This window comes from Fundulus heteroclitus, chromosome 5 (assembly GCF_011125445.2).
Source record: "Fundulus heteroclitus isolate FHET01 chromosome 5, MU-UCD_Fhet_4.1, whole genome shotgun sequence".
Taxonomy (NCBI): domain Eukaryota; kingdom Metazoa; phylum Chordata; class Actinopteri; order Cyprinodontiformes; family Fundulidae; genus Fundulus; species Fundulus heteroclitus.
Genome location: NC_046365.1, coordinates 2,483,637 through 3,036,106, shown reverse-complemented (window position 1 = coordinate 3,036,106; position 552,470 = coordinate 2,483,637). Strand labels below are relative to the sequence as shown.

Here is a 552,470-nt window from a genome sequence, read left to right as displayed (position 1 = left end):
TTTAGGGGCATCACCTCTGCTAGGCGTTAGTAGTGAGACTCCAGAGGACATTGGTTAACATGTTAACATCCTAACACTGTACCGCGGTATGATTTATTATTATTGCATAGTTTTTGCCTGTTGGACAAGCTGGTTTTCTTTTTCTCCCGTGCTTGAGTTTGGGTCAGAAAACGTGTTACCGCTGAGCAGAAAAGTTCAACAGTGCCTTAAAATGAGTCCTCGATGCTGTTTGCCCTTTTCTAGAAGATTCAGCTAGCTTTCAAAATAAAGACTATGTTTCACATCTGTTGTCTCTGCAATGTTTTAAACAGAAGTCTTATAATTTAATCCTGTATTTAATGAAGGGTTTTATTTTAGCTGCTGTCTTCCAGATAGCACATACAAAACACTTAACTTAAAATATTGGGGGAAACGGTATCTGAATCAGAACAAGTTGGGTAAAATAAAGACTTAAATACAGGGTTGCAACTCAAACCTGCAGCTTTATGGGAGCCAGTGATTCAGGTATTAGCTTGAAACTTAGAAAACAGAACTGGTTGCAGAGTGAAGGTACAAATCTTTAATGTATCAGACAAACTGTTCCTGCATAGCATTTGTTTACAGGAGTAAACCCACGGAACCAACAGATGAGAGGTCACCCATGTCCACAACAGTCCAGGTTGGGTTCAGGGTCGCAGTAAATCCAGGGTCCTCCTCAGAGGTCCGGCCTGCATCATGACAGCCGGGGGTACAGCTCGATGCTGTTGATCCTCAGCACAGTTTGCGGCTGCACAATAATCTTCTTGCGCTGGAAGCGGTGCCTTTTCCAGAACACCATGTGCACTTTGGGCCAAGATTCGGTCTTTTCGATCACGGTGGCTTTGACTCTCGTCAGCTCCTTCCCGAGGAGAGGCCTACCGACCAGGGTGAAGTCCTCCGCCCCGACCAGGAGCACCTTCTCCAAGTAGATCCGATCCCCGCACTCCGCCTCGACGTGGTTCTCGATCAAGATCAAGTCCTCGTTAGTGACCTTCCACTGGCGACCTGCGAAGTGCACCACGGCGAACAGTCGGCCGAAGTCCTGCCTCTGGATCCGCTCGTTCACGGTGCTCACGACGGCGGCGTGCCTGCTCCGCTCCTCCTCCGCGGACACCACGCTGCTGTGTTCCGACCACGGAGGCCTGGACAGCGAGGTCCGAGGCAGCAGGTCGCCGCTCACAGAGCTTTGTGCTCGGGCGGCACGCGGGAACAGCAGAGGGCACAGCGGTGACTTCACGCTGCCTGTCCTCCACAGGGCAGCAAACCCTCTGCTCACCGCCATCTTGACAGGAAGTTAATGTGCTCAGGGCGCATGCGTAAACTATCACGCGTGACATAAACAAACGCTGTCAGGGTCCCAAGATTACACTAATTTACAGAAACATCTCGGTAGATTGGAATTGAAAAATGTATATCTCTTATTCAGCTCATAAAGTGAAACTCATACGGTCCCTATGTTGGTTCTATATATTTATTACATATTTATTGAGAGACAGCAAGCGCAATTTGTGGCAGTGGCAGGTCATTCTGGCAGTTCCGGTGGCAGTTCCGGGTTGCCACGGCGTATTACTGGCATATGCCACTAGGCTGACAGTCTCCACTGGCACCTGCCACAACAGAGACAGAGTGCCAGCACAGGGTGCCAGTCTCTACTGGCACCTGTCACAAGGCTGACAGGCTGCCAGAGCGGCTTACGCCGTTACCGGGGCTGTCAGCGCCGGTTTTCGGCAAAAAGCTTAGTTAACGTGACTCTACCTGGATTTTTGTTTTGAAATTATGATCTTATTATTTAATAAACTGTGTCAACCCGTTCATAAAGTCATATTTATTTGACGGAACGATGTAATTCGTCTGAAAATTAGTGGCTATTGACAGGGTGCCAGCACAGGGTGCCAGTCTCTAGTGGCACCTGTCACAAAGCTGACAGGCTGCCAGAGCGGCTTACGCCGTTACCGGGGCTGTCAGCGCCGGTTTTCGGTAAAAAGCTTAGTTAACGTGGCTTTAGGTGGATTATGGTTTTGAAATTATGATCTTATTATTTAATAAACTGTGTCAACCCGTTCGTAAAGTCATATTTATTTGATGGAACGATGCAATTCGTCTGAAAATTAGTGGCCGGGGTGCCAGTACATGGTGAAAGTTTGGCTGAGAGAGAGAGAGAGAGGGGGTGGTGGTGGTGGTGGGGGGGGGGGGGGGGGGGGGAGGGGGGGGGGGGGTGGGAGTGCTTTATGAACGTAACAACAAGGTTATATGGCCTGCATGCTTGGCTCGAGACAGCCTCCAACCTGTCCTGGTCGGGATCCCGACCAGGACACCCTCTAACCCTCGAGGGTGGAGAAATCGGCTGCTGCTGCTGCCTCTAGTCTTGTGACGCATGCCTGCAAATCTTCATCATCCACCAAAGTTCTACTGTAACATTACCATGGCTGTTCGTCTCGTCATTTACTCTTGACCTTCTCTGTTGATTGTTCGGGTCTAAATATGACTAAATGCCTTCTTAACGTTTATGCTGCCACACGTTCTCATTAATTTCTTGGTTAGTTAGCAGGTGGTCTCTCAGGTAAATATCTAGATCCAGTAGGTTAGATTATTGCTTTTGCGCCATCTAGTGTCTGAACTCGGGAGTGGGTATTAGTTTACTTGAACCGCTTTCGAGAAGAAAACGTATTAATAGTCTGTACAATAAAAACTAAATTAACAAATGTGAAGGACACAAGACATGTATTTATATTAGGGCTGACAAACGATAAAAAATTTTTTAATTGCGATTAATCGCATAATGTTGATAGTTAATTCAAGATTAATCGCAAATTAACTATATATTTTATCCTTTTAAATCTGAACGTGTAATAGCCTGTTTGGGCATTTTAATATGCAATTTTGGAATAAATGACGCTAATAAAATACATGCTTGTACAAAAAATATTTTTATTTTGTTATTTTTCAAGCACTTTCATCCTAGTGCCAGATGTTAAACTCTGGGCTATGGCTAAATGACTAATAATGACGCCCTGCTGTTTACACAATGTGTAAATAACTTAGTAAATAAATACCTGTTTTCATGCCAATATATTTTTTGCCTCTTAAACAAAGATAGACATGGTATTACGCATATACATGAATAAAAATTGTACATTTCAGGTACAAGTTTTGTTAATTTTTTCAGTCTCTCATCTAATTCTGAGCAACGTTTTCATTTTTTTTCTTTAACAGCGACAACATTCTGCAGTCCGTCAAAGCAGAAATTATTCTTACAGGTTCTGAGATTAAGGTGATGACATTCATTATTATATAGAGAACAATCATATTTGTCAGGAAATTAAATAAAATTGTGAATTTAACTTAATCTAAGATGTTGCAGGACCTGGAAAAGAAGTTGCAGACTGGTGACATTCTGTCAAACAGAATGTACCTGTGGAAACACAAAGGCTTTGATCCAGACCTTAGAAGGTTATACAGTGAGCATGTCACCACTTTTGATGACATGATGGTATGTTGTCATTGCTTTATGTAATTCAATTCAAAACCATGTCAAAATACAAAACTAGATGAGCTATGGTTAGTGCTGTATTCTTAAAGAATGCTCCAGGGAATCGTGATGTATGTCCTGTTTGAGATTCTATAGTATTGTCTTCCTTTCTTTTTGAATTATTTGTTGTATTTTTTTAATGCTGTAGGTTGTCATCCTAGTTACAGAAAAACTTTAAGAAGCATCCAATCAATTGCTAAAATTTCAAAAGTCTTGTCAATTACAATTAACAACACTCAGGATAACTGCCTCCCTTGTGGTTACAGACAGAGGTTCTCATCACACGGCTTGAAAACATTCTGTATGTCCCTGGCAGTGGAGATGTTGACCAACACATGGTCACAGAGGTGATTCTGCCTGAGGTGAGCTTCAGTCCCTAAAACTGAGAAAGAAAAAGCAATTACTAATGGCATAGGTTTGTAAGTGTAAATGGGCTTGATGACAAAAACACTTTTATATGTCCATCTGTGCTGGTGAAGATTATCAGTCATCCAGGTCATCGACTCCCCTTTACAAAGGCTTTCAGTTTAATTTGCATGTTATCGAAGCCATAAAAAGGCATTTTTGTCCACTAGTATAAAAGCTTGGAACTTTTTTGGAAAGAATATGTCCATCTGTATTTTTAGTGTACCAAAAACTATCAAGGATGAGAGATGTTCAGAAAGCGTTAAAGAAGGATTTTATAATGTGAAATGGGTAACATTTGAGTTTTACATAGGGGTTTGATTCTTTATGTACTCATCTGAACATTAACTGAACACAAAATGACCAGCAGACAGACAACAAAAGCTGATTTGATTGAGATGGAGAAAACTGAACAGATCACATGATGGAGTAATAACACAACAAAGCAGAAAACATTACCAAAAATAACCAGGCACAAAAAAATGTAATGTTTCAGTGACAGCAACAACTTGAATAACAACTCAACTTGAACAATGTCTCCCTCTTGAGTCCTTCTGTAAAAATAGGTATCAATTTTACAATGGCTTCCAACACCTCCAGGTGATTTCTGGTCTGCATAACCAAAACAAACTTTAAAAACAAAACAAATCTAAATAGACAATTGACAAATATTACAGTGGACACTCATAAAAAAATATTTGTCCTGATGCAATGCCCTTAACTTAAATTATGTTTCATCTGTAAGTGGTCTTAGGGAATAATAACCAATACTAAAATTGTGTGATAAGAGTAACCATTATAAAAAACAAACAAACTAAATTTCAACATGGAAATGTGACTGATTTAGTGTTGTACAACTGCTGTACATGATTTGGATTATTTTTTAGATTGTCATCCAGTGGCTGCAAAATAACAACCTTTGCCGCTACCAACCAGAGATGATGTTCATAAATACCGTGAAGAAAAATGAGGGGTAAATAACAATTGTGTGTGCACAACTACATATACTGCAGTCATTAAAGGATACAGTACTGGCTCACCCCCCCCCCCCCTCCTCTCTTTTTGTTCATTTATTTCCAGACTTTCGGAAGCCTAGGAAGAAGAAGACACAGAAAAGGTTAACAGAAAAGGGTTAAACTACATAGCTATTTGAATGTAATCTGTTTTTGTCAAATGTAAAAGGAAATATGATCCCTTGATGTAGGCTAAATTAGCAATCTGTAACTAATCTCCTATAATTTTCTGCAGGGAAGCCCATTCATTGTCGATAGTCAGGCTGCAGCTGACTGGTGCAGAGAACAACAATTTAGTGGAAGAATAACACTTCCTGTTGTTCTGGATATGGACGAGCTAGAACAAGCAGAAGCTCTTGAAGCCCTCAAGACATGGGATGAAGAGTATAATGAATATTCTCCAGCGGAGCATTTTACTTTTGTTTTTGAAAAGAAGGAGGACTATGACAAGTTCTGTTTGTACATTGTCGATGTAAAAAAAACTAAAAGTTTTTGCAAGATTTGAAGAACTTCAGTAAATAAAGACTTTTACAAGTAACCATATATCTTCATTGCTGCAGCCTATCTGGATTTTAGATAGATTTAAGGAGAGACACATACTAATCAGCATAGAATTTGGTTACAACTACTACGACCTGACCTCATTTTCACCCTCCAGTATTCTGTGGAACGATGTCAACTCACATTGTTCTCTGACACCCTCATGGCCAGGGGCTTTCAGAATGCCTATGTATGTCATACTAACTATTCTGTGTAACACATCAGCAGTATGTGGAATGCTTCTTTCCTTACAGCATATCAAATACATAGAAAACACTATTTACGCCATTGCTTCCAAAGTAAATGCAGTCACATCATTAAAGGTTTTACACATGTTAATAAGCAATATCATGGTTTGAAAAGAGTATTTTACTGAAAAGTGGCCCTGGCCACCTAGTGGCTACCTGCCACTAGGTGGCCAGGGCCAGCCTTGTGTCAGGTTCCAGGAGAGGAGAGACTGGCACCCTGTATTGGCACCTGTCAATGGCCACTAATTTTCAGACGAATTACATCGTTCCATCAAATAAATATGACTTTACGAACGGGTTGAGACAGTTTATTAAATAATAAGATCATAATTTCAAAACAAAAATCCAGGTAGAGTCACGTTAACTAAGCTTTTTACCGAAAACCGGCGCTGACAGCCCCCGTAACGGCGTAAGCCGCTCTGGCAGCCTGTCAGCTTTGTGACAGGTGCCACTAGAGACTGACACCCTGTGCTGGCACCCTGTCAATAGCCACTAATTTTCAGACGAATTACATCGTTCCGTCAAATAAATATGACTTTATGAACGGGTTGACACAGTTTATTAAATAATAAGATCATAATTTCAAAACAAAAATCCAGGTAGAGTCACGTTAACTAAGCTTTTTACCGAAAACCGGCGCTGACAGCCCCCGTAACGGCGTAAGCCGCTCTGGCAGCCTGTCAGCATTGTGACAGGTGCCACTAGAGACTGGCACCCTGTCAATAGCCACTAATTTTCAGACGAATTACATCGTTCCATCAAATAAATATGACTTTACGAACGGGTTGACACAGTTTATTAAATAATAAGATCATAATTTCAAAACCATAATCCACCTAAAGCCACGTTAACTAAGCTTTTTACCGAAAACCGGCGCTGACAGCCCCGATAACGGCGTAAGCCGCTCTGGCAGCCTGTCAGCCTTGTGACAGGTGCCAGTAGAGACTGGCACCCTGTGCTGGCACCCTGTAATACGCCGTGGCAACCCGGAACTGCCACCGGAACTGCCAGAATGACCTGCCACTGCCACAAATTGCGCTCGGTCCTACTGTATTTATTTCGAGTTTATTTCTGTTTATTTTGATTTTCTTACAGCTAATGTACGGGTGCCGACAGGGACACACTGGTGAATGCGCTGCAAACGCATTGCAGATACAGATGCTAAAAGTACCAAAAACAAGTAAAACTTTTTTTTTATCAGCATACTCGCTCTAAAACAACAGAAGTGCGGCAGATCATTAGGGGAGTAAGGGGAGTCAGTAAAGAAAAGCACGGCAATATTACCTGCTGATGTTCTATAAGTTAACATTGTAAAAGATTACAGTGTCGTGTTTTAAGAAGACATGAACAAAACCGTACCATTTCCCTTCAATGCTTAAAATGTTTTTATAATGAGAGCCTGGTCCCCCCAGACTTAGTGGTTGGCTCCGCCTAGCGTCCATCACATTTATCTTTCTAAAATAAGTTTGCAGTTTTTTTAACTTGATGTGTTGCTACTTTAAGCATTTTTCTTTTGCAGCGATTTTACAGCATATTTGGCCTTTTGTGACACTTTCAGTCATTTGTTGTGCGTTTGCCCCTGTCGGCCACTGTACTAATGAACTCCCCCTAATCTTGTTTCTCAGAAAATGTACAGATTACAGACTCCCCTAACAATAAGGTTTAATACAGATAGGTTTGGCCTACACTATCATGGTCAAGACTTTACAGTTCCCCAGCAGTCATTGTCCCAATCCACAAGGAGCTAAAGGGTAATTTTTAAAGAAGCCGGCTGCTCACAAAGAGCTTTATGAAAGCCTGTAGTTGGAAAGTTTCAACAGCAGGAAAAAGTGAATAAGTGTGAGACATTATTGTACCTTTTGTAAGAACTAGCTCAGTGGTCCAAAGTCCCCTTTTATGAAAGACGGTGAACTCTGCATTTCATGTGGAAATCAAAGTCTCACAGTCTGGGGGAAAAGTGTAGACATACAGAACCCAAGCTCTATCCAGTGTGAAATTGTCATAGTCAGTGATGATTTGGTCCCCTGTGTTTGATCAAGTCCATAGTCTGCACAACTGTCTACCAGGACACTTTTGTTTTCTTTATCTACCAGGACATTTTAGAGCCTTTCACATTTCCTTCTGCCGATGAACTTTATGGAGATGCTGATTTAATTTTCCAGCAGGACTCAGCACTTGCCCATGCTGCCAAAGGTACCGATACCTGCTGGATCACTGTGGCCCACTGACAAGCAAACTGTCCTGACCTGAAACCTGTAGGTCACGAACGAAGCAACCTGGACTTCCATACTCCCTCAGCAGAACCACAGACTTATTGCCTCCATGCCAGCCGTTCATTTAAAAAGATGAAGAGTGCCAATATTGTACAATACAGTAGGCCCACATTTATGAATCTGAAAGTTTGATGGGTTTTGGAGTAAATTAATTAAACTGGACTTTGGGTTTTCATTAACTGTAAGAAGTAACCTTTAAAATGAACAGAAACTAATGGCTGAAATAGCACTTGTGTGTACAGTGGTGTGTAACAGGTTTATGCAAAATATGAGTTTCACTGAATTGAATTTCTGGAATAAATTAACTTTTTACTAACGACATTATAATTCTAATGAATGCTATTTTTAGTATTATTAATAAAAGCTGAATGTAGAGCAGGATTTGTTTATCCTGTCATATCACTGTCTCTTATTGAAGAGTGTGTAAATAAATCCATAATATTTTTTATGGGTGTGTAAACAAAAGCAAACACTATCCTCTTCTTCTCTATAGATAGCAGAAGATGGACAGACGTATCAGAGCGACAGCCGAGCTGAAATGAGCATCCTCCACATGGGGGGGGGGGGGGGGCTTGGAGCAGAGCTGCTGCTCCTCCATAACCTGTTGTGATTATTTCCCCCTCATGGTATCCTTTTGAAAATCTAGATTCTCTAAAGTTTTATCAGGATGTAAATCAACTGAATCTATATTGCAGTTTTCAAAATACTAGCCACTCTAACCTTCATGAATTAGTGTTAGCTACCGGCACCCACAAACATTCATAAGCCGATGCACAGCTCAGGGTTAAGTGGCCTTCTCTGGGAACATTGACATGTGGGAGGAGGAAGCTTGAATCATATCCACAAATTTTGAATTGCAAGGCACCTTACATCCCCAATGCGCCACAGTCATATTATTCATTCCACACCAGCATACCCATGAAATTCTACAGAGCTGTGGCTCAGTGTTGACATGCTGGACTGCAATATGACAGAAAAGGGCTGTGCAGGGGATAGTGAGGGGAGCTGAGAAGTTGTTGGGAGTTTTTCTCACCTTCTACCCAGTAATATATCCCTTTGGGCATGAGTTTGATGAAGGAATAGCATCATAGCACAGGTAAAATCTGAAAAAAAGTTGATTTTGCATGATGTAGGACCTGCCTGACAAAGGGAAGTACACCAAAAGATCTTCAAAACATGCCACTATACAAATAAATTCAGGAACAAATGGGAAAGGACGTAACTGAGATCTATAGGTCTGGAAAGAGTCACAAAGCCATTTCTAAAGCACAATGAGAGCAACTATCCACAAATGATGAAAACGTGGAACAGTTGTGAACATTCCCAGGAGTAGCCGGCCGACCAAAATAACTCCAACAGCGCATCAGCTACTCATCCAATAAGTCACAAAAGTCCCCACAGAAACATCCAAAGAACTGCAGGCCTCACTGGCCTCAATTAAGGTCAGAGTTTATGCTTTCACTTTAAGATAGAGACTGAGCAATAATGGCCTCCATGATAGAGGTCCAAGACGAAAACCACTGCTGAGCAAACGGAACATTAAGGCTTGTCACAATTTTTCCAGAACACATCTTGATGAGCCCCAAGACTTTTTGGGGAAATATTCTGTGGACTGACAATGCAAAAGGTTAGCTTTTTGGAGGTTTTGTATCTCATTACATTTGGTGTAAAAGTAACACAGCATGTCAGAAAAAGAACATCATACTAAAAATAAAATCTGGTGGTGGTTGTGTGAATTTTGTTATCTACCAAAAACCTTTGAAGAAGAATGTCTACTTCAAACAGAGACGTTGATGTTTTTGACTAAAACAGTGAAAAATATAAATAGTATATATATATATATATATATATATATATATATATATATATATATATATATATATATATATATATATATATATATATATAAGGTTTATGTTTTTATGTAGTACTGATCAGTATATTCTGGCCACTAATAAAATTAAGAAATAGTAATAAAAAGTTGGTTTTATTAAATAAAATCCCTAACCTTATATTTTTTACATAAATATTATATAGTTACTTAAAAAAATATTTAGACAGAAATATTTCTACACATATTAAATATTGCTTATCCAAATGTTTTTTTTTATTTTTATTTTTTAAAGGTGGCGTTATTTAGCGTCACTGAACCACTATCATATAATTTCCTAATAATTAGACTACAACTCCCACTGCGCACTTTGAATGATCTATACATCCACGGGATGAGTTTCGTTAATGGGCCCGGTTGTTGGGGTAGGAGTAGAATGTGTCCGCGGACGCTCCTAGCTGCGCTGAAAGGCCTCCATTTTGCGCAGCTCAGCCCATTTCCGGGTTTGTGAGAAGGGAGCGATAAACGGTGGCAGCGGGCGGTATGGCTCTGCCTGCAGGTCAGTAGTGCGGGGAAAGTCTGCCGTGGCTACCAGAAGCGCTCCTGTCAGGCGTCCGGCACTTTGCGCTTCAGCACCCGGAGGCGTCCTGTTCGGCCAGCGACTGTAGACGTCCGGACCGGGTTGACACTGACAGCTTTCACGTAAACAGCTCAGTGCTAACACCCCGCCGCGGCTGGCTAGCATTAGCCCGGCTAACCTGGCAAGTTCTAAGGTGGCGTTAAGCCACGGTACTGCGACTGGCCGTCACTCCTCCATGACCTGCTGCTGCTGTTGTTTTTGTCAAACTGCTTCAACGACGGACTGCCGCCACAGCACTTCCCATTCATGGTGCTTGGGCAAGCCGCAGCTGTGCTAGAGCCCGGTGAGTATCTGTCTGCCGGAGGTAACCTGGCTCCCAGAAGTTTGGGCTAGCTAACGCAGGTATGCTGCTGCTGTCTGGGAGCGGCTGTGCGACCTGTCTCGGCCTGACTCATGTTTATGTCACGGTTTACGCGTTTCTGCTTGCCCGAAACTCGCCTTTTTTTATATTCTGATAGACACAGTAACCAGGTTACAAACTGTAAAAAATAAAACGAATTGTTCACATATAAATAAATACGTCATTACGAACAAGATCAACAGACAAGCATCTCTGTCGTGTTGAAATCCTCAGTGCTCGTTGGTCATGCGTGTGTTTTACTTTAGTATCAGATAACCTGCGTGGCATGAATGGCACTAAAATCAGTGGCCCCGATCTGTGGCAATGAATAATGCTGAGATGTTCCGTCGTTACTCTGATTGTTACTAAAGTCTAGCTGGCATATATTTATCATCTGGAAACGGGTTGATCTGCCCTACATCAGACAGAAACAAGTCATCTCATTCATATCTGATTATTGCGTGTTTATCTGTTGCTGTTGAGTATTATTATTATTATTATTATTATTATTATTATTATTATTATTATTATTGATATTATTACTAGTGAAGGAAGCATCCTTGATCAATGACTGAACCAGGCGCTTTACTCGGATCCTTCATTCTCTGGTTCTATCTCCTAAATGTTGGAGCTGAGGAGTCAGATCCTCCGGGGTTTTTGCCTGCACTGTAACTCTGTAGGCCTGTTTATTTCCTGGAGCACAGAAGAATCCTACTTCCTCGTCCCAGGCTGGATTCCTGCTCTGAGGCAGTGTCAGACTGGTGATGTGAGCAGACGCTCTCGTTGGTACTGAAGGAACAGACCTTTACTTAAGACCTTTGGAATGTAATGCGGACACTATCGCGCTCCCAACAGCGAGTTTGTTGTTTTTGTATGTGGCATAAACGGTCCGCGGCGCTGAGTTTTCTGTCTTTGAGTAGATAAATGCAGCTAATCCTGACCCGTATTACGCTCCAAATTAGGGATGTTGGATCAGATCAAGGCATGTTTGAATAATCTGTTTCCCAGTTAGTGACTCTAGGTAATTCCTCATCTGACTTGTTGTTCTGCCCTGTGGTTTTTAACTCAGCGGTACCGTAATACAGCTGCAGCGGGTCAATATCGCCAGTTGATCTATTAAAAACTCAAACAACTGGATGGATACCACAAATAAATCCAAGGAATTTTTAAAAGCTTGCTGATATAAAGCAACTTCATAGACACGCTGACCGTTCTTTACTGACGTGGGAAAAATATTCCGGACTTTAAATTCAGTGACCCTAAAGTGTGCCGTGGAAACGGGTGTATCAGATTGAGACTTGGCATCAGCGGACAGCTGCAGCCAGGCTCCGAGCTCAGATGCGTCTGTCCCACATCAGCGTGATGTTTGAAAGGACCAGGGTGCAATGGGGGCTAAACCTGATCCACTGCTTTCTCACCTCTGGGCTGGCAGCGGAAGTAATCCTGGACCGACGCGGGCCGGGATTTGTGAAACGGGCGACGCGTCCTCATTGCGCCACACTTGCCTGCAACACTGCCGTCTCCCAGCAAACCTGGCCTGGTGTGCGTGAACACGCGTTGTTGCGAGACACGACTGGCTGGACAGCTACAGGTGACCTAACGAGGGGCTCTTGGCTGAAATGTCACACGGGACTGCCCCCATCCCCTGACCCTGCTGCTGTGCTTTTCCATTTATACCACATCGCCGACTCGCTATGTAACTTGACTGGTGAGATTCCTTTAGGTTCTCTCTGAGAAAGCCCATAGCTGCACTCGGCGAGGGCGAGGGAGGAGCCGAACGCCGCCTGCATGAGCCGGCAGCAGGCCTAGATGGCAAACTGGTTTGGGGAGATCCGGGACGTCAGACGCATGGCAGCAGCTTCACAGCCGCTGCGTTAGCTTCACGGGGCTGCAGAGACCGTCAGGAGTCGCTGATGCAAATGGCAACAACAGACGGCGAGCTTAAACAACGGATCAACAGAGCTGACTGCTGGTCGGTCTAGAAAGCATGAATGATGCCACATGGGCCACATAAGTGGCATTTCTGCTCAGCCAGAGGCGAAGAGCCACTAATATACACCAATTGTTAAATTACGGCTCAATTTAGGCAGAAACACACATTTCTACGCTGGTTTTACTAAAGTTTAGTCACTTAGTGATGTGTTTGACTTAAACGGATTGTTCCACCGTAGCAGTACAGGAGAGCTGTACTGGGTTTAAATACATTGAAGCAGCCAATGTCTCCCTTCTCTGCCTGGTGGTCCATAAATCCTACCGTTCATAAAACTCCTTATCAGGTTAACCCACATGCTGGCCAGTAATAAACGTCATGGTGTTGGGTTGGGAGGAGCTACAAATATTCATCAGAAGTGGTAACCTTTATTTTTAATGGCTTTATTTTTGCCTGGATGCTGAGACCAACACAAGCTTAGTTGCTTTATTTTAAAAACAAAGAAGTTGTTCTCTAATCTAAACCTCTGTGTTTGGCCCTAATCCTCCTGTCTGCTGATAATACAACAGGCTATGTCATTTTCAGCTGCATCTGCCACATTTGGTAGTCACTGAGAAATTTGAATAAAGCGGTTTACGTAACGCGTCGCTGTAAACACGCCTACAGTGTAACGTGGGATTCTAGGTGGTGACTGGGTCATCTGGAACAGCTGACTTGAGGGTACAGTCTGCCTAGAAACGTTTGGGTCCTGCTGTACTTGGAAAGTCAAGCTTGGAGCGTCGTGTTGGCTTTGTGCTAGTTAACATTCTGGTGAGGCTCCTGCAGAGAGACGCTTGATCATCCTCTGCTCGGTAATCCCTGGGAGCTGCACCAGGAAGTCATACACACATTTCCTCAATGGAACAGAGTAAAGGTGAAAGAGGCCCACTTTAGTATTTACTTCTTTGAATAGTAAATGAAGTTCTTCCAGTTATTTGTCTCTGCCACCCAGATGTTGAACAGGAACAAATAAACCAGTCACGTAGGTTACATTTTGATTCATCTGGAGCGTCGGCCGTGGTTTTGAGCCTGACGTTAAAAACGCTAACGTCTGTGTACGATGACGCTGTGAGGTGAAGATGATTTTTTTTTTTCCCAGAAGAACATTGTTCGGCCCAGGTGGTTCTGGGCAGAAAGTGTGGTGGTTTCTATTCTACGCTTGTTTCTGAAGGACCTTCTGCTCCAAGCAAAGTAGTAGCGACTTCTTCCAGAGAATCAAGCGCTTTCCGTCACATTTCCTGACATCAAGGCTGCTCCCCTCTGCTTTCAGTTCTAGTCTTGGTTCAGAGAGGGCTCACAAACATTTACCACTCTCTGCACACACACTGAGACTTATTGTCACATGCTAGTCTGCCTTAGATTTCTAATTAATATCCTTATTGTTAGTAATATAGAGCATCAACAAGTGGGTCTACACAGTTTCTGCTGATCCAGAGAACAAACTACTTGTTAGATTTAAGAACAGTACTCCTGAATAGACTCTCCCCCTACTACAGCTTGGTTTTAGGCATAAAGAATCAGTAAATTAGTACTAGCTAACGAGTGGAGCGAGACTCTTAGACGCTACTGGATTTTACACACATATGCTGAAATACTTGCATTATAGTATATATACCGTCCTCAAAGCTACGCTGCGTCTGGATGCCTAAAAGCATTGAGTCACTGCATTGTTAATTAGAACGTTTGCCTCATAAAGTGGTCAGTGGGTGTGGCCTATATCCTGACATGTCAACAGTGTAAGCAGTGGGTTACACGGCCCGCTGTACGTGAAAACATGCTGTTTTTGTTCTTCAGGGAGTCGCTCAGAAGACGGTAACGTCATTGACCTTTAACCCTGAGAGAGAGCTGCCAGTAGAGGGACAGGATGCCGATTCCTCCTCCTCCACCTCCGCCTGGACCCCCGCCCCCCCCAACCTTTAATCAGGTCAGTGGCTCTAACACGCAGCGCAGCCTTTTGCTGTTTGCTAACAGAATTTACGACCGCTACTGCTATAACAGCACACTTCTGGTCAATCATTAAACGCACGCTAATAAACATTTAAGCTTTGTTTTTCAGAAACATGTTTGTAATCACTTTTGTAATGGGAAGAGACAAGTGTGTGATAATTGTAGTATAGCAGCTATTTTAGAGTGAAAAACAAGAAGGCTGTGTGGTTGTGAACCCCCCCCCCCCGCATGAACATCATGCTTGTGAAAAGATCAAAGGTTGTTCTCCTAATAAAGTTTTTCTGTTTGTATAAGTCCCTGATACTCTCCAGGTGTACGTTTTGTACCCCGTCAGACCGTGTGCACACATTTTCTGCTGTGGTTAACACCGAGGACATGAAAAAGTCTAAGTTTGTGATGGTTACCATCTTCTCCAGGCCAATACTACTCCTCCTAAACTGAACTCGTCTGATGCCAAAGGCCGTGGAGCCCTGCTGTCAGACATCTGCAAAGGGGCCAGGCTAAAGAAGGTTACTGAAGTCAATGACCGAAGCGCTCCCATTATAGACAGTAAGTAGCAGCGCTTTGTTTACAGCCTCCGCTCCCCCAGAGCTCCAACCCTACACCTGTCAGAGCCGTCCCTTCTCCAACCCGCCTGAAGCAAACGAATGACTTGTTGCCAGGCGTCTGGAGAGCTGAACGATGTGATGCTGAGGGAATTTAGCCATTTGATTCAGATGTGTTGGAGAAGGTTCTAGTCCAGGACTGGACTCGAGCATCCCTGCTGTACGTGCTCGTATTGCCATGAATCCTAAGTGGTTCCTTAACAAGTTGACTCCTTCAACATGGTGGATTTGCTAATGATGTTAAAATGTCTCCACATGCTTGCTGACTGGCCAGAGTCAGCATCATCTAGGACAGAGGTGTCAAACTAATTTCTATATGGGGCCACTTTGGCATCATGAAGTCATTAAAAGGGCCGCTTGCATGTCTAGAGCCGATACTTTCATTTCATAATTTCATTCCGGTTCACACAGTAGTATAAAAAATGCACAGTAACATAAAAGTAGCACTCTTAGGCCCAGTTTATACAGTTTATCTGCAAAAAAAGTTGATATTGGGGTGAGTTACACTTACAGGAGGCACAGTTTTAGCCACTTTATACACTATAAAAGGATATAGGCTTTTTTTTTTTGGCTCTCGAGGGCCGGATAATTTACCTTGAAGGGCCAGATTTGGCCCACTGGCCTTGAGTTTGACACCTGTGATCTAGGACATCAGGCTTGTTGGCTGACCTTTAACACCTCAATCATTTACTACTTTAATCGTCAGTGTTAAATGATTGAGCTCAGTGATATAACAGGTACACCATGAAAAAAAGCTATGCACTGTTTTCATTCTGCCCACATTTTAAAATAAGTTTGTCATATTTTGACTCATTATTTGCTTGTCTTTAAACTTTTAGATTTTTTTTTTAAAACTCAAATATGAATGACTTGTGACCCAGTGGTTAGAGAGCAGGGCACATGCATCCTGGGTAGGCTGCAAGGTTCTAGGTTTGAATCCCACATACTGCCACTCTGGGTCCCTCAGCAAGAGCCTCACCCCGGGGTTCCTCTGAATGTGGAGGTGGTGCGGCTTCACCGCGCTTTCTGACAGAAAGTTCTTTCCCTTTTACATAAATATACACTAAGATAGAAACAACACCGTGTATCCTTCAGTTTTTGTGATTTTAACAACAAGAATCATTCACTGCGGTCTCTACGCCACTGCAGGTCGCCATGCTGAATAATAGTGAAATGTTGACAGCGGAAGTCTGATTTCAATGCACTATAATTTTTAATGACAAAGATAATTGTGAATTATTTAAAAATTGAATAACCAGACAGTAACTCCTCATAGCAACATCAAATTGATGATTTAAGTTTATCTGGAGTGGTGGTTTGTCTTCAGGAAGGGAATCATGTTGGACAATCTTTGTCCTCGGTAAGTAGAAATACTTGAGCTCTAATTATAGGTACATGGTAGTAAACTGGAGCACCGTCAGATAATTTGTTTTAGCTAATCAGTTAAAGTAAAACTGATGTTGAATGTCATTACGTTGACTCATTCAAGCGTTCGTATCTGTTCATCTGGATGATTATAGCCTACAGCTAATAAACCCAAAACTTTAAGGTGAATTTTTATCTAAAAAAAATTATAAAAAACAACTTGAGTCATTAGTGCAGAAAAAGATGTAGAACATACGGTCATTTATTACATAAACAACATAAATTGAACAGAGATTATATTTCTTGTTCAAAAATCACAGCAAACATCCATCTGACGGTGTTGACAATAACCAAAATGATGCCGTTTGAAACTATTCAAAAAGCTGATTTATTCCCCTTCCTCATCTTCTCAATGTCATACTACTTTGTGTCTTCCTGTCCTGCATATAAATTAATTTTAGTCATTCTCCTCTCCTATTGAATGTGGGTTGATTGGTACATCTACAGTACTTCACTGGAAATATTAAAAGGTCACACAGACAATTCCTATGTGTCAGATTTCATTTGCTTGGTCCAACCATGTTTTGTTTTTCAAATGGCGTTTGGAGGTCGGAGACCGTTGGAGTTTGCGTGTGTAGATGTGGAAAACAGTTTAAAAAATAGCTACAGGTTTTATTTTTGCTAAACTGCACTTATGCCTTTAGCAGCAGGCGGTGGACATGCTCAATGAAGCCCATCACGTCATTGCCTATAGTCTGCTCCTATTCAGTTTGGTAACAGCAGAGACTCTTATGGTACCCTCAGGGCCTTTTTGGGGCTCCTTATTCAACTCTTCCTCCATCCATTCTTCTATCTCCCATCTCCTCTTCCATTTTGTTTTCTGTCTCCTCAAACAATGTGGTCAAGGGTCTTTTCATCCTTTCCCTTCTTGCATCATTAGGCTGTTGCTCTGGGCAACTGGTAAAGAGACAGTACCAGGACTAAAAAGCACTAGCAAGCCAACATCTTGCTGCAAAAGCAAGAAAGTTGCCTATGGTAAATCCTGCTCTCACCTGGTCAGTGCATTCACCTTGTTGAGGGAACTGGTTGTATCGGAAGAGTGTAAATCTTTGCATCTCTTCTTCTTCGATGTAGAACAACTGAACATCCTTCAGTCTGTTAGAAACCTTTACAAAAAAAGTGTTTCCATCTGTCGCATCATTTCCTCTCAGAACCAGTTTTCACTGTTCCCCCAATCCCATCTGGGGCGCCCTTACCATGGGAGGTTGGGAAGAAGTTCAATGTTGCCGTTACTTTCTTTGTTGTCTCCTTGCCCTGTCCCCCATGTCGTCTATTTGTATTACTTTTTTGTCCTGAACTCTCTTCTTCCATCTTTCTTTCCTTCTCTTGCATTTCATGTTTGCTCACTGGGTGTATTGTTTATTTTCTCCCTCTTTTTGCCGATGCTCTCTATTTCTTCTCCTTTGCTCCTCGACTGACAAGCTTTGTCTAGCTATGCTTATCTACAATACAAATTAAAGTAATGAGAAAATGTCTAAAATGAAACTGTAAAATCTAATTAAGTGACATTTATTAACCCCTTAACTGACGACCCCAAAATTCAAAACACAGAAAAAAAAAAACTAATTAAATTAGATGCTGACCTTGAACCCTTTGGAGTAGAAGCAAAAGCTTGGTGTCTGTAAAGGTAACACAGTATGGTGTTCTGGTAACCAGTTTTTAGTTATTAAAGTTGGAACACACACAAATTATTATTATTTTTTTTGGCTCTTGTTTTCTTATTACTTTCTTCGACATGCAGCTGTAGGCTGATGCCAGGAGATTCTAGCTGAACAGTAAGGTGGCCAAAAGAGAGATGTCTTTTGTGTGACATGTTAAAATTTGAATGCAATATAATAATAAAAATGACTATTCTAGACCTGTTCTTCTTTAGGTATGTCTAGGCGCTCTCTAAAACTTTTCTAATAAGTCATCAGAAAAAACATTGTCACTCCTGTGACAAACTCCACCGCTTCTTCTGTTGCTACTTGGGTCTTCCCAGAAGTTTTACACACATTTCCTGGTGAAAATGTACGTCTAACACCAAAAGCTGACTTACACACAAGGACGCACCGAGAGCGTAGCAACCAGATGAGCTTTACACCAGCTTTAAATGTCCTGCTCCACATGACGGTAATTTCACTGGCTACAATCTCCACGTGTCGCAATGAGCGTCTAAACTGACTGGTCCGAGCAACATACCTCAACACAGAAGCAGAGAGGGTTTTGAGAAATGAGCTATGGTGAATAACATTAGCTCTGGACAAACGAGGTGTCAATCAAAGGAGGAGGGGCTAGATGACCATCTTGAAACAAGACTTTTTAAAACAGAAGTCCACGGTAGGAGCTACATGGCTTGGAAGTCAAAAATACGTGCTGATGGGTCAATGTTGACCCGTTGCCGGTTATGGGGCTACCTTATTCATGTCAAAGTCAAAAGGTGCTGTGCAGTTTTCTGATATCAGAGAAACTTTATAGCTATATAAAGGAGGGGCTGCTATTCAGTAACATTACGTTTCACTATACATTCCCAAAATCTAAATACTTTAATTACATACTATATTTTTCGGATTATAAATTGCACTTAAAATCCTTAAATTCTCTCAAAAATATTATGGTGCGCCTTATAATCCAGTGCTCCTTTTATAAATGATTACCGTTGTGCTTACTGACTGATTTTATGTGGTACAATGCACTCAAAAATCAGTTAAAATGTGTAAGTATGATTTTGTTTTGCAACAAAGCTGCTCTGCTCATTGGATATTTGGAGCATTACGGTACACTGGGTCACTACCTGATCGGACCCCTGAGCTGTCTATAAGACTGCCTGACTGTAATGTCTAAACTAGAAGTGCGTTCATGTAAAGACCCTAACATACTTGGGTGTACTTCACTCTGCGGAGGTCCACGACTGTATGCTAGTGAGGCAGTTTAGCCATTTGATTTAGGTGTATGGGGTAAGGGAGACATCTGAAAGTTGCAGGACACCGGGCCTTAATGGTTTGAGTTTGAGACCTCTGGTTTAGGAGTTACCTTCACTAAAGACGTGGCTCTTAAGGGATCGGTTCCATGAATTGCTTCATTGTCCTCTCAGGCTTTTGTTATCCCTGTAGCTCCTGCACTGTTTTTCTACCTTCCACCCTTCCCTTCAGTATGCTTGGATCCAGGAGTCTGTGAGCAGCCATCTTCTGCAGTCACTTTTTTTCTGGTTTCCTTTTTATGGAAGGTGTCAATAGCCTGTCACAAAACGGTTCAGTCATAAACCTACAAAGACAGGCCCTGCTCTGAACCGCCTCTTCATAATGTGCAAATTAAGCTGGTGATGTCCCACACACGTGAGATTTCTAAGATCAAGCCAGTGTGGCAGAACCAAAGACGGTGTGGAGTGCAACTAATTAAACTTGATAGATAACAATAAGTGGCTTTTCAGAAGGTCCTTTGCTCTACATTTAGTGCCCGGGCCAAACAAGCACCCTCCAGAGTGGACTCAGCCATAAAGCTCCCCGGGTATGCAAACGGAATACTAAACAAATGTGGCTGGCTAATTCCGATTTGAATGCATCCTTACATGCCTGATTTCACGGCAGTATTTAAAACGTTCCACTGGGAATCTCGTCATCCAGAATGCATGTGAGCACTCATTGACAGTGAATGCTTTTAGTTTCATTTTGAATATTGTAAATATCACTACTGGTATCTATGAATACAGCTCACCTTTCATCTGTTTTACCATGTCTTGTCTTTTCATCAGAGGGTAGCGGTGGTGGTGGAGGAGGTGGAGGAAGCAGCGGAGGGAGCGGCGGTGGAGGAGGCTTCGGAGGCGGAGGGCCAGTTGGCTTGGGGGGGCTTTTCCAGGGAGGTTTGCCAAAACTACGCCCAGTTGGAGGTAAAAGCTATTTTAGGCCAGATTTCTGACATGTGTTCTATACAGGCTGTACCTTTTTCCAAGCTGTCTTTTGTTCTGATAATGTGTTTTAACCTTCATGTTATTTTACATCTCTAAATCAAAAACACTTGAGGCAGAAGGTTTGGAGCAAAGTGTCACTGACTGAAGAGTTCTTTCTGTAAGACATGCTGTGTAATTTATTAATAGTCAGATGGTTTGGGTTCCTGAACGACTTCCTAAGTTCAGCATGGCTCTGGGGCCAATAGCTGCTGGCCATTTAAATGACCTCAGTGATAAGGGGGCAACATTGCCTCCCGCCAAGACTTGCTAAATTCATTTTCTGGCAGGTTTAAAGCTCTGACCAAAATCCTGAAAATAGTTGGTGTGGTGAAGAAGACGCAGAGCACAGCTAATTCACAAAGATGGAGAACTTACTCGTTAGATTTTCTTGCCGAATGATAGTTTTTTACATCTTCAGCGTCTCATTCTCTTCAATAGGCTGTTGTCGCAGCAACCCACCATCCTCTGTGCAGAAAAATCATCATTTCACCAGGATTACTACAACTCCTGTGTAGTAATCCTGGCCCCACACACCTGAATCAAATAGCACAATTAGCTCCTCAGTATGCAGTCAGGTTCTTCAGAGTCCTGCTAATTAACAGATTATTTGACTCAGGTGTGTCAGACCAGGGACACATCTAAAGGTTGCAGGACACCGGCTCTCCAGGACCAGAGTTGGACACCCCTGATCTAGAAGGATCCCCAGAAGAGGGCCGGCCTTCTTTGTCAGCTTGTTGAGCTTCTTTAGGAAAAACTAATTTGAAAAAGGGGGGGGGGGGAACGTATTTGAAGTTATTTGACATCTATTGCTAATGATTCAGCGGTAAATGGTTTAAGTTGATTAAGTTGACAGGAAGACACTTTATTTGGTTACGTTGATGACCTGTTTATCATCTCTGTCCTCCAGATGGTTTAGCTGTTGGTTCGGTTGGCAGATCAGCCCTTCGGCCTCCAAAGTCCCGGGCGGCAGCTCCACGTCCCCCCAGCGGTCGCTCCCCCTCACCAAGCTCAGCCAACAAGCACTCTTCATCAGACCACCAGCGATCCCACCGCCCGTCACTGCCAGACATCAGCCGCCCCCCCGGCAGCAGCAGTTCTTCCTCAGGCGGGATGAAGCACAGCACCTCAGCACCGCCCCCCCCTCCACCCTTTAACAAAGGCGGACGCGGGAACGCTCCTCCCACCCCAAACCAAAAAGGTTCCTCCTCCTCCTCATCATCTTCATCCTACAGCAGAGAAAAAGCCCTTCCTCCGACTCCCAGCAGAGGCCCCTCCTCAAACAGCAACGCAAAGTCCAATCAGCCTTCGAGCAAACCGCCAAGCAGCAGCTCGGCGATGCCGCCGCCTCCCCCGCCGTACAGACCGTACACGGGGAGCAGCAGCTCCAATGGGCCCTCACAGGTAGACGCACCAGAGCTTCCTCAGAGAAAAAACTCATTACGCAAAAAACACCCATCAGGAAGCGGCGGCCAGGGACGCAACCATGCCCCGCCACCGCCCCCTGCACCAGCTCCACCCTCTCAGTCGGTCAGCAGACCCCCCCCACCTGCCAGGGAACCACCTGGACGCAAAGCAGGTAACACCAGCATCTCATCAACAGAGACACAGGCAGCCATCTTCCTTTTCTGCTCCCAACACCTTGATCTGTCATCATCAAAGGATCTTAAGTCTTACCTTTGTCTTACGGCATATTGGGCTACACGTGATTTTCTTTTAACTACAAAATGAACATTGACTCCTCTGAACCTTTGCGTAAGCATGGTCCGTTCCCATTTTCCAGTGAGGACATTCCTTTACACACACAAAAAAAAAAACGAATGATCCAGGCTAACAGGTTTTGACTGATGTGTGCTCTAAAGTGCAACCACAGCATGATGGGAGAATATCCTGTCCTCATAATGGCCTCTTTCAGCTCACAGCCTTAGTTTATCGTCTGGGGTGATTAGGGGTGAGGTTTAATGTGGCCCCGCTGCTTAGACAGCTCCGATCCACCTCAGGTGGCAGTCACAGAACCTTAGCAAGCACCCATCACACGTGGAGGATGCTGTGCAGCTACCTTTACTGGGTTTGAAGAATGCATTTTGACAACTAAACGGATAGCAACGCAGCGCTTAAACAGGCGTTATGGGGAAGAGGGGATATGTCTGACATGTTTTTCTGGATAGCACTGATGTAAATGCTGCTTTGCTCTGTTGAATAGCACAGTACTGCAGTCCCACATGTAGTCTCAGGGTCCTGCCTCATTGACCTGAGGTGTAAACCAAACCGTGGCGTGACTCAGAAGGCAGCAGGGGAATGTATATGGATGCCAGCTAGAGATTAACAGGTTACTCAGTTCTAGATCAGATGTAGATGGGTTCTAAATAAATTTCTGTTCAACAGCAGCCGTGTTCCCCCAAAAAAAAAGCAAAGATGCTGTTTCTTTCCTTAAATCAGAGTTTAGTTCAGTTCCTCCAGGGCTGGCGTGCCTCCCTGTCCCCTATCACTCACACGTGTGTTAAATGTACGAACCAAGTTATGAAAGCAGTTGGGCTGAATTAAGTAAAGATTAGTTCTGTTCTGATTGGCCAGCTTGGTTTGCTTGTAAATAGTTGGAGCTGTAGAAAGGCTGGTGCAGTGTGTGGGTGGACACTACTGGTTTCTGATGTCTTCAGAGAAACGTCACTGCCCAGATTTACTTCTTCGCTGATACAAGCTGTCTCATTCCCATTCTTTCTGACACATGCAAAAACCTGATCAAGCTTTATTTCCAAATTAGTTGTTTTTTGAGACAAGCGTTATTTACAAGCTGCACAAGAACAATATATTTGACTTAAAATGAATGCTAGGATGCTGCTGGCAGGAAAATGCTGGGGATGAAGCAGGAATCCAGTGTGTGATAAACTTAGAGGAACACGTCTGAGATAAACCTCGTCATGTCTGGGTTAGTTAAACCTCTGCTGGCATGGCTTTTATGTTCCTCACATGATGCCTGGTGCTCATATAATCTACCAACTTCCTTTTTTCCCTTTAAGCATCCAGCATAGGATTTGCACTTTGCCTGATTTATTTAGTGTTTTCCCCGTAGTTTGCTTCCTCTCTTGTGATTTTTAGATTGATTTCACCCACAGTTTATTGCACTTATGCTAGAATAAGGTGTTGTTAACCTAAAGAGAACTTAGTCTCCAGCCTGTTAAACAACTGAACTTTTTCCAGCTTCAACAGTTGCTTTGTGTGCGTGTTGTCACTACAGGCCACCAGTTTGCCCCTCCCAGTTCTCGTAACGGTGGAAGAGACGCTCCTCCCCCGCCTCCCCCTTACCGTGGCCATAGTTCTGGGGTCTCAGAAGCCCTGGGCCGGTCCAAACCCGCTCTTCCCCCCTCATCCTCCTCGTCTTCCTCATCCTCCCGGACCCCAGCCGGACCACCTCCTCCGCCACCGCCCATCCGGAACGGCCACGCCGTCGGTTCCTCCTCCAAGTCCGTCATGGGTGAGTGGGGTCGCCACACGGGGGTCCTGCTTGTGTCTGTGTGTTATGTGCTGGCGTCTCACCAGAATGCCATCATGGTGCCATCTTTCTTTTCCCATATCCTTCCCATCTATGCCATAACTGCAGCGGCAAGTTAATGCCTGACTGCTTTATCAATCTATAACTTTATTTCTTGTGAGAAGTGTCTTAATTTGATCAAATAAGTGATTTCCTTAAAAATCAGATTGTTGTTTTTGTCAAAGGTGACCTGGCTCTCCTAACTCCTCTTCAGAAACTGACATTTCCAAACAGTACATGGTTGTAAGCTAAACGTTGGTGTAACAGGACGTTGAAGGGGATTATACTGAGAGGATTTTTTCTCCTCCTCCAAACTAATGTTTCATTTCCAGGTAGAGTTCCCATAAACTTTCGCTTTAAAGGGAGGCTCGCTGTGAGACTCCTGGACTTTAATACGTCACTGGGGCTGTAGCATTCTAGCCTTCCTCTGTACTCTGCAGTTGGCTGCCACGCTCGGTGAGGGCACTTAAAGCTCGGAATCAGAAAACTCCTCTGGCTCCTGATTCAGAGCTGGATCTACTATCTTCACATGAATAGCTGCTGCGTCTCCAAACGCAGTTGTTCTGCTGCTGACCTGCTTTGTCTGTGAGCTCCATGCGATGAAGCTGAGCGGGGAGAACATTCGTGGATAGGCAAATATCCTCCTGCAGCTATGCAAACAAGGCCTTTAGTTTCCTGCTGCTCTGGACCAGTCTGGAGCGCAGCAGCAGTTCTTAGAATACCGTCAGGTGTTCACACGCTTAGTGTGCATGCGTGGAGTTAATCTGATTCATGGTAGCTGCTGGCCCCAGCTTTCTCTGCTCCTTTTACTGGGAGCTCCACAAATCAGACGCTTGCCTTCTTTCAGTGTCAAAACACCAGCAGTAATGCTCCTTTCTATACGATCATGTCCTGCTGTTTGTCTTTTAAGCCTGTTCAGATGCTTTCTGGAGAAATCTTTTCATTTCTTTGGGTGCATCAACTATAAAAGAGCGTCGTCTCTGCAAAGTAGCAAATTTCTGTTAGGACCAACCCTCAAGGTCTGACAAATCCACCCGCCTTCACTTTTAGCCCGGCTATCCAAATATTTATTTAATCTATTTATAGAATCCTTTCTCGTGAATTAATTATTAATTCCCCCATCCGTCTTCATGAAACACTTCAAGGCAGGGTTAAGATGCCTTTCTGCCGTCTCCATGAGCTCTGGGAACGGAGCGACGAGGTGAAGAGGGTGGAAGTCAGCCCACCCTGTTAAGCTGCTGACTCGCAGATCTGGACTGGGGAGTGATGGAGTGACGTTTAGTTTGTGTGACCAGCCAACCGCAGGATTTAAACCGTAAACAGGACTCAGGAACCATCTCAAACAAGAGTGTAGTTGTGATGGGAATATTGGAAATCATGTGACTCGTGCTCCAGTTAATGATGGCACATTCGACCAACACCAAATCTACATCATCAGGGACTTGCTCATGACTATTCAAACTGCAAGTTAAACTAAATACTTTTTTTCTTGTACTTCCTCCCCTCCGTTGTTGTTTCCTACAGTCTGCATGTGTTCAGATTGCTTTGGATCGTTCCGCCTGCTAACCTAATTCTTGTTTCTCATATTCTCAGATGATTTTGAGTCGAAGTTCAACTTCCACCCCATCGAAGATCTTCCCCCTCCGGAGGACTACAGGCCCTTTAGCAAAGTTTATCCCAGCAAAGCGGGTATGTGCGCTCCTAGTTCCACTCTGCTGCTTGAGCTGTGCAGCTATTTTAGGTTTGAGGAAGTAACAATACTGGTTTTGCATCTAGACGCTGCTCACACGGAGCACAGTGTTGCTGCCAAACAAGTCACTTTGAAATAGTAGTTTCTGTATTTTCCACAACACAATATTTAATTATAGCAAGACAGAAGAAAAAAATAAAAAATACACCCGGCATTGATTTGTCTTTAATCTGCTAGGAATGTGTCTGATTCCCAAGATGACAAATTCAATTAGAATGCTAAAATACGGGGAATAAAATTCTGGGTACTTTTAGGGAATGAAGATTTGTTTAAATTATGAAACTAAAAATTGGTTACAGTATAAAAATATTTCAGCATGAAAGCTTAAAATGGTTTGGTCATGACTAACGGCCATCCCTCTGAAAAGCTTCTCTTCATAGAAAACATCTAGACATGAAATATTTATAAGCGAGTATCCCTAGTCAAACAGCAGACTGTTAACCATTTTTATATTTTTTCTATTAAATATTAAACCTTTGTGGGAATAAGTATAACTACTGTGTAGTTTAGTAAGGACCCTGACAGAAGCAGGTTCCCCAGTACCAGTGGGATTTGCCTGATTAGATTTTGAGTTTAAATTGTGTGGCGTACTAATGAGTAATCACTGCCTTACCTTTAGCTGCCAGCATTTGGAGAGTCAACAAGCAGATCACATGATGGCAACCCTATGGATACGCTGTTCCAGCACACCTATAAATAGTATCAGCTTTGAATGTTTCATTTAGAAAGACTGAAGTGTAATCGGTTTGTTTTCAGTCTAATAAAATACATCAGGTTTTTTAATGCTTAAACATTTCTAAATTACGGAAGAGAAATCTGTGAAACTCACTATTCAGTTATTACTACTGAAGCATTTAGAGAGCAGCAGTCATAAATAAAGGAAGCGCTGCAGACTGATACTAAAGGTTAAGGATGGACAGTGAGACACTGGGGGTAGCAGAGGGAGCAGCAGCTGTTGATCTCTGAGCCATAATGGAGATGATGCCCTCTTCTGGAGGAAAGGAAAGATTATGCTTTTCATAATCAGCTTTATGTCAACTAGTATTTTACACCTATGAGCAATTTGTTTTGGTGAGACGGTGTGACACATAGACAACCATGCAGCTGACATAAGTAAATACAGAAATATGGAATAAACAAAACAAATGCAAGTTGTATAAGAATAACAACTATTTGCAGAGGAAGAGCAACATGCAGATATTTACATGTACATCATTCCTGGTGTGTGTTGTGCATGTACATAAATATCTACTTAAATATCTACTACGCTGTTAATGTTTTAACAGCGTAGATTAACTCATTTTGGCAACATCTCTGGTTACCCACAAGATAAACAGTTCTTTGAGAGTTACTGTTGTTTTTTTACCGTTGTCTACTGCGAGTAAAATACTGACAATTCACAACTAACCCAAACAGCCCACTCTTCAACAGGACATTCAAAACAAAAAAACACATTTCCTGTTAGTCTAGGTAGGAAAATGAACATAAACCTATGACGTTGACATTCACAGAGGGTGTTTCTAATTGGAAAGCTAACCTGCTCTAGAATACTGGATATGGAGGCACATCTTCCCATGTTATTAAAAGCGGTGGAGATGTGGGGGATTTCTGTCTGATACCAAAGGAGCTCTCTGTTACAGGGCTTGAATGAATGAATGAAGGGTTTAAATGAATGACACGTGACCTGTAGTGACCTTGTCTCTGTCTTTGTGACCCAGCTGGGATGAGAGGAGCCCCTCCTGCGCCGCCAGTGGTCAGGTGAACCAGTCTCAACTCAGGACTTGAACTGTGTCAGCGGACATAATGAGCCATCAGGGAGCAGCGGAGATGCACGCAGATCTTAAACACACTACACACAACATAACGCTTAACCAGCCAGAAGCACAGTGGCCAACACAAAGGACAGGTTTGACACTGCTGCGGGATCACTGCCTGTCTTTGCATGAGAGAACAAACCCTCCTGACTGTGCTTCCCTCCACCTGTTCGCTGCTGATGGGATGCCAGGCTGATGTTTATCACTACATATCAGGACCAAACTCTGAATAATTCTAAATCCCTGCATTCCATTTTTTTTAAAAATATGACTATTATAATTTCTCAGTTGTTAACAGATGTTTTGTTTGGGTTGTTTTTTTTTTGTTGTCAGCGTTAATATGTGTTGGGAAAAGAAATCATCTCTATAAATGGAAACGATGTCAGAATGAGTTGCAGTTAAATGTTTCTGTAAACCTCTGTGCCACGGATGTGGTGCACGGAGGTTGTTTTGATTAGCTTTTGTAGTTTCTAGCAGTTCCAGAGGTGCCAAGTAAGGGGCTTTGCAGCCAGGTCTGTTTTTCTCTGCATGCCAAAAGTTTTCTCAGTCGTGTTATTTTGTTCCGAGTGGAGACGGTTTCTATGCATCCTCTGTACGCAGAGTGGATTTTTACCTGATTTCCTTCAATGGTTGACAGCGATAAACAGCCGGTCATGTTGAGAGTAGTCCTCCATGCTGCTTTTTACATTTGAAGAAGGAACGCTTTCCTAGTTTTATTTTCCACTTTTCCTTCTTTCTGAATGTTCATATCTCCATCTTCAGGCAACTTTTGCACTTCACCGTAACTGTTAAACCAACACTGTGCATGATGCTGATGATGCACTTTAGACACAAGGATTTCTCATCCAGCAACCTTGGTGGAACAGAATAAGCTTCCGATGTTCAGTAATGTTACGACGACGGACTGAAGCCAGTTAAAAGGATTTATTGGGATTTTCCACCAAAGCAGTTCCAAGGATGAAAGGCAGGTGCTAGAGCCAAATCCAGTTCAGAACCAGTTTGTTTTTCCTCAGCCAGCGAATCGCCATGGAGCTTAGCCATTACACAACCATATGTGTTGCCATCTAAGGTCTAAAGTATGTGAGGCACTTTATCTACACACATTTTTCTTGTGTACAATGTTTTAAGTACAGTGCTCTTTAAAAGGCCGGCCATCATGTCAGACCAGTGCTGCTGCTTTAAGGAGGGTTTCTGAACACCATCTGGTGACGTGTAGCGGCCCGATGGCGTTTAGAACCTGAGCTGCCAGCAGCATTGATAAGTTTGGTTGAAAACGATGGTTGTAAAACAGCTCCACACAGTGTGTTGACCAGCGTTCACCGACAGCCCTGAGGTGGTCCTGGGATCCGAGGCTGATTGGCCTTCTAAATGAGGAAAGGAAGCAATGGTTCTATTGTTCTGTTGTGGATTAAATGGGTCAAAAAGGAAACCAGTTTGAGTTTTAAACATTGTTCTCCATGATCCTGCCCTGTTTCTACCTCCAAGAGGCTGCGCTTTTGGCCGTAGAAACAGAACTGGGACCCAGTGAGGTCCGGTTGAGGACTGAAACCGCTTTGGTGGAAACCTGCTTAGCTGCAGATTTTTTTCAAAAGCTTTGGCAGAGTTTACAATAGAGTTGTCATTTCTATCAGAAACTTCCAGAAGTGAAATCTAAAAGCTGTTTGTTTTCTTCATCCTGCTGGTGGCCCTTTAAAGGGAAGCCTGTGGCATTCTGGGATTTTTCTATGCAAGGAGCAGTTTGATTGTAAATGGTAGCAGCTAACACAGGTTGAACACTAAGTGCCAGAAAACTGTTAAAATCAGCTAGTTCTATGTTTAACATTTTTGATCGGCTAGACTTGACTTTGAAACACTAATCGCTCTCAGACTAATAAAATCAGAACAACAGAAGATGGAAGTCGAGGTTAGTTGGTCATTTTCCGTGATGCAGCATTTACTGCTGCTCTCTGCCTTACTCCAGGCTGACTTCACTCTGTTCGGTACTAGTGCTTTTTCTATTAGTTTTGTCTTTTTCGGGTGATGGCCAGAAACAAAATAAAAAAAAGTCTATTTGAAAATGCAATAAATATTGTATATTTACACTACAGAATGGCAACGCTATTTTCTGATCTATTTTTGTGATGCAAGAAGTTTGTTATATAGGAAAGAGAAGTGATGGAGAGTTCTAACAATGTGTGAGTTGTTCTAGTCTGGCTACCTGTAGCGCCTTGCTGTACGCTCGCTCATTGGAGTAAATGAGTTGCTTTGGATGCATGTGAGATTTTTACCACATTTCCTAAAGATCCATCAGGTAAATAATTTGGAGATGAGTGACGGCGACAGCACACATTATTGGACCTGCACTTTCTTTACTGGATGTACACTCACCGTGACACACGAGTGATCTGTCATATTTTTTCACTTTGTCCACTCTGAAGAGCAGGAGCCCTGCGGTGGACTTTTGTTGTTAATCATGTCTTTATTTTTTATCATCTGAAAAAAGTTCAATAAAATACATTCCTGTTAGGGGATAAAGGGTATCTGATTCATCGTCTTGTGTTTTTTTTTTTTTTTTTTTTTTTTATGCTTGATTTTAATATTTAAGTTTCTGTAAGTTGCTGGTAAAGAAAAAACATCTACATTCCAACTTCTTATTTTGATTTTAAATGCCAAAGCAAGCAATGAAAATTCCCCATTTCAGAAGACATGTGACTAAATGGAAATCTTTGCAGTCATAAATTGATTCTTGGATGAGCGGATCTGCATATTGCAGATATGAAGGGGAAAATGTTAAATCTGTAAAAAATTTTAATCTGTAAACATGCTTTAAAAGGGATCAAAGAAAAGCTTTTTGGAATAAAAATGGAAATGGCTTAAATGTGGAAATGGAGAATGAAAATCAAAGAGATGATACAGAAATGGGTAATAAAAAAACCAAGACATCTGAAAGACTAAATAGGATGGAAAATGAGATAAATGGTGAGTAATGGCTACACGTTACATCAGGAAATCTCAGTGTGCTTAGTATGGTAAAAAGTGTGGCACTGGCTGAGAAAGAAAGGGGTAAGGACAATGAATTTGTCACGGCTAAAATACTCAACAGTATCATGATTTAATTTTCTAACACCATGTAGCTCTACTGTTCAGGGCTGTGTCCTGCTGCACTTTGAATGGGATAACTGTTGTGTTTAGGAAAGTGGGTTTATATAATCCATCAAAAACACTGCTAGCCAGGGTTGAGACCAGGGGTCAGCGGTGGTGACCTAGCTCCCCAGAAAGCAGGATACAGGTACATCTGAACATTCATGCTAAAAGCTGGTCTTTTAGCATGAATTACTGCATCAAAGCTGCAAGGCCTGCAGGTGGTGAGCCTCTGGCTTTACTGAGGTGTAATGGATTCCTTTAGCAGCTTCAGGTTCATCTGCCTTGTTGGGTCTGAGCGTGATTCTCAGCTTCCTCATCTACCTTAGATCTAAGTGTATGTTAGCTATTTTAATATAGAATAAGGTCAGATGTCTTTACCACACTTTGTAAAGCCATGTTTTCAGCTTAGTGTAGAAACCTGCCTACAGTAACCTAACCAGCCCTGACCAACATAGGGAGAATGAAGACCAGTGATCTTTGTCATTGTCCCTTTAACATCCGATCCCCAGAAAGTCGGAGGAAATGTTCGAGAGCAGTTTAAAACAGAGTATTATTAACGTTATATTATCTAGTCAATTTAATCAAACTGGACGCATTTCGTGATGCGCTTTATTTTTTATTAGCTCTAAGTGTTATTATCTGAGCAGATCTCTTCAGGAGAGTGGCTCTTGTGCTCTAAACACTGTAGCCAAAATCAGCCATCTGATCAAATTAACGACTCCATTGTTGGGGCGATTAGTTCCGGGGAATCTCCATGTGAATCTAAGCTCTCGTCTCGTCAGCAGGTCTATAAAGCTTGGAACTCCAGACATGTTGAACTGAGAAAGCTTCCTGGATGGGAAGCGACACTTCTTTAGCTTCACAATACAAATCCAGTTCTTTAGTTTTTTTTAACCTTTGTTTGGATTGAACTGGAGGACAGAATCATCACCAACACATCTGATCAAACTCCCGCCACAGAACTGTGCGCGAACCAAGCAAACGTGACGCAACATCCTGTAACGGTGAGCCAATGAGCATCGCAGAAGCGGAGTCGGTGACCAATCGGAGAGCGTCGGCGAGAGTCTCAGCTGTTCCGGAAGAAGATTTGGCGCTAGTTTGGAGTCGGTGACCGACAGAGAGAGTTCTCTTCACGATCCGGAGCCGAGAGGACGTGTTTTACCTCCTGCTGCAGACCTGAGCTCCTCATCAGCGCCTGACTGTAAGTAGCGCAGCCCGGAGGAGCTTATTGGCCCACAGGCGGAGGCCTCTGGCTGTCTTCCTGTTGGCGGGATATGGTCGTTAGTTTATTATCTAAATGAAAAATACAAAACAAATCGCGTTAGATTCGATTTCGTGACAAGACGTGGGTTTCTAGTCGGTCTGCGTGGGACATGAGTGTTTTTACCAGGAGGGAAAGCGTCGAGAGGAGAGGCGGAGGCAGTCCGCCGTTTGGCGCCATGAGCGGAGCTGCTTGTGGGGAGACCAGGCTGTTTTTACTGAGCACTGCTAATATTATCACCTTAGCTTTAGACGGAAAATACAAAGTTATCGTTCTGTCTCAAGTGGAGGTTAGACTTCTTTATTTTTAACTTTTGTCTCTTCTCTGTAATATTTCTGTAGAGGTTTTATGGGCTAACAATGCAAAGCAGACATGGACTGTACCATTCCATCTGCTGGTAGCTAGCTAGCTGACTAACTAGCTAGCTGACTAACTAGCTAGCTGACTAACTAACTAGCTGACTAACTAGCTAGCTAACATCACTAATGCTCAGAGCTCGGTGCTGATGGCTCTGTCTCCGGGAATATTTCCAGAACAAAGCAGTTGTGTCCATGTTAAGGTCCAGAGGAAGGCTCCTGGTGGGTTCCCTCAGTGTCTGACCTACAGCAGGCTGTGTGGTGTCCCTGATTAGACCATCAGAAGCAGAGAAGATGGCTGCAGGTCTCTGTGTTCACACAGGATTTCCCTCAAAATGCAGAACCACTCAGTGGAGTTCACGTCTGAACCGGTCTTCAGGTGAGCTGCATCAGAACCTGCATCTGTCCATCACAGCAGGGTGGGAGGAGCAGGATCTGCTGGGAGTCCACGTTCTGCTGGGTCGGCACAGAGTCAGCCGCCTGGTGTTGGTGTGGAGATTTGTGACCGAGACGCAAAACCTCCCAAAGATTTGTGATGGTGGAAAGACAGAGAACAGGACTGGAGGACTGGACCTGTTGGTTAATGAGCAGGAGTTATCGCACAGCTGACCATCCTCACTGTAACTAAGCCAGGACAGAACCTCATCACAGGAACAAGATGGAGCAGCTCTGCTGTAAGAACCCGGCTGTCTGCTGAAGTCTCAGCCTCGGGTTAGCAGCGTTTCTGGAGAAAAGAGGTTTCCTCTCGGCTTCTCATGCTTCTCTCCACCAACAAAGCAAGGCCTGTCAGAGCTGAGAGTCGATGCCTTCTTAGATTTAGAAAAGTCCTGATCTCGCCCGGCCCGCTGGCTGTCCGGTTCTGGTTCTTTCTGTCATTTATTTCCACGTCCTGCTGTTGTTGTTTTTTCTCATTCTGGGCTTTTTTGTCTTCAACAGAGAACCAAACATGCCTAGGACCCGCTCTCAGGGGCAGACTCAGCCCACCCTGCAGTTCCCGCGCCGCAAATCCTGCCGAGCATCCGTGCACCCAGACACCCCCCGGGTCATGAAGGTCTCAGCCACGCCAGAGCGCCTTTCTGCCAGCCGGGTTCGGCTCGGGCCGATCTCTCCGGTGCGGTCAGCACTAGTGTCACCCAGGCGGGCCGCTGCAGAGGGCCCTGTGTCACCCCTGAAGCAGAAAGCTGCTCTCCCGTCTCTCTCAGCCAAAGGCTCCACAGCTCCACCGACACCGCCTTCCTCCCCCGCCCTGCAAAGCCGAGTCCCTCTGAGCCCCCGGAAGCGCACAGGTGAGACTTGGCCTGGGACAGGCGGAGCGAACTGGACCGGTCTCAGATATGCAACGCTTCGTCTTCATGTTCGGGGGACCTGTTGGTTTGCAGGTTCTAATGTTTTAGCTGTTTTCTGACAGTTCAGACGTTCTGTCTTCTTTCTAAAGGTGATGAGAACGGCTGCAATGTGCCGTGTTCCCCCCCGAAGCAGAAAAGACCTGATATGGCCGCACCCCGAAAACTGGGCTTCGACGAGAACTCCCCGGCGTCGGCCAGCGACGAGCCCCAGCAGACCCCTCCCTGTCAGCGGCGGTCTCCCAGCAGACAGGAAACGCCTCCAGGGAGTCCCCAGCCCCCCCACCCAGAGAGGAGGCCGCCTGTCGCCTGCCTGTTTCCAGACAGTAGGAGCTGCTTCTGCTTAATTCCTCATTCTCTTTGAAAAGCTTCTCAGGAAACAGAACGATCACCCGTCTGCCCCCGTGATGCCCCTAATCTGTGGCCCCAATTTCTCCCCACAGAGTCCAGGTTTAAAAGCGTGAAGCAGGCGCTCCACACCGCCATCCCAGAGCGTCTCCTGTCCAGAGAAGCTGAGCAGGCGTCCATCCGCTCCTTCCTGCAGGACAAGGTGCTGCAGCGCGTCCCCAGCAGCCTCTACATCTCAGGGGCCCCGGGGACCGGCAAGACCGCCTGCCTTAACTGTGTGCTCCAGGACATGAAGGTGAGTCCTGGCTGTTCAACTTCACTGCCAGGGTTAGATTGTGTCTCGGACGCACCAATCAGATAACCTGACTCTAGCCAGATGGATTTAGTTCTACAGAACTCCACACATCCATCTGGGATCGCTCCATTGAGATGTATTTCAGAAGGAGGGGCTTATCAAAAAGCCTTGCATATAATTGGATAAACCACTTGTACATTATCTTTACTGACCAAACCTGGTCAGGAGAAGAGCGAAAACATCGTTTCCACTAAAAAAGCATTTTAAATAATTCATATTGGGTACAATGGACAACACTGATGAAATAGCAGCATCAGTGTTACCGCTTGCTTCCTCACTGCAAGACGCCATTGTTGTCTGAATCCAAACAGTTGCTTCTCTGATACGTCACATCTACCAAATCCTGCCCGGCAATCCTGATTGGCTCGTCCATTTTATGTGGCATTGAAATCCCTCCAATGGAGCGAGTCCAGATGGCTGTGTCTCTAGTTAACACTCCAGGGTTCCTCCTCCACAGTAACTCTCTGTCCTCCCAGGCTGAGCTGGCAGCAGTGAAGACGGTGCTGGTGAACTGCATGAGTCTGCGGAGCTCCAATGCCATTTTCCCTCTGTTGGCCCACAGGCTGAAAGCAGCCGGTGGGCAGAGCGGCCTCCAGAAGTTTCTGACGGCCCCGGGGCCCACAGTGTGAGTACTCTGCCAGCTCAGAACAGTCGTTGCTTACCTAACTGGACTGGCTGTTATTTTTTTTTCTTTCTGTCAAGAGAAACTGTTGAGGTGAAATAATCTGTTTCCCTCTCAGACTCCTGGTTCTGGATGAAATGGATCAGCTGGACAGCAAAGCTCAGGACGTGCTCTACACCATCTTTGAATGGCCGTATCTGGCCCAGTCCCGTCTCTGTCTCATCGGTAAGCCTCGGGTCCGCAGCGCGTCTCTCGGCTCCTACCTCTAAACTAAACCCTGTCTTCATATCGCCGTCTCCTGACGTTCTGTCCCGGCAGGCATCGCCAACGCTTTGGACCTGACCGATCGCATCCTGCCCAGACTGCAGGCCCAGCCTCACTGTCGCCCCCTGCTGCTGCACTTCCCTCCCTACAGCCGCCAGGAGCTGACCACCATCATACAGGACAGGCTCTCTAAGGTCGGTGCGCTCCGGTCGGTACCGCCGGCGTCGGCGTCGCTCGGCTTGTCTAACCAGAGTTCTGATCTGTGCTGAAGGCTGCTGCTGAGGGGATGCTGGACACGTCTGCGGTCCAGTTCTGCGCCAGGAAGGTGTCGGCCGTGTCCGGAGACGCCAGGAAAGCTTTGGACATCTGCAGGTAACCCGTCCAAACCTGCTGTTCTGTTAGAACCATGACCCGCTGTGTGGCCGGCACACCGGAGCAACTCACCAACTCCGTCTTCTCCCAGGAGAGCGGTGGAGGCTGCAGAAGCGGCCCAAAGGCAGAAGGCGTCCGGTTCCGGCAGTGAAGCCAAAGGTAGGGTCGGCCGTAGTCCTCAGGATGGACTCTGTGATGAGCAGAAACTGAAACCTGATGGCTCCTGTCTGTCAGCAGCGTCTACGGTGGGCCTCCCTCAGGTGGCGAAGGTTCTGTCAGAGGTGTACGGCGACCGCATGGCGTCTCACGGCGGCGCTTCGGATGGAGAGAGCTTTCCTCTGCAGCAGAAGCTGCTGGTGTGCTGCCTGCTGCTGCTCATCCGCAGCGGGAAGAGCAAGGAGATCAACCTGGGGAAGGTACGGCGCTCAGTAAGGACGGGGACCAATGGCGGAGTTAGAGGGTGGGACTTTGATCCGAGATTAAGCTAAACGAGACGCAGGCTAATTGAAATTCAGGTGATTCTGTTTCTTCTGATTGGCCAGCAGCAGCTTGAAATCATGGAGGCGTGGCTCAGCACGTGTCTGCTAATCGAGTGGATGCCCTTTAGCCCCGCCCACTCTGAACAGCCACTGATGCTCATATCAGGTTCTTAGTTGCATCTACTGCTGGTTAGCAGGAAGTAGGTTTACCATCCGCTGACCAGGTCTGCTTTCGCCATGCTTTGCCATTCTGTTTTTCACCTTTAACCCAATGGTTAGCTAAGGGCACCACCTAGTGGCTGAGCTACGGCACTGCGAGCCTGGGTGGGATCTGTTGGAGCTGATGGTGCTCAGAGCCCAGAGTTCAGCGCTGCCTCCAGCTTTACTTGTTCTCCTTTTCATTTGCCCTGTCTCACGATCATATGAGCGTCTGCAGTCCCATGGCACGACGTGGGAGTTTTAACGATCCGACTTCATGTTTCAGCTCCATGAGGTCTACAGCCGACTGTGCGCCCAGAGGCAGGTGTCTGGAGTGGGCCAGGGGGAGTGTTTGGCGCTCTGTGCGCTGCTGGAGAGTCGGGGAATCTTCGCTTTGAAGAAGGCCAAAGAGGCTCGTCTCACAAAGGTACAAAATCCTCCACAGAACCGCTTCTAACCACTCTGGTACCCAGAGCCTGGTAGAACCTTCTGAACATGATGAACTTATTGGGTCTGGAAGCAGCAGGTTCAGAAACGACTGCATGGAAGGCCTGTTTCACTTTGGGACCACTGACTGACTGACAGACGGCGTCACGTCAGTTAATATTTGATCATTGCTAATCTGACTGGCAGTCACCATCTGATCTTTAGACTAAACTCTAAACCCAAAACTTTCAGTATCGTTTATTATATCTTAGACACTTTTCAATTAAATCTAAAAGGTGAATATAAAATTTGGCAGGGAAACATAGGAACCCTGTTTCCTACAAGTATGGAAGACAACCCGGGTCAAAATTCATGAAGCTGCTTATTCATAAAGGACCGTCTTTGTCATAGTTCACCAAAACAATTCTGGACCCATCCGTATCTGCGGCGGCGGGTTTGGACTAAACCTGTCTGAGTCGGCTGCTTTCCAGATACTGATTGCAGTAAACGGGGATGAGCAGAATCTATCGGTTGCTAATCATAGAGGTTCCCCTCTGCAGGGTTCCTGCAGTAATGAGCTCCATCCTCTCTGTAGGTGTTCCTGAAGATCGAAGAGAAGGATGTGGAGAACGCCCTGAAGGACAGAACGCTTCTGGGCAGCATCCTGACTGCAGGACTTCCCTCCTGATGCCTCGTCGTCTTTTACAATTAGTCTAAATTATGACTTTTTCTTTTTAATGAATTTTAATGGCTTCATTTTTTTGGTTCACTGCTCAGTTGTTTTGAGTGGGATTCATTGGTACTGCAATGTTCAGTTTTTTTGTGCTGTAAATAAACCAATTTACAGACTTTAAATCCAGTGTTTGAGCATTTCTAAGTTTTCCTGCAGAGCTGGATCTATTTCTGTCTCCTGAACTAGCTCAGTCACTAAACCACACTGCCTCTGATTGGATTAAAGGGTTGATGACATCAGACTGAAGCACGCAGCTTCCTGACAGCAATCTGCTGGCAGCCAGAAGGGAAAGCATCTAAAAGTTTCCTGGTCACAGTTTGTTACTAAAATCTCTTTAATAGTGAACATTTCCACCTTTTTCCTCCATTTCATGACGGTGCACACTAATATCAGATGTAGTAAAATGACCAGGATGGCGAGTAAACAAGCAAATGAAAATTATGACGTAAATAAGGTGCGTTCACACATTTTAATATGTGAAAACACAACATGCAAGGCTAAAACTTGAAACCGTCAGACAGTTTTGTACTAGAATTTGAAAATCTTAAGAGCCAAGAAATATTTTTTCCAACACTACGCTAGTTACTTATTCAAGCACTTTCCTTTATGCCTCGCTTTAAACCTAAGCATTAAGTAAAGCTTTGTCATTACGATAAACCTGAAAGCTTTTACTAAAAGCCTACATTGTAGAGGACAGAAACTGAGGAAAAACTTTGGGATATTGTGTTCACTTTGTCTCCTTAGATTGTAAATGAACAAAGAGTGAAAGGTATAAGTAAATGGGGAAACAGATATAGAAACAAATGCATAACAAGATTTTATTTTTTTATTTTAACTCAGGTTCACAATTTCCAAGTATAAAGCACACAATTTTAATCAAATGATTTATTCACAGCAATACCTTAAAGTGGATGGAAATCTATACTGTGCATGTCATGAACACAAAGACAGGAGCATCAATTCAGACATCAGTGGAGGTAACATGATCAAATGACTGGATGCATAACAACCTTCACGATATCTTCTAATACACCAACTGAATCGCCTTTTCTGAAACATTCATTTTAACAATAACAGTTCAGGTACAGCCTTGTGATTGTCTAAACGTACAAACATTTAAGAAAAAGGAAACGTACGGACACAACGACCACAGTGACTCTAGCAGGACAGACAGCGTCACATCAGGAACTCAGAAGCACGCTTCAACAACTGGTCCACATCTGTTTAAAGGAACTAATCTGGTTTCTTGGCTGAAGCTGCTTCATGCTTAATACTGTTGACCCGCAGATAGAGGGTCAGTCGCTGTTTGATGCTAAAGTATTCATACCCCTTGAACTTTTTATTTTGTTGCAGCAACACTTTGATGTGATTGTTCAACACAAAGAGCATGATTGTGAAGTGGAAGAAGACAAAGGGTGAGGGTTTGTATCCTGCCCCTTTTACACTGATGCCTGTAAATACACGGTACAGGAACACTGTGCTGGCACCGTTGCTGTTCTCCCTCTACGCTGCAGACTCACCAGGCTGCCACCTCATTGCATAGTTTTCTCACATCGCTGTAAATCTGCCGTTCCTCTAACTTCAATATTGCATTTCTGATTTTTACATAATGTATGCTTTCACCTAAATATGCCACATTATCAATAAATGCACAATTTTCTTTCTCCCATCTCTAATAAGTTCTCTTTCTTTAGAATTTATTAGACTCATTACTTAATCCAGTAACTGGTGTATCCCGTCTATTTTTGTCATGTTCACGCCTGAATTTCACCCATTGTGGGATAATAAAGATATTTCTATTCTATTCCATGAAATCCAAAGCATGCAGCTGCCTTCCACAGTCAGCTACGCAGTAAGCAGAGCCCTGCCGCGTGTCATTTAATCTCAGTATAGATGTAGCTCTCATGAGACGGGTCAGGGAGAACATGCTAGAGAAGTTTAAAGCAGGGTCAGGCTAAAACAAGCTCTCACAAAGCACCGTGCGATGCATCATCTGAAATACCAATACTAGCTGTCCAATTAAACTGAAGGCTCTTCCATAATTACAATCTGGAGTGGCATGAAGAAACTACTGATAGAAGATTCCTGTATGCAGCTGTGGCATGTAGAGCCCGTATGGAAGAAGGTAGTCTGGCCAGACCAGACCAATGTTGAACTTTCCTGGCTAAATGCTAAATGGTAACACCCTAAAAACACCAACCCTCTGCTAAAAACACGGTGGTGGCGGTATCATGTTTGTTTTCATTTGCAGGTACAGAGTTGATGGGAAGATAGATAGAGCCCAAACATACAGCCAGAGCTCCAGCAGAATGATTTAGACTCCTGTGAGAGAACGGCCATTATGTACAGCCCTAATAAAATACACAGAGGTTGGCGGCTGTAACAAAGTGAAAAAGTTCAAGAGGGATGAACGCTGGTGTGAGTTTACACACTGCCTGTGCATGGTAGTGTCTGAGGATACCTGAGGCCTCAGGTTTGGTCTGGAGCACATTCCTCAACCAGAGACTCAGACTGAGTGTAGAGCTGCAGTATGAGGGATGTCAAATATGGGAAAGCATGCGTAAGATGTGCTCAAAGTCCGAGCTATAGGCTTAGTGGTAATGCAGCTAAATAAGATGTACATGTATGGGTTGTTCCTCTAAAAGAGGCTGTCCAGAGATCAACAGAGGTTTTCTACAGCTGCGTTCTGTTCTCTCAGGGTGTTGTGCCTAGGATCTGTAACCTTTGACATGTTGACAGATCTCCACGCTTCAATTAGTCCTCTCTGGGACTAAGAGGTAGCAAACCTCATATGCAACACTATCTTAGCTGGTAACTGTTGTTTCTACTCCTCAGGTGGGATGTATGCAGGAACGGCTGCTCATCACTAAAGCTGTTATTTCCCGGGTCAAAATAAAATCATTGACGATAGATTCATTCGAATAATTTCACATCAAGAATACGAAACATGATTCCAGGTTCAGAAAAGTGTGACAACTGTCACTTTGTTTTCAGTTTTGGTTAGACAGAGGCAACAAAAACTGACGCATCTTAGAAATCATGTAAGAAACAGTAAAGTTCAGCATGTAGTCGGTAACTCCACGGATTTATAAAAACATTCACGTGTATAGAAAGTCCAGCAGGTGTGAAGTCAACAAACATTCATAGTAAATTTAAAAGCAGTCAGATTTTTACTATTTGCTAATTAAAACAGTGCATAATGACCATTAGCCCTCAGAGCGGGTCATGAGGCGTGACGATGACACCCACGTGTGTTTACAATCTAGTTACGTCAGAAAACATCAGAAAAACAACAACATCACCCCGATCCTTCCCTCACCACAGCGCTGAACCCCGGCCCGCTTCGTCGCCTCCTGGTAGGCTCCTCTAACAAAATTATTCACCCCTAAAGATCAGGCGTGAAAGGTAGTAACCATCAGTCTTTATCACATGGAAAGAAGAAGAAATGAGCGTACAGGTGTGACGATTCCAGAGGATTTCACAGAGCTTCCAGTACGGAAGTTCTCTTTTAAAGACTGAATCCTGGTAAATTTAGGAAACCGTTACAGTCTATGTTGTTAAACAGTAAAACTTCAAGCACAGATACCTGCTGAGCTCTTAACTTTTTTGTATCGTCACAAAAACCTTACTGACGATTCAGCAAGCCGTCTATAAGTTGTGTACAGCCACAGAACAAAAGAGCATAACATTATGTCCCCCTTCGATGCCTCCTACTCTTATACAGCTGTTGAAATGAAGTGATCAACATTTAGACTCTAATAAGGCCAGCATACCATAAATATAGATCTTTTCTGTTAGAATGCAACACTAATTTGAGTTGATAAATTCTATCTATTCCGTATTAAGCCCCTGCATCAGTCCTCTCTAAAATACAAGTCTCTTATTTCCTGAATACAAGACTAAATATCAAAAATATTCTAATTTGGTCCTCTGTGGTTCCTCAGAGTTGGCAATGCTCAGCTGCCTTGGAGTGAGAGAAAAGTTCAAGTAAAAAAGTAAAGGAATCGAGTATGACTGTTCAGAAGTACAGCAGTGTGTGAAATGAAAGACCGCACATTCAGAAAGTAATGTCAGCACGTTCTTTACGTCTGTAGGAAAGCTTAGAAAGCGTCCAGAGAGCGCAGCCAGGCAGCCAGGCAGCCTCCAGCGCTCTGAATGGCTGCCGTTGAGGTAAAAGCACACAGAAAATGCATTTATCTGTAGATTACACAAGATCTGGTCCTGCCTAACCCCTAAAATGAGACTCTACCACTAAACTTTGCTGAGCTCTGGTCAATCTGTGGATTTCCTACTTTTCTACGCTAGGAAGTATTTCTGTCAGCTTTGGTCTGCAGGTAGATCCATAAACTTTTATCTCAGGTATTTTTATCTTCAGCAGCAGGATTCCCTGATGCAGCATGACTAAACTATCCTTGGTGTCTGTGAAGTGAAGACGTACGCAGGCAAACATGATCTTTTTTTTTTTAAATGCTCTGATGACAAAAGATCAGTTCTCCCTCTGAATCTCCTTTACCACCGTTTAGAAGCAGATACAGAAACTAGTAACCCTGGTACAAGTGTGTAAAAAAAAAAAAAAAAAAAAAAAAACTTTAAATACATTCATGTTTTTTTTTTTTTTCCTAGCGGCATAACGTCACTCAAGATTAAAAAAAACTCTTTAATCTGAGTACATTTATTCAGTGGAGAAAAAATATATATGATGTTGAAAATAACTGTTTTGGATGAAATCACCAGTTTCACAATTATTGGTACCGGTTCCTTTAAATAAATGCAACTGCTGCATGTTTTTCATTCGCAGACAGAAATGTGTCGGTGTCTGTGTTTTTCAGAGCAGCTGTTTGTCTCCAGACTCTTTATCCCTCAGAATTTATCTAAAGGAACCTGCAGAGCACTAAATGAAGCTCTAAAGAACAGGTGTTGCTAAGTGGGTCAGAGAGAAATTAATTAGCATGAAAGCAGGAGGAGCACTTTAGTTGTATTAATCCAAAATTAGTTTCTAAGTGATGTGAAATGCGCACAGATTAATGTTTTATTCCTCTAAATCCCTGCCGACCTGATGGGAAAGCTCTTCTCTGCGTTCCCCGTTTAATCTGCACACCAGCTTAGAAATCTGGGAACTGAAACAGAAGTACAGTTAAAATACAAATAAATCATACCCCTGGTAGATGTAGTTTGACTTTTTTCATTCAACCAAGACGTTTGTTTCTGAAAGGAAATGAGACAGACGCCTCTCAAAACAAAACATTTTGTAAACCTTAATATTAATTCCAGTCAGTAGAAACTTGTTGATAAACTTAAAAAAAAAAAAAAAACACTTTGCCAGGGGTATGAAAGATATTGGTTTTAACTGTGATTGGAATGACAGTTTGTGTTTCCCCCACTAACTTCTCCACTGAGCCCACTATAGGACAATGTGCTGCTCAGTGCTGTTCGGTCCAGTCAGCAGAAAACAGGCCGCCCCTCCTCGTGCGTGTCCGCTGATAACAAACGCGCGTTTTCAGGGACCTTTGTGGAGCCGGCCTCTACCTGAGCCGGGCGGAGAAGCAGCGCATGTATTCTGTCATCCAGCGGTCATCCTCGGTGGCCATGGTCAGCCGCGACCGCTGCGTCTTCTCCAGGTCAGCTGACCGAGCCCGCCGACGCTCCAGATTGGAGCTGCGCCTGGTGGGCTGGGTCTGAACACAGGCGACGGACGTTTGGATCTGAGGGGAAAAAGCCAGAGGACCCGCTGATGAAAAGTACACCCGTTGTGTTTTATTATTAATGTGCGCCAGGTGTCTGGTGACCAAGCTCCAGTTCTCAGGTGTCCACCGACTTTAAACATCCCAGCCCAGACCATCGCTGAGAAAGCCACGCTTAGTAGAGCCATTATCATCAAAACAAGAGGCTTCTTTAAAAATCCATACACAAAACTGCGCCCACATGCATCAAAGCACGCTCAGACTTCACAGACGCACACATTTCTAGATCTTCACCAGAACTTTGTGCAAAGGGGAAATGCTATCAGCCAACACAGGGCTGCACATATCTGGGAAGTGGAAGGAAATCATTCATGGTTTTTAGATAAAAATACTTTGTGCCATGCATGTAGATTCTGCCCCCAAAAACACCAAAGTTGTCAGATTTTACTTTTGCTTGTAAAGAATTTTAACGTTACAATACGTCCTGTTGGTTAATCATAACAGAAATGTGTGTTAGTACTGTGACTGCGTGGAAAAGGTTTAAGAAGCAAAAACTGCTGATCTGTGCACTCTGAGCAGCTATGCATGCACCTCCGTCCGTACTGTTACCTCTGGGTGTTTCTCGGTCCAGTCCATCCTGGCGGACAGTTGCCGGTTGCCCTTGCTGCTTATTGCTGGTTGGCTCTTGGCCCTCGGCGGCTTTTGGACCACAGCCGGTTTATCCTCCAGGGAACTGTCCCGCTGCGCTGGCACAGAGCGAGGGGTGCGACAGCGGTGGCGCCGTCGCTGTGCTGGCTTCACCGGCTTCTCTTCAGATGACTCTGAACTGTCAGGCCCGTTGTCCGTTGCCGTGTCATCTGAGGGCCCACTGGTGTCCGGAGGCATGGCCGCTGAAACTGCCTCAGGCCCTTTGATACCGTTTTCTACAACAACTGATTCAGATAAACAGACAGGGAGGATGGTTTTTAAAAGACTTTTAAATTAAGAAAAAACACATAAACAAGGCCTACTATCTGCCCAGGTCACAGGTCTCTAAGTTTCCCAACAGTGCCTACAATCAAACTCAATGAGATCACTTCCAGTCTAATCAAGGAGCCACAGCTGTGCTTTTTTTATCTCCAAATTTCCAAGCTGGTAAGAACAACCCATGTGTTTCATGTAAGACCCTTCTGTCCACACCCCAACAGGGAGATATTTGTCTAAAGTTATTGTCCAGTAGGCTAGGCACAGTTTGTCCCTCCACATAAAAACCTTTGACATTTTCTGCAGGTTCAACACAGCCTCCTCTACTCCAGGTAAAAAGGCTTTATTTTTGACTCCATGCTATAAGATGGATGCATTTTTCCAATGTAGATAAAGAGAACCTCTGATAATGTATAGTAGATAATAAACCACTTATTATGGCGGACCAACTGTGGAACAGCCAGCCCAACTTGATGAGCTGTGTCTTTTCTTATTAATGGACTCCATGGCAACGTCCCTGAAGCTGACTGGAAGTACCAGCGTTTATGACAGCTAACATGATTCAGTCCACACAACAAAGTGCTGAGACTGCTAGAAGACCTGCATCATAATGCTGGGATGAAATTCCCAGTAAAAACCCAATACAATAGTAGAAGCTGCTAACAGTTGGTAACCATGGAGACCGAATGCAGGCCAGAGAAGAGCCATTGCTGACCAAAGAGTCCCACTGATTTCTTATAGGTACATTCTTACTAAATGCCCACCGTTGGGCGCTTGACATTTCGTCTCTCTCTCTGCAAACAATTCACACTGACAACGCAGCCTTCAGTCAGTTAATCCATCATTGTTCAATAGAAATACAGCCTAATTGTACTGCAGACTGTGCTTCAATGGGTAGAGTAGTCGTCTTACAGTCGGAAGTTGATTCCAGCTTCCGCACGTCAAAGTACCCCTGGGCAAGGCACTTAATTCAAAGTTGCCAACCAGTGTATTAACGCACGAGCGTTAGCGAGTGCGTTTAGGTGAATGTGGCTCTAGAGTAAAGCGCTTTGAGAGGCCAGTATGACTGAAAAAGTGCTATAAAAGTTCAGTCCATTTACTTTAATATGAAGCGAATAGACAGAAAAGTAAAACATTTTTTTAACTCAAGCGAAATTTTTCTTTGCTCCATTTACAGTTTTGCTTCACGCCATTTGCCCAAATAGTGCCGTCCACATGGCTTGAAACGTGTCGTTTGCATCGTGAACCATTAATCTTCTCCTAAAAGCGCCTTTACGTAGGGATAATACGTAAATCACTCGCGCCAAAGGTCTTGTTTGCCTTCGGTGTGAACGCACATTTAGGGAAGTCCCTCCACTGCCTGGTTTAGGGCTAAAAACCCATTGGTGCCATGTGAGTAAGATGATCTAGAACCAGTAAGGAGCTAAAATCAGTTGAGATTGGAGAACCTTTTTAAAGCAACAGCATGTTGTTCGTGTCTTCCTGATAACCAAGTTATCTCTTATTAGTTCTTCCAAGTCTAAGTAACACAGAAAAAACTCTAAAGGCTCATATCTGACAATGTAGAACTGTCGAATAGAATTGTTTCTTGACTAACAAGTCGATAACATTTTAAACGTAATAAACAGGTCAGTGTGGATGGTGACCTCTAAAATCAAATCCTATCAACCTCACATTGCCCTGGAAAGGGTGACCCACTCCAAAACAATGCTCTGTGTAGATGTTGGAACTTAATGATTATTTTGTTTTTGTTTATTTTGGGGACCCGGAGAGCATTTTATTCATAGAGCACTTTACAAACCCAAAGTACTAAAGTTGAATTGATTGATCAGTATCATAGGTAATTGCAGTTTGCTAACCTGCTGTTGGTGCAGCGTTGACAACATGAGACTCTCCTGTTTCCACTTCAGTCTGTTTGACCTGGGAGGACGGCTTACACCCCGGACTGGTCTTGGCCTCAGTCGGCCTCTGTTTGACCTCTGAACATGCGGGTGGCGGCGGCAGAGACAGAGGAAGGACTCTGTTCCTGGTCAGTCTCGGTGTGGACCACCCACTGGACTCAGAAGCGCTCTCCCAGCCCTCCCAGCACCAGGGCTTGTGGGAATGCTCCATCACCCGACGGGTCAAGCGATATTTTAGAGAGTCCTCATAACATTTAGAAAACGTTTCCCATTTGGGATCCCTGAACTTCTTCATATACTCTGTCCTGACTTTCTTGGTCACCATGGTTCTTGGTATCCAGTCTTATTAGAAGCAATAATCCTGGAAATATAGATAGAGACAAAAACATTCACACTTTAAAGAACGTACACAGGAATCACCCACTGACAGTTACTGTTCCAGATCAGAAAAGAAACAAACATCTGTATGTTCTTCCACTTTAAGGCAAACCTGTGACAAAAGTGAATCCAAGGTCTGAGGCCATAGCTCCTAATCGGTCAAGATAAAACTCCCTTTCAGTTAGGGGCCAGTCACTGCCTCAAGTGAAGAAGTTCATGTACCTTGGTATTTTCTTTCCACCACTGAAGGCAGGATGCATCAGGGGGTAGACAGATGATCATGAGAAGCTCTCACATTTCTGGTCCATCAACATGCCATCCTTCACCAATGGTTAGTGAATCTTGACCAAATGAACCAGATCCCAGACACAAGCAGGAGGTCTGTGGCCACCATAGCGATAAGAAGAGCGGCTCTGAGGAGAGCTCGGAGTAGAGCCACTGCTCCTCCACATTGAAATTAGATGAGGAGATTCGGTTATCTAACCCGGAGACCTGGTGGAAACCCTAACTTTGGAGGTTTTTCAGTCCTGCCTGAAGGAGTTATGTACCTTGTGTTGTGGGAACCCCTTGGGATCCAGCAGGAGTTGATTGGTGCTGGGGAGGCGTTTTCCCATGAACCTGTTACCTCTGCAACTCACACTTGGACAAGCAGCAAATATTGGATGGATGTAGAAGGTTGGCACCCAAATACCCGACAAATTGTTCTCAAATACAATCACAACATACATTATTGTAATTTATAATTTCAATTGAACATAAAAATAAATTAGCATTTGCAACCTTATCATTTTGTTTAATCTGCTGTTTTTGCTCCTTCAGACAAGCGTCACGTCTCAGCTTTGGTGAGCACTGATCTAAAAAAGATACATATGGGGCACTCGGTGGAAAGTGGCGCATTTCAACATGGCTAACATTAGAAGACGAATTCAACTCAATTAATAAATAAGGCCTAAATAAAAGTTTTGACGTTTGTTTTTATTTTTTTTAAATAAGCTATCAAACTATCCTGACTATACTCTGTTAGGGTAGTCTTATCAAACACTGCAGGTGTTTGATAAAACTTGTTTTGGCAGCGATATCTCCAAGTTGTGTCAATAATAGGGGTGTAAATCACCAACTTCATCACAATACCATGATATATTGATTTGTTTGGATCGCGATAAGATATTTGACAATATCACAAAGTCTGTTACAATTTTCTATCGATGCAATTGATATGATGTGATTATCTGCCCATCTAACACTATTATTTACATTGATATTAACTCAAAAACAAAAAAAAAAAAAAATATGATATATGAAAATATGATTTGACCATTTTATTTTTAAGCTCTTACAGGCATCAGACATTCAAATCAAAAACAGCATATATCTAATTTTAATAAAAAAGACATCTAGTCTCATCCCTGAATAAAAACGGGTACATCTTAAAAATTACGATAAGGATCAATATTTTCACTTTGCATCGATGTAATTGGATCGTTAATCATTACATTGATATGTCAATGTTGATTGATGTATCTTTACACCCCTAGTAAATGAGGGCAATTATGTTACAGCACAAAATTGGGAAATATATAAATTTTCATATTCAAATTTTTAAAAAGATACTATCAGAAGCTTTGTAGAAACAACTGATGTTTTTGTGGTCAGTCACACCTCTGTAGTCATCTCAACCTAAACTGAAAGGGGGGAAATGAACACAAATCATGCGTACCGACTCATCTGTTTCTGGACGTCAAGATCAACTGGTGACGTCACGTGCCTACAGAGAGGAGCGCGCTAGCTGCGAGCCCCGCCCACCTCTCCACAACAGATTAGCCGCTAAACGGAGGAGGATTGAGATTGAGCCTTACTACACCTTACCTGTCCAGGCCACTCATTCAGCTCAGCCAGTAACACACGTCCTCCGTCTCCGCGCACTGTCCTGTCTTTAATACGCAGGTCGTTAAAATGACCTGCTGAAAATATGAACCATTACTGGCGACTCTGCATCTGATCCAGAGCCAAAACACGGACAGCGTGTCACCGTTTAAAAACAGCGGAGGTAGAAAAGGCGATGAAGCGCGTAAATTGTAGGTTTGCAGCGACTAACCAGGAGAAACTAACGTTAGCCATGTTGACAGCCTGTGTGGCCGCAGCTAGGCACGGTCCCGTTCCTTCATAAACAGCTGCAGACACGGCGGATGAATCTGGCATGTTAACTTACCACCGAGGTCCAGTCTGCGGTTCCGTTCGGCTCTCAGACAGCGAGCATCACCCCGCTGACTGACAGCTGCACACCAGGTGCTCAACTCAGTAAGTTAGCAGCAACGATGCGATCTTCCGCTCGGTTTTCACAATAAAAGCTTCTGGCCAATGAAGACGCGCCATGTTGGGCCAACAGAATAGAAATATCTCAAATTGATTTTAGACAATATTTTTAATCAAATTATTAGACAGATTGATCCACGACGGAATAAAAAGGTCAAAGTTACAGAACCGCAAGACATATTTAGAAAGAAAAATCAGGAACTTCCGCTATTTTTGTACTCTGCTTTTTATTACCTTCACTAATACGACGTAGAAATGTTCCAATAATAGATAAAATTATTTTGAAAACATAGCGCATGCGTGTTCTCGATGTGGGTTTTAAACACATCAGGTGGAAAAAGTAAATCAACTGGGCCGAGGGAAACTTCCCCCCTGTAATTTCAAAATAATAAAAAAAAAAAGATCCACGTAACACCCCGAAAAATCACATGTTCCTAACAGAGCTCTTAGCTCGCAGACTGGTTCCTTTCTGTGGAACAACTCCCAATGTGAGGAAGTATGGGGTGCCGTTTGTAAAGCTAGACAGTCAAAGATTAACAGTAATATTTGGGGTAATTTAGCCTGTCATAAAAGAAGAAAAATAGGGGTTTATTTTTCAAAGTCATGTTTTCATAAATTAATAAATCTCACAGCTCCAAGCTAAATATTTAGATTGTAAATAGTTTTAAATATTATTAAGCTTAGTATTTAGTAAACAGCACCCTATAGACACTGTCGACATTTAAGAGCAGGCTTAAAACTTTCCTTTTTGATAAAGCTTCTAGTTAGAGTGGCTTATGTTATCTCTGGGCTGCTATAAGTTTAAGCTACTGGACCACATAATGAACACGTCTCCTGTTGTTTTACCTACAACTCTGGATTTAAACATGGTTTCTTGACATAAATAGGTTATTGAGTCCAGGTTTGATCAATTTCAGCTTTTAGCTAAAATCAAAGTAGTTTTTATCTCTTAAAATGTTCAATGCATGATTCATGTTTTTATTTCTACTGTAATGTTCTCTTTGCTGGTGTTAACTACACGTCTCTGACATGTTTACAGTTAGTCCAAAATGCAGCTGCTTGACTGTTAACCAGAGCATGGAAACATGATCTGGTCATTAGCTCACTGTTAGTTTTACGACTCATTTTAACATTTTACTTTTGGTTTAAGTCCAAAGTGAAACATTAAGAGCAGCAGCTCTTGAGCATCAGAAATCCACAGGGACATGAACTAGGATTAGTCAAGGACAGGTTAGAAAAACAATAAAATGTTGGACAGAGCCAGGCTGGTGTTAATTCATCATTAAAGGGACCATGACAACAAATGTTATTTTTCTGAGGTTTTGGGGGTATAATTTGATCTGTTGTGCACTGATGGAGCCGCGTTAATGTCTAAACTGAATACTAAAGGACCTGTTTAGGGGCGGTCAGCTTTGTTAATTTGCTCAAAAATGATCAGATCAGAAATCGGGTTATATTTCTATGTAAATCATATTCTCCAATCAAAAAACACGATCAAGCAAACAGCCTTCCCCCCTCCCCTCAGCTGTGAGTCACACTAACATGTCTGACTCGAGAGGAGGAAGGTGGAGGAGCGAGCAGACAGCAGCCCCAGATCAGCCTCCTTGTATCGGCTCAAACAGGCGGCAGTCACCCCTGAAGCCGTGGATATCCCACATTCAACCTCAAACTAACTCCACAGCGGCACGTTTGACCGGTTTTCCAAACATGGTTGTAGCCAATCAGAGTGAAGTCAAGTAGGTAGAGCTGCATCTCATTACTGCATCCAAACCCTTTACTGAGGAGGGACATTTGGCCAGAAAATACAAGCTGTTATTTTTTTTATGAAATTCTTTGGAGAAGTTACATATGCAGCAATATCAACTACATAAAATGGTTTATACAGTGATGCCATGGCCCCTTTAAATCAAAAAGTCTAACTGTTGCCCTGATCTAAAACTTAAGATCAGGTTCGTGCTAAATAATACTCTGAATGCTTAATGTTTGGCACAGGCAGCAGTTCATCATGTGAACAGCTGTGTAATGCTTACATGAGTTTTTTTTTTTTTTTGGAGTACCAGACATGCAGACCATAACAGTGCTGTACGTGTGAGGTGCCTCATCCAGCCCAGATTTTCCATATTTCTCAGAGGTGGAAGGACTCAGTTTCTGAAGCAATAGAAGTAGACCATGTCAGGTTGGTGATAAGCTCAGGAGTCCAGGCCTGTTTATAGCCAACCCTCCATAATCAGTGACAAGGACAGCACGAGTAAACCAAGAGATTTCTGATAAATCTGTCAGACAAGTTTTTACAGTTCATTCAGAGCTTATTTCATAACTTCTGTTCTAGATACTAACTTAAAAAACACTTCTTTTGAATTGGCATACTAGTTTTGTCTGATTCTACATGAAATGTCACTAATCGTTTAAAGACTGTCAGAGTTCACGATTTCTGCGCCTTTCTGAGGAACCAAGGCTCAACTTAGAGAAAAATGCCCCTTCTTTTTGTTTTGTAAAACACATCATTCCAAATCCAGAATTACCAACATATTTATTTAGAAAAAGAGCACAACTCATACAAATCTTGAACATCATTAGAGTATAAAGACAAACAGAAGCACGACGAGCTTTACTGCGAGAAAAAGCAGTCATCACATCTGAGCCTGAAGGTAATGTTCATAGTTGGCTCGAAGGACAAATTCAAAGTAGGGCTTTGATTTCAAAGTGCTCAACTCGTCTTGTTCCAGCAGCTCTTTCACATCAGGCAGGTATGTCTGCAGGGGAACACCTGGAAGACAGGGCCAATGGGAGGTCTTTGACTCGCGTTTCTCCACAAGAACATGTTTAATACAGGAACAGTCTGGATTCATTGTGAATTCATTTACTGATGAGCTATTTCTACCTTTATTTATTTGCATCAAAACTACACATTCATCCAACGCTGTGATCTATAGTCTACAGTTACAGATAGATTAACTTTTCAAGTGACTTTTTGCTAAAGGTTTTAAGATTCCTGTATCTAATGCACATCACTTGGGAGTTTTAGATGATATCAGATCAACCTGAATTTATTTAAATATCTGGACAAATGTAGAGCTTTGATATGTTATTTACATCAAAAGTAGGGATTCTGCCATTTTCTAATAAACTAACTCAATGTGTCTCACCTTCTTGAATGAGTTTTAGGAGGATCTTGACAAAGATGCTGTCTTTAGCTGCTTCCAGAGGATCGTCGTTCCCGTCAGCAGAGGACCAGCTGAAACAAGGCAGTGTGAAAGTTTACATACTAAAACAATATTTTAACGTTAGCAGTCAGTTCCCAAAGAAAATTGGGCAAAGAATTCCAAGATTCCAAGTTTTAAAAACCTGACAGAACCTTACGATCACTAGGGGGCAGTAAAAGCAAGCTGTGGCCATCTTAAAAGCTTCTGACAGACATACATTCCTTCTTGTTGTTTAGAGCACTACTTAAAAATGAAAAGTGCATTTCAGTCTGAGTAGCTGGGATAACAACAGTATGAAGGGTCATTCATTTTGTGAACATAGGAGTGAAATCATAATTTCATGTTGTCTGGAACTTTCTTGCTTGTAATTGTGTCGTTTCTTTTAATGATGATGCGTCCTACTTTTACAGTGTCCTTGAGTGTTTTGAAAGGCTCTTGAAATAAAATGTATTATTATTATTATTATTATTATTATTATTATTATTATTATTATTATTATTATAATAGCAAGGCGGGAAAAGTCATCCATGTTGGTTAGAGTGCGTTTCTGAAAATTGGAGTAAAACCGGTTGTTCTAGTCATTGGTCAGAATAACTGCACACTTTGGTTAAAACGTTGACTGGTGAGGAGGGAACATATGAAGAGATATAACATTTTTAGGAATTGTGAAGCATGGCACTTTCAGGTCAAGATTCCTCATGTCAAAATCCCACTGAAATGATCCCCAACCCACCAAGAGAGAGAGATAAATCTTCAAGCAGTTTAGACAGAAAAATGCAGAACCTGACATTTCTTTCAACCACCAAACAGAACATGTTATAGTAATGTGATGTTTCTTTAATAGTAAAATACAAGCTATTCTTGTATAAGAAATAAACTAAGTGATTCAACTTTTGATTAGGAGTACAGCTTATTACTATTACAACAGCAATGATGGGAGATAGAGTTAAAAGTGGTGTCATGGGGGCCAGCGGCTCACACTTCAAGGCAGAGGTTATACACTGCATTCAAGTAAAATTAGTGTCTCTTCAAAATATGTTTTACTCCAAATTTAGTCATCTACAGAAATGACCCAAATCAGAGTTAACAATCTAAAGTACTGAGTAACTTCCCAATGTGTGACTTATTAATTTTCTGAAATGATGTAATCAGACAAAAGTATATATCTAAAAATAGATGTTAGAAGAAAAATTTGGATATGTTAAATTTTCTTTTGAGACAAACACAAGAATTCAAAAAGTGTGGCTGTGTTTCAGTGTGTTTGGGTAAACCAGGGTTGTTCTTCACTCTGAGCCATGTAATCTAAGTAGTCATGTCTTCTGATGCCCTACATTGTGTTGGCATTAAGGAAAATCAACCACAACCTGCTTATTCAAACCTCTCAGCCATTATTTGAATGAAATCAGAGGGTAAAGGTCAAAACTCTTACTCGTCCCTCCTGAGCGCTTTGCTGAAGATTTCACACTTCAGAGAATCGATGTCCACAGAATCGTCCTGAAACACAGCCCCAGAAAACTATTTATAAGAGCCGATTTAAACCAATTTAAACCAAGAGCCAGAGCTTCAAAGGAAACAGGAAGGCACCTCATCGATGTACTCCAGCAGGTCCAAAGCTTTTTTGAAGTCATACTCGTTGGCTTGCCTGTTGTCATCACAGATGTACAGCTGGAGGGGAGGACATAATCAGAATAAACCATTAACTAGAAAACTGTGTCAACTAGAAGAATCTAGAAAGTGCATCTATGTAAATAAACACTGACAACACAGAGTTTCCTACATCTTATTTACACTGACTGCCTTAACTGGAGTCAGTCTTTGGACAGTGACACAGTTGGATCCAGTCTGGTATACGAGATTCATTCAGTTCTGGGATTATTTCTTTCACTTACAGCGCTTAGCAAAACTAAGCCTTTTTGAACGTTTTCTCACATCAAAACAAAACCACAACATTCGGTGTATTTCAATAAGATTTTATGACACACCAGCAAAAAGTAGTGTGTGATGGAGAAATGTAAAGACAATAAAAGATTCAATTTGTGTCACAAATAAAAAAAAAAAAAGGTGCAGCACATACTGTATGTACAGAGTAAACATGGCAGAAACTGAACTGGTCAGATGGGACTAAAACTAAACTTATTGCTCTAAATTGAAGATGTTAAATGTGTTAGACCCCACAACAGCCTGAAAAGCAACTCCCCAAACATGATGATACGTGGTGGTGGCAGTATCATGGTGTGGGGGCTGCTTTATTTAGCAGGGCCAGGCAAAGTGGTCAGAGATGATGTGAAGATGGATGGAGTTAAATACAGAGTGACATGGAGAAAAACACAAGGAGCTGCAAAATGATTTGACACTGAGGTGGAGGTTCATCTTCCAGCTGGACAATGACCCATAACATGCCACACATGCCATGTAAAGGTTTAGATTAAAGCATATTCATGGGTTACAATGGCCTAGTCAAAGTCCTGATTTAAATCTACTCTAGAATACTCTTTGTGGAACTTTCCAAATTTGTCTGGGGTAGAGATATGCTTTTACATGGGGGTGAGTGACACCTTAAAACTGCTGTTCACAGATACTCACCATCCAATCTGGCAAAGCTTTAGCTATTTTGCAAAGAGCATCATTTCCTGACTCTAGAAGTGCAAAGCTGGTAGAGACATACTGCTTAAAGGTTCTCCAAAGTACTGACTCACAGGGCTGAATACAAACACATGCTACAATTTTCTGACCTTCACTAGTAAGAAAACTTTAAATCTCCCACTTTGTCATTTTCATTCCACTTTACACTGATGCACAACGATGTGTGCTGTAATTGCAAAAAATCCAAATGATTTACATTCACTGTTATTGGAGCTAATGTGAAATGTTCATGGGGTTTAAATGCACAACAGAGCTGTTAGGTAACTGTAGGATCCGCTGTATTTACAGCTTCCTAAGTCATGCTAAATGAGCCTGAGCATTAGAAATGTTCTGTTGCTGACGTTGCACATTTATAGCCTGCATTCATCTTGCTGCAGACTGGCGGTAATACCAGGAGTGGACTGGGTCTGGTAGGCACCTGATGCTGGATGACAGTGGTGTGATCAGTGTGGTTACCTCTATGAGGTTTTGAGCGCTGAGCAGAGGCATGGTGTCGGGGTTCTGCTGTTTCTCCTCCAGGAGGCGCCTGGGGAGAGTCTCCTGGTGCAGCAGGAAGCGCTCCTGCTCCACAATATCTGAATCAGGCCAAGAAATGATGCCATCCGTTAGAGGTCAAAAAGCTTCAAGTTCCATCGTTATAGTTTGTTTCTCTGGAATTTTAGGAACAATACAAATATTGTAAAATGTTCTTTCTTCTTGCAGATTGAATCCAAAAAGAAATGCGTCTACACTGTCAGAGCTGTAGTCCTGACATGTGTGGTCAGGAAATCCTTAAGTGACCGGAGCTGAAGCATCTGGAGGACAACACATGGCCCTTGTTCGCTAACACAGCCCTATTTACCATCCCAGGGAGCAGCCATCTTCCCTGTAGCTTACGAACACACAAAAAGAATGAACCCACAGAAAACAAGAGATCTCGGTTCTAAACAGATCGAGCCTAAACCTGTGACCTGTAGGATCCTGTCTTAGGAAAACAGAATTTTACCATCGACTTGTTTGCTGAGCTTGTCCTGAGGCAGGTCTGAGGCCAGCGCAGTCAGTTTACTGAGAGCCAGCAGCGTCTTCTTCTTTACAAAGTAGCGTGTTTCTTTGTTGGCTTGACTGTAGAGAGTCCTGTGGGCCTGCACATGTTGGTGGAGCAAAGTTAGATCACACAGAAAATTAACTACAAATGTGTACAAAAAGATTCTTTAAAACAGACATATGTATTAACGATGCACCAATAAGAAAAGCTTTTGGCCGATTTTGGTATCAGATAGTAATATTGCTTTCAGGCGGATAATTGATATCTATTGATATTAAATGCATTTCATGTCTGTCATGTCCCTTTTTATCTCCCTGCTGCTTTGACACAGTGAAACAACAAGCACAGGGCAGAGACTGCTCAGACAGGAATCCATCATGTGCGCACAGAACCGTGTGTTGCGTACGTTCTGGTAGTCGTTCATGTAGATGAAGTGAACCCAGCTGAGGTGTTGGTGAGACTGCAGGAAGCTGGCCAGCTGCTGGTGCTGCACGGCGGCCTGGGACAGCAGCTTCCCCCTCTTTCCTTTCTCCATGTACCAACGGAACAGGAAGTCATCAAAGTTCTAACAAACACAACGGATAAAGGAAGAGTTTGTTTAAATAAACAGGATGGCGAAGATTTGATTTTCTACACTCCCAGATAAATCAAGCTAATAATTATATCAAATTTATTTTGTAAATGTAGTAGACCACCACATAGGTCATGTAAGGTTACCTTTCCTCGATAAAAATGGCTATCTGTTGTCCTTTATAAAACAAATAAAATAATCTTGTTAATGTTATTTTTACAACACTGTCAGGGTTTCTGCTACATATAAATGATCACGGCACACCATCAAGGGCAAAATAAAAGCCGTTACACCTTCAGTTTGAAATGAACTTAAATATCATGAACCGTTTAAATGTGCTTTATTTTGAAAAGCAACAGCACCTGCTCCTTCTTCCTGTCTGGCTGTGAAGCTGGCCACTGGCTACCACACAGTGAGCTGCTCTTAGGAGGGATGGAGAACTACAGTCCTGTGTTGCCCCTTTATTGTCTTTGTTGCTATATTTAGTGACTTTTAAGACCCCTCAAGCGGCTTTCTTTAAAAAAGTTACTAGCAACAAGTCTAGTGACTTTTTCTGTTAATGGGAACTTTCCATGAAAGCACCAATGGAAAGCTGCTGTGAGGCCGTTCCTACTTCCCTCAGCGCTGTCTCACAGGCACACCACAGCTGCTGCTGCCTTGTACTGAAAGCCTTGCAGGCAGTCAGACCAAAGAGAGTAGAGAGGAGACCCAACCCACTCTGTTTTAAAATGAATCATGCAACATGCAAAGCAAGAAATAAATATGATGTTAATATAGTTTTTAAAAGTAGTCCATTTTGTCTCTGAAACTGCTGCACTAACACAATGCCCTGAATTTGATTCACACAGCTTCAATCTCTTATTTACCTCCTTTACTTTGTGGGCCTCTGACAACTGCCTTTTTAGTAAAGTTAGTTTTATGCAGTGTGGATTCAGGCCATGTATTAAAATTCATAAAATCATTTCATAAAGGTCATTTGTAGTTCCAAACACATTTAATCACTGTTTTAAATCATTTTTCTTTGAAAAAGCTTCTTAGTCCTACAACATGGATAACAAATCTATGGACAAATATGCAAATCAGATGATGAAATCATCCATAACTCTCCAATTCCATAACCAACGACAGAAAACAGCCTTCAGGCCACATCCCTTAGAAGCAACAACAATCAACACATCACCGGGTGACAGCTTTTAAATGAAGGAAGGACAAAAGTAACAAAGGAAAGAACAATATTTGTGATGAGAGGGAAGGCAGGACATCAGGAAGGAAGACCAGGGCATGCTTGGGAGAGGGAGTTAGGAAAGCTGCCCTCAAGTAAAGGAACTTTAAAAAGGCAGGAAGGAAAGGAAGGAAGCAAGGAAAGATGGAAGGGTCCTTCCTTCAATATTTAGACAACAGAATAGGGAGAAAGGTATAAATATATCCATTTTCCATGCTTTCTATAAATATTTGTAGTGTTATTTTCAGATCTGGAAAAAAATAGAATTCCATTTCTTAATTTTCAAAACTGCCTTTGAACCCTAGACACAGACCATTTCTCACACAGCATTTATTGTGCAAATGTGCCCCCAGAAAATGGGGAAGGCTCACTGCTGTTTTACCTCACTGAAAGAGAGAGAAAAATCCCACTGGTTCAACTACTAAACGGTCATGTTAACACAATATGTGACATTCTCACTATGTGTTCAAATACCAGAGCTCTACGGCAGGAGTGGCAAAGACGTGGTGCGGGGAGAGCAGCAACATTCAGCAGAACTTTTCATACTGATTGGGTGAAGCGACACCTAGTGCCCGCCTACCGACGGTCGGTTTCAGCCAATCAGGGTAGCAGATGAAAATGTAAGCAGCAGCTGTCATGTGGTAGGAGCTGGTTCTGTAATGGTCTACCTGGTCAGCGAACTTAGCCACGTAGTGCTGCAGGCGGCTCTGGTTGTCGGTTTGCTCACACATCTGGACCAGGATGTCGAAGTCGCAGTACTTCTCAGCCAGCGCAGCAACCCACTGATACTGCCCGAGCTCCACTGCAACACGCGGAGAACACACAGAGTCACCCCCCCACCATGAAACACTCATAGATGCTGGGCTCCTGGTATAGAAGTCAGGCTAGGAACAGTTAGTGACATTATAGCCGCTGTTCTAGAGCCAACAGGCAAGTATAATAAATGTGACTATAAAAATATATAATAGTTTTAGATCAGAGAAGCATTAGTGGCTCAATTTGCTTAAAGAAACATTCAAACGTTTAAAAACAAGTTATCAACAAGCTTTCATGGTAGAGATTACTAAGCTTACGCAGGGGGCTGAGCAGCTCTGAGCGCCGCTGGCTGTACTCCATCTCCAAGGTGTCGTAGCGCTCCTGTTGGGTCCCCAGGGCTCCTTGCTTTTGTAGAGAGGATAGCTGGGCCACAAAGCCACCCAGGTAGATGTCCAGCAGCGCCACCAGCTGCTCGCACAGGACACTGCGTAACTCCGAGTCAGCGTGTGGGTAGACTGAGTGCAGGATGATTTCATGCTGGTGGGAAATGATGGTGCGAACGCCTCCTACACCACCGGATGCTGCAGGAAAGAAGAGGTGGTGGTGGGGGGGGGGGGGGGGTAAATAATTCAGCCTTGTTTAATGTTAATTCAAAGATGCTGTGGTTGCTAGAGCAGCAGGTATATTACCTGTCCATGGAATATATTCAGGCTCTGCAGCTGCGTTTTCTGAAGCTCTGTACATGAAGGCTTTTGTTTCTCTGTACTGACCTGCAGCCTGAAGCACGTCCTACACACACACACACACACACACACACACACACACACACACACACACACACACACACACACGCACACACGTTTTCATACATCATTCCACCTTCAGTCAGCATTATCCAAGCCGGGGTTTTCATTCTTTCCCCTTCTTGGCACAGTGAATATAGACTTTACCTTGAGAATGGTGTTAACTGTGAGGACAGCCTCAGCCCACTCCATGGAGTCCACTGGATTCTCCTTCAGGATCCGCTCCTCCTCCTCGACCAGACCGTCAAACAACAGGGAGATCTGAGACACCTGTGAGAGCGCCAGCTGATGGATTAAACGGCTGGCAGACATGTCGATCACAGCAACAGCTCAGACACAGACCTCCCTGAAGAAGACATCGGCTGCTGTGAGGCTAGGGGGCACGGGGGTGTTGCTCCTCTGCAGAGTGATGTTGATGGCTCGGTTCACCAGCTCAGCGTGTTTGTTGTGGTGGTTCTTCAGCACCATGGCCGCTTGCAGCTTCTCAGCGTGCTCACATAACAGCAGGCGTGTTGCCATGGGATACGATCTCACGGTCACCTGGCTGAGCCGGTCCAGCAGACCCACCTGAGGAGGAGCGGGTGGTCAAACAAGACTTTAGACTTTAAAACCAGCATTTCATTTTTGCTTAATTTGAAATTTCCATCCCTACTTTTTATTATACTTACAGACATTATAGATTAGTAAAAAAAAAATCTAAGAATTAAGAATGAAACTTAATAAATCTGGCAGTAAAAACTTCTCCTGGTAATAGTTTTGTTTTAGAAAGCTTTACTTTTACTTTTTCCTCAAATTCCTAATAAGACACTTATGGCCATTTTCCACGGGCTCCACCCGCTTTGTGAGCAATTCTATTACAGTTTTTTCCCCTACAGGACTGGCCTTTTTTTGTCCCTCCTCAGGAGGTACTACGACCGGAGCGGAGTAGAGCTGAAATGTGATGTGAGCAGACTGTTCACTGATTGGCTGAGGGACGAGGAGGAGAAACCAGGTTTTCACAGAGGAAGTCCAGAGAAAAGTTGCACAGAGGGAAAGAAAAGGAGCTAGAGAGGATGAAAGAGGAAGCTGGACTCCTAATGGTGAGATCAGGGAGCAGACGGCCATCAGGGAAGGAAGGTAAACTGTCCTGAACACGTGTTAATACCTGGAGCAGGAAGTCCATGAAGCAACAATGAGCCTTCATCTTGTCTTCCAGCTGGTGGAGGATGATGAGGGATGTGAGAGGAAAACCAACAGTCTCTGAAATAACCAAAGAAAGAAAGCTGAATTAATACAAATCTGGGCCTGACACTGATGGGAGCTAAGTCTTAGTACAGATTATATTCTAAATCCTATCTCAGCCTTCTAAACAGGACCATGAAATCCCTACTACTGAGGCGAGTCATCAGGCTGTCATCATGTTCCTTACAAGAGACTCAGTAAAACATCTAGCATATATTTCATACATGGTGAGAGGTTGACTGTTTGCTGACTTATGCTGCGTTCAGAGCAAACGCCTTTTGAGCATCAGGGCTTCTGGTTTACACGCGGTCTATGGTGGACGTGTCTCTAGGAGCATCTAGAGGTCCTGCGGTGCGTTTCACCCGTTGGGAGCGGCGTATTTGGAGCTTTGCAGCTGGACGCAGAGCGTCACCCAATCAGAGACTCCGCCAAGTGACGTAGTGGCAGACTTTCCAACGGGACGGAAGGACCATGAAAACCAGGAAGTCGACAATGGAGGACAAGCTCATTACTGCTGTTTATGCCCCTCCTATTATCTATGGTCAGGCGAGCTATTACTACAGAGACAGTAAAGGACCTTTCCTGGAGGAGGATCAGCAACGATCTCAGGTGAGTTATCAAAACTTCTACCCCAGTAAAAAATTTCCTGCATTTAAAGAAAAGAACAGGTTAGCTCCTCCCAACTTTGCTGACACTTGGCACAAGTTGAGGCATTGGACGCCTTTTCCATGCTCAAACCGCGTTTGGTCTGAATGCACCATCATTTACTGAGCTACTGTGTTTTCCCTGAAAACTGCTGGAACCCTCTGTACTCTGAGGGGACACGTAGTGCTGAGTATCATCATCACCAAACTGATCATCCTAAATCATCAGCTCACTGTTTTCTTTCTGTTCAGGTATTATTTGGTAGTAAGCATGCCAGCTGATCTCCACTCCTCACCACCAGGGACAGACTCAGCCCAGCGAGGGTCTGAAGCTGGGTAATCATCCACCAGTTCCAGGTCGATCTGAACCACAATGCTGTCCAGCTCAGCTCCTTCCTCTCCATCACCGTCAGCAGGAAACAGGTCATCTGTTAACGTCTGAGCTCCAACCAGATCCTTACTGAAGAAGAGCAAAAGGCAAAGATTTCTTTTACAGCAGTCATAAGGCTGTTGGTTGATGACTGAACATCTAGAATCATTATGCAGTGCTTCCCCTAGTTTTGGCTGGGAGGGTGAACATTACCATAGTGCTGCTTTGTTTTCGGGCCGTTGCTAAGATTTTTCTTCCACTTAGCTTTCCATCAATACCACAGAATACAGCTTTATACGAGCAGCCTGCTGCTGTCTTTCTTAACCTCTCTTTTTATCCATCTTTCTGTCTCTCTTTTTGTTTCTGTCCCTATCGTGTACACTTATACAAGGTTATATTTTAAAGGCTATCTCCCATTCATTCTTCCTTCCTACTTGATTCAATGAAAATCTCTTTCAAATCTAGATCTGCCAGAGTTAATAATATTTTTGAGCGTAACTCTATTCAATTTTTATTACATTGGGGATCTGCTTCTGATCCATTCATGGGGTCTATAATGTGTTTTCCAGTTGACTCAGGAAGGTTGATTTTTTGTTTCCAAAGAAAAGACTCTTGGTGACTTTTGGGTCATTTTGTCGGCGGGGCGCCTCCCTTGTAGAACGGTAGGGGAAACACTGTTATGGAACTACGTTTACTTTATTTAACACAAACAGACCTCCATTTATTAATAAAGAGAGAGCTCATTTGAATTTTTTTTTTTTTTTTTTTTATTTATCCTTTATTTAACCAGGTTTTACCCATTGAGATTAAAAATCTCTTTTGCAAGGGAGACCTGGCCAAGATAGGCATCAAAATTACATCACATCATTACATACGTAGAAGAAGAAAACTTATATCTCCGCACATTTAACACACATTTGATCTGAAACAAAAAGGTCTATATTTGGCTCATAAAAAGGAAGAAATAGTTGATCATACCGACAAAACTGCAGGAAGGCTGTCTTCAGCAGTTTGGTTTTATCCTCCTGGGCAATCAGCTCTGATCTGGTTGGTGTTTCCATCGCAGAAATCTAAAAAAAGTGAAATCAAAGGAATGATTATATGGTTTAATGCTATTTTATCTAGTTCAGGTTTCCTTTTTCCTAACTGGTGTTCCATGTCTTAAACTGGGACAAGTAAAGTGTTTGTACAGGCTTTTTTTTTCAATTGAGGTTCTGTGACTATTATTATTGGACATTTCCACAGTGGTTCCACCATCAGAGTGGTGGAACCACCGAGCTAGTCAGACCTCCAGCTTGTGAGGTTTCTTCTACTCTGCTGAAGCATTTCATACTTTTGAAGTTACTTAGAAAAAACATAAATGGTTAAACAACTACCGAACCTGGAAATAAGAGGAACATGCTAGGCTTGATGCTTCAGCTGACCTCCTTAGGTGTAATCCTTCAGTGCTATCAATCATTTGTGCTGCAGATGGACCTTTGCTGTTTTACCTCTGGTGCTGCAGCCAGGGAAGAGCACAGCGAGTCCTCCATGGTCTCCGGCAGGATGGAGGCACTCTCTCTGCCCACCACTGCTATCAGACCACTGTTCTGGGAGAAGAACACCGGCAGGTTGGCGCAGCAGCCTCCTCCATGTATAATATCACCTGAACAGACGCAGTTCAACATGTAGGAAGTTATGAAACTGACATTTTACATCTGCATATACCAATGGCTACTTGCTATCCTATGCCTTAATGGTGCCATGGGAAGAGGGATGCGAGGAAGTCTCATCGTTACAAAGAACTGGTGCAGGACTGCAGGGATGAGGGTTGGCAGACATGGTTGTACCCAGTGGAGATTGGATGTAGAGGTTTCTGAGCTGATTCAGCTTGGAAAGTTTTGATAGCAGAGGGGTTGACAGGAAGTGAGAGAAAACGAGCAGCTCAAAGATTGGACGAGGCAGCAGAGAGAGACTCCTGGAGCTAGCAGCCAGGATGGAGTAGTGGCTGGCCATCACTGCTGACCCGTTACCAGGAGAGTGTTATGGTTAAGGCTCGAAACGCTTGATGATTGTTAGTAACCATCTGATGACACACCTCCTGGCTGATGGCTCTGGTCATGGTAGACGACTGAAGGAGAGGCATCTTTTGATTTAAATAATCGGCAATCCTCGAGGGACATTTAACCAGAATGTATAAAATAGGTAAAACTTGTTCCTACACAGCAATGGTAAATGGCTTGTACTTGTATCAAGTCTGACGACCCCAAAGACTTTTACACTACAGTAATTTACCCATTGTCACAAACATTCACACCCTGACGGAGCTGAGCTATGTTAGCGGGTGAGTGACTGAGATGGTCGGAGCAGGTTGCAGGATGAATTCCTTATCACTTGTGCCACTCCATATGATGAAACCAAATTTTATTTACCATTTATGCATTTCAATTAAAAAATAGTGGACATTAAATATAACATTTTTGTTACAACAATAATTAACCTAAAAAGTCACAATTTATGTCAAGTTTTTTTAAAAAGCCTGATGACAGAGGGGGGAAAGGGTCCTCCAGAAATGCTCAGCACTGTGTTCCGGGCTTCCAGCAGTGTTGTCATGTCCGCTTATTAACAGCAACTTTGGGCTTGTTCATTTACAGTGTTTACAAGGTAGCGATAATAGAGCTGGTTTCTTGGTTCTCTCACAATAACATGAGTGGTTTCCTGGCGACTTGCATAATTTTTTTCTAAAAAACAGCTGCCTGAGCATAGAGGGATAGAATATTATTCTTAAATGCTTCCACTACCATGTAAATTTTAAATATCATTTATCCTGAACTAAGACAGCTATCCCCTCAAACGCTGCACACGTTTGTCACGTGCCATCTGTGCATGCAGCCCCCTTTGTCTGGAGACGTGTGAGACAGACTGAGTGACAGGCGTTGGTTATTGGTTAGCATTAGCTTCCCTAAATTTACTATTTATCATCGGTTTAGGATGAACAAGTAATAGTGACACCAAGTGGTGTTAAACACTAGGCTGCTGCTGTTGAATTTTTACTTACACGGGATAGGGATTTGATGTTATATTCTGTTCTATTTCCAGATGTTTTGGAAACCTTGGGAACTTTCATATGATTGGACTCAGGAACCAGGAAGCAAACACAGCCTACACACTGCACTGAAGTCGTTCCGGACCGTACATCTAAGTTTGAAAGGAGAAAAACTTAACTAAGACATTGTTGATGGAGAGGACTGATTGTTTATAGGGAATGTTACTTCCATCCCAGGTAACAAATGACAATGATTTGGGTTGGTTTTACAGCAAATATCTTACTCATTGTTCCTTTAACAGTAGCGAAGCTAATATTTTTGTTTCTGGAATATGAGTTTGCGAAGCTAACTTTCTGGTTAGCTGTCTCTGCCACTGTCTTAAAAGCCATTCAGGATTTACAGCCATTCCCTAAAAAGCAAGGATGTCAGTCAACATGGTTTTCCCTGTTTTTATGAGTACCTATTACCATCTAATGTAGAACAGATTACTGGATCAATGTGTGCTTCTGTGCTTTTTTGTCTGTCTTGTTGTGTCTCTGCTCTGTCTTCTGTAACCCCAGTCGGTCGAGGCAGATGACCGTTCATACTGAGCCCGGTTCTGCCGGAGGCTTTCCTTCCCGTTAATGGGGAGTTTTTCTTCCCACTGTCGCTTCATGCTTGCTCAGTATGAGGGATTGCAGCAAAGCCATGTACAATGCAGACGACTCTCCCTGTGGCTCTACGCTTCCCCAGGAGTGAATGCTGCTTGTCGGGACTTTGATGCAATCAACTGGTTTCCTTATATAGGACATTTTTGACCAATCTGTATAATCTGACCCAATCTGTATAATATGATTGAACTTGATTTTGTAAAGTGCCTTGAGATGACATGTTTCATGATTTGGCGCTATATAAATAAAATTGAATTGAATTTAATTGAATTACACCTGGTCTGGCGTTCTGTTAACTGTGACATCATCCAGAGAAGACGGCTCACCCGCTACTACCATCTAATGTAGAACAGATTACTAGATCAATGTGTGCTTCTGTGCTTTTTTGTCTCTCTTGTTGTGTCTCTGCTCTGTCTTCTGTAACCCCAGTCGGTCGAGGCAGATGACCGTTCATACTGAGCCCGGTTCTGCCGGAGGTTTTCCTTCCCGTTAATGGGGAGTTTTTCTTTCCACTGTCGCTTCATGCTTGCTCAGTATGAGGGATTGCAGCAAAGCCATGTACAATGCAGACGACTCTCCCTGTGGCTCTACGCTTCTCCAGGAGTGAATGCTGCTTGTCGGGACTTTGATGCAATCAACTGGTTCCCTTATGTAGGAAATTTTTGACCAATCTGTATAATCTGATTGATTTTGACTTTGTAAAGTGCCTCGAGATGACATGTTTCATGAATGCGGTACCGCGCACGTGACGTCACCGTCTCAAGAGCAACGCCCCTTTTGCCGCTTAGGTAGGGCATACAGGAGAGAACGCATACAGGAGAGAACGCACGGATAACAGATATGACCGACTTTACAGCCGTTAAACTTTCCCAAGACGATGTCCCAGGCACACGGATTACTGGCCGAACTGTCGAAGAACACACCAACCTTCAGATCAAACGATGGCTTGAGGTTCGAGGGCTTAAAAAGACTGGAAAACTGGCCGAGTTGATGAACGGTAAGCTTTGTTTTTTTTTCCTGCGCGGCGATCATGGCAGCGTCGGCCGTTTTTTTTGTTGTTGTTGTTTGTAATCACCGTCCAGGAATGGGTATATGTTTAATGTTTGTCTCATTTGAAATGTTTTTGAGTAAGCTATCCTGGTAGCAGGCTATCATGTTAGCGCCTGCTACCATGATAGCCTATATGCGATCATGGTAGCAGGCGCTACTTTATTAACATGTCGGCCACCAAAATACTCTTACCTTGACTTGATGTCGCTGGAATTGGGTCAGGATGTTCTTCGGTTGTGCCCTTTCCTCCGACAAAATGCTTGCTACATATGTACTTGAATTTGGTAACTTTTTCCGGGTTGAACTGTTGTGTAGGCCGACCGCCCCGGTGTTCCAAGCGCACAGATTTCTCCTTGGCAGTCTTGAAGAAAACATCCTTCATATGCGGCCGATCAGCGTACCTCGAGTCGCTGTTGCACGTTCCATAGCAACAATGTTTAAAAACCATGGTCTTAGATTTGGAAAAAGCAGTCGTTTACCGAGTAAAACCAAGGGTAACGCACGTCTCTTTTACAGCAAAACAGCGGCGGACTATGCAAGCTTGCCCTACTGCGTACCACGTGATGTGACGTCATCGTGACGTTGTGTTTCTAAAAATAGCTCGCGCGCGGTACCGCATTGGCGCTATATAAATAAAATTTAATTGAACTGAATATTACCTTTCAGTTGGATTTTTTTTTTCTAAGTCTATGGGTTAAACGTGTGAGACGAAACAAAACACCAAAGACAAGAGTGTTACCTGGTGAGTTAAAGCTAATTTTCTCATCTGGTAGCGCCGCCCTGCTGGTGCCTGTTGAGCAGGCGGACACCATCGCCTTGTTGTACAGAAGGGCGGTAGTGCCAGGTGGATCGGGCAGCACAAAGTGTGTGGCCTGCAGGTCTTCCTCACTCTGAGGAAATCACACAGCATAGAAAAACAGAAGGGATTTAAATGTGAACATCCCATCAATTTAAAATGTGCTCTACACCTCTCTCAGGAGTACATTAGGAGTGTAAACAGCTGGCAACTCTGGGCTCAGCTGGAAGGCGTGCATGAGTACACAGAGAGAAAGCTCATAGTTTAGCTCTATACAGCATCCTGTCAGCTCTGCATGGTGTGTCCCATCTCCTTCGCAGAAACAGCTTCTTATTCTTAAATGTTGCGTTTTTAATCAGAGGTTAGCTTGTGAGGCTTCTTCTACTCTGCTGAAGCATTTCATACTTTTGAAGTTACTTAAAAAAACAAATGGTTAAAATGTTCTTGTTTTGACAAATGTATGTTATGAAATGTATAAATATATCAAGAACACATTCATACCAAACCAGCAAGTTGTGCTATTAGCGTAGCAGATGAGCGGACAATACCTGTGCTTGAGACGTGCTACACTCCTACCAGTAACCATCTGAAATAATAGACACCACTATGGAGAACACAATACTGCTGCAGAGTAGAAATGGCAGGAGTGCCCACAGGAAGTAAACTCCTATTCCACAAATGATGCTTACAGATATCTATAAACAATTTCAATAATAAAAGTGTATTTTTATTGAGGAAACTAGCTGAAATCTTATCCAGTGTTTAATCAGCGAGTATCACCCAATTTTTTTCTATTGCAAAGTGACTGAGGAAAGTGAAGACAAATTTATCCTTCTGACGGGCACATGTTCCTACCAGCATTTACACACAAAATCCTCAATCATTAGCTGAACTAAACTGGCCTGAGACCTGATGGGCACTGACCTGGAATGGACAGCTATACTTAGTCACTTCAACGTTGAACTGGTCACAGATGGTGCCTCCTGACTCCTGCAGGGTGACCAGGCAGAAATACGCCAGGCATGGAGTATCTGATGGATGCCAGGCAGCAGCCAAAATCACCAGGCCCAGTCTGAAAGAGCAAACTGGTCTTAGAAGAGCTGCAAAACAGTCAATGACGACAACCCCCCCCCAATCCATTAATATTAACAATTCAGCTTTTAATCGCTTAACATTTTATTTACCCTTCAAAAATATGCTGAAGGCTCCTTTATATTAGCTGAAAGCATTTAGTATGTAAATAAATGAGAATTAAACTTGAGAAGTCTTGTAAACCAGCATTCATTAGGAGGTATTCATGTGGTCATTGTTGTGAAGCTACAGATAGCATGAACAGATTGGTATGAGCCACTAACATCCATAATAATCCACCAACATCATAGACCCACCTCCAGCCATCGGTGTTGGGCGCTCTGCTGCTGTTTAGCATTACTGTGAGACATTAACACTAAAGAATAAAAACTTTAAAAAATCATTCTAAAATACAAATAATGTTGGCATTATTGTATATGCAAGAATGTTCTGAATATTTTTAAGGGTACAATAATCTACTGAGTTATATATGTGAATCCCAGACGAGGCTGAGCTGATAAGTAAGGCCCAGCCTCTCTCTGCCTGGAGATTATCTGCTCTGCTCCATAGTTTGCCTTACAGAGTTTAAATTTAGGGTTTCATGATGAAGTTTTTGCTTCAGCCAGAGTAAGAATAATGATAAGGAATTTGAAGCACAAACCCGCAGAGTTTTGACAACTCAATGAAAAATCATTTGTATAGGTTGGATATTAGATATCCTTGCTGTGCTGATTTGGTGGAATGATCTTTGAGTTAGATCCAGAGGATCCTTCAGCTTTCAGTTTGTGTAGAATGAGAGAAAGCCTGGCTAAATCTGTGGGTCTGATTTCAATTATTAAATACATCGAACCCGGCTGTGTGTAGAAAACTGAAGTATCCTTTTCTTTCTCCTTCAGGTGTGCTTTACGGTTTGTAAATAGTATAATGATATTTCAGTTTAACCCAGTCTGCTCATGGTGGTCCTGAGTATTACTGTGGTCACACTTCAGTTGTACTTGTCCCTGTACTTCCTCAGCGAAACCCAATGCTCCAAGAACTTTAATAAAATACCGGTTTGCAGACATAAAAAAATCTGAATGTAAATCATGGCAAAGCTTTTTCCAACAAATCTGTTAGAGAGAAAATAGAAAAAAAAGTTGAAATAGGTGCAGTAACCTGGTGGAACAAGGCTGTACGGATGTTTTTGTTGTTTAGTTGCATTTAACTCAACATAAATCACGTTAAAGTTGGATTGAAATGATTTCTCATCATCAGCCCTACTTTATTTATTCTCACTCAGACCCATCCACAGAAAGATGAAAGCACTCACTGGCTGAACTTCATATCCAGGTATGTGACATTTGCTCCCTCCTTCAGTTCCTCGTAGTTGCTCTCTGACCCCTGGTGAAAAGAATTCAGTCACATTTTCAGGGAGAGGAATTTTTGGTCCAATCAAGCAGCTACATATACTCTAAGAAGAGCATAAAGCAATGCTATTGAAGCTTTAGTTTCTATTCTGTTACAGCCCTGAGGTCTACACATTAGGGGTTAAATTAGTTCCTTACATTTTATCCTGGAATAGCAAACATAATGTTATGAGAGTTAGTGACTGAGTGGCACATTTGAAACAGTCATTTTCTTTATTGTAACTGCAGCTGAACACGTGAGGTGGAGGTGAATCACCAACCAGATCCCTTCTAGCTCAGGTCACACAGCGATGCTCTCACACCAACTAGTGTCGTCATGGTAATACAACGGGCCACATGTCTTAGCTGTCTGAAGTCAGTTTTAATGTTTCACATGTATGAACTCCTCTGAATTCATCATCAAATAAACAACTGTGGATGAAATGTATTTTAATCAAAATACTTTGGGACTGATAAAACTTGATCTGCAGTAGTTAGGTATGAGATGGGCTGTTTATGGGGACAAAATGAGAGTATCAGACAAAGAAGCAATGTGTGGGTATGAAAAACTAAGGTGATGATAACTGACCTGGAGCCACAGAGGACAACAGACTAACGGTTATACAACAATTGTTTGAGTCTATTTTCAGCCGCTTCAGTGCGATACATCTTCATACTGACCCAGATTGAATCCACGATGCTCTCAGTCAGAGCTTTCCTGGTGTCCCAGCTGTACAACTGGTGCTCGGTGCTGTCGTCCACCTCCCACTTACTCACAGTGGAACTGGTCAGAGAGTACAGGCAGCTGGTTCCTTCCACCCACAGCACACTGTGGAGCTGTGGAAATAGTTTCAAGTTGAGAGATTTCCCACAAGGAGGCCTTTCTGCTAACCAAAGCAGTGGACTCTCAGCCAGGTCAATGCATTTCTAACGTTTAACTAATGATGCTAGAGATTTTTTTGGTTTCATGGTTTTGCCTTGTGCTTGTTTGCATTAATTAACCCACTGAATCATAAAATTCAGCAGAACCCGAGCCACAATTCCAAAAGGCACGCTAACCCCTTACAAAAATCAACATTGGGACATGGTGGCGGCGGCATCATGCTCTAGACTTACTAATTTTTAAGATAAGAGTATTTTTCTCTCTATGTGGATTCAGATTGTGATTGTTTAGTGGATACTATTGAATTAGCTGTTTGGTTGGTTAATAAAGCCTCATTATGGCTGCAGCCTCTGTTAATCTCACTGCATGGCAGCAGGACTGGGGTACAGAGTATTTTATCCACAACTGAATTAAAAAAATGCTTAAAAAACAAGATTAATCCTGGTTTGTTCTTTTTATTCCTACTTTTATCATAAGCCTCAGAAAAACACATGTATTGAGAAGCTGGGAATCCAAGACCAATTAAAATGTTTGTGCTCCAGCAATGAACCCAAACCAGCCAGTTCATTTAAAGATTGCTTCCTTTCAGGCAATGTTATTTGTGTGCAGAACATATCTAGTTGACCTACATCTACCTGGAATTGGCATTTCAAAATGAAGCCAAACTCTAAGAAGTCGACTCACCACGTCGTCAGCTGGAGGGGAGAGGATGCCGAACAGGCTGGACACACGGCGTCCGATACCAGACAGCATCCCCTGACCCTGCTGCAGAGCTCGATACTGCAGCTTCCCTGAAGAGTCTGCCCTCGCTCTTAGCAGCTGGTTCTTCACAGACGATAAGACGAAGCTTCCACCCTGAGAGGACAACGTGAAGACAGCAGCAGAAGGTCAGAAGTGGCCTCAGCTTAGACATTAAAAAGATTTATGAAATGTTAAATACAATAAATTTCAGATTCAATCTGACTTTTATTTGTGGACAATATACTGACTCTGAGAGCAACAACAAAGTTGCAGAGGTCCCCCAGGTTGACGTCACACTCTGTGTAGGTGCCTTCGTGCGCCAGGCTTGGCCAGAAGCGAGCCCTCCCTTCTGCAGCCACGGCCAGGACAGAGATGGACTGAACAGCGGCCGCCTCCAGAGGGGTCGCAGAGGTCAGAGCCACCAGGCCCGCCGTGTAGGTGTACTCACTGCTGGGCAGCTGCAGCTCTTTGCAGACGGACAGCTGGAGGAAAACAGTTTTCCTTTCACTTGCATCTGAACCAGAGAACTTTTCTTCATCTACATCAGCAAGGATTATTTAAGCATTTGTCTTTCATTTGAACAGTAAACGTTTCCTTTATGCTACCTTGGCTACAGCAGTCTGGCAGATCTTCCAGATAATCAGTCTCTCTCCACAAACCATCCAGGCCCAGCCGCTCTCATTCACGTTTACTGAGATTGGGTCATCAGCTAGGAGGAGCGGCAGCAAAACATGACATTTAATAATAGTGACGCACCATCAGGCCTAATCAGCAGGTCAAGCATGAATAAACATGTTTATTAAAGCATCAAATGTAAAAAGTTGTATTCATGTCAGTCAGGATATGCATCGGTAACAGCTGGCGCTTTGCTTTGAGTTTAGCAACAACAGATGAAGGTCAGAGATGTAAACTTTGAAGCAGAAATTTGGACAAGCTTTTTTTCCCCCTGCTGGATTAAAAAAATACTACGTCTACCAAGTAGCTTTTATGGCTAATGTTTGTAAAGTTTGTTTTAATTTCACAAATAAATGATACAAACATTCCTTAAAAAGAAATTAATAATCACTCAAAATTAGATCTAAAACATGACAACTTCAAAGAAAGCATAAATCGCTATCTGCTATTAGGCCTTAATATCACATCGGTTTGATTAATGGCCCTCTGACTACATAGTGACAACAGAACATCCCACAACACGCAGAGCATCACCCCCTCTCACCATCAGCCATGGTCAGAGCCTCCATCACTTTGACTGGCAGCGCCGAGCCAAACGGCATCACATCATAGTGAACGGTCTCTGTGGCTGTGTGGTTCTGCACTCGGGACGACGTCGACCTGACGGGGAGAGATCGGCCGCATCAAGACGGGAATTTTAGCATCGTCAGCAGAATGCATCTTTTTATCGTGAGGCAAATAAGATAAACAAGGGTTGCAAGAGTAGGTGAAGAGACAAAAAGACACGCAGAAAATGAGTGTTAATATTATTAAATGAAAGAGTGCAGTGTGGTCCAATAACTAGGCAAGCTGTGGTGTGTCACTTGATGCGGTGATTAAAACAATGATACTCGGCAATAAATTATAACAGCTAAAATAACAGGAGGAAAAATAACTTCCTGAATAGCATAATACCAATAATAATAATAATACGTATAGGATGATTATAATTATAAAGTATGAGTAGCAAAAATACGTGAAAAAGTAAATTGACAAGATAAAAAACAAGTACGTGAGTAAAATTAGGAAAAGGTTAGCGGTGATTTTATTCAATTCCTCTTTTCTTCTTGGCCACTCGAGACTGTCGGCTCCTTTTAAGGTAAGATCTACATTTATTTTGGCATACAGGCTTATTACCATCCCTCTGCATCAATCTTCTGGTATCAGGCTAACTGTTCATTAGCAGTGGTGCTGCACAGCCGAATGTTACTGAGAACATTGTTTAGGTTAGTTTATTACCTGAAGTATCAGCAACACTTTGTTCGTGGACTCCAAATGGCCAGAGAGAAATTACTCTTTTAGAAAGTACTGCTGCTGAGCTAAGAATGGAGGCTGTTCTATGTGAGACACTGCAGAAGAAACCCAGAACCTCTGTTATGATAAGGGACGTCGCTCTACAGTCCACCATTGTTCCATTTTTCTTTAGATCACCTGGAAGGAACCTCCGTCCAGCTTTGACTTTAGATGTCTGTTCTTCTTCTTCTTTGTCTCTCTGCTGTGTGCTTTGCGCTGCTACTGTACCTGGCATCCTCCTGCAGGTTTCATCAGTGTGTGTTGAGTTGCCGTGGTAACTGCACCACTTTGGTGTCCCCTTTTGTCTGCAGTCTCCCGCAATATGGCCACAGCTGTAACAGGTCCCCGATGTACCGTCCACCTTCATTACCTTGTCTGACTTTGGTTTGTTGTCAGACTTTTCCGGCTCTTCATAACTTCTGAGCTTTCCTTTGCATTCCAGGAATGATAATTCTTCGCTGCTCAGTGCGGCGTGGATGGCAAAAAGCTTGTATGACTCAGGGAGTCCCTTTAAAATCATAGCTATCATCAGTCCATCACTGACCACCTCTTTAGCATTTCTTAGGGCAGTCGCCGCCTTCTCATCTGGTATGATGTAATCTGTTAGTTTCTTCGTGTTCTTTCTTAAGTGAGGATAACTCTGTACAGGACAATGATCCTGGGCAATTCTGCGACAACATTCGTAAAGGAAATGCTGCATAGCATAACAAAGTGCCCTTAAAACTAAACCTAGACTACTGTAAAGCAGTTCTAATAAAATTTCAAACATATCTATTTACATAAAAGTCTGTGTTTAGTTTGCGCCCACTCACCTCGGCGTCATAGGCGTCCTGCGCGGGGAAAACATGAGCCCAGCAGCCGCCCCGGAGACGCTCTTCCTCCCTGGGGTTCTGCCCTGCTGCCTGCGGCCGGAGACCGGAGTGTTCCGGGGGCTAAACATGTCTGCGCCTGGACTCCGACCTGCTCAACAGTCGATAAAGAGCTTCTGCTGTCTTCACACCAAGGAGCAGGCTGAGGAAATCCGCACAGAAAACTGCTAAAGACAGACGAAGTCACACCGCACCACAACTGTCTATCTACAAACAACGCGCGGTTGGGTCGCGACGATTTGACGTCACCATACAACAACGACGTGAACAGAACAGAGAGCCCTCTAGTGGCCGTGACAGGAACTCACATGCTGTGAAGGCTCGCTGCAAAGGGACCTAGGGTCCATCTCAACTATCAACAACAAAAAGTGAAACAAAAACATAAAAAGTGAAATCATTACACTTAGAGTAATAGAAAACATGATTTAATGTTTTCTTAACATAACATTCAAAACATATCTTTATGCAAGAGTATGGATCAATTAAATAGGACGGGAAATATACTGCTCAAAAAAATAAAGGGAACACTTGGTAACATTGCGTTGTCTAAGTGTTCCCTTTACTTTTTTGAGCAGTATATATAAATATCCACAAAACAGACAACCATGATTTTTATATCTATTTTTCCAAATTAAAATCACTAAAACTAAAATGTGTTTTTTTCCCCTGCCAACTCAACAATAAACTAAGGATGCAATTTTACAAATAGATAAATAAATAAGATGTTCAAAATTTTGTGGAAAAGGGATGTGTAAACAGTGAAAACCTTAAAAATGTCTGCACGTTCGCCTCATTAAGGCAACCAGTCACCAAATTGTTTTGGGCTTCATTCAAAAAATATGTCAATTCTCAGAGCAGGAAGAAGGAGGATTTGGGTCACTCATTCTATTAAATTGCTTCCTATATTTAGCCATATATTGTATTAATCATGATCAGATTCTTGTCAAAATATGCTTTTGATTAAAAATCACTAGATAGCTGTGGTCCTATTCACGTTGAAATTAAAGAGATCGCAATATACAAGGCTATTAATGAATGAATCCTTTGCGTTGTATCATTGTAGAACAATAAATGTATTTCTATTCTAACATTTTCCATTGCAAGAATATTTTAATTTGTCTAATAATAAAAGAAAACTTCATTTGCATCGACTATCTGTGCTGACGGGCCAGATTTATACCATGATTTATACCACGTAATGAATGTTTATATTGGTATGATTTATTTATTGAACATTTTCAAATAAATTACCATTGTGATTATATATTTATTTATTAAAATCCACATTTTAACATGTCATATTTTAACAATAAATGCACAAAATAATAAATTAATATCTAAACAATTTCATTTGTATGGCAACGATAAATTTGTATTTGTTTTATTTGGCATGTCATTCAAGGTGAGCAACTTTTTATTGATTTGGCTGTATTTGAATGACAATTATTCTGAATTCGACAGCTCCTGTAATGTGAGACAAATGTAGGAAACGTTTCCTGAGTGCGTAGGTTCAAGGAGCAAAATGGAAAAAACTTTTATGGCCAAAGCGCTGTTTCACCCTCCAGACCAGTAGGTGGCAGTAGTGCGCCATTGAGGCAGTTGGCTAACTGTCACAGAGCCTGGGACAAATAAAAGAAGACGTCCATGATGGCGCGCCGATGAAAGGTAGCAGTGTTCGGTCAGTTGGAGCCCGAAATAAACGCCCTAACGTAGATGATCTGACGGCAGAGGCGAGCAACGCAACATGCAGTGAGTGACTGTTTACAGCATGCAGCTGATCACAGATTTTCAGAGGAAAATCTATTCCCCCTAAAACCTGCTGCCGTTTGGCCGGCCGCGCAGAGCCAAACTAGCCGGTTAGCTCAATGCAGCGATGCAGCCCGAGCCATGGGACCTGCCAGCGTTACAGCGGATAGGCTGCAGGACTAAGACTAACGGAGGGGTTTAACGGAGTGTCCGCTTTGCTTTGTTACCTGGACGAGTGTTGGCAGCAGCGCAGCCACCTGGGCTAAGTGCGCAGACCTTTGCGCTCAGACGCTGTTAGGGTTGCTAACTTTGAGAAAGTCTCGTTAGTAAGTTGCTCTGAAGCAAAGGGAGGGCGGGGGTGTGCCTCTTCTCCTTATTTTCTGCAGGCCAGCCGGCTTTAGAAACACCGATTACTGGAGGAAAATGACTGACTGAATCATTCTGGAGAGGGCATTAATAAAACGAAGAGCTGCACATCCACGTGGTCCAAAACAGACTTCAGAAATGCGACGTGAACTTTGTCAGCTCTCTGTTTTAAAGTGAGAACAATTTGTAGGCAGTAAATGATTAATGTTTTATCCAGAAAACAAACATTTTATAAATAAATAGATCCCCAGCCAGTTTCCAACCACGCACACATTTAGACTAGGACTGTACGATTTAGCCAAAAATCCAAATTGTGATACATTTCAACCATAATTACGATTTAATTTAGACTTTTCTCTGCATTAACCACAAGGGACAGAAGTGGCCTGTAGCTAAAGACGTTCGTAAACAAGGACAATTTAAAACAAGAAATGTAACTGTATTTATAAATCAGATTATTATTCAAGAGAACAGCTTTTAATTGAGTTGGACATCAAACTTCGTTGAACATAAAGTGCAACTAACAAACTAGTCTGGGTACTAAACAGTTTGACCAATACTTAATACTATGGTGAGATTCCTGAAGGTTTCTGGAAATAAGTATGATTATATAAACTATAGAACGCATAATAAAATAGATTATCTCACTGCTGCAGCTCGCTTCCCTTCCATGTGGAGGCAAACCCACTTTAAACATATTACAGACACCTAAAGGAAGCGTCTTATCTGTTAATTGTTACATAGCCAAAAATTGCAGATCTCTGTAATTTGGAAATAGCGTTTTTAAAAATTGTGATTATATTGCAAATGCGATTCATTGTCCAGCCCTGATTTACACGTCTGCCTGTTTTCACTTTACTGGGATTTACACTGTTTTACTGGGAAACGTCCTATGTGAGGTCTGGTGCGTTTATTAGTGCACCACTGCTGGTGAAGCTGCTAGTATACGTGACAGAGTCTGGTTTGTTCTTGTCAGGTCATGAAACGGGTTCGCGCTGAGCAGATCCAGTATGCGGTGGCTCAGTATCTGAAGAGGAGGCAATATGTGGATACTGACAGCTCCCTGAAAGGAACCAAGCTCTTCCAGTCCACGGAGGAGCTGGCCGCCGGCCTGACCGGTAAGCACGATCTTTCCTTGGTCTTTGTTCACGACCCCATCATCACAACCAGTGTGACTGAAGGATTTTCCCACATCTGTCTCCTCCTCCTTCCTGTGAGCAGTGCAGACAGAGTCGGGCTGTGCCAACGTGGTCTCTGCTGCTCCCTGCCAGTCGGACCCACAGCAGTATGAGGTCCAGTTCTCCAGGCTGCACTCCTTTCTCTCAGGTATCACACCTACACACACTTTGCTTCCTCAGACCAAGTTAAAGGTGTCTTTTTCTTTGACGTCGGGTTTTTTTTCTTAGATCATCCTCTTTGTTTCCTTGAACAGAAACGGAAATCTCCTATGCCCGAGAGGTTAGCAGCCTCCTCTACCCCCTCTTTGTTTACCTTCAGCTTGACATGGTGCACTGTGGCCTGAAGGGGGCAGTGGACGGTTTTCACGCTCGTTTTCACGACGCCTTTCTTCACGACGGAGAGCAGCGGTCGGTCGTAGAGCAGCTCCGGCACGTCGTCACCGCGCAGGATGTCGCCGCCAGCCCCAAGCTGCGGTCCTTCCTGGAGCACAAGTACGTGGTCCACCTGACGGAGCCGGCTTACAGCTACCTGCTGCGGTACCTGCAGAGCGAGGACAACAGCGCCCTCTGCAGGGTCCTCAGCACACACCTCCAGGTGGAGGTCACGGCTTCTAAACCAACAGAGTACCAGCTGTACGGGACCACCGCTGGCTCCATGACGGCCCCAAGCTCCGTCTCCTCCTCCTGGGCGGGCGTGGGCGGAGCAGAGGGCGGGGAGGGGGTGGAGGTCCCGGCGGGCATCCCGCAGAACGAGGTGGCGCTTCTGGCGCTGCAGGACTGCATCAAGAAAGTTCGTGAAGGCCCACCCTCCCTCACAACCATCTGCTTTTACGCCTTCCACCACACGGAGCAGATGCTGAACACGGCGGAGGTGTCGCCGGACAGCCGGCTGCTGGCCGCCGGGTTCGACAGCTCCGCCGTGAAGCTGTGGAGCCTCCGCGCCAGAAAGCTGAAGGCCAAACCTCACCGGGCCGACGTGTCGTACATCCACCTGGCCTGTGATGTGCAGGAGGAGGAGGTGAGCGGATCTAGCGCTAGTTTTCTATTTTAACCAACGTAGAATGGAGACCTAAAAGAAGTCTTACATGTATTAGTACCTGTTGTGGGAGTTTTGGGTGGAATATTAAACAATAGTAACTGAGTTCCCATCTTTACTAAATGACGAGACGGTGGTATAACGTTCCAGCACCTTTATTGAGAAACAGAGCAGAGATTCACATATTTGGAAAGTAATCGCACCCCACGGTTCCGCTGCAGTCTCTGTCTGCCCTGTCTCTGTCTGCCTCGCTTTTCGGGCTTCCCCTAATACTGCACCGTGGCCTTCCCATGAGACAAAACAAAGACAGTCTATCGTAAACAATCAGTATCCCTCAGCAGCTGCAGCATTTGCCCTTGCAATCAGAAAACAGTGGATCTTATACACAGACATCAGGTCTCCAGGCCTCCTCTGTCCGAGTGGTGTGAGGCCATAGTGACTTCAGAATAATAATTCTTATAACATTCCTCTCTTTTTTTTTTTTTTTATGATGATGGCGTCGTCAGCATCAAGACAAAACAAGATGACCCATCACTTGAAAATGTGAACAAAGCACAGAGGAACCATTTCTGTAAACTCGTAAAGTGGGACCCAAAGGGTTCCCGTGTTGGAACCGGGTAGTGCTGGAACTTTTAGTACAGATCAACATGAATGCTTCATAGAGCTTTAACACACAAGATCAAAGGTTTAGCTTTCATCTACAATTTAGGATTCATCTAATTAGGTAAGGCCTGTTTTAGGTACCTATGCGCACATTATTTTAAAATTACATTAGACTATGGTAAGCTAAACCCTGTTCATTAACCAAGGTCGAATCCGTCTACTCTGACCCACCCTGAATACCCTCCTACTCCTTACTCCACTCACCCCTACGATGGACAATAATCCACCACTCCAAACTTACAACACCAGGAGCAAAGGCAGGAGAGGTTCAGTGCGGGCAGGGGAACCTCCAGAAAACGCTACCCCTAGGGGGCAGTAAAAACTGCAAGGCCCCCTCCCAGGGAGATCTGCTCTCGGCCAATCTGAGCCTGAAAACCCTGTATTGAATCTAAGTGTTATCATTACCAGCTAATATTAAAGGATCTTTAGAGCCAATCCGATCCTGGTTCTTCCTATATCAAATCAAAAGGTGCATAAACCATAGATCCTTGTGTGTCTGAAGCAAACAGTTTCCATTTTTTACCATAAAACCATATTGATCAACATGATGTAATATTAAAGTGTAGATCTCATAACACAAAAAATCAAACATGTGAGTCAGTGGAACAGAGCAGTTAAACAAACAGCAACACAATATGAGAAGAGTCCTAAACGTCAAGAACGCAAAGTTAAGGAAGCCTTCAGGCCATTCAGGCACAAGGCAGAAAATAATCTAATCGCGCTTAGGGTCTCTTCAGGCAACTCCTCCCGTTGAAGAATAAGGAATCAGAGTTCTCTGGCTTCTTCATCCCCAGTCCTCTTCTTGGTTCCTCCACGCAGGCTGGACGATTGAGCTGGATGGTAATAAGCGTTCAGTTCTGGATGGGCACTGAGCATTTTATTTTGCATTTCTCTCTAATAAAACACTTTGTGAAGATGGTCTGCAGACACGAGTCCTTGTTCCCACTAGAGAACAGAAACAAGGTGTAATTAGTGTTCTTATCAAAAAACCCCTTTCATGTGTCATTTATTAAACATCCTCCAAGCACTTTCACATTCAAGATATTTCTGTGCACAATTATTTAGCTCTCAGAATTCTGCAATTTAATTATTAATTAAAATAGTAATCTTTAAGTTCAAATGTATCTGCAGTAAATTCATAATAATTCTTAACAGAGTGTGTCTTAACTGTTGTTGTCTGACAGTTGAAGTTCTCTGCAACATAATTTCATCAACATATTCGTTTCATGACATTTCCCATTTATTTTGAAAACCCAACTGAGAAAAAGAAAGCCTTTCCATGTGAAAGCCTTTTCCCTCTCTCCCTCTTTTTTTTTTTAAGTGAGGTGCTGTTCTGCACAGAAAAGACAAAATATTTATGCCATGCTGTTACTGTTCAAGGATGCCAAGGTTCTACAACACAAAACAAAGCAGAGAGCAGGAGAGAACAGAAGTTTTTTTGAAAATGTTCTAACATTGTTGAACAACCAAAGCTACTTAAGCAAATCAGAATTAGTTCCCAAATTAATCCTAAAATACAGTAAACCTTACATTGTGTACATTGTGATTATTTATTTATTTATTTATCTTCTTAAACTGAGGATTAAGGACTTTTATTAAGAAGTTCTTGGGTGAACGCATCTCTGCGTTCCTATTTGTCTAGGCCTCTGCAATCTGATCTATGTATTCTGAGTGCCTGGTCAGGAAGGGTTAAGGTTCTCTGAAGCTTTCTGTTTTCAGCAACCCTGAAAACCCAGAACCCTTTACAGTCAGTGTTAGGTGTCAGGTAACCTGTGGGACCACCTTGTCGTCCCTCTGGTTCCACCAGCTGTGTCAAGTCCACAGCAGCTCGTCCTGGGTGCCATGCCCCAGGGGTCTCCACACCCCCCTGTGTGGAACGTCTCTCGTTGTAAGGATCTCACCTTACGTCCCATTCAAGATGTTCTTTACACAACAGGAGTTCCAATGTGGGATGTATTTGCTGCTTTGATGTTCCTCAGAGAAAACCTTCATTCATTGATATCACCTTCAAGCTGTTACCCTTTTATCATCACAGCCCCCCAACCATCCTGACCAGATCCAAAATGTCCCCATAATTTAATCTAATTAAATTAATCTTACTTATTTTCTGTATGTAAGACGATAACCATTAAATTATCCCGATCTAAAACCCCTCAGGTTAACAGGTTAACTGGTTAAAGACTTTTGAGTTATTTGTGTTCTAGTTGAAAGATATTAAATCTCCATAAATATTGTAACCATTGTACACTGATGCTTTAATCCTAAATTTACCCATGTTAGTTAGTAGGATGTGTCATTATTTAATTCTATTGCAAAATTACCCATTTTAGCCAGTAACCTTTTCTTTGTGTTTTATTGATGCCTGCCAGAGTAGCAGAAATCAGCCTACTCTAAGATGTTCATTAAATGAAATGCTATTTAAAAGTTCAGATTACTCTACCTATATAGTGAAAACTAATTCATTCATTTATTTATTTAACTGTTGATATAATACCCACTTAAGTTATTAAGTTGCTCCATGATTCCATCAAGGTGCTTCTTTAAAAGTTTTCACCTTTACACAATCTTAATGTGTTTTGTAATGTGTGTTTTGTTTTAATTGTGTACAACAAAATCTGAAGTGAAATGCATGAAGTCGTGTCTGCAGAACTCATCTGTGTTTGTTGTCGTAGGTTGTCCGATGCCTCAGTCATAGTCCTTCAATGTCCTTTTCCAGTCCAATGTCTAAATTCAGCAGCCCAACATTCTCCTTCTCATCAAGAGTCCATCCTCCAGTCCTCACGCCTGCAAACAGAATGAATTCTGCCAGCATTTTTTGCCAAAGAAAACGCTCCATAGGTTGAAAAGAAATTACAGCAAAGCAGTCACAAACATTTTAATTACAGTGTTCCCTCTAACATGACAAACATAAAAGAAACAAAAGGATAAAAAATAAATCAAACTTTGTCTCTGACAAAATAAAACTCAAAACTGGATCAGGCTGAAGTCAATGACATCACCTTAAGTCCTTGTCCCAAGGATCAGCCCCCAGGCCAGAACACACAGACCCAGCCTTGCCGTAACATTCAGATGTTTACATCATGGTCAGATTTGTTTATCATATCTATTGTCCTTCTCAGGTTATACTGTCCCTCTGAGGATCGCCTCAGCTCAGCATAACTAATAACATCAGATGATTTTGTAACTGATGACGCGTGTAACGTGGCCTTCTGATATTTTGACGCTTCTCAAAATTTCTCATTAGTTGCATTCAAATTCCAAGTAAAAAATAAATAAAATAAATGAATAGAAAAACCTTAGAAAAGCAACGATATTTAGTTCCATACAGTTTGTTCAAAGCAGTTTTCCCTCATCTATTTAAATCAAAAATCTTGTATATCTAAACTTCTTTCAACTGGACTGGTTTGTGATGAATCATTATTATTATAAGTAATGAGATCTCAGTAATTTTAAATTACTTTAGGGCTAAAAACAAGTTATAGGATCTCAGCCTAAATTTGTAAAACAGTAAACTTAACAAGCTTATGTAACGCTTATTTCCAATTTCTAACAAAGCTGAAATATTTCCGTTCAAGCCATGTTAATCTCTCCGTGTATCAATTTAATTTGGTCCTGATATTTAATGTTAAAAAACAAACTTTGTTATTTAAATCTCTCTTTTACTGTACCTCTATTGTTAACATAGTCCATGCTTAAAATGTCATTTGAATTACGGAGCTGCAGTTCTCCCAAAACAAATGAACATTCTGAAACCATGAACATTACCTTTACCCCGAATTAATTCACACAGACGAACATTTAGTTACATAGATACATACACACGTACGGTTACATACAAACGATGACATTCAGACAGACAAACACGTGCAGGCCTGCTTTTTCACCATCTTAAATAGTTCTATGTTTTTCATAATTTTTAAACGTCAACGCCGAAAGATGTTTTCAACGCGTTAAGTTCCCGCTTAGTTTAAAAGGTGGAGAGCGTGCGCTGGTTACGACCCCCCGATGCTTCGTCCACACGCGGTTTTACGCTTCAGTCCCGCAAGGATACAACTCTGTGTCTCGCAGACACTTGGACGCTTACCCATTTTTGAAAGTTATACGTCGCTATTAGCAGTTCAGAACAGTTTTATCCACAACGGAAGTGCCTAATCGGTCCCCACGTAAACGCTTCCCCGGTGCAACGCCTTTTTAGTTTCGTTTCCGTTTCCTTGTTTTTATCGCTTTTCTTTTTTTCTCTTAATTTTATTTTTATTATTTAGTAGCAGTACTGCAATAAAATAAAAATAATAGTAATAATAATAACCCCTATGTGAGAAATCTGCATGCTTAATCAAATCATTTCAAATCATTTATGCATGTCATGCGTCTGGGCCCCTACGTTTTTCAGCATGAAATCGAACGTCTCACCCTGGGGCAAGGCTGGACCCTGAAAAACTCTGCCTTTGACCCATTACACTGACTCTTCTGCTTCCAGACTTTTTTTTGTTTGTTTTTATTTATTTTATCCTTTTTTTGTGTTTTTTATTATTTTTTACTCGTCCTTAGCACGATCGACCAACTAAATGAAAGGCCTCACATCCGATGGTCGCCTTTTTGGTATAATGGTCGGGGTCCCCACTTATCAAAGCTGCAAACGTCTTCGCAACAGTCAAGGACTTAAGCATCCCTGCCGCTTTCATCCACAACAGAAGTGGACAGCCTCTTGCACAAACCCAAGACAAGAGGACTTTAATGGACCAGCTGCAAACTGCTCAGCCGGTCACCTGTTCTCCAGGTGAAAATCACTCTGCCCCTCCTTCCCCCTTGTGGGAAAGTCCGTATTTCAGCTGAAAACGTATTCTAATTAAATTTTGAATTTTAGTTTAATGTTTAAACCTTAGTCACCGTTCGGTATTGCGAACCCTGTTTTATTTGCCTTAAGGATTAAATATAATTCATTATTTCTACTGGCTTTTACTTTTACTACCTTTTAGGTTTACAGTTTTTAATTTTAAAATTTCTTGAGGTATACTTTAAAATGGGGTTTAAAATTTAAAAGCTTGCAAGCATTTTTTTGACCAATTGCGTTTGTTTTTAAAAGAGCTGGAAAATAATCCCCTTACCGTCTCATGAAAGAAAGGTTCGGATCTTCGCGCCGACGCCCAGAGACGCTCCGAGACCAGGAGCTCCTCCACATCCCTTGAAAATCCATTCGGGGTACCAGAGGCCGGATAACCTCTCCGGGCCGGCCAAAGCAGCTCCTGTCCCCGGACCCCCCTCGCTCGTCGGTCGGAGATCTTGTTCGTTTACGCCAAATTGTTGTGGGAGTTTTGGGTGGAATATTAAACAATAGTAACTGAGTTCCCATCTTTACTAAATGACGAGACGGTGGTATAACGTTCCAGCACCTTTATTGAGAAACAGAGCAGAGATTCACATATTTGGAAAGTAATCGCACCCCACGGTTCCGCTGCAGTCTCTGTCTGCCCTGTCTCTGTCTGCCTCGCTTTTCGGGCTTCCCCTAATACTGCACCGTGGCCTTCCCATGAGACAAAACAAAGACAGTCTATCGTAAACAATCAGTATCCCTCAGCAGCTGCAGCATTTGCCCTTGCAATCAGAAAACAGTGGATCTTATACACAGACATCAGGTCTCCAGGCCTCCTCTGTCCGAGTGGTGTGAGGCCATAGTGACTTCAGAATAATAATTCTTATAACAGTACCCAGCCCCCTTTATCCTGATACCCTTAAATAAAATTCAGCTCTACCTTTGGCCTAAAGAAGCAGCCTAGTTGGCGAATAGTTCACTCGTGTAAACCAGGGGGAAGGAAGCTTGTGACGTTTAATGGGAAGATGGATGGAGGCAGATCTGGGGCATTCCTGACAGAAAATGTTAGAGGCTGCTATTTGGGTCCTACGATTTCTGCCATGCAGGCAATGGGAACAGAAGCAGGGAATCTGATCAGCAGTGTCCTATCCCTGCTGTGCAGTGTGAGACCATCCTTTAGTATTAAATGGTGAAAAGAAATATGTGATAAAGCTTTGTATGTTTAGGTAGAGGGCTGGTTGTTGGAACATAATGACAACGGCCTTAAAACAAGCTCAGTCTGAAGGAAGAGAAGTTCTGTCCTGCAGAAAGACTGGAAATATGAGTCGCTGTCATGGAAACAAGGAAGAAAAGCAACCAGGAGCTGGTCCTGATGTTTGGTATCGATGTGTGAGCGGAGAGGCACAAAGTCACAGCACTGCTGGAAGAAAGATGCTACCGATCACTTGTGATGCCGTACCCTGACGAAAAGCTACTTTGTAGCTGTTCAGAATGTGTAGTTCAGAAATAGAACGGTTGGTAAAACTGGAATTTGTAAGAAATGAAGTAAAAATAGTGGAAAAATAAAACAGATTTCTAGTATTCAGACCGGTTTGACGCACGCTGGGAACGAACACAGCATCATTTTCATCCTGTCCCACATACTAGCATCTGTTAGCCTTTGTGCCTCAGAACCAAGCTCTCTGTGAGGGCTGAGCGGCTCGACCTCACGGCCAGTTCTGTCTAGGCCTTAAATCTAATCTTCAGCAGATTCTAGCTCATTACAGCAAGCCTCTTCCTGGTAGAGGGTTGCGTGGCGCTCACTGCTGTGTTGTGCTGTGCTCCAGGTGGAGGAAGAGGACGGCTGCGGCAGTGAGATCAAGATGCTGCGAGGTCACAGCGGGCCTGTGTACCGCACCGCCTTCCTGACGGACAGCTCCGGCCTGCTCTCCTGCTCCGAGGACACGACCATCCGCTACTGGGACCTCGGCAGCTTCACCAACACGGTGCTGTACCAGGGCCACACCTACCCGGTGTGGGACGTGGACGTCAGCCCCTGCAGCCTCTACTTCGCCAGCAGCTCCCACGACCGCACCGCCCGCCTCTGGACCTTCTCCCGCACCTACCCGCTGCGGCTCTACGTGGGACACCTGTCCGACGTCGACTGCGTCAAGTTCCACCCCAACTCCAACTACCTGGCCACGGGCTCCACGGACAAGACGGTCCGCCTGTGGAGCACCCAGCAGGGGCAGTCGGTCCGCCTCTTCACGGGCCACCGCGGCACCGTGCTGTCGCTGGCCTTCTCGCCTAACGGGAAGTACCTGGCTTCTGCAGGAGAGGACCAGCGGGTCAAGCTGTGGGACCTGGCAGCGGGGACGCTGTTCAAGGACCTGCGCGGCCACACAGACAGCGTCACCAGCCTGTCGTTCAGCCCCGACAGCAGCCTGGTGGCGTCGTCCTCCATAGACAACTCGGTGCGGGTGTGGGACATCCGCAGCAGCCACGGCGGGACGCCTCCCGACGGCTCGTCCAGCGAGCTGGTGGGCGTGTACGCGGGCAACACCAGCAACGTTCTCAACGTGCAGTTCATGGCCTGCAACCTGCTGCTGGTCACAGGAACCGCCCCGGAGAAGGCTGAGCCGTAGCAGCGCTGCTCCGCTTTGGGGCTTTGGACTCAGAAGACTGCCTAACGGATCAGATATTACCTTAACGACGTCTCACACCTTGTCAACTTTGTTTCCTCCTTGGTTCTTGTCCCACGTCCTCAGAGAGTCTTTTGTCTCTAACACAGGCTAAGTTTTTATGTATGATCGGCAGCCGTAGCAAAACCAAAGTATGGCTATTAAAATGTTTTCTTTCCTGCACCTGTCATGTTCTGGTTTTTCACGGTGCAGCAACACAATCAGAGCGACTCAGAAAATAAAATTCCCTCCCAGACTTCTCCTTAGAGCAGCGGTGAAACCTGATTGGTCGTGTAGGTTTCAGTGCTCATACTTCAGGTGAAGACCAGATATATCTTGAGTCTTTTTAGGGATTAAAGCGGGCCTTTTTCACACGGGAGTCTGCATCTGTTCCGTGCTTAGAAGGAAAAAGTGTCTTTCTGCTTAATGCTGCAGCTTTGAATGAACGTGCAGGTTTGTCAGTGTTGGTTCCATGCAGCTGCCCTGTGCACCCAGCCACGCATTCTCTACTCCCACTGCAGCCTCACGGGTCAGGGAGGGGCCGGTGGAAGGCAGGTAGACCCGGGACAGGCCACGACTGATAGACAGTTAAAATGACATACAGAATAGATACAGTAATCATTTTTACAATCTTTATCACTGCAGAAAAAGAAAAAATCATTGTTAGAGTACAAATGGAAAAAACAAATCTTGTGCAAACAATCTAAAGGAAGGTGTTTTGAAGTTTTTAACAGAAGTCCTGAAGGAATGCCGGAGCAAGTCACGTGTTAAAGGGATAGACACGTTTGATCCGTGATTACGTCTGTCATCAGACTCAATTAGTGGTTTCTAAATGATTAATCCACCAATTCTGAAAGGCTGGATTTCTTCCCCTTCTACAAGGCAAACGCTATACAAACTTATTTGTATAGCGCATTTCAGTACAAGGACAACGCAAAGTGCTTTACACGAAAATAAAATAGGAAAATAAAAACAATAAAAGCAGGTTGGAGTAAATGTAGAAATAATTGTAACAAAACCAAAGCAGAATGAGAAGCCTAGAGCAGTGGTTCTCATTCTGGTCCTGGCTCTGCTCCAGTACACCTGACGTCTGGTGTAGGGCTGGACTATAATTCAATATCAATATTACGATGAAGGTGATATGACCTTTCCAATACTTCAATATTACAGTCTATGATAACAGAATTTGTCACTGACTGACATTGTGGGTTTTATTTTTTAAATCAAATATTTCTAAAATGTTATCTAGGAGGAGCATGGCAGAATAATTGTCATAAGTTTGTCTGTTGTGGGCATTCTTTGCTGTCTTTCTGAGGCTTTTATTTTGTTTATATCGATATCGTGATTACTTCGTATCGACCAAACTTAACAAATATATTGTGATATACGTTTTGGCCGTACCGTCCTGTCCTAGTTTGGTGTGAGTGAGCAGGGACACCCTTAAAGCATGCTGGGCAGTAGGCGCCGAGGGCCAGGAAGGAGAATCGCTGTCCTAGAGAGTCTAAATAGCAAAGACTATCATGGAAAAGGGTAAGATGATCTTCAGAGTGATCGTGGAGGGCAGAGTTTACACACTAGGGGGCAGGAAATGACTCCGTTTTAATAAGTTACTGGTGTCTGTGACAGAAGCAGAGAAGATTTTTCATGGTTTCCCGGTCTCAAAATGAACACCTCTTCACTCATTTCTACTAGCTGGACTCAGGTGCTGCCTGGAGGGGAAGCTTCCTGTTCGTGGATGTGAAAGCTGGAAGGAGTGCTCAGCCGTGGTGCAGCTTTCTGTTATCAGAGGCTGCATTCTGGCTGGCACCTTGTGAACCACGGCGGAACAATGTGAATGAGTGAGTCAGGGAGGGAGAAAACAAGCACACACACACACACACACACTCAACTATCCAGCTTTTCAGGATTTTTCAAGTTGCTTAACAGGTCTTACAAATCCCTCTGGCCAATAGAAACTATAAGGTTTACTAAATTTATTCACAAACCCCCAACACAGCAAAAACACAATAGCAATACATGTGCCCCACCTAAAGAGATATGCATGTAATTCAGAGCCAGGTCTAGTCTAAAAATCAGAATATGGCTCAGAAAGAACTGACTAGCTTTGCCTCAAGCTGCTCCGTTCTTTGAGATGTATTTATTATTTGGGTTTCATTTGGTATTCATCACAGTACATTTTCACTATTTTCCTCACAAAGCAGTGCAGAATATCCTCACTAGTAATCATTTTAGTCATTTCAGCTGCCAGTCTTTTTGTTTTCTCAGAATTTGGATTCTCTAGATTAATGTACTCTCATATTCAATAAATTTGAATAAGACTGTAGATCAGGGGTCTCCAATCCTTTTGAAACTGAGAGCCACTTCCTTGTTATGGTGTCATACGAAGGATTGACGTTTGTACTAGAAGAGTCAGAGTTCACCTTAACTTCATGTAAAATTAACATTTTTAATGCTTTTTTTAAAAAGATATTCTCATTTTTAAATCTATATAAATGCCCGTGGGATTATAAAGGTAGCGCAACAGAATAAAATAACATTTTAGACGCAGCACAGGAGGGTTTGACTCATGAGTCCATGGGGGGCTACCTGGAGCCTGAGGGCACCGTGTTGGTGACCATGATATAAAGCTTTTAGGTCACTTCCATGTCTCATTGCTGTATTTCCAAGTAGGTACACCATCCATCCATCCATCCATTTTCTAACACGTCTATCCCTCATGGGGTCTTGAGGGGTGCTGGTTTCTATCTCCATCTGTCAATGGGTGAGAGGCGGGGTACACCCTGGACAGGTCACCAGTCTATCACAGGGCAACATAGAGAGACAGACAGGGGAAACAACCACACACTCACACCTAAGGAAAATCTAGAGAGGCCAATTAACCTAACAGTCATGTTTTTGGACTGTGGGAGGAAGCCGGAGTACCCGGAGAGAACTGTAGGTACACTGGTGTTTTTAAATATTAATTGACATTTCTTTAGTTTGAGATTATGTCGGTGTTGATGTTAATGTGTTTCATTAAGACAGGGATTACCTGTTCCACTGTAGTCTGACACCTGGTTCCTTTTCAGGAACAAATACTGGGTTGTTACTTTTCAAAGGAACCCCAGTCAGGTTAGGACTTCATATGAATTTAGTTACTGATAGTACAGCATGGCTAGGTAGTTCATGGAAAGAGTCATTTGTTCTGCTTCCATGACAATGAAAACACTATAGTGGTGTTGATTTGATGGATACTACAAAAAGTGTAACTTTGAGTGTACTGTATGAAAAGGGCTGTTTGGAGATTACAGTAACTCATTTTTAGGCCCTTAATGTTGCTGTTGTCTTGTTAACGAGGATGAATCTTCCTGGAGGCCAAACCCAGTGAGAATGACAGAAAGGGAGTGGTTCTCAGCCTGGAGGACTAACCAGTTTCTGGCTGACTCAGGTGTGTCCGCCGACTAGCCCTACCCAGCTGACACTCTTCCCTACGCCAGCCGCAGAGCCGGCCAGTTTAGCAGGTGCAGCTCCTCTCACACCTAGTCCTCCTCCGCTCGCCGAGGTTCTTTCCGAAGAAGAGAATGCCTCTGCAGTCCACTCTGTCCGGCAGAAAGTCGGACTCCATCCAGGCCGTCAGCACTCAGTGGGATGGAAAGTCCTTTGAGCAGCTCAGGCAGGAGTGTCTCCAGAAGGGGGTCCTGTTTGAGGACCCGGACTTCCCTGCAACCGACTCCTCGCTCTTCTTCAGCCAGAGCGTTCCCGTCCAGATTGAATGGAAGAGGCCAACGGTACGTACAGTTAAAACCTCAGAGGTACTTGGTGGTGGGAAGGTGACTCAGACGGACATAAAGATGTCAAACTAACGTCTTAGATTCTTCTAAATGATGGAATCTGCTCAAAAGAAACACATTTACTGCCGCTTGTAAGTCAAAGCTGTGGAAATGAGGTAATCAAGGTTTACTACGGCGAGTTAATGCATAGAATAAAGACAAAGTTTACACTGCAAAAACTGAACTAAAAATAAGTACAATTTTCTTAAAATGAGTGTATCTGTCCTTGATTTTAGCAGGTAAATAAGATGATCTGTCAACGGAATAAGATTTTTGCACTTAAAATAGGAACAACTCATCTCCATCGTCTTATTTCAAGTACAGGATGTCTAATTATCTTATTTTAGGTTTCAAAATACTCAATCCATTGGCAGATAATATCATTTACCTGCTCAATTCAAGGACAAAAACCCAAATTTTAAGAACATTTTACTTATTTTAAGGTTTGTTTTTGCAATGTAGCTTGAAGAACTTTTTCCATGTCATGTGTTTGTAGTCACAGTTGGCAAACCTGATCTGCCTGAAAGCTTTTGTAAATAGAGCAGCTTCTTCGCGTTTACCTTCTCTTTAGTGAAAGTGGCGAGGTGGTTAGCTGCTGATCATTTGCTATGCCCAGAGCCTGGACTGGCTTGTATCTTTATGTTGTCCCATAGAGTCTTCTTTATCTGACCCTTTCCCCACCTTGCTTAGCTTATCTGTCAAAGCTACGCAGCAGGTCTGCCCTGGCCAGAATAAGATGACAAAACTCACCTCTCTACTTTGCAGGACATTTTTCTTCAGGGCGTTTCTTCAGAGTAAATGCTTCAGCTGCCATCATGTGTGTGTGTGGTGCTTATTTTCTGTTGGTGACTGACTGGGATTTCAGACTGATTGATATGTGTGGAATGTGAACACACCTATCAGGAATGCACTGGTGTGGCCCTCTTTAAAAAAAATCAACCAACCTGTTTCCTTTCTTGTTTTTTTTTTCCCACTTCTACAGGAGATATGTAAAAACCCAAAGTTTATTGTTGGCGGTGCGGACCGGACTGACATTTGCCAGGGACAGCTAGGTGGGTGGTCCTGTTATCTGTCTCTCTGAATTGTTTAACAAGCATATATTTCCTTTGCTCACTGTTGAGGCGCTTGTTTGTTGCCACAGGGGACTGTTGGCTCCTAGCGGCCATCGCTTCTTTGACTCTGAAAAAAGAAGCTCTGGCTCGAGTCGTTCCTCCCGACCAAAGCTTTGACCAAGGATACGCCGGCATCTTTCACTTCCAGGTAAACGACTGTTTGACACCGGACAGGGGAGACAGATTTTATGTGTCATGAAGCAGGATGTGTAATGCTTTAATTTGATATTGTTCACAGCAAAAGTAAAAAAGCTTTTTTGGAAGAAACTCACCAAGCATACAGCTTGATTTTCATCTCAACTTGGAATCTATTCTCTGATAAGCAATGTACGCAGGGTCCACTGGTGAATGCTGCAGCCTTCAAAATAAAGTGAAGGATAAAATTAAACAGTTGAAATGACACCAGTAAATACTTTGACGTTGCAACACGTATTTTGAGCTGATTAACAAATAGATATGTTGCCAAATTATTGAGACACCCCTCTAAGTCAATGAATGTAGCTGAACTAATTCCATGATTGCAGGTGGAAAGAAAAATCCAGCACTGAGGCATCTGAAACCATTTTTTTGTATGATCAGTTCCCTCTCGGGAGCTCAGAGAAATTAAGAGGTCAATTCATCAAATATCCTTGCTGCTGAATATTCCACAGTCATCAGCAACACAATCAAGTGGACATTGTTGGGAAGCCACAGAGCAGTAGAGCATAGAAAACCACAGAGCAGGAGCAGCGCAGGTAGAGGTACACACTGCGTAGAAGCCACCATCTGTCTGAGGGTCAATAGCTACAGACCTCCAAACTTCATCAGGACTATCTCAAGAATGATGTGTAGAGCTCTGGAATCATGGCTGAGCAGCATCCAAGTCTTATATCACCAAGTGTAATGTCATGGTGCGGATGTAGTAGTTTAAAGCACCTAGCAACCCAATGGATGAGTCAGGTTTAGGTGATCGGCTGGAGAATGGTAATAGAAAGTTTGGTTGAGGAGGAAGGATCGTGGTGTTTGCTTGTTTTATGGTGACTGTGTTTGCTCCTTCGCTTTTGGGCAAACTATTATATGCAATGACTTGTAAACGATAAATGGCTTGTACTTAATCAAGTCAGACGACCCGAAAGCACTTTACACTACAGTCTGAGCATTATATTGCCAAAGGTATTTGCCTTTAACCTAAATGTTCCACAGTCAACTGTCAGCTGTATGTATCAGAAGAAAGTGTTTGGGAGTGACAGCAACTCAGTCGTGAAGTGGTAGGCCACGTAGACTGACGGAGCGAGGTCAGTAGATGCTGAATAACATAGAGCGAAGAGGTCACCAACTTTCTGCAGTCAATCACTACACACTCCAAACTTCATGTGGCCTTCAGATTAGCTCAAGAACAGCACAGAGAGCTTCATTGAATGGGTTTCCATGGTTCAGCAGCTGCTTCCAAGCCCTACATCACCAAGTGCAATGCAAAGCATCAGATGCAGTGGTGTAAAGCATGCCGCTTCTGGACTCCAGAGCAGTGAAGTTTGGTGGAGGGGGTTATGGTGTGGAGTTGTTTCAGGAGCTGGGCTTGGCCCCTTAGTTCCATTGAAAGGAACTCATTTTGGACAACTCCATGCTCCCAACTTTGTGGAAACAGTTTGGAGCCGGCCCCTTCCTCCTCCAACATGACTGTGTGCACCAGAGCACAAAGCAAGGTTCATAAAGACATGGATAGCAGAGTCTAGTGTGAATGATTGACTGGCCTGCACAGAGTCCTGAATTGAGCCTGATAGAATACCTTTGGGATGAATTAGAGCGGAGACTGAGAGCCAGGCCTTCTCGTCCAACATCAGTGTCTGACCTCACAGATGCCTTTCTGGAAGAATGGTCAAAAATTCCCATAAACACTTCCCTTGCCAGAAGAGTTGAAGCTGTTTTAGCTGCAAATGGTGGATCGACGTCATATTGAGCCCCTATGGATTAGGAATGGGATGTCACTCAAACTCATATGTGAGTTAAGGCATGTGAGCAAATACTTTTAGCGATATAGTGTAGGTTAGTAGTCACAGCTGCCCTGGGGCAGACTGACAGAGGTGAGGTAGGCCCTGTGACCACCGCCAGCAGGCAATGCAGGTGAAGTGTCTTGCCTAAGGACCCGACTGAGATGGTCAGAGTGGGGGATTGGACCGACAACCTGCCAGTTACGGGATGGACTCCCTAACTCCTGTTCCACTGTTGCCCCATTGTGAAAACAATTTAGAGAAGGATTCCTCAGTTCTAACAGGACCACACACAGCGAAGCAAGGTCTTTAAGGACATGAGCGAGTGAGTTGGTGTAGAGGAACTTGCCATCACCAAACACCTTTGGGATGACATTTTAAATATACACATATAGAAGAGGGAAATAAGAATATCCATCCATCCATCCATCCATCCATCCATCCATCCATCCATCCATCCATCCATCCATCCATCCATCCATCCATCCATCCATCCATCCATCCATCCATCCATCCATCCATCCATTTTCTGACCCGCTTAATCCCTCATGGGGTGGTGGGGAAATAAGAATAGAGTTTTTTAAATATCTATATATATTCTGGTTTTACAATAGAGGAAGACAAGTTGAATTGATCACTTTGTGATGTGTTCTACATTGTCTTGCTTAGTTCTGGAATCACAACAAATGGCTGGATGTGGTGGTGGACGACAGGCTGCCGACGGTGAGAAACCAGCTCATCATGCTGCACTCAGCCTCCAACGACGAGTTCTGGAGCGCCTTGCTGGAAAAAGCCTACGCCAAGTAATAACACTGATAGCATGTGTCACAGACTGGAAGAGCGCTGCAGCAATCCTGAATTCTATTACTTAGTCCATGTTTTTTGGGTTTCTGTTAGAGTTTATGGCAGCTACGAGTCCCTGAAAGGCGGCAGCACCATGGAGGCCATGGAGGACTTCACAGGTGGAGTTGGAGAAGTTTACGAAACCAAGAAAGCTCCTGATAATCTGTTTGAAATTATGAAAAAGGCCTTGGACAGAGGCTCCATGATGGGATGCTCTATCGATGTAAGAATTTAGTTCCTCTCCCTCCCAGAAATACGGGGCTCTTATGTATTCATTGGATTTCTTTTAAACATCACAATGAGCATTTCAGGTCAGCTTTTCACTTCAAACCTGTCTGGTCTCTCTGATGTTTTTTTATTTTTTATTATCCAGATCTCCAGCTCAGCAGAGTCTGAAGCCAAGACCAGCACAGGCCTTGTGAAGGGGCACGCGTACTCCATTACCGGCCTGGAAGAGGTACGACTCCTCAGCGGGGAGGGAGAAACAAGTCAGACTGAATAAGTGTCAGCACCTCAGGGTCTCAAAGTGTTGATAATCAGTCATTTATCTACACGTAAAACATTTATGAAGACACTTTAGGTAGCCGTAGGTAAAATGAGATTCTTTTTCTGTTAGTTGTCTTGGAAAATTATTAATAGCTTGATGAAAATCTGTTAAAGTTTCAGAATTCCCACAGGAAAAAAAACCCCCGTAGAAGTTAACCGGAATGACCTTCACATATGACTGTCGGGCAAAAAGCAATGAATGTCGTGGCTGAAACAGAGTTTTCAGTTGGATACAGGCATCTTTTATATTCCTCAATACTCCCTGCAGTAGTTTGATAAACTCACTTTCTCTCAGATCTCAAAGACCTCCTGGATGTAACGCTTCTAGTGTTGTAACAGGGGAGCTAAACAGAGAGCTCCCCGACACGTTAAGCCAGTCCAACCTGACACGTTCACAGAAAGTTTAAAACAGAGAAAGTTTCAATTCAGGTCAAACTCTGATTGTAAGATTGACTGATTACATTTCTGTGTTTTGTTTTAGCAGCTATGCTTCTGAGAGTTATATATTCCTTTAAAACATGCTACTAATAAAATGTTTCAAGCAGGGACATTAATTAGCACTTTAACCTTTTACCCCTTTATTGGAGCTGTTTTATTCAACCTTCATTATAACCTGTTGGGGATCTTTGAACTGAACTTTACAGGCTTTCAAACAGAAATCTACCATTAAGTGATTGAATTATATATCAGGCTGTTTAAAGAAAAATATTTTCATTTTAAAGCTAACAGGGTTGAAATCCTAGCTAAAGTCTTTGGTTGCTTTTCAGGTGAATTTCAGAGGCCAGAAAGTCCAGCTGATTCGAATCAGGAACCCATGGGGTCAGGTCGAGTGGAACGGCCGCTGGAGTGACAAGTAGGAGGAAAAGACTGACTTATTTGTCTGTCAAAATAAAAGAATTTAATACTTCTGTCATATACAGCCCAGTTTAGAAAAATGTGGAATTATCTGGATTTCTAACCCTTTACTTGGAAAGTTTTGTCCGTTCTCTCTGTGAGTCACATGAATCAACCATACTGAACAGGAACACTTTCTATAGTTTGGTTGAACACACAATAGCTAGGCAAGCATGTTTTTTTTCTTTAGAATCTGGTAACTTTGGCAGCATTGGTAGCTGCTTAACAAAATGTTTATGACGACAAGTAAGTGTTTTGGTAGAATCCCCTCTGCTATTCTGGAAAGTCTTGCTGGATCATTTATGTTCTGGCTCAACTAAAGCCCCTTAGCTGGGTTTAACTCTGAACTCTTGCTTAGCACCAGAAAGTAAACACTCCTCTTCCTTTTCATCTCAGCTTGAACTTAACTTTGTATTTTCAGTTCAGTGGATCATTTACCAATTTCCTCCTGCAATCAGCCATTCCTCTAAGTAAAAAAATCAGGACCTAAATAAAATGTGACCCGAATAACACACAAATAGTGCATATACTGTTTTTATACATGGTTACTCTTCATATCTGCATGTTAAGAATGTTCCGGATCATTTGGTATTGTGTCTGTTTCAGTTCCAGAGAGTGGGATTATGTTGACAAAGCAGAAAAAACACGAATCCTGCAGAATTCAACTGATGACGGCGAATTTTGGTGAGACCAATAAATTTATCTGAAGCAAATGAAAAAAATATACAGGTTTTTGCATTTTGAATATAATGGCTGATTGAACAAGTGAAAAGTGACATATGAGAATTGTTGTTCTAGACAGCCAAAAACTCTTCCTGAGCCACTGGTTTTGTTATCCTCCTCTATAACAAAGGCTGCTTTATTAATGTTCAACATCAACTAAAATAACAATTGCGTTGCTTTTTTATGCAAAATAAAAAAAACCAAAGCGTAATATCTTCTGAGGAGGTAAAGCTATATTTAGGTGACAAAGTGGACATATACCCTGAACTGCTGAAAATTTGCCACAAAGATACACAAAGTAGATTTACATCCACACATGCTGTATATAATGGAAGAAATATATATAAAAAAACGCACAGATAAAGGTCACATGGGGGCATGTTTTGTTGTTGGAACCTAGAGCAACACAAGATGACTTAAGATTGTTATACTTTTCTGCACCACTGGCGTGGCTATGGGTATGCCTAGGCACACCCAATGAAGTGGTTTTCCTTTGAATTTATCTTTATCTGTTAAAGTCATCATTAAAAATCAACATAAAATAAAATGAAGGAGAATAAAACAGAGTTTCTGCTTGTCCCAAACAGGAACACAGCAAGCTTCATGTTCTAGTTCTCAGTGAACCCCACAATGTTAATCCCTCACGCTCAGCGCAGAGCTGAAAGAAGATTTTTTTCTCCTCTCCCCTCACCGCCTCAACCTGGCATCATTGTACATAAATTATGACAATCAGATCCCGAATAGCCTATTGTTTTTTCATTAGCCACCTAGGCTGTGTAGAAAGGCGCGATGCAGTGAAGCGCTGAGTTTAAAGGGCTGCATGCTCCTAGAATTTGGGGATACGACATAAAATTGCTATTTCCTGTAGGCTTAAGTCTAATGCTAGTGGGTTAAAGGCAAAGCAGGAGTCCATGCCTCACTGGGTCCGCTTAGAGAACAAACATGAAACTTCTGCTTGGAGAACATCTTCAAACTCAGCCTTCGGCGTGCGTAATGACACACTTTGAGGCGCCGTGCACAAATACAGGGGAAATGATGTCTGGTCAGGGCGGAGGTTGGGATGACAAACCTGTCGCTGTGGAAGGTGACGACAAAGTTTATGAACTGTAACAATCTACAAGAACAGGAGCAGAGAAGAAGAAAACTCAGCTGCTGGATCAGATGCAGCGTAGCAAACCCAGCCAACCGTATTTCCCCGTATCAATCGCCTCAAAATTGCTTACTATTAGTGCCTTTTAGGCAACTTTGCCTTAATTAAAAAAAAAAATCACCATGTTGATGTCAGAAAGTTGTAGGTTTGTTTCTAGCTTCCTCCACTGCCACATGCAGTGTGCCGCTGAGCAAGACACTTCATCCCAAGACACCTGTTGATGTGTGAATTGGTGCATCAGTGTGAGCATGTTGGTGAATGTGGTTCTAGTGCTGTGAGTGATCGGTTTGGCTGGAAGAGTTCAGTCCATGACTTTAATGTTGAAGTCAGGGAGACATTGTTGTGGTTTTTTTTAACTCCAGGATGGAGTTTGAGGACTTCAAGAGGAACTATGATAAGGCGGAGATCTGCAACATGACCCCTGATGCCCTGGATGACAGCACAAAACGCCACTGGGAGGTCAACGTGTTTGAGGGCAACTGGATCCGTGGCTCCACTGCCGGAGGCTGCAGGAACTACATTGGTGAGAGACATTTTATCAAGAGCAATTCACATGTGTCAAACTCAAGGCCTGCGGAGGCAATGTATCCGGCCCTCAAGATTAAAAAAAGGCACATTATCATGTCATGAAGTAGAGGCATATATCCTTTTAAACTGTATAAAGTGGCTAAAACTGTGCCTCCTGTAGCGAATGTTGATTTTTTTAACTGTGTAGTACTAGTGTACTACTAGATGTCAGTTTTCCCACAACACATTAAAACATCCCAGAAATGTCCAAAAAGAGAAAAAGTGATGCAGAATGATGTGAGTTTAAAGTGTAACTCACCCCAATATCAACTTTTTTTGCAGATATACTGTATGAACTGGGCCTAGAGTGTTACTTTATGTTGTTGTGCATCTTTTTATATTTCTATTTGAACTGAAATGAAATTCTGAAATCAAAAATATCATCTATATACGTAAAACCGACCCTTGTAATGACTTCATGATGCCAAATTGAGCTTGACACCCCTTCTCTACTCGGTATAGTTAGAGATTTTGCTGTAGCATGAGCTCTTTTATTTTTGCTTGATGTGTTGATTTAGAGAATTTGAGGTGTGCCTATGATGAATCATTTACATCAAAGCTCAACACTTGTATCTGCAGACACGTTCTGGACCAACCCACAGTTCAGGCTGAAGCTGGAAGACGCTGATGATGACGATGACGTCTGCAGTGTGGTGATTGCTCTGATGCAGAAGAACCGACGGAAGCTCAGAAAAGAAGGCCTGGACCTTGAAACAATCGGCTTTGCAGTCTATGAGGTCAGATAGTACACATCTCTACATTTGTCAGCTTTTTTTTCTTTCAGTTATAGTGCAGAAGGGTTAGTGAAAAACAATAGTGATGCAAAAAGTCACCAACTGCATCAACGGCTGTGTTCATTGGCTGAGAGGCACCTGGGGTGCTTTGACAGGCGCCCACACGTCTATCATGTCCAAATCCCAAAAGTCGTTCCTGCTCCAGAATCACCAGGGTTTCCTCCTACTCAGCCTGCCACACTGGACCTCTGGGTTGATCACACAACTGTCTTGACTAGCCTACCTGGCCCCAGTAGCCCTTAAATGTCGTTTGGGGAGACAACACTGATATTATCTACTGCTTTTATCAAGTTTTCTCTCATCACTGAGCATTCTCACTTTTGCTCCAGGATTCTATTTGTTCTTTGTCATTCTGTTGACTTGTCGCACATTATCTATGGACTGTCTAGATTAGGCATCTCCAAAGAGCGGCCCTGGGGCCATTTGAAGCCCCAGTACTAATTTTGTACCTGTTACAAAAAGTGTTTTGAGATGCTTACCCAAATCCTGTTCTTATATTGCTAGACCAAAATAATAAAAAAAAAAATTCTAATCGAGTCCACACTGATTTGCAAACTGGAGGACCATCTTTTTATAAGGCAAATGAGCCAAACCCTTTTTAAACTTTTAGATCTACAATGATGTACACATCCTTTTCCAGCTGAAAACATGACAAACTTGTTTAATTAAAATTCAATATCATACATTGTAGATTTAATACAATTTTTTGGCTGTTAATTTTTTGGCCCTCGAGTACTTCTGACTTCACAGTTTCTGCCCATGTGCCGAAAAGTTTGGACACCCCTGGTCTAGATCATTCTGTTGTCCACCCGCCAGTCAAGTCCCCGGATTTTTGCCAGACTGAAAAATTGTTGGATCCGCCTTTCAATCAACTGAGATCCAGTGCCGGTCTAACTTCAGTGAGGACAGCAGTGGGCGTACCTCCCATACAACAGAATACAGCGGGCATAGGGAGTCCTTCAATATGTACCCAGACATAAGACCACCAGGATGTCCATACTTTATACTCCGTTATCTTTCCATCTGATATTGTAATTATTCTACTACAGCTGGGTGGGCTTTCAGCTCATGCTGTCGGGGTCTGATAGCATTCTAGCATCCTCACACTCAGATCTCATGTCCTCCTCTGTCTTTCTGGTAATTCAGGCTCCAGACGAGGAGGACCACGTGGGGAAAGATTTCTTCCGCTACCACCCCTCTAAGGCTCGCAGCAGGACGTATATCAACATGCGAGAGGTGTCAGAGCGCTTCACCCTGCCCCCCGGGAACTACCTGCTGGTCCCCACCACCTTCCAGCCCCACCACGAGGCCGACTTCCTCATTCGCATCTTCTCCGAGAAAAAGGCAGAAGCCATGTGAGTGTTTAGCCCTGGGTGCACTCATGAGTTCAAAGATCAAATTCAGAATACATTTTGTTTTACTATTTGCAACTGGTTTCGAAAAGTAAGAATTCTTTAAATTGAATTTGGACCAATTTTTCCTAATTATTATAATGATGGCACATTTATGGCTGTCAGTGGAAGGTTACAGCAGCTTTAAGAGGAAAAATGAACAAATATAAATGAATTGGTATGCTGCCTGTTTTATGAACATGGAGTTTTGTTCTACAGAGAGATGGGGACCAATGTGGATGCAGACCTGCCAGAGGTAATTCAATTCCTGATCGTAATTCACGTGTTTAGTCAATGAGTCCGCTCAGTTGATACTGAGGCTGTGTCATTTCCACCAGCCACCCATGCCCAGCCCTCCAGAGGAGGAGACAGATGAAGAGAAAGGCCTGAGGAGGCTCTTTGAGCAGTTGGCTGGTTCGGTAAGAAAAGCTTTTCAAGACTCCCAAAATCTATGAGGATCATCTTTACGATGTGACAGCCATATTCTGCTCAAGACTTTCAGAAGCAGCGTCTAAAATGCTTTTCTCAGATCAACAGCAGCTTTTATAATTTGCTTGTAACCTTTGTTCTATGTAACAACAGGACAGCGCTATCAGTGTGAGAGAGCTCCAGCAGATGCTGAATGGTGTTCTCAGCAGAAGTGAGTAGAAAAAAGGCAAAGTAAAGTATTTGGCTAATTTCCATTCTGTCTTCGGAGTGGGAGTGGAAGAAAAGCTGGGATAGAGGCAGAACAAAGCGAAAGCACGAACAGAAAAGGTGCCAGACAAATATACAGAACATCAGAACCCAAAACCCAAAGCAGCAAAAGTATATCTGCTAGTGCGAAAGTGGAGGTGGCTGAGAGCAAGTTACAACAAGGTGTTAAAAGAAGATTAAAATGAAAACAATTAAAATACAGGGAGCTAAAGCAGGTAAGCAAACCTGCAACAAGGAGCAGGTGTGATCAGGAAGGTAACTGGGTTGTGGGGTCCAGGAAGATCTAACGGGAAAACCAAAGTCCACAGTAAGCCCAAACAAAACACCAAACTAGAATTTGAATTCATGACCTTGATCTTCTTAAAATAAACCTCGACCTTTAACGTTGGTGATCTAACATACAGCATGTATATTGAATTGAGCATCAGATAGGAAACACACTGGCACACACCAAATGGATAAATTCATAACAACAGAACTTAGTTACCCACAATATGCTCAATTAAGAAAAGAAAAATGTAAATGGTATATTTAAAACACAAAGCCCCCATTTCTTCTGTATTTTAAAAAGTATGGACTAAAGAAAGGCAAATGAACAAAACCACTGCCTTAAAAGACAAATTTAGACATGATGTCTCAGGAATCTGTTGCAGTTTGTCACTGGTATTCTTTTTTTGCTGTACTGAATTGCATCAGTTATGGGAAGTTGTAGCTGAGAATGTGTGGAACACCACAGCCTATATAAGATCTGCTGAATGATGTTATTTATTTGTCCTCAGGAAAAGAGATCAAATTTGATGGGCTGAGTCTCAGCACCTGCCACAGTATCATCAACCTGATGGATGTATCCTTCCAAGTCCCTCCTGTTCACCAACTATGCATGCTCAGTCTACAGAGGTCCTGCTGTTTTTCTTCTCTATTAACACTTTAAAAACAGATCACATCAAAGAGGAAAATCTTTAAAATGTGTCCTCCAAGCTGTGGTGAATGTGTTTGTATTGCTCCTATTTATGATAATAGTAGATCTTTATCAATGATAACTGCTGCCCTGTAAACAATCTAGAGAAGCGATCACCTAGCATAACCATCAACTCAACAAGAATACTGTCCCCAGGGAGGCAGAAAGCTCTGTGGGGATAGCTACAACAACCAAAGAACAATTGACTGGATGGTTCCAGGCTCCTTAAGGGAATACTCCAACATTTTGGAAGTGAGGTTCTCCTAAAAGATTAAAAGCAGCTAACATCTTAGCTGCTTTAGGTACGGCTGATTCTGGGCATGGCGCTAAGAGCCAGTCTGAGACAGGCCAAGTCCACAGTGGACTTCTTACCATCGTAATACAGCATCAATCTCACGTCACAAGAGTTTAAGCTGGTGCTAAAATGTTTAAACTGGTGGGGAAACCTTTCCAACCAAGGTTACTGTCTGATAAAGAAGTGAAGCGGTGTTAAAAGTAAATGTATTATTGTGGGTAATGTGAACACTATTTCATGGAGTTTTACGCCGTCTTACTTCACTGTTAGGTAGTAACTCTGAGTTAGCAGGTACTTCATACAGGAAGCTCATTAGTGGCTCATCGCCTCTTACCTCCATTTCTCATTAGCTCCGGTTTGAATGCTGGTGAAGGGGGTGGACCTGTTTCGGTTCAATTTGCATGTTATCTAAGCCTTTACAAGGCCTTTGTTGGGCAGTACTATAAAGCTTGGAACTCCACAGTACTCCAGACATTTTGAATTGAGAAATCTTTCTGGATAGGAAGCGATACGTCTTCAAACTTCTCAAAAGAAGAAGTCCAGTTGTTTTGCTTTTTAACTTTTTTAGAAACTGCGGTTTAAATAACCACTCAGTGCAAAACTTGAGACAGTTTGAAGGTTCACAAAATAAGGTTGGCTCAGGCTGATGTGACCTTCTCGAGACATGAGCTGTTTTGGGATGATAACATGTCAGCTTTGGTCTTGGTGACTCACACACTGGCTTTAGCTGCATTCCTCGGACAGGGTTGCCAGATCTGACTCGGCCACCTAAATGAAACCAACCGTATTTGCAACCTCTCTCGAAACTCATGTTGAAAGTGTAAAACTATTTCACGCATAAACAGCACTAAGAAAAGAGAAACGTTATACCTGAGAAAAGTGTTCAGAAGCATGAATACCAGCATGAATTGTAAACCCGACTCACTCTAACATTCTCTGAATCATTTGACTCTTATTAACCAATGACTTTCACTGACTGATGTTGTCAAATTTGACAGGTTCTCTATGTTTCAAAATAAACAAACTAATGAGTGCAAGACAGCAACAGTTTATTGATATGCATACATTTTTACTTCTCTGCCCCACAATGACAACTACATTGATCAAATTTTCCTATGAAGACTTTCTAAAAACCTGCCAAACATTGAGAAAAGCAGCCCACACTTAGCAAGCCACCCAAAGCATTTATTCAGCCTGGCAGCACTCTCCCCTGATGCATCAGATTATGAGGCCTGGTTTTCAGAATATATGTAACATAATCAAGATGTTTTTAAAGATTTTTCTTAACAGAATTAAACAGGTGGACAACACAGGCAAGATGGAGTTCCAGGAGTTCAAGGTCTTTTGGGATAAGATGAAGAAATGGATCGTACGTACTTATTGATAGGTTGAAATGGTTTATCAGCAGTGGTGAAGGGTTGAGTATAACTTGTTGTTGTGAAGGCTATTAAGGACCAACTTGTTGTTGCAGATGCTCTTCCTGTCCTATGACACAGACCGGTCAGGGAAGATGTCTTCTTACGAGCTTCGCATAGCTCTTAAAGCTGCAGGTGAGTAAACTGATCAGTTGTGTTTATTTCAACTTTTACATTTTCATCTCAGTTTTATACATTACAAACATATATTTAGACTTTCCATGACTTTCCTAAGTGAACAATATTATTATTTTGTTGTTATAAAGATGAGAGTGTGTCTTGACCTCATAGTTGATGGAGTTTCAATGGGGGTGTTGCATTGTGGGAGGAAGTGCACTCATGTGTAGAGTGAGTACAGGACTGGACTGAGAACACGTCCTTGGAGGACACCAGTGCAGAGAGTCATGATTGCGGCAGGATTGGTGACCAGGTCTGACCTGTTGGGGATTTTGATGCAAGATCCATATGTGTGCCAGACATAGTGAAGAACAAATTTGAACTGGCCAGAAAAAAGACAACATTTTAATGATTTAGTGGCCACGCTGAAAATATGTCTGCTTTTTGTCTGCATTATATTTCCCTGGGATTAAACTTATTTTTTTATAGGCTCAATTCGAATACCTTTATAGAGCAAGGACTCTTCAGCTAAAGCGGAAGTGCATCACCAGCCGCTATGATAAGTGCTGATTGAATACTGCAGTCAGTAAGGAAGGAGGGAGGAAAAGTAGCGTGTAGACTCGGATTTGACTCGGATCATCCATGCATGTTTCCGTCATGTAATGATGTCGGAGTTAAAGGCTGTCCGAATTCAGCACAGCAATCCCAAGCTCCTTTCCTCCCCACAATAAAGTTCTTACAGGAGCTAGAAGCTATTCTTAAGGGTATTCAGATGGAGCCATAGAGTCCATGTCCAGTAAAACAGCCATACCGTATTCATACTTCCAGTCTTGTATGAGTTTTTCTTTTGCTTCATGTCTGTTGTATGAAGCAACATGGTGATTAAACCTGATTCTGATTCTTACTTTGTATCCTTCTTTCTGGCTTTTCTTTCTTGTACCTTTCCTTCCTTTCTTTTTTTACTTTCGTGTGTCCCTTTTTCCTTCCTCCCTTGTGTCCTTTCTTGTATTTTTGTATTGTCTAGTTTTTGCAGGATCCTTATTTTAAGGCTGATCATTAAAGAAATAACTGCAAAAATTATTGGTGAACTTCAGTTTTTCAAAAATATTTTTTTCTAAACATTTGTATATATTAAAATGAATACAAAGAACTGTGAACTCTGGAATCTGGAAAAGTCTTGAATTTTTTTCATGAAATAGAAAGAATCCATTATTGGTAATGATTTTAGTGTAAATCTCATCATATATTAACCATCTAGACCGCTGGGTTTAAATCTAACTTCTGCTTGGCTCCATGAAGGTATGCATCTGGACAACAAGCTCCTGCAGCTGGTTGGCTTGAGGTTTGCAGATGAAAACTATGACATTGACTTTGATGACTACCTCACCTGCATCGTCCGCCTGGAGAACATGTTCAGTACGTTAACATGATTACAACCCATCAACGTTCCTTTCTGACCTGAAATAAAAAAAAAAATACAATTAGACTGCAATAGTTTCTGCTGAATTTCGTTTGTCTCTGAGTGGACTAACGTTCTGTCTCTCATGTAGGAGTTTTCCAGGCCATGGATGACCGTAACAGGGGAAGAGTAAAAATGAACATCATGCAGGTAAAAAAAAAAAAAAAAACACCTTACTCCCTCTGTAATTACATGTTACTTGTTTCTTTACCCCCCAGGTAAACCAAAAGAGTATTCTTATAATAATCCTATTACTGCCAGCATCTTCATGCTTCCTTTGTTTCTTGATACTAGCATAAATTCCAATTTTATTTAGATCATGTTAATTTAGCAACCTTTTTTCCTTTGTATTTCACAGTTCCTTATGTTGTCGATGAATGTCTGAGAAAGAGGTGGAAGCAAACAGGCGCTGGAGGAGGAGCAGAAAGTAGTGAAATATTGCCGTGTTTTACGTTTTCATATTTTAAAGTCTTTATCTGTCCAGTTTACAAGCCACTGTTTAATGAATATTGTGAAACGCTTTCTGCACCAAAGTGTTCAGTCGTTTAAACTTTGGATTTTGCTGCCTTTTCTTCATTCAATACCTGAATGCAAACAAATTGTTAATAAAAATCTATATTATAAATACTTCTGTTTTTGTCTTGTTTATTAATATAAGGGTTAAAGGTGTCTTGGTTTTATGGGTAGCAGGCCTGCTCCTCGTCTTCCTCCTGGATCCCCCAGCCTAAACTACACAAGCATTGCTTTGTGACTTGTCAACCGCTTGTGTTGCCATTCTGGGTCTTTCTCTTTTGACTGAGTCATAGTTTCTTTGGTGTTTTGATTTTTGTATTAAAGAGATTTTTTTTCCACTAATGCGTGCCTACCGTTTTGATTCTCAGTCATCTGGGTTATACTGCCTCATAGATGGTGCATCATTAACTGTCATTAACTGTATAGTATTTTGATTAGATGCTTAATTATATGTGTATTGTATGTATCATAAAGTCTTATCAGTTTGACCAAATAAAGTATAATCTATCAGCAGTCAATTCTGAAAGGGTAAATTCTCCATCAGGGAGTTGAATTGCTTCTTCATACAAAGAAATGGGTGGAATATATTATGAAAATACATTTTATTCTCACTTTGATAGGAAATCAAATGATCACATTAGAACTAAGTGCAAGTAGAATAAATAATTAACATCGGTAATCACACTAATTGCAATTTAAAAATTACGTAAACGAATGTTTCAATTTACTTCATTTAGAATTTGTAACACTGGAGTTTAGGAAACCAGTTTATTCTAACTGGAAACAGACACAATTTAGAAGGATTTTACATCATAAGCATTTAAATTACTCTGCATAACCCAGACCTACGGTGGCCCGTACTGACAAGACTAAGCCTAATTTAAATTTTGGAGAACATAGCAAGAAAATAACCAGGCGTATCACCAATTATTTATGAACTTGCCAATAATTCATAGCAACAATGGCTTTGTAACGCAGTTCTGTTTTTTTAACATGATGAGGGACGGCGGAGCCAGCGAACCTGCCCTCTGCGCATGCGCACTCGACGAGGCATAGAAACATGACACACAGCGGACGCTTAACTGGACGCCGCCGCCGAGCCTTTGCATGAGTGCGGCCAGACAGACAGCATCGCTCCGTGGACCGGTTCATGTACGCGTGTCGCTCATCTCCAAGCAGGAAGACCGCCGGAGATGAATGAGGACTGTTTGGGCTTTCAGGCGCAAATCGCCTCGGTAATAGAGATACTCGCCAATTCGGCGGTGGTGGAAATCTGCAAGCTGGTGGACGCTGGCTACGCTTCCCTGCGCTCTCAGATGGACCTGGAGCTCGAAAAGAGCCAGAAGGAGAACGACGTCCTGCGGCAGAGGCTGAAAGAAATGGATGTGAAGATGAGGAACTGCGAGCGGAGGCTGAGGAGGAGCCGTCAGCGGGAGGAAATGTACGCTGTTCATCTGAAGCCCCCTGAAGGTAAATGGATGGAGATGGCCCCCGGGCTGCGGGCTGGCTCCCACGCTGATCACTGAATGTGACTTAGCGGGGAAAGAAACACGAGTGGCTGACAGGCAGCGCTGGCTCCTGCGATGTCGTGATTGAGGCCAAACCTGGCCCTGTTTTCCCTGGATGGTGACAGTGAGGCGGCTGGGTCAGTGCTAGGAGCCTGAAGCTGAACGTCCAGCAGAGGTGCAGCTTCTCGGTGTGTGAGATCAACTGGTGACAACAGCTGTTCTGTGGGCGTGGCTTCAGGTCCCGCTTTCAAGCAACCAGGAAATAAACATGATGCCTGAATGGCCCGAGTTAAAATGCTTTTAGCTACCCCGCTGTAAACTGTCAGTGGTGCACATATGTAAGAGCTTACTGTGCACCAGGTAGTTAGACTCTGAATGATGCTACACTGATAAAATGAGATATTCTTTATTGATCTCCAGGAAGGAGATCAATACACCCTAACACCACCCTAACAAGAAAAAAGGAGTAATAACAACTGGAACAATAATAGTGATATCAACAGTGGTAGTAGCAGTCACGTAGTATTTTAACTACCATCCTCTTCTCACACATTGACATCTAAACTGTTGAGTTGCAGTCCAGCCACAGAGCTGGCTTTACTAACTAGCTTACTTAGTTTGCTGTCCTCTCCAGTCTTGATCCCACCAGGAAAAGAGGGGGCACTGGCTACCAGACCGGTAGAAAATCTTAAGCAGTTCGTTAGACACACTGAAAGACCTCAACAACCTCTGAAGGAACAGTCGGCTTTTGATCGTTTCTGCCGCTGCACCATTCCACAATGATTTCAGTCAGACTTTTGTACTCCTCCTCGTTCTCCTTGATGATACATCCAACTATGGAGGAGTCGTCAGAAAACTTCTGAAGGTGGATAGAACCGGAGTTGAAGTGGATGTCAGCGGTGTAGAGGGGTAAGAAGAATACAGTCCCCTGGGGTGTCCCGGTATAGCTGATTGTCAGAGACGAAGCTGCTATACTGTGGTTGGCCTGTGAGATGGTCTGTGATTCAGGAAGTAGTGTCTGGGCTCAGTTGCATATAGAAGGGTGGCAGTAGGAAGCCCTTCCAGTTGCTGTAGGAAGAGCTGAATGGAGTTGAAAGTACTGGAAAAGTCTTGCAGTGCTTCCTTGCCTCTCCAAGTGAGTGAGAGTGTTGTATATCAGGTAAACGAGGGCATCCTCCACCCCATTGCATGGCAGATAAGCTGTAGTGTGTCCAGAAATGTTGTTAGCTGGATCCTCAGCTGCTGTATACTCAGCCGCTCAAATGTCTTCAGGAGATGGGACAGCAGAGCTACAGGTCTGTTGTGATTCAGACCTCTTTGACTCCTATTCTTTGGTACAGGGACAACGCAGGAGAACATGGGGATCGCTTCAGTCTCAAAGAGAGATTAAAGAGGTGCTCCAGGGGAGCTGCCAGTTCTTCTCAGGAGATGTTATTGGGTCCACTGGCTTTGCTCTTCCGAAGCTTGGAGAGCTCCTGTTGTACTTAGATGGTGGTGAGACTGACGGCAACTGGTGGTGGGTGTAACTGGAAGCAGTTAGGTGTAGCTAGCAGATGGGTAACAGGAGTGGATGGAGTGAAATCTGAATGATCCTGGTGGGAGTGTGGCCAGAGGAGAAGATAGGAGGGGCTCCTGTAGAGGTGTAGATGGATCCTAAGGATCCATTATCTGAGTTCACCAGACAGAGAGATGACCAGAACATGTTGAAAAAGCGATTCAGCTCAGAAGCAAATGCCTAACACATGGTAAAAACAGACATTGTCCAATCATGGACCTTAATACATTTCACACCTTGTTTTTTGTCCAAGTTTATCCTCAATACTCTTTCTATGCATATTCTTTGTCTCCCTCATCTTCATCACCTTTGGAGCTCTTTTTGGACAGTCTGGAGCTTCTCTCTGTCTTTGGCCATATATGTTCTCTTCTTCAGATTCAACTAATCCTTCATTTCTCTGTTAACCCAGTGTTGTGATCTGAATCGTTCTCGTAGGGCGTCCTCAGCATCCTTGGTTCAGAACTTCACAGTCTTTATTTCTCTTACATATAATAAAAAACATGACATTTAAGATCAGAATAGAACATAAAACCAATGACTCAAATGTAGGCTTAAAGGAACAATAAGTAATAATGACTCCTAGAGGTTAAAATTGAAGCAACACAAACACGATTCCTTTCACAGAGACCCGCCATTCACTCAACGGTCCGTTGTTGCTTTAAAACGCCTCTGAATTTTTACTTCCACAGGATAGGTATATGACATTGTATGCTGTTCTGTTTCTGGTCTGTTGCTCTTACTGGTTTCCATGTTAGCAGGCTGCTGCTCTTTTGCCAAGATAAAATACCAAATGCTATGCTCTGTGTTGGGAACCTTGGGAACTCTCATATGATTGGCTCAGGAACCAGAAAGTAAACATGGGCTACACTCTGGACTGAAGTAGTTCTGGGGTCCGTTCTTCGTACGTCGCTAACTCAGTTAGCTGGATTTGATTGTTGACGATTTGGCATGATCTTGGATCGTTTGGTTCTTCGAAAGACTTCCTGCACTTGTTGTCATAGCAACATGTGCGCCAGCTTAAACCTGCTCGGGAGCAGGCTTATTTCATGTAAACAAGATTAGATCACGGCTGTATAAGCGGAGGAGATGGGGAAGTCTGCCGTAGCCATGTCCATTTTTACGACAGCAACCTGTTGCGGAAGGTGCAAGAATAATTTTAGAGCTTTTCGAATTAATCGCGTATTGTGCAATAGACAGGATCCTTTAGAGCAGCGCGACAGTGAAATTGTAGAGAGATTTTTTCTTGGTGGCTGTTATAAACAGACAAACACATCATTTAACAGTGGCTTTTAAAGAGGAAAAAGTGGTGTTAGAGCCATAAATAGAAAATATTTAAGTTATTTGTATGATGGTTTGCTTTTTATTTTTATCATATTCGGTAAGATTTGTTCAGGCCGTTTTATTGTGAAGTTTAGTTTTACTTTGAAAGGCTTGCTTCCTGTCGAGCCGTATATTGTATTAGAAAAAACTATGGATGGACTATCTAGACACAGAGCAATACAGTTTTTCACCGTGTAAACTGTGGATGACTTGGAAAAGGAAGAACGTCATTTTTTTATAGATAAATAATTTTTTGTTAAAAATCCCAGTTTGCATGCGTTCTTTATTTCCAGTGTCTAAGGAATGACACCGATATTTGGATCTCTTGACATAACAAGTGCCTTTTTAAAATAAAGTATAATAATTAAAGGCTACCATTTTGTAGAATATTCTTGTACTTCACTTTTACTTGTTCCCATGTTCTAGTCACTAGAACATGGGAACAATTTATTAATTTTTTATATCAGAGCCTCCACGGGACCCACTAGAATCTAGTGGGTCCCGTGGAGGCTCTGATATAAAAGAACAAAGTAAATATGAGATTATTAAAATGCAAAAATACATACTGTAGAAAGTGATAGAAACATCTACCATGGACAGTATTTACGCATTAATTTGTCTGCTTCTTTCTGCCAGCCCTCTTTCCTGGTTTAAGCAGACTTTAAGGTGTTCCCTGTCGTTTTAATTAATGACTCAAATTTCGGCATAACCTTTCATTAAAAGCTCGTGTTCTGCTTGGGAGAAAAACTGTGGGCGTTCTTTGGCCATGCTGAACAGCCAATAGCAGCACTGCTGATCATTGTTTCTACTATCGATACATTTCCCCTTTTAAACAAACGCATGAACGCGCAGTTGTCTCAGATAACTCAATCCAGCCATACTAATCGTAAACAACAGGTGTGTTGGAAGAACCCAATTAGCCGGATCATGATTAGCCGGATGAAGTCATCTTGGATGTGTCATTTGATCTCGGATGTTTTAAGCAACGTACGAAGAACGGACCCCTGGTCAGTACCTCTAGGTTTGAAAGGAGAAAAACGTGATTAAGACATTGTTCATGGAGAGGGCTGATTTGTTTATAGGGAATCTTACTTCCATCCAAGGTGACAAATGAGAATGATTTAAGTTAATTTTACAGTAAATATCTTACTTATAACTCCTTTAATGAAAAGTATGTTTAATACTTGCTAAAATTATATTTTCAAAAAGGTACTTTTAATCTGACAAATGAGTCTCATTGGAACACATATTCTAATTTATTGAATGTTCCTGTAATGTTTAAAGTTTGTCAGTATCGGAGAGAAGGAGACATGGTTGAAATCCTGACTGGTCATAACCAAAGCTTAAGGATGCTGAGTCAGACATCCTGCTAGGATGTGGATGATGTCACAGGCTCGCCTTGTTGTTGTGGATGGAGGCACATCAATAGCTACAAGGATGCCATGTGAGAACTCGTATGGTAAGTAGTAAGGCCTCAGGCTTAGCAGCAGGAGCCCAATGTCAGAGGTGCAGACATTTTCCTTCACCATAACATGTCCAGGAAGACACCATTTGCAGTTGATCAAGAGAAGAAGACTGTCAGGATTTGTTCTGATGAACCCAAACACCACCACACACACAGAGCTTCGTTTTAAGGAGTTTTATTGAAGACTTTGAGTAATGGAGATGGTGACCAGAGACTGTACCGGAATGGAGCTGACGGGGGAAGGTTATGATGGTGGAGGCTGGAGATGCGGCGGAGCCAGAGCAGGCACTGAAACCGGCAGACTTAGGTAGGGATCTCAGGCAGGCAGACGTAGGGACCTCTGGCAGGCAGACGTAGGGACCTCTGGCAGGCAGACGTAGGGACCTCTGGCAGGCAGACGTAGGGACCTCTGGCAGGCAGACGTAGGGACCTCTGGCAGGCAGATGTGGGGAGCTCCGGCAGGCAGACGTGGGTAGCACTGGCAGGACGAGGTTTGAGGGAAGAGCAGACTAAGGGAGGCTTAAGTAGGAGTGTTGACAGGTGAACTGAGTCCGGGCTTGATTAGGAACGGTAGGTGGAACTGCTCAGAAGGTGGAGTGGAGAATGAAATAACTGGGCTGGATGAGAGGTGGAAAGTGCTGGAAAGTTCACGGGGAGACAGGCAGGCCAAAAACTGCACCATAACAAAGACCTCCCCCTCTGATCTTCTTGCTTGGTTTCCCTCTGTCTGCTCGGACAAGTGAAAACCAAGTTCAGTCCCACTCTCTGGTATTTTGTTATGAAGCCAAGTCTCAGTGAAGCAGATCAAACCAGACTGGTTGTTGGACAGAACTGCCAGTTCATCTACCTTGTTAGCCAGATACCTCACATTCCCCATTATGACTGAATAAATCTCTTGTGTCTCTTAGTCCTCTCCTTAACTTTAACTCCAGACACACACACACACACACACACACACACACACACACACACACACACACACACACACGCACACATACTTGATTGATGCCGCAATTTTGCTTTCTTTATAAACCTTTTTGTATTTCCCTTAAATGCCCTTCTCAAAGCGTTTCACATATATTGTTCTTATATGTTACAGTTTGTGTGAGATGATCAGACCTTTTCCCTCTCTGTGCCATCTCCAGGAGTTCTAGTGATTTCTTTTTTACACAATATGTTTTAAATATTAAAGGAACTATACCTTAATTAATTTTAGTGTGGTTAAGAAAAATTATTTTTACACAAATGTATTCTGGGTTAAAAGACGTAATCTGATAATAACAATTGACTAATTGATTGCACAATCGGTTCCAGGCTCTTTTAGTAGGAATACAAGAATGACCAATGGCACGACGAGGTGAGGAGCTGTTGCTAAGCAGCAGCTTCTCCAGCTCGTGCATGACAGGGTATGTAAACAGAACAACATGGTATGCATGTAAAAACGTTGACCATTCCCATAAGGAAATATCGTTTACCCAAGACATAGCCATTTTGTGTCAAAGAAAACAAAGAAAAGTCCCTTGGTGAAGCCTTGCTTCCTCTGGAGCTTGAGGGGCGTGTTTGGTCTTGTGCATATCAACTGGGAGTAGACCAGGTGAGAGAGAAGGATGTTTTCTTATTGGGGGAAAAACAGTTGCGGGCGGGGCTTACAATTCAAACTAAACAGTTCTTCTCAATAGTGTAAACGCGCTTATTGTTTAAATTTGTGCAGAATCAGGTATACTTCCTTTAACCTCCTAATTTCTAGTATATCTTGTGATTACACTTCTCTCCATTCTTTTATTCCAGTGCATTTAAGCTTCTCTGTGGCCTCTATGTTTTAAAAGATGATTGCCACCATGGGGTTATGATGGGAGCAAATCATCTGTTTCAGTGACACGTCTACACCCTGACGCCCAATAGTTTTGACCTGCATTCTGTTGCTGTTGTCTTCCGTTTCTGTGTCCGCTTCTTTCAGTTGTATCTGTCACTAAGTTCACAACAGTCCTGAAGCTTGGGGGACATTATCATTGGAAATCTTGGGCGGGTACACAGAGTGGACCTGTAGTTAGTCTAAAGAAGCCATTCTTCACAGAAACTCTTTGAAAGACTTTTAGAAAACCTAAAAACAATAGTCCAAGACTGGTAACCTGTCTTAAGACTAGGCAATTGCGTTAAAAGATGTTGGTGTTTGGTAAAGGAGGATGTATAAAATATAATACCAGATGACTTATGGAAAGGACTTGTGTCATGTGGTATTTTTCAGTTTCCAGCAACCATCAGCCTCTGGTGACGCCTCTTCCTGAAGCCTCTGAAGATGTCCCATTTCATCATATTTCACAGGTAAATATTACTCAGCACAATGGCTTTGGAATAGGGGTTTTCAAATGTAGTTGAAAAAGAAAAACAACATTCTATGCAAATGCACAGTCAAAGAAAGACTGACAACACATACGCTCATGCTCAAATCCACACCTCATTCACAGATAGTCACCACAAATAAAATAAATACAGTGCAAGCTCTTACAACACAATCAAATAAAGTCTGTATTTTAAAATACAAAACAATTCTTTACTGAGTAAAATAGGAGCATATATGCTGATAAATACAGTTCTACACAAAATGAGTCAGCTATTTGTTTGGTCTGATCACTGTATCCCAGCAAGAAGAAACTAAACTGCAGGTGGAGAAGCAGGAGAAAAAGGAGCGAGAGAGCTGCAGCCTGGATGTTAAGGTGGAGGTCAACATCAGCACCGACTATGGTGGCCTCTCTTCTGGTGAGTGGGTCTCCCTTCATAGTTAGGTAGCTGCGTGTGGGTCAGTCCAACCGTTTCACAGCTTATACCTTTATATCCTGGGCATAAACGTTTCAAGATTGCAATAATGTGTGTTTTTGTAAGCTTCAGCATGTACAAATTTAGTTTTATTTAACTATATATTTCAATAATAAACAAATTTCCATTAGGAGTCAAATGTTGACAGAGGGTGACCCAGTCGTGTCTTCTTACTGACGGGTCACTGTTTGTTGCTTTTTCCATCTGCTCTCTGAGAACTGAACACAGATCAAGTTGTGGGGAGTTTTGCGTGTAAAGGTCCAAAAGGAGAATTTTTTGATTGTGGAGAACTGAAGATTATCCTTGTGCTCGCTGGACAGACTTTCACATCTTGTATTCTACTTCAGTGTAATAAACCTCTGCAGTCCTCAATAATTAAGCTAAGCGTCCTGTTATCTGAGTGCATTTAGTTGGAAAATGGTGATAGCGTAACAAAACTTTGGGAGATTAGCAGTACTAACACCTGATGTCAAAGAATGACATGAATGAAAGTGGATAGGGATTTCTACTGGATTTCTTCACAGTGTCCTTCATGATTATGCATGTGGAAGCTGCAGACACCTGGTGTAAGCAGGACAGTTACTACTAATCTAAAATTATTTAAAAAAAACAACCTGTGTGATAACCATTTTCAGCACAAAAGTTTAACTGAACTAGATTGTAGGAACAATTTTCTTGAAAACAAAGCTCATTAAATAGTTTATAATTCCACAGTAAAATGTGACTGAGATGAGTTTGAGGTTTGAGGTGTCTTGTCTTTATAATGTTATGCTTCAGGTAGGAAATTAAAGTTTGATGGATTTTTTTCTTGAAAATGGTCCAATTTGCAACGGTATTAATATTACCATTTAAAAATGACCATTGAAACCAAATTAGATAGCTGCGCTATTCAAAAGAAAAAACTTTGGATTGGATTTTTGTCCCCAAAAGTCAACATAATTCTAAAAATCTGTTATGATCCTGAAAAGGTAGCAAAGATGTTCACCGAGATGGATCAGTAGCAGTCTGTCATGGTCCCTTTCAGGTCTGCTTTGTCTGCTTTAAGGTGTTCATCTTTGTGCATATGTCTGTGGTAGTGGTATAAAGTATAGTTTCAAAATCACTTATCTTCTTTCCAGGTGTACTGTAATCATGGCCCCCTGGTCACAACAAGACACACTTTCATTGAATTTACACACCCCGGTTTAAGCTGCCAGGTGTTTGTGATGTAATTAATCCGACAAACATAAATCATTTGAGAATTTTGCTTCTCCTTTAATGTGTCACATGTCCTGTCTTAATCAACTAAAAACAGACAGATCATTTAGAGGGAAACTATGTAAAATAAAATGGAAAAGCTACTGTGACATCATTGCATGACTGTGGAAACCCTTAGACACTTTATTCGCCTTTTTGATTCAGTTCTACAATTTAGTCTTCCTGCTTTCAAACCTGCCAAGAGAGTCTGAATACGGTTTAGCAGCCATAGTAGGATTATTTTACATTTGTATCCTTTAGCCAAAGCCGGAGTATGCATGCAGGTTACAAAGCAATGAAAAATTAAGCTTTTTCAACCAGTGAAGCTTTAAGCACAATTGTAGAACACAACAGTACTCAAGGCCTTTGAAATCAGATGATAAGGGCGACATCTGCTGGTCAAAGTTAGGCAACTATCTGGGTTCCAAAATGTTTAGCAGACCTATATGAATTTCAGCGAAATGAAAGCAGCCATTGACTACTGGGCAGATGTTACTTAACTGCAGCTCTACTGGGGTACAGGGTGACAGTGAAAAAAAACAAAAAGTCATAGAGTTCCCCAGTTAATTTTTTTTTTTTTAAGTGTCTTGAGGTGACCTTTGTTGTGAGTCGGCACCTTATAAATAAGCTGAATAGAATTAAATGGTGCTCAAATTTACTTGCACTCTTACAGCACCGTAAGGGAGTTGTCTAAGGAAGCTGTGAATGTGCTTTATTTTCTCCTTTGTTTGATTTTAGTTCTTTTTGTGGAAAGAATTCTGCAATTACTGCTCCCATAGTCTTTAAAATAAATAAAGTATCCTAAATACACCTCTAGAAAACAACGTTTTTGATGCTAGTTTGCTACAATTTGATATATGGAGCAGTCAATGTGCTGTTTAATGTCACATTATGATGAGGACATCATGATTCCCAGATAAACAAACTGCACAGTGATGGATATTAAAGAGGAGGCCGAACAAGCTCAGTTTAATTGATTCTTCATCTGAAACAAAAGTTAACTTTTATGCAGATTTAATTTGTAACCTAAAAGGGTTACATAGCCGATCAAAACTTGGTCGGCTATGTAACCCTGACAATAAGAATGACAGAATATGGGGGTTGACCTCTCTGAACCCCCGTGGATCTCCTTAGAGGATTCTTTTTTCTTGTATTTTATTGTTTTCAACACTTCTCTTTACGTTTCCTCGTCTGTCCTTTCTTAGCCCAGCATCCAAGTGAGGAAACTCCTCCTGCTGATCTCATCAGTGACGCCGGTGCCAGCACCGTAATGTCCTCCTCCCAGTCTTCTCCCTCGCCCTCTGCTGCCACCATAGACCTGACCTTCAGGCCTCCAGCAAAGCGAAAGTCCATAAAACCCTTGTGTAACAGTTTTCCCACCGGCGGTGTTGGGGTGCACAGCCCTGGGTCTGTCTGCAGGGAGTTTACCGAGTGCCTAGCAGGCAGTGATCTGAAGCCAAACGTGCAGACAGTCGACACTACAGATGACAACCTTCATCCTTCAAACCTGGCAGCTGCTGTTAAATCAGAAGACCCCAGCTCTGACCTTAACCTGGACCTGGATTTGACCTGGATGCAGGAACGGGTCAGCCATCTTGGTGCAGCGTACGCAGTCGCACAGCTGGGTTTGGGGAACACAAGCACGGGACATGCTTCATCTTTTCCTTCCCAGGGAGAGGGGGACGCTGTAGATGCCCCCCTGACCATCACAGCTGGCACTCATGAAGTGGCTGCCTTCACCTCCTCCTTTGACATGGCTGCTGTAGCTGCTGCTGTCATAGCTGCTCCCCGTCCTGCTCCGCCCTCCCACTGCACGGGTCCTGCCGGGAGGACACCTAGCCACCCACGGCCTCCCAGGAACGCCTCCGCTTTTCCTAAAGAGCTGCTGGTGTGCCCAGTCTGTCGGCTTGTCTTCCCAAGCGCTGCTGCCCTGGAGCAGCACCAGCAGGTGCACACAGGGGAGAGACCGTACACCTGCCCCCACTGTGGAAAAGGGTTCGCCCAGCCTAACAACCTGAGGGTCCACCTTCTGGTCCACACCGGTGAGAGGCGCTATCGCTGCACACTGTGCGGGAAGAGCTTCATCTCTTCGAGTCACCTAAAGAGGCACCGGACCGTCCACACGCAGGAGAAGCCCTACAGCTGCTCACGCTGCGGACAGTCCTTCAGCCAAATGTGTAGCGTCCGGAGGCACCGGCAGCAGTCGCAGTGTGGCATGTAGACGGAGCGCAGCTGCTGCTTGATCCACATGGTTACAGTCCCGTATGTGCGTGTGTTAGCTGATCTCCTGCTAGAACAAACGATATCATGATATTACTCTGATATATCATGACACGGGGTTTGTTGTTTTCGGGTCTGTCGTCAAAGTTGTCTCTAGCCGATTTATTCTTGTCTTCAGAACCTCTTCCTGTTCATACTTTGAAATTGACAACGTGGAGAGATGACTGACTTACTGGTGTTTAACAAGGTTCCTTCCTGGGTAAAGTAATCACAAACTATACAAATCATGCCATTCACAATAAAAACTTCTCCAAATGTTGTTGAAAGAAGTAACAGAGCTTCCTTTATCGATCTCGTGTAAGAATAGAGACGTTGGTTTATCCTAGGTGGAATGAAAGAAGATATTTCTATTCTGCAGTTCCTCACCATGGCATAACTAGAAGACCTGTTTTTTTCATACACTCATAATTACTGAGATTCATCTAAATGGTACATCAACTCTATCTGGTGTCAGTAATGACCCTTTTAGTCTAATTTAAAATTGGACTTGACCAGACTAGATAATGAGTTTTAATATTACATCAGACATGGAAGACTGCGGCCTCTAGCAATGAATCCATAAATGATTGTTATTGGGGTTTTCCAGATACTTATTGTTGTTGAACTGTCTGTGGTTTTATGTCAGGCCGACCAGAAGCTGTTATATTGGCCATGGTTAGATTTTTGTTGATCCATTAAATCAACATTTAGCTTTAAAAAAATCTTTCAAAACTATATTTACAGTGAGGCAGAGAGCGTACTGGTTGCTGCATCCTCCTGTCTATCTGTCTCAGGCTCCATGCTCCCTGCACCGTGTCCAGGCTGATGTCTGTGTAGGGAAGAGCTGAGCAAAGCTGAAGCTTTCAAAGCAAAGCGCTACGTCTTAAAAGCAGCACAACAGCTTTTTTTTCTGGAAGTTCTTTCTGCACTTTATGAAAATGAAAAATGAAAAATGCTACAAGCTAAATGATCAACAATTCAAGTCAACAGTTCAACAAGGAGGGAACCTGCTGGCATCAGCCTAGCTAGCCCTTCAGAAAACTGCCTCGGCATGAAAACATAATATGCAGGAGCAAGATGAGGGTTTTTAGAAGACTGAAGCTGCATGTATGGAGTCAGATACATCTACAGAAACAAATGATGAAAAAAAGATTCAGGGGATGTAATACTTCAAGACTGACCTGCTGAAACGGTGGTTCCTACAAAACATCTGTTGCTGTCAAGGTAAAAGAGGAGGGATGGCAGCAACCTGAATGTCATTGGTGAGTTAAGGGGAACTCATTCAAAACAAATGTGGTGATCTTTTACTGCTTTTTAAATGCACCGAGGTGTTAAGGGTCTACATGGTAATGATTTGATTACCTTTAATAGAATGGAACTTGGTATCTGTAGATGACTAGACTCAAATGACTGGTATTTAGGGAAGCAGGAACATTATTATCCTGCTACAAAAAGACACAAATCAAATAATGCTGCTTCCATGTAAATTGAGAGGAGTACATAATCAATTGTTGCACTTCCTGCAATTTTTGTTAAAACTAATTATTATTTTTACATCTATAGTCTCAGTCCTGCATGTCTTCTCTAGCTCCCAGTGGGTCGTGGCAGATGGCCTGGTTCTGGTTCTGCTGGAGGTTTCTTCCTGTTAAAGGGGAGTTTTTCTCTCCACTGTTGCTATTTGCATGATCAGAGGAGGAGTGAATGCTGCAACAAATTAACTCCATGCAATCTGCTGGTCTTCCTGATATAGAGAACCTTTCACCATGTCTGTATGATTGGATATACTGACTTTATAAAGTGTCTTGAGATGACATCTTGATAACTGGCATCTGTTTAGAGTGAATTCTCCTCCCTATTCCCTCTAACTTCTACTACCGTCTTGGTGATCTTAATGTTCTCAAGCAATCTCAAACAAAGCTACCTGGGAAATTATAATACTGTATCTCTTTCTGACTATTCAACCAACTGCTCAACTTTACAGTAAACACTACAGTATACTGAAATCTTTAATTAAATACATATTTGGATAGGTTATAAACTAACATGTGGCAGCTAACATTTCTCTCACCAGTTGGTCGAGATAAAACAAAAACAAAAAGCAGCGCTAGCGGAGAGTTACGCAGTTATGAAGAGTTGCTGGATGGAGGTTTGGTTACAGGAAATACATGTGGTAAAATTCAGCAAGCTTTGACTATATCTGAGTACATTATTACTGCAATCAGGCTGGTTTTACCCTAACTGTGTGTTAAAGTGGTGGCCCGGTGGTTAACTTACGGAACTAATTCAACCCTAATTTATTTCATTTCATCTTTTTAATTGTGGCACTTTAATCAGAAAGGCTTACATCTTCTCATGTTATATTTAAAACTACTGAGTGTGGTAGATTGACTTCCCATTTAGGATACACAGATTTATTTAAAAGGTAAGATTGTGAAAAGGTGTTAGAATAAGACCCTACATGTCAGTGTTGTTTCTGTGCGTCTTGGTTTGAGAACGTAAAACCAGAGCTGTTGGCACCAACAGTTTTTACTCACAATTTGTATGGTCAGTTTTTTTGTTTTTTTAACTATAAAAGTACGCAAAAACCAACCGCTCATAAACCCCACCCCACCCCACAAGAGGGATCAAAAGAAGATAATAGGACAGGCAGTAAATATAAACTAAATTATGTTTTTACAAGTAAGTAAATACATTATATATATACAGTGCTATAAAAAATACTTTTATTATTTTAACTTGATAACGTACATAATTTAAAATTCACTTTGAAACATAAAAGTTCAAAATTAGCCTTATTCTGGTCTATTCAGTATTAAGACATAAAATGATCCAAGAAAATATCTTTCAATGCAAGTTAATGGGTTTCCAATGATCATAAAAATGTTTTTAGGTTTCATGCATTAGTGGTGTTTTATACAAATGTGCACATTTCTGTTTTCAAGTTGGAGTGTGGCAACATTAACTTGGAGTCATTAAGAAATAATTTTCTTAATCAATCACCTAATCTGGATGGCATGAAATTGGCCTGTGGTAATAAAGTAAAAAAAATTGCTGTTATGTTTTGACCAAGACATGTCATTTAAATCCCATTTCAATCTGAAAAACTCACACAGAAAGAAAAGGCAATTAGAAGAATTTTATTGATACAATATTTTAAGAGTTTGGCGCTCAGACCTCGGCAGGAAAAATTCACACTGAATTATACTTCAATATGCATAAGCAGGCGTATGAGAATAGGGATATTTCCCCCCAGGTCTGAAACTGGTGGTGGAGTGGAGATACATAAAGTTTGTTCAGTCCATATGATGATCTGTTTGAGCTAGATGTCCAACTTGATAAACACAGGCTTGCATGAACTGTCCATGATGAGCAAGCATGAAGCGACTGTGGAGAGAAAAAACTCCCCCTTGGCTGACACCCTATCTACTTTTAAGACTAATCTTAAAACTTTTCTTTTTGACAAAGCTTATAGTTAGAGTGGCTCATGTTACCCTTACTATCTCTATAATTATGCTGCTATAGGCTTAGGCTGCTGGAGGATATCAGGGTCTATTTCTCTTACTCTGCTGAGTTCTCCTACTGTTCTCCAATTTGCATTGTTTGTTGTTATTTCAGATTTAACTTTTTGTCTTTTTTCTTTTCATAGTAGGTACACCTGGTCTGGCGTTCTGTTAACTGCGATACCATCCAGGGGGAGGCAGATCTTCTGTCATTACCATATAACATAGAAAGGATTACTGGATCAATGTGTGATTCTGTGCTTTTTGTCTCTCTTGTTGTGTCTCTGCTCTGTCTTCTCTAACCCCCAGTCGGTCGAGGCAGATGACTGTTCACACTGAGCCTGGTTCTACTGGAGTTTTTCTTTCCTGTTAAAGGGGAGTTTTCCTCTCCACTGCCACTTCATGCTTGCTTAGTATGAGGGATTGCTGCAAAGGCATGGACAATGCATGGAGTGAATACTACTTGTCAATATTTGATGCAATCTGCTGGGTATCCTTAGATAGGAAACTTTTTGACCAATCTGTATGATTTGATTGAATTTGACTTTGTAAAGTCCTTGAGATGACATGTGTTGTGGCGCTATATAAATCAAATTGAATTGAATAGTAAAATTATATTTATACTCTGCTACCATGCTGTATTTGGACAATTTGTATTAAATTTGCCAATTATTTGCTATAAAAGGATATAGTTGTAGGTATTATAGTTCCAATAAATAAATCTGGATAAACAAATATTTGTATTCAAGCAATGAAAAGATAAACAACGCCATAATTAAGGACATAAGTGTTAATAGAAGTAAACAAACTTTGCTAAATTTGATTTGTATGGCAAATGGTGTATTTATGCACGTATCAGCATGCCAGTAGAGGTGGGTGGGTAATAAAATCATATAAAGAATAAAGGAAAACAACACACAAGTGTAGGAAATGTAACCATTCAACAACATGTACTCAAATTTGGATTTCACATTCTCCTGGTGCATGTGTCGGTTCTCTCAAGGTACTCTGGCTTCCTCTGCAGTCTGAAAACATGTATGTTGGTCAACTGATTTGTCTGAACAGCTTGTGAGGGTAAGTATGTGCATACCCCAGCCTGCAGCTCTCCTGGGGTACATTTTCAAAATTCAAAATGGGCTCTTTGAAAGGAACAGATCCACTAGAACCGGTTCCCTTCCAGAAACCCTAAATCCCAGTTCTTCTAATCAGTTAGCTACTTCAGTTTACAGCGCCACCCACCTGTGACGGATTCAAATGGAAAGTAATTAAAAGGTAACTAAAGAACTTGGTAACATTGCTTGCTGAAGTAATGGAAATACCTCTACAAATGCTACATTTTAGGTGGAGTTATTGTAACCAGGAACATTTTTAAAGCAACTTACCCAACCCCTCATGTCCTGTATATATCAGGGGTTTTCAATTGCGGTCCTCGAGGTCCGGTGTCCTGCAGCTTTTAGATGTGACCCTGATCCAACACGCCTGAATCAAAGGGCTGAATTACCTCCTCATTTTGGAGTCAAGTTCTCCAGAGTCCTGCTGATGCTCTGATTATTTGCCTCAGGTGTGAAGAAGCAGGGACACATGAAGTTGCAGCACAACGGACCTCAAGGACTGGAATTGAAGATCCCTGGTATATATGTTAGAATGAATAAATGTGTGTATGAAATAATATATCCACAATTAAATGAATGAATGAATTAGCCCTTCTGATCTGCATGTTGGTCTTCAACCAAATCAGAAGATGGTAAGGCTCCCGTCGCCTCCCCCTCCCACCTTTCTGTCTCTAGAAGTCAGATGAAGAGGCAGCTGGAGAAAGTGAACCAGAACGAGGCTGCAGGTCCAGATGGTGTCTACCCCAGAGTTCTGAAAGCCTGTGCAGAGCGGCTCTCTGGGATTCTGCAGCACCTCTTCAACCTTAGTCTTCATTCATTCATCTATCATTCATTCCGCATTGGAATTTTCTCATTTGTCACTCAACAATTGTTTTTAACTCAATAAATCCTTTAGGGGACATACTACAAACTATCAACAAGGAAACCGTTAGAGCGAAGCACAGCTGAAGTCTCCATCGTTTTCTATGAATGAAAATAAAGCAAGGAAAATAGACGGCAAATGAGGACAACTGAGAATGAGAATGGAAGAGCGGGACACCGTGTCTCGGTTGAGCCAGATATAACACAAACAGGAAGCTGATGTCAACGGCAAAGGAAACCACAATCTGCACTTGCTGACAACCTTCCTGTCTCACTTTCTCCCCCTCCTCCTCCCCCGTAAAAAAAATTGATTTCAATATTCTTCAAAATCAACATTTTTTCTGTTGCTTTGAAGACAGCAAGACAGTTGAAATGGATAAATGTAGATGATTGCAGCAATTCAAAGCAAAAATAAAAAAAATGTGTCATAAAATGTCAGAAAGATGGCAATAATTAAACATCCCTATAAAATCTGTTAGTAATTATGTTTATAGGAACACAGATGATATGCTTTGAAATATTGACCTGTGTTGATTGGTTTCGTCTCTGAAGCAAAGGACCCTGTTTTCCATCTATCTACAAACATTGTACATTTATAACAAAGGATAACACTATGATCAAGGACACCATGTGTATATTAATTTAACCACGCTAAAGCTAATGTGACTTATGGAGAATTTGTACCTAATTATAACATAATTTTCATCCAACCTAAGACGGATATTTACAAGATTTTATTCACCTGTTCAGAATCACCACACCAGGAGGATCATTTAAAAAGACCTTGAAAGGACAGGCGTGTGTAATGTTGTTGCACAAATAACAGCCAGCGACAAAATCTAATTTTAGTAGACTTATAGCAGACTGAGAAGTTGCAGCTGATGAGGTGGACCAAAACTAAACCCAGCTTCAACCACCGGGATTCTGTTCAGCTGAGAAAACAACAAGTTTAACAAAAGTCTCCTGTAAAAGTTGAATATCCTCTTTTTAATGTCCTTACTGCGTATCCATCAGGCAATACATTTTTTATTTGAGATATTTGATATTGCTAAAGTCTGCGAAAGCAGGGATAACCTTCCATCTCTCAAAGATGTTTTGACTTTTCTATAAGCTCATGACACCCTGAACACTACAGGAAAAGTAATTATTGTTGAGAATAATTTCACCCCAAAAGTTCACTCCAAAAAAATCTGAACCAACCCTGGAATCCAAATCATGAATCTCAATAGGAACAGGCCCTGGGGTCAGAATCCCCACTTTCAAAGTAAGACGTTTTCACCAGCCCTCTTTTTAAAGTCCATCATGGCCACTGTGTGTAAAATGTAGATACCTGCAATGTTAGATTAGCTTTTTGCACTTCTTACTGTTTGTATGTAACTAAATGGTACTTTACTACTTCCAATAGTGCACATGTTCTTCAGGCATTTTAATGCATGGAATGCAGAAAAATTTAATGTTTCGGCTTGTATTGCTAATATTAGTTTAATGTGCAAAAATAGCAACAAAAAACTAGTTTTTAAACATGAGGCAGAACCCTAAATATTACTCAGATTAGGCAACTGAATCATCATCTTTGTTTTCAAATCTTGGGTTCAACATTTTGTTAGCTATGTTCATTATATAGTCATGCTTTCACATGGATTACACACAAAGGATGCATTGTATTTTTGGCTAAATTAAATCTTGTATCAGTTTGCATGGTTTCAAAAGTGGGGGTTCCAGTTGTTGACAATTTGTGAAAAAAGAAATTACACTGTTCCTCTCCTAACTGTGAACGTGAGTAGCAATGCCGTTGGTCCCGGTTTGTAAAGGTCTCATTTTCTGTCTCTGCCTATACTCATTCTACCCTTGTTTTTGCGACATGTGCGAGATACGTGGGAGTGGGCGTAGAGGCATGGGGAGACAAGAAATGTATTTTTCACATTCCTAGAAGAGGTGAAAGAGGTAAACTCCCTTAAAACCTTCCAGTCGACTATTTCCCCTGATCTGAAAACATGAAAAAGACAAAGGCAACAGCGGTGCAGATGGATGAGAATATCATGTACTTCAGCTGCACATGGAACAACAGAGATTAACTGGAAATTGGACCCTAAAGTTGTTTACAACAAAAGACGGCGCGGCCTATTTAGTGAGGAAATATATGTCATTAAAATGATGTTGGCAGATCATGCATGTTTTCTATTCCTATGGTGAAGTGAGCACTTTTTTTGGTGCCAGACGATAATACCGCTGCAGCAGATTACCTTGCAGAAGCATCCGATGATGCCACTGCTGCAACAGATTACTTTGCAGTAGCATCACATAACGATGATGCTGCATCAGTTTGCTTTGCAGGCGCATCAAGTTCAATGCTGTGGACTACTTAGACCAACGTAAATGGAAATACTAGTTGCATGGCAATCAGACAGTTGTGATGTTGAAGTGTCCTTGACCAAGCTTCTTAACCCTATAAAACCTGCATATTTGCTTATTGGTGTGTGTGTTACTGTTTGTGTGCAGAGGGGTCAATGAGAGCATTTTTTGCACACTCATCACAACCCCAGCTTTAATGCCCTTTAGACATACACTTCTGCAGTCATAGTAATATTTTAAATGAGCACAGACACACATGCAATCACAGTGGGGGCCGACGAAGGAGTGTACCCCAGACCGAGCTAACCCCCGACAACAAAGACATTATTAATGGGGGGGATAGTGAAGCTCAGGGTTCTAAAAGAGGTATTTTTGGCTTACCTACTAATAATAAGGCAAAAAAGACAGGGAACATTTTTTCCAAATGAGTTGTAAATCATGTCTGTGTAGTTAAAATCGACGTTAAAGGCCAAATTTAAATACCCAACTTCTACCCAACTTAAGAAAAAGATATTAGTAACTTAAAGTAGTTACTGCATGCTGCAGTAGATGTTTTCATTGTACCAAATGGAGTTACCTTTGTGCAGACGAATATACAGTAGTTCCCTGTTGATCACTGTTGTCTTCATCTTTTCATGAGGTCGATCGGCCACATATCCATCTTTTACAAGACTCCATTTTAAGTTTCAGGAAAGGAAAAAAAACATTTGAGATAATCCATGTCTGAATTGTACTTTCCCTGCTGACAACATTTAACCATTTTTATCATTTTTTTTAATGAAGCCCAATCCTGGAATGTTGTCAGAGGGAACGGGTGAGCAGCTTCTGGATGTCAGGGGCGGTTCACTTTAGGACAAATTGTGATCTCTGATTGGTCAGTTACTGACGAGCCTCCATGATGATTGACAGGTGGGGTCATGTCAGGTGGTCAGCACAAGCTCTCAGGCATGAGGACTCCAGGACCTGACATTGTCTCTTGAACCAGATGTAAATGCAACAACTTCATACTATCTGATTATCCGTCGGATCAGACACCAACTTGAATTTGACATGTCCTGTAAACCGTGATGATTATAGAAGATTTCCAATCTGTAGTAGGGTCATTAGCCTACAAGCTAGTTTTTAGCCTCTTGCTGTAGTCTCTCCTCGCTGCCTGGATCTCCTCAATTTGTTCCTGGCCTGTTTATACAGGACCTGGTTTTCTTTCCATACTGTGTTTTTGCATTTTTGAGGATCTCCTCTAGGAATGCTCATTCTTCATTTTTCCATGGATGTCTTTTATGTGTGTCTGTGTGTTGCGTGAATTCTGAGCAGGTGTCTCATAAAAATGTCATTATGATGACATAAAGCAATAAAGACGCTTGATTCTTTTACATTCCTGACCACATTTGCAACCTACAACAGAAAACAACTTGATATATCTCTTGAAAATAATCAAACACTCAATTAATGTGCGCTCAGCGATTTACAATAATAGAAAATTCCAGATTAGTAACACGACGAGACCAGAAGTTGCAACCAGAATACCAAAATGTCTCATGGAATCTAGGAATAAGGTTGATAGTTAAAGTGCTCCACATCCATTCATACATTTTCCTCAATCAAACCATAAAATCAATAATTATTTAAATACATAGATCATTTATTTTATATGTTTTGGTCAGTATTTGACAAGGCAAAGGTTGGGCTCATATGGTCAGAACAAACATGCTATCCATCAAACATTTTAGCAGGGACACTGATTTAAGCCACACTTCCTGTCTGTGACCCATTCCTTTCTATGCTCTGGTGCTCTGTAGGGTGGATTTTCTCCGGCATCTCAAAAGTCCATTTATAAGTTAACATTTGAGAACGATTAATTACAGTAATCATGATTTCTAATATCCTGATGTCATCCATTTACCAGATCTACGTTGACTGGATAAGTATATACGATGGTATGTTTTCAAGGAATTGGACCTGACAATTAAACCGACACAGAGTAGTGTCCTTAATGATGTTCCTCAATTGTGTAAGAAGATGTGGTCAGATCTACCGTTTGGTCTCAACACTTTTCTCAAGAAAGCAGTTTTTAATTTTATATTTTTCTTTTATCATGCAAGATGTTTTAGCCGCTATTGTAAAATGTGTGTTATATTGTTTTGTACTTTATTCCTGAATAAATATTACGATTTATTTTGTCTCATTTAAAGAACTTTACTTTAGATAGCAATGTCAAGTGAGCCACAAAAAAGGCATTTCATTTATTAGAATGTTCAACTGTTTTCATAAAGTCTATTTTTCCTAATCAGAAGGGTTTATTCTTCTTCGAGAGTATAATGTTTATAACATTTTCAAACAATAACTTGGTTATAGTTGATCTTAGTAGTCATAGTTCATTACTCCTCTGAATTAATTAGAATAGCAAACCTTTATTGCTCTACAATAGGGAGATTTGGGGGTGTCTGCACCTAACAAAAGGGCAATTAAAGTGTACAGGCTTATATAACGCAGAAAACATACCCAAACTAAAATCAATAACAGAAAAACTGCAAAAAATAAATCACACTGGTCAGCCTATAAAGTATAACAACACTGTAAGGAACGATCTCCTAAAACGTTCCTTTGTCCACCTAAGCTAAACCTTTAATTAGGCTGAAGGACCATTCCACTTTTTATTGGCTTTATGCATGAAGTGGGAAATATTGTTCAACTATGAATATATGGACTGTGTTATCAGCTGAAAGTATAAAGTATATAGATTGAATTAGAAATGCCTGAAAATATAGACCAATTTGGTTTGTTGTGTATTGAGCTCAGCACAAAATATCAAAAACTTAACGCTCCCCAAAAACTATTGGGCTGCAAATCTTAATGAAAACTTTATTTTATTTTATTCCAAGGCTGTTGTTGCACAAACAAAGCACTGAAAAAGTAGCCCACTGTGGTTTGCTTTGGATCCAGCTCAGCACCAGCAAAGAAAGAAAAACGTAGCACTTTATTTTGAAGCGGCAGTCTGGGTTGACGTCATCGGCTGAAATTAAAATTTATAATATCTCCGAAACCATAGTAGCACAAACGTTAATTTTAACGGCACAAAGATGCACAAACACAGCACTAAAGAAGTTGACCACTCTGGTTTGCTTTGGCTCCAGCTCAGCACCAGCAAAGGAATAACAATGTAGCGCTTTATTTTGCAGCGGCGACCTGTGGTGACGTGACCGGCCGGAATTAAAACTTATATTATCTGCGAAACCAAAGCAGCATAAACGCTCATTTTAACGGCACAAACCTGCACAAACGAAGCACTAAAGAAGTTGACCAGCTTGGTTGGATTCAAAGCAAAATGCGGGGATGGTGAACTCTAGATGAACTTAACAAATATTCTTTAATATCTTCAAAACCAAAACAGCACAAACGCTAATTTTAACGGCACAAACGTGCGCAAACCAAGCACTAACCATTCCATCTATTTAACTGAGTTTTTTCTGTGAGTGGGGTGTAGCCAGTGAGGGAAACTTCTGGGACGGTCTCAGGAACAACTGAAAGGGAAAGGACAAAACCATAATCTCGTTTGGATCCAGGAAGTAGCACAGAACTCCAACTGTGGTCCCAAGAGGAGCTCAGTGCTCTCACTGTCCTTAGAAGCTGCTTCCCTTGCTCGGCTTGGTGCAACAGAGGAAATCCAAAGAAGAGTCTGTATTATTCAGATACAGGGAGAGGTACTGAAAGGGGAGAGAACCAGAGCATATCCAGAATCCAATCCAAGGTTCAGTTATCCTTGGTCAGTATGATAGGCAGAGGTAAAGGAGGGCTTGGCAAGAAGAAGATGTCAGGCTTGATTTTGGAAACATGAAAAGTGGGATGAATTGTCATATTGCGAGGCAGCTGCAGGTGGACAGAGACAGGATTAATGACCTTGGAATCGGGAAAGCACTAATAAACCTGGGAGCCAGTTTCTTATAGTCCACTCGTAGGGGCAGATCTTTTGTAGACAGCCATACCTTTTGTCCAGCATAAACCTGAATGTCCAAGTCATTCTCTACTTAGCAGTCAAAGGGACCATTGCTTTCATGGAACAGCCACCAAGACCAATCAAGACTTAAAAGTCATAAAAGTCTTTTTTAGGTCACAGTACGCCAGAATCCTACTACTGCCACCAGGATCATGTCCATCAACAAGGTGCAAAAAGAATATGAGACAGTAGGACTTTCTGTTCAGTTCTACATGTGACAGCAGTCTCCTTTGTTCTCTTTTTGTTTCAACAAGGAGAGGGGTTAAAATACAATTCTTTCTTACAGAGAAAAACATCCAATAAAATCTTAAATTTAAGCTTGTTTGCTGTATCCATTAATGGCTAAACTCTTCCAAAACCTTATGGAAGAATGTGCGTGTATTGTCACTACAAGTTGGATTCTGATTCAATAAAATTTTATTTTATTGATATAGCGCCAATTCACAACACTTGTCATCGCAAGACTCTTTACAAAGTCAAATTCAATCAAATCATCCAGACAGATTAGTCAAAAAGTTTCCTACCTAAGGAAACCCAGCAGATTGCATTGAGTCTTGACAAGCAGCATTCAGTCCTTCTGGGTGAGCATGTAGCCTCAGCAGACAGTCGTCTGCATTGTCGATGACTTTGCAGCAATCCCTCATTCTGAGCATGTATGGAGCAACCTCCCTCCATCCATTTTCTGACCCGCTTAATCCCTCATGGGGTCGCGGGGGTTGCTGGTGTCTATCTCCAGCGTTCACTGGGCGAGAGGCGGGGCATGGAGCAACGGTGGAGAGGAAAACTCCCCTTTAAGGGGAAAGAAAAACCTCTAGCAGTCTCAGTGTGAATGGTCATCTGCCTCGACTGACTGGGGGTTAGAGAAGACACAGCAGAGACACAAAAAAGCACAGCAACATACATTGATCCAGGAATCCTTTGTACACCCACATTCTTCTGGCCAGGTAAGGTAAGTGCTGCATACAAACACTGAAAATAGCACACGGGCAAAACACACCATACCCTCAGGGAGATGTGTTACTGCAGCATCAAGCTCAGAAGTTATTTATTTTTTTGTTGTTGTTTTTTTTTTTTACAACAAGACCGTTTGTTATGCTGGATGAAGTCTTAGAACAGATCCAAACACAAGTCCATTTTGACCTAAAACTCTACAGTGTACATAAAGAAAGATTTTATTTTTCTTATTTATTAGATTTTAATCCAAATAGATATATCTGTCTTTCAGTTGAATTGAACAGGATGAGCGTAACATTATTTGTGGAAAACATTTCTAAGTGGTTCATTAAGATCTAATTCTTAATTTCTGACAAACCTGGCAGTTTAACAGGATTATGAATATTAATATTCGCTGTAAGGGGATATAAAAAAGCCTCTACAGCTGAATTACTTCAAGTTTGTGTCTTCTTAAAATAATTACATTTGGTAACATTGTGATTTGGAAGATTTACAACATAAACATTTTGCTTTCAAGAAAGTATGAAAACCTTTAGATGCAGAAAAAATAAACACCCAGCTGAGTGAATTCAATTCAGTTTGGTTCAGTTTAGTTTATTTATACAGCACCATATCACACCAAATGTCATCTCAAAGTACTTTACAAGACAAACAGATCCAATTTACAAACAGAATAAAACTATACTATGAAATAAATTGTAACATCAGTGCTGCCCTGGGGAAGCCCCTCAGCCACCTGACACACTCCTGACCCAACAACTCCACAGCCTTTACCTGGTGACCAGTGATTTTATTGCTCCGAGGACAAAGAAGTGATGTGAGACTCAGATGGACTGATGACTGTAAGATGTTTGTGTTTGATGCAAATCATAGTAATATATTTTCATGAGAAGCACAGGCAGGAAGTCTACACAAAGCTACAATCCAGAGCTTCACATTAGAATACTGATCCTCAACATGCAGAGAAAGACAGTCGTGGATATGAAGGTGGAGGACCCTGCAGGCTAGAAGTTATAGAAGTTTCTGTTACATGAAGGGCTGCTGTCACCCACTGTCAGGCGCTCCAGAGCTGTTCGGGTAAAAATAAAAGAGGAGCCAAATTAAAACAAATTACCAGTGAGCTAATATTTCTGCTATAAGTGCTGACAGGAAGTGCTGGTTTTCCACTAGTTTTGCTCAGTAAGGTTTGCAAACTGCTGCAGTTCCTAACTATCTACTAAACTGAATCTAAAGTGAATCTACTACACTGTTAATGTCATGAGTGGTGTGGAGCAGAACCCAGAATTCAGCCAAAACAATGTTTCCTTTTGCTGGATTTATTGAAGCGCAAAATGAACAAAAACCACATCCAAAGAAGTGGGTAAGGCAGACATCCAATACACTGACAGGAACATAACTGGGCAGAATAAACAGAAGCAGGTTAACCAAAAACAGGATCAAAGTGCTGGGCTCTTACCAAAACAAACGAGGAGGCACAAACGCGTTGGCATGAAGTGTGATGAACCGACGGGGAGCAGAGAACTAAGGCAGGTTTAAATAGGCTGATAGAACAGGTGAGTGGAGGGAAACTAATCAAGGACAGGTGGGAGTGATTAAGGGAGCAGACAGGACACTAGAAAATAACCCTAAGACAAAACCAAACAAACCAAGCACAGAACTAAAAGTAGAGCTAAAACAGGGACCAGATAACTAACACAATAAAGGGCTAAACTAGAATCCAAAAACGGAAATAAATCCAAGGGCGAAAAGAGCTACTTTAACCAAATAATAAACATAAACCAGAACAGAACGTGACAGTTAATGCTTTATTTATAAGAGCTCCTGCAATTATCCTCTGAGCCAACCAGAGAAATGACTGCTTCTTCATTACCGTATGTTTTAGCATCATTTGTTCATTTTATTTATCATCTTTTAAGCTGCAATGCACTTGGGTGCAACTGGAACAGCAAAGAAAATATCTTTATTTGGGAGATCTTGTCCCTGAATTTTTTATTCTGTATTGATTGAATGATAACATAGTTCGAACTGTAAAGATTACAGTCACTAAAAATATTGAAACAAATAGGTTTCGCCACAGAGCATAACAGCATGCTGGGACAGTTAGATCAGGTCAGAATTTGAAACAGACAAACTGGAAATTATTTTATACTAACTTGATTTCAGGGTCTTGTAAACTGAACACCTCAAGCAGGATTCAGGATTTTAGTTTTTAAATGTGCTGTTAAACTAAGTTCATTCAATCAAAAATAATACTGTGTGTTTTCTGTGTCCATAGTAATCAGAGAGAGAAATGACACAGTCCTGCTTAACACAACAACATGTAAAATATGACGTATTGTCTGAAAGTTTTCTGTTAGCACTTTGTGAAATAATATCTGCTCACCTGGGTATGAAAATCTCTTCTCTTCATCATCATCATTCTTAACTGCACTTTTCCCTCGATGGTAGGAGACTGTTCAGAAGTAAGATGGGAGAAAGAGAAACATATAGGATGAAAAAATGTGTTTGTAGCCATACATGCTTCCCTTGCAGGCAATCTGTGACACTGGCTTCTAAACAGCTTCTGGTGATTCTCAGCAGCGGCGTACACCAGCTCACCGGTGCCAGCTACATCGTCTACCAGACTGGCAGCAGGTTTCATTGTGTATCTGTGAAAGAAATTGACCATGGCCTGAAATCCAACAGCTGCTGCCGTGACATGGTGACCACTATTGTAGCCATGCAGACTGGAGCCATTTTCTGTAATTCATTTCTAAATCTTAGTGAATTAATATCAAATGTGGTGTTCCACTAGCCTCCATTCTCCCACCCCTTACATGCTCCCAGTGCAACCATTGCAACATCTCTTATGAAGATTTGTTGATGGCATACAATATATATATTTCTGGGTCACCAAATGTGTTCACAACTGAAAGATAAAAGAGGAAAAACCGAAGGAGTACAGATCCTTTTGCATGGTGTAACAACCGTCAAAATACTAATCTACTTATCAATAGCCATTCCAGAGTCAACCACCCACCATAGGAGAAGCTGTGAAAGCGTCCAGTGGACACCATTATCAGTAAAACAGTGGCAAATGTGCTTGAAATTATTGTCTTTTCAGAAAAAGTTAATTTCTATGATAAGTGTGGCCTGAACAACAGCTTTTGCAAACCTCAAGAACTTTATGGGTTCTCTGGATGTTTGGGACATCTGGGAAGTCTTTTGTTGGGGAAAGTAGAGAGAAGAAAAGTAGAGAGCTACCATGAGGCCTTTGACAGCAACAGAGAAGCAACCTTATACAATCCATTTGATAGGTTGCTTCTAGTCACAGCGTGGTCCAAGAACACTGCCACGGTTAAAAAGGACAAGCTGTCCTCTAACAGCAACTTCTTTCAACAATTCAGGAACAATTTGGTGATGATCCTCCTAGTATAATGGAGAACAGCGACGCCAGGCAAAAGTGATAATGGAGTGGTTCAGAGATGAGAACTAAGAAACTCCCCAGATCGTTGTCTCATTGAGGATCTGGAGTTAGTTCTCAGGAAGACAAAACACAGAAGCCAACAAACTGAGATCAACTCTAGGACAGGAATGGATTACCGTCAATAGAAGTTGCCGATTATTGTAGATTTTATAAAGAGGAATCAACACTGAAAACATTGAGTCTTCACACAAATATGATGTATTTGACAAAAAAAAGCTATTGATTGTTTTTAATTGATATTTGGTGTTCTGTAGAAGATATTTAAAAGCAAAATGGAAAACTGTTGAGTCCACAAATCACAACATTTATGTCACTGCCCAAGCTTTAGCCGTGGCTGGAGAAGTCTATTTCCTGCTCTAATCTACAGGTTTGTTGCTGCGGCCAATCTCTCCAACATCAATCAAGTCTAGTGGACAGAATCAATGTTTGAGATCTTTGGTCCAGATCAATATCTTCCTCAATAGAAGAAAACAGGATGTTCTCTGAATAATGCCCACCTTAAAGCATGGTGGAGCTTTGTTGGTGGATTGGATCTTAATACGCTGTGAGAGATACGTATGAATGGAAACATTTTCACATTCCAAATGAATCCAACCCAATTCAATCCAACTTCCTTTACAGAGCATTTAAAATCTAACAGCTAGGGTGCCGTGGTGGCATAGGAGTCATGCACGCTACCATCCCGGGTTTGAGTCTCAGCCTGTGCACCTTTGCCGCATGTCTTCCCCCTCTCTCTCCACCCCATTTCCTGTCAGCCTACTTACGAAAAAAGTCCACTAGCGCAACAAATACTCAAACAAATAGACCTAAACATAAAATAAATAAAGTCAAATAAATAAGTTACATAACCCAACAAAAAACAAAAAAAAAACAATGCTTTGTTAAATATTGAAAGCCAGTGTATTTTCAGAACAAACAATAGCCCCAAGTTTGGATGGGCCAGTTCCGAAACTGTCATGGACCTCAGACCTCTAGTTCAAATCCATTCCACTTGTTTAGGATGGATTTGACCCGATCTATAACTGATAGATGAAAACTGCACTCAACAACTTTTGCAAATCATTATTTTTTGGGAAATCAAAATCTAAGAGAAGTACACAGTGTGTGTGTGTGTGTGTGTGTGTCAATGTGTTGGTGAGAAAAATAAGGTATTCATAATCTAAATCATACAGTAACCGATATATATATAAAAAAAAAAAAGACGGCGACTCACCACTGTGACTTTGTGTGGGTCCAACCCAGTGATGCTGCCTCCTGTCTGATACTGAAAAACAGCAATAGTAATTTTACACGGTTAAAACATTAAGCCTTTTTAGCTTTTGTTGCTGGCTTGCCGACATGTTGGACAACTGGTCGATTATCTCAAATGTCAGCTTAACCAAACTACATTTGAAGAAGTTTATTTATGTAGAAGCAGTTCAGAGGAAATTAGGTCCATGTACCTACATGTTTGTTCTTTGCAAAATTGCAACAAGTGTGTGTGTGTGCGTGTGTGTGTGTGTGTGTGTGTGTGTGTGTGTGTGTGTGTGTGTGTGTGTGTGTGTGTGTGTGTGTGTGTGTGTGTGTGCACTCACATCTCTTCTGCAGGGCTGCAACTGTGGGCCTCGTAAAGCGCATCAATAATAAGATCAGGAGTACGATGCTGAGCAAAGCTGTCACCGCCTTGTAGGCACTCAGCTCCCCCTGCAAATCCGGGAGCTTCTCAACTGGAGACAAACAGATATTATTCTTGTAAAGTCCTAAAACTAACAGTAGATAAGCTCAGGCAAATGTATTTTATGATGCACTGACAGTATCTAGATTTTTTGGTGTTTAAATGGAGTCATTCGGACAGCCTAGGTCGGCTCAGTTTATTGTTTCCAGTGAATTGTTGATTTAGAATGAAATGGGACTCATGCATGGAAAACAAGCTGAGTTTCTAAAGTAGACCCAAAAAGTCCAGTTTTTATCTTTGAGTTTTACTTTGCACGACAAAGCTGTTGAGCTGGCACCAACCTTCACAGTGCACCTGAAGTTTCTGGCAGCGGGTCGTTTTGCTCGCTCCCTTCTCTGTAATGTTGTAACCATCCACCAGTTCCTCTTTGGCAAGCTTCCACATTGTCTTATTTTTACAGCCCCTCTTATGCTGACACACCTCTCCCAACATCGTCTGGACTCGGCCGTCCTCCATGGAACAGACTGGCAGGGGAGAGCTGTTGAAGGTAGGATATGGGAACAGGTGGATAGTACCTTCACAATTATTTTTCCATGTAACGTTGAGGATGCCCAGGATGAGGTTGAGGCTGCTGGAGCTGGAAGTGGGGGTAGCTTGAGTTACTTTTGAGCAGGAACAGGGAGTGGGACTGGTATTATTCTTCATGGGGCTGCCTGTAGTTGTGATACTGTCATTTGCTTGGACTGTGAAGAAGACACAGAACAAGACAAAGGTTTAAAACGTTGATCAGATAGAAACCGTACAGTAAGTTTTTCTGACAAACCCTCCTGCAATACTCTAAGGTTTGAATAACTGCCCCAAGTCGTTCCCTTCTAGTTAAGATGGATGTTGAGATCGTTCTATTACCACTGGTTTCCAGATAAAGGAACAACATGTGTGGAACTTAAAGGTAAGGTCAGTATATTAAGGGTCCGGTCCAGTTTATTGTCACTTTTGACATAACCCTTCGTCACATACAGAAGCAGATTGTCTTCCTCCATAATTGGCTTAAACACACTCACGTTTAAAGCCCTGCACACACTTTCACTTTCAAAAATCTTGACATAGATTGGAATATGGAATACCTAAGCAACATTATCCATAACGGGATTAATATTGTTAAAAGAACAGGCCGATTGTCCCTGGGGAGGGGGGGGGGGATATTAATAAAATCAATTTCACTGAAGGGTGCCATGTCCTCGGTGTACTGTACTCTAACTCTAATCATAAATCTTCTTTGAATACGCTCAGAGCTGTCTGGCAGAAGGATGAGATGTGTTTCCAGTGATGACAAATGGAATATTAGACGTCAGAATCTGTGAAACTATACATTTATGTACAGGGTATACCTTACGTCACTGAGATTAGGTAATACGTTCCCTAACTCGTCTCCAAACTGTCGCAGGTGAATAACCTCCATAGGAACAATCCAAAGGTTACAAAACAAAACAATTGGACTTCTATTCTGAAGCTGAAGATGTTTCATATCACATCCAGGAAGCTTTCTCAATTCAAAATGTCTGGAGTAGTGTGGAGTTTTAAAGCTTTATAGACCTGGTGGTTAGGCCTCATTAGAGCTTAGATTCACATGTAGGTTCACCTGGAACTGATCGCCCCAACAATGGAGAGTCGTTAGGCTCATGGGAGGAATGTTGTGGTCACATTGATCATGACCTGGATGACTGAGAATCTTCACCAACACGTAGGATCAATCATACATGTCTTCTGGGAATGTAAGAAATTCAAAATCCTTCGGATGGAGGTACAGGAGGTAAGTGAGGAGGTAGCTTTAAGGCCTCGAGAAGCCCGATAGATATGTCACCAATTAGATAGCTTTTTGGTACAAAACTGTACAAGATCCTGGACACTGCTGCAAAGGAAAGAATGAACATAATATCAGATTCAGCAAATAAATGTAGACTGCCCAACTGGAATCAGCAAAATCCCCCAACGATAACTATGTTCAAGCAAAGACTTAACGACACACTCCGACTTGAACAAAGTTCATATGCCTCAAAAAATAAAAGAGAAGTATTTTTCAACATCTGAGGGTCCTTCATGGATCTCTGACTCGGGAAAAGTACTGTCTGCACTGTAACAATAAATCCCTATAAATGCTCTGACCAAGCACGACCGTTCAGTGTTATATGTTGTTGATTACACTCTACCCTACTTTATGGTTAGCATCATTTACCTGCATTGTTTAGCTATGTATGTGTAAAAGATAAAAAACAAAAAATAAACAATTGAAAGAAAAATCTTGGCTTGAACATGTCAGACTATGAACCACCACTGCACTTTAGGAAATGGCAAACAGCATGACTTGTTGCTGCAACACTTCCACGTCAGTCAGATCCACCTGAAATATCAGGGCATTAATAAATGGACAACAAGCAGTGGATGTTGACGAGCCAATTATTGCAGTTACTGGGTGGAAAGAGGGAGAGGAGACAGTGGAAGAAGCGCTTGTGATCGAGCAAAAGAAGACAGGAACCAGACGTTGTCAGGAGCAAATATTGGACGCCGCTTGATATTTATAGTAGGTCATCTTTGATTGTAGGAGCTCTGAATCTGCAATCTGTTACACTGAACAACTACAGACCAACGATTCAAGCTCACAACCAGAGATTTTGTTAAATTACTAAAGATTTCTAAGACAAGCAACAATCCCCCCCCCACCCATTAAAATTGTTACTATCTACAAGGATCTTTTTCAGTGAATGTGCATTTTTCTTCTCAGCTAGAATGTCACAGCCACTTAACGTTCATGTCGTATGATTGCAGGAGAAAACCAGAGTACTGTAGAGAACCCACGTGTGAGCTGGAGAACATCCAAGCTCCCCACAGAAAGGCCCTGACCGAGCCTTGAACCTTCTTGCTGCATGGAAACATTGCTAACAGCTGTGCCACTGAGCAGCCCATTTCCTGTCTTCTTTACTTCATTCAGGTTCTGTTTAATTCCATTTTCATCATGACCAATCTTTAAAAGTAATCCCTCCCAACTCTTAAAAAGCGGAAAATCAAAAATTTCAGTTTGCGGATATAAGAGAATGTTTTTTTTTTTCCTTTTTGTCCGAATGTTTCATCTAAATGTCTAATTTTAGGACATCAGCAATGCCTTCTATGTGTAACTATAGAATCCGACCCTAGTAACACAGGGCTAATTGAAGGCAGGCCCCTGAACCCTCTGGGCCTCAAATAAACTTTAGTTACCCCTGGTTTATAACGCTTTACTGGACATACCTCCATCAGTGATGTACATTTTCACCCTTACATCTAAAACAGCTGGAACCTGTAGCACATTCATTTAATCACGTGGAGGCGTGCTATTAGGCCTAGATGTATTTTAGCGAGGCAGAAGCGTTAAAACAACTATGAATTTCATTTTCAGATAGCTGCCTGTTGTTGGAAGTTTTCCTTCTTTTTTATAGTGCAATGATGGCAGCTCCACTCATTTTACAGCAACGCACATATCCAGCATCAGAATCCATGGGATTTTAACCAGTTTGCACTTCACAAAATCTTCATTAGGATCCCTTTACCCTGATTATCTGATGATACCCTGATTATGTTGAACCTTTTTTGATCCAGAGGCTGCTGGTGTTTTTTTCTCCCTTTTTCATCTCTTTTCTACATTTGTATTGTACCTTTCTTAACATTGCAAGTGCTTTATGTCCTGTATGCCCTGTCTTGTCTTTTTTGGAATGAACTAAAACGAGGTGGATTCTAATGGCCTTACACAAAGGTGCGAAGCTTTTCAAAATGACCGTTGTAATTTGAGCGGATTTGGTGATGAGGTACACCTTTTTATGTCCTAGTGGTTTACAGTGGGTCTCAAAGTGTATTCTCTTTTTTAAAATGTCACTTTTTTATGAAATATAAAACTGATACCATAATTAATCCTTTTTAAGATATTTCTGATCTTTAGTGTGACCCATATCCTCTACAATTCAACTGAACAACAAAAGAACGGTGCAACAGCCTGGCTCTGTAAGTGAGCTCACCCTAAAATTACGTTTATTTTAAAGTTCTTTTTTAATTTAAGTTCAGTACTCAGTCTTCATTGAAAGGAGTCTATCAACATCTAGCATCTTAACTTGTAAATATTTGCTCCCTCTACCATGCAATGTTTTTTTTTGTTGTTGTCGATTTTCAATATGTATGTTTGGGAAAATGGGATCCCTTCAGCTTTCTAACAGACAACTCAGGATTTTGGGTCAAAACTGTCTGGCATTTCTAACTGCTCACAATTTCTTCCAACTTGCCAAAAACCCAGTTTAATGTGAAAAAAGTAACCCCCAAGCATGACTCGGCCACTACCACGTTTTAGTGACAGTTTTCGTTTTTGCTGGTGTTAAATATATCTTTTGAAATTGTGGCCTGAAGATTTTGACTTAGTTTCATCAGACATAACACATTCTTCCACAAGCTTTTAGAATATTTTAGTCAGGCCTGGATGTTTCCTTTGAAATAGAAGGCTTGTTACTTCGACCTGCCTTCTTACTTTAGATATGCAAAGAATACAGGAAAACACAACCAGAACTAACCAGAGTTTTTTATTCTTGCAACCTCCCTGTTTTCGTCTTGTCTTTGGGTAAATTTTGGAGAAATGTCCAGTTTTTGTAATGTCATTGTTGCCCATATTTTCTGTACTTACTCGTGAGATTCTGCAAGGCGCCATTGTGTAAAAATGATGTAGTAAAATTCATGTAGATTTCCTGCTCTTCTTCTGACTGACACCTTTGTAAAATGAGATGATTTTGATTCTTTATAGCATGCCTGCAAATTGTGGCTTTAACTAAAAGAAAAAATAAATCCATGTAAAAAGAACCCTTAAACAGTTACAGTTTATCTTAGCGTAACATGATTTTCCACAACTTATGTTAGAAGTGAACAAAAGAAGAAGTGTCTAGGACAAAAAGTTAAATTATTTATCAAGAGCTAATTCTTCATAATCAGATCACTTTTTAGATCCGTTGTCACTTTCACTAGCTGTTTTTTTTTTTGTCTCTCTGTGTGCACTCCTTCTCAGTCTGAAACCGTTCCAATTTTGCAGGCTGCAGTCAAAGCACTTTGAGGTGCATATGTGACGTTGGTACGAGGGCTCGGTTTTGACATGCGTAAAGTTCCCGTAGCTCATTTGGTGCTATACTGTTCTAATTCAAATCTGTATAACACGGCCACCAGAAAGAGGGGATTGATAATTACATGATTAGACTTCTTTAGTTTTTGTTCTAATAACGTCAATCTGTTCCCTTTTAACACTGTTACAGACTCACAGTTTCCTCTAGTGCTGCTGTTGTGAACTCAAAAAGAAATTGACAATAACCTATAATATTAATTAATCTATAACTTTAAACTTTGATGAAAAAAGCCAGTTTTTAAGATTTTATTGAAATTGAAATTTAAAAACACCCTAACCCTCACCAGTTTTCCCACAGAGCTTTTCTTAGCATAAGAGACGCGTAAGCTTGTATAAATGAAAGTATCTCTAAATATCTATACATGCTGGGCCATAGCCACAAAAAAAGCTCACCAAAGAGAAAATTTCTGTAAATTTCCTTTACCAGCTTCTTAAAAAACACTGCAGTCAAGCATAAAGCTGAGGCTTTTTGTCCCAATTGCCTTTCTGTTTTTAACACTTTATTCATACCAACAGTGATGAACTTACCTGTAGACGCAAGTGAATAAGCTGCGATGATCACAATAGTGCACAGATCCATTATAGAAGGGAAGAGTAGATGAAGAAGATAAATGGAGGATAGGAGAACAAACAGCTCAGTTCAGATTGACACGCCAACAACAGAAGAAATGAGGAGAAAGGAAATGATGCAGAGCTGCAAAAACTCCTCACCCCCACCACCACCTTCTCCATACAGTGAAGAACTTCATCCACAGATGGCGGCTGCAGCTTCTGCAAAAAGCAGATTTCCTCTCTTCAAAGCAAATTGGGTGAAAAAGGGGTGGGGATATTAAGAAACAACGATGAACGAGTAGGAAGCAGGAAGAGATAGGAGAGAGTAGAGAAGACAAGCATAACTTTTATCTAAGGTACTTTCTGTATGGTGGTGTGTGAGGTATACTTCAGAAGATGTAGTAAAGAACTGTCAAATCTAGATTTACAAGCAACAAAAATATCATATAATACTATAATAACTTTTTCGTCTTTATTTTCATCCACCTCTTTTTTGGAACGAACTGATGAACACCCTGACGAACAGTCTTGTTGTGTTTCAAGCGTTGCTTATGACACATGCAATTGTTCCAGATGTCTTAAAACTCACATAATCCTCAACCAATTGAGCATTTTCCCAGCAATGACTTTTTGAACAATTTCAATCAGGCTTTAGAGTGCATCATAGCACTGAAACAGCACTGGTGAAAGTCACTATATTCCCATGGCCTTACATAATGGACTAGAGTCTGTACTTATCCTAGTTCTGTGTTTGACACACTGTACCTGCTACAATAATCTTTACAGAGGCTTGAACGTGCTGTAGGGAACAGCAGCAGGCTGGTTTAGATGATATGTTCCTGACAGATATCCGCGTGTTGTTTTATTTTAATATTTTATGTCTGTGTACTTCCATTTGCATGCCCCTTTTGAGCTGTAAAGGTGTAATTTCCCCACGGACAGACAGTAAAGGATAATTATTTTCTATTCTATTCTACTGATATATTTCATTTTACACCAGAGTTACCTGTGGAGTACCACAGAGTTAAGTACTTGATCTGGTTCTTTTTACTATATTTACATACTCCCACTTGGTGAAATTATTAGACTGAATAGCATAACTTTCTATTGTTATGTTGATGAACCCAATAAGCTGATCAGTCTACAGGCAAGTTCTGAAAATATAAAGGCGAGATTACATTTCATTTTCTGTTTTTATATTCAGATAAGACAGACAATATTGTCGTTGGACCAAAGCATCAGAAAAACAAACCTCTTTGTCAGTCACTGATCAGGGATGCGATTTATAAAGATTGCGTACACACAAGCTGGTGTCTAAAACTGACGTATGTCTCTTTCCAAGAAAAGATAGTGATTTACATAAAACAGACTTGGCAGGAGAATGTGCGGTCCCTCACACAAACTCTCGTCCATGCGTATACTCCATTTGGTGACAGGGAAACCGGCGACACATATGGCGTATGGACATATGGACATTCCGTTTCACTCCTTTAATCATAGATTGACTTTATCCTAAGCATTCAAAATCGCAGTGTTATTTATGCTTGCGTTGGTGACCCATAACTATACATAAGGACCTTTCAAATTATTAAAAAAGGCCCATAAACCAACTTAAATCTTAAATCAAAGTCGGCACAACATTTAATCAATTTTCTACCACCACATTTCTTTCTTCACTGATGTTTACCACAGATTAACACAGAAATTGTTTCAAGGTGAGAAGCAAACACAGTGATTGCTATAAACATTTAAATGCACAATGCTGCATGATGGATGCATTGGCACTTCTGGAAGACATCAAGAATCTTTTATTGTCACCAGGTGTTACAGTATAGAAATTATTTTCTAGACAGACATCTGTTTAGGATTCACACAAACAATATCTACAGGTGGGCACAACAGAAAAATAAGGATTAAGTCAGGCAGTTGGATGCACTGGTCAAACACGTTTATTGAGAAGCCCAGGTGTGCAAAACAGTCTTTAGGGTCTGCTAGGACTGGTACAGAGTTCCAAAAGACAGTTCTATTTTAAATATGATTTACTGTGTTGCTTTAATTAGTCATTCAAAGCTTCTTTGATGATGCATTTATGCCTGCAGTAAGTTCTGTGCAAAATTCTTCAACCTTCATATACAGAATTGTGCAATGAAACACTCCTGATAAGTTAACATGCATTCACAGTAGTGATATTGTGATGTGTAACAGACTCAGGCTTCTCAGCAGGGGGTGATAGCCCTTACAGCTTTTGCGAAGAAGCTGTTTTTGAGTCCGTTAGTTTTGGATTTGATGTTCCTCAAATGTTCATCTGATGGGAGAGTAGTCTGGCCCTGCTCTGGACTCATGCAGCATAAACTGAGTCCAGTTCTTGCAGACTGCATCCTATAAATCCCTGTGCTGTCCTCACCACCAGTGGTAAGTCTTTCTGCTTCACAATGCAGCTCCCATACCACACAGTTATGCTAAGACATAAAACACCTTCTATTGTAGCAATGTGATTGTTTTAGCAGCTTACTGGAAAGTCCAGTCCGTTTCAGTTTTCTATATACGAAGAGCCGTTGTTGGACCTTCATCACCAGGTGGGAGGTGTTTACGGACCAGGAGATGTCAGAGGAGATGTGGATGCCCAGGAATCTAATGCTGTCCACATGCTCCACCACCTCCCCATGTATTCAGTCTTTATGAACCTCCTGTTGTCCACTATGACCTCCTTGGTCTTGCTGGTGCTCAGGATCAGATTGTTCCTGGAGCACCACTGTGTGAAATTGTCGACCTCCTCTCTGTAGTGGGTCTCATCATTGTTGGATGATGAGACCCACCACAACAATAAACCTTCCTCTGGCCTTTTGCAACCCTTTGCCGAACTCAACCAACCTTGGTTCCATATTGCCCTAGAATTTATCACTGGTCTAACAGAACAGAACTGTCAGAGCTAAGGCATTGGGAAGAGTGACCAGCAGGTTTGTCGGGGGTTAAGCCTTTGGTGGATTGGAGGTAGGCCAGGTTTTTGTGTTGTGTCCAGATGATGATGGGTTGTTGAGTTTCCTCCAACCAATTCCTCCATTCTTTCAAGGCGAGCTTGATGGCCTGGAGCTCCTGGTCACATACGTCAGAATTCTTCTCAGGAGGAGTGAAACCGCGGGAGTAGAAGGCACAGGGATTAAGTTGTTCAATGGTCTCGGAACGCTGAGTTAGGACAGCCCCAACACCGGTGTCCGAGGCATGAACTTCCAGGATGAACTTTCTTTTGTGGTCCAGATGAGTGACAACTGATGACGTGGTGAATCATTGCTTGATGTTCTGGAAGGCTTGGTCAGTGTCGGTGGTCCAGGAGAATGGGGTCTTAGTGGAGGTTAGGGCCGTTAACAGTTGGGCAATGAGAAATTCTTAATGAAGTCCTTAAACTTCTGTAGGAGTTTACAAATCTAGAGTTCCAGCACCCTTGAAAAAATAGCCCAAAATGGTGGTCGATGGAACATTGAACTCATATTTTTCGGCTTTCACAAATAGGCTATTCTCCACCCAACCTCTGCAAAACCAACTTGACATGCTGTCGAGGCTCATTAAGTCTTTTGGAATATGTGGGGATGTCATCGAGATAACACAAAACGAAGTTGTGGAGAAAATCCCAGAGAACATCATTGACCAGAACCTGAATTACTATAGGGGTGTCAGTGACTAAATATTTAAATATTTGTAATGGCTTACAGGGTCTTGAAAGTGATTTTCCATATGTCCCCCTCCCTGATGCAGACCAGATGATAATCATTGTGCAGATCGAGTTTGGAATACATTGTGGAACCATGAACGGACTCAAAGGCATAGGACAGGAATGGTAAAGAGTATTTATTCTTAATAGTGATTTGGTTGAGTTCACGTTGGTCGATGCAGGGTCTAAGGGTCTTATCCTTCTTGGTAACAAAAAAGAACCCTGAACCGACTGTGGAAAAGGATGGTCCGATTATTTAACTGAATTGCTTTAAGTGAATGTTAATGTAGTTGACTAGGGATTCGTGTTCCACACCAGAGATGTTATATAGGCAGCCTGAAGGGAGTGGAGCTGTCATGAGTTGCTCAGTTCTTGGTTTTTGTATGTATTTTAATTTAGTTACATTCAGTCTGGTTTTCTTGTTGCTCTCTCTCGCCTCCTGATGCCACTAGCTCTCTCTCCTCAGTCTCTCTCCCAGCTCCTTCTCCACACCTGTGTCCAATTTACCAATCTATCCCTGCCTTTGTTCCAGTTCCTCTCCTCACAGTATTTAATCTCCTCTCATTTCTCCACCCCCTGCTGGTTACTACTGCGTCATCTGTGTCTACGGCTTCTACTACTGCTGCATGTCACCTTGCCTCATCACTTCCTTGTGTTGCACCCCAGGTTTACGTTTTTATTTTTGCTCCTTGGTCTCTTTGTGTTTGGGTCCTACCACAACCCCCAACCCAAACATGACAGAATTATTATATTTTAATGGCCTGAGATTTAAATCTCTGCTGCTGCTGATGCAAAAAAAAAAAAAACACAAAAAAAAAAACATCTTAAACTGAATGCTGAACTGATTATTTTACATTCAAAGAGGTTTTGAATAATTCAACTAATAAATCACGATATCACACCAACTTTCTGTTAGCATTGCCTTTAGTCTGCATATCAGTTACCTGTCTTCATTACACTAACAAACTAGTCTCGCATTAATGCTGGCTTTTATACATAACTCATCTCAAGAAAAAGGCTTTTCTTTTGAGTAATTGCAATTGTTTGTAAAAACAAATCAAATTTTCTACCTAATTGAAAAACTGTCATAGAGCTACAGGGAAACCAGGATGGGTCCTCCACCCTCAAACATAAACAGTGGTTGGTCCTACAGGGATTAAGTTAGTTATGACACTTAGGGTGACCAGACGTCCCCAATTTCCAGGGACAGTCCCCGTTTTGGATGACCTGTCCCCGATTTCAGTGTATCATGATGGAGTAAAAAAAAGTCTAACGCAGCAAGAAGTAATTACCTGGTCCTGCCCTGTCGGTGTTGCAGATGAGCCAAAACAAACCAACCCTTCGACAGAGACTCTGTGGCAGTGATTGGAGGAATTCATGGATTTAGCATCATTTCTTTTCTGTGTTGTTACAGAAGAAAAAAAAACATACATTTGCTTTGGATCATCTCCAACATGTAGGGACACAGGTGGGAGAGTGGAAATGTTTGCTTTCTTACATTGCTTACAGATTACACCACAGCTCAGACACAGGATGAACCCAAATCTCTGATAAATGCTCTAAATGTCATATAGAGTTGGGAAATTACAAGCACTGTGTATGGGCATGTAACCATGTTGAGTACCAGGGTAAAATTGTCAGTGAACTCAACCTGATATTTAATGTCCAGCTGGAGACTGATCCTCAGATTTTACTTCTTGGCCTACCCAGTCGTCATATTAAAGGGTCTCATCAAAGACGGTTGTTCAGTATCCTGACATTTGCTGCCCAGAACAACTCATTGCTTTGATGGATTGATAAAGTCCCACCTACAATCGAGGGTTGGCATTAAGTGATTTTTGACATATTACCAATGGAATACTTAATACACAGATCCAAATGTGAGATGGGTGATTTTGTATGATCTGGGCCCTTTGCCTAAGTATGTAGGTAAAAGACTTACGACCTTTATAAAAGGGATGCCAGATAGCGAAGAAGAAAACTGGCTAGCTAATGTTTTTGGACCTTGAATGTCTTTTTGCTTCACAAATGTGTTTGTGCTACTTCACTGTCATGTGTAATAGGACTGAGTGCTTTATGTCTATATGTATATGTATAAACAGGTAGTTAGGGATACTATTTAATGTTCTATTGTCTGTGTTAATGTCAACACAGACAACTGGTTGTTGGTTTTATTTCTTATTGCACAAATTTTAGTTTATTTCTACTCCAAATGATAAACATGTTGCCCCAATTTTCATTTCCTTTAATGAAAGAAACATCTCAATTATAAGAAATGACTCGACAAGAGATTAGTTCAAATGAATGTTTAATTATTCACAACAAAAGAGATAAGATTTTAAACAATCTACATATTTTTTATCTTGTAATCAGAAGATATCAGTCCATCTGAATGTCATTACCCTCAGAATAATATAAATTCTCACCCAATCTAATATTTTTTTTCTTGTGCTTCTTCTAAAACACTATAATCACTATTACTGTCCAAGCCTAGTGGCCAGTACGTCCTTAGCATAATCATTCTTCATAAGGACATAAAAGCAAACCTTTCTCAGGAGTTTACACCCCGTCAGGTGAAGAAGTTACATTAATGCGTTCACTCGAAGCCCACATTAAACTAGGCTGTGTGTGTGGCGAGTAAAAGGTACGCCTCGACTAACACACAGGCGATCCCGATGGAAACACAACCATATCAGTGCTGTGACACCACCATGTGGACCACAGCTGCTTTCTGCTATTCACTGAAAGACACCAGGCAGTTCGGCGGATTTGCTTCATCCAGGAGGATGCCAGACCAACCATGTTTTATCAGTCTCAAAAAATATAAAATAAAAAAATAAAAAGCACATCAACATTTACTGATCGTTCCACGTGAGACTGTTCCTGCTGGACAGTCAGCAGGCGAGTGCACACCGCCCAGCACCGATGTTGGACTACAGCAGGTTCTTCTGCAGACAGATACTGGTTTCTGTGAAACATTAAGACTGAAGGAATGAGCTCCGATCACGACAGGCAGCTTCTTTTGGTGGTGAACACTTCCATTTCCTGTCCCACTGCTTTTATTGAAGAGTGACTACCCTACATAATCACTTCAATTGTTAGGACAAGGAACCTTTTGAATAACTTGGAATTTCTCAGCACTGTCTTTCTGTGCTTTTGATAGTGTTGGTAGACCTTTTACATGTCATTGACACCATGGTTCTTGTGGTTTGAACAGAAATGTCACACTGACGATTCTTCCATCCACCGTCTTGGACGGTTAAGCGTTCGTTGACGCCCAGTCAACACGTGAAGGGCAAAGTAAAGCCAACGTCAAAAAAACACCAGAAGACATACAATGCAGCAGAATGTAATTCTTCCTGAAAAACACTGTTTAAAGATTCTATGCTGGAGTCGCTCATTCACTCTAGTTTAAACCAAAACCAACTGTGGTTCTGTTGAATGGTTTAATTTTAGTGGGTAACCGATGGGCCCTCCAAAACACTCCCACCACCTTGTGATCTTGATCTTTCCCTGATTCTACACCGTTTTACGGGTGTGTCTAGTCAGCAGGGGGACAGCTATACAGCAGGGCTGCATTTCACTTTGATTTGGTCTTCAGTTTGACCACTTTCATCCATTTTCCCTCATCCCCAAAAATTCTGTTATATAGATAAAACCCTTTTTTGCCACAGTGGTGACATTAGACAGCATTTAGGCTCAGAAAACTCAGAGCATAAGTGCTGATATACAAGAACTGTAATTATAAATTTATCTGAACCTTTATTTGAAAGACAAGTACAAAGGAGATTATCTCTACTGTATTTAATGTCTACTGAAAAATAAAGATCTTCGGAAGCACATCCCAGTAAATTTTAAGTAAAGGCTGAAAAACAGATGCTGTTCAGTCTAATACCTGGGTCTGGAATGGCCATGAATCAAGAAATTGCATCAAACCATTTCAGAAAAGAATTGATGACTTGAATATTTTTGGTACAAAACACAAAACCAGTTTCCAATGCATGAATTATCTGTCCAGCATGTTTATATAGCAGCAACTAATCAGCTTTAATTTTCCAGTCAGTGTGTGTCAAAGCAGGGAAACATCTAAATGCTACAGAGAAGCTCCACAGACTGTGTGCACCTGATGGCCAGCATGCAGTCCAGGTCTGTCTCAAGCATCATGAGAAGGACGATAACTTTAGATTGTTGAGTTGTTTGTATCTTATACTGAGCAAGAGGTTTACTTTTTCAAAACTGCTCCCTTCAAAAATCCTTTGTACTTGTGTTGCTTTAATAACGGCTCACGAGGTTTGACTTTGCACTTGAAAAGAAAAATGGGGGTTTGAAATTTGTTACGATATTAGTCATTGTTCCTAAGGAAGTCTTGGGGAGGAAGTTTTTGCAGGGTACATGCTTATCTTTTTTTTTTCAAAATAAAGAAACCCAAATGAAGCCTGGTGGTGCAGAGGCATCCTAGTGAGAGGGAGTACCCACAGGGACACAAAATATTTGGATGCACAACACCTTCAGGCCCAGAGAGCCTGGGGCCCCAGAATCAACCACTGAAATGACCTTAAAACAGCCCAGGTGTGTTAAAAACCACAGTCCTAGCACTCATCTGATTCTGGAACGCCACCTTGCTGTGATAATTGATGCAGCGCTAATTTGCTTTGTTTTGGTCTCAATGACCAAGGGAAACGGGTTAAACAAAAATATATAATTCTCTTAGTCCAGTGATTCCTGAAGAAGGAGCCAAACCAATTAGAGAGCCAGGTTTTCACTAGGATGAGGCTGGACCGCCTCTTCCTAGTGAAAACTAGGAATTAGCTTTACAGAACCAAGAGTTCTGAATCATGTGAACACTGGTCAAACAGAGTACTTAGAACTACATGGCAGTGGTGGATACTCAAAAGATGAGCTGTTTCACTAAATCTATTTTTTTATTTAGCTTACAAGTGCACTGTGGTAGGATTCAGCATTGCGTGTTGGTGAATTTAGTTGAAAATATCCCTTTTAAACTGAATTGCCCTCAACTGAATAGGTTGTGTCAGGAGTAGGCATGAGCTGGTAGGAGGTTCCCAAGGCAGAATATCTTAGTATCTACATTTAACAATATATAACATGGTCTAATTGATATTATTGAAAGCAACATTTGATTTTGGTCAAAAAATAGAGAAAACATTTACTCTACATTTAGCAGTTTTCAAGTAAAACGTGTTTAACACACAGAATATGAGCTCTGGTGTGAATGAGGTGACCAGCCCATGCCTAACCACAAGGAACTCCAATTAGCTTAACTGTGAATTCTTCCCAATTAGAATTCTGGATCTAATAAATGGAGAAAATGACTCTTAGGTGTATCTCTCAATGTGGGCTGTGTGTTCAGTGGGGGTTGCTATAGGCCAAAGTACACCGCAACAAACAGCAATGTTGGCAAAGCCTGGTGGCAAGGGAACAACAGATCATCCTCTTATTTCCAACGGAAAAATTCAGCGGGGTCTTCAGGAAATTCAATTGTAATCACTTTTCAATATTAGAGTATTAAGACTTTTTTCCCCCTCTAAAACCAGTGAGATCTGATCGCTCCCGAGACAACTCAAAACAATGGAATGGACCATTTAAACATGCAAATGATAAATGCCTTGAACCTGCAGATTAAACAAAATGACGTTTCTTTGGTTTCTAAAAACAGAAAGTGGGACTGATTTGGGAGATTATTGTAAAATCCTCTCACACAAGCTATTGCTTGAAGGCATTCACCTGCCACTCAGAGAGCCAATCGAAGGGCAGAACAAGCCAAAGCTGCATTAAAACCCTACACCTGATATGAACTTAATAAAGAAACCATGCTTTGCTGTAGCCACAGACTTTTCAATTCCACCTGTATTCAGTTTCTTATGATGTTCCATCACAATAAATATGCATTTGAAGCAGACAGCTGGTTCACATTGTTTGTAGTGTTACAACAACTCATCTTTGCCATGAACGTGACGGGGGAGTTCACATAATGGAACCTTCTGACTGGGACAGAACATCACTTCAACAGGGAGATGAGCAAGGGCAAAGGCGACACAGTGGGGGAGTGAAGAGCCACGTACAAGTGCTTGAACACCTCAAAGCAATGCAACAACCTGAGACTAGTGTGGTGGTGGGGAGGTATGGGCCAAAGGGGCAGGGGGGGGGGGGGGGGGGAGGACTATAAAGACAGATGCTTTAGACTGATATAATGAAATAGTGCAACAAAGTTAAGTAAAGCAAGAGACCTCTGGAGTGTGAGATTGTGTGTGTGAAAGGAAGCAGGGTAGAGGGGGTAGAGAAAAAGAAAAAAATCTCAAGGAAGTCAGATTAGCAAGAGAGAAGAGAAGAGAGAGAGAGAAAGAAGTGTAGGAACTGAGGCCGAGCAGCAGCAGCGTTCTCAGGAGTATGGCTGGGGAACTCCGTATCCCGCTCTGTAGATGGGCTTCCCTGTTGGAGACTGAGAATTGGAATACGCCGGCCCGGCTGGGTAGCTGTAGCCCCCGTAGCTGTAGGAGGCTGGATAGGGGGCTTGGCCACCGGTGGGGTGGCTGGGGGTGTACTGGCCGAATGCTGAGCCAGGGTGTGGAGCAGGAAAGGGGTGCTGGGTTGGGTACGGGCAGGAGACGGAGGGAGGAGGCCCGAAAGCAGGTCTGGGCCCAGAGTAGCCTGCAGCTGGGGTGAAAGATGAGCCAGAACTTGGGTAAGGGCTGAACTGTGATGGTGGATTGTTTGGGATCGGCCCTACTGTTGCCACTGCAGAAGCGGGGTTAGGAGGGGAAGCAGGGTACGGGCTGTACGGAAGCCCAGGAGTTCCAACTGCAGAGGAGGAGGCTGACTGAGAGGAGTTTTGGTATCTGGAGGACTGAGGGTTGGCGTTTGGCTGCTGCGGATTTGTTGTTGTTGCTGTTGTTGTTGGTAGGTTCCATGATGAGGGCGTGACGACAGGGTTTGGGGTGACGCCTGCTGATGATGTCATGGTAGTGGGATTGCTCTTGTCCCTCAGTCGCAGGATTTCTTGGAGTTTCTCCATCTGCACACGTCTTTTGTGAGCAAGTGAGCGCAGGAGGAGGAAGCGCTCGAAGAAGGAGTCCAACGCCAGGGAGCCCTCCAGAAAATCATCAGCCAGAGCCTGCAGACACATTTAAACAGTAAGTAGGAGAGGGATACCAAAACTCTGTGTACCTACCATGCAGCCTTGGTATCCACTATAGAAACAGGCTCAGGTCAGACACGGCCATAAAACAAGCTTGGGTTTAAGTCCTTACAGCACTTCATCTGCCACCAACATGTGCAGCGCAGTGTGAAAACAGTTAACAGACGGTGGTTTGTAAATGATTTCATACCCTTGAAACACATTTTGGTCACATTACATACACAAACCTAAATGTGTTTTCCTAGAATTTTATGGGATAGGCCAACACAATGTAGAGCATCCCTGGAAGAGGGAGGAGATGTAGACCGCACATCTGAACAACATTCACAGAAATTCACCTTTTCCACGTTTTGTATTTGTATGTTGCTCCAAAATGAGTTTCTTTTGTACCCGTAAAAATTATTATTCATACCCCAAGATGACAAAATTGAAAATAATGTTTGAACTTTAAAGCAGATTTATCAAAAAATTACATACGTATTTGCTACCTTTGTTTAAAATCCTATAAGCCCAGAAGGGTTTTAGGAGCAATTTCAGCCTGAAATGAAACACCTGATATAAATCAAGTACAGTTCAGTAGCTCTAAAGAGTAAATGCAAACATTTTGCACCAGTGTGGAGGTAAAACATTATAATAATGTTAAAGAATATTAATGTCACTATATCTGATTTATAGGTCCAATGGTTTTTTTTCAACCAAATTTTTTTCTACTAAATTGTTAACTAAGTAAACATTTGAAAACACAATGAAAATCCTTTTAAAAATATAGGAGAAGCCTCAGTCTTTATAGAGCCACATCTTGACTATAACTGCAACAAATCTGGACCGATTCAGCTAAAGCATAGTTGTTCCACAAAGGTTTTAGTGAGCAGAGTGCCAGCAACCTGTGATTGTGGCACAATTTAACCAAATGTGCCTAATGTGTTTGTCACATCATCAAAATGCAATCTAACCAAATAAAGTGCTGATTATCATTGTGGGATTGCTAAGCATGTCTGAGCAGCAAAACGTTTTCTGAGAGGCTCAGTAATATTTGGCAGACCTTTAAATGTATCTTGTCTGTTTAAAGTGCTGAGAGAAAAATTGGCAGCTTGTTTTAGAAGGATTAAAGCCTCCTCCTCAGAGGGAGTTAGGGGGAAAAAAAACAGACATTTCTGACATATTGACTGTTAAAGATGGTTAAAAATATGCGCTTGGAGGAACTTCCCGTTGTAATGTGTTTCGGGAAGACGGATGTGAGTGGGCTCCCAGTTATCTTTTTGCATTTATTTTATTTTGCCTACCCTTTCCTTGTTATTTTGACAAAATCATCAGTACAAGCTTCTAAAATCAATAAACATTGTGGGTGATCTGTATTTTGTCGCCCACTATGTAAAAACAACTGGACCTTAAAATGCACCCCAATTTGTTATCTACTGAGAAGATAGAACAACTATTGTTAAAGTTGATACATCTACAAAGACGGTGAGAAAACCGTCCGTCTCTTATCACAGCAACTTAGAAACCATTCAGCTGCTCAACAAATTCCCCAAATATAAAACTGCAACGGGGACCTAACGATTGATTAACAAAATTGTTCTACTCAGATTTCTATAAGTCAGAAACATGGAACAGTTTTTAAAGAAATCTCCAGACCTCTCTAATAAAAAACACATAGAACCCAGACTGAACTACCATTAAAACACATTAAGTCTTTAACGTAATAATGGAATTGCAGCTACTAAAAATCCTGCTTAAAATGTTCAACGATGTTCTGTCCCATGGATCTCTTTCACACACACTGATGGACGCGTTAATCCATCCGTCAGCTCAGCAAAGACAGCACAACCCATCTCTCTTTTAAACAGAGACGTGACATTTTTAGCCAAAGTTCATGCTTTACATCTAGAAAACCACTATGCAGGAAGTGATCTCTGTAGACCAAACTGGTTTTATTCATAGATGTCATTCTTTTACAAACATTCGTAGACTCCTAAGTATTATTTGCTCTCCTGGATCTGGTGCAGTGCCTGATGTGGGTGTTGTACTGGATGCAGAGAAAGCTTCTGACAGGGTGGAATGGAGACATTTACTTGCATCTATGAAGAAATTTAGTTACGGCTCTAAATTTATTTCCTGGATAAAACTTTTGTACACCTCGCCTAGAGCTGCTGTAATTACTAATGGCAAGCAATCACAGTATTTTCAGCAGACAAAGGGAACCCGTCAGGGATGCCCCATTAGTCCGCTACTTTTTGCCTTGGCCATAGAGCCCTTGTAGAGCACCAACGTCAATAAGTGCAGTTCATCGCGGGGGAATGGAGTACAGAATATATATATATATATATATATATATATATATATATATATATATATATATATATATATATATATATATATATATCTCAAATGTACAGAAACAACTGCGACAGACTGGCGACCTGTCTAGGGTGAACCCCGCCTCTCGCCCAGTGAATGCTGGAGATAGGCACCAGCAACCCCTCGTGACCCCATGAGGGATTAAGCGGGTCAGAAAATGGATGGATGGATGTCCAGAAACAGCTTTAAGAATCTGAGCATCAATGGGGCTCCAATGGGCATATGACTTTGCAATGCATTGTGGGACGTGGACAGCATTTTCCAGAGCAACCTTTCTGTTTACATTGCTGATTTGGATGCTCTGTTATGAGAGACAGAGTCGCAAAGTGCTTGAAAAATGCACTGTACTACAGAGAAAGGTGACAGATTGTACTGAGACAAACTAGACCCTGTTCTGAAGGTCTGCTACCTCAAAGAAATCTCTATGATCGGTGGGATTGATCCATGAGCATGATAACTGAACAAAAGATTTATATGACCTGGCGCCACCCACTGCCACCCTCAGAAGCTGAGCTTGCTCTCCATCTCGTCAATGGAGTTAGTGTTCACACCGCCAAAGAATTCAGAAATGTAACGTCTTTAAGTGCTCACAGTGCTCCTCCTCAGCTCCGGTGTCTGACGGACAAATTTGTTTAATATTTTAAGCCTGGCATCCACTCTGTATTTATACTGGAAATATTTAGGGGCTTATTGATTTATTTATGAATTTTGACAAAGCCTCTCCTTTACTTTTACTATGCTTGCTACCAGGGTCCGAAATTAACACTCGCCAGTCGCCAAATGCGAGTAAATTTCCCGTTTGGCGAGTGAATTTCAGAGGGCTAGCTGCCACATGGCGAGTAAATGTTTGTACCAAATAAAATAAAAATAACATAAAAATAACGAAACCCATATGATCCGTTCACAGCTCTGTCCATCCAGAGCTCAGACCCGCCTTCTGCGGTGCTGGTTCAGCTTCTTTCACATTCAGAACCAGTCATGGCTGAACGCTGGATCAGAAAACAGATCTGCTAACCAGATACAGTCTAAAACGCCAATTAGTCTGTTTATAAGTTTCGTTCTTATTTATTCTGATTTTTTTTAACTACCTGCGCTGCGGCTCTGTGCTTCACCGCTCTTACTGCGCCTCCCCCGCCCCCTCTTGGAGCAAGGTGCTTTTATCAGCGGCCAGCCTTCAAAACGTGAATCGCTACGTTTAATGTCCTTCCACTCGTACCAAAATGTCCCAATTAAAGTCAGAGTCGGTAACTGTTTTTCATGCTCTTTTGTTTTTAACGACACAGAACCAGCGGTGCTTCGGTGGGCGTGGTGTGTTGCGCTTGAATGCGGTACCGCGCACGTGACGTCACCGTCTCAAGAGCAACGCCCCTTTTGCCGCTTAGGTAGGGCATACAGGAGAGAAAGCACGGATAACCCAGCTATTACAAGCGCAACAGAACCAGCGATCTGACCGACTTTACAGCCGTCAAACTTTCCCAAGACGATGTCCCAGGCGCACGGATTACTGGCCGCACTGTCGAAGAACACACCAACCTTCAGCTCAAACGATAGCTTGAGGTTCGAGGGCTTAAAAAGACTGGAAAACTGGCCGAGATGATGAACGGTAAGCTTTGTTTTTTTTTCCTGCGCGGCGGTCATGGCAGCGTCGGGCGTTTTTTTTTTTTGTTGTTTGCAATCACCGTCCAGGAATGGGTATATGTTTAATGTTTGTCTCATTTGAAATGTTTTTGAGTAAGCTATCCTGGTAGCAGGCTATCATGTTAGCGCCTGCTACCATGATAGCCTATATGCTGTCATGGTAGCAGGCGCTTCATTATTAACATGTCGGCCACCAAAATACTCTTACCTGTTCACTACTTGATGTCGCTGGAATTGGGTCAGGATGTTCTTCGGTTGTGCCCTTTCCTCCGACAAAATGCTTGCTACATATGTACTTGAATTTGGTAACTTTTTCCGGGTTGAACTGTTGTGTAGGCCGACCGCCCCGGTGAACCCAGCGCACACATTTCTCCTTGGCAGTCTTGAAGAAAACATCCTTCATATGCGGCCGATCAGCGTACCTCGAGTCGCTGTTGCACGTTCCATAGCAACAATGTTTAAAAACCATGGTCTTAGATTTGGAAAAAGCAGTCGTTTACCGAGTAAAACCTAGGCTAACGCATGTCTCTTTTAAAGCAAAGCAGCGGCGGGTTTCAGTTTGCCCCACTGCGTACCACGTGATGTGACGTCATTGTGACGTTGTGTTTCTAAAAATAGCTCGCGCGCGGTACCGCATTCAGGTGCGCAAAATTACGTTACATGTAACCTGTAACATCGGGGGCGCAGCGCACAAGGGTAAAATCCAGCAGCGAGATCAGCGTAAAGACGCAGCGTGAACCCTGAGTGCTTTAAGTGTTGCAGCTGAGGGGAAAATTTTGAACCATACACAGGGGCGGATCTGGACAGGGGCCAACAGGGGCCTATGCCCATGTAGAACTGTTCCTGGCCCCTGTTATGGCCCCTGTACTAAAAACATGATGTTAAATTTCTTAGGATGATAAATGCTGACAAAGATAACGTGACTGACTGGTCATTTGGATCAGTTGTATTTTTTTTGTTTATGTTTTTACCCAATAATAAAATAACAAAATAATTAAAAAAATATAAAAAAAATAACAATTAAAATTAAGCTGTTTCACGTTAAGATCCCGCTGTATTGAGAAAAGATCAGGGGTCTGCAACCTGCAGTTCCAGAGCCACAATTGGCTCTTTGGCTTACTTAATATTTTAAACAATGAAATGTTGACCTGTTAAGTCCCCCCCCCAATCTTTTGTTCTGTGCCCCTGTGAAAAATACTGGCCCCACCCTGACCCCCCTACTAAATTTGGCCTAGAACCCCCACTGACCGTACAGGCTTGATGAAACTCTGCCTCATTCACAAATAAGGCCAACATGGATAGAATAATGATAATCTGTAGTGTTTTTTAATCGCCTGGATGTGAATCTGATAATTCATATTGTGTCTTTTATAATCAACTACAATATTTTCTTTTTTTTAAGTCAGGAAACAAAGGTTTCTCTTCCAGGGTCCAGTCAGCCACGCCCCCAACCACACCCCCCATAATTAACATAATCTCACTCTTAATTTTTATAAAAGTTGAGGTCTGGTCAAGATTAATATTTTGGCCGGTAAAAAATATGCCTGGCCGGTGGATTTTTACATCTACCGGCCAACTTGGCCGGTGAATAACAAAGTTAATTTCGGACACTGCTTGCTACCCTCAGCTGGCTACGCTAGCAGCCTGCTAAAAGCTCTGTGTGAAACAGCATAACAAGCTTTGAGAAACACACATGCCATTACTTTAAAAATTACTTTGGTTATAAAAAAATATCACAGATAACCTCAAAGAGTGAGGAAAACTTACGATGTAAAGCCTAATTAATCTCCTATTAATGAAGGAAATAGGGGGTCACTTTACTTTTGCTTTGTTTGCTACCCTTAGCTGGCTAGGCTAGGCTAGCAGCTTGCGAAAAGCTCAGCGTGACAGTTAATGACACCGCACGGTGTGTTTTTAACTTTTTTTAAACAAATGAACAGAAAACAAAAAGAGTTGTGGATGAAGACTGTGTAAACAAAACGGAAGCATGTTTCCCAATGGCCAGGTTTCCCACAATGCAGTGTGGTTGTTACGTCGCCCTTTCTAGCCCAATATCACAAGAGACATGCAGAAACTTTACAGAGAAAACTTCTATTCATTGTTTGAATCGGTCAAACTAGATTTGAAGAGATGGAAGTCACTTCAACTGTCGATGGCAGGAAAAGTAAACTGCATCAAAATTAATGTGTTAGGGTTGGGCTAATTTGTTTGGAACGCTAAGTAGCCATGAATCAAGTTGGAATTACTACAAAGACCTAAATTAAAGCCCCACTAAGTAACATTCTTACTTTAATATACCCTCTTCTAAGTCCCTGTGATGGTAATCCAAGTGTTTATTAGAAGATTCATAGGTCTGTTATCTCCCCCTAGTGTCTCTGGCCGAATAAAACGCACTTGCAACTTTTTGTGCGCCGACCCGGGGACTGGCTGTCTGGCTCTCTGATCGGTCCAGTTTTTTATTATCATATTTATTTCCCGCTTTGTAATCCAGGGCGGGATCACCTAGCCTCGTGAGACCATCCTGATCTCGCGAGCTTTCAAGGTTTCACTCGCAGATCAGTCTGGCTACTCTCCGTTAAAGAAAATTTGGAGCCGTTCACCAAACGAACGTCCAATCAGCGTTGGCTTTGAGGCGGGTTGAGGTGTGACGCAACGGGAAGTGCGACAGTTCAGTCTAAAGAACATGGCGGCTTCAGCCGATGAAACTAGCGTTAGCGTGGCTATCGAGCAAGTTTTATCGGAATTACAGAGTATTTCTCTGCTGAGCTAACGAGCCTTTACCTGCAGCAGCAAGAGTAGCTTGGCTTGTGGTTGTGTTTTCGTCGTCGCTCGTAACAGAGCGACGACGAATCTGATTGGTTCATTTGGCCCGTCTATCACCAACATAGGCCAATCAGCTAACAAGTATTTTCGCCCCTTCCCAAAGTTACTTCAACGGAAGGTTTCCAGATGGATATGCGGAGCAAATCTATCTGGCGGAGTCAGGTAAGGGATCACCGACAGCTTTGCGCATGTATGATTCATTTGCAATGTGGAAGTAAAAAGGACCTGGTTTCCTCTCTGCTCTGACTGCAGGCAGGCTTCAGGATGAGGCAGCAGCTGTCTGCCTGTGAAACGGCGCTGAGGGAAATGGGAAGGGGCTCAATGCTGCACTCGCTGCTGCCTCAAGACGGTAACGGTAGAACAATTGGTGCTTTCATGGGAAGTTGCTAGATTTGTTGCTAGTCGCTTTTTTGAAAAGAAAAAAAAATTTGAAAAGAAGTGAACAAATATGCAGTCATTTGTCAAAATCATGACCAGGGTATGTCCACAGTATAATAAGGCAACCATGTTAAGAGTGTATTAGCAAAAAAAAAATCTGTTTGGGGTTGAGTTACCCTTTAATCATTTCTAGAGATCACTTTGCAAAGGATTCTTCATAAAATGAAGAACGTTATGGAAAACCCTAAACAACATCTTAATGAGACTATTGTACAACAGAGTGTCTTGAGTCCAGATCAGCTGTGAGACACACCTCTGCAGGAAATAGTTATCAAAGAGTTATCATCTACAATAACTCTTTGAAGAAACCCCATGAGTAACGCCAGCATTTCATTTCCCTTTCGGATTATTAAAGTATTTTCTAATTGAATTTGTTGAGGCGGTTGTGGCAGACTCTTTCCAAGCCTGGCACACCAGTTTTGGGGCATTTCCCCCCATTCTCTGCAGATCCTCTTAGGCTCAGTCAGGTTGGATGGGCAGCAGTAAGCTGTCAATATCAAACATGTTAAATTGGATTTTGGTTCAGACTCAGGCTGGGCCACTCAAGGACATTAGCAGACAGCTCCTGAAGCCACTCCCACCTTCTTCCACTGGTTGGCTGTAGCTTCTATATGGCTTGTAGCAAACATCATCTGCAGTGAAACATGGGAGTGGCAGCATTTTTCTGTGGGCGCCTTCTTCAACAAGGACAGTGAAATGGTTGCATTTGCAGCAGGGCAATGACCATAAACAGCCAGATCAACAATTTAAATGTTTAGATTGATGCATATTTATATGTTAGAAAGGCCCAGTCAAAGTCCAGACCTAAATTCATTTAGGAATTTGTGGCAGGATGTGAAAAGTCCTGCCACAACAAAACGTTGGCTCTCCATCCAATCTGCCTGAGCTTAAGAGTTTCATTTGGATGTTTTAAGGTATGTATCCGTTTCTTTCTCTTCACAACTATACACTACTTTATGTTGGTCTATCTCATAAAATCCCAATAAAATAAAATTTCTGTTTGTAACATGGTAATATGTGAAATGTTCAAGGCCCGGTAGGATCAGCAGACCAATATGGGCATCTGTGAAAGGTATTTCACGGTTCAAGTGGACGCGTGTTGAATGGTGGAGCACTGACCTCTGACTCCGACTCTGTTTTTTCACTTTCTGTCTGTAGTCTGGAGAAGAATGCCTCGGGAGAGACCTGGCCCACCATCCCATCTGTGTGCACAGATAAAAGAAATACTTCAAGGAACAGAAAACAAAAACAAACTAAGGGTGTTTCCACAACAGCAGAGAACAGGAAAAACCGGTTGTGTTCGTCTGGATGACCTGCTCAGATTAATGACAGACACCAAACAAATCACTTCATGATGTCTTTCACTGGCCACCAGGACAGACACGAGGAAGACCAGAGAGCTGACAGTAAGCTGGGAGGTCAAAGTAAAAAGACTTTCAGATTTATTGGGCTTTGGCCAAAAAGACTAAAAACAGCTGATACACATGTGTTTCCCCTCCTGTTTAAAGATCCTGTTCAATCTAAGCACCAACCAAGGATTACCTGAAGCTGGTGAACAGAACCCCTTCATGACAGCAACGTTCACTGGTTTAAAGACCCACTGTGACCCATCTGTCACCAAGTTTCTACCTTCGTAGTTCCCCCCACCCTACCTCTCTGGGAGCAGTGCTGTCTGTAGGTTTCTCTGACGGCCTCTAGCTGAGAGTATCTGGCCACCAACGCCTCCTTCAGGGACTCCAAGCGAGGCTTTATATCCAGGTTTTGCTCTGCCAGGCTGCGATTGGATGCCAGAGCCATCTCTCTCTCCAGCTGGATATTCTGAATCTGAAGAAGGAAAAAAAAAATTTAATAACAGATGACAATAATTAGAATAATGTGAGAAAAAAAAAAAGGAGTTTAATGTGTAGCCCCTACACTGGGTTAGACGTGTGGATGAAGCAAACAGGAGTATCCTTTTTCCACTGACTACAGTCCGTCTTAGGCAAAAGGAATACGGAGAGAGAAACCTCAGAGCAGCCAGTGACCACTTGCTGAGTCGCAGGGAGATGATAGGACACCCAGCAAGGTTCTGACACCAACAAGTAGCACTTCCTCCTTTGTTGTGGGCAAATTTCCCTTATATAGGACATTTTTGACCAATCTGTATAATCTAACCCAACCTGTATATGATTTAATTTGACTTTGTAAAGTGCCTTGAGATGACATGTTTTATGAATTGGCGCTATGTAAATTAAAATTTAATTGAATTGAAATTGTATAGTCTTCATCATCATCATATCTTACACATGATGTGTTTACTTACACTAAGGCTTGCTCACTCCTGTTGGTTTGAAATATATACATTACCTTTCAAACATTTCAACATTTTATTTTACAACAAACTTCAATGTGTTTTATTGGAATTTATTGTGATAGACTAAAACAAGTAGGGCGCCATTTTGAAGTGGAAGCAAAATTGCTCTGACAGCTTTAATTAAAATCTAGTCTACCTAAGTGCCTTCAGAAGTCCTCCAGAGCTCTGTTCAGTCCATCATCTGAACATGGGAAGATGCTGCAGACCCATCTCAGTCATGCACTTCACCCATCTGACCTATTAGGAAGGAGTGGCCAGAAGAAAGCCAAAGGATGTCGCCCTTTAAGTGTGTCACAAGCCACGCAACGGACACAGCAAACATGAGGAAGAAGGTGTCCTGAACATGTGAGACCGAAGTTGACTTTCTGGCCAACATACAAAATACCGTGATGAAAAACTAATACCATGGGCCACTCTGAACACATCATCCTCCACAGTGAAATTTGGGAGTGGGAGCATCATGGTGTAGTGATGCTTTTCTTCAGCACAGCCAGAAAACTGAGCTGTCACATCACAACCACATCCAGTTCCTGATTGGTTGTCACAATGCGACAACACACAAAGGTTCAGCTTTTTCAACTACAACAGCTGTCGCTTTGCATCCATTGCCGGTTTCGTGTTGCTCTGGTTTCGCTTTAATCGCCAAAATTGCACGCTTTGTGTGACTAGAACTACCTCTGTGGCTTTGCTAAGCATCACTTTGCCTCACATTGCTCATGTGCATAGGGATATCGTGTAAATCTGTCTATCAGCCTGCCACATTCCCATCCAATGTGAACGCATCTTTAGAATGACTCTGTCAAAGTCCAGACCCCAAAACAAATGAAGAAACTGCAACAAGTCTTAAAAACTGGTGTTTATACACACTCTGATCAAACCTTCAAAGGTATTCATTGTTTCCATCTGAACGACAAGGTTAAAAAAGTTTTTTTCTGACTTTGGTCTGTTGTTTTGGCAAAGGAAAAAGTTAGTTTTGGTTTCTTAATGACTCGACCTCTTTACTTTCCAAAAATTGTTTATGCTGAATTAAACAGTGAATCTATTTCAGGAATAGGGAGCTTGAGTCCATGGTGTTTAAGGAACTATTGAACAATTATTGTAGTTTAGGCAGTTTTTCATCGCATGTTGTGACAGATGACACTGTGACGATAAATTAGAAATCTTGGCTTTTCAACTTTGGTATAAGATTCTTGAAAATCTAAAATTTTCCTTTAACGTCACAATTATGCCCCACTTTGTGCTGGTTTAAAACCAAAATAAAATATATTAAAAATTGTTGCTGCAATGTGACAAAATGTCCTGTAAAACCCTAAAAGGAGTGTTGAGAAAGTCTGTCTGAATAGGCGAGTGGAACCTACACCGTGTTTCCATACACAGGGCCAGTTTATGACTCCAAACATCAAATCCTCAGCATGATGACACAAGTCAATGATTTACCCAAGTCTGAAAGGGCGGCTACAGTCAACATTTCCACTAAGAGTCAGGAAACAAATGTGCTGTTATTCCTGCAACAACAACAAAAAAAAAAAAAAAAACGAGTAGCTTTTTCCCCTCTCACCCAGCAGAGCTGCGCCTGCCTTCTGGAATACTTGCTGAACAAAAACAACCTCCACAGCCTTCATTCAGAATGAAACTTGGTCTTAAGACTAAATCTAGTTTATAACAAAGGATGCCAGTCTCTCAAACATCCATAAAAGGTACAGTACCTTAACTCTCTGTTTGGGGAAAACCATGACGTACAGTGGAACAGCGCTGTGTTCAATAGGAATACATTTTGCAAGTCTGACACAGCGAGTGCTCGGTTTGCAAAAATTTTGCACTGCTTAAAATGACTTCCAACATTTACAAGAAAATGTAAATTTTTTAAAATGAAAACTCTTGTGGAAATGTGACTCTAGCATATCAACATCTAGTTGAACCCTTATTTGGGTCGGAATCCAGATCGCAGGTAGCAACCGCTGACCTCGATGATGGAGCTACTAAATTCTTCACTCAGATTTCAGTAATCCAACACCAAACTGATACGGAAGGCAAGCTACGACATTGCTGGTTAACATGATTCGTCAATTAAAAAAAAAAGTATGAATTTGTCTAGGTGTGGAATGTGTGTATGCAGTTTTCTTCAGCAAGTGTGCGACAAAAGAGACCAGTAAGTAAAAGTATCAGTAAGAGGCACTGTACTGCAGCCAGGTCAGTCTACAATAGAAAAGTAAAGACAAAGGAGAGCAGGTAACAGAAAATCCCAGCAGCAGTATGATTGTCTCAGATTGCAGTGTAGGATCATTTTGGACTTTGTGCTTGTCAATAAGACAGGGGTAAAAAAACTGTGCTGAGTATAGATTGTTTAATAGCAAAATATGCAGACTGGTGTTGTTGTGGAGGATTTCAACATTTTATTGAAGTATTGGAGACCCGGTACAATATTCCTCCCGCCAACACTTAACACGGTAATTCTATAACTAAATAAAAGAAACAACAGGAAACAGTCAAAGTGTTGCCAGGCTCACTAAATACAGCCCAATATTTCACTCAGTTCCTTCTATGTGTGCTGAGTGTCCACAGAAAAGCTCTTAATGGTGAGATTGATACTCGATTCCAGCATAAAAGGAAAGTTACTCCTTAGCCAAATGTGACAGTACATAACTATTTCTGGAGCAAGAATTTAAGGAAAACTTATATTTTTGCCAAATGAATTAAAAGCTGATTGAAATCGGCTTTGTCATCCCACTTAATATACAAGCACCACAGCCTGCTTCAACATCAGACCGTTGCTGTGATGAGCCAAATGTCAAACTGCTACATTATGACAATTTGTACATTACTATTAGAAATGATATTTATAGGTCAAATAAAATAATAGTGGTGGATTATCTTTTGTTAATGTACGGTACTGGTGGAGTGAATATAAAAATAAGAAAAAAATATGAGAGCTCAAACCAAAAACAGTAAACCCAAAATGTTCCAAATAACTAAGATGTGAAGTCCGTGGACAGTTCATTGGAGACAAAGAAGAAACATCAGGATAAAATCAGGATGAAGCCATTCTAGTTTTATTTATATTTAGTGTTTTTAAAGTTAAATTAATTGCTTAATTATTATAGTTTACATTTAAATTGTCTCAGCGTATATTTTTCCCTAACAAAATCTTGTTTCCTGCTATTTGAGGTTAATCACCAATGTTTCTAGCTGTAAATGTCAACAAACCAACCCTCCAGTCTGAGAGTTTTACCTTTAATATCCCTGAATTGTCATAAACCTACACCCCACCACGGCGCTGTTTCAGAACATGCAAGCTAAGGAGAAAAATAAAGGCTCCTTTTCTGTTTTTTTACCTCGTCAGACTCCAGAGCCATGGACTCCACCCTCTCTGGGTTGTCGAGGAGCTCCTGTAACTCTGATTGGCCCAAATCCTGGAGCTTCTCCATGTGATTGGCTAAGATCGCTGTCCGTCACAAAACATACAGGAAGTAAGAAGAGATTAAACCACTGCTTGGAAACAGAAAGTGAACACTTGGAGGCCTCACAGCTGAAATTAATGTTAATTAATATAGTCAGTTATAACTTGGTTATTTTGACAGCTGTATTGACAAAACACATCACGTCACCTCAGTTACTTAATATGTGAAACTGGTAATAAAGACGGAACGTAAAAAAAGGAGAAGATTTGACCACTTATTTCGTAAATAAGAGTAAATGAAGACCACCTAAGTAGCGATGTTCTATTAATAGCTGGCCAACAGGCAGCTAAGAAAATGGAACTAAGAACAGTGTGTACAGAACACAGGCAAGTGGTCGAAGGCCACGGCAAACAAAAACATTTTCAAATCAGTCAGGAAAAAAAAGGGGTTTAAATAAACTGTTACTTACATGATAATAGCAGAAGAAAGTCAGTGTGACTCTGACTGGTGCTGACATCTAACACCAGATATTTGGTTCCCTGACAAGTGACGCGACACGTCCCCTGGATCCCCGAGCTGCCTTGACGGATCCCAGCTAAATGAAAGAGAGACGACGCCGGTTTGTTTTCGGCGCTCTTCGCTCGGCAAGCTAACTAGCTAGCTGTAGCCGATGCCCAGTCTCACCTGAAAGTTCCGCGTTCACTGGGCTGTTGTCAGGGGAGGCTGTGAAACGGAGAGCGGCGTCAACTTCGAGGGAAGCCCGGCGATATGCCCACCAAACACAAAGCCCCAAACCAAGCCAGCCAGTCAGCGATGGCTGCCCCAACGCTCTCTGGTCCGTTAATTGTTGTTAGTTTAAAACATCAACGTAGTGCGGATAATTTGCTCGACAGATGACAAAATTGGAAGAAAAATAGGAAAGTTCCACTCTGATCTGACAGGAACGGCTGCCATCTTTGGAATCTCCCACACGTTGCAGGGGTGTATTTTTGGAGGAAGTATTTTTATTCAGGCATGCATTTTTAACCGAGTAGTTATTTTTGTACGGATTTTGAGTTACTAATATTGCACTTGCAGTTGAGTGTAATGTTTAAAGCAACCCGCGGACCTCTAGAAAACCTAAAAGAAAAAGCTGTTTCCGGAAATGGTATGCGCCGTACTCAGCCGAGACACGAGAAACGGACGCTGGCAAAAGACACTCACGCATGCGCAACTGCTTCTCAAAAATGTTTTCCCTTTGAAACGTTGCCGTGTTGGTAATGGCATCTTTCTTTGTTTTATGGATACAGTAGCTGTGTATAAAATCCGCAAAAATTGTTTTAAAATATGTTTAAATTACAGAATTAAAAATCTCAATGTACACAGTTTATCTTATGTAGGCATAAATGCATAAACAAAAATTTCTCTATGCTCCAATTTTTAAAGTTCAAGTGTAAATTTAGTTACACTTTTTTATCCCTTAGAATGTATTATTTTAATTTTTTTCTGATTTTTCCAGGTCTGTCGGTTTAAATATCTCCATTACTGTGGGGGTAGTGGATATAATAATAATAGTGGTTATGGAGCTGGGCATTTGCGCCTAGGTGAGGCTGCGGTTGCAGGTTCGAAATTCAAACTGTCACTGGCTCCCTAACCGCAGATTGCTCCTTGTGCACTACTCAGTGTGGTAGCACACTGCTCTAATGGTGTGTGAACAAGACAAATTTTGCGTTAATCGCCTGCCATTGGTCATGTGACAACTCCTCTCTCTCTCTCTCTCTCTCTCTCTCTCTCTCTCTCTCTCTCTCTCTCGCAAACAATCCACACTGACGGCGAAGCCATTTTCTCCCCAGCTCGCATCGCTGCGTTTTTGAAATAGGACTAGTGTCTATCCGCTTGCCGGTTCCTCCTGCCTGTTCTACTCACTGTGGTGGAGACTGACTTTACAGAGCGAGTCACAGTACTGTATTTAATGTGAAAAGCCAAAGAACAGGGTCGGCGCCCCTGGGTCCACCAGATCCTCCAGAGATGTTCCCGTTTTGGCCAATACCACCACCTGTAGTTGCGTCTGGATGATGGTTTCTTCTATAACCTTGTCTCCGAGATGAATACTCGCGGTATTTGTGTAGTCACAAACACACAAGAATCCATTTTGTACAACTCTGGCTGCGTCTGAACCAAAATAACGGTTTGGGGCGATCCCGTTGCAATATTGTGGCTTAAGGTGGGACATACCAGCTGTGATGAAAGCAAGAGTGGTTCAGCCCACAGCTGAACCAACATAAACATGGCAGCACAGGAGTACACACGTGTATCTGCTGCTATCACATCTGTTTTGTGAGAATCCACAATTTCATCTTTGAAAGAAGAACAGCAAGAAGTGCCTTGACTAGCTTACCTACTTGTGGTTTCTCATGACGCCTCCTGCTTACCTTTTGAATTTGATACCATGATTGGCTAAAACCTACCTTTAGTAGGCGGGCACTAGGCGTCGCTTCATCCAATCAGCTCACAAAGTTCTGCTGAATGTTCCTCCTTTCCCCATGTGGATTTGTTAGGAGCAGTGACAGATTTATAATGCGCAGAACGTAAGTGCTGCACATTATCAATCTGGCTGGTCAGGTTAGTCTTTCCAGGACCCAGAATGAGGAGCAATCCCCCTCTGGGACACGAACTACGGGCGTCTTCGGTCAGTAAATCTATCATTGCTCCATACAAATACAGCCTAATTGTACTGCTTAAATATGTAACACAGGAAATACTTTTTTGTGCTTAAATAAATGAACGAGGAGCACCCTTAACGTGACACGAATTGACAGAGAAGTTCAGACTTTTAAACTCCAGCAAAATCTCGCCTTGCTCTGGACGCACACCACTGCACCTATTTGCAGTTCTGCTTCGCTCTAGTCATGCATCTACCGCACCGTTGGCAGTTTTGCTTTGCTCTATTTGCCTAATTCGTGCCATTCGCATCACTCTAAACATGTTGTTCGCATCGTGGACCATTAATTCACTTCTGGGCGTGCCTAGGGATAGCATTGTAAATCACTCGCTCCATCTGCCTTGTTCAAGTTCGGTGTGAACGTACCTTAAAGAATGGGTTAAGATACAAATTTCCCCTCCTGTAGGATTATAAAGGGATTTTTTTTTCTGATGTAGAGTTTAACATCTAATGAATCCAGTATTGGAGTTACTGCCTGATGTGCCAACAGCACAAGGGCTGTAATGATATAATTATCATAGCCAATGTTTGTTTGCCTCAAGTAATATTCCCTTCAGTATTTGGAATTTATATAACTGTTTAATTATAGAATAAATAAAACTATATAGTGATTATATTTGTAAAATTTTGTCTTAGATTGTCTAACTTGTTTTATTTATATGTAGGTTTGTTCAGGATGTCACAAAAATTCCATTAGAATGTTACAGTTAGGGAAAAGAAAAAAATATGTGTGATGGGGCCTGGCCACCGTCACTGATACATGAACTGGTAGAATAGTGATGAATGGGGATAAATCAGATTTGTCAGCTGTATTTCTCAATAAACTGTTATCTTTTGCAAAACTTTTGCTGACAAAACAACTTTTTTTTCTTTATTCCTTAATAATAATCAACATTATCTCTAAAAGAAAGTTAAATAGTGTTGTGGAAAATCTTATTGATGTATGTAACACTGATCATATCTTGTCTGGATGCACCTGCATAACCTTCCCGTGTAAAAGAAGCTGACATGCTTACAGATTTACTATTGTTTCCACATCCAAGAACACAGAGAGGAGTTGTGTTTGATAGGAACTGGATTGTACCAGTGGATACACTCCTCTGAAGATTACTCCCACTTTCTATGTTAACCCAGAATGTATAAAGTTTTAGTGTGACCTTTTCCTCTCCCTGTGTTTCCTGACTGCGTTGGGAGACAGAGACATTCAAACGCTTCTCGCCTTTGAAGTAAAACTTACAAAGACAAACATACATCTTTTCTGTCTCATGAGTCGTGTGCTCGTTTAATTGATAGTTATTAATATCCCAAACGGCAGTTCCCAAACTGCCAGTAGTTTTTTACTGGCAGTAAAAATTTACTTATTTAAATGGACTGGACTAAATCTGTGTAGCACATCTTATCCACTGGGGACTCAATCTTTGACGATCAAGTGCAACACTTCCGCTTTTTGCTCACAGTTTTTTGTTTTGTTCTTTGTTCATGCAATTTACCAGTCCTAATTTAGAATTTTTGATGATCGGGCCCTGTGAGTGGTAACTTGACCAGGGTGGGGGGTAGCATTATCGTGTTAATTCCCCTATTGCTGTTAAGGTTTTGTGCTATGGACGTTAATTGGAATGGTAAAGGTAGTTATTCCATGTTGATATTTGTTAATGCCTTACAGTAAAAATATTGGAAATGAAAGATAAAAAAATGTGACACCAATAACTGAATTTAAGCACAATAGTCCACCTCTCCATCCATTGTCTTACTCATGACTTATCCGAGCAGGTTAAAGGGCGGGCCTTTCTTCAACAGTTACTGGGCCAGAGATGAGGTACAAAATAAATGACATTTTCCCAGAGTTCCATCCCTACCACACACACAGTCCTTAATGTCCACTCAGCATGATCACTCAGTGTCACTCAAAGACCAGATTTCATCTATTTACCTCAAGGCTGAGAATGCTCTTACATTATGCTCAGCATAGTTATATTGATTTATAAATGATTGATTTCTAAAATGCTGTTTTAGACTGCTCCAGGAAAGAAAGGCATGTGTACTCGGTTACAGCTTCAACTTTTATGTGCTGTTGTTGAGTTGGCCTGATCACCTGCAGGAGGCCGGCAAAATCATGGGGAAGTTGGTATTTATTGACCAATGGAAGACTTGCAAAAACCAGCTGGGAGTGTAAAGAGACTTGCCAAAGTGCTAACCGGTAAGAACAGCAACTGGTGGATCTGACGATGACTGAGAGCAAACCAGGATTATAGTTAGAGGAGGCTGATTACTTACCTGACTCCGCCAGATAGATTTGCTCCGCATATCCATCTGGAAACCTTCCGTTGAAGTAACTTTGGGAAGGGGCGAAAATACTGGTTAGCTGATTGGCCTATGTTGGTGATAGACGGGCCAAATAAACCAATCAGATTCGTCGTCGCTCTGTTACGAGCGACGACGAAAAAACAACCACAAGCCAAGCTACTCTTGCTGCTGCAGGTAAAGGCTCGTTAGCCCAGCAGAGAAATACTCTGTAATTCCGCTAAAACTTGCTCGATAGCCACGCTAACACTAGTTTCATCGGCTGAAGCCGCCATGTTCTTTAGACTGAACTGACGCGCTTCCCGTTGCGTCACACCTCAACCCGCCTCAAAGCCAACGCTGATTGGACGTTCGTTTGGTGAACGGCTCCAAATTTTCTTTAACGGAGAGTAGCCAGACTGATCTGCGAGTGAAACCTTGAAAGCTCGCGAGATCAGGATGGTCTCACGAGGCTAGCTGATTACTGGCACAAGCAAATGGTAGATCTGATTGCAGTTATATTTTACAGCTGTGAGGGTGCTGGCAGCAGAGGCACTGAGGGAGTACAGCTAAAACAAATGACCATGACAATGACAAACAGAAAAATAACTATTTTATTTGTCCTTTTGTTTCTTTTGTGTGTACATAGTTCCATGGCTTTTCTTTTTTATATTATTTTGCTTAGTAGTTTAGTTACTGTAAATTTCTCTAGCCCAGTAGAGAGGATTTGTGAATTGAAATATATATTGTGAATTCAGATAAACAGCATTTTATAGTGATGTTCTCTGGATGTTCATTTTTATTTATGTTAGTAAATTCTTGAACTTGAATAGAAGTTGTCACTCATTTATTCAATATGTGTGCAGAGTTTGCTGTTAAAAGAACGCCAGTGCTCGATCATCCCTTTCAACTATTAGCCTAATATCAGCTGTTTGGGCTGATATTCACCGGACAATACCTAACAGACAGAGAGTCATTTATCAAACATTAAATCACTTAAAGCTGTGCATAATGACACAACATGATCAAAATAAATGCAGCCCTTAAAGAAACACACATAGAGGTAAACAAAAGAAAACAATGGAATAACTCCCAACACAAAAATCAGAACACATAGCTCAGACAAACAAAGTCGTAAACAGGTTTAGGGATATGAACATAATACATTCTTTTAATAGTTTTATTACAAAGTTACAAAGAACATAAAAGACAATCTTTATGTGTTCTATGTAAGGATCAGGTATATATCAGGACACATTTTGTATGAAGGAAATACAGCCATAAGGCACTGCAGTCATAAACTCTGCTGAAACAATACTCTGCAGTTATTATTCAGTTCACTTACTATACCTTAATATATGGTGTGTTAGGTTTGTGTGTTGGTCTGTTTAAGTGCTTTGAAGGCGCAGAAGGACAAGAGGAAGCTTGTAACTACAGCCGCAGCGTCATAGAGCAGCAGTTGAACATTTAGGCTCCAGGTGTAAGCCTGCAAAAAAAGGAAAACATGTTATAGACACATGGCACTCACTAAGCAGCAATAATTACCATTGCTGTATGGAAGTATTGTTTTATGTTAAATAATACATGCTTTCTGAATGCCATATTATGGAGCAAAATTATGAGTGAAAGGAAAAGAGAAGGTTTAATGATACTGACCGCTAGTTTTTCCTCAGGACACAAATCATGGAGCTGGTAGTTATAAGGCTGACATGAGCCTATATTATTGGGATTGGCGAGGGTGTAACTATAAATGCAGAAGCCCAGCAGTGACCCCAGTAGACCAAGCACATTGCTGAAAGCACAGCCACGAAGCTGTGGAGACAGCAGTGTGAATCAAGCACTCTGATGTGACTGACGGAATTCAAAGGAAGATGATATCATACAGTCTTTTCCTAATTACCAGCAGATTGCTCGATTGCCTCTCGTTAGCCATTGTAAAGGATCCCCCGGTTATCATCTGCAAAGCAGGAAAAACAATGCTTACCTGTAAGTTTAAAGCTCAAAATCATAAAATGCTTCAAAGAATGTATTATTTAATTTGCTCAGAATCTGAACACAGTGTGTATTTGCAGTTTGCTGCTCTCTAGTGGACATACGTGTTTATATAATACCAGGAAGGAAACGCTTCAGCAGTGAGCCTATAGAGAAGCCACAGTTGCTCCCCATCAGTAATCAGAATAACTAATAATATCATTTTAAAGTATTTGAAGTCCATCATTCTACAGTCGTGAACAAATATTCAGAGGTTGAAAATCTTTATGACAGCTGGTAATTTCCCCACGAGCTGACTTGTACTAAGAAACCCACCCCAAGGTCACAGTGCAGTCCTTGAAAGGTTGTAAAAACCCAAAAGATCGAAATGAGACACCTCTGGCCTCAGTTAGTAGTACATCATGAAACAGAACCACAATTCTAAGCAGACCATTAAATCTACATAAGCAGCACCAGCCAAGCTTTGCACAACATGTACATATTAAATGAGATGGTGCAAAGTACTCCTTAATTAACGACTGATGTTTAGTGACATTTTTAAATCTGCACTTACAAAATGTTTCACAGTCATTGAAATCAACACCAATATGAAAATGGTTACCAGGATGAATATGCTACACCTTGAGACAGAAGAATTTCAATGTACTTACGACCGTTCCTAACACAAAAGGCAGGATGAAGAACCGGGACATAATTTGATCCGTCTGGATAAGTGAGGCAGACAGCAGCAGCTGGAAAATCCCTAGTAGGATGGTCACCACCTGGACACACACACACACACACACACACACACACACACACACACACACACACACACACACACACACACACACACACACACACACACACACACACACACACACACACATTCTGTAACACTTACAGTGGATTTATAAAGCCCACCAGTCTCCTGTTAAAATGCCAGGCATCTGTGAGGTAAGAAATCAAACCATGATAAATGAAAAATAAGTACTGTGTTACAACCTGATTGCATTGAGCACACCCTTAAACTAGTTTGTGGTTACATTTATTTGCTCATTTTCTTTAAGGTAGGAGTCTATTTGCATCCTACATCTAGCTTATTGATATTTGTTTGCTGCAACTTGCAAATGTTCTCCAGCTATCAGACTGAGAGCAGACCTGAAGCATTCTTTCATTGTTTTGTTGATTCTGGCGCATGCTTTGACTGCAAAGAAATAAACTTCATCTTCAGGTATCTAGCAGACAACTAACAGGTTTGGGTCTGGTATTTGGCATTTTCAAAATTAAAGTTATTAAGCAGATGTTTTTTTTGTGTGCCTATCATACCTTTTAGAATGGTGGCCCAATGATCCAGCTGGGTTTCATCCGACCATCAGACCCAAACACATTCTCTCACAAGGTTTTGGGAGAATATAGCCTGGGCTGGATGTTTTGTTTCTCTTTCCTTAGTCCAACCACATTTCTCACACTTAGAACTCAAGTAGTACTTTGGACAGATTTCCAAATACAGTTTCTATCTTACTGTGCTAGGGTATATAATGTTGAATATTTTTGTATGCTTTTACCACTGAGCCACCAGCCGCCATATTGGTACTCCCTATTTATTTCCCCCAGTAACTAGGGAATATGTGCGCTACAGCATGGCATAATGAGCATTTTCTCATGTTCAGGGGAGGCTTAAAACTTTTAAAATATCAAATGCCATATACTTTTATGTTATGTTCTAAAACTATCAAGTACTGAGAAAGTCATGTGCTGAAATATTTTTCATTTTATTTATCTAAATATATATATATATATATATATATATATATATATATATATATATATATATATATATATATATATATATATATATATAACATTTATAAGACCTGTCCAGGGTGTACCCCACCTCTCGCCCATTGAACGCTGGAGATAGGCACCAGCACCCCCCGCGACCCCATGAGGGATAAAGCGGTTCGGAAAATGGATGGATGGATGGATGGATAACATTTATAAATATTTAAATAACAATATACAAAAACATATATTTACATACATGTATACACACACACACACATATTTAATATGAATAATATGTAAACTATTTCAGCACCTAATTTCCTAGTAGTTGATAGTGTTAGTACATCCACTCACTGTAGAATTACCTGTGAAACATTTTCACACAGCCAGAAAACTGCTTGTTGTTGCAACCAAATCCTGTGGAATTCTGTGAGAGTAGGGAGTAGCAAGATGGCAGCCAGTGGCTTCAGTTTTTCGGCAAAATCTGCACTCCAGTGTATGATATAGCTCAGTGGCTTTTACTGACTGACGCCTTTGTACAATGAGGTCGTTTTGTCTTTTCTAACGTCTTTGAGGTTAAGCCAAAAGATGCAAATAAACAAATGTGAAAGTGTCAAGAAGATCTTACTAGGACGGCTGAACTGTATACATGGTAGTCCTTGTTCACTATAACTGACAGCAAGTGTGTAACTGGGGAGACTGAATTCTGGATTTATTTTTAGTTGTTTTTTTTACAAATTTACTGACCTGTTTGTTTTACAAATGATTTTACAGAACATGTGACATTAAAGGGTAAAAAGGTTTTAAAAAGATTAATCTAGATTACATCTTCTCACAATTTTTTTTACCCCTTTTAAGGGAGTGGGCATACATTTTTTAAAACCACCGTGCCACAAATGAACACAAAGCTAAATTGATAGTGCTCTGGTCTCACCGCAGCAATTTCAATATCAAACCAGGTGGAGAGATGATGCCGCCAGCCTTCTTTTGCAGATTCTTTCCCTTCAGAAGCCATGTCACTGGTAAACAGGATAAAAACAGACAGGACAGCATTACTGGTGAGAAAAAACTTTAACTGTAATGGTGCTTGAGGCGCAAAAATGACGGCAAAAATAATACAGGAATTAAATAACACTGTTTTTTGCACCTGAGGCAGTCATTGTTTTTTTGCTGCAGACCTTTTTGGTTTACATCCTTGATTTAAGACTCCAATTCCACCAGATCCCGAAGGTGCTCTGTTGGACTGTGATTCATGTGATCACGAAGGTCATTGGGGTACACCAAAGTTATGCCATGTTCAAGAAACCAGTTTGATTTGATTTGAACTTTGTGACACGGTGCATTATCCTGCTGTAAGGCATCAGAAGATTTTTGCACTGTGGCCAGCAGAGGCTGGAAACAGTTCCGAAGGACAAGTGAGGGTCATAAACAGGCAAGGCAGAGACAGGCAGACAGATCCGTAGGGCTCGGCGAGGTTAATGGACAAGAAACAAGCCCAGGTTTTTGTCCAGAAAACAGAAGGCAGGGTAGATGTCAGACAGGGGCTTGGCAAAGAAGATCCGTGACACATGACCGAGCAGAAAATGTTCAGTCAGTTAAAGAAAAATCCTGAACATCTACTAAGCTTTCAATAATCTGGTGCTGTCTAGCTGTCTGAGGAAAAGTCAGGAGAGGCTCTAGTAAAAACAACAAGGCTTCAATATATTTTGCAAACTGCATATTCAAAGTTTTACACTTTACTATTTCAATTACTTGTATATTAATATGTTATTATCAGAGCATTTTCTTAAAGTCTAGTTTTAAAGAAAAAGAGACAAAAGAAAAACATTCAACCAGATAAGTCAGCCACAGGAACAGCTGCTGGAGATGGCAAAAAGAGAGGTCTTACAAAGAAGCAGTTTGCCTGTTTTATTCATACTTCTGCTTTCTTAGGATGTTGGTTTGGATTCAGAAGAGTTCAGAGCAGCAAACTGAGAAAGGAACTGAGAGTGTTTATTAAGCATGTTAGTTCAACAGAACCACAGGCCACAATCCTCTCAGGAAATGCTGTGTTGTAAGAAGCAGATGTGGAGGCATGACAAGGGGAAGTGTGTGTGTGAGCTGGGTGTGCGCGCATGTGGCCCAATGGATGAACAGGGAACATTGTGTTCAAAGTAGCCTATATAAACAACCTGAACCTTTGGGCTGAACTAATGTTACTTTCTACTGCAGATGGGTGTTTAGTTATTATTCAGATGCAACTGTCTTTGGTTGCCACCAGGCAGATAAGATATAAGATGATTTGATGCTGAAGTGCTAAAATTTTTTAGTATTTCCACTTTTTTATAATAGTTTTTAGAAAAATATGACTTTATTCTTGTAATTTTACTACTTTATTCTCGTAATATTATGACTTTACTCTCACAATTTCCAAAACAAAAAGGATCCCCCCTTCCACCCAAAAAAAGGGGGGTTACTAGTCTCTGGCGCTGCTATTTTGGGGGTCGCAGGCTGAAACGTTTGGGAACCCCTGATGCACCTCAAAACTGAGGCCCCATGTTTCTCTCTGTTGCTTGTTGGTTTTATTACTCGAATGTAGAGCTGAAATATGATAGTTACAAGCACAAAAGAAAACTTTGGAGGTTTATTCAATTCAATTTTATTAATATAGCACCAATTCATGAAACATGTCATCTCAAGGCACTTTCCAAAGTCAAATTCAATCAGATTATACGGATTAGGTCAGATTGTACAGATTGGTCAAGAAACATTCCTGTCTAAGCGAACCCAGTAGATTGCATCAAGTCTTGTTGATGTCTATATTTAAGGCATGAGAGTATGAGCTGTGTATTAATAAACTTCATGATGCTAGATCTCAGGATGTTTTGACAATGTTCAAAGTATTGCTTTAAAATTAGAGGGCTTTAGGTTATTTGCCTTATACTATAATTTTGGAATACAACTGACTTTTTAGTATTTTTCATTTAAAGAATAGCCACAAGAATTTTGATATACAGCAGCTTGTGAAGACCATTATACCCCTTGCTGCAACCCTACCTACCCGGTCCATGCTTCGGTCCTAACCCCCAATCCCGATGCCAGACCAGACGACCCACGGGCCCATCCACCCAGAGATGGGGCCAATATGGACCAAATTGGCCAACCAACCAGAGCCCAGCCCACAACATCCACCCCCAGCAGAGATCCCGGACCAGGTGGCCCGCTACTCCTCCAGGCCCCGGACTCCGGGTGGCAATCAGAGAACAGGAGTGTGAAAAAGACCCTGAGAATAACATCTTTTCGGTAATAGATGATAGTTGCTGTTCTATTTACTGTTACTTGTCTGCCTGTTTTTTACACAATTTAGTCACTCATGCACGTACTACTTTTCAGTCATCATAAGATGAGATGTTTCAGCAGCATTTATATGCACAAAATACCGTGTGGAACGGTGTTGATGTAAATTTTATTGTTTTAACTTTATCGTTAGCTGTGGCCTTATTAGCTAAATGGGAAATGAAGAATCAACACCTATTGTTGTTTAACATTACATGTTCAGTTGAAAAGTTTGGCGAGGCTTAAAAAAAGACAAATATTTTGCTATTAAGTATGACTTTTAGAAGCATTGTGAGACTCAGGTTGGCTCCATTTATACATTTAACAATGGCTTTGGTGCGGGCATCCTACTGTCAAACAAGCTGGACACTGGAACGCTATCAACTTGGAGGTGACGTCACTCCAACTTCCCAGTTTTAAGTTCCGAGATAAATGGAATGCAGCATAAAGTTTGAAGGTGAATAATTAATATAAATTCTCATGTACTCAAATATTCAGTAGTAGTTCATGTGTGTATGTGTGCAATCTTTCCTGGAAAAGGATAATTGTCTGAGCTTGGCTGGCCTGGCCTGCTGCAGACTGCACACCTTACTACAATCTCCTCATCAGGCTGGGATTTAAGGAGCTGTTGGACAACCAGGCTTCGCCTAATGATCAGTCTTCTCAAGTCAAGCCCAAGTGTTTCTACACAAGCTCAGTCATCACGTTCTCTGTGCCTCCCAGGTTAAAATCTATTTTACCACCCCCGAATCCTTCCAGCAAATCTCTCCATGACAGATCTTTTCCCGAAATCCATCCGTTCCACAGTTGTCCACTACAAGTCTGTATCCATGCATCACCTTCCTGCTCCTGTTTGGTCATCACCTGGTTCCCAAATCTCCATATGTTCCAGCTCCACCCTTACCTAAATCCCTATTGCAACACATACCCTTAATGTGACTTCTCCATCCACAACCCACTACCAGGATCACCTTTCCCTCTCAACTCTTTCTGTTAACTCTGGAACAGTAAACTAATCTGTTTACTTTTTCTGTTACAAGATTAATTCCCATTCTAATCCCTTGCTCCATCCAACTGCTCCACTCTTCTTCCAGATGTCACTGAACCATGAATATGGAAGCTACCCTTGCTGTACAATTTTATCATGACATCTTTATGCGTAAACGTCTTTTCTGAGTCCTGAGTTTGATTATGCATGTGTGTCAGGAAACCTTCTAGAAATATGTCTGAAGTAAGGCACGTGTTTAAATGTTTTCTTTTGCAAAGCGTAATTAAAAAAACATCATCGACAATCATAGATGTTTTCCCCAAATATGTTTCTTAATTACCTTTCATTCCCTGTTAATGAAGGGATGTTTATACCACAAAATAATGTAACATCATCATCTTCCATTTATTTTTGTGTATTACAATCATAGGTTTTCTGGAAGACTTTCAGAACCTTCTCCAGAGGTCAGAACCATAATCCTAAAAAAATATGTATTCATACTTACTTTGCTTGTGAAATCAATCGTCGTAACACTCAGAACAAAAGCTCCATGAATTCACTAAAAGTGTTTGGCAGTGCATCTGGATTCTAGACTTTGTGACAAGTATACCATAAAAAATACCACTCCATGCACACTGTGCCAGGCATGTGCACCAAGCCCCCTGCTGTACACCATCGTCAACCATATTAAAACCAAACATAAATCGATCAGCATCAATACTTTTACAGACAACACCACCAGCATCATTACATGCTTTTAGATAGGGAGGAGTCGCTCCACACCGTACAGATGAAAGCCCTGTCAACACACTACATGGAAGTCAGTGTGGACTACCGGAGAAAGGCTTGTAGTCTAACATGCTAGGAATTGAATAATTCCGTGAGATTAACAATGTCGTGTTCCCAAAACAATATTAAATCAAACTAGATAGTTCAAAGCAACCCTTGGCATTCAGAAATGCTATATATGTGTACGTACAAACGCTATGTATAGGTTGATAGGAGCCGATTGGTTGTTTCTGCCTCTGGCAGCTGAAGCGGTTATCCATGGACTCTTGAATACTCACAAACTTCTATTGGTGCCATTGAAAATATTTTGACAAGGCTGTATCACAACCTAGTACAGCAGCTGAGATGATCTGGACGTCCAGATTACCCATACCATTGTGTTGGTACAACATGTACCTCCAGGAGTCAACTGCCAGTCTCACAGGGGCTGTCTCGACAATGCTGTGGACGGAAGGTCAAGAAAATCATGTCTGAAGTCTGCCGTCTCAGACCCATACTGTTCATGCTCCTGAGAAGGACAACAGAGGCATCTGGACACAAACCAGATGATTTTGGAACGGTTACTGTCTGCAGGCCACCAGGATCCTGCATTGCTGAAGACTCAACACCTACATTCATTCAGTCATTTTACATTCACTTCTCCTCACATTCACACTAAAAGAAAACATTTTTATGTGGAATTTCATGCACTTTTTTTAAATAAATTGTCACCAAGAGGCAATATTTTTTTTTAACTGATCCATGAAAAACACCAAAGATGAAACAGTGCCATGGGCGGAAAACAGGATTTTAGTAACTGTATCTCTAAAACCTCTCCATTAAAGCAGATGATCTTTTAAGGGATGATACGTCTCAAGTTGTTTGGTTTACTGCTGGATCTTTAGTATTTCAGCAATGTTCATCTGCTGTGGATGTATTCTAGATCTGAAAATTCCTAATTTCGGCTCAACCTTTTCAGTTTCCTCATTCACTTGGAGTCACATCAATATTCTTTTTAAGCTAGAAAATGTGCAAAATAACATGGCTGTCCAAAATCTCAGGTTTCCGGCTCCTTGCGACAGCAAATAAGCTTAAATGGGAGGCAACCGGACTTTCACTCAGCTTTCCTGAAAACATTTCGACACCTATGCAGGAGTCTCTGTCAGTTCTGGTGGCTTAAACTTGAGCAACCTGCAGTTGGAGCGCTGCTGTTTTTAAGCACATGGAGGTCCATCCTCTTAGGTCCATTCTAAGTCAGATGCAAATCAATGACCCACCCGCCACTGTCCTGGGTCATTAGAGGCAATTGCTTGGTGTGAGGGGACTACTTGATTACCTGAATCCTGATCAGAGTGCAGTGTGTTTGTGTTGCCTGTATTTGACCCTGTTCTGTTTCCTGGATCTTCCTGTCTCGCCTTGTTCTTGCTGGATACCTCATTGGCGTTCTGATTCTGGACTAGACCTTGGACTGTTTTTTAGTTCACGATTCATGCCTTGCCTTTGGTATTGTTCTGCCTTAAGCCTGTTCTGCTCATCACCTTTTTTGAACATTACCTGCCTGCATCAAGTTTGTGTTATAAATTTTTGTCACTGGGTCCTGCTTGAATATCGGGCTCTCTGATTGTCTGGGAATTACACACTGGGTAGATGTGAGAAATATTTGCCCTGGTCCCAAAAGGTCTCGTCTCAAACCTTGTGGATTTGCAGCTGGAGAGTTTTGCAGGACATATTCTTCTGTAGTGTTCCTACATGAACATTTGGAATGGTTAGTTCCAGCTGCCTGTGCAAAACACAGGGAATACATATCTATTTCAGAACAGCTTAAAGTCTGACAGATGATCAGCGTGTTTTCTCCTAATCAGAGTCATGACACATGCTCTGCTCCAACAAACCTACAATACGTGAGACGTTTTATGCAGGGTGGAGTGCAGCCTACAACTGCAGCACTCCATGTAGTCGTTTTTTTTTAAATCTTTTATTCAACTTCTTGAGCCAGAAAGCCTCACTAACACATCTTCATCAAAATATCTAAGACAGGGTTATTTACCTTGAAGGAGAGGCTCCGGTCTGGTGAACAGAGAGGACCTGGTCCCTGGTTCCCATCTGAACAGTTCACGAGAAAAACCCCAACAAGAAAATAATTTGTGGAATGCACAAAACAGGCAGCGGAGGTGGAGCTCTACTGGACTTCTCCCACACACAGACAGCATTTCCTCCTGATAAAAATCCCCTCCCCACACATCGCGCTGGCTGGGAGCAGGGAAGTAAAGGAGGTGCACTGAGTTAGGAGTGTTGCGCAGACTAAAGACACACAGAGATTACGTTTATCCAACAAAAGGTAGGAATCACACATCCTGTGTTTTCTGTTCGTCGGCAAATAATAAGGATAGGTATGAAGTCCTGTGTGTGCAGAAAGGTGGCAAGTTAGGGCTTGGTTTAATAACTGACCATTGCAAGCATCAGTGGGCGCCCTGATCAGTGTCTGTGAGCACAGCAGACCATATTATAGACTGATCACTGAGCTGTGGTTGTTTGATTAGTGTTTATAGACTTACTTGGCTTTTTAACATCTCTGTCGTTTGATTTCATGCCTACAAAATAAGGACCGACCGTCCACATGACACATGGTTTTAAATCGTATTAAAACGTTGTGTGATCCTGAGCGAATAAAAAAACAACAACTGTTTTCCCTACAAAAATGTTTTACATACACTGTAAAAAAAAACTGTTGTTTTCTGATTGTCTGACATAAACTCAGTCCTAAACCTTTCACAGCTTAGGTCTGTTTGTATAATATTTTAATGAACTAAATGTCAGAAAGGTGAGAAGGAGGACATTTAGAAATGTTGAACAGGTCACCAGTACATCACACGTGAACATTCAAGTCAAGATAATAAAAAAAGGAATAAAGAAGACGTGTAACTTCTATAAACAACTGTTTGTTTATAGAAGTTACATCTGGTCTGACACTCTGTTTAGTTGTGACACCGGCCTAGAGGAGGGATAGATTAAACTACTGCTGCCAACAACTGTAATTTCTCCTCCTATAAATGATAACCGTGGCCCTGTCTTTCTGTGTTTACCAATGTCCTCCTCCTGTGACTGTGTATGTGCCTTTTTCACTCTTTGGATACGAACAAAGCCCTCTTACCTTGAAAACTGTCTCAGAACTCATCTGTTTAGTTGTGTTTCTTTCTTTCAAGCTGCTACTGTCATTAACCTTTAACTTTTTCTGAACATGGAAAGTACTCCAGGATCAGTGCTTCTGTGGGAGGTTTTCTCTGTTTGTGCTCTGTCTTTTCAAGCCCCCGATTTTCATGGGAGACAGACATTCACACTGAGCCCGGTTCTGGTTCTGCTGCAGGTTTCTTCCTGCTAAAGGGGAGTTTTCTTTTTCCACTTGTGTACATGCATGCTTGGTATGAGGGATTGCTGCAAAGTTAAAGACTAAGTGGAATTGGCAAGGTTTTCTTAGATATTTTTTTTTTTTATAAATTTGCGTAATAAACTGATAGATAGGATCAGATTTGAATGTTTGTGTTTGAAATGTCTTTGTGTTTCTATACAAGAAGTGGATGTTTTTTGTGAAGTGCTTTGAATGAATTAACTGAAATAAATTGAATTGAACTGAAATGTACTGAATTACTTTAATTTGGGTCTGTCGGGATATAAACAATATGGAAGCATAAATTGGGTTCACAGAGGTGCATCTGAATAAAGAATTTTGGAACAAGGCGTTTTTGGTCTTCTTGTGACCAAACTAGAAGTATTTGTTATAACGACAGTATTGTTATGGCAAAACCAAACTTAGTAAATCAACAAAAACACATCATACCAGCTCTTAAGCATGGCGCTGGAGTATTGAGGGTTTGGGCTTAGTGCTCTACCCCCAGGATGTTGGTACGTTGCAGTGATTCAGGCCACCATGAGATCTGGGGTTCTCAGTCATGTAAGTTTCTTTGTTGTCAAGAGGAGTGGGCCAAAATTCTTCCACAACAGTATGAAGAAAAGAAATACACCTCAAGCTAAACAAAGGTGTACCTAGGTTTCCACATGGCTTTTCCATGTTGGCTTTATCTTTGTGTAAGGTATCGTAACATAGAACCTAGTAAAGATCGTATCATTTATGTCATTAGACTTAAAACTTTCATCCTGGCTGTGGAACACTGGATCAGCTCTACACCCTCAGCAAGATCCTTGAGGGTGTGTTGGAATTTAGCCAACCAGTCTACATGTGCTTTGAGGATCTGGAGAAGCCATTCGACCATGTCCTCGGGGGGTCCTGTGGGGGGGGGGGGTACTCCGGGAGTATGGAGTACCGGGCCCTTTAATAAGGGGTATCAGGTCTCTGTACGACCGGTGTCAGAGACTGGTCCGCATTGCCGGCAGTAAGTCGGACTCGTTTCCGGTGAGAGTTGGACTCCGCCAAGGTTGCCCTTTGTCACCGATTCTGTTCATAACTTTTATGGACAGAATTTCTAGGCGCAGCCAAGGTGTTGAGGGGATCCGTTTTGGTGGCCTTAAGATTGCGTCTTTGCTATTCACGGATGACGTGGTCCTATTGGCTTCATCAGGGCGTGATCTACAGCTCTCACTGGAGCGGTTCGCAGCTGAGTGCGAAGCGGCCGGGATGAAAATCAGTGCCTCCAAATCCGAGACCATGGTCTTGAACCGGAAAACGGTAGAGTGCCTCCTCCGGGTTGGGGAGGATGTGCTGCCCCTAGTGGAGGAGTTCAGTTATCTTGGGGTCTTGTTCACGAATGAGGGGAAGATGGAGCGGGAGATCGACAGGCGGATTGGTGCGGCATCTGCTGTGAAACGGGCGCTGTACCAATCCGTTGTGGTGAAGAGAGAGCTGAGCCAAAAGGCGAAGCTCTCGATTTACCGGTTGATCTACGTTCCTACCCTAATCTATGGTCATGAGCTTTGGGTCGTGACTGAAAGAACGAGATCCCAGGTACACAAGCGGCTGAAATGAGTTTTCTCCGTAGTGTGTCTGGGCTCTCCCTTAGAGATAGGGTGAGGAGCTCAGTCATCCGGGGAGGACTCAGAGTAGAGCCACTGCTCCTCCACGTCGAGAGGAGCCAGTTGAGGTGGCTCGGGCATCTGGTTAGGATGCCTCCTCGACGCCTCCCTGGTGAGGTGTTCAAGGCACGTCCCGCCGGGAGGAGACCCAGGGGGGACCCAGGACACACCGGAGGGACTATGTCTCCCGGCTGGCCTGGGAACGCCTTGGGATTCCTCCTGAGGAGCTGGCCCAAGTGGCTGGGGAGAGGGACGTCTGGGTCTCCCTACTGAAGCTGCTACTCCGACCCTTGATGGATGGATACTTAAAACTTGCTGTCTATGAATGCTTATCACAACTCTTCTAAATACTTTAGGTGATGTGATGGGAAAAATAATAAATTAACTTAAACAAGGCCCTCTTAATCGGTGATAATCCTCCATGAGCACATTTATAGAATCCCCGCAGAGATGAGAAACAGAGTATGGCAAGCAGTTCGTTCAGTCTGATCCCTCTGCTTCTACCAAGTCAGAACTTTGGCTAACTGATATGTAGCCGCCCACAGTTGGAGAAGGGTTTCCCACAGTTGCAAACAACAAGACAAAGTCCATGAAGACCTAATGGTTGATTGGATGAGCATATATGGAACCTAAATAAGTGTACTCCCTTCAAACTGCAAAACTCTCTCAGGCTACTAATGGAAAAGTTGCAATGTTCTAATCAGTTAGTTTGACCTTGAAGGTGTAAATCTGCCTAAGGAAATACTTTCTGTGTAACAATATGGATTTAATGGGCACACATAGAGAAGCATTTGAAAAGAAGAGGTAGCAGAAAGGAATGCAGTGTGTAAGAACAGTTTTGTTGCCATCGACAGGAGATGGCCGTTTCTGTCTCCAGGGATTTAAACGTCCAGGTGCAGGAAGATGTGAACAAAGTCAAGCTGAAGGACAAACAACAGGAGCTGCGCGCTGCCATACTGAGGGGTGAGCCCAAATGTCTGGGGGTAAGTTCATCGCTTTATCTTTGTTTGTGTCTGTTCATGCTTGTCTATTTATACTTAAAACTACAGAAGAGATGATGACTAAACTTTTGGTCATAAGATGAAGCAAACTTTAAATATATATATATATATATATATATATACATACATTTAAGGTGTCTTTCTGTAAAAAGCATGGGAAGATAGGAAAGATCATGCAGGCTTAAGACTGTTTGCTGTTGATGGGGTTCTCAGTAGCAACAATGTGAATGCCTGGATGCAGGTTTTCCAAGACACAAGGATACAGAAACCAGGAACGCAGCAAAGATAAGACCAGAACTGAGTAGCTGGGCGGAGGACCTGACAGCTGGGTATGGTTAAGCAGACAGAATAAATAGGGCAGGAGACGGGAGGAACAGCAGGTGGAGTGAGATGGGTAAGGCCAAAGGAAAGGAAGGCAATGAGCTGGCAGGGGCAGAGGGAGAACTGAATCTAACAGGGAACATGAAGAATGGCCAGACATGGGGAAATAACCAAACTAAACCGAGGAAGGGCCAGCAGAAAATAAAGATCTAACAGAACTACTCCCACAGGAACTGAATCTAACAGATACAAGAATGAACTACTAACATAAATACTGAACAGGAAACTGACAAGATTTCACCGGTAATAATACTAAAAGGTGCAAACCTAAAATAACTGTGGGATCCTCAGGAACCTAACCCTAAATGATAAAGAACATAAACAGACTGTGACAGAACACTGAAATGAACAGACTGAAGGCAAGGTGTGAAAAGATAAACCAAAACTGTGGGATCCCCAGGGACCTAACATAGAATAATCAAAGTCCCAGTGATACTGATATACTGGCTTTCTTATTGTTCACAGCTGGTGAAATCATTGGCAAACTACAAGGTTTCTTTGAATGATTATGAGATGTATATTGGACTGGTGCTAGGCTCTAAGACCTGCTCAGATGTTGGGTCTATACTGTTGGGACAGAAGCTGGGAAGTAATAACCAAAGAATTGGCCAGAAATTGTTTTGGGCTAACGGAGAGATCAAAAAATAGTCCTATCATCCTCCACTTTACAACGCAAATTGGTAGGTTTAAGTTGGACATTAGCCACTATAAGCAATTTTAAATCGACCCAGGCCTGGACTGGACAATTTTTGATGCAGGTCATGTCAACAAAATAGCCAAGTTGGATGATGTTTGATTCAGTATTTTTTGGAGTTTAAAGGGTCTCACTTCAGTCCAAATAATTTTTACATTTAATACAGGAAAATGTTTGAAGAAATGTTACTAATAATAATTGAACTTTATTGATCTCACAATGGAGAAATTCACTTCTGCATCTTAACCCATCCCCTTGGGGAGCAATTGGGGGTTAAGGGTCTTGCTCAGGGACCCAGAATGGCAGCTTGTGGGAGTTGAACTCAGAACCTCTGGGACTAAAGCTCTGTGCTCTAACCACTAGGCCACCACTCCCCAACCAGTAAAATCTATTCAGACAGCCCTGGTCAAACACCAGTGTTCACTTACGTAAACAACAGAACTAAGCGACCAGTTTAGCACGACCTAATGAGACTGAAGGGACAACTGAGTCAGGGAGTGTATATTTCTTCAGGTCTCTGCTTCCCACAACACATATGGTGACATTTCATTTCTCAATAAAAATGAAGCAAACAACTTGTTGTGATTCATTTATTGATATCTGCTTTTCCTTAAAGTTGCTTCAGAACCCTCCACAGCAAAAGTCCAGTTCAAATCGATGTTAATCGATATCAGAATCAGCAGGTTACCCAGTATTCATGATAATGCCACTCTTAACTGTCATCTTATTATACAATCTATTTTTTGTTTCAAAAATAATACGTCAATACATTGTAATGAAGTGTGTGTGTGTGTGTGTGTGTGTGTGTGTGTGTGTGTGTGTGTGTGTGTGTGTGTGTGTGTGTGTGTGTGTGTGTGTGTGTGTGTGTGTGTGTGCGTGTGTGTGTGTTCATACCAGGTGGGCCAAATAATGCTGGGGCTGATGGTTATTTCCTACTCCCTGCCCTTACACGTGACTGAGGCCACTCATGTGGTTAACTTCGGTGTTCCCTGGTGGACTGGATTAACTGTGAGTTCATGTTTTTAGGTCTCATATACAGCAAATTAGAATATTAATGAAAGATAAAAATTTAAGAGTTAAATTTAAATTTTAACTAAAATAAACACATTTTAAAAAAGGGCGGACTTCATGAAAAGTGTTGTTAATACCTGCTTAAAGGTTATTGCTTTACTTTAATCCGACAATGAGCCTCATCAGAATCTATATTCTATTTTACTGGATATGACTATATGTGACATATTAGTCAAGGTTTTACCTAAATGTAGTCAAATATGCCCCGATGGTAATCCCTAAAATTAGTGTGTTAGCGTCAACACTGGATTAATGTCTCATTGTGCTCTGGAGGAAACTTTGTGTTGCAGCCGGACCTTAACATGTCTGCCTTTTGTCTTCTCTGGTCTGTGTTTCCAGTTCATTGCAGCAGGATCGATTGCCATCGTGTTGGACAAACACTGCACAATAAAGATTGTAAGTCTACTGTAAGGTTGAACATTAATGACTGTCGACAAAACACTGAATCTTAGGAGAGATAATCTTTTTTTATTAAATAAATCAATAAATAGAAAGGATTTTTTATCCAGTTCTTTATCATTCTTTTGATTCTTTATTATTCTTTAAAAATAGACAGTGATCTTAAACTAGATCGCCAGGTTGGAGCAGTGGCCAAGTCCAGTTTTTATTACTTTAGGCAGCTGGCAAAATAAAGCCGATTCTCTTAAAACAACATTTCGAAACAGTAATTCATGCCTTTATTACAACTTGACTCGATTACTGTAATGCTGTCTACAGTGGACTCAGCCAGTCTTCCCTCAAGTGTCTCCAGTTGGTTCAGAACGCTGCTGCTCGTCTTTTAAGTTAATTATGAAATCTCTTACCCATCACAATATCACATATCTTGACTTAATCTAAACCAATGGGTCCCCAAAATACTTTCTAGAAGGAGCTTTAATTCAAGACAACTGGATTAATCATTATTAGAGTTTATACTTTTCTAAATCCGCTGGTATGCAGAAAATGGACATGTGTTTTTCCAGATGAAGGCGTGTTTGATAGTGAGCGTGGCCAGCATGGTGCTGTCGGTGGTGGCTGTGGTCATCTACTCTGTGGATCTGAACAAGTATCAGCTGTCTCCCTGTGAAGACCAGAAAGACTACTCGTGCACCAGGCATTACTACGGCATGGTTGGTGTCATCTTCTAATTATCTCATCTTGTTTTGTGTTTGCACCTTTGGGATTCAGTTTTATTGTCCTTTTCTGAGGTATAATTATTTGTTCGGGTTTGTTTGCGAAACATCTTTTGCCAAAATAAATATGAATTTAGGAAAAATGCATGTGAAGAGACAAGATAGGTGGAAAGCAACAGAAACCAACATTGAAATGATGCCATGGATAACTGACATTAGAAATAAAATAGACTTATGACAGCAAATCATATACAAAAACATGTTAAATAAAAGGAACCAAGTGAGCAGAGCTTTATCATGAACTGCCACAGGGCCTGTCCATACCCTGCCGGAACAAAGACATGGGTTGCTTTACTTGCAGGAGCATGACGGAAACCTGTTCTGACCAGCAGTTTATTTGTCACAAGGAACTAAAGGGCAGACCTCCTGGAAGTTTATAGGTCCGAAATGCAGGAATGACAACACTTCCGCTTTTCTTCCTTAACTGGCAACCAGTTTAACGAACTTCTGACTCATCACTCACTAGTGATCAGACACCACAGCAGAAAAAGGTTCTGTGGAGAGGATGTGTTGAAACGAAGCTGTGAGGAAAGAAGGATGTTCTGTTTTTCTCTGTTCTTGTGGAATATGTATGGGCCACGTGCAGAAAAGAAGCTGTGAGTCATTGGTAGGAATAAGATTGCCACTGACTTTAAAATCTTTTCAAAGTGAAACATAATAAAGCAACTGGCAAACGTCAAAGACAAACAGAAAGAGAGGTCCTTATTGTTGTTAAGTGGTTCTTCTCAGGAGTCACAGGACAAGCTCTAAACCTTAGAGTCTGAAGTTCAACTGTTTTATCACTTCTCTCAAGCCCTTTTTGTCAACAACAACCCAAACACTCAGTTTGCCGTATATATGGAAAGGAAACTGAATAGTCCTCATCCACAGCAGCAGTAGCAATCTCGCAAGAAAGCCTGTTAAAATCTACAAAATACTTGAGACAGAGGAAGGGCCAGATTAACACCTCGCTGTACCCTGGGCAACAATGTTCAGGGGCTCCATCATTACAACCCCAAGATCACCATAACGTGGCAAAATACTGAAAAGATTACCATAATAAACATTAATTATACTCAATGCTTCAAATTCTGTCATCAAGTGTATTTTGATCCACAAATTAAGTGCTCATAGAACTACAAATGCACTACATATCCCCTTGTCAACGACACTCACACATGATGCTATGAACACAAAACACCAGTGGCGTCTCTGGCATGATAAGTTAAGTGGCACAAAAACTCAACACTTATTAGCAGCAACACATTTTTCTGTGATTGATTCAACATGATTTTGATAAATTTTAAATGAAACAGATACATTAGCATAAACCACCACACTAGAAATGCCATTTGATATAGGCTAAATCTAATTACATTTTTATACATAAAATTACAATAAATAAAGGCTCACTCATATTGTTCATTAATTGAACAGAAAAGATTCACGTCAATCCTTTAATGAGCCAGCAAGGACAACCAATACTGGATGGTCACACACTTTCTGGCAGAACATAAATGTAACATGTAGCATTTATGATACTGAATTTATGTTAGAATAAGGAAATAATTATTTACAGTAAGGCTAATTACCAGAAGACCTAAAGATTTGACTCAGAGAGGATCAGGGTTGTATTTAACACACTGGAGACAGTAAGTTTGTGCAGAAAGTGATTTATACTACGAAGACTATTTACAATATATACAGACAAACTTTGTCAAAACCAAAATCCTGCACACGCCGTAACATTCCAAGTTGTAACATTCAAAAAGTCCAAAGTACTAGTCTTAGTCGATTTAAACGTTGACTTGAGTCCTTTGAATGGGGTGGGGCAGGCAACAATGTCTCCTATCACACAGATAGAGATTTAGCAGTCTATCCAGGTTCCTTGGCCTAAAGGCCTAGTGGGTAGCTCACCATCAAATGAGGACCTGGCCAGTTCATTGCTTCCCATTTCTAAGCCATAAGAATACCCATTCAGTGTAGAGTACAGGCATCTAGAAACTGCAACAGCCAGCCCTGAACTTCCTTGTTCATGAGACCAAACAACTTCCTTGTTCATGACCAAACAATTTCCTTGTTCATGACCAAACAATGGGCACCGCCCCACTTTTTAAAACTAAAATCCCACAAAATCTCACGGGATTTCACACTTAGTACAAAATTGGTGAACAGGATGAAAAATTGAAAGGGAGACATAACCTTAACTATTAGAGATAACTGGATTACCCCAAAAACCTGGGTTACACCCTCCCCCCTTAGTTCATGCACGTCCTCGTTGCATATTAACTATCTGCTGCAGGAGCAAAATTTAAGGCCTCAGTGTAAGCATTAGACAGGCCTTGAAATAAGGTTTGAACAACAGAAATTAAGGGTTTACCTAAAACCGAATACTGCAATCGACTTGGAGGGTGACGCTGCCGAGTAGAATATCTATTGCTTCCCTTATCCCCCTCTACATTTGTAGCCACGGTGGTAGAGCTATCATTTGCTTGGCCCAATGATGACCCAGACTGATCAGGCTCAGGATCGTCACCATTCATTTCCAAATCATCTAATGGACCTTCAGACACATCAGCTTGTATATCCTCTTCCACAAGCAGTTCCACAGGTTCAGGTAAACAATTACTAGGGGTTTCCTCTACCCTTGGCACTATCAATCCTTTTGTTGTGCCAGCTGACATGGTTGAGGTCTCTTGATTTGACAATGGTAAGGTTTCTTCAACAACAGGGATTGTTGGGAGAGAGGTCTCTGATACTGGAGGTAATGTAGGACCAAGGTTATTCGGGCCTAATGAAACAGTAACCTTCACCCCATCACTGGATTCAATTAAAGGTTCTGGTCGAAGGGATCCTTCAAAATATTCTGAATCACTAAATTCTGAATCCTCCACTTCTCCAATGCTAGCAACAGGTTCAGAGTGGTTCTGAGTTTGATTCCGAGTCTTTGGCCTGTGGACAGGAGCAGGTACAGGGGAATCATGTACTTTACTGGCTGGGAGGAAACCACAGGGCAGCAGCAGGTCTCGATGGAGTGTGCGAATTGAGCCATCCCTCGTCTCAGGTTTTACAGTGTAGACAGGGAGATCACCTGCACGCTTGATGACAACATACACCTCCTGCTCCCACTTATCCTCCAGCTTATGCTTTCCGCGGAGACGAACATTACGGACAAGCACTCTATCTCCCACTTCCAGAGTACAGGGTGTTACTCGTTTATCAAAGCGCCTTTTGTTTTTCTCACCCGACTTGAGTGCATTTTGTGTGGCTAACTTGTAACTCTCCTGAAGCCGAGACCGAAGGTGCCTAACATACTCTGAATGGGAGGCCGATGGAGTTTCTCTAATCGGTAACCCAAAGGCTAGATCAATAGGGAGTCGTGGACACCGGCCAAATAGAAGTTCGTAAGGTGTGAACCCTGTGACCTCATTTCTTGTACAATTGTAGGCATGTACAAGGGGTTTCACGTACTCCCGCCACCTAGATTTTTGCTTAGATTCCAGTGTTCCTAGCATATTAAGAAGGGTTCGATTAAAACGCTCTACTGGATTTCCCCTTGGATGATATGGAGTCGTCCGTGTCTTTTTAATACTCATTAACTCGCAAAGTTCTTTGATTAATTTTGACTCAAAGTCAGGCCCCTGGTCAGAATGTATGCGCTCTGGAATGCCATAGTAAACCATAAAGTCATTCCAGAGACACTTGGCAACAGTTTGTGCCTTCTGGTTGGGAATGGGTATAGCCACAGCAAATTTCGTAAAGTGGTCAGTGAGGACAAGGATATCTTTGGTGTTAGCACTGTCTGGTTCGATTGACAAGAAGTCCATGCACAGGAGTTCAAGGGGACGACTGGTCTTAATGTTCACCAATGGAGCTGCCTTCTCAGATAATGCCTTACGCCTTACACACCTGTCACAGGTTTTAATGGTGTGTTCCACATCAACTGCCATCTTTGGCCAAAAGAACCTTTGGCGAACCAGATCTAGGGTACGTTCTATACCCATATGCCCCATGTCATGATGAAGAGCTTTGAGAACTGTAGGGCGCAGATCTGGAGGAAGAACAAGTTGGAAAATGAGCCGGTCTTCTTCTTGCCTTCTCCTATACAACACACTGTCTCTCAACTCCAGCCGATTCCATTCTCGCAGCAGCAGGGGCAATTCTGTTAATTCCTCTCGAACTGTGGAAGAAATCTTTTCACCTGTCTCAAGTTGATAAACTACCTCACGAATAGTGGGGTCAGCTTGCTGTTCTGCTTTTAAATCATATTGGGACAGAGCTGGAATTACTGGTAGACCATAGAAGTCCTCCTTGTGATAGGTCTCTGGAATAACCTTGATGCTGGCCGATAGGGATTCAACCAAGGTAATGGAATATGACGGGCCTGACTGGTAGTGTGCTCTCACAAGGCAGCTTTGACAAATGGCATCCACAACATCAGAGGAAACTTCCTCTACATTGCCAGGTTCACACAATTGCTTTGTGAGTTGATGAACCAGCTCCCACTCTTTGTGGGAGAAGTCCTTTTCTGGAGCTTCCACATGAGAGCGCCTCGACAGGGCACCAGCGTCTAAATTCTGTCTGCCAGACCGATACTGCATCTTAAAAGAATATGTGGAAAGTGCAGCCAACCATCGGTGACTGGTGGCATCAAGCTTTGCCGATGTTAGGACATACGTTAGTGGGTTGTTGTCTGTAATGACAGTGAAGCTGGCACCATACAGATAATCATGAAACTTCTCTGTCACACTCCACTTCAAAGCCAGAAACTCAAGCTTGTGAGCTGGGTATCTTGACTCACTCTGAGATAAGCCACGACTTGCATAAGCAATCACTCGAAGCTTGCCCTCCTGCTCTTGATATAACACAGCTCCCAACCCTGTGGTGCTTGCATCTGTGTGGAGAATATAAGGCAGTTTAGAATTTGCAAATCCAAGTACAGGTGCAGAGGTCAACTTCTCAATTACTGTTTCAAAAGCAATCTGGCAGTCAATGGTCCATCTTTCACCAAAAACCTGTTTGGAATCAAGGTACTTGTCCAAAGGACGAGTTCTCTTAGTAGACTTACGAACAGGTGCATAGCCACGGGTGAGGAGGTTGAGTGGCTTGACAAGGTTAGCAAAATCCTTAATAAACCGTCTATAGTAACCAGCAAATCCCAGAAAAGATCTTAACTCTTTGAGATTTTGGGGAACTGGCCAGGATTTTAATGTGGAGATCTTCTCTGGGTCTGTTTCTACACCCTTTTCAGACACAATATGACCCAAATACCTCACACTGGTCTGGAAGAATTTGCATTTTTCAGGTGATAACTTTAAGCCATACTCTTTCAGTCTGTTTAGTACTTGTAGCAGCCTTTCTTCATGTTCCTCAAGAGAGGCAGAGAAGATAATAAGGTCGTCAATAAAAACAAGTACTTTATTAAGATGCAAGTCTCCCAGACACTTCTCCATCAGTCTCTGAAAGGTGCTTGGTGCGTTGGTCACCCCCTGTGGCATCCGGTTCCACTCCCAAAAGCCAAGTGGAGTAACAAATGCAGTTTTTGACTTATCCTCCTCGCTCATCTCTATCTGGTAATAACCAGACTTCAAATCCAACACGGTAAACCACTTGGATCCAGTCAATGCCGAAAATGACTCTTCCAAGTTTGGAAGGGCATATGCATCCTTGATAGTTTGTAGGTTTAACTTCCGATAGTCGATGCACAACCTTACATCGCCATTCTGCTTACGGACCACTACAATTGGGGAAGAAAATGGTGATTCAGACTCTCTTATAATCCCTGCATCAAGGAGATCCCGCAGGTGTTGACGAACAGCTTCAAGGTCTTGCGGATGGATGGGTCTTGCTCGATGTTTAAATGGCGTATCATCATTGAGCTTAATGTGATGTTTCACCTTGTTTGTACAGCCAAAGTCCATATCGTGATGTGCAAACACTTCAGGCATGTTGTTCAGTTTTGTTGTTATACGCTCCTTCCATTCAGGTGGAATAGGAGAATCACCGAAATTAAACTCCAGAGTGGTTTTCTTGTTGGCTTTGGCAGCGGATCCAACAGCTTGCTGTGACAAAATGGTAGGTGTTTCACATATGTCAGCAATAACAGACAAGGGTGGAATCCAAACGTCTTGCCCAGACTCATTTTTAAGGACTACGGGAACTTTATGTGGTGAGTGGCGAGGAAGAGTGATCAGGCAGCTCTGGACACACAGTCCCCCAGGCAGAGGTAAAGATGGATGTTCGATGACTGCCCATTGAACTCCAGACTGGGTACAGATCTTGGCAGAACCTTCCAAGACTATGGTTTTACCAGCAGGAACAAGGAAGGGTGTGTGGCTCATTAGTCGTACGACTTCTGTACTTCCCACTGGACACTTACTGTGACGTAATTCCAGAAGTCTCAGCACTGCTCTATAACCATGAGCTGCAGGCTGGAAGGTGGTAAACTTACTGCCAATATATTGTTTGTACAGTATTTCTAATGTATTCATGCCAATAAGTACAGGTGATGTACTGTCTGGGCGGGCATCCGGAACAACTAAAGCAAGGGTTGAGACCTCAAAATCAGCTCCTAAGAAATCTTTAGGGAAAGTCAACATAATTTCAACATAGCCCAAGTAAGGCACAGATTGTCCTGCGGCTCCTTCCACTTCCAGCAGGTTGTTAAGTGGCTTCACAGGTTGGTCAGCAAGGTTCTTATTATAAAAAGAAACTGGAATGGTGGTCACCTGCGAACCTGTGTCCAGGAGACAGTTACAGTTGGATCCCGAAATGTTCACGATTGCACAACATTTTGAACCAATTAGCCCCTCTGGCAATCTGTCTGAGATTCTCTTTTCTGTGAACTGTTGTGCACACTGAGCGACTTTCTTTTGATTCCTGGGACAAGTTTGGTCCCTGGCCCCCGTTTGTCCCACAACAGGCACCGGACTTAGTTTAACTTGGTTTGCTGAAGAGTGGCTTGTTGCTTCTGTGCATGCTGTTTTTTCTTCTTAGCAACGAGGGTTGGATTCGGTTTGTTCTGGCACTGTGGTCTTATATGACCATCTTCCCCACACCTGAAGCAGTAGCCTGGTTTGGATGACTGGGTGTTTCTGCGGGACGATTGTGCAGAAAATTTCTCAGGCTTGGAAGGGTACATTTTGAAAGTTTGAGTCTTGTGGTGAGGAGCATTTGGCTGGGTGGCAGTCAGCAACGCTAGTTGTTGCTGAACATCAGCTAACTGTTGGGCCAGTTTCTCTGTGATGCTGGTCAGGGCAGCAATATTTCCCCTTCCCCCACCATCACTATGGGTGAACTGTGTATAGTTGGTAGCTTTCTGCTTTATGGACCCTAGATGCTGTTTCATACGCTGGGCCTTCGTAGCTTCCTGGTCTTCTTCTGTGCGTAAAAGAAGTAGCAGTTCAGCAAAGGTAGGTGGCTTTATTTTTTTCTGTTTCAATTGGAGCTCTGCTATTAAATTGTCATCCCAGCATCCACGGCAAAACTGTTGTAATAAGTGGCGGTTGACATCTGCTTCTACCACACCTCCTCTTCTCACAGCAGAATTTAGCGTGACTTGAAGTCGTTGAAGGTACGTTGATGGTTTCTCTCCAGCATTTTGAAAGGTGTCCATAAATTTTGCAAACAATTCGTCACCATCCTGCACTGTTGCATATGCAGAGTCAAGTGTCTCCAAATATACAGTAGGCAGTGTGTCAGGACTGAGGTGCTTGATTATATCAGCCGCTGGAGGCAAAAGACTGTCCAGTATTCTTCTTGAACGCTGAAGATCAGACACAGCTGGATCTTTTAATAATAACTCCACTCCTGACCTCCATGTTTCAAAATCTGCTTCATGGCTGGGTCTGGGCACACGTCCTGAAAACATTCTGAGTCGCTGATGATGTATAGAACTGTCCTCACTTTTAACAATGTGTTCCACAACATAATGCTGAACCTCAGGTGGATGCAGATCTATGCTGTTGGTTGATTGTCTTGGTGCGGATTGTGAAGTAGGACCCGATGGTTGTCCCGAATCATTGGCAGGACTGGGCACTGGCATTTGTGGAACTGACCCACTGGTGATTGGGGGTGGGCCAAATGATGGGCTTCTCACTACATGAACTGGTGGGATCGTAGGAACCTCAGCGTCTGTGGGTTGCTCTTTCACCTGGGCAGCAGGTTTGATTGCAGCAATAGAGAGACCAATCTGTGTCATCATTGCTTTCAGTACCTCACTGTAGTCCATCCCTGTTAACTTGGCTACTTCCTGCAATTCAGACAGATATGTCATAGTTTTGTTTTTTTGCAACATGCGCAGTGCAGACGGTAGGTAGATCCGAAATGCAAAAAGAAGTTTGATCTTTAGATAACAAGGTATGTGGTAAAACTGGACGCAAAGCTTCTAAAGCTGTGCCAGAACAAAACTCAACCACAAGTGTCTCATCGAATTCAGAATCAGGTTCAGAAATGATTTCAGATCTATTGATCTTACCATACTGGTTTAAAAACTCAAAAACCTCATCATTACTGGGACTGACTGATATGCCTTCCACCAAGACGGAATTTGGTATTTTAATACCATACTTCAAAAACACATCCATTGTAATCAGAATCAAATAATCTGACCAAAAGTGATTAAACACAACCAAAATGATCCTCCTGGCTAGCTCGCCATATATTGTAGCATTTATGATACTGAATTTATGTTAGAATAAGGAAATAATTATTTACAGTAAGGCTAATTACCAGAAGACCTAAAGATTTGACTCAGAGAGGATCAGGGTTGTATTTAACACACTGGAGACAGTAAGTTTGTGCAGAAAGTGATTTATACTACGAAGACTATTTACAATATATACAGACAAACTTTGTCAAAACCAAAATCCTGCACACGCCGTAACATTCCAAGTTGTAACATTCAAAAAGTCCAAAGTACTAGTCTTAGTCGATTTAAACGTTGACTTGAGTCCTTTGGATGGGGTGGGGCAGGCAACAATGTCTCCTATCACACAGATAGAGATTTAGCAGTCTATCCAGGTTCCTTGGCCTAAAGGCCTAGTGGGTAGCTCACCATCAAATGAGGACCTGGCCAGTTCATTGCTTCCCATTTCTAAGCCATAAGAATACCCATTCAGTGTAGAGTACAGGCATCTAGAAACTGCAACAGCCAGCCCTGAACTTCCTTGTTCATGAGACCAAACAACTTCCTTGTTCATGACCAAACAATTTCCTTGTTCATGACCAAACAATGGGCACCGCCCCACTTTTTAAAACTAAAATCCCACAAAATCTCACGGGATTTCACACTTAGTACAAAATTGGTGAACAGGATGAAAAATTGAAAGGGAGACATAACCTTAACTATTAGAGATAACTGGATTACCCCAAAAACCTGGGTTACAAACATGTCCAATTGTAGTATTTTGATTGGTTGAACCGAGCTTGTCTACTGAGAGCGTGTTGGGCATGCACTCCGTGATTTCAGATGTTCGTTAATTAAACAAAGGTTGGTGTGCTGGCCCCAATATCAAGGCGCCTCTAAAGGATTAAGCCTACTGAGCTTGTCAGTTTTCTGGCAGATTTAGATATATAGACACAGATGTTTATAACAGAATTGTATTGGTAAGAGAATCGGAATTTTTACAATATTACTCATGTCCCACTGACTATTGCAAACATAGAGCTCCACAGCGACATCTGGCGGGGCTAAGCCCCAACTGGTTCCAAATGCCAAGACGCCACAGCTAAACACTTCAGCATCAGTATAATCTGGTAAAACTGACCAATTACATTGAGAGTAAATGGCCTTCATTTTCACAAAAATAAATGGGCAACCACTTTCCAACCATGTAAGCTGACTTAACAAAACAGTCAACAACTTTAAGGGAAGTGACGAAATCACCTATTTTCGATACATACTTTACATTTTCAGCGTTTCTGATGTCCTTCTCCTTTCTTAATTTTCGTTTCATGCTCCCACTTAGCCTCTACATGTCTACTGAGCAGAGTTGTGATGCTTGACATCATACAACCCACTAAGTGAACTTTGATTGGCTTCACCTTTGACCCGCCTGATGTGGACTGACTGACCGTTGAGAGAGAGTCTCTCAACTCACGTTCCCATTCACAGGCAGCGTCTCTCAGCACCATATGCAGAGTTATATTGCTCTGGTCTCTCTGTGCAGTGTAAGGTCTCCAGCAGACAATTTAATATAAAGCAGGAGATAACCAGATATTTTGCTTGTGCCCTCATTGCCCTGGGCCCTTTAGAGGCCGTGGGCCCCTGGGCATTTGCCCAGTTGCCCATATGGTTCATCCGGACCAGGACTGGGGCAGAGGTTCATCTTCAGACAACATAGCAACCCTGAACAAACAGAGTGACATCCTGCTGATTCAGATGTGTAAGAATGGCCCAGTCAAAGTCCAGGCCTACCGTATAGCAATCGAGAATCTGTAACAAGACTTGTCTGACAGAATGTGAGCTATTTTGCAAAAACAAAGCACCAAGCAGGTAGCGACATAATAAAAGACCTGAAGCTGTAATTGTTTTTGGTTTAAAACCCCACAAAAATACAATGTGAAGAATGTAAAGAGTGTGAATTACAAGGCTCTGTTTTAGGCAAAATGTAAACCTTCTGCATAAAATAGTCAGTATGTATGTTTTGATCCTGCAAGGTAAAAGACAAAGACAGACTAACACTGTTCCATGGAGGATTGCCCAGTGTCTCCCCCTGCTGCTGAGCACAAGAACCGCCACAACACTTATTTACCCGCTGCTGGATGAGTCAATTGAAAAGAAAGACTGGTGCTGGTTATTCTTGCCTCTTTGCCATTTTGGGCTTATTTAGTTTTGGTCATTTTGGACCCCAAACACTTGGTTACTAAGCTCTGCAGTGTGCCACAGGACATTTTGTACCAACCATGCGACGACCTGCCAGAGGGAGTCAGAAACCTTAGCTTTAAACTGATTTTCTATCATCTTCCCACTATCTCTGTAGTCAGAAACAGGGGTTATGTTTCTACAATAAATAATATATTCCAGCAGGAGGCTTTTTAGAGCTAATTTTGGTTTAATTGTGGTCAGAATGTGTCAGATCTCATGAGTTACCAGCCCAAAGGATATCATGAACAAAATTAATGGTTTTCCTGTCTAGCACAGATCGATTTTATACTGTTAAATAAAGTTGTGAGGGATTTAAGCACTTTAATCCTATTTATCTTAATATTTTCTGCACGTCCCTGCCACCCCTTACTTTTTATTTTCACAGAGACAATTCACATTGTAAGGAGTAGGTACTATGGGAGGCATACAGCAATGTGACCTTCGAGATAATGCAAAGCAGTTTCCCACAGTTCAGTTATGCGTATGCAGACCAGATGGTTGAGTGCAGTTCATCACAGTCTCAAACATAACTTGAAACATTATCATAATATGTTTTTCTGCTTTCTGCAGGCCTTCTGTACACATAAGAGGGCGAAAATCAATACATATATAAAGTATGATAAAATGGTAACCACTGGTCTATATGTTCCAATAAATATATGATAAAATAATAAACACAGTAATACATGCGAGAGAGAGAGAGAGAGAGAGAGAAAGAGAGAGACAGAAAGAGAGAGAGACAGATCAGTCACCTGAAAAAAAATTTAAATATCTGAATAAACTCAAACCTTAAAACCTTTTCAATAGTATTGAGTAAATACGTGATAAATGCAATGAACATGGTAAATAAAATAAAACATGTAGAGAATACTAAAAATAATTCTAAAATGTGCAAAACACTATTAAACCTAATTCAGAAATACAGCCTGAAAATCAAGGTAAAAAAAAGAAAAAGCCTTCACGCAGAACAGAACATTAAAAAATGTGTAGTAAGTTATCATCTGGTGACAATCTGAACCAAACTAATGATGTTGTATTGCAGTGTTAAACTTGTTATCAGCGCTCAACGTTTGCTGGTAATTCTTAAAGAAGGCAGCAACTCTCACTGTTTCTGTGTAAATGTCATCCCTGCTGTTCTTACAAAAATAACAGTTACAGAAATGGTTTTGTCCTCTTTCTTTTCTCCAACAGAAGATAAGCACGGGAATAAAGTCATCTCTCCTTCTCTTCACACTGGCCCAGACAGCCATCTCTGTCGTGTTCAGTTGGATTCTCTTCAGGCAGAGACACAACTTTGAGCAATATGCTGTAAGAAGTCATGTTTTGGTTAAAAATGTGTTTTATTTGCTTACAATGGGTTTGAAACCAAACAGCCACTGTTTTCTATTACATCCAGTTGGTGCATGTTGCACCTTCCATCCATCCATCCATCCATCCATCCATCCATCCATCCATCCATCCATCCATCCATCCATCCATCCATCCATCCATCCATCCATCCATCCATCCATCCATCCATCCATCTTCTTCCTCTTATCCGGGGTCGGGTCGCGGGGGTAGCAGCTTCAGTAGGGAGGCCCAGACGTCCCTCTCCCCGGCCACTTGGCCCAGCTCCTCCGGGGGAATCCCAAGGCGCTCCCAGGCCAGCCGAGACACTAAAGCCCCATTTACACTACTGATCCATGCCGAGCTCGGTACGAGCTTGGATCAGTTAACCAAGCCGAGCTTGGTTCTGACGACCATTTACACATCACGCTATCTTGGTTCCTTGGTTTCCTCGCCTCCTAGTGAGATCTGCGGTACTGCTGCTCTCTAGGATTGAAGGAGGAAATCAAGCAAATAAAAATGATGGTGCCCATAACATTCAGGAAGTTATGTTTGGTTATATTTCATTGTTTGCGGGGAGTCAGGCGAAGACGGCAACTTTTGGTGAATTTACTTGACAGAGTCAGCTTTTGGGAAGTGGATAAGACAAACAAACGTCTAATCAGGATTTACAGACACTGAGTTCATCACACTGCTAAGCAGAATCATCACTGGAAATCGTGTGCCACGGTAGGGAAGCTAATATTTTTATGATTGTCTGAAATGTCAGCTGGCTGTAAGGAGATGACGTGGTCTGTTCATGCTCTCTTTGTTATTAGAGAACCGGGCTACTGAAAAACCAAGCCGCACCCACACATGGAACTGGTCTGCATTTAGCGCGGTCCGGTGGTGTCTGGCTTGTTTCAGTTCTGTTCAGTTTGCATTCCATTTACACTCGATAGTTATCTCAGTTACCGAGCTCGGACTGGTCTCGGCATGGTTAAAAAGGGGTAGTGTAAACGGGGTAATAGTCCCTCCAGCGTGTCCTGGGTCTTCCCCTGGGTCTCCTCCCGGTGGGACGTGCCCAGAACACCTCACCAGGGAGGCGTCCAGGAGGCATCCTGACCAGATGCTCGAGCCACCTCAACTGGCTCCTCTCGACGTGGAGGAGCAGCGGCTCTACTCTGAGTCCTCCCTGGATGACTGAGCTCCTCACCCTATCTCTAAGGGAGAGCCCAGACACACTACGGAGGAAACTAATTTCAGCCGCTTGTATCCGGGATCTCGTTCTTTCGGTCACGACCCAAAGCTCATAACCATAGATGAGGGTAGGAACGTAGATCGACCGGTAAATCGAGAGCTTCGCCTTTTGGCTCAGCTCTCTCTTCACCACAACAGACCAGTACAATCCGCCTGTCAATCCCCCGCTCCGTCTTCCCCTCATTCGTGAACAAGACCCCAAGAGACTTAAACTCCTCCACCCAGGTATGTTGTCGGGACCTGGGCCCTTCCGCGGGTTGAGTCTCCTCAAAGTCTTCCACACGTCGGCAGTGTCAAGGCGGAGGACCTCCTCTTCCTGATGGGGAACAGCTTTCACTGCTGGAGTGCTGTTTAGTGCCTCAAACCTCCCAAAGAAATTATTTAGTCTGTTAATAACTAAATAACTTGATGGGGGGGGGGGGGGGGGCGTGTTATATTCAGTGATCGCCCGTATGCCTTTCCACATGCTCCTGGTGTTGCTGGCGTCATGGAAAAACTCCTGGATTTTCTGACTGTGGTTCTGCTTCGCTAACCTGAGCGAGGGGGGCCTGTATGCAGGAATTAGCATAACAGAGAGATGGTCTGAGGGGCCCAGGTGGGGGCGGGGGGCTGCCTTGAATGTGCCTTTAATGTTTGTATAAACTGCGTCTAGAGTGTTCTTTCCCCGAGTTGCAAAATCCACATGTTGGTAGAAATGAGGGAGAACAGTTTTCAGATTTGCCTGGTTAAAATCCCCTGCAATGATGAAAACGCCCTCTGTATGTGTAGATTGCAGCTCGGAGATAGTCCGTAACAGAACACTCATGGCCTCTTTTTTTATTTGCACTCGCAGGTACATACACAGCTGTTATAATAACCACAGTGAACTCTCTAGGCAGATAAAAAGGTCTGCAGCTAATAATCAGGGTCTCTATGTCCGGAGAGCAAAAACTTTTGATTATTTTAACATTTTTACACCAGTTTTTATCGGTATAAACGCAGTTTAGTGTTCAGCCCCACGGGCCTTGCCGCAAAGTCCTTTGTCTCTATCGGCGCGGAAGGTGTTAAATCCGTCCAAGCTAACGACTTGGTCTGGGATTCTGGAGTTGAGCCAAGTCTCGGTCAGAATCAGAGCGCAGCATTCTCTTAACTCCCTTTTTGCAGAAAGTTCGAGTTGCAAATGGTCTATCTTGTTCTCCAGTGAGCGGACGTTGGATAGCCAGATGGACGGTAGCGGCGATCTGAATGGGTTAGCCTTTAGCCTGGCTGTCGCACCTCCACGACACCCGCGCTTTTCAAGCCGGCTACACCGCCTTCTCTTTGCTCTCCATCGGCGTGATCTGCACCTCGTCACCGCCGCTTCACAGGCCTCCGTGGCTGTGCTCCGCAAAATGTCGCAGTCACGTAGACAGTCGAGCGTCGCGGTAGTTAAAAGTCCAAAACCACCACATGACCGTACCTCCACCAGGCGCACGCGGTCAAGTACTGATCGGCTGGGTAGATGAGGGATTTCTACACATGTCTTCCAGCTTAATTCACTTACACCTAGCATTCCCAGAAATGTATTTTCATCAACTCTTTCAATGTTAACACCCTACTACAGTGAAAGATGAATATTTACCATCAGGTCATTCTGACGACCAGGCTTGCTGCATTTTTTTAACCTTCAAAACACCATGCTGTTCCAGACTCAGATTTCAGGATTTTATTTTACATCTTTATTTTAAATATTTACCTGCTAGATCAATAGTTGCTTCCATAAATAATAAAGCAACACATTTCTGGGATACGTTTCTGGAGTGTGTTCCAACACTTTTTCAGACGCAGATGCAGACGACTCTCCCTGTAGCTCTACGCTTCTCCAGGAGTGAATGCTGCTTGTCGGGACTTTGATGCAATAAACTGGTTCCCTTATACAGGAAATGTTTGACCAATCTGTATAATCTGACCCAATCTGTATAATATGATTCAATTTGACTTTGTAAAGTGCCTTGAGATGACATGTTTCATGAATTGGCGCTATACAAATAAAATTTAATTGAATTTTTCATTGACTCTGTGGCATCGCCACTAACTTAGATCAGCTCTTCTTACTGCTTGTATTTTTAACACAGGCCTGTTACAGCTATAATATCTCCAACATGGCAGCATGCTGTTTTAGTAGACTAGTATTCTGTCAATGTTAATGGCTCCTCCTTTCATGAAAGAGAAGTAACATCCAGATTACAGACAACCCAGGCACCCTTCCAACAAAGCACCAAGAGAAGACAACAAGCAACATCATTTGATGAACTGTAATGCTACAATACAATGGGACCGCGGGGCAAGTGCAAATCCTAACTCTGTCTCTTTTCCTATCCTCACAGGCTCTCAGCCATGCTGCATCATCTTTATTGAACTAAAATGACGAGCAGAATGGGAAGTCTTGAAGAATCCATCTTGCTGAGATGAAAGGCTTTCTCCAGCTTACACAAGCCTGCTCACTTGTATCCCTGTTAGCTGAAGTTGTAAACCCGTTTGTTTTTCCTTTGTCTTTCCAGACCTTGAGTATTTATACACTTCCGCTAAATGACTCCGACTCCAAACCAAGAAACAGCAGAGCTATTACACAGGAAGAGAAGAAAAAACAAAACCCTTAAACCTTAATATGATGAATAAAGTGTAATACATTAAAAGATGCATTAAATTAATCCATTTCAAAATGTATGATGAACAGATGTAAACTGTCTGGGTTTACAAGCTTCTATGTGCATCATGTTAGGAGCTCCAGGACTGGAGACGAACTGATCAGAAGAATCTGACATAGATGGAAAGACCCACTTCTGTACAATGACAAGCTTGTGTGCTCACAGCAGCAGCTTTTCACTGCTGCAGTGGTCTAAAAGAGTCCACATTGTATGATGTTTGCATTCATGCTACTTCTAGGACTTTAAAGCTTCTCTTCTGGTGATTGCATATGACTGGCATTTTGGCCTGTAGTTGTTCTGATAGTAAATACCATTTAAAGCTATTGTTTAAAACAACATGTCTGGATTTTCAACCATTTTATCCAATGTGTATTTTAGAAAACATTATTGTGACAATCCTTCTTTCCAAAAGGTATGATGAATCTCAAACCTTTTGGAAAGTTCCCTTAAACGGAGCTGAGTTTGTAAGAAAAATGCATTAATATACTCAGGTTGAGCCGCAGACTTGAATATGTATACCAGGGGTCACCAACCTTTTTGAAACTGTAAGCTACTTCATTTGTGTTGTGTCATACGAAGGGCTGCCAACACTGATCTTTGAAGTCAGAGTTCACCTTAACTTTATGTAAATGAAATACATTTTTCATTCTTGTTATAGATATTGCCATTTTAAGATCTAATTAAACAAGAAGAAGAATGTAACAAAATAAAGTTTTAGATCCAGCTAACTGGTGGATTGTGCTTTTTAGAACAGGCTCGTGAGCACCACACGTGGTCCTTGGTGACCCCTGGTGTATACGGTGCCCGTGAAAAACTTGCCAAATCCTCTCTGTCAATGACGTCTGTGTGGCAGTGTATTAGATTGGATCACTGAAGTTTGGTACAATTAGACATATTGGAAATTGAATAGATTGTTCATTTAGAAGGGACTTATCGTGGTTTTCACTCCACCCCATTTGTAGCATGCTAGGGGATGATGTACCGAGCGTTTTTGGCTTATTCACTTGTAGTTTCGACATCCTTCAGCTAGGACTACAAAATTATTCAGAGAAATAAAAAGAGAAATCCATGACCTGGTTTAGTTCTGCAGCAAATACTGTGAGGTAATGGTTCAAAACACATAGAGAACAGAGAAAAATTAACTATTTGAAAAATATGACCCAAAAGTAATATACATCGTTGAACAAAATGTTCCTCCTGATGTTCAGCTTCCAATGGACATGTCTCGGACACCTCATCAGGCACTGGACTGTCAGCAGCTGGGCAACCAAAAGCTCAAATCAAGACTCAGTGGCACAATAGGCTGTTTGGCTCTGGCAGAAAAGATTTGGCAATTTTCTTTGATCAGTTTAAATTACATACTCAACTCTGCTTTTCAACCCACCAGTGCATTTTCCTTACAAACAAGGCAACAGTTAAAAAGAATTAATCAGACTAAGTATATGTGTTGGCTCATGTAATTTATGTACATTCAAAAACAATATCAAATAAAAATATAATGTTTTGTGACATTCCCTGAGTTTGAACAAACCGGTTTCCAGACAGTTCCAAAGAACCCAGTCGCAAAAAATGTCTACGATCCTCTTTTGAAAAGAAATAAACAGATCAAGTTATCGGTGCTGGTTTAATGTGACAAAAGCCACAGATTTCAGAAAGCTGCACACAACATAGATTCTGTGTAGACTACTACACATACTGTGGTTATTATGGTTCAAGCCTCCAATTAGTGAAGAGTCATCAGTGCAGAAACGTGTTTCCCTCTGATTCCACCATGACAGCAAAAGGAGGACGGGTGCTTCTGCCTGTGGAATACTGGAACAATCCCGTAATTACTGAGAAAATGTAATTTCGTATTGTCTTATGTTTAGATCATGTTTGATGCCTAAAATCAAGAAATTCTAAGAAACAACCTGCTTCTAAGTAGTTCCTGATCATAGTGGCTTTAAATATCTCAAGCAGTTGGGCAATTAATCTTGGAGTGATCTTATAATGCAACTGATTGTAAGGAACCTGACAGAGGCCCTTATGATGACCACCAGAAAATGTACTTAGACACCAGTTCCTGGGTCAGGGTCCTGGATCAATGCTTATTCTCCACCCGTTATAGGCTTTGTAATTGAACAGCTATCATGGATCTGATAGGATCAGGTCAAGAAATGGCATCTAATTGGTGGGTTTGTCATGTATGACCTGGAGGCAACAAACACATAAGCAGTAATGTAATAGTGAGAGAGAAGAGGTGAGCACCAACAACAGATTATTATTATTATTATTATTATTATTATTATTATTATTATTATTATTATTATTATCTATTCCATTCATATATATATATATATATATATATATATATATATATATATATATATATATATATATATACATACATATATATATATATATAAATACATACATACATACATATATATATATATATATATATATATATATATATATATATATATATACACATATATATATATATATATATATATATATATATATATATATATATATATATATATATATACACACACATATATATATATATATATTTATATATATACACATATATATATATATATATATATATATATAATGTCATGAATAAATATACAATATGTATGCATGTATATAGTATAGTATAGTATAGTATAGTATAGTATAGTATAGTATAGTATAGTATAGTGATTAGCTTTTGCACTACCTTCTGTATACAGGCACTGTTTCCTGGTGAATGTGGGAGGGGTGTGTGGGGGTGGGGGAGAGAGATTTATCGTCCTGAAAATGGTTGTCCTAATCCGTTCTTAGAGGATAGAGGCTTAGTTGGTCCTCAGCGTAGAAAAACCGCAGGTTGTCTTAGAGGGAACCTTTGAAACAACCTGGACTGTGGAATGATTCTATTTATACTCTCTTTAGGTCACCAGCCGCTGTATGATTTGTAGGAAACAGAATTTCTACTGGCCTCAATGTATTAACGGAGTAGCTCAAGGGAAGTACTGTTGACTGAGACCTGTTAGTTGTTTTTTTTAATCAACATTTTGCTAGTGCTTTTTTAAAAATCTGAATCAACACTTGGTAAAATGAAGGACCGACTGGCCCAGCTGAAGGAGGTAGGTCAAACACTGATAGCCCTGCTTATTTTTATTACGATTCAAAATGTCCAATGAGACACCTGTTGAATGCACAAGCCCTGAGTAGCTTTTTACATCATCTTAAACCTAGGGGCATACTACGAACATTTCAGTTCAATTAGTGGTGTTTTATGCTTTTTGCATATTTTTCTGTTAGCTTAAAAACTCATGTATATGATGTAATAACATTTTTCCCATAATTGTTTTTAGACAGACCTTTTTTAGTTTATGTTTTGTGGTAAGAAAAAAAATTTCTTTGGATCCCTGTCCACATGATCAATTGAATTCAGTAAATTCAGTGAAATTCTGACATTGACTTATTGTTAGTGTGTCTGAATGAGATTAACTGGAGCTATGCAGTGGGAGTTCTGGGATCATGTATGCTTTCATCTCACCTGCAGTTGCTCTCAGGAGACAACAAAACAGAGAGATAACAGCACTGCCACAGCAGCAAAGTGCATCATTTTACAAGTCTGTCACAAAGCACTGACAACTCTCTGGCTCATGTAAAGGTCCAAAACATCACTACTCCAGAACAGGCATGGGTAGAGCAGTCCAAAATCAGACTAAAGTAACATTAAGGTCAATTATTACATTTTTTCTCAAGTACAAGTAAAAGGTAGTCATCCAAAAAATTACTTAAGTAGGTGTGAAAAAGTAGTGAAAAAGGCAACTCAAATGCGGAGTATCTGATTTGTTTGTTAATTCTGATATTTCAAAAAATCTAATCAAAGATCAGTAGAAATGCATTACATCCCAGCATTTTCAAAATCTGCTTTTTCACAGTATAAAGCGTCTGAGACCAACAGTTATAGTATATAATATATAAACTGCACTACCATTGACAATATATCTTGTTTGCTGCAACTTTATTTGACCCCCAAATGGCACAACAGGCTCAGTAGATAAAAAGTAATATTTGAACAAAGAAAAGGTCTCATTTTAACAAAATTCAGTTGTCTGCCTGCATTTTTGGTTGAAATGTTTTTTTTTTTTGTTTTTTTTTCATTCATTGAAGTAACTTGATGAGAGAATCTACTCAAAGGAGAGCAGCATTACGGCAAAAATATTGTTTCTCAAGAAGAAGTGAGAAGTACAGTAAAAGTACTTCTTGAAGGTTATTTTATTCAAAAAGTTACACAAGTAGATGCAGCTAGTTAAAACCCACCTCTGCTCCTGAATAATTACGTCGACAGATCCGCCTCTTTTATCCAGGAAACCCATATTTATTTCCTCAACTCCAATGATCTCAGACTGTTAAACCAGAAAATCACCTATTATGAAGCCCCTTTTATTGTCACAAATACAAACACAAAAACACATCTGCGCTTTTCCTAATTTATTTGAACAATAAACACCATTCCCAACATTTTAAGACAAGAACTATACACATGTTTGAATGTACTTTAATACTTCTCTGATTGACCCTGGATCAGAATTGTATATAGAAGCTCAAGCCGTTGACAGAAGGTTTGACAACCTTACACGGACTCCTCCAAACATAATTCTGGCCTTAGGCTCAAGCTTGGTCTTGTCTGACCATAACATTTTAGAAGAATGAATCTGGCCTGTCGAGGAGAGCAAATGCAAATTAATGTCGATTTTTCAGCAGATGCTTCTTTCGTGGTCGGCATTCTTTCAGTTGATCGTAACGTAAAACTGGCTATACTGTTGAGAGAAACGCTGGTGATCTAGCATCTTCTCGTTTACAACACCCTTAGCCTTGGTGGAACCTGCGTTTAACCTGAACAACCTTTTTTCATTTATTTTTATTTAGGGATAAAAGTTTGGGTCTGCAACCATGTGGAGTGTCATTTGTAAAGTTACAGAATAAAAAAATCAACAACATTTTGGGTTATTTAGCATGTCATAGGATGTCATAAGGAACAAAGCATGCACTCATTGGATAGCTCAGCAGAAATACTAACCCAGATATATACATATATCTCTTGAACCTTGTGTGGCTCAGATTAAGTTCACAACAAATTTAAACGTATGCAACTTAATTCTTGTTTAAAGGAATATCAATACATTGTGTCTTGTATGATCCATCCATTCTGGAAACCAAATGGCACAAATTCATAAATAAAATGTCTATAATGAATTTAAGGTTCTCACCCATGATGACAGTAATTAAACTTATTCTATGCAAGGATGGGCAAGATTTCATATACTTATGTGCTTATGTAGATGCGATTTAACTGCTGTCCCACTTTTTAAACGTGTTTTGAACAGAAAAGTGATCCTGGTGGAGATGACATTCAGGTTCCTGTGGAAAATGAGGCTTTCATGGACGACTTCTTTGCTCAAGTATGCTCTTTCTGTTCAGATCATTCCACAGTCATCAGCACAGCTGTGGTTGTTTCATGATGTTCTGGCTTTGGTTTGTGTGTCTGCATATTTGTTTCAGATTGAAGATATACGCACCAGCATCGACAAAATCGATGAGAGTGTGACAGAAATAAAAAAGCTCTACTCCACCATCTTGTCAGCCCCCACTTCTGATCAAAGTAACTGTTTCTAATACTCTCCACAGCATATTACTGTAGGTCCAGAATGGTTAAGCAAGTTATCTAAAACTAGAACTGGTATCTTTTATCGTTTGAACTCAGAAACACAGGATGATGTTGAAACCCTCACCAATGAGATAAAGAAGTCAGCCAACAATGCAAGAAACAAGCTGAAGAGTCAGTATTAGTTCTTCCTTTTTTTTGTCTCTCTTATTATAGCTCCTTAAAGCTAATTTTTTAACCTGTAGTTTAGTTGTTTTTTTTGTTTTAATTACAAGAGTTGGTGTTTGAAGTACGTTGAATTGTACATTTCCTCTAGTCGTATGTGTGCGTTTCAGGTATTGAACGGCAGCTTGAGTCAAACACAGATGAAAGGGCCTCAGCAGACCTCAGGATACGCAAGTCACAGGTCAGACAATGCCATTCATAATCTACACAACTGATCTAACTTTCACGTGCAAACGTATGTAACTTCCAGATGTTTTGCTGTTCCAGTTAACCATTCTTCCCACAGCCTATGAACTCTTGTGTCTACGGCAAACAGAGACACAAAATAAACGCTAAACACCTATGAATCATAATATTGTATAAACGAACTCTGGGGACACTACTGCCTTGGTGCTTATAGATGTGTTTGCAGCTTTTGGTACAGTCGGTCATCAGATCTTCCTCTGCTGCGTTGGACTGTATGCAAGCATTAAATACATCACTTTTAATTGGTACCCATCAAATCTATTGACCATGGGTCACATTTATAAAGCTAGCAATGTTATTCATGCTTGCGCTGGTGACACATGACTATACATAAGGCCCTCTCTAATGAACTGAAAAAATGTCCACAAGCCAACTTAAATTTTAAATCAAAGTCCGCAGAACATTTCATCTGGGTATTCTAACAAACAATTTTACAACCATTTTTCCCCCTACAAAATAAAACAACAAATAAAAACGGATTAGAGGGCAGAATATGAGGAGGAACCCGGTACGCAAATGTTCAGGTGCAGCTTTGATCTATGAAGGCAAGTTGTGTGCTGGTGTGCGTTTGCATGGTTTTATTAATCTGATTTTTGTTTTTTTGGTGTATGTATGCCTTGTAAAACTTATAAACATTCAATTATGGATGGAAATAAAAATCTTCAGTCACAAAGACACAAATATCTTCACCAGAACTGATCTTCTAGACAGAGATGGCATTGTTTCAGATTCTTTTACCTCATACCGCTGCAGTTTTCTCAGATATCCGAGAGACAGTTTTGTGAAGTTGGACAAAGAGCTAAACTCATTAACTCTGACTTCCTTCATTGGATAAATTTTAGTAAAGATAAATCATTATGATCAAAATGATTTGAGTGAGCGGGGTTTATACCATCGGACTATTGCAGTGCCTCACACAGGAGTCAACCCATCATTAGTTGGAGCAACTGGCCTGTTGTCCAGAAGGAGACACTTTGAGTAAATGGCTCTAGTATTTGCGTCTTTACTCTGACTTCCTGTGAGGATCCAAATTAAGATTTTAATAGATTTTTATAGCGATTGTAGCAACTATATGATAAAATAACAGCCATTAATATAATTACAACCAATGACATTTTTAAAATGGCTAATTATGTAATAACTTAGCACAATCTTCACAAAGTTATTTGGCCAATAAAGTGAAAACGTTTTGCCAATGGTTGTAAGGTTGTTATGGTAGGGATAAAAAAAATATATCCATTGAAAATGTAATAACTGTGTAACATCTATGCAACAGGGTTCATTTAGGGCACATTACCATTATTCTCTTCCTGAAGTTTAGCACATTCAACGCAGGGATATGTGCCAAATGCACTTCAAAGCAAATAAACAACATTCAAATGGAAAGTCATTCTTAAACTGACTCTCCTTCATTAGCGAGACAGAGTGCTATATATGTCCCCTTGGTGAAGGAACTATGCCATCCGCTATGTCTGTATTTGGACAAAAATATTTTAAAAAATCTTCCCCCGCCGCGGGCACGGGGTGCCCCTGGGGCCTCTGGCCCCCAGGGCCCATGGCCAGGACCACTTCAGCGGGGCTGGCTGCCAGCGGAGCCCACGGGCTCGTCCCAGCGGCTCTTGGGGGCCCCTCCTGGGCGCCCTGCTTTAGGGGCCCCTTTGGGAGTCCGGGGTTATGGGTCCCCTGACTCCTGCCTCTGTGCTCGGGGAAGGCGGGCCTTTGGTTCTCCACAACCACTATCGAGTTATTTCCTTCTGGATAATTCTCACCTAAACTAGTGCACTCTCACAAACTCCCACAGGTGCAGGGTTCCAGGTATTAAGTGTTCACTTATATACAGTAAGCTTATAATTTATTTATTTATTTATTTTCTTTCACTTTCTTTTTTCAGATATCACATTACACATGTCAGCTTAAATAATAATATATATGATTTAGCAATGGCATCTAGGTGTTATTCGATTGTATCTGTTGCTTTATGTCTGTTGGTTGTGCTGTTCTTTTTGCATCTCTCTTTCCAGGTGATGGAGCAGACAGAGGACGTTTTATCATTCTCTTCCTTTTATCTCTTCTTTCTTTCACCTCTACTCTTTTTTTTCTCTCTCTTCTTGTTCTTCCTTTACTCTCCCATTGTAGTGTCCATATAATTAGAAATTCTCCCTGCAGTAATTACAATAAAGCTATTTACAAGCATAAATCAAGCGGAGCATTATGGCGAAAGCTGTTCGCTCCACTTGTAAAAGCAAAATCTGTCGAGCTCTATCTGGCATTGAGACATCAATTCCTATTGCCACATTGCTAGACAGGACACTGGGGGAAAAAAAATCTTCTCTTACCAATAAATGCTTTCCCATATATGCAAATGCGTGATCTACAGTTATTACATTTACAAAGACTTTTTACTGCTATTCCATTAACCCAATAATTGGTCAGTAACATAATAACTTATTATAAAACTATATAAAATGTTGTTTTGTTGTTTTCTTAAAATTATTACATTATTGGCAGGTTTTAGCAACTGTTATGACCATATTGGATTCTACAATGGTTTAAAGAAATATCTTCTGGATTTGTTGCCCAATCGGGCTCTGGTCGGAGCCTTGGGGTTAAAATCTCAGCAGCTCTTGGAGGTCCCTGCCTCAAAATGAAAAACAAAAGGTGAAAGAGCTTTTTTGGTCACTGCTCCTGAATTATGAACCGCACCTAGCTTTTCTAGGTAGTTATTTTAATTTTATTTAACTTTTTCACCTTTGTTTTTGTTCATGTTCATTTAGTTATATCTGTGTGCTTCCATCCGAATGTACTGCTGTGTGGTTCTCTTTACTGCAGGAGCAACAGTTTGGAAAAGCAAGAGACTGTTTGTAGAAACTAATTTGAGCTTTCATCTTAATTATGGAAACAAAAATAGAATGGAGAGATTTAAGTCTCTGATGCACCTTGCAATGAAAGAGTTGAAAGAAGTCAGCAAACATTGTCAAAAGAATAAAAGATAGTTCTTCATTTATTTCCTACAGCATGCAATTCTGGCTAAAAAGTTTGTTGAAGTCATGACAAAGTACAACGAGGCTCAAATGGACTTCAGGGATAAGAGCAAAGGACGAATTGCCCGACAGCTTGAGATCAGTAAGTAGCAGTTGATTCATAATTAACAGGCAGCATTTTCATAAGAACGAGTATAGATCACTTTCCCTATGGCTACAAACACTATCTGCACTTTCAACAAGGATTGTTGCCATGTCATTAACCTATTCAGTCTTTGAGTATCTTTGAACATACAAAAATCTCTCCGTGCTTAGTGATGGATAGTTACTTTCACTGTCATATTTTTTTTCATTGTTGTTGAGCAACAATTTTCTTCTCTCTATATATGTGTTTTTGTAAGAACAAGATTTTTGTAAACCTTTAGAAGTCCAAAAGAGCGCGAATGAGGTAACTGGAGCGGTTAATTTACGTTGAGGCCTGTTCATGAGCAAAGCAAAGCGAAGCAATGCGAAGGACGTGTTTCTAGCAATGTGAACAGCGCGATTAGGACGATTAGAGAGCGGAGCGAAACCTACGATGACTTTTGCAGGAGTTAAAAAATCTGAACTTTTTTTGTCAAACTTTTCGGTAACTGTTACGGCCCAAAGAGCCGTCGTTGCCCTCAGTCCAGCTAAATGAAACTCAGTCAGGGCCCCTATGGTACGACCTATTAAAGAAGGACAGTCCATCCTTTTTCATCAATATCTACTTGTGGAACTTTGTGGTCATTTTTAAAGAGCCACCATTTTGTTGATATTTTGTAGGTTTTACAATAAAGAAAACGTCAAAACCTACAAAAAAATATGTTTTTTCCCTTATAATATTTCCCCCCCCCCCCCCCACACACACACACACACACACACACACACACACACACACACACACACACACACGATGCAACCAATTTAAATACCAAAGAAAAGTTCTGCCTGAATTTGATAACCTGACTCTGGCCAGATGGATGTAGTTCCACTGAGCTTCACATGTGTTGATGCTGTGTGGAACTCGGCGGAGCTACATCCATCTGGCGAATCAGGTTATGAATACGAACATTTCTAATTATTTTTTTTGTATGTTGTTACTTTATACTGATTACATAATTTTTAAATATTAAATCAGATGTTATGATTACTCATTACTTGAGTCGCCTTCTTACCAAATACATTTTACTCTTACTTAAGTAAGAATAACTTTTTACTTTTATTTAAGTAAAAATATGTTGAAGCGGAGCTTCTCTAAAATAATTTTTGACTACTTTACCCACCTCTGGTAAAGACAGCAAAGAAAGTTGAGCAAGGAAAAGTGGTCAGGATGTCTAGCACCCTAAGCCTATAACAGCATAACTGCAGAGGTAGCTCCAGATAAACATAGGCAATAAAGAGGTAAGGTATGCTCAGCTGTTTAAACACAACTGTTTTCCATTTTCTTTGTAGCGGGGAAAAAAACTACTGATGAGGAATTGGAGGAGATGCTGGAGGGAGGAAATTCTGCTGTCTTCAGTGCCGGGGTAAGATCTGTATGTTCTATAGGGCAGGTATACACAACAAGAGGTAAAATATAACCCCACCACTCAAAAAACACCAAAAAGGTTATGTTGAGCTATTCTCAACAAACAATACTACATAATATCTGCAAAACAAATCCATATTTTTCCAAAAGTGGAAGACTATGGACTGGTTTTGCAATTTGCTGCATACTGTTTATGTATGGTACATTAATATCATCACAACCCAAGATGAGTTCTTAAAAGCTTTATACTCCTATTTGTACAGATCAACAGTCCAGCATAACTGTGGTGACCAATAATAATTCAAATTGTACAGAATAGATGTGTAGCATCGATGATCAGTGGTTTTGTCTAAGCACAGCGTCAATTCTTCAGATTCACAGTGCCAATATGTACTGCAACGGCTTAATTCTGTTTCAATGGCACTCGTATTGTTGCATTCAGAAAAAAACGCTAAACCCAACCAACACAACCTCTCCATGCCGACAATGACCTGCATACAATATCAGAAGGGCAAATATTTATGATGTCACTTGCATGGGACTACTATTGCTGAGATTTATTTAGTTTGCTTCTGCCAAAAGTTAAACGATTAGCCTGGTTTTCTCCCTGTTTTCCAACCCGTCCAACACTTTATCTGGGCCTTTGTCTCCTTCCACAGATCACAGAGTCCAAGATCAACCAGCAGGCCCTGAATGAGATCGAGGCTCGTCATAAAGACATCATGAGGTTGGAAAGCAGCATTAAGGAGCTCCATGACATGTTTGTTGATATTGCCATGCTGGTGGAGAACCAGGTAAACATGAAAACCATGACACACACAAAATGTAGCTTAAATTATTATCAATAAGCCTTAACAACTTAATAACAGCCCGTAGTCAGATTTGAAAGCCCTTCTGAGGTGTAGTGGACTGAGTCTGCGTCTTTGATACAGGGCACCTGGGTTTGAATCCTGGATGCAACAGGAAGGGCATCCGGTGTAAAAACTCTGCCAAGTCTATGTGCAAGTTGTAATGACTTGCTGAGGTGACCTGTGAATTTTGGGGCAGGTCAAAAGACTCCCAGCCTTTACCGATTTGACAGCTGGCAGGGCTTATCTATCTGTCCTGCTAAACGTCTTGAGGGATCCCATGATAGTTGTTCAAGATTATGCAAAACAGTCAAAGCGCTTCACAGTATTTGACATTGTCTTGTTTTACTTGTCATTTTTATCATGTTTTTTTGGATTTCATGAAAAACTAATGTACAAATGATGACACAAATGGACCTAATGTGGCCTGTCTTATGTGTCTATGCAGAAAATAAATTAGCCACGGTTCTGATTGGCCCAAGCTGCTACTAAGATGCCTTTAACTACACACCTGCACATGTACTCACATAGCTGATGATATAGCAGAGCAAACATGTGGATAGAATCAAAGAAGGTTACTACATTGGGCGTGCTTTGGTGGCACAGTGGTTAGCACGCATGATGACCCATGTATGGAGGCTTTAGTCCTTGACGCAGCCGACCCAGGTTCGACTCTGACCTGTGGTCCTTTGCTGCATGTCTCTCCCCTCTCTTATACGTCCTTTCCTGTCAGCCCACTATATGAAAAATGAGCCACTAGTGCTGTGTAAAATTACTATATTTGTAATAGCATAATTGGTTTACCATGAATTGCATTTATATCTTGATGCCAATTTTCTTATGATTCTGTTGTGTACTTTGGGATTATTATTTTATCAAGTAGTAATACAACAAACATTTATTCTTCACTCAAAAAAAGAATATTTACAGCCAATGCAGAGGCTATAAATTCAAAGTGAATAACACTAAAGTTGATAAAAGTTTGAGTGCCTTCCTAAAATCATGGATTCTTCTTAAACATTTTCACATTTTGCCACACTGTAACCACAAACTTCAAAGTATTTTGTGGGAATTTTCTCAACTCCAAAAAATTGATTAATTGATAATGATTGTAAGTTGAAAGTAAAATAATACATGGTTTCATGTCTTCTTTTCAAATCAAAACACGTAGAGCACATTTGTATCCAGCCTTGCTTACTCAGTACTTTGTAGAACCATGTTTTGCAGGACTGAGAGTTTAGACTGTTCTACCCTGTACAATAGTCCGCTCTAATTGGATGAAGAATGTCTCTAAACAGCAGTTTTCAGGTCTTTCAACAGATTCTGAATTGGATTTTCTATTCTGGATTTCTCCAGTCCCCCCCCCCCCCCAACAAACCTTTTTCTGTTTACTACTCGTCAATAAAGGCCAGATTAATGGAGAACCTGATTAATGGTTGTGCATTTGACTATAAAGACCACCTGGGTTTTGGATGTCTGCAGCTCCACCAGAGTTACCATGGGTCTCTGGCTCTCTCTCAGAATATTCATCTTCATTGGCCATTCTGTCAGTTTATGTGGATTACCCCATGTTTTAAGGCCAAGACACTCCAAACCATCAGACCTGACATAAAATCACAAGACATGAAGTTGTACCATTAGATTAGATCTGGTTGAAGTGAAAGGGGTCGGGCAGCCTGCGTAGTTCCGACTGGTACACCCCTGGTCTATCTTGGTCGGAACTACGCAGCAAGTTGACGAGAACCTCATGAATCAGACAGGAAGAGAAATACGTTGGCAAAGTAAAACATGTCTGCTTTGGGAAAAATACCAAATAAAATTGCAAGGTATCTGATTAATGCAGAATGCCACACCTTTCAGATTTTTCTTTATGAAAAATGAAAAAGGTTATCAGTTTTCATTCAACTTCACAATTATACTGTACTTTGTGTACTTTGTGTTGGTCTATCAGATAATTTTCTCAATCAGATACAGTAATGTTCGTTGACAAAATGTAGAAAAGAGTGTGAAAACTTTATAAAGTAGAATTTGCGCTTTTTATATTCAAATGAGGTTTCAGAGAGATGGTTAATTTCAGTTCAGTTTATTTACACACCACCAATTCACAATAAATGTGGCCTCAAGGCACTTTACAAAAACAGTTCAGTCATACGTCGAGTTAGAGTCCAGTTTTTTTAATCAAATCCACTCAGTTCACTTATGATCAGGCCTTGCTGAGCATTCTTCTTCCAACCTTTACAGGGTGGAATGATTGACAGAATTGAAAGCAACATGGACCAGTCGGTGGGGTTCGTGGAGAGGGCAGTGGCTGACACCAAGAAGGCTGCCAAGTACCAACAGGAAGCCCGCAGGGTGAGTCATCACCCACAGAGGTCCATCTTTACTAATTACAAACTGTAAGCAGGAAACATTCAGTGTGATTGATGGCAGAGGGAGGCTTATGAACAGGCAACTGACTTGGAACGAGATCATTGCAGGGAGGAGGTCAATTGGATGAACACTTCATCTTTTGTGTTCCTACTTTCAGTCTGTGACCTGTTGCCCTTTCTGCTGTGAACTCCAACATGATTGAGTCATCTCTGGATGGCTGACAACATGAAAGCCATTACTGACTTGCAGTTCAGAAATTCAGGAGTTTCTCATCTCTGAAAAACTTACACTCATTTTATAATTTGTACCTTGTCTCCCAGCTTAACTTTAGATTTCCCTTCTTTTTTCTACAGTTCTCACTGTTTTTATCGTAAATATCTCCGTGCTAGACCATCGATGAGCCTGGACAAACTGTAAAGTCACAGACCTTCTCTCTGTCACAGCAGGAACATTACCATTCACTGTCTCTACATAGATCCATCCATTATCTACACTAGCTTGAGCTTCCAGGATCACAGGGGGAACTGGTGTCTCTTGAACAGACATTCAGCGAAAGGCAGGGCGCACCATGAACAGGAGGCCAGTCCATCAAAGGACAACACAGAAATACACATGACACACAACCATGCATACGCACATGCACTCCTGAGGGTAATTATAGATAACCCTTACATGCATGCATTGGGACTATGGGAGAAGCAGGAACGTCCACATGCACAGAGAGAACCATTTAGATGTGCTGGCATGATCTTAAACAGGCTTGCTCTAAACCCCTTGTCTTCTTAGTTGCTTTGGTGCATTTTTCATTTGCACAACAGTCAATACAATTTTCAAAACCATTAGTACAAATGGTAAAACCTAGTTGATAACCTGCAAAAGTGTGTCGCTGGCTCAAAATGGAGGCTCATTCCTCAAAAGCAAGTATTGATGTCGATGAATATGTCATTGTCATCAAAATGAAAAGTCTTCACACCATTGATTAGGCAACATAACATAAACAGCTGGAGATACGCACCAGCACCCCTCACAACCCCGATAGGGTTAAGCGTGTTGGAAAATGGATGGATGGATGGTCAAACTGCTTTGTCATGTTTTCATTATCACAGTTCACCCGATGCTGTCAGGGGCTTTAAGCCCCTAGTAGGGTCACCCAAGGCAGACAGGTCCTAGGTGAGGGACCAGACAAAGCGCAGCCCAAAATGCCCCTTATGATGAGTACAATTATTGGATCTCGTGTTCCCTCGCCCCAACGCGGGTCACCGGGGCCCCACTCTGGAGCCAGGCCTGGAGGTGGGGCACGATGGCGAGCGTCTGGTGGCCGGGCTTTTGCCCATGGAGCCCGGCCGGGCTCAGCCCGAAGAGGCGACATGGGTCCCCCTTCCGATGGGCTCACCACCTGTCAGAGGGGCCAAAGGGGTCGGGTGTGTAGCAGTAGAGGATGGGGACCTTGGCGTTCCGATCCTCGGCTGCAGAAGCTGGCTCTTGGGACGTGGAATGTCACCTCTCTGGTGGGGAAGGAGCCTGAGCTTGTGCGCGAGGTTGAGAGGTTCCGACTAGAGATAGTCGGAATCACCTCGACGCACCGCTCTGGCTCTGGAACCAGTCTCCTTGAGAGGGGCTGGACATTCTTCCACTCTGGAGTTGCCCATGGTGAGAGGCGCCGAGCTGGGGTGGGCATACTTGTTGTCCCCCATCTCGGTGCCTGTACGTTGGGGTTTTCCACGGTGAGTGAGAGGGTGGCCTCCCTCTGCATTCGTGTGGGGGGACGGGTTCTGACTGTTGTTTGCGCTTATGCGCCAAACAGCAGTTCAGATTACCCACCCTTTTTGGAGTCCTTGGAAGGGGTACTGGAGAGTGCCCCTCCTGGGGACTCCCTCGTTTTGCTGGGGGACTTCGACGCTCACGTGGGCAATGACAGTGAGACCTGGAGGGGCGTGGTTGGGAGGAATGGTCCACCTGATCTGAACTCGAGTGGTGTTTTGTTGTTGGACTTCTGTGCTCGTCATGGATTGTCCATCACAAACACCATGTTCAAGCATAAGGGTGTCCATATGTGCTCTTGGCACCAGGACACCCTAGGTCGCAGTTCAATGGTCGACTTTGTTGTCGTTTCATCTGATCTGCGGCCGTATGTCTTGGACACTCGGGTGAAGAGAGGGGCGGAGCTCTCCACCGACCACTACCTGGTAGTGAGTTGGCTCCGATGGCGGGGGAGGAAGCCGGTCCGACTGAGCGGGCCCACACGTACTGTGAGGGTTTGCTGGGAACGTCTGGCAGAGTCCCCTGTGAAATGGAACTTTAACTCTCATCTCCGGGAGGGCTTTGAACACGTCCCGAGGGAGGCGTGGGACAACGGACTATGTTCCGCGCCTCTATTGTTGAGGTGGCTAGTCTGAGCTGTGGCCGCAAGGTTGTTGATGCATGTCGCGGCGGCAACCCTCGAACACGCTGGTGGACACCAGCCGTGAGGGAAGCCGTCAAGCTGAAGAAGGAGTCCTACCAGGCTTTTTTGGCCTGTGGGACTCCGGAAGCAGCTGATGTGTACCGGCAGTCAAAGCGGCAGGCGGCTCGGACGATCACCGAGGCAAAACTCGGGCGTGGGAAGAGTTCGGAGAGGCCATGGAGAAAGACTTCGGCTTCGAAGCAATTCTGGTCCACTATCCGGTGTCTCAGGAGGGGGAAGCAGTGCAGTACCAACACTGTTTACAGTGGGGGTGGTGTGCTGCTGACCTCGACTCGGGACGTCGTGTTTCGGTGGATGGAATACTTCAAAGACCTTCTTAATCCCACCAACACGTCTTCCATTGCAGAAGCAGAGCCTGAGGACTCTGGGTCGGGTTTTCCATCTCTGGTGCTGAGGTTGCCGAGGTTGTTAAAAAGCTCCTCGGTGGCAAGGCCCCGGGGGTGGATGAGATTCGCCCTGAGTACTTAAGGCTCTGGATGTTGTGGGGCTGTGCTGGTTAACGCGGCTCCCCGGGGGCAGCTCCCCTGGATTGGCAGACTGGGGTGGTGGTTCCCCTATTTAAAAAGGGGGACCGGAGGGTGTGTTCCAACTTCAGAGGAATCACACTCTTAAGCCTCCCTGGTAAGGTCTATTCAGGGGTTCTGTAAAGGAGGGTCCGTCGGATAGTCGAATCTCGGATTCAGGAAGAGCAGTGTGGTTTTCATCCTGGCCGTGGAACACTGGACCAGCTCTATACCCTCAGCAGGATTCTGGAGGGGGCATGGGAGTTTGCCCAACCAGTCTACACGTGCTTTGTGGATCTGGAGAAGGCATTCGACCGTGTCCCCCGAGGGATCCTGTGGAGGGTACTCCGGGAGTATGGAGTACCGGACCCTTTAATAAGGGCTTAATCAGAGTCTGGTCTGCATTGCCGGCAGTAAATCAGACTCGTTTCCGGTGAGAGTTGGACTCCGCCAAGGTTGCCCTTTGTCACCGATTCTGTTCATAACTTTTATGGACAGAATTTCTAGGCGCAGCCAAAGTGTTGAGAGGATCCGTTTTGGTGGCCTTAGGTTTGCGTCTCTGCTATTCGCGGATGACGTGGTCCTATTGGCTTCATCAGGGTGTGATCTACAGCTCTCACTGGAGCGGTTTGCAGCCGAGTGCAAAGCGGCCGAGATGAAAATCAGTGCCTCCAAATCCGAGTCCATGGTATTAAACCGGAAAAGGGTAGAGTGCCTTCTCCGGGTTGGGGAGGATGTGCTGCCCCTAGTGGAGGAGTTCAAGTATCTTGGGGTCTTGTTCATGAATGAGGGGAAGATGGAGCGGAAGATCGACAGGTGGATTGGTGCAGCGTCTGCTGTGAAGCGGGCGCTGTACCGATCCGTTGTGGTGAAGAGAGAGCTGAGCCAAAAGCCGAAGCTCTCGATTTACCGGTCGATCTACGTTCCTACCCTCATCTATGGTCACGAGCTTTGGGCCGTGACCGAAAGAACGAGATCCCAGGTACACAAGCGGCTGAAATGAGTTTTCTCCATAGTGTGTCTGGGCTCTCCCTTAGAGATAGGGTGAGGAGCTCAGTCATCCGGGGAGGACTCAGAGTAGAGCCGCTGGTCCTCCACGTCGAGAGAGCCAGCTGAGGTGGCTCGGGCATCTGGTCAGGATGCCTCCTGGACGCCTCGCTGGTGAGGTGTTCCGGGCACGTCCCACCGGGAGGAGGCCCAGGGGAAGACCCAGGACACGCTGGAGGGACTATGTCTCCCGGCTGGCCTGGGAACGCCTTGGGATTCCTCCTGAGGAGCTGGCCCAAGTGGCCGGGTAGAGGGACGTCTGGGCCTCCCTACTGAAGCTGCTACCCCCGCGACCCGACCCCGGATAAGCGGAAGAAAACAGACAGAGTTCACCCTGTAAATGTTTTCCAAAGCAAAAATGTCAGATCTTAGTGACAACCACCTGAAAATGCTCAAGACAGCACTATATACTATTTGCCTCATCGGAGGCCTTGCCTGTAGGTCTATAAAGCTTGGAACTCCACACTACTCCAGACATTTTGAATTTTGAAAGCTTCCTGGATGTGAAGTGAATGTGAAAACATGCGCCGAAGCTACTGAGAAAAACTGTAAACAATCCTTCACAGTGGTATTAAACACTCATTACCAGTCATCACAAACACTTGAAGTCCATTGTTGCCACAAAGAGTGGCATAACCAAATCTTAGGTTTAGGGGAAAAACATTATGTCACACAGAGCCAGAATGTTTTTGGAGGTATTTCCCCTCAATGAAATCATTTAAAGAGATCGATTCATATTTAATCAGGTTATCTCTGTCTGACATCAAAATGTGTTTGATTATCTAAAACATTTAACTGTAACAAAAAGCAAAAACAGAAGAAACCTCCAAGGGGCCAAAAATGTTTTACGCAACAGTGTAAAAGACGAGACAGATAACTGACCTAAAAGGGAGAAAACCTGAGAAAAGGGGTCAAATGGTATATAATTTGAGGTGGAAATTTCAGGTATTAATTTGGTAAGTGAACAGAACCTGTCCAGCACATTCCACCCATACTATCTACAGGGTTTTACACTACAAGGTTCCTCCACCCACCCTTCGTCAATGTTTTAAACAGTTATGCACCAATAGATCAGTAGGGGAAGTGGGCTTAAGTGCCTTGCCCAAGAATCCACTGACATGGTCCCAACAACAGAGCTGTCAGTGCTAACAACAGAAGGGATTATCAAACTCCTTCAGGACGATACATTAGCAAAGTGGTAAAGGATGCCCGTCAACCGGGTCTGACATCTGCAGGTCCAAACAAATTAAGATTTTAAATTGTAACGATCCAGGTAGACCAAGGAAGTCAGGAAGTTATCATCAAACATCAAAGTGTGTGTGTGTGTGTGTGTATACATATACATATATATATATATATATATATATATATATACAATATATATATATTATATATTTCCTTCTTCTGTCTGCTCAGGTTGTATTCCAGAGAAAGTAGGCACATTTAACACTTGCTGTCTTTTTGTCTCTTTGACCCAACCCCTTCCCTTTTCCCCCAGAAACAAATGATGATCTTCTGCTGCTGTGCGATTCTGGCCATCATCTTTGGCTCGTTTGTCTACAGCTTCTTCAAGTAGACAACGTGTCTGAGGCCACTGTTTGGCCAAGTTTGACACACAGGATGAAACAGAAAACAGCTGTTGAAATGTTGCCATGGACTTTGCTCAGTATTGTTTGAATTTGAATCAAGATAGGAAGAAGCAAAAAACTGTTAAAAAAAAAGAAAAAGAAAAGAAAAGAAGGAAAAACAAAACGTGTACATTCAATCGTGATTGTTTTTGTAATTTTCAAGTATAATTCCAAACAAGGTCAAAATGTTAAGTCTCACGCTTTTGGTCTCAGTGCAGTGTGGGCATCCATAGTTATATCTAAATGGAGCTAAACTCGGAGAAAAAACTCATCTCTGCTGAAACCTAGTTACAAATCAAATATAAAAGTTTAGTTTGGTGGACAGGGAGTAGGAGGGGAGGGGGCTGAGTAAGTCTTCAGCACTATTGTATGAAAATTAGTCAGTTTCTACTGATTTTGACACAAATGTTTATGTTAAAATACTTTTTTTTAGTGTTGAATATAAAAATGCTGCAATAACCTTATGGTATAAGTCTGCTTTTCCTTAAATGAATACTTTGATGAAGCAGCCTTTAATTTCACTTCAGTTCAATGCACTAAAATCTTGAAAGCAAAGGGAAAAAATAGGTTAACATATAGAGGGGTGATATTTGCATAGAGTTAAAATCCTGCGAGACAACAGTGGGTGTTATGAAGCCAAACTGCAACCCCAGTTATATTACTGCATCATTACTGCCATGAACAACATGGAGTTTGTATCAGATGTAATGAGACAGCTGTTCTTCATTTGTCATTAGTCCAGTTTGTGCTGGGGTTTGGAAACATACTGTACAAAGACTCATGCTATTCGCTGCAGTTAATGAAATAATTCCCACGAGATGGGAAACAACTCTTTAAAGCAAGTTTTTTTTAGGTTGTTTAATGTAACCACTTTGTGGGTGAGTGAAAGTTTAATGTGTGACATGAAAATAGATTTTAATTTAGATAGTGATATAGATCTAATATTCCTTGTTTTTTTTTTAGACTACTGTGATATTGCCTTGAGGCTCTTTTTTTACTACTGTAGGTTCTTTTCTGTCTTTTTTTTTTATATAACAAAGCCATGTAAATGACATCATTTGTATATATATTTGACAGTGCTTAACACTGCTAAGTTCTGAATGTTTATGACAGCCCATGTCAGCAGTGATGATTGACCTGTTCATATTAAGATCTGACCATTTTGAGCTGCATGTGACATGTTACAGAGAAGCTTCTGCTAAGCTTTTCTGCCGTGTTAAATAAGCCTTAATGGACTGGCAACCTGTTCAGGGGTTTAAGCCTATTCTCCGCAACAACCTGGTTAAAAAAAACATCAGATTGTTTAATGTGAAATGCACACATTAGTGAAGCTGCTTGGGCATTATCCAGCATTCATCTAAGGTCTAATTAACATTGGTTGCTTAATACTTCTGTTGTTACTGAAGTATTGTTAGCTGTTGCAATGAACAGACTGTAGTTTTGTGTCCTTGTTAAGCTGTATGAGTGTGTGTCAGTGTAGGAGGATAAACTAACATTTATTAGTTTCACTTTTATAGATTTGTCCATTTTGTTGGCAAATAAAAAGATACGCCAGCCATCAGTTTTTGTTTGTCAGTCAATCTCAATAAAATAAACTGTTTTGCACAGGTTAAAACCATTCTTGAGGATTAGAACAAAAGGAATATATTTAGAACTTTTAAAGATTACACCAATCCTAAAACATAAACCCTAAATGGCAGACATAAGCATAAAAATACCTGTAACATTTTAAATGATGGTGAGTGTCTGGGGGAGTCTGAAAGGCCTTCGTGACAAAATCTAATTTAAACAACACATCGGGCTGATATTATTGCTATTTGCTAAACAACATCAACACAACCATTGGAAGCTTCTGTGTGCTTACTGGCATGTGGGTAGTCTTCTAAATGTACATGGTTTTAACTGTTATTTTAGTATTTCAGTCTTTAGACAAAGGCAGCGCAGCGTGCTCTCCGGCTTGCCGTAGATCAGATGTACCTATTTGACAGACAAGCCTCTCCTACCAATCACAGCAGCCATGCAACATTAGCCAGCCAATCAACAGTAGAGGACGGAAGGTGAAGTTGCATTTCCCGGAGAACCACCCACTTCCTTGTTGAGCAGAAGCATGTCTGTGGTCCTCTGGCAGCAGTAACAGCTCTCAGAGCCTCTGACACCTGCCGGATTACTGCTCCCGTTCTGAAGGGAGCTGCTGTCTGGTACCATGGGGGTAAGCACTATAACACGAACTGGGCTCTCAAGTATTCGCAGTCTAATAATATGACTGAATGCATTTTTTTTACTGGGTGGTGTGAACGATATGTCGCATCGTCACCTGGTTGGCTAGCCTTTCGATTGATAGGTTGTTCGTTCTCCCAATAGTGGTGTTGTAAGCTAACAGCCAATAGAAACAAGACGTGGTTGCAAATGTGGTGTTATTGGTAGTTTGTTGGCGGTGTTACAGTTTCATAGGGTGTAGGTGTCCAATCATAATTTGCGCTTGTTTGACGGTGAGTGTCACCGCTGTGATCCAATGGGCTTCTGAGTGGCTCTCATGTGATTGGTCCAGAGCGAGTTTAGGGGCGGGACCTGGGATTGTTGTGTGGTGGAACAGAAAATGGCGGCTGTTTAGAGACATTCATATCTGTGGGGTTTGCAGCGCGACGTTCAAAGAGGACGGGGTTTTGTTGCGGTTCAACCTGTTAGGATACGGATATGTGTTGCTGAATAAACTCAGGTAATGACGGAGTTTCTGTCGAGGACACTTTGAGCTCAGTAGACCAACACTGGCTGGGCTCGGCGCAGAACAAAGCTTCGGCTGGTCTTAAATCCAGAAAAATGTTCTAACTTCGAGATTATGCTGACTTCTAGTCTGTGATGTAGCCCCGTCGCTGGACGCGTCGGACCATCTGTTCGGCTTCCTGCATCTTAATGCGCCGCTTTAATTCCCTCGGAGTCCTAGCGGAGCCAGCCAGGCAGCGGTTCTTCTCTATAAGCCCCGTTAGCTTCCGAGAAGTTTCAAAAACCCAGTTCACACCAACTTCTGTCGGATCGCAGCCCCCGATCCACACCGTTCAGACTCACTCCTGCAGCGGAGGGTCCCAGCCATGTGGCCCCAGGATGCGAGTTAAAGGGCTTCTCTGCTGCTCTCACAGCGCCCCGCTTCACCCGTGGAGAACAGCCAGCCGTCCCCTCTGAGTATGGATGAGTCAAAGCCGCGATACAGCAAGAGGCTGGTAAGTGTACTGGCCCACCAGGCTGCCTGGGGCTCCATGAGCAGTGAAGAACACATGAGACCACTGATCACAGAAGCTTACATCCTGTCCTCCTGGCTATGGATGTGTCAGTCATTTTGTGCTGCTACTGATATATTGCATACTGTTCTTTTTAAAAGTTATTAAGCTTAAATGGTCTGCTGTACCAGTGCCACAAATAGTTCTGATATGAGTTGGGGATAATTGTTGTTAGAAATATCCGCTGTTCCTTCAATATTCCACCCAACACTGAGTCTGTACAACTCTAAGGGAGACCCACAGCCTGTTGCTACCGCCACTATGCTTGACTTGGTACCCAGTGGTGTCTCTGGGACAAGTTGGGTGGGACACAAAAACTAAACGCCTATTAGCAGCAACACATTTTTCTGTGATGCATAGACCCTGTCTTTGATCAATTATAAATGAGACAGATAAATTAGCATAAACCAACACACTAGAAATGCCATTTTATAGAAGCTAAATGTAATTAAATTTTTAAACATAATTACAAATAAAGGTTCACTAATAATGTTAATTTATTGACCAGAAAAGATTCACATCGATCCTTCAATGAGCCGGTAAGGAGAACCAACACTGGATTGTCACACACTTTCTGATAAACGTAATGTGTAAAATTCCAGTATTTTGATTGGACGATTCAAGCTTGGGGCCGTAGTATTTATGCCCCACAGCTGTCTACTGAGAGCATGTTTCAGATGTTCATCATTTAAACAAACGTTGGTGGGCCCAATATCAAGGCGCCTCTAGAGGATTTAGCCTGCTGAGCTTGTCAGTTTTCTTGCAGACTTAGATATATAGACACAAATGTTTAGAACAGAACTTTATTGGTGAGGGAATCTATCTTTTTTTATATTACTCTATAAAGAACTGCAAACCTAGAGCTCCACAGTGACATCTGGTGGATAAGCATTGTTTGTTTATCAGCAACAGTGATACCAAAGATGGTGTGTATAGTAGGGTTGTCAAATATAATCTGTCTCGATATAATCAATAACAAAATAAAAAATATTCCAAGATACAGATTTGAGTAATCTATATAAACTGACCCATTCACATGTGACCAAACTTCTTCCTCTTTCCCTGGCAGACAGACACAAACAGCAGCATGCAGAGCTAAGCTAGCTTGTAGCCTGACTGCAGTTGTAAACCTCCTGGTCAACGTTAGCCAGCGCTAGCTGTTATTAGCACCGCTCTGCTGCAGCAGGGCATACCAGGCTCTGCTTCTACACGCCCAGATTCAACCATAAATGGTTAAAGCAAAGCGCCTCATGAATGGCAGTGTGCATATAAATGAGTCAGCTGGTCGTTGTAATTTCGTGGTTACCAATGGAGAAAATAAGCAGAGAAAATTGACCCAGAAAGGAAGTTATTTAATGTGTAAATCAGAGGCAAAAGTACAGCAGTGGTCCACGTTAAAAGTGAATCTAATTACTGTCTTAAACGTAGCATGACATCGAGGCTGTGCATCCAGACGTCATTCTGAGGAGGAAGGGAGACCGGGAGGCATGAGGGTTTTACCCCACCCACACTCCCGGAGGAGTTCCGACGCATCAGACAAGTTCCTCTCCAGTTAAGCGCACACAGGCGTGAGCGGTATTAAAGTGCGCATCCTCTGTGCTCTGAGTGGGTTAGGAGCCATTGGCCTCTGTGGGTTACAGTGGAATGCAATGCTCTAGAGCAGTGGTCCTCGTTTCCAGTGCTCAGGGGACATTGCCCTGCAGGTTTTAGGTGTGTCTGGTCCTACACACCTGAATCAAATGGCTGAGAGACCTCTTCAGGCTGCAGTCATGTTCTCCAGAGTCCTGCTAATGTCCTGATTATTTGAGTCAGGTGGGTTGAAGCAGAGCAACAAATAAGGACTGGAACTGAGGACCACTGCTCTAGAGGGTCAAAATCTAATGAACACTTCAGCCAGGGTAGCCAGCTATGCTGCTGTAGAAGGAAATCTGTAGATACTGCTCCCCTTCTTACCTTTGGTCCCTGAACAGTGTCCTTTTTTTAATAAAGAAAAGAAATTGCAAAGCTCCTTCTAGATGGGTTCTTCTTTGGTGAAATTGTTTCTCTTCTCCAAGAGACTACTTCAGTCTGGGGAGTTTCAGGTAAACTCAGCCTTATTAGCAGAACCTGTGCATAGTGGATCAACAAGTTTAGCAGTTACAATCAAAACTGGTTGCTCACATGCAAAAGAGGACCATCAGCTACCAAACGATAGGCTGCTTATTGTTCCGACAGGACTGAGTCACTCTAGTAATAACAGGAGGGGGATGAGAGGAGGACAACTGGACCTGGAGGCCTCCACTCCTATTTAATGACTCCTTTTCTCCTCTTTCAAACCAACGCTCCTCTCTATCCAGGATGAGAACCTCAACCCTGAAAGAGTGACCGCTGGCCTGCAGATGAGTGTAGCCCACAGAATCTTGGTCTGATGATGTTGCTCTTCTGTACAGGGCCATCCTTTTGGCCTGTGGCTGCTTTGTATCCCTGATGTAGCACTGGTCACAGTCCTCCTGGCACGGATCTTTGGGGTGACCCCATCTTTTCCCTGATATGTTTTGGGGTTTGAAAGCCACTGCATCATCATGTCTAGAAAATAAATATCTCAGTTTCATGAAACATAGGAGATGACTACTGGTCTGGGTTTGGGTTCCTCCCTTTTTCCCGATGACTGCCTGGAGTCTCGTTTGACAAGACAAGAAAATACAGCCCTGTGTTGTCTATTGGTCGTCTATCCACTAACTAGGAAAAAAAGATTTATTTGTGCTTGTATCAACATTTGTACAGAATGCCAGAGTTGCCATGACGGTTGGGGCCTTGTGTTGGGTGATAAGTCCAGCAGAAAAAGCCCTAAGACAGTAATGTCTTCCACAAAGTCAGAGTGCAAGTGCTTTGTTTTTTATTCCAGTGAAATTCAACAAATAATGTTTCCACATGCACATATTCACATACAGTATTAAATGAAATAAATGTACATTTTGAGGGTCTGTCTGTATTTTATAAAGACTCACTTCTACATTTCTTGAATCTGTAAAAGTTAGGCTTTTTATTTTTATTCCTAGCCAGTTTAAAGCGACTACCCAGAATTACCAGATCTAACCTCACAAAGAAAAGATGAATCATTCCATTTGCTGCTCAAATGTAAAGGGGACCAAAGAGCAATAGATTTCAGTCTGCAGACTGGATGGAGAAGCAACAACTTTAACCTTCTTTAAACATTTAAACTTGCACATAGAACGTTGAGTCAGCAGTAAAACAATGACTTATTTGTAGTCAATGTTAGTATTTTTTTATTTCATTCATTTATATAATTATAATTTAGAATTCTTTTTTTTCTTACTAAATCATTATTAAATCACAGAGCCCAAAAATCCTTTAGAATACATGGTCAAATTGTGAGTTTCAGTGAGATATTAACCCCAGAAAGGTGACAAACTGGCCAATTTGGTTAACTGGTCACTGGGTCCAGCAGCACCATGTCATGGATCCCAATGTTCACTTTTATGCAGTTGTACAAAAAAAAATCCATCTTTTATTTTAATGATCTGGCATTAGTCATAAAACCTTGTAAAAGAAGGTTTGTGCTGTTGTAGTTTAACGTATTGTTTCGTCTTCTAAGAATTTTTTTGTTTTTGGTATGGAATAAATCAATTTTTATCATTTAATTTCAATTTTCTTTTCTTTCTTTAATGCTTGAAAAATTTAGATAAAAAAAAAATATATATAGAGATAGAGATATATATAGAGAGAGAATAGAGAGAGATAGAGGAGAGAGAGGAGAGAGAGAGATCAGATATAGATGAAGGAAGAGAGAGAGGGGGTTGGGAGATATGATAGAGGGGGGGAGATAGAGAGGGGGGGGGGTAAGAGAGAGAGGGTTTTATCTAGATCTCTTTTTTTAGCTATATATTTGTTTTTTTCTAGATATATGTTTTTTTGTTCGATCTCTCTTTACTCAAGACTATAGATATTATTAGAAATCTCTCTTCTACTATATATTATCGCCTCATTAGATACATAAATATATATATTATTATATATATATAAATTTATGTATTTTTTCTTTTTTTTATATTGCTAATGTACCCTTGAGTTTCCATGAAACTTTGTACCATCAGTCCCAAAAGGAGAAATTGTTTTGGTAATGGTATGCAATGTTGAATATATGTTTAAGAAAATATGTCAAAAAACTCAAAAGAGAAACCCCATAGCTAACTTTGTGACTGCATGTCACTTATAGCTTAATAAGCACAAATTCTGTCCTTTAAAAAAACATTTAAAAATGTAAAGTATATTAAAACAAAATTTGAAATGTTTCAACACAACTCTAGTTACATAAAAAATGCAGTTACTGCACAGAGAAACTGCATTTAATTACATTTTTTGAATTTATTGATGCAAAAATAAGCATTCTTACAGTACTGGGATTTTTAGGGGTTTCAGACTAGTTGAAATTTATCATTGTCAAGATAAATCCAAATTCTTATAAAAAAAAATTCACAATGACGAAACTATACGAGAAAGGCCCACTCTTTGTGACATATGCTCAAAACTAGCTCATTGTGTAATCCCATTAGCAGCATTCTAACAAACAAATACACCTTTTAATAAGCATGTATAAATTCCACAAATTATTACTCTGATTAAATGACATTTGCTAAAATGACCTGTTTATGGAATGAAATTTAAAGTTGAAGACTTGGGCTTGACACGGGGCTTTAGTCTCGATTTAGGACTTGCGAAGCAAGAATTGTGACTCACAGTGACTCTGCCCACCTCTGCCTGTTGACATTTTACTTTTAATTTGGATAACGTCTGTTGTGGTTAGGATATATTTTATTTATTTTGAATGAATTTTTGTTGTAATGGAACTATCGGTAACAAAGTCTATATATAAAAGCTTTAAACCTGTTAACATCCCTCTGCTACTTCTGACAGTACGTTACATATCTGGTTCTGCATGGTTCCCCAGAGTTTCTTGTCGGCGTTCCCCTGCTTGTTTTCAAATGGCGTGCATGCAGCGGAGCATAGAACTGAAATTCTTAAATACTATTTTGAAGTAGATTACTTTGATTATAGCGCAAATAGATGTTTGAAGTGCAGCAGTTGCCATATAGGCTGTCAGATTAGATTAGAGGGCTAGTTGAAAGGCTCAATCTGGGATTATCCCTCTTCACCTGTCATAATCGGAGAGTTCCCCTGTTTCCTCTTTCTCCTTTAAGAGAAATTCCCACGCCACCGGTCTGGGTGTTGTAGGATCATTATTGCAAGGTTCTCGTTTTATTCTGTATATCCTAGAAGGTCCATGACATTCTGGCAAGATGTGGTCATCATCATCATTGTTCTCTTTAAATGGAGTTGAGTACTTTTTGGGTCTCTTCGTTGGTGCACCCAACGAAAAATAATTTCACTGATGTTATAAATCTTTTGCGCTATTAACGTGTTGTCGTTGCTCCTGCCATACTATGAGTCTATGCTATTTTATTATTAGTTTAAGCAGATGTGTGATCCAGATAGATTTATCCTTGGAAAAATACCAAGACAATTTTGCATACACAATTATACAAACGTTATTTGTATTTCTTCTTTTTGTTTTTATTCAGAATTATAATTTTTTTTATGGTTTACCTCGCAAAGTTTCGCAAACAAGGCATGGGGCAGGCAATGGGGGCTAAAGCCACCCCCAGGAGGAATTTTCCTCTTCCAGGCATCTCCAGGCTGGTCGAAACACAAACTGCTCTGAGTTAAACCGAGTGGGGCCGGGGCAACTTCAGCTGTATTTTTTTGGGCACCTATTGGAAGTTTCAAGAAACAGTCTGTTCAGCATCTTGACAAAGCTTTTCCCACAAGGAGGCTTTAGAGACGGGCATTATAAAACCTCCGTGTGTCGTCTCTCACTTGGAGCTCAAAATTTTACCATACAAATTGGGAAATGCGTTGTATGGTATTGCTCTTCAGAAGTGTTTTTATGTTGTCATTGGTGATGAATGTTCAAGGTCTCTTGAAAGTTAGTCCATGAGTCTGAAGAGATTTTCCCATATAAATAAAGAATTAATAAGACTGATTTGCCAAGCTTGGCTAGACTGTTGAGCATCACCTGGCCTGTGCTGTTCCTTCTGTTTCTATACTGAACTCATGAAGCTTGGTAGAAAGGACAGAGCTGCTTCCTGGAACGGCTCCTTTAATTCTCTGTGGGACTTGTTTTAAGATTGCATATTTTTCTCACCTGTCTCATGCCGCTCTTTGTAATCTCCTCCTTTTGCGTCCTTCCTCCAATCACAACAGCGGGCGGGTACCCGGAGACGTTACCATGACGATGGCATCTCAGATGAGGAGATTGATGGAAGGAGAACGTTCGACTTGGAGGAGAAAGTCAGCAGTGAACGGTTCAGTTCTGATCGGATCGTCCGCATGGAGGGAAAAGGTAGGCATGAACAGTCGGTTCTTCAGAGCTGTTTGCCTTACAGTGAGAGCCAGAAGTCCTTATTAGTCATTTTTAAATGTGCACCGCAGTCCATTTTTGTCTTTTTCTTTTTCATATTTCAGACTTCACGTATGAGTTTGTCCAGAAGGGAGGCCTAAGGGACCCAATCCTTTTTGAAAAGCCTGATGGACTGGGAATGAAGTAGGAACAATCTTTCAATGCATCTCTTGCTCCTCTTTATAAACTTGGTGGCTAACATGACCAGGGGTCTCATTTATAAAATATTGCGCAGAATCTATACTAAAGGTGTACATACACAAAAATCTTTGATCCCTGAAACCGCAATCCCTCCTAATTCTCCCATCTGCTAGGTCTTCCTGCAAGACCAAAGCATCCACCTCCCAGCATTACCCACAGGTGTGTTTGACTGTTTATAGCAATTAAAGTGAGTGTCTCACACTGTTTGTCACAAAAATCTTTTAATCTGTGGAACACGTCACCCTGGTGATCATCGGGGAGAGGAATGTGATGGAAACGTACAGACTTTTATTTAAGATTCAAGTCAGCTTTTGGGCATTATTTATTTATTTATTTATTTATTTATTTATTTATTTATTTGAAAAGCCCTTATGTGTAGTTATGTGCCGCCACAGCAAGCATAACACTGGTTTTGAATGCTTATGATAAAGTCTGTGATGAAAGTCTGATGAAGTAGAACATCTGGGAGAAATCATCATGCAGTCTGACTGTAATTTACCACCTGGTCTTAAGGCTTTTAAAACCATAATGTACGTGCTGTACAATGACCGGAGGACTTTGTGCAATGTTCAATCGCTCTAATATGGACTTTATATGGGCAAACAGTGGCGGAAAAAACACTATTGCAAAACTCCACCAAGTTCACCCAAAGACGGAAAGAAGAAGTGTGGTTGTAGCATGTATCCCCGTACCCTGGGCGTCTCAAGACCGCCATCCAGGTGCTTAGAGTCACCGAGAAGCACCGCGGCTGGTCATGGTCCTAGAACCAGCCACTTCACCCCTCCCTGAAGAAATGCCTGTCTCTCCCTCACTTCAGAGTCCCCCCACACCCATTCCTTAACTCGCTCTTTCACAGCCATGTCAGTGCTTTAAGCACTTAAATCATCTTAATTTTAGTGTCCCAGCTTCAGACAGGCGTACCTGCTGAGGACAGACAGTGTCTCAAAGACATTCACTTGCTTATTGCCCCGTCTCCAAAATGAGCGTACGCATGGGTCAGAGTTGCTGTGAGGACCTCACATTTTCCTGTCAATTATTTTTTCTTCTATAGATCCCAACTTTTGCATGGAAAGTGACATACCTGTGTTTCAGGTCCCATTTTATGCGTATGCAAGCTTTATAAATGAGACCCCTGATCTGTAAACTAAACCACAGCCACCATAACATTTTGACTAACCTAGGTTTCTGCAGGATGCCAGAACCTGACTTCAGTGTCAACGATGTCAAGACGTTTGTTGGTAAGTTTGAATCATTGGCATCATCGTTATTAATGTTACAGCAACATCTAGCCACAGCTATTGGTCTTTAATTGTATATTCTGCACACAATTCTTTAAGATGTTTTTTCTACCGAAGAGGAAAATTTGGGAAATGAACTTTTTTCAAATGATTTAGGAAATCATTAATGGAGTGTGAATTTTTTTGTTTGTTTGTTTTTTATATATATATGTGTGTGTCCAACCTTCCTTCTGTCCTTATTACTCTTTTTTTCCTTCCTCCTTTTTCTTAAATCTCAACATGATCAGCAGTGTTTCCCCTTGGAATTTTGTGTTTTGGGATGTGGTGGTCACAACAGCTGTAGGCTGACTGACTTCTTTTTGAGCGGGTTCCAAAGAGTTTTCTTCCACTTAACTTTCCATTAATATCCCATAATTCAGCTTTAAATGACCAGCTAGCTTCTGTCTCTCCATTTTTCTCTTATTTATCCATCTTTCTGTCTTTTTTGTATGTTTGCTACTGTCTGTCTCTATCATGTATCTTTATACAAGGTTATATTTTCAAAGATACCTGCCTTCCTTCTTAATTTTTGAGTGAATGCAAATCTCCTTAAATCTGTCAGAGTTTAGAATAACTTTAGGTGTAACTTTTTTCAATGTCTTATTACATTTGGGATTTTCAATTCATGTGGTCTACCTAGCAACAAAGCCCTATTCAGCCATCTGAATAGGGCTGGGTGTTAAGAACCTAACATTTTGCCATGAAAATCATTTTGTGTGTTGCTCCAATTTTAACCACTAGGTGTCATTATTATTGCACCTTGGACTACAGGACCTCCACGGGTTGAACCACTGGCACACCTGGGAAATCTCCGGTAGTCCCATATGCCAGTCTGTTTTACACTGCAGTAAAATCATTTATTTACATTTGCGTTGTCTGCCTTTGGCACATACACTCTAAACTGTCGCTCATGAACCCAGTGGCCAGGTGAACTAATCGGTTTAGAGGATTTAATTAATCTATTGAATTTAGGGGGGAAAAAAATTATTGCAATGCATTGATGAATTTATATTTTTACACACCCCTACTCAGGAAGGTGGATTTTTGATAACCCTTGCCCATAGAACCTTTAGCGATGTGCTACAATCAGAGCAAATTGTATTTATCAAGGACATCTGGATGTGACTTTAGAGCCATTTTACTTTTCGAGAATGTAACCCTTGACCCCACACACCCCCACCCCGATGCAAGGGATACAATTTTTTCTGACTTTGTAGAAGCCTTTAACACAGTGATCCTCAGAAATTTGGTTTGTTTATCAAACACGGATAATTTTGCCAAAGCGGAGGGAAATGTCGCGACTCTTTTTCTCTCTCTCTTTTTCTCTCTCTCTCTCTCTCTCTCTCTGTCTCTGTCTCTGTCTCTCTTACTCACTCACTCACTCACCTGTGTGTAAATGACTCAGACACTGAGAGCTGAAAGTAGAGGAGCGACGATGTTGAGACAGAAATAGCTCAGGATGCAATCTGGCGCTATGTAAAAAAGCTAATAATGTAAATAAAATTAACCGCGAACACATATAGCACTAATAATTTACTACCTTATCTTTTTGTGGGGGGCTTGTGGTCTTGTTGGTGGGGTGGGCAACCCCATGGATAATGGTAGGGGAAACGGTGATGAGGATGTGAAATTTAGATAGATATCTGCCTAAAAACCGTTTAGGAAAGCACATATTTTTATAGGTCAGTCTTTAACATTGTTCTGAGGGCTGTTTAGCAGGCTTCTCGGACATCATGTGACCAATAACCTCCTTCACCTCCTCAGGTAGCAGACGTATGATAGACGTAATGGATGTGAGCACCCAGAAGGGGACAGAGATGTCCATGGCCCAGTGGACACGTTACTATGAGACTCCTGTGTCTCAGAGAGAGAAACTCTATAATGTTATCAGTCTGGAGTTCAGCCACACCAAGCTGGAGAATTTGGTTAAGAGGCCTGCTACGGTATGTGCACTCACATTAGCAATAATCAACCTCCCTGAAACCAGTAACCTTTTCAACTTTGAGTGAACTTCAAATTTTCTTTTCTTTCCGTTGGTATGTGTAGGTGGAGCTCATCGACTGGGTGGACAACATGTGGCCTCGTCATCTTAAAGAGAGGCAGAGGGATTCAACCAATTCCATCAATGACATGCAGTACCCAAAAGTCCAAAAGTGAGTTCATGTCCTCCTTTTCCAGGAGGCATACCTCGGTCCAGCACGTTGTCACATCCTAATCTCATGAACTCACCTGAAGACAAGCTTTGCTGCTGTTTATTCCACAGGTATTGCCTGATGAGTGTCCAGGGCTGCTACACAGACTTTCACATTGACTTTGGTGGGACCTCAGTCTGGTACCACATTCTCAATGGGAGGAAGGTAGGAACAAAATGTTTCCACGTGTGAAAGAATGGCTTCTGTTCATCGTGCGCTCACAGTTTTGCTTTCATCAGGTAGATCTAAAACAGTGAAGCATTAAAACAGACTTTTTCTACTTAGTAGCTTTGCAGCATCATGTTGTGAAACGGTTGTTGTTCTTTTAAATGATAATAGTAAATAGAAAGCAAACGTGTTTTAGGTGTTCTGGCTTATCCCGCCGACGGATCCAAGCCTGGAGCTGTATGAGAACTGGGTGCTGTCTGGAAAGCAGGGAGACATTTTCCTGGGAGATCGAGTTTCTGATTGTCAGAGGATCGAACTGAAACCGGGCTGTACTTTTATCATACCTTCAGGTACATTAAGAACTATGACTGAATAATCTGACACAGTTCAGTTGTGTGAAAATGCTGACATGTGGCTTGGATCCTCAGGCTGGATTCATGCTGTTTATACCCCTGTGGATTCCATGGTATTTGGAGGAAACTTCCTGCACAGCTTCAACGTTCCCATGCAACTAAACATCTGTAATATAGAAGACAGAACACGGGTAGGTTCTAACGCACTCTTTCAAGAAGTAAAGAACAGCAAGTGATGGGTCTAAGTTCTCCTTCCACCTTTGCTGCAGGTTCCTGTGAAGTTCCGTTGTCCCTTCTTTTATGAGTTGTGCTGGTATGTGTTGGAGCGTTATGTCTACAGTCTAACAAAGACCTCCTACCTCACGCCGGAGTTTCAAAAATTCTCCCTGGGCACAGGTATGTAGAGAAAAATGTAAAGAATACAATCTTCTGTAAATCTGGGTCATAAGGGAGGAGCAAACAAAGGGTTCTAGTCCTCTGCGGGTGTAAACCGTTCTAAATTTGATGTTCTTGATGTTTTGTTTTTTATACTGCATCAACAGTCTTGAACTTCAGACATGTTCCTGCTTGTTGACAGATATTTCTGTCATGGTTTTGATTTGATGTTGGGGTTTATAAGAAAAATATATTATCACCACATACCGAACAATTACAAGATAAATGGGGACATATTTCCCTATTCTCTAATATGTCACTGTTCTGGATGCTTGTTCCACTACCTACAGCCTATCTTTACAAGCATCTGCACAGAGCATCGTGTATCGATTTTCTCAAAAACTTGAGAGGGTCGGATCCATCGCTGAATAAGTCATGTGGCCCTTTCTAGATGTAACACATGGGTTAAAGTTCTCTGTCGCTGCGATGGATTTGTCAAATGGAAAATGAGAGCAAAAACTAGAACCGCTTGGTACCGTTTAGACTTTTTATTCAAGGTTTTAAACTGAAGCTGCACTCAACCAATGAAACCTGGCAGAGCCAGGACATTAGCCAATCAAACTAACTTTGCAGTCTGAGGTTTGTCGGTATTCCATCGTTTAACTTTTGGAAGAACGTCTCATATATTGAATGTGACGGGATTAATGTACAGGTGTGAGGTAGATGATATAACGTTGCAAGCTGCTGTCTTTTGTTCTAGTTACAGTTTATGGAGGGTTTTCTGGAGACAGGGAGGGAAGGGAGTTGAATTTGAGTCGAGAGGTGAGAGGACTGTGGACCACTTTGGAAAAAGTGTGAAGGAAGAAGGCAGGTTAACCAGATGTTATGGATGTGGAAAGTGAAGGAGAGGATGGAGAGGGCTGGTCAGAATAACGCCAAGGCTCTTAAACTGAATGGTGGGAGAGATTATTTTTGCTTTAACTCCTGGCGTAACAACAAAAACAAAAGAGACGTGACACATAACTTGTCAGACATAGTCTTGGGTCTCTGATGTAGGATTTGATCTAGAGGGGTGAATGTGGTCTTGTCTTTACAAATAGCTCCACGACTTCTCAATCTGCTGATCCAGTGTGGTCTTCTATCAGATTCCAAAACAGAGAGGGAAGGTGTTTAATTTTGTGACTGTGCAGTGTTTTCAGTCACTAAACCTGGAAGTTACAGGTGTAGTACCCCTGGTGGCTAAAGGTTACACTGTGCTGCTTTAATGTAGATGTACAGTTGCAGTCAAATACTGACATTTTATGTTGTTGTAAAGGATTAAAATGTTTCATTGAGTGAAATATGCGGCCCATTCTGATGCAGCTCGTGAACAGCAAGAGGGCGGTTCTGGTACGACTGAAGAGTCTTCAGATCCTCAGCCTGAAAAGTCTCCATCAAAGGTCCATTTGACTCCCTTGGAGCTGGAGGGACTTTGGAGTCTGATCAGTAAACTGGAGACGCTGCCATCAAACAAAAAGTGTGTCCCAGTGGGGATCCATAATGCTGCAGCACTCATGACGCATATGAAGGTACTTTCCATAAGTATGATTTTACTGGTTCTGTATTTTTTATATGTAATCTTTTTAATGTCTTGTATTTTCAATTAAACAACTCTTTGTCTTTGTTGTCCTGCAGGCTTTACTGAAGGAGCATGCTAATGACAACCCTAAACTGTGCTATACAGGAAAACCAATAGTCAGGTGGCCACCCAGGGTAAGCATTCCTCAGAATTTAACTCAAGCTTCCTCAGAAACAATAATGCTACAAAAACGTCCTTTTGGAACATGGGAATCTTTTCACTTTCAGAACAATTCACACTATTTAGGTTTCCTTTGTGCTCTTTTATTTCAGTATCTGCTTAAACTCCATGTTTGGTGTTAATCCAGAAAATGTTGCACTTTATGAAACCAATCAGATATTTATTACATTGAAGAATGCCTTGGGATGAAGTAAGTTATATCCCTGTTTATCTAGTCCATAGTGCACCTTTGTCAACTTCAGTAACATAAAAACCTCATGAATTTGGTTGTTTTGTGGCCTTTTGGTTCTCCTTCTTGTCAATTCAAGCAGAGGATCTAGAAACCCAAAATGTCCCTTCCAGCTCTGCACAGTAGGGTTTCTGTGCAGTAGTAAAAGGAATGAAGCCAAATTAAGGCCAGTAAAAGGTACCAAACAGAACCTGAATTGGTTGTAAATTTTTCATCACCCCTTCAATATATTCTGACCTTTCTATTGATGCTGACTTTTTGATTTAAGTTTAACTATAAAATCTGTATTAAAAAATTATAACTAAGGCAGGACCTGAGCCAACATTGTTAGACCCGCCTGATCCTGCCGTCCGATCTCCTGCGCGCACTGTTGGAGCCGCTTAATATGTTGGAGCCGCTTAATATGTTGAGACTAGTGAGTCATTTTGCACCTCGCATAAGAAAATGTACGTTTTTACAAGTTTGGCTCTATTTTCTTCTCCTGGAGCTCACTCTTTCACTCCACCTGTGTCCTCTTTCCTGTCCACTGTTTCCCCTACCATTCTGCAAGGAGGGCGACCCGTCCTGCTAACAAGACCCCTCCCCTCCAAGAAGATAACGACATGTAGTAAATTATTGAATATCTGTATGTGTTCATGGGTACTCTTATTAAAATTATTAGCCTATTAGTAGCGACACATCGCATCCTAGACTATTTCTGTCCTAGCGTCGCCGCTCTTCTACTTTCTGCCCTCTGTGTCTGATTCACACGTGTCAACAAGTTATCCCTGACAGACTCGTATACATTGCGTCGGGAGCACGTTTGCCTAATACGAATACGAGGATGATCGCGTCTGCTTAAACTTTATTCATAAACATTAACACTCATACAGCAAGTTCTCAACAAGTAAACGACGCTATGGTCATTTTCAGGTGTCATACAAAAATATAGTTTACTCTGACTGTCGCACATCACCAAATGCCTTTGTACTGGAAACAGAAATCCACCTTGTTGAGTCTGTAAACATGAAAACAGATGGCTGCTTTATTCTTGCAAAAAGAAAAAAACATTTTTGTGGACCACATGAATGAATCAGAAACTGCCCGGCAGCAGAAACGACTGATCAGGTCATGTGAGGTAAATGTTCGATACATCAGAGCTAATTTGAAAACTGTTTCCATCTCCTCTTCAGCGCGATTACAGTTTTTTTTTCAAGAGGTAAAAAATCACCTCAAGCAAGCGTATAAACGTTTTTGCGAAATTGTGTGAGTCAATTATAATTTTGTCTTTCCGTCAGCTTTTTCTGTTATGATATTTCAAGATACAAATTAAAAAGGTGTCTGTCTGTGCTAGAGCGAGTGTATTTCTCTGTCCATATTTTCTCTCCATTTTTCGTTGCATGTGACGAAAATCTAACGTTGCTTGATTTTTTTTATTTTATTTTTTCAGCTGATTAAGTTTGAGCATTTGGCTTGTTATCAATATTTGCAATGACATTCAAAATTTGAATGTCATTGCATTTTGTTCATATTCTTAAAAAAACTACTTTCCTAAGTCTTCTGGAAATGCATTTGGAATATTTGTGTGTGACAAAGTCACCGTTACACCTTCAACTAAGTGGGGGAAAAAGTTTTGTGAGTGAGAGATAGGTCATCATCATACACGGTGTCAGTGCGGTGAATCCACCCTTCCTCCAAAATAGGCTGTTTCTCGATTTTGTGTTGGTAATAAAAAATATTATAGATGTAGTAAAAGGTAGTAAATTCAACTCTGCAATTCCTTTATAAACCCTGCACAGTGACAATCAGGTGTAAAGAGGCTGTCTGTCCTGGTGGGCTTTTATGGCTGGCATATCATTGGTGCTACTTGCTTTGTAGATCAGATGCTGAGAAGGAACAGAGGATGGTGAAAAGTGTACAAAATATTCCAAATTAGTTGCAGGTGGAAATGAAAATAATTGAAGATTTCAGGGTTTAATCATTAGCATAATACATTTTAGAACCATTTTAAAATTAAAGTGCAATTTAAAACAAAACAAAAAAAAGAAGTGTCCTAGTTTGGATATAAATAAAACGTGTGCTGCAGAGAAGCACAAACTGCTTAGTGTTTTGTAATGACCACAGTGAAGACCACTAACCTAAAGTTTGTTGGTCTTTTAAGTTCTGCTGGAGTGTTTAGCTCTCCAGGTCTGGGTCCATTGGGGAGCTTGTGCCAGACGGTCCCTACAAACACTTAACAATACGAGCATTAAACATACACTTCCAGCGAGCTACTAACTGCATAACACTGCTTAACACAGCTTAAAGTAGTAGTTAGCTAGTTGAAAGACAGCCATCTGAATGCTGGGTGCATTCAGCAATTTGCTCCTGACATCATTTAATAAAGGGCTGCACTCAAATTTGTCTCTTACAATATACCACAACTAATAATAATATTAATGATAAAAATACAATAGATAAACTTTACAGTTAGGGAAACGTGTTAATAGAACTAATGTTGAAGATTACCTTTGTGCTGGAGCTTAACTTAACTTCTGATCAGAACATCTTTGAAGGCCCCCACCCCTTCAAAGATGTTTGGTCTGAATTTGAGTCTTCCTCTTTTTACCAGCCTGTTTCTGAGTTTGTCTTTGTTGACTCTCTTGTTTGTTGACTCTCTTGTTGACGCTCTTACTACAGCCTTCATGGTATCAGCCTCCTACTCCTCCTCCGCCACCACCACCACCACCACAGCCAGCTCCTCGCCCCAAACCCCCGTCATCGACCACCACGCAAAGACCTCAGAAACCCTCCATGTCTTCGCTGCGACGGCGCAGAGTCAGGTAACAAAGCTACCAGGCAGGCTTGTATGGGTATCTCTGGGTGAGGAGTCTTGGAAATTAGATGTAGGCAGGGCCCAATTGAACTTACTAAAAGGATAGTGTCCTAATATGGTTAGAAAAAAGAACCTGCAGAGGGGAACACATTACTCCAATAGCCACCGCGCACCAATCCTCTGATTCTGTAATGTAAGTATGTTCTGTGAAAAGCTCACACCTCTATGTTCAGCCTACAGGTGTATAACTACAACTCTTCCTCATTAAAAAGAGTCTGTATGAAAAATGTTACTAGGAATGTTTAATTTCTAGATGATGATCATCGTCATGATGAAGGTGTTTGTGACGATCCTTCTTGTCTTCATATTCCATTTCTCTGCAGATGTAAGCGCTGTGAGGCTTGTATGAGAGCAGAGTGTGGAGACTGTAACTTCTGCAGAGACATGAAGAAGTTTGGAGGACCAGGGAAGCTCAAGCAGACCTGTGTGCTGCGACAGTGCCTCTCAGTAAGGAGCAGCTGGCCTTTATGGCTTTCTAGAGGGGGACTCTCACTTTTGCAACAGAATCAGAAATATTTCACTAGAACGTGATTAAAACCATTAAAGACAACATTAAGCGTTTGAGTTTAGTAACAAGATTTTATGTCCAACTCCATCTCCAGAAAAGTTCCTTTTCTTTAGCACAGGACGATTTTCTAATTTACCACATTATTAGATGCTTTATCTAAGAGACACGAGTCCAAAGAAAATAATTCTTTTGGTTTTGCTCATATAAGACCTACATAAAAATTTGACCTATTTGGGGAATCTTCCGGGTTTTTTGTTTTTTTTCTGCTTTTCCTGCATGTTTTGCGACAAGGCTATAGTAGTTTGTACCCCATTCTAACTAGAAGCATTATAGACGAGTGTCATTGTCGTGAACTGATGGCTGTGTTTTCCAACCAATCCTGGGTCTAAGGATCATGTCTGTGTTGTAACCTTGTGTTGTGCAGCCGGGTCTCCCTCTGTCTGCGGTGTGTGAGGTCTGCAAGGAGCCCAATCAGGAGGAAACTGGAGACCCTTCGCTCACTCTGATGGAATGTTCCAGTTGTGCACAGATAGTCCATCCTGCCTGCCTTACAGTATGTTGGGAATAATCCTTATTATTTTCTTGAAGAAATCTGGTTTAGATCCAGTGCCGTTACATTAGCTCCATCACAATAGAATATTAAGATAGTAAATGGACTGAATGTTTTTTTTTTTAGTCAGACTGACCACTAGAGGCGCTGTACACCCAAACACACTCACTAAAGAGCACACATTCATACACCGATATGCAGATCAGTAGGCAGCTTGGGGTTTGGTGCCTTGCCTAAGGGCACATCAACGTTTGACAGGATGCTTGAATCACACCTACAACTTTTGCATTGCATGACGAGAACTGTTTCCACTGATCCGCAGTCGCCCCAGTCTGTCTGTTTTCTTAAACAACTAGACTGATAAGGCTGAGAAAGCATTGATCCACCATTAAGATGCAACGCACAGGTCTTAGGAATATGTGTCCAACATATATTCATTTAAGATAAAGGAAGTAAAAAATGTTGCTGTGATTCATGACCGTGAGCATTGGATTAAAAAAATAAGCTTTATTGTCCAGCTCAAACTGTGAGCGCACAATGAACATCTAAAACAAAAACTGAGCAAATGCTTTGGTGAAGATCAAGTGTTTAAGGAAAAAATAGAGTAGCAGGTTTTCCAGTTTTCGCATGGCAGCAGAATAACTATGTTTTTTCATATCTGTTTTTCTTGTCGTTAGGTTGGAAAGTTTTCTTCCATAATGTCTTAATATTTGTGAAAAATTAGGTAAAAAGCACAATGTTTGATATTTTCCTTTAGTGTAACACCTACAATAGAAATCTACTGTAGGAAATGTGTTGTCTTGTTGGAAGAACCCACACTTTATATTTGTCAAAAACTATAAGTTTTCTTTTTTTAAAAGGTGCTGGAATGCTTGCGGCTCTAAGCAGGTTTTATTTAGCCGGACTAAGGGTAACATTGGCTCTCTGGGCTGTGAAGGTTGCAGACCCCAGATCTAGATGCTGCGTTGTTAGAGTTACTGCTGACTTCTCTCCTTAAAGGTTTCTTTGTTGTCATGTTAGGTTCAGGGTGATGGCGTAGTGAACAAAGACCTGCCCAGCTGCTGGGAATGCCCAAAGTGTGTCCAAGGGATCACTGACCGAGAGGTACTGTTATCCTAATCTCTCTTTGACTTTGTATCAGTAATGGTAAATTTACCATTTACCAGCCGGTTTGGTTTGGTTGCTCTGCTGCTGGATTTTTGTTGGTATCCCAGAAAACAAAGTGTGCTGCAATGTCACCACATATGGCATTGAACCTTTAAATCAGTCCTGGTATTAAGCCCTCCATGTGTTAGTATACTGAGCCTGGTCACATGGCTGTTAGAATCATTAGACTCTTTGATTTGATGATTTACCCTTTTCCTCCTGCAGTCTAAAGGTGACAGAGGTGAAAGTCTTTCATTGGTGAGTGTTCAGAAGTCATTTATCTTTGACACTTTATCTGTGTGTGTCATTTATATATCCCTTGAACTTTTTCACGTTACTTTACCATCACACCTTTCAATGTACTTCTTTAGAATTTGTGAAGTGACAGAAAAGTTTTTCGTTGTAATGTGAGGAAATAATCTGAAAGCTGTATTCAGCCCCTCAGTCAATAGTCTGTAGAACCACATTTAACCCAGCTGCCAGTTTTGGAGGTATTGACTCCATCAACTTTATACAGCTAGACACTGTTTAAAATGTTTCTTATTCTTTTTCTAATTCAGAAAAATGACTCAAGCTGAATCAGAGTGACTAGAGAGCATCCTAAAATGTGCTTTTTTTAAAGTTTTACTCCAGATTGGATTTAGGTCTAGACTAGACATTTCCATCTCCAGTCCTCCAGGGCTGGTCCCCTGCCTAACATCTGGCCCTGCTCCAACACATCTGATGAAAATGAATGATTTACCTCTTTATTCTATCATCAAGGTCTGCTGAGGCCTACTAATTTAGCACTCCTTAGGTTCAGCTATGTTGTCTGTCCCTTAAGGACTGACTTTGGACCCACTGGTCTAGACTGTCTAGCTCTGGTCTAGTGTTTAGTTGCTAGATTGCCTTGTAATCAGCTTCCTTTATCTTCTCATCAATTTTCACCAGCTTCCCTTTCTCTGCTGAAGAAAAGAATGTGTGAATGTGATCACATTTTAGTTTCTTTGGGGTTTAATCCTCTGCCTCTTTCCCACCATCGTGTAGAAGAGGAAATCCTCGTCCCTGCTCGATGCTCGTATAGCTAAAATCTACAGACGGCAGCTCCACAGCCAAGATGGGGATGATTCAGCCAGTGATGAGGATAATGGTTAGTTTGCTTTCAATATTTACTGGAGGCACATTTTATTGCCTCTTATCGGCTGCTTAATTACTTAATAAATTCATGAAATTAATTTTTTTTTTTGTAATTAATGAGTTTTGCTGTTTTGATATCATCTTTCTAGCATCTCAGAGAAGAAGAATGGGGCTTTCTGCACAAGGACACTTGTCCAGAAAGTCCTTTGGTGCCAACAGGAGAGGCCTTCTGCGAGGGGGCTTGTCCCACAAAGGGAACAGAGGAGGGCTTGTGGCGGGGGGCTCCATCTCAGTCCTCAGACTGAAGAGGGGGATGAGTATGAAGGAGGCCGGGCGGCGAGGGCGGGTCAGACTCCGAGGAGGCTCCAGGATGCAGAGAAGAGGAGATGACTCCGAAGAGTCGGATGACGATGAAGATGACGACGAAGACGATGATGACGACGACGACAATGATGACGATTATGACGAAGACGAGGGTGACAGTGAAGAAGAAAAGGAATATCTGCGTCACAAACACAGGAGGCGCAGGAGGGACTATGATGACGATGACGACAGTGAGGGGCAGGATTACGACCCTGAAGAAGAGGAGGTGGACACGGCAGAAGACGAAGAGCTGAAAAAAGAGGACGAGGAGGACGACGGACGCTGGGATTCGGACCCAGAACCCCCAGTGCTGCTGGTGTCTGACCTGAACGACGACCTGCTGAGTGGCTCCTACCTGACAGTCACTCTGCAGCAGCCACACAAGGCCAAGACCCAGTCAGGTACGCAGGGCCAGAGGGACGCTGGCTGGACTGGAACATTTAGAGTCCTCCTCTAGTGCTGCTCAGGAACATGTTCAGATCACACACTGAGTTATTCAACTGATGCACTTTGATTGAGACGGTCTTTCTTTAATGTTACAAATGTAGTTTTAGGTTAGGCTTTTGAAAGGCTAAGTTACTGGGATAATGTCAGTCAAATAACAGTATCAAAGGTGGGCTAAATAATTCATCAGCTTTATTTATATAGTGCTTTAACACCAGCCACAGCTGACTCAAAGTGCTGAACATCAGAAATAAAATTACAGTAAGATAAAATGGAAAAATAATAAATTAAACACAATAAAACAATGCAAATATAGATAAAAACCATACCAGTAAAAAATAAGTGAACAAAAAAAGTTGGCTTGAAGGCCAGTAAGTAAAAGTAAGTTTTCAAACAGGTTTTAAAAATGGAGAGTGAAGGGGCCTGTTGAAGATGCATGGGTAGAGCGTCCCACAGAGAAGGTCCTGTCTGTCTCCTCTAAGCTTCCACTTTGAGCTGGGAACCACCAGGAGCAACCGGCCAGCACACCTCAGAGACTGATTGGGGTGTAGCGGTGGAGAAGCTCTACCAAGTACAGTGGGGCCAAGTTATTTAAGACCTGAAAAACAGACAAAAGGATTTAAAATCAACTGAGAGCTGATGAGGAGAAGCCAGCACCGGAGTAATATGCTCTTTTTTTATGTGTTCCTGTTAAGAGACATGCTGCAGCATTTTGTAGCAGCTGCAGACGAGCAAGTGAGGACTGGCTGGCTCCTTGACAGGATAGATTTTACTTTAGCTACTCTTTCTCAAATGATACAAATGTGGCCTTTATTTGACTTCCAAGCTTAAAATTGTCTGGCTTAAAACCACGATTTGTTACCATGGACATAACATACTTTGATCACTCAGAGGGCTCCGACATCTTCCACCAGGACCAAAAACAACTCGCTTAGTTTGGATCATGGAGAGTGAGACGCTGGTGGATCAGAGCTTTATCAGTTTGAGCCGCTGGCTCAAGGTGCTAACTCAGCAATGCCCAAAGCTGGTGCTGCCGAAGCAGTGGAGAACAGGATCAGTCCATTTATATATTGTCATATTTATTTCCTACTTTCTTATCCAGGCAGGATCACTGACAGCTTTGTGAATCTTGATTCATTTACAATGTGGAAATGGAGTGTGGTTGATCTCCTCTCAGCGCTGTCTCACAGGCAGCTTTCTGCCTGTCAGACAGCGCTGAGGGAAGTAGGAACGGCTCACAGCAGGACTTGCTGCTGCCTCAAAACAGTAACTGCAGAACAAGTGGTGCTGTCATGTAAACTGGGCAATAACACACAAACTTGCTCTTCTTTTTTGGAACCAAAAACAATATGGATTCACAATTCAATGCAAGACCACCGTTTAACCTAAGGAGGGCACCATAATAGTTGTGGTTCCATTACATTCTGCTAATTTCCATAACACATTTTCGCTTCGGGTTGTTGATCAAGTGACTCGTGTGATGCGAAAGAAACTGTTTCCATTGCAGTTTTGTGAAATATACCAATTTTGATATGGCTGAAAACCACCTCATACTAGCGCAAAAACCTTTTATCCAAAAATAGGAGTATGTTTGAAATTGCTGTGTTTCTATTGAACAAATGCATTTTCGTGATTACAATTAGCGCAATTTATTGGTCAATGGAAATGTGATTAGTGACGGTTTTAGACACAAAAACAGGATTTTAACAGATATGCAGTAATTTGTCAAACTTATGACCAGGATATGTAGACAGTACTATAAGACAACCAAACTAGAAGTGTATTAGCAAAAAAATGGTTGATTTGGGGGTGAGCTATCCTTTAAGCGAAATAGTAGCCTAAAGTACAAATCACTGGAAAGTTAAACCATCTGGCATTCCTCTTGGCATGAGAATTGATTAAAAACCTGAACGACGAAGGTCCTGGTATTAAACACCTTTATTTGGACCCGTGGTTTATTCTTTTGCTTGTACCTGTTTTAAACTACATGAATATTTCTGTTTTTTTGGTCACAAGAAAGCCTTAAACCTAAAAATGGGAAAGTGTTGTGTGACCTTTGAACTGGCTGTTTGCATTGCTCAGGCTCCATCGTCCCAAAGCTAGAAGCAGCCATGGGGCTGAGGTCGGCTGCAGGCGGCGCTGGTCAGCAGGGCTTCATCCAGAGGAAGGCTGCTCATTCCAAACCTTCCAGGCTCCGAGGTGCCGACTCCGCTGACACTCTAACCCCCAGAGGACCCGGCAGGTAGAGCTCACCTCTGCGTTTTTCTTTTTCAGTAGCAAATACTCCTGCTTCTGTCTGATAACGGACCAAAGCATTTCTGTTCTGAGATCAAAGTACACACAAGGCTGTTGGGCTTTGAAAATGGGTAATATTTCATTATCTCCTGTATGTCACTACTGGTTATTATCAGGCCCTGTCAACAGAGCTGCAGCCATTTTCACAGTCACCAACATGTGCCCTGCTGGTTTGTGCTATTATCTTTGTAGGGATATTAATATAAGTTTAAAGTGGAAGCAGCCCTGCCCATCTGACCAAAAACAAAAACTGAGTCAATCAATTGTGGCGCTTTGTGCTGTTAAAATGCTGATTTGTGCCCTTAACTGGCAACAGGTCACCGGCTGTGAAGTATTAAATATAAATGGGAAAAAATAGTTTGATATGATGTGGTTTAATCGGGTGCATAATACCTGTGCAACTATCAGTCACCTCGTTCTATACAATTAATGGGGTATAAATGGTGAAATGAGAGAATGGAGCTTTAAACAGCGTTAACCAGGCTAACCTGCAGCTACCATTTCTAAGCTAATACATACTGTTCTGCTCTGAAGACGTTTTTTTTTTTCTTTGTAACTATAATTTGATCTTCTGTTTTGTCGCCTCTATCAGGCCTCGTCTTCGAGGAAGCCAGGGAGACAAGAGCAGCAGAAGTTATTCTGCCTCTTCATCAGAGGAAGACCAGGCTGACACTCCTGCTGCCTCCCTCCCGTCGTCCTTGCTGTCTCTGCCGTCCTTTAAAGATGCAGGCAGCGATCGGGGCGGGGAGAAGGAGGTGTGGGTGTCGGTCTTTAGATACCTGAACAGAGCTGAGCTGCTGGCCTGCATGACTGTCTGTAAAGCTTGGTACAAGTGGTATGTCCTCCTCATTCAGCTTACAGGAATGATCCGGTGTTTGACGCCGTCTCCAGTCTCACCCTGCCTGCCCGCCTGGCTCTGTTGTGTTGTGCAGGAGCTGTGACAAACGCCTGTGGAGTCACATTGACGTGAGTCGGTGCAACCCGCTCAGTAACCAGGCCCTGGCAGGCATCATCAAACGCCACCCCACCTCTCTGGACCTGTCCTGGACACCACTGGCCATGAGACAACTAAACTGCCTTCTTACCAGGCTCCCAGGTACAAACCGCCACAGAGACTCACCTCTCTGTCCAAACACGTCTCACCTCACTCCCACTCGTGCTTTTTCTCTGTAGGTTTGAGGGAACTGAGGCTGACCGGTCTGCCGTGGTCATGTCTGTCGGCTCTGGTCTCTCCCACACTGCCCCAGTTGCAGCTGCTGGATCTGCGCTGGTGTGAAGGCATTAAAGAAGCCCAGATAAAGGAGATCATCATCCCGCCTGGTCAGTACAAATGGAATTAGGCACAATCAGAATTAAATGGATGTATACCAAAACAGTCTCTGTGAAGTTGTTAAAATCTTTGCCCCACTGTTTCTGGCTGTGTCCTCACATCCAAAGAATTGTAAAATGCCAGAATACAGAGTTCCACTCTCTTTTTATTTCCCCCTCAGCACCTGCTGACACAATAAATGGCTTTGAACCATTAAACCTATTTCTTCCACATTTGCTGGACCAAATCTTGCTTGGCGGGAAATCATTGTTATTGTTCGGGTCAGTTTAATTTCAGTTCAATTCAGTTTAAAGCCCAAACAGTTTACGCTACAGTCAGAGTCAGGCACAGTTTTAAAGGTAATGTGAACCACCTCACAAACTAAAACTTCAGATAAAATCAGAATTGAGTGTTAAGACCTGCAGTGGGAACATCAGGGGTCTTGAAGAACAGACGTGGCATCACCTAGCATCAATATTGCAGAACTATCATAATGGCGGTTTGCTTTATTAATAAATCACTTGTAAATATTGCCGGATCAAGCCTGACCCTCTGCAACGCCTCGCAGTAAAGCAGCAGCTCAGCGTGATCAAAGTCAACAGTTATTAATTAAATAATCTACAGCAACTTTAAGAGCCTCATATCAGAACATTTACTCACGTCAGTCAACTCTGTGGTCTCACCTGAGTGATCAGTGGCTTTAGCTTTAGCTTCAGTGAACACCAACGTTCATACTGTGTTCCCAGTGACATTCCAGTCTTTTCTCTCTTAGAATCATATTTTTTTGCGTTTGTTTTTTTTTTTTCCCTGGATATGGACCATTCTTCATTGTTTTGCTGGGAGATGCTAATAGCTGTTAGCTGCCTCCTTGTTTTAACTCCTGCTGCACATGCGCAGTATGTACCGTAAATAAACACGAAAGGCTTTATTTACTTAAAAACTGAGCAAAAAGAAAGCATAGAACACCAAAATAACAACTAATACGCCAGCAGGATGTGATAATATTTCATAAAAACTTCTTTATGCAACCAGAGTGAGCTACTGATGTATAAATTCAATAAAAAGTCAAATAACATGGGTATGCACCTTTTAAAGGACTATTGGTTAATACTTTTTTTTTTTCAACTGATAAATAGTTGATTATAAGCCTCTGTAGCATTATAGAGTTGTGTAATTCCCTCCATGATTGTTTAAGTTGCACCGCATGAGCAGGATCATTTTTTTTTTTTTACCAATCTGCATCTGGCCAGAGTTGCTGCTTTACAACTACATGATTTATTTAGAATAACTACTAAACACTGATTAATTCCTCCATTTTCTTTTTATAAATATAATAATCAGGAGTCTGATTTTTGCACACAAAATAGAAGTACTTGCTGACATTTTGTTTTTAAAGCATGGATCTTCTTTTGGAGGCAGCTGGCCAAAAATACAAAGGCATATCTCTGGTATAATTTAGCGTACACCACGTTCCAGTAGTATGTTAGCAGTTCTGTGTCTACGAGGCATTAAATCAGGCATTTTCAAGCTTGAGTTATCAATGACCAACTTGTTGATGTATCCATGGTCCAACACACCTGATCCAAGTGGCTGAATGACCTCCTCAGCTTGCAGTCATGCTATACAGAGCACTGCTGATGACCTCATTCACTGTGCTGTTTGTTTCTCTGCCAGCTCTCAAGGGCTGCAGGGTGAGGTCCTGCTTTAATCGTATTGATGAACCGAGGGGTGTGACACAAGTAGTCTGTTTATGTATCATTTGACTGAATCATTTCAGATTTATATTAGAATAAAAATGTAATTTGCAGTTTTACCCAACAGTAGTCCAGTGGTTCTCAACCTTCTCACGCCAAGCTGGTATAGGAAAAAACCTTAAACCATCACTCAGACATAGGGTTGGGAATTGAAAAGATTTTCACGATTCCGATTCCCTTATCGATTCTGTGAAACGATTCGATTCTCTTTTCGATTCCAATTTGGGGAAAAAGGAGAACAGTTTGATGATGAGCATCAACATTGTTTACCTAACTATCACACGACCTTACAAACTAACAAGGTCAAGATGTCCACAGAAAATGTGCAACTGGAGTAATATTTATCTTTGTTTAAATAAAAAAGGAATATAAGAACAAACTTAAATACAGTAGATGAGTTGCTTAGAATACAAGAAAATGTAAGTTTGTTGTGACAGTTGCTTATTAATAATCTCTATTTAGATAACCTCAGTCATCTAAATCTAACGGAGAAGGCATCCGTTTATTGAAAAAGCATTACTGTACAATTTTGGGAAATAAACTTGTCTCCCCCTAATTTAAATAAATGAGCGTCACCTTTCTCTCGCTCCCTGAACTGCGGAGCAACTTCGTAGCATGTTTCCTTACATCCATTGCAATAGCTAGAATCATGTAAGAATTCCAGCTACCAGTAAGTAGTTCTAATTAAACATGCTACCAATGAAGGTAGCATTTCTCTTCCTTAAAATGAAGCCAAACCTTCGACCGCTTACCCGATGGGGCGGCATTTTTTTTTTGTTTGGTTTTTCGCCTGGATCCGTCGTACTTGCTTACTGAATGCCGTGTGCGTAACTTGCGTAAAAAACGTGACGTAACTTGCGTAAATTGCGTAACTTGCTACTGTTGTGCTGCTCAGACCCGCGGCACGACGGAATCGAAAAGAGAATCTTTAAGCGAGCTGCCAAACGGTGCCACGGAATTGAAAAACACGGAACCGGTTCTGAACAGGAACCGGTTTTCGATTCCCATCCCTACTCAGACAGGACCCGTAGTTGATTGTTACATCAGGGAACACTTTAGGATTCACAAACTGTCAAGAAAATGTGGCCCTTTCTGCGCTCCATTCCTCTCACCTTGGAACTACCGATTTGTTTAATGATACACAAATAAGTCAGAGTTGCAACAGCGAAAGTATAAAGATCAGTCCTGCTTGCCAAGACGTTTAAACAAACTGATCCAGAAATATCAGAGTGGTTGGCTGGTGCGTCCCAGACTTTAGGAATCTCTGCTGTAGTGCTATTGTGTGTGTGTGTGTGCAGGTTTAGAGTCATCCCGCAGCAGGCTGAGGAACATGGTGACACTGCGTCTGTCCGGTCTGGATGTCAGTGAGTCGACTCTGAGGCTGCTGCAGCGCCACATGCCCCAGCTGGAGGTTCTGGACCTGGCTCACTGCAGGGACATAACGGATTCCTGCATCACCCTGCTGGCAGCTGCTGGGACTCACACCCGCAACAACCTCAGCGAGCTCACACTCGCCGGTGGGTGTTAGTTTGCTCAAATCTGAAACTCTAGAATTGCCTGTGGTATATTTTTCATTTGAGTCCTGATGTCTGCCCTGGTTGTGATTGGATAGGTTGCCACCAGCTGACAGATGGCTGCCTGGCCTACCTGAAGCGCTTCTCCTGTCTGACTCTGCTGGACCTGAGAGGCTGTAAGGGTATAAGCAGACGTGCCTGTGATGCCTTCATCTCCGACTTGTCCCACGTCGCCCTCTACTGTATGATGGAGGAAAAACTCATCCAACGCCTGGACTAAGGGCTAACCTTTCCAGAGATTTGAAAAACAGGTCGAACAAAGTTTTGGGAAGGAAGCAACGCCTTCATTTAATGACATTGATGCAGACGGACTGGAGTGCTGCCAATTTATTACAGGACTTGTATCTTTAAGTAAAAATACTAAGAAAAATGGGGTCAGTTTGTAGCAAAGCTAGTTTTTAATGCTTTGATGTTTTCTCTGTAAATAGAGGCTCTGTGTGTGTGTGTTAGCATTCTCTGTCCCAGTTGTGTACTAAAAATAAAACTTGTAGTCCTCTACGTGTTATCTAGTTTGATCTAAATATCTTAACTTTCTAATGATATCAAAGAGCATCATCAGTTAGTAGCATCAAGTTTGGACTAAGGCAAACTTGGTACAAAAGGAAAAAATGTTTTGGCAGTTGTCTTGCTGAATCCTCTCTGCCAATGCTGAACAGCTTTTGGTGGAAGCACCATGATGGTCTTCTCCCTCTGGGGGAAAAAAATTGGTCTTTTCACCACAGAAGGCACTCTTAATTGGAGCTGTTAAAATAAATTGATTTTTCAATCCTGAATGATTCTCATATTAATACCAAAAGATTGATTCATATAACCAACAATCAATTAAAAACATGCATTTTCCACTGTGAACCTGCATTTCCAGCTCATGCTCCACTCTGCGAGGTGAATTTTTAATTTTCTTTTTTATTCACCTGGTTTGTGTCCAAATAGCAGCTGTAGAAATCTCTGGTGTCCTCTATTTTCTGCCCTGGATCTGTTTGGGTATTCTGCCCCTCGGCATGTTTGTGAAAGCAGTTGTCTCAACATTCAGGGAGAGGCTTTGGTCCTTACAGCCGCCATTAACTACCATCAACTTTATTCATTTGCTGTTGAATGTTAATATAATACTAGTATCAATATGTTGCATAACTACACAGTCATGTAATTCAGATGACTGAAAAATGTTTTTAATACCAGCAATCTAATTTGGGATTAGAGACAATTGGTTCTAAATCTTGAAAATCAAATCGATTCTTGAAATTTGAATCGATACCCAGCCCTTATCTTGACGCAGAACGATATTGAGATGGGTCAGATTCTGCAGCCACTGGCAAGCCCACATCTCCACTGGCTCCTCCAACTCTACTCCACTGGCTGACTAGCAACAAATGCTGGTTGAATAATACGATGCTGTGATAGACTGGTGACCTGTCCAGGGTGTACCCCGCCTCTCTCCCATTGATAGCAGGAGATAGGCACCAGCAACCCCTCATGACCCCATGAGGGATAGACATGTTAGAAGATGGATGGATAATATGATGAAAGGCAGTTCCAGACAGAACTGGTCCTGGCCCCTGTACTGAAAACAATACTAAATCAATGTATTGTGATAATATGCGCTGGCACAGAAACGGTCACTGGTTGATAACTTATGCAATCTTTTTTTTTTTACCTATACAGTTTTACTTTAGTAATGAGTTAAAAATAAGGGGGTTGCCCTTTTAGCTACAGCTGTATTAAGGTGGGATCACAGTTTTCATCTGCTAGAGCTGTAAGTGGCTCTTTGGTTCACTTCATTTATCAAACTGAAATATTGCCTTATTTTCTTGTTTTTCTGTGGACCCCATGAAAAAACACTGGCCCCACCTTGGCACTCCTGGTAAATTTGATCTACAGCCATCACTGAACAGGATGGCATCCCACAGCGGCGTCTGACCAACATGTAAAGCAGGTGCTTGCCTGTTATGCCTGTATAGTCCCCCCCCACACACACACACACACACTTTAATGAGGTCAATACTCTAATTTCCTAAATGCTGGCACATTTGGAAGGAAAATGCATCAGTGGGTTGTGCATTCAACAAACCCTTTCTCCCATCTCCAAACAGCGTGTTCTATTGTTTGGTGTAGATGATTGGATTAACAAAGTTTAAGGGGAAATGAAGTCTAATATTTAACAAGCTGTATTACAACAGAAATTACCTTTATAACCCTTTTGTGCATAGTTCATACAGATGTGTATAAATCTCTTGAATCCTTTTCCTGAGCTGAGTAGAAGCAGTTAGCTTTTACTGAGGGTCAAGAATTACTCCTGCTGTGCTAACTGGCCACAAACAGCCCACCAAACTGAACTCTGACCTTATCTCGTGACAAACATCTAAACTTACATAAAGCATAGGTCTATGTTTGAGGTGCAGCTGGCTGAGCCCATTTATCCATGTACTAGTGGGGATGTGTGTGTGTCTGGATTAGAGGAAATCCACAATAAATTTGGATCCTAATGGTTCCCATATTTAAATTCAAGAACTGTTCCAAAAAATCATTAAAAGGCCCAATTAATGACATCGGGCCTAAGATGATTGGATACAGACTTCTAACTATAGCTGTAACAAGTGTGTATTGATGTAGAAAAAAAAAAGTTATGTGAGCTTAAAATTATTATTTTTTTGCATCCCTCACAATCGTTGCTGCGTGGGTGGTGTCAAGATGAATCTGGCTCCTTGTTCAGCCTAATGGCTGAAGGTAATGGGCCTCTGTGTCACCTCACATCAATAACCCAGAGAAAGTCCTGGATCACCAATTAGATGTTCAGAGATTCTGATCTACATTAACAAGTTAAGTTGTATAAAATGTAAAGAGCGGTTAGTTAAATTTCCTTTACATGGATTGTTATGGGTTTACATAATTGAGCCATCAGTGATTTTGTTAAAAAGCAATTATCTTCTTATATGGAGTTTTTAGTTCCCCGTGAACAAAAAATGTAATTAAAGATTCACTTTTAGAGGATTAAAAAAACAATTTTCTTAATCCTGTGAAAGTACATTAAGGATTTTCACATCTTTAGCAGGGGTGCCAATAAATGTACTAACACACATTCCAGCTCCACAGATAGCAGCCATTTAGACTCCTATATGTGCTTTTAAAACTAATTCAAGTTCATCTAACCCTTGTGCAAAAGGGCTCTGAAACCGAACAACGCATTCTTCACAAAATGTTTCCAGGCAGAAATTTTCCAGATCCCTTCTTTATTACAAACCGCCTCATACATAGAAATACTAATTACTGGGGTGTGTGTGTGTGTGTGTGTGTGTGTGTGCTGCAGCAGGCTGAATGTGGACGTTGGTGTCTAATAGCTCCTGGTGGTCTCATATTGGTCAGGGAAGGGCAGGCTGATGTGTCCGCTTCCAGCTACCAGGGGGAGGATTCCAGCGTTGGGAACGACATTCCAGGACAGCGTCAGCGTGATGTTTTTATTGGCCCTGGGTCCAACACAGACAGAAGTCAGCCAATCACATTCAGGATCACAGGTTTAAGTTAACATGCAAGTAATACATGTCAGTGAGTTATTCATGGGCCGCCACAGCAAATCAGATCGAGTTTTTACGCCGGACGCCCAACTAGACGCAACCGGGGCTCAGACAGATTCTAACCTGAGTCCATTCCCATCGTCAAAGAAGAAGTATTTGGACTTCATGTCTCTGAGGTTCAGTTTGGTGCTGTCCCCTCGGAGAAGGATCCTGTCCCACAGCACCACCTGGTTTAGAGACTGACACACAGAGCGTTTACTGTCAGACAGAAGAACTACTGGACACAACAGAAGGAAACGGAAATGTATGACACACAATCCATTCACACGTACTCTACAAGAAGATTCAGATCAAACAGAATCATCTTAGTGATGTTTTAAGGTTATCTGCTGGTGTACAGAAACAGACAGAGGTTCTGGTGGTGACAAACTTCTTTACTCCACATTTCTGTAGTCCACTATTTGCAGTTTAGACCATTCTTCCTCCAAGCTCCTACGATTCTCTCTGATATTTAGATGTTAACCTCCGGTTGAAATCCTGACTGACTGCCGGTCTTCTTTGTGCCAACACTTGATGCCAGTTTATCTGCTTGTTTCTCTACCTGCTTTATTTTTATTTTTTTTGTAAAATATTTGACATTTTGCACTTTTATGTAACAACTTGCCAACCCTCAGCCACCCCACAGAAACAGCACATCACAAGTCAACAGCTACACAGTCAAAACAACGTGGGATAGATGCATCAGATTGATCAGCATCTTCTCCTTAGTACACGGGGCAAAAAGAGCATCTATAATAAAAGTTAGCCGGACGCTCATTCATATTCCTTTTATCGCAGGAGTTTTAATACAGGGTCCCACATCCTATTAAACACTGACTGTCTTAATTGCAATATCTCAGTCTTTCCAGGTGTGCTGTATTCACCAGTTCTCCCAGCCACAGGTCAAATCACTGGGCACAGAGTCTTTCTTCCAAACTCTCAAAATCAACCTTTTAGCCCTCAGGGAGTTGCAACCTGCTGGGTTTCCTGGTCACTGGTCCAAGGTTTCAGTATTTTGACCTTTAAAACATAATTAATCCCTTTTGCCTTGGGACACCTCAGATGCATTCCTTAACGCCAGCTGCAAGGTCCCCTGGGGAGAAGTGATGATCCGCTGTAGCTACACCCACTACACCCGTTCTATTAGCAAGCGACAAACGGCACCAAGTGTTGCCTCATGCCGGAAGACAAGAACGGTCACTGGTTAGTCCATGGGTTAGAGAAAAAAAATGTTTGCTCTTGGAGGACATTTTGACTGCACTCTCTGCTTCTGGCAGTGTCTTCAGACTGAATAGCGGGTAGGTCCACACCTGCAGATGAGAATCCCACAATATGGACTCCTTACCTCCTCGTCTACCGACCAATTCTAGTCCAGACAATCCGCTGCACTGATCAGAGAACATCACCGTACATCAGTCTTCTGCTGTCCATCTTTGTTCTTCCTGCAGACGTTCAGTTAGCCCTGAATGGTTTATTTCAACAGAAGCAGCTTCTTTGCAGCCCTTCTGCTCACAAGGCCACTGTCCACATGTCTTCACCTCACTGAAGTCTTTGACTCTGTGGCCTTCTGCAGCGCAGCTGAACCGCGTCAGCTCCAAGTTCTCAGTGTTCTAGAAAAACTCCCTTTCAGCAGCAGCTTCCTGCATGGGACGCCAGTTCAATGCAAAAAGAATAATGGCTGCACGCTCTGGAGACAATGACTACAAGGACATCTATCCTCCTTTTTTTTTTACAGCTATGGCTCTGCTGATTAGAAAGAGAACGACTTTCCGTCTGCCATGAAGTCAAGTTAGATGAGAGGTTTGTGCAGAAATACAGCGAGGGCGGGGTGTTTTGTTTTAAAGCTAACATCCTTACACTAATAAAGTGTAAGGATAAAATTTGGATCCTAATGGACAATAATTCAACAGTTTGAATGTTCAAGTTTTGAAAACACATTTGCGTCACTGCCAGGACAAACCTGTTTGATTCAGCGATAACTTAGATTGTTCCAGGGAGTACTAGTCGGCCTGTAACTTAAGGCTCACCATCAGAAGTGGGAATTGGGAGTGGCTAACCTGCTGTCACTAGCTACAAGGTTGTTTGGCTTTCACACACTGTCCTACACCCATAACATGTTGGGCGGTCAGATTGGTTGCCAACTGATCCAAAGCAGATGGTCTCACCAAATAGGCTCCTAGTCAAAGGGTGTCCACTTACGTTGCTCTTCGTGGCGTATTCTGCAGACAGGTAGAGAAACAGCTGTTTGACGTTCCAGTCAAAGATTGGCTCCAAATGTGGGGGAAGTTAAGGAGCAGAACGGGAACACGTTGTACCCAACACTAGCTAAAAGGAAAACCATTTGTTCTCTTCTCCAGCATGATGGATGGCCCTGATGCAAAGGATTCAAGTCTGATCAAAAGCTAATGAATTACAGTTGTCTGTTAGTTCACAGATATCACAGCAGCAGAGTTACTGCAGATCAAAACGAGCCCCAGAAGATCAAACGGGCATCTAACTACACTCTCTCAACCACATGGACGAAGCTGTCCTGACAACTCATGATGGGCGTCAAAAGGATATCAGCTGAGACGTCAAAGGTGATGAACCCCAGATCACTCCGTTCCCTGGGTCCTGTGAAGTCATCAACGTTCTTCCTGTTAGCGAGAGGGAAAGAAACGAGAATCAAGAGAGAACAGTAAGCTTTTCCTTTCACCATCCTTCCTTAACCAGTTACTTTAAGAGTTCACTTTCTAGGTTATGCTCTCATCTTTCAGAGATTTGGATGATCAGACGTGTCTGTATATTTAAATCTGGAGCCTGACGTCACCCAAGCAGTCATTCTGAGCTTTTGGAAGGTGCTCTGTGTGTGTTATAAGAACGGTCATGCTGACAACAGGGGAGCTAAAAGAAACGGGTCTCTTCTGTGTTTGCAGTTGGAGAGAAGACGTGGTTGATGATACAGAGGACAGAGATTAAAACAGATGTGAAGAACAACGCTTCACCAGGAGAGCAACATGAAACTAGTCTGCAATTCCTACTTCAGCGAGTCGTCTTCCATCTTGCTCTTTACCGTATTGCATCAACATTGCGTTCAGCAACAGTCATCCTTAATGTTTCTGAGCGTTGCTGTATGCAGCTGCAGAATGCTAATGCAAACGATGGAAAGCTGGAGAAGCATCCCACAGCATGATGCTGCCATTTGCATGCCAGCCAAGAAGAACAAGAGGGCGTGGTTTAGAAGGCAGACGCCCCATGTCAGGCCCCTGGTCTGCTGCTGATGGTAATAGTGAATAGATGTGTAAGGACAGAGAACGAAGCCATGGAAAGCTTAAAGCGAATGCAGTTTCTAAAAATAAAAATAAGCATAGTTAATTACTTAAAAAAATGTGTTTTCTGATATTTTGACGGAAGCCATGTCCTCCCAGACAGTACCATATGACAGCAGTAGCAGGAGGAAGTGTGGGGGATGTGGACAGACAGCAGAGCATCGGGTATTCATGGAGGACAGGGAATAACGCGAAATAAAATACAAACACGCGATATGCCCAAACAAATGCAGCGAACGAAGCTCTTACAGCATAACTTTGGAGACGTGGATGTTCACAGGAACTCTTCTGTCTTTAAACGCTGTCGTGACGAAACAGCCGAAAGTGAGAGCCGCCATGACGCTCAGGGAGAAGGCGAAGAGCGAGTTAGCTCTCGACAGGACCGTGTTCATCTTTAACGCGGGCTGAACGAGCGGAGGGGAATGAAACACGACAGCTAACGAACAAAAACCGTTTAACCCACACCAACGGATGTGCACACCCGGAAGTTTCGTGGTAAACACAACTTCCGGTTTGACCATTTCAAAATAACCAAACTTTGAGGTGATAGGCCTGTCGCTGATTAATGAATATGTTGTGTCTTTATTCTTTCAGGAGCTTTGCTTTAGCTCCATTTATGTCTGTACTACACAGAGGTGTACAAGGTTTTACAGCACACAGACAGGAAACAGCCAGCGGCAGAGATGAATAAGCGCTCCCTCTTCTTCTCTCCTTCATATAGGGTTAGAGAATCACTATGACTCATCACTACCGCCATCTACTGGGTGACAGACACCACGTCAAAGTCTGGAGGGTTAAGAAGGACAAAATTAAAGAAATATGAATAAATGTGAAAGCACCATGAAATAAATGAGTGTAACCTTTAATAAATAAATGTGCCAACAAGTGTCCCATTTAATAATTAAATGTATAATTTATTTATTTACTACATAATGAAATAATTACATGCCCCATTCAATATTAAAGATGCATTTTAAACAATTATATTGAATAAGATGTCATTTTAAAAACAAATAGATTTAAATATAAATATTTCAATCTGTATTTATTTATTTTATGGCTTCCATGTGTCATCATGAAATTATTAAATAAACTGCTATAATCCTGCCCACTGGCCCTGATGGGTGAAATTGAAAGTTTAAATAATTTTATAAGGAGTCTGTGACATGGAAAATAATGAAGTATATAGATACAGAGAGAAATTATTATATGTATATTTAATTAATATACACTAGATTGTTTAATGTCATCATTTAAGAACGTTTAATAATTTAATGGGGCATTATTTAATTATTTAATACCATATTAAATAACTGGTGAAGATTCTTAGTCATCCAGGTCATGGTCATTTCAAAAAAAGTAAAAAACAAAGCAACTGGTTTCAACTTCGGAAAACAAGTCCAGTTGCTTTGTTTTTTACTTTTTTTGCAATATATTAAATAACTAAATAGTGCATTGATTGGTACAGTTATTTAATGGGACATTTAATAGTAATTTTTTTTCATTTCATAATATATTTTGTTATTTTATTTGTCCCTTTTAACCCTCCAAAGTTCTGCAACAAATACTGTGACGTTGTTCAAGAAATGAAGTAGAGATCAGAGAAAACAGAATAGATTGAAAAATATGACCCAATCAGAAATATAAAGATACCTGTGCAGCTCCTCAATAGACTACGTTCAACTTCTCATCTGAATCTTGGCAGCACTGTTCTGAACATATTGTCATTTTTGTATTTTCTTGCCTGGAACCCCAGTAAGACGTCCAGACTGGAGGAGACAAAGGCATGGGCGAGCTTTTTGCTCCATAAAGGGAGAGTGTGGGCCAGAGTTTTGCAATGTTGTGGAGGTGGAAGAATGAGATTTTACAGATTTGCTTGATATGGTTTTTGAAGGTGAGCTGTGGATCAAAAATAACACCATGATTGGTGACTACTAGAAAGAGGAATGCTCTGGCCACGGAAGGGAACACTGAGGAAATTTTGTTGTTGAATTTGGTGTCATCAAGCTGCTGAATTCCTTCATCTTCTGGACTGTCTCGACTTGAAACAACATGCCAACAATATGTCCAGCAGCCCATAGTTCTGGGGGAGAAACTCTTCTTTTTTATTTTATTTTTTTATTTTTTATTCATTACTGTAAATTCCCTTTTGTTAAAAATAGCAAATTTGGTATCCACAGACTATGCAAAATTACACCACAATGTTTTTCAATGGAGTTTATAATTTCTGAATAAAGCATGATTAGATTTACGCATGTTATTTTGAGCAAAAGTTTAGGAAAAAAAGGGACGTTGTTAACATTTTGTTCCAAGTCTACACAGTCCAGAAGATGGAGGAATTCAGTGGCATGATGATTGGTAGGAGTTAGGGTTTTCAAAAGTATTGATTCTCTGAAAAGTAGCAATACTAATACTACAATACTAATTTAGCATGGTATAGATACTAAATATTTTGCATACGAGGTAAGTGAAGAAGGCAAACCAAAAGATCTTGACAAGCAAGTGAGTGCTTTAAAGTGGTGGCAACAACGTCAAGCATCACAACAAACTTGGCCAAACATCTCAAGGACCGACACCCTGGCCTTCATGATGAATTCCAACAGGTTCCATCCACAATTTACTGATACAGTAATGTATTACCACATTTAATACATTACTCATTAGCGCAACCGGTGGTCCATATTAATGTTGTGTGATTAGCTGTGGCTAGCATGCTACGAGGCTTGTGTTATTTTGGCTTATTTATTTAGCATTTATTTGCACATATGTTCAACATCTGTGATTCTGTTTAGAAAGCATGTTCCATGTTGAGATTGAAAAAGGTGAGTTTTTCATGTTAACAAAATATTTTTATGCCTTAAATTATTTGTCATATTTTTATCCCTGTGGTATTAAAAATGTTATTGAGTATCAAATGTTTTCCTGGGTATCGATATCGAGTTTTAAATGTTTGTACTGTGACAACCCTAGTAGGAGTATCAAAATTGAAATTGATATCCCTAAGTATGAGAGTGTTGGACTTTGTGGCGCAGAACTCTTAGCAGAACAATCTTCAACATCTCAGACAAGAAGACGGAAGAAATTAGTATTTATCAGCTTCTCCTTAAAGCTGACAGTCTCCATGGTGCATTGCCTTGCAAAAGTCTTCATGCCCAGGGTAATTTTTTGCAGGCAAGTAAAAGAAGTTCCCTTAAAATGCTTAACAGTCACCTCTTTGGTGCTGTATGCACCATATTTGACCCTTTTAAAATTATCATGTTAGTCCTCCTTTGATGCATGTATCAGTTAATTTCTATATATAACTTGGATTTGACTTGCTTGATTTGCTTATGACTTGAAAAATATTGACTTGGTTCCTTTGCTGGATCCACAACAGGCCAGTTTAAAATGTTTAAATAAAATAAATAAAAATAAAAAAAATACACGAAATTATTTTGTTTCGCGTCAGAGAACTTTATGACTTTACAGTAAATGCGTTCTTGTGTTATCTTGTAACAAATTAATCCTATCTTGCGATCCACCAACAACAAAGCATTTCAGCCAATAAGAATGGTTTTCGGCCCGGACTCCGCCCCCTGGCTGTGACTCGTGCTGTGCTGTTTTGACTTCAGCACGTGAGCCCATCCGCGGTACATGGAGTTCCAGCGGGAGCAGCTGAGGGGAGATGTCCAGGAAAAGAGCCGCAGAGTCGGTGTCCGCGCCCAGTAACACCCCGGAGGGGAAGCGGGCCCGCTGGGGCATTCTGATCAGCCAAGGTGGGTACTCTGCAGAGCTTCTGGAAGAGCCCCGCATGGAAAGAGAACGGGCCAGAAAACAGATTGAAAGACTTAAGTGCAGAGCAACATGTTAAACTTGTGATACGTTCAGTGTTTGACATTCAATCCTGCGAAACCTCTCGCCTATTCTGCTGTGTATGGCCAAATAAGATCTAATGGCGCAAGCTTAAAATACCTCCTAGAGCCGAAGACTACACGGTAGTTAAGACTCAATACAGTTGTGAACAGGGATAAACTCAGTGTAGCTGTTTTTAGGCTGCGTGCATTAAGTGTTAATCCGCTCATATAAATTAAACAATTTACTGGATTACTGTGATAAATATTCTTGATATGTACTCATTTGTACGACCTTAATATTTTGTTAATAAAATAGTAATTACAGCATTAGAGTTAGAGAAAGACTGTACAATTTTCTGCAACATTTGAAAGGAAAACAATGTTCATTTTAAAAGAACTCCACAGCTATGGCTCTCAAAATGTGGTACTAGTCGACACTGCCTGCTACTCAGGGGAATTTCTGGAGTAAATTATTTACAAAGTAAATATGGCACTGAAGTGCAGGTGGCATTTTATGCTGCCGCTTCCATTTCTGTCTGAAATAAACCGTGGAATACCATCATACCTTTAGCTGCCAGTCAGAAAAATCATCTGATTGATTTTTTAAAATGCCAATCTGGATTCTTTACTTTCAAAGTATGTTTCTACTGCAACCATCAGTACATTTTAAATACATGGTAGCCATGAGATACAGCTTAAGTTGGGTCTGTCCGATTAAATTGCTTCATCCTCTTTTTTCCCCCTCAGCGACAGCCTCCTAAAATTGTTTTGTAAATGAAGGATGAGGTTTTCAACCATTCTCTGCTGTCATGATTGTAGTTTGCATTCATATATTTGACTGACATTCACGCTGCTGCCAGTGCTGAGACTGTGGTTAACAGGTACCATGAAGAAATGTACTGGATGAGTAATGACAGAAAAAGTGCTAAATAAGATAAGATAAGATAAGATGGTCTTTATTGATCTCACAATGGAGAAATTCACTCGTCACATCGGCTCATACAAGAAGGTGCAGAGTAGGGAAGGTGCATTCAGTTATTTACAGTGAGTTTTCATATATACAATGGGTCAAAGAGAATACCAAAAAAATAAAAATACAAAAAGAAATAGGAATGTAAATGTCTCATTTACATTCTCAGTGGTCTATATTTATATAAACATATCTATATGCTTAAATATATACATATATCTATGCGCCTACACACATACGTACCTACGCGTATATACGTGCATATACATTGTATACATGTAAATGGTGAATGTTTGAGTAACAAATTAGAGACCGACATAAAGTCCTGAAGCCAAAGGCTTACAAAGATACATACACACTCATCTGGCCAGTGCCCCACACCATTGAAACGGTGGTAATTAGGCTTACGCAAAAAAATTTTTTTAAAATGGAGTGCGAATGCTGACAAATCAAACGTCAGACACTTTTTATGTAAGAACACATTTGATAACTACTTTTTAGATCATAAGTTATTTGTACGTTGGTTATGATGGGGGCAGTGCCCACTATTAACAGTCCAACCCTGGTGAGGTTATGCCACCACAATAAAGGATGACTTTATGGCTTTTTAATCATTGTTAACAGGGCTGTAGACAAATCTGTCTACATCTGCACATTTCCTTACCTCTTTTCATGTGAGGCATTTCATGGAAGCCAATGATGTATCATTTCTTCTAACAGTTTATCAAGATCCAGATAAGTTCATTGTTCAGCACCTATGTGCTCCAGTTTAGAAGGTGATTGATGGGTTTCTGCGTGGTAATGGGCAACATTTAAAAATCCTGACTGCTTTCGGGCGATATTCTATTCTGGATTACCTGTATTATACATGTTGTCCTTTTGTAGGATAGATACAGTTATTCCTGCTGTGTCATCACAAATGGAGAGTACTCATGTGCAATGTGGGAATACCAGTGGAAACTACATGTAAGCGTTGTAAATATAAAGAATAATTTGTGCCTGTGTGTGTGTGCTTGGGGGGTCTGTTTCTTTCCAGGGTCCTGGGCAGATCGCTCTCCACTCCATGATGCTGCCTCTCAGGGTCGCCTGCTGGTCCTGCGCAGGCTGCTGGCTGAGGTAGGACCACCACACACACTGAAATCATCCTAATACAAAGTCACCCACTTTTCCAGGAAATGTCTAACACTACTCTTATCATGGATAGTTCATGACTCTTTAAGATGTGATGCAGAGGAAAAAAAACTGGTTTAATCCCTGATGTGACTGTTTTATTAAATATTTTGTGTAATATTGAATAGCCCATCATTAGACTTGGCTTAAGTCTCAGTTGACTGTGAATGCAACAGTATCAAAGTAAAAAGAATGTTCCATCATTTACATTATTTAGTAGTTAGTGATTTTCTGTGTATTAGTAACTCCTCTGTGGAGAACTCTTGAGTCACCCGTTGTTCCCTATGCCTTTCTTCTAAGCAACCAGACCGCTACATACACTTACATACAGCCGCTTTGATGTCTTCCAGTCAGGTTTCCGTGCTCACTACGGTACAGAGACTGCCCTTGTCAAGGTGTTCAATGATATGCAATAAATGCAGACTGCGGAAGAACCACAGTTCCGGTAAATTGAGAAATAAATGTATCTCTCTTCTTTGAAATACATGTCTAAATCTAAATCTATCACTACCAAAACTGATAATTTTAATAATCAAGAAGTTTAACTTCTTTTTCAACAGCAGAGGTAGTTAAAGCTTTAAGAAAGCTTGATCCACCCCCCCCCCCCCCCCCAAAAAAAAACCCTGCCAGGCCCAGATAAATTGGAACCTATTTTTTAGATTGGCACCTGAAATTGTAGCTACTCTATTGTGTCACATTTTTAAGCTCAATTTGTTGACCAATGTAATTCCCAAAATTTGTAAATCTGCTTTTGTTATCCCCCTCTTTAAAGGAGGAGATCCCACAATTATAGACTGATTTCTAAATTATCTGTGTTTGTAAAAGTATTTGAGTCCCTTGTTAGTGAATAAGTAAAAGAATATCTGGCCACTAATTATTTTATTTATATTCATTCAGGATTTCATAAAGAACATAGTACTACCACTCCAACATTAAAGGTTATAATGATATAACAGAAGCCCTAGATAAAAATCAGTGTTGTCTTTCACTATTTATAGATTCCTCTAAGGCCTTCGATACTGTGCATCATTTTATTTTACTTAACCATCTAACAACAATTGGAGTCTTGTCTTGGAGTGCCATGTATTCACATGGGGGTACCACAAGGTTCTGTTTTGGGCCCTTTATTATTTATCTTTTACATTACTGATATTGGAAAGGATATTTCAAAAGCAATACATTTTTATGCAGATGACATAGTGATATATTGCTTTGTATCTACACCCACAAAAGAGGTTGCATACATGCAGAAGGCATTTGGCAGAATACAAGAACAACTCTGTCAGCTTCAACTTGTCTTGAATGCTAACAAAACAAAGCTAGTTTGTCACCAACTCAATGGCAGCAAGGTCAAACCAGTCTATCATCATCATCATCATCATCATCATCATCATCATCATCATCATCATCATCATCATCATCATCATCATCATCATCATCATCATCATCACTAGTGATGGCCAACAAATTGAGCTTGTATCTACAACAAATATCTCGGGTTCTTAATTGATGACAAATTGTCTTTTAAAGCACATATTCATCTTATTGTAAAATAAAGTTTTTACTTGGATTTTATTAGATATATAGATTCCTTTATTTAGCCAGGTAAAAAACTCATTGAGAATAAAACCTCTTTTCCAAGAGTGACTTGGCCAAGAGGACAGCTCAAATACACTTTATGTTTTAAATAAATTCATAATCCTGTTTTTCTTTTAGGATAAAACAGAAATTGGTAGAGTCAACATTTCTTCCAATTATTGACTATAATGTATTATACATGACGGCCTCTGCTCAATGTCGTCACATGCTGGATACCATGTATCATGATGCTATGCAGTTTATTACAAATTATTTAGCCCTAACTCTTTACTGTCTCTTGTACACTAAGCTAAAATGGCCATCTCTACATGTTCGTCAGCTTAGTCATTGGTATGTTTTGATTTACAAGGCTTTTCTTAAGTTGACAGCACCTTATCTTTCATCTTTGTTGGCTTTAAGCAACAGGACCTACAGCCTCTGGTCCCAAGACTTTTTAAATTTTAGTGTTCCTCGTGTCAGAAGAGAAAGGGGAAAGAAAGCTTTTAGCTGTTCTGCTCCAACTTCATGGAGTGATTTGAAATTGGAGCATAAACTTAGAACACTAATATCTCTGAATGTATTTAAGACCACAATAGGTCCCATTATGTTTAGGTTGCAGAAGTGCAATTGTTTTACTTCAGTCATTTGCATATGTTTTATTGTAAGTTTATATTTATTGTGACTATGTGAATGAGAAGACAGGGTAAAGGAGAGCCTTCATGTCCCAAAGGGACAATTGCAGCTGGATACACTATAGACTCCTGGGAGCAGTGGATAATTGTGTGTTCTGTTACCCATTGAAACAAGTGAACTTACTCATGAGCAGTTCTAGACAGGGGCCAACAGGGGCCAACAGGGGCCAGCGCCCTTGTAGAACTGGTCAGGGCCCCTGTTATGGCCCATGTACTGAAGACATAATATTGAATCAAATTATCTTGGTGATATGTGCTGGAACAGAAATTGGAACTGGTATTCCCTTGGGCTCAATTCATTTTTTTTCTTTACATTTTTATTTTAATTATAATTTAAAAATGAATGTGTTTCACTTTTAGCTTCAGCTGAATTGTGAAAGGATCAGAGTTGTCAGGGGTCTGCAACCTGCAGTTCCAGAGACACAAGTGGCTCTTTGGCTCTGTATATACGCATATGTAATATATCAAACAATTAAAATTTGCCCAGTTTTTCCTAGTTTGATTATTTTTTCAGTGCCTCCATGAAAAAACATTGGCTCCACCCTGGGCCACCTGGTAAATTTGGTCTAGAACCACCACCGCCTTTACTCAATGAAAACTACCAAAGATGACATTGGATTAGGATTCTGGCTCTGATAAGGGGTCAGGATTTTAGGTTGAGGAAGACCTAAACTTTTCCACAGGTCCTTCCTCCCAGCTCTCTTCTGCTTCTAACAGACTCAATAAGTGTTTACAACATGCAGCATAAACTCAAACAGGAGGCTACCTCTGGAATCAGTGATGCAACCAGATTTCTACTCATGAGAGTGGAAATAGAAGAGTCTAACAGTAAAAAGGAGTGACTGAGGAGAATAAATACTGCAGAGAGTAACTAGTGGAACAATGTCCAGGTGTGTATATTTCACTAGATGGAGAACAGATGTTAGCCAACATGAATGATAGATAATGATTAAAAATTAAACAAAGACTATGTAAACACTACAAAGGAAGAAGTTAAAAACTCAACAGAATAATCACATTATCGAAATGAGTAAAACTTATCCCTAAACAGAAAAAACGCAAATGCAAGAATCTGCTAAAAGGAAGAAAACTCAAAGGTAGCAAAACCCAAACCAAAATCTTACAGCTTATGGCACAAGGTAGTTTCCAAATAGCTATTAGCAAAGAACTATAATGGTCCACTGAAGGATGATGCTGATTTCCGTGTCAGGTATTTTTTGGGGTGTTTTCCTGTTTGCTAAAGACATGACTTCTGGATACTGTCAGTATGCTGGATATTCTGTTTTAGGCCTTAAATGTCTTGTCTCACCTCCACCTTTCCATTTGTCAAATTTTCTAAGAACACATTGCATATGTAAAACTAAGATCAATTTAAAACATTTAAACTTCACTATATATTTCCAGTGCAGATGGTGGGAGAAAAAAAGTACTGTAAGAATAATAACATCATTGATGGACAATGTCTCCCACCCCATGCATAGAGCTGCTGCACAGCTGGAAAGCTATTTCAGTGAAAGACTGCTGCTTCCTAGATGCTCAAAGAAGCGCTTCCACAGGTCCTTCCTCCCAGCCGCTATTAAACTTTATATTTTCTTCAGCTTCCAACAGACTCAATAAATGTTTACAACATGCAGCATAAAACAGGTTGCATGGGTTCTGATCTAATCAAGAATGAGTTACACTGTCTCTCAGATGTTGATGTCCATTTACACATGCTACATCTTCTCTGAGGTGTTTGCTTGTACAATCATGCATGTTGCACAGTTTTGTCACATTGTTGTGTAAAGTGCATAGTGCTACAGTTAGTTCAGTTTTGCAGTTCATCAGTAAATGTGAATTGAAGTTGCTTGTTTTTTGTCTTTAACTTACAGTCAGCCCTGATCTTCAGCAAACATTTCCATCCTGTGTTCCTTTGCAGGAAAATCATGCAAACATCCACACCATCGACCATGTGACGCCGCTCCATGAAGCCTGTCTGTCGGGACACGTAGCATGTGTCAGGGCGTTATTAAGTGCCGGAGCTAATGTAAGTATCCTCCTGTTACTTTATGCTTCATGTTCCGGCATATAATACCATTGGTTAATTATACTTGTTCCTGCAGGTGAATGCGGCCACCATTGATGGTGCCACCCCTCTGTACAACTGCTGTGCCTCAGGGAGTGTTGGCTGTATGGAACTGCTGCTGCAGAATGGAGCACATGTGCAGACACGTCACACACACTTCCCTTCACCATTGCACGAAGCCTGCAGGAGAGGTAAATACTCACAGCCGGAACCTTGGATCAACTGTGGTGTCTTCTCAATAGAACAGTGGTTCTCAAATGTTTTGTTTTGGGCCCCACTTTGAGGAATGACAACTTGTCAGGCACCCACATCCCAACAAAACTGGTCAAAATTGGAAGTTTTATTGTTTTCTGTTTAAATGCGCTAAAGGCATTGCTCTGAAGATTACACTGAATTCCTGTAAAAATGTTATTAGAGTTAAATGTATTATATAACACTGGCTTCTAACAACTAGAATGTTTTGACATTGCCAAACATTTTCAACTATATAATATTAACCACAATATAAAAAGGGTTTTAGCCTGACTGGTACATGCAGTCAAAACAAAGGAGGAAGCAAAAATGTTCTCACAGCTGGTTCTCTCTCTGGGAAAACAGCATATTTTACTTTACATTGTAAAGCAATGTAATTGTAAAGCAATTAAGTTGTTTTACAACAAATTTTTCATATATTCTAATAGATCAAACGGATCCCAGTTGTGCTGTTTAAGTGATGTTTGTGAACGTGTGCAGAAACAGCAGGTCTTTTTTCATTGTGTGTGAAGGTAACAGTGAGTGCGTGGAGTCCCTTCTTTCTCATGGAGCGGATCCAGATTATCAGGTCCCCCACTTGGGCTCTCCCCTCTATGTGAGCTGTCTACACCGACACACAGCCTGCTCAAAGATTCTGTTGGACAGAGGTGTGTTCCTCTTTGTCGTACTTTCCAAGATTATTTTTGCTGAGCGTTTCTAACTGTTTTCCAAACAGGTACATATTCCATGTGTTCATGTAGAATCTGCTCTGTGTCTGACAGTCTAGGCCACTCCTAAACAGCTGCTACACAGTACACTAACCCTTTAGACCAAGGAGTCTAGATTCATTCACTATTTTTTATTATTAGGCTCTTCTAATTCTACTCTCTTTAGTAGAAATCAGTCAGCAGCCTACTTTTTCTTAGCTGTTTAGGACAGGCTTTTTCCCCCCAATAAAATAAGTGTAATTTAACTGAGATGGGATTATAATAATCCCATCCATTTTCAGGTTACATTTAGCTTAATAAACCAGTCTCCTGCGTGAATCTTGAGCTCAAAAAGGGTCCTCTTTATACAAATGCACCAGAGACAGGCATAAAAAGGTGTTTACATGCTCCTTCTTATTGAAAATAGCTAGCACTGAATCTTTTTCACCCAGGAACAGCTTGCACTCCAAAGAGTACTGCTGTCCATGTGACCTGGTAGCGCTTAGGTTTGTTATGGTGCTTTAACTGACTGGAAAAGATCACATTTTTCAGTTTCTGACTGGCAGATCACAGGTCAGGCCCAGGCGTATAATTGTCTGGTTCTATTCATCAGATGTTTTCTCAGTACATCTCTTACGTCAGAAAACACCAGTAAATCCTATTAGTGAATAGCAATAAAGATTGCTATCTCTTCCCTTTAGTTCAGAATTTAAGGGGCTAAGAAAAATCATTTTCATCTTATGACCTAGGGAACATGGTCTTTGCTTGTTGGCACTAAGGATAAATGCATGCTACTGTTTTGGTGTGAGATTTATTTAGTCCTCTTCCCTGCATACCTCTGTCTTATCCAGGAGCCAATGTTAATGCAGGCAGAGGAGATGAAAGCCCTCTACATGCAGCCGCCAGACAGGACAGCCCAGACTTGGTGTCAGTTTTACTCGATCACGGAGCTCAAGTCAAGCTCAGAGATGCCAACGACCAGCGGCCTGTAGATCTTGCACCTCCTGGTGGAAAGACACACCAGCTGCTTGTGGCATTTGAAGGTATGCCCAAACTGTTGGAGTGATTTTGACTTGAGGTGCCTGTAAGCACCTGGATGGTCAGCTTCAGAAGAACCTGCTCTGTTTGTCTCCAGTGTCACCGAGGAGTCTCTGCCAGCTGTGTCGTCTCCGGATCAGGAATGTGATTGGGCGAGCCAGGCTCAAGTTGCTTCCTCTCCTCCCTCTTCCTTCACTTCTCACTCAGTACTTGGAGCACTTATAGAGCAATGGCGACATAGGCTGCATGCCCACGGCAGCATGTTACCTTCTATACCTGTCAGTCCAGATGTAGTGAATGCAGGTAGCATTTCCTGCCAGCATATCACCATGGACACAGCTGGATGCACATCCTGCACTAGCTTTGTACTCCTGTAAGTGGAGCAGTTTCTGTTGGAAAATATTTTCAGATTGGATCATCATGTGTTATTGAGGAAACCTTTTTTTAACGGAGAATGCTTCTCAAATTGGAGCTTGTTTCTAATATGTGTGAATGATAAGTGAAATGCTAATAACTCATCTTAGAGACATTCAGCACAACAGTGCGATCAGAAGATTTAGACATTTGATTGGATGCAGTGAACCACTGTTTATTTATAGTTTCACCTAGAGAAAGCAAACAGATTATTAAAATGATTCAGTGTATATAGAATTCAAATGACAGATCTTGGCAGCTTGCAAATTGGACTGTAAAGGTAACCAATAAACGTTTTGTTTGCTGTTTTATTGTCGTATTGAACTTTGGTACACAGCTATCACACTAAATAGTAGAAAACAGATGATAACAGCTACAACAACAGGTGATCAAATACTGAATGCTAAATGATCAGACAATATTTAACACACAGAGATGTATGTTCAAGTGGAAGGAAAATGACCACAATCAGTTCACAGAGGTTGGAGTACCTGCAGACGGAAGCTGGGTGACTTAGTCATGAGGTGGAGGATGTGCAGCGGAGCAGGGAGGACTGTTCATCTGAACAGTGACTCAAAATGGACCTGAAGCTGGGGGGTCCAAGTTTATCATTAATTAAAGCAGAACCGATGCTGTTTATTATTCTGCTTCTACCTTTCCTGGTGCATGACTGAACAGGTCATAAAGCGAGGATGTGAAAGGATGAGAAGCCTTAACACCAAATAAAGCAGGTACAATTCAAAATGTCTTTCCTTGTTATTTGCATTACAGGTCTAGAAAGTAATCAGACAGATGGACGTCAGAGTAAACTACAAGGGATATTACACTGACTCAACAGCAGGAGAGGAGAGAATTACCAGACGTTAAACTTTATAACAACATGAGAAGGTTAAAAAGTTAAATTGAATTCATACACAAGTCGTAAGGATTTACACATTCAAATATAACAAAATGATTTGGTCAGGTTCTAAATGTATTTAAATCTAATCTCAAATATATAAATACAAAAACCAGATTCAAGATTTTTCATTTACTAAGCATAGAACAAGGCTATAATGCTAAAGTGGTGTGCAAATTTGTAAAATCAAATCAAAGCTAATTAATATTGAATTAACTTACATCAAGTAAAAATACTTAGAACCTGATAGATCAAAATAAACATCAGTCACAAAGAAGGAAGTTCAAATAAAACCAGGCTAAAAAAAAGTGCACTTTTGATTTGCTCTTAAATAAAAAATTTGAAAACTCTCAGCAGCCATATGGGTGTTCAGGAAGGCTTGTCCGAATGTAAGGGCTGCGCTGCTAGTCAAGTCAAGTTTATTTGTATAGCACATTTTAGCAAATAGGCAGTTCAAAGTGCTTTACATCATGAAAAACATCAACCACATCAAACAGTTACTGGTTGTGAGACCAGTAACAAACCCTGAATTGTATCAAGTGAAGACATCGATACACATCCAATATGTTGGTCAATGTTTCTGTGATTATGGGCTGAAAGCAACTCTAAACAAGTGGGTTTTCAGTCGTGATTTAAAGGAACTCTGTGTTTTGGCTGATTTGCAGTTTTCTGGAAGTTTGTTCCAGATTTGTGGAGCATAGGAACTAAATGTTTGGTTCTGGTTCTGGGTATGCAGAGTAGACCAGTACCAGAAGATTTGAGTGGTCTGGAGGGTTGATACAGCAACAACAGGTCTTTAATGTATTTTGGTGCTAAGCCATTCAGTGATATATAAACTACCAGAAGCATTTTAAAGTTTATTCTCTGAGCTACAGGGAGCCAGTGTAAGGACTTTAAAACTATCTTCCTGGTTTTAGTGAGAACACGAGCAGCAGCGTTCTGGATCAGCTGCAGTTGTCTCCCTGATTTTTAGGGCAGATCTGTGAAAACATGTTGCAGTAATCAATGCGACCAAAGATAAACGCATGGATGAGTTCCTCTAGATCTCGTTGGGACATCAGTCCTTTAACCCTGGAAATATTCCTCAGGTGATAGAAGGATGACTTTATGACTGGCTTTATGTGTCCTTGAAGGTTCAGGTCTGAGTCCATCACTAAACCCAGATTTCAGGCCAGATCACTAGTTTGTAGTTGTAATAACTGAAGCTGCGTGCTGACTCTAGTTCATTCCTCTTTAGGTCCACAGATAATACCTTCAGTTTTGTTTCTGTTCAGCTGGAGAAGGTTTTGGCACATCCATGTATTGATTTGTTCTAAGCATCCGTTCAGTGCATGGATGCGTTCAGAGTCACCTGATGACATCATAATGTAAAGCTGAGTATCATCTGCGTAGTTATGGTAACTAATCTTGTTTCCTGTTATAACCTCAGCTAGTGGCAGCATATAGATATTGAATAGTAGGGATCCCAGGAATGAACCCTGGGGAACCCCACATGTGACTTTTGTCCGCTCTGATGAGAACTTACCTATTGACACAAAGAAGTCCCTGTTCTTTAGCTAGGATTTGAACCAACTGGGTGCTGTGCCAGAGAGTCCGTCCCAGCTCTCCAGTCGGTTTAACAATATGTCATGGTCAGCAGTGTTACATGCTGTGCTGAGGTCCAACAGAACCAGCACTGTGGTTCTTCCACAGACTATATTTATGTGGATGTTTTGAACACTTTGAAGAGGGCGGTCTCAGTACCGTGGTGAACACGGAAACCGGACTGAAAAATTGTAATTGTCCTTGTAAGCAAGCTATTTAACTGTTAAAACACAGCTTTTTCAATAACTTTACTGATAAATGGCAGGATGGAGATTGGCCTGTAATTCTGCAGATGTGATTTGTCCAGACTGCTCTTTTTATCAGTGGTTTAATAACTGCTGTTTTTAAAGCCTGGAGGAAAACACCTGATGAGAGAGATGAATTTACTATTTGGATCAGGTCAGAGGAAATGACAAGCTGGACTTTTTTAAGGAGTGTTGTAGGTAGGATATCAAGACCGCAGGAGGAGGAGCTTAGCTGATTTATAATTCTTCTAAGCTTTTATAGTTGAGTAGTTGAAATGTAGTAATTTTCTCTGCATTAATGTTTGAACATAACTTTGGTCGTGGATTTGGTGTGGATGTGCAGATTAACCCTCTGATTTTCTTTTCTCTGCAAAGAAGTTGGCAAATTCGCTGCAGGCCCTGGTAGAGTGGACCTCTGGTGGAACAATAAAAGGAGGGTTCATGAGTCTTTCAACTGTGGTGAATAAAGCACAAGCATTGCTGATCTTTTTGTTTAGGATTTCTGCAAAGAGCTTTTCCCTTGCACGTTTTAGTGATGAGTGATGCCTTCACAGTCTCTCTTTATAGATTTCATAACAAATGTGATGTTAAGTTTTACAGCATTTACGTTCAGCCCTACAACAAAGTTTTCTTTCACGTTTCACTTATGGGGCATTTCTCCACGGAGATTTCTTCCTCCCAGAGACAACCTTCACTTAAATGGGAGAAATGGAATTTATAATGTCTGAAATCTTAGAATGGAAATGATCTACTAACTCATCAACTGGGTTATAACATGAAAATGAGGTGGAGTAGACTTAATCAAAGGTTTCAGCTGTGTTGTCTGTAAAATAGCTTTTTCAAGTGAGTCGGGGGAGATCTTACTTTCAAAGAGTACAATCTACTTGCTCTTTGTCTGTTCTGTTGCCATGTTTTAGTTTTTTTAATGAATAGAGGATGGAGGCCCAGTGCAGCACAACCCAGCAGACCTATTTTATGGCAAACAATTAGATGAGTCAGCACAATAATTCTGGGTGTACCAGGTACTGGAGCGTTTCATTTTGACAGTTTCCTTTTGTGAATCTTTAGATACTAGAGCAAACAGAAGCGCACAGTTGAGCAAACAGAAGAAGACAATTTGCAGAAGAACAACTTGGAACTTTAAATGGTTGTTTGTCCTGTCTGTCTCTATGTTACCCTGTGATAGACTGGTGACCTGTCCAGGGTGAACCCCGCCTCTCGCCCATTGACAGCTAGAGATAGACACCAGCACCCCTCGAGACCCCACAAGGGAAAGACGTGTTAGAAAATGGATGGATGGATTGACAATTTGGAACATTTTCATTACTTTATTACTGTTGAATTATTCAGTCAGTTCTATGTATTGATCAGACAGGGTTTCTTCACCTTCTCCTGGAACTAGAAGCTAACGTCAGATATTTAAAGAGACCAGAAGTTCTCCTTAAAATGTTTGATCAAATCAAAAATACTGTTCACATCAGCGAAACATTGTGAGCAAATCACCATAAGCTACTGGAATCATTTAAATGAGTTATTATTCAAGTTAGTATGGATCTATTAACTAAAAGTACAGAATAATCAGAATGGTTTGAAGACGATAGTGGAAAGAAACACAGAGTCTGTCTGTGGACAGCACACAGAGACTCTGGCCTTCAGGCCTGAACAGACCAGGATCTAAGCTTTTCTTAGTCCATGAATGATAACAGTATTCTTTCACACTGTGTGACCTGAAGAGAAAATAATAAGTTGAAATGTCAAATCCTAAGGGTTGTATAAGCTACACCTTGAGTCAGTGCTTCTCTGATTTATGAAACAGCACCTGTCACATTTACTGGCACCCCACCCCTAGTAAAGAGCTATACAAATCTTTCAAATTAAGTCAATTGGTTTTACTACGATATCATAATCTCACTCTATAAAAAATCATCAGCAAAACTATTATTGGTTATCCCTTGTTTATATTGTGTACAGTCCTTTTAGCCAGTAGGGCAGCATACAATCGCTCCTACATTTCCCAAAGTTGGAGGATACAGAGAAGGATCTTTGACCATTAATTTTTACACAATCTGCCTAGATCATCCAGACCTGGCTCCTGTCCTATCCTCACCGCACAAGTTCTCTACAGGATTTAGGTATGGGGTCTGAGATGGATTTGATGAATGTTGATTTTGTGTCTGATGAATGATCCCAGGTTGAATTGATCATCCGTTTTGGATCCTTATCCTCCTGAAAGACTCAGCGGTGACACACTTTCACTTTTCTGGTAAAGTCTACCAAATTAAATTAAAATGGCCTGTTGTTCATCATGTCAAGTAGTCAAAAGGGTCCCATTTTGAAGAGAAACAAACCTACAGAATAACTGATCCATCACCATGTGTAAAGAACTAATCTCAACCGGTTGCGGTTCTCCCAGTTCTTTACCCTGAAAAAACAGTCTTCTTTAATTGTAGACGTCTTTAGTAAGTAATGACTCTTGAAACAGAAACCATACTTTAACATTTTTAATCTAACAAGCCAGAGGAATGCTACAGCTTCAGTACTGGACTCTCATAACCATTTTCTGGAAGTGAATGGGCTGACCCACTTTCATTAATCAGTCTATTTTGTCCAATCTAAGAATGTCAGCCTCTGAGTCTGTGAGTTATCTGTTGTTACCCCGTTAACTGCTTTCTGCAGCTCCGGCATCTGTGATCTCGTGATCCTTAACACTTAACAGTAGGCCTGAGATACTTTTATACATATCACTTAGTTTCACACCAAACCCTCTTGGAATGTTTATTACTGAAAAGCTCAAACTTAGTTTTATTTTACCTAAGTACACCATTTCAAAAGGCTACATCAATAAAAGATGAATTAAAGAAAATCGATATTATAAATCTGTCCCCTTTTTGCCTGATTTCTGGATGGTTTTAAACCCCTCAAAATATCTTTACTAAGACTGTCATTAAAATCAGAGATATTCGTTGTTTTATTAGCGGCAGTAGTTCTGTTAGAGGGTTATAGACCCTTTTCACAGTGACGTCATGCAACTTCCGTTCTGCGGTGAAGCAGGGTATCTTTACTTCCGCTTTCTCCGCGAGCAGTGTTTTTACATAGGGAATTCACACAGTCCCTCACCAATCTACCAACATTTCGTTTGGGAGACGTGCACAGACTGGCACAAAAGCTTTCGGCCACACCAGCCTCCAAACTCGACAAAGATTACAAGTTCTTTGTGGAACAGTACCTTTTCGATTATGAAGGTAAGAGCTTTGTCTTCTTAGCTCTGTTGTTAGCATAGATGCTAGGATAATGGTAGCTATGCTACCAACAGGACTTTTGTCATTTATTAGTTTTCTATTTCTCCATTATATTGCTACGCTAGCTTTATTGCTATATCAGCTATTCTGTTTCACAGCTTTTAGTCAATGAGTCACACCAGGGATATAGTTGATGTATAATGTTGAGCCTTTTCTTACTTTGTTTTGGAACAGTGTCAATGCTGTTGGCCACTTGGTCACAGCTCTATGAATAAAAATGAGGAGCCTCATGCAAGGCAAGGCAAGGCAAGGCAAATTTATTTATATAGCACAATTCAGTACAGAGACAATGCAAAGTGCTTTACATGATTAAAATATTGGAAAATAAAACAGAATAAAAGCAAGTAGGGATAGTGTAGAAACAAAAAAGAACATTTGAAAACAGTAAAACATTTTAACTTGAACATTCAAAGGCAATTCTAAACAAATGTGTTTTTAATCTCGATTTAAAGGAACTCAGGCTTTCTGCACTTTTACAGTTTTCTGGAAGTTTGTTCCAGATAAGTGGAGCATAGGAACTAAATGCTGCTTCTCCTTGTTTAGTTCTGGTTCTAGGTATGCAGAGTAGGCTGGAGCCAGAAGACCTGAGTGGTCTGGAGGGTTTATACGCTGATAACAAGTCTGTGATGTATTTAGGTGCTAAGCCATTTAGAGATTTATAGACTAACAGAAGTATTTTAAAGTCTATTCTCTGAGATACAGGGAGCCAGTGTAAGGACTTTAGAACTGGTGTTATGTGCTCTACTTTCTTGGTCTTAGTGAGGACGCGGGCAGCAGCGTTCTGGATCAGCTGCAGCTGTCTGATCCACTTTTTAGGCAGACCTGTAAAAACACCGTTGCAGTAATCAATTCTACTAAAAATAAACGCATGGATTAGTTTTTCCAGATCCTGCTGAGACATCAGTCCTTTAATCCTAGAAATGTTCTTCAGGTGGTAGAAAGCTGACCTTGTAATTGTCTTTAGATGCTTTTGGAGGTTCAGGTCTGAGTCCATCACTACTCCCAGATTTCGGGCCTGATCAGTGGTTTTTAGCTGAAGCGACTGAAGCTGTGACCTAACTTTTGATCTCTCCTCTATTGGTCCAAATATTATTACTTCTGTTTTGTTTTTGTTCAACTGAAGAAAATTTTGACACATCCATGCATTGATTTCTTCTAGGCATTTACTCAGTGCTTGAATTGGTTCATAGTCACCTGGTGACATGGTGATGTAGAGCTGTGTGTCGTCTGCATAGTTATGGTAGCTGATGTTGTTATTTTTTATTATCTGGGCTAGAGGGAGCATGTAGATATTGAAGAGGAGGGGACCCAGGATGGACCCTTGGGGAACCCCACATGTAATTTTTGTAATCTTCGATGTAAAGTTACCTACTGATACAAAAAAGTCCCTGTCGCCCATGTCCCCCATGCCCTCCCGTTTTTTTTTTTGTGTAGTATTTTACTGAGGTTGCAGACTTTTGCAGTATCCCTCAAAATTCCTCTGTGGGTTCAGTGTGTTTCTCAGTCTCGTCAGTAGATCTGGAGCCTCAATTAATAAAATAATTCTGCCCATTCCTGTTAAAACTGTGATAGTTTAGGACATCATAGACTGAGAAAGACGCTGTCAATAATGTTGCAAGCACACTAATAATCAGTTCACTATAGTATTTATGGATTATGCTGCTGTCGGGGCAAACCCCTTGTGTCCTATACTGTTATTTTTCAGGAACTGACCAAAAAAACATGGATTTAAAAAAACTTCAGACATCACACTTCATATATTTTAGTTATTTATTACATAGATACTTCATAGCAGCTCTGTCCATTTTACCTGTCCTGTTTATCCTGCTGCCTTGCTTCGGTTCCCCTCTGCCTTACAGAAGAACCTGCTGCCGAGCTCTGGTGGGTTCTCCCCTGAACTGTCAATTCTCTGCCGAGGTGTGGACCCTGATGCCTGTTCCTGGTTCCAAGAAGTCTCTCTCCGGTCCGTCAGCTCCTGCCAACACCATCACCCTGTTCCCGTGCAGTTCTACCTCGCTGGTTACATCACCCTCCATCCCATCAAACCTTCAATAAAGACTTTCATTTTAAGTCCCTTGTGTGTGGTTCTGGGTTCATCCATGGACAAATTAGATTTAGACAACTTTATTTGTCATTATGTATGCACAGAGTGCGTACAGAACGAAATTCCGTTTGCATACAGCTTGAGAATTACAGTAAATTACAGCAGTGATTTAACAGTAAACAATTGAAATGTAAACAATGCAGGAGAAAGAGACAGTGTGCGATCACAGTGTACAGGTGAGTATTTTTAAAAACCATTTGTATGTGCAGAAATTAATTAATTTCTCAGATTAATTTCCTTTCATTAACAAATTGATTTTGACAGCTCTAATAAAATTTTACGTGGTGAGCCACTGAAATTATCTTGGGAATAGCTAAATTAACTTATAACTCAATTATCTTTAAGAAAGAAAGATGGAGTTTAATTTGTTAAAGACCACTTGCAGAAACATAGGTCTCCTCGGAAGAGAAGTGCTGACTGCAGGCGTAAGTGCTGCCACGAAGGATTTTAAAATTTGGCCCCTCGTCTCTTCTTATTGCCGTCACCCAACGGGCTCCAGTCTCAGCATCAGCCGGGAAGTCATGAAAACTGAGATATGGAAAGTTTTTTTTGTTCGAACACTGTGGGACACTGCAGTAGCGGTTTCTCTGTGATTGTGCCATGCTTGGTGGATATGATGCTGCTGAGAGATGGACACAAGGGGAGAAAAAAATAGATTAACTATAATACTTTTTAAAACCTTTATTTAACCAGATAAACTCCCATTGAGATTAAGATCTCTTTTTTAAAGGTTGATCTGACTAAGAGGTCAGCAGCACATGTCATTACTAATACAGTATAATAACAATTTCAGGCTTCTACTTAAAATATACAGTATTTTGCACAAAAACAAAAAAAAAGTGCATTAATATAAGTGCAAATAATATTATGAAGAAAATTCATTATAATACACAGAAAATTCAGAAACAGAAGTACTGTCCAATAGACCCACGGTAATTTTTTTTAGGAATGAACAAAAAGATTAAAATGGAATAAGATCTTTTTAATTCAGTGACTGCAATAATATATATAACACGTCACCATAATCAAGTAAAGGGAACAATGTAGCAGATAAATGTCTCTTTTTTCACTCAGTGAACAAGATTTATTTCTATAATAGCAAAGCTACAGTAATAATTTTATAACATCTACATCAGATTAATGACAGGTAAAGTAAGCTAACAAGCTGCTCCATGTTAGCTTTGATCTTCATGTTACTGTCCCAATCCAAGCATCTTTATAACAGCAATGATCGCTACCAATACTAAGGAAAATAAAGATAGTCAATAAGACACGTTTAATATTGTGCTCTCAGTCTTACTTAATGAAATCACGCTGATTACTGATAGGTAAAAGTTTGGTAAGGTAAGCTAACAAGCTGCTGCATGTTAGCTTAATCTACATGTTACTGTCCCGATCAAAGCATCTATATAACAGCAATGATCGCTACAAATACTAAGGAAAATAAAGATAGTCAATGCGACACATTGTGGTCTCAGTCTTACCTTATGAAATCGCGCTGATTATCAGTGAAACACCTCTTCACCTCCCGAATTTTCTATGTAAAAGCATGTAGCCGGAAGTAAAGATACCCTGCTCCGCTTCAAAACGGAAGTTGAGTGACGTCATGTGAAAAGGGTCTATTAGCGGTGGCCCTGGTCCGCCTGTCCCGGGCTCCGACAGAAATACTCCCATCATCATCATCATCATCATCATTATGAGGGCAGGCGGCAGGAACCTTTAGAGGACAGAGTTGTTCCACCGGAACAGTCGGTCTGGGTACCAGAACAGAAAGGAGATAAATACAGGAAACAAGAACCTGCCCGAGAACCCCGCGGAGCACACAGAACAGTGACAACGACGAGTCGTCTCCGCTGAGCTAATATTTATTTTATTGCCAGCAGACACAGAGCTGCTGGTTAGCCACTGTCAGCCGGTGGCAGCGCGCGCATCAGGAGCAGCTAGCTTAGCTTAGCTGCTGGAGAGGGAACGAGGGAACAGCTTCCAGGATGAGGCTGAAAGTGGGATTCCTACTGCGGAGCTTGCTGGTCATCGGGACGTTTCTGGCTTTGGTGGTACTCTGGTCGTCTCTGTCTCCAAAGCCCAACGACGAGAACCCCTTCGCGAGAAGGGTAAGAAGCTAAACTGTAGCGAAAGAGGGATGGTTGCCTCATAGCAAGCAATGCATGCGGAGTTGACGCGGTGCGGATTTATGTGTCCTAGTTAGCTGTGTGTGTGGTCTGAACGAGTAGGACCGTGTTTCCTCGCTGTACTGTTGCTGGGAGCCATTTGTAGCCTGCAGCCCTGGAATGACAGGCGCTGGGATCTCCAGGTGCATCCCTCCAACGATCCAGGATCCACATCCGTACATGTCAGCACGTTTACGGATCCTCAACAGGCGGAAGTGAGCTGGCCTTCAGAAGAAATTACTATCAGCTATATCTATCTATCTATATATAAAGAACATAAAACTGCAGGTAGACATTCACAGAAAATATTTTTATAGCATAGTAGTCAGATTATCAAGCTTTCGCGTCATGAAATCTTAATGTAAAATACGAAATCAGTCAATATGACAGATGAATGAAGAGGGAATAATAATCAGATGGAGCCTCCATCTGATTATTATTATTCATTATTATCTGAGCTACTGAGCCTAATATATCAAGCTAGACCTCTAAACTGGTGACAGTACACAATTTCAAGCTCCTTAATATCTTTTAGAAAAGGTATTTGTGAACAGTTAATAAAATAATTATAATCGTGCTAAGATCAAAGAAACCTAATTTTACCTTCAATTTAAATAGTCACCATAACCTAATATATAACTGGTGTCTATCTATCTATCTATCTATCTATCTATCTATCTATCTATCTATCTATCTATCTATCTATCTATCTATCTATCTAGTCACAGTTGTCAAACTATCAGTGTCTGCAGACATTGATACCAAACCTTTAGGATATATTATTTGGTCATCTATTACATTTCATGAGCCAGGCATTTATAAGGCTTGCCAATAATATGAATGGCCAGTTAGAAGGACGTTTGAAGCCCACGCCTGATGTAGATCTTTGTGGACGAGATGCTAAAGCTCAGGGATGGTGTTGGAGACACCATCATTATTTAAAAGAAATGGTAACAATAATGTTCAACACATTATATCATAATGTTGTGTTTTATTAGGGTTGTGCTGCCTTAATTTTTTTAAGTTACAAAACTCTCATTGAAATGGGGTTTTGTTGAAACTCCATGAAGTTGTTTTTTTTCTTGAAGCTGCTGATTTCCTAATTTCAATATTCCTTGGGTTGAAACCAACAACTCAGAAGTGCTGATTTAGAAGAGACGTCTAAAAAAAGATCTGAGCAGGGCATCTCAGAAGAAAGAGAGACTGTGGCCCTTCCATTTCTGGTGGTGTTGAAATGAATGGTTGCTTAGCTATATGGAAGGTAGTGCAAAGATCCTTTTGTAGAGTAGGCCATAAATGTAAGACCAGCAGCCTAGCTAAAGTTTCCGTCCTCTTCTCTAAGGCCTCTGACCTTTCAATTTTCTCTACTGTGTCCAGTTGATTTATTTCAAATGATTGTTTGACGTAGGATTTTTCTAATTCAGCATCAGTTACGCTAGCTATGTGCGTGAGGAATGCCTTCGAGGCACACCCTTTTATTTCTGCCGCCTGTAGAGCCACGTCTCGGTAACACCTGTTTTTTGAAGGGTGTGTGTAGAGGGAAAAAAAAGTCTGATCTGCACTAAACTAGATGGGTGTGTTTAGTGCTGTATCCCTTCGCCACCTTGTCTCACGTGTAGCTATAGCAACAAGAAACCTGTTGGGCTGTCCCTCACTGACGCTGGAATGGTTGAATGCATAACACGGAGCAGTCTGGTGCAGTCTTTAATAATTGCCATGTATTTAGCTCCATCCATGTTACCATGATGTCTGACCTGTTGAGGAAACGTAACCTCATAGCATGGTGTTCATGGGCGGCTCTAGACAGGGGCCTACAGGGCAACTGGTTCTGGCCCCTTTGCTTACTAAATCGATTTTTTTAAATATGACAGGTGCTCTCACAGAAACCAAAACTGATTTGCCCCTTGGAATATCATTTTGTACCTTTTTACAATTTTACCTTAACAATGATTTTAAAACGAAAGTGGGTCAGTTTTAGCCCATTGAGATGGGAACACAGTTGGTCTTCTCTATCAGGGCTCAGAAACCTGCAGTTCCAGAGCTGCAGGTTGCTGTTTGGCTTTGTGACTCACCTAACATATCAAACAATGAAATATTTCCAAGTTTTCGTTTCACTCTTTTGTACTGTGCCCCCATGAAAAACTACTAGCCCCTCCCTGGCTCCCCTGCTAGATATGGTCTAGAACCGCCACTGATGATGCTGTCATCATCATGCTTAAATGAGCAACAAGCAAACATTCCTTAATAGAGAAATATATTATTTGTTATAATTATTTATTTATTACTTTTATGTTTATTTGTTGAGGGTGTTGAGGGCCAGTTGCAGATGTTCCTAGGACCACTTCTGACTCTTTATTTTTTCACCCATGTCTCTCTTCAGATCAGTCAGACTTGTCTCTATGTTGTTTGGTCATTGTCAAAAATATTCACCACACTATAACAAATGCTGGTAACCGTGCAGTGAAACAGGTTATGTATTCACTAGACCAGGTCTGCATTTTTTTTGATCTCCCCATGTTGTATATTGTTTTAAACAGGATGACGGTGCGCTCCCCAAAGGGGACCTGGCGGATCAGTTTAAACCTGTGGTGCCCTGGCCCCGTGTGGAAGGTGTAGAAGTTGACCTGAACTCTATCCGACAGAAGCATGGTGAGACCCAACGTTCCTCCTATTTCCCTTTTCAACATTTAAAAAAAAATCAGCTCTGGGAAGAATGTTCTCAGAATCCCGAATTCATAATGCATCACACATGTTGGACCGGTTCCAGTTTCTTGACAAGTGTTCAGACTGAACCTATTAAGTTTATTTGGATCAGTAAATGTATGATTCTATTAGAGTTTTAGCTGTAGTTTAAAGGAGCAATAAGAAAAATGTAATCATTTTAGATAGAAAGAACTGAAGGTATTTTTTTAGATGGACTATGGTATGACGTCACACACCATTCCTCTGTGTTGTTGGTTCTCCAGTCTCTTGTTTACATAGCCGTGCCGGCAGCACATGCAGGTACGTGCATGTGAACAGATGCCACTCAGGTCTTAGCCCCTCCCTGCCCACAAAATCCCACTGCAAGGCGCAACATGGGGGAGAGCAGGCCCATCGGATCAAAACCTTCTCTTGCTAACAGTAAACAAAGTTATGAGTTCTTAGTCTGAAAGGTGATGCTGTTCTGCGGTGTATTTATCCTTTGTGAGTATGCGCATACGAGCCAATGGGTGAGACACGTTCCTTCTTTGTCACTCTTAGATGATTCAGCTCATAAAATAAATTTTAAGTCCATTCATTCATTCATTCATTCATTCATTCATTCATTCATTCATTCATTCATTTATTCATTCATTAATGTAATATGTGAAAAGGTAACAGACTGGAAGTTCCACCCATGCGCTAACTGGCATTGAATCATTTACATCAGTGTGAAGGATTGTTTTGGCCGCCTTATTTACACAATTAAATAATTCAGCTGCACCGGAGAGTTTTTAAAGTTTAAGGCCAGAGCATCCCAATCAGCATTACTTCCACACTTTAACTACACAACTCCAAAACCTTTATTTCTTTGAGCCATTTAAATGTGGACTTGCTGGTGTGCTTTGGGTTATTGTCCTGCTACATAACTACTACAATACATGACCTTAAGCTACTTTTGCTTGGATATTCTGCTTCTAGATGTTCAGATGGAGAACAGGATTTATAGGTTCCATCAATACAGTCATTTCTCCAGGTCCTGAATGTACTCTGACCTTAACTTAGGAGTCTTATGTCTGCGGTACTTTAGATGTTGTTCTTGGTTCTCTTGTGATCTCCTGGAGGAGTCGTGGAGGTGCTCTTGGAGTAATTTTGATAGGTTGGTCTTTCCTGGGAAGGCTCACCACGGTTCTATGTTGTCTCCAGTTGTGGATCATGTCTCTCATTCACTACAGTCCCAATGCCTAAGAAATGGCTTCATGACTTTTTTCAGACTGATGGATATCATTGAGTCAGGGTGGTGGGTGGGTCGCTGTTACATTTTCTTATGGGATCAGGTCGGTTTGGTCTTGGCAATCGGACTCGGAGTGCCAAAGAATATCAGTAGCAGCTACCATGACTGCTGTGTTGTAATAAGATGGAGCAGTAAGCATAGGAATGAAATCCTGCTGGTGTTTCTCACCAACAGACCCAGTTTTGTTTTGTAATCCCAGATTAGACAACCTTAAAGGATCAACGGATGCGGCACAGAACCAGACTTCAGAAGGAAACATGTAATTACAGCATCAGTGAGTTGACTGAAGTTTTTACAGGAAAGTCTGCAAATACGAAGACATCCCCGTCCATCTGCAGTGATTCAGTTAGCATTTACCCAGGATGCCTAGTTCAGGTGTGGAAGTGAAAACCACATACAGTACTGTATGTAACCCCACTGGCCTTGCTTGTGAGTTAAAATCGAAACAGGCCATTAAGGGCCAGTAAAAACAACAAAGTTCACAATGGATGATCAATGGATGATCCTAGCTTTAGAAGTAACTTGGATTTAGTAAGGAATTTAGGGATGTTGGACAATCGTTAAGGCAACATTCAGGTGTTGCATTCTTTATATAATCCTTTGATTTCTGTCTGCTACCTCCAGGAGGAGTCAATCTTCATGGCCAGGAGCAGCAGCCAAACCAGAAGCAGGTCATCCAGCAGCAGTATGTGACATTCAGACCTCACACACATGCCTACAACAGCCCTGTGCTCAAAAAGGGGATCCTGGGAAACTTTGAGCCTAAGGAACCTGAACCTCCAGGAGTCCCTAATGGTCCTGGGGAGGGAGCCAAGCCATTTGTCTTGGGTCCAGAGTACAAAGACTCCGTCCAAGCTTCCATTAAGGAGTTTGGTTTCAACATGGTGGCTAGTGACATGATCTCATTGGACCGAACCATCAGTGATTTACGCCATGAAGAGTGAGTACCGCTGCTTACACCCACTGCACTGAACTTTGATTTCCTGTAATCTGTAAAGGTGGAACGTTTTCTAGTTCACGATTCAAAATGCATATTTTATGCTGTCCATCTTCATTTATTATTTATTAGTGCTGTTTTTTTAAGCACAGATTAGACAAGGCAAGTTTATTTATAAAGCACTTTCAGTAACAAGATGATTCAAAGTGCTGTACATGAACATAAAAACATTAGAGGGAAATATTACATAGGGAAAGAAAAACATTACATGAACCTAGGAATAAGCTAAGTAAATCCTTTACCAGACTTCTTTCATACATTAACAAACATATATAGAAAGCATAAAATCACAGTACTTAATTGTTTCTATTCGTAATAAGAAATAAGAAAGGTAAATCCTAACTTTTCTAAAGTTACAACTAGAATAAATTCTTTACTTTCACTAGAACAAGCTTCATCACTAACATTTATAGCTTAATAGTTTCTATCCATACATTAACACAATCCTTAAACAGCAATAAGCAATATTTCACCAATAGGTGGTGGTTATACACTGTCTGTAGACCAAAACAAAACCCAGCCTCTCCTTTCCCTTTCGCCCGTCGCCTTCTATGCGCATATATATGTAAAGGACAAAAACCCAGCAAAACAGCATCACCTTTAGGAGTGGCAGTTCCATTGAAGAAGTAAGTAACTCATAACTTTATAAAGCTGTTAGTAAGAGAACATTTTGATCTGCCAGGGTGCGCTCCACAATGTTGCTCCAACACTGCACTGTTCTGACGGTGGCGTTTTAGGGCAGGGAGGGGCTGAGCCCTGAGTGGCAGCTGTTCACATGCACGTACACACGTGTACATGCACTGTCCGGCCCCGGCTATGTAAACAACAGACTGGAGAACAATGCCGAGAGCTGTGGTGTGACGTCATACCATAGTCCAGGGATTCCCAAAGTGTGGGGGTACGTAAGCTGCAAACTGTAATGGCGGTCTGATCGTGTTTTTTTTCCCCCACACCATAAAGACGTGTAAATAAACATCTCCTTTGTAAAGATTAAAATCAAAAACTGTAAATTGAATCAATAAACAAAATGTATTGTAATGATCTGTATTAGACTTTATTGCTAAGTGCTGTTGCACACTTACTGTTTCTTTAAATTAGGTTGTTTTGGGTTTATACCTGAAGAAATGTGTGGCTTCCAGGGGGAGAAGTGGTGGTTCGGGGACTGGCAGGGTGAAAGCTGTCCCATTCTGTTCGTCATAAAATAAAGTGTTAGCAGCAAGACCTCGGTCTGTTGCTTAACGGAACGTTACAGTATTCACACGAAAATGTATTGATTTAAAAGAAATCTTCTTCTACGCTTCATTTTAAGATGAAATATCCGCATTGTGCTGTATATGCACGCATGGCTTGTGGTCTCTGCTTCAATTATTCTCGCAAATATGCTAATTTCGCTGAAATCAGGGAAACTGTCATGCAGCTCTAATGTCAAAGTTAGTGATAAAGAGAGAGAGAGGAATTGGAGGCAACAGAGGAGAGAATCGCAACGGATCCGGGAGAAGAAAATGAGCAAGAATCAGAAAATGTCTCTTTCTCTCTCCTGACTTTATGTCGTTTACGTCAGCAGAGAAAAAAATTTAATTCGGGCCGAAAGGTTTATTTACGAGATTAAATTGAGTGGTTGTCTCTATCGATCGCGCAGCGCCTACAAGCAGCGCTGGACATGGTGCCGTGACTCTGAGCTGGTGACAAGCACTGATGCCCATGACACGTCCACACCGCTGTAGCCTCCGCTGCTGCTGCAAGGGGGTAGACGCGGTTTCTTGACTAGGTTCACGCACAGAGCTGTAATACTTTTCATTGTGTTTCAGATAGGCGCAGTTAATTTTAAAGATGCGGTTTTAGAGCATGTTCAGACACAAACAGGCAAACCAGAGGTGGGGCTGCAGGAAGCAGAGGTGTGTTGCTAAGGGCGTGTTTACCTGCTGGGTGTAACGGATGTGAAACAATCAGAAAATAACGTGTTGTTTCTCTGATTAATAACATCTTTGTGGAGCGCTCTGTTATTATTACTCTGTGCTGTTCTACCAAAGTGTGGCTTGCTCTCTCTGTCGTCATCGGACACAAATCAAATCAAACTTCTTTATGTTTGTATTTTGCGGCGTAAATTGTGAGTCGGTCTCAGCTTTAGAAGCTGGTACATGAAATGAAGTGAGAACACACACAGGTAAATCATTAGAGTTTAGTCCGTGAATCCACCTGCTTCAGAGACGTTTCAGGTTGTGGAGGTGTGACTGATCTTTCTCTGGCTCCTGCTATGGATGTTGTTTGTGTCTTTTTTGCAGTTTTCTTTATTTTCATGACTATGAAAATTGTACATTCACACTGAAGGCATCAAAACTATGAATTAACACATGTGGAATTATATACTTAACAAAAAAGTGTGAAACAACTGAAAATATGTCTTATATTCTAGGTTCTTCAAAGTAGCCACCTTTTGCTTTGATTACTGCTTCGTTAGTGTAGGTCTGTGAGCTGTGGCAGATAGCCATCGCAGCCAAAGTCATTGATGGTGATAAACATTATCAGGCAGTTCAGCAGCGCTCTGTTCCAGGTCACAGATGTCACAGAGCGACACAGGAAAGCCAGATCCTGATAACAGCGTTTGTTTTGGGCAGGCAGACTCTTGTTTTTCTGCCTTAGAGTCTCGTTAGTTCTTCTCAGTTCAGGCAGGCTTGACACATGCTGAAACAGCTGCCGATGTTTTCAGAATTTTTCGATACTCCAGGTAACAGCCAGCTCCAAAAAGTAGAAATCCTGTTATTATAAATACATTTTTGAACACATTTTTAATGTCCTCGACTGACAAAATGGACAGACACATGATCCTCCTCCCACCATGTCCTGCCAAGGCACAAGGGCTCTCTTTTACCCATTCTTCTTGTTAAGAAAATTTTATCAATTGCATTGAGAGTCCAGCTGACCAGATCCATAATTTACTAATTGGAGGAAATGTAAAAAGAGGCTCCAAAAAGATTGATAGATGCAGAAGCAAGGGAGATACGTGTAGGGAGAGGAGAGGAGAGGAGAGGAGAGGAGAGGAGAGGAGAGGAGAGGAGAAGGGAAGAAAAAACGTCTGCCTTCACCAAGAGAAGGAAGAGGAAAAAAAATGATTATAATTTTTGTTCACATGAAGATGTATGTTGAAGCTGTTTCTCTCATAACATCGTTACTGCTAGTGTAAGGTCAAAGGTCGGACGCTAATCTACACTCACCGTGTAAATTTGTGGAAGATCAGTGGAAACTCAACAGGACCACATGATTCACACATTTCACTGTTTATAGTACAGAGTGTTTGTTTGCTGGATTAGGTGTTTAGAACAGTAGCACGCAGGCGCTTTGTGTCAGTAATATATTTGGTATCTGGAAATAAATAAATTCAGCATAAAGGTTTTTAGAAGGAACAGAGGTGGCTAGGAGGTGAAGTCATTAAGAAACAGCTACTAAGTTGCTTTGTTAACCAAACATCAGACATAGCCCAAAAGAAACTTTCTCAATACAACCTTGTTTAGTAGCTGGATAAACTCATTAACTGGGTCAGTGTTTGCTATGAACCCAAAGCAGAAAGACAAACCCTTTTAACTTTTTCAAAAGTTTTCATTTATCAGAGGTCACATTGTTATGGATCCATTCACCCATATTATCATCACACTCCATGTTTTCCTGATATCGGGCAGCCCTACTCGGAGTTCATCGTTTCCTATATTTCTTAAGAGTCAACCCATCCAAACATGGGCAAGAAATTTAATCCATGGAAATAGGAGGTATAATAAAATCCTTAATGAAATGCAAAAGTATTTAAGAGTTTTATGATTTCTCTGTTTACTGTACCAAAGTACTGTAACTACAGAGTAGAATCCCCAACGTGCTATGGTTGAGTACATGGGTACGAAAAGCTTTATGAGTGCAAAAAGGGAGGTTTACCACTCCTTCCTGCTCTGTTGGTTCTCTATAGATGCAACACAAAACGCAGTTTTTCTTGTTTGGGATTTTACACAAACAACCTTTGGTGTTTCATTGCAACATCAGGGAAGTCAGGAATTTCCTCTTGGGCCAAGAACACCATAAGTGAAAGCACCCCAGCCATCACCTGCTTGAGCAACCACAGTGAAGTTGTAGTTGGCGGCCGTTCTGCAACAGCTCAGGGAGGTTAGAAACCGGGTTGTTCTACTGGAGCGACAGTGGAAAAACGCCAACAAAGGTGCGTTATAGCTGGCCCTGGAGGTTATAAGTTAGGTCAAATAATCATCAGTAATTACTGTTACTGGGCTGACGTAGTAGAAATTCTTGTAATTCTTGAATCTTCTCATCCTTAAACATCATTTGTTCAAAGGCAGTTGTCCAAAATTATATGTCTTGTGCTGTTTTTCAAATGTTAAATGAATACAGAGCGCTTCAGATTCCAACCCTCCCATACACCATTGTTACACTCAACTACTTCTGGCAGCGACACCAACCATGTGGTGATTCATGCGGCGTCTGTCAACTTGACAAGTAGAGCAACAAACTGGGTTGCAACACATATCCTCACAACATTGCAACATTTGTCCATATTTTGGATTTGATTCCAGTTTTTTCTCAATCTTTCAGCGAAACACATTCGAGTCCAAATTAATCCCATTTCCTCAAACCTCAATTAAGTAAATAGCAACGTAATATTTGAAAGACGGCAAACAAAAGCCACACGCATGATGCTGTTAGGGTTTGTATGAAGCTTTTAATGACATTTTTGAGGAGCAATTTAAGATGAAATCCAAACTTCTATTGGTTTAAACTAAACGGTTTATTGAAACTGATTATTATAGCCAGTTCAAACCTTTTTTACATGTGACCTTCACGCTTGCCAAACCAGTTACTTAAAATCCAAATCTGTCCAAATTCTATTCATATCCAAAGGCAGAGCGAGTTTTTTTTGCAGAGGATTCATGTAAAGCATTTGGACCTATCCAAGTGCTTTACATGAAAATAAAGGAAAAGGGGAGAGAAAAGGACAATAGAACAAGAAATACATAAAAATATTGTTCATAAGATTTAACCCTTACATAAAAAGACTACTATAAATGCCAAATGAATAGCTAAGACATGATAAGAAATAAACGTGTAATCAGTCCATTTTCTGCCAAAACAATGCAGTCAAACAGATTTGGTCCAGTTACACACAGTCTAATTCTAATACACTGTTGGGTACTATATCCAATCTACTTGGTCAGCTATAATCACATTGTAAATGTTACCAAATTAGTTGGATACAGACCTGTTGGTACTGTATGTTGAGTTTGCTTCCAATAGCAGGAGGCGGTTCCCTGAGGTCCACTACTCTTCCAGGTGTGGAGGTTCTGGTTCAAACTGTACAAAACAAAAGTCTGCTTTTCATGTACAAAATCAAGCTCTGGGAAAATAACATGTTTTAATCAGGATTATTCCTTAGAAGTGTATTTTTTCGCCTTGCTCTTGCTGTAAAGTGTTGTGTTGCACAGACGACCATAATGATCCCGGCAACTCTTTAAATGTTCTTGTGGAGGCCGACGTGTCAACAGTAAGTGATTGTAAAGCAGAATATCCTTCTGACTCCAACTGACCTGGCATTCGATCTGTTTCTGCTCTCCAGGTGTAAGTACTGGCATTACGATGATAGGCTGCTGACTTCTAGTGTCATAATAGTATTCCATAACGAGGGCTGGTCCACACTGATGAGAACAGTGCACAGTGTCATCAAGAGGACGCCCAGGAGATATCTGGCTGAGATTGTCCTAATAGATGACTTCAGTAACAAAGGTGGGTCTGCTTTTATTTCACAAGTATATAGAAAAAGACATTACAGTATCATAGTAAATGTACTGGCAGACTGTACATTTACACAGATTTAAATTTCATCTCTGATAACATGAATCCAATGTGAACCATGTATTATCTGATCAACTAAATGTCATTTATTGTTAAATGAACCAGTCAGGGCAGGAAGCAATATAAAAAATCAATTCTTCCTGTTATCATCTACAAGTCCAAAGGGGTTGGGATCTACTCTTGGCAAAGCTTACTTCTTCCTCCTAATTCAGAACAGTCCACAGAGAATAAATGGTTGACCATTTAAGGAACAGAAAGTTCAAGAATGGTTCAAAGTGCTGCTGCTGCGGCTCAGAGGCTTTGTGCAGGTTCAGGCCTCCCAAGAAAGAGTTCAAAGTTCAGAGGACATGCTCTTAATGCGGACTAAGTCGTTGTTGATAGAGAATTCAGAGCCTCAGTTATCAGACATAAATAAACTAGTTCACTTTTTTCCCAACATCAAGCAATCTCAACAGTTGTTAAATATGGGAGGATGGCATTATTATTTCCTCTGTCCATTCTCTCTCTCTCTCTTTCTGTCCCTTCCTTTTCACATTCTGTGTATCATAGCCTAATCCACACAAAGCTGCTCTCTCTTTCTTGGACGGATAGCCTGAATAATAGTGGCTGTTGGTGCCGGGTGTCAAACACCTGCACTTTCCTCTTTTCTAAACTTACATGTGAGAAAAAGAGTGAAATGGAGCAGTGTGTCCAGATTTCTCACCAGACCGATCCACTAATGTTCCTTCTCTCTGCTGTCCCCGCATGCTGAGGTCTGGACTAGTTGGCCAGAGCCCGTGACCACGCAGAACCACAAACACAGGCATAATTTACAAGCTCCGACACCTCGGCTGTAAACTGTTCACCATTGCCAGAGTGACATGCATTCATTAGTGTGACTAAAGCCGAGTTAGATCCAAAGTTAACAGAGGGTTTTGCCACTCGCATGTGCCAAACTCTGTCCAACTCTATTTGTAATGTCTTCTTATTTTGGCATTTTAATGTAATGTAATTACAATTGGATAACCTCATATAGTCATAACTTTATTGCAATAATTTGCCCCTTGTAAAATGCTCCATCTATACTCTCTGCTTGTAGTCCATCTGAAGGAGCGTCTGGAGGAGTACATTAAGCAATGGAACGGGCTTGTTAAACTCTTCAGAAATGATAAACGAGAGGGACTGATACAGGCGAGGAGCATCGGAGCTCATAAGGCAACTACAGGACAGGTATCAGTTGGCTGTTTCCCTTTAGCAGGATTTAATTTTTTTATTTTAGATTGTGAACAAGCTAACAGAGCGATGATGCTCCAAGAACGGAAGCATGTATTGACAGGTTTTGCTGCTGAATTGCAGGTCCTGATCTACTTGGATGCTCATTGTGAGGTTGGAATCAACTGGTATGCTCCTCTTGTTGGACCAATTTCAAAAGACAGGTCAGTTATGCTCATGTTCTTACCGCTTTCTCTAATAATGAAAGGGTTCTGTTAGCAGTTTTACTCAAAATGATAGCTCAACAAGGGTCTAATCTATAATTTGTTTTTATTTTAGTGGCATTATCCAATGTATGCATTTATTTATTACCCTGCTTTGAATCAAGTATTTGAATGAGAAAAGCTGATGTTGGTCATGTTCAGAAGTGATGAAGCACTGAAGACCACTGACAGGTCACCAGAGGAGAACTGGTGGTTCTCTTCTGAAGCAGCTCTGCTCTTGCCTTCATTGAAAAACTGTTGTGTTGACTGTACAGTCTACCTGAGGTACAGGAAGAACCAGGGTTAATGTTAAGCTTAGAACCCTCATCAAGGTGGGGAGAACTACGATCTACAAGCGCTGTTCAAAAATCATCCAAGTTTTATTTATCAGAATAGTTCAATAATTCAGTTAGAAAAGTAAAATTCCTACCTTACGTAGTAATATGTTTCACATGTTTTCATGATAAGTTTGAGGATTTATTGCTTCCATCTAATGAAAACCCAGAATTCAGTGTCTCAGAAAGTAGCCTGCCTCAGCAGTGTGGTGGGAGGGGTCCAGCCTGTGGTTCTGCCGAGGTGTTGAGGAAGCACAGCTTCAGCTCCTCTAGTTTTCCTCTTGTGCGGCCCATAGTGTCTCTGTGGGGTTCAGGTCAGCACAGTGATACTGGGGTCTTTATAGCAGGGATTGGTACCTTTTGGCAGTTTGCACCAGTACCAAGTCCTGCTGGAAAATGAAATCAGCATCTCCCTAAAGCTGGTCAGCAGGAGGAAGCATGAAGGTTGGTAGATGGCTGCGTTGGCTGTGGTTAAAACCCAGTGAACCAACACCAGCAGGCATGGATCCCAAACCATCACTAACTGTGGAAACCTCCCACTGGACCTCCAGCCACATAGATTATGTGCTTCTCCACTCTTCCTTAACAGTCTAAGACCATGTTTTCCAAATAAGAACCAGCATTTTTATTTCACGTATGAGGGGACTTTGAAACTCTGAGTTGCTGTCTTTTTGCCCCTCAGTCCTGGTAAGATGCTGCTGACATCATCTCTGTTTAACAAAAAGATTTAACACAAGCAAGCCAACAGTTGTAGCCAGTTTCCTGGATCTGTGATTGTGGTACCTGTTGATGCTCTGCAGTCCAAGCCACTTGACTTTAGTAATGTCCTTTTGTGCTTACCCACCTTGTGTAGGGTGACTGTTGAATAACTGTCAGATTAGTAGTCCTCCCCGTTGTTTAGGCAACATTACATTTCTTAGGTACTATTCCTTTTTTAATGGTCTGATATAATACTTAGAGTTTTAGAGAAGCTGAATTTTGGGTCTTCATTATCTGAAATTCAATTTCCTCACAGCTGCCTGGTATGACACTCAGAAAACTAAACCTGCAAGTAACTCATCTATTACATGTTTACTTTTTGAATTATTGAAATCAAGTTTTTAATGATGTTCTAATTTATCGAGATGTTCATTGTTGAAGTATATTAGCAATGCTACTCAGAGTAATTAGACTACTGTATATATGACTTTATGCAGCGTGACATGCCCATACAAAGGTTTGTGTATGTGTGTGTCTACATGTAGGACAGTTTGCACTGTACCGCTGATAGATTATATAGATGGTAATGAGTACACTATGGAGCCCCAGCAGGGTGGCGATGAGGACGGCCTGGCTAGAGGAGCATGGGATTGGAGCCTGCTCTGGAAGAGAGTTCCACTTAGCCAGAAAGAGAAGGCCAAGAGAAAATATACCACCGAACCATACCGGTACATATACAAAGCATGTTAAAACTCACTCCTGATCTTTTTCTGTCTCCATCTCCCATTCCTTGATCCCCCGCCCTTCTTGTTCTGTACTGTCCTGACCATGTCTCGGTTGGCGTCATCCACCCCACCCCACATATTTGTGTTGTGTCACTTTGCTGTGTGTTTCCTCCTCCCTATACGATGTTTCCCCATTTCGTTCCCCCCGTGTGTCCTGTATGCATGTCCCCACCTCCATTCTGTCAGAACTGTTTGTACGGTGCCTCTGATTGACTCCATCCATGGCCAGAGGTTCAACATCGAGCCCCAAGGCGGAGGAGACGAGAACGGTTTTGCTAGAGGAGCCTGGGATTGGAGCATGCTCTGGAAGAGAGTTCCGCTTGGAGACAGGGAAAAAAATCTGAGAAAAACAGTAACTGAGCCATATAGGTACCAGTGCCTCCTGACTCACCTGGACTGGGATAAATGGCCGTATTTCTTATGATATATTCTACATTACAATTGGCTTTGGTTTCAAAAATATTACACAAGTGCATCTAATGTATTGTATATCATAACTAACTATGTAAAAGTCATAACTAACCTACTAAAAAAGACTGTTTCCAGCTGGCTGGGGTTGACTCACCTCTATCCACTAGCTGTCCTTCCTGCAGTGGTTTATCTGTTTCTACTTCATTGTTTAGCTGGACTAATCTGTCCTGAGTGTAAAACTCTTCATTTGCCTATCTTTTTTAACTTGGCCCACATTAAATACACAAGTCTAAAGGGCAGAAGCATTATGTTAGCACTGTCTTCCTGTGGGTCTTAATCTAAAGTCTGGGATGGCTTTGGGACATTTCTTCTGCTTAACGGTAAAGTTTCGGGTGAAAGTGTTGCTTGGCCTGAGACATTAGCACCTCTGATGCCTTCCTCAGTTATCATGTGTCATCAGGGGACTGTGTGCTTGCTGGTCGTTTCTCTGTTCATCTCACACTTGATTCCATAACTTCTGACTGTCAATGCTTGTTTTGAAAACACAACTAGTTTTTAAAGCTGACTTATTTTTAGCATGACGCACCTGTAACATGTTACTGTTTCTTACACGACTGCTTGTCATGTGTGGTTTTGTCCCTGTAGGTCTCCAGCAATGGCCGGAGGTCTCTTTGCTATAGAGCGAGACTTCTTCTTTGAGCTGGGTCTGTATGACCCTGGACTACAGATATGGGGAGGAGAGAATTTTGAAATATCATACAAGGTCTGTTATTTAGATTACTCTATGGCGTTATATGCTGAGAGTTGTCTTTCTGACTACTGAATATGTTTTTTTTTTTTTTTTATTATTCCTGGATGTACATGTAGATCTGGCAGTGTGGGGGCCAATTGCTCTTTGTACCATGTTCTCGCGTTGGTCATATCTACAGACTTCAGGGCTGGCAGGGAAACCCCCCACCTGCACATGTTGGATCCTCGCCCACTCTAAAGGTAGGACAACAGATGACACGCCTCACACATCAATGCTGAAGTTAGCTACCAGCCAGAAGAGGGCCACTACACATGCTGCTTATAGTGCCTTGAAAGTATTTGTACTCTTTGAACATTCCAACAGGATTCAGCCACCACTACTTCCAATGGGTTTGTTGGGTTTTCACGTTCACTAGAATCAGAGCTGATATTCATGTTGTCTGGCAAATAATGGTTTATATCATGGAGCATTGTGTTTCACTGACTGACACTAACTGGGTTCATGCTTTTGTGTGAATAACAGAACTACGTTCGTGTGGTGGAGGTATGGTGGGATGATTATAAGGACTACTTCTACGCCAGCCGCCCTGAAACTCTGACTCTAGCCTATGGGGACATAAGTGATCTGAAACGTTTCAGGTACAGAAAAGTTTCATAACATAACACCTAATGTATACACACTTTGTTTTTGCTATCACTTTTGTACCAATCAAAAGCTGCTCTTCGTCCTGTTGGACACCATCCCGCTTATGCTGGTCTGCTTCGTCCAGCTCAGACACTAATTTGTGTTCATCTTTTTTGTGTCAGCACCTAGCCTGAGGATATGTTTCTTAATGTTTTGGTCTTTATAACAAAACACTTATACCTAGCTAAAACTTAATTTATTTGTTTACATAACTCAAAACATATTTTTAAAAGGGGCTGTTGGTCAAAGAAAAAAAAAAAACGGATCAGGAACGAAGCACCAAAAACAGATTGATTTTTTTTTCTTCTCCATGTCTTCAAAAGGTTTCCCCTATGGTTCCATTTTGCTTTACAGCAGAAATGTAATACTTTGAACTAATCCATCTTGGTTTGTGTGTGGCATGTGGAGAAATCTACATCTATAATTCTGATAAACGAATCTCAGCGCACTTCACAAGAATGTAAACAAACCTTGAATTATTTAAAATGTTGCTATATTACTAGGGCTGCAACACATCAGAAACTTTAGCAGTGGCCATAAATTAGTAAATATCGGGTTGATAATATCAAGTAAGAAAAATGCCCCCGATCTTCTTTCCTCTCTTTCTCATCTGATCTTCTGTCACCTTTAGCATTTCGGACAATGTTATTTATATCCAGATATGAGCAGCCTGCTGCTGGGAGACTCTAAGTGGCTCAATATTACCTTAGCATGTAAAATGCAAGCTCATAATTCTTGGAATATATTAGACAACTATTATTGAACTCCAAACAGGCATGTGCATTATGCACATTGCACCCACTGGTATTGAGATGACAATATATTCACAACATATAGTGGAGCCCCATACATTATGTTACAAACACAAACGTCTATGTATTTTATTTGGATTTTATGTGATAAACATTAAATAGTATTGCATAATTCTAAGTGAAAGGAAAATATTTTGTTTTCAAATTCCTTAACTGCTATAAAAATCTGAAATGTGAAGCAAACATGTATTTAGCTCCCTGAAACTTTGTAGAACCATCTTTAGCTGCAATTGGAGCTGCAATCCTTTGGGAGCCGTCTTTGTCTGGGACATCCATGCAGACGTATGCGTTGGTCTAAACTATTGTATTATGAAGCACAGCATCGATCACCATGTTTCACTGTGGGGATGTTCAGAGTTAGTTTGCCAGAACAATGTAACAACATATGGAAATGTTTAAAGGTATGAATATTTCTGCAAGGTTCACTGTGCAAATTATAGTCTGTCCAAGCTTGTATTCAAAATATATTATAACTCCAGACCTGCAAACTGGAAGGAAACAGCTCTAAAATGTGTCGCCATGATTTGATTTATCCTGTTGGCCAGATTATTTGTCGATCTCCATCTATCATATTAGACTGATAATGAAACTCTGACTGAGCCAGACTGCATCCGTTTGATCTGATCAAAATGTGGCTAATGTAAGGATAGCTGTTGTTATCCTTTGCAAGAAGCGCATCACTACTTCCACCTTAAAAGGGTTTGCTAGTCCTAAAGAAAACAAGAACATGTGCTGGATAATTTTTCTCAGCAGGTCAGTACAGACGGTTTCTCATTTTGATTCAGGTTTTCATTGTTTACAGCGGATGGGGAAATATGATGATAATCTGGCTCTGGTATATATTTATCCAGACAAAAAGGAACATCTGTGGTTTCAAAATGATTGTTTTGTTTATGAGAGGTTGCGCTTTGAATATTGTTGACTCGTACAGTGAAGGCTGGAAGTTTTGAACTGTGTGTTTTACCAAACTTTTTTCAGGGAGGAGCATCGATGCAAAAGTTTCAAATGGTTCATGGAGGAAATAGCTTATGACATCCCAGCGCACTACCCTCTTCCTCCTAAAAATGTTGAATGGGGGGAGGTAAGCAGTCAAACACATGCCGTGTTATATCCCTGCTGTCTGTGTTCTGCTACTCGTGACGATGACTTCCTCCGTTTCTCTGTGTTCAGATTCGAGGCTTTGAGACCAGCTACTGCATTGACAGCATGGGGCACACCAATGGAGGGAATGTGGAAATTGGCCCCTGCCACAGGATGGGGGGGAACCAGGTAACACTCAGTGCCTCATGGGAAACTAAGCTGGAACTGTTCAACTGTTGATGTTTTTAAATGTAAAAGTTCTCGTGAGCAGAGCCCAGTTACACTTATCCACGATGGAAACAGGTGAGGAAAGAAGAAAGCCACCATTTTAGTTCAGAAGAGCTCCAGATATCATTATTTACCAAGAAGGTGCTCAGTTATTTGGAGTTTCAGACTGAATCTATGGTCCAAAGTTAATTAAAAGCGCTTTTGACAATAATAATAGACGTTCACTGTTAAAAGAAGTGGTGGTGCTAGGGAACAGCTGCGTTGCCTAGTAACAAGATGAACCTAGATTTTATGATGTTACAGCATAGAACAAGAACTTTAAATGTTCACATTAAGAGACAGAAGGAAGTGCAAATATTTCTTGGAAAGATTCTGTTTTCTGAATAATACACATTCATAATAATATGAAATGTATAAAGTAGTTTATCTGCATCTCTCTGGGACTGGATGCTTCTAACTTCTCTCATACAGCACATATAAAGTTAGGGCTCAATGTCTTAAGTGTCATTTCTGATAAACCAGTTGGATTTGTCAGGCTTCATGGGTAAATATAGCTATCATTAATTAGATATAGTTTACTATATAGTGCCAGTTTGCAACAAGTATTATCTCAAGGCATCATTTCAATCCAATCATACAGACACATTCCAAGTCAAGTCCATTCATTCCAATCTGATCCTAGTTCTTAAACATGCTGTCCAGTTCAGCTTGTTCTTCCGATTGTTTGAGAAGACAGAGCACACTGAAGCTTAACAGGACATGTTGTCAAGCAATCTGAATGAATTCTTTGGAAGGAAGCAGTCATAGCTACAAGCCGTAAAGCCCTCCTCTAACAGAACCTTCCTCCCACAGATCCAGACGTCTCATATTGAAACAAGTTGTCATTTTTAAAAGCCTGTGTGCCAAAACAGGCAAAAATGTTCAGGCTTAGCCGCCTTAGATGGCACACAGGCTGCAGCTGTAATCATCAGGGCTCTGTGTGTGCATCTCCAGTGAATCTGGTTGATTGTGGTTATTTGCTTCATTGTCTGATCTGCTTCTGCAGTTGTTCCGCATAAATGAAGCCAACCAGTTGATGCAGTACGACCAGTGCCTGACCAGAGGAGAGAACTCAGCTGTTATCATCACACACTGTGAGAGGAACCAGAACACTGAGTGGAACTACTTCAAGGTAGTTTACTAGTAGATCACTGATAATTGTTTTTGTTTCAGCCAATAGTTGATCAGCATTCAACATTGTGTCTGTTATTTTTTTGTTCTGTTCTCAGGATCTTCATCGGTTCACTCATGTGCCAACAGGTAAATGTCTGCATAGTTTCAACTTCAACACACATTTCAAATCCTAATTCATTGGGATTATTCTGAAGACGTGTCTGCTTTCACCAGAGGAAGGAATGGGCATAGGTGGAGCATGTGGAGGCTGAGCTCAGACCATTAAAGGCTGCTGGGTGTTTTCCTGACAGGCAGCGGAGCACATTCACTTGTGATCTGTCGTTACTGAGTTAGCATTCAGCAGCAGGCGATGAGGGTCTGGGTCAGATACTCTGCCTGACTGAAATGGTTAATTACACTGAACATTGGTCTGAGCTTTCTAAATGGAACGTGTACATGATTCTAATATACCAAGTTTTTATTAAGGTGTTAAATCCAAGCAGAACTATTTTAGATTTCAATTGATCTGAGTTATTTTTTCCAGTGAAATCAATTTTTAAATGAACAGTCCAGTGCATCCACGTTAACTATAAAGTGTATTAACAGGTAGTCCAAGCAACAGTAGGGTGTTACGGATGCTGAACCTTCTGAAAACAGGACCCAAGTAAAAAACAAACTAGTTTAAGATGGAAGCCCTGTTACATTTAAAATGTTTACTGTAAAATAAGCTCCATTTTTAGTACTTTAGTATTTATGCCTGTAGAAGCTGTCAAATTCAACCATTACGCATGTGTCATGTATTAGTGTATGATCTTCCTATTCACCTCCTTATTGGGCGATGACTGTCCTAGTCTTTAAAATTAGGCATAGAGTGAAAAGTGTCTTTAAAGTCAAAGATCTGAACTTAAAAGTGTGTAATTGCATGCAGAGAAACTCCAGTATCCAGTCAACCGATTTGTCTAGAAGTTGCAGGATAGCAGCTGTCGAGGACTGGAGTTTGGCTCCTTTGGTCTGAATGATTATTTTCACATCGCATTATCCTCATCATCCCAGAATTATCCAACTTTCAGCTTGTTGAGCTTACCTGGTAACTTCATCAGCAACTTCTCTTAGACTCTTTTCTCTTTGACACTATTTTGTCAGCACTTTCAAAGTAAGAGTAGATTAGAAAAGAAGATGGAGGGCAGAGCTACCTATGAACAATACTACAGTTATTTTTATGGGATTGTCTACATCTGTCCTTTGTTTTTACTCTGTTTCCATTAAACATTAAATGTTTGCTGAAAAAGTAACGGACTAAAGGAAATGGTAGATAGTGTCAAGTAAAATTCAAGCTACTGTTATATTATAAGAGTCCCAGCATCTTTTAGTCCCACTTAGGACATTCTCCTTAACAATGTTAGTGTTGCTATCCTTTATAACATTGCCACCTACTGGTGGAGTGTAGGTATTCAAGCTTTTTGTTTTCAGAATGTCAGAACCTGTGTGAATGGACCAACACAGACATAAATTCTTAAGATGCAGTATTCCCTCATCAGTGACCAGAACCACAGCAAAAGCGCTAATTAGCAGTAGCAGTAGCACTGGTTAATTTGGGAGGATTTATTCGTAGTGGAAGTTTCAAAGCAAAAGCAGAGGAAAGCCAAGAGATGTTAAAAGTTCGACCGTGGGCCAATAAACAAACATCAAAATATACTAAGGCTTCCTTACAGCACATAATAATAATATACACTTTAGGCCTGGGCGATATGGACCAAAACTTTTATCTGGATATTTATAGGCCTAGTGCCGATATGTGGTATTTTTCTATTCATAAAATAATCATAAAATGGCATCTCTTAACCAAAGTTTTATCCCAAATGTCTCACAGGCACAGATTTGAACAAGCAGCTTAAGATAAATTTGAGAAATAACTGAAAAAGAACCTACTAGAATACATAAAAATCTAATTACAATGAAACATAGACCATCTCGATTCAAACAATATAGTCTCATCTTATATCCCTTTTTAAAAAAATCTACATTTTTAAAGTCGTGATATATTGCCCAGCCCTAGTACACTTATATCTCAGTATATCAACATCTGCTTTAAAGTACTGCGTTATTAAATTCCACCCTGTGGTAAAAACAATATGTGCCAGTGTGATGAGTCCATTATACTGTTTTGGTTAATCTTATCTCATTCATTCTAAAGATGAAAAAACAAAACAAATTGAAACTATTAAGTCCTCCCTCTAAAACCTTTACCAAAGACGACTCACTTCAATAAAACATATCTGTGTTAAAGTAGAACCTGAAAAGAGCCTTTTTCCCTCAGATCTAAATCTTCTATCTACTCAGCATCTCTACTCTAAACTTCTCTAGAATGGTGCAGAAAAAGTCCTCGATAAAAGCTTTTGATGGTCTGAATCAAAGTGAGAAACACGTGCGTGTAGTAACGCTCGTTGATGTCTGTTCTTCTCAGGTAAATGTCTGGACCGCTCCGACCTGCTTCACAAAGTGTTCATATCAGACTGTGACGTCAGCAAAAGCACTCAGAAGTGGGAGATGAACAACATTGTCGCTGTATGAAGACTTAAGGAAATCCACTGGTCGATGGGAGAAAGATGTGGTGATTTTTCTAAGGACATGACCACTAAATGTATCCAAACAGCTGGTTTTATTCTGAAGGTCTCAGCTGTGGCTATCAGCAAAAAACGCCTTTGTTAAGGTTTGTCCTGGACTCAACAGGAAGTGATGCACTCCAGGGAAGAACTGGTTGATAGACCACCAGAAACAGCTGGTCCTTACAAGGAGCTGTTGGGTTAGCATTAAACTGGCAACATGTCTCTGGCCTTTTATGGTGGTTGTGTTTACAAGCTTTTATTTCTGTTTTCTTAAAATCCTAATCTTTGCTATCACTGACCGTCCAGGAAAGTGAACACAATCAACTCTAATCATTTCACAGACATTTTTAATTCTGGTTTGCTCACTTGATGCCAAAGGCAGACCGTGTGATTGGTGAAGGACTCCGGGGTTCTGGACACTCCATGGGTTTACTGCTTGCTTATATCCAGAAAACACACTTGATAGACTTTTTGCTGGAAATATGGTGTAAAAGCAGCTGAATAATGTGATCTCATGATACAGACGAGGTAGTAGTTCATTTTTAACCATTGGCAGCTGGCTGTATTTGTTTTTTGACTCCATTGCAATGAACCTTTAACAGGCTAATCGCATTTCTCCTATATATATGTTTTTCTATGATTTGGCTAGAATATAAATCACCTTTACACTGTCTGAAGTTTCTAAGCAAAAGGAAAAAGTGAAAAAGAAAAACAGAGGTCTTCCTGAAGGAACTTCAATCTGTGGCTGTTTCTCCAAACTAAGCTTTCCAAGCACAATTTCAGTTGTTCCATGTCTGAAATGTTTATTGCCATTTATTTTTGAAAAAGTGTAAAGGTCTTGGACTGCTTGCCTTACTGGAATAACTTCAGGGGATCAGTTTACTGTGACCTGGTAATAGCCTGTGACGGGATGGGTTAATAATCGAGTCTGATATACGGTGGGGGAAATGTCTGCTTTTGTTCTAGGGCAACGAGGTGTGGGTTTATTGTTGATCATGTTTGCAACATTTTGTACAAGAGAAATGAAGTTCTTTCTAAAGAAGATGGTGTATTATATCAGAGGCCCTTAATGATGTAAATATCTAACTTATAGGAGAGATTTAATAATGTGGGCCAAACAATGGGGGAGTGATGAAATAAACAATTTTTACTACTTTGTCTCTTTTGTTGCCGTTTATGTTTGGGGCCACTTTGGGTTTAAGTGGACACACCAACAACGGTCTGAGATCGACCCAGCTCATGAATTCCAGCTTCAGTGCCAGCTTCAGCCTGGCTGGGAGGATTATGTTAAAATAAAATGATGATACTTTTTCATTCTGATATATCTATTTTGGTTGCTGTAAAACAGTGCTGATGTCTTCAATCCTTTATTTCTGTTAATCATGACGGTTTCCTGCTTCCAAATAATGTAAACTGGACATGTAGAATATAACATCAGACCAATATGTGGGCTTAATGAAAAGTATGTCGCTATTTTCAAAAGGTTCTTTTGATCTACCAAACGGGCCTCACCTGAACTCAGATTCTAAATAATTGAATATGACTGAATAATCTTGTTTATGACTGTTCAGGCAAATATGTTTTAGGGTCTCACCACCATGTGATGTTTCAAGTCTGCGCCAAATCACGCAAGTTCATCTTTCCTCAACACAAAGTTACACAGTGACCAGGCTATGATGTGGACTGAAATGGTCCGTAGATGCATATAACGATCACATAATAACCAAAACATGAATCTAATCTAGTGACAGCGGGCCGACAGAGTTACTCTTTTTGACCAGGAAGGTTAGGCTCAACGCAGCTGCCTGCAGAGGTTTGGGTACGGTAGGGGGCGCTCTTGTCCGTGCGCTTTCCGGCTCCCCGCCCACTCTACTGATGACGCACCCGGAAGTGAAGCTGTCCACCCATAGACATCATATACGCATATATGTGTCCACCGGTTCCAGCCGTGTCCTGCGTTTTATCCAGATAAGTTGAGCGAGCCTCCGTGAAGAAAAGCGCCCTGTTCATTCAGACATTTCCACTGCTCAGATTTATCAAAGCTTGTGAAGAGAACCCGCTCCTGTCGCCAGGGAGATGGAGCTGACCCCCCTGACAGCTGCGCTGCTGTCCGTGTTGGTGGGGATCACCTGCGGCTGGAATCAAGGTTGGTCTTTATTCTCTTCGAAATGTTCGTCTCAACTTGGTCCGGAAGTAGCAGCTTTACAGCAGTGCTTTAGTCCGAGTAGTTGGGGAAGAAAACAGAAACACTCCCTCTAGTTGTTCGTGTTTCCGGGGCTGAAGTTCCTAATTCACCTTTTTCCCCTTAATAGAGCATTAATGACGTAATGTTTCTGATAAAACGACAGCATTTAGTTCCAACTGTTGCTACTTTTGTTTTAAAGTTGCTCTATGCAAATGTGTCGTTTGCTACTGGTCGCCATGTCTTTCTCGCGAGATTTTAATTCATGCGAGGTCACCATTCAGTTGTTTCTTGCAACAACAAACAAGAAGCATGAAATACAGGAACAGAAAAGCTGCTAAGTCACGGCCACCTTGTCTCTGAATACTTGACCCATAATTCATCAACACGATGGCTACAATATGTAAAAGTGACCTACAGCATCATATTTTCCTATAAGTTTTTATTCTGTAAGTTCCACCAATGAGTTATGGGAATAAACATGTCCTTACTTGCCTGTGCTTCATGCAGACAGTGTGCTACTGAGAGACATCCAGGCTCTGACTTTCTACAAGAACCGTTTTACCACAGCGAGGCGCTCCAACCCAGTTCCTCAGCTGAAGTGTGTCGGTGGCTCGGCAGGTTGCCATGTCTTCATCCCAGAGGTGGTCCAGTGTGTCAACAGAGGCTGGGATGGTGTGGATGTTCAGGTGACGAGGGTTGAGCGGGGCCGTAGTCTGCCGGTCGCCAACAGAAACATTATCATTTTTGAATTCAGATCCTCATCTGTTGAATCATTGTAGCGTCTTTAGTGTCAGCTCCAAATGGGACAACTACAAACTCTACTGAAAGGTGCAGCTGCACACATGGGCAGCCTAAATGTATTCAGAACAAAAGTTTTATGATTAGACCAAACAAGAATCGCTGTATTTGGCCACAAAATGTACCAACTGTAAAGCATGTTGGTGGCAGCATGATGCTGAGGGTGTGCTTCACTGCTGGTGATAATGGTGCTTTGGGTATTTCAGCAGAAACGTATTTATAGCTACACATCTAAACTTTTCAACCCTGATCAGCCTGTAGTTATAATTTTGTTTTCGGTAAAATGTCCGTACAACACGAATCTCTCAAAACTGTCGCCATGAACCCAGTGGCCAGGGAAACTAATCTATTCAGAAAATTCTCTGAATCGATGTTGAATAGGGAAAAAATATTAATTGCAATGCATTGATGAATCAATATTTTTTTCCCCACCCCTAGAATGAGTCTATCTGGGAAAATAACTGTTCAAATTAATCAATCAAAGCCTGAAAGTTTTCTGCCATTCATGTCCTAAGTCTGCACATTGCTGACCAAACTGTGAGTTTAACATCAACTTTGATCGACCACTGTAAAAAAAAAGCCTCGCCATCATGACAGCTGCTTTAGTTGCTTTTATGCATTTAGCCAACACGTTTGTCCAAGCAATGTCAGCTTCAATATGGCTCCATAAATGTTTTATAGGAAATGTAGATTCCAAATCTCAGTTTGTCTGAGTAATGTTTTCCTCTCCTTGCCAGTGGGAGTGTAAGACGGATATGGACAATGCCTTCAGGTTTGGTGTCGTTGAGGTGAGCTGTGAGGGTTACAACCACCCCTCTGATGACTACATCCTGAAGGGCTCCTGTGGAGTGGAGTACACCCTGGAGCTGACTCAGGAGGGCCAGAGGAGGACGCAAGGCAGCTCTGGCTCCCATGGTGGATTTAAAGAGAGGGGGGGTAAGAGGAGACATCATTTCTGTAGCCCATTTTAAATCTGTTATATATAAATGTAGCTGACGAAGATAAAGATTAGACACCGTATGTTCTTATTTAATGCTAAATATATTAAGTGTTTTCGTCATCTTCCTCAGGACTTGGGGGTCTTGCCTCTAGTTTCTTCAGCAGCTTTTTTGGAAGCAAGCAGCACTCCCAGCAGCACCACCACCCCCAGCAGCACCACCCCCAGGACAGCGAGTCTTCAGGAGGACTGTTGGTGGTTGCTGTGCTTCTTGCCTTAGCGTATGGTGTCTACAAGCTGTTGCTCAGCGGGGACACGGCCCAGTGGGGGCAAGGTGCGGGACAGGCGGGCTACCATCAGGATCATGATCCAAACAACATGGGAGGACCACCTCCACCTGGATTCAAACCTGACTATACAGGTACCTGATGCAGGACGAGACACAGCCTCCTTAGATAAAACCTTTACCGATCCCTTCTGTCTTTCTAAAGCCTACTACCACTTGTCTATCTGCTTCCTCAGGCTATCCAGGGGCCAATCCAGGGGCCAATCCAGGGGCCAATCCAGGCTATGGTTTCCGCCCTGATTTTGCTCATGGACAACGTTACCAAAGAGGTCACAGGGGTGCCGGCACAGGCGGAGGCTTTTGGACTGGGATGGGAACAGGTGGAATGCTGGGATATCTTTTTGGTCGTCAGAGGTGAGAGAAGTGGGGAGAGAACAGGTGAAGTAAAGAGTATACAGACTGAATTTGGATATACGAACACTGCTCAGCGCTCAGTTTATACCCAGCTTTCAGGTTCTTGTTGTCATGTGGTTGTTTTGCAGGACGCAGCCCAGCAGCCCGTCTCCAGCAAGAGAGAACTACTCTTCTGGGACACGCACCGCTTCAGGTACCAAGGTTCATCTGAAAGAATGTGGAATGAAGTTAAATTAGCTTAACTAATTCAGAACAACGTTTGGTATGTGTAACATACCAAATGCATTGCATTCACAATGCAAATCTTGAGTTAAACAAAACGTTATTTGAGAAAATAACATTTTAACGAATGATTTGCTCAGTATAAATCAGTAAACTTTAGAATGCTTGATTTTATTAATGCGATTATACCTCTGGGAAGCTAGGGGTCGCTGTAGCGATCATTCACTAAATCGGTTAATACAAAAACACCATTAAATCGACATTAATATTCCATATTAATGCAGTAATAACACTGGTAGCACTATCGAACGATGGTGGAGCAAAACCAAATAAACCTTATGTTTAAAACAAACTGTAGTTACGACAAGAACAGATGTTATCCACAAGCTAACAGCATTAGGCAAGCGGACATTCAGCGCTAATTTAAAAAGCTCGATTTTGGTCGTAATGAGCGGACCAGATATCACAAACATTAATATCCCATCAATGTAAAGAACCCTTATGGAGATTAAAGTTTGTTCTAAAAACGCTAAGCTTGTCTTTTAGGGTTGATTTAGGGTTGATTTAGAATAGTCAGTGACTAACATTTGGTTGGTTTCAGGTTTTGGTGGAACCAAAAGAAGATAGGAGCTGGAGCAGTGGGAACGTTCTCCTCAGCAGATGGTGGGAACAGCTGAGCTTTTGCTTGCCGACCAGAAACAGGACAAGTTTCATGAAGATGTTGGCTTGTAAAGTGATTTTGTGACTTTTGAACTGTGATGCTTTTAGAGAGTGCACTGTAATCTTTTTTCGTGAGGTTTAACCCTCCAAGTGGTGTTTGGAAGAACTGAACAGGCTGGGCTTTCCTTTAGGAGAATAATGGTTTGTTCATTCGGCTGAGGCTTTGTTTCAGGTATAGTCTAGATTTGATATTTCAAGGTTTACTGATTGGGATCCCCTTTTATTTAATCGAATAAAGTTTGATAAGGAGGCAGCAAGGAAATTATATTTTGAACTGCAGCTGAACTGATGAAGACATGAAAAATTCATTTAAAAACTGTACTTTCGCATAGAAAATGGGCAAAATGTATATAATCATATACATTTGCCTTATACCCTGATATTTTTTTTTATATATATGCTACATTTGTACGCATGTGAAAAGCAATGTGATGCAGTGACTCTTGGTAAGGTTTGTAACCTAGACAACCTGCAGGTAACAAACCAAACCTAATTTTATCTGAAATAAAAATATTTTAGCTTTTTTTGTTGCTTTCTGTTTAGCATTTGTACTCTTCACATGACACTTATTTCTATTTTTGTATGCATAATGTTTTGCTTTACTGTATTAAATACCGATGAACATCCTTCTGTGCAAACATTTCTCCACAGAGCTGCATCCTCTCACTGATGTTAGATGCTCTGTCCACTGACCACTACAGACTCTCTTGCAGGAATATATATGAAGTTTATAGATGATACTGCAGTAGTTTGTGGATGACTATATATGAAATAAATTGACAGTTCCTTTTGCAAAAGAATATCTAAAAAACCAAAGGCATGTTATGGTTTCTAAAATATGTCATCCACCTCTTTATTTCAGGCAGTTAGGAGAGACCAATCTGGTTACTTTTTGAACAAGTAGTCTTTGGAAGTGTTGTAGGTGTTAGAAGTGAAGGTTACTGCCCTCTGGTGGACAGGAAGTTGCATGTCAGGAAGAGTAAAACAATCTGCCTTCAAATAAAAAAACTAATAAACATGATGCATTATAAAGTTGAACAATAGTATCAGATAATTCTATTAGCAACGTGAAAAAAAGCTACATAGCACTGACAATCATGTTGAGAGCATGCATGTTTATTGTTTACTGTAAATAGATTACAAACCAAGTATCATCACAATGAGTGTTCATTTGTGAATACAGTCAAACACTCTTATAGTGACATTTGCATATTAACAACATAAATAGAAAGTCATGATACAATAAATTCTGCCTTTTCCATAACCAAAAGATCACCTAAAGAGGCAAATATGTATCAGCATGGCCGAGGCATTTGTTTTCTGGTTCCTTCTCATGCTGCCTTGTAAAACTATTCCCACACCCTTTTCACATTAAGTCACTTTACAGCCACAAACCTCATTGTATGGCATTGGGATGTTCCGTGATAGATCGACACAACAGCGTGTATAATCGTGGAGCAGAGGGAAAATAATAAATTAAAGGTGACGATTTTAACAACTTAAAACCTGAAAATCGTGACATGCCGGTTTTACTCTGATAGTCCTGAATAAAATCCACTGCCTTCAAAGCTCAATCCTCCATTTGTTTATAATTTAATCAAAGTTTAAATCCAGCTGTTCTGTTTCTGACCTCAGGTGTCTTAGAGAACATTAGGGAATTACTAGTATCACACAGACCAAGGAACACAGCAGGTCAGAGCAGATGGGAACATGTAATCACATAAAAAAAAAAAAACCCTGTCAGAAGCTGTAAAGGACTGTGGCGGAGGTTTCCCTTTCAGAAGAAAAACAGCCCAAAAGCCACAGGCAGAGCCACAATGGAGGGCTTTACATCATTCTGTGGTGCTGGTATGACTGCTACCCACTCTAACTTATGTTAGAATAGGTCATTCAAAGTCCAGCTAGAAATCTATGTTGAAATATCTGGCAAAACCTGAAAGTTGATAATGGCAGATACTCTTCATCAAACCCAACTAGGTAAAAAAAAAATTAGCCTATAGAAAGACAAAGTGGTAGAGACATAACCCAGAGGACCTTTGTAGCAAAATGTGCTTCCCTAAATTATTAACTCACTCTCGGGGTAAATACATATGCATGCCACACCTTTCAGATTTGTTTAAAGCTTCCAAATCCACGTATAATCTTCCTTCTAGTTTACAGTTATGCACTACTACTGCAAGTGGCTGTAACGGGACAAATTGTGAACAAGTTTAAAGGGTATGGAAACATTTCGAAGGGCATGGTAGTTAGCCAACATCAGATGTAGTCAGTAATAAAAAAAAAAAAAAAAAAAAAACTGCACACATACATAATAACTACAACAAATTGCACTCCGTCCCAAGCCTTTTGGTAAATGTCACCCTGATACAGCCTTGTTCTTCGTGTATTCATGAGGCAAAAATGTTAAAAATGACTCACAAACTGCCTTACACTGAAAACTTACAACCTCACCATTGGAAACAGTTTTTTTTCCTCGAAATTTTATTATTTTATTAGAAAAAGAGAAAGCAATCACAAAGTCAGCAGTGAACTGTGATGATTTTTCCACGTCTCAGTGGCTGATGGGACCGTGGAAATCCCCACGATAAACCTGAAATGAGACTGAAGCGCTCCTCTCGGCTTGTGTTACTCAGGTGTCAGACGTTTGTCAGGTTGAAGTGTGTTTTAGCTTCCCATTAAGCTGAAAACTAGCCAAACAAAGAACAGCTCTTTTAGAAACAAAGCAGCAGAATCAAATTCTTAAAAGCATACATTTACATAACAGGAACAACAGTAGTACTGCAATTAATATTGTTTATATTCTTCTAACGGTTATCATTATCAAACACTACTATGCAGCCAGTCATAAGGGTTCAGGCTGACAGGTTGATCCGAAAAAAAAAAAAAAAAATTAAGTGACATGCAAATGCTCTCTTTGTCCAATCTTCATCTTCCTTGTCACTGTTGGCACCATCAATGCAGTAAAGTTTTGAAAAGTTTTCACATTATATAGTCCGTCTCACGGAGGTGAGAGCTTCTGCTGGCTCAGGGTTCAGTTTCAGCAGCTGCCGTCGGAGAGCTTCGGTTGCTCCTCAGTCTGTTTGGCACATCCTCCACTTGGCTTCAGAACTCTTCTGATGATAACATGTGCAGGGATGTCTTGTGTGATGCATTTTTAAGTGTACACCATGTACAGTAAACAATGTGAGTATTTCTTGTCGTGTTGTATGTTGGCTTTTAAAAAAGAAGACAAATTCATCTCACATTTTCATATTTACAGAAATAAATGTAGTTTAACGCGATGCATAAAAAACACTTTGTCCTATGTGGCTCTGCAGGATTTCCAGCCCCGACCACGTCAGGGAGTTGTTGGAGCGTTGCCATCAATTCAATGTGTGCAAGGATGCTGTTTTTCTTAAAATTCTTAAAACAACAGTGATGATAACAACAACAACAAAAAAATGCAGATAACTCTCCTCTATGGTGAAGTTCAGAATGCGTTTTAAACTATATCACCTATCTTTAGGCGTGTTTTCCCTTTTATGTATTTATATCCATTTACAAAATACATTTGGACATTATGATACATTTGCACACCTTGACCCTTCTGTTTTTGTAGAAATTCTTCTGGGGTAAAGCACTGTGATCACGTAACCCAAACCCACCCGCTCTTCCTCTCCTCATCGTTCCTTCTTTCAATATCGTCACTGCATGAAGCCAATAAAATGTATTAACTTACACAACACTGTTCCAAAATACTCAATTTCAATTTCACATCTATGATATGGTTTCCAATTCTGAATACTGACATCATTGCACCCCCCTAGACCCAGTTCTAACGGTTGAGTCCTGGTTCCTGGGGCTCAGCAAGGCCGGACCTATAACGGCAACAGGCATCCATCTCCTTGTGAACCTATCAGCTGCAGGGAGAGTTTCTGGTGCAGAAGGAGCTGTGTGAAGGTAAGGGTGAGGACCTGTGCGTGCCTATACATGTAATGGCAACTTGCAGGTAGGAAAGGACCAGGATCTTGGTTAAGAACTTGAGCAACACCAACTAGAGACTGTCAGGCTTCACACACAGCGATATCTCTGCAACCAAACTCTGAGGGACTGTATTCTCTCATACCCTGGTGTACCCAGGGGAGACAAACTGCTGATCATGACTGAAGACACTGTTGACAGGTGAGAAGAGCATTTAGAGGAAATCCTTAATCCTTACTTTTCTCCAAGTCCACAGACTTGGTGGAAGGCAAGGACTATGGGTGGTCTGAGTTAATGAGAAAGCTCTCTGTTGGAAAGGTGGACAAGATTCTCCCTGAGATGCTGAAGGTTCAGAATGTTGGGAGGTGGTCGCTATTGAAATGCCTCCTCAGTGTTTCGCAGGCAGCCTGTGGAGTGACAGAGCAAACAGGCGCTTCAGGGTAACACGCTGCCCCCTTGGCACAGTTTACTCCGGGGTGTTGCTAAAGAAGGCTCAGGCTGATTGGTGAACCTCAGATCCAGGAGAAGGTTAGGAGCTGTTATGAATATGTCGCCTGATGCATGTTCATGATGGGGGAGCCGCTGGGTGCCAGGAGTCCCTTTGTAGGCCATCTACCAAAGCCAGAGCTGCTTTTCCATTTTAAGCACAAAGCTGAACTTGCTTCTAGAATGGGTTGGGCTCCAACAGGGCTGCTATGTGACCCTGACCTTCTCTGAGGTGATCATGGACAGAATCGTATAGTGTAGTCTTGAATTTGTCAGAGAACCTCCAGGTTGTATCTCATCTTTTTGCAGATGATGAGGTTCTAATAGCGCCATTGGAGAATGACCATCAGGATGCTCTACAGTGGTGCACAGCAGTTTGCAACATATAGATGGTTCCTAACCATCCACCATGAAAAGGTGGAATCTCAAATCAGTTTGGGTAGATGATGGCAGTGATGGGATGATGGAGTGAGAGATGAGTTGGGGCCTTCTCTGCAGGTCTGTGCTGACCGAGAAGGAGCTGAGCTGGAAGGGAAAGCTCTAAGTCTGTCATGGGACACATAATCCTATCATGGGTACATGAGGCGTACTGAGTGGTGTCCACCCTAGGCCTCAGTCTTAGGGATAGAGTAAAGAGTTCCTTAGCTTAATCATCCAGTACAGTAGAACCACAGGCACCCCTGCGTTGATTGACCCCTCTTCTTTCCTTCATGTGGGGGTTTTTCAGCGTGTCCAGCTGGGAAGAGATGCTTGAAAGACCCAGACCTTGCTGGAGGAATCATGCATCCCTTTTAGCCAGGGAATTCCTCAGGGTCACCCAGGAGACGCTTGGCTCTTTAGCTAACCTCAGATATGCCAACAAGGTTTGATGGATGGATGAATGGATTAAGTATTTTATAAAAACTGAGTGATTCAAACAGGTAAAATAGTAATTCAGATAAGGTACTGTTCATTAACAGGAGGAAACTGTTAGTACAGTAGGTTTGGATTACAAAAACTTAGCGATAAGATAGTTTGTAACTTATTATACTGAAGTAACTGAAAGAATGGGTGTCAGCCTGAGTTGCATGAGTTTGGTGTTTTTAACGACGTTACCAAATGTCCTAATTAAAATTACAGAACCTCATCAACTAGAATTCTTATTAAATTTTGGTTGATTTCTATTAATATTTAATTTGACCTGGATGTGTGTATTTGTGTGTGTGTCGTTACGTGTTTCTCAAATGAAGATTTACAGGTAAACAGAAGAAGAAAATTGGAACAATCACATCGTTATCTGTCACAATATATACTGATTTCTCAGGACATCAGTTTTTGTTCATGGCACTTTTAACACATTTCAAACAAGGTCCTGCTTGTGTCCCCACAGTTCCTGATCACATCCCTGATAACTGTTGTTATTGCATGAACGTCGGCATCGCTGTTGTCCTTGTTTTCTGTACAATAGAAGTCTCCATGGCAAAAATCTACAAAACGAGTAACATTTGAATTAAAAAACTGTCCTCTGTGCTTGATTGTTTGTCATGGATTTGCTTAGGACCAGCCATCTCTCCCTTCTATCGTCGCATGAATCACTTTACAAGTGGGCAGGTCTTTTCAGAAGCCTGACAACCAGATAGTAGAAGGTCATCTGCCTAGTTTTGGTAGACCAGATGTAAAGGAGTGAAGAGTTTTGAATGAATAAAATCCAGAATAAAAGGTGGGGCAGGTCGCCCATTATTACTGGTAATATGTCTTGTGTTTTTCTTGAAGAGGGCAACCCTTTCTGTCCACTTCACTTACAGCGGGGATCGATGAAAGTGTGTTGACTGGCTGTAAGGCACTGACTTGTGTGAGGTCATGAGAGATCAGTCATGCTGAGGCTCATGGGTAATCCTGGGCGAAGGTAAGCCACTGGAACACGGCCGTTCTCACTTGTTGACCCAGTGATAGACAGACGAGCTTTGGAGCGCATTGCATCTGTGAATTTCATCTGTTGAAGGACAAAGAAGTCACATTTCAATAAGATGAAGACATCAGCCAAAGCTGGACAGCTAAAACTGCCGGCTATACTCCTTCAACACACAACTAGCAGAGATGTCAATTTGTGACCACAAAATTCTGAGTTTGGAGTTTTTGTAAAAGTTTGACCTGCCGAAGCTGAGTCTGATTCTTTTCTGATAAAAATACATGGAGACATCAACTACTGTAAAAGCGATACAAACTGCCTGAATGAAAAGATGTTAAAGACAAACTAAAATGCTACTGTCATTTATTAAAAGGTACTTTGTTACTCCAAAGTAGCAAACCTATATTTCATTGAAGTATTTGGTGTTATTTCTTTCAGTCTCTCACGCATGAACTGTTTAATGTCCCCTGTGCTCATAAATATTTACTGACCATTTACATTTACATCAGAAAGGCCCCATAAATTCTACTGTCCTCAAGTCATCTTGTTTGAAAGAGCAAGCTTTACGTTAAAACCACCATAAGGTTCTGAAGTCCAAGACTTTAAACATACTTCAGCGTATTTTTCACTGGTGGAGTCTTGCGTAGTAAGTATCCATAGAGGCCATTGTGGTTGAATGCATTACTTAAAGGGCCATGACAACAAATTTCCTTTTTCTGAGGTTTTGGGGGTATAATTGCTCAAAAACGGTCATATCAGAAAAAGGGGTTGTCTTCCTACATAGGTTGTCTATCTGTATATTTATATTCTCCAATCAGAGCACACCATCAAGCAAACAGCCTTCCCCCTCCCCCCAGGTGATGCACTGGCCGTCATTCGTGCTAACATGTCTGACTGCTCCACTCCAGAGGAGGAAGGCGGAGCAGAGGGCAGCCCCAGATCAGCCTCCCTGTATCAGCTCCAACAGAAGCCAGACACCGCAGAAACTGCGGAGCGCAGATGTCTCATTTTCAGCCTGAAACTAACTTCACCGCGGCTCTCCTCCGCAGTCACCGCGGTGGAGAGCTGGTAGCTAGCTGCATAACGTTTCTGTGTTGCAGCTCTGCTGGCAGAGAGTTCTCTGTTGCAGTACCGTGGTGAAGAACTGGATCCCAGCTGCATATTCCTGTGTCGCGGTGCGTTGGGGACATGGGCGTAGGTTTGTATAGGGACCATAGGGACATGTCCCTACCAATAATTCGATGTGAATAACATGTTTATAATTTGCAATACATCGTTGATACAGCAGTCGCTTATTTTCCTCTCGCAGCTCCGCTGCTTGCTTGGCGGCGGCTGCTGCTGCAGCTCCGTCTGCCAGCCTGCGTGTCCAGTCGGTCTTTCCTGTCGCTTTAACTTAGCAGCGCACGTAACTGTGCTGTGTGCTGTTTAACTCCACTCTCATTGGTTGTTTTGCCTTAAGTCCCGCCTTCTCTCTCCCTGGTTAGCTGTTTTCTAGTGCGTGCATGTGCGTGCATGCTTGCAGCGCGAAATTTAAATTTAATTCACACTAGAATACTGCGGTTACTACAACGATTAAAAAAAATATATTATGCACGCTATAACAGGCGATAGAAGAAGCAGGAGAGAGTAGTTTTCATTTGTGGAACTTAAGAAATGTAAGTAACCAACGTTAGCATCTTAAAATAATATTTAATTCTGAAGTATAATACATTTTATCAACAAAAATATTCAGTGTCAGGCAGGAGTTCTGAAGACTGCTGGAAAAATCGACAAGCAAAGAATGTAAGCTTTCAAAAAATCCCTTTAAGGCGGTTCAGATATAAATAGCAGGTGTTATTCGTTTTATAGAGTATAACAATACGAGATGGTGCCTAAACATTGCTATTTTTTGTTTAGAAAGCATAATTAGGGTTCAACATAATAATAGTGCTATTTAATTATTTATACTTTTGGAAATAGGATAAAGTACAAACAGAGGAACACATTGGTTTGATTTTACATAGATTTCCACACAGTCCATAAGTAAATTAGTACAAACATTAGTGTCCGGTAAAAATGCTTGAATCTGGCTGTTTATTTTGGAGATTACGGATAAGATAGTGTTATATTTTATTTTAATAATTGTTAAAAGCGATTTTATATTTGAATAAATTTAGGCTCATGCTTAGTGTTGTGATTGTAGATGATGCCACCAAAAATGAAAAGAGACATAAGGAGCTATTTTAACACTCTGACAGTAAGTATCATAGGATGATATAAAAGGTTGTGTTACATTTAATCCTTTAATACTAAAAACACACTTGTATAATAGTAACATTATATGATTATAGGAAATACAGATATCCAGTAATAATGATGCAGGGCAGCTTGGAGGTGAAGCAGCTGGCCCTTCAGTGCTTCAGGTGATGTCTAATTTATTTTAATTACAAATTAAGGAGCAGCTTTTTATTTATATACAATATATATAGTGCTTATAAAATTTGTATTAATGTAGCAAAAAATACTGCTTTTCTCTTTAAACGAAATGTCCCCTGATGCTCATGTCAAGTATAAAAAAATAGGGGCATGCATACTGCGTAGGACCAATGACATCAAACCAATGAAACTTGAGACCAGTAGTGTCCCTACCAAAGTTGAAATCAAACCTACGCCCATGGTTGGGGAGCTCACTATGGTACCGTGCTGGAGACGTCTCCCAGCTGCATAACTGCCGTGGTGAGCTCCCTGTCACGTTGCGGTCTATGTGGCTATTTATTTCGGTCCCACTGGGTTGAATCGCGCTGGCAGGTTAAAGCCTTTGGTCAACCTGATCTCTCCTGTCCCACATCCTGCAACACAAACACTTCACCAGCCATAAAACCATAATAATGGATTTGTTGCACTGCACCACACCTTCCCCCTCCCTCCATCCACACCTCTCTTATTGGCACAACACTCCATTACAAATCTATTAATCTCGCTGGTAAAGTGTTTGTGTTGCAGAATGCAGGCCAAGCAGAGGCTTTAACCTGCCGGTGCGATTCAACACAGTGGAACTGAAATAAATAGCCATAGACTGTGGTGCGGTGCGGTGGCGGCTGCATAATTGCTGAGGATGGTAGCGAGTTCCCTGCCACCCCAACAACAGGAATATGCAGCTGGGATCCAGTTCTTTAACGCGCTACCGCAGCAGAGAACTCGCTGCCAGCATACCTGTAACACAGAAACGTTATGCAGCTGTTTGTCAACTCGTCACCGCGTTGGAGTCACCACAGTCACAGCAGTGCCTGCAGAGGAGAGCTTGCTCTCCCGGACAGCGGCAGAAAAATCATGCCACTGACATGCCGCAGATTTTTCAGTTTCAAACACATCTTTCTTATATTTGAAAGCATTTAGAAATGAAATAAACTTACAGTTAATGGCAGCGTTGTGGTCGCCACCTTCCCTGTTGGTACAGATTTTTTTTTAAACTGAGTTTGTTCGGAAACTGGCTTCAGTAAAGTCCCCATTAATGAACTTCAGCCAGCTTCTGTGATTCTCTCATCTTTCGGGAGTGAGTGGAACCTTCATGCATTTTCAACCACCTCAGACATATGAGCTCTCCTTTATACGCTGTGCATACACTGTCCGATTTTTTGGGCGATTCTTCCGTTGTGCAAGAATATTTTGAATTGGGCTGAGTTTCATTTGCATCATGCGTCTTGCGTTGTGTAGTATACAGGGAGTAACGAGGGGCTATTAGCCTCTCATGACCACCTCCTGATCAGGAATTGTGGGCTTGGATGAATATCCAACATGTTTGAAATTCAGTCGGCCCTCGTGAGGTGATCGTGTGCACTGTTGAATCTCATAGTTCTGCATCAACAGTCAAGCTACGAGCGTCTACGAGCCGATTTCCCACTACCTCGCCCACTGCACATGTGCAAACAAGGGCCTTCTTCTTCTTCTCAGACGAAAACATAGGAGCGGAGAGAAGCATGGCGGCGGTACATGTGACATGGAGTCAAACTACGGAGTCAACTCGTAGAATTGCCAAGGCAGCACGTTTGTTTTAGTGAGCCTCATCTTTAACAGTGAGCACTGACACTTCCATCTTGTTCTTCTTCTACTGTTTACATTTGGCTTCCGCATAGATGAGTCCGACAAGCGGCATCTCTCTACGGCGCTGAGTCCGACATGTGGTTTTTGGACGTACAGTGTGAGCAGTCAGATCACATCAGAGCATCGGGTACAGTGTATCTAAGTACAATGATTAAAAATATCATACAGTGTATGCCCGGCTTTAGTAGCCACTGTGAAGTTAGTTTGAGGTTAGATATGGGATATTTGCACTCAGCGGCTTCAGCTGTGATTGCCTCCTGTTAAAACCGATACAGGGAGGCTGATCTGGGGCTGCCGTCTGCTCGCTCTTCTGACTTCCTCCTCTGGAGTGGAGCAGTCAGACATTTTAGCGCGACTCACAGCAGGTGCGTCAGCTGGGGGGAGGATGGGAGGGAGAAAGCTACTTAATGGGGTGCTCTGATTGGAGAATATGATTACGCAGAAAGACGGCCAATGTAAAAAGACAAACAGTTTTCTGATCTGACTGTTTTTGAGCAAAGCAACAAAGCTGACTGCCCCTGAGCAGGTCCTTTGGTATTTAGTTTTGACATTAACACGGCCTCATCAGTGCACAACAGATCATATTATAAAACCTCAGAAGAACAAAATTTGTTGTCATGCTCCGTTTAGAATATTAAAACAAAGAAAAATGTTGAAATACTTAATACTTATTTTATCTGCCACAAATACATTTTTAAAAATTAGCAAAATGAGCAATGATAGTAGTAGTATAGCTGCCAGTGGCCATGTGGTTTATTCCTGAATTGAACCCAATAGAGAATCTGTGGAGTGTTGTCAAGAGGAAGATGAGAGACACCAGACCCAACAAGGCAGATGACCTGAAGGCAGCTATCAGAGCAATCTGGGTCTCCAGGACACCTCAGCAGAACCACAGGCTGATCACCTCCATGCTATACAGCACCGATGCAGTAATTCATGCAAGAGGAGACCCAGCCAAGTATGAAGTGCATAAATGACCATACTGTTCAGAAGCCTGAGATTTCTGTTAGAAATATAGTTTTTATTGAGCTTGTGTAATATTCTCCTTTTCTGAGACACTGAATCATTAAAATGACAAGAAATAGTCTTAAAAATTTTCACTGAGTTTCAATTCCTGAAAAGAGTGACAGAATATGTTGAACTTTTTTGCGAAATTCTAATCTTGTAAGGTTGTACCTGTATATACAATCTCAGTATCCCACGTCACAAATTATGTTTCAAAAATCTGCATCAACAGTTAAACTACAACGTTCATAGAGTCTTAAAAAAAAGTCTGATTTGTATCACCTCTGTTGAATAAAAACAACTATAATCTTTTGAGCTTGGTGATGTGTATGAGAACTAAAATCCTTTGAGATCTTCCTTCAGGTGTGCAGAATGAGAGGAGTTATGCGTAATTCTTCAAGCATCATATGTCAAGCTCATTTTAGCTACATGCATTACATCTGTTAGGTGCTGTGCTGTCTTTTCACTTTGATTTGAAGTATTACCACCAGATTTTGTATTTAGCATTTTGTGGACCTATTAGTAGATTAGTAAAATGTAAAGCCCTTACAATTTTAACCACGGACTTCATATAAACAAAGCTTTAAACTCATTTATTGCCAACTAGTGAGGAGAAGGATTGAGCAACAACAAAACTACATTACAAAGCGCCACTTAAAGCTAAGTGTCTGTTAGCTACATGTCACTGCTGGCTGCTTCTGTTCAGCAATCAGTGAGAGAAAATCCTTGGCCCAATTGAAGAAGGATGAAAAACATTCAACTTTAAACAGGCCAGCACACATATCTATCACAAAAATTCCTCAGCCACTGAGAAACATGACACCCCAGGGTAGAATGGCGTCAAGAGACGTAGTTGTGGTCTGATACCCGATCATACTGTTAAGTATCAACCTTTGATTTCAATGATGTAGGAGTAGATGTTCCTACATTGCCTTCCTGCACATGTAATACTGTAGCAAACACAATGTGATCACCAAGCAAGCCAGCTAGCCTCACATGTTTTGGACATGGCAAAAAGTTCCTCCACAGGAACTACGCAGCTACGCTTTGGTTAAACATGTATCCTTAACCGAGATGTGAATGAACATACATTTATCTTTATTTGATTTCTGTCAGATGTGTTATGAGATTGATCTATAAAACTGAACTTAACTGAATAAAAGCTGCTAAACAATATGTTTTTAATTATCTGTGTTAATATAATGAGTTCCCTAAAAAGCCGTCCTATAACAAGCAAAAAATACAAATATAAAGAAGGGAAGCCAGTACAAATGCTTCGGACACATAGAACATAAACATAATGACACCTGCTGTCAATTTTAGGTGTCCTGTAAATAGAAATACTAAACATTTTTATTTAAACATGAATACACTACATATTCTAAGAATAACTGTTGGATTTCTGGAAGGCGACCACAAAGTGTAGTAATGTACTGGTGCAGCTCCCTCTACTTTCAATCACACCATGCTCTAAAGCTGTCTGAATTAGTCACTTTGGTGAGTACAGATTCCTTTTTATGTACTTTGAAGTCATATCGCAAGAAAATTATCCTGCAAGAACAAACAAACAAATAAACTCACCACCCTGCCTTAAAGGTGTAGTAGAATATCTTGCTGGTGAAGATTCTCAGTCATCCAGGTCATGGTCATTCCAAAAAAGTAAAAAGTGACCTGACCATTTCTAACCTACATTTCTGGAACAATCTTCCATTATACCTGAAATGGTAACAATATAAGAGGTTTCATCAACTGGAGGCAAAAATTGACCAGATTTGATTGGAAAATATTTGTCGTTGCTTGATATGGCAAGTGGATACTGATCTCCAACAGGCTTTCTGGAGACTATCTACTAATGTAATGGTATCAATGAAAATCTAGTATTCTGTGCCTAGCTTAATCTATAAAAAAAATCCTCTGCCCAACTGAAGTCTTTGCAAGAGGTCTCTGCAAAATGTTTTGTGGTCTAAGACTTTGTACCAACTCAGAGCCTGACTCCTTACCCTCAAAACCAAATCTGGGCAAACTTCCATGGCTAGGGATTAAACAGTTCCACATCTATCAGACCAATGAACTGATTATCAAAGAGCTCTGGGGAACTCCAAACCATCATGACAACAGGTTTGAATTGTGGAGGATCATTGTCCAGAGATCCTGGTGGACCTCTACAAAGGAGGACCAAAGCATTAATTTTAAGATCTTCTCAGGATAGCTCTTCATTGCCTTGGAAGGCGGACAACGGTTGTTGGGGTCTTTTGAGGAGACTTGGTGATACATTGATGGTCATCCTTAAGTGCAAGAATACTTTATTCATGTTTTGGTTAAAATCAAGGCACCAGATCACTGTGCCATTTCTGACAGGTAATGCATCACTGAAATGTAGTTGATTGTATTTGCAGTTCTTTTATATTACCTTAAGATTGATTAATAAAGCATATCCTGAATAAGAATGTAGAAAATAATTTGTAATCATGACTGGAAAATGGAAATTGATGTAGTCTCAAAATGGGCTCAGTTTCCTGTGTTCTATTTGTGCCAGTCTAAAGGCTAGATAAATACAGAGAGTTGCATCAGGAAGGGCATCTGGTGTAAAACAATGACCACCATTGATGCTGATGACCGACAGGGTACTGGTGGAAATTGGGCTACTGTTGGTCAGCAAAGACAAGAAAGAGGAGGAGAAAGATCTGCCTATAGCCAGAGAGAGAAGAGGAAAGGCAAGAGTCTAGGACTTAGAGTAGGGACTTTAAAGGTTGAATGATGCAGCGTAAAGTCTGAAGATAGATGTAGGCAAATCAAAGGGCACAGAGGAACTTGTATGATAGGTTAGACAGTAAGAAGGATTTATACAGGTTGGCAAGGGGGAGAGACAAAGATGGGAAGAATATTAGCAGGTTCAGGTAATTTAGACTGAAGATGGAAATGTACTGACACATGCAATAAGTGTGATAGGAAGATGGAAGGAGTAGTTTGAAGAGTTGATGAATGAAGGAAATGATACAGAACAAAGAGCAGAAGAAGTGACCATTGTGGATCAGGAAGTAGCAACAATTAATGCGGATGAAGTAAGGAAGGCGTTTAAAAGGATGAAGAGTGTAAAGGCTGTTGGTCCTGATGATATACCTCTGGAGGTATGGAAGTGTCTAGGAGAGACAGCAGCAGAGTTTTTGAATAGAATCTTAGAGAATGAGAATATGCCTGAGGAATGGAGGAGAAATGTGCTGATACCAACTTTCAAGAATAAAGGAGATATGCAGAGCTGCAGCATATTAGAGAGGAATAAAATTATTGAGTCATCCAATGAAGTTATGGGAAACAGTAGAGAAAGCTAGACTGAGGTCAGAAGTGAGCATCTGTGAGCAGCAGTATGATTTCAGGCTAATAAAAAGTTCTACAGATGCAGTATTTGCTTTGAGGATGCTGATTGAGAAGTACAGAGAGGGTCAGAAGGAGCTGCATTATGTTTTGTAGATCTAGAGAAAGCATATGACAGGGTGCTGAGAGATGAGCTGTATGATGAAGTCTGAGGTAGCAGAGAGGTATGTTAGAGTGGTGCAGGACATGTAGGAGAGTTGTGGTGATGGACAGTTTGACAGATGAGGTTCAACAGGAGTCTCATGGACTATGTTTGCAGATGACCTTGTGATCTGCGGTCTATTATCACACAGGGCAATGTACGTTTTCTTTTTTTCTCCTTTAATAATAAATACCATTTAAAAACTGCATTTTGTGTTGTTGTTGTTTTTTTACTAATATTTACATTTTTGATGTTCTGAAACACTTTAAGGAGCAATAAGTAAGAAATGTACTGCAAAATTAACCAAAATCACTCTCACCTGTCACCTAGGGTGGAAGTAACATTCCCTATAAACAATCAGTCCTCTTCATCAAAAATGTCTTTAAACGTTTTTATCCTTTCAAAGTTAGGGGTACGGTCCGAAACTGCTTCGGTTCAGAGTGTAGTCCGTGTTTACTTCCTGGTTCCTGAGCCAATCATGTGAGATTTCCCATTTATATTTTTAAAACATATCATAGCATTTGGTATTTTATCTTGGCAAAAGAGCAGCAGCCTGCAAACATGGAAGCCAGTAAGAGAAGCGGACCAGAAATAGCAAGGAATACAACATAATATACCCGTCCTGTGTTAACAAAAAACCTCTGTGGCGTTTCACACTGTTGAGAAGTGGCTGTTCTCTGTGAAGGCATAGTATATGTGTAGTTCCAATTATCAACACTAAATGTCAGTATTACTTATTGCTCCTTTAAGTATTTAGTTAAATTGAGTTTGATTGTTTCTATTGTCCCCTGTGGGGGAAATTACATTCCAGTACAACCCATCAAGAGAAAGACAAACATGGGTGACAGGTCACTAAGGCCTTGCTGCCATTTTCAAGGCGCTGCCTTTTGCAGAATATAGAAAATGGTGGATGGAGGAAAAAGTGCATTTCTCACACTGTCCCTTATCAAGGGACAGTAGGAGGATGCAGATAAAAACCCTTGGCAGAAAAAGCAACATACACATGATATCATAAGGATAACGTGTGGGTGGTAAGACAAACGTAAAAAAAAAGAAAAAGAAATCAGGAAGAGGGCGAACACTTTTTCACACCACTGTAAAGGGAGTCGTTAATTTTAAATGGAGCAGGAATATAGAAGGTGGAGGATTTTAATACATAGGATAAACAATCCAGAGCAATTGTGAGTGTGGAAAAGAGGTGAAGAAACATGTCTAAGCAGGCTGGAATGGATGGACCAAAGTGTCAAGTTGGTTGTGTGATAAATGAGTATCAGCGAGAATGAAAGGAAAGGCGTACAAGATGCCAGTATAACCAGTGATGTTCTATGTATTAGAGACAGTGGCTCAGAAGAAGAGACAGGAGGCAAAGCTGGAGGAAGCAGAGATTAAGATGTTGAGGTTCTCTTTGGAAATGATGAGGATGGATAGGATCAGGAATAAGAACACCAGCAGGACAGTTCATATTAGATGAGGAAAAAAATTGGAAAAATGTAAACAGTACTAGGAAGAATAGGAAAAGACAGGTCCAGAGAACCTTTATCTCCTCAGGGTGAGCTATTTAAAAGTATAGGCCTAAAGATAACGTTTATTTTATATTAAGAACTAAACATGAGCCACAAAGCATCCAGGCTTTTTTTTAATACATTTTGTTGTGTACTTGGAATCTCTAGGAATGCAGAAACTTTGAATGTAGTCTGTCCTGTCCAAGTACTGCACATATATCTTTAGATTAGAGCTGTTAATCAGCTAATAAAAATGTACTAATTAATCGCAAATCTGTTTAAGAATTAATTGTGATTAATTGCGATTAATCACATTTCAAGTCAGCTTATATTAAAGGTAATTTAAGTCATCAATTCAACAAAAATGACTTTTATTATTTTACACTATGACATACTATTAAAAAGTTGTGAAATAAAAACAGTAGATGGGCTGTGCTTGATGTTACCAACACGTTTGTCGACATTTGGTCAAAACAGCGTCATCTACTGCCATCCAGTTACACAGTGATTGCTTAAAGCGAGTGCAGAGCAGGACAGATGTTCATAGGGAGAGAGTCTTGCAGATGCTGTCATGTTTTGAGTTCTGTCTATCTAAAGCGTTGTTAACCTTTGTCTCGATTTTCCATTCTTCTGTGACAGCCTGGATGTGCTGTGCACATGCCTCTGCATAGTGCCACTCCGCAGATTTATTTATAGTTAATGCAAAGGAGTGCATACACCAGTTGTCATTATTAAAGTGAGTCGTGAGAGCAGCATATGGCACTGTCTCTAACAGGCTTTGCTTTGTTACTTTATAGCTTTTGTACAGTGTTGACATTATTGTTTGCCTAGCATGGAGTCTTTTTTCATTCGCTAGTTTGATTGAGCAAAATAAGTACAATGTAGATGAGCCACTTTTCAAATTAATTGCTGCATTCATTTATTTTATCACGAAAAAGAAGAATATATAATGCAAATAGTTATTTAAATTTAACAGTATCACTTTCTATTCTTTTTCGCACATATTTTTCAATCCATTTAGTGTACTCTATTTTCTTTAACTGCTAAACTAGGTCATGGACTTCTGACTTACCAATTTTATGATTCCGTTATTGTTATTGCTTGGAGCAATTTTGTAGCCCAAGCTGAAGGATGCCAAAGCTACAAGATGATAAGTCAAAATGTTTGGTTGCTCATTACACCATCCCCCAGCATACTACAAAGATGGCTGAGCAAGGTGGAGTGGAACGCTCTGCGATCTGGAGAAGGGCGGGGTGTAAAGTGCCTCCTTCAGATTTAAAGAAACTTCAGAATGAGTTGCTTGCAAACACACATCAGGATAGGGGGATGTGTCGGTAAAATAATGAGGAATTCAGACCAAAGCATTGCAGTTCCACTTTATATAGACCACAACCGAATGATTTCGATGTGAAAAGGAAGGAGTGAAAAGCATGATATGTCCCCTTTAAACACCATTGTTTGAATCTATTTAAATTGTTAACAGCAAATTCCTTTGTGTAAGTTTGGAGTCCAACTTTTCTTTATCTGTCTTTATTATGTCACTGTAATGTATTTTACTCTCTGCTGTTCTTTTCTTTTGTTCTAATTATGTATAGCACTTTGAATTGTCTTGTCATTGAAATGTGCTATACAAATATACTTGCCTTGCCTAGATGTTTTGGAGAAAAAGCCAGAGAGGCCAGACTGAGATGGATTGGACATGTACAGCAGAGGGATAGTGAGAACATTGGTAGAAGGATGCTGAGTTTGGAACTGCCAGTTGGGAGGCCCAGAAGTAGACTGAAGAGCAAATGTATAGATGGAGTGAAAGAGGACATGAAGGTAGTTGGTGTGAGAGAAGAAGATTCAGAAGACAGGGTTAGATGGAGACAGATGACTTGCTGTGGCAACCCCTGAAATGTAAAAGCGATTAGAAAAAGATCTGAGAGCTTGCTGCTATGTTCCTGGCTAGCTAATAGGGTTGGACCTGCAGAGGAGAGATTTGGGTTATTGTCTTTTGTGATGTTTTCTTTACTTAGGGCTGCTCATCTTGTGCTGCATTTTATTAAACTGAGTGTTCTCCCAAAGTCTTTAGATTTATTTCTCTCATTAACTGATTTTTTCCCTAAATTGTTTTTGTGCACAAATATTATGACCTCTTTTTGAAAGGAAACCATCTTTTAGAATCTAATATGCATTTACAGAGATTAAAAGGAAAGGGGTCAAGATTTTTTTTTTATTTCCAATGAATATTCACTTTTTGCAACTTGATGCTCTGCATTTGGGTCCTCGTTCTACAAATCCTTAGACTCAGAGTTGTGTCACATATTATATATAGCCTGTGTGATGCACTTAGAAATTTTGGTTGAACTCAACATGTTAAACAACCTACACACTAACAGGAACCTATTTTAGACCTGATCACCACTAAGGGTCTAACCATTTCCAAGGTCAGTGTAACTGATGTTGCTCTGTCTGATCACTTTTCTGCTAACTTTGAAAGCATCATTTCCAATGACTCATTTAGCCAAAGAGACATAGTTAGAAAACGGATCTTTAAAGACAATGGCACTGAAACCTTTACCCAAGATTACTCTTCTATTTCCACTTTGTCCTGTAACTCAGTATATTAACTAATAGATACCTTTCAGTCTAAAGTTTCAGATATTACTAACTGCATTGCTCCAGTTAAAGTGAAGGTTGTTCCTGGGGAGGAAAAAAATCTCCATGGAGGAGTGCTCCAGCAGTTAGAAGTGAAAAAAGGGTTAGTGTCAAAAAGCTGAACGCAGGTGGGGAAAGACTAGACTCCATGTTCACTGTGACATCTATAAAGAGAGACTTTACAGATATAACTTACAGCTGAAAAATGCAAGGGAATCCATCTTCTCTGAGATCATCAACAAAAAAATTAATAATGCTCGTGCCTTTATTTGCCACAGTCAAGAGGTTAACAAACCCTCCTGTGTCAGTGGCATCTGAACTCCACTCCACCAGGGCCTGCAATGAATTTGCTAACTTCTTTACTGAGAAAATTCTAAAGATTAGAGGATCAGTCTGTACATCCATATCAACTCCAGAACCACAGCTGTCTCCAACTAGAACTGATCTTGACAAAATGTCCTAATTCAGCCATAGAAACCACAAAAGCTTAGAAGAAATCGTTCACCAGCTATGTTCCTCCTCCTGCTGCCTCAGTGTTCTACCTACATATTTCTTTATGATGGTTTTGCCTGTCATAGCGTCTGATTTGACTCAGATAATAAACACGTTCCTTCTGTCAGGTGTATTATTCCCCCAAGCCCTTAAAACAGCAATTATTAAACCACTGTTGAAAAAGAACAACTAACACAAACTACTGCTGCAGAACTACAGGGGCTTCTCAAATCTCCCTTTTATTAGTAAGATTATTGAAAAAGCTGTGTTTCAACAATTAAATACCTTCTTTACTATGACCAATCCCTTTGACTTTTTGTAGTCAGGTTTCTGTGCTCACCACAATACAGAGACCGCCCTTATCAAGGTGTTTAATGACATCCATATAAATGCAGACTGCGGAAGAACCTCAGCTCTGGTACTATTGGACCTCAGTGTAGCATTCCATGCTGTCTATCACTCCATTCTGTTAGAGTGCCTGGAAAACTGGGTCGGCCTTTCTGGTACAGCTCTCCACTGGTTTAAATCCTACTTAAAGGACAGGGACTTTTTTGTATCAGTAGGTAACTTTACGTCAGCGATGACAAAAATCACATGTGGGGTTCCCCAAGGGTCCATCCTGGGTCCCCTCCTCTTTAATATCCACATGCTCCCTTTAGCCCAACATCAGTTATCATAACTATGCAGACGACACACAGCTTTACATCACCATGTCACCAGGTGACTATGGACCAGTTCAGGCACTGAGTAAATGCCTAGAAGAAATCAATGCATGGATGTGCCAAAATTACCTCCAATTGAATAAAAACAAAACTGAAATAATAATTTTTGGACTAATAGAGGAGCGATCAAAAGTTGACACACAGCTTCAGCTGCTTCAGCTAGGAACCACTGATCAGGCCTGAATCCTGGGTGTAGTGATGGACTCAGGCCTGAACCTCCAAAAGCATCTAAGCACAATTACAAAGTTGGCTTTCTATCACCTGAAGAACATTTCCAGGATTAAAGGACTGATGTCTTAACAGGATCTGTCCTCACTAAAACTAAGACTGAAAAAAGTAGAGCACAACACCCCAGTTCTAAAGTCCTTACACTGGCTTCCTGTATCTCAGAGAATAGACTTTAAAATACTTCTGTTAGTCTATAAATCCCTGAATGACTTAGCACCTAAATACATCACAGACTTGTTATCAGTGTATCAACCATCCAGACCACTCAGGTCTTCTGGCTCCAGCCTACTCTGCATACCTAGAACACAAACCAAACAAGGAGAAGCAGCATTCAGTTCCTATGCCCCACTTATTTAGAACAAACTCTCAGAAGACTGTAAAAGTGCTGAAACACAGAGATATTTTAACTCAAGGTTAAAAACCAATTTATTTTAGAGTTGCCTTTAAAAGTTAATGTTGAAGTTTGTAGTCCAGTTTGTCTTATATCTTAACTTGCTGCTACTATTCTAATGCAATGTACTTTCCTCTGTAATGTTTTTCTTTACTCTGTAATGTTGTTTTTTTGTTCATGTACAGCACTTTGAATCATCTTAGCACTGAAAAGGGTTTATATAAATAAACCTGACTTGCCTTGCTGAAACTTGGAAGATCCACTAAAAGGTCTAAAAGATAGTAACGCTAAATTTCAGTTCAACAAAAAAAAACTTTCCCCTTTTGTCAAAATTGCCATTTTTCTAACGGAGATTGTTTATTCCTCCTGCTGTAAGACTGTATACCTCAACAGTTTAATTGTACTCTTATCTTATTAGGATTCTGAACATGAGTATAAAACTCAAATTGTTTCTTTTTTTGCTAAATGACAAGCTTTTGTAAACATGAGCAATAGCTCCTCATTTACTACAAAAGACAAAAAAATTCAGCTCTGCTTTAATTTTTCGATTTTTATGTGACAAAATGACATCTTATTAAGAATAACAATTTGACCCCTGATATGCTCAGACAGTTCATAGTCACACTCAGATCAGTGGGTTCCATCACACGAGGAGCTTCAAATGCAAATGTCAAAGTTCCCTTGAGAAAAACCTCCTTTGGCACATTTGGCCTTTTCTTCCAGGGTGACAAACTGTGCAACTCCTTGACTCCAGTACTGATACAGGACCTTGAATTAGTGGCTTTTAAAAATGAATTGAAACATGTTTTAAAAAGGAATCAACTCTGCAGGCATATTTGATCCTACATGAAATTATTTTAAATCAGACTTTTGTATGATGGGAATTTGTGAACTCTTGTAAAGTTGTGTTTTTTCTTTTATGATGTTTTTAAAGGCCCTTCTAAGGATGGACATTGCAAATTAGCAGTGGCTATAAATGTTGTAGTGTTTACATGTTAAATGTACACACTATCAAATAAGTAAACTAAACTAAACTGTAAAATCTGATTATCTGTCGTTGTTTCTAGATAGCTAACAAAAATAGATTAAAAGCTAGAGCAAATAAACAAAACAAGTGCCCAAATCTCTTAACTAAAACAGACCAAACCATGAACTTTATTAACCCTTCTGCCCCAGTAAGTGCTGCCTTTTGCACTAACTGTGCTACAGCAGTTTGCATACACCACCCTGGAAAGCAAGATGCATACTGTATGTTTTCAAAGTCTTAAATGCAATCTTATGAAAAGGTATTGACCCCTGATAGATTTCTTCAATTATTGCTTTTTTGTCAAATCTAATGTTTCAGATCAAAAAGATTTTAATATCGGATAATGGAAACCTGAGTATATAGGAAAGACAGCTTTCAAGAGTTGACTATATTGATCAAGGGAGAGCAGCTATCCAAAACAACAAGGCTCTATATAAAATTGATTTTCCAACCTGTTAAATCACGAGTTATCTGTAATTAGAAACATTTTTGGTGTCATTTCATTTCATTACTGCCTGATTTCTACAAACAAGAAATTATTTTAATAAGAGCTGTCTGACAACACCAAGTACACAAAAAATCTCATAAAGGAGAATATGCCCTGATCTAAAGAAACTCAAGAACAGACCAGAAAACAACATTGGTCTCCATTGGAGACTTCCAAGGCCAAAACACCTGCTTACCAAAAAGAACATGAAGGACCATCTCACATTTAGTGATGATATCATGATGATGTTCATCACTAATATTCTGTGGACTGATGTCACAAAAGCTGAACTGTTTTGAAGCTATTCATCGTGGTGTTTCACAGCTATATCACCATACTGATAGCTAAACATTGTGGGGGTAGGGAAAATAGTTTGTGGCTGACCTGGATAGCTTGCCTTAATTGATGGAACCATGAGTTTTGCTCTCAAGCAGAAGCACAAGAAGACTAATGTCTCCTGACAATTTTGTGACATTAAGCTAAAGGATACTTGTGTTATGCAGCAGGACAATGATTCAAAGCACAGTACCAAGTCCCCCCCGGAAAAAAAAAGAAGACAAAAAAGACTTTGGACTGGCCCAGTCAAAGTCTGGCACTTTAGCCCGACTGAGATGGTTCAGCATTACCTTAAACAGACCATTCGTGCTGGAAAACCCTCACATATGCCTGATTTAAACAAACATGCAAAGAAGAGTGGTCCAGAATTCCTCCATAAGAATGTAAAACACTCGTTGCCATTTATCACAGACGATTGAAAGCTGTTGTTGGTGCCAAGGGTGGCACAAGCAGTTATTAGGCTTGGGGGCCAATTCTTTTTCACAGAGGTCGGAGCTAGTGCAAAAACTGAAGAAATGTAAGCCATTTTCAAGACCCAAGTCCAAAGTCCAGATAAACCTTTCTGTATTCAGGCATTTACCGTTCTGTGTTTGACCCTGATTATATTGTGTTTAGGATAAATGTCAGCTGCGGTAAATGCACTGACAAGGTACCCACCCCATAACGGGTATTTCTCTCTAAGTCCACTTCCTTTAAGTTAGATCAAAGAGGATGATTGGCTATAGACTAAGGAAAGTGCTGGAGAAACAGAAAACACAAAGGGTCAGGGGCAAGGTAAATAGGGTAAATAGAGGGGGGGGGGGAGTGAAAAAAACAGAGAAGAGGGGAAAACAGGAGAGAAAAGGAGTCATTTCAGAGAACACACAGGAGGAGAGATAGAGGCGGTAGAACTGGTCAGAGGAGTGAAGGGAATGGAAGGAGGAGTGAGCAAGCTTCAGGATAAGGAATAAACAAACGGCAGGATAATCACAGCCATACACAGTTTTGACCTTTAACTTCCTTTGCATGCCACTGTTTTTTTCTGTTATCAAAATGGATGAATTCTTATCATAGCTGGATTTATGGTAAATAAATCCAGCAACTGATCATTGTCATCTTCAGTGGCAAATCCAGTCTCACTGCTGTGAAGATAATCCCGTGGCAAGAAGCCATCACTTCTTTGTGCTTTAAAAAATGAGGCTACGTTCTTAAGCTGCATGTTTTAGTTTCTTCTGTAGTTCCTAAATAGAAGCAGGTACTTCCCAAAGTAACAGGATCTTAGAAAATAACTGCCTCTGAAAAGGATTACATTTTTCTTTATAAAAGATAAACATGTATTTTTTCAGTTCAGTTCATTTATATAGTGCCACTTTATAACAGAGGTTATCTTTTGGCACTTTACATAAAGCAAAAAGGAATTCAGTCAAATCATACAGACAGATTCCATGTCAATTACATCTATTCCAAATGATGGTAGTTATCAGTCAATGAAATAAAGTTCAGTTTCTTACAAAAATAGTTAAAAAGGCTTTTTGTCTAAGGAAGCCCAGCAGATTGTAGTCTTTGAATAGCAGCAATGTCTCCTCCTGGATGAGCGTGTAGCCACAGTGGACAGTCGCTGGCATTGTGCAGCAGACTAGCAAACGCTCCTTTTTCTTCAGCTTGTAATGTCCTTTTTGAAATATCTTTTTTTTTTTAAAAAAAAGCTTGTGTTCTGTAACACACACTCCTGGGATATGTGCCACTGAAGATGCTCTACACTGAATCCAGCTGCTCATGGAGGCGTTGCCTGGTTAAAGCTTGTCTATGGCTGTGAGGTGAGCAAAGTTTTAGCTATCAATCATCACTCTCCTACCCGTGTTAGATCTTGACGCTCTCAATGCCGTAAACGTTGTAGCCTTCTTTATAGGTGGCGTAGTTTGGCTGGTGGCTGGGAGACAGCAGGTTGTAGTTGGGGGCATGTTGAGGAGAAGACAGAGTGTGTGTGTAGTTCCCTGTATGCTGGGGTGATGAGAAGGTGTTGGCTGCCACCTTTACAACAAAAATAAAGTCAGTGTTATTGCTTCTCTGATTTTCCTTCTAGAACAATGCATCTTCAGCTGAGTGACTCTTGTTATTTTGCTTGTTGCAATCTGCAAATGCTACTTTGAGGAGCAATATGAAAAGTACATGTTGAAAGAAAAATGTCAACATTTCCTGAATGTTTTATTCTTTTATGCTCCTTCTGAGTTGTTGCAGACTAGAGGGCTACATTTAATCGACATTATTCCGCCAAAGCAATGTGTATTACATGCCAAGGAGAAGATAGCGTCACCATTTATGAACAAAAAAACAATCCAGACCTACAAAACTGAGACGATTCTGATGCAAAACGCTTTTGGTCTCAGTCATTTATAAAGACTGCTAGGTGGTGAACACACAAAATAAAGAGAGATCAGTGTTTGCACATCTGTGTCACTGACAAAGCTCTTGTGAAGGGAAATAGGCACCATGAATTCCACTGCCAAGCAAATACCATCTCTAAGCATTGGTGCTATTTACCTCCATTAAAACGCAGGGGGAAAAGAAAGACCCCCAATAAATTTCAGGCTTTTATCTTCAATTGAGTCAGATCTTTACATACACCATATAAACAGACACATAACCTTTCTACCCCCTGTTTAAAATTAAAGCAGATTCAATTCTTCCTGTTTTAGATAGTAGTTTAGATTAGCACAACTATTTCTGTTTGCTGAATTACAGAATAATAGAGAAAATAAAAAAAAAGAAATTGGATAGTTCTTCTCGACAGGTTCTTTTTTGGTTTGTCTCTTCTCCAAGAGACTTCTTCAGTCTGAGGAGTTTCAGGTAAACTCAGCCTTATCAGCAGAACCTTTGCATAGTGGATCAACAAGTTTAGCAGTGACAATCAAAACTGGTTGCTCACGTGCAAAAGAGGACCATCAGCTACCAACATTTTAAACACTCTGATGGCCGCTTATTGTTCCCAGGGGGATGATTCGTAGCAGCAGAACCACTCTTTCCACAGAACAACTGTGCCAGCTCCTAAAACTGAGCCTGCGGTCAACCTACTTTACTTATGAAGGCAAGATGGGTCTTGGGTGGAGGACATTTAAAAACTGAAACGTACCACAAACTCACCTACACAGTACCTACACAGTACACAGATGGGAGTACACAGGTGTGACTCCCATCACCAACTGGAGTCAATTAGGAGTCATCAGGACTCTGTATCACTCAGCAGAGAATGTACCCACAACTCAGAAGTAAGGGTGAAGGAGAAATCACACACCAGACAGGCCCTAGAGCAATGTGGTTATCCCAACTGGGCTTTCCTCATAGCGGACAAGAAACCCAAACAGAACTCCAGCCAACCACCAGGCGAAAAGGGGGATCCCAAACCCCAGACCAGCAGTCATCCCTTATGTTGCTGGAGTTTCAGAGAAACTGAGAAGTTTATTTTCTAGACATGACATCCCAGTGGCTTTCAAAGCCCAAAACACATCAGAGCAAAGACAGGTTCACCCCAAAGATCTGATCCCCCAGCAAAAACAGAGCAATGTTGTGTTGCTGTTAAGTACCAGGAGAATTGTCATCAGTTCTACATCAAAGAAAAAAAATCAGCCAACATCATCAGACCAAGATTCTGCAGTTTACACTCATCTGCCGGCCAGCAGTCACTCTTTCAGGAATGTTGGTTTGAACAAACCAACATTCCTGAAAAGGAGCCATTTTTGTTGAGAGAAACTTGCTGTTGTTAAACAGGCGTGGAGGCCTCCACGTCCAGTTGTCCCTCTTTTACAATCCTGTCGCTGCAAGCATAACTCAGCCCTTTGGGAGCAATAAGCAGCCATCAGAGAACTTACGATCAGTTGGTAGCTGATGGTCCTCTTTTGCATGTGAGTAACCAGTTTTGGTTATCACTGTTAAACTTGTTGATCCATCATACTGATAAGACTGAGTTTATCCGAAACTCCTCAGACTGAAGAAGTCTCTTGGAAAAGAAACATTTCAACGTAGAATAACCTGTCGAGAGGAACTATCCAATTTATTTTCTTTTGCATTTTTCTACCTGGATTATTGAGATGCATCTGAACATGTTAGAATGTTTGCCATTTTTGATTTCTTTCTTCAATTTCAGCCTTTTAATTACACTACAGTTGCTATGACCCTAAACAATTTGGAAATGTGAGCTTGATGTCATGGAATTGTACGCTTGAAACAGATGAAACAGAAACTCCATTGAATTTAAATTCTGTTTCAGAATTGAAATTTAGTGGAGGCATACCTTTGGATATATTTGTAAGGCAATACCTCAAACACACTGCTTCCATATGTGTGACATCATAGAAAAATCCAAAAATCCATTCTTGGAGACAATTTCTAGATGCATGAAGCATCCGCTTCATTGATTCAAATATAGGTAGAATTAATGAAGGGGAACATAGATCCAAATATGGTAAGGATAAACTGCATGGTGATGTCTAGCCATCCCCCTGTTCAGAAAGATTCTGGGTTCTTTGTCCCAAAGATGAACATGTTTTGGTTGGAGATATGCAAATCAACGACAGAGCAAAAGCAAAAGACCCTTCGAAGATGCTGGCGGAAGACGGTTGGAGAGATTTATCGAAGAAACAAGTCATGTACCAACATGAATTAGAAGGTCACTTAGAAAAGAAGAAGCCATTGGCCCAAAAGCCAAATAAAAATCCAGATTATAGTTTGCAAATCCGTTCAGAAACTAAGATCATACAGTGCCTTGCAAAATAATTAATTGATTTCTACCTATTTTGTTATATTTCAAACTGTAATTTAAACGTTTTTAACCCTTTTTTATGTGGTGGATTCACAAATAAGTGAAATGAGAAAAATAATCTATGTAAAAATGAATAAAAAAAAAGAAAAACTGAAAATTGACTTGTGGATATGTATCTACCACTTCTGCTATGAAGCCCCTAAAATGTTCTGGTTACCTTCAAAAGTCACATAATTAGGGAAACAAGGACCAAAGATTTAAATAAAAATAATAATTTAAAATGGATGTTTATAAAAATATTCCCCGGGGCACCATCAGAACCATCATTTTCAATGTAAAGCACATTAAAACGACAACTAACCTGCCAAGAGACAACCGCCCACCACAACTCATAGACCGAGCCAGCAGGGTATTAATCAGAGAGGCAGCACAGAGACCAAAGGTTCCTTTGAAGGAGGTGCAGAGCTCCACGGCAGAGAATGGAGGATCTGTGTCCATAGGACCACAATAAGCCGTACACTCCATAATGTTAAAAATATGCACGTTTGTCAAAAGGTCTGTGGGTGACTCCCCAAATCTATGGTGGAAGGTTCTCAGGTCAGATGAGACTAAAAGGGAGTTTTTAGGCCACCAAGGAAAACTCTGGTGCAAACCCAACACATCCCGTCACTCCAAGAGCATCACCCCACAATAAAACATGGTGGTGGCAGCATCATGCTGTGGGATGTCTTTAAGCAGCAGGGGCAGGGAAACTGGCCCGAGTCAAGGGAAAGATGAATGGTGCTAAATACACCATAAGGATATTCTGGAGCAGAACTTGTCAGTCTGCCTGTGATCCGAGACTGGAACAGAGGTTCACCTTCCAGCAGGACAATGACCTGAAGCCTACTGCTAAAGCAACACTCGAGAGTTTTAAGGGGAAAAATTTAAATATGTTGGAAAGGCCTAGTCAATGTCAATGTCAAATCTCAATTCAATTAGGAAACTGAGGTTAGACTTGAAGATAACTGTTCACAAGTTAAAACCATCCAACATGTAGGAGCTGGAGCAGTTAAGCCTTGAGGAATGGGCAGAAAGTTCAGAGCCACTTGCAGATGGAATTGCTGCAAAAGTCCTATTTAATGTTTGCTTCACAATAAACAAAACAAATCCATCTTCAGAGTTCTCGGCATATTCTGTAAATGCAATGCTGCAACCTCTAACAATCCATTTTAATTTTAAGTTTTGAAGCAACAAAACATGAAAAAGGCTAAAGGGGATCTGATTAATCTAAAATTAAAGTTTTTAACTATTATGACATTGGTTTTTGTTAGCGGGAAAAATAGGACACATTGAGATCCTGAGAATACTATCCCAACAGTGGAATATAGGGGTATCAACATCATGTAAATGCAGTGTTTTGCTGTAGGAGGGACTGGTGCACTTCACAGAGTAGAAGATGGAAAGGTGACAAGTGGAAAGAAGATACTGTGTAAATATTGAAGAAACATTTCAGCGTATCAGAAAGAAAGTTAAAGTTTATGCACAAATGAGTCTGGCAAATGGACAACAACCCTTAACATGCTTTTTAGATTAATTACAATGTGATTTAAGGACACCAAAGTCTGTGTTTGCTGTGGCCATCCCATGAATGTTTAAGACTAAGATGGCTTACACACCTAACTCAGATACACTAGTCCTGTCAAGAGGAACTGGCCAAAAATTCAGCTAACTATTGTGAAAAGCTTGAGGTGGCATACCAAAAAATGTAATAAAAAATCATGGAGTTTAAAGAGTAATTCTACCAAATAGAAGAGAAAATTTTTAGAAATTTAAAAAGAAAAACAAATGAAACAAAATCTTTAAATGAAATTTATTAAAAGTTTCTTTTTAAAACTTTCTACAGTGTATGTAAATATCTGAGTTCAACTATATTTTGTACATATCTAGGGTTTTGGAAGAGTTCTTACGTCTTCCTAAACATCTCCATTTGACTTTCATAGATTTGGACAATTCATGATCATTTCATGAAAAATGACTTTTTTATGGAATCCGTGGCATGTGGTTCCGTTTAGTTGAAGGTAGATTTAGCTAAGTTTGAAACCTGGTGAAGACCAGCAAACTTAAGTATAGTTGTGTGAATTTCCAACTTAAACATGGCAAACATTTACATTGAGGAAACTGCACAAACAAACCCAGTACTCTTTTATGTATGATACTGTTCCAACTTTGCCACAAATCCAAGCATATTTAATTTGTACATTTCAATCCACGTAGCATTGAATGCACATATGAGAACACCAGGTTTCCTTCCTTATAAGCTACTCTTTAACTATCTAAAAGGATGTATTTTATGGCATTCACACAACTACATGTTCTAAGTAGTTAGGAACACTTCTGAAAGAGAAATATGCATGTCAAAGTAAATATATTTTATATGTAACATCAGACACCCATTCATTAATGTTATACACTACTTGCATAGATCACACACTAGTATAGGGACTGAACAAAAAAGCGTGCCCGCAAAAGGAAAGGCTGAAGCATTTCATAATATCAAACGTATTCATTTACATTACTGCTATAAAGACAGAGGCACTCAGAGCGTTGTGTAATAGTTGACAACTTTGATTTGATTAAGAGAAAAACAGGAAGTCACTCACTTGAACCACTGATTCAGAATGATGCTATAAGGAATAGATAATATCATCCCTGATGCACGACAATTAGGGGATGGACAGATTAATAAGACAATTAAATGAATTTACTCACCAAGAAACCCTCCAACCCCCCACCCCTCACTGTGCCAGCCTGCAGCCAGTTTCCAACCATTCCAATGAATAATTCAACCAGGCCACTTTCAGACAATGGTGCATAGCTGGCTTTGTGCATCACATACAAGTTGCACTTGGAATGAAAATGCTTTTTGTAATACTATTTCAATAGAAACGTGTGTCATATCAATAGCTCCAATAAAATCAGGAAAAAAGTCTTTCTGCAAACTGCTCTTCATTATAAACCTGTTGAATGGCACTGTATAGCATTTGGATACACGTGGCCGACAGGAATTCCTTCCATCCCACACGGGGGTAGAGTGGTGGGAGAGAACAAACACATGGTCCACCTGAGGGTGGACTGGTACAGACCTGATCCATCAGCCAGTTTCCTCTGAAACACCTCTGATGCACGGAAACCCAGAGTGGTCAGTAGCTTTATGGGTATGGGCAGCGCATGCCTCCTTACTGTGTTGTGCTCCATGACCGCGCACTATGCCATTTGAAGTCTTTTCAAACAAAAATAATAGAGCCATTGTTGTAGGGGATGCCTTAATAACCACTCATGTAATTGTACTGCATTTATTAACTGTTGAACAGGAGTCTTTGTACAATACTTTCTTTTCAATTGTCAACAATTCCCAAACTAGTACGACAAACTAACCCTATGAGAATTAGCCATGCCGTTATAAACCAAAGAGGTTACCAAAATGATTTAGTCATTTAGAGCTGTCCTTACTATCCAACATTTCTCAGGTCCAATGAGGACAGTCTGACCCAGTTGGGAGTTGAGCTGAAGGCAGCAGGTGTCCTGATTCTCCTCTGAGGGGGAGAGCATGCAACAAGAACCAATCTGTTCAGTAAAGAAACTATTAAGAGGGTTTTTCTTATTTTTGAAATGAAAATAACAAGATAAAAGTGATGGTTAGGAAATCTCAAAGTATTGTGTTTATTTCAAATATATTTGAAATTCAAATATATTTGAAATAAACCCCACACAGTGTATTTTAATTAGACTTGCAACCCAGAAGTCACCCAATGGCAGTATGAATCCAACTATTTTTTTTTTTGCTGCTCAGAGGTTTGATAGAGAACATTGGTGAACGCACAGCATCATGAAGACCAAGCAGCAGAGCAGGCAGGTCAGGGAGAAGGTTGTGGAGAAGTTAAAAGCAGAGTTAGGTTAGAAGACAATATCCCCAGCTCTGTACATCTACAGACCTCTGTTCAATTCATCATCAGAAAATGGAAAGAGTATGACACAACTGGGAAGCTGGCTGGGCTAGGAGAGTATTAATGAGCGAAGCAGCCAAAAGTCTAATGGTAACTCTGGAGAAGCTGCAGAGATCCACAGCTCAGGTGGAGGAATCTCTTAAACTGCACTCCACATATCTAGTCTTTACAGAGAGGTTGCAAGAAAAAGGTCATAAGGTCCTCTGATCCCCGTTTGTTGCATGTCATGTTAAGGGAAACAGTAAACATGTGGAGGAAAGTGCAGGATTAACTAAGATGAAACTTAAACTGTTTGGTCCATATGCAAAAGGCTATGTTTGCTGGAAAACGAACAGTGCTCCCCCTGAGCTCATAATCACCACTGTGAAACATGGGGGTGGCAGCATCATGCTGTGGGGACGTTTTTCTTTAGCAGGAACAATGAAGCTGGTCAAAGTTGATGTGAAGGTGGGTGAAGCTAAAAAAGTAAAGGTGCACTTTGAACACATCAGATTTCAATTGGGAAAAAGTCCTGCAGATGATCCCTACTGATATGGAACGGATGATGTGTTAGGAACAAAAGGATCTCACATCATTTGATGAAAATGATCAAATCACAGAGGGTTTCATCTGAAGTCACAGAAAAAGTAAAACTAAAAAAACTGATGCTGCAGGCTAGTCCAGTTTGCTAAAATGTCATTGCTGCAACTCCAAATGGTCCTCACTAGTTTGTATGACCCCCACATGCTTATATGCATGGCTGACAACGTTGGGCCATGCTCCTTATGAGGTGATGGATGGTGTCCTGGGGCGTCTCCTCCCAGGTCCTAACCAGAGCATCACTGAGCTCCTGGACAGTGTGAGGTGCAGTCTGGTATAATCAGATGGACCTAAACATGATGCCCCAGAGAGGTTCTATTGGATTTAGGCCAGGGGAGCGTGGAGGCCAGTCAGTAGTATCTATTCCTTTATCCTCCAGGAATCGCATGCATACTCTTGCCACATAAGGCCTGACATTATCATGCACCAGGAGGAACCCAGGAGCCACTAGACAAGAGAAGGGTCCAAGAATGGGGATTTCATCCGAATACCTAATGGCAGCCAGGGTGCCATGATTTATCCTGTGCAGGTCTGTGCATCCCTCCATGGAGATGCCTCCCCAGACCAACACTGACCCACCACCAAACTGATCATCCTGAACAATGTTGCAGGCAGCATAGTGTTCACCATATGGAGATTAACCAGTGACAGCTTGCAATGATATTGAAAAAAAGAGATTTAGCATTGTAAATTGTAAACATTGAAAAATTAAACATTGGAAAGTCAAACATTGAAAAATCGAACATTGATAAGTCAAGCATTGTTAGAAAGTAAAAACTTAGGATGATATTCTCATTTTATGCTGCAGCTTTTATTCCAATCAGAGATGTCTTCAGTGTCACTGCAGAGTTTCTTCAGCTATGATGTCACTACAATCATTAACTGCATAAGCTAATGAAGATAATATTAATGAAAATAATACCCTTTCTTGTGATCGAGCAAGGGTACTTGAACTGGAGGTTTCCATAAGTTCACTGCAGGTAGATGACGAGGAGTATCAGAAAAACGGAAGGCCCACGAAGGAGCGTTCAATTTAGCCCCGCCCCCGACGGCAAAACAGTGCCAGCTTGTAGTGACATAGTAGCTGAAGGAACTCTGCAGACACTGAAAACATCTCTCATTGAAAAAAAGATGCAGCATAAAATGAGAATATCATCATAAGTTTTACTTTACTTTACTTGTATAATTGTTTTAAACAGTGTTAGACTGATCAATGTCAAATTTTTCAATCTTTGATTTTTTCACGTTTGACTTTTCAATGTTTGATTTTCCAATGTTTACTTTCTAAGTGTTTTGTTTTTATTTTCAATGTTTAATTTTTTCTAATGTTTAATTTTTACAATGCCAAATCTCTTTTTTGATGCCATTGCCAGCTGTCACTGGTTTAGCTCCATCTCACCACAGCTCCTCCAGACCCTCTCATGTCTGTCACATGAGCCCAGAGTGAACCCACTATCATCTGTTTAAAGAACACGGTCCCAAACTGCAGATGTCGGTGTTCTCTGGCAAGGACCTCAGACGGCCCTATCCAGCTCTCCTAGAGTGGCTGCCTGTCTCTTCTAGCCTCCTCCATTATGGTGAGCCTGTGCTGGCAGACACAGCAAACCTGCCAACGGTCCACATTGCTGCACCGTCCTGGTGGAGTTGGACTGCCTGTAGAACCTCTGTAGGGTGCAGGTATCACCTCATGGTACCAGCAGTGGCACTGACCCTGGTCAAAATTAAAACTACTGAAAAGCAATTTAAAAACATGAGGAGGGAAAACAGGTCTATGGCCTCCACCTGCAGAACCATTCTTGTTTTTGGGTCGTGTCATTGTTGCTCCTTTAGTACCCCTGGTTTGGTTTTTAATGTCATTAACACCAGAACAGCCGACACGATCAACAACTCCCTGTAGTTCTGAACTTCCCAAATCAATACTCTAGAACTTTAACTGACTGGATACTATACTCTGATTAAAAACTTTCCCTCTATTCTGAGCAGTGTAAATACAGGACAATCATGGATTAAAACCTGTTAGAGGCTGTTAGAAGAAGACTTGAGACTGGGGTGGTGGCTCATCTTCCAGCAGGACAACAACCCAAAAAATACAGTTGGAGCTGCAATGGAATCATTTTGATCACAGCATAGTCATGGGTCAGAATGGCTCAGTCAAAGTCCAGAGCTAAGAAGCTATGGTAAGATTTAAAAAACAATGTTGACAGATGGTCTCCATCCGATGTGAATGAGCTTCAGTGTTTTTGCAAATAAGAATTCCCGTCTCTAGATGGGCAGAGCAGGTAAAAACAGGCTAAAGACCTTGCAGCTGTAACTGCAACAAAAGTTGGTTATTACGTCTTCACTAAGGGGGACTGAATGCAAGTTTTCAATAACTACGTATTGGTAGCACAGCAAATTCCAGTTATATCACTAATACTTCTGGTTTAAACTTGTGAAAAAGTCAAAAAGTTTAGGAAATATAAATACTTTTACAAAATACTGTAAATGTGAAAATCCAGAAGAAAAAGAGAGGATAACAATCGGTGTAAAATATAACACAAGTCTGTAAATTAACAAAAAGTCTAAACCAAAAATATAATCAAAGCTGTTTAAATGTTCTTAATTCCTCACTTAAGAAAAATAAATAAATGAAATGCACACAGTTACACTTCCAACAACGTTTAAAAAAGTACCTTCATCTTTTTGGCTTCAGCACGGCTCTTGTAGCAGAATTCGACCAGAGCCACCATCATGGCCAGGCCCAGGCCTCCGACCAGGATGTAGAAAACTCCTGCCACGTTGCTAAGGGACAGAGCGCTGGTCTTTTCCTAGCACCCAAACAAGCGTGCACACATCCGCACCCAAACACACGCAGGAAAAAACACAGGACACCCAGAAAGAAGAGTTGGTATGATGCAACTCTAAACGTGTAACTTCATCAACAGACAAATTCACTTAAAGCATTTTGTTTTGTTTCTGTTTAGTAGCATGAAAATAACTAATAATCCTGCACACATACATGCCCTTTTTGGCTAATTTAATGTGGAAACAACATGTTGTTGTCATATATTATATATTATTAAGCTTTACATGTTTATTAATGTGGAAATCAGTGTCAATTGTTTTGTTGTGGCTTTTTACACTGTCTTCAAGTTTGCCACCACTGTATCATCAGTCCTTAAAATAATGTGCTATGGAAACATTGTGATCGTGAGACTGCTTATCTTCGTGAGCAACAAACACATCAGTTTAATCCTGTTATATTCGATGAATGAGAGATCTGATCTCACAATAATAATAATTTAACATCATTGATCTCACAATGGAGATATTCATTTCTGCATTTTAACCCATCCCCTTGGGGAGCAGTGGGCTGCCACAAGCTGGGGCCACCCGGGGTTAAGGGTCTAGCTCAAGGAGCCAGAGTGCAGGCTGTGGGGATCAAACCAGGTACTTGCAACCTTATCAAACACACTGCTCTAACCACTAGGCCACCACTCCCCAAAGAAGTAAGCTCATCTAAGGGCACTGCTGGGATTTGAACCCAGGATCTTCTGTTTACTAGACAGGCACTTTGACCAACTAAGCCACAGCGCCTCTGCGCCTCATGGTGGAACCACAAGGTACAGTAGTGACCATGTACAGGTAAAGAAGGTTAAAGTGGCCAAAAATAGTCTGGTATCTGAACCTAGGTACAGAGGAAAAGCCATTGGCCGAACACTGGTCTCCAAAAATACCACAGTTTTAAAAAGCTACAGTTTCATAACCATAAAATGTTTCATCTGTGGTTTAAAGTTTGCTTGATAAAATGCCAGAGAAGGTTTGGGAGTAGGTGGCGGTTTGAGCATGGTTGCCTCTCCCATCCCTGTTTTCAGTGCACTACCCCAACTACATTCATTCTATATCTTGTGTTGGTCTTTCAACACTGTTCAAAAACATCTTTTTAATTACTTCCTGTTTTTAGGTGCCAATGACTTAAATTTTGTTTCACAACTTATAACTGATGTAGCATTTTATTCCTATTTTTTCTAAATATCTTTAAATGAACAAAAACAACAACATTTTTAATTCATTGTCATGAGCAGATGAACAGGCTGACTGTCAAGATTGTTACGTCTTTGTGTTAAAAGAAATTAGACAAATTTAATGGATTTTTTGTAAAAATGTTGTTAATTCTGTGACACAGTGGTATTTAGATTTAAGTTTAGTCAATGGAAGGACACCATGATGTTTAAGGGTGCACTTATATACCTGTGGCTCCAGCATTGTATTGCTGGGAAGCAGTTCCAGTCAGAAGTTTACATACACTCATCCTGTTTATTCGGATTATTTGGTCTTTTTAATGATTCATTTGAATAGTTTGTTTTTTTGCATGAAATTGTTTTCCAGTCTCATATATATATATATATATATATATATATATATATATATATATATATATATATATATATATATATATATATATATATATATATATATATACACTACCACTACCATTTGGTAAGATGTCTTCCTTCAAGTTGAACACAGAGAAATTTTTTTTTGTCCATAGACTTTCAATAAGGTTGGCTTCTGGGCTTCTAAAACATTTGATGCATGTTTGGATGCCATCGTCCTGCTGGATAACCCATTTGTGTGGGTTATCCAGGATGTAGATTTGGAGTAGTAAAGGTGAGACTTAAGAACACTGTACCATCTGTCAAGCATGGTGGTCGTAACATCATGATGAAGGTTTGTTTTATCGCACAGGTGGAAGTGAATAATGAAGTTGTGCTTCTAAAATGTTTCAACCTCTCCTTAAAGTAACCATTATAATTTGCACCCAACTGGGTGTTTCAAAAGGACAATAAGCCCAAACATACATCAGAACCAGTTTGATGTTAGATTGGACATTTATCCACATATGGCCTTAGATAAGAAACTTTTTGACCAATTTGTCTGGATGATTTGTTTGAATTTGACTTTGTAAAGAACCTTGAGATGACATATGCTGTGAATTAGTGCTATATAAATAAAGCTGAATTGAATATCAGTAAAGGTGTTTGTACAGTCATGTTCAATACATAAGAATACTATTGAAAATTACATTTCTTTCAGTGACTTAATTCACTAAGTGAAACCGATTGATATAGATTTTTATTGTATTGACCTGTTGTGAATTAGGGAAAATCAACAGTTACAAAAGGTGCTCCCAGTTCTTCTCTCTACAAATTATTTAAGATGTTTGTTGTAAGATCAGTCCACAGTGAAAAAAGGGTTTAAATAAATCACAAAAACGCGTACATATACAGTATATGACTTCATGTCAGAAATGAGTGTATGCAAACTGGCTGGGACAGATATTAAATTACACAACATGACCACTCAGGCTTAATCAAATTATGACCCCTGTACAACCTTACGCACCGCTAGTAATGACATTAAATTATTTCACAAGGTATCCTTTCTTCTGATGACCTTCAATAATGATTAACTGTTGGATGCTCCTGCAACTGTCTGCAACACTACTGTGCCACAAGTGATGCCATCCCTAGTGCTTGTTGAAGACTTATCAGCTCCTCGTAAAAGCGATATTTTATAAACTCATAGGTGGTATATAAATTTACAGCACAGTAAAAAGTATATGTCCCCTGATAGTTCCAGCTTTTTATTTTTCATTTAGACATTTTTCAAACTAATTTGAATATCAGTCAAAGATAATTTGAGGAAATACAATAAGCTTTTGTAAACTTTTCAAACTATGATTTCATTAATTAAGGAAACAGTTATCCAAACCAACCTGGATCTATGAGTATAAGGAGAGGAATTGCCTGAAAAGTTTGAAATGTATGAATAAATTGACCACAAATTGACCAAATTAAGCACTGGAGCTGAGGTCAGTTTCTCTAGGCACACCCAGGCCTGATTACTTCACAGCCTGTATAATCAAAAGATAACATGCTCAGGAGGTCACAAAAGAACAAAAAAACATTTAAAGCTCTACATGCCTCAATTTCCTCAGTTAGGGTCAGAGTCCACGGCAAAAACCACTGAAGACCAAAAAGAACACAGAGGCTCATATAACATTTAAAAAAATAATTTTGATGAACAGCAAGACTTTGGGGGAAATGTTCTATGGACTGACAACAACAGTGCACCGTTTTGGAGAGGCGTGTGTTGCGTCACAGCCTGAGCTATCTTTATAGTTATGTATGCTGCTATAGGCTTAGATCAAGATCAAGATCTTTTGTCACTGCTGAGTTCTCCAACTGTTCCCCAATTATGCGTTGTTTGTTGTGTACAACTATTAACTTTTTGTTTTCTGTCTTTTTTCTCTTTATAGTAGGTACACCTGGTCTGGCACTCTCTTAACTGTGACACCATTGGGTGTGGGCTGTGGATGGGGGTCAGATCATCCACCATTACCATATGACATAGAAAGGATTCCTGGATCAATGTGTGCTCCTGTGCTTTTGTGTCTCTGCTCTGTCTTCTCTAAGCCCCAATCGGTCGAGGCAGATGACCGTTCACACTGACCCTGGTTCTGCTGGAGGTTCTCCTCCCTGTTAAAGGGGAGTTTTCCTCTCCACTGTCGCTTCATGCATGCTCAGTATGAAGGGCATGCTGCAAAGTCATGGACAATGCAGACGACTGTCCCTGTGGCTCTATGCTCTTTCAGGAGGAGTGAATGCTGCTTGCCGGGACTTTGATGCAATCTACTGGGTTTCCTTGGATAGGAATCTTTTTGACCAATCTGTCTGGATAATTTGACTGAATTTGATTTTGTGAAGTGCCTTGAGATGATATGTGTTGTGAATTGGCGCTATATAAATAAAATTGAATTGAATTGAATGTAAAAGTAGCAGCATTTCCGAAAAAGAACATCTCAGTGAAAGTTAAGATGCAGCAGGACAATGATCCAAAGCAGAGGAGCAAGTCCACCTTGGACTGGCAAAAAAGACCAAAATTGACATTTAGGATTGGCATAGTCAGTCAATGAAATCTTCTCAGGATGTGGTGACATGAACTTTCATTTGACTCTGTTTAATGGGATGCTCATTCTGTGAGTAGTCATTCAAAATATTTGTTAATACTTGGCCATTAATAGGCAGGTCGTTTATGCCTGAAAACCATCCAGTCCATCCTCAGGAGCTGCTGGTCATCTTCTACACTTTGATTCATTCAGCCCTGTATTCGTCCTGTTTTATGGCTGATCCATAAAGGTCCAAGCTACCATGGACAATCAGGTCTGCAGAGAGGATCATCAGGACTGACCTTCTCTTCGTCCAGAACTTGTACAGCTCTAGGGTCTAGAAAAGGGCAGCTAACATCTCTGCAGAGCCCGAAGATCCTGCACCTAAACTGTTTCCATTTTTACTTTTAGGTTGGCACTACTGAAGGCAGTTTACTAAAACCAGCCGCTACAGAGACAGTTTCCTCCCCACGCTGTCTCTGATGAACACAACAGACACCTTAATGCCTGCCAGTCAGCTACACGGCTGTGAAACAAATAAAGAATATTGGCTTTTCAGAACTCCCAACCTACCTTTCTGTTTTTCTCTACCCAAACTCCTCCACAGTGATGTAAAAGTAAAACTGCCTTAAAAACACTTGATGCTACTTCTTTGTTGTAGAGGGTAATTACTTCTTCAAAAAGAGGCAGGTTGGTTTGGATAGATTGTCTCCCTTAATAAATGCAACTTGTTCAAAGTAAATGTTATGTTTTGTTAGGTCTACTTTGTGTAGTATTAAAATTGATTTGATGACCTGAAGTATTTAACTATTTGTGGCAAAAAAGCAAAAACAGAAGACATCTGCCAGGGAGCACATATGTTTTACGGCACGGTAAAATAGAGAAAAAGAAAAAAAGAATCAACTTTCTTTGCAGCATGTGTACAATATTTCTCCCCAGTAACTTTAACAACAGTTTGTATGAGAGCTATCTTTAGGTGATGCTACTAGAGAATCTAAACACATATCATTTCCTTCTTCCTTTTCCCCAAATTTCCATCTGAAGGATTATTTGATTATTGTTGATAAGATAATTTTTTCCTCTCCCAAATGTTTTTGCCTGAAAACTGCTCTGAAGTAACATCTGTCACTAAATTATATCTAATTTTGTACGTTTTCAAATATGTGCACCACTCTGTTTTTTGTTTGTTTATCTGTTTGCATGGATGCAAACCTGAAATAAAATCTTTATACATAACACAGTTTTTGCAATTTGTTGCAAAAACTGTTTGCATTCAGCTAAAAAATGCACAGAAAGAAGAAATGCGTTCAGCTGCAGAGGTTTCACCTGAAGCAGACTGGCTTTGTTCTGTTATTTCCCTCCTCATCTGCTAAGTACTACAAACTGCTGTTGACCTCGTGTCCTCCACATCACACAGGTGGAACTATGGTGTCCTGCCTAGACTGTGCAAGCTTCCCATGCATGTTAAGCCCGTGAACAGTGTGTTTGACTGACCCACAAACAGAAAACTAACCTTATTGGTGGAGTCCTTGAAGCCACACTCTCCTTTATCGTACCACCACTTGTTTTTCATCTTGTCTAGGGTCCCTTGCTCATTCAGTTTCAATACGGCAAGGTTTACTGGCACTCTTCAATGGGAATAACATAAATAACATCATTATCAATGTTATCTTATGTTATTAATAAGGCAGCAGTTCTTACCCTGTTCCCCCAACTAGGAGGGAGCCCACCAAAGATTGGTTTGAGACCAAGATCCCCTTTAAATTAAAGCTTGAATGTTATAGGCCACATAGCTGGCAAATGTTAAGACACTTCTGTGCTTATAGATAAAGTCTCTTGCTGCTGGGCTCCTCTGTTTAGCCTGTGAGACAGATAATAAGAGGTGCTGCAATGAAAGGCTGTTGCTTTTTCACCTGCAGTTCCCTGCCAGGCCCGAGCCTCTGCTACACAGAGTTTGGACGGCTCGTACAAACTCTCTGCAAACAGCGCCCGTGTTGCTGCCATCTGGTCTGAGGTCAGCCGACCCTCGCCTGGATTTTACATCAGACCTCAACCAGACAGGGCGCAACATAACAGAAGCAGAACAGAGAACAGTGCCGCCTGCTGGCAGTGAGTAAAAACACACCAGCTAGAGCTATGGCATACGTTTGAGTTGAGCTTTTGTTTTTAGATCTCTGGAAAAGGCTGCAGCTCAACATGTCCATCCCTGCTAACCTTAACATTCCCCTGCGGCGCTGTGACTGTGCTGCTTCTGCACACGTTCCACATTTAACAGACTAACCCAGTTTTACCTCACTGTTTTGCTTCCTACGTGTTATGTGTGTCTCTGTGTGTGTGTGTGTGTGTGTGTTAGTTGGTGTGTGAGTGTGTGTATTAACCTTGCTCTCCCCTCCTCCGCTGCCGCATTCTCCCTTGTCATACCACCACTTGTTTTTCAGTTTGTCCAGCAGCCCCTGCTCGTTCAACTTTAACACCGCCAGGTTCACCGCATTTCTACATGAACACAGTGGCTGTTAGCAGTTCATTTCAGCTGTCAGTAACAATCCTCTGAAATGTACGTAAATCAGCAACAAACATACTGCTCACACCGATGGCCATTAAAAATCTACTTTACTCTTAATTCCTGTACAGAAAACAAACATTTGGACTTTTTTTCTCAGGTTAGACTAGAGCGGTCTTACGATGTCTGTGGCTATGGCCTTTATGTTTAATAACACTAGGAATGGGAAGTCAATCAGATTTACTGTACTTATTGCTAACTATTGTAAATACCATCATAAAAAAGGCCATTGCAGACATTGCTTTTGATAAGTGATATCATCTGGAGGTGTCAGTGTCGTGTTCGACGACGAGCTGACTGGGTCGGCTCAACACCTGGCAGCAATATGGAAACTGCTCTTCCAGGAGCAAAAATTTGCCTTACTGTGAGCTTTTTAAACAAACCTCACAAATTAAATAATAATGCATTAATGTAGGTGATGGCACATCATTTTTCAAACCATGTAGAGGAAAGCAAAAACTATAGTCAGTAAAGAAATGCATTCATTATCGCCAAGCCCACTATGGCTTGATGGAGTGAGAAAATGCCCTGAGCTGTCTCACTGCTTCCTGCCCTGCTGCTTTATCCAACATGCAGCTCCACATCATCAATGTCTGTGGAAATGTGCTGCTTTTCTTGTGACACCCAACCTTACGCGTTTTACCAAATAAACATTGCAGCATCATCTCTTATCACTGAATATCTCCTTAATCCAATTATCCACAGTGCAGGACCGCCTCTCTTTAGCCAACTGCCAGCTTGTTTTCATCTGGTCAGGTGTTGGTGAGTATTAAATCTCATTTCCTTTAACCAATTCCTTGCAGTGGCCACAAAAACTCTTGTTTCTGCCCTGACCCTTTGATTTCTTCCTTGGTGTTTCCGTATGCCAGCATATTGTGTTTTAGACCCAGCTCTCTGAGAGTAATCAACATGGAAGTGTGACTTCCAGAGGGGGCACATACATTTTTTCCCAGTACTCAATATTAATTAATTAATTAATCTGAAAAAAGATGTGCCATCAATTATAATAATTCAATTCAATTTTATTATGTATTTTAGACAAAGCCAGATAGTTCCGATGTTAATTTCATAGTTTTGTCTCTAATCTGTGATTTTGTTTTTGTCATAAAGTAGAAATCCTCCAAGTGTAGTGTTTCCATGGGTTGTAGCAACACGAGTTTGAACTGCAGCAGTCACACTAACAGACAGGCACATCCACACTGATATATGGAATGACACAGTGATCCGACAGGTTCTCATCCATAAAAAAATAATAAACAGCAACTTTTCTCCTCCATAGTGTTAGTTATAATATGCACACCAAGTGATTATTTTTTTTCAAATTTTCCATGATGATAAAGTAGAGCTGCACCAAATCAGCTGGTGACCAGATTGGGCCGACTTTGCAGTTGACAGCCTTGGTTGGTGTTTGACTGATTATAAACTAAAGAATTGATGTTTTTAACAATCAGAGAATACACACTCTAGTATTCTCTGCATTGCATTACACTTAAGCCTGATTAGATTAAAATTCTCAGGTCGTAAGGGAGTAAACATGAAAGCTTTCAGTTTATCCAGACAGTTAAAAAAATGATTTGGTTTGATTTATATCCTTAAGAACTCAAGTTAGCTTTCAATATTCTGGTTCAATATGCTGGTTCATTTCTCCGCTTGTCTTCTGTTTGACTGACTGTTTAATCCACTCCATGAACTTCAGCCTCTTTCACATCATTGAGTGGCCACATCCTAATTTCCTGATATCTACCATAAGCATTTTTTGCAGTAAACAATCTTGAAACGACACATGATATATCTGTGTAGGACCATTCTCAGTGTCACAGCACCAGATGTACAGTCCATGGGTCCATGACTCTTTGGTCCAATCTTTGTCAGGAGAAGGAATCAAACTGCTAAAGTCATCCCTGAGCTGACGTTCTGCACCTGAGCCATGCAACTGAACTCAAACTTGTCTGAACTCCACATCTCATCAGAGAACCAAACTTGTTTTCCAGCCTCTCTTTCCCAGCGCTCCTTTTGGGTGAAAAGTAGATTTGATGGTTTTGATGGGAGCTAGCAACTTCTGCTGTATTTAGCACAATAAAAGTTTTAAATAGTGGGTTTAGAAAATGTGATGTGTTTGGACGTCATTCTATACATGTTGAATAAAGATTTGATACCAAAATTGGTTCTGCTTAATTTCAACAATATAATAAAAAATATTAAAGGCTCTACATCATGCTTTTATAAGCCTTCCAAAGTCCACTATAGGCATATATATGATTAACCATTACGTTTGGCACTACAGAGTATTCATTTGTTATGAAATATTAATTATTTTCTGGTGCTATTTTTCCAACCCGGAAGAAAGACACTTGCCTTCACTTTTGCCCCCTCTCCCCATGTGGGGTCACCCTAGAGCCGCAGCAGCATGGTTTGAAGAAAATAACAAACTGTAGTTTTTGCTGCGTAGCAGATTGGGTGCTAAAAGAGCCACTTCGGCTCAACTCTGAGCAGAAATGATGGCACTCTGCCTCACATCACCGGTCACTGGGTATACTGTTTACTGAAGAGGGGTGGTGTGGTCAAGGTAGGTACTTCCTGGAGGGGCGGGTAATGACCGCTCTATGTGGACTGGGTTATGGCCACTCATTTTCCAGGACAGGGAGGGGCTGCTCATCAGAAAGCAGACTTCAGGAGAATTACTCAGACATGGATGAATCAAGCAAAATATCACTTTAGGCATCATTTTGATGAAAGAATAGCATCACAACAGTTAAAGCTAAAAAAAAATGTTGATTCTGCATGATTTATGCCCTTTAAAGTAATGGGATGATAGACTAACTGAACTGTCACAGCTCCAGCATGATGGTGCAGGAACATGAGGTGAGGTCCACGTTAAAGGCACCAGAACCCCAGGAAGGCAGGCAGACCAGATGGAGTGACCGGGAGGATCCTCAGAGAGAGTGCAGATCAGCTGGCTGGAGTCTTAACCAAGATCTTAAATGAGTCACTGTCTCAGTCTTTCAGCTTTACGTTTCTGGGTGTGCATATGGACGCAGACCTCCAATAGAGATCCAACACCTCAGCGGTCGTAAAGAGGGCACAACAGCGGCTCAGCATTCTGACGACTCTCAGGAGGATCAACCTGGAGACGGAGCTGCTGACTGTCTTCCACTGCTGCTCAACTGAGAGTGTGTTGACGTATTGCATCTCTGTGTAATACTCAATCTCTGAAGTTGTTAACATCCCTGCCCTACCAGTTCTGGCTGCATTAACCAAAACTTTGCAAAATGCCATAGTTTCACTTTCTTTTTATTTCCCCTCTCAACATCCGCTAACATAATAAATGGCTTCCGTTAGACAATTTAATCCATAAAACCTGCAAACAGTTCACACTGGAGTCAGAATTTTAAAACTAGTGGGAATGGCCTTGCAAAAAAATAAAACATAAAATCTATTTCAGAAAAAAATCGGAGTTGCGCTTTAAGACCGGCAGTGGGAACATAGCCAACACGGCACTACAGGGGATTGTTAACACTTCCCATAAGATCATTGGGCATCCTCCTTCCTCACTTAAGGACCTCTACAGCAACTACTGTCTCAAAAGGGCACACAGCATTTTGAGAGGCAGTACAAACCCAAGACACCGGGTGTTTCAGCTGCTGCCCTCTGGCAGACGTTTCAGGGTGATGAAAACACGGACACACCTGAAAACACCTGTTAAACACATGCAGGTGACAATATAATGTGTCGTTTCAGCTACTTGTCTTGTGCAATAAATACATTTGCAATTTTAAATTTACATAACAGTGCAATAGTTTGCTTACAGTATCTTACAAAAGTATATATGTGCAGCTTTTATATTAATTATTTTTTAATGTCCCAATATGTCTCTGTCTTGTCTGTGTTTTATAATTTGTACAGTGTTTATGCTTTTATTTATCATTATTCGACACAGAGGAGAGAACTGTGGCCCAATTCCGCTGTGCTTTTGTACACTGTTTGCTTGTTCAATGGCAATAAAGACTCTTATCTTAAATACAAAAGCAAGTGATATTTTTTTCCATTTTTTTTGTAAATCACTTTTGTGATAATAATTGTGCATAATTTGTCTTCTGCTTCCCAGTTCTTTTCTTTTTTTGTGTTAGTCTATCACATAAGTCCCAATAAAATGCATTGAACTTTATGGTTGTAATGTGTTAAAATGTGAAAAGGTTCAAAGGGTATGAATAGTGCACATATTTGTGCAAATACCCAGTTCTGCTGACTATACTGAACCTAAATGATAAAATCAAGTTGTATATGACTTTAGATGTGACCTGTATCCAATACATGACTAAATAATAAATGGACAATCAAAGAATATATTACCCAGTGTATAGAAATCCTAAGAAAAATTAAGTTAGGCTCAGCTAATCCATCCATCCATCCATCCATCCATCCATCCATCCATCCATCCATGAAAACATGAGCTGTGCCTGTTTGTGAAACTGCTGTAGTTCATTCAGATACTCTCTGCTCCATAAGACGGTTTTACTTATGTAAGGAAACCTGACTATCACTGATACTACCATATTTCCCAGCACAACACAAACGTTTCTTTAAAAGTTATTCATAATAACAAAAGTTTTTTTTTAATAAATGAGGACCAGTACTCAGAGCTGAAATGCCAGTAAATGCTTGAGGTTTGGATTATGGAAAGGTCCAAACCTGGAACCATTCCAGGCTGACTGAATGCACAGTGATTGGCTTTTTTGTTTGTTATGCCCAATATTACCTGATATAAGGTGGGTGCTGCTTTGTTGTCTGATCATTTTAAATACTTATCATATCATATCTGACATATAAGGCTGACAAACCTCATTTTAGTAGATTTTGTGATATTGACTTTTGTGGTAAATGACAGCAATGTAATCATAGACAAATGTAATAATGTAGACCCTGGATTTGGAAGGAGAGGAAGATGCCGTCAATTAGAACCCCACAGTGCAATATTGTTTCATTAACTTTATATCAACCTGGATTTATGGAAAAAATAATTGTTTTCTAGATCTCTTAACTAATAATCTGGTGAAAATTACATATCCTGAATTAAAACAACCCAGGAACGACAGAGAGAGAGAGAGAGAGAGAGAGAGAGAGAGAGAGAGAGAGAGAGAGAGAAGATGGAGAGAGAGGGCATGGGACGGAGAACCATACAGATATTGGGCAGCTTGCTGAAAAGACAAAGAAATAAGAAACAACATGAGTGACAAACATGCAACACATACAAATACGCATGCTTATTCATTCATTATTCTGTCAACTCATGCGTTGATTCAACCTAGTAATTCATTCAGAAATCAACAATATACTCAAGGTACACTGTCACATCTGCATAGATGTAAAATGTCTGAATAAAAACTGATCAGGGAAGAATACATAAAATCATAGTTAACATGAAGGACCACTTGTATGAGAGAGTTCTAATTGTAGAAGTTATTTTGTTAAGATCCCTCAGATTTCATGTATCCAGTATGTTGTCTGGTAAACAGTGGAAATTGTCATATATATTGTTTAGCCTGGTGTTCCACCAGTCCTCCCAACAGGGATTCCTCATGGCTAACTTTTAGATAATCATCAGCATTGTTTATGTTATTTGCTGGTAAAAGACTGTAAAACCTTGGGAGATGTTCTCTGACGTGTTACTAGGAACATGCTTACAAGGTATCGCTCCACAATATCTAGCAGAGGTATCAGTGTTCATTTGTTCATCTCCCACTTTTGTGTTTGTTTCTCATTTTTAAAACAGGGAATTGCAATGTTCATAGTTGCTGCAAAAATCTTAACGTTCATGTAAGTTCTTTGTTCTCCGAGGGATTAAAGGTTCCTCTTAGAGCTTTGGCTGCTTTAGCTAAAACGCTTTGGTTCAGCACTCTCGTGGGAAAAATTATGGAGAGGAATTAATGAAACTTCAGAACATCAGAAAGCTACATTACAACAAGGTAGGCTGCAACAAAGCTTCATTGCCTGTTCATACATCTGCTCAACTAAACAACTGCACAATTTGCTCGCAATGTGAATAATACTGAAGTTAGTGCCTCCAGTTAGTTCCACACCAATTCTGGCAATTTGTGTTCAAACTAGTGGTGTCCCGGTACTGGTATCAGGCCCGATACCAACATCAAGTACTCATACTTGTACTTGTAAAAGCAACCCGATACTCTGAACTGATACCAATTTTGTGCTTGATTTTCCTCCTGGGCTGGGCTATGCTGCAACTCAAAATGCTGGATGCCCCTCTATACCAGGTAGTGGTGCTACAAACCAAGCGGTTGTTTGCTGACCCTCCAAAAGAAGAAAGAAGCTGAGAAATGAATCTCTAACCAAATTCATTGTCCTTGATGATCAATTGTTTTCAATGGTCAATGGTATTGTTAAGTTATGTGTAATCTATATATACCAATTTATTCAATACTCCGTATCGGTACTTGGAATCAGCAAGTATCTAAACTGAAGTACTTGTACTTGTACTTGTACTTGGTCTGGAAAAAACTGGTATTGGGACACCCCTAGTTCAAACCATGTGTTTGAAATATCTGGGGGATTTAAAGGGTGGAGGCTCTTTTAAGGTTCAGTGAGGGCTGTTGGGGTTCCTGGTAAAAATGTAAATACCAGGAGGAGGAGCCAGACACGTGTCATTGTTTATTACATGCCTGAGTTTTGAGGTCACTCTTCAGTACAGGTTCTGTATAATAGCAGAGATTCCATTTTCTCCTCCTATTTTAAATGGACAAATAAACAAACTGTGCTCACTAAAAGTAGGTTCTGACAGAGCCCGTTACTTTTTAATGAATTTGAGCAACACACTGCCTCATGGGCCACATGTCAAACAAAAAGATGGAATTCAATTAAAGGTTAAAATCTCCAAGTGATAGAATTAAAACTAAAACTGTCAGTGACAGGTTGCTTCATGCTAAATATATGGTAAGGCAATCCAGGACTAACTAATAACAGAGTGCTCAGCACTTAATCCCACCCATCAGGACACCAATGACTGATGTTCATTTGGAGTTTGGTGGGATTATTAACTACCTGGGGATGTATTCCACTACTACATTGGACTGTATCGGGTACAGCAAAGAGTTTTAATATATGACACTACAGCTTTCCATAAATTTGCCAGAAAAAACACCACTGCAGTATTACTAAAAGCCTAAAACATTTGCCCACCGCTGAACAACAATAAGGAGATTGATCTTCAAGCTCCTGCATATTATGATGACAAGCCATCCAGCCATTGCTGTCAGTATGCATACTGGAGGAGTATTTCCCTGTCTGTGGTGTGACTTTTAACACGCTGCAGAAAAATCATGGGTGTCCTCACTGCTGCATGATAGCAGTGATCACCTCTGGCTGATGTATTCATTGAACAGTATCTAACCATCACTGACGTCTGCTCTGTACTGTGACACCTTAGTACCATTATAGCCCTAATGAACTCATAGATGCTCTGTTGGATCATAGATGCTCAGTTGGATTTTATGGTGCATTAGCATCTGGATAGCATAGGGTTGTCACACACCTTAATATTTCAGCATGACATTGATCCCAAGCATCCACGTCTACCTCAACAGAAAGATCCACAACACTCTAAGACATTAAACAGTCTACTGAGATTATAATACTTATTTCAGCACTGATTTTTAAAAGAGAACAGAACAAAAAGCAGCCAAACCCTAAAGAAACACCTCAAGAGCCCTTGGCTACAAATGAGAACTTACTACATTAGTCTGTTGTTCTACATTGTACCAAATAAGAATTACAGCTATCAGACAAAACTATTTTATTTAACAGCTGGACACCCTGGCTTTGCAGAGCCTACTTAAAGGCACATAATTAATGTCAAATGTTATCATCGTCTTATCAAGCAGTGGAAAAAAGGATGCAACCGTCCTGTGAATTGGATTAAGACAGATCTTATTATGTAAGGGGGCCCGCAGCTAAAGGCTAGTGCTTGCAGATGTTGTTGAGCTGTTGCAGCTGGTTGATTGAAAGGAAACATGGCCCCAACAGGAGAGCTGTCTGCTGAAACAATGGAAAGAGCTCTAGAGCTCCTTCAAGACGGTAAATCATCTGTTGAATCCCAGTATACTGGCTCTAAAATCTGGAGCAGGTCCCAACAAGGGGGAACGTTATCTCCTATTGATTTGTATAATTCGACTTGTGCATGCATTTCTTGGAGAATGTCAAAATACAGAATTATTCAATCACTTTTGATTTCAATTCATTATGATTCTATTAATTTTTTCTCTACTTAGTCTCCTCATGAGATCTGCTATTTATTAAATAAATGTAATTCTAATTTAAATGTATAATTGAAAATGACAGAATGTTCAGTTGTTAATTTTTTTTATTTTAAATCTGGGATTAATTTTGTTATTTTTTTGCACTGAAGTGAAATTATTGACTGAACATCCTCCCAGAATCAGTGACTCTGTATTTTTCTCAAGGATGTACAAATGAAGAGAACTTCAAGCAATCAAAAACATCTTCTCTGAATAAGTTTGTTTGCTATGTTAAAATTGCACAACTTCTGTTTTTATTTTTTATCCAGAAATTTCCTTTAATACTAGCATGTGTCAATAAATGACTAAACCTATTCTACATTTTCCTTCGAAGGATTTGGAGGTAGTGAAACAACCTAATGTCATTGATTCCACCTTTTTACCAGCCAACACCCTCCTTTTTATCATTAATATCTACCCTGTTAATATACACTCACTGGCCACTTTATTAGGAACACCTGTAAAATTGCTTGTTAAAATAGATAGTAGATAAGCCAATCCCATCGCAGCCACTCCATGGATGGTGACGAGGACTTTTTGAAGCTCAAAATGAACATCAGCATGAAGAAGAAAGAGAATTTAAGGGACTTTGAATATGGGCTGGTCTGAGTTTCTCAGAAACAACCATATACTAAAATAATTTCACAGAGAGGGATTTTGAAAACAAAAATCAAAGTTGAGGATGAAAACGCATGATTGATTCAAAGGTAACAGTATAACAACTGAAATGTAACCACATGTCGTGACCAAGACCAGAATTCCATGCAGAACAGCATCTCTAAAGGCTCAATAAGTCAAACATTGAAGCAGACGGGCTACAGCAGCAGAAGATCACACCAGGTCCTCTACTGCCAGCTATGAACAGAAATCTGTACACTGAGCTATACTCGCGCGTTGGGTTGGCGCACAGGTCAGAGCAGACTGCGTGCAAGCCCATAGAAGCACTGTGTCATGGTTTAGGGTTTTTATTTGTTTTACTTTGGACATTTCTGGACTTTTCTTATTTAGCTAGTCACCTTTCAGCCATCAGCCACTATCCAATCAGCTCAGTCTCCCTCCAGCCACCACCCTATTCTAGATCATCTCCACCTGTTACCACCAATTAAGTCTAGCTCACCTGTTCACCAGCATACATATACCCTCCTCAGCCAACTCATTGCTGCCAGAACGTCTCTCTTTCCCTCACCTCTCTTCTCATGACGGATCGCCCTGTTTGATGTTCCCTGTGCTACCAGATCCTGTGTGCTCAGCCAGCAGGACTTTCCAGCTTTACTTTACTTTTTCGGAACGCAGCATTACTTTTGGCGACTGCGCCCTTGCGCCCTTTCAATGCGTTGCGTATAAAGATAGCTTAAGGCTACAATTTACAGGTTCACCAACATTGAACAATGACAGATTGGAAAAATATTGCTTGATCCGGTAAGTCTCAATATCAACAGTGGCAATTAGATGGCAGGGTCAGGGTTTGGCACAAATAACCAATAAGTCCCTTTTATTAGCAGCTCAGACTGCAGCTTGTCATGTAATCGTGTTGGGAGTATTTTTGATAGCATACATTGGGCTCCTTAGTGCCGGTTGGCCATTGTTTAAAAGCCTGAGTATGTTTTCTGCATATGCCCATCAATTTATGACTACAGTGTACATGCCATCTGATGGCTACTACCTGCAGGGTAGGGTCACAACCTCAATTTATCTCAAACTGGCTTCTTCAACATGCCATTGGGTTCACTATACTCCAGTGGTCTCCACAGCTACAAACTAATATCAGTCAGCCCAATAGAACCTTGGATATGGAGTGGAACAGGAGGTTTACATCATGGATGTGCAGTTGAAAAGGTAGCAGCAACTGTGGGATGCAATTAAGTTGATATTGACAACATCTCTGGGGAATGTTTCCAACAGCTTGTTAAATCTGTGGCATGAAGAATTAAGGCAGGTCTGGAGGTCAAAGCGCTCCAACCCAGTACTGGCAAGATGTACCTAATAAAGTGGTCCATCAGTGTATGATTCACATGGAACAGTCTGTGGTTTCAATGTATTATAACTGGAACATATGAGGGACTTCAGCTGAAAAAGCTGCATTGTTGGTAAAAAAAGAAAGAAGGTACTGTTAAGGTATCAAACATCCGTGACCCTTAGGAAGATTTTTTTTTTGTAAAATCTGAATATATGAATTTTAAAAAAACTATCAAAACTCACACATTCATATACAAACAAATGTTTAGGTCATACATCTATAGTCAACAATTATCCCCTGATTCAGGTCTTAAAGAGCAAATAGCAAAAAAACAAATTGGAGCTTAATAATTATTCAAATTCAAATATTTGAAGTTTTTTGCCTTCTGTGGGAACAACCACAAACTTTACAGGAATGCTGCAACTAAACAGGATAACATCAGTGTTTCTTTAGAAGCAGTCCAATACGTGGGAATTCTTCTAAACATTTCTTCAAAAATTTCTGCAAAACCATAAATAACTAATATTTAGCCTTTGATTTTAAGTGTTGGGTGATGCAAACCAGGGACTGCTTAACATTCCTGTTTGAATTTTATCCACAGATTATGACAGGCTTACTTTAAGACCTGAGATCTTAAACAACCCTCCCCCAGTTGTCACGGTAACCACCCCAACCATAGGTCGGAGGTGGTAACCACAGTAAAAATACAAACCACTGGGATGATGTCATCAGGGTAGGTGGATTATTATAACAACGAGTAGTGAGCTGCCATGCCCCATTCATCACACTCGCATACTGCAAAACCCAACTGGCTCTAAGGCTTGGGACTAAAGTATGTGCTCCCCAGGGTGTGTTTTCTTTTGTTTATGAGCATTGCTGCACTTGAGCACAGCAGCAGCTCACACACTGGCTAGGTAACACCTGACGTCTGTGGCAGGTGAGCAGTCAGTGTATTTTGATCATTCCTTTTCTCAGAGAGTCTCATGGAGAAAAGAACTGGGACTGGGGAGGGAAACAGTATGCTAGGCAGCAGGTTAGTAGTGTGAATGGTACATGGCAGTGCAGGTAGGCTGGCATTGTTATACTGATCCACCCACCTTAATGGGGATCCTTTGGGCGTGGCAATCCCGTAGCCTTTGGAGTCCAGGTTCCCTCCCACTTTCATGGTGTCACAAGGTTTCCTCTGCTCGATGTACTCATTCATGGTGGACTCCAGCAGGTAAGCGTACTTTCCTTTGGACTTCCTCACACGCTGGACGCCCTCCGATGTTTTCTTGACAAACACGGAAGGCTCTGCGGATTTCATGTACTGCCACATCTTGTCAAACAGGGCAATTTTAGAGCGCTATAAAAAGAGACAGAGGAAAAAGTATTTTTTTTTTGTTAGACTGGGGTGCTGTAGGTGAAATAATATGGCTGCAATAAAAAGGTTAAGGCAGAAGTTGCATTTGGTGTGTTCCCCCCCAACCAGATTAAAAACGGTTTAGATCACAGGCTGAAATGTTACAAAAACAGGTAAAAAGACCAGGAGTTAACTACTTTTGCATGTCACTGTTACCTGTAGGAGTTGCTTTTTCAATTCACAACAAATATAATCCTAACCCACTTTCCAAGAGAAAGAGAAAATCTAATTCATATCCAGAAATACCGTAAATTATCAAAGCAATCTGATACAATCCATGTACACAGCTTCAGATTTAATTACATATATTCCAATTTTCTGGTTTCTGGTTATAATAAAATGCAGTCAAATCTATTTTGTAATTTTGAATGGTAAGAAGCTCCCTCACTAAAGAAAACCCAGCTGTTAGCAAGCCCTGATAATAAAACCAAACAGGGCATTATTTTCTCAACAGAGCTGCAAACAAAGTTATGAATCCAAATGAAAGCACCTCTGTGCTGTACATCTATTGACACTATCTTTATAATTAAATATGAAAGGGAACTGCAGTAGGAATGGAGCATTTGTCACTCCTATGGAAGTCCACCTTTTTGTTAATTACAATGTTTGTGTCCTTGCTGTTTTGCTTTGAAATGAGGCAAAACTGATTAAGAAGACTTTCATTGCTGGTTTCCATTGGCCCTCTTTAGCACTGACGAAAGTTATTTCTTCTGGCCCAGCTAAGAGCCGGCACCAAGGCATTGCCAGTTTTTCTGTGCTTTCAATCAAATCATTCAGACGGATTGGTCAAAAAGTTTCCTATCTAAGGAAAGCCAGCAGATTGCATCGACTCTTGACAAGCAGCATTCACTCCTCCTGAAAGAGCGTAGAGCCACAGTGGACAGTCGTCTGTTTTGTTGATGGCTTTGCAGCAATCCCTCATACTGAGCATGCATGAAGCGACATTTTGTTGTGTGCCTGGAGCCTCTGGAAATACTGAAAAGCTGAATTTATTAGATATATTCTGTAACATTTTCTTCGCTGTTACGTCACACCTCTTTTTGTCTAAATAAGGTAAAAGGTGTCCCACCATTTTTCCTCCATGTTTAGTTGTCGTTTTGATTTTGTAGTCCAAACACAAAGATGCTGAAGCTGTCTGTGGACAACTCTAAATGTTGGGTTGTTGGCTGTGTTAACTCACACACGTCACTCCCCCATTATCAGGACCTTGTCGAAGTGCTTGGTTAAACTTTATTTTTAGTGGGAATGTACCCGCATCCCCGTTTGGGCAAGATATCAACGCTTCAGTAATGTTTGCCAGTATGAAGAGTGATTTTCCTGTTAGTGCAAGCGTTTTAAAAGGTTTATTAATAGAATAGACTAGAGCTTGTGCAGGTTGTGAGCAGACCAACTCATAAAACACATCAACTCACAAAATGGCTTTCAATAGTCTGGCAGCATGAAGCAGTGAGGACCTGGTATACAAAGGCTGTTGAGTTTAGCTTAATAGTGCTGCTGCTGGAGGATGGATGACAGGTGCAGCACTGATTGCAATGTGCAGAGGGAGGAGAGTGTGGGAGCAGAAGACAGACAGACAGACAGACATAATTATAACAACCCGACACACCGTCACCACCATAATAACCACAACAGGGAAGGCGTTTGAACATCTTCAAAACCCAAAAATAACCATCCAGTTTCTGATTGATATTTTACACAACAGCACTAGCGATAATGTGGCTTAGACTTCTTGGAAAATATATTCCTGGGGATTAAAGGCCAGGGCAGCATTGGTAGAAATCCATGTTGAGACGTTTAATAAAAGCCCCAAAGTGCCAGTGGAACAGGAGAAAGAGACAGTTGATGTACAGCAAAAGCAAAGCAGGATGAAGCAAATGGGAAATATCATATCTCTGTCAATAATGCTGAAAGGAATGCAGCAGGAATATCAGGAATGAAGTTTTGTATGTGTAAGCAGCCCATTGTTCAGCTCAAAGCTACACAAAAAACCGATAACCACAACCCCCCTCCCCCAATCCCTGATCACTTTGTGATGAACCTAAGAGGATTCACCTGAACATATGTAAGACCTGCAGGGAAATCCTCAAAGGGCTGAGATCTAGCTAGAGATCCCCTTACAGGAAATCTGATATTACCCCATATAGCTCATAGTGGTGGCTTGAGATTATCTCCTGGGGTAGATCAGGTGCTGGTGGGATGAATCTGTATATGGACCATCCGAACAATACAAAGGTGATGTTGCACACTGCATTAGGCTTACTTTACTATATGTTTACTATATTATGATTAAAAGTAGGTTTTTACTGCTCTTACAAAGCTGATGGCCCTTTAAAAACTTCCAAATCAAAAATAGTGAGGTGCAACCAAGCACCAAAACTAAATTAAATTTTATTTATATAGCACCAACTCATAAAACATGTCATCTCAAGGCACTTTCCAAAGTCAAATTTAATCTGTCTTTCCTCATGTATGAAGGGAAGCAGAGTTGATAATTGCCTTAAGGGGGAGACACAATCATTCCTTATTAAAGAAAACCTTACCCTGAAGAATTCTTTGGTTGACCCAGAGTCCAGTGTCCCATAGGCAATCTCTGTCTGCTTAGCAAGGTCCTCAGCACTCTCAATGGGAGAAACCATTCTCTCCACCGTCAAGAAGGCAGCCAGGTTGGCAGTGTATGATGAGATAATAATCAGAGTGAAGAACCACCACACCCCTCCAACTATACGACCTGAAAGAGACCTGCACACAAAAGCACACAGTTCAGGTTCTGCTGGGAGTACTGTCTCCTCACCAGGCTTCCTTTAATCACAGAATGAGAACACCATTCATCAACAAAAAACAGAAAGAAAGAGTTTATATTTAGCATTTAATGTCTTTATATAAAGACAATATTGGTGTAGCACCATGACCTATTTTAATTGTTGCTACACTAAATGACTGAATTCGTTTGATCTGGAAGTGTAAAATGACAGGTCCCAAAGAGCACTTACAGTCTGATAAAGTAGTAAAAATAAATTAGACAGCCCTCATTAATGTTCACACCAAAAAATGCAACTTTTAGATTATATAAGCAGCAGAAAGAGGATTGGAAAAATGACATGTTAGAGCAGGGGTTCCCAAACATATCCACCTGTGACCCCCCAAATAACAGCACCAGAAACCAGAGGCACAAATTTAATGGGGGATGTTTTATTTGTGGGAATTACAAGAATAATGCCTTGAAATTGCAAGACTTAAATATTAATTTTCTGGGAACTCTGTGTTAAAATGAGAAACATAGAGCATCTTGTAAAGTTATATCGTTTTCACAAATACGGAAATACTAAATCTTTTTAGCAAATCAGTTTCAAATTATTATTAGTATCAGGACTTTAAAACGATTGTGCGAATTACTGTGTGACTTCATTTTCTTAATATTACAACTTTATTCTCGTAATGTTCTTTATTCTTGTACATCTTATGACTTTATTCTTGTGATTTCCTAAAATAAAAAAGACATTTCCACAAAAAACAACAACATACTTGGAAGAAGTCATAGACTTTCGATAGAAAAAATCTTTTTCCAGGATTAAAGGCATACATTTGCCATATTAAAACAAGTATATGGCTGACATTGTAAAGTCAGAAATTTTAGATCATCCCACAACCCCCAGGACCCCCAAGACCCCCACCTTGGAAACCTCCTGAGTATTCTGAATGGAAACCATATCTTTAGACAACAGATAAGAGTGAAAAACAAAAAAATCAGCGCTTATATGTCATACCAACCTTGGGGAAATATCACACCCCTGTCGCATGAAAGCACCCAGAGAAAACCACAGAGAGTTAAAGATCCCAAACTCATTGGTTGATTCGGTTGTCAGTGGCAATGCGCCGTCCTCTGGCTCCTCAAGTGTCCACTCATAGGGGCTGAACCTTGACACCTACAGGAAAAGCATTTCTATGTTAATCAACTGATCATACTGAAGATTTCAAACACATTCCTTCACAACTAGAAAAACATTGTGCTAATTCCACATTGAGCTAATTCCACAGAGTACATAATTCAGACAGAGTATATAAAGCAAAGGTGGAGGTTAGAAAATAAATCATATAACATTATCAGGTGTCTGAACGACAAAGTAAAATATGAAAATAATCAAAAGATTTAAATCCACATTTTATTAATCCAATGTCTTACTAGTGCAGTTCAACCTGTCCCCCCACCCATAACCACAGTAGAGAACAAAAGTGGCTTAGTGGGTGTAGGCATTTAAAGCAATAACAGCATTCTTCTGGTTTTAAGGTAATAACAGATCACCTGTTCACTATAGTCTCATTCCTGGATTTCAAAATAAAGGCATAGCTTAAAAATTACGATATAGATTAATATTTTAATTTCGCATCAATGTAAATGAACCGTCATTTAATCGATATATCGACGTGGATCGATGTATTGCTACACCCCTAGTGGGTACAGCAGGGTGCTTGCAACCTAGGAAGGCTGCAAGTTTACTGGTTTGAATCCCACAGCCTGCCACTCTGGGTCCCTGAGCCAGACCCTTAGCTCCACAATGCTCCCACATTCTGTTCAGTGGCAGCTCACTCCTCCCTAAGGGAGGGCTTAAATGTAGGGTACAAATTTCATTAGAATGTAGAGTTGTAATGAAAACTAAAGACAGTTATCTCTATTATTAATAACTAACTCCTCACTGATCATCTGCCTTCTTGCTAAGCCAACTGTTACCATCCCAGCATCCATACACTGCCTTCTTCCCTCAGTTCAGGGTCAGAGCTTCATGCTACCTGTTGGTATGCCTCTTTATTCTTGATTCATCCTAACCCTAGGCTGCCACTTCATGTCACAATACTGGTTCATTAGAAATTCCAAATCTGACCCCAGATCTATAGTAGATTCTGGTGCTGGCATTACTCTCAGATTCGGCATTGGAATGAATCCTTTTCAACAAGACCACAAGGCACAAATAACATTATTCATCAAAGTGAGGCCTATGTAACAAAGCACTATCACTATGCTGTAAGCACGTGACTTTATTTGGTATGATAATATTATGAGCCCCAGACATTATGGACAGTGTTTTCAGCTTGACACTGTTTCAGGCATGCACATAGGGGGCTGGAACACCTGCCCCTTTTTCCTCCTTGTCCACAAGTGCTCTTCTGCTAAAAAACAACAACAAAAAAACATAAAAAAACAAAACAATAAAAAAAAACTTTTTTCATACTTCCTCCTCTGATGGCAAATGAAACAATTCTTAATGTTATTAAAGTATTATTAATATTATTTCATAAAAGAAATGGCATACAATGCCCCCCAGTCACCTTTGACCTTTCACCGTCATAAAACCGGTGAGTCATAGGCATGGTGAGATATCTCTACTTTTAAGACGACACAGCAACTTTGTGTCGTTTCTCCTTTAGTCAATAGACACAGACCAGCAGAATAGGGGCTAAACACACGTGGAGGAGAGAGGAGACCTGCACTCCTGTGACATAATCCTGAACGGGTGGAGGAGACAGGTGAAGAGAAGGAGGGGCTCCAAGGAAGCTGCCGAGTAGGTCTGACTCAACTGAGCTCTAGGAAAATAAACTTCTAACCGGCTAAAAGAAGGAAGCGCATCTGAAATGTGCATAATACGTCTGCAGTTTTTCTACAGGTAACTGATAGAGACATAAATGTCAAGCTGTGACAGGAAAAAAAATGCAGAAAGCCAAAGTGAGCCTGCTTGGAGCCTCATCAAGCAACCCTCTATCCTCGTGCCATGATTATGCTAGCACTCTCCCTCCAGTAACTGTTCTCTTGTCAGATATGGAGATAAGATGTTTGCTCCTCAATTAGCACCTTTTTTATTTCAGATGTTTATAGAGTGTATTTTAGCCAGGGTTTTGCCCTGGAGTATGACCCAAGGATTAATCATACTAATTCCCAAACCAAAAAAAAGAGATTTACTTTATCTTCACAACTGGTACCACATAAGTTTGTTAAACAACAATTATAAAATTTTAGCCCTTATCTTTGCACAAAGAATTAAACTAGTATTGAATTCTATAATAGATGAGGAACAATCTCATTTTCTATATAACAGACACATCTCCAAATAATCGAGACAGCTGTGGTTAGCTTATTATTCAATGGTCTAGGCTTCAAATTGACATTTTGCTCCTATGCAGGATGGAATATCTCTATACCTGCCTATAATCAAAAAAGTTCTCCCAAGTGACATTCATATTTTAATAAAAATATTGAATAAACATATGCATGGTGTTGTGTTCTTAGATTTGAATCTATTGTACAACTCTGTTAACTATTTTGTAACACATCAAGTTACACTGCCCTTTTTTTACTTTGACCACCTGCCCATTTGGTGGTCTCTGCATGGCTCGGCTCTGTTTCTACATTTGATACTCTTATTTTGAAGTAAGAAAGGAAGTAGATCTTGAGTTGGCCTGTTTTGTCTCCAGGAGTAAGACGAAAACTTACTCCTGAAGAAGCCTCCACCACTTGTGAAGATGGTATTTTCAGTACCCAGTAAAAGTAAGAAACAGACTGACAGACAAGAACCGGAATATGTGTTCCCTACATAGGATCATCTTTAGTTCACAATCTGAACTATTTGTACTCATAAAACCCAAACTAACGAAGCTAGTTAAAAACACAAATTGAAATAAAAAAAAAAGTTCTATGTGTGAAAAGACATAATAGACCATTTTCAACGCTTTTTTGCAATTAGAACAACTATAGATAGAGATGGGCATGACAGCCAACATAGACACACAGGTCAAACCTAGACCGAACATTTATTTGTAAAAAGCAAATAACTTGAGATTTTGAGTTTCCCCAAAAAATGATGCTGAAACCTCGTATGTGGGGCGCAGGAGTTAGGGAGTTCATACTGAAATCCTAGAAATCCTGTGGCACTGACCCAGTCAGACCCTAAAACACATCCAGTAGTTTCATGTCAACCTGCCGGCAGCAGAGACGTTCACACGTCCTTTTATTCCAAGTCAAGTCTCCAGTCTTTTGCCCCAATTCAGAGTGAAGCCTCGAGTCTAAAACGCCTGAAATAAACATTTTCTCATCAAAGCCACGACATCTGGGTCACCTCTAACTCTGCATCGCTGTCAGTTAGGATTGCAAACCTGGACTGTTTGCCCTAAATGACCACGTGAACATTTTATTATTATTTCTTTATCTTTAAATATCAACAGTTTAGTTATTTTTTGTGACTGAAGTGTGATTTCAGTCAGAGTCTTGAACTTGAACCTCTGGCTGGCAGAGAGCAACATGCCAGCTACACAGTGACGGATCTGCTTGCTGATGATGGCCAGACATCTTTGTCAGCCAATCAGCAATGCTTAAAGGATGATATTTGGATGCTCAAAATGACTTAACATGCAATGTACTGATATCTAATACAACCAGGTAGGGGTGCTAAAACCTTAACAAATAATCAATGTAACTGGAAAATCTTCAACCAATTTGTGGCGTAAAGCATAATTTACTTTCTCAGGTTATTTTCTTACCCAGTATTACCCCAATGAGTCTAGGTAATATACAACTTTTTGCTGTAACTGTAATGAATAATTTATCAGTTCACTGAGTGTAATATATGATAAAATCACTGCTTATGGAATACCAGCAACTCATTTAAATTACAAATGCCATTTGAATCATTCGTAAAACCTATTTAAAGTTCTTCATCAGAATTAGGAAAGAATTTGTGTATGCTTTTTTTTTTTTTAAATGCATATTTTCACATTCAGAAAGCTACAGTCTGACTCACCAGAAACAGAACAACACTGACTCCAATGTAGGCAAAGACAATACACATCCAGATTTCATAGGCCAGTGGGTCCAGAAAGGAGAAAACTCCTGGTTTGGACTTCTGAGGCTTTTTGATCATGATGGAGATTCCCAGGGACATAAAGGGTTTGGAGAAATCAATCACCTCTTCCCGAACAAGAGTAATCGTCAGCGGAGCAACTGCTATGTCTGCTTTCTGTTGAAGAGGAAAATACAAATAATCAGTTAAAATATCTGACTCACTTGAATGAGACACCTGTTCTTCCATTCACTTTTCCCAAAACAAACATTTTGTTATGTAATGCTTTTGGTTTAAAGCCATTACCAGACATTGCATCCAAATTCAGGAGCTGCATCCATCAAGGACCCAGGCTACGTCCTCTGTAGGACACAGAGATCATGATGGCCAGAAGGGAGAGGCTGACATTGGGGTGAAATTAGACAATCTAGCCTTCACCAGATGTTCCCGCCTTTACCTCATCTTAACTGCTGTTGCCTAGCAACAGAGACCGGCTGAAGCAGCCTTTGCTGCCTTGCTGTGATGTAACCAGCCTACAAATGCAGCCTTGACAGGATACAGCACCTGAATTTGGACACAGCTAGAGTGAGTTCACCCCCAGTTTAGGCCCACTCCTGCAGCGTGGTCAATATGCTTTAGATGTAGTGCACTTTTAGATTTCTAAGTCCTTATTCCAACTTTTAATTTTTCTGACATGGAAGGATAGTTTTAGTTCCTGATAAAAAATGTACTGCACCCATAAATCATGTGCCTGAAGATAAATTAAGACCAAAACTATTCATACCCCTGACAGATTAAGATTTCAACATATTTTCATTCAATCAAGAAGTTTATTCCTGATAGGGAACGAGACACCCATCTCAAAAGATAATCAAACAAAGTAAAAGGAAAATCTATTTAGAAACAAATGTTTAAATTTTTACTGAATAGAATTTATTGGTTATGTAAAATCTCAGGCAGCTTTTCCAAAGTGCTGCTGCCTAGTCCTGACTAAGACCAGGAAAACTGATCATATCACACCAGTTATTGCATCACTGCACTGGCTTCCTGTTGATCAAATAATCAATCTTAAAATTATGCTATTGGCTTATAAAGCACTAAATGGTCCTGGGCTGAAAAACATTTCTGAGTTGCAAGTATGAACCATGCAGACCTCTCGGGTCTTCAGAGACCTGCTTACTCAGGTCTAGAACTAGACAAGGTGAGTCAGTATTTAGTGTCTATGCTCCTCAGCTCTGTAAAAACCTGACATGTGCAGAAACAGCAGTTTAAACCAGGTCTGAAAACCTTTTCATCAGAATATGACAATAAAAGGCCTGTTTGAAGAGGGAGATTAAAGACAAGATTCGGGTGTGATGTGTATTAAAAGGAAATTCCAATCTAAAGTGTAATTTGCCATGTCTGGATGTTAACATCTCTTTCTCCTTGTGTGTGCTTAGTTGTTGGTCCTGTGTGTCTCTGTGTTGCCCTGCAATAGACTGTAAAGCTGTCCAGGGTGAAACCCACCTCTTGCCCAATGACCATTAGACATGAGTTCTAGCCCCTCCCACAGCTGTGCAAAGACAGGTTAGAGATGACGGAAGGATGAATGAATTGATTTTCAATAATCAGTGGAAAAATCTTTATGATATTACAGGAATGAAACCCTTCTTATGATTGCTGAGCAGCTTTTGCATGTCTCCACTGAAATCTAGACAGTTTATCTTTGGTGATGAGTTCCAAGTCTTGGTGGTTGTAATGGATGGAGTCCTTCTCATGCTAATATTTGGCTCTCTACACAGATTCTTGAGCAGATAGAATTTTGGAGTCTGGAGGAGGCTAAAATGTTAGTTTTGGTTTCAGACAAAATAAAAACATTATCTTTAGATATTGGTGGACCGTGGCTGTAATGGAGGTGCCTAAACTTAAAGAATAAACCAGTTTTGTCTCTACACATAGCAGATAATGTAGCAAGAAAAAAAACCCTGAATCTTAAGGCACTTTGTGACTGAAAGATTGTTACATAATTTGTTCATACTTCTTCTGTTTACTCTATTAATAGCTGTATTACAATCTAATAACTCTAGATCTATATGTGTGAGTTTGCAGCTCACCCCGTACACCAACTCTCCAACCATTCCATTCCAGATCTTGGTCTCAGCATCTCTTGCTCCATATTTGCCATCTCCTACAATCCTAAGCTTGTAGCGAATACCACAGTGCTTTGCAATTTCTGCAGCCAGGTCAACACAGTAACCTAAAATAAAATAAAACAAAGACTCTGAAGACAAAAAAATGCTAAAATGCAACCATTTATCACAAACAGCCATGACTTGCAGTATACTACATGTTGGTGTCATAGCCTCTTTCACTTCCATGGATTTACATTTCAGCACACAAGAAAATGTGAGCTTCACATCTATGATTCTATTGTCATATATTTTCTTTGAAAACATGGACTAAAACTGAAAACAGCTTGAAATATAGTTGGATTTAAATTGGACCCGTTTGCTTTTTACAGAATCACTCCCCCAAAAATGCAGAATGAGGTGAGGGTAGACTATTTAGCTCTGAATAAATGTGCAATATGTGTTAAAGCAAACAATATGAATTAATGATTATGAAAACCCCCCCACAAAATCACATAACCCCCCGATGATGACATACCTTCATAGCGGTCATTGTCTTGAAACAGCTCAGCATTCTTTTTTAGCATCACATAAGGGGCTTCCTATAAGGACAAACAAAAATAATGATATATGCATTTCACATATAGGTATTGGTAGTTCATTGCTTTGCAAGTTCAAATGTCATAAGAACTAAACTTAGCATAAAAAGATAAAAAGTAGTGTACAGTTATTTATTTGTCCTTATATAGAATAATATTACTACATTTTATCATATCAATAAATCTTATACTGCTGGTAAGCCTATTAGGTTCTCCATAGATTTGTAAGAAAAATGAATTTATAAGTTGAGCAGGATATTTGATCCAGTGGGTTGCTCCCAAATCTCCTTAAAACAGCTTATTTTTCTATTGATTCTCGTTCCGAGCTTCTGGTCCCGTTTCTGGGTGCCGCTAGACAAGGACCAGATTGGCACCTGGTTACCAGCACTGGAGAGCATGGACCATTTTCCAGGGGTCAGCTGATGTTTGCTCGAAATCAGCTGTGTTTGACTGATTTGGATAGGGCTGGTGTTCCTTAAAAACGAAGTGGTCAAAGAGAAGATGGTACAGCTCTTGTAGGGTCAAAGTGTGGTGATAACATGGGGAATGCTATGCCAATTATTGCAATGATAGTTTAGCAGCTTTTGGTGGCGGCAGTGTGATGGTATGGCATTTCCAGTTATTCAAACTTCAGTCATCCGATCCGATAAAAGGCATCAAAACAGAATCAACAGTAAAATAAGCCGAATGACACTGGCAGAGAGAACTGGCAAGTACTGGTGAACCCTCAAATGCATTGTCCTTACAAACGTGTCACCGTTTAAGAGACAATAAATGACCTTTACAATGGGATAGGACTAATAGCCACAAAGCATTGTTACAACGAAAAAAGTAAAAACAAAATTCCAAATTTTTGTATTAAGTTTATTTGAAATCTTAGTTCATAGTGTTAGTTCTTTTTTTTCCCCCCATTTTTTTCTTAATAGTGTTAGTTCTATTGTTATCGGGCTATACTTTGATCTCTAATGGCAAGAAAATAAGAAATTAAACAATATCTTTTCTCTAAGCTGGTGATGCTTTCCTTCTACAGACACCTGAATGCTTGGATACCGGTGCTTTTTGTACAGCATACATAAAACTGGGTGTACTGGACCAATCTGGTTTATTATTAAAGTTTCAATAGGTGTGGCAAATATTTTGCCATACATAAGATCAGTCTTGAAATGAAAAAAGATTTAAAGTAAAGGCAGCAAACATTGTATCGATAAAAGACCACCGTTAACAGCATGAATTGACAGCAAGAACAAAGGAGGCAATTAGACAACATTCAACTGTAAAAAAAATTTCACTTTCTTGTAATGATCAGAATTAGGGGACCCAGAATTCCACCAGACCAGCAGAGGTTCAGATGAGTATTTTTATTAACAAAAATCAAAAACAGGGAAAAAGCCAAACAAACACCGTCAAACCCAAAAGATGGCAGAAAAACAAACCTTCCAGCAGGACAGGTAAAAATATGGACGGACAGGCAGAACAGGATGGCTCAGGTTACTGGAGAAAACAGGGTCAAAAATCCAAAAGCAAAACATACAAAGAATGTTGCAGGAGACGACTCACCCATAAACTCAACAAGACGACCTGGCACTGATGTCTGGTCTCAACTGTTTATATGGAGGAGGAAGCAGGTGGAACCAGTCAGAGATGATTGCAACAGGGGTGGAGTAATGCAGGTGTGCAGAGTGGGTAATTAGACCAGACATCAGTGCAGAAGATCAAAACAAGAAATAAACCAGAAACCAAAGCTAACAGGACAAGTGGACAGAAACCACACCAAACTTACTGAGAAACAAAATCACTCTAAAGTAAAAACCTAAAACAGAAAATAAAGCTAAGACTAAGACAGATGACAAAACAAGATAAACTAAACAGTAAATAAAACCCCAGACAGGACACAAACTCAAAGCAAGCAGAGAACCTAAAGCAGGAGAGGAATATGACTCAAAAATAAAACCAGAACATTACAGAGCCCCCCCCTCAAGGGCGGATTCTAGACGCCCTCCAACGTCTACGGGAGTCCAGAGAAAACCAAAACCCTAAGTCAAACCGGGTGGGTGGAGGGGGCTAAAGGCTGGAGGGCCAGAGTCTGAAGAAAAAGTAAATAATAATATCCAACACAAGTCCTAAAACAGAACACAACCCTCTAAGGGCGAATCCAAAAAACAAACAGAAAACATTTTGAAAACAGTCCAAAGAAACAAAAGTCTGGTGGGCGTCCCGGAGGACGGCCCAGGCGAGACAGGATCTCCGGCGGTCGTCCCCGGCGTGACAGGATCTCCGGCGGGCGGCCCCGGCGTGACAGGATCCTCCGGCGGGCGGCCCCGGCGTGACAGGATCTCCGGCGGGCGGCCCCGCGTGAACAGGATCTCCGGCGGGCGGCCCCGGCGTGACAGGATCTCCGGCGGGCGGCCAGGAGGCCGTCGGCGGAACAGGAACCTCAGGGCCCATCGGCGCGACCTGGAGAGAGAGAAAATAGAACCTGGCGCCGGACTACAGGCTGAGGAGGGCGCCGGACTACAGGCTGAGGAGGGCGCCGGACTACAGGCTGAGGGAGGCGCCGGACTACAGGCTAAAGGCGGCGGCGCATGGTTACAGGCGACTGAAGAGGGAGCCTGGCTACAGGCGACTGAAGGGGAAGCCTGGCTACAGGCGACTGAAGGGGAAGCCTGGCTACAGGCGACTGAAGGGGAAGCCTGGCTACAGGCGACTGAAGGGGAAGCCTGGCTACAGGCGACTGAAGGGGAAGCCTGGCTACAGGCGACTGAAGGGGAAGCCTGGCTACAGGCGGACTGAAGGGGAAGCCTGGCTACAGGCGACTGAAGGGGAAGCCTGGCTACAGGCGACTGAAGGGGAAGCCTGGCTACAGGCGACTGAAGGGGAAGCCTGGCTACAGGCGACTGAAGGGGAAGCCTGGCTACAGGCGACTGAAGGGGAAGCCTGGCTACAGGCGACTGAAGGGGAAGCCTGGCTACAGGCGACTGAAGGGGAAGCCTGGCTACAGGCGACTGAAGGGGAAGCCTGGCTACAGGCGACTGAAGGGAAGCCTGGCTACAGGCGACTGAAGGGGAAGCCTGGCTACAGGCGACTGAAGGGGAAGCCTGGCTACAGGCGGCTGATGAGGCCTGGCTGCAGGCTGCTGATGAGGCCTGGCTGCAGGCTGCTGATGAGGCCTGGCTGCAGGCTGCTGTCAGTCCCTTGAACAAAAAGAGTCTTGTGATTAGTCTTTGGAGAGGGTCCGGGAGAGTGACAGCCAGTAACGCCTCTCGCAGAGCTGGCTGTCAACCAGAGCAACCAGGGACTGAGGCTTCAGAAAGGCGTTGAGAGGATCAAAATCTCTAGGGGGGCCCCGGGTGTTGGGCCCTCTCCCGAGGCCCGGGGTACCCGAAGGACAAAGCGTCCAGCTGGGTTTCCACCTCCTGGACCAGTGGTAACCCCCCCTGGGTTCCCACTTCACAGCTCGGCGACGGACCCTCCTGGGTTCCAACGTCGCAGGATGGCGACGGACCCTCCTGGGTTCCAACGTCGCAGGATGGCGACGGACCCTCCTGGGTTCCAACGTCGCAGGATGGCGACGGACCCTCCTGGGTTCCAACGTCGCAAGTTGGCGACGGACCCTCCTGGGTTCCAACGTCGCAAGTCTCCAGGACCCCTTCTTGGGGTTTGAGCAGAGGCAGGTCCTCCTGGACCCCCTCGTTGGGCTTGAGCAGAGGCAAGTCCTCCTGGACCCCCTCGTTGGGCTTGACAGGGGCCGAGGCGTCGGCCGGACCCTCGGGGACAGATTCAGGGGCCGAGGCGTCGGCCGGACCCTCGGGGACCGATTCAGGGGCCGAGGCGTCGGCCGGACCCTCGGGGACCGATTCAGGGGCCGAGGCGTCGGCCCGGAACCCTCGGGGACCGATTCAGGGGCCGAGGCGTCGGCCGGACCCTCGGGGACCGATTCAGGGGCCGAGGCGTCGGCCGGACCCTCGGGGACCGATTCAGGGGCCGAGGCGTCGGCCGGACCCTCGGGGACAGATTCAGGGGCCGAGGAGTCGGCCGGACCCTCGGGGACAGATTCAGGGGCCGAGGCGTCGGCCGGACCCTCGGGGACAGATTCAGGGGCCGAGGCGTCGGCCGGACCCTCGGGGACAGATTCAGGGGCCGAGGCGTCGGCCGGACCCTCGGGGACAGATTCAGGGGCCGAGGCGTCGGCCGGACCCTCAGGAGCAGATTTCGGTCGGCTGTAGAATGCTTCGAGGGCTGACCTGTAATGCCCCTCCACCTCCTTAATTTCTGCTCCAGCTCCTCTGAATACTTGGCGAATAAGGCCTCCCTGAGACGCTTGATTATGGGGGCAAAAGTTCTTATCTTGTCCTCCAAAGAAGCGTAATCTTCGTCTGAGGCACCACCAGGGGAAGCTGTGGGCGACCCAACTCCAGGAAGGAGAGAGCTTCGGTCTGCCGAACAGGAAGAGGAAGCCGGACCAGCAGAAGCAGGGACATTGACCGAGGTCTCAACCTGACCCACTGCTCGCCGGCGTTTGCGGCGGCGAGGCGACAGCAAAAAAGCGCTGCTGCCCTGGAGGTGGCGTCTGGGACCAAACCCGGGAGGGCAGACCACCAGTCTGGAACCCTCAAAAGATGCCCCCTGGATTTCAGCTCTGCAGGGGACAGAGCTCCGGGATTGTAGTTGACTCATCTTGAGAAAAAAAAAATAAAAAATAAAAAATGGGGAAAAAGCAAAAAGAGAAACGTGCTGGTCTGGCGATGGATCCTAAATCTTTGGCCAGGTCGTAATGTAATGATCAGAATTAGGGGACCCAGAATTCCACCAGACCAGCAGAGGTTCAGATGAGTATTTTTATTAACAAAAATCAAAAACAGGGAAAAAGCCAAACAAACACCGTCAAACCCAAAAGATGGCAGAAAAACAAACCTTCCAGCAGGACAGGTAAAAATATGGACGGACAGGCAGAACAGGATGGCTCAGGTTACTGGAGAAAAACAGGGTCAAAAATCCAAAAGCAAAACATACAAAGAATGTTGCAGGAGACGACTCACCCATAAACTCAACAAGACGACCTGGCACTGATGTCTGGTCTCAACTGTTTATATGGAGGAGGAAGCAGGTGGAACCAGTCAGAGATGATTGCAACAGGGGTGGAGTAATGCAGGTGTGCAGAGTGGGTAATTAGACCAGACATCAGTGCAGAAGATCAAAACAAGAAATAAACCAGAAACCAAAGCTAACAGGACAAGTGGACAGAAACCACACCAAACTTACTGAGAAACAAAATCACTCTAAAGTAAAAACCTAAAACAGAAAATAAAGCTAAGACTAAGACAGATGACAAAACAAGATAAACTAAACAGTAAATAAAACCCCAGACAGGACACAAACTCAAAGCAAGCAGAGAACCTAAAGCAGGAGAGGAATATGACTCAAAAATAAAACCAGAACATTACAGAGCCCCCCCCTCAAGGGCGGATTCTAGACGCCCTCCAACGTCTACGGGAGTCCAGAGAAAACCAAAACCCTAAGTCAAACCGGGTGGGTGGAGGGGGCTAAAGGCTGGAGGGCCAGAGTCTGAAGAAAAAGTAAATAATAATATCCAACACAAGTCCTAAAACAGAACACAACCCTCTAAGGGCGAATCCAAAAAACAAACAGAAAACATTTTGAAAACAGTCCAAAGAAACAAAAGTCTGGTGGGCGTCCCGGAGGACGGCCCAGGCGAGACAGGATCTCCGGCGGTCGTCCCCGGCGTGACAGGATCTCCGGCGGGCGGCCCCGGCGTGACAGGATCTCCGGCGGGCGGCCCCGGCGTGACAGGATCTCCGGCGGGCGGCCCCGGCGTGACAGGATCTCCGGCGGGCGGCCCCGGCGTGACAGGATCTCCGGCGGGCGGCCAGGAGGCCGTCGGCGGAACAGGAACCTCAGGGCCCATCGGCGCGACCTGGAGAGAGAGAAAATAGAACCTGGCGCCGGACTACAGGCTGAGGAGGGCGCCGGACTACAGGCTGAGGAGGGCGCCGGACTACAGGCTGAGGGAGGCGCCGGACTACAGGCTAAAGGCGGCGGCGCATGGTTACAGGCGACTGAAGAGGGAGCCTGGCTACAGGCGACTGAAGGGGAAGCCTGGCTACAGGCGACTGAAGGGGAAGCCTGGCTACAGGCGACTGAAGGGGAAGCCTGGCTACAGGCGACTGAAGGGGAAGCCTGGCTACAGGCGACTGAAGGGGAAGCCTGGCTACAGGCGACTGAAGGGGAAGCCTGGCTACAGGCGACTGAAGGGGAAGCCTGGCTACAGGCGACTGAAGGGGAAGCCTGGCTACAGGCGACTGAAGGGGAAGCCTGGCTACAGGCGACTGAAGGGGAAGCCTGGCTACAGGCGACTGAAGGGGAAGCCTGGCTACAGGCGACTGAAGGGGAAGCCTGGCTACAGGCGACTGAAGGGGAAGCCTGGCTACAGGCGACTGAAGGGGAAGCCTGGCTACAGGCGACTGAAGGGGAAGCCTGGCTACAGGCGACTGAAGGGGAAGCCTGGCTACAGGCGACTGAAGGGGAAGCCTGGCTACAGGCGACTGAAGGGGAAGCCTGGCTACAGGCGACTGAAGGGGAAGCCTGGCTACAGGCGGCTGATGAGGCCTGGCTGCAGGCTGCTGATGAGGCCTGGCTGCAGGCTGCTGATGAGGCCTGGCTGCAGGCTGCTGTCAGTCCCTTGAACAAAAAGAGTCTTGTGATTAGTCTTTGGAGAGGGTCCGGGAGTGACAGCCAGTAACGCCTCTCGCAGAGCTGGCTGTCAACCAGAGCAACCAGGGACTGAGGCTTCAGAAAGGCGTTGAGAGGATCAAAATCTCTAGGGGGCCCCGGGTGTTGGGCCCTCTCCCGAGGCCCGGGGTACCCGAAGGACAAAGCGTCCAGCTGGGTTTCCACCTCCTGGACCAGTGGTAACCCCCCCTGGGTTCCCACTTCACAGCTCGGCGACGGACCCTCCTGGGTTCCAACGTCGCAGGATGGCGACGGACCCTCCTGGGTTCCAACGTCGCAGGATGGCGACGGACCCTCCTGGGTTCCAACGTCGCAGGATGGCGACGGACCCTCCTGGGTTCCAACGTCGCAGGATGGCGACGGACCCTCCTGGGTTCCAACGTCGCAAGTTGGCGACGGACCCTCCTGGGTTCCAACGTCGCAAGTCTCCAGGACCCCTTCTTGGGGTTTGAGCAGAGGCAGGTCCTCCTGGACCCCCTCGTTGGGCTTGAGCAGAGGCAAGTCCTCCTGGACCCCCTCGTTGGGCTTGACAGGGGCCGAGGCGTCGGCCGGACCCTCGGGGACCGATTCAGGGGCCGAGGCGTCGGCCGGACCCTCGGGGACCGATTCAGGGGCCGAGGCGTCGGCCGGACCCTCGGGGACCGATTCAGGGGCCGAGGCGTCGGCCGGACCCTCGGGGACCGATTCAGGGGCCGAGGCGTCGGCCGGACCCTCGGGGACCGATTCAGGGGCCGAGGCGTCGGCCGGACCCTCGGGGACCGATTCAGGGGCCGAGGCGTCGGCCGGACCCTCGGGGACCGATTCAGGGGCCGAGGCGTCGGCCGGACCCTCGGGGACAGATTCAGGGGCCGAGGAGTCGGCCGGACCCTCGGGGACAGATTCAGGGGCCGAGGCGTCGGCCGGACCCTCGGGGACAGATTCAGGGGCCGAGGCGTCGGCCGGACCCTCGGGGACAGATTCAGGGGCCGAGGCGTCGGCCGGACCCTCGGGGACAGATTCAGGGGCCGAGGCGTCGGCCGGACCCTCAGGAGCAGATTTCGGTCGGCTGTAGAATGCTTCGAGGGCTGACCTGTAATGCCCCTCCACCTCCTTTAATTTCTGCTCCAGCTCCTCTGAATACTTGGCGAATAAGGCCTCCCTGAGACGCTTGATTATGGGGGCAAAAGTTCTTATCTTGTCCTCCAAAGAAGCGTAATCTTCGTCTGAGGCACCACCAGGGGAAGCTGTGGGCGACCCAACTCCAGGAAGGAGAGAGCTTCGGTCTGCCGAACAGGAAGAGGAAGCCGGACCAGCAGAAGCAGGGACATTGACCGAGGTCTCAACCTGACCCACTGCTCGCCGGCGTTTGCGGCGGCGAGGCGACAGCAAAAAAGCGCTGCTGCCCTGGAGGTGGCGTCTGGGACCAAACCCGGGAGGGCAGACCACCAGTCTGGAACCCTCAAAAGATGCCCCCTGGATTTCAGCTCTGCAGGGGACAGAGCTCCGGGATTGTAGTTGACTCATCTTGAGAAAAAAAAAATAAAAAATAAAAAATGGGGAAAAAGCAAAAAGAGAAACGTGCTGGTCTGGCGATGGATCCTAAATCTTTGGCCAGGTCGTAATGTAATGATCAGAATTAGGGGACCCAGAATTCCACCAGACCAGCAGAGGTTCAGATGAGTATTTTTATTAACAAAAATCAAAAACAGGGAAAAAGCCAAACAAACACCGTCAAACCCAAAAGATGGCAGAAAAACAAACCTTCCAGCAGGACAGGTAAAAATATGGACGGACAGGCAGAACAGGATGGCTCAGGTTACTGGAGAAAACAGGGTCAAAAATCCAAAAGCAAAACATACAAAGAATGTTGCAGGAGACGACTCACCCATAAACTCAACAAGACGACCTGGCACTGATGTCTGGTCTCAACTGTTTATATGGAGGAGGAAGCAGGTGGAACCAGTCAGAGATGATTGCAACAGGGGTGGAGTAATGCAGGTGTGCAGAGTGGGTAATTAGACCAGACATCAGTGCAGAAGATCAAAACAAGAAATAAACCAGAAACCAAAGCTAACAGGACAAGTGGACAGAAACCACACCAAACTTACTGAGAAACAAAATCACTCTAAAGTAAAAACCTAAAACAGAAAATAAAGCTAAGACTAAGACAGATGACAAAACAAGATAAACTAAACAGTAAATAAAACCCCAGACAGGACACAAACTCAAAGCAAGCAGAGAACCTAAAGCAGGAGAGGAATATGACTCAAAAATAAAACCAGAACATTACATTTCTACATTAAGTTGTTGTATTAAAGGTCTACATCACTGTGAATTTTGCTTGTTTTTGTGTCTCAAAATACCAGATTACAGTAAGTAAATTATGAACTCTTCTCTGCAGAACTGGAATATAAACCTGGCGTGATGGAGCAGAACACATCTACAACATGCATGCAGCCACTAAGGGCCACTCAGATTACTGAACCCATTTCAAATCCAAATTAATATTGTGTAATGTTGCCACGGGGAACAGTTTAAGTTCAGTAAACAAAAAACAGCCTAAATACTCTTACCTAGATGTGTTTGAAACCCATGACCCCGTTATTTGTATCTTTATATTGACCGGTTAAATATTTAGTACTGGTAACATGTTTGGAAATAAATGGCAATTAAGTGGCTATTATTTGAGAGGATGCCACATCATGTCTAAACATCAAAAATAATAGTAGCCCATAGATGGTCTGTTAAAAAACAAAAGGACTTTGATCTTCTGAGGATTTCAAAATTGTTTTCAGCTTTCAAATACAACATTATAAATAGCATATATATAGGAGTAGAGTAGTTTTCATAATTGGCTAAACTTGATTGCTGTCTATTTGAGGAGCAGATACATACAGGTTTAATCTCATGGTAACTAAGTCAGTGTGATCATGCGTTACCAGTATAGTTGTAACGATGACAGTCTTGTTTTCCATTCCCATTGTGTCATTATTATACATCTCTGACTTTGTCAGCACCATCTTATCCACCTCATTCCAATAGCCGATCTGAGAGCACAGATAACAAAATGGTTATTTCAGCCTCTCTAAACACATTGCACACACACAGAGGCAAACTGCCTGTATGACTACATTCTCCTTCAGTTACCTTTAAAGGTCCATTGTTCTTAAGCTCCATGATTGTAACTGAGTAGTTGATCCTCTTCCCATACTGGTCAAACTGAATGTTTCCAGTTAAACCATCTACACGTACCTGAAGACATAAGCATAGATAGAGCTATTATCTATACAAATGCACTCAGCAGTTTCCACAACACAGAGGACAGCCGATTACAAAATCAGATTATTCAATTCCCTTACTTATTCTGAAGCCACTGCTAAAACAAATAAAAGGAAAGAAAAATGTATTATCGTCACAAACTGAAAGCAAATATTTAACTTCTTGCTGCAAACATTTAACCAGGCAAGCCAGATTAATAATGTTGTACTCTCCATTCTCTACATTATCAATCTGGGGATGCTGCCTTCGAATCCGTTTGGAGAAAGGAGGGACATTCAGCAGAACTCTCTGAGCTGATTGGGTGACGTGTCACCTAGTCCCGCCTTCTGCGCTGCCAAGTTTATTTTGGTTCAACTGTGGGCTCGGCGGCTCCAGCTTTTGTCATAGCTGGTATGTCCCACCTTAAACCATAATACTGCAACGTGATTGGCCTGAACCGTTTCAGTTTGCTCCGGAATGGGTGAGGCAGGAGTGGGACAAGATGGATTCTTGTCTGTTTATGAACCCACAAATACTGCGAGAATTCAGCCTGCAGGCAAGCTTAGCATACATTGAATGATAGAAAGCACAAAACTGTTAGAACCAGAAAGCTTGGAAATCTTGAAAGTATGAAACATAAATAAAATTAAAATGAGGCTTTGCATTCGCTTTCAAAACAGATAAGTAATTTTAAAACACATGTTCCGGACACAAAAAGAGACTGTTAGCTTGACGCCCTCCAAAAGCAGGATGATTATCTGTGACAGAACTATTTTGAAGTTTTTATGGGCATATACAGAAAATTGATTATTTTAATGACTTAAAAGACAATTCTAACAAGAATTTAGCAAATGGATGTCTGACTGCTTGTTGGCAACAGAAAACAAGGAAGCAAGCACTTTGCTAAAAATGATCATCTCCGCAGGAAATGTGGCTGAGCTCTACCAAAAACAGCCAGCTTGCTAGACAGCCCAGCACAGTTAATTTTCAACAGTTAGCTCTGAGTGTTTATGGGGTAAGTAAATGCTTTGTTTACCGTAGTGTTTGTTTATATGGGTGCTCTGTTATCACAAAACAGCTGCTGATTTGCAGGTTGTCAATAGCTGCTGTCTCCTGCATGTTCATCAAAGATAATTAGCTGCAGCACTGACTCATTTTTCTTTGTGTCTGAGCCAAATGACGGAGAAAAAAGCCGACTGCAGATGTGGCCTGGGTAGTTAGACCTCCCTTCTACCCACTTCTGTGTAGCCTTAGCTCAAAGTCACATTGTTCTAAACTGCACTCTGGGTTAACCACAGAAATCAATTCAAGTCCTCCATAGAGTGATATATGCATGTTAAGCTTAACCAAGCCATTGCTTTTGCTCAGACCCTTAAACCATCTGCTGTCCATGCAAACAACTGTAACTGCTTTCTTGTCAATGAGATGAGATAGGATGAGACTTTTCCTTTCTGTTTTTGCAGAGTGTAGTGAGTTTTATGGGTGTGGGTGGGAGTTAAACTTCTCAAGGGGTCTTGAGAGGAACAGAAACATGTTTTGCAGATGTAAAAGACAAACTGTGAAATTCTGCAGTTGTATGAAATGTTGCATCTCGACCCCACCCCCACCTCGCATAACTTCTTAAAAAATTACATTTACCAAAAAAGGGAGTTTTTGATAATAAAAAAAAAAATCCAGACATTATTTTGGTCTTACACATAGACATGACATGGCAAGGCAAAGCAGCATCCGTCCATAATTACCTGTTTAAGGGCCCGTTCAATCTCCACGCCCTGTGCCCAAGGTACTGCTGGATTAGCTAGGCAGTCCCCGCTGTTACCACGACGGCTCATGTCTATTCTCTGCTTGTGCAGGAAGCGAAATGCCTCAGTCATCACATGGACTGCATCATAGGTGAGGGCTGAAGTGTACTGAAAGAGAATAAAAATCTGTGTTGTTGGCACTCACAGGATAGTATTTGGTGTTTATGTGACAGGTGTAGCACAGTTTGGCAATCTGGAGGGATCTGCCTGTGATAGTGTTCTTATTGGACGGCTGCTTCTTACTCTTATTCTTGAATCAGCTCCAGGATACTCTTTCTCTTCCAAAGCTTCCCACCTTTGGTCAAACTTTGCCACCACAGGATCATCAAAGTCAACTATCTGAAATCCAGAAACATTTGCACCTCCGTACTGGATTTTAGAGAGGTCACCATCCAGAAATCCCTGGAAGAACAGAAACATTATTTTGGATTGTCTGTCGTGTCTATTAACTGCACTGGAACTCACATTTACCAACATACGTTAAAAAATTTATAATAATCAATAGCTGCCTTCTTATATTTGTCAGATGAAAAAAAAAGTTATCGAAACTCCACCTCTAAACTGATGTTGTGAGTTCTCGGTCAGCTCTATTTATCGCCTTAATGAGAGAGAAACCTTTAATATATTCTTCCCAGTCAAAAGCAAGAACGTTGGCTATTTTTGTTATTTTTTTTAATAATTCATTGAAAACAAACAAAGCCATGACTTAGCAGCAGAGGAGTGCCACCCTTTTTGCAAGGTGGCGCTATTATGAAACTGATCTTTGCAACCACCTGCAAGGCCTATGCTTATTTTCGATCATACCAGTTAGCCCTGGATGATCTTTATGCTTTAACCGCTTGTTTTTGTAAATGTGTCATTTTAAAAAGACTGATTCTAGAAAGAATTAAAAATGTGCCCCTTTGGCAAAGGCAGTCTGTTGCAAGAGGCAGGGCAGTGACTCACTAAGTTTGCGATGATGTAGTGGTGTCCCTTCACATGTCTGCCTATAGTGATCACCTGATGGGGACAGAGAAAAGTCTTTATTAACAACAAGGAAAAGGTTTAGTAAAACTCTGAGGGAAGGTTGTTTACAATTTATACAGAAGTTCTGCTCAGATTTTACATCGGCCATTATCTGCGTCTAATATGAGCTTGGAGAGAGAAAAAAACATTCCTTTAGACTCTAAACACTCTCTTAGAGAGTTTACCTTGTTTTATGTGGTGTTTACAACAGTTTCTCCTTTACTTTATATGTTATTATATGAGTGAAGAAATAAGAGCCCAAATTATAAACAAGCACCAGTGTGCCAAACCTTTACACCCTTATCTAAACACACTAACTACTAAACCTGTGTAGGAGCCCTATATATAATCCATAGCACTGACTAATTTAGTTGAGCTTTAAATGGAAACAGAAAGTTTTCTCTAACAGATACTTAGATTACTACTAGGAGGAGAGGATTAATTAGATTAAACTCCACCTGCTCCATAATATCTTTGACTTTATCTTGTTCGCAGTCCAGGATGATGCGTCGCTCTTTACGGATTTCCAAGTCCTGCAAAACACATAAGAGGGTGTATTCAGAACACGTCCGATATATAGTGGGTGATGGGGGGGCTCTGGTCGGATGGCCCGTACGCCCCCCCTCTTTGGGGGGCCTGGTCCGGGGGGCGCCTGGTCCGGGGGCGGGGCCGGGGGTCGGGCACAGGCAGTCGTATTGTTGAATTGTGGTGACCCCCCCCCCCCCCCCCCCCCCACTTGGGTTTTTTGGATGTGAATGCTATGTGGGAATGTGTGTAAAGCGTCCTTTTTATTTATTTATTTTTTATTTTATTTATTTATTTTATTTATTTATTTTTTTTTTTTTTTGGTGTCTGTGTGTGGCGAGTGGGGCACAAGGGAGGGATGGTGTGAATGAGTGTTTTTTTTTTTTTTTTTTCCAGGTTTGGGTTCGGTCCGCTCCCTCTCCCAAGATCATCTCAAGTCTCCGCTAGGTGCGGAGCCCATCCCCCCACGTCCTGCCCTCCTCCGCTGCGTTGGCGGGCGCCTTGACCCTCTGGCGCATTGACGGTCCTCGGGTTTGGGGCGGGTTCCCGGGTGGGCGCCGGCCCATTCCCGGCGGTGGCTTCGCGGGGCCTGGCCCCCCGGGGGGCGGCCGGGGCCCCTGCCGCGGGGGCGGGGCGCCCCTGGGGCCTCTGGCCCCCAGGGCCCATGGCCAGGACCACTTCAGCGCAGCTTGCTGCCGGCGGAGCCCACGGGCTCGTCCCCGCGGCTCTTGGGGGCGTCGGCATTGCGGTGGCTGGGGGATTTCCTCGGGGTCGTCTCTCCTCTTTCCTCAGGGGGGGGTTGTACATTTCCTGTGAAGGCCCCTCTCGGGCGCACTGCTTTGGGGGCCCCTTTGGGAGTCCGGGGTTATGGGTCCCCTGACCCCTGCCTCTGTGCTCGGGGAAGGTGGGTCTTCGGTTCTCCACAATCACTATCAAGCCATTTCCTTCTGGATAATTTTCACCTAAACTAGTGCACTCTCACAATCTCCCACAGGTGCTGGGTCCCAGGTATTAAATGTTCACTTATATACAGAAAGGCTATAATTTATTTACTTTCTTTTACTTTCTTTTTTAGGTATCACATTACACATGTCAGCTTAAATAATAATACATATGATTTAGCAATGGTATCAAGGTGTTACACGATTGTATCTGTTGCTTTATGTCTGTTGGTTGTGCTGTTCTTTTTGCATCTCTCTTTCCAGGTGATGGAGCAGACAGAGGAAGTTTTATCATTCTCTTCCTTTTATGTCTTCTTTCTTTCACCTCTTCTTTCTCTTTTTTTTCTCTTCTTGTTTTTCTTTTACTCTCCTACTTTCCCATTGTAGTGTCCATATAATTTGAAATTCTCCCTGCAGGAATCACAATAAAGCTATTTACACGCACAAATCAAGCGGAGCATTATGGCGAAAGCTGTTTGCTCCACTTGTGAAAGTAAAATCTGTCGAGCTCTATTTGGCATTAAGATATCAATTTTTATTGCCACATTGCTAGACACATTCTTTAAAAAGACAGATGCTGTATTCCACAGTCACAGTGACATTACTCCCTGACCCATATCAGTTACCGACTGTGGGAGGAAAGCTTCCGCAGACAGTTCATCTAAGCACAAGTTCATTCAAAAGATTTAGCCTGTTGTTTATATTGGCAGTGTTGGCTGCTGTTGCTCACATGTATTTCTAATCACTTGCAAAGAGCAGACTTTCAGTGCTGTCAGGAAACATATTTTCACCTACTTTCACTGGGCAAATCCGCCCCTCGTCCTCATTTTTAACATGTCACTATAATTATGTCACGCTCTCTTTCAGAGCATCTTCAGAGGCTCTCTCCTCCTCCGCGTCTCCTTCTCATCGTGGCTCTCACTATTCCAGCCATCTCCTAAGTATGTCACTACCTGGAGTCTTCACACACTCTGTCAGTTTCACAGGAAGGATAAGGTCAATGATACTGTATGCAGATTTCCACAAAATCGTAGAAGTGAATGATTAAAAAAATCTACATACTGGCTCAGTCCCACCACTATTAACGCTTCATTACACTGATTCTGCAGCTGCATGGTGACTCCTCAGTGGAAACTAACATCGCATTGACTGTCTCAAGGTTTTTGAGATATGACTGAATTAATGAGTATTTACATTTATCGTCTTCCCCAAAGCAGCAGTGTTGTCTGCGATCAGCCTTAAAGGGTCATGTTCCTGTAAGAGTTTTCCAAGACTTTTACAACAAGGTTATTTTAGCTGAGTAACCTGACCTGAACAACGCTCACTGAGGTGACATTAGAAAATGGGTTATTCAGAGGTAAATAGCTGCTATAACGCAACACCCTATTTGGAAATGTTTTGGCAAGTGTATTCATACTTTAAAATTTCCACGGCAAAATACTTTTTCTTGTATTTCTTATCTATTCTTGGCTAACTTTAACATTTATATAGACACTTTGAAACTGAGCGCAAATGATCAAGCTGGAAAAGCTTTCCTATAACCTCATGTACAAAATGTTTCCAACCTTCATATTATATTACTATCTTTGTAATACTCCACTTTAAATGAGTGACCAATATTCCCCAATACTTTAATAAAACAAATATGTTCTTCCCTGAGCATCACATACGTAAGCTGAAGCAAAGTTTTTATTGACATCAGTATGATTTGCTTATGTTGCGTTGTTTTGTACAGATTCAACCTGGTAGATTATTAAAAGAATAAAATGTGTGTCCCAATGCACTGATTTTCAGTCAGAACCTCACACTTTTATTACTTTTTAACAGCAACAGCAGAAATGCATGAAGGTATCAGCAGTTTTAAAGTAATAAAGTAAATTAAAATACATAAAAAACTAAAATAGCAAAACCAGATTCCACATTATAGACATTTTCAGCAGAAAACTACAGTATCACACTGCAAGAAAATTAGTGAATGGGATATAGTTTTTGAGGGACATACAATTCTGGGCCTAGAAGTTTAAATGATGAACTTGGAGAATACTGGCTAACAAAGCCGAAATATATGGGTTAAAAACTTGGTGCTAATTATCCATGTAACAAAACATCCTTGGGCAAGAAACCAACCTTTTATACAATAGAGAACCTGAATACATGTTAAGAAACACGTTGTGGAAGTATGTTGTAGTAGCTTTAAAAAAGGTCGAACAGTGGTCTGCAGACGTACAACTAGTAACTGCCCCAAGCCAACAAATATTGCATCAAAATCAAAGTTTAAAATAAAATTTGTTAATGTTTGCATCACACCAAAACCCCCTAAATCCTTGGCTGTTGCCTTAAACACCAGTTTCCTTCCCTTCTCCAGGTGTAAGACAACGGATGAGGAGTAGGGCATGCCTACACATTTCACCAGTTCATCACAGAGAAAACCTCAGGTTAACAGACAATACCTCAGTGGGTTCCTAGACTGCATGAAAGAATCATTACACAACGGGAGAACATGTATATCCTGCAATCCAGTACTGGTACCTGAAAGAGGGAGCGGTAGGCTTCATCTTTTCTCTCATCTTTCAGGTCTCCTACATTTATGGCTGTTACAACCCACTTTTTCTCTGCTGCAGTGTCCAGTATCACCTGAAGAGTAGAAAGACCTACAAACAGACACAAAGAATAGAATAATTTAGACCCAGTCCTTATTCCTACATTTAAAAAATATTAATTGGCATCTCCAGGGTTCAACTCGTTAGGAAGAGTTCTGAAACATTTCAACGGGGCTTCACAGCCAGCTCCAACCAATCAGAGCACCATAATATGAGAAGAGGAAAATTTGACTTTATAATATGGAAGGAAACACTGATTATTTTTGTTTCCTATTAAACCTATCACATTGAGATGTAGTTCTCATGTTCCATGTGTAGGTTAAACCAGTGGATAAACATGTAAGTACATCCCTGTTAGACAGAACACGTTATGAATATTTTCTTTTATCACAACTGATGAAGTGTGGTAAAAGTGAGGCTGAGTTAAAAGGTATACAATCTTTTTTTGGCTTTGGGTTCTGGGGAGATCATCTTATCTATTGGTTGTCCCACATGCCAATCATTGTGACCTGTTCACTTAATGCCAATGTGCGTGCTCATTCCTTGTTAGTTTCCTCTTGCTGTGCATGCTCCGTTCTAGTGTTTATGTTAGCTTCCATATTAGCCCCTCATTATAGCTTCTCTCAAATACTTTGAAAATGGCTGAGAGTCACAAGAATCAAACTGTCATACAAGTTTATGAGAAGAAGAGGAAGCCCTCCGAAGAAAGAAATAAGACCAGAGTGGATTTGGGAGCTTTTTTTTACGCAATCCCCCTGAGGACTGGAAGAGATGGTAAGATGGTTTTGTGCATGCACAGTTATTCAAAAAGGGACTTGGGAGTTTCTAAACAACGTTTCCAGAAAAATCATCCACTATACATTTAATCTTTAATTTGTAATCACTTCAAACATTTTCAAACTAAAGCATGTCTAAACATTAAAGACGTTTGTACTGACTGTGGACTTCAGAAAACCTAATGGACCAGAACCAGCGCATGTCATGAGTCCCCAAACAATCATGACTGTGGAAACTTGACTGTGGACTTGAAGCAACATGGATCCTGTGCCTCTCCACTGGTGTGGGACCAGGTCTGAGCGGTGGATCTTGATGCACTGACTCCAGCCTCAGTCCACTCATTGTGAAGCTCCCCCAAATTCTTGAATAGATTTTGCTTCACAATCCTCTCAAGGCTGTGGTTCTCCCTGTTGCTTTTGCTCCTTTTCTTGCCACATTTTCCTTCTACTCTACTTTCTGTGAATATGCTTCAATCTAGCACTCTGTCAACCACCAGCTTCTTAAGCAATGGTGTTCTGTGGCTTCCTCTACTTGTGGAGGGTGTCTGAGACTCTCTTCTGGACCTCTGTCCAGTCCGAAGTTTTCACTATGATTGTGTAGGCCATAATATGACCACCGCATAACATTTATACATTAAAAATGTTATTTCCTAAAAATTGGTGTATTAAAATCTGAGACATTGAATGTTGGGGTTTCCTTATCTGTAACCTAAAAAAAAAAATCAAGTTTACTAGAAATAAAGGTATAATGTATAATTAATCTATAATATATACAACTTTCACTTTCTAAAATAAGTGACAAAAAATATTCTATATTTTTTGAGAGGTACCAGTAATTCTGGGTTTGTTTGCACCTTTGTCCTTTAACCAGGAGAACTTTACTGTATTTGGCACCCACAACACTCAATAACATTACAGACTGCTCAGAAATATAAACCTTCAGTTCTATTTTAAAGGCCACAAATCTTGAAGACACATTCAGGTCAGAACTAGACAGATATTTTGAAAAACTCTGAAATGTTTTTTTTTTCCTTTTGCTAATGCACATATACTGCCAGAATGGCAGATAGTACAAGTCTAAGCACTTTAAAGACAGAGATTTAGGAATCTGCCACCTGCAGTTATCCTTTCTTGTGCATGTGCAGAAAACTAAAGAAAGGCTTTTGAGCAACAAGGATTTGTGTGTGACATACACAGACAAATCAGTAATCTGACTCTGCACAGAAAAGGCCTCCCCAGCCACTACTTAAACTGAAGACCTTTTCCTGTAAGGGGACAGGGCTAACCACCAGACCACTGACATCCCTGAAGGGAAATAAATCGTTACTTCGACTAAATAATTAATGTGCCAGCTTTCAAGTGTCCTGTTGGTGGGTTTTTGTTAAGACGGATCTTTACAGGCTGACAAGTGGTAAGAGAGTCAAATCAGAGAGGCTCTATCCTGTGTTCCCAGGAGTATGAGCATGTGTCTGCTAGTCTGTGCTTCAGCCTAGGTTCCTCCCGCCTTGTGTTAAAATGTGTGAGGACAGGACAGAACAGCTGATGATGTTAGTGAAAAAAAAAGAGTGTAGTTTCTATACTGCATGGTCTGTACAGAAAATGCATGGACTGCAAATAATTTATAGGTTAAAAGCTTGGAGTGGTCAAAAAAGCAGAACATCTCTGATCAGGAATCTGCTGAGGTCATCTGTTCATTCAGTCCAGTGCTACTGCTGGACCCAGCACCGATGATGCCTGTTTAAATCTTCTGACTCATTCACCTGAAACTACTGGTGGAAAAACTGATCATAGAGCTGTTATTTGAGCCTCAGTGAAACTGACACAGTTTATTGTCCTGATGCCTCCTTCCTTTGGGGAGTCCCATCTCTCAACAGAGATGATGTGTTGTAGACAGGCAACAGCGCCAAAAACACCAAAAACAACACTCTCCTTTTCATTCAGTATCAACCTTGTTTCTGCCCGGCGTAAGAAAATAATTGGTGACACCTTCCCAGCCGGATATTTTGTGATTTAAATCTTAGTTGGGCTGACCATTTGCTGTTAAGGTCGCATGTTCTTCATCTACATGCCAGATTTTCTTTAGCTACTCTCATTTCTTTCCTCTGAAAATGAGACTTACTTTAGAGCTCAAATGTTTGAAGGATAAGTTTGTCAAAATCCACAAATGCGTAACTGGAAAAATTAAAGTCCTAAATATGTGGCTTGAGTTGGATCAGAGTGTATTTAGAGTTTATCTGTATTTATGCTTTATATGTGCAGTGTACATCTACAGTTTTTAAATGTTTTGAGCAAAATTTCTATTCACAGAAGGTTTTTAGTTTTGTCTAAAACAGGTGTCACCAACATGATGCCCGCAGGCCATATGTAGCCCTGAAGACCACATGTGGCGCCCACTAGCCACTAGCCAATAGCCGCCAGTGAGCTGCATCTAAAACTTTATTTTATTCTGTTACTCTTCTTGCTTAATCACACTTGCATTTATATACATTTAAAAATTACAACACCTATAACAACGCATGAATTTTTTAAAAATTTTTCATAAAATTAAGTTGAACTTTGACTCTTCTAGTTCAAAAGGTCAGTACTGGTAATCCTTCGTATGACACAACAGCAATGAAGTAGCTCTCAGTTTCAAAAAGGTTGGTGACCCCTGAGATTAAACACCCACAGCTATTATGTACACTCACAGGACACTTTATTAGGGACACTTGTTAAATTGCTTATTAACATGAACACCACATCTGCCCATCAGATGGTATTAACAGTGCATTTAGGCATCTGGACACGATGGACACAACCTGTTGAAGTTCTAAGTGAGCATCAGGATGGGGAAGAAAGGGGATTCAAGAAACACTGAACTTGGCCTGGTTGTTGGTCCCAGACAGCTTGGCCTGAGTGTTTCAGAAGATACTGATGTGCTGGTGGTTCTCACTCTCAATAATTACTCTGGTTTACAGAAATGGCCTGAAAAAGAGAAAATATTCTGTTCCAGTTCCAAAGTACTCCTTGGTTTCAGAGGTCTGAAAATAATGGATGCACGTGGACCAATCTACAGCAACTGTGGAATGCTATCATGTCAATGTTTCATCTTTGAAGAAGGTTTTAAACCTATGCCACAAAGAATCAAGGCAACTCCTCGGGTAAAAGGGGTTCCATTGCATTACTGCCAAGGTGTCCCTAATAAAGTGGCCAGTGAGTACCGATGGCCTTCACTAGACTTTTGTGCACGAAAGTTACTGCTGTGTTGCATATGGAGAATTCATTGGAGAAGAGTTATTTTTCTGTATTTAGTTTTTTTTCTGTAAGACCTCGCTGTCACATTAGCTTTAGTTTTGCTAAAATTAAAATCTAATTTAGATTTTAATTTCTTGTGCACTCAGGCTGATCAGGACGTTTTTGGCCTAAATCATTAAGCTGATCTCTTTTTGCGTTATTACATAAAAAAAAAAAAGAAACATGGGTACACTACGAAGCATCAACATGAACATAAAAATGATATTGTGAATCATCTTACCTCTGTCACTGTCATACAGATAGGCAAACTTTTCCCACTTGTAGTATTCCACTAATGAAACTAGGGGCCCCTTGATGTCTGGCCTCATTTGCAAGACAAACTGATTCATTCCTTCTGCTGGGAAAGACGGTGTGATGAAGGAGACATGGAGTGTCTCACAAAAGGATGTGATAGTGTTGACCGACTTCTTGTCATAGAAGCCAAAAATGGCGTAGACGCCCCGGGAGAACTGAGAACAGACTAGAAAAAAGAGAAAAAGAGAATGAATGAACATTTTAAACAGACAAGTTAACACAGCAGAGTGAAAGAAACCACAAGAGCAAATTTAAAGATTTAATTTTATTTGAAATGTCCAAGGAACTAACTATATTTGCTGCTGAGTGCTGTGATAATACACTGCCAGAAAAAATAGTCACAACCTGCATTTAACAAAACAAATAGATAAGAGCCTCTCATTGGACAATTATTAGATGGATTATCATGTTTCAGTTGATACAAATTATTTAACCCTAACTGATGCAGTGATCTACTCCTCAGTTACTTTGAAAAATAAACATAATCAATCACTTAATGTGGATGGCATTAAGTTGCCATCTGGTGATAAAGTAAAAAAACCTAGGTGTTATTTTTTACAAAGACATGTCATACCATATTAAACAGTTTTTTAGGGTTTCCTCTTTCTCCTCCAGAATATTGCCAAAATTACAGATATCCTGTCCAGGATTGGTGCTGAAAAACAATTCTACGTATTTTTTACTTTAAGGCTGGACTATTGTAATACTGTACTATGAGGAAGTCCACAAAATGCAGTTCAAAGCCTTCAGCTGATCCAAAATGCTGCAGCAAGAGTTCTGAGAGATCTTATGAGAGATCATAGGTCTCCTGTTTTAGCTTCCCTTCATTGGCTACTTGATAAATCAATAATAGAATTTAAAATTCTCCTTCTCACATATAAAGCCCTTAATAATCAAGCTCCATCATATATCAGAGCTCTGATTACCCCGTATGTTCCTAACAGAGCACTTCGCTCTCAGACTGCAGGTCTGATGGTGGTTCCTAGAGTCTCTAAAAGTAGAATGGGAGGCAGATCCTTTTATTGGATTTTAGTTGGTGAACCTACTGTTCTCCAATTTTCCATTATTTGCTGTTATTTCAACTTTTCACTCTCTCTGTTTTTTCCTCTTCGCTGTACATACATCTGGCTTGTATTTCTTTCCTAGACACAGCCACCTTTGGTGCTTGGCTGCCGTTATCCTCTCTAACATAGAAGGCACTCCTATATTAGTGCTTCTGTGCTCTTTTTGTGTTTCTGCTCTGTCTTCTCAAAGCCCCAGTCGGTCGTGGCAGATGGCCGTTAACACTAAGCCTGGTTCTGGTTCTGCAAGAGGATTCTTCCTGTTAAAGGGGAGTTTTACTCTCCACTGTTGCTACATGCAGGCTCAGTATGAAGGACTGCTGCAAAGCCAACGACACAATGCAAGCAATGGTCCAATGTGGCTACACTCTCTTTCAGGAGGAGTTCTGCAGGTCGATGGCTCTATCCGGATACCCTTATTGAGTAAGGACTATTTAGCCAAAGCGGAAGTGCGTCAGCGGTCGCCATGATAAGTGCTGTCCGAACAGTGTAGTGAGTAAGGAAGAAGATAGGAAAAGGACCCTGTATGCTTTCTCCTGCAGCTAGTTTTGCCTAGCAACATCTCTTACGGGTGTTAAGAAGCCTTAAGGTATATAAGGACAGCTCCCCACATGGAAATCAATGAAAATGTCTTGCATCATTCATGTGCGTTTCCATCAGGATCTTGCTCTGCGGATGTTTTTTCTTTGGGAAAGGACAGGGAAACTGTTAAGAGTTGAAGGAAGGAGGATGGAGCCAATCACAGACAATCCTTAAGCCTGTTAGCAGTTGACAACAGTCCTACACACATAGTGTAACTGAATGAAAGAAATGGTTAAGATCAAAACGTATTCATGTGTTAGACTGGCACAATCAAAGTCCAAACCAGGACTTTATTGGATAGTGTTCTGACAGCAATGGGTTGAAAGATAAGGGGAAACAAATGCAGCTAATGTCCATGTTTTTTTGTTGCTGTGTTGCTGTGTTGAGGACTGATCCCTCAGAACAAAGGCTGCGCGTTCTACCCCTGACCTACCGCCTGACAGTCCCACCCAGTCTCTATGTGTACAAAGCTGAAAAGAGATTTCAATTTGCAAAAAATATTGAAAAGCCTATATTTTATATTCAGTACAGTCTCCTTAATGTGTGATTGACTTTATTAATTCAAGACTGTGACTGGCATGAACATAGACATGTCAAATCACGGAGGTAGGAACTCGTGTTAGTGTGACCTTCAATCATTTGAATTATGTGTGTGTGTGTGTGTGTGTGTGTGTGTGTGTGTGTGTGTGTGTGTGTGTGTGTGTGTGTGTGTGTGTGTGTGGTTATAGTTGTTCTTGCAGCTGAGTGAGGTGAGAACGTATTTTTTTATGTTTAACACCAATGTGAGGACCTGTTTTGGTAATAAATTGTGATAAATAAGAAACATACAATTTCCATCTTGAGGGATTATTGTGTTATAAGCGAAACACTGCTATCAATGTCCTAAGCAGTCTTTAAGACTGGATGGCTTTCTTACATTTTAATAGTGAGCCATTTCTCCAGCTGTTTGGTGAGCAAAGGAATTCTCTTTTCAAACCGTATCATATGTGTTAAGTACAGAAGTAATTAAAAGCATTAACAATGTGTTTCAAATGTAACTGAAAAGCAATTAGGGCTGTATGTTGGATCAGTTGGTAGCACTGATGCATTGCAGCAAGAAAATCCTGGATCTGAATCCTGGCCAGGAGCTTTTTCTGCATGGTGTTTTCCAGAGAAATCTGACAATGCCTGGGATCTCTTTGGGTACTGCGGCTTCCGCCCACAGTCCAGCATCATGACTGCTGGGTTAATTGGTCTCTCTCAGATATCCTCCTGTACGAGCATCGGCCTGCATGGTTGTTTGTCCTGTGTCTTTGTGCTGCCCTGTGATGGACTGGTGAGAATAATTTACAAACTGAGACTAATATTGTTTTCAAACCATATTAATGTCAGTTTGAGTTATATTTCCGCTGTCATTAGATTCACCAAATAAACTAAGCTGCATGTTTTTGGATTGTGGGAAGAAGCACTTTTTGTGGTGAGGAGATTGGTCCAACACTAAACCACAGAGTAGTCACTGATGGTTTATTATTTGCTGGTTCATTGATAGCCTTTTGTACACTAGGTCAGTTTTTGATTTATCATTTGAAGATGACTGCAGGGGCTCAAAGCCACAGACACACCCCAAGGCTCATTTGCAATGCAACAGTAAAACATAGAGGAAAGGAAAAAAAAAAAGAAAAACACAGCAACCTCCTCCACTCAGCAAAGGCTCAGTGCTTTCATTGCTATCACATAGAATCCTTTTAGCTGCAGGCCATCATTACATCATGCTCTGATAAGAGCACATCCTACTCTACGCATGAGCCTTTGTTCACACTGCTTCTACTCTGTTCACAATACTTACTGAATCAATGTAAAAGACTAAAATTGGTTTATTCAGTTTAGAATTGCTTAAAATATCATAGACTGAGCAGATACAAGTAATAGTAATAGTAAAACTTTTATTTTAAATAAAAGGTTACTACAGAGTCAAACACATACGTATTGTTTGAATAATGTTTTATTTTTCATAAACTGCAATAATCAAAAGTTTTGATTGTTTTGAATAGATGCATTAATGACGTGAGAGGTTTAGAAACATCATCAGCATTAATTACATAATCATTTAAGTTAATGAGTTTCTGTAAGGCTTAAATGTACTGTATATGAAGGCTTCACCCCCACCAAACAAGGTTCAGTGAAAAGTCTATTAGCAATTACAAAATTGACTTTTTGTTTTGCTAGCAACCATATATGACCCCCAAAATTGGCTATTCGGATGCCCATATATAAAAATGTACACCTTTAAGTTGAGCAGAAATTTGGAACTGTCCACACAGACCATAAAAATGTCTTCTGGAGAAAAGCTGAGCCACAATAACAACGTAAGTTAGAAGGAGTCAAGGTGAGGCTGTCGTACTTAAAAACAATGTACCACCTGCCAAGGATGGTGGTGGTGGTATCATGCTGGAGGCCTGCATAATTCAAAGATCAGTGTTGCCAATATAAATTTAAAACATAAAATAGTATATTGTACATTATTCAACAGAAACAGCAACAATGATTGGACATGTTTTCTTTAGAGAGCGCATTAATGGTCTACAACAGTAGACCATTAATCTCCAAACCTTGTGCTACATGAGCTGTAACTGTCAAACTCAAAGTGCTTATGGGCCACAAAAACAATGTTCCTTTTCCAAATAAAACACAACAATAATTGTGTCAGTTTTTTTCTTTTCGTTTTTACATATTAAGCAATAAACTTAACTTGCAATATTATGATGATGCTAACAAAGTAGCTGGTTTTAGCAAGAAAAGGGATTTAAAGTTCCAAATAAATAGACCTGATTTAATCAAGCCTCACATATTGGAAAGCAGGTGCTAAAATAATATGTATTACTGTTTGTGTCTTAGTTTATGGCTGCGTTCAGCAAAAAGAAATCATGTTCTGCCCTCTGCACACCCAGCTTCATCCATATATGGTCATTGCAAAGCACCTCATGAATGTTAATGTGTATTAAAAAATGTTTTATGTTGAAAATACAACCCCTGAGACAAACTGTCATAGAGAAGAGTATATTAAATGTGTAAATCAGAGGTATAAGCACAGATGTTGCCTACATTAAAATAACTTATTAAAAGGTAAACCTGATTGCTGATTTAAACGTCAGATGACAGCCGTGCTCCGTGTTGAAACACCTCTGACTGAGGCTGTGCGTTCAAATCGACACTCAGAGGAGGGAGGGAGACCAGGAGGTTTCCCCCACAAAGAAAAAAAAAAAAACCAGCCCACGTCGCCCTGGTGTACATCGGGTAGAGGAACGTGATGGTTGAAAACCCTGATATAATGTTGTGCAGACTTTGATTCAAGAATTAAGTTGGCTTGCCAGCGCAAGCGTGAATAGCACTGCAGGTTTGAATGCTTATGATGAAGTCGATCTATGATCAAAGTTTGAAATTGAATGAACTTGAACATTTGGGAGGAATCATCATGTAGTTTGGCTGCAATTCATCATTTTACCATCTGTGTTACTAGTTTCCCGTCTCCAAAATGAGCGTAGGCATGGGTCAGAGTTGCTGTGAAGGCTGCATATTTTCCTGACAAGTTTTATTTATAGATCCCAACTTTTGCATGGAATGTGACATACCTATGTTTCAGGCCCCATTTTGTGCAAACGCAAACTTTATAAAGGAGACCCCTGATCATGACTGATTACTTCTAAATGCAACTGTTTGATTTTTCTATGATATAATTGCAGAGCCCAGATAATAATATCTGGAGTATTTCCCAGCTTCAAGTCTTTTTGAGTGTGCGTGTGTGTTGTTTTAAAGTGTTTTAGTTTACGAATACATCAAATAATGGATAACATGTCTTTAAATTTGGCGAGGTTGGTAATTTTACAATAAGGTTACATGGAGACAAATTGTAGAAAATTGGCACTGACGGAATAAAACTTTTAACAAAAAGGTCTCATAATGGTCAGTTACTCTGATACATTTGGAGAATATGACCCTTTCCACCAATAATGTTACAGAATCTGGCAAAGACACTCTGTAACCTCCACCCCCAGAATAACTGGATCCTGGAACCAGGGTCCAAATTACCAGAAAAAGTAGCGTATCATTGTATAATTAAGAAATGCTCTACAACTGACCTTCACTTTACTTAATCATACTAAGATGTAAGCAAGTCATTATCTTGATCCAGGCTTTGCCCAATTCTTCCATGTGACAGATTTGTTATGATTTGGGTTTTGTTTGTTTTGCTTCTGGACTTTTCCTCAGCCTGTCACCTCTCAGCCACCAGCCGCCATCCTGTCAGCTCTGCCTCCGTCAATTAGCCCACATCCACTCCACCTGCTGCCAGTAATTAGACTCTACTCTTGTCACCTGTTACATCAGCCCACATACACCCGCCTCAGCCAACTCATCCCCGCCAGAACGTCACCTCACTTCGCCTCTCATGTCGGATCATCCTGTGTGACGTCCCCTGCTCTACCAGATCCTGTATGCTCAGCCAGCGGGACTCTTCAGTTAAGTTGCCTGTGTCTGCGTGCTGCAGAGTCCCTGCCGTTTGCTCTGCCGGTTCTGGTGCTTTCCTGGTCTACACCGCCTGTTCTGGTCTCCTGCTCATCCCTGCCTGCCTGCACGTTCAGCAGAGATTCATCTGACAAGTCTGGTTCTGTTCTCTGCCTCACCTGCCAACACTCATCTTTACAATAAATCTTTTTAAATGTATCTCTGTGTCCGGCTGAATATCAGGTTCACCAGCAGTAACCATTACAAAATTAGATTGAACTCAATCATCTCCTGTCCCACAGACTGTAGATGGCATTTTTTATGGCAATAAAACTTTTATGGGAAACCATTCTTTCCACCTTAGACAGAGCTGAGAGAGCCAGAAAGTTATCAGCTTCTGTATAACTGAAGTACTCTCTATCCTGTCCTAAGGCAAGGCAGTTTTTGGGCATCAGAACCGGCAGGACTCCAAACACCATTATCTGTTTGATCCCTCCTCTAACTTCTTACTTTATTTTTTTACAATGGGTGGTGTTTCTGTTATGCCTACGCTAATTTAAAAGTGTATTTAACTGTATAAAAAAATGCTAGAAATTGAATCACTGATGCATAACAGCTGTGACTGAAGGAGGATATTTTATTAATGTGAACAAGACGTACAACACCTCTGGTGGACAATGCTCAGAACTCTTGTACTAAATCCCAATATGCAGCCCTGATTTAACAAACATAAAATATACAGTGTTAAGGCAATTTACATTGGTTTGTTACCTTAAAGTTTTTGTTTTTTATGCTTTTTTTGTGTTTTTGTTGTTTTTGTTGTCGTTGTTGGTGTTTCTACTTAATGTTTTATTCACATGAGATACATGCCTTGTATGAAACATTAAAACAAACACATTTTGGAAAAAAACAAAAATAACAATCCTCTTTAATTTTTTAACAAAAGTAGAACATGTCTACTTCCATGTCTAGATGTCTAGTGGGTTAAAAATCAAACGGAGTTGACAGGATCCACTCTTTCAGCATCCTGTTGCCGTGACAGCGAAATTGAGCTACTATCTATAAGTTGTAGATCTGCAGTGAATCCAACTGAATCATTCTGATGATGATGATGATGATGCTTTTCAACTATCTTTATTTGTCCTTTTTGTTTCTTTTGTGTGTACATACTTCCTTCATTTCTTTAATCTTAATTTTGCTAAGTAGTTTAGTTAGGTTTCACTAGCCAAGTAGAGAAGACTTGTTGATTAAAATATATGATTAATTAAGATAAACAGCATTATATAGTGGTGTTCTCTGGATGTTTATTTCTGTTAATAAATTCTTCAACTTGAAGAGAAGTTGTCACTCATTTATTCCACATGTGTGCAGAGGGTTAGTTGTTAGCAGTGGTCAAATCACCCTTTCAACAATTGTCCTTATGTCAGCTATTTGGGTTGATATTCACCAGACATTTTTATAAAGGCTGAAGCTTTTAACAGCTTTAATGGTGACTGCAGCTATAAATGCAGTCTTCATGGAGCACTCTTCTGCCAAAAATGTGTTTTCTGTTGATAAATCTAACATGGGAACAAGAGCAGCTCCATTTAGTTATTTTTATTTTATTTTTTGAAATTCAGACATGGGAGGAAAGTCAACAGGAGAGATTAAAACAGCAATTTACCAATGGGATAATGAAGCTAACTAGTTAATAAAATCTGGACCTACTCAGATGTTTGTTTAACCTTATTTCAGACAACTATAATAAATAAACAAAATGTGAACTTTGTTTAATATATTTAGCTAGACAACTATGAACATGAACAATTAATTTTAACCTGGATGAACTGAGTAAAGGACTGGTTGTTAGGGGTGTACAGACAACAACACTAAATAAATATTAGTTTGGCAAAGGCACAATAACACACTTGTGTTACAGACACACTGTTACTTATTTTCTTAATAAAGTATATCTGAATATCTGAATAGAATTGCTAATGCCAATCATTTTTTACTTATTGTTGATTTTAAATTTAATTTTTTTTAATTGATAGACAGATTCTACCAGATGAAGGTAATAAATCAATACTTACAGCAATTAGTAACAGCAAAGCTGTTGGCCACCTCCAGGTTATCTATATGTGGAGTCAATCTGAAATCTGCCATCCCAAACTGAACCATTCCAACTCTGAACGCACTGTACTCCTGATCTGCACCTCTGGGAAATAAACCACCTAAGGGAAAAACAGAAAAAGAAGAACATTAGCATGGTTGTTCAGACCCAGATCACAAAATGTTTTTTTCAAAAGAAGCAAAATATGTAGTTTTAAAGAGATCGATTTTGTTGTTTTCCAAATGTGATGCCACAGATGTGGTGTTTGTAAAATCAAAATTACATTTTTCTGAATGACAAGCTACCCTGGTTGTTGGATGTGTTTATCCTGCTAAAGAGCAGCAACCTACATTTAAATCTATGGATCTATGAATGTTTTTAAGATGTCAGGAAATTGGTGAAATTCATTATAACCCTGTTAAAAAGCTTGGACTGTTGTATTTATTACTCCGCATTATTATCCATTTTATGGTACCCATATGAATAATATAAACATACATGTTGTTGCATGTTAAAAACATAATCTTATACAACAGTTTTACCCAAATTACATTAATTGCACCACCTGTCCTTAAATTTCTAATCTATGATTGTTAGGTGAGACTGTTCTGCATGGCCGGTTGTGTCTAAATGTACAGCCACTAGGCAACCTCTTGCTGTTTTTGGCAACATTAAATCTAATTTGGTGACTAATTTTTAAACGCCTTTTGACATATCAGACAAATGTGTTGCAAGGGGCATGTAAAACAGCAGCCCTCACAAGAAACCATACTAGACTTTTGTTGGGACCTTACACAACGTAAAAGAAGCATCCATACAGACTGGTAAGGAAAACATCCATGTATCATTTACTGTAAAGAACTGGGCCTGGGTCCTGTAATCACAACAACAGTTTTTTTTGTAAATACGAAGGCTGAGAGTGGTGGTGTCTCTGTAGTTCTATTTTTCAACTCTTTTATTAAGAGAGAAAAACACTTGAGCTGCCAGTCCAACAAAGCTCCTCTCTATACCCATGCAATGCTGCAATGCTACACAGATAGTCAGCCAAGATAGACCTAACAACATGTAAGGCCTTGAGCCACCCTGGGGAAATCTCATGCTGTCCCTGAAAACTGCTGCTGGGAATTATTGAACTGCAGCTTCAGCTCCCGGAATCAGCTGGTTTCTCAAAATCTCCCAAACTACTTCACAACAGAAGCAGAAGCAGCAGAGATGTGGAGAACCACAAGGCACTTCTAACACTGCTGGACTTTATCATGAGTCACAGATAAAAGTTCTTGAAACATTTCTTTTTAATTAAATTACTAATAAAAGTATAATTGCTTCTTTTCTTAAACGTTTGGTATCACATTACCTAACCAGGATCTAAGCATACATTCATTGTCTATTGAATAGTTTGTCATTTTGTAATAAATTCCATTCACAACACAAAGAAATGTTACAGATATATTACACAAAGTTCCAATATTAACACTGCATTTATGAATGATCAAAAAAAGAGTGCTGTGTGCTTTGGACACAAGTGCAAATGTGTGTCATGTCAGGATATGCCTTAGTTTCCCCATTGTTAGACAATACAAGTATTTTTATATAATATCATCAATTTATAGAATCCACTCTGCACTTGTTGTCCACAGAGACTCCCTTTCTATCCGTCTGCTTCCAAAGTCTCACTGCCTCTTTGCTGCACCATCTCCAGCAAGCTTTCTATTGTGGAGCATCCTAATGTGGTAGATGTCCCTCATACATAATGGATAGCCTGGTCATTATTTGTTAAAGGTTTTTAAAATGTTTATGAATTTGTTCTTTATTTTTGGAACAAAAACATGGCCGTTCACACAACAAATTATTTAAAATCCAAAATGTGGAGCGATCTCTGCTCTGAGATGCTGGGTACACTGATGTCACTTAGCGAAAGAAGAAAAGTCAGTTCAAAATGATAACTATATGTAACCACATCCCAAACTTCATCAATCAATAGAAACTAGGCTATGTCCTTTATAAAACACTGCTGAAAACAGCAGAATTAAGGTTACATCTTTGTGAGCGGATTGGTGATGGTCAACGAGGAGAAACTGGGTACCCTCCCAGAGACACAATATAAAATTCTGTATTTTTTTCAATCACCGATAATCTAGCATTAAAATGAGAAAAGGAATCTTTTGCATTCTACCTCAGCTCAGCTGCAGCTGTAGTGGTAGAGCTGGCAGAATGAGGTCATATTCATTGCCCTGAGCAGGGAAGTGGGAGTTAAGGCCATGTAGGAGAAGTATGGCTGCCTGCAGTGATGCAGAATCATTAGCTTCTGTATCTGGCCAGCCTTGGGAACCACAATAATGTTCTTTAATCAAAAACGAGATCCACGTAAAAAAAAACTAACATTCAAAATGTCTATTTTCACATATCTGTTTTGATGACCAACTTCCTGTTGTTTCACAGAGTTATGAAAAACATGAACATATTACAAATCACTGGAAATAATATAACAATAAACAAATGATAAAGTATTTCTGGAATTGGAGACTTAAATTTAAAAAGTACTTTTTAAATATAAGTTTGTGTATATTTATAATAACAATGGAAGTACGACACTGCGCATGCACATCAGGGGATAAAACAAGGAAGCGGCTAACAGCTATTAGCCTCTCCCGGCAAAACAATGAAGAATGGTCCATGATCCAGTGAAAAAAATGCAAATAAATAAATTAAATTACTCCACGAGGGAATAGACTGGAATAGCGCTGGGAATCCAGTATAAATGTTGGTGTTCACTGAAGCGGAAGCTAAAGCTGCCGATTGCTCAGATGTGACTGCAGAGTTTCAGTCACATCTGAGCATGTGAGTATATTTTCTAATATGAGGCTTGTAAAGTTGCTGTAGATCTGTGTATTTAATTAATAACGGTTGGTCTTCGATCACGCTGAGCTGCCGCTTTACTGCGAGGCATTGCAGAGGGTCAGCCCCAGTACTGGAATCTATTTAGCCTCAAAAAGGAGTATCACAACACTATCAAAATGGAGGCTTGGTGTATATATCTTTATTTTATCATGACCAAACGTTTTTTGGACTTTTTCTTTATTAGCATATAACGTGGCTATATACCTTTAAATGTATCACAATTAAGTTCTCTGCTCCGCAACCTACAATTACAGCTCACATTCTCCGCTTTTCTACCAACAGAACAATAGTTCAGGCACAGATTTTGGTTTCTGTATATCCTGATGTGTTGTGATAACTCACAGCACTACAGTTACATGAAAAACCTTAGTTTATTTATGCTGCTGGACCTTGACAGATGAAGAAGAGAGTTATTCAGTATTATACAATTTGTGTTGGAGGTTAAAAATTGAAAAAATATGAATAATAATAATCAAGCAGAATATGCTGAATGGTTCATAAATGTCCGTTCCAGTAAGAACAGAAGTTAATTATCTCCTCTTCAAGTTATCTTTTGAATGATGCACACATCTGTAAGCTGTTATGTTTTAAGCATCTATAATATGACAATTACTCAAAATAGCCATCCTGAGTGTTTGTGTATGTGTAGCCTCCCTCAAAAACTCAAAAGTACATACTATTATGCAGTGAAGATTGCACTTACCTCCTATTAAATGAAGAATATATTTTAAAATTCTCATCCTCACGTATAAAGCCCTTAATAATCAAGCTCCATCATATTTTAGAGCTCTGATTACCCCGTATGTTCCTAACAGAGCACTTCTCTCTCAGACTGCAGGTCTGCTGGTGGTTCCTAGAGTCTCTAAAAGTAGAATGGGAGGCAGATCCTTTAGCTATCAGGCTCCTCTCCTGTGGAACCAACTCCCAGTTTTGGTCCGTGAGGCAGACACCCCGTCTACTTTTAAGACTAATCTTAAAACTTTCCTTTTTGATAAAGCTTATGGAGGGACTTAGGTTATCAAGATCTATTTTTCACACTGCTGAGTTCTCGTACTGTTCCCCAATTTTACATTGTTTGTTATTATTTCAACTTTTTGTTCTCTGTCCTTTTTCTCCTTTTAGTAGGTACACCTACTCTGGCGTTCTGTTAGCTGTGACACCATTCAGTGAGGGCAGAACAATCATCTGCCACTACATATAACATTGAAAGAATTCCTGGATCAATGTGTGTTTCTGTGCTTTTTTGTGTCTCTTTTTATGTCTCTGCTCTGTCTTCTCTAACTCCCAGTCAGTTGAGGCAGATGACGTTCACACTGAGCCTGGTTCTGCTGGAGGTTTTCCTTCCTGTTAAAGAGGAGTTTTCCTCTCTACTGTCACTTCATGCTTGCTCAATATGAGGGATTGCTGCAAAGCCATCAACAATGCAGACGACAGTTTCTTTGGCTCTACGCTTTTTCAGGAGTGAATGCTGCTTGTCAAGACTTGATGCAATCGGCTGGTTTTCCTTAGATAGGAAACTTTTTGACCAATCTGTCAGTATATGATTGAATTTGACTTTGTAAAGTACCTTGGGGTGAGATGTGTTGTGAATTGGCGCTATTTAAATAAAATTGAACTGAATGAAAGGATGAGGGGATCACTCTTCTGCAGAGCAGAATTCAGGGCTGATATTTGGGCCCAAATTAGATTTTGTATCCAAATTAGATGATACAAGCAAGGATGGTTGGTATAACTGGGCTAGTAGGGCTAAGCCCTCCCTGGTGTTCACAATAAAAAAATTAAAATACCTAATATACCCAAATTAAAAATATAGGCCATCACATTTTGTCAAATTTACAACAAAACCGGTGCTAAACAGTCTTGGGAAAATCCCAAGGTCTTTCCATAGGGCAAATTTTTCATAGCCTCGCTCATTATAATGTCTTTCTTGGTTCAGAATGATTGACAGACCTCTCACCACGCCCCCTCGGTTTGCGACTCATTGGGGCTAATTTTGTTCAACCCAGGGTTAACCCAATGCCACAATTTATTCAATTAAGGTTGATGTATAATAACGTGCATTGAGCGCGAGTCTATGTGGGTGTGGTTTGGTGTAGACAGAGTAGGTACGAAGGCGAGCAAGATTAACATAAATGAGGTGGATTATTTATTTTCTCATCTGTTTTCCTTAATGTGTTCTTATAGTATTGTCTACATATCCTGGTCTTTATTTTGAACATTTTTACATATTTGTTGAAATCCTGATTTTGAGTTTTAAATCATTAGTGTGGCACCCTCCTATGGTTAAACGGTGGTCTTGCATTGAATTTCGAGTTTACATTGCTTTCAGTTGACCTGGCGTAATTGTGTTATAGTGATGTTGGTAGCTCTGCCACTCTGGGGTATAAAAGCAGCACCGTCTTAAAAAGAACAAACAAAGTTCCCTCCATCTTGTGCCTTCATAGTGAGCACTGTTGCACTTTTCAAACCCTCTAGCAACTTTATTCTTCAAAAAAGCAACTACAGACAAATCTACTAACTTTCAATGTGTTATTGGCAAATTTATGTGAAAGCAACAAAATGTTCTGCCGTTAGTGTCTTCTTGAGGCAGCCAGGAAAGCTGGTGTGAGACCGCAGTGAAGTTGGTATTAGGGTGGATATTGGATATTCGCGCTGTGCAGCTTCAACAGCTGCCAGTAATCCAGCATGGCTTACAAAGCAGGAAATAAATATGATAACATAACTGGACTGATTCTGTCCTCTATTGCCTCTGCACCGAGTCAGCACCTTGAGCAAACGGCTCAAACTGAAAAGGTTCTGGCCCGCTGGGCTCCACAAAGCCTCCCTCAACCTCTGGGGAAGAGAGGTGTTAAAAATCCTCCACCTCAAAAAAACGAACCATGGCGTAGCTACCAGCATAACTCTGCTCACTCTCCATGATTCAATATGGCAAATCAAGCTTGCGGGTGCTCCCCCCCCAACCCGACACAACCCCTTCCCTCCAATTCCTGCGTATCCCTGCCCGCCTTGATGGAGTTTTTCCAAATTTGTCTTGGGTTGGAAATATGCTTTTTAATGGGGATGAGTTACACTTTAAATAAGGTAGGCCTCATTTAAAAATATTGTGAGTCTTGTTTGATTTGGTTTTATTAGTGTGATTGTGTCAAGGAGTGTGGTGCAGTCTTATGCAAAGCTGTTTGACTGAGAAAATAATCTGAAATAATTATAGTTGAAACCCTTAATGCGGGCGAATTAGGTTGGACAACTGACAGAGCCTCTGTGTAAGCTAGGTTTATTGGGATGTTTTGGTGGATTTTAGTGGTTGTCTTTGCGCTTATAAAGAACATGTCCACTTAAAGCATACTTTTTTTATTTCAAGTTGCATGCTTCTGTTGTTGGATTCCAATCTGTAGCATTTTATTATATATCATAATCTGTTAGCCCACCCTAATATTATCACTACCAGCTGCCACTGGATCCAGGTATGAAACTCACACCAGCTGCTCAGAGTACACGGGTGCAAATGTAGAAAATATGAACTCAACTACAAGTATCTGTTCCTTTACATGCAAGGGGGCATATTTTGGCAGGGCAGCTTTAAAGGCGGCCGAAAATGCATCCCCTCTCTTTTAACCCCAAAAATTGTCAGACACATAAGAAACTCACACCAGTAGCTCAGTTTTTTGGCAGCCTTTAAGGCTGAACTGCCAAAAATGCACCCCCTGATATCCTAGAGCGTCTGAGTCAAGCTCTGCAGTCTAACCATCCAATATGTCCCCTCAAGACTTGCCTCTCCTCATTTGCATAATGAGGAAAAAATGCATACAGAAACATAAAAAAAGTACAGGCAGAAATAAACAGCGATGAGGAAATAAACAGGGTAAAAATTACAACAGGAAGAAGAAGAAAACAGACAAAAAATTCAAACATACACATATCTAAATACACTTTAAAATAAGTAATTAATGAATAAAGTAGAAAATGAATAGAGTAATAAGTAAATAAAGTAATAAATAAATAAACGAACAGGGCAATTAAGAGATATATACATGTATTTCTCATTGTATAATTTAATTACTGCCTAAATTTGTTTATTTTACTGCATTTTCTGTTCATTTAATTGTACGCTTATTTGTTTATTAAGCAATTATTTATTTCTGTATTTATCTTTAAAGATGTCAGAGTTGGTCTTCCATACTGAGACCTCAAGTGGAAAAGAGCAGAAATTGGTCATATGGTCTCCAACACATTTAGACAGTAAAGAATCTATCAGATGTTGAAAAAAGGGCCACCATAAAGGTCTGGACAACTGACAGCTTCACCAGACACCTGGTCAGGGCTGAAATTAGCACCAAGGAGGTTACATTTAGAAAGTACTGGGTAAATTTGATTAACTAACAAGCTAAAGTGTCAAGTTTGAAATCTGAACGGGAGAACAGCTTTCATTGTTTACAACTGCTGTCGATACATTAATGTTCCAAAGTACCATAACTGGCAGAACCTACCAAACGTTCTCTATAGGAACCCAGAGACAAACCTGGTAAACAGTGTCTTATTAAGACATGAAAAACCCAATCTGACCTAATCTGTATAATCTAATTGAATTTGACTTTGGAAAGTGCCTTGAGATGACATGTTTCATGAATTGGCGCTATATGCCTCCAGCATCTAATTTTCTTCCTGGAGGCTATGTAACTTGTCATGCCTGAAGCTTTTATTTTTAATATTGAAGCCCTGCAGGATAAAGAAAATGTTTCTGATCTTCTACCTTGCATCAACAGACACTACTGGACCACATTAACAATAGTTAGGATGAGGTTGGTGAAGCCAGAGCAGTTGAGGATGTGGAACCCCCTCTACAAGAGCAGCGGCAGATGAGTAGGTCTGAGCTGAACGTAACTAAGGAGAGACCAAGCAGAGCCTGATTCCCTTTTAAAGGCTCATCAACACAAAGACAGGCGTGTCTAACTGAGAAACAATTACAGCTGAACTACACAGTTACAGTACTTGAACTGGCTACCATATGACAGTGATCGTCACACGTCAACCTTGTGTTTTTATAAAGCACATTTAAGTCCTTATAAAAACACAGAAGGTAGACGTTCTTTGAATAGGCTAATAGAACGCTGCCTGATTGCAGCCCCAGAGGAAACAAAGAAATGGGTGAAAGGTCAGCTCTTTAGCCAACATCCATAAACATGCTCTGTGATGTTCCCTGCAGTAGAACAGACAGCTGACTCTTGAACTACCTGCAGTTTCCAGTTCCAGTATGATGATTTGGAGATGAATAATTAGTTTGCATGGAAATTTTAGGGCAGATAAAAAGTATTCAAGCACTTTTCTTCTAACTTATTTTAAATTACGTAGGTTTAATGTATTGTTTAAACTGACCAACAAGTTTGTTCTGACTGGAAGTAATAACATCGTTTAGAGAGGCCCAACCAGCAACCTGACTTTAATCTGATAAAACATCTGTGGAGCTAAAGCCTAATGCCCGCTACACAGTGCCATTTTTGGCTGTCGCAGATGAAAGACGAGTACTGTCGCACTTTGAGACAGGTTCTAGGGTGGCCGTTGTTAGCATCCTGTGACCAAAGATAACCTGCAATCAATATCTGACAATGTCACATATTCTGCTGCAACCTATTTGTACTTATCAGAGTTTATGATATATCCCTTTTTTTTTTTTTTTGCAGGGCAGCCCTGTTCCAGAGCTTCCAAACAGTGCTGCCCTGCAAAAAAAAGGTTAGATTGCACAGCAGTCACAAACCGGTAACAACTTCATTATTGTTCTCTTATTGTGGCAGCCAAGACCAAGACTGAGAAATAATTTGAACCCCCGTGCATTTTTTTCTTCCTGTTTGATTTTTTTTCTTGCCCCATCAGTGGACTTTGATATGTTGAACTGTAACAATTTTGTGAAAGTATTTATTTTACATTATTTATGACAGGGCATTGACCTTTGATTAAACTGATTCATCCAAAGGTGATGGAAGGAGGCCTTCCAACCTCAAAGACCTGGAGCTCATCACCAAAGATGGTGATGCTAAAAGAGATTTGCAATTAGAAGAGGGCTTTGGTTGCTTTAATGCCAATAAAGATTAAGAAGGGTATAAATAATTTGTGAAATGCCATTTGTAATAAAATGCTAATTAAAACAAATATTTTTTTCCAACCTAATACTCTTAACATTGTTTTATTCACCTTTAAGAACTGTCTAAATTCCTTTCACAAATAAATGTTTGATGAAATTAAAATATTTTTATTCAAAATTTGCCAGGGTTATAATCATTTTGAACAATGAAATAATGAATAATGAAGTTTTTTGCTGCAGACCCCCTTCCTTGCACCAACAGGTAAAACACATCCTCACTAACAGTTGCTCCCTTCATTTATTTTGCTCTGATAAATTATGCTTGCACCTAGTTTATGAAGAGGTAAATCTGAACTTTATTTCACGTTGATCAGATTCACCACAGCTGCTTGATGGCTGGTGCAAACCCGAGAAAACTAAATGCTGAAAGTGAATCAAGAGGTACTTTACCCAAGTAGTAGTTAGTTTAATGGTGTGCACACTTATGCGATCAGGTTATTGCACTAAAATTTCCCCCTAATAGATTACGTTAGCTGCATTGAAATGCACAATATACGCCAAATTAAAGGTAGAGAAGTTTTGAAATGATGATCATCGTGGTCTCAAACATGTTCCCTTTAAATAGTGGTATGCACACTTTAAAAGACATTTGTAGTTCTGCTGAGATGTTTCCATAACTTGTCAAAACCTCTAGAATTTCTCATAATGTACTGTGTTTTTTTTTGGGCCTCCACTCACTGTCCTGCTGTGGAGGAAGAAACATCATCAGCTCATCAACTACATGAGAGTATGCACGGATGTAGAGGAAGCAGCCGAGCGTGTCATCCTATCAGCTAGTTAAAATGACTTTAACCTGTGTCCAGTGCCTTGTGTAGTTAATGTTGCACATCCAGTCATGTGTAGACATGCACACTAAATTCCAAAAGTATCTCTGTGTTTGTAAACCAATAAGTGTGAGCTGATCACCCAGGATTGATTAAGTAGTTTTTATTCAGGATGAAATAAATATTATAAGCCAGTTTGAGTCACTGCACTTATTTCATCTACCTCCTCATCAGTAAATATGACACCAGGTTGTTTTCTGAGTGAAAGGGGTTACACACGTTACACAACAGTATTGATGTCAGGGCTTCCATTTTCGTTCAGTATCTAATGATATGTTCATTAGCTGCTGTGGATACTGTGTGTGGTTTTTTTTAATATGGCAGGTCTAATTCCTGTTTTGAAGTCAATCTAGTTATAGAAATAGTGACTCGACTCCCAGCAAATCAGCATCTGACAGCCTTCTAACGTCATGTCTTTGGGTTGACTCGCTGTGCTTGGAACCCCGTGGAAGCAGGTATTAAAAATAGTAACAATTCAACACAACCGTTACTAATGGTAAAGCTGAAAAAGCAAGTCGACCCATAACGAACCACTCTGAGTTTGTACTAATGGAAAAGGGGTAAAAGGGATGGATATGGTCAGAAACGACTCTTAGGTAGACTTTGGGATTCAAACAATACTCAGTTGGCACTAGGGGCTCAAAAGGTGGCAAGAAAATATCCCCCAGCAGTTTGAGCTGTTGAGGGTGAGGGTCTGTCAATCCCATTAGATGAGCAGTCTCTGGAATACTCAGACAAGCCCATTTGACGCCAACAACCGTGCCCATTTCACCACACTTGGATGTCTTAAATTTAATAGGCTTGCTTCATGTGACTGACACATTCACTATTTATGTTAACTAGCAACAGGTGTACCTAATAAAGTGCTCAGTGGGTATATTTCAATAACCCACAAACCAGGACTCTGCAGTTGAGAAGAAAAATGACGGATCCAATAGCAGATGACTGACAATCAGAGTTGAAGAAGCAGAACCAATGAACGAGGGCAGGTATGAAGAGAGTTGCATTGTACAGTTGAAAATAGTCTACAAAATAAAATCATAAATACAAAAGACAGCACCTGAATAAAATGGAAGATGAAAACAGAAACTGAACTGAGGACAAATCAGGACAAATTCTAACAGAACCACATTAGACATTAAAGGCTAAATAATAAATAACCCTGTCCTCATATACATGCTATCAATGAAACGTAACCAGGCAACTTATGATCAAACATGATTGGCTCAGAGCATGAGGGGGTAGCTAAACTTCAGCTGAAAAACAAAATCTCCAAGCTAAAACAAACATGGATGTAACAGATGAACTCTGGGAAAATACATCATGAAAAATAGTGAATAATTTATGGATAAACATAAATTGAATCACAATGGTAGTTACACGATTATATAAATGGGATAAACAACAGAATGAAATCAATCGTCTATTATTCAGCTCAACCTAACACAATATGAATTGGAGTTAGAATTTACCGGTAATTAGAATTTTAAGCTTTTAAGAAAAACGTTCCAACTTAACACACAACCAAGCGCATATATATATATATATATATATATATATATATATATATATATATATATATATATATATATATATATATAAACTGATAAGTTTGAATAATATATACATAAGTGAGGACACCTTCTCTAATCTAACATGATGTTCCTCTGCAGCTAAATCAAGCTCAGTTTAAGTCATCGGGGATGCTTAACTACAGAGAGGAGCTGCAGGCGTCCTCTCAGCCTGTCGGCTGTTGCTGCTGCGAAGCTTTCTGAAATTCTAAAAAGCATGTTAACAAACCAGAGACTGCGTCGACCGAGGAGCTGTCAGAAGGCCTCTCCTTCCCCACAGCAGCATCAGGACAGGGAGGAGAAAGGCCCACGGTGGGGGAGCGATGAATGGGAAGGAGATGGGAGCATGCAGAGGAGGCTCATTGATATGCATAGCGGAACAGAGAACGCAAAAAAAAAAAAAAAAAAAAAAAAAAAAAAGGAACGAAAGGGATGGCGTGGCGCCAGAAATCCAAAACCTACCGATCTGGACGCTCGGAGAACCGGAAAATGCCTGGCGGAATAAGAAAGTCATCACAAGGAGCAGCTTCATGGTGGTGTCCGGGCCCCTCACGCGATGCCACGTCAATCTACAGAGCTGTTCACCAAAGCATCACCGCCATCAGACGCGATGCGGACTCATAGTGTGGCTCCAGGTCTGCTGAGAGACGGCTCGGCCACTGCAGATGCTCTGATCTGGATCCGGGGATGCGCGTGCCGTCGCTGCCGCTTCACTTGCAGGCACGCGCCTTGAATCGTCGATGAAGCACGAGAGCAAAGCCGAGAGCAGCCGACAGCTGAAGGTACGGCGGTGATCAGCAGACACAGATGAGGTAACACCGCCAGGTACTCTAAAGGGAGGGTTTGCTGAAGGGACGCAGTGTGCTAGAAAACCTGGAGTCCTCCATGTGGTTCAGATAGTTTCTAATATTATTTTTAGACAGTGACCAATTCCACCTGCGCGCACACTCTGCCAGCCAGAGGCGTCGGTAAGATCCGGAAGCATTGGGGGCTCAGCCCGCCCAAGACAAACATTTATTTTCTCATGAGGGCAGCATCCTTTTAAAGTGGTCTAATAATACAACATGTCATCCATCAGTTCTCTGCCAAGGCTTTTTGTTTTTGAATGACTGTGGATAAGTATTAATTAAATTAAAAATTGCACATATATACGGCAATCCTTTCCCTTGGTTTTGTTACTGGACTACGAAAACTTAGATTTTGGAACTGATGAAAAAGTAGCCCAATTTGCTATAGGCTATTAGATAGTGAAAACATGAGATATTGAAGAAAATTAAAAAAGCATGTTGATCAAGAACCCTTTCACACCTGGCTTGAATGTCCATCCTAATCATGTTTTTGACCTCTGACATCAACAATGTATCTTTCTTCTACACCGCTGCTCCTCTTCCAGGTTTTTCTTTTGTTTGGGCCATTCTCTGTATCCCTATGGATGGATGGGTGTGCAAAGATCAGTGGTAGACCAGCCTGTCTGACACCAACAGTCAATGCGGCATTCAGAATTACTTAAATCCCTTTTCTTCCCCATTCTGATGTTTGGTTTGAATGTTATGGAAGTCATCTTTATCAGACCTAGATGCCTGAATGCATTGGGCTGCTGCCATGATTTTCTTGTTGTGTTAACTAGCCATTGAACAAATATACATAAGGTGGTCAGCGAGGGCACGTTTCATGATGTTCTTGTAAAGCATTTAGGTTGGAAAAGCATCCAACACAAAGAACCAAACACATTCAATGACTGAATCACAACCAGGTGCTTAATGATAATCAGTCATTAGCCTCTGCTGTTGTTTTGTTCTGTGTGGATTTACACCTGGCAGCACTTCTTTCCATCACAGTTCATTGGTATAGTGAAAAAAATGTTTAATCCTTAAATATTCTCTATTAAAATAGTGTGAAAACTCAAGTTTATAGGAGGAAGAATAATCATTGTTAAATTTGGGCAATCCTGTCATTTTCACATGATGAATATTACATAGCTGTTAGGAGCAACAGATGCATCACTTTACTTCTCATGAAGGGCATCCTGCTCGTCTCAGCTCCACTTTCTCACATTACACATTACAATGTGTTCGTAATGTAAAGTCCTAACAATGTTATCAGAGGTAAAGGGCATGCAGCTTCTGCAGGTAAGAGGCATTTCACTTTGGGAGAAATTGTGATCGCTGATTGGTCAGTTATTGATGAGCCTCCAGAAAGTTTCAAACCATCTTTTATCTGCAGGTTTCCATCTGGGTGAGATGGAAAGATTTGTTTCTTAAAACTGATGAGAAGTCCGACGGTTGACTAAAACATTTAAACCTGGGATGTAAACAGAAAAAAACTGGGATTAACCCAGGGAGATTGTAAAATGGTTCAAAAGGTGCTTGCTCAGGGAGATACTGAAGTTCTACCCAGAACGGTTGACCATCCGGCAGTGAGACGTAGGCGGTCTGCTCCTTAAATATGCACCTGCTAATAAGCAGGTCCGGATCAGGTGGCGCAGCTGGCAGCACACAGCCACTCCTCCAGCAGCAGTCTTCAGTCCATCAGCACTCCCACACTAAACAAGCACTCATAGCCCCAGGATTATCTGTCCGTCCGTCTTCTTCCGCTTATCCGGGGTCGGGTCGCGGGGGTAGCAGCTTCAGTAGGGAGGCCCAGACGTCCCTCTCCCCGGCCACTTGGGCCAGCTCCTCAGGAGGAATCCCAAGGCGTTCCCAGACCCAGGACACGCTGGAGAGACATAGTCCCTCCAGCGTGTCCTGGGTCTTCCCCTGGGCCCCCTCCCGGTGGGACGTGCCCGGAACACCTCACCAGGGAGGCGTCCAGGAGGCATCCTGACCAGATGCCCGAGCCACCTCAACTGGCTCCTCTCGACGTGGAGGAGCAGTGGCTCTACTCTGAGTCCTCCCCGGATGACTGAGCTCCTCACCCTATCTCTAAGGGAGAGCCCAGACACACTACGGAGGAAACTAATTTCAGCCGCTTGTATCCGGGATCTCGTTCTTTCGGTCACGACCCAAAGCTCGTGACCATAGATGAGGGTAGGAACGTAGATCGACCGGTAAATCGAGAGCTTCGCCTTTTGGCTCAGCTCTCTCTTCCCCACAACGGATCGGTACAGCGCCCGCTTCACAGCAGACGCCGCACCAATCCGCCTGTCGATCTCCCGCTCCATCTTCCCCTCATTCGTGAACAAGACCCCAAGATACTTGAACTCCTCCACTAGGGGCAGCACATCCTCCCCAACCCGGAGAAGGCACTCTACCCTTTTCCGGTTCAAGACCATGGTCTCGGATTTGGAGGCACTGATTCTCATCCCGGCCGCTTCGCACTCGGCTGCGAACCGCTCCAGTGAGAGCTGTAGATCACGCCCTGGTGAAGCCAATAGGAACATGTCATCCGCGAATAGCAGAGACGCAATCCTAAGGCCACCAAAACGGATCCCCTCAACACCTTGGCTGCGCCTAGAAATTCTGTCCATAAAAGGCGGAGTCCAACTCTCACCGGAAACGAGTCCGACTTACTGCCGGCAATGCGGACCAGACTCTGACACCGGTCGTACAGAGACCTGACAGCCCTTATTAAAGGGTTCGGTACTCCATACTCCCGGAGTACCCCACACAGGATCCCTCTGGGGACACGGTCGAATGCCTTCTCCAGATACACAAAGCACATGTAGACTGGTTGGGCAAACTCCCATGCCCCCTCCAGAATCCTGCTGAGGGTGTAGAGCTGGTCCAGTGTTCCACAGCCAGGACGAAAACCACACTGCTCTTCCTGAATCCGAGATTTGACTATCCGACGGACCCTCCTTTCCAGAACCCCAGAATAGACCTTACCAGGGAGGCTTAAGAGTGTGATTCCCCTGTAGTTGGAACACACTCTCCGGTCCCCATTTTTAAATAGGGGTACCACCACCCCAGTCTGCCAATCCAAGGGAACTGCCCCGGATGTCCACGCGATGCCGCAGAGCAGCGTTAACCAACACAGCCCCACAACATCCAGAAGCCTTAAGGTATTCAGGGCGAATCTCATCCACCCCCGGGGCCTTGCCACCGAGGAGCTTTTTAACAGCCTCGGCAACCTCAGCACCAGAGATGGGAGAACCCGACCCAGAGTCCTCAGGCTCTGCTTCCGCAATGGAAGACGTGTTGGTGGGATTAAGGAGGTCTTCGAAGTATTCCGCCCACCGAAACACGACGTCCCGAGTCGAGGTCAGCAGCACACCACCCCCACTGTAAACAGTGTTGGTACTGCACTGCTTCCCCCTCCTGAGATGCCGGATAGTGGACCAGAATCGCTTCGAAGCCGTACGGAAGTCTTTCTCCATGGCCTCTCCGAACTCTTCCCACGCCCGAGTTTTTGCCTCTGCGACCAGCCGAGCCGCCTGCCGCTTGGACTGCTGGTACACATCAGCTGCTTCCGGGATTATGACAAAAAAAAAAGGCCTCTCCTCGCCTCCTCCCTCCTCATAATGACCATCCGGACGCACCACCTCCTCCAAGACGAGAGGAATTTCAACATGGAGCACAGCTCTGTGAGGGTGTTGTCTAGTATTTGAGACAGCCGCAAGATTCACCTTTTAACAAGTTTTTTTTTTTATTGTGGAAAACTTATATTCTTTTACCTCTGAGTTACACATTTAATAAAGGCAACAATCATCTTACTCATTTAAATATGCATTAACATTCATGAGGTGCTCTGCATGGACCATTTATGGTTGAATCTGTAGAGGGCAGAACATGAGGCGGAACCTGGTACGCAAACGTTCAGGTGCAGCTGTAATCAAGGGAAATTGCTTGCTGTTGTGCATCTTTTTATAAATCAGAATTTTTATTTTTTATTTTTTTTGCCGTACGTCATTCTCAGCTTTAGGGCATATACAGACTTTTAGTATTGATCGTATGCAGTGTTTTAGAAGTGAGTCCCCAGATCATTTATGTTAACTCAAAAGTAGTTCATAATCAGCAAATTTAAACTTAATCAGACATTTTAAATAGTGTGGTGTGCATTTGTAAACCGTCCCCATGAATGAATTGTTTGTAGAACCAGATTTCACTGCAGTTAAAACTTTAGGTCTTCGGGAACGTCTCTACCAGCTTTGCACATCCAGATCCTAAACCTTTGGCTTTTCTTCTTGGTAAAAGTATATCAAGCTTGTTCAGATTGGATGGATAATGTCTGTAAACATACATTTTCAAGTATGGTCACCGATTCTCCATTAGTGTTAGACCTGGACTTTGACTGGGCTATTCTAGCACATGAATATGCTTTGATTTAAACCACCCATATGTAGCCCTGGCTGTATGTTTAAGACTGTATTAACGGAAGGTGAACCTCACCCCCTGAAGAGGTTTTCTTTCAGGATTCCCCTGTAATGCTTCTTACTCTGTAACCATGTGCTTTCCTGCTCTGCTGTGTTTTGGTCCAGCTGGCTGTGTTCTGCTCTCTGCTCTGCTCCACCAATTAGTAGGAGCAGCTCCACCTGCACTGACCCTAATTACCTGCATGGCGTTTACCTGTCACTCTGCCTCACATAGCCAGTCTCTGCCAGATTCTTCAAAGCCATTGTGTTAGTAGACAATCCAGTGTTTCTTGTTTGCCTTGCCAGTTTTGACCTTGTTTTGTTTTTTTGGACTCTCCAGTTGGCCTCAGAATTCTGATCATCGACCTCCTGATTTGCCTGCTGACCAAGCCCTTTCCCTTGCCCATTGGTTGCCTCTGCCTTTGGTTCTGACCCACGCTTGGGTTTTGGATCCCTGTATCTGTTCAGTGTGGAGCTCTTCTGCTGTGCTGCCTTCTTCATACAACCAAGCCCTCAGTCAGAGCCATTGGATCGACAGATCAGTTGCGGTGCAATCTTCTGGATTTTGAGAAGGTTAGTGGCTTTTATGCAGTACACCTTCACTTCCACTGAGTTTATCTAACCTCTCACTTTTATCTACAGTGGTTATTCATATTTTACTGTTTCTGGCAGTTTTCAGTCAGTGATCATGATTTTTAATTCTGTAAATTAACTCCTGAATTATTGGGCCTTCAAACTCAGTATAACATTTAGCTCTGCGTGAGCTAGACTTCTGCGTGGGTGGAGTGATCTTACAGTTGGCGTCACATGAATCGGTCCCTATAAATTGCCCATAGGTAAGAGTGTGTATGCGCTTGGTTGTGTGTCTCTGTGTTGCCCTGTATTGGATTTGAGACCTGTCCAGAGTGCACTTTGCCTCTTTCCCAATGATCTCCAGATTCTTTCTGGAAAACAGATTAGGTTTCGTTGGCGTAAACTCCCTTTAGGTTACATTTGCTTAAAAATGAAGAAAATAATGGTTGTTATGTTAAAGTCTGTATATCATTCACACACACACACACATTCCTAACAGGGAATAGTGCTACCTAACCACCATCACATCAGCAGTATTTCAAATGTAATCTGAATGCAGGACTTAAGAATCAGGATCAAGAAATTAAAGTCCAGTCTACATTTTTGAAATTTTATTACGTAAGCATGTATTTGACATTACTGGCTAACTGAGACTTCTATACAGTTTCTATAAAGAACAATAAGCATAGTCTAACTGGTCTGACTGTAGCATAGTTTAATTAACACAACATTATTTTGGAAGACAGAGATATACATGCAACATTTGCTCATCTACAGGCAGAAGGCAAGGCCAATTAAACAGCTGCAAGGTTTCAGGTTGTGCTCATTTACAGTTACAGGAAGAAATAGCAGTCATTACAGTTTTTACATGGAGGTATGAAATATAATAACATTAACTTTAGTATGAAATACCAGGACAAAATTCAGGATATTAATTTGCGAAGTCATTCACCAGTTAGGTGTAATATCAGTACAGTTAGTTTATGCCATGATTCAGATGATTTTAACTTGAGTTGTTCTTCCTCTTAATCTCTTTCACAGATAGACCGACCAGTAAACCACATTAAAGAAGAGAAAGGTGAAGGGAAAGAGAGCTCGTGCATAGAGGTCAATGCGTTTAGCAGCATGAGGTATGACAGGTTTTGGTGGAGGAGGTTTCTTGTTGGTTTTGTTCTGAGACTTGAGAGCCCCTGTAACCTCAACAGGTTTACCGTAACAGTCAAAGTTGGAAAGTTCAAAGTCTCGAGGTAAAGATCCCACAATGCTAAAGTCATTGGAGCGGAGGTCCGACTTGGAGGTACAAACTTTCTTGCAGCGATTTTCAACCACCTGTTAAAAGAGGAAACCTAACTGAGTAAAGTTGCTAATAAACTGTACATTCCGTTAGGAGCACAATAACACCCTGCTATGCTTTCCACAATCTGTACAAACCATTAGAATGTGACTTAATTGCAGCAGTTTTGGAAAACCAGATGATGCAGCTGTACTCTTTGCATTTCTTTTCTCACAGCTAGTTGGCCCATCCCTGAGTCCCTCTTAAGGAGATTAACATGTTCTAAAGGAGATTAGCATGGTTCAATAGCAATTCTAGCTTTGCACAGCTGCATAAAACCTTGAGTAACGTAGTGTTACACTGGTGAAGATTCTCAGTCATCCAGGTCATGGTCATTCCAAAAAAGTAAAAAAAAAGAAACAACTGGACTTTTTTCCGAATTTTTAAGACGTTTCGCTTCCTATCCAGAAAGCTTGCTCAATTCAAAATGTCTGGAGTAGTGTGGAAATCCAAGCTTTATAGCACTGCCCAACAAAGGCCTTGTAATGGCTTAGATAACATGCAAATTCAACCAAAACAGGTCTACCCCCTTGGTAATGGGGAGTCTCCCCATTACTAAGGGGGTGGACCTGTTTCTATAAAGCTTGGAACTCCACACCACTCCAAACATTTTGAATGGAGAAAGATTTCTGGATAGCAAGGGAAATGTCTTCAAACTTCGGAAAAAAGTCCAGTTGTTTAGTTTTTTAACTTTTTTGGAACTTAGTGTTACCCTCCCACACTTTTAGGTTTGCACTGTTGTTCAGCTGGCTAAAACAAAATGTCTACGACGCTTTTTCATTGCTTACGACAAAAAGAAATTCAAATGTTAGGGAATGTGCTATATGTGTTGTAAAAGCATATATAGAGGAAGAGAATTAGAGGACGGCCTCCCATCACTCTTGCTAAAATAACAGTTTTAAAACTACAGTAATCAAGTGAGGAGCAACAAGACTATGAAGCAGCTGAGTGCTGGGTTTGTACCAAGGCTGACTAATTATTCAGCTAATATCGGCTTGTTTGACTTTAACCTGTTGCTCTATTATTAGCACGCTATAAAAAAAAAAAAAAGGTAGCGCAAGATGTGAAAACTATGACTAAACCTAGGAAGTGTTGATTTTTCTACTTCCCGTATTTTTTGGACCATAAGGTACATCGGATTATAAGGCACATTAAATATTCTTCCCAAGGGTGTAATATGACGCCACCTCTCCGCGGACAGAGTAGTTGGACTACACTCCCTTTTTTTTCCAACATAAGGCCAAAAATAAAGTAACTTTTATATTAAATTAACTTACTTGGTTTGTTGTTGCTAGCATGTACTCCAGGCGTGGGCTGCCTTACATGAATGCACTTCTAGTATAGACATTACAGTCAGGCAGTCTTACAGACAGCTCAGAGGTCTGATCAGGTAGTGACACAGTGTACCGTAATGCTTCAACTATCCAATGAGCAGAGTGACTTCCTTGGTAACCGTGTAAGTCGTACTTACACATTTTAACAGATTTTTGAGCACATTGTACCACATAAAATCCGCCAGTAAGCACAAGTACAATAATCATACATAAACTCACGGATTATCAGCCGCACCATCAAATATTTAGCAAATTTAAGAATTTTGAGTGCACCTTATATGAATCAAATTTGAAATAACAAATTTATATTAGAGAATATTTTAATATAGTGATAATTTTAATATGTTATTTTTAGAAGCAGAAGATATAGCTGTTGTATTTCTGTTTTGAGTTAAAGCAATTTCATTGTTATACAGTACATGTTCTGAATACAATCTAAGTTCATCTGTAGGTTGCCTTCACCTGTAAAGTGTTGACATGGATAGGTGTTCCGCCTGTCCCATTGACTGTGTTGTTAGTTTTATTTGAAGGCTTTTTAGCTTCTTGTTCTTTTAATGCTTTTTCCTTCGTGGCCATTTTGGCTTTCTCCTCTTCAATCAGTTTGGGACTGTTCAGGAAAACCTAAATAAAAAGGAAGAAGGGTGGTTAGGGGAGTAAAGAGAGAAACTAGATTCAAGCAGACAATGTGATCTTTAAGAGGACATTCAGGACTTTACTCATTATTTGTCATTGTTGATACCTTGATATCTGTTCATGGGTTTTCAGACCTCCAACTTAGACGTATTGGTACCGCTTTACAAGTAGGCTCTCCTTTATAAATGGTTAATAAATCACCCAGAGATAATAAATCAAAATTCATCTAGATTTGCTTATATTAAGCATTTCAGACAAAGTTACTACTAAAACTGGTCAGTCTTATCAGCCATCTACAAGGGGAGCCTTATTTGTGTGTGTGTGTGTGTGTGTGTGTGTGTGTGTGTGTGTGTGTGTGTGTGTGTGTGTGTGTGTGTGTGTGTGTGTGTGTGTGTGTGTGTGTGTGTGTGTGTGTGAAAACCAACCTGCACAACGGCATATTCCACCAGAGAGGAAAACCCAAAGAGCAGACAGGCGATCAGCCAGATATCAATGGCCTTTACATATGAGACTTTTGGTAGCTCTGAAGCCAAGGACATGCTCTCACTGGACAGAGAGAGAACTGATAAAATTCCTGGAAAGGAGCAGATAATCACAGAAACATGTTTTATCACATCAGAGGGAGGCTTTTTTGATAACCTAGCTCCATTATTTCAAGGAAAAGACAAAAGAAGAAAAACTATTTTTAAAACTTATATCTCAATGTAATAAACCAGACATAAAAAAAAATTAACAAATTACTCATTTTCAACTGTATAGTGGGTTGATGTTATAACTGATGATTGAAACATTTAATAGCACAGTTTAATCTATGATTTGTTTAATCTATAACTTATTTTACTTTGTAATTATTTTGTCTTTTGTTAGTTTTATTTCTTTGTCCGGACACTAAGACCATTTTGTTGTAATAGCTAAAGGCTGGTTCACACAGCAGGGTTTTTCGCCTGATTTTTGCCCTGATCTTCCCCTTCCAAAAGGCGGTGCTTATCGGCGTGCCTCTTAAAATCATCTTAAGAGATAATCCTGCCGTGCGTGGTGTGTTAAGTGCGGTCAGGTCCACTTGGTGGAACGTCAGGATATTCAACATGTTGGATTGTCTTGCCCTGATATCCTAGCATGTGCGGTGTCCTCCGAGGACAAATGAGCAAGCGAAGTGAGTGATTCTTGAGACGGTGAAAAAACTAAACTCTCCTCCATTTCACTGTGCAGCAAGCGTAGAGGCCCCGATTGCGTTGTCTCCGCTTCTTTAACCAACGGCTTTTCTTTCTGTTGTGTGTTTTTCTCTGTTAAAATCGGTCCACAAACTATCGCCATTATTCGTCCCGTTCATCCATGTTTAATTTTACTGAACTCACATTTGATCTTGAGAGGATTCACAAGATTTCCCATCTGACATCTGAATGATCTTAAGGGAAATCTGTTCATGTGTAGTGTGTTGAGCTTGTCGTCTGACCGGACACCACACACTGTACCCGCAAACATGTTTTTATCTAGGATTTTTTTTATCCTTATGTGTGCTATCTCCCAGGCTTTGAAAATTGGCCAACTATTTTAAAATCCTGCTGTGTGAACCAGCTTTCACAGGCTTAAATCTGAGTCAATTGGACTTTTGCTCAGATTTTCTGAGAACGTTTCAACACCTACAGGTGACGGTAGCGCAAGAGTTAGGGGTTTCAGGAAAATAACTGCTCCTGGAACACTCGCAAGCAGGCGGAGCCAAGTGGTCCGGAACCAGTTTGAGCCGGTGGAACTGGGCCATTTATCAATTCAGGCGGTCTGCGCTTGAGGACCCAGTAGTTGGAGCACAGCTGTTTCTAAGGACATGGAGGTCCATCCTCCTAGGCACATTTCAAATCAGCTGCAAATCAATGACCCACCCGTCACTCTCCTGGGTCGTTAGAAGCTATAGCTTGGTGTGACTGGAGTACATGCTTACCTCAATCATGAGACTGCATTTGGAAGACGTTCTAGGACCAGGTTGTACACCCTGGTGAATTGATAGTGCAAGCCTCCCCCTCTGTTTAGTTATGGCTTTTCTCTTTTGACCAAGATGGCTTCTTTCAAACCATCTGTCTCTCTGTTCAAAATCTGGACATAATTATCATCAAAAGTTTGTCCTTTGCTCCTGAGGTGCAAGTGAACTGCTGAATCTTGTCCTGTGCTGCTGGTCCTCCTGTGCTGTGCCATGTGTTTATGTACAGTAGTTGGTGTTTAGTTTCTCCAATGTAGGAGTCTGAGCAGTCCTCGCTGCATTGGACCGCATACACAACACCGCTTAGCTTTGGTCTTCTGTCTTTGGGATGAAGCGGTTTTTGTCTGAGTGTCTTATTGTGTTTTGACAATTATTCTCCTGGATGTCTCAGAAACCTCTGAGACACATGGAGTGACAACGTTTTTGCATCTGTTTCATCCTCTGTGTTAGACGCAGTGTTGTTGTTTTTTTCTGCTAGCTGTTTTGGCTGATTCAACAAACGCCTGACATGCTTTTGTTTTTGTCCTGCCCTGTAACAAAAGGAATGTTATTGAATGAACTCTGATTTCTGATAGCAGAGAGTTTGTGTTCCTGTTTTCCAGGAATATATTCTGAAAATACAACAATATTTTGTTCTATTTTGAGAATATAATGTATAAAAAGAGACTGCCATTTTTTAGGGATGTGCCATATGCAGAATACTGAAAGATTTGGCAAAATACCTTTTATTAATGGCCCTACTGTTACTGTAGAGGTTAATCTTCACATTCGTTGTTTCTTCTTAATTTCTTATTTAACCTCTTCGTTTAAATGACTGACACAGAGCCTGTTTTACGCGTGTAACAACCTTCTGTCGTATCACGGTCGCGTCACGGTAAAACTACCGTGTTGCTCCGTCCGCCATCATTTTATTTCCCTCCACAACACAAGTACAAATTTCTTCTTCACGGGCAATACAAAACCACAGCGCCCTCTACAGCCAAAATGCATATAACAGCACTTTCTTCACAGAATGTCTCCGAATCTGCAATAACAAAACAAATGTACTCGTTCTCAAACTACTTAATACAAAGCAAAAAACATAACACATTGATACATAACATAAATCAGTGATTGATGTCCAAATTTCACAAAATGGCGCTTACAGTTACTTTTCTTCGCCAAAGCCACCAATGTTAACACGGTTATAAAAAGAGACAATCCATTAGGGTCGTACAATTTTGCCAAAAATTTTAATTGTGATGTATATCAACCATAATTGTGATTTAGACTTTTCTCTGCATTAAACATAAGCAGCAACAATGGCCTGTAGATAAAGATGTTTGAACACAAGGATTTTTTAAAACCAGAAATGTGACTGTTTTTATAAATCAGAATATTAATCAAGAGAACATCTTGTTGTGTTGGACATTGATTTTTATTGAATATATAGTGCAAAGTGCAACCAACAAACAAGCCTAAACAGTTTGACCAGTACCTGCTATGGTGAGATTCCTGAAAGTTTCTTGTAAAAAGCATGATTATGTAAACTCAAACCAATAATAAAATGAGATTATCTCACTGCTGCAACTCGCTTCCCTTCCATGTGGAGGCAAACCCACTAAACATGTCACCAACACCTAAAGGACGCAAATTATCCATTCATTGTTACATGTATGAGGGAAATCCAGCAAAGCCATGTACAATGCAGACGAATCTCCCGGTGGCTCTATGGTTCCCCAGGAGTGAATGCTGCTTGTCGGGACTTTGAAGCAATCAACTGGTTTCCTTATATACGACATTTTTGACCAATCTTTATAATCTGACCCAATCTGTATATTATTGATTGAACTTGACTTTGTAAAGTGCATTGAGATTACATGTTTCATGATTTGGCGCCATATAAATAAAATTGAATTGAATTGAAATTGAACATAACCAAAAACTAAAAAAATTTAATTATATTGCAATTGTGATTAATTGTCCAGCCCTACAATCCATCCATTCAATTATGGATGGATGTGCAGGGAGGGGCACAAAATAAAATATCGTCAGGAGCTGGAACGCACAGGGGACTGGTTGCTATTAGTGACAAGGTATGGTTATACCTGATTGGTGTAAACTCTGCTTCATTATAACCAAACCCAACTTGCTTGTTGAAAGAAACATATTTCAGTAAACATTCAGTAATATATTTAAAATTTTAAAAGTATTCAATGACGCCAAAGCCTGTTGGGGGTTTCCACTCACCAAGTGGTACCCGTGCAGCTGAAGCATCTGGGTTGATCCAGAATGACAACCAAGACAAAACGACAATCAGCAGAGTCGGAGCATAAACTCCCATCAAGTAGAAACCAACTTGTCGACGCAGTGTAAAAATCACCTCAACACAGGTGTAGTACCCTGGAAAAAAGTCACAAAAAACAGTGTGTAGCAGTTCCTTTGTCTGAACTCCTTTCTAAACTGCAGTAAAACCGTTTGAATATAAACACTAACAGGGATTATTTCAGAAAGTGTCTTTGCACTATTGCAGTACTGCATTATTTTTAGCTCAGAGTCCCAGTAACATATAAGCAGCCTTTTTTGCAACGGCCAAGTCAGCCAAATTAGGATTCCTGTTTCTATAGCAACAACTCCCTGAAACAGATAGGCAAAGTGACAATGAAGGAGCTCTCAGTGGGGGAAAAAGGCAGTTCTACAAAACATCTGATGCTAATAATGTTTCATGCCCACACAAACAACATGTTGTATGAGTGTGAGACTGAAAACACAAATGGTCTGTAGAACTTTTAGCAAAAAAACATGAAATAAATATGAAGAGGTAGCAGTCTGTCATTGTGGATTTCTGTTGATTCTCATTTTTAGGTTTTCTATTGTCACTGTATTTGTGACAATACCCGAACTTGAAACCCATCTTATAAAAATTAAAGTTGCATTTTTGTTTTACATACAGTAGATGCGAGAAGTATTGAGCAATGCTGGTTTGATGGTAGATCGATCATTCTGGTGTAAGATATCTACATTTACGCGTAAGTGCCTGAAATTAAATCATCCAAACAAATTTTATAATGTATCCAATATAGTAATCATGCCAGAGGGAAGTAGCAGATTTTCAGAAACCCTACCAGTGGCTGGAAAAGGTTTAAGGAAAGACTGAAGAGACTAATCATATCAACAAAAGACCTGGGGTCTCATTTCTAAAACATATTGTGTATTGGTTATATACTAAAAGTTTGTGTACACCCAAAAAGCAAAAATGGCGTATGTCAAAAAAACAAAAACACTGATTTATAAAACTATGCACATGGACACCAGCAAGACATTTCATGTAAAATGTAATGTAAAATGACCTGTAAAGTGTTGACATTTCCATGTTTATTTTGGAAGGGTGGTTACAGCCTTTTTAAAAAGGGGGTATTTAATATTTGTGGGAGTTTTTTTCTGAGTATGTTTTTAATTTGTTTGTATTTTACATGTGCGTTCTGAACTGCTGTCTCACAAAAATGTCATTATTGTTACATATTGACAACACTCTTTGTTTCTTGATGATACCCCCTAATAACCCTCCACTTTACCCTGTTACTGAAAAAATAACACAGAACAATGGCGTTAGGAACAAACACCATTACTCCCAACACTGGAAGTCTGGTCTCCACCTCAGCCCAGGAGCAGGCTGTTCCAAGGTGTTCCTGGAATAGTCCATCAGATAATAGGGATTACGGTGTTGACAAGCAAAGTGTAAACCTTTACCTTGTGACAGGAATTTGCACACGGTGTGTGCAGCGTACAGGCTACAAGTCTCACAACCACCAGGGGAGAACAAACAAGACTAAACTTATGTGGGATTTCCAGATCTAGACTGGCAACAAGTGATGGCTATCCAAACAGACATTGTGGTGGAACATAGAAGAAGACTGTGATCGAAATCCCTACCGACCTAATTAACAAGAAGAGAAGCGTAAAAAGTACTTCAGACAGACTAGAAGAAGCTGTGGAATATTCGATAATTAGGGATGCCATTGATCACTGAGACCCCAACCCTGCAACTGAAGAAGTGTAGTTTCTAGAAACAAAATTAGAGGTCACCATCTAGAGGATGTTCTAGGAAAAGCTAAGCTGCAACATAGAACCCTCAGAAGTTTAGCCCTCTGAAAGAAGACCAAAGCTTCAGACATCAGTGCCCATGTGGAAGGCTGAGTGGAGAGAAAGACAGACACGAGAACGCTGTCCTATTAATATGATCTTTTTCATGCTGATTGGGACTGTGGATAGTATATTAAACTGAATGGTCCTGTCAGATAGTGAGGGTCTGGGAATCGTCCTCACTGAAGGCAATACATAATGACGTCAGGCCTTTCTTTAATTGGTTCTGCAACATAAATGCTGAGACAAGACCTTCTTTACGGCATTTAAGCATATGATGGCAGAAGATAGTATGGAACAATACTCCCACTCCTCACCTCAACATGGCTCTGTAACTACCTCCCTCAGTTGAGTGCACTAATCTGTTTTACAATGGCATTGCACTAAAAAGACTCAAAGTAATCTAAGTTCTTAAAATAATCAGCAGGATCAGTTCTTGATTTATGACTTCAAAGCAAAGGTGCTGACTGAGCACCACCTGAGTCCTTCCCAAGATGCTGGAGCTTTAGTCCACTGTCACTTTAGATTGTGAAGTACCCCTATAGCAACACTAAACTGGCACCTTTTCCCAAACATGCTCAGAGGTTTGTGGCTCTGTAAAGCAAAATGTGTATTTAGAGAGGGTGGATATGTTGTTGTTTTTCTTTATCAGGTGTCGCTACAGCGAGTCACCCTTTTCCATCTAAAATGTCTTCAGCATCTTCTTCTCTTACACCAGCTACCTTCATGTCTTCTTTCACTAAATCTATAAATCTCCTCTTTGGTCTTCCTGTAGGCCTCCTGCCTGGCAGTTCCAGCCACAGCATCCTTATAGTGATGTACTCATTATTCCTCCTCTGTACATGTCCAAACCATCTCAGTCTGGCCTCTCTGGCTTTATCTCCTAAACATCTAACCTGAACTTTCCCTCTGATGTACTTATTCCTGATTCTATCCATCCTCGTCACTTCCAGAGAGAACCTCAACATCTTCATCTCTGCTACCTTCAGCTCTGCCTTCTGTTTGTTCTTCAGAGGCACTGTTTCTATACCAGACATCATCTCTGGTCTCACCACTGTCTTGTACACTTTTCCTTTCTTTTATCACTTAACACACCTGACACCTTTCTCCACCAATTCCAGCCTGCTTGGACATGTTTCTTCTCCTTATTGCCACCCTCTCATTTTTGCTGACCCTAAATACTTAAAATCCTCCACTTTCTTAATCTCTGCTCCATGTAACCTAACGGCTCCATCTGGGTCCCTCTCATTCACACGTATTCTGGTTTGCTAACCTTTATTCCTCTCCTTCCAGGTCAAATCTCTCTCCATCTCGCTGGATTTTCCTCCACCTGTTCCCTGCTCTCACCACAGATTGTGCTAAACTGGCACCATTTCCCAAATATCCTGAGAGATATGTGGCTGTGCAGAATAACGTTTTGTATATTTAGAGCAGATGGATATGGCAAACTGAATATTTGTGTCAGATGATGAACAATAAACACAGTTAAAGGGACCTGTGAACGATATTGCTTTAAAATCCAGTAGAAAGCATGTTACAAGTTTAAGATCATTGCATTGCATTATAATTGGATTAAATTTAGCTGTATGTGTTTGCTATTTAATCTTATCACAATCAATGGGAATTTAACAAGTTTGGACATCCATCCATCTTTTTTTTATTTGGTGCTTTGCTGGTTTTAAATCAAATTTTTATACACATCTTTCACAAGTTGGTGTGAAAGTACTCCTTTTCTTCATCATTTTGATGCTTTGTGGTTTTAATGTACTGTTTTACACATTTATTTAATAAGAATGTGTAAATAAACCACATTGACATGAATACAATAAGTCTTGTAAGATGATGAAGAAAAACTTTCAGGACTTTAGATGTTAAAAAGATGCTTTCAATAGCATTGCCTTTGAACATTTTGGTGAGCTTTTTTAGAAAGATGAAGCTTAAATAAGACAAAAACCCAAACTTCTTTTAAGACTTCTATACACTTAGAAGACAATGTTTGGTTATCATTCTCCTCTGCAGTACCTCATTTAGCCAGACCATTTTCACCTGTTCCATGACTTTTACACAGACACCTGTTACCAGATAATTTGAAGCCCTGTGAGTAGATGTTTCCAGCGTTCCAACTGTTTCCTCACCTTGATTCCAGCCGAACCCTTAGGACCTGTCAGTTATCTCCTGCCTCCATTCGCCTTGTATGACCCTAGACCAATTCATGGACCCGTCTCCAGCCTCAGCTCTCTCTGCCTTGCCAGACTCTAGCTGAGGTTTTTACCAATGATTGTTTGTTTATTGTTGTAGTAAACGTTTTCAAATGCAATATTGTGTCCAGTTTGAATATTGGAATCTCTGAAGTTTGAGCTTAACATCCAGGGGAAAATGACTGAATGAATAAATGGCTGAATCTGTTAAATCACACTAAGTTAGTCATGTACAAAAAATAAATTCAGCTTCGGTTTTATTTGGGACCATTAAGATCAATCTCATTTAAGAGGTTTCGTTTGAAAGAATCAACGTCATGATTATTATTTTTTATTTCATTTTAAATACATATCACATTTTATGTTTAAGGAGTGTGGGACATTTATCTCCTTTACCTTTTGTACCTTTGTGGTTTTGGGTGTTTTTTTTCCAAACTTTTTTGGGTATGAAATTGTGCTATCTGCTGCAGGACATTTCATACATGACTCTATTCAAAGCAGTGAGGGAGAGGTCTGGGTAACCGATGAAGGATAGAAATGTGGTTATATGACTGTAATGCATAATATTTACCAGCAGGAGGTTGCCTTGTTATTTTGGCTGGATCAGAGGTCACAATCTCTTATATTTTATAAAACTCAGCTGACATAAAAGGGATTAGATCCACACAAATGTGAGTAAATATGTATGTACAGTTAAATATTATGTGATATTTTAAAAAAAGATTGTTAAATTATCTCCATAATTTCTGAAAACATTTAACTCCAACAGAAAAATCAACAAAAATGCCATTAAATAATTGGTTAGAATCAATGTAAGAATCTTAAGCACAAATTTCATCAACAACATATAACTTTAACATGGTACTTATAAGTTAATAACTGTGCTGTAAATATCTAAATTTTGTTTTAAGGTATCTTTCAAAGACTAACTTAAAGTGATAAAACAAGATTACAAACCTGTTCCTTGGTAGTACTTTGTACAGTTTCCATATATTATGTCCTCTTGTTTGATGTCAAACTGTGGGAGAGCTATCTCATCCATCTGAACAGGGTCTGACTGCCACATGAACACAAGATCACTGGTGGTATAGCCAACTAAAACAAAGAAATTGACTTAGGTTATATGTACATATATATTCACACTAATAAACATGTTGGTATCACATAACATATATGTGTTTGCACTCACAGCTCTCCAGCTGCATCTTACAGCGTTGTGTGTCCATAGGAAAGAGTGTGAGATCCAGGGGACAGGACAGAGTGACTGAAAGTCTGCACATAGGAACATGCATAACACACATCCAAGTGAACAATCATTATAAAGTAAACATAAGAATCATTTTAAGATAAGATTTTTTTTTTTACGGATCCACAGTTTTTAGACAGGATCCAGAGGAGCCAATGAGACCTAGTAGGACATCCACTAATAAGCCACAACAGAAAATCCCATTTCCTTAAACAGAAAAATAATTATACATAAAAAAACAGATTTGACAGTATTTGCTACATTTTTAAGGGTTAATTTCTATAATTATTTTTTTCTGAAATGTCTATATTTTAAATGACAACATTAAAACAAATGATAGATTCTGCCTTTACTTAATTCCAAATTTCCAAGGTTAAAATCAGAAAAGTCACATGGAATGCCCCCTGAAACTGAAAGACTGCCTTCAAAACTCAAAAGTTTCTCACAGACTCTGACCTCAAAATCCAACATGGCTGCCACATACAAAAATATAGACAGAAAGTAATTTTGTTCCCTATAAAATCCGTCACACAGAGCTCTGAGTCACATGTTTTCATGAACATGTCAATTCTGATATGATAGAGATACAGATCTAAGGTTCGAACTCCAGGGTCAAAATTCAGTCCCACCACAGTGTACATCTGCAAGCATATATGCTTCTTTTTCTCCTGCTTTTTGCTACTTAGTGTTGTATTTCTCAGTCTGATGTCAGAGATAAATGACTAATATTTATGATAGCAACAGCGGGTCACAATAGCTTTCTTGTGTTGGATCTCTAAAATAGTGCCCTCACACATGTATTAAATACATCAGTATTTTAGAAGTGTCAGTATTTCTGTCAGTCGATGAGTAACATGATGACTTTGATAAGAAATACAGTAATGACAAAGTTTAGTAGTTCAGTTTTGCCAGTTTACAGCAAACACTGTTTCCTATCCATACTTGTGTGTGTTTTCAGATGAAGGGTTTAAAATTTACAACCTTCAATTGTGGGGTTGATAGGAATGTGATTATTTTTTAAAAGCATTATTAGACCAACGTCTAAGACAGTATGAATGAGTGAAAAGCCTGAGAACTGTGTTACCCGAAAGTGTGGATACTATGGCTTATGTTAAAAGATGTGGGATCTGGCTGGATACCTCATGCTGATTAAGACATCTCCATTCCTGAATATGAAGAGAAGAATGTTGTCCTGTGTGACATCATGAAAGTTTGCATTTTTTTCATTGGCAAAAAACAGGTCTGGTTTCCACAAACACTGGAACATTTTGGGATCAACAGTCAGCGCTTCACTTTTATAGTCAGTAGGCAGTCGTAGACGAGGGTCATTCCATCTCTGACGAAGAAATATATTCACTCTGTAGTCCTGGATAGAAAACATATTAATTTAGTTGGAATTCTCACCATATTTACAGTATTGGTGCAAATGGCGGAGGTAATTTTAACTGCCAAATGTCTAAAGTTCAAATCGAGAAATGTTATATTTAAAATGCTTATGTTAGAATAGAATAAAAATAACTTTATTGACCCAAAGTGGGGGGAATTCGGGTATAAAAGTTAAACTTGATTAGAAATAAAGTCTTTTTTTTCTATTTTGCATTTTATAACATATTGAATACACGAATAAACTGTTTTTAAATTATCTTTTCGATGCAGGAACTTGAAGAATTAGCAACAAATAATAGCAAACATAACACTGGTGGCAGATCTAGTTGCTAAAGGAACTGCTGGACCAGCAAAGTAACAAATAAACAGGAATAACAACAGACGTCACAGATTTTGTGAATACATTCCAAGAAGGAATGTTTTTTTATTTAGTTATTTATCAACTAACTTATTTACATTTATAAATATAAATATATATTACTGAGTCTTATTGAAGCATAGTAATCCATCCATATAATAATGAATTTTGTAAAAAAAAAAAAAAATCAATTTGAAAATGAGCCTCTGAAACACAGATTTTCAGTCCATTATGTTGTGGATCTGTGATGCAGTCAAAATAAAGACAGAATAAGGCCAAGTTCTCTGAACTTACCCAAATGTTGAACAGAGGCAGGAGATAAACAGCATTTATGATGGTCAAAGTTACATGTTTTATCAGTAAAAGAAAAATAAGAGACCATTTTGTCTGCTACCATTGATGTGTTGGGAACTTGGACAACAGTTAGCAAACATTTAATCCAAAACATAAGAGATATTTGTGTAAAACTATTTCTTATGATGTTGGTTACACCTTTAGGCGTAAGGGAAACTTAAACTCAGTGTATCAGTGGTGGGTGGAATCACCATGGTGGTCTCCTGGATGGACCCAAAGCTGTTAATGAATATGTTCACCTTGGACTCAACTGGAATGCCTGAAACACAGATAAAACAGTAGGACATGGATTATTCCAAGTTAACAAAGCGACACGCATTTATTGGTTCCCACTAAGTAACATCTGTAACAAAGATAAATTAACACTACTTTATTTAAATTATTTAAATGACCCAAACACAAGGCAGTCTCAGGTCCCAGATGTTGGGTTTGTGGTTTCTCAAAAAAAAAAAAAAAAACAACTACCATGGGCATTTACTTGTCAGCATTTACGGTGAAAAACAGTTTTAACAAAACTTAAAGATGTTGATGGCTGATAACATCCACATTAAATATGACCTGAAGACATGGAAACCTCTCTGAGAATGTCTAGTTTCAGTTAGTTGTTCTATGGGAGACTTAGGGAAAGGAATTGTTGCTTGTAAAAATAAAAGATTGGCATTGTCTATTGTCTTCCTTTTTAATGATAAAGGCCCTTCTACAATATTTTTCAACACTTTGTCTACTGCCACGCCAGTAGCAGGAAGCCTACAGAACCAAGGGGCCAAATAACTCTTTCAGGGGCACAAAGACAATTGGTCAGCCTCAAACTTTCAACTATCAGACAGTAAATGCTCCAATGTGGTGAGAACATGCCTCAGGTCCTGCTTGAAAACGTTGTGTGAAAGGAACCGTTGTTAACAGAAGCCTCCAAGCGGGCCTCTCATAAACAGACAATTCAACAAAAAGCGGGAAGTCGTGCCTTTTTTATCATAATGATTCAGTTTAACACAAATAATCTGAAAAAGTTTTGAAAAAGTTTTTTTCTCTTTGTTCATAGTCTACAGTGTCCTTTGTGCACTGCGTACACTTCTACATTACCTTGAAAGTTCGGTCTTATTCTTGGGTCATAACTGACCATCAGACGATTCAAAATGTTGGAGGTAGAGTTAGCTGGAACCTGGGCTAAATCCTCCGCTGACAGCTGTCTATTAAAATTGGAGAAAAAAACTCATGATTAGGTAAGAGCAGAGATTAAAATAGAATACACACCAATTAAAGTTATTGCAGTTGAAATGAAAATAAGTCTGTTCCCACCTGAAACACTCCCATGTTAACATAAAAAAGCATGCAGACCACCTAGGGATTTGTGAATGATTTCACTAGCAAAGATCTGGTTTTTGTCTAGAATAACTGTAACTAGCAATAGGCTGGCCTGCAAGCCATTCTCTTCACACTACCATGCAGAATGGCACAGAATTTAAAAGAAGCTTCCAACACCTCAATGGTGTATGGTGAACAGGCAGTAAGAACCAGAAATATGTTAACAGAAGAATAAATGACCAAATGGGGCTAAAACATCAGCCCCAAATGAGGCTCAGAGGGAGAAAAAGTACTACTGCTGGGATGGGAAATGTGGTGTGTTCAGTAGTAAAAGTGATCTTTGACTGCTTTCCAAAAACCTAATGGTCAGAGAGATGGGACAGACATCCCAGACAGGTGAGTTTGAATAGGAATGCTTCTTTAGCTGACTCACAGACTGTAAGGCATCCAAGTATCATCAATAGACAGATGATGTGGACTGCAGAAGTATTCCTAAACATTTCTGAATGTGAAAAAGCTGCAGTTTTTTCACATTCAGAAACGGAACACAGCAAATCATCATGGAGGTACAAATAACATCGGTCCAACCTGACACAGCAACACAATCTGTTCTATATCAATTTCTTTTTGTTTTTTAAAGCATCTTATTAAAATTATATAGGGTAATAATAGTAAATAATAAGTAGTAAAGTAATCAATATATTGTGTAATGTCCATCCTAAAAAAATGCACTTATATTTTTCTATGATCATTGACATGATATCTTTATAATAACATTATACACTTGTCAGCGGTTCATTTAGCCCGATTTGTCAAACTTTGTACTGAGGATGGAGGTTTGGGTGGCTGCTTAAACCCTTCTCTAGCACTTCCCAAATATTCTTAGAGGGATTAAGGATTAAACTGTGTTGACAAATCCGTGTGATGCTGCTGAAGCCACTCTGTTAGCTTGATCATCATGAGTCTTGGTTTTGTCATCTGGAAAAGTCCTGTTTCATCTAAGAGGGAAAAATACTGTTAAAAGCTCCCCAATCACTCAGATAAATGCTCTTGCTAAAGGCTATACAGCAGTTTGGGCGTCTTATATTGTTTTCATGTGTGTAGAGATGTTTTTCTCCCAATTTAAACATCTGTGTGAGTGTATATTTTTGTTCAACCCCTTGTGTTAAACCTTAAAGTCTGCACTTCAGTTACATTGTAGTTGTTTCATTCAAATCCAATGTGGTGGCATTGTAGAGCCCAAATCATGAAGATTGTGTCACTGTTCAAATATTTCCTGCCCTAACTATATAATTAAAGGGTTATACCTAACCCTAACCTAAACCTAACTGATATCTTAGTCCTAAACCTAACCCCTAGCCCCTCCCCTTCTGTCCTCACTTTACATCACTCAGTTGAAATATACAATGTGCTTTTTTCTGAATACCTTTATCCCTTAAACTGCTAACTCTCAACCATCCTGTGGTAATTTTGCAACCTAAGAACTGCGGCACCTCTGGTTTTTATACCTAATTTACAAATTAATAAAAGATAATTTTATAAAGCAGCTAACCACATTCGTCTGCATTTCTGATTGAAGATTTTCCATTTCAGTTTGGTTCTCTTAAACCAATATACCTCACATGTCAGAACTATTTTAGAACAGATCCATTAAATACTGTGTTTTTTCATCAAGGTTTGAGTGCTAAACCTGAGTTAATAATTTTGTACAGTTAAGCTATTAGTAACCAGTGCATTGGTTTAGTTCTTTAACAGAGTGATAAGCAGAATTCCATCATTTTAGATAGAATTAACTAATAAATAGCGAAATGTGAAGAACTAAAGGTATCTTTTTAGATGCACTATGGTATGATGTCACACATCGTCTCTCTGTGTTGTTCTCCAACCTCATGTTTGCAAGCTGGGTCGGCTGTGCATACATGTACGCCCATGTGAACACTCAGGGCTTAGCCCCTCTCTGCTCATAAAAGGCCAGCATCAGGGCAGTGTAGTAGGAGTAAAATGCTGGAGAGCACATCCAGTGGATCAAAATGTTATCTTGCTAGCAGCATTATAAGGTTTTGAATTACTTACTTCTTTGCTAGAAATGTTCCTCCAACAGATGATGCTATTTTGCTGTGTATTTATCCTTTGCAAATATGGTCTCCATGTATACATATATATGTTGGTCTACAGACAGTGCTCAACAGCCTACCTAGTGGTGAAGTTTTGCTTATTGTTCCTTTAATTTTGTTTTTACACATTATTCTTGCAAAGCAGCTCTGTTTTGATAAATAAGGATGAATTACTTACGATGGACAGACAACTTGCTTTCCTTTCTTTCCCTTTCCCTTTCCTTCTTTGGCTCCAGCAGGTTGCCAACAGGGGAGCAGCAGCAGCAGCAGCAAAATCACTGATTTAAATCCAGGAGCCATGGTACCTGATAGAAGAATATCAGCATTTATTCATTTGAACCAAAAAACCTTTCAACAATTTTGCAGCTGTAGTTCTTTTTAGGAATATTTAAACGCACTTTCTAGAGTTAAAGACCAGCTTTTCTCAAGATTGTTCAGCTGACAGATCAGTTTTTTTCTGTTTGTTTTTTCTTTAATAGAATTAAAGCTTATACCAGTTCCTTTTGCCAACTTGCTCATATGTCAAAAGAGGACAGCACATCATGCTTCCCATGCTGCCTTAAGTTGTCTGTTCTAGTACACACACACACACACACACACACACACACACACACACACACACACACACACACACACACACACACACACACACACACACACACACACACACACACACCAGGACGTGGGTTGTTTTACATACATGGGGTTCCAGAGCCATCTAGTGGTGTAGTACAGCTAAAATACATTCAGTTTCTGGACTCAATCACTGTTCTATATTTAATGTTCTTAGGACATTTTCTGTTTATTCTAAAATATTATTTCAATTTCTACATAAATGTCACAAACAATTCTACTACCATGGTTTTCTACCACAGTGCAAAACAAATGCATGTTTGTTTAACTGAAGATTCTAAATTGCTCATAGCAATGGATGTGTGACAGAATGATTGTTTGTCTCAAATGTTTTTGTGTTGCCCTGTGAAAGAAGGGCATCCTGGTCTGGGTGTGCCACAGCTTTTGCCTGCTGATTGCTGATGATAGGCACCGGTCTCCATGGCACTGGGATGGATGGATGGATGGATGGATGGATGGATGGATGGATGGATGGATGGATGGATGGATGGAGCAAACCTCCTAATTCGAGTATTTTATTTGCCAGCATGTAAAGCTTACAGAGTCTTGGTTAGACCTGTTTTCTGTGGGTATTATTATATGATTATATTATAATCCTCTGCAACACTGAAGTCATTTAAAAAATCACACTGCGTCAGCCTATCTAAAAAATGCTGGTACATGTTTTGTTTTTAACTCGGCTCTATAGAAGGTGTACTAAGGAGTAAAGGAAGCTAAAATCCCACAGGCACAGACTTATACATTTTGGTTGGTTACTTAGAAGCAAATTGACCATGAGCAGAATAGATCTACCCCTAAACCTACCAACAGTTAAAGCAACAAAACATTCTATACTTGGATCAGCTCCCTATCTTCCTGTTTTCCCACCTGTTGTCTGTTGTTTTGGTTCCACTGTAACTAAAGATGACTAAAGGTATATTTCTGCAGAGAAAGCTCTGCTCCCCAGGATGGAACAAACTCACTGGCACAGAGCCATGAACCGCTGAGCGATAAATTTACCTTGGGGACTCCGCTGGGGCCAGTGTTGCTAACCTCAGCTCAGCAAGTCAACAAACTGCAGTCAAACACGAGGCAATTCAGCTCTTTCCTTTCACACATGTTGACGTTGGTATCCCAGTTGATTTATGTATGCTAATAAAGTCACATTTTGTTCTCATTATTCTTTCCGAATAAAGTGTTACCATCTTAGCTGTTTTCTTGTCTGTTCATACTTTTTAATCATTCAATTATATTTCAAATTCTAGAAGGATAGACATTGTAAATAATTTTCAAATGTATCACCTTTCCTTGTATTACCAGCTGCAATTTAATTGAATTGCACTGTATCATCATTTTGATAAAAATGTGCTGTGTCATGGGTAAAGAGTGTTTTAAGTTTTTTTGTGTTTTCGAGTTGTAGCCATTTTTATTAATTTATGTTCTTTGTATATTTTGTCTTACTCCACTTTTTCTTCCCTGTGTTTCTCTCAGGTCAGATCCTGCTTTTCTCAGTTTCTCTGCCTTCATTGATCTCAAATGTTCCACATTTCCCACCTTATTACTCTCACCTGGGTTTCTCCCATCTCCTCGGTTGTCTTTGTTCATTACTGAATTCTTCCGTTGGCTTTATGATGCTTATTGTTTCATTGCTCAGTCTGGTCTTCATTCCTACATTCTAAGCTTATATTTGCTATTAATACCTGATCCCTACACTCCTCTGCATTTCGGTCCTTCCTAAATGAAGTGTAGAAGATGACTTCTTCTGAACAAATACATTTTTTTTGTATGAAAACATTTTTATTTATTTATTAAATTTATAGTTTTTTGTTTTAATTCCCGCAAAGGAAGTGATTATTTACACGTCTTTATTGTGTGGGGAAAAAAACACTGTTAGACCGCCATTAGAGTTTTTCATCTTGCGCACCCCCTCGCGGCAGCTCGCGGCACCACACTTTGGGAATCCCTGCTTTAGATGAGCCCTGAATGTCCGCTAGCATTAGCCACTGTTAGCCTCATTAATAACTCACTACTAACACTAATAAACGTAACTATGGCATGTTCAAACATAATGCTTGTTTCATTTCGCTCCATCATTGCCATGGTGTTTTGTGTAACTTAAGAGAAACCCATCAAGATAATGGCCACATGAAACTGGATGTGCCCTGATGCATTATTTACAGTCAGTTGTCTGCCTACAGTTTTCTAACTTTGCAAGTTACCAATTGAGTCTTAATTATTTCCAGAAGAAATTATTACATTACTAAAAATGAAGTGTCCTAAAGCAAGGTTCTCTCCAGAGGATGGAATAAGGGCGTAGTGCTGCTATACTGATTTTCAAATCTAGGGTGTTTCCTTCCTTTTTTTCCCTATCATCCATCCATCCATCCATCCATCCATCCATCCATTTTCTCCTTGTGGGGTCTCGAGGGGTGCTGGTGCCTATCTCCAGCTGTCAATGGGCGAGAGGCAGGGTACACCCTGGACAGGTCGCCAGTCTATCGCAGAGACAAACAGGACAAGCAACCATTCTCGCACACACTCACAAGGAGAATTTAGAGAGGCCAATTAACCTAACGGTCATGTTTTTTGGGCTGTGGGAGGAAGCTCGAATAACCAGAGAGAACCCAGGCATGCACAGGGAGAACATGCTTTTTCCGATCATTTTCCTGAAATGTATTGAAATTCATCGGCCCGCGTGTTATTTTCCATGGCCACCATTGTTTTCCAGCGAGATCTCGGAGTACTGTCATTTCATGATATTTTAGCGTGACACTTGCTTTTCATTGGTCGGTTGTTCTGTGACACGTTCAAATTAAGAGCTGTTATTGGTGGAAATCTTGTCCTTTTGTTCTTTTGTGTCTAAATAGTTCCTTAGTTTCTTTTTCTTAATTTTGCTTAGTAGTTTTAGTTCAGTTTCACTAGCCTTATGTAAGGGATTGGTTGGTTGCAATATATGATTCATTTAGATAAACAACATTCTATAATGCTGTTCTTTGGGTGTGCATTTATTTCTGTTAATGCATTTCTAATAATGTAGAGAGGTTGTCACTCATTTATTCCATATGTGTGCAGAGTTTGCTATTAAAAGAATGCCAGCACTCCAATCACTTTTTCAACCATTGTCCTAATATCAGCTGATTGAGCTGATATTTGCCAGACAATACTTAACATACCAAGAGTTATTTGAGACACATTAAATAACTTGCATAGTGGCACAACAGCATATAATCATACACACTAACAACAGTGGTGCAAGAGTGAGGGAGTTTGTCCTGTCATCCCCCGCTCGTGAAGTGTCCGTGGGCAAGACACTTCACCCACATTGCCTGTTGGCAGTGGTCAGAGGGGCCGATGGCGCAGACGAATGGCAGCCTCGCTTCTGTCAGCCTGTCCCAGGGCAGCTGTGGCTACTAACATAACTCACCACCGTCAGGGCGTGAATGTGTGTAAGAATGGGTGAATGACTGACTGTATTGTAAAGCGCTTTGGGGTCATCAGACTTGATAAAGAGCAATACAAGTTCAAGCCATTTAGCATTTAACATGCACTGCCTGGCCAAAAAAAGAAAGTTGGCACCAAAAACAAAAGGTAAAAAAAAGATCTGACACATCCCTCTCTTTCTAAAAGGTAAACTCAAGGTTTTCTGCATAATCTGAAGTTTTAAATACCTGACTAAAGTCTGAGAAAAGTTTGGACGAGTACAGAAACATGCCACTTCAAACAGAGGCAGGTCTCAGTGGTTTGGCAGGTTCTGATGCCACAAGACAAAACAAACGTACTGTTTACCTTATCGTTTACCTGGGTGGGTGTTATGTCACCTCTCAAAAAAACAAAAAAGGGTTTAGGACCTGCAGTTGTGAATGTCCAATTTCTTGGCTAAATGGACAAGGAAATATCTGTTCAACCTGACCTCAAGGTTATTTCTTCAGGGGGCACCAGCGATTTCCATCTGAGATAAGTGTTGCATGTTTGATGCTTCCTTTCCTTGGAATTCAAACCTGAATTGATAATCATGCTGGATAAGGTTGGTTCTTGTCTCTTCCCAGGTTTGTGAAAGCAAAGAAACAAAATAAAGCTTGCTGAAAAATTAAAGACCATCTGCCACAACTGCTTAAAAAGAAGTTAGGGAAAATCAATTATTTTAAAAAGCTTTTGTTTTTACTCTCAAAAGATCATGGTTTCACTACAAGATAAGACTGGCAGGGGCTGTATATTAGGTTACTATATGTGTAAAGAAGAGACAATGGGGCATTCTGTTTAAGAGCCTTGCAATTCTGATTATGAACTAGTATGAACAGAGCATTACTTTAAAGAGCCTTATTTTGTATTTACATGCATTTAAGTAAAAAGTCCCTCATCAGGCATTACCAGGCATAAACATTGCACCATTGCAATTTAGGGCAACAATGGCACAGGAGTTAGGGAGTTTGTCCTGCAAGTGGCAGGTTGCCGGTCTGATCCCCCACTCCAACTGTCTCAGTCGTTGTGTCCATGGGCAATATACTTCACCTGCATTGCCTCCTGGTGGTAGCGCCGATGTGTGGCAGCCTTGCCTCTGTCAGTCCGCCCCAGGGCAGCTGTGGCTACTAACATAGCTCACCACTGTCAGGATGTGAATGGGTGGATGACTGTAGTGTAAAGTGCTTTTTTTGGACTTGATAAAGTACAAGCCATTTACCATTTTTACCATGACAATTTCAATGACACAGTCTGTAAAATCAAAGCTTATTTGAGCACAATGTGATAAAGGCCCTTTTCCCAACCTTGTTTAGAATGTGATGTTTGTGTATCTGTGTGCATATGCATGAAAAATGTTAGTTTTCTGTGCTACAAACAGGCTTAAATCAGAGGCAACTGGAATTTTGCTCAATGTCTTTCTGAAAACATTTTGACACCTATCCAGGATAACAGATAATTTGTTAAATGTTAGTTTTCTGAGCATTTCTCTATGTTGCAGATCACAAAGAAGAGCTATGACCCATGTGTCTAAAGTAACTAAAAGCCTGAACACAGTTTTAAGAAGATCTGGGAGTTGGGGAGCATGATGTCAGTCACACATTAAATTGATTTAGAGAGGTGGTGTGTGCAATTCTTCTTTCCCTCCTTAATGTTCTTTGTAATGAGCCCAATAGTTGCAGGATGAAACTATGTTAGAGGCCCTGTGAGTATTGATACTGACAGGCCTGCAGTGTTATATTATGTTATTTTTGACAACTTCAAGACACCTAGGGCTGTATGCTCTATTCTTTCGTTCAGGAAATGAGGAAAGCAGATGTATGGACCAGATGTTTGTTTGGAGCAGACCTTCTTAAAGCAGGTCAGGCAGGTACACATTCATACAAGTACGTCTCACAAAACTACAAGAAGTGAGAAGGTTAAATTTTTTTTCACTTTTTCATAAAGTGAAACTCTATAGTTATTATACATAAAGTTGAATATTTCAGATTTATTTTTTTTGTATTTCTGATGATTATGACTTACAGATAATGGAAATTTGTGTTTCAGCAAATAAGGATATTATGTAAGATTAATAAAAAAAAAATTTTTTGATAGAAGTGTGAGGCTTCAACAGAAAACATCAATGCAACAGGCATGGAGGCAATCAGCCTGTGTTTCTGCTGAGGTGGTCTGGATGCCCAGGTTGCTTTGACAGCTGCCTTCAGGCTATCTGCGTTGATAGGTCTCTCATCTTCCCGATTTAAGATGCTTGTAACCCATGTCTAGGATTCATCTGTGCATAGTGGATCTTGATGCGCTAAGTCCAGCCACAGTCCACTCCTTGCGAAACTCCCAAATTCTTGCATGGATATTGCGTTAAAATCTTCTCAAAGCTGCAGTTTTCTTTGTTGCTGGTGCTCCTTTTCCTAGCCCTCAACTTTCTATGAATATGCTTGGATACAGCACTCTGTGAACAAACCACTGGTTTAGTAAAAATGTTTTGTGGGTTACCCTCCGTGTGGAAGATGTCGGTGACCGTCTTTTGGACATCTGTCCAGTCAGCAGTGAACACCATGATTGTGTCTCCTACTGACCCTGACTGAGAGACTATTTAGAGGCTCAGAAAAACTTTGCAGTTGGACCAAAGTGCAGGCAGATTGATAAAAAGAGTCAATTTAATAATTAAAAAAGGAGACTTACAAGGGGAATTGCATTTCATTGCTACATATTACCCCTATTCAAAAGGCTCGGTGAAGCGGCCAGTGATGTGATTGTCGCACAAGTGGTACAAGTGGAAATGTTTTGTCAAATCACGTTGCTGCAACCAATCACGGACTGGATGTGGCTTCGACATAGGGTGAAAGAGTGCAGTGGAGACAAAGCTTTTTCAATCAAAATATAAGATAGAAAAATTACTGCTGATATGGGATGACGTAAGGAATGCTATTTAGAGATTTGTGGGTGGCTTTGAAAAAAGCCATTTTAATTTAGCCCTTAAAAGGACTGTTAAACCATTCATCATTTGTCTTCTTCTTGTAGCTCCAGAACTGACCTGGCCAGCCTGCCGCTTCTGTGGCCAAGTCAGGTGTTCTGTCTGCCTGGTCTCTTGCTCTGATCTCTGGCTGTCCTTACCTCTGTTGTATGGGTGATCCGTCCCCCAAGTGAGATAACAGTTGTGGACCCTGGACAAACAGAAGCACCACAGGAAGTGACTGTGATCTAGTCGTAGCTTCTGGACTCCCCAATCTGGGAGTATCTCTGGAGGACATGGCGCTGGACCTGCAGGGACGATATGGCGCTGAACCCGCAGCGACGTCGGCATCGTTGTTCGGCTTTCCCCATTAAATACAGACCTGCGATTCTCTCAGTAAGATTCTGGTCCGCCCTTTTGAGTTGAACAGGGAAGTGGATTGAAGCTCCTCCTATTCGATGACAAGGTGAGGCCGCTGTCACCGTTTATGCATGCAAAATGCACAGCGACCAACACCACGTGGTTTTGCAGGAATCACATTCGGTGTGAAGCAGGAGCCTTGTCAGGAGGTTGGCCAGCAGACTGAGAGAACCTAAGGAGAACCTTACCAGGTCTACTGGTTGACTGGAAGAACCCAAGGAGAACCTTGTCAGGAGTTCAACAAGAAGGCATGACAAATCCTAGAGGGTCTCAGGACACTGGTCCGCAGGATGTTTGAACCTAAGAGGGAGCCCAGGAGACTGATCCACAGGACAACTTAAACCGACAAAGAAGGCCTGGAGAGTGGCACTGTGGAAGCCAGAACGACCCCCGACTGAGATTGGGAGAGAAGGGGCCTTGAGCTTCGGTGTCCTGCAGCTTTTAGATGTGTCTCTAGTGCAACACACTCATTCAAATGGCTAAACTAGTTCTTCAGCTTGCAGTCATGTTCTCCAGAGTCCTGCTAATGACCTGATTTTTTCAACTCAGATGTGTTAGATCAGGGACACATCTAAAAGCTGTAGGAGACCAGACCTTGAGGAATGAAATTGAATATCCGTGCCCTGGGAGAACCCTGGATGGAGCTTGGAAACAGGAAGGTGACAGAGGTGAACCCACCTGGACACCTTTCTCAGAAAACCTGGGAACACAAACACCAGGCGGACCAACCATTACACCCTCAGTAGAGACCTCTTGAACAGGAACACGAGGCAGTTCCACCTGGACTGGGCTCTGGTGCTTAGAGGAGAGCAGGCTTGAATTTTGAAAGGTGAGTCATAGAGGCTGTAGCTCTGGACTTGGGAACTACTTCTGCTTTGACGTAGAAACTTACGTGCTACCAATGTGGGTTGTAGCATTCTCTGGTGCAGACCACTGGAAGCCGCTGGAGAAGCAGTGGTTTGTGCCGGGGAAGGAGCAAAGATTTTAAACAGACACCCCAGAATAGAAATGGTAGTCTGGTGACAAAATCGTCATCTGTGATGAAAGGAAGAGGTAGTGACAGTGTAAGTGGGAGGTCAGAGGGAAAATATTAGCCAGAGCATTCGGGACGGGAGTGGAAGCACCTCAATGATGACACTATCCACAGCAAGCAGAGGAGGAAACAGGAGGAGGTGCCGAAGGGAGAGGTTGGAGGTCTGGCTGAAGTAACAGTTTGACAACCTTCACCCATGCTTCCTTATAGTTCCACTCCAACAACTCCTCCAAGCCCTGAGAAGGAAAGAGAGGGGTACATGTGTGCAGCTGATGCACACAATTTTCTGGCAGCATTTGCTAGGCTGAGCCAACGTATTGCAGAATACCTTAACTATGTGTGTTAATTTGGCGAAGTCATCATCTGAATGAGAATCTGCTGGGTTCAGATGGCTGGGATCAGCTGTCAGGTTTGTGTAGGATTGTGAAGGATCCAAGTGCAGACTAAATGACCAAGTTCAAAGAGGAACAAAGGCAGCAATGACATGCTGGGGAAACATCTGGCTGGCCAACAGAAGAATCCAGCAGTGAACAATGAGATCTGACGAGCATACAGAGGGGCATGTGGAGGATGACATACAATTAACATGAGTGAAGCAGAACTAAAGGCAGGCAAGATTTTAAAATTGTCGGCCGATTTTCAAAGCCTGAGAGACACCCCACATAACGATGAAAAATCTTAGACATAACAGGATGCTCATACAGTTGGTGTTCGATCAAACGACAAGCACAACACACACAAACAGATTTCACCCAGGAACATTCGGGTGTCAGACGGGAAATCTTGCAAGACCTCTCGCTATTAAACGCAAGTTTAGAGTAAACATGGGCGATGAGGAAGAATAATGGTAATAGTTTATCGACTAATTTTAACAGAGAAAATACATTTAAAAGATGTTGGTTAAAGGAATGGAGACAGTGCAAACAGGGCTCTACTTTGCTACACTATAAGATAGAGGTGGGTTGTGTTTTATTTTTCTCAGGGTTTCCCTCACCTCGCTTTTGATAAGCTACATGTCACATTCAACAGGCTCATTTGTCCTTGGGGAACACCACACTTGCTAGGATATCAGGCCTAGACAATTCAACATGTTCAATATCCCCGATTTGAGCGGTTCCAACGTCCTTCTGAGCAGACCAGCTTACTCTTCACACACCACACATCAAGAATATCTCTGAAGATTATCTTAAGAGCCATCCTGATAACCGGGGCATGTTGGATGGGGAAGATTTGGGCAAAAACCGGGCTAATTATCCTACTGTGTGAACCAGGCTTAAGACCCTGTGGATAAATTTCAAAACACTGGTCTACATCTTTGTGTGTACATGCCAGCCACATCTTTTCAAAAGATGTTGCTTTCCACTGTTGCGGCTTTTTGGCAATAAGTAGCATCTTTGGACTCTTCCTTTCTAACGAGCCTACCTTAAGCCGGGCATACACTGTACAATATTTTCAGTCGTGGTACTCATATACAGCTCAAACTGTATGACGAAACCACAGGGTTTAAAAGTTCACTGCTCACGATATCTGTTCTTACACTGTGTGGCCCGACGCTCTGATGCAAACTGACTGCTCACACTGTACGTTTAAAAACCCCACGACGGACTCAGCCCTGTAGAGAGATGGCGCTACTCGGACTCGTCTACCCGGAAGCCAAATGTAAACATTAGAAGAAGAAAAAGGCGGATATGTCAATGCTCACTGTTAAGTATGAGGTTCACTAGAATGAAACGCGGTGCCTTGTCAATTCTACGAGTTGCTCCTCCGTAGTTTGACTCCATGTCACACCTACCGCTGCCATGCTTCTCTTTGCTCCTATGGTTTTGTTTGAGAAGAAGAAGAAGAATTTCCTTGTTTGCGCATGCAAAGTGCGCGAGATTGGGGGAAATCGGCTCACGATCGTTCACGAGGGCCGACTAAATTTCAGACATGTTTGATTTTCGATCGACCGTCCGATTCCTGATCGGGAGGTGGTCGTGAGAGGCGAATCGCCGATCGTTACCCCCTGTATACTACACATACCAGGACGCACAATCAAGCTGGAACTCGGCCCGATCCAAAAAATTCTCGCACGACTGAAAAATCGCCCCGAAAAGGGCAAAAACTCATATAGTGTACGCCTGGCTTAACACAGCGTGTCCTCTGTGTCTGATCCCCCACCATGGTGATGTGTCTACTTCACATGAGTTGTCAGCACATGCCTAGGTGCATTATGCAAGTTTCTTTGGCAGTATCAAACAATTACTTGGATTAAAAAAACAACCTCAAAGGGAACATTCTGAGTGCACATCTCAATATACAGCATTTAATTTCCAAAAGTGATAAGAACGTTTCTAAAATCAAATTTGGATTTTCTTTTTTCACAAAAGAATCTTGTGATCTTGTGAAAAAATTATCTTTTTCTTGAAGCATATGAAAGTTTATGTTGTAAGGTAATTCTATTTTGGGCTGAGCTGCTGTTAGCACTATTTCATGGTTCCTGGTTCGAATCCCAACCTGGAATTGTTCTGCATGTTCTCTCAATGAATGTGGGAGTTCTCTCTGGTTACTCCGGCTCCTTGCGACAGTCAAGAAAAAAAGACTTTTAGGACAATTTGCTTCCTTAAACCTGCCCTGAAGAGTGAGGGTGTCTGTGCCTGATTGTCGTGTGTGTATCTCTGTTGCCCTGTGATGGACTGGCAACTGCCTTTTACCAAAAGATGGCTGAAGTCATTCACATGCCCCCTGGTGACCGTGCATGTAAAGCAAGTTGTAGATGGCTAACTTCATAGCAGGATTATAACAATTTGTAATGCCAAGGCTTAGATATGATACTGTTGCCATAGTTTTACTACAACTAAACACTCAAATTGAAATGTAACAAATTAAGCTCAAATGTACATTAACTGAAAAGGACCTCAAAATAAGCAAATTTATAAAAATGAAGACCTCTTTCCTTGATATAGAAATGAATGAAGGAGTTCATTGGTGCATTATAAACAGCGTTAAAGAATATCCCTCCAAAAAACAAAAGGTTTTGAGCACAATTATTCATTCATTCTTAAGGCCATTTTAAAAATAGTTGTGATGAAATTAGAACATTGTCTGTTTAAAACAACCTTACTAAAGGGGGCATGCAAAAGCCACTTACTTAGCAAATGTTGTTGTGCACTTGTCTTAAGGAATCCAAGAAAGTAATAAAAAGCATGATATTTCCCCTTTAAAATAGTATTTAAGCTACATATTGATAACATGTTCATACAGCATCTAAATCAGATGACAGAGCCCCCTAACTCTTACTTTGTTCATTCTGTAGCTTCAGTGGCACATATAGGTCAACCAAGAACCGTTTCACCTATATATATATATATATATATATATATATATATATATATATATATATATATATATATATATATATATATAAAATATTGTGTATAGTCACACTGCAAATTCAGTTCACTCTGACAATAACCCTGTTGGTGGAATCTTTCTGAATAGAACACAATGCTCTATAAAAAATGTGCACAACATTTGATCATTTAATGACTGCAGCCCTACCAGTATTAGTACTGTGGAACTAAGCTAAGGACCACAACAGTCTCCTCTAGAGCCTAACTGACTCAACAGATCTTCTCACTGTAGCCATTCTGTGTATGAAATATACTTTCAATTTAACACCCTCTTTATCACAAAGTGCACTCTTTTCCTACTGGGATACATAACAACTTCAGTGAAGATTTTAGTCTTCTGAAAACAACAGAGGAGCATATATGAGCAGATAAGGCACACTCAGCTGTTAGCCTGATTTGACTGCCCAGAGTGATTCAAATGACACCCTAAAGCTTATGTAACGGTGTAATTACAGCAATCTAGTCTTTGGCTGTCTTTTTTGAGTGACCAATAGGAGTGCAGATAGCCAGTGGAATAATTTCTAGTTTTCAAAACTGTCAAATTATGTAACTGCAGCTACAAGAGTTAAGATGTTTGCAATACTACTGGGGTCATTGTAGTATTATTTATGTCCGTTACATTTATGATATTTGTTTTTACCAGAAAAAACAAACAAAAACCAAAAACGGAAGAATCAAAAGAATGTGTCACAGGTTTACTTATCTGTATATTTTTTTATTTTCCTTAGGGTTATAATTGATAAAACTGTAATTTATATTTATCACAATACCCGTGGACAACTTGAAGAACACATCTATCTTGTGTTCTTTACCGTTAATTGGTTGTCACTTGTCTTTGTTGTAATGTTTTTTTTAATTGTACCTTTTCCCCCTTTTGAATTGGGATCTGTCACGAAGCACAACCTGTCTTCAAGAACAAGGGTGATGAGTAGAGCTACTGCAACTGCAGAGGAATAAAGCTAATGAGCCATGTCATAATGATATGAGGGAGAGTTAATGAAGCTTTATGAAGGTTAAGAAGAGAGGTTAGAATGACTGAGTAACACTTGGGTTTAATGCTGAGAAAGGGAGCTACAGAGGTGATCATTTATTTGAGAGTGTTGATGTTTAACCATAGAGAAGGTCAAAACAAGTTTTGCTATGTTTTCATGGATCTAGACTGTGAGACTGTATGAGGGAGTTGGACTGGTAGAGAAGTATGATTGTGTTGCCGGACATGTACATGAACAGCGAGAGACAATGGTGAGGTGTGTGGTAGGCTTCAGAGATGGGTTGCAAACCAGGATGGGACGTTAGTGGTGGTCACCTCCTTCCTTTCTGTGAAGGAAAGGAAGGAGAACCGGTTCCCCCCAGGGCTGCATACGGAGTCCACTGCTCTTCACCCTAATGACCCAGGACTGCCCTGCCAGGTTCAGTACGAACCATATCATTAAGTATTCGGGCAATCCGATAGTGCTGGGTCTCATCAGGGACAACAGCAAACTGTTGTACAGGTGCAGATCACAGAAACTTTGACCAGGTCCATCCACACCTCTGCTCTTGTCAAGAGAGCACAGCAGCATCTGCGCTTTCTGCATCGGGTAAGAAGAGCAAACCTCCCCCTCCCATTCTCACCACTTTCTACAGAGGGACAATAGAGGCCTGCAATGCCTCAAACTGGAAATGTGTAGAGAGAGTGGTAAAGGCCGCGGAGAAGTTCATCACAACATTTGCCTCCATCCAAGACAATGCTCACAGATGCTGTCTGACCAGGGCTCAGACAGCTTCCTGCGCCCACCACGGACAAATAATTTGTCTGGATTGCGTTCTCTTGCTATTGAATGCTTACTATTTCTTGCAAACAATCTGTACTGACAACATAGCCACTACACCCCCCCCCCCCAGCTTGTTTCACTGCGTCATCAAATAGGAGGAGCGTCTATCCTCTTGCCAGTTCCTCTTGTCTACTCAGTTCACAGACCAAGGGAGGTGGACTTTATAATGTGAGTCACGGTGTGTACAATGTGGAAAGGTGAACAACGATGTTGACACCTCTGGGTCCACCACATCCTCCAGAGACTCAACCAGTTTGGCAAGTGGCTACCACAACCTCTAGCTGCGTGGATGACTGCTGCTTCCAGCGGTACTTCCGTCTTTCCAGGACTGAGCATGAGGACCTGCTGCCCTGCTGAGAATGGATCTCTTCTGGTACATTAACTATCAACTCACGGAACAGTGGAGACGGATTTTACTGAGGAAATGGATTTTACGGCACAAGTTGTGCTGCATGTGATGTGGAAAGCAGAACAACAGCGTTGGCACCTTGGTAGACACATCTCCCCTTCGGGGCACATATCTCCCCCCATGACACCAACTACAGGGATTTTTGGTCAGCTGATCCATCATTGCTTTATAAAAATCTAACCTAATTGTACTGTCTAAATATGTAACACATAAAAAACATTTTTGTGCTGAAGTAAATGGACAAGGAGCACCATTAACGTGACACGATCTACCACGGCGTTCACAATAGGGGGTTTTCACTGACGTCACTGGCCAACTTCCGGTCCGCCATATTGGGTGGTACACTTCCTTATCTCTAGTTGTCGTACACGTATTATCGTATCGCGAATGGATAAGTACGCCAGCACGCTAGAGCGACCAGATAAGGACGTATATCTGAGGAAATGTTCCGTGATCGACCATATGGACCCCTATCCCCTCCACGGTGCCTTGTTTAGCCGTAATCCAGATGCATTACCTGGTGTTCGGTGAAAACCCTCTGCACACTCTTGAGGAAATGAGAGCTTACAAGGGTCTAGAGGCTCACAACCAGTTCACATCTGGTTATGTACATCAAGGAAATCGCCATCATACGTGGACGGGTGAGTTTTAATAAGATGGTAAAAATGTAAACAATCCGACGCAAATGTGTCGCATGCTTCTGCGGTGGCTGACGGCCGGCGGTGCGCGAAGGCGCTTAGCTGCAGGGCCGATCGACGCCGCTCGTGGCTTTAATTATTTAAGCAGAACAATGACCAGTGAAAAATTAAGTTGTATTTACCGTATTGGCGCCGGTAGGAGCTGCAGATCATAAAGCCAGCAAACAGTGGGAACACAGTAACTCGTACAAAGGTAAGCTGCGTTCAGACGGGCTCTGGCCCATGCTAGTTTAGTAGCTGCTAACCGCCAGTGCTAACAACCACTCGCGCATGTAATGTACTTTTAACTTGCTGCTATGTGTTTCAAACGTTTAGAACACACTCTCATTGACATCGGGATACTGTGGAAAGTTATGTTCGGTCTTACAGCCGCGATCCAAGCGAGCCGACGATCTCTTTATCTCTGTAACTCGTTCAAAGGTAAGCTGCGCTCAGACGGGCTCTGGCACATGCTAACCGTCAGCGCTAACAACCACTCGCGAATGTAATGTACTTTTAACTAGCTGCTATGTGTTTCAAACGTTTAGAACACACTCTCATTGACATCGGGATACTGTGGAAAGTTATGTTCGGTCGACTTACAGCCTCGATCCAAGCGAGCCGACGACTCTTTGTTATCACTAACAGTTGTTCTCCGTGGTTGCGCCTCCAGGCATGAAAGCGTTGGAAAATTAATCTGTTTCTATGTTTTTCCGATCATGTGTTGCGCTGTTACAGCCCACAATACAGCAACGGTTTACCATGGTTGAAATCAAGTTAAGGTGAAATTAATCAAATTAAAACACGGCTGAGAGAGGGAGTACAGTATGCGGTAGTAATAGGCAGTAGAGGCGGCGGAGGCAGTCAACACGGCAGCCGCGGAAAGTAATAAGTCATAACGCCCAAGCCCTATTATTAATATATTCTTCTTACATGTTTTAAATACTTAACAGTTAATTACCTGTGACAAAGTGAGCACCGCAGACTCTGGCGTATTCCAGCTTAACACCGTCCAAATCGGACCTGGATATCCGTGTCAGCCATAGGTGACGGCGTTGTTCAGAGAGCTGTTTTGTTTTTTCACATTGATTCACTATTACGGCTGGTAGGCGATAGAAAGAGCGTTGATCTCCACCTCCACGGGCCGTGCAACCAACCATTAAACAACTCCATTGTTCACTTCCAATACTGCCTAAGGTGTCATACAATGCAGGTCAACGGTGCGAAACGACTGCCACCCAATATGGCGGACGCGCTGAGTAGTCACGTGAGCGTGACGTCAGCTGAAAACCCCCCATTTTGCTTTGTTCTGTTCGCCTATTTTGTTCCCTTTGCATCACTTGAAATTGTCATTGCAAACCATTAATTCGCTCCTGAAAGTGTCTTTACATAGGGATAATATGTAAATCACTCGCACCAAATGTCCTGTTCATGTTTGGTGTGAGCACAACTTAATGGAGAATTTTCAGTCAGAGAAATGACACAGAGATCAGTTTAATAACTTAACTTTCTGGCTTTGTAAAACAATTCCCATTAAGTTAATTATGCTATCAACTAATGCAGTATTAGACCTGTTAAGCATTTGTTTTAAGAATTCAAATCTTAGCATGATGTGTTTCCACAATTGTTTCCTTGACTTTGTGTGGAAAAAAAAGTGTCAGTAAATGAGAATGCTCAAAGACCTTAAAGGTACACAGCCATGTTATATGCTTATTAAAAAAGACCAAAACCTGTTTGATCATAATAAATTGAGGTTATATACACCAAGCACCAAGCAATAGTGTTTTGAAAGTCCTTTTTGGGCCTAAATACAACCCCAGCAATGGGAGTGATGAGCAGATATAAACATACATGGCACCATCTACCGGCAGTACCGCAGAACTATCAGAAAGCCAGATGGTGACTACAAAATTACTAATAAATGGTGCCGGACCGAGCCTGACCCCTCTATAATGCCTTGCAGTAAAGCGTACTGTGACAATTAGTACTATTGTCACAGTACTAATAAGGACTCTTAGTCACGTCAATCAACTCTGCTCACATGTGAGTGATCGGCAGCTTTTGCTTCCGTTTCGGTAATTTTCATATTGTGTATTCCAATCTTTTCCCCCTTCGAATCATATATTTTTTGTGTTTTTTTTTTACACTATATCTCAAACCTTTCTTTATTGTTTCCACACTTGGTTGGGAAATGCTAATAGCTGTTTGCTGCTTCCTTGTTTATCCCTGCGCACATGCGGAGTGTCCTATTTCCGTGTAAATATACAGAAAGGGCTTTATTCACTAACAAATTGAGTAAAAACAAAGCGTAAAACATCAAAATAACAACTAATACAGCACTTGGATGTGATAATCTTTCAGAAAAAACTTTGTATACAACCAGAATAAGTTACTGATGAATAAAAAAATAAAAAAATCACATAACGTGGCCATGTACCTTTAAAGTAAAAGGATAAAGGCGCATTTCCTTTTCAACAACTGTATGATTAAAAATCAATAAATTCTCAATTCAGCATTTTTCAGAAGATTAAGGAGCATCTTTTACTGTGAGACTGACATCTTCCCTGGTTGTTGCTGCAAGCGGGTCATCCTCATATGTTTGAGTGAGAGGCTGCTGATCCATGAGCTGTGATGGATGCTAAGGTGGATGCAGAGCCTGAAGCACACTCACAAAAACTGTATTCTACTGCTATTGGCTCAATTGTGACATGCTAGCACAGCAGTTATACAGTTGACATGAGGATGCAGTGTCACACAATAAACACTTTACAATGCAGAAACAGAACAGAAGACTTTGCTTTGTCAGTTGTGCAGAACTAAATTAGATGCTGCACCGGTGGTACTACACACGTCACACTATACAGTAGTTAATAATGCTCCTTGGGTCATGGAACCAATCACCAGTCTCTCTGTTTGCTGATCATCCTTGGCAGCCATGAGGGATGATGTGGCTGTTTTGGAGACCCTAGTTGGTACTTGAAAATTAAATCAGGGTGTTTCAGTCTGCCCTGGTCCTCTAACCCTAACCCTAACCTGGCTACTTCCATGTGTTTTCATTGCTGAATAATCCTGAAACCTATGCGGTGCTCATACATATGGCTAAGAGGTTTATCTATTTATATTTAAGTAAAGCCCACTGAGATGCAAAAATCTTTGGAAAAGTGGAATGTCACTGAAATGCTGCTGCCCATGCTAAAGGAGAAGCACAAATGGCAGCCATTTCCTACAGCAAATACACAGGTGAATGGTGAACATTTAGAAACTTTGCTCAGTCCATCGATTCAGACCAGATTAGGAGATGAAGAATACATTTTTTCCAGGTACCTGTCATGATCTTGGCTCTAGTGCTGGTCTGATTCACCTGTCTGTCTGCTTGCCTGTTTCCTGACCTGTGTCTGCCTCCTGATTCTCTGAGCCTGCCTAACCCCTGTCTGACCTGATTGTTGTGCTGTCTGGACCTCTGATCTGTTTGTGTGCCCTGACTCTGCCCCTGGATTCTGTTTTGGATTTTCCCTGGATCTCTGACCACCTGGATCTGCTCTCGCACTTCGGACTCTGGTTATTCCACCCTGAACATTCTGCCTGTCTCTGACATCACGGTTCTGACCCTGTGCCTGTCCTTTGACCACCGATTACCTGCCAGCTCCATGAGGAAGATCCTTCAAGCTGCCCTGATTGGACTCTGGATCACATTGGGCTTCACCAGCGACGTCACCCACCAACAGTAGCCATCACTCACCTTCCAAGCCTGTTTCCGGATTGTTAGAACTTAGTGATCGAAGTTTCAGTGGCTGTAACATCTCTCGAAGTCTCTTTCTGGTCACTAACCTGTTGTCTCCAATTCCAGTGATTCCTGTCCCAGACACTGGTGATTCACCCTTGACCTGCAGCAGTTTGAATCTGTTAAACTGTTTTATATCACTATCTGATCTTGTCTGGCTGAATTCTGGGTCCTCTGTTTCCGGTCATTACAGTACCCAGATACTGACCCTAACTGACTCTTCAAAAACGTTTGATTAACTCAAAGCCATGGCCAGCAAACAATTCAACTCAATCCCAGTGGAAATTATGGTGATGTGGAAAAGAATGGTCCATGAGAAGACTATAATTTTTCCTATTAAAGTGAAGTCCATGATTCAAACCTTTATATAAAGGCCAAGTGAAGTGTAACTTAGTCATCAATGTGTTTGGAAGGGTTAAAGCTTGCAGAAGGTTTCCCTCTATTTGATCTAAAATGAGTGCCTTTAAATTAAATATAATCCCAATTTTTTAAGTCATCTTTTATAAACCCTGAATGTTGGAAGCCAGCTGTTCAATAAAATGGCTTTCTATTACACATTTCTGCTATAAAGTATAACTACCTATACATTTTCCACCGTATGGAATTGATTTTAAAAAATGCACTTGATAATTTAATACAACATATTTAACACATACTGTAAAATCTTTATTCACAACAGGGAATTGCTGTGCTTTACTTACAATCCTAAGAAGACACGAATGCAGATTCTTTAGCTTGCTCTCCCTCTGCATGCTGACTATCTATTGGGTCAGGATGATAATTTATAACCATCCAGGTGGCTTTGCTGAGTGCTCATGTGGTATCCTGTCATTGTGAACAAAGTATCCCTCAAACACATACATGCACTCCACTGCTATTCTGAGTGTGCTGAGTTGGCTGGGCCTGAAAGGAAGATTGTACTACTTTTGTGTATGAGAACATGGTCTGTTCTTTCACCAGAAATTAAAATGAGTAGGGCAATCTTTAGGTGATTACAATCACAAAACATCTCACATCCTACACTGTAAGATTGTTTTCAATAAAGCATAAATGTCAGTGGTTGTAAGGAATATATGATTTTAAAATAGACCCAAATATACACAGTATATTGGATCTTAAATGGGATGCACCACAGCTTTTACCATGAGTAAAAAAAAAAAAACCTGAAGATGTTTTACTTTCAGATGGGTGATTTTCTTTTTAACTGAGTGATTAAAGAGTAACAATGAGGGCTCTGAAGATTTATCTAGGGTAAGAACAATGTAATAATTAAGTTGTCAAAAGGAACACTTCCATTAATTGGAAGTAGCTAACAATAACCTAATTCAGAGTGACAGAGTCAAATTAATCGGCAGCATTAATATTCTTGCCTTTTGAAGTGAAATTCAGCATTAGGAAACAAAATGGCTTTTTATGTCAGTAAGATGTGCTCAGTTTGTGCCTGGTGTTTGTTAAAAGGTTGTGGTTATAGTTGTTATTATATACAGCTACATTTATCATATATACAGCTATTAACAATAACATTACAATCATATCATCAGTATCATTATTGTCATTATTACTATCATCTTGCCACTGCGCCTTATCAACCTTTTTATCTCGTGTTTCTTGTGTATTTATACCTATTTTGTTATTTCGACCTCAGTATTTTATTCTTTTTTTATAATAATAATTTTTTTATTGTATTCAAATATATCAGAGTGCTGTGACAACATAATTTCCCTTTAGGGATTACTAAAGTCGTCTGTCTGTGTGTCTGTCTTTACTACCAACGTAATACCTCATCAAGAGAAAGTTATTTCTAGTTGTTTTAAATTATGGTATATATCCTTTTAGTTATTCCGAATCAGATCTTCATGTCCCAATGGCCAAATAATTTTACAGTAAGTCACAATAAAAAGATATGAAAAACAAAAGATACAAACATTTAACTAAAGGCCACTGCACTGAGTCCAACCACAGCAACTGATGGAGGGTTAAAAAGCTAAAAGTGAACACCAAAATTAATTATTAAACAGGTCATAATTAAGATGTCAAATCTATCACTTCAATATCAAAACCAAGCATCATTGAGAAATCAGTGACTAAAAATGCATTAAAAATTCAGTTGCTCTCAGTAGTGGAAACACAAGATCCTCAACCATAAGCCAAACTAACCCCTCCCCTTGGCTAAATAAAGGAGGGAAACAACATTAGGAATAAATGAATGTCACCTATTACATCAAACAGAAGGGAACCTGAACTAGGGTCCAGAGGGTAAAAGCTGCAACTCAGGGTGGAGGTGGTGAATACTGACAGGCAGGATGGAGATAGCTTATTTCACACGGTAGTGGTTGTAGGTCAGACAGGCTTCTTTGCTGAGCTCCAATGATTTTGCTGCTGACATTCACAATTTTTCACAGTGCAGCTTTGTCTCCTGCACTAAGGTTTTTATACCAACAACTCAAAGAAAAAGTCTAAATAGACTGAATGTAGAATTTACAAAATATGCACATCAGAGTTTTGCCTGTGTGGAATTTTGCCATTTTACAAAGACAGAAAAAAAACTTTACTGACCTTTGCTGCAAAGTATTTCTGTGTTTGAATACAACTTCAGTCTGTTGTCGATCATAGTGCCCAGATATTTTTTTTTTTAACAATACCAATCCATGATGGCTTTTATGTTATTTAAAATAGTTGTATAGTATATTAATTTAATTTGTCAGCTTTTCTGGGTGCAAGTCACATCCACTGGGAGGATTGAAAGATTTTATTTAATTCCTCACATTTTAGACACAGTTAATGGTAAATAATAGTTTGTTTTTAACAGATGTGATTTTATATCTGTAGCGGTAATTTGATTTTTTCCCAAATAGGACAGTTATTAGACAATATTACTTCTAATATAGAAGTAATAAATAAAACTTCTAATATAGAAGTAATATATAACATCTGAGTTTCTATTATCTCGATTCTAGATAATAGAAACTCAGATGTTTAATATTACATTTTACCAAGGTTGATAGCAAAGATATCAAACAGACCCAGAATTAGTCTGGTTATTTTGTAAGCCAAGGCTGTCCATTCCCAATCCTCAAGGGCCTGTGTCCTGCATGTTTCAGATGTGTTGGTGCTCCAAATCAACTGAGGCAAGCATCTTAATTAGATCCTCAGCATGTAATCAATTTTTGCAGGAATATGCTAATGATCAGTGTATATGACTCTGTGCTGAACTAAGGAGACATCTAAAACATGCAGGGTAGGAACACTTAAGGACTGATTTTGGTATGCCACTACAGTGAATGAAGCAAATGTTTTGAGAACTGTGCATTCATGTGTTTATGAAATTTTTGTCCAGTTTGTGTAACACACTGTATGCATATTAAGAAAGCAGAAAATTTAATGATTTTGTTCCAGTATTGATTTTCTTTAGGGATTCTGCAGTTCTGAGAGTAGTATTGGGGCCATCTTACTGGAAAAAACTGTGGAACTACACCTCCCTGCATTAAATGTGGTTCTGATGTCACAAACCGAGGCTATATGAAAAGTCGAACTAGGCATGAAGTATCTCAAAGTTTATTGGATCTTAACATAGATCACCTAAAGTAACGGTACTTCTTCCTTTTCACATTAAACTTTTTTCCCCCTCCACAGAGGCAAAGTGAACCGCAGCTCTGAACAAGACCCACAGACACTTGAGGTAAACAGAGCTACCCAGCCATCCCAAGAAGAAAATTCAAGGAATGTTCCCTTTTGTGCAAGCTTAGGAATAGGTTTAGATAAAGGATCCACAATCATTTTTGTGTTATTTTTCTCTGCTTCTGTATTGTTGTTTCCGCTGGCGAGCTGATTGCTTCCCATGGTGGCAGCCGCATGTTGATAATGAAATCGTATTTTTCGACTTGAATTGGTTCATGTTGATCATCTAAGAGAGCTGAACAGTGGGATTTTACTGTTTTAAGTCATTTTGACCTCATGTAGCAGTCTTTGCATTTTGGATACACTGTTATTAAGCTGTGCTGCTTTTACCCCCTCTACCCTTTTTCTCCACCATTCCTTTTGTTTTAAGATTCTTTGTTCCAATTTGGCCCCACTTTCAAACCGTGAGCCCCCATGGTCCCTGTGGTGGTTTGTTAAAAACCCACATGTTTGCACTGGCTTTTAACTCAAGCTGAGCAGATTATTTCATATATATATATATATATATATATATATATATATTATATTTTCTTTTATTTATTTCTGTGTTTTCAGTATTTTTAGTATTTGAACTTGATGATTTTTAACAATTCTCGTCTTATTTTGTATGTATATGCATATTTATATGTTTTGTTGTCGCTGTGTACAATATTTTGGACAGAGGCATCTGTATTAAATGTGCTATATAAACAAAGTTGACATTTACATGATTGGCTAGCTAGCTGATATGTCATTGGCCGAGCCATTAATGCTGTGCTACTTAGCTTGCTAGTTAGCTGCTCATAGCTAACTTGCCTAATAGCCTAGCCACACACACAAATACACATCTCTGAGTGTCCTTGTGTGATTTGGAGTCAATATGTCAAAATCTGATAGCTACCTATTTCAAAGTGTCATTGCTGCACTGATGTTCCTCATTTTGCCTCATAGTATCATCGGAGCCTCATTTATAAAGCTTGCATACACCAAAATCGGTGCCTGTAAATTGTGTACATCACTTTCCTCACAAAGGTTGTGATCTAGAAAAAAAAAAAACTTAGCAGGAAATTGTGCAGTCCTCACACCAACTATCACCCATGCATACGTTCATTTTAGGACTGGAGCAATAGTATCGTGGTGAATTGCAGCCACACTGCATGATGATTCCTCTCAGACATTCAATTTCATCAGACTTTAATCATGGATGCCAATGTGCGTGAACATGTATCCAGTCAGCTTTGGTTTCAGCCAATTATTGTAGCTCCACTGCACTCATCATATACTTTGAAAATGGCTTAGACCTTTTCTAATGGTTCCTAATCGTCTAATGGTAAACCATTACTAATGGTTGATGGAAACAATGATCAAATGTGATGCTTCAAAATGCGCATAAAAAAGTGTTGATGGAAACACGACTATTGTGACAACTTTTAAATACCATGGTAACACTCATGCGTAATGCTGCACAGTGGATATATTTGCACTGATGGAGGACCTTGCAAATGGAGAACTAGGAGGGAACCCGATTTCAGGGATCACCAAGATTTCCTGATGAGGACTGGCTAATATGCTGCTTTATGGTGCACCTGTTGTACAGGTGATCCATCTCCGAAGCGGCATAACAGTTTTGAATCCTGGACAGACAGAAGCACCATGGTGAGCGGCCATAATCCAGTCTTAACTCCTGGACTCTCCAAAATTGGAACATCTCTAGGGAATTTAATAGACCTGCAGGGACGCGGCGCCATTGTTCGACTTTCCCCATTAAATACAGCACCGTGACTCACTCGATAAAACTGCCCTGTTGAGTTTAACAGACAAGCGGATAGAATCTTCCTATTTGATGACACAGTGACGCAGTGAAGCGTAGTGAACCCTGAAGCTACTATCACGTTTATGTATGCGAAGAGCACATCGATCAACACCACGCGCTTCAGGTGGAAATTTTTCATGAATCACATTCGGTGTGTACGCGTGAGACTCCTTATAGCACTGTATTCCGCTAAAACCTACAGTGAACAGTGGCTACCCCTCAGGTGCTGGGTCCCAACCTGCTCTCCAAAACCTAGAGGGCAGAGGAGGCACACTTTAATAGCACTCACACCGCACATGCTCAGCCGTGGAGTGTGCTATCATCTTCCTAAATTGCCAGTGGCGATTTTTGATGTAGGGGCATCTCTGTTGTTAAGGATTATGAGATTACAGATGCTGGAGCTGCAGAAAGCAGTTAGTGGGAAGACAATAGATAACCCTCGGACAATTGAGACTCAAAGGCTAACATACTTGGACCAGCTTGGTCATATCCACAATATAATGTGATATTCTCCACCAATGTCATGCAAGGAACACTGAAGTCATATGGCACACCACCTTATAGAGGTGTACACACTTGGTTCTATATAATGCTCACATAAAGGAGGATTGTGGCTCTCCATTTCCAGTTCTTTCTATTTCTCTTTACAGTTTAATTAGATCATAACTCTACAAGGGTTAGGGGGTATAGACAATAGATGGATGTTTCTATTTACATATAGATTAAAATACCATGTATGTCAATTTATTATTTAGCTTCCCATTAAGATTCTCCTTCAAATTCATCAAATTCTGGAGTAAGAACAATTTAACAGCAGAATCAGCTTTAATTGCCAAGTTTGCGACATAAACAAGGAGTTTGACTTCGGGTCCTCTTTGCGATTAGTGAAGACATTTGATGTTTAAGTATTAGTATATAAAAAAGGGAAAATATTTTTAGCTACCTAGGAGCTATTTGGTAACACAACAGATGTAGAAACAAAGTGCTTAATTGCAGCTAAAAAAGCTTAAAAATAGAAAATTGTAGTTATTTATTGTAGATAGTTACCTTATACCAGTTTTCTTCAATACATATTTGTAAAACATACTTTCCTATCACATGGCCCTGTTAGGAGGTTGGTACCAATTATACTGGTCACTGAATGAAAAGAATAAAACAAGGTGGCACGAGGAGAACATATGACCTCCACAAAGAAAAGTCTACACAACTGAGATTTAAACCAGAGACCTAGGCACTGTAGGGCGACAGTGCTTACCACCGCACTGCCGTAGTGCCCATTAAATCAGTCAAGTTACATTAAATCAATGTTAGTGGGTATCAGCTCTTAAGAAAACACTGCATGCTATAATACAACAGCATGAAAGAATGACCAAAACTACTAGGTTTAAAGGAATTCAAGATTGGTGAAAACATTTCCAAAGCAGACAGAAAAGTATGCAGATAACAGAGTATTTCTGTTCATTCTTACTAGTAAAGGAACCACTGAGTCTAACCCTTTATACATAACAATTCCTTTGTTCAACAGTATTATGCTGAACTGATTTATCCCCTTCTTTGTCCTCCCCTACACCGATTTTTCATCCAAAGTGCTCATTCACAAACTCAGTGAAGGAAAATAGTGAAGCATGCCTATAAGGACGTATGAAAAGTGATGGGACAGGGAAGCAGAGGAAGAGGCAGAAGGCTGTACAGTGTGTGCAGGAGGGGGTGAGGGGGGTGGGTACTGCGGCGTTAGACTATATGGGCAAGATGCAATGACACAGCTTGCTGACGCTATTAAAGTCACACACACACTCTTTCTATGTCTGACTGCAGGAAGACTGAAAGTCGTAAACAGAACATTACAGGCAGGGATAGAAAACAGGCTGTTTTAAGCACATCCAGGCATCCAGGAAGAGAGATGACATCAAAATCCTTTATGATAACACTAACTAGTTCTGTGCTCTTCTGTCTCTTTCCTTCTCTACACGCAGACATGCTCTAGCTTCAGAAAGCAGTCAGACTAAAAGACCCATTTTGCAATAGTTGTTTCTTACCTTTGATTAGATGAATAGTTGAGTGTCCTGCACAACGGAGGTTTAGTTGATTCTCTGAATGATGCTGCTGTGAACGAGCTAGGGTGCCCGTCCTCTCTGTGCTGCGTGGTCCACTGTGTGTTCCTCTGTCTGCACTGCTCCTTTACTCTTCAAGTTCCCTCGTGCCAGCTTATAGGGAAGTAGCTTAGCATAGGTTTTCACTTGCAGCTCATATGGTAGGTGTTTGAAAATCAATTTCCAAAATGCTATATAAATATTTTATTCATCCAGAGCTCACATTGAGATTGAAATGAGGACTTTTATTAAATATTTTGCAAATGAGGCTTAGTCCCAATGAATTAACTCCTACAAGTTAGCATTTTGGTTAAATCGAAGGCTCTTAATGGCATTTTGTGGAATTTTTGATAATAAAGAATTACAATAGTCCAGCATTGACGTAACAAATGCACGAACAGGGTTTTCAGCATCACTCCTGGACGGACAATGTCTAATTTTGGCAATATTCCAGAGGTGAAAAAGGAAATCATATAAACCTGCTTAATATGGTATCTAAATGACCTGTCTAGGTCAAAAATAACACCACAGGTTTTTACTTTAGTACTGGAGGCACATGTAATAACATCCATAGTAAGCGGCTAAAAAATCCTTTTTCAGGGACTGTGGTCCAAAGATGATAACTTCTGTCTTGTCTTGATTTGAAAGCAGAGAATTTAAAATAATCCACGTTTAGATGTTATCAAGACATGCCTGTAGTCTACGTCCCTGATTGGATTAATCAGGATTAATAGAGAAATATAGCTCCACTGAGTATCATCTGCATAACAGCGGAAATGAATCCCATGCTGTCAAATAATTCTACTAATTGGAAGCATATCTGTCTGTCTGTCTGGCTGGCTGTCTGGCTGTCTGGCTGGCTGTCCGTCCGTCTTAGAAAATCACTGATCTCTATTTATTTATTATTTATTTTCCCGAAAAAGTGAAGTCACTGGCCGCTATCTTGCTACTTCCTACTCCTCCAGAATCACAATGTAAAAATGCCGACGTGTGCAGCATCTGACTGCAACAATAAACAGTTTTCTGGCTGTGGGAAGACATTTCACTGGTAATATTACAGTCAGTGGATGTACTAACAGTATCAAGTACCAAGAGAATCCATATGTACACCGAATTATCCTGTAGAGTAGTCTGAAGCCTAACATTAGTGTCGCTATCTCGGACCGACTCGATTAGATTGAGTTAGTTAGTTGAGTTAGTAATTGACATTATTTTTAATGTTAAAAAATAGACATTAGAGAAAATAGAAATTAACTGTGAAAAGTCAATGTAGTAGATTAAATGGATGATGCTGCCGTTGTAGTGTTTGGTACATTTCTCATTAGAGAAAGTAATGTGCTGAAATATTTTGCATTTTATATTTACAGGGATTGGACAATGAAACTGAAACACCTGGTTTTAGACCACAATAATTTATTAGTAAAGTGTAGGGCCTCCTTTTGCGGCCAATACAGTGTCAATTTGTTTTGGGAATGACATATACAAGTCCTGCACAGTGGTCAGAGGGATTTTAAGCCATTCTTCTTGCAGGATAGTGGCCAGGTCACGACGTGATGCTGGTGGAGAAAAATGTTTTCTGACTCGCACCTCCAAAACACCCCAAAGTGGCTCAATAATATTTAGATCTGGTGACTGTGCAGGCCATGGGAGATGTTTAGCTTCACTTTCATGTTCATCAAACCAATCTTTCACCAGTCTTGCTGTGTGTATTGGTGCATTGTCATCCTGATACACGGCACCTCCTTCAGGATACAATGTTTGAACCATTGGATGCACATGGTCCTCCAGAATGGTTTGCTAGTCCTTGGCAGTGACGCGCCCAAGTACGGGACCAAGGGAATGCCATGATATGGCAGCCCAAACCATCACTGATCCACCCCCATGCTTCACTCTGGGCATGCAACAGTCTAGGTGGTATGCTTCTCCACACCGTAACTCTCCCGGATGTGGGGAAAACAGTAAAGGTGGACTCATCAGAGAACAATGCATGTGTCAAATTGTCCACAGCCCAAGATTTGCGCTCCTTGCACCATTGAAACCAACGTTTGGCATTGGCACGAGTGACCAAAGGTTTGGCTATAGCAGCCCGGCCGTGGATATTGACCCTGTGGAGCTCCCGACGGACAGTTTTGGTGGAAACAGGAGGGTTGAGGTGCACATTTAATTCTGCCGTGATTTGGGGAGCCGTGGTTTTATGTTTTTTGGATACAATCCGGGTTAGCACCCGAACAACCCTTTCAGACAGCTTCCTCTTGCGTCCGCAGTTAATCCTGCTGGATGTGGTTCGTCCTTCTTGGTGGTATGCTGACATTACCCTGGATACCGTGGCACTTGATACATCACAAAGACTTGCTGTCTTGGTCACATATCGCCAGCAAGACGTGCACCAACAATTTGTCCTCTTCTGAACTCTGGTATGTCACCCATAATGTTGTGTGCATTGCAATATTTTGAGCAAAACTGTGCTCTTACCTTGCTAATTGAACCTTCACACTCTGCTCTTATTGGTTCAATGTGCAATTAATGAAGATTGGCCACCAGGCTGGTCCAATTTAGCCATGAAACCTCCCACACTAAAATGAGAGGTTTTTCAGTTTCATTGTCCAACCCCTGTATATGTCTGTCTGTCTGTCTGTCTGTCTGTCTGTCTGTCTGTCTGTCTGTCTATCTATCTATCTATCTATCTATCTATCTATCTATCTATCTATCTATCTATCTATCTATCTATCTATCTATCTATCTATCTATCTATCTATCTATCTATCTATCTATCTATCTATCTATCTATCTAATGTTGGATATAAATACCGGCCTGCTCCTACATATCTCTGAAGGCCCATCTTACTCCGGTTTAAGATTTGGCAGTAAATGAGAAAACATGGATCAAGAGGCAAACATTGTAATATGCATATTTAATTTATTGGAATTCCAAGAGACAAAAGTTTACATTACCAGTGCATCTACGTCCATTCCCTGGCACTGCAGCTTTTGTCTGATCTAAGTTTTGGAAAGACATCCTTTTCATAAACTTAGTGCCCCTCCTGCTAAGCTCAGGAGGGGGGTGGTTGGGTCCATCTGTTCGAACAAAGAAACTCTTGTTTTTCTGACCACCCTCCCCCTGCAATAAAACTTCATGTGTTATTCTACCCAGCAACAGGAAGAGACAGTCAACACCGCTGCACTCCTCAGCAACCCCAACTAAGATATTTATTTTTCTCAACATTTCCCTCTGTTTTGATCCTACAGATCAAACCAATAACTAGAACTAATGTAATGTGTCGGAACCCTAAAACAAAGTGTAAATGATAAGATGGAATATTCTAACCCACTGTCCCTCCCTGTTGGTGACTTGTGAAACCACAGCCCAAATGAAAAACTATACCTATTTTGAAATCAAATGAAGTACGAATGTTTCCCTTTAAAAGTAAGATAACCCAACTTATAACTAAAAAGCTACTGAACCTATCCGAATCATAAAACATACTAGAACCATCAAAAGTAGCACCTTTATCCGTTAGGTGTTAGCCTATGATATCTTTGCAACTACCAAGAAACTGTTATATGAGCTAAATACGACTCTATGAGTCTTAAACTAGATTAACAAGATGTCTTTTCAGAAATTAATATAACCTGTGAAAGTACTACACCCTGATCAAACCACAGAATAAAGACCAAATTATCATGCAATGCAAAACCTAGATCCTAGTAGTACTAGTATTTAGCATCTTAGAAGTATGGAACTTATAAGACAAATGCAGTGATTGCAAAATTCGTTTTTTTTGCACAATGCATTCAATCGTTGTTATGATGTCTTGTGTCTTAGAGATGTCTTCTTCTCGCCCTTCAAGATAATTGGTAACAAAGTCATTGTCCCAACTGCGATCTCCACACAGCTGTATGTTAATCTTTAATTAAAAATAAAAAAACAAAAACAATTTAAAAATCCAGCTGCCTCGACTGTGAGTGGCTATCGGCGCTTCAAGTTGCTCCGTTGCCGGATGGCACGGGTGGGTGGGAGTTGAAAACCCCTCCAGTCCGGGAGTCTGACCCGAAAGCTGCGCCGGTGCTGTTCCCTTGGACTCTCTGTTAATCAGCTAGATTTTAAGTCTGGTGTATTATATTCATATATATGTATTATAACTAGAGTTATCAAACAATAAAAACATTTTAATCACAATTGAATCGCAAATTATATTTTATTTCTGAAAGTGTAAAAGCTCATTTAGGCATTTTAATATGCTATTTTGCAATAGATGACACTAATTAAAATTATGCTCTTACAGAAGGTATCTTCCTTTTTTTTGTTTGGTACCAATTTTTTAATGCCTCAAACAAATGTTTACTGTTCTCCCAAATTTCCAACAACTTTTCTAAACTTCTAACCTCTTTCCAACTTTTAGGCTACAGTTTAAAATAAAAATTTTCTCCAAAACTCACCAAGATTCAGCCGGCCGTGCTCTCTCCAATGTAACTCACCCATCAGCTGCTGCCAAAACCTCAAATCACTTTTCTCAGTTCAAGCTTCTCTTGCACTGCAACAAACATCATTAATGCATCAACCTTTTTTCCAATGATGTCCAAATTCTCCTTATCTTTTACCCATATCTTAGTCAGATTCTTGCTCCATAATAAACACTTTTTACTTAACCAAATGTAATCTGCTCCACAGTACTTCTCTTATTGTAAGGCCCATGCGCGTGGGGAAATTCACACTATCATGAAGACACACACTCTTCCAAGCAGAAATACAAACAGGGACACCCACACTTTGCAGAGCCGCAGGGCCCCACCAGTCTCTGCTTCTCACACCATGAATCCCACTTAAACTGAGTTATTCAAAATGTTGGACAAGATATAACATATAAAGACAGACAGCTTGCGCACAAGGAGAGACCTTTGTCCCTTGTGTTTGACGGAACCTTCTCATTTATTTTAATACCTCCTTGGTCTAACCGTAGTGCTTCCGAAAAACCCGTTTATGGAAGATAAGAAACAACCCAAATTGTTTCTCTGGGATCCCTTTAAATCTCTTTTCTTCACTTTGTTGAATTTTCACGAGCATTTATTGAACTGAACACAGAGCATACATAGCACCACAAGGTGGCGGTACTGACCTGCATTGTCAAATTACTGTATTACAACAATCCCACTTAATTTTACAATAAACTTAAGTCTTACATTCTTTAACTTAAATCACTTAGGACATGTACTAAAACTTAGACTCTTCTCTTAGACTATAAGTCCCTCTTTTTAACAAACTTAAAAGTAATACTAGAATACTAGCAAGTCATTTTTAATTCCCTTTTTCTTTTTTACCTTACTTACCAGTAGTCTTAACTTAGGCTCTAACAATACTAAACATTGGCCTAGAACTTATACTTATCAGAGTTACACAACACAAAGTCCAATCTCTCTCCTAAGATACTCAAACTTCTGCTTTGCTAAGGGCTTGGTCAACATATCTGCCTTCATATTATCTGTAGAACAGTATTGCAGTTGAATTTGTCCATTCTGTACACATTCACGAATGTAGTGGTACCGAATGTCTATGTGCTTTGTTCTTGAATGGTCAACTGGATTCTTAGCTATGGCAATAGCTCCTTGGTTGTCCTCCAGAATCACTGTTGATGTAACGTCCATTCCTAGATCACTGAGAAGTCGTGTAAGCCAGGTACATTCCTGTGCTGCCTGGCTAAGAGCGACATATTCTGCTTCAGCTGTTGACAGTGCGACTGTGTTCTGTTTCTTGCTGAGCCAGCTTACTGCTCCTCCACTCAGTAGAAAGACATTCCCGGTTGTAGAACGATGATCATCCTGATCTCCTGCCCAGTCAGCGTCTGAGAAGCCGACTAAAGTTCCAGACTCTGACCTCTGGTACTTGAGAGCGAGGTTTGTGGTACCTTTCAGGTAGCGAAGAATCCTCTTCACAGCAGTCATGTGTGCAGTGTTTGGTTCGGCGTTGAACTTTGACACAGCACTCACTGCTTGTGCAATGTCTGGCCTGGTGGCCATTGCTGCGTACAGCAGGCTTCCTACAATTGACTGGTAGGTACCTGGGTTCACTGGCTTACTGACACCATCATTTTTCTGTAACTTCACATTTGCATCAGCTGGGATTGTGACCGGATTTGCTTTATCCATGCCATATTTCTGAAGAACAGCTTTAATGTAATGCTTTTGGTGAAGATACACACAGTTGTTTGTCTTGTATTGAATCACTGAGATGCCCAGTATGTAAGACAACTCACCCATGTCTTTCATCTTGTATCTCTTTTTCAGAGCAACTTTCAACTCACTCATGCTCTGCAGTGACTCTGTGATCAGAATCAGATCATCGACATAAACAGCTAAGATCTCTAGCTCCTGTCGAGCTCTCACAAACACACAGGGATCTGATGTGCTCTGATTGAATCCAAGATCTTTCATGAACTCTGTGAAAGTCTTACTCCAGCTGCGAGGTGACTGCTTAAGGCCGTAGATTGACTTTTTCATCTTGCACATCAAGTGCTCTTGGCCTTGTCTGACGTACCCCTCTGGTTGCTCCATGTAGATTTCCTCCTCTAGATGTCCATTTAGAAATGCAGTAACGACATCCATCTGGTGTACATGCATGTTATTCTGAACAGCAAAGGACAGCAATGCACAAACTGAGCTGAATCGTACAACAGGTGAGAACGTTTCATCGTAGTCAGCGCCATACTTCGGTGAATAACCATTAGCAACAAGTCTGCACTTATATCTGTCCACTTCTCCATCACTATGGTGCTTAACCTTGAAGACCCATCTCGAACCTATCGGCTTTCTATCTTTTGGCAATTCCACTAAGTCCCAAGTATCATTTTCAAGCAGTGACTCGTACTCCAAATCAGCTGCTTCCTTCCATTCCTTAGCATTGGAACTCATCATTGCTTCCTTCAGTGTACTTGGTGCATTTACACTACAGACATTTGCATAATGTTCAACAGTCACTATGTCTGCATATTCATCATAGCCATACCTTTTTGGGGGCTTTCTGACTCTCCCGCATTGCATCTCGGAGCTTCATTGACTGGTGTGTCATCGTTGACTGATGCTCCTCTTTCATCAGGGCCACTGCCAGCATCACTGTCTGAACAAGACACTTCCACTTCCTGTTTCCAGTCAAAGTCGTTATCATTGAAGATGACGTCTCGGTGAATCAGAATCCTCTTTTTCTCCTCATCCCACAGACGATAGCCCTTGGCATTGTTGGCATATCCCACAAAGCGAAGCTTCACCGCTTTCTTGTCCAGCTTTCTCCTCTCTACTTCTGGAACATGTGCATATGCCACACAGCCAAAAACTCTCATGTGACTGATGTTCGGCTTTTTGCCACACCATCTCTGGTACGGGGTCTGTTGCTTTAGAAGTGATGTGGACAACCTGTTCTGCACGTAAGCTATTGTTGCTACAGCCTCTGCCCAATACATGTTTGGCAGCTTTGCAAGAGACAGCATACTCCTTGCTGCTTCAACTAAAGTCCGATTTTTTCTTTCAGCTACACCGTTTTGCTGTGGTGTATGGGGTACAGACATTTCATGGTGGATGCCTTGAGCTTTCAGGTATTCTTGGAATTCTTTCGACGTGTATTCCCCACCATTGTCTGTTCTAAGTCTTGTAACTCTTTGTCCACACTCATTGGAGAATGTTCTCTCGAACTCTTTGAACTTGCTGAGCACTTCACTTTTCTGCCTCATGAAGTATACTTTGCAGCATCTTGAGTAATCATCAATGAATGTCACAAAATACTTTGACCCTCCTATAGATTTAGTCTGTATGGGACCACAGACGTCACTATGAATTAGCTGCAGTTTGCGCTTTGAGCGTATTGCTCCCACTGACTTAAATGGCTTCCTAGGCAGCTTGCCCTTCACACACACTTCACAGAAGGAGTTCTCTTTTTCAGCAGAAAAGTCCATTCCACTCCCCAGAGGTTTCAGCTCCTTCAGCATGGTAGTGTGGCCCAGTCTTTGATGCCATAGGCTGGCTGCAACTGATGCACTTCCTGCTGTATGAGGGACAGGCGTACTCCCCTCCACGTCCAGCTGGTATAGTCCATCGGATCGTTGTGTTCCCATTCCTCGAAGATCTCCATCTTTTCCACGAATGTAGCACCGGGTCTTCTTGAACTGCACAGTATTCCCTTTTTTCACAGCAGCTCCCACTGAGAAAAGATTCCCTGACAGCTTGGGAACATACAGCACATCGTACATTGTGACATCTTTAACATCACTCACTTTGAAAGTCATTTTCATTTTTACACTGCCAAGTCCTTGTGCATCGACTACTCTGCCATCGCCCAGCTTCACTGATTGTGGCTTTGTGAATTCCTGATAATTCTGCAGTATTTCTTTTGAGCATGTCATGTGTTTTGATGCTCCAGAGTCGATTAGCCATTCGACCTGTTTCACTTTTTCATTCTGATGTTCTCTGACAACAAATGCACTTTCGTTTGCACTCTGAGAATTTTCATTATCCTCACATGTCACTTGTTTAGCCTTGTGGGATTGATTTTTATTTTTTAACTTTGGACAATTTCGTTTCAGATGTCTCTCCTTCCCACATTTAAAACATTTCCATTTGGATCTGTAGATTCCCTCAGGCTGTGGATCCCCACGCACTTGAGTTTGCATCGCAGAGGTGGCACCTGGTGGCGCAACGCTGGTACTGCCATTTGCCTGCACTCGCTTTTGTTCCTCATTTACTAATGACTGGTGCACGAATTGAAGAGTCAAACTGTCCATCTTTGTCTCCAGGGCAGTGACAGTTGTTGCATAGCTGGGTGGGAGACTCCCTAGCAATGTCACAATTTGATCCTCCTCCTCAATTACAGCACCAATAGCACTGAGTTGATCCGTTAATTCCTTCATGCGCTTCAAATGCTCGGTTATCGTTTCTCCTTCCTTCATTTCACACCTGAAGTACTTCTTCTTTAGAAACAATTTATTGGCTAGAGTGTCTCTCTCAAAATGTCCCTTCAGCGTATCCCACGCTTCTTTAGGTGACTGGCAACTTGTAATCAGGTAAAGTTGAGATGTACTTACATTAAGCACCAACATCGAAAACGCCTTTTCTTTCTTCCTAGCGAATTCGGCTCGTGCAGCTGCGTTAGCATCCTGTGCTAATGTTTCCGTCTTCATTACCATGCCCCATAGACTCCTAGCTTTCAGCAGATGCTTGATCTGGAATTTCCACGTAGCCCAGTTGTCTGGTCCACTTAGCTTGTCGATAAACAGTCTGTCCTCCATTGTAAATCCCACAACACCGAGTACTCCACACAGAATCCGTGTAAAAACAACTTTTTTTAAGCTATTTACAAGAACTGACTGGGACCGACTGGGCCCATAACCTGTTGAATTTTCACGAGCATTTATTGAACTGAACACAGAGCATACATTGCACCACAAGGTGGCGGTACTAACCTGCATTGTCAAATTACTGTATTACAACACACTTACCATTTCATATCGCTACGCTTCTTTTGGAAGTCCCAAATTCCAGAGATAGCACCCTATCTCAGTCTTAAAAATCACCAGTTTGTCAGTCTGGAGTTGAAGTGACTAAATTTCGGAACTCTTTATTTTCTTTGTATTTTATCTTTTTTATTTTATTTTATTTTTACAGTCTCACCATTTAAGTTTCTTGACTGTATTTTTTCTGTCCTACAGTCTCACCATCTAAGTTTCTCGACTGTTATTTTTATCTTCCTTCTTGTACAGCCTCACCATTTAAGGTTTCTTGGCTGTTATTTTCAACAAAAATTCCATTAAAACCTCTCATTTGAAGAAAGCTTCTCATCTACAGCACCACTTAAATTTAGCCTAAACGTCTAACATTTTGCAAAGGAGAATCAAAAATCTCTTTACCTTTTCGCGTCGACCCTGTGGTGCTGCAAATGATTACTTTTTCATGGCCAAATTTAAAAAGTTCCTCCACTGACTGTCAAATTCGGGTCACGGCACCACGTTGTTGGATATTAATTCCGGCCTGGTCCTACATATCGCTGAAGGCCCAACTTTCCCCTGTTTAAGATTTGGCAGTAAATGAGAAAACATTGATCAAGAGGTAAACATTGTAATATGCATATTTAATTTATTGGAATTCCAAGAGAAAAAAAGTTTACATTACCAGTGCATCTACGTCCATTCCCTGGCACTGCAGCTTTTGTCTGATCTAAGTTTTGGAAAAACATCCTTTTCATAAACTTTTTTTAGTAAATTGGTTAAAATGTTATAGTTTCCCAACAGCATGTGTCAGGACAAATAACCAAACATCTTTCAGCTTTTGTCTCCAGAGGGGCACTGGGCAAGGATGCCCACTTTCCTCCTCACTGTTTGATATTTTTGAACCACTAGCAGCAACAATTATACAAACTAATGTTTAAGGTATAAAATGCATGAAAATAGAGCATATAATTTGTCTTCATGCAGATGATGTATTACTCTATCTCCAGCCAAACAACCCCCCCCTCTCTCTCTCTCTCTCTCCCTCTCCCTCCCTCTGAGTAGTAATTAGATTACTAGGATATTTCTTAGATTTCTCAGATTCTCAGTCTCAGATTACCCTAAAAATTGGTCAAAATCTGCCTAACTTTAATCACTAATTAGCAAATAGGCTACAATACATCTCAAAATGGATCAAACATAATCCATTGGATGAGCCCTGGCTAGACAAACAACAGAATATATGTGATATCAAGATTTCTGATTGGCCAGTTATTAGCTCAAATATAAAATGGCATGCATGCTGTAAAAATTTAAACATCAGCTCTTCTCGGACAGCATGGTGGGAGTTTCTTAAAATGACAAAGTCATCACTTATCCCATGCAGCTGTACACCCATCTGGAATAATCCTGACATCCTACGAAGAATAATATGATAAACTTTCCATACTGCAAGAATAAACGTATTGAATACCTGGAACATATATTTGAAGGAACTGAGTTTATCACATTTGATAGATTCAAAATAAAATATGGTATTATCCATCCATCCATCCATCCATCCATCCATCCATCCATCCATCCATTTTCTGACCTGCTTAATCCCTCATGGGGTCGCTGGGAATATGGTATTAATATAAAATAATTCTTACAAATCAACAAATTAAATCTATAATAAAAAATACAAATAAGCTCATTAAATTTAGTTTATAAATTCCAATAAATGTATCAGAGTACCTTTATTTAAACTCCCCAAAACTTCTGTCTAAATTATACAGGACACTGTATGATGATTCAATGTGTCTTCCTATTATTAAATGGGAAGAGGATTTATCAGTCAGCTTTGAATAAAACACCTGGTCGTAGATATGTTTAAGCACTTTCAAAATGACTAGAAACCCAAATTTACAACTAATACTATACAAAATCCTTCACAGAGTACACTATACAGGTCAAAGATTATTCAGGGTGGGTTTTGCACAATCTAATATCTGTTCACAGTGTGCAGGCAATACTCCTGACAACTATATTCATGCACTATGGTTATGTAGACATCTTCAGAGGTTCTGGGTCCTGTTATGTAAGGACTTGTCAAAGTGCCTGAGATGTCACCTTCCCCCTCAGGATGCTTGCTGGATAACTTGGACAATAGTACTTTGGGAAAGAAATCAGTTTGTATCACTTTCAGTGCCCTGTGTATTGCAAAGAAAACTATCCTCATGAATTGGAAAAGCAAAACAATTCTTAGTATATCAATCAGTATAGACATCTTTTGTCGGATCATATTAGTCTTGAGACAGCATCTGCCTCAACATCAGATTAATCTCTCTGGGCGCCTTTGATCAGATCCATCACTTAGTGGAAGTGGGGCGCTGTGGGATGTATCCTGTAGGGCATGTTGGGTGATTCGGGGGTGGCTGGGTCTTGGGCTCTGGGGGGTGCCCGGAGTGGGGTGTCAGGAGGGTCTGACATCAGGGCCTGTGGCCCCCACCTGGGTGGCGATTGGGGGACCTCAGGGTGGTCTCCGGTGGCCACTTGCATTGCTCTTGGGGGGTTCTGTGCCGGCAGACATGGGTTACTGTCCTAGTAGCTGTGCTGCTCCTGGGTGGCTCTGGGGTGGGTCCGGGGCTCTGGGCCCCTGGGATGTGTCATCCTTGGATGCATGTTCAGGCAGGGCCTTGGGGGCTTGGGTTCTGTGTAGTATGTCGCTGGGGGTTTGGGCCAGTGTATGCCCAGGTTTCTGGTGCGCTCGAGGGTCTTGGGGCCTATCGAGCTGGGAGGGGGATACAGATATTAATATCTCATGGCAGATGCCCCCCCCCCCTCTCAGGGGGTGCATTCTGCTAGTGTGGAGATGGGAAGGGGAGTGAGAGTGAACCCAGCCTGGGTACCTATGGTCGTATGTGGTGTGGGAGTTGTTTGAATGTTAGTGTTGGGGTGGGTTTGGGGAGAGGGCAGGATTTCCCAGCCCTATTGTCTAGTGATGTCTTTGACCCCAATTTTATTATACATCTTAGATACTTTAATTTATAACATTCTCACAACACACACACACACACACACACACACACACACACACACACACACACACACACACACACACACACACACACACACACACACACACACACACACACATAGAGCTTTAATGGGGGGATGGGGGTAAGACATCTGGGTGGGGGGCTTATTGTGTAGGCCTCACCCCTGGTGGCTTCCTCTCCCCACACTCACATTTAGACATTGACATTGGTTCTGAGTAGGACTTGAGAACAACATGCAATAACACAACATTTTACCAGGTCTTTTTCATAACCCTGTTCTCCGATTGCCACCCGGATTCCGGGGCCTGGAGGAGGAGCGGGCCACCTGTTTTGGCTGGGAGTGTATGTTAGGTCCAGGTGATTGGCTGGGATTTTGCTCTCCCCTGGAATATAGGGGGGGGGGGGGGGGGGGGGTTAGGTATGAAGGGTAGGGGGAGGTAGAACCTCAGGGTTCGTGGGACAGGCTCCGGCTGGTTAGCTCGTACAGTTCATCTTGGCCCCATATCTGGGTAGATGGGCCCATGGGTCTTCTGGTCTGGGATTGCGCTGGGGGGTCAGGACCAGAACAAGGAACAGGTAGGCTGGGTTGGGGTGGTCTCCCCTCCCCTGTTTTGATATTAGGGTTCACCTCCCGTTTCCGGGGGTTGGATACCCCTCAGTGGTGCCAGTGTGACTGTGTATGTGGTTTTCTGTTTGTCTATTTGTCAGGTTGGGTTTGAACTGCCTTCTCTCCTGGGACAGCTCAAGTCTCCACTAAGTGAGGAGCCCATCTGCTTCGGGGGATTATCCGACGTGCTATTTCAACCACTCACACCGAAGCTAACCCGTGACGCTGATGATAGCGACGCAGAAAAAAAATGTTTTTTTAATGTGTTTGCGGCTCTAGAGGCACGCGTTTTATTGACGGTGAGCTGACAGGAAGACGGGGAAAGAATATCAGATATTCTGAAAAAAATGTTTCTGTACACTATACCAGTAACTTGGTTATGACGTTCCATGTATTCCTTCCATGCTGGTATCTTACACCCTGCTGTGAGATGCTGGAGGGTTTCTCTGGCCACTTTGCATAGCCTCAACCTGAACTTGCCTGGTATGGTAGCTCTGGGCCTCTATTGCTCTGGTGCTCAAGGCCTGCTCCTGTGCTGCCATGGTCAGTGCTTTAGTGCTGTCCTTCAGTCCAGCCTTCTCTCCATTGATAGGTCATATCACCCACTTCAGCTCTCTGTCGGTAAATACTGGATTTGGGGTGCAATACACCATTCTTGGTGAGTAGCCTTTGTGTTTTAAAGTCAGTGGTCTGGATTTTCTCCTTTGGCCAACTTATTGCCCCAGCAGGGTATCTGATTACTTGCAAGGCATAACTGTTGATTGCCCGAACCGTGTTCTTGCCATTGAGCTGACTTCTCAGAACTTCCCTTACTCATTGCAGGTACTTGGCTCTTGCTGCTTTCCTTGTGGCCTCTTTGTGGTTGCCATTTGCTTATGATATTACAAGGCACTCTGTTGAATATCTGCTATTCTCCTTTCTGGGAGTGCAATCTATCTGTGTGGATTACTTTCCCTTTCTTTGTCACCATACGGCCACATTTCTCCGGCCTAAATGACATCCCAATGTCCCTGCTGTAGATACTGGTGGTGTGGATCAGCAAGTCAATGTCTCGCTCACTCTTAGCGTACAGCTTTATGTCATCCATTTACAGGAGATGGCTAATAGTTGCCCTATTTCTGTGTTGGTACCCCTAGTGAGATTTGTTGATTATTTGGCTGTGGGGGTTCAAGCCTATGCATAAATGGAGTGGGGATAGAGCATCTCCTTGGCATACTCCACATTTGATTGAGATGTGTGCAATTAACTTGATGTTGGCCTCAAGGGTGGTTTTCCACAGCCTCATGGAGTTTTCAATGAAGGCTCTCATGAGTGATGTTGACCTTGTACAGCTTCAGCCATTCCATGATCCATGCGTGAGGCATGGCATAGAGAGACAGGTTATTGGCTGATGGTTTGTAGGTGCTTTCCCCTTCTGGGGGTCTTTCATTATCAGGACTGTTCTGCCGTCTGTCAGCCAATCAGGGTGGGTCTCATTCATCAACAGTTGGTTCATTTGTGCTAGAGGCATTCATGGAGAAAAGTCAGCTTCTTCAGCGAGTGGGCGTGAATCATATTCGGGCCTGGTGCTGTCAAATTCTTCATACCTGAGAGTCTTTGTTGGATGTCTTGCCTTGGTGGGTTTGCTTGTGTGTTATTACCCTACCACTGGGAGTACATCTTAGCTGGTTCAGTGGCGAACAGCCTGTTGATTCATCTGGCTTCTATTACCTTTGTGTATTGTTTCAATCTGGCATCCAAGGCTTGCAGTCTCTGTTTGGTGGTCTCCAGGGCCTCAGGAATGGGGATCTTTTTATATTTCTGGGGGATTCTCTTTCGGGATGCACCCTTCTGGAGTTCTGACAATTGGCATAATTATTTCCGTGTCGTCCAGAGAGCCTTCTCTTCCATGGTGGACATTGTCCATTATGTCTGCTCTTAACATTACCTTTGCCTAGCATCTCAAGGATCACTAGTGCTGTACTGTAAATCAGCTCATTGGTCTCTGTGATGGTCACAGTAGGGATTGTAATTAGTGCTGTATTCACATCATCTAGGAGATCCTGTGGAGGTACTTAGCTTCACAAATCAATGTTGACGTTGACAGGCGTTTAATTTAGTCATGATCATATCTGCTAGGTCAGACGTTCTCACATTCAGTTGTTCTTGCATCATTGGGGCTTGGTACCCAATCTCTGGGAAGTTGATCTTAACTCCACCTATCTGACTGTGTCTTAGTTCCCCCTAGCTCTAGTTGTGAAACTATCTCTTGGACCTCTGAACCATGTGGTGCTCCAAAAGTAACCCTAAATTTGAAGAATATTTGTCATTTACATAAACAAACTGAAATCTGTAGGACAAATAAGATTTAAACCAGCCTAGTGATATTCCCTTGATCAGTGATTTAAAGCAACTACTTTCGCAATACTTTTAGATAGGAAAAGAAGATTTGATATAGGTCTGTAATTTACTAAGTCATCTTGATCAAGAGATGTTTTCTTAAGTAAAGGTTTATTAACAGCTACTTTAAAAACCTGTGGTACATATCCATTTACAAAGGATAGATTAATCATGTCTAAAATGGCGACATCAAAGGGAATACTTCAATAACTTGGTTGGAATTAGGTTTAACCTACAAGTTGAAGGTTTAGATGAAGCTAAAATTTTAGGTAACTCAGAAAGCTCTACTGAATCTAAATAGTTTAAACACCAATCAGGTTAAGTTTGGCAACTGTACTAAAGAGAAACCTAGGATTATTTTTATTCTCAGGTATTAATCATGACACATATGCTATTATAACTCTGCAAAGAGTCTTTTTAATACAACAGTAGACCGTTTTTAACAGAATAGGTAGGATTCCTTTAGATGTGTAGAACGCCATTTTCTCTCAAATTTCCTAAGGCTTGAAAGAACGCAGCTCTAAATTAAACCAGGGCTAAACCATCCAGCTTCCTTTGAATAATCACCTTCTTTTTCAAGGGGGCTACATTGTCTGATGCAAAACACAACAAGGAAGTGACACCGTCAATTTGTGAATGGGAAGAAACAAAATTGCTGCCATCTGCTGGGCTTTTCTGTGATACTGAGGAAATGAAAAGGGGCTGACTCTTTAAAGTTTGATACAGTATTATCTGATAAGGATCTACTATACCGAAACTTTTTGGGGTGGAGAACTCAAAGCTTATTAAAAATGGTCAGATAGGACAGGGTTGTGAGGAAATACTATAAATTTTATGCAATCAATGCCATAGGTCAGCACAAGGTCCAAAGTATGAAGGTAAGAGTGTGTTACTTTATTCACATTTTGAGCAAAACCAATTGAATCAAGGATAGTATTAAAGGCTACACTAAGGTTGTCACATTCAGTGTCAACATGAATGTTAATATCCCCCACTATAATAACCTTGTCACTATATCAGTTCTCTAGATCAGTTCTCAAAAACTGACAGGGCCTGGTGAATGATGCTTCCTGGTCTGGATCCTGGGTTGTGTGATATTTTTATTCTTATTATTGGCCTAATCCTGCTTCGCTACTAAAGGCCCATTTTTACCCCGGTTTAAGATTTGACAATAAAATAAGGAATCATTGATCAGAGGTAGAACGGTTTAAATACATATTTAATTCTTAGAAATTAAATATGGAGACAGAGTACATACCATTACAAGATGTTGTTCTCACCGGTGGATAAGTCTGTCTGTCTGAAGTAAGTTTTACCAAGACATTCCTTTTATTAACTTTAAACTCCTCCTGCATGGCTCAGAGGGAGGATGACTGACCCCCTCTCCTGCTGACCACCCCCTCAGGGCAATAAAACTCCATGTTTATCTTACGCTGGAGCAGGAAAGGACAGACCCAGCTCTGCTTTCCTCAGTAACCCTAACTAAGATATATTTTTAATTCTCAACAACCCCTCTGTTTTGATCCCTCAAAGATCAAACCAATAACTAGGCTAAACTAAGTCTATGTCTTGAAACCCTTAAACAAAATGTAAATAGTAAGATGTAATATTGTAACCCACTGTCCCCTCTGTTGGCGACTTATGAAATCAAATGAGGTTTAAATGTTCCCCTTAAATGTAAAATAACCCAAGTATAAGCTAAAAAGCTACTAAACCTATCTGAATCTCTAACCTACTAGAATTAAGAAAAGTAAGCACCTTTATCCGAGAGGTGCAAGGCTAAGATAAATGTGCAACTACCAGAAACTATTATATGATCTAACTATGACTTTAAGAGTCCTAACCTAGATTAACAAAATGTCTTCTTAGAAATAAAGATAACCCATGAAAGCACTACACTCAGATCAAACCACAGAATAAAAAACAGATTTTCATGCAATGCAAAACCAAGAGTCTAACAATACTAATATTGAACACCTTATGAATATGGAACTTATAAGACATATGCAGTGGTTACAAAACTCTCATTTTCTTTTTTCTTTTTTACACAATGCATTCAATTGTTGTAATGATGTCTTGCGTCTCGAAGATGTCTTCGTCTCGCCTTTAAAGAAGATGGTTTAAAGAGTCAGTGTTCCAACCGCGGTCTCCACAGAACTGTATGTTAATCTTTATTAAAAATAAAAAACGAAAACAAAATAAAATCCCAGCTGCCCCTCCGTGGGTGGCTCTGCGAGATAAGTTGTTCCGGTGATGTCTCCCTGGAACCCTCTGGTGGCTGGTACACACAGCTCTGGAATCAGATGGGCCCCTGACCTCTGGCCCACCACATCAGTCTGTGACTCCTTCGAGGTTGGGGTTGGTGTACTCCCTCACGTTTCTCCTAATTATATGTCTCCTGAAACTTACACGACAACCGCTTAGATATCAAATGTTGTGTGCTACCTGTAATTCCGGAGGTTGACTTCGGTCCCGAAAAGCTCCTTTCAGTCATATGGAATCATATCCTGTAATGAAATTAACTGAACACTCCCACAAGAAACACACTTCACATCTTTTTCACCCCAATTTCAATGTAGTCTGTGCACAGAACTTTAACCAATTGTGTTTAGAATTCTCCCCATTAATCTGAACCAACCTTCTTGTTGTTTCCCCTCCAGCCTATGAGAAACCTATTTTAGAAATGTAATAGTTAATGAGACATTTTATTGCAATTCCTCTTTCCTGACGCTGAGCCTCTGATTGTCCTGCAAGAGAATGCCTGCACAAAAACTTTATACCTCCGGTGGGAATCGCCATGTCTGTGGAATCCAAAATTAGTTAATTTAATTTGAAATCAAAGTACATTTTCCTGTAAGAATGTCAGAATGTTCTCTGGATTAAAGATTAAAGATTACCATTCAGCAGTCACTCCACACAAAACCTTTCAGCAGTCACCACACCTCACTTCTGTACCATTTCCTCATATGTCTATGCTGTAAAAAAGTTCCTATTTTTAATCTGAGAGGAAAAGCAAACCTTCATTTTGTTTTATCCAGTTGTTACAAATCCTGATCCAGTTTACTGCAACAGATATACGTGGCTTTGAATCCTTAACAAACTACCTGACACACCAATGGTTTTAAAGTAAACTAAATATGCAATAAGTTACCCTCTGTTTATCTCTGTTTTATCCAGTTTTTTGAGGTTTATGTAGTTTTTCTGTTTAATTTAACATTCACTTTATTGTCCTGCTTAAACTGTGTAAACCTTTTTCCAAGAACCCCCTCATATAATCTATCTGTAGCAGATTCGTGGTGTCTGACACTCCGCTAATTAAATCTAATTTATAGTTCTGTTTTGGGAGTCACTTAACAAACCTTCCGGAGAGCCATGGGTAAGGTCTTTTGTGGGGGTTTTCTTTTTGTTTAAACAACCGTTATCTGATTTACAATGCAGTTACATACCTCTGTGGGGTCCTGCACAAGAATCCTTCATTCAAACTACTTGTGCCAAGGGTTGATATAAAGTTTAAGATCTATATAACTTTACGATACAGTGTTATCATATAAATGTTTATGTCATATCCCTCTGCTTGGAACAAAATTAATTTTGTTACAAAACATTAACAAAGAATAGTATTAGTCACCACAGGGAATCAATTAACTGCAAATAATTATCTGAATTGAAGTATGAAAAACACTGCCCTATATCCCGGATTCAGATCAAAACTTAATGCAATTTCATAATCCCACAGATCCACAAGAAGTCCTCCAAAGAGATCAGTGTACCCATTGAAATAATGATTATTCTAATGTGCTCACAGCAAGTTGATGGTATGAAAATGCTGAGTGTTCCAAGGTACTTACACACTGATAAAATATTGGGTTTTACCTGAATAAAACACCTGGTAACGGCAAAATCTGGTGGAAATCTGATAAGGTTTAGCATGCAACAGTTATATTGTACAATAGAAAAATCTCAATACTTGAGAGCTATTTAAGAAATAGCCTAACAGATCCGTTTAACCTAAAAAGTGTATCTCTGCAATGAATAGGAAACAAGACGTCTCACCCAAATCACCCCTTTGCCTGCTAGTGAGAGGCCCCCTGCGTCATAGAAGCTGATAAGAACTTCCAGTCTGTAAATTTATGACATGCAGCTGTGAGCTTGCAGCATCACAGAACCCTAAATGTGAAAAATATCCCCACCCCAGTGGATTTTCTGCTAATAATTGTGATGGTAAAATACACCTTCTGCTGTCAATTATGAGCAATACGGTCCTGGACATAATAGAATTAAAATTCATGTTTAAAAGGAACATATCAGTTATATAGTAGAAAATTTAAGAGACAGTAGTATAGTTTTCAAAACCGCAAACCTGTAGTGTTCGTATCTGCCCAATCGGCTGCCGTAAGAAGTTATTACCTGCACCTTTGCCTAGAAGCTCAACAAAAAGTTGGAGACACAGAAAAAATATTAGAAATCACATTCCATAAAATTTAGTCAGAAGTATATTGGTAGAAATAACAGTCTGAATTACCTTAACAAAAAGTCTGTTATCAGTCTGTGGTCCTTGAGATGGACTGGACTGACATGTACAGCAGATCAGGCAGAAAAGAGATTTGAGTTTAGACTTCGCACTCACAGCTTCCATGTATGGAACTCCACATTTCGTCCCCCACGTGTTGCAGTGATTCGCTGTCGATGCACCTCAATGACAAAGTTCTGGTCCACGACTCAGAAACTGGATGAGACATTCAACTCCAGTGTATGCAGACAGTCATTTTTCCTTGACAGCTTAGGATCTGTGCTGTTCATAGGCGTTGGCCATTGTTCCAGGGTGAGGAAACATAGTTCATGGGAGCGTTATCCCCTAGATGGGGCACTGACCTTCTTGAAGGTGAGGTGGTATTAGGACTTCTTGCCAGGATTTAGTGATGTGAAACAGTCCTTGGCCCAGTGTCCAGCGTAAGCAACTGTCCCAGATGTGATGGGTGCCCCACGACACACATATCGGCTGTAAATGCTCAGTTTCATTCTTCCAACCCCAAATCGACACCGATCTGCGTCTCATGTCAGACGTGTCCATACTCCAGAACGAACAGACCTGTAACAAAATTAAGATAGAAAAAGAAAAACAGGGGGGAGGGAGCACCCCCACCTTAAATTAAAATAGAGACAGTTCTCGATGGAATCAGCTGCTTACTGTCACTCCTTCTTATATTGTTTTCCAATAACTGTAATTTTACCAACTTTTAGTAATTAACAAACTCAAACATAGTGTATCACCCTTCCTTTGAGTCACAGGCAAATGGTGTATCAAATATTGTCTCAGCGAGCGTATCAAGATTTAAAATCATCAGCTGAGATATTGAAGAGGGCACGTTGTTTTTGTTGTTGTAACACTATTACTCTAAATAATTCCCCTAAATTGGACTGATTTATTTAGGATCCACACCTGTGTGTTAGATCCATCCTACTGGTTTTTTCAGAAGATATCGAGAGTCCCAGGCAAACTCAGGAACCTTCTGCTAAAGTGTATAAAGAAAATGCTGTGTAACTCCATCTATCAAGGAAAAAAATATAAAAAACACCAAAGGTACATTTTAAAACAGCTCTAAAATCAGTTATGCGCCTGTGTTTAGTAAATTTTGAAGTCAAATTCTGCCGGCCACAAACAATCACCAGCAACTGATGTTGAAAAGTTTATTCACCAGAATTTGCACATTACCAAATGAACAAAGAAAAAAGATTCCTCGGGCTCTAAATTACTGTGTAACAAGGGCATCTGCATTTTGTGGGACTATGAAAATGTGATTACATATAATGAATAATTTGGGGACCGTCCTGTGATGATCCCATAATATTTTCTATTTCTAGGTTTCTTCCGTTCTGCAATATCAGTATCTATAATAAAACAATGCAAACCAATAACATTAGTCATAAATTCCTCAATTTTAGCTGGTTCATTTGAGGATCACTTCAAAACTGACTCATGACTAAATGCAGTGTTAACAAAATCGATCAAATCAACCGCAATATCAGTTTGCACACACTATTAAGGTACAGTTTAACCCAACTTTTAACTCTGTTTAGTTCTGCTTAATGTGGTTCTCCCAGGCCTGCAAATGAGCAAAAGTTTATAGGGTGGCTATTTTCTGCTCCCTATTAATCAGCCAGATTTAAGTCTGATGAATTATATTTATTTATTTATCTATTATAACTAGGGCTATCAAACAATGAAAACCATTTAATCACTATTTAATCGCAAATTATATTTCATGTCTGAAAGTATATATATTCATTAGGCATTTTAAAACGCTATTTTGCAATAGATAATGCTAGTTAAAATTACACTCTAACAGAAGGCATTTTCCCTTTTTTGTGTTTTCCCAATTTATAATGCCTCAAACAGATGTTCAATGTTCAGCCAAATTTTCAACAACTTTTCCAAACTTCTAACCACTTTCTAACTTTTAGACTACAGTTCAAAATAAAAAGTTTTCTCCAAAACTCACCAAAATGCAGCTGTTCATGCTCTCCAATACAACTCACCCATACAGCTTGCAGCCAATACCTCAAACGTTTTACTGCATTGAAAGTTCTCCTGCACTTCAACAAACATCATTAATGCATCAACCCTTTTTCCAATGATTTCCAAATTCCCCTTTAGTTTTTATTTTCACCCATATTTTTACTTATCACTTTTACTTAACAAAATTAAACTGCACCCCAGTCACTGCTCTTATCTTCAGGCCCATGCACGCGGAGAAATTCACACCCTCATGAAGACACACACACACATACACATACACCCCCACTCTCCGCTGAGTTGCAGGGTACAACCAATCTCTCCTTCTCTCAAAACCATGGATCCCATATTACCGAGACATTCAAAACATCAGACAAGACATAACAAATATAACATTTAAGACAGACAGCCTTGCGCACGCAGAGGGTCTTCTCCTTTTAATACCCTTCCACTCGACGAAACGTTTCCTTATGTTAAAATCTCCTCGTCTAATCGTCGTGTTCTCGAAAAACCCCGTTTTTCGAAAACTAGAAAACAAACTTCTATTGCTTTCCTGGGGCCCCTTTTTAATCTCTTATCTTTCTATAACAGCTCACTCTTAAGGTCTTGCTGCTCTTAGCCTCAACTTAAAGATGTTACGTATTCTCGGCCGTCGTATTCCCTGCTACTTTTTGAGTGTCCCTAGTTCTCAAGAGGCAGCGCACACCTCAGCCATAAAATTACCAGTTTGTCAGTCTGGTTGTCGTTTGGCCAATCCTAGAACATATCCCTTTTTTTTGTCTATGTTTTTTTTTTATTTCGTTTTGTTTTATTTTTCGCCTCACCATTTCAAGGCTTCTTGGCATTTAGGTTAATATCCAATTCTAAGTTTTTCTGACGTAAACAAACACATAAATCCCATTCAGTCATTTCTCGGTTTCAACATAAATTCCATTCAAACCTAGTTATACCGTTCAGCCTCTGATATTTTGAGAAGAAAGCTTCTCATTTACAGCAACACTTGATTTAGCCTACATCTAATCTTTAGCCAATAGGAGAATCAAAATCTCCTTACTTTTTTTCGGGTCGACCCTGTTTTGCTGTAAGTGATTACTTCTTCGTGCCCAAATTCAAAATGTTCCTCCATTTTAATGTCAAAATCCAGGTCACGGCTGACCAAATTGTGATATTTTTATTCTTATTATTGGCCTAATCCTGCTTCGCTACTAAAGGCCCATTTTTACCCCGGTTTAAGATTTGACAATAAAATAAGGAATCATTGATCAGAGGTAGAACGGTTTAAATACATATTTAATTCTTAGAAATTAAATATGGAGACAGAGTACATACCATTACAAGATGTTGTTCTCACCGGTGGATAAGTCTGTCTGTCTGAAGTAAGTTTTACCAAGACATTCCTTTTATTAACTTTAAACTCCTCCTGCATGGCTCAGAGGGAGGATGACTGACCCCCTCTCCTGCTGACCACCCCCTCAGGGCAATAAAACTCCATGTTTATCTTACGCTGGAGCAGGAAAGGACAGACCCAGCTCTGCTTTCCTCAGTAACCCTAACTAAGATATATTTTTAATTCTCAACAGTTGTTAGCATTTTGGAGAACTACTAAATCCGGCCAGATTCCTAGATGTCATGGTTTACAGATGACGAGCCCACATGCAGATACGATCAGGAAGCAAAGCACAGTTTTAAGATGTTTATTTAGGAAAAGGCAGATATAAAGGACGAGACTACGGGCAACTCGGCGAGGTCAGAACGTCACGGCTGGTGAGACTGCAAAGAGAAGAAGAGCAATGACTTTGGGAAATGAACCAGGAGAACTACTAGAAGCTGCGCTGCTTACCATTAACTTACCGGGGGCAGGGCGCTCCTAGGCCTCGGTTCCCTGGGGCCCATGGCTGGATCCGGAGCTCCGAGAGAACTCTGTGATCCTACCCCTGTTGGTGTTTAGCGGCTGGGGGGTGGCAGATGTAGCTGGCGAGGGATCCAGAGCGAGCCTTCATGGAACAGGATGACAGATGGATTGACCAGAGTGAAGGAAGAACCAGTAGAATCCGGGAGGGGGAATCTCAGGCCCCTCTGGGTAACACCCAGGGAGTATGAGGGGAGAGCCAGAGCAAAATCTGAGCGAGAGAATTCTGGAGATCTGATTCTTCGGACGAGACGTCAAGGCAGGTGAGTGCATCCAAGCACAAAAAACTGTGACAAAACAGGGAGATCCAAAACTAGTCAAAGACAAAAACTCACAAGCGGGTTTCCAGGAGTTTGGTCTGAGGCCACGTCATACCACAACTGGTTAAGGCTCTGGCGTCTTCCATCTGTCAGTGCTCTGCTTAAGAAGCCAGAGGAAGCCGCCTGCAATGAGCTGCAGGTGTGGGCCATGCCCCCTCAGCCAACTAGACACACCTGAGGAGTAGAGTTAGAGCAGGAAAACACAGAGAACCCTAGACACTAGAAAGAAGAGCTCCACCATCCAAAGTGGGATGGATGTCGTCTCTCCGGATCAGAACAGGTTTCCCCAGGAAGTTTGCCAGGTATTAATGTAGCCCACGTCATTTTTTAGGACACCACCTAGACAACCAGTGGTTGAATAATGACATGTGGCTAAACATGTCATCACTGGTCAGAGCAGGCAGGGGACCAGATGAAATTACGGAGCCAGACATTGTTTTAGCAAACTTACAGACTGAAGCAACATTAATTTAGTGACCTCCGATTGGCCCAACCGGGTGTCATTACCAGTGTGAATAACAATCTACACTAAATACAGATTTCTCTCTTTTTGAAAAGTGCAAATGGAACTTCTTATGGCTTTCTTCTCACCACTCCTCCATAAATGCCAGATTTGTACACTGCCCGATTAATAACTGTCCTGTCAAAGGATTCCCCTCCAGAGTTACCCTCTATCACTTGGCTCTGAAGAAAGCTCTCCATGCTCAGCCTGTTAGCATAGGTGTCGCCATGCCTCAGTAGTCTTGCAGTTGGTTCAACTTCTTTCCATGTTCAGAGGATGGACTTTGGGAAATGTTCAACGCTTGGGGTGTTGTTTTATAGAACCTAACCCTGCTTTAACGTTTCTCCCTGATCTTCCAGCTGTGATCCCACTTCTCTTGCTGTTTGTTCTCTTATGTTCCTTAACAAACTACTGATGCCTTCATGGAACAGCTGTACATTTACATTCAGATTAAATTATACTCAAATGGAGTTTATTTAGTAATGGCAATTTGTTACACCGAACTTTGTTTAAGGATAGTAGAGTATAGATCAATAATTAAGGGGGCTAAATACTTACACCACCTTTTAAGATTTTTATTTGTAAACCTTGAATGATTTTGTTTCATATCATAATTATTCACTTTGTGTTGGTCTATCGCAATACTTTACTATAAAATCTGTCTGGACTGGTTGTTAATATATTTTTATGTAACTGATTGAACTCTACATAATTTAGTTAACTAAATAACTACTAATTAGTTATTTAGTTTGGGTACTTACAAACCTCTCTCCCTGGTTTTTCACGCGTCCTTAGGTGCAGACCTAATTGGATCCTTGAACAGGCAGTGGATTCTGGAGATCCGAGTGGGCAGTAGTGCAAATTGAAACACTGATTATGTTAAAACAAACTCTATTCCTGTCACCAAATCAAACCAACATTGTTATGTTGGGTCACCATAAGTGTAAAATAAAATAAAAAAACTTTTTTCCTTCGAATTTACATTTCTGTACTGCATTTAGTTGATCTGTCACATAACCCCAATAAAATACATTTGAGTTTTGTGGTGTGTTTTTCTTTTTCTTTAGTTGGTTGCTATGGACCTGCCTTGGTATTACAGGATCTAGGTTGTGGTTGGCTTTTTTATGGCCTCTACATGGTTGCCATTTGCTTGATGGATTCAAAGGTATTTTTAGCTGTGCTGTCTCAATGACTTTCCAATGTCACTGCTACAAATCATGGTGAGATGGATCAATGACAACTTCGTACTGCATTCATCAAGATGTGTGCAGTATGATTAATATATGTAGATGTGGAAGCAGATGGGTTGCTTCATTTTATAACAAATAGTCACTGTGGAAGTTTTTCCTCCAAACTGGTTCCAGTGCTAACCTGATCCAGAGCACAGTGTCAGTTCTTTTATTTTTTAACTCCAAGCACCATCTTCTTTCCAGCTTTAATCAGACCTGGTAAGGGTAGTGAGGATGGGAAAGGGTCTGAGGCTTAAAGGGAGGGGTTTTATTGAGTGACAACCAATTAGAATGTACTAACTGATGTGTTTAAATACCTCAATAAGCCAACATTATTTGGAAGACAAATGGGCACCAGAATAACATGAAAAGATTTTATTTTATTTTCGTCCTGTTAACTCATTGGCAGTTGCTCAATGCCAGTATGTGCTAGCCTTGCCACCCAGACTGACTTACACCATGCAAATTCAATACACAGCTTGTCGGTCTGCACGGGCTTAGAATCTCTGGTCTAAAACTTATTGGCCCAATCACAGCACGGGAGGTGGGAGTTTACAATGTGTCACTGTTTGTCCATACTGCAGCAGCACTTTTCTGTAACCATAATTTTCAAGACGGAGGCTGCAACTGAGTGATGTTTTACAGCTAAAGTTGGTAATCCTGTTCAGAAACACTTTTTGTTATACTGGATTCTAGCGTGTTAGTCCTGCCTTTGAAATTGGGCAGCTCTCCAGACTGAAATGCCATGTTTAGGGCCTAGGTCAGTCTGGCTGGCCAGGCTAATTTTGTGCAGTAGATAAAAAAAATCACAGATTAAAAGAAAATGCTTCTGAATTTCTTCACAAAATACTGTATGTTAAAATAACATGGGTGACTCATTTGCAGCAGTTAATGGGCACTGTGGGTCTAAACGTAGTGAATGTCTTAATTATGCAAAACTACCACCGACCAGATTTGGAAAAACTGATGGGAGAGGAACTGGTCTGGAACTTGTTAAAAAAGTGAACTTGATTGCTGTTCTAAACATCAGAGGACTTCTGGACTTTATTCAATGTTTTTTTTTTGTCGCATTTTGGATCTGTTTCACATGCTCCATTCATGCAATCTATCTAGAAACAAAAAAGTGTTTTCCAATAAAGCAGACAGCTGTTGTCAGTGAGGGACTCAGGAAAGTGGATTTTTGCTTGCAGCAGACAAAACTTCTGGAGATGCAGGACAATCAGAGCAAATAGTATTTTGATCAGACATCTAGAAATGATCACAGAGCTGTTTACTTGTTAAGAACCTGCTATATTAAGTGTTAATGTTTGTATGAATCGACTTTCAACAGATTATCCTCATATTAGGCAAAAATTCTTGCAATGTTGAAAAAATCACATACAATACCATAGGAGAACTTTAAGTGTCATTTTTTCTAACTGAACAATGAGGTAATGGCACTGTTCTTTCACTTTTTAACAAAAGTTAAACATCTCTACTTCCATGTCTAGTTATTTGGAAATGAGATGGAGTTCTGCCAAATGCATGCACCTGACGCAGGGGCTATAATTTCGGTCAAGGACAATTAGTTTGGCACGACGCCTGTCAACTGTTGACATCTGTGTCGATGTGTGCCAGCAACTGAAACACACATTCTGTCAGAGGGTCCACACAAACAAATGATCCAGAACTAAAGTGCTGCTTTCAAATAAAATTGCTAAATGCCTCAGTTCACTGAAAACCTAGGTACCCATCTTTGTTGTGGCAGGTAGATTTGAGCTATGCAGTTTAACCAACTAATATAGGCAGCAGTTGTCCCCTTAAGACCAGCCCCTCCTCATTTGCATAATGAGGCAAAGATGCATTTAGAAATGTAAAAAGGACGGGCAGAAATAAAATGCTGAACAAATAAATAGGGTAAAAAATACAAAGGAAAAATAAAATAAAATTATTGTGTATTAAAACATACAGAAAATAAATGCATTGAAATAAGTAATTGAATAAAAGTGAACATAATAACAGATAATAAATAAATAAGGTAATTATTACAAAGGTGAATAAAGGAACTAATTAAAAGAGATATACATGTGTTTCATTGTATAATTGAATTACTGCTTAATTTTCTTTGCTGTTTATTTTCTATATTTCATGTGCACTTAAATTAAATGCAAATTTATTTATTGAGCATTTATTTATTTCTGTATTTATTTTTAAATATGTCAGAGTTGGTTCTCCATACCGGGGTACAGGAGGGAAAACCAGATATCCTCCTATTAATTCTTGAAAAATTCCAAGCCATTTCCAGGCCAGACCAGATATACGTATAGTCCCTTCCAGTGAGTTCTGGGTCTTCCAAACAGTCTCCTACCAGTGGGGCGTGCCCAGAAAACCTCCAAAGGGAGGCGCCCCAGGGGCATCCTGATCAGACGTCCTAACCATCTCAACTGACTCCTTTGGAAGTGGCAGGGCAGTGGGTCTTCTCTCCCCGGGTATAATAAAGCTCCTCACCTTATGGCTGAACATGGCCACTCTCTTATTCGCTCATTGTATCTGGGATCTTGTTCTTTTAGTCATGATCCATCTCATGAACACAGATGAGGGTAGGACTAGTAAATCAAGAGTTTTGCTTTTTGGCTCAGCTCATTCTTCACCAAAACAGCAGCACCATGTATATATATATATATATATATATATATATATATATATATATATATATATATATATATGTAGATGATTAGTGGAAAAGAGCTGGGGGGGAGGGGGAAGGTGCTGGAGAATGCTCAGGGTGCAGAGCAGGCAAAACTGCACCCTGACAGAGACAACAGAGCAAAAACAGCGTTTTTATTATTTCAAAGAGCATTCCAGCTTTATCGGTTACCATCAATGTATTTTCCCATGATTTATATACTTTGACATTGCAGTTAATATTTTCAAGCTGCAGTAAAACTGACTAAATACCCTAAAATGTAACTTTGGGGCACCTCAAAGATCTAGATGAGGGGGAGATAATTGAGGTAAATGCTAACAATTTCAATTGTCAAACTAATTAATGAATTAAAATATGCATTTATACATATATAAAAACATATATACATACACACTGAACCAGTTGTCTTACATGTTTTACATTAATCATGGTATGATAATAAAGGATCTGGATCTGATGAATCATGTGGTTAACTAAGATGACATGTGATTATATCAAATATTTTGTCTAAAGCACAAAAATCACAATGTATGCATCAATTTGTCCTGTTAATTTTTAGGTGAAATGAAGTGGTCCAGTTCTTAATCTAAAATCAATAATTCTTTTAGATGAAATGGTGGTGATGTAGGTGTGTAACAAATCAAAACCGTCAAATGCTGTAAACCTGAAAAATGAAAAAAAAACATCACAGTAGGTTCTCTTTTGGTGCATTTATTTCAACAATACACAGATAGACGCTAAAAACAAATTCAAAAGCTTCACTTTTGTCATTGTTTTGATTACTGCTCCTGTGCCTGAGCTTGAAGGACCTTCGGGACCCAGGAATTCTCTGGAAGAGTGCTGTGCTCCAAGAAGACAACAGTGTAATTGTGGTCCCTGAGGTCGAGTGCCCATTGGATGAAGACACCCTTGCAGAACTTAAGAGAACCATCAATCCTCTACGTAGATCTTTCTGAAGAATATGGCCGAGACTTGTACACTGAATACAAAACATGGTGTCAAAACATCAACATTTAATTATGAACAGACTGTTTAACTCTTTGTACCAAGATCTGGACAGTTTAAATAACTCTTGCCAGTTTCTTCAGTAATGAACTCAAAACTGCAAATCTTCAGAACATCTAACAGGTTCTCCACTTACAAAGACATTCACACATTTTTAATGTTATTTTAAGCTTTATTTCCTTAGAGAGGCAGAAAAATTGACAAGTCACTTAGAAATAAATTTTGAAACCTTTATGTAATGTTTTTTTTTTTTTGCAGGATTTCTATTTTCATTGAAATGAAACTCAATGATAATTTTATTTGATATGTTATCAAATCGGCAAAATCGGCTGTGGGGGGGTGATTAATTCCCCCAGTGTCAACTGTGTTAAAAAATAAATATTAATGTTAAACTCCTTGGAATCCACCACCATATTGAACAGCTTCAGTCATGATCCTTTTAAACTCAGAGTAAGCTTTCAGATGTACTGGAAATGTGACAGCACAAATACATGCACTCACTACTGGATAGCAAATGGAGAGATCCCCTAAACACTCATGGTCAAACCTGTTATTTTAAAATGTTGATTTTCACTGGGAAGAAGGAGTGTGGGCTCACCCTGTCATCCACAGAAGCACATGCTGGACTGCAGTACACTGACACTCTGACACTTCACCTGATGCACCTGCTGTGCATCCGCATTCATCTGATTAACCATACCCAGACCATAGAGTTCCAGGCCCTTCCTCAGTTGATGCAGAATTTGAATTAGTCTTGTGGTGGAATGCAAAATAATAGCACTTTGGGGGAAAAAATTTACAATTATTTTATAACATTAACTGAAATTGTAAAGCTTTTTAAACAGCATAAACTACATCTCTTACCGAATTATCCTTTCTTTGTTATCCATCTCGATCTGGGTGATGTATCCACAGTTTATTATGCCCTCCGCCAACAACATTAGAGACTCCTTTTAACCTAATAGTAGAATGAATATTCTACTTTTGAGATGAAGTGTTTGTCTGAGTTTAACAGTCTTACCCTGCTGATTAGTAGGGCAGAGTCCAAATCTGTCACATCAGAATCAGACATACTTAAATAATCCCAGGGGGAAATTGTTGTCCTCCTTATTCAGAGAGCCAAAGTCCACCTCTCCACTGCAGAAAGTTGTAGCACCAGTCTTTGAAAAACGCTGGAGCTGGGCCACCTTGGGCAAGGCTAACAGCAAGGATTTCTCCAACAGTCCTGTATAAAAACAAATTTAACTTAACATATGGAAGAAAAGCAGAGTTAATGTCACTACATGTGACCAACCTGAAGTTTTCACTATCAAGGTCTGTAAGAGAGAACGTGGGATTTTTACCCTGACTTTCAGACCCTCCAAAGAATCTTTCTTCAATCCCTGAAATCGCATCTTTCAGCACAAAATGTCTCATTCATTTTGGGGTAAACAACTGCTACAGATATAGACTGTGACAATATAATGTATTAATTACCTGTTAGAAACTCTTTCCTTATTGCTGCTGTATCTATACCTGGCTCTCCAATATTGGCCACCTTGAGAACACTTGTAGGAAATGCAGTTTTTACTCTGCCTTGTCTAGAAGGTCTTCTCTGGCCACACACAATTTGAACTCCTTTGTGGTGTCAACTTGTTGTTCAAGGAAGTGTAATACATCTTCCGTGCTTAAATAGCAAATAGAAATCTATTAGTAAAAACATTACATGTTCTTAAATACCAGCATTGTAAACAGTCTTCTTTTATCAGATTTATTTTATGAATAAATGGTAAACGGTAAATATCATATACTTGAATAGCGCCTTATGTAGCCTGGGTTGATAAAGTGCTTCACGCTACACAATCACTCACTGACAAGCTACACTTTAGCCACAGCAGACCTTGGGCAGACTGACAGAAGCAGGGCTTCCAGACAATTGACCACCACCAGGCAAAGTGGGTGAAGTGTCCGTGAGCAGGACACAACAACTGAGACAAACGGAGCAGGGGTTCAAACCAGCAACCTGTCGGTTACAAGTTGAACTCCCTAACTCGAGCGCCACTGTCGTCCCTTGAAACAAAGGCCTACGGTGAAAATTATAACATGCGCAAGTTAAATATCATGGAGGGAACTGTAAATGGTAAGTGTTAATGTTGGTGAACATTTCACAATCAATTAGGCATTAAAATATTGACTATAATAATCAAATAAATACCTTCATGGTTTGCATTCAGGAGTTTCAGGAGATGGACACGCTCCATTGTCTTTTGCAGAAGCCGTAGAGTTGAAGCTGTTTATGGAACACAATATCAAAAATAGATAGAACAAATATGTATATGAAGAATATTCTAATAAAGACATAAACTGAACAAATCACATGTCACCTTTCTCCACACAGGCCAGCATGAACTGCAATGTCATCTTCAGGAAATTCCCACTTGCAAATTGGGCAAACCACCTGAAAATGTATGAAAATTGTAAACACGAGAGAAACAGATTAATTTAGGTTGTGAAAAAACTTGTACTTTTGAAATCAAGAAATGTGTTTGGCTTGCCTTTGCCTATTTGAGTCCTGGAAATAAACAAAAGCGCTGGTAACAAGTCTTCTTTGAAAAATGTTGAGAGTCAGAAGGCCGAGCACAGGTGTCTAGTGTCTCCTGAAGACGTACTATGTAAAGAGTTGCTTTCCCCCCACTTGAAACAGCTTTCAACGCTCTGACAGAATAGTCCTTTGTTTCTGCTGGTATTACTGTGAGCTTTCGTCGACCACTACCTCCTATTTAGAAAAAAACAAAACATAGCCACAAAAACAGTTTTGTAGCAATTAGACATTTATTCAACATCCTCTACAACCACTGCTAATCATTGTAGCATAATACAGCACATCACATGTATGCTAACATTAATCAAGAGACTATGATGGTATATACTGGATAACCAAAACTTGGCAAACATCTCAAACCTATGGCTTTGTGCAACAGCCATCCTCCTGAAAGACCTTCTATTTTTGGAAATGTTTCAGTCAGAAGTCTGGAAATATTGATTCACGGAAATGCCAAATCAGCAGAGATTATATACCATTAACAGCAGCAGCTCTGTCAACTTTGATAACAAGACATTTTTGCATGTCAACTCAAACATCCTAGTATTGGCCATGAAAATAATTATCTTGTAACATTTATATATTCCATCTACTTGAAATCTATTCAATTCACTTAAATCTTTTCTGAAACACAGCAACTAAATTTGCAACAGTGAAGTTCCCAAATGTTTTGCATGAATCTTTTTATTTTCATAAACTTATTTATGATATATGCGGTGAAAACAATAATATCAAGGGTATCAGAGGATCAGGCAATTTTTAACATAATTTCGCCACAAAACAAGCAACTGGAATGGCAACAGTGCCTCTGTGTGGTCTGCATCCTCAAGGAGGGTCACAGCTTTTTCCCCTAACCAGCTTGGATGAGCTAAAGTTCCTCAGCTGGCAATAGTGTGTGGGGAGTATTTCATGCCAGCAGATAAAAATTAACTGTTGCGTACTTTGTGGCTAACTTTAGTTGGTTGGTACAAGGGAAACACCTCTGTTTACCATGAATGCCTGGTTTAAAATAGCCTGGAAACAATCTGTTCACCAAAACAATGAAATAGAAAAAGTGATGCACAGCAATACAACACATGCTCTCTTCTAGACCTATTAGACTTTTAGTAAATACTGTATATCATATTTAATAAAACAACATTTGTACACAAATGACAAATACATTGCTGAGAAACTACAATAGAAAAACAAGTAGAGACCTTGTGATCTCTTGCTGGACAGATTGACTCTCAGGCTGTCTAGTCTGCGTTACTCTGGCACTTGGTGACGCAGATGAATCACTTACAGCCAGAGTGTTCATCAGCAATGCCACCAGAGGTCTGGCTGCCGACTCGATTGTACCTGTACCATGACCCTAAATGAATTGATAAACAGATTTTCTGCTAATTCCAGCAAATATTAACGGTTAAAACAATTCAATAATTGAGATAGGCTTTCTTGAAAACTAACTATGGGTCAGCCATTATAGTTTATTAGTGAATTTAAGAATGGGTACTTTTTTTTTTTTGTTTCTCTGTTTCAGTTTTACATTTAATGAATTTAATCAAATAACTCCACCGATGAGACGTTGATATTGTTTTATGTTTTTTTGTTATAATCTCTGACACCTTACTACAGTGGTGAGTAACTAGCAACTACCAGCCACACTAACACTAGTCTGATTAAAATGATTCTCCATTGTTTTGTAATTTATGGTTATGTATTTCAATCATTATTTTTACAACTGCAGTGTTAGGTTTAATTGGTTACCCAACTGAGGTTACTCACTGTAATATATAGCTAGGTCGTCAGGTTAGCTTAACATCCTGGGAGTGAAGCTATTTTTTATATTAGCAATGTCACTTCATGGAGATGCTGCAAACAACAAAACACTGAACACAAATGAAACAGATTGCTCACCTGAGACGATTGTGCAGGGTTTGACCTTTTTGTCCTTACAGAATTTCTGAAAAGGGTTTGTCTCAAAGCGGTGGGCCACTGGTTGGTCGGAAACCTGCAAGAGTTCTTCTTCTTCATCACCGATTTTTATGGCGATTGGCGAAACACGTTAGATAGCATTACCACCATCAACTGGTTTGGAGTGTTGACCACATAACTGCAAGTGTTGTTTGATTTCCTGATTGTGTTTTTTTTTTTCTTCATTAAACCGGATGTAGTATTTGGAACGAATACTTTACTGATGGTGGGGTTCATTTACATACATTTATGAAGCAACAAGCCGAGCGCACATCTGGTGTTGAGCGTGGAAAGAGCAGGTTGAGTGACAGAGCCGACGTGCAGAGATGGAACTGAGTGTGGGTTGAGAAGAGTTTTTCAGAGTAGAGCGCACGCCAAACAGGTATTGAGCGGACTTGGCTTGGTTCCTGCACGCTCAAGTGAAAGGCACAAATATAACACCATAAAAACCGACCTTTGGTAGGCAGGCAATAGGTGTCGGTTAGACCAATCAGCTCGGAGAGTTCTGCTGCATGTCCTTCTTTTCCCCTCAACATGATCGCAGCATGATGCTGTGAATGATTCTCATCAGCAGGGACCAGGACGCTGGTCAGTTAATGGGGCGGTGGAAAGAGTTAAATCCAGGAAAATCCTGGAAGAAAACTTGTTAGAGGCTGCAAACGACCAGACTGGGGCAGAAGGTTACCATCCAGCAGAACAATGACCCCAAACATGAAGATCTATACAGACTGCTGTTCACACTCTTGACCCAATCTAACTGAACCTAAACTATTTAAAAAAAGCAACAGTTTCAGTCTCTGGATGTAAGACATTTGCTCCAGAATGTTGTTCCAAATCTGAATACAAACAGACCCCACACTGAGTTTATTCGTTGACAAGAGTTCAAATCAATTTTATTGTTTTCCGTCGATTTCACAATTATGCATTACTGCAGGCTGATCTTTCACATGAAAATCCTATAATACAAATAAGTTAGACGTTCTAACCTGCAAAACCCTTTGCCATTTCCAAAAATGATGGGAAAAAACAACTTTAAACACGTTTCATTTAAAGTTTAAACTTTATTATTTGCTTCAAGGCGGAAACAGCATGAAGACCCAAAATGTCTGCATTTAAATCCAAAAAAAATTTACTTACACTTGTGTGCAATCTGTCCTCAATATGCAATACAACAGGACTTTAGAAATGTCCAGTGGGGAACTCCATGTTTGGTTAACTGATCAATTAAAAGTAGCTTAACTCAATTGTCTAATTCTTTTATAAATAGTATTCCATGAAACCACTTTGATTTTTTCCCAGCTATTTATATTTCACACAAGATATGACAGCCAACTGCTACCAGCTGGGAGCCGCGTCTCAGCTGCCGACATCTATACACCAGCAAGTTGGAAAATTGTTCTGTTGACATTTAGTAGTAATGAATTTTAAAAGTGAATAAAGAAAAAAATCCTATTGTGTATTCAGTATATGTGTGTTTAATAACAGTTATTAAGCCATATTGGCAAATTAAGATGACTATTGTAATAAAATCCCAATTTTCATGTGGAGATTAAAATAACTATACTGAAGAAATCGGCAAAATTTAAAGGCATGTTTAATCAGCAGAATAAGAAGCAGACATCTTATGCATTCCCAGAAAAATTGCATGGACGTTCATGAGAGACTTCCCAAATTTACTGGACAAATCTGTGGCCAGACATCGAGTGAGGTATTTTGATATCATAATAAATACGCACAATGAAAGATACCAGGGCATTAAGGTGGAAACAAAGAACGTTTATGATAACAAAATGAGACGAAACTAAATGTTTTAATAGGGCTTTTGTTGTTAACTAAGGCTTCTTCAACAAACCTGAATCCAACCATGAAGCACAGCCGAGTTTGTTTTCTTACAGTATGTACAGAATCAACACGTGTCACGTTTAAAGTCTTCCCCAGTAACGTAGGCGCTGGGTGTGAGACGTCTATCGATAGAGATAGTCAGCTTGTATGTTGGCAGCAATCTCAGCCTCCCATTTATCTCCATTGTTTAGCAGCTTCTCTTTGTTGTAGAGCAGTTCTTCGTGAGTTTCAGTGGAAAACTCAAAGTTAGGACCCTGAGAAAAGAGAACATTTGGGTTTAAATTAGAACTAGGCTTCCATCTGCTGGGACATGTACACTATTTTTTCTGGCTCAGTGATCTGTGGATGTTAAAAAGTCTCCGGTTGGATTATTTTGAAACATAAACTACTACTCAACTACCTATTCATTTTGATATTTTAACAATTTTGATAAGTAACAAAGAACAATCTTCAAGTTAAAATTTAAAATGAAAAAAGAAAAAATTTAAATGGGCCTAAAAGCAAGTTCCTTTCAACTGTTTTTAATTAGTAATTATGACTCATAAAAAGGAAAGTAAAGAAACATTTTGAAAGTAATTAGAGTAGCTGCTGGAGCATTAAGTGAAATAAATATTTTTATTTTCACTTACTAAACCAGGGATATCAAATAACATTTAAAAGTGCCTTAGTTAAAAACTGAGTCTAAGATGAAGGTCAAACTTGATCTATAGTTTTTGAAAGAGGAAGACACATACGTGTTTTAGATGGCTAATCGCTAAAATCTTCTTTACAGTCCAAAACAAACATTTTGCTTACCAAGTTTAAACTTTGATATCAATGTTCATTTATCAGGCCTTCCAGTTGCATTTTTCTTAGAATGTTATTTCTAAAGATAACAATGAAGCTACTAATATTCAAACATGAAATTATAGGAGATAATACTAAGCAGGATATACCTGCACAGACTCAAGAAAACACAGAAACTAGTTATTAAGACCTTGTCTTGGTTGTAAATACAGCAGTATTTGTGTCAGACCCCAATTTGTGGAATTCTCCCAACCAAAATGAAGGTGTGCACACCGGCTGCTCCAATGCATTCCATTTGTTTTGTTTTTTTGTTTGTGTAATGCACCACATACACATCTTTGTTTTTGTAATGCACCACAGCACTAGTGTTGGTTACAACACTAGTTCAATGTGGAAGGAATGATTGCAGAAAGCAGAAAAATAGCAAACAAACCTTTTAAAAAAGGCATCTAATCATTTTGAACATAAAAGGAAAGAAAAAACACATCTATTTATCTATCTATCTATCTATATCTATATATATATATATATATATATATATATATATATATATATATATATATATATATATATATATATATATATATATATTTATATTAAACAATATAAGTCAAGTGTTCGTCCTGATAGGGTTTAGTCCTTTTTGAGCCTGAAAAGAAGTTTGCACCAGACGTGAATATTTTACATAAACATTGTTGTGCCATCTGCTGGCAGTACAGTGGAACTATTCGAAAGCAAGATGGCGACAATTGAGGCAGCTACTGCTGGAGCCAGTAGACCGTCCTGCAACGCCTCTCAGCTCAGCTCAGCGTAGTCAAAGACCATCATGATCTACAGTGTTAGGGTTACCTAATCTTTCTTTTCTCGCTTGGCTCCATCACAGACATATATACATTGAGCGGTGAATCCACTGAGCTATATTATACACTGGAGTGCTGATTTTGGCGAAAAATTTAAGTCACTGGCCGCCATCTTGCTACTCCCTACTCTCTCAGAATCCCACAGGATTTGGTTGCAACAACAAGCAGTTTTCTGGCTGAGTGAAAACGTTTCACAGGTAATTCTACAGTCAGTGGATGTACTAACACTATCAACTACTAGGAAATTAGGTGCTGAAATATTTTACATGTTATTCATATTAAATATACATATATGTATATATAAATATGTTTATATATGTATACATATATATAAATATGTTTATATATATGTATACATATATATAAATATATGTTTTTGTATATTGTTATTTATATATTTATACATGTGATATATGTATATTTGAATTAATAAATTGCAAAATATTTCAGGACATGATTTTCTCAGTACTTGATAGTTTTATAACATAAAAGTATATGGCATTTGACATTTTAAAAGTTTTAAGCTGAACATGAGAAAATCCTCGTTATTCGATGCTGTAGCGCACATATTCCCTAGTTACTGGGGGAAAATAGGGAGTACCAATATGGCGGCTGGTGGCTTTAAAGCGACTCGTTCTAACAGCGGGCTATTAGCACTCCAGTGTATAATAGAGATCATAGGGTGAATCACACAGACGTCACCACCATATTGGAGCGATTCAGAGAAGATGCCTTGAGTGGCGCTCCCCCTACAGGGCCCTTTTAAAATAGCCTCTCAGTGTACCCCCACACCTACAGTGCACTGTCGCTCTCAAAGTAGAGCATCTTACTATTTTTCTGCCACATTGTTTTTCTTTATATACGTTACATCTTACTATCCATTCAGTAAACAAACAGAACTAAGATACATGAGGTAGGGTTCACAAACGTGTCCACACCTCTACAATGGCATCCACAGGACACGCCTCCTGACAGAACCCGCAGTAGATGCACTTGGTCATGTCGATGTCGTAGCGAGTTGTCCTCCTGCTTCCGTCGGCGCGGGTCTCAGCTTCAATGGTGATGGCCTGGAAACAAGAAGGGGAGGAAGAACACTGACTTGGCCGCCCAGGTTTCTCGCTGATAATAAATAATGTCTGTTTTCAGATGTTGCTGGAGTTTACAGACAGAGGTTGCCAACAGCTGTCTAAAGTAGAGCAGCTGATGGCAGGATAGTCCAGATGAAGACTTATTCACTTTATGATGCTGTCAATTTGTTTTGACCTGTGATTAGAATAATTCATTCAGGCCTGAAACATTTCTTCCTTCTGCCTCTATAGTTGTTGTGGTGGTGGAAACACATCAGGGGTTTAGCAACCAACTCATTCACCTGAGATAATCCTGCTGGAGCTTTTTCATAACTTTTTTGTGTTAGCATATCAAAATTTCATAATGTCATATTTCTAGAAAACAGAGGAGGGGAAGGACTGCTTTCGATACTCTCCATCTGAACTGAGTGATATTTTACTTGATCGTACTTAAAGTCAGTTTACACCTTCCAGTTCCTAAGACACACAACAGCAGACTGAACCTATAGTTCCAGTCTGCCTTTCTGGGCACGCTTACCTGGGCGGGGCAAATGGCTTCACAGAGTTTGCAGGCAATGCAGCGCTCCTCTCCTGAGGGGTACCTGCCAAATGTTACGACAGAGAGCTGGGTGAGAGGAGAGGACACTTCTTTTGGAGTCCTGAACTGTCCCTTCAGGAGCCATACATTTAGTTTCACATGAACAAGGGGAGGGTCTGCATCGACTAAGCTACACACGGACTTCACTTCAACAGAACAGGACCAACCTAATGAGGAGGTGGATTTTTACATTGCAGCTGAAGGTGACAAGTTCTGCTTGTGTGTGATCTTGATGATAGAAAAGTTTTAGTTTGTACAGATAAATTCTAATTTAAGTAGAGATAGAAATGATTAAAGCATTAATTGGATGATGGCTGTCTGCTACACATCTACAGATTTCATTTGTCCTAAGAATTGTAAAAAGCTAAATAAAAGAACGTTGCATGGGTTTCTAACATCACAAGCTGTAAAGGTGATTGGCATGGTACTCCGTCCAAACCTGCGCAGAGCGTGTTCCCCTCTGAAGCGCGGTGACAGCGGTCCCTTTTCAAACGGGTAGTTAATGGTGGCAGGTTCTCTGAACAGGTAGCTCATTGTCATGCCCAGACCTGAAACCAGATCATTACTGTGTCAGTGACCCAACTTATGGGCCCGGTGATATAATCGCTCCATCTCTAGTCACAAGGTAATGAGTTATTATCATTTCATTATTTATTAAAATTAAAAAAAAAATCAGGACTTAAAAGAGTTTTCAGTGAACAAATATTTGTAGACCTGCAGCCATGACGACGTTTAGAACAAGAAAATATGGCTGAGTTAGTTGGATGTTGGTGGGAGAAGCAGCTCAGTGTTTATGTGTTCAGCTGACATTTTTGGGCAAACGCCACAGTGCTGGCATCAATATAAACCCATTAAGATAAAAAGCATCACCGATTACCATTTTTCTACAACAATAATTATTTATTCCCATCATCACAGGTTGATCTGAGCTGACCTCTGAAGAGCTCTGTCCACATCAGTGTCTGTGCAGCTCGATCTGTGATGGACTTCATGTCTGTTGGGACCTCCTGGGCATTCACATACTCTGCACACAATAAGATTATTATTTATTTGTGGCATATCAGGAATTAGAAATGTAGCTCACATAACATGGGTGTACATGTGAAACAATTATGTTTGGACCCAAAATGAATGAGGTCTCATGTCTGAAAATGTGTTTATTGGTGCTGCTGGTATTGAACTGAACTTACTGAATCCATTCCTTTGTACTGATACACTGAAGGACCTCAGCTGGCCAGCTGCCAAAGTGCCTGTGAATAAATGAAAAAGTAAATAAATAACGTTCTTTTTTTAGCATAACAACTTCATAACAAAGTTTGAATCTGTAGGGATTGTAAAAAGCTGCTTAATAACTAATTAGAGATCAGTGGACAGGGGGGGCAAACATGTTTAAAGCAGTTCCTTCCTACGGTAAAAAAAATATATTTTATTAGTAAATGTGGCAAACATGGACAAGTTGGTAGCGTACAAACACACAACCCAGCTTTGACCAGGAAAGAACAGCATTCAGTAGCTCAAAGAGATCTGCTTGCACTACAGACCCCTCCGCCATAGGAGCCGAGGAAGTAAAGACAGAGGAAGCAACTCTGCCCGCATTTTCTGCAGTTTAGGGGTGCAATAACCAGTGGTAACTGCTTAAAGTAGATTTTGCGGGGCAGATCACCATTTTGAGCAGAGATTGGTTCTGAAGATGAGTTTTTACACGCTGATAACATTGCAGAAACCAACCCATAAACCGTACTTCAATCCTTATTAATTTGTTGTCTCTGTATTTGACAAACTAAGTACCTGGAGTTACAGTGTCAGCACATGAAGCTGTGCTAGACAGTTATCTTTCAAGGGTATTAAGCTCCTGCCCAGTTGCAAGCAAAGTGTAAGACTCTAGAATGACCTGGAAATTTAAAACCTTTTCCAGGCTTTAAAAAAAGCTGTGTATGAACGTGGCTAATCAAATTAAAGGTAAATGATGTGTGAATTTTGTTCTAACTCCAGACTCTAATTAGTGCGATGGTTTAATGAAGGGCAGTTGTCCAAGTTGTTCATCTATACGATAACATTTTCATTACTACTACTAATAATCATAATAATCATCCTGGCTTAAAGCCAACTTTAACAGATTTTATGGGGAAAGTAGCAATAACTGTGATGAATTCAGGTGCAATAATAGAGCTACCAAATGTTTATATCGTTACATCCGTACACTCCAGACACAAACTCATAAAACTGATTAAATGTAACAAAGGTCACCTAAAGACATGTGCTGCAGGTAAATTGATAAATTTAACAGGGTTGAATCTGAAAGAAAAGGAAATCCAAGATTCTTCCCATTTATGCCTGAACTCATCTGCCCCCTCATCTTTAACTGGTTTTTAATTGAAACAGACAGCCTGAGAGAACATGTTGATTATCGATGTGTTTTAAGATTTAAAAAGTGGGACTTCTCAGTTTTTTTAACAGTAGAGGCAAAACCTTAAGATATTTCACTATTTGACCTCGCTTTTATCAGCTAGAAACACGGCCTGAAAGATGCTCAGCAAAATCAAACCAACGATCAATGAAAAAAGATTTCTAACCGTTGTTGAAGTCTTACCTGTCCTTGAGGCAGAGTACAGATAACGAAAGGTTGCAGCCATCAGGACCCTAAAGCTGACAGACAGACACCAGACCATGAACACATAAAAAAACGTTTGTATTTTACACCATAATTAGTGAAATGTCGCACCATGCAGTCTCCTGCAGGGTCACTTCAAAGAGTCAATCTATTAGCTCAACAGCACTATGACAGCATGCTGTGTGGGATCATTCTGGATCTTATGCCACCTGTGGTGGAAGTGGTGCGAAAGAGTTGGGCGGAGATGTTATCAGTAAACAATGTTTGCGTTGTTCAATTTAAATAACTGATTGTCATGGCAAGCTGATGCACATCATGCACTGTGCCCTCTGCAACATCCCAGAGTAAAATTGGCTGCCTCCCATTCTACTTAAAAAGTAGAATGGGAGGCAGATCCTTTAGCTATCAGACTCCTCTCCTGTGGAACCAACTCCCAGTTTTGGTCCGTGAGGCAGACACCCTGTCTACGTTTAAGACTAGGCTTAAAACTTTCCTTTTTGACAAAGCTTATAGTTAGAGTGGCTCATGTTACCCTGAGCTACCTCTATAGTTATGCTGCTATAGGCTTAGGCTGCTGGAGGACATCAGGGCCTATTTTTCTCACTCTACTGATTTCTACTGTTCTCCAGTTTTACATTGCATTGAAATGACTGTCGTCATTCCAGCTTTTAACTTTTTGCTCTCTCTCTTTTTCTTCATAGTAGGTACACCTGGTCTGGCGTTCTGTTAACTGTGACATCATCCAGAGAAGACGGCTCACCCGCTACTACCATCTAATGTAGAACAGATTACTGGATCAATGTGTGCTTCTGTGCTTTTTTGTTTCTCTTGTTGTGTCTCTGTTCTGTCTTCTGTAACCCCCAGTCGGTCGAGGCAGATGAGCGTTCACACTGAGCCTGGTTCTGCCGGAGGTTTTCCTTCCCGTTAATGGGGAGTTTTTCTTCCCACTGTCGCTTCATGCTTGCTCAGTATGAGGGATTGCAGCAAAGCCATGTACAATGCAGATGACTCTCCCTGTGGCTCTACGGTTCCCCAGGAGTGAATGCTGCTTGTCGGGACTTTGATGCAATCAACTGGTTTCCTTATATAGGAAATTTTTGACCAATCTCTATAATCTGACCCAATCTGTATAATATGATTGAATTTGACTTTGTAAAGTGCCTTGAGATGACATGTTTCATGAATTGGCGCTTTATAAATAAAATTGAATTGAACTGAATTGAAAAGAAACAAACGTTTGCCTATATGTCCACCGATGCAACTTGTAGGTAACGCTAGCTGCCAACAGTCAAGAGCTGGGTTGAAAAAGAACAACTTCTACTCTCTGCATCTTTTCAGATGCTTCTAAAAAGGCCAGAGCTAAAGTGTCAGCATGTTTCGTAGCAGACACATATTGTGGATGAGCAGCAACATGTTATCAAAGTCCAGATCCTTAAATGGTCTGGTCGGCTCCCTGAGGAGTCACAGCGGTGGCCAGTCGCTGCACACTAGGCAGGTACAGCGACTGGCCAACTCCATCTCCGCAGACATCCCCTGGCGAGTGAGTTCCAGCAGCTACCATCCGGATGGAGACGCAAAGTCCTGGGAGTTAAGATCCCTCGCTGCATGAACAGCTCTGTTCCTGTGCCTCTTTTAAATAAGCCTTGACATACAATACTTATTTTTCTGGTCTTAACCTACTTACTATTTTACGTTTTATCTACTATTGCTTTACTGTCCTTTGTATCATGCTCTTGTCTTAGCATGCTCTTAACAGGTTCTATACTGCCATTTCAGGGATATCTAATTTCTTTTATAATTTATATTCTAGTTTTTCCAACCATGTTCAGTAAGCTGTGAGTACCTGTCAATGTCTTGGTCTGTGCTGTCTTAAATAAGTTTTCTGTACGTGTCTTGTGCTTTTAATGTGTGTGCATAAAGTTTGAGATACTTTATAAAGGGTACCAATAAAGTCACCTTGAACGTTGAGGTCCTTTAACCATTGTGTAATAGTCCTCAGACAGGTGCACAGTATAATGAGTGACTTTCATCAGCACCATTTGGATGCGTGCTATGTCACCATCACTAAGGACTATTTTGATGCAACATTTAGTAGTCATTGGGCAGATGGATGGACTTTCACTGCCTTTTATGACCATAAATGGTCGAGAACTTAATTACAGAGAGGCTAAGCTGGCAGTGGAGACATTGTCATAATGGAAGACAAGGGTCATTGTAACATATCAATATAATATCAACGTTTTACTAGTATGACTCACTTAAATGTTTCAATTCAGTGCTGAACACACACACAAAGTGAAGATCACACTAACAAGTCAAGATCTGACAGTTAATACCTACCTAGGGAGACTGATCACTAAATGTTTCGGTCCGTTCTAACCCGTCTGGATTTTAGCCTTCGCGGTTATTGTTGCAGATGGGAGAAGTATATAAAGAAACGTTGTCTACGCGTTCAGAAGGCCAACACTGGACTCTTGTGTTCTAACTGAGCTTCACGGTGACTCATGTCTGCTCAGCTCCGGACTAAACTAAGCGTTCTCCCTGATAATGACCCTCTTTTCGGTGAATAAACCGAGGAATGTCCGTGCCGGTGCAGCTACTGCCGTCAAGGACGTCTGAATAAAGGTCGCTGAAAACGAATCCGTAACCAAAGCGTCCCAGCGTGAACAAACAACTAAAGTCATGGTTTAACACTGATAACAAGGACTCCAGAGAAAATTTTATATTTGACCATCTTTTTGCATTTCTAACTTACCGAAATGTGACAATCACTAGTTGGAAGAGGAGAGACGGAGGAAGTTACACAACATGAGCACTTCCGCTGCATCTGTTCCTGACTGGTATACTGCCACCTACTGGACGGGCCCTTTTCAGCAAGCAATCAGATAAATAAACCAACATATGTATTATTATTATTATTATTATTATTATTATTATTATTATTATTATTATTATTATTATTATTATTATTATTATTATTATTATTATTGTTGTTGTTTTCTACGAGCTGTAAATTATTTGTTGAAAGGCACATTTCAATGCTAATAATACTCATTCTTGTGATTGAAACATAAATTCCAATGACATTTGTTCTCTTCATTTAACCCATCTCCTCAGGGAACAGTGGGCTGCCTCTGCGCAGCACCCAGGGAGCATTCAGGGGTGAAGGGTCTTGCTCAGGCACCCAGAGTGGCAGTTAGTGGGAGCTGAACCCAGAACCTGCATGACACAAGCACACTGCTCTAACCACTAGGCCTCCGCTCCACTACACTGCTTGCTTTTTTCAATATTTGCTTGTGATCACAACATTAAACTTTGCCCCTCCTCACATCACTTAGCGCCTTCCACCTGTTAATAGACACGATTGCCTCAGTTAGTGGATAAGACAACGCTCTAATACTTTATATATATATATATATATATATATATATATATATATATATATATATATATATATATATATATATATATATATATATATATATATATATATATATATATATATTTATCTACAATGCCCTCATAAGAAAACAAAGCCCCCTCTACACAATATGGTTCCCCTGTTTAATAGCAATGTTGAGCAGCAATGGTAAATGCAAGGTGTACTGTAGGCTATTGTTGGAATAGTGGATTAATAGAGTAAAACTTGTAAAATAAATAATACTGCTCAGAGTTCCCCATATCTGTCTTTTCTGATCGTTTCCGTCATGTGTTTAAAATTGTGTAAAAGTGGAACATTAGGGTTCAAATAAGTTCAAATAAAAAACTAATTGTGGCACAGAATGCAAAGATGAAAGACGTACTATTTCTCTCCAGTTCCCTCGTTTCCCTCTCATGGCCTAGTGGCGCGCCCTTGTGGTAGAGAAAAGGATTGCTGCACTTGGCTTCAGCTGGCCCAGATGAACGCCAGAACCCCATCCAACATTCTATCAGGAAGGTTGTGAACCTAGGTAACACCACCATTCCCAGCTAGATTGTCGTTCAGTAAATGTTTACTGATCCCTGGACCGCTCGCCCGTCACACTCATATCCTGGACACTTCTGCCATCACATAGTGCTGATCTTCAACTACAACCTGAACATGACCAAATGAAATAAATAAATCAAGGACTAATCACTATTTGTGAATAGAATCCCCCATTGTTTGTATGCATCACATGCCGGAAAATACAGCTAGTACATAAACTGGAGTCAGTCTGGTTACTAAGGGCAACAGATAACAAATCCCTCTGGTGTTCTTAGGTGCAGCTAGAACAGCATTAAGTTGGGTGTGATGTCATTCCCAGATCAGGGTGAAGACCCCTGAGACAACATAAAGAGCATGCCCAGTATTCTAATGGTAAGCCCTGCCTAGTATGCTCACTTCCCATCACTGGCATCTCACTAACCAGAACCAACCTAGCTGTCTTCCAGGTCTAAATGTTGACTTTTTGGTTGACCACAAATGAAATGATATGAAATTGCTGCTTTGTTTACCGCTTTCATCGCCTGCAACCAAGCTGAAATTTATCAAACGGTGGCTTGCAGAATATTTGAACACATATTCACAGAAAGTCACAGGCACAAATGAAGAGCCGACAAGCCTTATTGCGTAAGTGAAGCAGAGCATGGGAAATTTAATTGAAAAGGTTTCTGATGATGCCTTCATCTGAGCTCTGTGAGCAGAATCACTTAGTTAGTGATACGGAGGACCGAGGGCTCACTGGACAAGTAAGTGTCACCTTTTCTCTATATACACCAACAGAGTGTATATAGAGATTTATTATTTATGAATTTACAAAATAATTTGTATTTAAGTGATAATTTTTGAAACTGTACTTGTTCACCTGCATTGTTGTGTTGCCTCTGTTAATCATGTCACCTATCATTGTTAAATGAATACAGAATCTTACTCAGCCGTTACAGCAGATATGATAAGATGAGAAAACTGCAGAGGTGAGTAACAAACTTCGCTGTACTCTGTATTCTATGTCTTCCAGTGAGTGAGGGGCTGAATGGGACAGTGGTCCCTGAAAAGAGATGGTCTGAGGAAGAGAAGTGGCTGCTGGTGGCTGTGTTGGGTGTAGAGATGGTCATTGGAGCTGTGGGAAACAGTCTCGTTCTGATCGTCAAAGTCATGGTAAGGTAGCTAGATCACTTAGAATGTTGTCACATCTTTTCAGCTAAAGGTCTGTTAAATAGTCCACACATGGCCTGTGGAGTCATCCAGAACCCTCTTCTTACGTTTCATCAGTGACAAGAAACATCAATGATAGGTCGGAGCTACAGAGCTTTATTTGCAAAAACCAGACAGTCTCTTCCCCCAAGCTATCTTTCTGATGAACACATTGAACACCTTATAGCATGTGTAGTCAGCTATTAGCACATTTGCACTATCACAGCATCCTGTTTTTATTGGATGTACAGCATTAGCTGTAAATACAGTAAAGCTGAATGTACAGCTGTACATACAATATTATATTTCATCCCTTATTTTATTTCCTCTAAGCTTTCTATATTTAGAGCTAATGTCTACAGTGCTTTAAACTGAAGTCCAATTCCTTATTTGTGCCCATAATCTTGGCCAACAAAGCTGATTCTAATTTTATACCCGATTTTTGGTATGCGTAAAATTTTAAATGCACTCACAGAGCTTGATTTTTTCCACTGAAATGTCAGAGTTATTCTAGAAGTAAGGGGATAATTTTTTGTTGAAATGTTGCTGTATTGTGACACGGGAATGTATACAATAACTTCGCTTTTCACACTAATTTGCAAAAACTGTTGGGTCACCCATCCAAGTGTTCAGGTGTAGCAATCCCTTCCACGGCCACAGGTGTGTAGAATCCAGCTTTTAACCATACAGACTGAATCTAACAAACAATAAAGAAGGAATCGGTCACTCCCAGGAGCTCAGTGAATTCCAGCGTAGTACCGTGACAGGATGCCACCGTTACAATAAGTCCAGACGGGAAATTCTCTCGTTACTAAATATTCCACTGTCAACTGTTAGAGCTAGTATAACAGTGGAAGTCTATGGGTTGGGAAAACATTTGGGATGGATTAAAAACATCAGTGGAAAATTATTTCTCCTAAACTATAATGCTTGATCTGATGCAAAAGGTCTGGGTTGTTTTATTAAAATTTTCTACCCAAACACATATTAAGTTATATCCATCTATCCATTTTCTAACATGTCTATCCCTTGTGGGGTCATGAGGGGTGCTGATGCCTATCTCCAGCTGTGAATGGGTGAGAGGCGGGGTACACCCTGGACAGGTCGCCAGTCTATCGCAGGGCAACACAGAACAAAACAACCATTCTCACACCTGAGGAGAATTTAGAAAGGCTAATTAACCTAACAGTAATGTTATTGAACTGTGGGAGGAAGCTGGAGTACTCAGAGAGAACTTATTGTAATACAGTGTACATACTGTTTTACACATTTTATCACAGAATAGAAGATAAAAAGTGGTATGTGCCTTTTTGATAACTTGTCACCTTCTGGTTTGTCATTTTCAGTGCAGGGGTCAGTTCTGCTGCCGTTACTGGCTTCCATTCATCAGTCTCACCATTTCAGATTTAGGTACCACTTTCACCATTCCCACTGTTACCATATTCATGTCAGTTCACTTTACTGCTACATTTCCTTCTACCCTCATTGTGTAATTTCCTGCTGTTTGACTGTGCTTTTTAACAATAAGATGATGTTTTGTCCAGGCTGTTCACTTCTCATCACCTCTGGCTCCATGATGGCTACTCTGACAGGAGGACAGAAGTCTCCATGGTGTGAAGTCGTCAGCCTACTAAAGTTTGCCTTCATCACCTCATCCATAGGCAGTATAGGTACTTTTCTTCTAAAATGGTAAATGGTCTGCACTTGTGTTGTGCCATTATGCACTGTTTAATAAATAACTCTCGGTCTGTTACGTATTGTCCGATGACTATCAGCCCAAACAGTTCATATTTGGGCAATAGTTGAAAGGGTGATTCGAGCCCTGCCATTCTCCTAACTAAGATGGTTAATTCTCTTAACCATCATCAGAATGATTCAGTGATGGTTCACTGCAGATCTAAGTTAAACAACAAAAATTCATCTTAAACCCCAGTGCCAGGGTGCCAACCTCAGTGCCAGGATCATCAAACTGGACTTGAGAATACGTCTCACGGTATAAGCCGGGCAGCCGTCAACCCCACCTTCCGAGTGGAAGGTGGGGTTGGGTAACAGGTCAGATGTCTTGATGGGCTTGACCCGAGATATATGGAAGGTAGGGTGGACCTTCATGGATGGTGGTAGACGAAGACGGACTGCCACCGGGTTCACCACCTTGGAGACGGGAAAAGGCCCAATGAAACGGGGTGCCAGCTTCTTACACTCTACCTTCAGAGGAAGGTCTTTCGTGGAGAGCCAAACTTTATCCCCTAGGAGATATTGCGGGGCTGGAACCCGCTGGCGATTGGCCATCCGGGCCTGATTCTGGGACGCGGTAAGGATGGCCCTCCTAGCCCTCCTCTAGGTGCGCTGGCACCTTAGCACGGAAAGACGTGCAGATGGAACTCTAGATTCCATCTGCTCGACAGAGAACACCGGCAGCTGGAACCCATAGACAGTGTAGAAAGGAGAGAGTCCGGTGGAGCTGGAGGGCAAAGAATTTATGGCGTGCTCTGCCCAGGCAGGTTAAGTGCCCACTTTGTGGGGTCAGACTTACAGAGTAGGCAAAACTTAGCCTCCACCTTATGGTTGAGCCTCTCCGTTTGGCTGTCAGTTTGGGGGTGGAAACCAGAAGAAAGGCTGACAGAGATTCCCAACAGGGAGCAGAACTCCTCCCAGTAACGGGCCACGAACTGAGGACCCCTGTCAAAAACAATGTTAGAAGGCAGGCCGTGCAGTTGGAACACCTCCCTCGCCAAGATGAACCCCATCTCCTTTGCTGAGGGGAGTTTTGGTAACGGGACCAAGTGAACCATCTTTGAAAAATGGTCCACTATGGTCAGGATGACCGAATTGCCCTGAGAAACAGGCAGGCCCGTGACAAAGTCCATTGATATATTGGACCATGGTCGGGAGGGCACAGGTAGGGCCGAATGAGACCAGATTGTGGTCGCCGGGAGACCTTTGCCTGACAACACTGGGCACAGGCGGAGACAAACTCCTTAATATCCTTCGACAGTGTGGAACACCAAAACTGGGAGTGAACGATGCATAGCGACCTGGTGATGCCGGGGTGACAAAAAATACGGGAACAGTGGCAGAAATCGAGTACCTTGCACCTTAGTGGTTCTAGAATAAAAACTCTATTCTTGGGAAAAGCCTCAGGAACAAGCACCCCAGCAAGAGAACTCCTGACCTCACTCTCAAGGCAGAGCCTAGTAACCCCCAATCTGACTGATTCTGGAAGGATGTGCTCCTACTCCTGATCAGGGCCCTCCCTATCATCCTCGAACCTCCGGGAGAGGGTATCGGGTTTAATGTTCATTGAGCCCGGTCTATAAGAGAGAAAAAAATTTAACCGACTGAAAAAGAGAGCCCACCTAGCTTGTCGGGCATTGAGTCTCTTGGCAGTCTTGAGATACTCCAGATTTCTGTGATCAGTCCATACAAGAAAATGAACTTTAGAACCCTCCAGCCACTTCCTCCACTTCTCCAGGGCCAGCTTCACTGCCTGGAGTTTCCAGTCACCAACATGGTAATTTTGCTCTGCTGGGGACAACTTTCTAGAAAATAAAGCACAGGGATGTACTTGACCATCATCGATCCTCTGAATGAGGATTGCACCGATGCCAGAACTAGAGGCATCGACCTCCACAATAAACTGTCTCTCCGGGTTGGGAGAAATCAAAACCGGAGCGGAGGCGAACATATGCTGTAACCGCTGGAAAGCCTGCTCTGCCTGCTCATTCCAGGCAAATCTCACCTTAACTGAGGTTAGGGCGTGGAGCAGAGAGGCGACTTGGCTAAAGTTTTGTATGAAACACCGATAGAAGTTAGCAAACCCTGGAGCTGCTTTTGGTTGGTAGGTGTGGACCTCTCCGTGACCGACCGGATCTTGGCCGAGTCCATGGACAGCAGACCTGGGGACAAGATAAAACCCAGAAACGAGGTGGTGGTCACGTGAAATTCACGTTTCTCGGCCTTCACATAAGACTGGTTCTGTAGCAGACGGAGCAGGACTGAACGGACGTGTTACTTGTTAGCTCTGGGATCTTTAGAATAAATAAGGATGCCATCCAAGTAAACAAAAACAAACCTCCCAATCATATCCCTGAGGACCTCATTCAAGATTCTGAAAAACCGCCGGGGCATTAGTAAGACCTAACGGCATAACTAAATATTCATAATGACCTGTGGGCGTGTTAAAAGCTGTCTTCCACTCATTCCCCTCTCTTATGCGAACAAGATGGTAAGCGTTTCTCAAGTTCAACTTAGTGAAAATCTTAGCCCCGCTGATCTGATCAAAAGCCATAAGAGGGATTGGATATCGGTTCTTGACCGAGGTGTCGTTAAGTTCGCGGTAGTCAATACAGGGACGGAGTGAGCCGTCCTTCTTCCCTACAAAGAAAGACCCTGCACCTGCAGGGGAGGAGGAGGGATGGACAATGCCCGCTCTGAGGGCGTCATCAATGTAATGCTGCATGGCCTCGGACTCAGGGGCGGACAGGGAGTAAAGACGGCCCCTGGGGGGAGTGGTACCGGGTAACAAATCAATACAACAGTCAAAAGGACGGTGAGAAGGTAGGCTTGTGACCTTTGCTTTATTAAAGACCTCTCTCAGGTCATGGTATTTGGAGGGAATATTAGTCAGGTCAGGATAGACGTCCTCCGCCCTCTCTTCTGGTAGTGAGAGAGGTTGAGCCGAGTGCAGACTGGAGACCTAACAGGTAGGAGCCCACCCTGTAACCTCTACCCTGCGCCAGTCAATGAGAGGATTATGCTTCTTAAGCCAAGTAGTGCCAAGGACCACTGGTACCTGAGAAGAATCAATGATCATAAAAGTGAGGTTCTCTCTGTGGTTACCTCCAATCAGCAACTCAACTGGTTCAATGATGAGATGGGAGTGGTTAAGTTTGTGCCAGCGCCAGGATGCGGCGTGGGAACGGGCTCAGAATGAGCCTGGTGTTTAGCTTCCTGGCCAGCCCCTCATCCATGAACTCGGTATCTGCCCCCGAATCAACGAAAACAGACAGGTTATAAGACTTAGCGGCGACGTTGATAGTGGCGGCTAAACGGAGATCAGGGGGGACGAAAAGCTTAGTACAACCCAGTAGGGAACCTCCCCTCCTAAGTGAGCCTGCCCCTTTAACTGGGCAGTCACAGACTCGATGTCCCTCTCTCCCGCAAAATAAGCAGAGATTGCATCTGTACGTGCGATCACACTCCTCTGAGGACAATTTAGGCCTCCCCAGCTGCATTGGTCCGGGTTCCGTCGATCTCTGAGGATGTGATGGAGCTACTGGACCAGGTGAGAATGACCATGAACGACGAGGGGGCGCGAGGCGGCGTTCCCTTCTCCGTTACAAAAGACGGAGGTCAATTTGGGTTGCCAGGTCCTCCAGTTGCTTAAAGGTCTTAGGATAATCCCGAGTAGCAAGCTTGTCCTTAACCCTCTCACTCAATCCAGCGAACAAAACGTCCATCAGAACAGGTTCGTTCCAGGGACTCTCAGCAGCAAGAAGGTGAAACTCGATTATATAATCAGAGACTGACCTCTTCCCTTGCCTGAGAGCCAAAAGCCCCTTCAGGATTCTGACAGGGCAATAATGGGCTGAAAACCCTGATGAGTTCCTGGGAGAAGGCATAATAAGAATGGCATCGGGGAGAGTCGTTCTGCCACTCAGACGCTCCCCACAATCTTGCCTTTCCAGCCAACAGGGAGATAACATAGGCAACCCTTGTGCGATCTGTGGGAAAGGCTGATGGTTGTAATTCAAACAAAATCTCACACTAAGTGAGAAAAGCCCTGCAATGTTCAGGGTCGCCTCTAAAAAACTCGGGCGTGTTGAGACGCGGCTCGGGAAGTGACGCCTCTGGGCTTGGCCCGGTGACGGGAGCGGAAGTTTGTGGAAGTGGCAGGGTCGGAGAAGCCTGGCTGCGTAGGTGTGCTAATATCTCCGCTACGCCTTCCTCTAGCTGAGAAATAGACCTCTCAACACCGGACCGCCACTGATCATCTGAGGCTGGATCCATGTCTAAATGGCCAGATCGTTCTGTAACGTATGGGGAAACGGATCCAATAATCAACTCAGAACAGGTCAGTGTAACGTTTAACAGGCTCTTTATTTAGTAGCTGAGCATGCTGCTGGTGACGCACAGCTCACTCACAAGCCGGTAACCCCCTGTGGTAGAGACAATGGGTTAGTGATCAGCATAGAGAGGGGAATGATCGAGAGGGAGTGATGCTGAATCACTAACCTGTTGAGAGCTGATGGTCCGGCTGGGGACTGTGTCCGCAGGGCGTAAGCCGTGGGGCGGCAGCCGCCCTAATGGTTCGCTGGAACTCTCCTGGTGTGATCCAGAGAAGGTCCAGGATAATCACTAGTACACCGGGTCCACACAGCGTTTCAAAAGGGGGAAATCCAAAGGCAGGTCCAGGTCCAATCCAGGGTTCGTTAACGTTAGGGCTCGTAGATACAAAGGGGTCAGACAGGCTCGGTAATCCAGGTACAGGCGAAAAACGGGTAATCCAAAAACGGGTCAAGGTCGGGAAACAGAAACAGGCAATCAGGAAATGCTGGAAGGTACTCAGGTTTGTTGACATGAGACGATCTGGCGCAGGTTGTTTGTTTGGTGGTGGTTTATAAGGAGGTGGAACCAGGTGAAGCTGGTGAAGGTTGATTGCAGGTGGGGTGGAGCCGAAATGGGTGAAGGAAAAACCAACCCCAGTGCCAGGATCATCACAGAGCATTAACATTAATAACACAATAATAACATAACAAATTTGAGTTTGTAAGAGGAGTTCATGGTCAACTGAGCGACTTTAAAGTGCCCAGGTCATGTGGCCTTAAAGCAAACCCATATCCTAAATAGACATGAATTAAATCCAGCTTTTTATTTAGCCCAACAGAAGAACACGCTATGGTCCTGTTCCTACCTTTCCTAACTTCTCCCTCTTGTGCATCTCATATATCAAATACACGACATCCCCCTTTTCCTTAGAATCAAATGTGCTTACTTTAATATTTTGTTAAAATGTTCTCTGCACTGTCATGCTACAACTATCTTAGAACAAGACTTGCTGTATTACAACATACAAAACATGTTGCTTCATATAACCTCGGACATTTCAGTAATCACAAACATATGACTGTGTCCGTTTACCACAATATTATTTAGCACCCTCTTGGGGTGTTTGGGTGTCAATCTCTGCTTGCTTGTGTTTGTTGTGGTGAGGACAGTTGCGCTAATATGCAAACAGATAATTATGGAACTAACTTTTCGTAGTACCACTTTACAATTAGGCTCTCTTTATGGAGGCTTATGAATGGTTTGTAGACATACTATAATTTAATCTGAAAGCACTTTATAAATAATGAACAATTGTTTGTTATGCATTAATAAAGGACAAGAAACAGACAAAACCTACCAGTTTCTTGCCAAATAGTGAGCTGAATCTATATTTGACAGGAATGTTTCAAATTCTATATATTTAATCCAGAGTTGCTATACCCAATATTTCAGGTTAAAGTACATTGTAAGCTCAATAAACATTTCTAAACATAATTCTGTACCATGTGATATTCTACTTTATCACTGCATCATAAAATCCATTACTATCAAAGTTATTCCTATTCTTATAATAAGAATAAGAATAAGAATTCCTTTATTGTACAGCAGGGGGAAAATTGGGGTGTAACAGTGGTAAACACACAGTTACACACAATTATAGCAATGAGAAAAAAGAAGAAAAAATCAAACCAGTCTAATCTACAAAGAAACACCAAGAAAGAAATACCAAGAGTAGAAGATAAGGGGAAATACAAGGGGAAATATTGAACAAAGGAAAAAAATCTATTTGACAGTGGAAAAAAACTAATGTGACCCTAGCCAGATGTATTTCGCTCCGCCTAGCTCCACTCATCCATCTGGGACAGATCCATAGGAATGGTCTTTTTTGAAGGCTGGGCCTTATCAAAAATCCTTGCATATGATTGGATAAGCCACTTATCTGTCATCTTTATTGACGTGCTGTTTCAACCAAACACAGGAAGCTGACAGGAAGAGGGGGGAAGAGGGGGGAAGACAGGCGGCAAAGCGCCACGGGTTGGAGTCAATCCCGGGCCAACCGCGTCCAGGACTAAAGGCCTCCTAACATGGTTCGCGCTAACCGCTCCACCGCAGGCGCGCCCCGGAAAACAAAACTTGCCAAATCCGGTTGGGAGAAGGGCGAAAACATCGTTTCCACCAACAAAAGCCTTCAGAGTCGTTCTCTCATGTTCTTTTAATGAAACAATATTAGGTAGATTGGACAACACGGAAGAAATAGCAGCATCAATGTTAACGCTTGCTTCCTCGATGCGAGCCGCCATTGATTTCTGAATCAAAACAGTCTCACGGTCGCTTCTTCACTACGTCACATCTATGAAACTCCAGCCCTGCGTCCTGGTTGGCTGGACAATAAAATTGGTTGAAGAAATCACTCTCTATGGAAGATGTCCCAGATGGATGCGAGTGAAGCTAGGCGGAGCTAAGCTGAACGAAATCCATCTGGCTACGGTCAGGTTAGAAAAAAACTGCCTATTTACATAACACACCATAATAGAATATGCCATATTTACATAATGTACAATAATACAATATTGTATTAACAGTACAGCAACATCCCAGCTAAAGTGTGTGCATGTTACCTTAGTATTTGGGAACAGTGTAAACAATTAATGGTTGGCTCAGAAACTGTGCAACAATTAGTATGACGTAAACAGTTATGTCTGTAGGGAGCAGCCAAGATTATAAAGTCTCACTGCGACCGGGAAGAACGATCTGTGGAAACCCTCCTTAGAACATATGGGTTCAGCAGTCTGTAACTAAAAGGGCTCTCCAGCTCTGCAACAGCTCCATGCATGTGGTGGGAGACATTATCCATCAGTGATGTGATTTTTATTCCACTCGTACGAGTATTTATTGCGTGTGTGCACTTTTGGCAGAATCCTGACGTTATAGATTTTCCTTACAGTCCTTCAGTCTCCCACCACTTGCACTGGGTCCAAAGGGCATTCCAGGACGGAACTGGCTCTCCTAATGATCTTTCCAGCCTCTTCCTCTCAGTATAATTAAGCTGATGCTTCAACAAACCCCACCACAGAAGATGACTGATGCCACCCCAGAGTTAAAGGAGCACTCCCTGCACTCTTAAAGTCCTCAAATTCCTCAGCAGGTAGAGTCTGCTCTGACCCTTCCTGTAAAGAGCATCAGTATTATGAGTCCTGTCCAGTTTATTGTTCAGATGAACATACAGGTACTTAGAAGAGCCCACTATCTCCACATCAGTTCCCTGTGTCAGTGAAGTGGGTCTGTGCCTCCGAAAGTCCACCATTAGCTCTTTAGTTTTTGCTGCATTTAGCATGAAGTGATTCTGCTGGCACCAGTCTACATATCTCTGGATACCCCGTCTGTGCTCTGACTCATCCTCACCTGTGATGAGACCGACTACTGCAGACTCATCAGAGAACGTCTGCAGGTAGCAGTCTGGTGAGTTTATGGAGAAGTCTGCAGTGTAGAAGGTGAAAACGGTGCCAGTACAGTTCCCTGCAATGCCCCAGAACTCGGTGCATCAGGTAAAAGATGACATCATCCACACTGTTGCCAGGCTCATAGGCAGACTGCAGGAGATCCAATGAAGACCTCACCGGGGGGTGAGGATAGTTTAGGATCCACCTCTCAAGGGTCTTCATCAGGTGTGATGTTAGTGCTACCAGCCTGCAGCTGCTGAGGTCTTTGGGGCTGTGCAGTCTTGGGCACTGGTAGCACACGAGGTTTTCCACAGCTATAGACTTTCAATACAGTTACATTTTATTTATATAGTGACAATTCATGAAACATGTCATCTCAAGGCACTTTCTTAAGTCAAATTCAATCAGATTATACAGATTGGATCAGAATATACAGATTGGTCCTATCTGAAGAAACCCAGTAGATTGCATCAAGTCTTTACAAGCAGCATTCACTCCTCCTGAAGAAGCGTAGAGCCACAGGGACGTACAGACGACAGTGGGTCGTCTGTATTGTCCATAGCTTTGCAGCAATCCCTCATACTGAGCCAGCATGAAACGACAGTGGAAAGGAAAATTCCCCTTTAACAGGAAGGAAAAACCTCCAGCAGAATCAGGCTCAGTGTGAACGTGATCTGCTGACCGACTAGGGGTTAGAGAAGACAGAGCAGAGACACAATAAGAAAGACAAAAAAAGCTAATATATATGGTAATAGCGGGTGATCTTCTCCTACTATGAAGAAAAAAATGACAGAGAACAAAAAGTTAGAAGCTGAAATGACAACAAGCAATGCAAATTGGAGAACAGTAAGAGAACTCACAGAGTGAGAGAAATTGACCCTGATGTCCTCCTGCAGCCTAAGCCTATAGCAGCATAATTATCGAGATAGCTCAGGGTAATATAATCCACTCTAACTATAAGCTTTGTCAAACAGGAAAGTTTTAAGCCTAGTCTTAAAAGTAGACAGGGTGGCTGACCAAAACTGGGAGTTGGTTCCACAGGAGAGGAGCCTGACAACTAAAGGATCTGCCTCCCATTCTACTTTTAGAGACTCTAGGAACCACCAGCAGACCTGCAGTCTGAGAGCGAAGTGCTCTGTTAGGAACATACGGGGTAATCAGATATATGATGGAGCTTGATTATTAAGGGCTTTATACGTGAGAAGGAGAATTTTAAATTATATTCTTGATTTAACAAGAAGCCAATGAAGGGAAGCTAAAATTGGAGAAATATGATCCCTCTTGTTGATTTTCATCAGAACTCTTGCTGCAGCATTTTGGATCAGCTGAAGGCTTCAAACTGCATTTTGTGAACTTCCTGATAATAAAGAATTACAATAAGATTCATCAGGATTTATGGATAAATATAGCTGAGTGTCATCAGCATGACAGTGGAAATTAATCCCATGCTGTCTGATAATTTTGCCAATCGGAAGTATATATATAGTAAAGAGAATTGACCCAAGGACTAAACCCTGTGGTACTCCACAAGTGACCCTAGAGTTTGAAGAAGATTTTTTATTAACATGAACAAACTCGAATCTGTTAGACAGATAACATTTCAACCTGCCTAATGCTTTCCCCTTAATCTTTACAGTGTGTTCAAGTCTTTCTAGGAGAATATTGTGATCAGCTGTATCAAATGCAGAACTGAGATCTAACAGGACAAGTATAGACACAAGTCCATTATCTGAGGCCATGGGAATATCATTAGTGACCTTCACCAGAGCTCTTTCAGTGCTATGATGAGCTCTGAAGCCTGACTGAAACTCTTCAAGTAGGTCATTACTTTGTAAATGTTCACACAGTTGATTAGCAACTACTTTCTCAAGAATTTTAGATAGGAAAAGAAAATTAGATATAGTGTGTAATTTATTAAGTCATCTTGATCAAAGATGGTTACTTAAGTAAAGGTTTAATAACAGCTACTTTAAAAACCTGTGGTACATACCCATTTACTAAGGATAGATTAATCATGTCTAAAATAGGGGCATTGATCAAAGGGAATACCCCCTTAAATAACTTGGTTGGGATTGGGTCTAACATACAAGTAGAAGGTTTAGATGAAGCAAACATTTTAGAAAGGTCAGAAAGCTCTACTGCTTCTAAACAGCTCAAACACCAATCAGGTTCTAAAGATTCCTCTAACGCTGCCTCACTTACTGAGGACAGGGTAATCATGTTTGGGAGGATGCCAATTATTTTATTTTTGATGGAACCAATTATATTTATGAAGAAACCCATAAAGTCATTACTGTTAAGAGCTAAGGGAATGGATGGATCAACGGAGCTGTGACTCTGAGTACGTTTGGCAACTGTACTGAAGAGAAATCTGGGATAATTTGTATTCTCCTCAGTTAATGATGAAAAATATGCTGCCCTAACTCTCCGAAGGGAACGCAGCTCTATAATAAACCAGGGAGCCAGCTTCCTGTGAATAATCACCTTCTTTCTTTCCCATTGTGAATGGGAAGAAACATCATTGCTGCCATCTGCAGACCAAGTCTGTGATACAGAGGAAATTAAAAGGGGGACAGACTCTTTAAAGTTTGATACAGCATTATCTGATAAAGATCAACTATTCTTTTGTGGGTGGATAACTCAGTTAAATTGAACTCAAAGGTTATTTAAAAATGGTCAGATAAGACAGGGTTGTGAGGAAATACTGTTAATTCTTCACAATCAATGCCATATGTCAGCACAAGGTCCAAAGTACGAAGGCAAGAGTGCGTCGGTTTATGCACATTTTGAGCAAAACCAATTGAATCTAGGATCATTTTAAAGGCTACACTAAGGTTATAACATTCAGCGTCAACATGAATGTTAAAATCCCCCGCTATAATAACCTTGTCAGTGTTTAACACCAAATCAGATAAGAAGTCTGAGAACTGATCCAAAAACTGAGTGTAAGGGCCTGGTGGACGATACAAAAAAAACAAAGAGGTTTTATTGCTTTGCAGTTTGAATGAGGGAAACTGAGGTTTAAATGTTCAAAAGAAGTGTAGTTATTAATTGGCCTGGGACTAATTAATAAATCAAACTCAAAGATGGTTGCCACTCCTCCTCCTCTTCCCGTAGATCTGGGAATGTGGAAATTTAAATAATTGGAGGGAGTTGAGTCATTTATAATAATGTAGTCCTCGTGTAGGCAGGTTTCTGTGAGACAAAATAAATCAATCTTATTATCAGAAATCAATTTGTTAACAAACAAAGTCTTTGGAGGGAGTGACCTTAAATTTAATAGACCACATTTAATTGTTTTATTTTTTTGGTCCAAGTTGAGTCACATTAGTTTTTATGATTTGTTCCTTTTAGATCCGTTTTTGGTCTGTTCAGTTTTGGCCGTGGGAAAGACATTGTCTCAATAGGGTAATGGGTGGGTTCAATGTGGTTCAATGATGACATGCGGCTAAACATGTCATCACTGGTCAGATCAGGCAGGGGACTAGAGAAAATGACGGAGTTCGACATTGTTTTAGCAAACTTACACACCGAAGCAACACCAACTTTAGTGACCTCTGATTGCCGTAATGGGGGGCCGTGAATAACAATCTTCCTGTATTTACATTTATCTTTAGCCAGCAGTTTCAGGTAGGATTTGATGTCAACCGTTCTGTTGCTGCCTCCAAAGCTACAAAAACACTACATTTATTACATGTACCATTATCACTAAAGAAGGCAGAGGAATAACTAAACATCAGACACAGAGAGCAGGAGATATGGGGAGACTTAAGCAGAGACGGAGAAGCTGATGGAAGAGTAGGGGAGGAAGCCATCATGAGGCTAAAGCTAGGCTAACGACCTCCTACCACGCCAAGAAAAGCAAACTGTGTGAAACACGTGGAGTTCCCAAACCTGAAGTGCAGCAACAGAGAATGTGTTTTAAAAGTGCTTATATGTTAGAAACAGATAGATGTCACAGCAAAGAGATTAAAGATAAAAACAAAAGAGTCTGGAACACCAAACCACAATCTACACCGCAGCAACAGAAAACAGGAAGTGACACCATACGCCTTGCCGCAAACAGGACGTATCCTCTGCTCTATGGTACCACACTGCTTATCCGCACAGCACCTCAGAAGCCTGGAGCTTATGCCATCTGGACCAGCAGCCTTCCTCAGTTCGGTCTTCCGCAGAATCTTCCTCACCTAGAGTGTTGAGAAGGACAGGGGGGTGGAAGGGGGCTCGTTAGGGGAGTCATCTGAAGCATAGGGGGTGGATGACAGCTGAGAACTGAAAGATGTGCAGTTCTGGGTGGAACAACAGGCAGATGAGAATGTCTGCAGCATGTTAGATGGGGACACTGGATGATCAAACCTCAGGAAGTGCTGGTTCAGCTCATTTCAGTATTGCTGTGTATTAATCCTTTAAAAATATGTGCATACGAGGTGATGGAAGAGAAGGAGAGGGGAAAGGGTTCTGGGTTGCAGCTGGAGTGGAGGTAGAGAGAGGTGTGGCTCGACACGCATCTTGTTTTGGTCTACAGTCAGTGCTTAAGACCCACCTGGTAGAAAACGAAATCGCTGATTTCTCCTTTAAAGGAGAAGTCCGGTCAAAATCAGAATTCAAACTGCTGAAAGTACTTTAAATATAAAACTACTACATACTGTGCAAAAAATTATAAGTTTTTTTAATTAATAATAATTCTCATTTAATCATGTTTATTTGGAGGAATCCATCTTGGTCAAGAATAGTACTGTCACCTCCCATTTTTTGACGTCACTCGGCGGACCCGCTGTTGAGCAAGTTTCAACGCTCTGTTTGTCACGCGCACTATTTTCCAAGATGGCGAGGGCTGGTGCTCTGTACGAAGCAGAGAGTGATGAAGTACTTAGTGACAGTGATGAGAGTTCTGTGGAGTCATCATCATCTGATAGCGATATGGATGTTTTAGAAGAGTTTCTTGACAGAAACCGGACTTTTGACGGAATCCAGCGCACCTTTTTCCATTGCAAACTCAGTCGGGTCCTACAGAATATATCTATACACGCCTGTGTGTGTGTGTGTGTGTGTATGTGCGCGCTCCGCGCAGCACGGCTTTGAGCCGTGGAGCGCGCACACAAACACACACACACACACACACACACACACACACACACACACACACACACACACACACAGCGGAGGAGAGATCGCTGAAGTGACTTAAGTTAGCTGATTATTATAGTATAAGTATTAAAATATAAGAGCATTCCAGCACATGCTGGGCGGAGCACAGCTTTGCACGGCGCTGCAGCTGAGCGCGCGCACACACAGACACAAACACACACACACACACACACACACACACACACACACACACACACACACACACACACACACACACACACACACACACACACACACACACACACACACACAGCGGAGGAGAGATCGCTGAAGTGACTGTGTTGAAATAAGCAATGTTTTTTTTCCACTTTTACCAGTTGTGTTGGAACATCCGATGGCCATGCACGTGGGCATTGTTCCTTTAGCAATTGCTCGTGGGAATGTCAGCGGTGAAGTCCTCTGGAAATCCGAAAAAATTATTGATGATCGCAGCTGTGTAGAACGGCTCCTATTGACTTTGCATGGAAAGCGGAGATAAATGCTGTCGCCGCTTCCGCTTTTCCACGCCCCAGGATGTGATGTCAAACGCCCCTTACTGCCCAAATATGGGCAGTAATGTCAGCCCCCATACACAGTGATTCAGACGACAATTTATGTTTTTATTTTCTTATTGATTAAAGATAAGTTCATTAAATAACCACAAACGTATTAGTTTTAGTTATAGCTAATGATACCCTGATTTTTCCTTGTTGACCGGACTTCCCCTTTAAAGCTAGAGTTGGTGATTTTTTTTCCCGAAGTTTCCCAAGTCTTTTTTTGGATAACTGCGCATGCGCAAAACCATCTTACCTGCTCTTACGCTCCTCAGAGGGGATCGCGTGAAAAAAGTCTCCCAAATTCATTCTGGTCTTACTTCTTTCTACTGAGGCCTCTTGTTCTCATAAACTGGAACGTGATTTGCTTCCTGCGACTCTCCGCCATGTTCAAAGTATACAGCGACAGCAGCGGAGCTACAATGAATGGCTAACACCACACTGCATCAGTGCATCAGAATGATTGGCATGTGGGACAACCCCTGGTGATACCCCTGGAACTTGTGGGACAGAGAAGGGTGAGGGCAGGACCAATCCCTGCTATACTGTGCGAAGGGTAGTGATTGATCAGAGTTTTACAGGCATGCAGGTCCCACAGAGATGAACATTTTTAACCTCTTTTTTCTGAATACATAAGGTATTGACTACTTTCAGGATGGAAGGACCAGAGTTTTAGAATGGTAGACTTTAAATTGATAATTGCCATGTGACCTTTCCAAACGGTTAAAGAATTTTTTTTTTTTTGAAATGTCATCGCTGAAGTCTTTACATTCCGGCACTGTGTTTACAGACACCTGTATGCTTCAGAGCAGCAAATTGCTTTTATAGATGGGTACCGGGTATTGCTTCCTTCCACAGTCCAAAAACATGAAGTGTCTAAATTCTCCTAAGGTGTTAGTGTGTTCGAGAATGGTTGTTTCTCCTGTTTGTCTCTGTGTTGCCCTGCGATAGACTGGTGACCTGTACAGCGTGTACCCCACCTCTCACCCATTGACAGCTGGAGATAGGCACCAGCACCCCTCGCGAGCCCACAAGGGATAGACGTGTTAGAAAATGGATGGATGAGATTTAAATTACTAATTATGTCAAACCCATTGTGAACCTTGTTTTTACCATTCAATTTAGTAATGAAACTTTAATTAAAGTTACATTTTTACAGCTATTCTCAGTGTGCAGCGGCTGATTGGCATGCCATCCACAAGAAGCACTCTGTTTGGTGCCATTGCAGCAGCCTGTTTGACTTCTTGGGTAACGGGGGTGGTGGTTGGGAGCGTTCCCATCATCTATGACTGGGTCAGGTAAGGACAGTCGGCTCAGAAATGCTATTTGTTGCTGCTCTATATGTTTTAGAAATGTTTTTGTGCACTTTCAGGTATGATCCTGCAGAGATGCTGTGTGCTGTTTTCTGGGAGAGCAGCTACTCAGACATGATGACTTACATCCTTTGTGCCTTTTCCATCTGCGTCTTCCTTCCTATCCTCCTAATGCTTATCTGCTCTGTAAGGAATGCTTCCAGCTGCTGCTCCAACTCCAGCTCCGGCAACAGGTACAGCAGGTGAACAAAGTGACAATACATCAGCAGGAAGCTTTCCTCTATGTTAACTTTACTTACACAGATATCACAGCAGCTCAACCAAGCCGAGTTTGTTATTCCTTTAAGTGATTATCAAGCTTTCTACCAAAGAGAATTATTTGGATGAGGGGAAATCACAAAATGTTGTACAATAGGCAGCCTCATGAAATGTTCTGTAATAATAAGAGCCATTTCTTCATTGTTTCTTCTTTGTCACAGCAATGAAGAAGCAGATCTATCTGAAGTGGCCCCTCTGTTAGTGGCTTCTTACATGATCTGCTACACTCCCTTTTTTATGTCTGAGGTACACACAATACTAATACAGTCCCTAAAGACACGAAAAAGACAAAAAAAAAATAAAGAAATCCACCCTCACTGTTGTCTTCACTGAATATTTCTAGAAAAGTAGTTTTATTCCTAATATTTTCTATCATCCATTAGCTAATCCTGCTGGGTAGGACGAACCTGATTCCAGCCCCTGATTGGCTAAGGACGCTGTCCTCAGTGATGTCATACCTGGACTGCTGTCTGAACCCTCTCATCTACTGTTCCCACCAGAATTTTCGTGACGCTGGTCTGGCCCTGTTGTGGACCAGAAAACCAAGAAAACCAGCGTTGGAGCCTGTCCTCACAGCCATAACTAAAACTGACAAAAACATGTGAGGCAGATCATGTTTAAATTAGGGGAAATGCAAGGAGAAACCTACTTTTCATTAAAATGACAAGTTATCATATACATAAAAAGTGTTTTAGTTGTTGGGAATGTTCTAATTCTATCTCTTTTTAGTAAAAAGGAACACCAGCATGATACTAACAGGATCTTAGCTTAAATAGAAAATATTTGCAGAATGCTAAGTTTTGCATGTTTCATTCCTATTTCCATTGCTTTTGTTAAATAACAAACTGTAATCAGAACATGAATCTTCATGTAACAGTGTGGTGCATCTGTACTCTGCTATTATGTTTTATATTATTTGGTACATTCTGTAATTTTGCAAAAATTCAGTATCTCTGTATAACTTTTTTTTGCCTCTTTTCCTCATGCAGCCATCCTTCTGTTTAGTGAATCAGACACACCCAATAGTCTATATTGTATCTTAGCAAAAGATACTAAAAGTAAATTTATTTTAACCTTGCTTACCCGACACTACACCTCCCTCTGAACACAGCATCATGCTCTGGGGTTGTGTTCTATCAGGAGGGACAGGGAAGCTGCTCAGAGTTGATAGGAACATAGATTGAGTTAAATACTAGAAACTTGAGATGGGATAGTTTTACCTTCCAGCAGGACAACAAAATAACAGCCACACCTACAATCCTCAAAGCATATTTATGGGTCCAAATAGCCCGGTCGAAGTCCAGACCTAAATCTATTTGAGAATCCCTAGCAGGACTTGAAAATTCATCTTCCCATGCTGTGTCCATACAATCTGACTGAGCTTGAAATATTTTGCAAACAGAAATGTGAAAAACCTTCTATCTCTAGCAAAAACATTTAGTTTCAATGTGGAGGAGTTCTTCATTTTGTAGTACTTGTCATGAATAAAAGCACCATTCTGGTAAAGGTTAACCCACATGTACTTGTGCATGGAAAGTGAGACTGCTTTCTGTTCCTCCAAAACGTTTCAGAAGTCCCCACACCTTGGACACCTATGACATTTTTAATCTTTATCTAGAACTGGTCATGATATAAGAGAAACAACAAGAAGTCTAAATAAACCTGCTTCTCTCAGTATTTTTTGTTTAAAAAAGTCAGTCTATGGAAAATTAAGGTAACCACAATGATTCGTAAGAAAACTGCTTGACCAAACAGGATGTGGCAGTTCTGAAAGCAAAGGCAGGAGACGGAAGCTTTTTTTTTTAACTTGACGCCTTGTTACACATCGGAAAAGAGCCCTCAGTTTACTGCAAGGTAGAGGTGAATCTATTACAGCTCTGTTTTGAATCACCTCCTAAATGTTTATGTGTTGTGAAATGTTCTGCAAAGCAGCAGATATTTGTCGGTGGAAACTAATTTACATTCCATTTTTGCTTCTTTATTTCTTAAGACGCTTGATGTAATCTAACCACAGTGGGACTGCTGGTTTTGGAGAAAACAAAGGAACGAGCAACTATCAATTAAGAAACTAGTTCATTACGAAAAAGGCAGTCTTTTTCAGCTGTCTGTAAAAATGATCATATCTGTCTCAAGTTTTATTTTAAATTAGTTGCAAAGTCATTCTTTTTGTCTGTTTGCCATTATGTATTGTCATTTGTCTGTAGGTAACATACTGTTTCTGCTGTATTTTTCGGACTATAATTCGTTCCGGAATATAAGTCGCATCAGTCAACAAATGTGTCATAGAGAGGAAAAGAAACATATAAGTCGCACAAGACTATAAGTCGGATTTATTTAGAAATTTATTTCACACAAAATACTAAAAAGTGACATTTAACCTGGTAAGGTAACTTAATCAATTACATGGTTGGATCCATAATCGGCTCAATAATATGGAACATACCTAGGAGGTTGAAGATCAGAAGGCTGCTTTAAGTACTCAAGATGAATCATGGCAATCCTCTTGATTATTTCCCAGCTTATTTAAGTTCCTGGTTTCTTGCTGAATTCTCTGTTGTCAGACTGTTGCTGTCACCATGTAAGTTTCAGTTATTTGTTAAAATAAGTATATTCTATATGACTCTGCATCACCCCTGCTGCACTCTGGGTCCTAAACCACAGCACATATTGACAGTGGAAGGAAACCCAAAATGTTTGACCCAAAGTATACAGATGGCTCTACCAAATACTAATGTAGTTAAACTTCTGACTTAAAGAGACAAACAAGTCTGTTATTGTTCAGGTATTTATCAATTAGAAATCTTCTCAGAAATCCTAACAGGAAATCTTTAGTCTGATTTAATATCAGACAGAGAGAAAAAAGTTGCTGTCTCTATTTCTCTATCTCTATCTCTATCTCTATCTCTATCTTTACTTAAGTAAAAATGGGACACATCTCATCCGTAACACTCCTTTGACATATTAAGCAAGCAAAAATAAACTAAGTCTATACAGTTTGCACTTCTGTAGATAGCTTTGTAAATTATCACCAACACTAAACCTAGCCCTATATGAAACACATGGTTATCAAAATGCTGATTACACACAATTCAACAATAGTCAGCAAAAGAGAGTTTAAAAATAAAACATGACTGAACAATGGTAGGAGGAAGCAAGGATGACAAAATAAAGATTCAGAAGAGTAAATTTGTTGTTCATGGGTGTAAATGGACCCAAAATGGAGAGTACAAACATGTAGACACCATTGCTTCTGTTTTTTAAGGACAAACATATAAAACAGGATGAGTACCAAAAAAATGTAGAACTCAAAGACAGAAGGAGCTCCAAGAAAACAAGGAACCAACAACAACACTGAGAAAGGTGATAACAACTACAACTTTTTAGGTTTCAGGATCATCAGATCAACTAAAAACCCATTACTTACGACTGAGTATCAAAACTCTTCACTTTACAACCAACAACATTTAATGCAGAGTCCACCGTGTTATGATTATTATAAGCCTAGTTAACCCTTGCACACAAGGTTTGTTTCTTAGATTTGTTTGGGTAATTGTTTTGTTTGTAAAACCTGCAACACAAAATTCCATTTAGCAGGTCATGTTGGAGTTACTGGTAGAATCATTTTCAATCATCCACTGAGAATTGACATGCATATATTGTCTCTGCTCAAAAATGTAGAAAAGCGTGATAGCCAGTAAAAATTGGAGTTCCCCGAGTATGCAGTTCATAGCTCATTGGCAGAGTCTGACGTGGTCCACCAGAAGAAGAATCAAAACCAAGGCAAGCCCAGCAGAGATAATCAGCCTGATAGGGACTTCATTTTGACACCAGCTGCCGTTCTCTGAAGAAGACAAAACATTGGGCTTGATTTTTGTTTGACCTCAGCATGTTGGACATGCTTAACTGTGTTCAAATGTAACATGTTGATAATATGCTTGATACTGATACATAATTCTCAACATTTGAATATATTTATAAAACATAACACAGCATTAATGACTTTCTTTGACAGTAAAAGTGTGAATGTTCTCAATCCTATGCAATCTCTAACATCCATCTCTATGACACCAACCATCTAGCCTGGCCAACCATAGTGAATTACACGGAGTGTAAGTCAGTATGGTGAGGCACCATTCCCTTTGGCCCAAAATAGACCAGACCAATCAGAGCACAAGAGGCGGGACTTTACGATGCATCACTCTCAGCTGCAGTTACCCATAATGCAGCAGCGCTTTTCTGCTACCATAACAGTCAAGAGATTTTGTTGCTTGGTGCCTTGTAAGATTAAGGAAGTGCATGTGAGTACACCATGTATTCTCGGATTTTATTTAGACAAAAATAGCAAAACATTGTTCCCTGGAGAGTTTGCTTGATGGTATGACATGTTTCATGGACTACAAATAAAAAAAAAATGGGTGCGTCGCTTGGAGTTTTTTGCGTCACATCCGTAGTTATCCGATTGGTTTTAACTTGTTGACTCAGACCTTGTTAGTCCCGCCTTTGAAATCGGGCCCTACCATTTCCTTCCTAGACCAATATGCCGTATAAATGGCATAAATCAGTCTGGCTGGCCAGGCTACCAACCCTCTGCATGTCCTCGCTTTCTAAATCCACAAACTTTCTTAATGGTCTTCTCCCACCGCAGAAAATCCAGCGGTAATAGGGATCAGCATGGATCTGCTGCGAACAGTGATGGGCACAGTTGCCATAATATGAATTGCAGGGCTAACTTTTTGTTATCGCATTATCATTCAATCTGAGTTTAGAAATTGATTGCGGACTGGTTATCATCCATTTTATTGGGGTTTGATAACTGTAAGCGCTATAACGTTCATAACAAGATATTCATCTGCCATTTACGTCTCATCCTATCTCGCAATATACTGTACATCCACATAGACTTCTCTAAACAGTAAGAGTCACAGCTCCACAAAAAAACTCAAAAAAAAATTTTGAATAGCAGTGCTGTTTTCGCGTTACGCTTCTTCTTGTTCTGATGCAGTTGGGTCCCCTTTGTCGACTACCATTGCTCAAAAACAGAGCAATGGGAGCATTTTTTTCTGTAAGCAGTGTACCGCTGTGTGACTTTAATCCTTTAATTAGTAGTGTAACTGAGCTTTCTGGATTTGTCACTGGCATCGCATGAAGTGGAAGGAGACTGGACACACCGCTGGGCTTTTGGGTCACTGAATGGGCCAGCCGGATCCTATTTTTCAAACATGTCCTACAAAACCATGGCTGTCTGCAATCCTCGAAGAACATTTATCCAGCATGTATAAAATACACAGCAGTGATGAAGCCGTTCTTTATTTATGTTTTTCCAATTAAAAAATAGTGCACATTAAATATATTATATCACTAATGTCACAACAATAAATAACCCTACACATCGTGATTTATTTCACGTTTGTTAAAGGATGATGGCAGAGGGGGAAAGTGACCTTCAGAAATGCTCCATGCTGTGTTCCTGGCTTCCAGCAGTGTTTCCACTTCCACTTATTATCAGCGACTTTGGGGTTGGTCATTTACAAGGTAGAGATAATAGTTGCCTGTTTTTCTCACAATAACTGGCAACACTGGAGTGGCTTCCCAACTCACACCCAAAGTATTTTTCTAAATGCTGTGGTCTGGGCACAGAGAGATAGAATATTCTTCTCATAAGCTTCCATGGCTGCTATGCCGATTTCGGACAGCCTTTAACTCATACGTTATGTGACGGAAACGTATATGACTGATGAGAGTCAAATTTGGGCTTACAGCCTTCCGAAAATTAACTACAATGTGTGCACTCTCTTTGTCACTTATCCTGAACTAAAACCGCTAATCCCCTCAAACATGCAGCTCCGTGTAAGTGTCCGTGTAAGTGCTGTGTGTATGTATATAGCACCTTTTGCCTGAAGAAGTGTGACACAGACGTTTGTTAGCAGTTATTGGCTAGCGTTAGCTTCCTCAAATTTCCTGAACCTATTTATCTTTGTTTAATGGCTACTGGCTAATATTTTTTTGTACAGAATATTAGTTTGCGTAGCTAATTTTTTTGGTTAACTGTGCCCACCACTGGTCATGAACCGCACTGCAAAAAAGAACTAAAAGTAAGTAAAAATTTTATGAAGTTAGTGTATTTTTCCTTGATTTGAGCAGCTCAAAAACGCTATAGGCCAATGAGTATTTTTACCCCTAAAATAAGATAATTGGATATCCTACACTTGAAATAAGATGATAGAGATGAATTGTTCTTATTCTAAGTGCAAAAATCTTATTCCATTGGCAAATAATCTTACATACCTGCTCAAATCAAGGAAAATACAGTCATTTCAAGTACATTTTGCTTACTTTTAGTTCCCTTTTTCATTGCACATATTTAGTGGAGCTTCAGGTTCAGCAATAAACCCATGCAGACAATAAAACAGTTATTTAAGGCGGGGTGGCTGGAATTGGTCTGTTCACTAAAATTAGAGCGATTAGGCAAAAAAAACAATAACTTCCATTCATTGTTTTTATCATACCTGTGTTTTCCAGGTTAATGTCTTTTCCAGGCAGTTTGGTTGTCTTTTTCTCAACTGGGTTTTCAGCCACACAGCTGTGATTGTCTCTGTCAGTAGCGTTTACCTCCAGTGAAAGAGTCAGCTTAGAGGACAGTTTGGGACTGCTTGTTTTCTTCAGCCTTTCCTTCCCTCTGTACCATGAGAGCGTCAGCTCTCTGCTGTTGTGGACTGAGCATTCTACAGTCACTGAGCTGGAGCTAGTGGTAATGACAGCTGAAGTGGTTGAGAGGGACGGAGCAGGGACCAAACCTGGTGAAGGAAGCACAAGAAAAGATGGGCGTACTCAATTTTATTGGAGTTCTTTTTTTTTTTAAATCAAACCTGGATTCAACATTTAGGCTTCATATATCTAAACAAGCATCGATGTAAGTCCTTGTGAGCTCTGATATAACCCTATACATTTGTTACATTTACATTAAACAGTTTTGGCAATATAATTTGATTTCAATATTTAAAATCAATTCTGGATGTCTGGTCACCCTACCATAGGTCCATGAGTAAGTGTCTGTATTAACGGCTTGTCCTGTTTTCAGCTAGAATGTTGAACATTCACTTGAGTGAATTTGCATATTAGCTAAATATTTAGTTAGGAAGCTAAATATTCAGCTCCAAACTAAATGTTTGGGTTTTAGATAAATATTAAGTTCACAATCCAAAAAATAAATAAAAAAAAAAACATTAAAAAAAAATTAAAACAACTGGACTTGTATTCTCAAGCTGATTACGGTTTGCTTCCCATCCAGGAAGCTTTCTCAATTCAACATGTCTGGAGTATTGTGGAGTATTGTTGTGTTGTAAATTTTTGAAAGGTGAAACCTGAGCCCTCTTCCTCTGTTTAAAGTTAACAAACATAAATAAAGACTTAATTGTTTCTATTAATAATAAGAAATAATATTCTTGGGGATTTCTGATCTAAAATAATTTTTTCCAGCCTTTTCATGGATACAACTAGAATAACTACTATTGTTTCATTGTTTCACTGAAACAAGCTTCATCACTACAAATTCAAAGCTTCAATTTGTCTATTAATGCATTCCTCAAAGCTACAACTTAAGGTATCTTAACCGCAGCTAAAATGGGAAAATTATTTCTATTCATATTAACGTTTCACTGGAACGAGCTTCATCACTAAAAATTCTAAGGTTAATTATTTATATTCATAAAGCTAAAGCTTGAGGTCTTTGATCTGTCCTTTCTGACTCTACAGCTAAAACAGAAAGTGTGCCTGAGTGTTTTGGTGTGAACATGCGTGTGTGTGTAAGTGCGTGCGTGTGTTAGTCTGTGAACTGTGGCAGATAGCTCTCGCCGCCAGAGTCTGACTGTGATGATGTTAGCAGGTAATCCAGCAGCTCTGTTCAGTAGCTCTGTTCTAGGTCACAGATGTCACAGAGCATCTTGTTTACATAACATCCAGGAGAAATTAAGAATGCAGGGGAGCCAGTTTGGATAGCAGCATTTGTTTTGGGCAGACAGGCTCTTGTTTTTCCGCCTGCCTTAACGTCTCACTGGTACATCTCAATGGTGATTCCAAACAGCCAAATTGTGGTCATTCTGCCAGGGTCCAGCTTCCAGCTTTCTCCAAGATTGTTCCCATTCTGTCAGCGAGTTCAGAAAATACAGCTGGCCTGCAATCTCTCATTTAACCTGACTCTTGCCAGATGGACGTAGTTCCACCGAGCTCCACACATCCATCTGGGGGGGGGGGGGGGGGGGGGGGGGGGGGTTAAATAACCCGTAAAATGGACGAGCCAATCAGGATCACCAAATGGGGTTTTCGTAGATGTAACGTATCAGGGAAGCAACTGTTTGGTTTCAGACAACAATAGTGGCTCGCAGCGAGGAAGCTAGTGGCAGCAATCACCCCTTTTCCATTGCTACTCAAAAGCTTGGGGCTTTTGAGTAGCAATGGTAGCCTTTCCATACAGGTTACTACCTGTAGTAACAGGTAGCCTTTCCATACACATTTACCTGACTAATTTAATTTACTCGCACTTTATTTTCCTGGGGTTTTGGTCCCCCAACCGACCTTGTCGACCTTTTTGAGAGGGCGGGGTTGCGGGCAGCAAGAAAATTTTAGAACCTTAATTTATCACAAAAAGTTGTTTTAAGATTATTTTTGGCGAGAATGTGCACCTCCAAACTTCACCTCAGGATTATGAGTCTGGCCGGGAAAACTGCAGTGTTACGACTGCTGCAGCTGCGGTATTACCCGGAATTTCTGTGATATCCCGCTTACTGGATTACCTGGCTTCATCCTACATAAAAAAAATTCCTTCCAATAGAGATACATAGCTCTGCTGCTCAGGTAGTATGTTTGTCCGCGGAGGGGTGGAGGGATATGGGAACAATATTTAATGTGCCTTATAATCTGGTGCGATTTATGGTCCGAAAAATACGGGCAATTCTTTAAAAGAACACCATCATCGGCAATTTACCAACATCGTGCTATATCCATGATGGTAGCTGTTCTGTTTTAGTTTTCCCTGCGTTGCTTTCGTCAGCGTCACGGGTTGGTTTCAATGTGAGTGGTTGAAGTAGCACATCAGTAAAGATGACAGGCAAGTGGTTTATCCAATCATATGCAAGGATTTTTGATAAGGCCCCTCCTTCTGAAATATAACACCAATGGGGCGATTCCAGTTGGATATGTGGTGCTCTGCGGAACGGAATCTATCTGGCAAGGATCAGGTTATCTCTCTTTAGACAAGATAAATAAATTGATTTGCCATAAAAGAATCTGTATAAACAAATTACACAAAAAAATTACACATTATACTATGTTTCCAACACTTAATAGTTAACAATAATATTTATTTTCATTTAGCAAAGAGTTCCCCACAGCTTCTAATTTCAAAACTAGATGTTTTCACTGTTACCCAACAAAAGTAACATGTATAGACTACTCACTGTAAACAATGAGGTGGAAGTCTTTCGTAATGATTTTGCCGCCGATAGAATTGAACCGGTATTTGCCTGAGTCACTTGTTTTCACTTGTGTAATAGTCAGAGCTCCAGTCTGGAGGTCAAGAAGAAGTCTGTCTCTGAAATTCTCCTCGTAGTCACTTTTCACTTCACTCATTTTTATTGTGGCTATTCGGATGTTTGGGTTTTCAGCTCCAAAGGTCCACACGACCTGGGTATGGGGCTGACTCTCTCCTGTCTGCAACGTGATGGTTGTTCTCTCTCTTGCTTTGAAAACGTTCCTTTCCTTATTTGCACATACGCAACACAGCAGAACTGAAAGACAGAAAGCATGGCTATAAATTAGCGTTCCTTATTAACCAACATTAACAAGATTTTTAAATAAAATATAGTATTCAAGATCAAAACAGTCTTGTTTATATGTGAACTATACATCTGAATCAACTCAGAGAGTTTACTAAAAAACATGAACCACCAGTTACGTTTGGAGTTTCATAAGGAGGCTTTCTATTAAACCTACTAGATCAGCATGGTAACATATACTAAGTTTCTGACTGATTTTGATGCAAGTCTATACAAATTCTTTTGACGATAATTCAAGTAATTTGAACATCAGCAAATAATGGGCTCCCGCTGATGTACATTGTTCTGAGTCAGCAGAGGCTAATCTTTGGGACGAATAGAAACAAAATGTTTCAGCTGTAAAAGTTAAATATCCAGATAGACCATAGAGCAGGGATCTTCAACTCCACTCTTCGAGGTCCAGTGTCCCTGGTCCAACAAACCTGAGTCGAATAATCAGGTCATCAGCAGGACGCTGGAGAACTTGACTGCGTACTGAGGAGCTAATTCAGTCATTTAATTAAGGTGTGGTGGATCAGGGACACATCTAAAAGTTCCAGGACACTGGACCTCAAGGACCAGAATTCAAGACCTGTGCCATAGAGGATGTCAAAAATCTAGAATATTCTACCCAGACAAGGAAAACACTCATTAGAAACAAGCGAGGAAGATTTTGAGCAAACTCAATTTTTTAAGAAGCAAAAACAATTTTTTTTAAGAAGAATTGGATTTCCTGTTCAGAAAACTTGAACATTAACCATCATTAAGATTATATAAAACAACATAACCCAAGTGTTTGTAACAGGAACAGGATATCTGTACAGGACGCTAGAATTCTGAGTAATTATCTGGAGAACCGACTTGTTCATTATGACTGCCCACAGTTTTTATAGGTATGCAGTCATAATTCTGCTCAAATGCTGTTTAACTTCTTAAACTCAAAGGTTAAACCAAATATCAACAATAGTCTTTACACTGCATGTTATTTCATAGTTGTTCATAGTTATGAAGTAAAGTTGTATGAAAAACATCTGGCACCTCATACCACCTAAGGACGAAGTTTGTTTCAGCTCACTCATTATTTAAGCCCTGCCTTTCATACCTTCATCTGTGTATATTATTTTTGGTCCACATTTTCTAAGATTATGAATCTTATATTTTCACACCACATTATAACTGAAAGTAGCAAACTCATTGAATGTACCTAAATGTGAGAAGCGAGCAATACAAGAGAGCTTACCTGCTGTAAAGTAAACAGAGAGCCATGACACTCCTAGCTGAGCTGCCATGGCAGCTTGGAACATGGGTCCTTAACCTGCATGAAACGCTCTTACATTATGATGAAACAGTCTGGGTTGCCGCAGCTCACCAGAGTGAAAGTTGCAGAAATCAGGAAGGAGAAGCAGAGAGGAAACACTGTTCACACATTGCTGGTTCTTTTGTTTTGTTTTTTCAGTTTCCCAGGTCGCTGAATGGTTGAGAGCCAGTGTCTGTATAAAGGTTGATGCATTTCCAGTGTAAGTTGAAAAGAAGATAAACAGACCTTTAAATACCCTGGCTAAGCTACTAGTCCTGCTGCATGGTGACATACTCTGGTTCTAATTTGGGTTAATAGTCCACCTGCAGAGTATTTACTGCCTCATGATTTCAGCTCCACATTTGAATTTTTTGCTTATTTTCTCTTGCTTTTCAGGCTCAGACTCCCCTGCTGTTACTGCAACTTGCTTTTTGTTTTAGTTTATAAATCTGTTTAGTTCATCAGATAACTCATTAATTATGCCCTATCTTAGGTCCTAATAAAATTACGTATTCAAGGTTAGTTGAGATTATATCCATTGATTTGTTCGGTCCTATTCTATTAATGCACTGTATGCAGTACAGTTACAGTGCCGTGAAAAGTAGTTGTTTCTTCACTGATATATTTTCTTGTCCCTCATAAATGTTTCAGATTATTAAACAAATTTCAGTATTAGTCTAAGATAACCTGATTAAATACAAAATGCAACTTTTAAACTGCCTGACCTGTTAAGAAAATTATAAAGGAAATGTCAACAATATGAGGTAGGCTAAAAGATCTCCGCAAGCAACACACAACCTTATCTAACAATGTTAGAGAACAGATGAGAAGGGCAGTCTTTGACATATATCAATCTGGAAAGGGTTGTGATGACTAAGGTTTATGGACTTCAGTGGACAGAAGTGAAGGCAATTATTTTCCATTTTAGGACTTTGTGTATGGCAAGTGATTTAGTTCTGATATCACATAATCAAATAAAAACAGTTCAGCTTGTTTGTTGGGTCATGACTAAGAATACTATAGCACAAGTACAAATGTTGATGCACTGCTATACATTGTTTTTGTGGTCAAAAACTAAAATAAGCAGGAAATAATCTAGCAACAAGATGATGCCTGGAGGAATCAGGTTCTTAAAAAACAAGAACCAGATCTCATTAGGAGACAGATCTCACCAGCAGCTTCGTTACAAAATGTTTTACTGCCCTGCAGTCACTACCAACTAAAGTCTAATGATTTAGTCCTAGATGTGTTTCTCCTTCATCTTAATCCCCATCCACACACCCACTCCCCCACTGAGTCTGACAGTCAATCCATTAGTTCCCGTCAGGTCACACACCACTTTAATGGACACACACACACACACACACACACACACACACACACACACACACACACACACACACACACACACACACACACACACACACACACACACACACACACACACCCTCAGCCAGCCAGGAGTTAAAACCATAAAGGCAAAGGCTCCATTATTGTCCATGTGTGTGCTAGTGGGTAGTGGTGTGTGTGACAGCATTATGACCAAACACACGTGTGCGTGTTCACCGTTTTTCAGGTCCTATGTCTGTTCCCAGACCAGATTATCAAAAACATGCAGTGGTGTGCTGGTCAGCCAGGTGGTCTTCCCATAGCTGGGTGGTCTCAGGACTTATAAACTGTAGGTGTTTGTGTGTGTTCTTGTGCATACGTGTGTGTGTGCATGTGTGTGTGTGTGTGTGTGTGTGTGTGTGTGTGTGTGGTTATAATGGACATGTCATTAGTTATTGGTGTTATTGGGTCATTTACATCTCTTTGCATCAGTATCCTTTATGTTGAAAGCCTTGCTTCTGTAATGCACTACAAGACAGAGAACCCAACATCCAGCCTGGCATGGTGCTGTGTTTTTAGAAGGTTCATTAAAAAATGAACAAGCCTTGGAGCAGACAAATGTTGACGGTTTTGAGCAGGGACACAATGACAACTCTGGGCAGATGTTCTGTGGCAGATCAGGTATGCTGTGGCAGCTCTGGGCAGGATTTGTGACATGGTGACAAACAGATTCCAAGGCCTTGACAAGATTTGTGGTTGTGAGAACAATCCAGGTCATGTCCAGAAAGCAGAAAGCTGACGAGGTGTCCCAAAGGGGCAAGACAAAACATAGAAATCCAGGAAATGCATAACTTGAACAGAAACAAGGTACGCTGCACATCTACTCACGGTTAGGCTTTCAATAATCTGGCGAAAAGTGTCTGTGAAGCTTTTGTATATACAGGAGCAAAAACAGGTGGTTTGGCTAATTGCTCAGCGGCGACAGGGATCACAGGTGTGTGGAATCTTCTGAATTACTGTGGAGTCAGGGGAGAGTGAAGGAGAGCGTGGACAAAAGAGCCAAATGATGGCTTCATGACGGCTTCATTTAAATCAAAAGATCAAAAATCAAAAGATCACCCCCTTTCATTTTCAGGCCTGTGATCCCACTTTGAAACGCGGTCTAACGCGGTTTCATCACTCAGAAAGCCTACTGCCAGACTAGGGGCACCTGGACTCATTTTGTCTCAATGACTGGCACATCAGAGCAGAATATGTTCTTCACTCCAGATAGATGTAAGTCTTTGTTTTTTAACTGGGAAGAGACCCTGAGGAAGACTCATAACTTGCTGGAGGGACTGAACATCCTGTCTGCCCTGGCAATGCCTTGATATCCCCCAATGAGCCTGAGGATATTGCTGGGGAGAGGGATTTCTGGCTTTCTCTCCTGGATCTGTTGCCCCTGTGACCTGATCTTGGACTACTGGAATACAATGAATGAATGGATGGATGGATGGATGGATGGATGGATGGATGGATGGATGGATCTTCTCCTCAGCAAAGAGGCCTTTTTCTTTAATGACACCCCTTCCATCCATCCATCCATCCATCCATCCATCCATCCATCCATCCATCCATCCATCCATCCATCCATGGCATAAATACATGTAACTGAAAACATTCAGAGCTGTTAATTACTCCATGCACTCAAATCTTGCAATTGCCATATTGCGCACATCGATATTCTGACCTTTCTGATCTGATATTTGTGCAGCACTATCCCTGTGCGTGTCATAAAATGCCTTAAACAGAGCAAACCTCTAAGCTTATTCAAATAATATACAGTAACAGAACAACAATCCAGACATGGAGATAACTTAAAATATTTTAATTATTAAGGTAGATTACTAAATAAAATGAGAACATGAGTGTGATGAGTAGGAGATGCACATTGAAGCTTTTTTACTTCTCTGCCACCTGATGTAGTCTTTTTTGCCTTTGCCACCTGTCACCTCTCTCCACCCCTTCAAAAATATATTAAACTGACAACTAATACCACTGGGAGGCAAAATGTCACAAGAGAGTTGCAATAAATCGTAAAACAATCCTAACTTCCAACCTCCTGCTGTCCCATTTCATACTGAGTGAGCATTAATTTGGGACATGACAACAGCATAGTGTATTTCAGGCGTCAAAGTGAATAACCTGCTGTCATTATAAGTGTTGCCACCAATGCTGCTGGAACTAACATTAGAGTAAAACTCTTCTTGTTGAAACATAGAGCCGCACACTCCCAACAACAGTGCAGAAAAAATAGACAAAAATTAAGACTTCCTCTAATTACAGAAAGTGGCTACTACTAACCATCAGTATTGGTGCAGTCTGAGAGTAAAGAGCTCTGTTCCAATAATGAATAATGAATATATAGATAAAAATGCAGTACATCAATCAACCATTACCTGTATGACCACTATTAGCTAATTGAGAGCAACACATATCGGTTATTTTCTACTAAATAACCCACACCACATGTGCCTGGTCACTCCAAGGATTAACACCCAGCAATCTTTTCCAAACAGGTTTTTATTTAAAGCCATCTAACAAAACTATACCCTAATCTCCAGCCCCAGCGCATTTCAGCACAACTAATTTAATGCGAATTGATGTATGTTGATGAGAGGCTCTTTGGCGCTTCTAATATGTGTTCCCGGTTTACGGGGCTTTAGTTACTACATGTCCTTGTGATGTTGAGAGGATGAAAGCTCAATCTGCAGGAGAACAGTCAAAAATATCCAATGAGTCCACTGGATCTATCGCTAATATCCATTCTCTCTCCACACAACCTGAGAAGTATTATTGTGGATGAAAGGTTATGGCTAAAAGTTGTAGATCAAAACAATTATTTGATCATCAAATGAGTCTATTATGTAAGAGCCAAACAACCCCATGCTTCAATTCATTTAAAAAAATACCTCCTATAGAAAAAAACCTCTTTACTTTGGCATGATCTGTCCATAAGACATTGCTCCAGAAGTCCTTTCATACCTTTCATTCAAAGGCAACTTTGCATCTAAGCTGTATCAGAACATTTTACAAGCAAAGTATGCATTTTTCTGACAACCCATCTATTTCTTCAGTTCCACCTCAAGATCTGACCTTGGCTTGAATGTCCTTGGCTGTTCCATCCCAAAAAGATTGGGTTTAATCGTTTCCACTTACCTATCTTTCTTACCTGCAATTTACCAGATTGATAGGTAGCAGATTGATTTCTTTCTTCTTAGCTTTGCTGTTAACACTCAGCTTTTTGATCCACACTCAAACTTCCAAAACTCCTGCTTTTATAGGGTTGCTAACACTGGCTGATTATCAATTATGAAAGCGTTTTTTCAAAGCCGCATGGCTGTCACTTTTCCTCCTGAATGCCATGAAAGCACCAGGGGTGTACTTGGATTTCCCCATGACTGTAATGTCAGTCATGGAAACATCCTTGTTCCATAAATTTTATATTGCCAAATACTAAATAGAGTTCCTGGTTGAATAGACAAAGCAGGGGGTTTGTTTCAAAATATTTCAAGAGTTATCCTGTTCTTTTCTTGTTTGGCTCCTGTCCTCTCCTTCATTTATTATCATCAGACCTTTTCCTGATTATACACTAATCTGTTATACTTAAGTCTGTTTAATCAACACCAAAAGTCAGTTTACATCATAATCATATACCTTTTGAGCGCATAAGCTTATTTACAATGTAACTGATGTCCCAATTCAATGTGTAAATTAAAGCACAGCCCTTAGCCTTGGCATTTATTTTCCTATATTAAATGTAAGTGGGGGGAAAAAAACCGTTATTGGTATAAAATGGGGCCCCCTGGTGGACATAAAATATTTAATGAGTACAGGCGGAAGAGGAAGTCATAAGCAGAGGAGTGAGTGCTGAAGGGAGGGGTATCCCTGAGGTAATGACTGCCAGATGTTTAGCTAATATCACAGGGGAAAAATTCTATTCCAGCCTTAGTCATCTATCATGTCTGCTGGTCCACTGCACTTAGAGGCCAGCAGATAGACAGGAGACAACAGGGGTATGCATGGGAGGGTGTCCAGGTACACGGCATTCACTGCTTGTCCTGTAGAGTTCACTATTTGTGTACATGTTTAATGGAGATTGTAATATTTTTTCAATAGGTAAAATAAGCTAAATAACTCTGTCAGTAGGCATTGCAGACTATATTGCACTATTTAGGGCTGTATCTAAAGAAGCTACACAAACCTTTAACCTTTTAGTCATCTATAGCAATAATTAATTTCCTGGCTCTAAACTCACATGCAGAGTTAACTTCTAGCATCCCAACAGCTATACCCTTTAACAAAACACTTCAACACCGAATTAAGGCACATTTTTCCCATCTTTGAGTGTTTTGTGAAAGAACCAATGTGGCGAGGGGTTAGAAGTCAGCCTGCTTCTGTCACACATCTAACTCACCAAGTGAGGTAGCTCTGATACGAAATGTAATTAACAGCGTAATGGCCACTGGTCCAAAGAAAGGTGAGCACAACCACTGAGAGAGCAAACAGAACAGCAGAGAAGGAGGAGGAATAGTCAAAGGAGACGGGAAACATTCAAAAGGAGGTGTTGTGCTCTGGGATGGCAGCAAAACATACAAGTGGAGAAAGTTTTCCTGAGCTTTGCTTTTTAAAAATGTTAAGGAGGACCTTTCTAGTCTTACTGTCCAAAGTACTGGGCCACACATTGTTTCACACTGATTGACTGATCAATATGTATCAAGGTGATGGAGTCACATTGTGAGGCAGGGTTGGGTGGGGGCTGATTGGGATTCATAACAACTACTCTGAGCCACAGCCACCTCAGTAATACAGCAACAGCAAAAAATTAAGAAATAAATCATAAGAATCAGCTGCCCCTCATCAGATGTTATCAATGACTGATTCATCGCAGACATTCCTCTAAAGCTCTCACTCATTTGATTGTTGTCCATAAAAAAAAATCAAAGACTTTCAGCGACTTTCAGCAGTGTGTTGTATTTGTGTGTTTTAGTCTCCATCTTCACAGGGTCATCTCTGTCTGACGCCAGCCCTCTCAATAATTAGCTGCTCTCTGGTCCTCACCCGAGGCAAGACTGTGGTCATTAGATCTCAGGCTGCCTTTGTTAGAGAGAAAGAGAGAGACAGAGAGAGAGAGAGAGAGAGAGAGAGAGAGAGAGAGGGAGAGAGAGAGAGAGAGAGAGAGAGAGAGAGAGAGACAGAGAGAGAGAGAGATCCTCTGTCTCTCTCTCTCTCTCTCTCTCTCTCTCTCCCTCTCTCTCTCTCTCTCTCTGTGCGTGGAGGGTGGGTTGTTTGTTGATGTTTTTCTCCTCCAGTCCATCAACATACCTACCAGATAAAGAACTATCATAGCAGTCAGCTGATGTCTGCCTCAGATTCTGAGGCACAGTGAGAGATGGGGTAAGTGTGATTGCACGTAAGTGTAATGCTAGCTCAGCTGAGGTAATGACGGTTTGAAATGTACTTCTCTCTAGGTCTGTCACAACTCTAAACACGTTTGAAAATGTAGGTGTTTGAGTCACAGGTCAGGGGTTTTGTCTTGGTGGGTGGACGTGAATTAAAAAAACGCACATGGAGCTTAGCACTAAACCTTGTTTGATTCATAGACTGAACATGCAGTGTGGATAGTTAATAGTATTAAAACACTTTTTTACTGCTTGTTTATATGGAGCTGATTGGTTAGCTTGATTTGCTGCAGCAGTCACAAAATAGTGTCATCAACAGAAAATAGCAAAAAGCTGGAACATCCATCAAGCTCAGTCCGCTCACTTATAACTCTCCAAACAGTTGAAGAGCTGCAGCATGAGATTATAGCTGGGTTCATCAACTTCATTATTACAGAAACGCCTTAAATTACCAGAAAATTTTAATTGTTGATTACAGAAAGTCCTGATAAATGTGATCCTTTGATGGGTCCAGATTTTTTAACAAGTTTTTATTTAACTTATTGTCATTAATAGTTCCTTTTCCTGTTGTAGGAAGACGTCATATCACAGAGCTTGTTGGAAAGTAAATAAATCCTCAGAGTGGTGGAAGCTAAAGGGGCTAATAACACATATACTTTATTGTTCGGTTGATTTATGAGATCAGCTAAACATGAGTTCAAAAGAATAATTTCCAAACAACTATTAGATCTGGAAAACACAAAGACACACACACTTGTCCTTGCTGCAGAACAACTGAAGTAAAATTCTTCATTCTTCTCAGAGCTGGAGAAGACTAGTGAGTCACGACAGAACTGATGGATTGATAGAGCAGGCACACTCAACTAAGGTACCTTCACATAGAAACACAGACGCTGTTCACCTGGACAAGCCAGAACCAGACAAAACAAGGGTGAGAAGTTGTAGACTGTACTGCTAACCTGTTTAAACTTTTAAAGTCGGTTAAAACAGACTAGCTGTTGGCTTCCACCACTCATCTTGGAGCAACTGTGTCATGTTGCTATTAGAAAGTTGTAGGTTCAACTCCAGCCTATGCTTCAGTAATATGTTGATGACACCACAGGGCTCGTCACCTAACCCCATGTTCTGTGTGTGTGTGTGTGTGTGTGTGTGTGTGTGTGTGTGTGTGTGTGTGTGTGTGTGTGTGTGTGTGTGTGTGTGTGTGACTGGGCTCCAGGGTAAAAGCTCTTTGACTGTCCCGTGTGACTCGGGGAGTTCTTTAAAAACTTGGTCGACTGTTACATAACATTTTCCTACAACAGGTAAGGGAACTATTGTCAACAATCACTTCATAAAACCTCACTTCAAAAAAATCAGGCTTAACCCAAAATGGTAACATTCTAAAAAGACCAAGACAGTGCTGACTGATCTTCACCAATTGGGTAAAAAATGAGACGATGTTCTCAGTCACTATGTACTGATGCACTTTAAATTCTCGTAGCTAAGTAACAAAAAAAAAACAAATCTTATTCATTTATTTATTTTTAATAGACACTGAAACAGGAAGGTAAAAGGGGAAATAGGAAGACAAACAGACGAGAGGGAGAAAAAAGGTGAAAGATAAAGAGGAGAGGAAAGGGAGAGAGCAATATAACATGCTCTGAGTCTGCTTTTTCATCTGCAAAGAGAGATATAAAAACAACAGCAAAACCATTTGATAAAGTATTACAGGTACAAACAACCAACGCCTTGATACCATCACTGAAGGATATATAGTATGATTTAATATTAAATATGAATTCTCACACATTTCGTATTGAAAAAATATTTTTATGAGTTGGATCCCTTTTCTCTTTGTCTGTTCAGAATTCTCCTTCATTTCTAGACCTATTTAATTTAATTTGCTTAAAAGGGAGCATATGATGCTTTTCAGTTCTTTATTTTCACACTGAAATCCTTCAGTTGTGGTCTATATAAAGTGGAATTGCAATGCTTTAGTTTGAATTCCTCGTTAATTTACCCCCACATTCCCCTGTTTTACCCCAGTTTTGAGGTGTGTCTGAGAGCAACTTGTTTTGGTGTGGTCTCTTTAAATCTAAAGGAAGCACTTGAAACCCCACCCTCTCTAGGTCGCAGAGCTTTCCACTCCACCCCGTTTGGATATTTTTATAGCGTACTGGGGGATGGTGTAATGAACAACTGAACATTTTCACTTATCCACTTGTAGCTTCTGCATCCTTCAGCTTGGACTACAAAATTGCTCTAAATAAAAATGGTGGATTTGCAAGCTTGGTAAGCTGGAAGCCTTTGAAACTTGTTTGGCAGCTCTGCAGCAAATACTGTGACTATTGAAGAGAAAAGGTATTTTCTTTTCAATTGCAGCTGCAGAGTTGATTTTGCCTATTGTTATTGTTTCCCTCTTGCAGGGACCTGGGAAATTTGCAGCAGACGCTAGAGAGTGAGAAAGTGTGGTGTGATATATTACATAAGAAAACACTAGTATATAAGTGACCAGTTTTCTCTAGATAGAACTGAATGAAGGAGGTTAGATCAGGCCTTTTTCCAGGGACCTGTGTCCTACTGCTGTTCTCCTTCTCATGAGAAGAAAATACATTTAGACTTTGATAAAATCATCAATCTCTGTGTTGGTAATTAAGGAAAGCAATGAGAGTTTTTTTCAGTTACATGACATAATAGTTAAAAAAACGTAATAGAGAACATAGCAAAATTTTAAATGTGACCCAAAAAAATATACTCACGCAGCTCCTGAACAGACTTACATTTTCTGCACTCCTAGAGGCTCCAAGTACAAGACAAAATGTATTCAAGGAGTAAAAAAGTGAATTATCCATGTTCTGTCCCCGTAAAGTCTGACTTTATGAACTGAATAAAAGTTGGGTCAGTCAAAAATATAACTAGAAATGTAAGTCTCCTGAACTCATTTTGTGCTTTGATAGTCATATCAACCACTCAAAGCTGTTACATCTACCCAGCTGCGCTCTCATACACAACACAGTTTGAGTTTGAGTATTCAATGTCAATGTCTTTCTCAAGGGCGCTTTCACATGTTGCTGGGAGAATATAAAATACAGCCTTACAACCTTCTTATAGCAACTGCTATTCCCACTGAGCCTCCCCACTGGCTGGTTCACTGGGTGGCATCACCTTTTTTCAGGTATGCAGACATAAACCCGTACTTACAAGTGAATTTTTAAATATCCGTAATGTTGATGGAATATGTGGGAAGATCTTCAGCTTTGCAGTATTGGCCTCTGAGGCCAATACAGATTTTAATCTGTGATTTAAAATATAAATCACAGAAATGTCTTCACATACTTTTCATGATTATGTGACTGCAGAATTAAGAGACGATCCCAAACCCCCTCAGCTCATGCAGCTAAGTGCATGCATACAGATTGACAATACAAAAGAGTAAATTATTGACCTTTACAATAAATAAAATGAATATTTATGGTCTAAATGTGTATTATTATTATTATTATTATTATTATTATTATTATTATTATTAGTAGTAGTAGTAGTAGTAGTAGTAGTAGTAGTAGTAGTAATAGTAGTAGTAGTAGTAGTAGTGTGTAACAGAGTAAAAATATCAGATATTCCAGATTTAGCTGTATACATGTGCAGTATGAGTTAGAGATGCACAACCCAACCAGGTAATTCAGAACGACTCGACTGAAGCACAGCTCGCAATCCTTTCTGTACTCTTGCAAGTGGTTCTAATCAGATTGTTTCCTTTTTTGTCATTTTGCTATAACAACATTCCATTCCTACATGGAAGATGAAAACCTTCTTCAATAAATCCAACATTAATCAATCAAAAATTAACCAGTGTTGTTGACATTTTCATGAGGTAAATATTCTGTATTGTTTGTTATTTATTTATTTATTTAGGAATTGATAAATACTTATATGTATTTTTGCTGTTCCCTTGCAATGAATTAAATTCCATGTATTTTCATGTATTTCTATCCTTACCCTACTAAAATGTATTTGGATAATAAAACATTGCAGGAAAACATAGATCCCCATGAAGAAGCTCAGTGTAACTATAGTGGTTAGAACAAAATTTGGGCAGAGAAACCCCAATTTACTTCACTTTGCACTTTTTTGTACATTTCTTCTTCAAACTAATTTGCAATCAGTCAAAGAATTTACCTTAGGGAATGTGATGGTTAACCCCTGGTCTCTCTGACATTTAACAATTGGCTGCAATGGTCTACAGATAAACTGCAGGATCTGAATATTTTTTATTATTTATGTTAGAACACCCATAGAACAGCTATGCCCACGCTCACAATGTACTTAGCTGTAACTCACAGTTTCACAGTGTCCAAGGACAAATAACACCATAGT

The 552,470-nt window shown here is 41.2% G+C and overlaps 23 protein-coding genes and 1 long non-coding RNA gene across 43 annotated transcripts; 13 read left to right on the top strand and 11 right to left on the bottom strand.

Annotated features, from left to right (window-relative positions):
- Nucleotides 1–539: 539 nt before the first annotated feature.
- mrpl21 (mitochondrial ribosomal protein L21) lies at nucleotides 540–1,330 on the bottom strand. Its single transcript, XM_012869835.3, has one exon. The coding sequence runs from the start codon at nucleotides 1,298–1,300 to the stop codon at nucleotides 713–715; it is 588 nt and encodes a 195-aa protein (XP_012725289.2). The 5' UTR covers nucleotides 1,301–1,330; the 3' UTR covers nucleotides 540–712.
- A 1,868-nt stretch (nucleotides 1,331–3,198) lies between these two features.
- Nucleotides 3,199–5,508, top strand: LOC118563082. The gene is made up of 6 exons (XR_004931002.1): nucleotides 3,199–3,289; nucleotides 3,380–3,508; nucleotides 3,814–3,909; nucleotides 4,840–4,925; nucleotides 5,033–5,069; nucleotides 5,201–5,508. It is a non-coding gene; the product is annotated as an uncharacterized LOC118563082 (long non-coding RNA).
- A 4,794-nt stretch (nucleotides 5,509–10,302) lies between these two features.
- Nucleotides 10,303–30,322, top strand: wipf2a (WAS/WASL interacting protein family, member 2a). The gene is made up of 8 exons (XM_012869834.3): nucleotides 10,303–10,780; nucleotides 14,601–14,730; nucleotides 15,170–15,302; nucleotides 20,514–20,648; nucleotides 21,616–22,284; nucleotides 23,941–24,177; nucleotides 25,828–25,923; nucleotides 27,703–30,322. Exons 2-8 carry the CDS (start codon nucleotides 14,671–14,673, stop codon nucleotides 27,744–27,746), a joined length of 1,374 nt encoding a protein of 457 aa, XP_012725288.2. The 5' UTR covers nucleotides 10,303–10,780; nucleotides 14,601–14,670; the 3' UTR covers nucleotides 27,747–30,322.
- A 1,653-nt stretch (nucleotides 30,323–31,975) lies between these two features.
- On the top strand, nucleotides 31,976–37,800 carry cdc6 (cell division cycle 6 homolog (S. cerevisiae)). 2 transcript variants are annotated; one of them, XM_012869871.3, is made up of 12 exons: nucleotides 31,978–32,122; nucleotides 33,475–33,824; nucleotides 33,974–34,207; nucleotides 34,325–34,524; nucleotides 35,061–35,209; nucleotides 35,325–35,431; nucleotides 35,525–35,664; nucleotides 35,742–35,842; nucleotides 35,934–36,001; nucleotides 36,080–36,258; nucleotides 36,806–36,946; nucleotides 37,541–37,800. In XM_012869871.3, exons 2-12 carry the CDS (start codon nucleotides 33,485–33,487, stop codon nucleotides 37,631–37,633), a joined length of 1,752 nt encoding a protein of 583 aa, XP_012725325.2. In that variant the 5' UTR covers nucleotides 31,978–32,122; nucleotides 33,475–33,484; the 3' UTR covers nucleotides 37,634–37,800. The 2 variants fall into 2 exon arrangements, with proteins under 2 accessions (XP_012725324.2, XP_012725325.2); XM_012869870.3 differs by having other exon boundaries at nucleotides 31,976–32,122; nucleotides 35,934–36,258.
- A 4,505-nt stretch (nucleotides 37,801–42,305) lies between these two features.
- On the bottom strand, nucleotides 42,306–48,937 carry ccsapa (centriole, cilia and spindle-associated protein a). 4 transcript variants are annotated; one of them, XM_036136729.1, is made up of 5 exons: nucleotides 48,811–48,916; nucleotides 48,468–48,559; nucleotides 46,182–46,584; nucleotides 43,969–44,291; nucleotides 42,306–43,380 (listed from the first exon to the last, which is right to left on the bottom strand). In XM_036136729.1, the coding sequence occupies exons 3-5, from the start codon at nucleotides 46,546–46,548 to the stop codon at nucleotides 43,201–43,203; spliced, it is 870 nt and encodes a 289-aa protein (XP_035992622.1). In that variant the 5' UTR covers nucleotides 46,549–46,584; nucleotides 48,468–48,559; nucleotides 48,811–48,916; the 3' UTR covers nucleotides 42,306–43,200. The 4 variants fall into 4 exon arrangements, with proteins under 4 accessions (XP_035992622.1, XP_035992620.1, XP_021175839.2 ...); XM_036136727.1 differs by lacking the exon at nucleotides 48,468–48,559 and having other exon boundaries at nucleotides 48,811–48,937; XM_021320164.2 differs by having other exon boundaries at nucleotides 48,468–48,925.
- A 2,488-nt stretch (nucleotides 48,938–51,425) lies between these two features.
- nup133 (nucleoporin 133) lies at nucleotides 51,426–74,097 on the bottom strand. Of its 2 annotated transcripts, XM_021320181.2 has the most exons (26): nucleotides 73,975–74,097; nucleotides 73,793–73,924; nucleotides 72,193–72,308; nucleotides 71,579–71,682; nucleotides 71,222–71,455; nucleotides 70,917–71,087; nucleotides 70,031–70,186; nucleotides 69,274–69,344; nucleotides 67,818–67,965; nucleotides 66,837–66,987; nucleotides 62,862–63,016; nucleotides 62,350–62,441; nucleotides 61,298–61,461; nucleotides 60,281–60,375; nucleotides 59,479–59,703; nucleotides 59,284–59,406; nucleotides 59,023–59,122; nucleotides 58,651–58,914; nucleotides 58,246–58,379; nucleotides 56,191–56,349; nucleotides 55,746–55,881; nucleotides 55,217–55,335; nucleotides 53,702–53,782; nucleotides 53,547–53,611; nucleotides 52,061–52,149; nucleotides 51,426–51,681 (listed from the first exon to the last, which is right to left on the bottom strand). In XM_021320181.2, exons 2-26 carry the CDS (start codon nucleotides 73,918–73,920, stop codon nucleotides 51,545–51,547), a joined length of 3,417 nt encoding a protein of 1,138 aa, XP_021175856.2. In that variant the 5' UTR covers nucleotides 73,921–73,924; nucleotides 73,975–74,097; the 3' UTR covers nucleotides 51,426–51,544. The 2 variants fall into 2 exon arrangements, with proteins under 2 accessions (XP_021175856.2, XP_012725284.2); XM_012869830.3 differs by having other exon boundaries at nucleotides 73,793–74,093.
- Nucleotides 74,098–75,461: 1,364 nt separating this feature from the next.
- On the top strand, nucleotides 75,462–86,491 carry taf5l (TAF5-like RNA polymerase II, p300/CBP-associated factor (PCAF)-associated factor). 2 transcript variants are annotated; one of them, XM_012869833.3, is made up of 5 exons: nucleotides 75,462–75,598; nucleotides 76,938–77,079; nucleotides 77,183–77,287; nucleotides 77,394–78,157; nucleotides 85,475–86,491. In XM_012869833.3, exons 2-5 carry the CDS (start codon nucleotides 76,941–76,943, stop codon nucleotides 86,270–86,272), a joined length of 1,806 nt encoding a protein of 601 aa, XP_012725287.2. In that variant the 5' UTR covers nucleotides 75,462–75,598; nucleotides 76,938–76,940; the 3' UTR covers nucleotides 86,273–86,491. The 2 variants fall into 2 exon arrangements, with proteins under 2 accessions (XP_012725287.2, XP_021175835.2); XM_021320160.2 differs by lacking the exons at nucleotides 75,462–75,598; nucleotides 76,938–77,079 and having other exon boundaries at nucleotides 77,368–78,157.
- A 3,269-nt stretch (nucleotides 86,492–89,760) lies between these two features.
- Nucleotides 89,761–105,895, top strand: capn9 (calpain 9). Its single transcript, XM_012869831.3, has 20 exons — nucleotides 89,761–90,075; nucleotides 91,100–91,169; nucleotides 91,259–91,377; nucleotides 93,866–93,999; nucleotides 94,094–94,262; nucleotides 94,413–94,496; nucleotides 95,353–95,438; nucleotides 96,086–96,163; nucleotides 97,715–97,875; nucleotides 98,499–98,656; nucleotides 99,860–100,068; nucleotides 100,324–100,360; nucleotides 100,443–100,523; nucleotides 100,687–100,744; nucleotides 101,580–101,644; nucleotides 103,354–103,422; nucleotides 103,525–103,603; nucleotides 104,885–105,001; nucleotides 105,136–105,194; nucleotides 105,403–105,895. Exons 1-20 carry the CDS (start codon nucleotides 89,869–89,871, stop codon nucleotides 105,427–105,429), a joined length of 2,067 nt encoding a protein of 688 aa, XP_012725285.2. The 5' UTR covers nucleotides 89,761–89,868; the 3' UTR covers nucleotides 105,430–105,895.
- Nucleotides 105,896–106,589: 694 nt separating this feature from the next.
- On the top strand, nucleotides 106,590–117,995 carry LOC105931199 (zinc finger protein 358). Its single transcript, XM_012869781.3, has 4 exons — nucleotides 106,590–107,027; nucleotides 113,651–113,727; nucleotides 114,048–114,162; nucleotides 116,661–117,995. Exons 1-4 carry the CDS (start codon nucleotides 106,751–106,753, stop codon nucleotides 117,674–117,676), a joined length of 1,485 nt encoding a protein of 494 aa, XP_012725235.2. The 5' UTR covers nucleotides 106,590–106,750; the 3' UTR covers nucleotides 117,677–117,995.
- A 13,104-nt stretch (nucleotides 117,996–131,099) lies between these two features.
- On the bottom strand, nucleotides 131,100–141,550 carry LOC105931212. 2 transcript variants are annotated; one of them, XM_021320186.2, is made up of 6 exons: nucleotides 141,501–141,550; nucleotides 135,949–136,350; nucleotides 135,528–135,659; nucleotides 135,167–135,217; nucleotides 132,871–132,939; nucleotides 131,100–131,556 (listed from the first exon to the last, which is right to left on the bottom strand). In XM_021320186.2, exons 2-6 carry the CDS (start codon nucleotides 136,310–136,312, stop codon nucleotides 131,492–131,494), a joined length of 681 nt encoding a protein of 226 aa, XP_021175861.2. In that variant the 5' UTR covers nucleotides 136,313–136,350; nucleotides 141,501–141,550; the 3' UTR covers nucleotides 131,100–131,491. The 2 variants fall into 2 exon arrangements, with proteins under 2 accessions (XP_021175861.2, XP_012725248.2); XM_012869794.3 differs by lacking the exon at nucleotides 141,501–141,550 and adding an exon at nucleotides 141,318–141,438.
- A 5,788-nt stretch (nucleotides 141,551–147,338) lies between these two features.
- vps37c (VPS37C subunit of ESCRT-I) lies at nucleotides 147,339–166,054 on the bottom strand. Its single transcript, XM_036136725.1, has 6 exons — nucleotides 165,893–166,054; nucleotides 165,678–165,803; nucleotides 165,143–165,252; nucleotides 161,110–161,281; nucleotides 160,577–160,659; nucleotides 147,339–152,176 (listed from the first exon to the last, which is right to left on the bottom strand). The coding sequence occupies exons 3-6, from the start codon at nucleotides 165,233–165,235 to the stop codon at nucleotides 151,445–151,447; spliced, it is 1,080 nt and encodes a 359-aa protein (XP_035992618.1). The 5' UTR covers nucleotides 165,236–165,252; nucleotides 165,678–165,803; nucleotides 165,893–166,054; the 3' UTR covers nucleotides 147,339–151,444.
- Nucleotides 166,055–171,332: 5,278 nt separating this feature from the next.
- Nucleotides 171,333–181,196, bottom strand: si:dkey-9i23.16 (uncharacterized protein LOC571915 homolog). Its single transcript, XM_036136724.1, has 6 exons — nucleotides 181,067–181,196; nucleotides 174,883–174,967; nucleotides 172,832–172,942; nucleotides 172,090–172,146; nucleotides 171,846–172,001; nucleotides 171,333–171,675 (listed from the first exon to the last, which is right to left on the bottom strand). Exons 1-6 carry the CDS (start codon nucleotides 181,120–181,122, stop codon nucleotides 171,556–171,558), a joined length of 585 nt encoding a protein of 194 aa, XP_035992617.1. The 5' UTR covers nucleotides 181,123–181,196; the 3' UTR covers nucleotides 171,333–171,555.
- A 60-nt stretch (nucleotides 181,197–181,256) lies between these two features.
- On the top strand, nucleotides 181,257–205,954 carry tmem176 (transmembrane protein 176). The gene is made up of 7 exons (XM_012852848.3): nucleotides 181,257–181,357; nucleotides 184,899–185,027; nucleotides 187,018–187,128; nucleotides 187,531–187,587; nucleotides 188,154–188,300; nucleotides 200,401–200,517; nucleotides 204,120–205,954. The coding sequence occupies exons 2-7, from the start codon at nucleotides 184,902–184,904 to the stop codon at nucleotides 204,153–204,155; spliced, it is 594 nt and encodes a 197-aa protein (XP_012708302.2). The 5' UTR covers nucleotides 181,257–181,357; nucleotides 184,899–184,901; the 3' UTR covers nucleotides 204,156–205,954.
- A 1,292-nt stretch (nucleotides 205,955–207,246) lies between these two features.
- On the top strand, nucleotides 207,247–225,506 carry zgc:165520 (uncharacterized protein LOC571872 homolog). Its single transcript, XM_012852845.3, has 10 exons — nucleotides 207,247–207,553; nucleotides 209,810–209,884; nucleotides 209,985–210,084; nucleotides 210,187–210,261; nucleotides 210,423–210,493; nucleotides 213,573–213,681; nucleotides 215,013–215,086; nucleotides 215,748–215,882; nucleotides 218,178–218,288; nucleotides 223,819–225,506. Exons 1-10 carry the CDS (start codon nucleotides 207,524–207,526, stop codon nucleotides 223,894–223,896), a joined length of 858 nt encoding a protein of 285 aa, XP_012708299.1. The 5' UTR covers nucleotides 207,247–207,523; the 3' UTR covers nucleotides 223,897–225,506.
- A 509-nt stretch (nucleotides 225,507–226,015) lies between these two features.
- Nucleotides 226,016–254,928, top strand: kdm2aa (lysine (K)-specific demethylase 2Aa). 3 transcript variants are annotated; one of them, XM_012852844.3, is made up of 25 exons: nucleotides 226,016–226,157; nucleotides 233,482–233,620; nucleotides 233,743–233,821; nucleotides 235,070–235,116; nucleotides 236,920–237,098; nucleotides 237,202–237,308; nucleotides 237,419–237,512; nucleotides 237,712–237,865; nucleotides 237,944–238,059; nucleotides 238,138–238,264; nucleotides 239,606–239,811; nucleotides 239,918–239,995; nucleotides 242,929–243,071; nucleotides 243,448–243,571; nucleotides 244,057–244,185; nucleotides 245,203–245,286; nucleotides 245,554–245,586; nucleotides 246,355–246,457; nucleotides 246,594–247,208; nucleotides 249,334–249,493; nucleotides 250,139–250,381; nucleotides 250,479–250,642; nucleotides 250,720–250,866; nucleotides 253,908–254,126; nucleotides 254,222–254,928. In XM_012852844.3, exons 1-25 carry the CDS (start codon nucleotides 226,152–226,154, stop codon nucleotides 254,401–254,403), a joined length of 3,678 nt encoding a protein of 1,225 aa, XP_012708298.2. In that variant the 5' UTR covers nucleotides 226,016–226,151; the 3' UTR covers nucleotides 254,404–254,928. The 3 variants fall into 3 exon arrangements, with proteins under 3 accessions (XP_012708298.2, XP_035992616.1, XP_012708297.2); XM_036136723.1 differs by lacking the exon at nucleotides 226,016–226,157 and adding an exon at nucleotides 226,514–226,664; XM_012852843.3 differs by lacking the exon at nucleotides 226,016–226,157 and adding an exon at nucleotides 226,514–227,163.
- A 2,448-nt stretch (nucleotides 254,929–257,376) lies between these two features.
- On the bottom strand, nucleotides 257,377–261,540 carry spcs3 (signal peptidase complex subunit 3). Its single transcript, XM_012852846.3, has 5 exons — nucleotides 261,286–261,540; nucleotides 260,291–260,364; nucleotides 259,928–260,004; nucleotides 257,813–257,928; nucleotides 257,377–257,641 (listed from the first exon to the last, which is right to left on the bottom strand). Exons 1-5 carry the CDS (start codon nucleotides 261,426–261,428, stop codon nucleotides 257,509–257,511), a joined length of 543 nt encoding a protein of 180 aa, XP_012708300.1. The 5' UTR covers nucleotides 261,429–261,540; the 3' UTR covers nucleotides 257,377–257,508.
- Nucleotides 261,541–264,622: 3,082 nt separating this feature from the next.
- On the top strand, nucleotides 264,623–274,371 carry asb5b (ankyrin repeat and SOCS box containing 5b). The gene is made up of 7 exons (XM_012852842.3): nucleotides 264,623–264,791; nucleotides 266,876–266,955; nucleotides 271,198–271,305; nucleotides 271,382–271,535; nucleotides 272,109–272,243; nucleotides 273,134–273,325; nucleotides 273,418–274,371. The coding sequence occupies exons 1-7, from the start codon at nucleotides 264,701–264,703 to the stop codon at nucleotides 273,543–273,545; spliced, it is 888 nt and encodes a 295-aa protein (XP_012708296.2). The 5' UTR covers nucleotides 264,623–264,700; the 3' UTR covers nucleotides 273,546–274,371.
- A 9,201-nt stretch (nucleotides 274,372–283,572) lies between these two features.
- galnt7 (UDP-N-acetyl-alpha-D-galactosamine: polypeptide N-acetylgalactosaminyltransferase 7) lies at nucleotides 283,573–306,996 on the top strand. 2 transcript variants are annotated; one of them, XM_012852840.3, is made up of 15 exons: nucleotides 283,573–283,975; nucleotides 286,570–286,681; nucleotides 288,633–288,948; nucleotides 294,611–294,777; nucleotides 295,925–296,055; nucleotides 296,182–296,261; nucleotides 298,306–298,488; nucleotides 299,176–299,293; nucleotides 299,398–299,520; nucleotides 299,804–299,919; nucleotides 301,756–301,858; nucleotides 301,948–302,046; nucleotides 303,131–303,256; nucleotides 303,354–303,384; nucleotides 305,702–306,996. In XM_012852840.3, exons 1-15 carry the CDS (start codon nucleotides 283,853–283,855, stop codon nucleotides 305,806–305,808), a joined length of 1,935 nt encoding a protein of 644 aa, XP_012708294.2. In that variant the 5' UTR covers nucleotides 283,573–283,852; the 3' UTR covers nucleotides 305,809–306,996. The 2 variants fall into 2 exon arrangements, with proteins under 2 accessions (XP_012708294.2, XP_012708293.2); XM_012852839.3 differs by lacking the exon at nucleotides 298,306–298,488 and adding an exon at nucleotides 297,880–298,062 and having other exon boundaries at nucleotides 283,574–283,975.
- A 729-nt stretch (nucleotides 306,997–307,725) lies between these two features.
- Nucleotides 307,726–312,031, top strand: saraf (store-operated calcium entry-associated regulatory factor). Of its 2 annotated transcripts, none has more exons than XM_036136720.1 (7): nucleotides 307,726–307,989; nucleotides 308,536–308,714; nucleotides 309,564–309,762; nucleotides 309,897–310,185; nucleotides 310,311–310,463; nucleotides 310,592–310,656; nucleotides 311,287–312,031. In XM_036136720.1, exons 1-7 carry the CDS (start codon nucleotides 307,920–307,922, stop codon nucleotides 311,310–311,312), a joined length of 981 nt encoding a protein of 326 aa, XP_035992613.1. In that variant the 5' UTR covers nucleotides 307,726–307,919; the 3' UTR covers nucleotides 311,313–312,031. The 2 variants fall into 2 exon arrangements, with proteins under 2 accessions (XP_035992613.1, XP_012708292.2); XM_012852838.3 differs by having other exon boundaries at nucleotides 307,728–307,989; nucleotides 309,897–310,184; nucleotides 310,286–310,463.
- Nucleotides 312,032–312,500: 469 nt separating this feature from the next.
- LOC105917892 (glutamate receptor 2) lies at nucleotides 312,501–416,757 on the bottom strand. Of its 5 annotated transcripts, none has more exons than XM_012852835.3 (20): nucleotides 416,473–416,757; nucleotides 404,565–404,705; nucleotides 396,297–396,536; nucleotides 391,936–392,057; nucleotides 388,399–388,473; nucleotides 387,881–387,934; nucleotides 387,179–387,337; nucleotides 386,876–387,043; nucleotides 385,023–385,127; nucleotides 384,815–384,922; nucleotides 375,089–375,152; nucleotides 374,536–374,678; nucleotides 372,404–372,619; nucleotides 368,388–368,542; nucleotides 367,160–367,358; nucleotides 364,315–364,562; nucleotides 351,908–352,022; nucleotides 346,136–346,270; nucleotides 335,998–336,173; nucleotides 317,738–317,823 (listed from the first exon to the last, which is right to left on the bottom strand). In XM_012852835.3, exons 1-19 carry the CDS (start codon nucleotides 416,540–416,542, stop codon nucleotides 336,003–336,005), a joined length of 2,688 nt encoding a protein of 895 aa, XP_012708289.1. In that variant the 5' UTR covers nucleotides 416,543–416,757; the 3' UTR covers nucleotides 317,738–317,823; nucleotides 335,998–336,002. The 5 variants fall into 5 exon arrangements, with proteins under 5 accessions (XP_012708291.1, XP_012708290.1, XP_012708289.1 ...); XM_012852834.3 differs by lacking the exon at nucleotides 351,908–352,022 and adding an exon at nucleotides 352,773–352,887 and having other exon boundaries at nucleotides 416,473–416,749; XM_012852837.3 differs by lacking the exon at nucleotides 335,998–336,173 and having other exon boundaries at nucleotides 312,501–317,823; nucleotides 416,473–416,754.
- si:dkey-9i23.8 (galanin receptor type 1) lies at nucleotides 416,734–531,629 on the top strand. 5 transcript variants are annotated; one of them, XM_036136721.1, is made up of 8 exons: nucleotides 512,957–512,996; nucleotides 513,266–513,405; nucleotides 514,788–514,851; nucleotides 514,986–515,111; nucleotides 529,770–529,908; nucleotides 529,983–530,156; nucleotides 530,403–530,487; nucleotides 530,625–531,629. In XM_036136721.1, coding segments are annotated over exons 1-8 (951 nt in total). In that variant the 5' UTR covers nucleotides 512,957–512,995; the 3' UTR covers nucleotides 530,847–531,629. The 5 variants fall into 5 exon arrangements, 1 of the variants encoding a protein (XP_035992614.1); XR_004931001.1 differs by lacking the exons at nucleotides 512,957–512,996; nucleotides 513,266–513,405; nucleotides 514,788–514,851; ... (3 more) ...; nucleotides 530,403–530,487; nucleotides 530,625–531,629 and adding exons at nucleotides 416,734–416,822; nucleotides 421,641–421,873; nucleotides 422,915–423,003; nucleotides 491,861–492,096; XR_004931000.1 differs by lacking the exons at nucleotides 512,957–512,996; nucleotides 513,266–513,405; nucleotides 514,788–514,851; ... (3 more) ...; nucleotides 530,403–530,487; nucleotides 530,625–531,629 and adding exons at nucleotides 416,734–416,822; nucleotides 421,641–421,873; nucleotides 422,915–423,003; nucleotides 479,543–479,623.
- On the bottom strand, nucleotides 422,470–466,435 carry LOC105917893 (glycine receptor subunit beta-like). Its single transcript, XM_036136719.1, has 11 exons — nucleotides 466,279–466,435; nucleotides 440,404–440,530; nucleotides 437,890–437,996; nucleotides 437,001–437,068; nucleotides 435,851–436,077; nucleotides 434,655–434,737; nucleotides 434,423–434,560; nucleotides 429,375–429,527; nucleotides 425,599–425,747; nucleotides 425,003–425,161; nucleotides 422,470–423,202 (listed from the first exon to the last, which is right to left on the bottom strand). The coding sequence occupies exons 2-11, from the start codon at nucleotides 440,523–440,525 to the stop codon at nucleotides 422,909–422,911; spliced, it is 1,500 nt and encodes a 499-aa protein (XP_035992612.1). The 5' UTR covers nucleotides 440,526–440,530; nucleotides 466,279–466,435; the 3' UTR covers nucleotides 422,470–422,908.
- Nucleotides 501,564–511,136, bottom strand: LOC105917891 (NADH dehydrogenase [ubiquinone] iron-sulfur protein 8, mitochondrial). Its single transcript, XM_036136722.1, has 8 exons — nucleotides 511,042–511,136; nucleotides 508,266–508,321; nucleotides 506,866–506,925; nucleotides 506,610–506,699; nucleotides 506,115–506,223; nucleotides 505,616–505,679; nucleotides 504,949–505,077; nucleotides 501,564–502,618 (listed from the first exon to the last, which is right to left on the bottom strand). The coding sequence occupies exons 2-8, from the start codon at nucleotides 508,306–508,308 to the stop codon at nucleotides 502,487–502,489; spliced, it is 627 nt and encodes a 208-aa protein (XP_035992615.1). The 5' UTR covers nucleotides 508,309–508,321; nucleotides 511,042–511,136; the 3' UTR covers nucleotides 501,564–502,486.
- Nucleotides 531,630–532,565: 936 nt separating the features above from the next.
- On the bottom strand, nucleotides 532,566–541,774 carry LOC110368083 (hepatocyte cell adhesion molecule). Its single transcript, XM_036136717.1, has 4 exons — nucleotides 541,291–541,774; nucleotides 539,694–540,023; nucleotides 536,748–537,035; nucleotides 532,566–534,082 (listed from the first exon to the last, which is right to left on the bottom strand). The coding sequence occupies exons 1-4, from the start codon at nucleotides 541,352–541,354 to the stop codon at nucleotides 533,973–533,975; spliced, it is 792 nt and encodes a 263-aa protein (XP_035992610.1). The 5' UTR covers nucleotides 541,355–541,774; the 3' UTR covers nucleotides 532,566–533,972.
- Nucleotides 541,775–552,470: the final 10,696 nt, after the last annotated feature.

Excerpts from the sequence above, each read along its gene's own strand:
- galnt7 (XM_012852840.3), top strand. The coding sequence starts at position 283,853 with ATGAGGCTGAAAGTGGGATTCCTACTGCGGAGCTTGCTGGTCATCGGG. Across the intron at positions 288,949-294,610 it reads AGTGATTTACGCCATGAAGA|GTGTAAGTACTGGCATTACG; the intron begins GTGAGTACCGCT and ends TCTGCTCTCCAG. Across the intron at positions 294,778-295,924 it reads AGATGACTTCAGTAACAAAG|TCCATCTGAAGGAGCGTCTG; the intron begins GTGGGTCTGCTT and ends CTCTGCTTGTAG.
- tmem176 (XM_012852848.3), top strand. The coding sequence starts at position 184,902 with ATGGCCGTTTCTGTCTCCAGGGATTTAAACGTCCAGGTGCAGGAAGAT. Across the intron at positions 185,028-187,017 it reads GTGAGCCCAAATGTCTGGGG|GTGGGCCAAATAATGCTGGG; the intron begins GTAAGTTCATCG and ends TGTTCATACCAG. Across the intron at positions 188,301-200,400 it reads CCAGGCATTACTACGGCATG|AAGATAAGCACGGGAATAAA; the intron begins GTTGGTGTCATC and ends TTTCTCCAACAG.
- LOC105931199 (XM_012869781.3), top strand. The coding sequence starts at position 106,751 with ATGAATGAGGACTGTTTGGGCTTTCAGGCGCAAATCGCCTCGGTAATA. Across the intron at positions 107,028-113,650 it reads TCATCTGAAGCCCCCTGAAG|TTTCCAGCAACCATCAGCCT; the intron begins GTAAATGGATGG and ends GGTATTTTTCAG. Across the intron at positions 114,163-116,660 it reads CTATGGTGGCCTCTCTTCTG|CCCAGCATCCAAGTGAGGAA; the intron begins GTGAGTGGGTCT and ends GTCCTTTCTTAG.
- capn9 (XM_012869831.3), top strand. The coding sequence starts at position 89,869 with ATGCCTCTGCAGTCCACTCTGTCCGGCAGAAAGTCGGACTCCATCCAG. Across the intron at positions 101,645-103,353 it reads GTATCATCAACCTGATGGAT|GTGGACAACACAGGCAAGAT; the intron begins GTATCCTTCCAA and ends AGAATTAAACAG. Across the intron at positions 105,002-105,135 it reads CCGCCTGGAGAACATGTTCA|GAGTTTTCCAGGCCATGGAT; the intron begins GTACGTTAACAT and ends TCTCTCATGTAG.
- spcs3 (XM_012852846.3), bottom strand. The coding sequence starts at position 261,428 with ATGAACACGGTCCTGTCGAGAGCTAACTCGCTCTTCGCCTTCTCCCTG. Across the intron at positions 257,929-259,927 it reads AATACGCCACGAAGAGCAAC|TCTCTAAACCAGGTGGTGCT; the intron begins GTAAGTGGACAC and ends TCTGTGTGTCAG. Across the intron at positions 257,642-257,812 it reads GACGATGGGAATGGACTCAG|GGCCAATAAAAACATCACGC; the intron begins GTTAGAATCTGT and ends TGTTGGACCCAG.
- si:dkey-9i23.16 (XM_036136724.1), bottom strand. The coding sequence starts at position 181,122 with ATGGGAACCAGGGACCAGGTCCTCTCTGTTCACCAGACCGGAGCCTCT. Across the intron at positions 172,943-174,882 it reads TTGATATTGAAATTGCTGCG|GTGGTGACCATCCTACTAGG; the intron begins GTGAGACCAGAG and ends GTGTGTGTCCAG. Across the intron at positions 172,147-172,831 it reads CTTTTGTGTTAGGAACGGTC|ATGATAACCGGGGGATCCTT; the intron begins GTAAGTACATTG and ends CCTGCTTTGCAG.
- taf5l (XM_012869833.3), top strand. The coding sequence starts at position 76,941 with ATGAAACGGGTTCGCGCTGAGCAGATCCAGTATGCGGTGGCTCAGTAT. Across the intron at positions 77,288-77,393 it reads GCTGCACTCCTTTCTCTCAG|AAACGGAAATCTCCTATGCC; the intron begins GTATCACACCTA and ends TTCCTTGAACAG. Across the intron at positions 78,158-85,474 it reads GTGATGTGCAGGAGGAGGAG|GTGGAGGAAGAGGACGGCTG; the intron begins GTGAGCGGATCT and ends GCTGTGCTCCAG.
- cdc6 (XM_012869870.3), top strand. The coding sequence starts at position 33,485 with ATGCCTAGGACCCGCTCTCAGGGGCAGACTCAGCCCACCCTGCAGTTC. Across the intron at positions 36,259-36,805 it reads AGGAGATCAACCTGGGGAAG|CTCCATGAGGTCTACAGCCG; the intron begins GTACGGCGCTCA and ends TTCATGTTTCAG. Across the intron at positions 36,947-37,540 it reads AAGAGGCTCGTCTCACAAAG|GTGTTCCTGAAGATCGAAGA; the intron begins GTACAAAATCCT and ends TCCTCTCTGTAG.
- mrpl21 (XM_012869835.3), bottom strand. The coding sequence starts at position 1,300 with ATGGCGGTGAGCAGAGGGTTTGCTGCCCTGTGGAGGACAGGCAGCGTG.
- LOC105917891 (XM_036136722.1), bottom strand. The coding sequence starts at position 508,308 with ATGGCTGCAACCTTTCGTTATCTGTACTCTGCCTCAAGGACAG. Across the intron at positions 506,224-506,609 it reads GTGGACAGAGCTCTTCAGAG|GTCTGGGCATGACAATGAGC; the intron begins GTCAGCTCAGAT and ends ATCTGGTTTCAG. Across the intron at positions 505,680-506,114 it reads GGGGAACACGCTCTGCGCAG|GTACCCCTCAGGAGAGGAGC; the intron begins GTTTGGACGGAG and ends AACATTTGGCAG.
- saraf (XM_012852838.3), top strand. The coding sequence starts at position 307,920 with ATGGAGCTGACCCCCCTGACAGCTGCGCTGCTGTCCGTGTTGGTGGGG. Across the intron at positions 310,185-310,285 it reads ATTCAAACCTGACTATACAG|GCTATCCAGGGGCCAATCCA; the intron begins GTACCTGATGCA and ends CTGCTTCCTCAG. Across the intron at positions 310,464-310,591 it reads TATCTTTTTGGTCGTCAGAG|GACGCAGCCCAGCAGCCCGT; the intron begins GTGAGAGAAGTG and ends GTTGTTTTGCAG.
- si:dkey-9i23.8 (XM_036136721.1), top strand. Across the intron at positions 529,909-529,982 it reads ATCATCTATGACTGGGTCAG|GTATGATCCTGCAGAGATGC; the intron begins GTAAGGACAGTC and ends GTGCACTTTCAG. Across the intron at positions 530,157-530,402 it reads AACTCCAGCTCCGGCAACAG|CAATGAAGAAGCAGATCTAT; the intron begins GTACAGCAGGTG and ends TCTTTGTCACAG.
- LOC105931212 (XM_012869794.3), bottom strand. The coding sequence starts at position 141,369 with ATGGATCTGTGCACTATTGTGATCATCGCAGCTTATTCACTTGCGTCT. Across the intron at positions 135,660-135,948 it reads ACTTCAGGTGCACTGTGAAG|TTGAGAAGCTCCCGGATTTG; the intron begins GTTGGTGCCAGC and ends GTTTGTCTCCAG. Across the intron at positions 135,218-135,527 it reads TGCAGCCCTGCAGAAGAGAT|TATCAGACAGGAGGCAGCAT; the intron begins GTGAGTGCACAC and ends GCTGTTTTTCAG.
- LOC110368083 (XM_036136717.1), bottom strand. The coding sequence starts at position 541,354 with ATGTTCCAAGCTGCCATGGCAGCTCAGCTAGGAGTGTCATGGCTCTCT. Across the intron at positions 537,036-539,693 it reads CTTCCACCTCATTGTTTACA|GTTTGGTCCCTGCTCCGTCC; the intron begins GTGAGTAGTCTA and ends TTCCTTCACCAG. Across the intron at positions 534,083-536,747 it reads CATTAACCTGGAAAACACAG|AGAACGGCAGCTGGTGTCAA; the intron begins GTATGATAAAAA and ends TGTCTTCTTCAG.
- wipf2a (XM_012869834.3), top strand. The coding sequence starts at position 14,671 with ATGCCGATTCCTCCTCCTCCACCTCCGCCTGGACCCCCGCCCCCCCCA. Across the intron at positions 24,178-25,827 it reads CTCCTCCAAGTCCGTCATGG|ATGATTTTGAGTCGAAGTTC; the intron begins GTGAGTGGGGTC and ends TCATATTCTCAG. Across the intron at positions 25,924-27,702 it reads AGTTTATCCCAGCAAAGCGG|CTGGGATGAGAGGAGCCCCT; the intron begins GTATGTGCGCTC and ends TTTGTGACCCAG.
- asb5b (XM_012852842.3), top strand. The coding sequence starts at position 264,701 with ATGTCCAGGAAAAGAGCCGCAGAGTCGGTGTCCGCGCCCAGTAACACC. Across the intron at positions 266,956-271,197 it reads TGCGCAGGCTGCTGGCTGAG|GAAAATCATGCAAACATCCA; the intron begins GTAGGACCACCA and ends GTTCCTTTGCAG. Across the intron at positions 271,536-272,108 it reads GCACGAAGCCTGCAGGAGAG|GTAACAGTGAGTGCGTGGAG; the intron begins GTAAATACTCAC and ends TTGTGTGTGAAG.
- zgc:165520 (XM_012852845.3), top strand. The coding sequence starts at position 207,524 with ATGAAGGACCGACTGGCCCAGCTGAAGGAG. Across the intron at positions 213,682-215,012 it reads TGCCCGACAGCTTGAGATCA|CGGGGAAAAAAACTACTGAT; the intron begins GTAAGTAGCAGT and ends TTTTCTTTGTAG. Across the intron at positions 218,289-223,818 it reads ACCAACAGGAAGCCCGCAGG|AAACAAATGATGATCTTCTG; the intron begins GTGAGTCATCAC and ends CTTTTCCCCCAG.
- LOC105917893 (XM_036136719.1), bottom strand. The coding sequence starts at position 440,525 with ATGGCTCCTGGATTTAAATCAGTGATTTTGCTGCTGCTGCTGCTGCTC. Across the intron at positions 434,738-435,850 it reads GATGTCTTAATCAGCATGAG|ACTTTCAGTCACTCTGTCCT; the intron begins GTATCCAGCCAG and ends TCCTATGTGCAG. Across the intron at positions 429,528-434,422 it reads AAAGTACTACCAAGGAACAG|GGTACTACACCTGTGTTGAG; the intron begins GTTTGTAATCTT and ends ACTTTTTTCCAG.
- nup133 (XM_021320181.2), bottom strand. The coding sequence starts at position 73,920 with ATGTTTAGCCCCCGGAACACTCCGGTCTCCGGCCGCAGGCAGCAGGGC. Across the intron at positions 67,966-69,273 it reads CTGGATATGAAGTTCAGCCA|ACTGGGCCTGGTGATTTTGG; the intron begins GTGAGTGCTTTC and ends TTGCTCTTTCAG. Across the intron at positions 66,988-67,817 it reads AGTATAGCTGTCCATTCCAG|AGTGAGGAAGACCTGCAGGC; the intron begins GTCAGTGCCCAT and ends TGATTTCCTCAG.
- kdm2aa (XM_012852843.3), top strand. The coding sequence starts at position 227,128 with ATGGATGAGTCAAAGCCGCGATACAGCAAGAGGCTG. Across the intron at positions 243,072-243,447 it reads CTGCGACGGCGCAGAGTCAG|ATGTAAGCGCTGTGAGGCTT; the intron begins GTAACAAAGCTA and ends ATTTCTCTGCAG. Across the intron at positions 250,382-250,478 it reads TGTAAAGCTTGGTACAAGTG|GAGCTGTGACAAACGCCTGT; the intron begins GTATGTCCTCCT and ends TGTGTTGTGCAG.
- LOC105917892 (XM_012852835.3), bottom strand. The coding sequence starts at position 416,542 with ATGAAGCTGCTCCTTGTGATGACTTTCTTATTCCGCCAGGCATTTTCC. Across the intron at positions 374,679-375,088 it reads AGACAATGACCGCTATGAAG|GTTACTGTGTTGACCTGGCT; the intron begins GTATGTCATCAT and ends ATTTTATTTTAG. Across the intron at positions 336,174-346,135 it reads CTGAAGCCAAAAAGATGAAG|GTGGCAGCCAACACCTTCTC; the intron begins GTACTTTTTTAA and ends TTTGTTGTAAAG.
- vps37c (XM_036136725.1), bottom strand. The coding sequence starts at position 165,235 with ATGGAGAAGCTCCAGGATTTGGGCCAATCAGAGTTACAGGAGCTCCTC. Across the intron at positions 161,282-165,142 it reads TGGCTCTGGAGTCTGACGAG|ATTCAGAATATCCAGCTGGA; the intron begins GTAAAAAAACAG and ends TTCCTTCTTCAG. Across the intron at positions 160,660-161,109 it reads ACAGCACTGCTCCCAGAGAG|ATGGGATGGTGGGCCAGGTC; the intron begins GTAGGGTGGGGG and ends CTGTGCACACAG.
- ccsapa (XM_036136727.1), bottom strand. The coding sequence starts at position 46,548 with ATGGTGACCAAGAAAGTCAGGACAGAGTATATGAAGAAGTTCAGGGAT. Across the intron at positions 44,292-46,181 it reads CAACGCTGCACCAACAGCAG|TTGTTGTAGAAAACGGTATC; the intron begins GTTAGCAAACTG and ends TATCTGAATCAG. Across the intron at positions 43,381-43,968 it reads GGACCGAGAAACACCCAGAG|ATCCAAACGTCCGTCGCCTG; the intron begins GTAACAGTACGG and ends TTTTCCCCTCAG.